At 43.1% G+C, this 519451-nt stretch overlaps 2 protein-coding genes, 4 long non-coding RNA genes, 1 other non-coding gene and 1 pseudogene across 10 annotated transcripts, besides 35 other annotated features; 4 read left to right on the top strand and 4 right to left on the bottom strand.

The window, feature by feature from the left end:
- Positions 20145 to 20719: an enhancer, noted in NCBI's record as "H3K4me1 hESC enhancer chr7:127775918-127776492 (GRCh37/hg19 assembly coordinates)". NCBI's record gives its function as "activates a minimal SCP1, AML or CMV promoter by ChIP-STARR-seq in naive H9 embryonic stem cells {active_cell/tissue: H9 hESC(naive)}" and the evidence as "EXISTENCE:reporter gene assay evidence [ECO:0000049][PMID:30033119]".
- Positions 20145 to 20844: a biological region, named in NCBI's record as "H3K4me1 hESC enhancer GRCh37_chr7:127775918-127776492".
- Positions 20655 to 20844: a silencer, noted in NCBI's record as "silent region_18601". NCBI's record gives its function as "represses an Ori minimal core promoter by ATAC-STARR-seq in GM12878 lymphoblastoid cells {active_cell/tissue: GM12878}" and the evidence as "EXISTENCE:reporter gene assay evidence [ECO:0000049][PMID:35858748]".
- LOC105375493 (uncharacterized) lies at positions 30223 to 34700 on the bottom strand. The gene is made up of 3 exons (XR_927944.3): positions 34665 to 34700; positions 34277 to 34360; positions 30223 to 30352 (listed from the first exon to the last, which is right to left on the bottom strand). It is a non-coding gene; the product is annotated as an uncharacterized LOC105375493 (long non-coding RNA).
- Positions 39691 to 40207: an enhancer, noted in NCBI's record as "H3K27ac-H3K4me1 hESC enhancer chr7:127756430-127756946 (GRCh37/hg19 assembly coordinates)". NCBI's record gives its function as "activates a minimal SCP1, AML or CMV promoter by ChIP-STARR-seq in primed H9 embryonic stem cells {active_cell/tissue: H9 hESC(primed)}" and the evidence as "EXISTENCE:reporter gene assay evidence [ECO:0000049][PMID:30033119]".
- Positions 40208 to 40724: an enhancer, noted in NCBI's record as "H3K27ac-H3K4me1 hESC enhancer chr7:127755913-127756429 (GRCh37/hg19 assembly coordinates)". NCBI's record gives its function as "activates a minimal SCP1, AML or CMV promoter by ChIP-STARR-seq in primed H9 embryonic stem cells {active_cell/tissue: H9 hESC(primed)}" and the evidence as "EXISTENCE:reporter gene assay evidence [ECO:0000049][PMID:30033119]".
- Positions 48113 to 48192: an enhancer, noted in NCBI's record as "active region_26594". NCBI's record gives its function as "activates an Ori minimal core promoter by ATAC-STARR-seq in GM12878 lymphoblastoid cells {active_cell/tissue: GM12878}" and the evidence as "EXISTENCE:reporter gene assay evidence [ECO:0000049][PMID:35858748]".
- Positions 52549 to 53386: an enhancer, noted in NCBI's record as "H3K27ac-H3K4me1 hESC enhancer chr7:127743251-127744088 (GRCh37/hg19 assembly coordinates)". NCBI's record gives its function as "activates a minimal SCP1, AML or CMV promoter by ChIP-STARR-seq in naive H9 embryonic stem cells {active_cell/tissue: H9 hESC(naive)}" and the evidence as "EXISTENCE:reporter gene assay evidence [ECO:0000049][PMID:30033119]".
- SND1 (staphylococcal nuclease and tudor domain containing 1) lies at positions 63992 to 504391 on the bottom strand. Of its 2 annotated transcripts, NM_014390.4 has the most exons (24): positions 504134 to 504391; positions 469823 to 469972; positions 461637 to 461757; positions 457632 to 457710; positions 455262 to 455422; positions 454059 to 454150; positions 453262 to 453420; positions 451640 to 451746; positions 448938 to 449028; positions 435185 to 435298; positions 349012 to 349101; positions 312161 to 312261; positions 268573 to 268683; positions 251766 to 251838; positions 227256 to 227397; positions 165529 to 165638; positions 81895 to 82083; positions 75084 to 75225; positions 71738 to 71861; positions 70805 to 70874; positions 69534 to 69647; positions 66893 to 67096; positions 64704 to 64748; positions 63992 to 64592 (listed from the first exon to the last, which is right to left on the bottom strand). In NM_014390.4, the coding sequence occupies exons 1-24, from the start codon at positions 504209 to 504211 to the stop codon at positions 64527 to 64529; spliced, it is 2733 nt and encodes a 910-aa protein (NP_055205.2). In that variant the 5' UTR covers positions 504212 to 504391; the 3' UTR covers positions 63992 to 64526. The 2 variants fall into 2 exon arrangements, with proteins under 2 accessions (NP_055205.2, XP_016867476.1); XM_017011987.3 differs by lacking the exons at positions 63992 to 64592; positions 64704 to 64748; positions 66893 to 67096; ... (3 more) ...; positions 75084 to 75225; positions 81895 to 82083 and adding an exon at positions 129486 to 148551.
- On the bottom strand, positions 74625 to 74724 carry MIR593 (microRNA 593). The gene has a single exon (NR_030324.1). It is a non-coding gene; the product is annotated as a microRNA 593 (primary transcript).
- Positions 78977 to 79476: an enhancer, noted in NCBI's record as "H3K4me1 hESC enhancer chr7:127717161-127717660 (GRCh37/hg19 assembly coordinates)". NCBI's record gives its function as "activates a minimal SCP1, AML or CMV promoter by ChIP-STARR-seq in naive H9 embryonic stem cells {active_cell/tissue: H9 hESC(naive)}" and the evidence as "EXISTENCE:reporter gene assay evidence [ECO:0000049][PMID:30033119]".
- Positions 79477 to 79978: an enhancer, noted in NCBI's record as "H3K4me1 hESC enhancer chr7:127716659-127717160 (GRCh37/hg19 assembly coordinates)". NCBI's record gives its function as "activates a minimal SCP1, AML or CMV promoter by ChIP-STARR-seq in naive H9 embryonic stem cells {active_cell/tissue: H9 hESC(naive)}" and the evidence as "EXISTENCE:reporter gene assay evidence [ECO:0000049][PMID:30033119]".
- Positions 89730 to 90230: an enhancer, noted in NCBI's record as "H3K4me1 hESC enhancer chr7:127706407-127706907 (GRCh37/hg19 assembly coordinates)". NCBI's record gives its function as "activates a minimal SCP1, AML or CMV promoter by ChIP-STARR-seq in primed H9 embryonic stem cells {active_cell/tissue: H9 hESC(primed)}" and the evidence as "EXISTENCE:reporter gene assay evidence [ECO:0000049][PMID:30033119]".
- Positions 102748 to 109112, top strand: LOC124901743 (uncharacterized). Its single transcript, XR_007060515.1, has 2 exons — positions 102748 to 102847; positions 103766 to 109112. It is a non-coding gene; the product is annotated as an uncharacterized LOC124901743 (long non-coding RNA).
- Positions 118931 to 118990: a silencer, noted in NCBI's record as "silent region_18600". NCBI's record gives its function as "represses an Ori minimal core promoter by ATAC-STARR-seq in GM12878 lymphoblastoid cells {active_cell/tissue: GM12878}" and the evidence as "EXISTENCE:reporter gene assay evidence [ECO:0000049][PMID:35858748]".
- Positions 119729 to 119868: a silencer, noted in NCBI's record as "silent region_18599". NCBI's record gives its function as "represses an Ori minimal core promoter by ATAC-STARR-seq in GM12878 lymphoblastoid cells {active_cell/tissue: GM12878}" and the evidence as "EXISTENCE:reporter gene assay evidence [ECO:0000049][PMID:35858748]".
- Positions 123865 to 123934: a silencer, noted in NCBI's record as "silent region_18598". NCBI's record gives its function as "represses an Ori minimal core promoter by ATAC-STARR-seq in GM12878 lymphoblastoid cells {active_cell/tissue: GM12878}" and the evidence as "EXISTENCE:reporter gene assay evidence [ECO:0000049][PMID:35858748]".
- Positions 124457 to 129514, top strand: LRRC4 (leucine rich repeat containing 4). 3 transcript variants are annotated; one of them, XM_011516461.4, is made up of 3 exons: positions 124457 to 124570; positions 125589 to 125672; positions 125845 to 129514. In XM_011516461.4, the coding sequence occupies exon 3, from the start codon at positions 125945 to 125947 to the stop codon at positions 127904 to 127906; it is 1962 nt and encodes a 653-aa protein (XP_011514763.1). In that variant the 5' UTR covers positions 124457 to 124570; positions 125589 to 125672; positions 125845 to 125944; the 3' UTR covers positions 127907 to 129514. The 3 variants fall into 3 exon arrangements, with proteins under 3 accessions (XP_011514763.1, XP_047276651.1, NP_071426.1); XM_047420695.1 differs by lacking the exon at positions 124457 to 124570 and adding an exon at positions 124878 to 125078; NM_022143.5 differs by lacking the exon at positions 124457 to 124570 and having other exon boundaries at positions 125148 to 125672.
- Positions 124585 to 124704: a silencer, noted in NCBI's record as "silent region_18597". NCBI's record gives its function as "represses an Ori minimal core promoter by ATAC-STARR-seq in GM12878 lymphoblastoid cells {active_cell/tissue: GM12878}" and the evidence as "EXISTENCE:reporter gene assay evidence [ECO:0000049][PMID:35858748]".
- Positions 137463 to 138013: an enhancer, noted in NCBI's record as "H3K4me1 hESC enhancer chr7:127658625-127659175 (GRCh37/hg19 assembly coordinates)". NCBI's record gives its function as "activates a minimal SCP1, AML or CMV promoter by ChIP-STARR-seq in naive H9 embryonic stem cells {active_cell/tissue: H9 hESC(naive)}" and the evidence as "EXISTENCE:reporter gene assay evidence [ECO:0000049][PMID:30033119]".
- Positions 156213 to 156372: an enhancer, noted in NCBI's record as "active region_26593". NCBI's record gives its function as "activates an Ori minimal core promoter by ATAC-STARR-seq in GM12878 lymphoblastoid cells {active_cell/tissue: GM12878}" and the evidence as "EXISTENCE:reporter gene assay evidence [ECO:0000049][PMID:35858748]".
- SND1-IT1 (SND1 intronic transcript 1) lies at positions 156508 to 159076 on the bottom strand. Its single transcript, NR_027330.1, has one exon. It is a non-coding gene; the product is annotated as an SND1 intronic transcript 1 (long non-coding RNA).
- Positions 196457 to 196516: an enhancer, noted in NCBI's record as "active region_26592". NCBI's record gives its function as "activates an Ori minimal core promoter by ATAC-STARR-seq in GM12878 lymphoblastoid cells {active_cell/tissue: GM12878}" and the evidence as "EXISTENCE:reporter gene assay evidence [ECO:0000049][PMID:35858748]".
- Positions 196503 to 196703: a silencer, noted in NCBI's record as "peak6714 fragment used in MPRA reporter construct". NCBI's record gives its function as "represses an SCP1 promoter by STARR-seq MPRAs in K562 erythroleukemia cells {active_cell/tissue: K562}" and the evidence as "EXISTENCE:reporter gene assay evidence [ECO:0000049][PMID:32103011]".
- Positions 196527 to 196606: an enhancer, noted in NCBI's record as "active region_26591". NCBI's record gives its function as "activates an Ori minimal core promoter by ATAC-STARR-seq in GM12878 lymphoblastoid cells {active_cell/tissue: GM12878}" and the evidence as "EXISTENCE:reporter gene assay evidence [ECO:0000049][PMID:35858748]".
- Positions 212140 to 212639: an enhancer, noted in NCBI's record as "H3K27ac hESC enhancer chr7:127583999-127584498 (GRCh37/hg19 assembly coordinates)". NCBI's record gives its function as "activates a minimal SCP1, AML or CMV promoter by ChIP-STARR-seq in primed H9 embryonic stem cells {active_cell/tissue: H9 hESC(primed)}" and the evidence as "EXISTENCE:reporter gene assay evidence [ECO:0000049][PMID:30033119]".
- Positions 212640 to 213141: an enhancer, noted in NCBI's record as "H3K27ac hESC enhancer chr7:127583497-127583998 (GRCh37/hg19 assembly coordinates)". NCBI's record gives its function as "activates a minimal SCP1, AML or CMV promoter by ChIP-STARR-seq in primed H9 embryonic stem cells {active_cell/tissue: H9 hESC(primed)}" and the evidence as "EXISTENCE:reporter gene assay evidence [ECO:0000049][PMID:30033119]".
- Positions 226274 to 226363: an enhancer, noted in NCBI's record as "active region_26590". NCBI's record gives its function as "activates an Ori minimal core promoter by ATAC-STARR-seq in GM12878 lymphoblastoid cells {active_cell/tissue: GM12878}" and the evidence as "EXISTENCE:reporter gene assay evidence [ECO:0000049][PMID:35858748]".
- Positions 255482 to 256015: an enhancer, noted in NCBI's record as "NANOG-H3K27ac hESC enhancer chr7:127540623-127541156 (GRCh37/hg19 assembly coordinates)". NCBI's record gives its function as "activates a minimal SCP1, AML or CMV promoter by ChIP-STARR-seq in naive H9 embryonic stem cells {active_cell/tissue: H9 hESC(naive)}" and the evidence as "EXISTENCE:reporter gene assay evidence [ECO:0000049][PMID:30033119]".
- Positions 285821 to 285940: a silencer, noted in NCBI's record as "silent region_18596". NCBI's record gives its function as "represses an Ori minimal core promoter by ATAC-STARR-seq in GM12878 lymphoblastoid cells {active_cell/tissue: GM12878}" and the evidence as "EXISTENCE:reporter gene assay evidence [ECO:0000049][PMID:35858748]".
- Positions 298114 to 299048, top strand: LOC100196944 (CD2 cytoplasmic tail binding protein 2 pseudogene; annotated as a pseudogene).
- Positions 357410 to 357757: a silencer, noted in NCBI's record as "fragment chr7:127438882-127439229 (GRCh37/hg19 assembly coordinates)". NCBI's record gives its function as "represses an EF-1alpha promoter that drives an FKBP-Casp9 reporter gene in an ReSE screen in K562 erythroleukemia cells {active_cell/tissue: K562}" and the evidence as "EXISTENCE:reporter gene assay evidence [ECO:0000049][PMID:32094911]".
- Positions 420944 to 421158: a silencer, noted in NCBI's record as "fragment chr7:127375481-127375695 (GRCh37/hg19 assembly coordinates)". NCBI's record gives its function as "represses an EF-1alpha promoter that drives an FKBP-Casp9 reporter gene in an ReSE screen in K562 erythroleukemia cells {active_cell/tissue: K562}" and the evidence as "EXISTENCE:reporter gene assay evidence [ECO:0000049][PMID:32094911]".
- Positions 428925 to 429716: an enhancer, noted in NCBI's record as "OCT4-NANOG-H3K27ac hESC enhancer chr7:127366923-127367714 (GRCh37/hg19 assembly coordinates)". NCBI's record gives its function as "activates a minimal SCP1, AML or CMV promoter by ChIP-STARR-seq in naive H9 embryonic stem cells {active_cell/tissue: H9 hESC(naive)}" and the evidence as "EXISTENCE:reporter gene assay evidence [ECO:0000049][PMID:30033119]".
- Positions 452813 to 453312: an enhancer, noted in NCBI's record as "H3K27ac hESC enhancer chr7:127343327-127343826 (GRCh37/hg19 assembly coordinates)". NCBI's record gives its function as "activates a minimal SCP1, AML or CMV promoter by ChIP-STARR-seq in primed H9 embryonic stem cells {active_cell/tissue: H9 hESC(primed)}" and the evidence as "EXISTENCE:reporter gene assay evidence [ECO:0000049][PMID:30033119]".
- Positions 477335 to 477424: an enhancer, noted in NCBI's record as "active region_26589". NCBI's record gives its function as "activates an Ori minimal core promoter by ATAC-STARR-seq in GM12878 lymphoblastoid cells {active_cell/tissue: GM12878}" and the evidence as "EXISTENCE:reporter gene assay evidence [ECO:0000049][PMID:35858748]".
- Positions 490111 to 490933: an enhancer, noted in NCBI's record as "OCT4-NANOG-H3K4me1 hESC enhancer chr7:127305706-127306528 (GRCh37/hg19 assembly coordinates)". NCBI's record gives its function as "activates a minimal SCP1, AML or CMV promoter by ChIP-STARR-seq in naive H9 embryonic stem cells {active_cell/tissue: H9 hESC(naive)}" and the evidence as "EXISTENCE:reporter gene assay evidence [ECO:0000049][PMID:30033119]".
- Positions 501906 to 501965: an enhancer, noted in NCBI's record as "active region_26588". NCBI's record gives its function as "activates an Ori minimal core promoter by ATAC-STARR-seq in GM12878 lymphoblastoid cells {active_cell/tissue: GM12878}" and the evidence as "EXISTENCE:reporter gene assay evidence [ECO:0000049][PMID:35858748]".
- Positions 504173 to 504352: an enhancer, noted in NCBI's record as "active region_26587". NCBI's record gives its function as "activates an Ori minimal core promoter by ATAC-STARR-seq in GM12878 lymphoblastoid cells {active_cell/tissue: GM12878}" and the evidence as "EXISTENCE:reporter gene assay evidence [ECO:0000049][PMID:35858748]".
- Positions 504173 to 504842: a biological region, named in NCBI's record as "NANOG-H3K27ac-H3K4me1 hESC enhancer GRCh37_chr7:127291844-127292462".
- Positions 504177 to 504795: an enhancer, noted in NCBI's record as "NANOG-H3K27ac-H3K4me1 hESC enhancer chr7:127291844-127292462 (GRCh37/hg19 assembly coordinates)". NCBI's record gives its function as "activates a minimal SCP1, AML or CMV promoter by ChIP-STARR-seq in primed H9 embryonic stem cells {active_cell/tissue: H9 hESC(primed)}" and the evidence as "EXISTENCE:reporter gene assay evidence [ECO:0000049][PMID:30033119]".
- Positions 504593 to 504842: a silencer, noted in NCBI's record as "silent region_18595". NCBI's record gives its function as "represses an Ori minimal core promoter by ATAC-STARR-seq in GM12878 lymphoblastoid cells {active_cell/tissue: GM12878}" and the evidence as "EXISTENCE:reporter gene assay evidence [ECO:0000049][PMID:35858748]".
- On the top strand, positions 504753 to 509439 carry SND1-DT (SND1 divergent transcript). Its single transcript, NR_186577.1, has 2 exons — positions 504753 to 504912; positions 509274 to 509439. It is a non-coding gene; the product is annotated as an SND1 divergent transcript (long non-coding RNA).

Here is a 519451-nt window from a genome sequence, read left to right as displayed (position 1 = left end):
CATGCACCACCACACCTGGCTGATTGTCCTGATTTTTAGTAGAGACGAGGTCTCACTGTGTTGCCCATGCTGGTCTCAAACTCCTGAGCACAAAAAATCCTCTCACGTCAGCCTCTCAAAGTACTAGGATTACAGGCTTAAATCACCACGTCAGGCCACATGTGGCTATTTAAATTTTAATTATTTAAAATTAAATAAAATAGCAGGGCACGGTGGCTCACACCTGTAATCCCAGCACTTTGGGAGGCCGAGGCGGGTGGATCACGAGGTCAGGAGATCGAAACCATCCTGGCTAACACAGTGAAACCCCATCTCTACTAAAAACACAAAAAATTAGCCGGGCGTGGTGGCGGGTGACTGTAGTCCCAGGTACTCCGGAGGCTGAGGCAGGAGAATGGTGTGAACCTGGGAAGTGGAGGTTGCAGTGAGCCAAGATTGTGCCACTGCACTCTAGCCTGGGCGACAGAGTGAGACTCCATCTCAAAAAAAATAAAAATAAAAATAAAAATAAATAAATAAATAAATAAAATGAAAAATGCAGTGCCTCAGTGGTATTAGCCACATTTCAAGTGTTCTGTAGCCTGGTGTGGCTAGGGGCTACCACATTAGATGGTGCAGAGAATATTGCAATTATTGCAGAAGTTTCTGTTAGACAGCACTGATGCAAACAAAGATACTGACCCAACTGGACATGAATTGAAAAGAGGTCTTAGGGTTAGCCCTGAAGAACATCGGAGTCGTCTTGGATTCATTCACAGTCTTTAAAGCTACCATGTGTGAAATGTGTGCAACTGTTTGTTACGGAGTTCATGTCTCAGCTTGGTATGTCCCCAGCAATTATATGCCTCTGCTCACTGAAGCAAGAGCTTGGAGGATAATCTTACCTGAGGAGGACTGCGGTAACTTACCTATTTAGAAGGGTGCTATACATGTTTAAGAGCAAAGAGTAGTTGAAGAGCTACGAATAGTGCATAATCAGCTTTTCAAACACCATGACAATAGATGACACACAGGAATTTACAGCTCAACTGAACAAGAGCACGTGACCAGATTGTTAGCCACAGTGACACAGGACTTGTGGTGGGTGGCTGTGGAAGCACCTACAAGATCTTACTTTCCCAGCTCCCATCTTTCTCGCCCTCTCCTCTCCTACCCCGGTCTTGTCTTGCCTCTAAAGGGAATGCATTTTCTTCCCACTGTGTGGTTGTCATTACTGCCGTTCATCAAATACTCCCAGCCCTCTCCTCTCTGCCTTCCAGGCACAAGACGGGATTGCATGGCCTGTCCCTTGTGATTGGGGCTGGGCCCACATCACTGATCTGGTTGGCCCCCTGCACTCCTCCAGCTGCTGATGTGAGAACATCCAGAGGTCTCTTTCCAGCACGGCAACCGGCAACATTCAAGATGCAGCTGCTCCACCGTCCTGAATCCCTGAGTGTCCCCGTGTCCGATGGCCCTGTCAGCCCCTGATGGAGGTGTAATGACAGCATAAAACAAACCTGGGTTGTTTTCAGACACTGAGATTTGGCTATTGCTTTGTTTTGCAGCATAATCTAGCCAATCTGGCCTGGTGACTGAGCCTTTCAAATAGTTACACCCCAGCCTTACCGTGTGTACATTGCTGTCTGTTGTATTTATTAGCTGAGGCTGTTTCCTGTTACTTAGAAAAATAGGTGAGTTGAAACTTTCTGTATTTGTGACAGTCACTAAACTTGGATGTTGACATGACTAATCTTTTTTGTTAATACAGATTGGGGCTTTTTATACTAGAAGAAAGGGGCCCCTTCACCTGCTGAGAAGGGGAAACCTTTCTTCCTTACACTGGTTAAGTTGCAGCTGTCTCCTTGCTTCCTTGCATAATGACCTTAAGGCTGACAACACATTTGGAAAAGGAACTCCTGGTGGTTAATAACAGCAGTGAATGCAAGAGGAGAGTAAAACACTGAGGAGGAACTGATGGGATTTTTTTTTTTCCGAGACAGAGTCCAGCTCTGTTGCCTAGGCTGGAGTTCAGTGGCATGATCACAGCTCACTGCAGACAGCCTTGACTCCTGGGCACAAGTGATCCTCTCACCTCAGCCTCCCAAGTAGCTGGGATCACAGATGCATGCTACCATGCCCAGCTACTTTTTGTATTTTTTGTAGAGACAAGGTTTCACCATGTTGCCCAAGCTGGTCTCCAACTCCTGGACTTAAGCAATCTGTCCACCTCGGCCTCCCAAAGTATTGAGATTGCAGATGTGAGCCACCATACCCAGCCGGAATTGATGGAAATTATTTCAATCTAGGATACAGAAGTCTCCCTTCTAGGGAAATAGATACACAACTCCTAGGCTAAGAAAGGCCTCATTCATTCATTCCTCAACAAACATTCATTGAGCATTTAATAAATGTTCTGCCCAGATGGAGCTTATGTCCTGGTGGGGGTGTCAGACAATAAGCATGAGGACAAAAGTGCAATGAAGGAAATAAACAGGGACTGAGACAGAATGGCTGAGGGAAGGAGTGGACAGGGAAGGCCCTTCTGAATAGGTGAGGCCGATCCATTTCAACCAAAACCTGGGGAGAATGACGCCTTTCTTAGCCTAGGAGTTGTGTGTCTATTTCCCTAGAAGGGAGACTTCTGTATCCTAGATTGACATAATTTCCCACGAGCACTCCAGCCAGAGAGGCAGTGGCTCAGAGGCCTGAGAGGGAAACAGCCTCGTATATAAAATCAATAGGGAGAGAAGGCGACCCAAAGCACGAGTGTAGTGCAGTGATGCAGGGGAGAAGCGGGAGATAAGTCAGAGTGGCACAGGCCTTTAGGCCAAAGCAAGGACTTCGGGTTACCCTGTAAGAGGAACGGGAGGCCCCTGGAGGAGATTGAGAGGGGAATGCTGTCAGCAGACATTTTCTATAAAGGCCCTGACAGTAAACATTTTAGGGTTTGTAGGCCACAGCATCTCTGTTGCAACTGTTCCACTCTGTGGAAGCAGACACAGACACTATACACATAAACGAGCGTGGCTGGCTGGGCACGGTAGCTCACATGAGCCTGTAATCCCAGCACTTTGGGAGGCCAAGGCTGGAGGCTGGCTTGAACCCAGGAGTTCAAGACCAGCCTAGGCAAAGTAGGAAGACCCCATTTCTGCCAAAAAAAAAAAAAACAGCTGGGGTGTGGTGATGCACCCCCATAGTCCCAGCTACTTGGGAGGCTGAGGTGGGAGGACTGCTTGAGCCTGGGAGGTTGAGGCTGCAGTGAGCTGTGATTGTGCCACTGTACTCCAGTCTGGGCGACAGAGTGAGATCCTGCCTCAGAAAATAAAATAGAAAATAAGTGTGGCTTATTTTCCAATAAAACTTTACTTACAGAAAATAAAATTGGAATTTCATGTTTTCTGAGGCACAAAATACTATTCTTCTGATTTTTTCAACCACTTAATAATATAAAAATATTTTTTTGCTCATGGACCATACAAAGCCAGCTGGCAGCCTGGATTTGGCCTGCGGGGTGTAGTTGGTGGAGCTCTGATTTGGATCACTCAGGCAGAATGATAGCTGAAGCAGAGAAACTGTTTAGGAGGCTTTTGCAAAAGAAACCATCAGAAGGGCATGAAGGCTCGACTTGGGTAGCTGTGGTGAAGGTGATGAGAGGATTCAAGATGTGCTTTGGGGCTGGGGCACAGGACACACTGACGTACAAGGCACGGGGGTGAGAGACAGCGGAGTCCAGGATAATTCAATGATGGTGCCATTTACTGCAAAGGACTGCTGCAAAGGAGTAGGTGTGAAGGAAGCAGGAGCTGCAGCTGGACCATATTTTGAGTTGGTTTCAGTTTGCATCTTGACGGACTTAACCAAGCTTGACTTGAAGTCCAGGGAGTAGGATGTCTCCACACCTGGATTTTTTCAGAGGCTGTTACTTACAAGCTGTGTGTGACCTCAGGCTTATCATTTTTGTTCAATCTTTTTTGTCCTCTCAATAATGGAGATATTATTTCTTGCTCATCCCTTTCTAGATAGTGATGAGGATCAAGTGAGATTTAACTTGAACCTGATCAAGAATTCCCACCAGACCTGGCACTTCAGTACCCACCCCCTGCTTATAACCAAATCCAACTCCAAATGGATTGATGGCTGAGTCTAGATTTTGTGGGGGAATTGTGGAGGCATATCACTCATTGCACAGCAAAACTGGAAATCCTCTTTCAACTTTTCTGTTCTTTCTGGGAAGTCTCTTTCTCTGCTCCAGGTGCCTCAATGGTCTTGCCTCATTTTTCCCACGCTCTTCTTAGTCTCTCACGTCACTCACTCAAAAACCCCTGATTGGGGTTGAAGGAGGAGGAAGGGGCGTATCCTGGTGATGGTAGAACTGTTCTGTATCTTAACTGTGGTGGTGGATATAAGAGCCTACACATGTGATAATGTGCTGTGGACCTAAACACGCGTGCACGGTGATAATGTGCTGTGGACCTAAACACGCGTGCACGGTGATAAAGTGCTGTGGACCTAAACACGCGTACACGGTGATAATGTGCTGTGGACCTAAACACGCGTGCACGGTGATAATGTGCTGTGGACCTAAACACATGTGCACGGTGATAAAGTGCTGTGGACCTAAACACGCGTGCATGGTAAGAAAGTGGTGTGTACTTAAACACGCGTGCACACACAGGAACACGGAGAGTACAAGCGAAACTGGAAACTGGAGTAAGATTGGTAGATTGTTTCAATGTAGCTTGCCTACATTGAAAGATACATCTTGTATCTGTGGTTTTGCAAGATGTGACCATTGGGGGAAGTGGATAAATGGCATGTGAAATCTCTCTGTGTCATTTCTTACAAAAGCGTGTGACTCTGCAATGATCTCAAAATAAAAATTTTCATTGAATTAAAAAACATAGCCCAAAAACTCTGGCTGGTAAGCCCCACTCGGGAAGGTAGAAGCTAGCCTAACTTTGAGAGCAAAACCCCCTCACTGGGTTCGTTAAACAATTTTCTCTGCTTTTATCTATGTCTAAAATTGTTTATTAAATGAAAGTTAATAAACATTTCTCCTTACTAGCAAAACACAATCACCCATTTGTCAAACCTGAGGAACTTTAATTTACCCCATCCTTAAACTAAGAAAATACTTTTAAATATGTAAAAGTGAGGGTACAAGGTGAAGAACTGTGTTAATGGTTAAACCAGCATGTACTGAGCACTAACTTTGTACCAGCCCTCGTGTTAGGGATTGAGGGGAGAGTGCAGGACAACCCAGGTCTCCCGGCTCTTAGACAAGTGAGGAGGGGAAGGTAGAGATGGAGGTGGAGGAGATGTGAGTTGAAGAAGTTCTCTAGGTGGCTAAAATATGAGACCCCTGTCCTTCCTACCCCCATGATGAAGGATAAAATCGGGTGCTTTGGAATTGGGGCACAGTCCCACACCTAGCCCAAGGCTTGAGATAGCAAAGAATGGTGATAAAAATTGTTGGAATTGAATCATATAACCTATTTACCTAGTAATCCAATTTCCATAACAGCGTTCCTGAGACTCTAGTTCTACAGGAGACTTACAGGTGTTCTTTGAACAAAAGCCCCATAGTCCAGGAAGTTTTGGAGAACTGTATACAGTTCTCCTATTAAATTTCTCCTTGGAAATTCACAAGGTGCATAGAATTGAGAGGTCCAAACAATTCCTGCAATAAACCTGTTTAAATCAGCAATGTTCCAGTTTGTTAGATACCTATTCATATATTGCTTATCCAAGATTTGTAGGAGGGCACTTTTGCTATAATCTAATGGGCACTTGCAATGCACCAGGCATTGTACCATCCTGGTTCCTTTTGCTTCAGAAGTGAGAGTTCAGACGGTCTTCTCTTTGCCTCCCTTTACTGCCCTGGAGGGGCTGTAGGCTTAAATCTTCCCAGAAAGGGGAATGAGTTTTAGGCTGATTCATTCCCTGGGGTTAATGAACTCTCAAGTATTATTATGAAATAAATGAGGAGGGAGAAGGGATTTCCTGAGAAGGCAATTTCCTAAGAGGAGGGGCCCAGCCTGAAAAGAGATCAGAGGGTAGACCTAGCAAAGACCACTAAAGAAGGATTATGTGAAGCCTAGCCCCTGATGAAAGCAGAGTCGTCGCCTGGGAGGGCCTCTCTTCCATTCTAACAGTTATTGCTACCACCTATACCCAGGTCCGCTCGCTGCCCATTCCGCCAGCATTCCCCCCAGCCGGGTGACCACCAGCAGGGGTGATGCTTGGTGCAATCCACCATGTGGTTTTCCACACAACCCTTCCATGTCCCCCAACCTTTCTATACCCCCTCAAAGCCCAGAAAAGCAGGGGATGAAATTCTAAACTCTTAATGTGGTTGGGGCTGGGTCAGTGATTACTAGCACCTCTGCAAGGTTAGTGATATTATCCCTATTATACAGATGAGAAAACTGAGGCTCTAGCAGTTTAAGTGATGTTTCAGAAATTTATGTAGCTACTTAGAGGCAAAGTAAGAATTTGAACCCAAGTGGATCCTACTCAAAAAGCCTGGATTTTTTTTTTTTTGAAACGGAGTCTTGCTCTGTTGCCCAGGCTGGAGGCTGAAGTGCAGTGGCACAATCGCAGCTCACTGCAACCTCTGCCTCCCAGGGTCAAGCAATTTTCTTGCCTCAGGCTCCCGAGTAGCTGGGATTACAGGCATGAGCCACCATGCCTGGCTAATTTTTTTGTATTTTTAGTAGAGACAGGGTTTCACTATGTTGGCCAGACTGGTCTTGAACTCCTGACCTGAAGTGATCCACCTGCCTCGGCCTCCCAAAGTGCTGGGATTACAGGCGTGAGCCACTGCACCCAGCCATAAAGTCTGGGTTCTTGACAGCAGTCAAGCCCATTCCCACCCCACCCAGGACACGCCTCCATCCCCATGCTCACCACACCCACCTCCTCCTCCCCAGCAAGGCAGAAGACCAGCGTCTTCTGCAAGTCTTCACTGCAAGACTTCTCCAAAGCAGTTATTGCCACGTCTCTATCTCCACTTACTTTTTCAAATCAGCAAACAATTATTGGGGACTCTCATTATAAAGCACTGTTTAGTCCACAGGACAGTTTATGTCTAAGATCTTAATTGATCTTCATAACCTCTCTGAATAGCAAATGGTTAAGGTTTTAAGTTAAATTAATACAAAAAAGTACAAAGATAAAGATGCCATTATCTGTACTCTCCTGCCCAAGAAATTACCTCTGTATAACATTTTGGCATTTTTGCTCCTCTGTCTTGTATTTTATGTTTATACTTTTTGGAAGTATATAAATAAGAATACAGTGTCCCTTAACAAAAAAATTTTAGTCATAATGAATAAAGCTGACCTCCACCACCTCCACTCATCTCGCCTGACCTCCACCACCTTCCCATCCTGATCCCTTCCCACCACCAGGAGAAACATTCTCGTGAATTTGATGAGTTCTTTCCAATCTTAAAAACTGCGTTTCAGGTACATAATTGTGTCTACAGAAATTATGCAACTTTGTTATGCGGTTTTTATTTACATAAACCAGTGTCATGCTGCACCTTTCATTCAGCATCATGCTTTTTTCACTCCTTATGATTTGCTGAGATCTACCCATGTTGCTATATATTTGTTCTAACTCATTTCCTATAACTGCTAGGTAGGGTGAGAGGCTAGACACTGGCAAACTGCCCAGTTTCAAGGGTTGGAGAGAGGAATTTGGACTTGACTACGTTTTCTTTCAAGGCTTCTTAATGGTGCAAATGCACAGAACTGGCTCATCCCCACACTCCATACCTGCCCCCACCCCTACCCCAGTGGGATAGGAAGGGGGTGCCTGCCTTTCACAGTGTCCCGTAAGGAGTGAGGATGCCACGTGGTTAGAAAATTAAAGGATTCTGGGCTCACCGTTTGGAGGTGGCTGTGTCTACTCCCAACATCCATACCCAGCATTCGAGCCTAGGGGTTTATCATCATTTGCTGCACCTTAGAAACAGATACTTTCCTGTTCTACTCCCTGTGCCATGGGTCTAGTCAAGATTCTAAGGCATCAGTCTGGCAAAGACAAAAGGCAGGTACCATCGGACACCAATCCAAGGATGTACCTAGTCTGCTTACCCATTCTTCTTTGGTGGGACATTGAGATTGCTGCTGCACTGAATGTCCATTCATGGGACTCCCTGAACATGGGTATTGATTGATTGATTGATTGATTGTAGAGATGGAGTCTCACTTTGCCACCTGGGCTGGTTTTGAACTCCTGGCCTCACATGATCTGCCTGCCTCAGCTTCCCAAAGTGCTGGGATTACAAGCTCGAGCCACTGTGCCTGGCCTGCACATGGGTTTGACCAGCAGTGGAGTCACCACTGAATTACCAGCAAAGCCAGTGAGCCAATTTATGCCCAGACCAGCACTGGGGTGCTATTTCCCCACACCAATGACAACACTTGAAATTATCACTTTAAAACTTTTTACTTAGCCTCCCCTATCCACATAGTTGTTCAAGACAAAAACAAAACAAAACAACAACAACAAACCCACATCCACGGGGCCAAATTTAAAATCCCTCCTCCCTCCCCGTCTCTCTACCACCTCTCCCACCCATCCCACTGCAAAAACCACCACTGTGTCTCCCTTGCTTCGAATCCATTCTCCATCGGCTACAGAATGCTTTCTTTAAATGAAACATTTCAAAACTTGAGACAAGTAAAGAGAATAATATATTAAAATGCCAATGTGCCCACTTATCAAATATTCAGCTTTTATCAATTTTTAACATGTTGTTGTATTTACTTCCCATCCAGATTTTTATACATTTCCTACACATTTATATAGTAACTATAACCATAAACAATATATAGAATTGTTTTGCATATTTTTACATATTTTGAAACTTTTTATAAATGGCATCATACAGTATGTATTCTTCTGCCTTGCTTGATTTAGATCCTGTGGGTTTAGAGGCATCCACATTGATATATGTAGCTCTTGTTCATTTACTCTAACTGCTGCACTGCACTCTATATGGATACATCACAATTTATCCATTCTCCTGTAATTCTAGTTTTCATCATTACAAACAGTGCTGGGGGAGTATGGGCATTCCTGTACACAGTCTCTTTATGAATATGTGTAATAACTTCCCTAGGGAATATGCCTATAGTGGAATTGCTGGGTGTAGGGATATACCCCTCAGCTCTGCTAGATTTTGCTAAGCTGCTCTCGAAAGTGGTTATATCAGTTTACCCTCTTAAGAGTGCAAACGTTAATTAATATTAAATGTTTAATATCCAACAATACTATCTTGATGTGTATTTAATGTGCAATTTCCTGATTACTATTGAGGTCAAGCAGTTTTTCAGATGCTTATTGACCATTTGGGCTTCCACTTCTTTGAAATGTCTGTTTGCATCATTTGTGATGCAAATTTAAAAAAAAAAACAAAAAAACTTTTGTAAGACTTTTTAATATATACTAGATGCTAATTTGTTGCTTATTTGCATTGCAAAATTTTCTCCAATCTGTGTCTTGTCTTTAAGTTCATAGTATCTTTTATTGTGCTAAAGTTCTAAATTTTAATGAAGTCAAATGTATCAATCATTTTTTTGAATTAAGAGCTTCTAGCTGGGCGTGGAGGCTCACGCCTGTAATCCTAGCACTTTGGGAGGCCAAGGTGGGTGGATTACTTGAGGTCAGGAGTTTAGACCAGCCTGGCCAACATGGTGAAACCCCGTCTCTGTTAAAAATATGGAAATTAGCCAGGCATGGTGATGCATGCCTGTAATCCCAGTTACTCAGGAGGCTGAGGCAGGAGAATCGCTTGAACCCCGGGGGGGTTGGGGGACGGAGGTTGCAGTGAGCCGAGATCATGCCAATGCACTCCAGCCTGGGTGACAGAGTGAGACTCTGTCTCAAAAAAAAAAAAAAAAAAAAGAGCTTCTGTGTCTTGTTTAAGAAATCCAAGCCAGGCATAGTGACTCACCCCTGTAATCCCAGCACTTTGGGAAGCCAAGGCAGGCAGATCGCTTGACTCCAGGAGTTTGACACCAGCCTGGGCAACATGGTGAAACCCCATTTCTACAAAAAATACAAAAATTAGCTGGGCATTGTGGTGCATGCCTGTAGTCCCAGCTACTAGGGAGGCTGAGATGGGAGGATCGCTTGAGCCCAGGAGGTCGAGGCTGCAGTGAGCTGTTTGCATGTCACTATATTCCAGCCTGGACGACAGAGTGAGACTGTCTCTCAAAAAAGAAAAAAAATCCTTCCCCTTCCAACTTGAGGCCACAAAGATATGTCACGATCATGATGTATTTTCTTCTAAGAATTATAAAGTTTTGCTTTTCACATTAAAGCCCTTAATCCACACAGAGTTTTTGTATAATATCTATGGAGATTTATTATCCCATAAAAATAACAATTTCTCCCAGCATTATTTATTAAATAGTCCTTCTTTCCCCCACAAATGTAATGCAATCTCTCTCATATATCAAGTTTCCAAATATGACGAGGTTTATTTTCTGGACTCTATTTAAATCCATAGAGCTACTTTTCTGTCCCTGTGCTGAAACCACTCTGTCTGAGCTAGTACAACTTATAATAAATCTTCATATTTTGTATGGAAAGTCCCCTTCCCACACACTTCACAATTATATTAGCACTTCTTTTCATTTTGTTGTTCCACATTAATATTAGAATCAGCTTGCCAAGTTCCACAAAAAATTCTACAGAAATTTTCATTTGTGTTGTATTAAAGTTATAGATTAAATTGAGAAGAGCTGACACCTTTATGATAGCATCTTCCAACCCACGGGTATTACCCAGGAGCATTTAAAAATTCCCATTTATTCATATCTTCTTTTATGTCCTTTGATAATATTTTTGCAATTTTTTCTCCTTAAAGGTCTTGTATATCTTTTGCTAGATTTATTCCTAAGCATCTTAAAGAGTATTATCATTATAAATGATTTTTTTCTTTTATATTTTCTAATTGGCTGTTACTGGTGTATAGGGATAATATGAATTTTTTTATATTGGCTTCTTTCAGTAAACTTGCTGAATTCTCTTACTAGCTCTGTTTGTTTTTCTGGGTGTTTTCATGGTAAAAAAATTCCTGGGACTTCCATTTCTGCAAGTAACAGCCTAGGTACCCTGACAAGTCTTGTCACGATCATGTCTATCCTGCTGGAAGCAGGATTCCTCATGCACAGCTGGGATTGCAGGAAATAAGTGAAATCTCCAAGGTACCAAGTGAGCTGAAACCACGGGAAAAAACAACCATACAGGGGAAATGGGGTTGCCCTGAGTGCAGATGTCCACACATGTAAGTGCAGCAAGATAACTTTGCAAGACTAAACTTTGGGCCAGCAGCAAGAAGCAGCTAAACCAGGACCCAGGTGGTAAGCTGGGACCCTGGAAGATGTTAAAGTGAGCAGGTTGGCATCTTGGCACCCAGAAAAAGTAAATGTAAATCTTATCTGGAGAAAGTCATCCTCAATTAAGGCCCAAAGATTCTCACAGATTAATATCTACCAATGTGAACTCACAATTGATAATCACCAAAGGCCAGGTGTGGTGGCTCAAGCCTGTAATCCCAACGCTTTGGGAGGCCAAGGCAGGAGGATCATTTGAGGCCAGGAGATTGAGACCAGGCTGGGCAACATAGTGAGACCTTGTCTCTACAAAAAAAAATTGTTTAATTAGCCAGGTATGGTGGCACGTGCCTGTAGTTCCTGGTACTCAGGAGGCTGATGCAGGAGAATCACTTGAACCCAGCATGTTGAGGCTGCAGTGAGCCATGGTTGCACCACTGCACTCCAGTCTAGATGACAGAGTGAGACCTGTCTCTTAAAAAAATTTTTTTTAGTCACCAAAAACACAAGGAGACAAACTTCCATGAGTGAGAGCCAGGAGAAACAATCAACAACAGAATTAGGTCCTCAAGGATATCAGATATTGATATCATCAGGTAACGTAAAATAACTGTGTAAGGGAATACGTAAGGAAAAAAATATTAAATTGCAAAATTGACTAGCAATAAAATACTATCAAAATTTACTAATAAGAACGAACTGACCTCCACTGATAAATATGTAGAACTTTTATTTATTTAGTTCTCTCTCTGTGTTTTCTTTTTTTGTCTTGATTTGTTTTGTTTTGTTTTTTAGACAGGGCCTCACTCTGTCATGCAGGCTGGAGTGTGGTGTGATCTTTGCTCACTTCAGCCTCGACCTCCTAGGCTCAGGTGATCCTCCCACTTCAGCCTCCAGAGTAGTCGGGACTACAGGCGCCACCACACCCAGCAAATTTTTTGTATTTATTGTACAGATGGGATTTTGCCATGTTGCCAAGGCTTATGGAGAACTCTTATAAGTAAAAAATATAATTTTAAAATAACAAAGCCAGGCTGGGTGCAGTGGCTCACACCTGTAATCCCATTACTCTGGGAGGCTGAGGTAGGTGGATTGCCTGAGCACAAGAGTTTGAGACCAGCCTGGGCAACATAGTGAGACCTAATCTCTACAAACAAAAATTTTAAAAATTAGCTGAGTGTGGTGGCACACACCTGTGGTCACAGCTACTGGTAAGGCTGAGGCAGGAGAATCGACCTGGGGGGTCAAGGCTGAGGTGAGATGTGTTTGCCCTACTGCACTCCAGCCTGGTTGACAGAGTGAGACCCTGTCTCAAAAAAAAGAAAAAAAAAAGCCAGAATGTCGTGAATAGTATATTAGACCCAATTGAAGACTTAGTTGAGGAGAGAATTAGTGAACTGGAAGATAAATATGAAGATACTACCAATAGTTCAGTATAGATACATTAAGATATAGAAACTATAAAAGAGGTTAAGTATATAAAATAATCTGATAGATGTCTAACAAGAATTCCAGGGGAGAAAATAGGGGAGCTTTAAAGAGATAATGGTCGAGAATTTCCTAAAATTGATACATATCAATCTTGATTTATCCAAAGTATCATACCTTTAAAAAAATCCACTCTGAGTGTGATGTATAGACTATCCACTAATTATTTGACATTTCTCCCTCCAAAAGATGGAGGCTAATTCTCCTCCCCTTGACTATGGCTTCGTTTAATGACTTCCATGTCTTTTAGTTTTTGTTTTCTATTTTTTTGTCCTTTCCTTCTTCCTTCTTGAGGATTTCCTCATTTGACACTCCAATTCATTCCTCAGCCTGTAATTATCCTATTATGTTGTTTATTTTAACTGTGATACTTTCCATGTCTAATACTGTATTTCAACTACTATATTTTTCAAACCTAATGCTGTGCTTCTCCTAGGTTCTTTTTTATGTTTTCTTATTTTGCTTTATTTTGCTTATATCTTTATCTTTCTATGTTTATAAAGCAAATTAGAAGATTTTTGCCCATCTGTTTTAATATTTAGGCTTCTGTTAGAATCTAAAATACAATATGTTGTTTTTCTTGTGGAATATTTGTGCTTCTTAGTGCTGATTTTTCCCTAGGGCACTGGCTATTCTGCCAGGCAATGCTGAAGGCCAGGCCTCTGTGCTTGTTGATTGCAACTACCTCTGTGGGCGTGAGGGTAGAGCAGATGAGATTTAGGGTGAAAAGCCCTAGTTATCAGAAAAATCTCAGTTCTCACCCACAAAACAACTTCTTGTGTCAAGGCATCATTCTTCGTACCCTTGTTCCTCTCCCCTAGAGAAAAAGCAGCATTAGGAGGTGAAACTTAGATTATAATTTACCAGCCTTAGGAGGTTGTAGAATAAGGGGGAAGAAAGATACTACCCAAGGATGGTTATTCCCTATATATTTTTCTCGGCTCCTCACAAGTATGGGGCTTCTAATTTTACTCTCAATGACCCCTGGACCAAAGGTCTGAGTCACAGCAGCTGTGCACAGAGCAGGTACTAAGCTCCCAAAGTAACAGCAGAGAACAACTCCAAGAAGCAAGAGAACAACTCCAACAGTTCTCAGGGGATCCTTAGAGCTTTCTTGGTTTCTCTAGCATTGATCTCTAGAGAAGGAGCCAGAAGTTATGCTAGTCCAGCTTCCTGGTAAGAAACAGACTGCATCCTGTTCTCATTTCATGCATGCAAAATGTCTCTTTTTGCCTTTGAAGATATGTATGATAGCTCTTTTTATTTCTTAAAGCTTTCTTTTATAGTCTGTTTCTGCCAGCTTGTTCTTTATTGGCCCCTATTTTTCAGGTTAGAGGCTTTCTTCAGATGTTGATAATCCTTGGTTGTCTGCTTATGACCAAGAGCGAGAAGCCACAATGCTGTTTGAAAGCTCTGAGCCCATGGGAGGGGTGGGAGGTGGGGTGGGAATGTCAACTCTGAGCTTCTTTGCCGAGCCATCCGGATGGATGGTTTGGTGGAGCCCAGTGTTAGTACTTTTAGGTCTTTCTTTTTGGGAACCTAATAGCAAAGAACGCCAGACAGTTTCAGCGTTCGTGAAGCATATATTAATAATTCTCTCTTTCTTGGATACAGTCTCCATAACTGGATTTCTCAGTCCAGAAAAATACTTCCCCCAGCTTCTGCCAGGGTGGGAGAGGGCATTGCTTTGCAGTGTAAAACTAGGAGAGTGCTGAGATCCTGGGTCTAACTGCTTCCTAAACAGCTTTCAATCAGTTATCCCTATTTATCCCCATCCATCACACCCCATCCCAGCAGTGGCAGAGGCTGTGAGGATGCCGCTGGGTCAGGTGGTGTCCTACTTAACCACTGTCAGCTTGGGATATGGCATTCTTGGACCTGCTAAGTCAGCAACTTCTTTCCCATCTGCTTCCCAGTTTCTAAAATGTTATTGCTCGTAACTTCTCTCCTGTTTTTCTTGTCCTTGTAGAGTTATGTCTATATTTTAAAATCCCTTTGCTGTAATTTTAGTGGAATATCAGGAGGAAAAAAAATTAGATTCATGCGTTCAATTTGCCGTCTTTGCCTGAAAGCCTACATTTTTTATGTAGGAAATTCATTACATCTGCAACTAACAACAGTGTTTTCTTTCTTTCTATTCTTACATCTTTTCTTGCTCTTTTTCCTTTTTGTCATTTTGCATAGGCTCTCACATGCAATTCTGAGTAGAAGTGCTAGCAGGAATTTTTGTCTTGGTTCTGATTTCTGTAGGAATGATTCCAAAGGGACTCCTATGCTGTGTTTGCCACTAGTTTTTTGATAGATCCTTTTTGCCAGTTTCATTACACAAGTTTATGTTTTGATTATAAGCAACAGAAAATAGCACAAAAGAGCAGTTTAAACAAGTTAGAAGTTTATTTATTTATAGATATGGGGTCTTGCCATGCTGCCCAGGCTGGGATGCACTAGCTATTTGCAGGCACAATCACTGCGTACTACAGCCTTGAGCTCCTGGGCTCAAGTGATCATCTTGCCTCAGCCTCAGTTGCTGAGTAGCTGGGACTACAGGTGTGCACTACCACAATGGGCTGAAGTTTATTTCTATCAGCAGTCCCAAGCTGGAGTGCAAGTTCCTAAATCCTTAGAGACTTGGGCTCTCTCCATTCTTTCTCCTCTGTCTTCAATATGAGGCTCACATCTCATGGTCCAAAATGGCTGCTCTAACATTAGCCAGCAAGTCTGCATTCCAGGATGCAGGAATGAGAAAAAGGAAAGGGAAGGGCATCCCCCTGCCATCCCCCTAAGGACTTTATAATGGGACTTCATAGAAGTTTTACACATCATTTCTTTTTTTTTTTTCTTTTTTTGAGACGGAGTCTCGCTCTGTTGCCCAGGCTGGAGTCTCCTGCCTCAGCCTCCTAAGTAGCTGGGACTACAGGCGCCCGCTACCACGCCCAGCTAATTTTTTGTATTTTTAGTAGAGACGGGGTTTCACCATGTTAGCCAGGATGGTCTTGATCTCCTGACCTCATGATCTGCCTGCCTCGGCCTCCCAAAGTGCTGGGATTACAGGCATGAGCCACTGTGCCAGGGCTCATCATTTCTATTTACATCCCACTGGCCAGAACAGATTCATGGGAGCCCACCTAGCTGCAAGGGAGTCTGGGGAAGGTAGTTTTTAATTTTAGACTGTTATGTGCTTGGCTAATTTGATGAGTTTCTAGTTTTACCTTTATCCATAGTAATACTAATACTCCTCTTCATTCTTAATATAACTTATGACTTTTATTCCTCAACCTGATTTTATGTTGTTAATCTTTTCTATTGTTTTCTATTTCACTAATCTCTACTCTACGTCTTTATTATTTCCTTCCATTTATTTTTTAATTGTTGGTTTTTTCCAGCTCTTTGCAGTGAATGCTTAACTCAATTGTTATTATTTTGTTTTGTTCCTTAATAAATTTATTTAAGATGATAAATTTATCATCATGCACTGCTTTAACTGCATTCCATAAGTTTTGATATGTAAAACTCTCACTGTTACTCAGTTATAAATACTTTGTACATCTCATTTGATTTTTTTTCAAACTGTAAATTAAGTTTCTCAAAATGTGAAAATGGTATTTGTATTAGTCTGTTCCCATGCTGCTATAAAGATACCACCTGAGACTGGGTAATTTATAAAGAAAGGAGGTTTAATTGACTCACAGTTCCACATTGCTGAGGATGCCTCAGGAAACTTACAATCATGAGGGTAGGCAAAGGAGAAGCAAGTACCTTCTTCAGAAGGTGGTAGAAGAGAGGGAGAAGGGAAAGGAAAGAGGGAGGGAGGGAGGCAGGGAGGGAGAGAAAGAAAGAGAAGAGGGGGAACTGCCAAACACTTTTAAAGCATCAGATCTTGTGTGCACTCACTATCAGGAGAACAGCATGGGGGAAACCGCCCCCATGATCCAGTCACCTCCCACCAGGTTGCTCCCTCCACACCTGGGGATTACAAGTCGAGATGAGATTTGAGTGGGGACACAGAGCCAAATCATATCAGTATTTGTTTGTTTGGTTTATTTTTACTACATTTAAAATCATTTAAAAATGTAATTGGCTGGGTCAGTGGCTCACACATATTATCTCAACACTTTGGGAGGCTGAGGCAGGCAGGTGGCTTGAGTTTAGGAGTTCAACATGGTGAACTGGGCAACATGGTGAGACTCTGTCTCTACAAAAAAATTTTTTTTTTATATTAGCCATCATGGTGGTGCACACCTGTAGTCCTAGCTATTCAGGAGGTTGAGGTGGGAGGATCGCTTGAATCTGGGAGGCCAAGGCTGCAGTGAGCCATGATCATGCCACTGTACTCCAACATGGGCGACAGAAAGAGACATTGTCTCAAAAACAATAACAACAACAACAACAAAAAGCCCAACTTTGTCTGATATTAGCATTGCTATATTAACTTCCTTTGTTTTGTATTTTTTATGATATATCTTTTCCATGTCTTTAATTTCAATTATATTTCATGGTTTTGTTTTAAGCATGTTACTTATAAGCAGTATATAGATGCTTTTTAAAAAAATTCAATCTAGTGAATTTAATCAGTTTTCATTTAATTTGATTACTGATTATTTGGACTCATTTCTACCACCTTATTTTGTCATATATGTTTACGTCCTTTTTCTTTGCTTCTTTTTTCTTCTTTCTCACCTTCCGTTGGATTGATCAAGCTTTCTGCATTTCTTCTGCTGATTTGAAAGGATTGCATTTCTTTTCCTTTAACAATTACTTTTACATTTTTAATATGCACACTTCACTATAAACTATTCTGACACTGTCAAAAATCTAGTATTTCTATTCTCCTCCCAAATACAAGTCCATTCGTTTACTTTAATCACCAACAGAACACCACCCCTCCCTATGCTTATATTGTCTTTTCGGAATTTTCACTTTACCTTTTTTAAGTCACAAAAACTTTCTTTTTAAAGTTGGAAATTAGTTAAATGTACTAACATTTTATCAATGTCCATGCTGACCATTGTTTATTACATCCCACGTCCTCTCTCTGGGTTCATTTCTCTTCTTGCTGAATTACTTTTCTTGTAGTGAACATCTGTGGGAGGTAGATCCTCTTAGTCTTTGTATGTCTGAAAATATCTCTATTTTGCCTTTGTTCCTGAATGATAATTTAGCTGCATATAAACTCAGGGCTTTAAAGATATTATTCCATTGCTTATGAGGAGTAGGCTGACAGTCTAATAGACATGCCTTTAGGTGGATTTTATCTTTTCTTTTTGATAGCTTCTGCTATTGTCTTGTTATCCTTTATGTTCCGCAGTTGCAGACAATGTGCTTAGGTGTAGACTTATTTTTATTTACCTTGCTTGGCACCTTGAGTGCACTTATAATCAAATAATTCATGTCCTCTTCAATCCAGGAAATTCTTAGCTTTATTGTTCCAAATATTATTTTTCCATTCTCTTCTTCTGAGATTCCTATTTTCATACATCAGAGTCTATTTTAATCCATCATTCATGTGTCTTAATTCGTTCTTATTTTAGTCTCTTCATCAGTCTGTGCTGCATTCTAAACTAATTCTTTTTTTTTTTACCATCTTCAGATTTACTAATATACTCTTTGTTTCTATTTTGGAATTCATCCTATAACTTTTTTTTCAACAGCCAATACTTATTTTATTTCTAAGATGTCTACTTCTTGGTTCATTTCTGCCTATTTGAATGTCTTGGTTTTTTTTTTTATTTAATAGAAGTTGTTCCTTCAGTCATTTCCTTAAGCTCCTCAAACACATTTACTTACAATATTTGTCAAACTATTCTATAAAATTAACGTCATCTGCAGTGAATTCATCTTCTGATTGTAGATTTTGTTTGTCTTAGCATTAGAATTCCTCATGTATTTTATAATTTTCAGTGGGGGGTTTCAATCCTTTGTTTAAGCTTTTTTCTTTTTCTTTCTATGTCCACCTCTCTCTTTTTGGCATTTTTTGCCGTTATAGTCTCTAGCGGGTACTCCCAGGACCCTTAATCTAGAACTAGATTTTTAAATAAATTATTGTCCCTGCCTTTGTGGGGTTTCAATATTAATGGGGAAGAATAAACAATAAATAAATCAATTTGGCAGGTGGTAATAAGTGCTATGGAAAAAATAAAGCAGAATAAGGGGACAAGGGTTGCACGGGTAGGGGTTCATTTGAGCAGAAACTGGAAGGAAGTTATAGAGCCACGCAGCTATCTGGGGGAGGGCACGAAAGGCAGAAAGAAATGTGAGTCAGGAATTCCTGCCGCTGTAGCATTTAGCACGTGCCAGAGACATATTAGTTGACCAATATGTTTGCAAGAACCCAGAGGAGGGGCCTCTAAGCACAGGGTTCTGTGTGATGTTTACTCATGGCTGAAGTTTATGGCCCACGGCACGTGCAACTCTCCAAAACTCTATGAGGCAATGAAGGCCGCTCACAGGGCTGGTGCCCACCTCTTACCCAAGCAGAAAACTGGCAGCCGCCATTGTTACCAGCTGAGAGCTTATCCCTCTAGCTGAGCCTCCACTGGACGGGCCAGGTAAGGCCAGCTCTTACATGGCCCAGGGGAGTCCCGTGCCCCAGGCCGATGTCCCAGGCCCAGCTGCCTCCTTTCCCAGACAGGATTCTCCCTTTCCAGCTGCCTCGAGCGCCTCATTTAACCCTCACAATGATTCCTGTGGCAGGTGCCTTAATTAGTCCCATGACTCAGTGTAACTGGGGAGAAAGGGGGCCCTGGAGAGTTCCCCCAGGTGGTTAACAGGGATTTTTTTTTTTTTGAGACGGAGTCTTGCTCTGTCGCCCAGGCTGGAGTGCAGTGGCGCGATCTCGGCTCACTGCAACCTCCGCCTCCTGGGTTCACGCCATTCTCCTGCCTCAGCCTCCCGAGTAGCTGGGACTACAGGCGCCCGCCACCAGGCCCGGCTAATTTTTTTTTTTTTTTTGTATTTTTAGTAGAGACGGGGTTTCACCGTGTTAGCCAGGATGGTCTCGATCTCCTGACCTCGTGATCCGCGCGTCTCGGCCTCCCAAAGTGCTGGGATTACAGGCATGATCCGCCGCGCCCGGCCGGTTAACAGGGATTTGAACCTGGGGTTGTCACTGTCATCACCACAGAGGAGGGGGAGCTGGTTAAGGACCCCTCCTGGAGAAGGGGGTCCTAACGTCGCGGTGCTGCAGGGCGTACATAGCTCATGCATTCAGTCCGTGAAAACTTGTTAAGGGCCTGCTGTGCTTCAGAGGCAAAGCCCACCCCTCCTACGGCTGACTCCCGCAGTGGCGCCTCCTAGAAGCACAAGCAGCCAGAAAAAGCCTGTGTCTGAGCAAGGAGGGTGGGATGTGTGCTGCGGGAGGAGGGTCCCTGCCCCGGCGCCGTCTCACGTTTTCTCTGACCAAGTCTTTCTCCTTAACCCGTAACTCTGGGGCGGGAGGGGGAGGTGTAGAAACGGGCACTAGGTAGGACGTTCTCTGGGATCTGGGGCCATCCTAGCTGAGCCTCGGGCCAGAATCGGAACCCAGGGCGCGGGGACCCGCTTCCTCCCCACCCCACCACGCCCCTTCTGTCATTTATTCCCCAAATAGGCGGCCTAAAGCCACCCGCGTGCGTCGCCCTCTTCCTCCGGGCTTCTTTTAATATGTCAGCATCAGAGCGCCTGCGGGGGCGTAACTTGGGAAACCTCTAACGTCGCGATGCGGCAGGGCTTACATAGCTCACGCATTCAGTCCGTGAAAACTTGTTAAGGGCCTGCTGTGCTTCAGAGGCAAAGCCCACCTCTCCTACCGCTGCGGTTTGCTGGGGACCCACGGGACAGGGAACCCGGGCGCCCCAGGGTCCGCCCCGCCACTCTTTGTGCCCCGCGGCCTCCCGCTCCCGCTGGGGCGCCGCCGCCGCCGCCGAGCTCGCGCGCCCCCTCGTGGGCGCTCCCGGCACTGCGCGGTGCCGCCCCAGCCGGAAGCACGTGGAGGCTCCCTCCAGATCCAGGGGAGCAGGCGGGGGCCTGGACAAGCCTTCCACTTGGCTCGGTCCCTGGGACCCCTTCCCACGCTCTAGAAGCCTAGCCCCTCCATCCTCCTTTTGGCCCGGACCCCCAGCTCTTCCCCTCTCACGCTCTCGCCGCTGTTTCTAGGTCCCCGGGAACTCCTCCGGAGCTCCCGGCGGTGCAGGCGGGAGGTGGAAACGGGGGTGGGGGGCACCCAGACCCCCATTCCAGGGAAACCTCTCACAGCCTGCTCCTGGCTTGAGGAGGTCCCAGGGGGAGCTTCTGTGGCTGCTGAAGACAGGGGCTTTTCCAAATATGACCCCAAAGTGAGGCTTCTGCTTTCAAGGTCTCATTCATATTCTCTCCCCTCTCCCCTCTCCTAGCAGGATCAGCGCTGGCGTGATTTCCCAGGAGAGGGGGAAGGGCCGTCACCTGGCCTTTAAAGACTCACCACATGGATAATCGTGATGAGGGCGAAGCACTAGGTAGGAGGGTTTTCACCACGGTGTTTCATCAAATGAGAATGATCTAGATAAACCAGGAGTGCAACCAACTCCAAAGAAAAAGATGATTTGAAGAACAAAAGTGTGTGTGTGTGTGTGTGTGTGTGTGTGTGTGTGGAGAGAGAGAGAGGGAGACGCTCTAATATCCTTAGAAAGATTCAGAAAATTTTATAGCCACAGAACAAGAACAGAATGCTTTTCAAAGGGGAACAAGTAAGAATTTAGAAAATTAGAAAGGTGACTGCCAAAATAACAGGCTCCGAAATCCACGTAGACAATCCATCCAGCTCTTCCACCTCTTGATCCCTGGTCTCTTCTCCAGTAATTTCTACCCCCGCGCGGTAGCCGCTCCACGGTCATGTCATAGACGTTGTCCTTATTAATTCCCACATCCCTCCAAAATTTACATTTCAACCATCCCGCTCGACCACCACCACCTCCTAAATTTTCATCAAGCTCCCGCTGGTGTTCTGACGCACGTGTTTCTAATCGCTCCCTTGCATACATCCTTCACTTTCGGTGTCCCGCCCCCTCACTGTATTTTCCTAACCAAACTCCAACTTTGATTAAATCCAGAGCTTCGCGTCTTCCACACCCTCCTGAGGCACTGAAGAGAGCTGACTGTCGGTACTTCTTTTTTTTTTTTTGAGACGGAATTTCGCTCTTGTCACCCAGGCTGGAGTGCAATGGCGCGATCTCAGCTCACTGCAACCTCCGCCTCCCGGGTTCAAGCGATTCTCCTGCCTCAGCCTTCCAAGTAGTTGGGATTACAGACGCCTACCACCACGCCTGGCTAAGTTTTGTACTTTTAGTAGAGACCAGGTTTCACCATGTTGGCCAGGCTGGTCTCGACCTCCTGATTTCAGGTGATCCGCCCGCCTTGGCCTCCCAAAGTGCTGGGATTACAGGCGTGAGGCGCCCCACCTGGCACTCCTTTAATTCCATGAAGGCAGCCCTCCAAAGGGGCCAACTGATTTCTGGCATTGCTTCTGCGCTCAGTTCACTCCACTCTCCTCCTCATTGAGCATTTCTCATCTTCTCTCCTCTCCTAAAATCTCTGACACTCCCTCACTCTTCACTGACAGATGCCCTTGCTCCTTTTTTTTTTTTTTTTTTAAATGATAAAATATAGACCTGGAATGCCCTTCCTTCCTTTTTCACTGAGGAACATCGTCGGTTGGAAGAGGATTTCTTCACTCTCACAGCCGCCTAGACAGAGCCCCTGGCAGAGACAGGGTGGTACCTCCATTTTTTACCCGTACCCCATGCTCTCTTGCCAACTAAGGATCTTCACCTGCTATTATTCCCTGTCTTTCATTGTGCATACTTTTTTTCTCTGTACTGGATTCTCCTTATTAGCATACTAATATGCCTCAATAATAATCATTTTAAAAGAAAAAACAAAAACTCCCTTGTCCCCGTATTCCATCCACCTCCAGGCATGATCCCATTTCTCTGATATTTTCTGCAGCAAAACTCCTCAAAAGACCCATCTACAGTGGCTATCTCAACTTACTCTTTCTGCATTTATTTTTATTATAATTTTTTTCTGAGACGGAGTCTTGCTCTGTCGCCCAGGCTGGAGTGCAATGGCATGCTCTCAGCTCACTGAAACCTCCGCCTCCTGGGCTCAAGTGATTCTACTGCCTCAGCCTCCTGAGTAGCTGGGACTACAGGCGCTCACTGCCATGCCTGGCTAGTGTGTGTGTGTGTGTGTGTGTGTGTGTGTGTGTGTGTGTGTATTTTTAGTAGAGATGGTGTTTCACCATGTTGGCCAGGCTGGTCTTGAACTCCTGACCTCAGGTGATCTGCCCGCCTTGACCTCCCAAAGTGCTGGGATTACAGGCGTGAGCTACTGTGCCTGGCCTATTATGAAAATTTTTATTATGAAAAACATTCATCAAAATGAGAGACTATGGTAACCCCCATATACCTGTTGTAGGTTAAACCGCATCCCCTAAAATTCATGTTGAAGTCCTAACCCTCAGTACCTAAGAATGTGACTTTATGTGGAGATAGGGCCTTCAAAGAGGTAATTAAGGTAAAATGAGGTCATATGGATGGGCCCAATCCAGTATGACCAGTGTCCTTAGAAAAAGAGATTAGGACCACAGACAACACAGACTGAGAGAAGACTGTGAGGACACGGCCAGGTGGCTGTCTTCAAGTGGAGACACCTCGGGAGAAAACAAACCTGCTGGCACCTTGATCTTGGACTTCCAGCCTGCACACTGAGAAAATAAATTTCTGTTTTTTAAAGTCACTCCAACAGCCTGAGCCGACTAACACAACACTTATAATCTGGATTCAATAATTATCAAAGGTCTTTCTCTATTTGTTGTGTCTCTCCCTTTTCTGTCAACTATTAGCCAGACCTCATGTCATTTTATTCCCACGTGCTTCAATATGCGTCTGAAAAATACCCCCACGTGTTTTTACATAATCACAATGGCTTTTTCACACTTAGAATATTAGCAAGAATAACTTGGTAATATCTCATAGCCAGTCCATATTCGGATATCCCTGATTATCTTTAAAATGTCTTTCCAGGGCTCATCTGTTGGAATCGGGATGTTTACCGGTATGAATCTTGTTAGTCTACATCAGCTCCTCCCCTCCATCCTGCCTTTTTATTTCTCATCTCACTGGCACTTGAAGAAACCCAGCCAACCGCTTCCTGGAATTGTCTCTGGGCTTCCTCATCCATTTTTTTTGTGTATTTGTTTTTTGTTTTATTCTTTTTGTTTTAAAATATTTTAAACTTGAAAAGGTGCAAGAACAGTATTAAAAATGTTCTTTTCCTTGTACTATTTGAGAATAGGTTGCTGACATGTTGTCCTATCACTCGAGAATACTTTAATGCACATTTGCTACAAATAAGGACAATACACTAGCAAAATGAGGAAATTAACATAGATACATCTCTGCCACCTAATTTGCACTGCCAATCAAATTTCACCAATTTTCTCAATAATGTCTTTCCTACCAAAAGGACCCAATCCAAGATCACAATGTTTTGCTTAGTTTTCACATCACGTTTCCTTCAGTCTAGAACAGTCCCTCAGTTTTTCCTTGAATTTCATGATCTTGATATTTTTCAAGATTACAGGCCAGTTATTTTGTAGCGTGAACCCAATTCGGGCTATGCGTCTCTGGCAGGAGTATCACAGAAGTGATGCTGGTGTTCCTCATTGAGTCCTGGCAGGTGGTACATGATTTCAGTTTGTCCAATAGTGACGTTGTTAGCCTTGATTAGTTGATTGAGGTATCGACTGCCAGGTTTCACCACTGAAAGCCTCTTTCCCCATGGTAGTCAATAAGTATTTTGAAGCTCTGTAATATCCTGTTATTCTTCAAACTTCCACTTACTAGTTTTAGCATCCATTGATGTTTCTTGGCTGAGTAAGTTATTACTATGAGGGCTGCCAACTTTTCTAATTCCATTGTTCCTTCTATATTTATTAGTTGGCATTCTATTGTAAAAAAAAAAGCTTTGTCATCGTCTCTCTCTCTCTCTCTTTCTCCCTGCCCCTGCTTCTCTCAGTATAGGCTCATGGATTCCACTTTATTTACTGGGTTATAATCTGTTATTGTTATTTAATTTGATGCTCAAATATTCCCACATTTGGCATGTGAGAGCCCTATGAGAGCCCATTCAGGCGCTCTGGCTCTCTATGTCCCTGAGCCCTTCCCTACTTTCTGGTACAAGATATTCCAGACTTACCCTGTACTGTTTCTGGTTTAGCCTCAGAATCAGCCATTTCTCTAGGAACCTGGTTCCTTTTAGGGGGCAGTGGTGTTTAGGGGCCAAGACCTGAGTGCTCAGCATGCTCCTTGCATTGGATGGTGCTGCTCCCAGGCCCTCTCAGTGGAGAGTGAGAACATTTCTCTCTCTCCACAGATTTTCATCTCGATTTCTCTATCTATCTATCTATCTATCTATCTATCTATCTATCTATCTATCTATCTATCTTCTCTGTGTGTGTGTGTGTGTGTGTGTGTGTGTGTGTCTGTGTGTGTGTGTGTAGCCATTAGTTTATACTGCTGCGTCCAATTCCAGTTTAACATTGTAGAATTCTCTCTAATTTTCCACTGTTGGTATTTATAACTCTTTTTTTCCCACCAGTGAGAAGCACAACCCCTACTCTCCTCACTATACTAGCTTTTTGACCAATCTCCGTCTGTGACCAATCTACTGATGCTGCCATCGCACACAAACACAGATGCCCTCTTTACCCACTCATGCTCCAACACCCAGTACCAGGCTGCCCCACCCAACTCCTAGCCATAGGTACCTGCCTGAACCAGCCCTACCCAGTGGCTTTTGGACTGAATAATTCAGGGAGAAAAGGAGGAAGGAGGGAAGGGAAGAGGAGGGGAGGCAGAAGGGGAAGATTCATTTTTTTCTTGAATCCCCTCAAATCAGGAAACAATACAAGTTCACCAACCACTTTCCCACGGCCCATTCTCCCAGTCCTGCCTCCTTGTCCTGCAGCAGCCCTGGGTGCAGCTGTCTACCCTCCCCTGCTGTGTCTACTCTGCTGGCTGTTCCTTCTAAGTCTTCTGTGCTGGATCCTCCTCATCTTCATAACCTTGAGGTACTGAAAAGCTCCAGGACTCATGCTCAGACCTCTTCTCCTCTCTCTCCTACCTCACTTTCGAAGTGACCTCTTCCAGTCCAGGGATTTAAATATCATATGCTGAGGACTTCTGAATTATCTCCAGCCCTAACCTCCACCCTGACTCCAGACTCAAACATCCAATTGCCTTCTCTAATTGCATGTCTAATAGGTAACCCAAAGTTAACATATCCAAAACCAAACTCCACTTTTTCTCTCAAAGCTGCTCCTTCCCCAGTGTTTCCCATTAAAGAAAATGACAGCTTCTTCCATCTAGTGTCCCAATTGCTTGATTTCTCTCTCTAAATCTTATATCTAATTCAATGGCATATTCTTGCAGTCATACCTTCAAAACACATCCCCAAATCACTACTTCTCACAATATTCATCATTACCCTCCAGTCCAAGCAACCACATTTTCCTAGGGCATCTGTGAGAGTCTCCTACCCGGCCTCCCTGGTTTCTCTCTTGCTCCCAAATGCTCCATTCACCACATAGCAGCCAGAATGATCCTGTTAAAATGTAAATCCCACTTCCAGTTCCCATAATAGAAATGACAAAAATCATTTCAGAACTTAAGACTCAAGGACAAAGAATACAAAGGAGAACAGACACCCTTAAATGAGAAAATAAAACAAATAAAGTGGTTTTTTAAACTAGAGAGAAAATGACAGATGTATAAGATAGGCAAACATTGCATAATTATAATCCCCAGAGGAGAAAACCGAAACAATGAGACTGAAAAAGATATTTAAAATATAATTGAAAAAAAACTTCCTGAAATAAGAGAAGACTTGAATCTAGATATTGAAAAGACAAGTTGAGTCAACACAGTTAGAAACATATCCTGGGATGTCTCCCAGTACCAGAAGGAGCTTCAGGACCAGAGGTGGATTCTGGGAGGGAAAGACCCAGGAACCCCTGACCGGAGATTGGTTGAAGCTGCCAGAATGCGAGTGCACACATGCGCGCACACACATGCGCACACACACATGCACACACACACACACACACAGCACTTTGGGTCAGGCAGCAAGAATTTGGGTATTTGTCTCAGGGGAGATGTATTAGTCCATTTTCACACTGGTATAAAGAACTTCCCTGAGACTACGTAATTCATAAAGGAAAGAGGTTTAATTGACTCACAGTTCCATATGGCTCGGGAGGCCTCAGGAAACTTACAATCATGGCGGAAGGCAAAGGGGAAGCAAGCAGCTTTTTCACAAGGTGGCAGGAGACACAGCAAAGGAGGAAGAGCCTCTTATAAAACCACCAGATCTCGTGGGAACTCACTCGCTCTTATGAGAACAGCACGGAAGAAACTGCCCCCATGATCCAATCATCAGATCCTCCCACTAGGACCCTTCCTCAACACCTGGGGATTACAATTCGAGATGAGGTTTGGGTGGGGACACAAAGCCAAACCATATCAGGAGACAATGCATATGAGAGCTTAGGTAGAAAATAGGTCCATTCCACAGCCCTACAAGTTGAGAGGAACAGGGGACCTACAAAAACATAAGTGAGATTGATGCAATTAGGTCTATTCAAAAGAAAGCCGGAATTAGCAATGTTAATATCAACAAAAATGGATTTCAAGATGGCAAGAATTACAACCTCTAAATAACTTTTGTTAAGAAAAAGGTAAAAATGAAAATTATAAATGATTTATAACTGAATAAAAATGAGAGCACTACATAACTTATAGGAGGTAGCCAAAGTTGTACTCAGAGAAAAAGTTATTACCTTCAGGCTATGTGCATAAGGTGTATATGAAAAAAAATGAATTTCATATTTAGACTTGGGTCCCATCCCCAAGATAGCTCCTTTTGTGTATGCAGATATTCCAAAATCCAAAAACGTCTGAAATCAGAAACACTTCGGGTCCCAAGCATTTTGGATAAATGATATTCAACCTGTACCTACAAAATCTTAAGTGAGATTGATACAATTAGATCTATTCAAAAGAAAGCCAGAATTAGCAATGTTAATATCAACCAAAATGGATTTTAAGATGGCAAGAATTACAATCTCTAAATAACTTTTGTTAAGAAAAAGGCAAAAATGAAAATTGTAAATGATTTATAACTGAATAAAAATGAGAGCACTACATAACTTGCAGGAGGTAGCCAAAATTGTACTCAGAGAGAAAGTTAGTCTTAATACATTTATGAGAAAATCAGAAAGACTGAAAAGAAATAAGCTGTGCTTTTAAATTAAGAAGCTAGAAAAAGAACAACGTAATGAAAAAAGTAGAAAGAATAATGATAAAAGCAAGATTTAAGGAAAGAAAAACAGTAGAAGAGTTGCTGAACAAAAATAAAACATGGTTCTTTAAAACATTATCAATGCAGACAAACCTTGGATAAGTAAAATAAAGAGAAAAATGAGAAGGCTGAACAAACAGCATCGGGAATCAAAAATGATTATATCCACAGACAAAAGTGACTAGTAAAATATAAAGAATCTATAATTTTCTACTAATAAATGTGAAAACCTACACAAAAATAAATTTAAAAATAGACTCAAGAAGAAGTAAAATACCTGAATAAGCTAAGAAACATGGAAAAATCCGAAATTGTGGTCAGTGACCAAATTCGAAAAGTACCTGCAATAGACAGACTGCTTTTGTCTCTCCGAAAATTCGTATGTTGAAATCTGAACCCCCAACATGATGGTATTAAGAGGGGGACCTGGGCCAGGTGCAGTGGCTCACACCTGTAATCCCAGCACTTTGGGAGGCTGACTCAGGTGGATCACCTGAGGTCAGGAGTTCAAGACTAGCCTGATCAACATGGATAAACCCCGTCTCTACTAAAAATACAAAATTAGCTGGGCATGGTGGCACATGCCTGTAATCCTAGCTACTCAGGAGGCTGAGGCAGGAGAATCACTTGAACCTGGGGGGCGGAGGTTGCAGTGAGCCAGATCACACCATTGCACTCCAGCCTGGCAACAAGAGCAAAACTCCGTCTCAAAAAAGAAAAAAAAAAAAAAAAAAAAAAAGAAGGGGGCCTTTGGGAAGTAATTAAGTCACAGGAGTGGAGCTCTCATGAATGGCATTAGATATCCCAGAGAACTAGCTTCTTCCGTCCACCATGTGAGAAGCTAGTTTGCTTCTATTCCACCTCATAGAAGGTGCTATTTATGAGGAAGCAGACCCTTCATCTACTGGTGCCTCGATCTTGGACTTCCCAGCCTCTAGAATGATGAGAAATAAATTTCTGTTGTTTATAAGCTACCCAGTTTATGGTATTTTATAATAGCTGCCCAACTAAGACAGTACCAGACCCAGAGGGTATATTAAGGTGAGTTCTATGAAGCTTTTTTATTTATTTATTTATCTATTGATTTATTTTAGATTAAAAAAATATTTTTAGAGATGGGTTCTTGCTTTGTTGCCCAGAGTGGGATTGAACTCCTAGGCTCCAATGATTCTCCTGCCTCAGCCTCCCAAAGTGCTGGGATTACAGGTGTGAGCCACCACACCTGGCCTATTTATTTATTTTAGAGGCAGGGTCTTGCTCTGTTGCCCAGGCTGGTCTTGAACTCCCGGCCCCTCAAGCAATCCTCCTGCCTTGGTCTCTCAAAGTGTTGCAATCATAGTTGTGAGCCACTATGCCTGGCCCCAACTTTTAAATTATTACATAATACTCATTTTGGATAAACTTCCAGTTTATACAGAAAAGAGATGGGAAAGTCTTAATCTAATTTTCTGATAATAGGATCACTGTGATCCTGAAAGTCGACATGGACAGCACAAGAGGGAAAACTACAGCCACTTCCACTTATACACACAAATACAGAATTACTAATCAATCAATGACCAAGTAGGGTTGTTCCAGAAGAATATGCAAGAAAAGAGTTGAATAAATAGAAACGATACCATGTTCATGGATGGGAAGGCTCCATTATAGGTCTTGTACATTTTTTATTAGGTTCTTTTTCGAGTTTATATTGCTGTTAAGATGCTGTGCCCGGCCGGGCGCGGTGGCTCACGCCTGTAGTCCCAGCACTTTGGGAGGCCGAGGCGGGCGGATCACGAGGTCAGGAGATCGAGACCATCCTGGCTAACAAGGTGAAACCCCGTCTCTACTAAAAATACAAAAAAAATTAGCCGGGCGTGGTAGCGGGCGCCTGTAGTCCCAGCTACTCGGGAGGCTGAGGCAGGAGAATGGCGTGAACCCGGGAGGCGGAGCTTGCAGTGAGCCGAGATCGCGCCACTGCACTCCAGCCTGGGCGACAGAGCGAGACTCCGTCTCAAAAAAAAAAAAAAAAAAAGATGCTGTGCCCAGTATATATTGGGTCCAAGAAGATAAAAGCCAAATACTGACAAAAGTAGAGAAAAAAGAAAGAAGCTCAGTTTCTTGTGGACACCATGGGGTCTCTGCATTAGCTCTGGTCTGCATCCCTTTGGATTTACCTGTTATGCAAAATTTAAAATCCTATTATATTAAGTATCTGTTTGCCTCTGTTACTAAAAGCTGATACAAAGCCCAATAAAACTTTCAATAAGATTTTTCATGACACTTGACACACAAATTCTGAAATTCTTACTGAAGAATAACACACCGACATTCCAGGAAGTGAAAGAGGGAAATTGGGAAAAGGAAGGGGCAGTGCCTATAGCAGAAAAACTTTCCCAGAAATTCCCCCATAGACTTCTTGCTTTTTCTAGGCCAGAGCTAGGTCACATGGGAGTCCCTAGCTTCAAAGGAGACTAGGAAATGTAGTTATTTCTGAGACATTATTGCCACAAAAGTATACTCCAGATGAATTAAAGATCTAAATGTAAAAAAGAAGCACTTTAAAATTATTAGAATAAATTAAGAAGACCATCTTTTTTCACTTTGGGGTAGAGAGGGCTTATTTATTTATTTATTTATTTATTTTTGAGATGGAGTCTCACTTTGTCACCCAGGCTGGAGTGCAGTGGTGTGATCTTGGCTCACTGCAACCTCTGCCTCCCAGGTTCAAGCAATTCTCCTGCCTCAGCCTCCTGAGTAGCTAGGATTACAGAAATGTTCCACACCAAGCTAATTTTTGCATTTTTAGTAGCTTTCACCACGTTGGTCAGGCTGGTCTTGAACTCCTGACCTAAGGTGATCCGCCTGCCTGGTTCTCCCAAAGTGCTGGGATTACAGGAGTAAGCCACTGTGCCCAGCCAAGAGGGCGTATTTAAACAAGACACAAAGTCTAAAAATCATAAAGAAAATTTTACAAATCAAAATTAAAAATTTGTACAAGGTACAAAATACTATAAACACATTTAAAAGGCAATCAACATTGCCTTTTAACTGGTGACTGGTGACAAACATTTTAAGTGTACAGAAAAGGAATTGAAATTCATCATTTGTAGAGCATTTACAAATCAATAGGAAAAAGAAAAATGACCCAAGAGAAAAGAAATGAGCAGGATATTAATGTGTAATTCACAAAAGAGAAAATATAAATGGCCAATAAACACATGAAAAGATGCTCAACCCCAAGAGTGATGAAGAAAATGCAAATCAAAACTCCTAGGAGATACTATTTTTAATCATCAGCTTGACAAAAAATACTTTATTAACATCAAGTGCTACTGAGGCGTGTGGAAATGAGCATGCTCATATAACCGCTGGGGGAAGGGTGTGAATCTTAGCCACTCTTGAGAGTGATTTGATCGTATCTACTCAAAGCAGAAAATGTGCATTTCCTATAACCTAGTGATTATGCTTCTGTGTGTCAGCACTAAATAAATACTCACACGTGTATGGGGAACCATGCCCAGGAATGATCATTGAAGTATTTTTGAAATAGCAAAGTTGTGGAATGGATAAGCAAAATGTGATATATTTTTAGGACAGAAGACTCTGCTGCACCTCATTCCAAAAGGAATGGACCTGGTTTAAATCTATCTAAAATCTTCAAATCTAAGATGTAAAAAAAAAAAAAAAAAAAAAAAAAAAAAAATCGTTAAGTAAAAAAAAAACAGTTGCAGAATATGCATACCATTTATATTATTTAAAAAACACATACCCCAAACAATACTATCTATTTTCTGTGGGTATATCTAATGAATTTCAAAAAATTTTTTAATCTCTTGGATCCACACCAAAATCATAATAGTGGTCTACCTCTGGAGATAGGAGAGGGGCAAAACTGTTGGGTTAATGGAGACTTTAGATTTATTTTTGATAATTTTAAAGGTGAATAGATTCAAGTATTGATATATTAACTTGTAATTGAAATGAATTCAAACTTCAAATCATAAAAAACATAAATTTATATCAGGCTAATTTATATATTGTCCATAGTTTGTTGTGAATAATTGTGTTTGGTTAATAGCAAACCATATAGCGGTCTCATTCCTGTAGTTTTCAGTGAATCCTTTTGCTGTCTTCATAAAAGGCTCCTTCCAGCTCTCCCTTCATGGAAAGTCTGGATCTTTCTGATCCCAGAGTAGGAAGAGCTATGAAGCGTGATCTTTAGAGAAGTGTGATGTGATAAGGCATGTTCTAAGAGGCTCCACAGACTGGGCACGGTGGCTCATGCTTGTATTCCCAGCTCTTTGGGAGGCTGAGGTGGGAGGACCTCTTGAGCCCAGGAGTTTGAGGTGGCAGCGTGCTATAATTGCACCAGTGCACTTTAGCCTGGGTGATAGAGCAAGACCTTGTCTCAATCAATCAATCAATCAGTATTAGCTGGGCATGGTGGTGCTTTCCTGTAATCCTAGCTATTTGGAAAGCTGAGCCCAGGAGGCGGAGGCTGCAGTGAACCCTGATGGGGCCACTGCACTCCAGCCTGGATGACAGAGCCAGAGCAAGGCTACCCAGCCACTGGGGTGCCCTGCAGGAGCGCAGTTTCCTAAGCTCATGTAGCCCAGATGCTCTCTGTGAAAGAGAGCCAGAGACTGGAACCTGGGGCCGCTATGAGTGCTGCAGCTCATTTCCTGCCTCCCTGGGGTGGGCTCCGTCAGGTGACCCTGGGGCTCAGCACAGGTTGACCTGCCCTCTGCCAACCCTCTCACATCTCCCCCTTAAGTGGGGCCCTGAGGGAATCAGTATCTCTGCGCTCTCCCGCAGCCCAGCCCTGGGCCTCCTATCCCTCTGTGAGCCCATCCCTGGCAGTCTTAATTAACTTCCAGAGACACAGAGACACGCAATAGCCTTGGGTGACGGGAGCTATAAAATTGCATAGTCTGATTAAAAATAATAATGAGAATACCTACTGCCCATTAGCCTGTGCCTGAGCCCTTAACAAGGGTTAGTTAATTAATCAGCCGGCTTGCAGCCTGAGGAGCGGCAAAGGTTACTGGTGCTCTTTTAGAAGAGGGGCCAGAGGTCAGTGACAAGGGGCTGGTGCTGCGAGGAAGGGCTTTCCGTGACCTACTCTGGCCTTTCATAGCTGCTGGGTCACCAGAAGAGAGAAATAAGCCCTCTAAGCTGGCCATCGCTGTCTGTGTGACTTCGAGAGGTAGCTCCCCCTTCCTGGCCTCAGTTTCCTCATCAGTAAAATGCAGAGATTGGAATGACTGTTCTCCAGGGCTTCTTCCAGCCCCGATGTTGGGGACAACCCAGGTGGCTAGAGAGCCACATCTACTGCATCTGCCGCCACCTCCTTAGAAAGCAGGGCAGGTCCGGGATCTTCTTCAAGAATAGGAGGGTCAGCCCCTGACCCTGACCTTGGCCCTGCCCCGCAGTGAGACCCTGGGTGGGTAAACACGCCAGGCCACCTCTGCCCCTTGATGGCCTTGTTTGTTTGTTTCTTAAATTGTGGTACAAGATATGTAATGTAAAATGTGCCATCTCAACCACTTCCAAGCGTGCAGTTCCCGTGGCATTAAGTAATTCATGTTGTGCAACCATCACCACCCTCCACCTCCACAACTGTTTTTCATCTTGCAAAACTGAAACTCTACACCTGTTAAACACTACGTCCCCGTTCCTCTCCAGACCCCGGCCCCTGGCAAGCACAATTCTACTTTCCTTGTCTGTGAATTTCACTAATCTAAGCACCTCATCTGAGTGGAATCCCACAGTGTTTGTTCTTTTGTGACCAGCTTATTTCACTTAGCACACTGTCCTCAAGGTTCACACACGTTGTTGTAAATTTGGGATTTTCCTACCTTCTAGGGAGTCCAGCCTGGGAGCCGGCCGGGGGGTGGGGGGGGCATTGGGGGGGACGGGGTGTGGGGGAGAAGGGCAGACAGACCCTGTGGTTCATTCTTACCCAGGGGCTGTCAGGCCTCATGCCAGGGCCTCCCGGAAGATCCAGGATAAAGGGGCACAGCCTCCAGGCATGTCGGTTTTACTCACTGGTAAATAGTGTCAAACATTACACATTAAAATCAACATGAATACATTACCGAGCAGAAGGCAGCGTGCACATGAATTTAAAAACTGGGACTTGAAAGAATTCTGTGCTTGTGGCGAATTTTCTTCTTTGAACCCTGGGGGAATTGGATGGGAAGCTGAAGGAAGTACAGCCCATGAGCCCCAGCCTGCCCTGGAATCTGGTTTGTTTTGGCCTGAAGTGTGCAGGGCAGGGCAGGTTAGGAGAGACGGGGCAGCCAGGGCGGCTGGGACTCCCACCTCCCCCAACTATAATTTATGCCTTAGAAGCCTAAGGGGTCACGATCATTGTGAACCTAGTGGGTGCTCTAAGCCCCATGGCTGCCAATCAGGGTTGCACCTCCTTAAGCCAAAGGGCCCAGGGCTGGGGATTGCCAGTAGCGCGGTCATGCCTCACCGTACCAGCGGCTTCATGGTGGAAGCAGGAAGCGTGGAGAGGCGGAGGTGGGAGCAGCCAGCTTAAGCCTCCGGCTGCCTGTGCTCTCCACTATTTCCTCCCTGAGCTAGGAGAAGTTGCCAAAGGCAGTTGCCTCCCCAGGGCCACCCCACACTCTGGCGTCTGGGGGAGCCGCCAGGAAGTGCCAGAATCCACCGCCAAAGCCCTCTCCTCTGCAGCCAGAAACGCTGCACAATAATTTGGCCTGAGAGATGAGCACCGGAAAGTTGCCATTTAATTTAATTTATTCCAATTTAACTTTAATTTCAGTGAGTCCACATTTGCTCCCCAAGCTATCTTTTCGCTCCCGAGGTTGTTAAATTATTGTAGCTCGTGAAGAAAGGGAAGATGGAAAATGGTAAGAGCCTCAAGGAGCCAGCCCAGCCCTGAGGCCCCCGTGTGTCCTGTATGTTCCCTCGGGGACTCTCAAGGCCAGATTTACTGGGGGAGGGGGGCTGGGCACGGCCACCTCTGATGCACCCAGAGCCCTCATCACCCACCCCAGAGTGAAAAGGGTATAATATTAACAATTAACCTAGCATCTGCTATGTGCCAAGATGCCTTACCTTGGTAGCAGGCGTTATTCCTATCTCTCAGAAGAGCCACCTGAGGCTCTGAGGCCAAGGATACACAGCCTCTAATGGAAGCGGGTGTGAAAAACCCCATCTGGCTGCAGTAAGGAGGGTGCAGCTGGGGCTGGGCTCAGCAAGGAATCCGAAGGGCCATGGCACTTGTGTCCCAGAACCCTCTCCCAGCCAGAGGGGCAGTCAGGGCTAGGGCCCTCCAGAGCCTCTGCCTGAATCCCAAACAACAGTTCTGGAAAGGGACCCGCATCAGAAAGGACCACAGAGGGAGCACCCTGGATTTGCACATCAGCTCTATTACCAGCTGGCTGTGTGTCCTTGGGCATAGGAATTACTGTCTCTGAACCTTGGTTCTCAAATTGCAAAATGGAATAATAATCATCATACTTCAAAGGGTTTCACAGGTGAACTGGCCCCTCAATATTAAATAAATGCCAAGAGGCTGTCCAAGAAAGACTGGACTTAAAATGTGGGAATATTGGAAAGATTGTTCTTTCTGGATTAAAAGCAACTCCTTCCTTGAAGGGCAGAAATCTGGATTTGTCTCTGGGACCAACTTTCCCTTTGTTCTGAGATGGAGCCCCCTGGGAAGCCATTTCGTTGTTTGGTGTGAGAGAAGGACCTTGCTGGAGTCTGGGTAGGTGGACGCCTACCCACCCAAGAGCCTAACCCAAAGGTGGAAGCTTGGCCTCTGCTGACTGATCCTCCCTTTACTCATTTTGGGAAAAACTTTCCCTTGCAGAGGCAGAGATTATTTTTTAAAAAAATCTAAAACCCAGAAGATATGTTTGTTTTTGCACAAAACCTCATGCTATTTGCACTGGCTGCTTCCCTGCCCAGAGCACCCTTCCCACATATTCCCATGCAGGTGCTCTCCTGCACCGCAAGACTTCGCTTAACATCGCCTTTTCACTAAAGCCTTCCCTGACCACCCTGTTTCAAATTGCAGCTCAACTCTGGGCCCCACAATCTCCACCCCTTTCCCTGGTATAGTCCTCCCCGGCCCACCCATGGTACTCGGCACCTTCCAATGCTATGGCATGTATTTATGTGGCGTCTTGTCGGTCTCCCTGACTTGGTGCAGGCTGCTATTAACAAAATACCATACACTGGGTGGCTTGTAACCCACAGAAATGTATTTATCACAGTTCTGGAAGCTGGAAGTCTGAGATCAGGTTCCCAGCACCTTCAGGTATGTGGGTGGCAGACTGCTGACTTTGTGGGCCCTCGTATGGTGGAAAGAGAGCGAGCTAGCCCTCTGGCCTCTTTTTTTTTTTTTTTTGGAGACAGAATCTCATTCTGTCGCCCAGGGTGGAGTGCAGTGGTGTGATCTTGGTTCACTGTAACCTCTGCCTCCCGGGTTCAAGCAATTCTCCTGCCTCAGCCTCCCAAGTAGCTGGGATTACAGGCGCCTGCCACCATGCCCAGCTAATTTTTGTATTTTTAGTAGAGACGGGGTTTCGCCATGTTGGCCAGGCTGGTCTCCACCTCCTGACCTCAGGTGATCCACCCCACTAGGCCTCCCAAGGTACTGAGATTACAGGCATGAGCCACCACACCAGCCTGGCCTCTTCTTAAAAGGGCACTAATCCCATGCATTAGGGCTCTCCCCTCATGACCTAATCACCTCCCAAAGGCATCCTCCAAATACCATCACCTTGGGGATTTTATTTCAACATATGAATTAGGAGGGGACACAAACATTCAGTTCATAACACTCCCCCACTAGAATGTAAAGGCCATGAGGGCAGGGATTTTGTCTGTTTTGTTTACTGCTGAATCACCAGATGCTAGAATGGTGTCTGGCACATAGTGGATGCTCAGTAAATGTCAGGTGACTGAATTAAACAGAAGCCTTTGCTCATAGGAGGCAATATGGTTGAGGAAGGGGTGAGGCAGGCCCTCTTTACCTTGCACTCAAGAAAAGACCTAGGTAAGAACTGGGATGGCCTTTGCACAGCACAGCGTGGGAAGGGTGGTTAGTGACACCATGCAGGAACGTGACTGCATAAACCAGGGCCTGGAAGGACATTGCTGGGCTGTGGGGACTCTTTTGTAGGACAGGGGCCAACCACACCCTACTGGAGTTCCCTTTAAAAGGCATGGCTATGGCTAGCCCCACAGGAAACGAGGCAGGCCCAGAGCTGAGAATGGGGAGGTCTTTGTTGAGCCTGGCTTGGCTCTGCTGGGAACACTTTCAGGTTGGCGAGCTGGTCTCTGGCCTGTGCCGCAAGCTGTGCTAGTAAGGGAGCTGGCCCTACCAAGCAGGTTGGGGTGTGTGGGCTACAAGGGTAGCCACTTCCAATGGCAGCTGGGAGGCCTGTCCTGGGTTTCAGAGGCAGGGCTAAAGGGGAAAGGAGTAGTCCCTGCCTGATGCTGGAGTGAGGTCCTCGGTCATGGCCACCAGCAGAGGCCTGGGTATCCAGAAGGAAGGTATCAAGAGGCTCCTGATAAAAGGGCAAGTTTGGCCTGATTTCCTCTCTCTTTCTCCCCATCTCTCTCCCCCCACATCTCTCTCCCCCATGTGATGCCTTCTGCCATGTTACAACAAAGCAAGAAGGCCCTCACCAGATGTGCCCCTTGGTCTTGGATGTGATGGAAGCCTCCAGATGAGTGAGCCAAGTAAACTTCTTTTCATTGTAAATTACCGCGTCTGTGGTATTCTGTTGTTGTAGCAGGAAATCCAGAAGAGTGGTGACTGGAAGGAGAGGCAAGAATATGTCAGAAGATGAAGTCTGGGTCAAACACCTGCAGCAGCCTTTCCCAGTGTCTCCATGTACTGTGTGCTGGCCAGATGGTTTAAGAATATTCGGTTCTGATGTAAAACATGACAGAAGCTACTTACAGAAGCAAATAGCTGGTGAAACATGCATAGTAAACACAGAGTATACAGAATATACGTACGTTGAACAGAGATTTAAAAAGAATGAAACAAGAGTATCACCGGCAGGTAGGAAGGGGGGAAGAAACGATAAGGCATCAAATATCCATGATGCACTCAACACCCACAGGGCACTCAACACACTCAATATTCATGAGATCTTAAATTGGCCACCCACGGGTGACACATTCTGGCTTCACGTGTCCTATGCCCAAGAAAATTAGTAAATTCATTACTTAAACATCCCAGATGCTAACTTCTATTAACTCTTACTGTGGAAAATGCTTTCTTTAATCTAAATAGAGCACCAAATGGATTTAAATCTTTAAAAAAGCTAATAGCTGTTCATCAGGCTAATTGGCAAGCCAGAGCTGCCCCTGCACCCCTCTGCTGCAGCAAGTGCGTGCATGCTCTGGGCATTTTCGTCTGCTGAACCCCTTTGCCTGCCTGGCTCTGGTCCTCACAGCCCCAGCACCAGTGACAAAGCTGATGCAGCAGAGAGGAACAGGTCATGGGAACGTCGTGCACCCAGGAGTCAGGGGTGTGTGTGCTCCATCCACCCCAGGGGCACCCTAGCCTGTGTGCTCACTCACCCTTGTTTCCTGCTCTGTGTTTTTAATTGGTTTAATAAGCCGTGTCATTTGAGAATCATCACTTCATCTATGAGCTTCCCTGTCTTGTGATCTCTGGGATGGCTGGCATACAGAGGCCACCATGGCATCGAGGTCATTTCCCACAGGACAATGAGACATGGAGTATCTTTGGGACACTCACGGATATACCTGGGTGCTACAATTTGAATGTCCCCCTCCAAAACTCATGTTGAAATTTCATTGCCATTGTGATGTATTGGGAGCTGGGGCCTTTAAGAGGTCATGAGGGCTCACTCTCGTGAATAGATTAATGCCATATCTCAGGAGTAGGCTTCTGATGAGAGGACAAGTTTAGCCTGATTGCCTCTCTCTTTCTCCCCAACTCTCTCCCCCATGTGATGCCTTCTGCCATGTTATCATGAAGCAAGAAGGCTCTCACCAGATGTGGCCCCTTGGTCTTGGATGTGGTGGAAGTCTCCAGATGAGTGAGCCAAATAAATTTCTTTTCACTGTATGTTACTGCGTCTGTGGTATTCTGTTGTAGTAGCGGGAAATAGACTAAGACACTGGAGGAAGGCATTGTGGGGACTCATGATAATTGGAACATGGAAGGAAGGGCTGCCTGTCTTGTGGGCATAGCCTGGTGTGGCAGATTACACACTCTGGGGATGGCTACAATGCTATCTCCCATTTCATCTGCTCTTTTTACAGTGTGACCTTGAGTCAATGTCCCCTCCCATCAAACCTGGGCGGCCCTTTGTGGCTGGCGAGGCCGGACGGTGGTGCTGGCCGAGGACATGGGGCGTGGTGCTCTGTGACATCCAAGGCTGGCTGCCAGACAGGAGTGAGTGGGCTTGGATGGTCCCAGGACACTGTGAGGTCGGGACACAGGCTGCAAGCACAGGCCTCAGGGGTCTGGCTTGGCCTGCTGCTGCCCTCCTGTCCTGCCTGGCCTTCCCCACCCCACACCAGCCACAGCTGTCAGGCGTGACAGGAGCCTGTGCCCTTGCCTTCGCAAGGCTGCATGGCCATGCTGGGTGGGACAGCTGTGCCCAGCCTTGCTGTCTGGGCTGCCCACCCACAGAAGGAACTTGCCCAGGTGGTTTGAAACCCTTCAAAAATGGCCCCTGAGGTTGTGTCTATTGGTCCTGACAAAGAGAGGCATTTTGGTGGGGGGTGTCCGTGGTAGGCAAGTGGCAGCCAAAACCTCGGCTCCCAGGCCTGGCCAGCAGCCCCTGCTGCACTTGGTTCCTCTCACCAGAAGCCTGGGCAATTCTGGTCAGGATGCGGCCCTCACTGCCCCATCCCCCACACTGCGAATTCCCCACATGCTTCCCTTCAAGCTTAGGGGCCGCGTGGCGAGAGGGCCGTCGCCCTGCGGGACAGCGGGCCCATCTGTTGATTCCTCTCCATCTGTCTCTCTAGGGTCCTTCTCTTCTCTGCCCTTCAACATCATTTTCAGAAGAGCATTTCCTCCGCCTCCGTGTCTAGCCCATCTCCCCTGGCCTGGCATCTGCTCTCAGCTCCAGGTGCCTCTGTTGGTGTTAGTCCATTTAGATTGCCTGGAGGTGTCTCTCTTTGTCTCCTTCCCAAGGCTCTCTTAGTCTTGCCTCTAATGCTCCCACCTCCAGTCACTCCGGGGGAATCTACTGAGCACCTAGCAACAGGCCTCAACACTCACCAGCTGTGTGGCCTTGGGCAAGCTACTCAACCTGTCTGTTCAGATGCCCCACTCTCCTCGCCTGACAGTCTTCCAGCCCAGATGTTCTGCCATCATCCTATCTCCTCCTGCATTTGCAGAGAGGGGCAGGAGTCCAGGGAGCTGGGGGCTTGCCCACTCATGCCAGCATCAGAGATCTACAGGAGCTGATTCCTCCCTCCTCCCCATGTCTGGCTTTGGGGCGCTGAGATCCCTGGGAAATGGCAGCTCAGGAGGGGTCTTTCTGTTTGGGAGCCATTTGCCACCCAGCCTGGAAGGAGGCTGCTGGGGAGGGCTGCTCCCTCCCAGGAAGAGCCAGTGAAAGAACAGCCGCTGTGGTCCCTTGGTGGCAATGGGACAGTTGCAGCTTTCCACAGGGTGGATCATCAGGAGAAGGACAGCAGCAAGCCCAGGAAAGCCCAGGCAGCTCAGCCACCCTTTTCATTTATTCAAGCCCTTGCCATCGTGCCAGGCCTCGCAGGTGTTTCCTGGGAGATTCTGGTGTCCCTTTTTCAAGGGACATTTGGCTGGGAAGTTTCAAGAGTCCTGTCAGTACACGATGCTATGACTCACTCAGCTATTTCCTATGTCCCTCGGGCTACCCTAGCCAGACCAGAAGCTTCCAGAAGGCGGAGTCTATGCCACCCCATCCCTGAATCCCCACAGTCCCCGTTTCCTGGGAATGTGGTTAGAATGACTATCTGCCGATGTCACCGACACGGAGGTGACTGTGGACACTTCAAGACTCTTGTCCATCTCTAGAAACTGGTGGTCCTGGAAGTGGGTCCACAAGACCCGTAAGAGCCGGGAGAATGAAGTCACCACTGTCACTGCTGTCCCCATCCCTTGCTTTCTGAGATGTGACTTCCTATCCTCGCTCTACGGAGAACAGCTGGAGCCATGCTGAGCAGTTCTAGGGGAAGACAGGACAGGCCGCTACCAGCCCCTTGTGAAACACTGGAGTTCAGGAGGAAACATGGAAAATGAACAGAGAAACATCATCCCCCACTTTGAGCTTCTCTCGACAGACACGCACACCCTGCACAGAACTGGGCAGGGAGCAGGCAGGCTGGACACAGGGAGGGAGGAGCCAATGACAGTCACTCCTAACGATGCATGACCACTGAGAGCAGACACTCATGGAGCCCCCACTGTGTGCCAGGCACTGGGCTCGGCATGGTTTCCCCTGTTTTTCACGACAACCCCGTGAGACAGATCCTTGTATTATGATTCATATTTTATAGACAAGGAAAAATGAGTTGCTGAGAGGGTAACTCTATCAGAGACACACACACAGCAGCAAGTGGCAGCACCAGGACTTGAACCTGGGTGGTCTGACATGACATCAGCCCTCTACCACCATGTCAAGAGCAACCTTACCTCACACCTAACACCGGCACTCAGCCCCACCATGCCTTTGGAATAGCGTTCTGCCAGTGCTAAGTGTGCAGTCCCATATTGCCCCAGGCTCCCTGGGCAATTTGTCTCAGTCAGCTCTTGGCTTGATAAGGCTGTGTAATAAAGCACTCTCAAAAATCTCAGTGGCTTGCAATAAAAAGCATTTGTATCACGGGTCTGCAGGTCAACTGCAGTTTGGCTTCATTTATTAGCCACCTATTATGTGCCAGGCACTGTTTTCTGTCGGACCTTCAGGATTGAGCCATCCAGCCATGGAGATATACATGAAACTAACAATAACGAGAAATGCAGGCACTGTGACAAAACCGTGGAAAGTGCTAGGGAGACCCAAGGAGAGGGAGTGGCCAATTCTTCTCTGAGAAGAATTGGGGATAGAGAGTAACACACAGGCTGGGCTTTGAAAATACAGTAGAATTTCAAGAGACAACGAAGGTGGACAGGGTGTTCTAGAAAGTGGGGACCATGTTTAGCAAAGGCATAGGGTGCAAGAAGAAATGAGGAGCATTGAGTGGGCTCCATGCAGTCTCCTTTGCTGAAGAACAAGGTGCGTGAGCAGGCATGGGTGAAGCAGGAGGTTGGCCACAGATTAGAAAGGGTCAGGCCCAGCAGTGGGAGAAGTCTTTGAACTTTTTTAAGCTGGAGAGTGGACTGACTAACTCCCAAAGGGGAGGAAGACAGCGACTGAAGGCAGGAAGATGGTGAGGAGACTTTGGCGGTTCTCCAGGTAAGAGACGTTGCAAACCTGAAGCCAGCTGGACCAAGGACATGGCTCAAGTGGGAGCCTGGGTGTGCATGATCCCAAGGTGAGGGGGCCAAAAGGTCCCCCTGAGAGTTCATGCAGTGTGTGACAAGAAGCAATTAAGGAATATTTCTGTGAGGCTCATATTTTGACTATCTTTCGAAAGAGGCATTATTAAAATGTTTTCTCATCAAGGGCAGCAGAATTGAGATAAATCCACATCCTAACCCCTACCCCAGGTGGGTGTTCTGCAGAATCCTCACTTACCCAATTCCTTACTAAAATGTTGGTTCTTTGTTTTGTTTTGCTTTAAACCAGATTCATTCTTTTAAAAAAAAATTTAAATTTTTGTGGGTACGTAGTAGGTGTATATATTTATGAGGTAAATGGGACGTTTTGATACAGACATGCAATGTGAAGTAAGCACATCATGGAGAATGGGGTATCCGTCTCCTCAAGTATTTATCCTTTGAGTTACAAACAATCCAATGACACTCTTTATTTTAAAATGTGCAATTCAGTTATTACTGACTATAATCACCTTATTGTGCTATCAAACAGTAGGTCTTATTCATTCTTTCTATTTTCTTTTGTACCCATTAACCATCCCCACCTCTCCCAACTCATTTTTTTGGAGGCACACATAATACATGCTGGACACACAGGCCCACCCAGGGTCTACTCTCTGTGGATCACAGACTGTGCCCGCAGAGAACCAGCCACAGCGAGGGGTCTGCACGTGCCTCCCCGCCAAGTGCAGACAGATGGCCCTGGGTGCCCAGCTCTGGCATGGCACTCAGAATGTCCTTCAGCAGTGACAGTCAGATGCTCAGCACAGACAGGAAGCAGTCTGGGGCTGCATGACCGAGCCAAGGACCCACAGGGAGCCCAGAGGAGTCAGAAGGTCCTCATACCCTTTCCCTAGGCTCACTCCGCAGCCTGTGCTCCCCACATTGAGGCCACCCCAGCCAGATCTGAGGCAAGGCCACTGAGCAGACAGACACCTGCCTAGACATGAGAAACCCACCAGAGTCTGAGAAACTCACGTGACCAGCTCATGTCAGGAAAGGGAGGGTGCTGCTGCAGCTGGGAGAGGTGCTTATTTTTAGCCTGCTTATTGGCTGGGGCTTTGCAGACTAAGATGAAGCTCCTGCTCCTCACTGATGCTGTTATTTCTCCCCACCGGGGCTGGGAATTGGTTTATCTTCCAGGTAGCCACCTCAGCAGCCGCCCGCCGCAGCAGCAGGCCCCAGGCAGGTTGCTGTGTGTCTATTATTTTTGATTGCCCGTCTTATGGGGCATGAAATCACTTCTGGGAGGGTGTGAGCTTGGCACTGCCCTCGCTGCCGCTGGAGAGGGAGCAGGAGGCAAGGTCTCCTGAGGGTGCAGCTGAGGGTGTGGTTACAGCCAGGGGTCCCGGGGCCGTGGGCACTCCTACACTGCTGTGGGCCACGCCTTCTGGCTCTGAAGGGGCTGAGTGAAAGGAAGCACCCGAGGGAGGCGGTAGGAAGGCTTCAGCTGGGAGGCAGGGCATCGACTTCCAGCACCGTCTCTGCCCTGGCTGGTGCTGCTGTGCGCCCAGCCTTCCATGCCCAGGGAGTGCTGATGTAGTTTGGTGCCTCAGTTTCTCTTTTCTGCAAAATCAGCAGGGCCATGTTCTCTTTATGGGAAAGCTCTAGGGAAGAATTGCTTACCTCTTCTAATTTTTGGTGGCTTGTGGTGTTTCTTGGCTGGGGTTGCATAACTCTAAATCTCTGCGGCTCTGCCTGCCTTCCTCAGACAGTCTTCTCCCCTGTGTCTCACGTCGCCCTTTCCTTTCCCCTGTAAGGACAGCAGTCGCTGAATTTAGGGCCCACCCTGGATCTCATCTTGAAATTCTTATGACTGTGGTCTGAATGTTTTCTATACAATTCATACATTGAAACTGGATCCTTCGTGTGACAGTGTTAGAAGGTGGGGCCTTTGGGAGATGATGAGTTCGTGAGGGCTCTGTCCTCATGGCATTAATGCTCTTATAAAAGGGACCCCAGACGCCAGGTGCATAGACTTATGCCTGTAATTCCAGCACTTTGGGAGGCCAAGGCAGGCAGATCACCTGAGGTCAAGAGTTCAAGACCAGCCTGGCCAACATGGCAAAACTCTGTCTTCACTAAAAAAATACAAAAATTATCCAGGCATGGTGGTGCATGCCTGTAGCCTCAGCTACTCGGGAGACTAGAGGCAGCTACTTGGGAGACTTCGGAGGCAGAATTGCTTGAACCTGGGAGGCAGAGGTTGCAGTGAGCCAAGACTGGGCCACTCCAGCCTGGGCAACACAATGAGACACTGACTCAGAAAAAAAAAAAGGAACCCCCAGGGAGCTAACTATCCCATTCTACCATGTAAAGACACAGCACAACAGTGCCATCTGTGAAGTAGAGAGCAAATCCAAATCCACACCAGACACTGAACCTGCCAGCACCTTGATCTTGGACTTCCCAGCCTCCAGAACTATGAGCAATACATTCTGTTGTTTATAAGCCACCCAGTTTGTGATATTTTTTTCTTTTAGCAGCTTGAATGGACTAAGACAAGTACTATCTTAATTATATTTGCAAAGACCCTATTTCCAAGTAAGGTCACATGCACAGGTACTAGGGGTCTGGACTTGGACATATCTTTTGGGGGAACACTATTCAGTTCACTACAGCCAGGTGCTTGTGCAGATGCTCCTTAGTTCTGTCCCCTACCTGCAGTGTGACAAGGTCAGAGGGCACTGCAGTTGGAGGGCATGAGGCCTACAGAGGAAGCTGTTTGCCAGAGAGCTGCTTCTGTGCTGGGCTGCCCACTTCCCTCCTACACCTGGTGCAAATGAGAAGTTCAGCCAGCATCTGAGCCCTCAGCTCAGAGTCAAGGTTTACACCCAGTTCTTCTCCTTCCTTCTGCAGGAAAGAGCCAGACAATAAGAAAAAATAGGAAGAAAGGAGGTTGAATGAAAGAAATCTGAGCCTTTCAGAATGTGCACCACCTGGGCAGAGAAGAAGAAACAGAGGTGACAAGTGGGAAGACCTCCGGGCCTGAAATTCCCTGTCATGCTGCAGCTCCGGACCTGCCCCTACCTGAGTGGGGAGCAGAGGGGTGGACTGACACCTCAGACCCCTGGGCAGCTCTTGGCAAACTCACATGCTTGTCTTCAGCAATCCTGGCTTCATTTGGGGCTCTTTTCAAACCCAGGGCCTTCCCTGGGGAACCCAGGCCCCTAGCATCCTACCCACCTTCAGTAGTTGCCACACACACACACACACACACACACACACATTCTCTCTTTCTGTCTCTTCTCAGACATGTGTCTCATTCCCTTAGGCCTTCTTTTCTCAGCTTTTCAGGTGATAGGGAGCTAATCCTACCAACAAATTCAAACCAACTTGAGAGCTAATGGCTGAAACTGTTAATGATCGCTAACAAAATGAGTCCTAGGGGCGGGGTGGGGTGTGTGTGTGTGTATTTTGCATTTCTGTGCAGAAGTGTTGCAGGAACTCAGGGACCCCGAATGGAATGACTGGCTGGAGCCGTGGCAGAGGAACATAAATTGTGAAGATTTCATGGACATTTATCAGTTCCCAAATAATGCTTTTATAATTTCTTATGCCTGTCTTTACTTTAATCTCTTAATCCTGTTACTTTCATAGGCTGAGTATGTACGTCACCTCAGGACCACTGTGATAATTGTGTTAATTGTACAAATTGATTGTAAAACATGTGTGTTTGAACAATATGAAATCAGTGCACCTTGAAAATGAACAGAATAACAGCGATTTTAGGGAACAAGGGAAGACATCCATAAGGTCTGACTGCCTGAGGGGTAGGGCAAAAAGAGCCATATTTTTCTTCTTGCAGAGAGCCTATAAATGGACATGCAAGTAGGGAAGATATCACTAAATTCTTTTCCTAGCAAGGAATATTAATATTAATACCCTGGGGAAGGAATGCATTCCTGGGGGGAGTCTATAAACAGCCGCTCTGGGGACGTCTATCCTATGTGGTTGAGATAAGGACTGAGATATGCCCTGGTCTCCTGCAGTACCCTCAGGCTTACTAGGGTGGGGAAAAACCGGGCCCTGGTAAATCTGTGGTCAGACCAGCTCTCTGCTCTCGAACCCTGTTTTCTGTTGTTTAAGATGTTTATCAAGACAATATGTGCACTGCTGAAGACAGACCCTTATCAGTGGTTCTCCTTTTTGCCCTTTGAAGCATGTGATCTACTCCCTGTTCTTAGACACCCTCCCCTTTTGAAACCCTTAATAAAAAACTTGCTGGTTTGAGGTTCAGGTGGGCATCACGGTCCTACCGATATGTGATGTCGCCCCCGGCGGCCCAGCTGCAAAATTCCTCTCTTTGTACTCTCTCCTTATTTCTCAGCTGGCTGACACTTATGGAAAATAGAAAGAGCCTACGTTGAAATACTGGGGGCGGGTTCCCCCGATACAGAAGAGGCTTTAGCTCAAAGAAAGGAACCCCTGATGCTGGCAGCGAGACATATTTTTGGATTGAGGGGCTTTGTCAGAGCTCTGGATGTGTCGCGTATGTTGACCACATATACACAGCTGCTGCTGGGTCACCTCCAAGTGGCCCAGGCTGCCCTTTGCCCTACACTTGTTGGGACACAGGCCTTTGTCAACCCACCTGGGAACAGGTCTTGGTGGATCAGCGTCTCAGACAGGTCTAGCTAGGTCACATTGACATGCCTCGGGATCTATTTATTACCGTTTCCTCCTGTTTGCAAGATGAAACAACTCAGTAACACGCCTACCCAAGGTCACACACAGTACAGCTTCTTTGATGGAAGCCCAGGTGTGTTCTGTCTCTTGAGTCTAGGCTCTCTTCTTTTTATTTAGGGGGCTGTTTATCCTTTTTCAATGCCATTCCTCTCCTCTCCCTCTCCTTTCAAAAGCCAACCATTCTAAAGTGTTTTGGTTTGTAAGAGTGCAAAATGGTGTGTGTGTGTGTGCATGCGTATGCGTTTGTTGCCTGTGAGTGCTATTTTTAACCTATTTGAGTGGTTCAGAATTACAAATCTCACTTCTGTCTTCCTCTTTCTACTCAGCTCTGCTTTGAACTCTTGCATGCTCTATGTGAACCACAGTTTCCTTCCTGCTACTGAGTCCCATGGTTTGCTTCTGTTGCATCTTACCCAACCAGTCTCCCTGGAGTGGGCCCTCCATCTCCCACCACCTCAAGGAATATTGCTATAGATGTCCTACCCCGTCCTTTTATGAGAGCATGTGAGGAATTTGCGGGGGGTACATGTCAAAAAGAGACATGCAGAACCTCAGGGTGGGCATGTTCCGCACTTGCGTCAGGACTGCCATCTCACCTGCCTCCAACCCATCTACATGGCCTCATGGAATTCTTTTCCACTGTATCATGCAGGCTCCCTAGCTGTGAAACAGAGCACAGTGTCATGTAAGATTGTCAAAGCTGACACTGAGTATAGGTTGTGGTGAGCCAAAAATGTGCGATGAGAAAACCTACAAAGTTGCACTATAGAGACATAAAAATTACAGCCATTGGTGTACTGTTCTATTTTTGCCAAATGACCAGATTGTTTGATCATTCCCAATCTGTGCCTATGCTGGCAGGCTCCCGTTTGCACATCCAGATTGGCCCTCCACCCTGCTCTCTGCCCTGCAGGCAGATCTGACTGGGTGGCACCAGCAGACTCCCTCCATCTCTGGCTTCTGGTTGGTGATGGCTATGGAGAGGCACTGGCAGGGGACGAGGGAGCAGTATGGAGAGGCGCTGGCAGGGGACGAGGGAGCAGTATGGAGAGGCGCTGGCAGGGGACGAGGGAGCAGTATGGAGAGGCGCTGGCAGGGGACGAGGGAGCAGTATGGAGAGGCGCTGGCAGGGGACGAGGGAGCAGTATGGAGAGGCGCTGGCAGGGGACGAGGGAGCAGTATGGAGAGGCGCTGGCAGGGGACGAGGGAGCAGTATGGAGAGGCGCTGGCAGGGGACGAGGGAGCAGTATGGAGAGGCGCTGGCAGGGGACGAGGGAGCAGTATGGAGAGGCGCTGGCAGGGGACGAGGGAGCAGTATGGAGAGGTGCTGGCAGGGGTGAGGGAGCAGTATGGAGAGGTGCTGGCAGGGGTGAGGGAGCAGTATGGAGAGGCATTGGCAGGGGTGAGGGAGCATTATGGAGAGGCGCTGGCAGGGGATGAGGGAGCGCTGGCAGGGGATGAGGGAGCAGTATGGAGAGGCACTGGCAGGGGTGAGGGAGCAGTATGGAGAGGCACTGGCAGGGGTGAGGGAGCAGTATGGAGAGGCGCTGGCAGGGGACGAGGGAGCAGTATGGAGAGGCGCTGGCAGGGGACGAGGGAGCAGTATGGAGAGGCGCTGGCAGGGGACGAGGGAGCAGTATGGAGAGGCGCTGGCAGGGGCGAGGGAGCAGTATGGAGAGGCGCTGGCAGGGGTAAGGGAGCAGGAGAGGAGAGCAGGGCTTTACTCCCCTGGCTCCTTTCTCCCCTCAAAACGTGTCTCATTCACTTAGGCCTTCTTTGCTCAACTTTTCAGGTGACAGCAAGCCAGGTCAGCTGCCTGATGGCCCTCATGCAGCTCCTCTCAAAGGGTGCCATTAACTGTGTCCAGTCTCTGCTACTTCAGGCCTCTGGGTGGTAACCACTGCTCTCTCTTGCTGGCCCCGGGTACTGTACCATCTCTTGTTGATTTCCCTAAACTCTGCCCATATGCTTTTGTGCATATTCCTTTATTGAATGGAATGTGTTGTGTTTCCTGCTGGACCCCTGACTGATGATATAGTATCTGATATGTTAAAGGAATACATAAAATGATGGGCCAGACTACATAATATTTAAGGACAGTTTTGGCACTAACATTCAGTGTCTGAGGACAGCTACCACGTCCTGTAATATGCCTGTCTCAGTGCTCCAATCAGAAACATGACCTGGGCTGGCACCTCCCCTCTAGGACACACTTGTCTTCAAACCTTCCCCTGTGTCACCTGCCTGCCTCCAGAGTACAGTGCCACACTCCCCCCCACCCCAAACTCCTCCTCTGTGGCCCTTCAGCTCCCTGGATTGACCTTTGCCAGAGCTTTTCCCTTCCCTGCCTGCATCATGACTGTTACAAAATTGTGACAGGGTCCCAGGCTCCCAGCACAGTGCCTGGCCCATAGCAGATCCTTGGTGTTTATGGAGTGCTTGCTGGCCCTAAGATATTTTCTCTGAGCCCACCAGGATCTTCCCTGGCCCAATGGAGACAGTGACCAGCATCTGTCTGGTACCTCAGCCACCCTGTCCTGGACCCATGGCTTGTTCTACCTTGGGGAAGAAGCCAATGACAGAAGCTGGAAGATGTGGTTGGAAGATCCCAGGGTGGGGGTGGGGGCGTGGTTGGTGGGTGGTTGGTGGGCTGACACTTTAATTGCATAATTATTTCCCCAAAGACACTGGTGCTGGGGAAGATAAGGCCTGCTGCCTGCAGGATGGATGGTGTGAAGATGGGTGAGCTATATTTTCCCAGATAAAAGCACCGATTGCCTATAAACTCTGATTCTGCCTGATGTAAAAGCCACTTTATTGCACATCCAGAAATTACAACCCGTATAAAAGCACATTATTGTGATGTAAAAATAGATTTTTATATAATTTTTTCATGCCACCACCTTGTAATTCCTCATTTCCGAGCACCCTGAGATTGCACTGAGGTTTTTCTCTTTTAATTGTTTGCCATGGCATGCCAATTTATGGTAAGATATTCTCCCTGAGATCAGAGTGGGGCCAGGGCATAAATATCAGCCATGACTTCATGGCAGGCATGGTTGTGGGACACCCGAAATGCCATCAAACAACATCAGATTCCATGTGATGTCACAGATTGGGGTGGTGAGGGCTCTAGTTTTATATTCACCTGAAGCCTTCCAGGAGGGGCTCCGTCCCCTCCCTTCCGACCTGAGGGAAGGTGCAGTGTATCTCTAAGTGTCTGGCCCCTGCCTGTAGGAATGCAGCCAAGGAAAGCTGGGCTCTGGGCTCTACTTAAGCCCCACTGGCCTGATCCATCTGGCTTATGTGGCTGCCCCTAGTTCCTTCGTTGTATGGGAAGGACCCCATAAAGCTTCCCTTTCAGAACGTTGACCTTTTCCACATTTAATCTCTTTGCCTTGGTTTCCTTCCAGGCAGACAGCCATAGAAGCCCTTACTTTGGAAGAGAGGAATGAATTTCCTCTCCTGCAGAAAGCCCTTCTCCTTGGTTACCCACCCAGTCAGGATAGCTCACTGCTGCAAAGAGCAAGATCCCATCTGTCTGGCCTTCCAGAGACTCCGTCATCACTTACTGGGGGCAGAGGAGGGTCACTTTCCTGTTCTTGCACTTTGAAAGGTAGGTGCTTTGAGTGCAGCAGCACGGGCCAAACCAGGCAGCTTCTCCCCACTCCCCACTCCGGGGTAACCCTTGGCCGCCATTAGCTAACCTGCCGGCTGGCACCTGGGGCCTCCTTTCCAGGTCCTGATTCCCAGGTCTGCACTAGACCAAGCTGGAGTACCTCTGCCTGCCATCCCAAAGCTAGTGGACAGTGTCTCAGAGTGCACGGCGGTGGGGCTCACAGCCTGGTGCTTTGCGGGTGTCTCTCCCACTGGCAATGCTGGGTGGGCCAGGTGAAGAATGAATGGATGAAAGAATGTTTAGATCAGTGGCTCGCAAACTTTAGTGTGCATGGGAATCATCTGCTGGGCTCCACAGAGTTTCTGTTCAGTAGATCTGGGGTGGGGCCCCCAAATTCGCATTTTTTTTTTTGAGACGGAGTCTCGCTCTGTCGCCCAGGCTGGAGTGCAGTGGCGGGATCTCGGCTCACTGCAAGCTCCGCCTCCCGGGTTCACGCCATTCTCCTGCCTCAGCCTCCCAAGTAGCTGGGACTACAGGCGCCCGCCACTACGCCCGGCTAATTTTTTGTATTTTTAGTAGAGACGGGGTTTCACCGTTTTAGCCGGGATGGTCTCGATCTCCTGACCTCGTGATCCGCCCGCCTCGGCCTCCCAAAGTGCTGGGATTACAGGCGTGAGCCACCGCGCCCGGCCCAAATTCTCATTTTTAACAAGTTCCCAAGAGATGCTGATGCTGCTGTTCTGGGACCGGTACTTTGAGCACCACTAGCTCAGATTATCTGTGTCTCTGTCACCCGGATGAAGGGAGCGGATTATTGAGTTGTGTGCAGTGTAGACTAACAGGAGATGGAGAGCAATCCGATGACTGTATCACCGTTCCTGAGACAAGGGCGGGAAGTATGGGGGCAGGGGGAGAGTAAGAACAGGCGGTCAGAAGTCCCCAGAGACCTGCGGAGGGAGGGACTGGTAGAGGAACAAGGAGACTAAGCTCCGGACGGTGAAGCAATGGGACTCTTTGCAGCTGGGGTGGCGGGAGAGCCGGTGACCCCAGGGAGTCTGGGCTTCCAGCATCCGGAGGCTGCAGTCTGGGCCTCCGCGTCTCCGAGCGCCCGAGGCTGCCCCCGCGAAGTTAAGCGGTCTCGTGGGGGTGGGCTGCGCCGCGTCGCACGGAACCCGCCTCCTGGACGCACCCTGAAGAGGCCCGGAGACCTCCCGGGATTGCTGCCATCTCCAGCTGCAGCCCGGCCCGGTCTGCGAGCGTTGAGGGGCCCAGCCCGGTGCAGCGCCCCCGATCCTGGCGCTCCTTTCAGCTCCAAGGGGCGCGCACGCAGCCCAGGAACCGCGATCGCTCAGCCAGCCGCGGCTCCGAGCTCCGCGATTTCAGCCGCGCGGTCGGGCTCTTGAGTGTATGCGTCGAGGGGGGCCCCTCTGCAGCTGCGCTGGGGGCCGAAGCGGGGCACAGGGGGCAGGAGGCTGCGGGCCGAGGGCGCGTTGCCGAGAGCCAGACCCCGGGTTCCAAACCCCGCCCTGCAAAGAATGAGCTCTCCGACCTTGGCCAAGTCGCTTCCTTTCCTCGGCTCAGTTTCTTCATCTGTAAAATGGGGGTGGGGACGATGATCTCCGTTTCTGAGGCTCTGAGGATCTAGGACGTGGAAGGCACAGAGAAGCTCCTGCACTAACCATTCCGGGATCCCCTGACCTTTGCTTGCAACCCGGAAGAGGGTGACCTTGGAAGAACCGCCTCTCGCCCTCCGTCCTTGGCTGCCTCCCCCATAGGCAGCATCCGCACTGCCCGCGCTCGGCTCCACAGCCGCTCACCGCCCGGCCTCTCCTGGGCCTCAGGGGACGCCGTTTCCGGGCCACGGGCGTGGTTGCCGGATCGGAGTCCCACCTCGGTTTGCGACCTTGGACCAGGGTACGACCCTGGACCACAGCAACCTGGCCGCAGGATACAGCGTGTGATGTGCTTGGCACAGAGCCCGGCACAAGGGGAGAGCTCGGTGGATAAGGCCAATTGGAGAACGGAGGCCTGCCCCGCCTCCACTCAGCGCAGCGGACGGATCTAGCGTTTTTTAAAAAGAACTAGGGGCCGGGCGCTGTGGCTCATGCCTGTAATCCCGGCACTTTGGGATACCGAGGCGGGAGTATCACGAGGTCAGGAGATCGAGACCATCCTGGCCAAAGTGGTGAAACTCCGTCTATACTAAAATACAAAAAATTAGCCTGGCGTGGTGGCGCACGCCTGTAGTCCCAGCTACCCAGGAGGCTACTCAGGAGGCTGAGGCTTGAACTCAGCAGGCGGAGGTGGCAGTGAGCCGAGATCGCGCCACTGCACTCCAACCTGGCAACAGAGTAAGACTCCGTCTCAATAAAAAAAAAATAATAATAAAAATAAATAAATAAAAAAAAGTAGGGAAGCATCAACCTGGAGCAATTGAGCTTAAGGACTGCTCTTTTCCAACAAGTAAAGGCTGGCCACAGGTTCCCAGGCCTCCGTTCAGATCAAGCCCTGCCTGGGCCTGGTGGGGAGGTGAGGAAGAACGGCCTCCAATCCTGGGACTTCAACTTTCTCTGCCTGTCTCTGGGTGGGACCCCATGCCCTCTGCCAGGACTCAGCTGCACTTTTAGTCATTCACTCATAAATCATTTATTGAATACTTGCAAGTCATGGACTCTAGGCCTGTCTTCCAGAGGATATCTGTAAAACCGGGGGAAGGGTCCTTCCCTGATAAGACTACCCATAAAGTGCTTAGCCCTTGTGGGAGCACACAGATCTTGAGCTGCTGCTGACATCATGATCATTTTGGAGGTGTACAGTCTAGAGAGCCTACACTCCAGAGCTTAGCTCTGCCTGCACTCTATGTTGGCCCTGGAGCTCCTAGAGCAGAGATTCTTCACCAGCCTCAGCCCCAGCCCCTCTCCTCAGGCAGCTTCTCCTGCAGAGCTGTGCCAGGGTCTGGCTCTTTCCCTTATATTTCTGGCTTTAGGTAGCATGAGTCTTGTTTGCTCCCTGCCTCCAAACTCAGGCCTTGGTCAGACCTCCCAGGAGCCCTCTGTGGGAACCAGGTGGGCTTCTCTACCTACTACCTCCTGCTGGTAGCCTCTGGCCTGAAAGGGCTGGGGAGGGGATAGCTCCTCAGGGTGGTCCTTTGGCCCAAAGCACCTCCTGGGAGCCGGTTAGAAATGCAGATTCTTGGCCCTGCCCCATACTTACTGAAGGAGAATGTGCATTCTAACAAGATCCCCAGATGATTCACAAGCAAGTTAAAGTTTGAGAAGCGCTGCTCCAGGGCCTGCTGGCCTGGAAGGCACCAGAGGAAAATGGAAGCTTGGTCTTCAGGAAATGCCCAAGGAGCCACCTCCAGGTTCAGGGCCTTAACTCTTCCTGCTTCTGGAGAACTCTCTTGTCCCTGCCTTTAGGGGCCTCTCCCTCTCCCCAAGAAAAGTGGTCTCACTGAAGTTTACCAGGTTCAAGTATCTGCAGATAGTATCAGGGGACTTGACTGGCTCAGCTGTGGGTCCCTTGTGCCCAGCAGAGAGTAGGTGTTTAACTCTGCTTATGAACTGCAAAACAGTATTTGCAATTGGAACACGATAGCAGTAACGAGGTAAGAACTGATTTGGGCGCCACTTCCTTGAGAGGGAGTTTCCAGCCCTCTCTGCAAGCAGAAGTGGATACTTGCGTCAAGGATGCTGTGGAAGTGCCCCCTACTTTGATGTAGTAAGATTCCTGAACCCTCTTCCCATGAAAGCACTGACACAGGATGGCAAATATATGGGACACACATGACCATCCCCCTTTCCCACACCCTTGGTAGACATTAATAATTGATTACAGCTGACTTTCTGGCATGACCTTAGAATCCTTGACTACAGGGCACCCCAGGGAGCCACTATCAATTGATCAGACATGGCACTATTTGTGATCTCTGCCTCGGGTCTCCCCCCTGGGAGCTGCCCTCTACAGATCAGGCCAGATGAGACAAGGCCGCCAGGCTAGTTCCCAAGGACATCCTCCTCCCTGCAAACCCGAGTGCCTGTGCGACTGCACCTTGTGAAGCCCCCTCTGGAAACGGCCCTCCCCAGCTGTTGAGTAAAGTGCAGCTTCAGATCTGTCTTTGCCCACACGGGTCCTTCTCACTAGGGGTCAAGGTCATGTAAGTGGCTCATCATGGTGGCCTCTGTGCAGCTCCTCACACCCTGTGTAACTTGGAATCAGGCACCCACCTCTTCTGGTTTGTCACCCTGTCAAATGGGAATGTCCCCAACTGTCATGCACTGTGTGCCACTCACACAGTGGACATGAGGACGGCCTAGGAGGTGCCCCCACATCAGTGCTAATACTTCCTGCCTGGCATGATGCCCTTCGCCTGACTCTGGAGGGCTCCCTCTGCATAGCTCTGCTCCCTGGGAACCTGAGACTAGTGTTTCCCTGTTCACAGCCAGTGAGGCCTATGTGCTGGAGTCGAGGCAGGAGTGCAGCTGTGATACTGGCTGCTCCCCCTGCATCCAGGCCCCAGTAAACTCCATCTCGGGGCTTCCCATGGTGGGTGGGGTGCACTGCAGCATCCTGCCCCCTAGCACTGCCCCTGCTCCACCCCACTCCCTGCCCATGGTCCACTCAGCCCCAGCACAGGACTTTCTCCAGAACTACACCCACATCAGCAGGGAGGAGTCATTTTCTGCTGCTGGTTTTCAGGTCTGTGAATCAGAACTGGCTCCTCCAAGAGGCATCTACACACACACACACACACACACACACACACAAACACACACACACACCCCAACCCCTACCACTAACTTCCTTCTGCTGTCTAAATCCAGATTTCAGGTCTGAGGCAAAGTGTCTATGTGTAAGTTTTGGCTAGGCATGGTGTCCTCCATGCCAGGTGAGTATGGGCATATGTCCTCTCCCTAGTCCATGCAGCCAGGAGCTCTGTGCTGTTTGCTTCTGTAACTTCAGCACCCAAATGGTGCCTGGCACGACAGGTACTCAGTGCACATGCGCTGAACACCTTAGCTACAGGACTAGTTCCACGCCAGCAAGGTGAAGGGATGGAACCCCCTGCCCTGGGTGTGCATGACTCCTGCTTCCCATCACTCCACAACTGGACAGCCAGAGACTCAGCCCAGTCATCTCAGCCTCCCCACCCCCCACCTCCTGACACCTTGACTCCCTTCTGGCCTCAACCCCACAATGCTCTCAAGAGCAGAGAGGTTATTCCATGCCTGCACCCTCCTCCCTGGGTGATAACAGCAAACACTGAACACAGAATCTGTGCTGGGCCCTGTGTAAAGTGCTTTACAAATCTCACTGAATTCCTTTTTTATTTTTTTAATTAAAAAAAAAGTAGAGCTGGGGTCTCACTATGTTACCCAGGCTGGTCTTAAATGCCTAGGCTCAAGCGATCCTCCCGCCTTGGTCTCCCAGTGCTGGGACTACAGGCTTGAGCCACCGCGCCTGGCCTCTGAATTCTTTTATTAACCTTACGATGTAGGAATTTTTATCTTTTATTCTTCAGTCTACAGATGAGGGAACCGCCTCAGAAAGGTTAATTAGCCCACTTGGGGCACTCGGCTAGCGTGCGGCACGCTAGGACTCAAGCTCAGCCCGTCTGCCTTCAGAACCAACCATATCCTCCACCACTGACTCCTTGAGATCAATCTCATGGCCAAGTTCTTGACCAGCACCAACTTGGCCTGATAATTATTAGTCTGTCTGACATCTATCTATCTATTGATTCAGTCTCTGAACTCAGCCTATGGTTCTGCTTCTTTGAAACCCAAACTCCTTACCCACTGGTCAGGTCCTGTCCTGAGCATGTGTTAGGACAGGCTGGAGGGAGGTGGCCAACTCAGGCTTGGTTGTTTCTGCAGTGGGCTGGAGGGCGGACTTGGCTCCATCAATACCATTTCCTCTACTGTGACATCTCTGAGGCTGAGACTGCTGACCACAGGTGAGTCAAGCATGTAAACGCATTGTGAAGCCAAACAGAAGTATCATTTAGAATAACCGTAAGTAGCTTTGGCCTCATTTTGTTCTACGTAATTGAGAACACAAAATGTTAACACCACAGGATCTGTCTTAGACCTGTGGCATTCACGTGGCTGCAGGAGAGTGAGATCTGCCCAAGTGGAGGGGGAGCTGGCCTATCTCCCAGGCCCAGATGACTCCTATAGATTGAAGCTGCCTGCTCACTGAATTGCATCAGTATCACCTGATCCATAGCAGTGACTGGGCCCAGGGCCTAGAATGACTCGATTGAGCTGGGATAATAGGTCTGTATTGCCTGGCTAGACACAGCCAAGGCCCTCAAGCAGCAGGGTGAGGGACCCTTGTCTCCTGCTGGCCTTGCCTAAGGTTCTGAGGCAGCTGTGAAGAGGTTGGGGGGGTAGGGGCTCTGAAGCCCCTATCCTACCTTGTGTCAATTCAAGCCCCAGGCACAGGCACTCTGGCAAAGATACCTAGAGATTGTAAGGTCCCATCATGTCGTCAGGACTATTTCAGGGAAAAAATGTCCTTTAAAAGACCCTGGCACCAAGAACAGCCCAAACTATGGTGATAGGGGTAAAAGTTGTTGCTTTCAGGGATGCTGATGTTCTACAGTCGATCCAAATGGTAGCTTCACTATATATATTCGCAAAAATCCACATATGCTTAAGATCTGTGCACTTCCCGTAACTTACACTTTAATCTGAAGTGAGCAGGGTACCTTGAAGTCAGTGTCTCGTGCAGGCCTGGTCAGCTCTCCCTGTCCTGGATGGCTGCTTTTTCCCAAAAGGGTGGGGCTTCAGCTGGTCAGTGCCCAGGGCTGGTGAGAACAAAGTCCCTAGTTTTGTGGCCACACGCTAGACTTGGAATGCAGAGAGCCTTCTGAGAAGAGCCCCACCAGCCATGAGAGGGCTTTGCTCAGTGAGTTCCCTCAACCAGACCCATTGTTTATCAGGTAAACTGTTGAAGTTGTCACCCTGTCCTCAAAACCTTCCTCACCTCCCTGGAAGAGCTTTCTCCTTTGAGTTCCTACACTTTATTAATTTAATAATGTAATAGCCATCTATAGACCCACCTCCCAGACCAACACACAGAACATTCCCAGTCACTTATGTCTCCCCAGCATCCTTCCTTATCTCACCCCTGGGGTCCGCTGCCCCACCTGGAGGTGACCACCATCCAGATTTCTGTGTTTATCATCCCTTTGCTTTTATGTTTTATATACATATATGTGGGGTGTCCACATGTCCCAGTTTACTGGAGATAGTGTCAACTTACACTTGCAGTCCAAATGTCAGAATTTGTGTTCCTTTTTGCTCGCAAAAACATCCCTATTTGGACAATAAATTAAATGATCACCTAGATACATGTATATCTAAGCAACGTATTTTTGGTTTTGAGCTTTAGAATAATGGTATTATATGATATGAAGTTCTCTGAGATGTGCTTTATTCATTCAACATTATTTCTGAGATTTATCCTTGCTTTGTGTGGCTACAGTTCATTTTCATTGCTGAGTAATATTCCATTGTGTGAATACCTTGCCATGCCTGTAGTGTCTCATTTCTGTTTGTAGGAACAAAGCTGCAGTGCCCATTCTTGCATATGGGTCCTGGTGGTTTTTTTGCTTTTTTTTTGAGACGGAGTCTCACTCTGTTGCCCAGGCTGGAGTGCAGTGGCGCGATCTAGGCTCACTGCAAGCTCCGCCTCCCGGGTTCACGCCATTCTCCTGCCTCAGCCTCCCGAGTAGCTGGGACTACAGGTGCCCGCCACCAGGCCTGGCTAGTTTTTTTGTATTTTTAGTAGAGACGGGGTTTCACCGTGTTAGCCAGGAAGATCTTGATCTCCTGACCTCATGATCCGCCCGCCTCGGCCTCCCAAAGTGCTGGGATTACAGGCGCGAGCCACCGCGCCAGCCGGTGGGTTGTTCTTAACACATGCAAATAGCCCCTGGCCACAGAACCAGGAGGAAATTGCTGGGTGATGGGGCATGGCCACTGTCAACTCCACAAGCTAAGGCCACAGCATTTGTACATACATCAATTACATCAATTAGGTCTTTCTATCACCAACATCTGTTCTCAGTATACTGTGAGCCCCACGAGGCCAAAGATAACTCTCCCTTTTTCTCCCAGCCCTTAGAACAGTGCCTGGAGCAGCTCAGGAAATGCTAAATGCCTGAATGTTCAGGGGCTATGGATGGCTCAGGGCAGACTCATTCCCATCCTGGGGAAAGAAACCTCAAAGATGTTGCTGCTGGCAGAGCCACAGGAGCAGCCCCATTTTTGCATGTGCTGGTTCCTGCAATGGATCTGCAGAAATCCAGGGCACTGTCAACATGCAGTGGTTAGAAATATCTGCCTGCTTGAGGGCTCTGGGCCCGTGACAGGAGTCACTCCTCCGCCCTGTGCAACGACACCCTAGCCTCCTTTGTCTGAACTGGGACCCCAGCTCACCCTGCAGGCCCCCGAGGGCCAGGCCTGCTGGGATGGATACCCTCCAAGGCGAAAGCCATGACGGAGAGAAAAATCATAGGCCTGGGGCCGGGAGATCTGTTTTCTATTCCTGGCCCTGCCATTAATAAACTGGGTGACCTTGGGCAAGTCACTTTGTCTCCCTTCTCATCCTATAAAATGAGTTTGGACAGTGATAGCCAATTCTTGAACTTGAGAACTCATCAGAATCGCCTAGGAAACTTGTTAAAGTGGATCCCCAGGCCCCACCCCACGGGGATTGGGGTAGTAGGTCTGGAGTGGCACTTAGATACATGTATATTTACATGACAATGAATTTAAAAAGACCACTGAAAACACTCACAAATGGTTAGAAAATTCAATAGTAGAGATTATAATAAAAAGCAGCGCTTCCCATCCCTAGTGTGCTACCTACAGGCAACCACTTTTAATCATGTTTTTGATCTGATGGTTACTATCTTATTGCTAAATAATAAGCTAGTTCTTGTTTTATCAACTTCAGACATTACCCATTGTCTTCCTGCTATGACAGATGAGGAGGACTCAGCTCACTTACCCCCCCACCACTCCTAATATAGTTCTGGCACTATTTTTGGAAGCTGTATTTTAACGAGCACCCCAGGTGATTCTGATGTAGTTGGCCTGCCAGCCACACTTAGTGCCTAGTGAGAGCTGGTGGCGACACCAAAGTGCCCATGGCCCATTTCTGAAGCCCCTGGTTCTGCTTGGCTTCTGGACTTGCTGGTAGGCCCTGTCCCTACCTGTGGAGGCTCAGAAAGGCTGGGCACAGGGGTCACACAGACAAGCACACTGTTCTGGGATTGTTGGGGACGGAACTGCCTTGCCCCGTCATCTTGCTTCCCCTTCTCATCTCATGTCACCTTCTGCCCCCAGTTGCATCATTAGGATGAGCAGATTTCTCCTTTAGGGCCTGACACAGCCCTAGCAGACAGCTCAATGTCTGACTTCTAATAATCAAGGAGTGGTGTATTCATACAATGGACCACACAAAATGCACAAGCTAAAATGAACCTAACCACGCAGATGAATCTCACAGGTGTGCTGGGTGGAAGACATCAGGCACATAAGAATACATATGGTTTGAGTCCCCTTATGTAAAATGTAAAGCCACGCAAACCAAGAAAAACAAATCAACATAAAAACATAACAAACAAAATAGGCCAAAATCATCTACTGGGATAGAAGTCAAGAGGGGTTACTTTTGGGGGTGAGAGCGGCTATGGAGGGGTGCATGAGGGGCTGCTGATGCTTTTTGGTGTGTGTGCTGTTTATGTGGGTAATGTTCACTTTGTATTTGAGCGGTACCCTTTTCATTTGTGCACCTTTTCGAATGTGTCTATTTCCTTATAAATGTTACCTCCCTTACAGGAATGAAGACAAACCAAGCAGCTCTCCTTCCTCCCTCCTAAACTCCCCCTTAAACAAGCCCTTCCCGGAATAGGACCAGGCAGGCTGAGGAGGCCAGAAACATCCCTGTGTGGTAGACTGGGGTTGGGGAGGTGGGTTTGGGGCTGGAGCCCAGAGACCTGATCCTGCCAGTCTTGATGTATTCCAGAGTTCCAGCCTGGTGCCCCACAGAGCAAAGCTGCCTGCTGGGTCAAGGAAGTGGCTGGAAATGAGGCCCAAGCATGTTACATGGGAAGGATGACAAGATACTCGCCAGCCAGGACCCATGTGCCTTCTTCCCCACCTGCTCACAGCCAAGCTGTCCAGGGAGAAGGTGGTGTATGGGCCCCCAGTCCGCCTCCACAGGCTGCTGGCCAACCTAGTGTAAATATTATTACACTCCTACGCATCTGAAGGACGTTAATTATTAAAACACATGCCACCCAGGGTAGTGCACTGTAATTAGGTTCAAATTAAATTAGCATCCTCTTGTAATTAGGACATCAATAACCACTCTTGAGGCACCAGCTTTCTAGCCCATCCCCATTGCTTCCCAATATGGGCTAATGCAAAAAACGGGGTCCACTCTCTCCCCAGGACGCAAAAATAATCAAACCAATAAATAAAATGGAGGCAGTCACGGGAGCCCTTCTCTCCACTGCCCGCCTTCGCTACTAATCCTGTCCACCAGCAAGAGGAGGGAGATGAGGTCGCTGCGGAGGAGTCTCAGCCACCAATACTTCCCTGGTGGCTTTCCCAAGCCCTGGGCTCTGCTGCATCCACCCTCGGAGACCAGGAGACTCCTCAAGCTGCCCAGAGATAAGCGATGCCTTCCCACCATCTGCTAGCCCCAGCTCTTCTCCTTTCCTCTGGGAAACTTCCCAGCCACCTGGGCCAGGGCCTCTGTCCCTTAAAGTCCCAGGGCACCACCCACTGCTGTGGCTTGTTATAGATAGCATGCATCTGCTGCCTCCTCGAGAGCCCAGAGAGATGACCTTGGCACTCACTGGACCCAACACTGTGCTTGGCACTATCTGGGTCTTAATCCCTGCTTGGAGGAAGCCTAAATGGATGGATAACAGGTGCTCAAGAGACTTCACTATTCAACAGGAAAGGTGGATGGAGAAGCAGAACCCACAATCCTGAGGCCAAGGTGCAATTTTTATAACTCAGGGGGAGTGGGAGGAACCTGTGGAGAGCTTTTTCTGGCTACTGGTGCAAGGGCTGGTGCTGAGTGGACAGCTACAGATGAAAATAGAACATGCCAATGTGTGCGCACTCTGTGAGTGCCTCCTTCAAATCTGCACCCTTGGCGCGTGGCTTGCCTCACCCTGGTCCCAGCCCTATCCAGGTCACACCTCAGGAACTTGGCAGATGTGATACCGAGAGAAACACCAAGTTGGGGTCAAAACCAGACAAGCTGCGGTAGCGCCTTCCTGCCTGGTGACTGATCTGACCTTTGTCTCAACCAGCCTTGGCAGAGAAAAAACTCAGAAGTGGGAAGGCTCAGGCATAATTTCAATTGGAAAACTAAGGAGGGTTTATCCTTGGGTGCAGATGTAACCAAGGCAACTGTGAAGACCGTGAGATGATTTCAGACCCTTTCACAAAAGAGTGGGCTGGCATCTTGCCCTCTGCCGATTGTGTTCACTGTGAATACACATCGCACCCTACCAGAAGCACCTTGGAGGTCAAGAAATAAGTGAGATGGGCATTCTCTTCTTGATGGATAAAAATAAAATCAGAGACCATGGTGAGAGTGTGCTTCTCTGCTGGGGGCAGGACAGCTTCTCCAGGAGTGGGGATGATGAAGAGATTCACACCAAGTCATCATCCACACCCCTCCTGACTTCCTGGGCCCCCTAAGGGGCTGCATGTAGTCAAGGGAAGCACAGTTTACTGGACCATAAAGGGTCTGATTCAGACAGTGTAAGCGCTTGTTCTGGCTAAGCCGGAGGCGCTGCAAGTAGAAACTGTGAGTCCCCACGAGGACCAAGGGAAACTAGTGTTTCTGGAGTTGAACTGACTCAACATTTCTCCCCATGGCCCCTCCCTGGCTCTTCCTACCCTCACCTAACTATAGCGCACCTTGAGTATAAGCAGCACACATGAGAACCCCGTAAGAGCCCTGGCCAGAACAAGTGTGTGTTACGGCAGGACCTCCAGCTGAGGAATGAGATCCAGCCAGCCAGGCCCTACCACCTCCACTGACTGTCCCTGTAGCCCCCAAGATCAAAGGGTCAATTTTATATGGCAGCTTGGAGCATCACCCCAGATCAGAATGTTGGTGGGATGTGGGGCTGTCAGAAAGACGTGCCACCAAGTTTCACCAAAGTATGTGCCAGGGAGGGGCGGGGGCACACAGGTAATGCCGTCAGTGGAGGAATAATGAGGCGCTGGACACCATGGGTGTGGGGAGTGGTGACTCTCACACTTGACTTTCTCTCCCCGGGACTCCTGGCCTCACACCACCATGGCTCCTCCCTCATGGGCTACACGCAGCCTGAGGATTCTGAGCTCCAGGGCCAGTTCTACCTGAGGACTTTTGGGGAGAGCTTATCAAGTCAGACATGAGCAATGGCTAACCTGGAGCAGACAGGCCTCTCACCTGGGACCTGGGTCCCTCTTGGAGAAGCCGGCCCTCCTAGCTCTGTTCTCCGGAGAGGAACCAGGGGGCCTGCGTTCTAACCCACTCTATCCCAGACACAGCAGGAATTAGGGAAATCACCTCATTGCTCTCAGCTGATTCCTTTTGAATCCTTTCTTGGGGATCTGGCAGGGTCTGCCTAAGGCCAGACCCAGCAATTCACAGTGGGTAAATTGTCCTGGGTGCTGCTGGCCAAGCTGCTGTAACTCTCTAAGGTCCTTGAAAACAGCCATGTGCAAGAAGTCAAAAAAGACCTGTAGCCTCCTGCATGATGGCCATGGTGCCAAGTGGTGCCCACTGGGTCCAGGAGTTGCTTGCTCAGACTCTGAAGATCTGCCTTGCTTTCCCCAGCTGGCTCTATTTCTAGGGAGAATGTCCAGGCATTTGGATGACTATCTTGGGGGTCATTCAAGTGTCCAGGTCTCCTCCTGGGTGAAGCTGCCAAGACTCCATGCTCTGGACCACACTGTGATCAATAAGGGCTGCAGACAGCACGTACTATTTTATTGGGCCTCAAAAGCTTTAAATACAGAATGGGCTGGCCAGAGCGAAGATGTGAACACACTGGCATTTGAGAATGGACGTATCAGAAAAATCACATAATCAACAGTTGGACAGAGAGCTGGGACGAGGGCAGTCTGGGATAGAGGCAGGTGCCAGCTGGCGGCCAGCCTGGGTGTTAGGATTACTCCCTCCACTAGGACATAGTCTTTGATGTTTCTTCCTGATTTGAGGACTTTTTTTTTTTAAAAAAAGCCCACAAACCTCCAAATAAAACCAACTGGCAGAGACTGTGGATAGCAGTGCCCATCATCCCAGAGGACAAGGGTCTGCCCCAGAAAGCCTTGGGGTCCCCACCCCGCAGCCCCGATGCCACCCCACGAGACATTTCCACACACTGAAGCAAAGCTGGACCCAATCTACAACCCCTCTCTGGGGTTTGGAGTTGAAAACACCCTCCCGGCAGAGGAAGAGGGACTGGCGTGAGCGGGGCTGGGGGCCAAACCCGATCCCCTCCTTAGCGGCTGTAGCCAAATTCGTCTGCATCATCAGCTCGAAAGTCTCCATAGCGCCACAGGTTCAGCTGTAAGAAAAAACAGACAATAGCTCTTCAGGGATACGGGACCCACCGGAACTCAGAGGGCCAAACCCCTCAACTCGGTACCCTCTGGGGGCTCCCAAGGTAAGAACTCACCCTGGCGCTCTTGGCTGACTCTTGGGCATTCAGGTATTCTGTGATCTGGAGGGACGAGAGAAGAAAGGGAGTGGTCAGAGTTGCCCTCAAATGATCAGCCAGCAGGACCCTGCAGAATGCTTAGGTAAGCGCCAGAGCTCTCCCTTGCTCAAGCCTGTCCAATGGAGCCTTAGTTCCCTCAGAGTAAAACGGAAAACACAATCACATTAGTCTCCTGGCTTTTCCCTTAACTCTTCGCACTAGCTCTTCTGTCTGCCTGGAACGCTCCTCTGGTCACGTCCTCCTGGCTACCTCTCCCACCTGCTTCAGTCTGTGATAAAGTATCTCCCTCTTAATGAGGTCTCGGGCAACCCCATTTAAAATTACAACCTAGGCCAGGTGTGGTGGCTCATGCCTATAATTGCTGCACTTTGGGAGGCCAAGGCAGGAGGATCACTTGAGCCCAGGAGTTCAAGACCAGGCTGACCCCATCTCTATTAAAAAAAAAAAAAAATTAGCCAGGCATGGTGGCCCATGAATGTCTGTAGTCTCAGTACTTGGCAGGCTGAGGTGGGAGGATCACTTGGGCCAGGGAGTTGAAGGCTGCAGTGAGTCGTGATTCCGGCACTGTGCCATTGTACTCCAGACCCGGTCTCAAAAGAAACCAAACCAAACAAGAGCAATACAAATACAACCTTCCCCTCCCATTCCTGACTCCCTGGATTCCACTTCTATTTTTCACTGCAGTTATCATCTTCTAATATCCTATTTAATTTACTTATTATGTTCATTGTAATTGTTGTCTCCTCATGCTTGAATGTAAGCTTCTCAGGGCAGGGGTGCTGTTTCTTGCTCACTGATATACTGTAGGCCCTCAATAAATGTCTGCTGATAGAATGAATAAATAAATGAGCATGTTAGGTGTTTATCTCAGGGACTGCGGCAGAAGGAATTTTCTAGATAGCAGGGGCATTATGGGCAGTTTCATATGGGGTACAATAAGATCTCCAATTCTATAGGGAGGCTGAAGCTGACCTCCTAGGAGCCATCTCCTAAGGAAAGTGGGGGTCTATCCAGAGGGGCTTAGGGGTCGGGCTTCTCTTGAGACACAGCGGCAGTCCACAGGGGTGTCTTGTTCCAGTGAGTCGTCAGCCTGCACAGCCACCGACACATTATGTGGGCTTGCGGTGTGGTGGGGAGAGAGGAAAGGCCAGGAGGGCTGGGAGAAGGGAGAGCAGTGGGCGAATGGAAGAGAGATGAAGAGGAGGAAAGTGTTTGGTTTTCATGCCCCGCCTTTCTTGCCCCTGTCTCTGAAGGAACATAGGGAGAAGCTGGCCACATCCTGCTGCCCTCTCATCACTTTCTGCCAGGAGACGGCAGCTCTGTCGGGGGCCCGAGCTTCCCCAAGTCTGGCCCTCTTGGATGGTTCGCTGATTCAGCCCAGCTGGGACGCAGGGCTGGTCTGCAATAGGGCCTCAGTGGCTGCTTGGTGAAAGGGTAGAGAGGGACTCAGAAATGTATAGTGTTGGGTGGAAGGGGCTGCCTTGTATCCAGAGCCCAAAGCTAATCACCAAAGGCTGCTCAGTGCAAGCTGTTTCTCAGGTACGAGCGCACTGATTGTCACGATCAGCCCTGAGAAGTGGCAAGGCAGCTAGTCCTCCCCTCACTTCATAAGCAGGGAGATGGGGCTCAGGAGGCTGGCTTCTCCTCTCAGAACAGTGGAGGCAGGACTCCAAGTCCAAGGGGCTTTCCAAATAGCCAGAGGGTTGTGTGGCAGTCTTTCTGGGCCCTTTGGTGCTGCCTCCTCGACAGCTCTGGCTCGGGGTGGCACTGGGTGTTAGGAGTTGGTTATTGACTTGGAAGCTGTCTGTTGGACAGTGAGACTGGGAGAGCGGGAGGGACAGGCCTTGACCCTCTCCACATAGCCCCTGGCAAAGCTTTCTCGCCTGTCACCTGGGGGTACATGGGGAGGGAAGCTTTCCGCTCTAGTTTGCAGCTGCATTCTCAGCCAAACCCGCAGCCAATTAATTTGGGATGTAATTAGCTTTAAAACAAAAACAAAAAAACACCAACAAACCCAAATCCATTATCTTTCCTCAGCAGGAACAGCAGGATGGTGGATTCCCTGCTCCCTTCCTGGCTTGTGGAACAGTCCCTTTCTCTGTGAGGGTGGTGGCGCAATGCTGGGGCCGCCTCTCCACATCACATACCACTTTCTGGAACTGTTTCTCCTTGCGCACCTCCACCATGACCAGCCCTTCCTTCACCAAGCCCAGCCCCACATCGCCCTTGGAATCTGCAAACTGCAGGGTGACATGGGGGCAGCCGGCACTCAGGTGTTCCACGTTGAGCAGGCACTGAGTGTTCTGGATATCCCGAACTACGCTGTCCACGGCGTCCGTGCGGGCATCATCCTGGAGCAGAGACACACTCAGGTCAGAGCAAGCCAGAGAACAACCACTTGGGCCCCAGCTCCTGTCCATAGACTCCCAAGAAAGTCTGGCCAGCAGGGGCCTGTAATTTTCTCCCCAGAGAACCCTAGTGAGGTTGGCCAGGCACGGTGGCTCATGCCTGTAATCCCAGCACTTTGGGAGGCTGAGGTGGGTGGACCCCTTGAGGCCAGGAGTTGGCGACCAGCCTGGCCAACACAGTGAAACCCCATCTCTACCAAAAACACAAAAATTAGCTGGGCATGGGGTGCATGCCTGTAATCCCAGCTACTTGGGAAACTGCGGCACGAGAATCGCTTGAAGCTAGGAGGCGGAGGCTGCAGTGAGCCAATATTGCGCCACTGCACTCCTGCCTGGGTGACAGAGTGAGACTTGGCCTCAAAAAAATACCAAAAAAACAAAAAAACACAAACCAGAAAGAACCCTAGTGAGGCAGAAACAGGCTCTGGATAGGAAGCCTTCCCCTTTTCTTTTCCTTGCCCTCAGCCAGAGACTATTTGCAAGTGACCCCTTTCTTTCCTACCCTGTGCTCCCACCCACCTGCCCTGTGTCTCCGAGAAAAAGTGACTTCTTCCCACTCAAAGCTCACCTACACTTGGTGCCCTTTCACTTCCTTCCTCCAGCAGGACCTTGCTCCAGTGCACTATGTCCATGACATCCTGTGTCTCTGTCTTTTTTTTTTTTAAAGAGACAGGGACTAGGCCAGGTGTGGTGGCTCATGCCTGTAATCCCAGCACTTTGGGAGGCCGAGGTGGGTGGGTGACCTGAGGTCAGGAGTTCAAGACCAGCCTGGCCAACATGGTGAAACCCTGTCTCTACTGAAAATACAAAAATTAGCTGGGCGTGGTGGCGGGCACTTATAATCCCAGCTACTCGGAAGGCTGAGGTGGGAGAATCACTTCAACCTGGGAGGGAGAGGTTGCAGTGAGCCGAGATTGTGCCACTGCACTCTAGCCTGGGTGACAAAGCAAGAATTCATCTCAAAAAAAAAAAAAAAAAAAAAAAAGAGAGATAGGGACTGGCCAGAGTGCAGTGGTGTCATCATCTCACTGCAACCTTGAACTTGTGGGCTCGAGCGATCCTCTCACCGCAGTCTCCTGAATAGCTGGGACTAGCTGGGAGTACAGGCGTGTGCCACCACACCCAGCTATTTTTTTTTTTTTTTTTTTTTTTAGAGACAGGGTCTTGCTATGTTGCCCAGGGTGGTTTTGAACACCTGGGCTCAAGCAGTCCTCCCTGCTTGGCCTCCTATGCTGGGATTACAGGCGTGAGCCACTGCACCTGACTCCACATGTCTGTCTTCACCGACGTGTTTTGTGATACTTGCCTTCAGCATTTTCTGTTGCATCTCTCCTGACCTTCAGCAACTTTGTGAAAAGGTAAAGAGTAAATTTGCTTATTCTTCATTTGCACCCTTTATCTGGTGACAGTGCCAACCATGGTGATCACGCAGCTCTCACTCCAGGTACCAGGCACCTTCTCAAAGCTAAAGCCAAGGGCAGCCCCTGGGAAGCCTCAACCTGCCTGAGCTCCCGGGGGATCTGGACATTGTAGACTGGCTTTCTGTTTCTGGGGATAGAGGGTATCCACGACCCTCAGCATGGGTTCTCTCCTTTCTGGCTGCATATGCTGCCTCTGGGCTCCTGTTCTCAGATGGCAGGACCCCAGCACTTCCTAACACTCTCTCTCCTCCCCATCACACCTTCCACATACTCAATCTGGGCAATCTTGTACACCGCATGGTTTTAACTACACAGACCCATAAATTCCAGGTCTCATCTCACTCCCCAACTGAAAACTGTAAGGCTGCCTGGAGGTCCCACTGCCCAAATTCGCTCCTTCTCATTCTTCTTGGCCAACAGCAACACATCCACACATAAGAAACCCAGCACCACCTTTGTCTCTAGCCTGGACTGTTACAATTGTCTCCCACCCATTCATTCTAGTCCCTCTGTTCACTGTGCCATCAGAACTAACTTTCAGAAACACACTGGACCATGTCACACTTCTCCTAGAAATGGTGCCACATTCCTCCTGCCTATACAGCACAAAGAATAAACTCCTTGCCAGGGTAGACAACCCCACGACACCAAGCCCTTTCCCACCTCACCTCCTGCCACTGCCTGATCACCTCCTGCCACTGCCCAAAAGCCCCCTGGGATCCAGCTGTGGTGGTCTAGTCTTTGTCCAAATGCACCCTGGCCTACCTGCTTCTATGAACTAGCTGGAATGCTCTAATACTACCTCCTCGGTGGCATCTTCCTCAACTTCCCATCTCTTGAGTACTATTACTAAGAGACCATCATAGTTTCCATCTTCTCCTGTCAGCCCATGAGGGCTGCTGCAGCGGCTAAGTGTCAGTGGATAGTCCCCTTTGGAAGGAGGAAGACTCCAGACTCACATCTTGGGGCACCTGGATGAAGGCGAAGGCATACTCCGTGGCTTGAGCTGGCAGCACCCGAGTGCTGAAGGCAGGTGATAGGGTACCCAGGCGGGTGGATGGCAGGACCTCTCTCTGCAGAGGAAGCAGCAGGCCAACATGTCACATACTCGCTGCCCCCTTGCTCTCTCACAGGACAGCTCTCTGTGGCCAGGCCTCTGGGAATGCTAACTCTGGGCCACCCTGTTCATCCCATGACTTGGTTCCACTTTGCAATGTACAAAGGCTCCCCAGTGGGTGAAGCCTGGAGAGAACGTGCCCTGCTGGTCCAGCAGTAGATGGGGAGCTCACTCTGGGCCTGGTGCTGGCACACCTAGTGGTTCCCATGAAAACAATCGCAGTATAACTGGACTCTAATCGCTTTTCCATTTCCTCCCAATGCCCTTCTGTCTGTGACATGGGTTCCCTGACTACGTTCCCACAGGCCAGGGGGTTCTCCAGCTGCTGGCTAGGGGAGCACACCAAGACAAGTATCCCTGTGGTCACCGGGCCTGCCTGTGGTTCTGGCCCAGGCATCTGGGTTCACCCTTGTCTGGCAGGACCTCTTCCTTTGTGTATTCCCAGGAGATGGGTTGGGAGCATGGCCCAACTCTGGGCTCTCTACTAACAGATCCTCAGTCCTAGTACTTGAGGAAGGCATGGGAGGTACGCAGACAAGCAGTGCCATGACTCAGGAGCGTCACCCTCCTGAATGACAGTTTTCTCACCAGCTGGCTGCTGTTCCTCAAGAGAATCTCCCAGGAGTTGTCAACAGACTCCCAGGCCCAGCCGGAGAAATTTTTCTCCCAAGGGTGCCAGTCAGTCACTGTCACCTTGTGACTGTCCCTTCCCAGCAAACCTGAGTTTGGGGATGTGCCGGGGATTAGCGCATGGAACAAACACCCAGTTTGGCTTGAACACCAGGAACTGTGGGTGTAAAGGCCCTCCATGTGCTACAGAGGCCCTGCCCCCATTCTGCAGAGACCTCAGGCAGAAGAGGAACTGTGGGTGTGGCTGGACACTCATCCGTGGGGTCTGGATGCGGGACCTATCAGTGCTTGCAGCCACTGGTCATAGACCCCAGTTTTGCCAGGTCACTGAGGGGGCCTGGCCTGTTACACGCACAGCAGAGATGCCCCAATGCTCATTGTTCTATTGGTAAGCTCAGAGGGACCTTGGAGAGATCAGATGGATTTGACTCGGGGGCTGCTGTGTTTGATAGCCCCTCCAACACTCTGGTCCCCAACACTCACGTTGCCGTAGTCAATGTAGAAGACATGTATTTTGGCAGGAGACTCGACTTTCTCTACTCGGGCACGGTACCTGCAATGGCATCATGGGCAGAGCTCAAGAGACAGCCCTGAGGACTCTGGGCTCCCAGAGCCTCAGCAATGGCGGGGCAGGGGCACAGCATTTCCCTGCCTGGGTTCAACGGGTGTCACAGGGGACAGTAACTGCACTCCATCTAGGCCCAGCCTCGGCCACTGTGGTCACCACCTAATGGAATCAGAGCATAGCTGGGAGCAGAAGAGGGAGAAAGGAGCATGTGGAGCAGATTAATGTGTCCTTGGGGCATAAAGCAACAAGACTAATGACTAGATTGATGTCTGCTGTTTAAACCCAGTGCACTAAACAGCAGCTGTAATTAGCCAGCAGATCTGCCTGGGAGGCCGCAGCAGGGAACATATCCAAGTCACTTCGTCACCCTGGGAAGGCCATGGGCCCTCCCTTGGTAGATTACACATCAGCGACCTTCTTCCGGCCTGTGAGCACTGCTGCTCATGTCCTAGACAGCCGGGGAAGAGGGTCGGGCAGCTGGTTTAGGCTTACTGTAGCCCAGCCTCTACCTCAGCCCCCTGTAACATCATTCTTCCTGGGTGGGGTGAGGGGTGTGCTGGACAGCCTGGCCGGCCGGCCAGCCAGCCAGCCAGCAAGGGCTCCCACCCTGGAATCCCCCAGGAGACAAGGAAGGAGCCACTTCTGTCTGGCTGGACTGCAGGGGTGCACAGGCCAGAGCAAGGCCCCAGATGGGCTGTGGGCAATGAAGAGGGACACCCAGGAGAGCTGCTAGGGGCCATCATTAACCAGCTGGGGAAACCAGACTGCTAAGGCAACACCTGAGGCCTGAGGACAGCCCTGCTATCGTTCCTGCTCAAGACTCTGCCTTGCTTTTCCAAGTGGCTTACCATTCTCCATCTACAAATTTGGCAATGCAGAACTCTCCCCTGCGGGGGGCATAGGAGCCCTCTACAGGGGGGTGACTGGCAATGTCATTGCGCATGTTCTCCATCAGCTTCTCCAACTGGGTGCCTGCCAGGGAGGAAGAGCACAGTGAGACCTGGGTGCTGGGTTCCTCGACGGCTCAGCAGGGTTTTTCTGGGAGTGGTTGGGGAGGGAGCTCAATGTAAAATTCTGGGGGGCACTGCAGCACTGGCTCTGTCCCCAACCCATGCGGGGAAGCCCTCTTGGTCTCCACTCCAGAGGTTTCATGCCATCTGCCTTCAGAAGTGGGACTGGTGACTTGCTGACATGTTGGGCCTTAAAGGCACACACAGCCTTGCCATCTCAGCTCTCCAGTCTGCTGGCCCAGGGTGTGGGAGCCCTTGGGATGTGCCTGAGCTTTGATTAAGGAGGTGGAGAAAGAAAGTAGACAGGGAGCAAGGACAATCCAAACAGCCTCCTCCAGGGTGAGAGCTGGCCAGCCCGTACCCCATTCCTGCAAGGCCAGCTCCTGGCCTGGGCCACAGAGGTGGTAACTGACAGAAGCCACTGTCTACTGTCTTTCAGGGGGCAAAAGTAGGGATGAAGGATGGGCCCCACACCACCGTGGAAAAGGCCCCAGAATTGAAGCCATGGAAGGTGGGGGAGGAATTCTTGGATCAGGGCCTAGAGCCTCAGTATTATTCAAACTTGGCCCCTCTGACCCTTGTCACCCTGCAAGATACATGCTGAACAGGACTTCCAGTGCTGCTGGGCTGGGGCTGTACTGTCCCACCCTGCTACTCAGGGCCCCTGCGCCACAGGAGGAGGGATTCCCTGCCTTGTCTTTCCCTAAGCACTCTGACCTTGGGTCAGTGGTCCTGCTGCTTATTTGCTGCTTTTGCCTGTTTTAGCAACACCCAGGGCCTACTCAGTTTCTCTCCCTGGCTCCTTGTAGAATTCTCCCACCCTGACTCTGGGAGGCATCAGTCCCTTCTGGCCCTGATTCTAGCTCAGTCTCAGACCTTTTTTGCCCCTTGCGTCTCAGAAGCAAGGAGGGTGACTGTGGATCTGTGGTCTAAGTGTGGGGCTCCTCTCTTTATCTTCAGGCCCAAGGCAGTGCTGTAAGGAGGGCGCAACATATGTCTGTTGTTACACTTGCCACAGTCAGCCTTATAAGTTCCCTGCTACTATACTGTGAGCTCCTTCAGGGCATAGAGCATAGCTCACTTCTTTCTGTTTACTTGCACAAAGCCTGGTAGAATCCCCAATGCATGCAGGGTGCTTAATAATTCAGCTGCATTGAAAATAAACTGCATAAGCATGCAGGGATGTATGTCCACTCTTAAGCTGCTGCAGAGGCCACTGGTCCTGCATCCACACGACAGAGGCCTGAAGGTAGCAGCCGCCCCTCTCCCTACCCAGTGGTCAGCCCTCTATAATTCTCTTTAGACAGTGCTCCTTGCCATAGACAGTGAAATTCCAGGGATTAAGAAGCCTTGACAGACAGCTTCCTCCCTAACTTGGTCTACTTTCATTTTTTTTGCTCCAAGGCAACAGAAGCAGGACTTTGTCTCCTGCCAACAGGCAAAGCCCTCTGGGAGGTCCTTACAGAGCCTCACTGGTCATTTGCAGCTAATGGCAATGTTTTCGTCAGATCCCTCTTGAAGACAGACTCTAATTGAAAGAAGGGAGACAGGGTGAGAGGATGCCACCCAAGAGGGGATGAAAGGTTTCAGCAGAGAGGGGGCTGTGGATCCTGAGGTTCATCTCCATGGATACCATGGAGCCACCAGAGGGCAGGGGCCTTCCTCTCTGGAGCCCACCACAAATCCCCAGGTGGCCTGCCAGGAAGGGCCTCACTCCCTTCTCTTCCAGCATTCTAAGGACACATGGTTTTCTCTTTTCTCTTGTTTTCTGCCTCAGATTTCTGCTCTCTAAGACTTCAGGGGCTTGTTCTGAGTCAAGGCGGGTCCTCCCCAGCAGGACCCAGAGGCTGAGTAGAGCCTGCCTGGGAGTGATCGCATCCTTTTGCTCAAGTTCTCTGGTGGGCTGGCGGGGATTTTGGGGTGGTGGATTCCAGCTGGTTCCTCTGCCCAGGAACGGCTCTTGTTCCCACTGAGACCACCACTACAAGACTCCTTCCCTGTCACATGACCCAGCCCTAAAGGCTGGCCACCGCCCCGGTTCATTCAGGCAACTGCTGGAGCAGCTTTCAGCAGGACTGTGGCTGACCTCAAGAGAACCTAATCCCGCAGGCTCGTGGGCTCCATCTCTACCCCTCCCCCTTGCGTTTTTCCTTTTTCAAGCACAGCCAGCCCAGGGCCAGGAATGGTCAAGTTTTTCCTGGTGAAATGACACTGCCACAAAGGCAGCTGCCTGGGAAACAGCATTAGAGGGAAGTGGCTGAGACGGGGCTGGAGCGGACCTGGGGTGGGCTGAGGAGGCTGGGCAGAGCTGTGTCCTGCCATCTGGGGGACTGCCCAAGTGCTGCTGACACTTCTAGCCCCCTCTGTCCACCTGTGCCTACCATGATTTGTTTCCTGGGATCCAGAAGCAGCTCTAAGAGCTTTTCCTTCCGCTCCAAACTCAACTGTTTCCCTGCACAGGGTGGCCATGAGAAAAGGGAGGTCAGGGTGGAAAGCGTAAGCGGTTGGAGGTGTAGTCGGGCTAGCGGCTGCCAGAGCTCTCTCCTGCCCTTTGGCCTCCAGAAACCCCAGGTCTCTGCCCAGGGGACCCTGGCCACAGTGCACACCACTCAGGACGGAAGGAGGAGAAGGTCCTTCAGAGACTGCCCGGGGATGTCTTCCCCTAGAGCGCTGCCTGTTTCCATGGAAACTGGCTATCACTCAGGGCTATGTTAACCTCTAGAGAAGGAGAAACCCCAGCAGAGACAAACCCAGCACCACTCCTTGCTCCCCCAGAGGGAAACGGGCTGAGCAATGCCTGGCTGGTGCCTGACAGATTCTGGGGGCTACAAATCATCCTGCCCAGCATAGCCAGGGGTATGTAGGAACAAACAATCACCTAAGAGACTCAGAGCTCCACCCAGATAAACCTGGTTATCTCACCTGCGTCCAGAGGACCTGTCCGGCAGCACCTCCATGCCTGAGCCCAAGCCAGGGCTCATGTGAAGGCTCCTGAAGTAACTCCAAGCCCAGAGGAGCAGTGGGACAAGGCAGGGAGACAGGGGCGGCAACGTGAGCTCTTCAGGGGAGGCTCCTGGACTGCCTAGGCATTGTTCCTCCCACCCACTGGGCAGAGGCCCCCTACCCCCAGGCAGCGCCAGCTGGACCAAGCCAGGAACCACGAGCCAGCGGCCTGAGCACTCACCGGTCTCCACATCCTGCACGTAGAAGTGCAGGTCATCAGTGATCTCAGTCACAAACACGGGCTTGTAGCTAGCAGATCGCTCCTTCTCCTCCAGCACTGGCATCACCTCCTCCACGGGCTGCTCCTCATAGTGGGCCCAGACCTGCATGTTCAGTCGGCAGAGGTGAGAAGAGGGCGAGGAAGTGAAGTCATAAAAGACACTGGGAGGCCAGGCGTGGTGGCTCATGCCTGTAATCCCAGCACTTTGGGAGGCCGAGGCGGGTGGATCACGAGGTTAGGAGTTCAAGACCAGACTGGCCAATATGGTGAAACTCTATCTCTACTAAAAATACAAAAAATTAGCTGGGTGCGGTGGTGGGCGCCTGTAATCCCAGCTACTTGGGAGGCTGAGGCAGGAGAATCGCTTGAACCTGGGAGGCACGGGTTGCGGTGAGCCAAGATCATGCCACTGCACTCCAGCCTGGGCGACAGTGCAAGACTCCGTCTCAAAAAAGAAGAAAAAAAAAAGACACTGGGAAAGGGGTTTTGGGCAAATGGGATCGGCCCTGGGCGAGTGACTGTGGGGCACTCGATTCACACCAGGCTGAGCCCCTGAAGCCCTCTATCTCGGAGGGGAAAGGTGAGTTCTCTAAAGTCCTGATCTAGCAGTTCTCAAATTCTGGCAGGCATCAGAACCAACAAGGGAATTTATTAAAAATGCAGGCCCCAGATCCTACCCCAGGCCTACCAAATTACAATCTGTTCTGAGCATCCCAGAGAGTAAAAAAGAGCAAAACCAGATCCCAGGCTATCTCATGCACGTCCGAGTGTGAGAGCCCTGCTTTCATGAACTCTTTGGCTCTGGGCTCCTCACACCCGCACCTCTCTTGCTCCAGCTCCCCATCTCCCTTCCCCGTGGCACTCTGCAGGGCACTCTGAATTCTGCAGGACCTCCTGCTGTCACAGGGCTCCTGGTGCTCCTGAAGCAGTCCAAGCCACAGCCCTAGGCTGGGGAAGAGCTCACCAAGAATGCTTCTGCTCAGCAACTTTCCCTTTCTCCATCCTCCTCACCTCCAGCAGGTTGCTCTGACCTCAGCCCAGAAGCTGGGCCATGCGCTCTCCACCCTTCCCTCTCTCCCTTCCTTCCCCAAAGCCCTGTGCTGTCAGGGCTGCAGTGGCTCAGAAGCTGATTTGACGCGACAGCGTGTCAAGTCCAATCCTGCAGCCAGGAGATTATCCAAATGGTGAGGTCTGTCAGAGCAGGGGAGGGAGGTGGCTTTCCAGCTGAGCAGCAGGAAGGGTGGGTGGGAGAGTGCAGAGAATGGATCACGCGTGGGGTCCCACAGACGCACACAGGAATAAGGATGATTAAAAGTATTTGCCCAAAACTTCTGTGCTTATTAGGTGCCAGGTACCATTCTAAACATTCTCCAAATATTAATTCATTTAGTCCTTACAACAACCCTTTGAGTAGGTCTTGGTATTATCCCTGTTTTACAAATGGGAAAACTGAGGTACACAGGCTTGCAGCTAGAAGTAGTGAAATCAGAATTCAAACATAGGCAGCCTGGCACTACAGCTCTTCCAGGGGCACTTTGGCATTGACTAGGTATCCCTGAGAAAACACCACCAACCAGGAGGAAAAAGCTGTTTGTTGGTGGGGGGTGGGGAGGGAGATGAGGACTTATGTCCCTGTTGTTTTTGAACTTGCCATTTGACATTGGTCAAACTTTTCTGGGTCCCCTTTCTTCTCTCTCAGCTGAAATGCAGATTCCTCAGGAGCTTCAGGACACAGCAGAAAGGCAGGAATGCTGGAATTCTGGAACCACCTTGGGTCAACCCAGACCCCACACTTCTGCCTTTAACGCGGCCTGAGCGTGTGTTCTTCCACTAGAAGGAGCGGCTATGGGGGAATGACTGAGACATCTCCCAGGCCCAAGCTTTCCACCATCCTACATCAAGCAGTGCCTTCTATGGCTGGGCTTGTGGGCCCCTGGTATGGGGTCTGGCCTCCTACCCAAATAGTTCCTGACCCCTTCTCACCTTCCAGGCTCCTGATACCCTAACACCTGTCCCCATCACCAGAGACCTCTGTACACACTGCTGCTTCTAGTCCCCTAAGCCCTGGCTGGCCAGAGGGGAGGAGGCAGGCAGCAGGACTTTAACCCACAGCTTTGCCTCTAGTCAGGACAGAGGCCCTAATCCCTCAAGGGCCTTCCTGCCCATGTGGGGAAGTGGGTCTCTAGCTTGTGGGCTTCCCTGTGAAAGGGCCAGGAGAGAGCCATAAATGCTTCTGATGCCAAGCCTATGTCCTGATGGGCCTGAGGCTTTTGCCCTGGGCCTCCAGAGCTGGAAGTTCCCTGGTATCTACTTAGCCAGTCACTCCTATTGACACCTGGGCTCCCAGCCCTTCTGGGACGCTTGCAGCTCTGAGGATCAGTGGGACTCACTCGGCCTCAGAGACGAGACTGTCAGCACTACCTTAAGTGAACTGGGATGGAGCCCTCCTGACCCAGGAGTCTGCTCCCTCATTCCTACCAGCAGGCACCCCTGCAGTCCTGAATCCCTCAGCACGTCCTCTGCTCTGCATCCCATGCAGGTGCTCTTCCCTCTTCCTGCCAGCTCCCTCCTTTCCCGGCACTGAGCTTGTTAACAGAGACCGGCATTCTGTGCTGGTTCCTGAGTGGGCCATGGCCCCTGAGCCTGCAAGCTGTTGAGGGCTCCCATCCTAGCCCCACCCTGCTCCTTTGGCTTGGGGGAAGGCGGCCCCTCAGCAGTGTTGATGAATTCGGAACACACAGGATGAAAGCAGAAACTGCTAAAGACTCCTCAAGTAAAAGTGCCTTGGGTGACAGCATCAGGTGTCCTCCTTGGGGAGAGTGGGGTGGAGCTTCTTTCCCAGCAGGCTCAGGTGGGCAGCAGGCGTGAGGTCACGGAAGATGCAAACCAAAGCCTTGGGGATGGCCCTCAGCCCCCAGCACTAGGGCCAGTCCTGTAACAAGGTGCCACAGCTCACTTCGTGGTGGGTGGGGTGGTGCACACTGCCACCTGAATTGAGAAGACAGCAGAAGCAAGGTGTCTCCATACACAAAGTGGCTGGCACTTGAGGTTGCCAAGAAGCATACAGAGGGTAGGAGAGAGACAGCTGTCTCCTCAGATAAAGGAACTGTGTTTCTAGGAGAGGCTGACCTTTGGCCCTTCAGGCAGTGCAGCCATGACGGTTCCCTCTTTCCCTGTGGGGATGGAGGTGACCAGCTGTTCCTTGGGACTTGCAGCCACATGGGCAAGCTGGTCCATGCAGGCTGGCCAGGTGGCACCTTGGTGGGAAGGAGTCAGTCAGCTGGGACAGGCGTGGTTGCCCTTGTCCCCATCCTTAGAACAAGGGTGCATTTGGCTCAGGCTGCCCTTCTGCAGAGCTGGGGTGCATGGAGGAGACACACTCACTGGCAAGACACCTGCCAGACCCAGCCACTTTCCACAGCCATCCTCAGCCCCTCACAGCTCAGATTTCCCATAAGAAGCTGGTTTCTGGGAATCCCCATTGTAGATGCTCCTCTTCCTGGACCTCTGGGGAGATGACAAGGAAAACTCCAGAAGAAACAGTAGTTGTACACCCAGACACAGAAAATTATTGCTGTATGGCTCTACCCCAGCCTCTTGAAAGATGGAGGAGCTGGGGAAGAGCCTCTATGGCCAAAGAGCTGGGCAGAGAACAGGGGTCCTGAGCTTGACCTAAGCAGCAGGGCCCAGGAATGCTGGGAGAGCCAACCACAGGACAGTCTGCCCTTCTCATGGACCACCTCTAAGCATGTGGAGAGGCTGTTACTAAGCCTGCTATTGTGGAGAGGCTGTCCCAGCTGACTGATGCCAGGGTTTGCGGTCAGGTGGGGGAAGTGTCTCTCCAGGCCAAGGCCAGGGTGGAGCTCTGCCCCTGGTGGGGCACTGCTGGTACCCCCGGTGGCCCCAGCTACAGAGCAAGACTGGGAAGGGTGGATGGAGGCCCCTCCTGCCTGTTCATCTGCTCCAGGCTGCTCTGCCATGCAAGTTCCTGTCTTGCTCGGGTCCCCTCTACACTTTGGGGCTCCTTGTGTTCTGTTGCTGCGGCCACCCTGAGGGAAAGAGCCCATCAAGCCAGGCACAGACCAGGCAGGTCAGGAATGGAGGCTGTCTCTCCTCTCCTCTCCCTGCCCTGGCTCTCTCTCTTCCCTGCATTTCCTCCTCAGGGAGTCCCAGGTCCTTCTCTTGGCAGGTGATGAGGACTGTGGACAGAGAATCCACTGGCTGGAGTCTTTCCTTTCTAAATCCTGTTTAACATTGCTGCTTGCAAGGCTCCAGGGGTGGGGCTGGCGAGGGGCCAAGGTGGCGGAGGCCTTTAGGCCTGCAGCAGGGAAGCCAAGCTCAATAAAAGCCAATCGATGGCCAATCCAGCCCTGTGCAGGGCCCTGCTGAGCACGTGTGTGAGATGGGGTTAAGGAGGGGGGACAGGCATCTGCCATCTGTGGTTCCCTCCTTGGTCCTCAGGTCTGCCCAGGGCTGCTGAGGAGGAAGTGGGGGTTACCTCCTGCCAAGGAAGTGGAGAGCCCTATCGGCCTCTTCACTGAGGAGGCATCCACAGGGCACAGGGAGGAATTACACTCAGCAGGGAGGTAGTTAAGCCTTCGTAGCTGGGAAACCAGCATTCTCAGATTCCCCCAGACAGACACACTCACGAATGCATGCACACACAATCACACTCCCTAAAGCCTTCTGCACTTCCTGGTCTCACAGAATCCCTCAGCATTACCTTTCCTTGGTTAGCTACAGGCACAAACATTCCTGCATCCTGATGCTAACAGGATCTTGTAACCACTGTCTCTTGACAGGTAAGGCAGCCCTTGTGGGATCAAGTGGGACAAGGCTGGGTACACCCCAGATACTCAGGTTACTGTCCCCCAGCCGGCCACCAGATGCTCTTATCAGGGTTCAGCCAACTCTTAGAGCTGCTACAAAGCTCTGCTAGTGCTGCTCCTGGGAAACAGCCCCTCCAGGAGGAAGAAAGCCAGCCTCGGTTCCTCAGGATCCTTGACGAGCAGACTGGGATTTGCAGGAGAGGGACCCAGGAGGCGGCAGGCCCTAGCACTGAGAGTTGTGCACTGCATTTTAATTGGACTGGAATAAAAACACGCAGGCCGTGTAAGTAATTAATCACTGGTAATTACTCCTCAGCGTCATCAAGTGGCACCAGCAAAATGGTGACTTGGGCTCTTTCAGACAAACCCACTGTGCAGTAAATAACGATGCTGAGTTCAGCACAGCCCCTGGCAGGGAACCCACCCTTCCATCTCAGGCCAGAGTCCCCTCCCTGTGCTCCCCTGGGTTCCTCTAGAGTCTCTACTCTTAGAGGGTAGAGGATCGCCCAGCTCTGAAAAGGTGGCTTCCAGGTTCACTGCTGAAAAGCCAGGAAGCAGGGCAAGGACGAAGATGCTTTTGGCCTCTGGGCGTTAGACTCTGGGGCTTGCCGCTCTACCCCCAGCTGCTAACTCTTCTGTGAAAGTGCCAACCTTTAAACAGGAGGCCCCAGCGCTGCCCCTCCCCCCCTCTCCCTGCAGCAGGCAGAGGACATGGGGGTGGCAGTCTTAAGTTCAGCTGTCACAAGCAGGAAATCCAGGAAGAAGCCGTGTGACTCCTTTCCTATAGGAGCTGAGGCTGCCTGCTTCCCCCTCATTCTGGGAGGAGGAGGCTTGATGTGAGCAGGAGGTGGGAATCTCCTCTGAGGTCTGATGGTGGCTGCCTCCTGCAGGGCACTGACCGTCCCTTTCATCTGTGCTAGCTTTGTGGTCCACCTTTCCCTGGAGTCTTTCCACCTCCACTCTCCTCTACCACCAAGGGGCTGGTTGCCTGCCCCAATCCCCAGGGGAAGGGAAGAATAGATAGAGAGAGACCCAGGAGGACAGTCCCAAGGGGACAAGAGATGCCCTGAATGAGGAGGCAGCTGCTTGGGGCTGGTGAAGAATCTGGTGCTTCTGGGGCCTCAAAGCCCCCGACTCTTTTTGGCAGGTGTCCGGGCCTTAGCTCTGGGAAGTGAGTTTTGAGCCAGATGGCTGCCCCATGGGGAAGGAAGCATTTATTCCTGGAACAAATTTATAGCTCAGCACGGCTGTCCCACGAATCCTCCTCAAGCTCAGAGAAGCCCTGACAAATTGGTGGCCAGCTGATTTATCCCCATTATCAGGGCCGGGCTATAAGTCAAAAGCAACAGGCTGGGTGAGCCCGGCTCCCACCTCCAAATCACTGCATTCCTCAATTGTCAATTGGTTTCCAAAAGCCACTTTCCACCCCATCCCCCTTGTCTCTTCAATGCGGTGCCCACAGAGACTGATGGGCTATAAATCTCTTGTCCTAACAGCTAGAGGCCTCTCCTAGGGTTGTTTCCCCACGGGGCAATGTGAAGGAAATTCAGATGTGGGCTTGGGCCGCCCAGTCCTGAGGGCACTGACAGAGAAGGGTCAGGGCTGGGGAGGGAGGGGCGCCCCGGGCATTTTGTCCCATGGCTCCACAGTCACCTAGACAGATTTCTGCTTCAGGACCACCTGAGCAGGCCTGGGATCACTGATGACATTCTGGGCTGGCAGCCCAGGCCCACCTCAGGTCTGCAACAGGCTGTGGCCGAGGACACCTCAGCTGGCAGCCTCTCCTCGCCTGTGTGTGGCCTTGGTGTGGGGTCTGAGACCAACACCTTCCTGGGCTACTCTGTGGGGATGAGAGAACTTCCTCCTGTTCTCTGGAGGCAGCAGCATTAGTGTGTGAGGAGGACGGGAGGGCAGGGAGAGCACAGCTGGGCTGCCACATGTACCTTCTCTTTCTTCTGCTTTGCGGCCTCCTCGGCAGACAGCAGGGACTTGTAGTAGGAGCTGCGTTCGGCGGTGAAGTGGACCTTGGAGAGCGCGTGCTCCACCAGCAGGACGGACAGGTTGGCACCGTCGATGTGCAGCCAGCCGATAAAGTTGCCGGCCTTGTCCATGCTCTCCACCTCCACCTCCACCTGGGACAGAGAGACAGGCGTAAGCCTGTGGGGGCCAGGCCTGAGTGTGCAGGGGCTGTGCCCGTGGGGAGGACAGCAGCGCCGAAGCCTTGGGCTCACAGGCCTTGGCAGCCGCTGCCAACCTCTGGGAACCCCCAGAACCCTTCAATTTCAGCCTCTCACGGGAACAGACACACCCCAAAACTCGACTCTCTTCTCAGAGCCCCTTCCCCTCCTTGCGGCAGAAAGCTACCGGGGCAAACGGGATTCTCCTTAACCTGAGAGAGAGAGAGAGAGCGCAGCTGAAGGTCAGGAGCAAGTGAAGAAGCAGGCAGAGGTCTTGGTGCCTCCCACTCTTCAGCACCCTCCCCAGCTCTGTGCTAGAAGACAGGCAGGTCCTTAGGGAGCGAGGCAACCCCTGGGGAGAGGGAGGCTGCTTTTCCTGGTAGAGCTGAATGAATTCGTGTCTAATGAAGGTAATTAAAGTGGTTGCATGAAAAGCAGGAGAGGAGAGGGGGAGAGGACAGGAGAGGCAGAAAGACGCGGGCAGGAAATGCATCAGCGCAAGGGCAGTGAGTGACAATCCCGCAGAAGGAGTGGCCAGAAGGGTGTGGGCTGTGGCTGAACCCCAGAGCCCTCAAGGAATCTCCACGGGCCTCAAGGCCTCCTCCACTGACTGTCTCATCCCGAGGACCCAGGATAACAGACCTAGCACTGACTGCTTTTCTAAAAGGGCAGCCTCAGGATCGTGGCCCTCGTGGTAGCTGATCTGCTCCCACATCGTGAAGGCCACTGCCCAGGATAAATTCCTTCTTTGATTTTCTCCTGACCTCTTTCTTTCCCTGCTAAAGGGGCCTATAAATGTCTTTGCTGCCAAATGTAAAAACTTGTATTAATTTAAATGCCTTCAAGCTCGATTAAGCAATAAAATGAATGTCTAAATACCTGGGAATTCTCGAGGTCGGAGCTGGAGCTAGTGACAGAAGGTTAGAAGGGATGAGGGATACTGGGTGACATGCCTCCCCAGAAGGACAAGGAGGTGGTCTGGGTGTGCAGAGAGAAGGTAGCGGGGAGGAAAACAGGCAGGGCCCGAGAGGCAGGACCCTCGCTTCCTCCCATCCTTGAATACCCTCTGCGTCCTTGAGGCCCACATTTGATCCTTCAAGAGGAAATGCAGGTTCAATGACAACTGAAGTTGGAGTGTGGTATAGAAGGGGATATGTGGAGTCTATTAGAGTTATTAACGAAAAAGAGATAATGGAGAACATATAGGTCCAGTCCATGTTGATTCTGTAGGTGGCACTGGAGAAGTGTAGCTATTAAGGGACAGAGCTGAGAGCAGAATCCAGGTTTCCCCAATGCCTTCTCTACACTGCCTCCTGGCAGAAAAGACCCTGCCCCTCCCTAATACCCCCTTTCCACAGCCTTCTGTTTCAGGAGCAGCCCTTCCTTCCACTGCCATACCTCTGCCCCCTCCACCATCCAGGACCGTGGGACCCTGCAGCTCACTAGTAGAGTCTGGGCGTAAGTGCTGGCCCCAATTCTGGGCTGGGCTGACCCAGTGCCTGAATTCACGACAGAGTCCAGTGTCTGTGGGTGTTAAAACCAGTTTCTCCTATCTCTAATTTTGGCAACTAACCTGCTGAAGGACCTACTCTTGTAGGAGAGAAGGGCAGGTGGGCAAAATCTGAGGTTGCTCAGGTTTCAACACCTTGGATCCACCTTGCAAATGCCCAGGGCGCTGGAACAAAGGAGAAGCTTGGCCACTGGAAGACTGAGCGCCTCCTCCAGTGGGAGGCCAGGAATGGGGAACAGACTGTCATGCCTGCAGGGGCTGGGGGAGGTGGCGGGGGTAGTGTGGTAGGGGTGGACAAGACCTGTGAGGGGCAAAATGATACATGAGAAGACTGTCTCTTGCTCATCTTAACTTGCCAAGCTTTATCAAACATGCTAAGCTCAAGAAGCAGCAGGTCCTAGAGGAATTCTGGGGAAGCTGAAGGAAGAACAGAGAGGTTGCTTGCCTTGTGTTTAGGGGTTCCTGGACACATGTCTGGGCAAAAGCAAATGAGGCTGGTACAGTTCCCAGCCAACACTGAGCCCAGGCCCACATCAGTTTCCGCATTCCCTGACCTCTCGTCTTCCACAATTTTAGTAGCCAAGTGTCCTTTCCCTAAAACCAAGGATGTCTGCCCTGCTTGGACACAAGGCCTCTCTCCAGGCCTGGCAGGCCACTAGACAGCTTGTGGTGGGCCAGTGTGGCTCTTAGCACTGGGTTGCTGGGGTTGGTGCAAGAATGTCAGAGATACGCTGCAGAGGCAACCAACCAGGCACGCACAGTTGCTGTCTATCCTGTGAGGTGCCAATGCTCAGACCCCAACCCACATGGCAAACCCCACATTCACACCTCGCTCTCTGAGGCTGCAATCCACATGCTCGCCTTTCTCCAGGGCTTACATGAGAAGGAACCCAGCAATGAGCAGCCACACCTGGGGCCAACACTGCAGGGTGCAGCCGGGCTCTCCTGCGCAGGTGAGCACCAGCTTCACACTTAACCAGCCTGTCGCCTGCAATCGATATGCTAACTTGGGCTTGACAAGTCCCTGGGCCCAGCCAGCCGCAGATGAAAGAAATCTCTGGCCTTGGGCACAGTGCTGCCACCGAATCCATCCTGGGTTGTAGATGGCGATAAAGCTGTCGCCCATGGGGCTCTGTTCCCTTTTATTACAGCTGCCACAGCCACAGTAATTTCTCAATCAAACAAAGGCACTCGGGGAAGGTGGGCTGGCTCCTCTCTAGCCAAACCCCATGCGGTGTCTCTCCTTCTCCACAAACCTCAGCCTGGACGAGGCTGTGGAATTCGGTGTGACGCTTCTTGAACTCTGGGAGAATTACGGAGATTGAAAGCAGAGGTTTAAGCAGGTTGTATGTGTGTGATCATCCTTTGATGTTTCTCTTTTACATTGACTGCCAGGAAGTTATGACTTAACTGTAACATTATGTGGGTCTATGTTTGTACAAGTATTATTTCTTTGTTCAACTCAAGGATTCAAATTTCTCTGACATCTTCTCTTAATTAAAAGATAGACACAGAGATATATACATACAGTTCAATTTTGTTATTTATGGTAATTTTGTTCTATAGAGAGAATTTGCAAATATTGAACCATTGCTCCTAGGGGAAATGCAGGTTTGGGTTCCTGTGAGCCTCTGGTCACAATATTTTCATCAAATCAATAAATAACCTTGTTCTGTGTTTCTGTTTAAAGACACCTTGTCTAATATGTGTTGCTGGCTCATTAACACTGAACTCATGGCCAACAGCACAATGACTTATGCCTGAATGAAGCTTATCTAACACATGTATCTTCTCCATAAGGCACATCCTAGTATTTCTGCACTCAGGAACACTAGACAGCACTTCAGCTCTATGCTGGGGGCCATTTAAGACTGTGAAACCACCAACAAAAAGCATGAAAAATGCAATAACATGATGCTAAATAGATTGTGAGAAGGACACTTGTTTATATCATCAGAGCTGAAACAAGAAGGCAGAGTGTTGTCTTGTTCTACCCTGTTCCACCTAAAATGGAAATGTGCCCCGCCAGATGACTCAATTTTTTTTGTCACTCTGTGCATGTCCACAAATGACTGCAAAAGTACCATGAGTATTGATTTTGGGGTTACAAAAATAGATTTTGGTGAATTTGCAAATATGTAACCGGTGAATAATGAAGATCGACTGTATACTGTATAGACACATAGAGTTAATTCCCACAAGTTGCCTCAAACTGGAGACTATAAAGAGACATGTCTCACAAGTTGCCTCAAACAGAAGACACGTTAGGGGAGGCTCATTCCTGTAAATAGACAAGAAATTTCTTCTTGTCCAACTGGCTACTGCAAGCATTAAATGAGATCCTACTGGTGGAGTGTTGTGTAATTTGCAAACTGCTATAACATAGCCACTCATCTCTTGGGCATCTTGGAGTGTTTCAGGAAGAGCTCTGGACTCAATAGCTTCCACAGGAGGCCTCCTATAATGGCAGGTGACTTTAGGCCTTAGGTGACTTAGGTGACTACCACAGGCTGCTAGAAGGCTGGGAGCAGGCTTCGTATGAGAGCATGCACTGACGTGCACATGTGGGTGGATATGGCCTTGAGGGCACCAGAGTATGTGTGTGCATGTACACAAGCAGCATGGGCGAGGGACAGATGAGGGCTCTCCTCTCGATTCCCCTCTACTTAGTGCCCATGCTGAAGCTGAGACCTAGGAAGACACATGGTTCTGGGGGAGGGGGGTACCTCCCGAGAGACTATAAGAAGGGGCAGGTGGTGCCACACTGAGGAAGGGGCTTGGTGGTAACTGGTTAAGAAGCGAACAGCCTAGAGGCTTGAAGGTCAATGTGACCTTCAGATGTTGACAGCCATTGCAGTCTGCCTCACTTGCAGCCCTGCTGGTCTGCCAGCATCTCTTGCTCTCTGCTCTTGATGCTGGCAGAGTGGGTGGGGATTTTGAGGTTGCTGAATACCTGGACTGCACCTTTGCCCGCTTCAATGCCACTTTCTCCGGGAAGGCTTCCCTGATCCCTGGCCTACCATGAATCACCCTCTGAATGCCTATGGGTTCACCCTCCCTTTGGCACTTGTGGGGCAGTGTACAGCATGGAGGTTATAAGTGTGGACTCTGGCTCCAGACTATCTAGACCTGCATGAATTCTGGGGTGCCACTTAAGTTCTCCGTGCCTCTATTTACTGTAAAACTGGGATTGCAACATCATCTACCTCAAGGATGTTATGATTAAATGAACTAATATAAATATGTTAAGCACTTAGAAAAGTGCTTAGCACATAAATGCTTCAACACGATCATCATAAATTATTTACTTCCTGGTAGGGGCAGTTATTTCATTTCTAAATGTCTTCATTCTCCAAGTAGACTGTCAGCTCCATGGGGAAGGAAGCTTGTTCCAGACTGTGAAATTTCTCCAGAGCTGAGCACACTGACTGGCCCATGAGGTGGCAGAAAGAGCATGGATTCTGGAGTCAGATATCAACTCCCAGTCCTAGCTGTGAATTTTTGGGTAATTCACTTGACCTCTCTTAGACTGTTTCCTTAATGGTAAAATGAGGAGGGGTCCTGTGCACTGAATGAGGTAACAAAACTGCTTCCTCTTCCCTTCAACAAATGCCAGTGATGCCCTGGTGGGATGGTTACATTCAGCAGCTGTCCTGCTTTGCTGAGCTGTATACCTCTGATGAGAAGGGTCTTCTCATCAGAAATGGCCAATCCCTGCTTAATGAGCTCCTTTATTCTCCCTGACTCTGAAAGCTTTGGGTTTCTTACACCCGGGGAGTCCTCCCATGAAATACCGAGTGAAGGTAAGGCAAGTGGGGTTGATAGGATGAGCTCAAGTGTGTGACTGTCCCTGTACCACCTGCACAGATCCCTTTCTCTTCAGTGGAGGTCTTTCCCCATCACAGGGCCAAAGCGGTGGGTGCTGCCAGCCAGCCATGCCCTGCAGGAGAGCAGCTCGACGCTGGACCTGGCCTGACTGTGGGCTAGAGCAGCCAGTGGGCCCTGCTGCCTCACAGTGGGACGTGTCCTCCTGCTCCCAAGCACATTAATATGCCACTAATGAAATTGTTCTGGCTTATTTACCAAATTAATACAAACGGCACAGGCTGTTAATTTCCATGTCTCCTAATTACCGAGGAAGAGCTCCCCATGCCCAGGCAACACACATACCTCAGTGATCACCCAGCCGAGCTGTGGTCTCACCCTTCCCAGGGATGAGGAAGGGGAGAAGGGGGAGGAGAAAAGAAGAGCATGGAGCAGCCCCCAGCTCCGTGGCTGAAATCAAACATGGAGGAAGGGGGTGGCCAGGAACTTGTTTCATTTCCTGCGGCCCCTTTCTGAGCAGTCTCAGTGCCCTGGGCTCCAGAAATATACACTTGGTCCCTGTCCCCACCCCAAACTGTTCCTCTTCTCCCCATTGTCTGGATTCTGTCAGCTCCTTAAAACAGAAACTACTTCAGTCAAACAGGCAGTGGGGACCAAGTCCTTCTCCTTCTCTAAGCAGTGAGGCATATTCTTGGCCTGGGGTACAATGCAGGGCTGAGGGGTCTGGAGAAAGGAAGAGAAGTGAAAGCCAGGCAATGGATGATGGCTTTAGAAATGTCAACATTCTCAACTTCTTCTAGCCCTCTGCAATTAGACTTCAGATTCTGAAATCTTTCCTAAAGAAAGAAGGGTTTGGGGTGGGGGGAGGGAGAGAGTGAGCATGTGCATGCATGTGGTAAGTGTGGGGAAGATTATTTAAGAACTCAGCTTTCAAACCACGGAGGAAATTCTGACTGCCCTGGGGGTTGATTTAGCTGTGTCTGTCCTTAACTCGCCTGGAGCCTGCAGCCAAGCTGGATGCCTAGTGCTTCCAAGTAGGCGCAAAGCTGAAGATCCAGGTCCCTCTCCTAAAGCCTCCTCCAGGTCATGGTGAAGTTGCGGGGAGGGTGAGGCGGGAGAAGGTGCACTGGAGGCTGCTTCTGGTAAGGCTGGCTTAAATAAGGGAGCCGAGGGCACTGGGGGCAAAATAATTAAGAAATGGAGACTAGAGAAAGACAGCAGGGGGATGCACATTCCCCTTGATGACTCAGGGCACCCAAAGGAGAGCGTTCACACAGGGGATTTACTAGCAATGGGGGGAGGACAGGGAGACCCCACACACATACAAGCCTTTCCCTTTTTACTTTCTGGGAGGATGGAGAAGAGATACTGTCTTCCCCAAGTGCACAGGCGTTACTGCAGTGCACAATGCCTGAGGCAGTACAGAAAATTACTGAGCCTCAGCCAACCTCAGAGCCCTGGGTTGCGAGGCTGTAGGTTGCCTGAAAACAGTTGTGGAGGATGCTCCCGTACCAAGGAAGGTGGGCTGCCTCAAGCAGGACAGGCAGGTCCCAAGTAGAAAAGAGCCCAGCACAGGGCGCCACTGCCCTGAGGCATCTGGGAAGGAAGTCACTGCACAAAGTGGGGTGCTGGCTGTAAGTTCTTCCAGGTAGCAGGGTGGGGCTGCTCAGGGCTACCTGTGGGAAGGTGACATCAGAGTCCCCACAGACAGGCTTTAGAGGCAGAATTCTCCATCATTTCCATGTGCTGTCTGGCCATATTCCTGCTTTCAATATTCCTAAAGCAACCAGCAACAATCACAGCAAGCGGCCTGGATGGGAAGAAGGAGCTGAGGAGCAGAGAAAGGCCCTGGGCTAGAACTGTGATCCAGGTGCCAATCCTGCCTCTTATGGGCTGGGCACACTGCACCTCTCTTTGGGCTTAGTTTCTCCATCTGGGAAATGAGAGTTGAACAAAGTTTCCAAGGTTCTCTCTGCTCTGCATTCTCTGAGGTCAGAGAATGGGGGCAGCAAAGCTGACAGACTGTGCCTGCAAGCCAACAGGAGAGATGAAAAGCAACAGTTCCACAGGAGAGAAGGGCAAGCAGGGAAGCCCCATTTGCTAACGATCAAGTCCTGTAGGAGAACTTGCAGGGGGGCGCGGGAAATGGAGAGACGGGAACTGAATAATGACTCGGAGCCCAAGGTACTCCTGCCTCTTCCCAACCCACTCATCCTGGCTGCAGCTTTTTTCAAGAATGTGAGTAGTGTTCTGGAGTAACCAGCATGTAGCTTGGGTCCTTTCCTGCCATGCAGTGGTAGCCTTGCCCAAGGCTGGGTTTTCTACCATCACTGATGCTGCGTGAAGGCTGTAGCATGCTGCCACAGCCAGAACTGTGAACTTGAAGAGATACCTCACCTTAACACAGTAACAGTTTAACACAGCCAGCTCATCCCCTCCACTCCCGGTCACACACAGCCACACCGACTTCTTTCAGAGATGATGAACATTAACAATGCAATTAATAAGGCGATGCTGTGGAAGGCGAGAGGCTGTGCCTATGCAATACCTCCTGGGTCTCGTTACCATCTGCAACCGTGGGGAGTGGGCTGGCTAGAGGCAGGCAGCAGCACGGATTTTCCATGTGCTACTGTGGCAATGTGGTTCTGATCCCCACTGACGCCTCTGCTCCTAATCCCCCATCACCTCCAGACCAGGTAACTCTTTCAAGCGCAGCCCACAGAGTGGATTGCTTTTCTAGAAAACCTCTTTTCTGGCATTGGAGTGCTAGGAATGCCTGGAAATCAGGCCTGGGCTGGCACACCAGCAAGAGGGGCCAAGAGGCTCCTGAAAAGAAAAGGCCTGTGCTGTGGGTGAGCTGGCTCTAGAAGCTCAGGGTGGCTTTCTCTCCCGCCTGGAATGCCTTTTCCCTACCTCAGGGATGAGGGGTGGGATGGTAGGGGTAGGGGGGCAGCTTCGGTCCTGCCTGAGGCAGTGAGGCAGCAGCCACTGCCATCAGCATCATCTGGGTCTGCTGGGAAATGCAAACCTGCTGACTCCAGGCCTTTGCGAGCGCTAACACAGTTTACAAACTGACGCAATCTGTTCCTTTGGTGCAGGCAATAAGGAAGCAGACTGTTCATCTTCCCAGGAAAAACCCGTGCTGGAAGCTGGAGGGAGATTTAACACTCTTCCCTGAGGCTGGTGCCAGGGATGTGGCTAGAATCAGGGGGCCCTCATTCTGTCCCGGACCCATCTTCCCAAAGGTCTCCCAAGCCAGAGCAGGCATGCCTGAATGGCACAGCTCCTCCTCATGTTCCCAGTTGACGTGAAGGGCAGTCCCAGGCAAAAAACCAGGAGAGAAGGCTGCCTTCCATTCGGTGCGTCCGTTCTTTATCTTGAACACTGGTTTGGGCCATGGAGTCAGCAGCAGTGGCCCATGTTCTCCCAGGCCCAGCCAAAGAACCTCTATGGCTTTAGAGCTGTACCCAAGCCCTAAAGGGATGGAGCTAGGGGTGTGAGAAGACAGTTGGCCTCTTTTCTTGGGGAAAATCGGTGTATGATCTATGGAGTAACTGCATGAGGTTATTAAATCTCTGACTTGGTCTGAAAGTAACCAAATGTTGTCCAATCAGGTCAAGTTCACGTGTCAGTTCCCCTCTGCAGGTACCTGTACCTATATAACTGACCTCAAGGCCTGCTGTGGGATGGTACAGACCCCTGCCCTGTTCCCAGGCAGGAAGTAGCTGACCTGTGACCCCCCCAATGGGGCCAGTCCGCTCTGCTTTGTGGACCTTGATTCTCAGGCTCCTATACCTGAACCACAGTGGGTTTCCCACGGAGACCCACACTTTGCTGTTAAGAAGCATTTAGCATCCATGATTACTTCATTCCCTTCCATCCATCTTGCAGAAAAAGAAATGAACTTGGCTCCAGATCACAACCTCTTCTGCTTCCTCAGGTACCCATTTCCATCAGTTACCTCTTTCTGTCATCACCTTCCCGATTTCCTTTTTCACCGGCATCTAACTCTTCACCTGCAAACATCTTGCCCATCTTAGCAAGTCTTGCTTTGACTCATATCCCATCAAGTCTACCTCTTTCTCTTTACCCAGAGAGTACTCTGCACATTGCCAGCCCCTTTTCACTTCTGTAGCCAATGCAGCTGGCTACCAGTCAGTACTCCAATGTCACTATTACTTCAAAGACCTGTTAATTGCCATTTAAATAATTTCTTCTCAGATTTAATCATTTTTGACCTTTTAAATATCTGTAAAAGTCAAGCACCCCCTTTCCTTTTGGAAACTTTCTTTTTTTAGGCCTGTGTTTCCCAATCTTGGCTTTTTCTCCCTGCTTTCTTAGTAGCAATTGTGAATTCTTCCCCAACAACATGGCCCTTGAATATGAACGTTCCCCAGGGGCTATTTTAAGCTGTAGACAGTCCCTGCATCCCACTGCTCTCTGAATTATAGAACTCAACTTTCGCCTCTAGTGCAGCGCTCACTTCAGAATTCAGCTCCACCAGGTGAATCTCCAATGTAATGAGTCCCATTCTGAATCTCTCACCTTCACTATGAAACCTGTTCTTCCACCTCCATTTCTCATCCCAGGCCGCAGCATGAGTAGCACAGGAATCACCCCTGGGCTCCACAGGTAGGTCCGCACCAATACACACTGATTCTACCTCAGAAATGGCTCTTGGATTCTTCCCCTCTTTTTTATCCTTATTGCCATGCCCAGCTTTGAGTAACAGGTCCCCCACTGCTGTCTCTGTACCAGACTTGTCTCTAAGGACCCCTCCATGATACTGGAGGGTGTGGCTCATCACAGGCAGTGCAGCACCATGGTCAGATGCAGGCTCTAGGGCCAGACCACCTCCTTCTGCGCTTGCTCTACTACTTACTGGCTTAATCTAGAGTGGGTTTTTTTTTAACCTCTCTGGGTCTAGGTTTACCTTGTGGTCAAATGGGTATAATAATGAATGCTACCTACCTCAAAGGGCTTCAGTGAAGAGGAAGTGAACTGATTCAAGTTAAACACTTAAGGAGAGTCTGGCGAATAGTAAGTGCTCAATAAATGTTGTTACTTAAAAAAAAAAATTTCCCAATCTGATCACTTCACCCTTCTGCTGAAATCCTTTCCTTGTTCTCCACTAATGTTGGAATTCCTCAGTACAGCACAGAATAAGCGCCTCAGAGCTGGGCTCTTCCTGCTCTCAAGTCCTGCCATTGTGGCCTTCATTATTTTGCTTTAGTCAGGCCACACAACTCCCAGCTCCACAGACAAGTTGCATGGTTCCAGGCCTTGGCACATGCTATTCATTTTGGCTGGAATGTTCCGTCCTATGACTTCACCTGTAAACTCCTACCCAACTTACCCCTTGGATTCTGCACAGATGTGATTTTATTTGAACCACTCCATTACTTATCTGGGTAGGGCTTGTTCTCACAGCACTTTACTCATATCACCATGACAGTATTACAATGGGCATTTATTAATGGCACCTGGTAGGCATTCAATAAATAGATGAGGAAAGGCAAAATATTCTAGCTTCTCCAGATCGCCAGCAGTGACGTGGGAGAAGGAAAGTCCCTGGACAGAATACTACCTTTGGGTACATGCATGGCACCAAACTGACTGGAGAAGGCCTATTTCAAGAACTCCTCGAAGGTGAGAGGACCATCCCTCAGCTGCCCCTGCCACGACAAGCATGCTTGTGGGACCCAGAGGGGCAGAAACTGGCTTCAGTCAGTGAGGCCAGCAGTGATGACTCAGAGGCAGCACAGCCCAGACGCCATGAACAGAAGGGGCTGTTTTGCACTTGGCTTTGCCTGTACTGACTATAACTGGAGTGAGGATGGCCTCCTCTGTTTATCCAGGCAGGAGTGCAGGCAGCAGCCGTGTGTGCCTCCCTCCGGTCTCCCACGCATCCACCACCTCCTCACCACCCATCCCTCAGCAAGGAAGGGGTGAAGAGCAAAAGTGGACATGAGAGAGCCTAGGAAGAGCTGTGAGGATAGGGCATGAGCTAACGACGTTGAGCAGAGGTGGGAGGTGGGGTGAGGCCACAGATGCCATGAAGCCTGGACCCCCGGAGCCCAGACCACTGTCTAGCGTGAAGCCCTCCAAGCAAGGGATTAGGTGGTGCTGGTCAGGCCACAGTCACCTCAGGAAGCATCTAAGTACACGGGCTGAGACGGCTGGAAGCTACAAGTCACCCGCCAGGTGCTGGTCTCGAGCCCTCTGGAACAAGGAAACCTTTGAGGAAAGGCAGTTGCTGTTGGGTTTGAAGGAATCCGGGGCTTAGATTGGGATGCCAACCCCTAGCTCAATCCCTTCAGAGTTCTCAAAACTGGGCTGTGGGTGTGGAGGCCAAAAGCTGCCAGGATAAGACAGGAGTGTCCCATGTCAGGGTGGGAAGGGGACGTGGAGCACCTTCTCTTTTACCATCTGATTTCTTGGCAAAAGGGACACAGACGCCAATCCCTCTTGCAGGCCAGAAGAAGGCACCAGAGAGAAGAATCTGTTTGAACAGATAACTGAACAGAGATAATTCTATACTCTCAGCTAGGGATCAGGCAATTTACTTGCTTCATAAAACTGAATATAAGAAACGCCAAACAATTTCAACCAAACACATGCCCATCCCTCCCTGACTAATGTTTGATTAACTGCATGAAAGGCACAGCTGAAAGCACCAGAGGGTGAAAGGAAGGGACTCCCTTGCCCCTTCTCTTTCCTTTTGTCCTCACGCCTCTTTTATCATTAGGCTGGCTTGAAGGTACCATCCCCTCTGAGGCAGTCCTATGCCCCTGTACATAACTCACTCCTACCTGTCCTTAAATCTACCCTGCCTCCATGTGCCAAGCAGAAAGCCTGACAGAAGCCTGCTTTCCTCACCAAGCGATGCATAGCATATGCTGAGTACAATGGCCCAGAGAGGGCAACTTTTTCTGATCCACACAAAAGCACCATTGCAGGGAGGCAGCAGCCCCGTTAACCTACACTCCAGATCGGACACAGAATAAAAAAGTCCAAGCTTCTCCTCTCACCCGACTAAGGAGCTGCCTTTAGGCACAGTAGAGAGAAGATCTGGACACTGTGGGGGACTGTGCATGTTCCCAAACTGTTTCAAACCTATTATAACCCAGCAAGGAAAGTGAAGAGGCCTTTGAGATGACGCTGAGCCCCTGAGCCTGGGCTCTGAGCTCCTGCAGCGCCAGTGCTAGAAGGCTATTCTGCATTCACCCTCCTATGCATAGTACAACTGGATTCTTGCTCGGTATGACCTGGGGGGCCCAGGATTGCTCTGGCCTCTCAGGAATGCAAGGAAAAGCCTGTGAGTAAAAGCTACCAATTATAAGGTTTGAACACATACACGTGAAATAAGGATAAATGCAGCATGTCAGAGGCTGGATCAGCCTGGTTAATGACCCTGGCCCATGCCCTCTTCTGTGTGGAGGTTGGGTTTCCTCACTGCTAGTTTTTTATTGCTAATGACAATTAAAATATGGCATGGCTTACACCCTCAGAGTGGAGCTCTAATGTGCCGCAGCCCTCTCAAACTCCTAGTGCAGGGCTGCAGTTTGTGACCTAGAAACGTATAGGTCACAATGAGCAGTGCTGCCTCTGGCCTTCCTCATTCTGCTGTGGGACCCAGTGGTCCTTGCCTAGCCCGGGCATCTTGACCCCACAGCTTCTCCACACAGGGACCACACTCCTTCTTCCACTTTACCCACTGCCCAGGACAGGGGCTCTTGATGGTTTTTGGGCCTTGTGATCAGCTCCTAAAAGTTCTCAAAGCCACTGCAATGAGATCAGAGGTGAGATACGGAGAAATATTAGTGATGGGAAAGAACAATCTGTAGGATGGGTCAGCAGCATGGGTGTTGATGTGACTCTCTGCCCATCTGCTTGACAGGAGCCAGGGTTTCATTAATTTCAATTATTGTTCTCTCTCCACTTCAAACCAATGTCCCAAATACAATTCCGTTAACAAGGTCATAGGATGCAGCGGGTAGTCCCTCAGCCCTACTATTTGCCCAGCCTGATTCTGCCCTGTTCTCAGGCATGAAGTAGCTGTCTTGTGACCCCCCAGTGGGGCCAGGGTGGCCTCATTCTCCCTGCTCCACCTCCCAATTCTGTTGTGCTAAGCAGAATTCCACTGATACATGCACTGCTTTCCAGGTAGAAAGCACTCCTCCAAGGGAGGTGTGTCCTGAAATGGAGAGAGGAAATGAAGACGCTCAGTGTCTCTTGCTAAGATGTCCCAGAAGTCACAATTGAGCTTTTAAAGAGAATCTCTTTGACTTTGGAGGAAGAAAATGGACCCCACCCTTGAATAAGAACAGCTGCCTCCTTGGATAGAGGACACCTGGATGCCACTCTTCCCACCATGGACTTCTTGCCACAGTGCCCTCGGAAAAAGCTTTGAGACTCCTGCCACTACCACCCCACCCCTCGGTGTAAATGCCATTTAAGCAATGTGATTTCTTTTAGTGCTCTCAGGAGTTGCTCTCAATTGCCCACTGCTCCTGAGCTGCTGCCTAGAGGCAGCAGGCAGGAAAATGCAGAGTGGGAAGTTAAGGAGCAGGGAGGAGGAAGGGAAAGGCCAAGCCCCATCCTTTATTTTAAGCAGGTGCTTGTGAAGACACTGCAGAGAAGACAGGAAAAAATAAAAAAGGACTCAGAGGAGATTCTCAGCATCTTGTATCTTCTCAAAGAGAGAGCATATTCAATGGTGTCATGCTTCCATGTCACCAATCTCATTTCCTCTGACTCTCCTTCACGGACCCTCTGCTCTGGCCCATTTGATCTGCTTGTTGTGTGAGCTGCCCAACCCATCCCCTACAACCCTGCCAGTCCCTGATATCATGATCCTGCATCATGGCTCAAAGGCCAGACAAGCTGCAGTTCCCACATGCGAACGAGGGAGGCAGAGCCCACTTAGAAGGAGATCTGTTCATCAACCAGTAAAGGAGTGCTAAGCCATCACCTTCAGGAATGTGTTATCAAGGAGTACATAATGAAAATAGCTGCAACTGCTTGCAAGGGGCAACCCACACCCACTATTTTTGTCTTCCAGGAAGCCTTCCCTGATCCACTCTTCCTAACAAGTAACTCCATCTCAACATTCATCTTGTCCTATATCCACTTGCTCTTGGTAATCCATTACCTCTTACATGTTAAGCCCTCTGAACGGGCTATTTTCCTGTTTGTTTGAAATTCAGCCCCAGTCCCCACAGCTGGGGCATGTGCAGCACGATTCTACAGAGTGCTTCATAAAGAGAACGTGCTGGATTCCTGGGGAAGACTGTGCTTGGCAGGGCTCTTTTGTTTCTGAGCAGCACCTTCTGTGTGGCTACATTCCTGGTTGCTGTCCAGAGCTTTCCTAACAAAGACAGCTTCCAAGGCCAGACAAACAGCAGAAAATGCAGGTTAAACCTGTACCACAGTACAATGTACACTGCAAGGAAGGATGCTTGTGGTTCAGCACTGCATCTCCAGAAAGACAGCAGGGCTAGAGAAGGACTGGGATGCCTAGTTGAGCTGATGAAACATATGACAACATTCAAAAAATGATTAGGGTTCCTCAAAGTGAGAAGACACATGTTGAGAGAACGTGCATGTATAAAAATCAGTAAGTATGTAAAGAGACCTAACATTCACTTTAATCAACTGACCAAGAAATGGGTTTTTGTTATCTTCTAAGCAGAAAAGCACTGTATTAGGCACTGCAGTAGGTCTAAAAGGAGAGAGAATTCACTTCTGTCTTCAAAGAGCCTATGATTTAGATGAGAAGACACGATAAAGCCACATCCTGTCAGTCAATGACAAAATGCCATGTAAAACACATGACTGCTGAGTGGTACAGGCAGCAGGTACTAGGGGGGTTCAAGGGAGAGAGCCAGCTCTGAGCACTGAAGAGTCGGGAAACTCTTTCAGGTAGGATCGGACCTTAAAGGATGGGACTTCACAGGTGGGGAGAAAGGCAGACATGTTCCAGCATAGGGAATGTCTAGGGTCACACTTTAGAAATAGTGCATAAGTGGCAGGGTAGAAGAAGGAACGAGGGTAGAATTTTGGGACAGAAAGCCATGCTGAGGTCAGTGGAGGTGCAAGTAGACATTAGAGAAACACGGGATGACGGGGAGAACAGAAGCCAGGAGAAGGTGCAAGCAGCTCAGAGGAAAAGCTGGAGAGAGCTGACTTGAAGGATGGGCAAGGGGAACAGTCAGAGCCCACCCACCTGCTGAGACAGATCGGGGATGGAGGAATCAGGGGCTGGTTTTAAGGAAGGAGGGGAGGGAAGGAGGGACGGAACGAGAGGAACCTGAACAACATGTATAAAAATCCTGTGATGGCTGGGAGAATGACATGGGAAGAAATGATGCATGTGGAAGCTTGTGAATGGACCACGCTGAACTAGAGTCAGAATGTTTACAAGAGCGATCAAAGGAGTCAGAAAGAGGAGAAAAAGGCTGAAGGCCCAGCCTTTACCAGATGTGGTCAGATGCATGAATTTTCAATCCTTCTCTGCATAAAAGAGAAGCAAAATGCTTTGTGCCTGGTCCTGCCTTCACCTACCTGCCTCTAGTCCAACATTTTCCTCTTGATTTCAGGGTGATATCAATTGGCAGAACTGCACAGAGGTACCCAGTGAGAGCTCTGCAGCCAGACTATCTGAGTTCAAATTTAGCCTCTGCCATTCAGGGACCTGGAGGGAGTTATTTTAAGACTTTGTGCTTCAGTTTCTTCAAGCTGTAACATGGGAGTAATAAAGCTGAACATCTCCCTCACAAGGTTTAAATGAGTTAATATATATCAAGCTCTTAGAACAATAAGAACTCAATAACTGTTGGCTCATCTCATTGTGCTAAGCACATGTAGTGAGAATAGAAACGTATGTTGAGTGTACCTAGGTCACAGAGTGACTGAGCTCTGTTGTTCTCTAAGAGAACACTGCAGGCCTTTGGCTGATGCATAGCCCAGCTTGTTTGCCTAGCACTGGCAAGGGGTCAGGTCTCTGTGATTTCTAGAACTACATGGGAGCTTTCCTCTGAGAGAGGGCAGGGTGTGGTGAACTAGAGGTTGTGAATCCTGGCCTGATAGCCAGGCTAAGGGACTAGTCCTTTGGTAGATGCTGCCTGCCCAGCCCCAGCCTGAGCACTGGTCACTTTTAGTACCTGCAGGGAAATGTGGATTTGTGTCTCTAGTCTCATTTCCACCACCTCCTACTTGCCTTATACTACAGGGACTCTTTGATCTGGGTCGACTGATCTCTGTGTTCCCTCAACACACACTGAAGTTTCATATCTCTGTGCCTTTGGACACACTGTGTGTGGTAGAGATCTATCTCCCTGGCTCCATTCTCTCCTTTTTCTGTTCCTTTTATTGCATGCATCAGTATGGTCAGCTGAAAGACTACAATCCCCAAGTCTTGTTTCTCACTGGCCACACTAGCGAGATTCGGCAGAAATTTCTTGGTGGGACTTCTAGGAAAGCATTTGCTATCTTTGTGCTTTCTTCCTGTGTTTTGGCTTCCTGACTGGAAGGATGAGGTAAATGGCTAGAGATCTGTAGACACCTTGGACCCTGAGAATGTAAGCCATGTGCTAAGAAATGCTGAGCAGGAGAATGAAGGGGCCTGGATCCCTGCTGATACCAGGTGCCACTGTATTGGTTCTGAACTGCCCACCTCTGGGCTTCCTATGAGAAAGAAGCAAACTTTAATCTTGTTAAACGAATGCTGTTTTTGGTCTATATTACCAGCGACGAAATGCTATTCCTAACTGCTGCATTTGAATCTCTCACTGGAATTCATGTCCTTCCTCTCCCCTTGGCTGGGCAGATGTCTAATTCTTATAGATTCAGCCTCGGCAGTCCTTCCTCCAGGAAATCTTTTCTGAAGCCCCAGTTGTGCACCACAGAGTATATAAAGGAGTCCCCCTTATCTGCGGTTTTCCTTTCCACAGTCTCATTTACCCGTGGTCAACCGCTGTCTGAAAATATTAAATGGAAAATTCCAGAAATAATTCAAAGTTTTAAACTGTGTGCCGTTCTGAGTAGCGTGATGAAACCTCTTGCCCTCCTGCCTGGGACATGAATCATCCCTCAGTCCAGCATATCCAGGCTGTAGATGCTACCCGCCTGTAACTCACTTAGTAACCCTCTCCCTCTCTGTAACCAAATCGACTGTCATGGAATTACAGTACTTGTGTTCAAGTAACTCTTATTGACTTAATACCCCAAAGCACAAGAGTAGTGATGCTGGCATATTGTTATAATTGTTCTGTTTTATTATTATTGTTATTAATCTTATACCTTATGTATAAATTATATGCATGCATATGTAGGAAAAAAACACTGTATATGTCTAGTTTGGCACCGTCTGTGGTTTGAGGCATCCACTGAGGGTCCTGGAATGTATTCCCTGTGGATAAGGGGGGACTACTGTACCACCCTGTATTCTCATTGTTGATGAGCTCATGAGTCTGCCAACTCCTTGATGGCAGAAAACAGAGCTTGATTTTGTGGCAGAAAACTATTTGACTTTGTGGTCCCAACTCCTAGCATGGCGCCTGACACACAGTAGAAGGTCAGTGCATGTTTGCTAAATGAATCGAATGAAATGGAAATACAGATGCCAATCACTGGTACTTATCTATTGATTTGTCTTTGCTTTTAAGAATGTTTGATTCAAAGAACATAAAGGGAGGATAATCTCAGAGAAACAAGGCCCTTTTTTCTTTTGTTACTGATCCAAATGCAGTCCATGGCATATAGTATCTGGGGCAAAGGCTGGCTCATTATGGCTGCGCCCTTCCAGCTACTGCCCCTGAACACAGGTTCTGTCCAAAAGCCAGGCTTGGCAGGGGATAGATCATAAATGCTCGAGGCAAGAGGCTCTGCAGTTGTCCAATTCCACATCTGAAGGAAAGACCAATAGCTCCTTGTTACAGGGAAGAGGAAGAGAATTAACACTTATTGAGTATCTGCTGTGTGCTACACACTGAATTAAGTTCACAAAGACATGCATGTTGTTTTACTTAATCCTTATAACCATTTTGTGAAGTGGTTGTTTTAAGTCCCATTTTACTAATAAAAAAATGGAGGCTTAGAGAAGAACTTGCCCAAGGTCATTTGATCAATGGAGAGGCTAGAATTTGAACTCAGTCCTGCCTAATTCCAGAGCCTGGCTCTTGTCACTAGTCAGCAGGCAGCATGATTCTGCTGACATCTGGGAGCAGCACACTCCCAGATGTCTAAGTTTTTGAGACAGCCGAGGTAGAGGCTCTGGCCCAGCGAGTGGGGGATGAAGGCATGCTGAGAAAGGCCAGGAAGCAGACCCAGGGAGAGGCATCTGTCTTCCTGCTAGCCCTGGTTGCTCTGCTCTTGGGCCGAGGAGTGATGTGTCAGTATAAAGGAAAAAAGTCATTAAGGAAGCTTCAGTTTCCCTCAGCACAGAACTGCCGGAGCTCCTTTCTCCAGTGATCCCAGGCGGAGCACTCCAGTTAGCAGCATTCTGGGCTCATTACCTTTGGGGCTCGTTGCATCTATTCTCTGTTGGTTGCTCAGCATGAGCCCAGCCCCAAAACTCATCATTACTTCTCTGACTACCTGGGAGCCACTGGCTGCAACCTCTTCTTCTTGGACCTGCACTGGGAGGTGGTCAGGTTAGGGCATCCCCTTGCTGTAAGGCCAATAGGTTCCCATTTCCTTCCTCCCCTGCTGCCATTACTCTGCAGAGGAAAGCTACAGCAGACACCCAGAGAGGGGCTCTAACTTTGAAGCTACAGGGGCTCCTTTAGATCCCTGTGGTGGGAACATCAGCCACACTGAGATGACAAGAACATGGGAACCCATGGTCCTACAGAGCTGCCAGGGGGAGGAGCACAGGCTGTGGAGAAGGTAAGGCTGAAAGAACAGAACCCGGCCCACCTTCCTGCCTCCCAACCCCCTGACTGGATCTACCTTTTTCATGCTCTGACCAAAACAAAATCCTTCCAGCTTTCCCAACTGAAACAAAACAAAACAAAACCACGAAGTTTATAATTTAAAAGCCCAGAGAATTTATTGCCCTGGAGATGTGGAAATTTAAAACTCATAACCATCCTGCAGGCCAATAGATCGGGCAGATATCCATCCTATTAGAATAACTCTACACTGCAGACATCCATCTTATTAAACTAAATCGTTAAGAAAGGCTTTCCCCACATCACAGAGATGCTGTGTATGGCTTTCTGCTCACCTTCCTCAATACATTCATCAGCCCATTTTGTTTCCTCTGTTGACTTCGGCCTCAGAATTACAAACTACTGAGAGGCAGCAGAAGTTTTAAATTAAGTATTCATGGGCATAGGTGAGCTTGGGAAATGATTGTAGGTCACGAGGCAGGCAGGGAAGATTTAGTGCCTCATGTGTGGGGAGAAAAGCCGAGGCTCATTAACAAGTCTGGATCCAGCCTGGGGATAGAGGAGCCAGGGAGAGGAAGAAGAAAAAGGGGGCTGAGGAGGAGGAATTTAAAAGCTCTTTGGTCAAAGGGCCAGACATGCCACATGACAAAATGAAAATTACTGGAGACTTTGAACCATTGCTAATGCCAACCTCCGTGCAAGGCATTCATATCTGCTATGCAGAACAATCTATGTGTGAGGTGGGGACCTTGGTAGGATAGGCAGCTAGGTGCTCGTGCCTCCCTCCACTTCCCTTTGGGCATTTCCAGATTCCCCTTCTGCCAGATAGTTCTGTGTTACCAGCACTTACCATAGATATGGTACAGCCAAGGCTGTCTTTAAGAACACCAACCTCTGTTCCTGGCCACCTCTGGGGCACCACTGGGTGGGACTCTTTTCCTCCCCACTCTGGTTTGCCTTAGGAGGTGAGATGCCGATCTCTGTTCTCTGCCTTCCTGCCACTGGAGGGCTGTCTCCTGGAGAAGGCACTGAGGCCTGTGGTCTACAGAGGTCTGCATAAGTAAGCCTGTGTACATGCCACCGCCACTCCATCTGACCACCATGCAGGTCATTCACTCAGCCCCAGAAAGGAGACCCAGGGTACTGCCGATGACTTACTGACAGTGGCCTTAGCGGCGATCAGTGGTGCTGGGAAGATGGGCAGCAGCAGGCCCATTTCTCCAGGGGCCTGCCCCCTGTACCGGCCATTCCCATTACCTTGTTTTATTTTCTTTTATTGCAGAGCGGCTCCAGTGTGTGGGCAATAAAGCTTTGACTGCTGCACTCCACAGGCCTGGGGTCGGGGAAAAGCTCAGCCTGCCGGAGTAGGACAGCGTGGAGAGTGGAGGCCCAAGCAGGAGGCTGATTCTGGCTAGTGTATCTCCAGGGAAGCAATACCAGAGAATCCTTCCCTAGTCTGAAAGGCCCTTTGAGGACCAGCAGGAAAAAGGTGCCGCTCTGAAACTAGGGCTTTTCCCTGGTCTCCCATTTATCCAGGATCCCCATCCTCTGCTTGTGGGTTTTGTAAGTCCCCTTCCACCCCAGAAAACACTCTCTCTCAGCTGCTATGTTCCATCCTCTTGCTCCTGGACTGATTTCTTTCCCCCATTGCCCAGGTATCTCACTTCTGTCTTTTGAACAATTTTGTGTTCCACAGTTTTCCAGGTAGTGGGGGGAAAATATTACCTTCCGAAATCTCTGGCCTCCTGCACCATTTTTTTTGAACCCTGAGAGTCACTCAGACTCCTGAAGACAGGGCAGGCTAAGGGGAGAGAATTAGCTCACAGCATCTCACAGAGCTGGAACAGGGCAATTCTCCACTTAAGTGCCCAAAGCCTTGGGAAATGGAAGTGCTGGAGTGGCTGAGGCTAGAGAGGGGCTTCTTGAAGTTTCAGGTACATGCTTGTATGGGATAAAAGAGGCTTTAGGAAGAGGAAACAGAAGCAGCTATTTGGCTTACTGCCAAGACATGGGGTGACAGAGCTTCCTGCAGTCCTAAATGGTTTACAAACATAGAACCTCTGCCAAAACTTGTCCTTGTCAATTCTGAAAGCCTTAAAACCCCATAATTGTGTCTCTAATGAGACTCTCTAAAGAGACCCTTCCCCACCAATTGTCTGCAACACACTATTTAATCTGGCTAATGCCTATTCAATATATGTAAGCAAATTTTTTTATTCAATGCATTTGATTTATGCTCTATTTTTATACCAACCAGTTTAAGATAATCATATGCCAATTCTTGTGTGTTCTAGACTTGCACTATCCATACAGTAGGTACCAGCTCTAAACTAGAAGTCCCTGAAGGGTAGGGCTGACTATTGGTCTTTTCACATAATTTTCTTAACTATAATTTTTCTGCCCCAAGGGACCCATCGAAGTAACACTGAAATCCGAGGGAATGATTTTCAGGGCACAAAAGTAGGGTGGGACACAAGACTGGCATTCCAGACACAGCCCATCGGGCCAGGCTTTGGACAAGGAGATGGATTTCATCTGATTTCCCTTGACGGACGAGTTGTGTTCAGCAAACAGCCTGGTATGCAGCTGTCACTCTGATGCTGAGCTCTGACAGGCATCGATCAGGCTGCGGTGTGAGCATGCAGATACACACACAGGCCTCGTCAACATCCGTGACTTGGAAGACAGCTCTGTCTGGGGCCAGGATGACTACACCCCTTTCAGCAGATGCTGCTAGGAGGAGATTGCACCAATGGGGAAAAGGAGACAGGATGGAGCTTCTTCCAAATACCCTTTCCTGGGCGGGAAGACAAGCTGTGGCAATGAAGTGGAGTCACAAACGGGAGGAGAGACAGATCCAACCTTGATGGACAAGCTGCCAGAATGGGAGCTTGTCCAGACAGCTGAGATGGGCATTAGGCTAAAGCTGGGGCACTGAGCTAGAGCTGGACATAAATGGCCTGTAATCCCTAAGTCCAGGCAGAAGAAATGGACCACTGGCAGCCCCAGCCTTCCGTCCTGCCTGGCAGCTCCTCTGGGCCTGATGTTGCCCTCAGAAAGCCCTAGTGAGTTCCAGAGCACTCCAACTGAACTGAAGGTCATCTGTCCCAATGCTTCCTCCCCAAAGCAAATGTCATCCTTACACCTCTGATATCGGTGTCTATCAACTTCGATCTCCTTCAAAGAAGCCCATTTCACTGTTAGAAAAGTCCTCTTTCAAGTGAATGCCCTCTAACTTGAACTTCTTCCTACTGGTCTTAGTTTTGTACTCTGGAGCAATTGGAAACACATCTGATCCATTTTTTTTATTTACCAGTGGATGACTTTTAGAAAGTTCTCTGAACCCAAGTATCACTTAGCTCAGAGGACTGGCTACCTTGAGGACTAAACGAGAGAAGCTCCGTCAAAGGATGGGCACAGCACTTAGCAACAGTAAGTACACAAGTGTTCGTTCCTTGCCTCCTTCCACATGACAACCATTGGTATTATCAGTGTTTGTCCTTTCTTTCCATCCCGAGTGAATTCCATTACCTGGACCTGGATCCCATATTCTACACCACCCAGGTCCCTTCCTAGGAATGCCCCTCCATTTATCAGGATCCCTCTAAAAACACACTGCTTAGAACTGAACACAGTATCTCAGATGCTGTTTAGGCAGTGCAGAATAATTACCTCCTTTGATCTATATGATTTCTCTATGAATGCAATTTTTATCAGTCACTTCACACTGTTAGCTACAGTTGGTGGTAAATAAAACCCTGTGGGGTAATTTTCATGTAAATTGCTGTCAAGCTAGGTCACCTTCATCTTGTAATGGTGTAACTGATTTTTGAACTTAAACATGGGACTTGTGGCCATCTCACATTGGAAGCTGCAGCCCATCTCTCTCTCTCTCATACTTACAGGAGATATTGAACTTTGATTTTTCTGTTCTAACAGTAAAAAGTCTTGTTCATCTCAAATGTCTTTCCTGGGCCTCTGCCTTTGTCTTCGGGAGGGTGGACTCAGGGGCAGAAACATGAACTTGCACAGTGGCTCCAAGATACCCCATGGGAAGGATTTGGTGACACTGTCCAGGAGGAAAACTCCTGCACTGGGAAGCTGTGGGAAGCTCTGGAAGCAAGCACACAGGGCAGAACCAGAGAAGGAGCAGTCAGCACTCCACCCTCTGGAAAGCCTGAGCCCCCTCCTTCCCAGTTACTGGATCTGAGGCTTTCACTCAAGCAAGTGAAGCTACTGCCACTCGCATGGGCCCAGCGGTGGATTTGGTGGAGTCTACGGTCAAAATGGAGACGACACAGAAAAGAGCTCAGAGGCATCTAGGAAATGATGCTCTTTCTCAGCTCAGGAGGACTGACTTAGCCCTGCTGCCTCCCAGAGCCCTTCATCACGGCAGCTCTGCCTATCTTCTTGGATTAACAATGGTTCTGTCAAATAAGTATGGAATGTTTCTGGAAAAGGCTGGCTGGGTCATAGGTAGATGGTTGTGGGAATGCAGAGAACAGAGATTTGATTTGCAGGTGACATGATAAATGGAAGAGAGATTTGGGCCCTAAGACTGGGGGAAGAGATGGAAGACCAAAAAAATCAGCCAGAAACTTGAGGCTAAAGAGAGCTTTTCTCAAGTATTGCTCCAATGGCAAAATTGCTGGGGATCTGAGGGACATGTGGAACTCATTTGGGGTCTAGCTCCCAGATTTTATACCAGCAATAAGGTCGATAACTAATGAAGTCCTTGCTACAGTGCAGTAACTGAACTGCTCACGTCAGTGAAGCTAAACTTGCAGAGGCTTTCTTTTCTCAGTATCAGACTCAATGCTGTGAGGATAAGTTATCTGGGGAAAAGAGGTAAGGAGAAGAACAATGAGGTATGGGATTTCTACTGTACTTTTTTCTGTAGGACCTGCTGGATCCTTCTGCCTCAATTTGTCTGCAAATGACATAAACATGCATTAAAGATGGCCAGAAAACAGTGACTTTTGCAAATGCCTCCATAGAGGCGTTCAAACAGAAAAACCATCCACATGCTAAAAAGAGGGAGGTGAGAAAGAAGAGGGAGAACTGGGTAAATTAAGTGCTCCATATCTTGTCCTGTTAACGTCTCCTTTACACACACATACATGTAAGCGAGTGCTTGCATGTCTGGTTCAGTCTTCTTACGAAAACCCAGTGGAAACAACCATGCAGTCTCTGAGGCTACCTGCCTTAGACAGAGAATGTCACTGAGGTCACTTCTGTTTTTATTCAGAATGCAGTGCTCTCTGAGAACCCTTTCCTTTGTGGGCGTTTACCCCAGCCTCCCCAATTCCAGCCAAGCTTTCACTTGATGATTCTAAGACATTAGCTCAGAATCTCTTTTACCTTCACACTGCCCCAGAGATCCACTGTACCCTGGACCTCATCATTCTATCCTCTCCTGCATACGTTGCTGGGACACTCTAGCCAATTTCTTCCCATAATTCTTCATAATATTATCATCCCCATTTTATGGATGAGGACCCTGAAGGTTAAAGGATTAAGTGGTTTAGGTCTAAGGCCATGCAGCTGGTAAGTGACAGGGCCAGAATTCAAACACAGGTCTCTGATTCCAAGGTCCACGCTGCTGACCATAATGCCATCCTGCTGCACTGACACTTCACTAGACTTGAAGCTCCTCAAGCCTTCTGGTCTTATCAATGACAGGTGGTGCTTGGGGAGGTGAGTGCTCTTAGAACTATGATGGACTTGAGAGGAAAGGAAAGGAAGAGGGGGAACTGGTGGGCTTCATGTCAGAATGGCACCTGAAGAGGAAACTGTCCTTGTCGGGAGGCCTTGGAGGGATGGAGTGGGGGCAGTTTCGGGGAAAGAGCAGTTAAGAGAGGAGAGGACAGGAAGGAGAGGGGCTGGGAGATAACAACATGGTGGAGCAGGGACTTGTTTCTTTTAACCAGAAGACAGAAAATCTTCTGGGGCACTTGACAGAGTGGATCAAGTCCCCCAGACTTGACTTCATCAATTGTGGAGCCTTCCACGGTGTTATAAAATTCAGGCTGAGTTGGGAAGAGAAGAGTGAAAAAATCTGCAGGTTGAAATCATGCTGGTTTTGCTCCAGTAAGGGTAGCATGAGGGGTTAGAGGGAACACTGCAAAAGGAGCAGACCTTGAAGGGGAAAGGTTCTGGCCCCATTTCTACCTTGAGATGACTGTGGGGCCAAAATAGCCAAGGCTGCTTAGAAGGAGCTCCAAAAGGCTCTGTAATGCTGCTAACAGTCCTGCTCTTTTGGAGACAGGAAGACAGATCAGACAAACACCCGTGTGAACAGCTGGAAGAAGGAGCTGTAAACCAGAGGGACCATTCTCTCTCTACTCACTGAAAGTGCACTGCAGAAGAGCCAGTGGGGTAGAGAAGACACATGGGGGAGTGATGAATATTTTATTTGGAGAACTGAGGATCTCTTACAGCAGCAGGGATGATACACATATACCCTGCATCACTTGAGAGCTCCCTGTGGCCCCTTTTCTAATAGCTTTCTGCCGTCTCGCCCTCCAAAACAAAAACTGGTCCCAGCAGCACTCTCCACAGCCACTGCAGCTGGACAGGCCACCACTGAGAAGCTGTTTTCAGGGGTAACACCTTCCCTCTCTCCCGTCCCAAGGCTGTTACCAAACAGGCTGCGTGTTTTTCCCAGTTCATCCCACTCTTTCCAATCAGTGCTAATTGAACCACTTAACTCAAAGACAGTAACATTTGTCGTTTCAAACCATTAAGAAAAGTGACTAAATTGAGGCGTCATACATGAGGCCTGCTCTGGCATCACAGCACACTCACATGCAAACATGCCCACAAATGCCCACAAGGCACACTCAATGTGTAAACATGCACAACTAACAGAGCTTAAGGAGAAAGTCTGCAAAGCGTAGTCAGCAAATGTCAGCCTGTCTTTCTCAACAAGTTTTCCTGAATTGGAAAAAAAAAAAAAAAAGAAAAAAAATCACTGCCAGTTCCAATTCGGAGCCTGGAAATTGAGGCTGTGGTCTCAGGGTCTCCCAGAGCTTCTGCCTCTTGCATTCTCTGAAGTCCAGATAAGAACAAGGAAGAAGACAGTCGGGTGCGGTGGCTCATGCCTGTAATCCCAGCACTTTGGGAGGCTAAGACGGGTGGATCACGAGGTCAGGAGATCGAGACCAGCCTGGCCAACATGGTGAAACCCTGTCTCTACCAAAAATACAAAAATTAGCCGGGCATGATGGTGGGCGCCTGTAGTCCCAGCTACTCGGGAGGCTGAGGCAGGAGAATTGTTTGAACCCGGGAGGCCGAGGTTGCAGTGAGCCGAGATCACACCATTGCACTCTAGCCTGGGCAATAAGAGCGAAATTTCGTCTCAAAAAAAAAAAAAGATGCAGGTTCATAAACAATAAGTCATACAAAACTCATTTCCTTTGTAGGTGGGTCACTAGTCTGTAAAACAAGGAGTCTATCTTAAACCTGCCCAGGGACTGAATTATTTTAGCTGGGTCAATGACGGGGCACAAAATGGAAACCACAAACTAAGTTATACCCTTTTCAAAGATCTCTCAACTCTGATTATGTCTTAGTTTGCCGCTAATCTGTCTTTAGTATCTCTTTCACAAAAGAGGAGCAGAGCCTTACAGGCAAATAGGATTTAGCCAGAATTCACCAACACTGTTCTGTATTCTATGTGTTTATTTTTAAGATTTCCTTTCATTTATGGTAAGTGGTATTTTTCCATTTAATAAAGCTTCCTTTAAAAAAGAGATTTCAGAAAGAACAGAGTGATTTGAAGAAAAATATTAGTGAAATAATCAGTGGTACCTGGATTTGGCTAAAGCACAGGCATGGTATAAAAATATCTGAAGTTTGGAAGATCCTGCTGTAAATGGAGCTGGGCAATAGCAGGGAAGGGACCACTGAGTGGCACTTAGGCTGCCTGAGTCCACAGGCACTCACTGTGGAAAGGTCCACGGGTTGCCTGATCAACAGCCATTTCCACCTTCTCCCTGCTGGCAGGTGCCCATCCTTTTTTCTCGTATGTGACTCAGGAAAATGCTGACTGGTATAAGTCATTTTTTGTGCCATGGACCCCTCTGGCAGTTGAGGGTAGCCTATGGACCCCTTTAAATAATAATCTTTTTACATGCATGAAATATATAGGATTGCAAAGGAAACCAATTATAGTGAAAATTATGAAAATATTTATAAAAACCCATCAAAATCAGGATATAAGTACATGTATTTCTTTATCAACACACTAAGAGATCTAACATCAGCTCTAAAAACTACTATACTTTCAAAGAAGTGGTAAGAGTAAACAATATTCTGAAATTCCTACAATTACTGTAATATGATATGAATATATTCTTTATTTCTATTGGTGATGAATAGATAAATTAGTTTTACTTTGATTTGCTGCTTAATTCATATTCAAAGGAAATAGTTAGTCTTAGCAGTTAATACAAATAAAGACACACGCTAGGTGCTGTGGCTCATGCCTATAATCCCAGCACTTAACGGAGGCTGAGGTGGGAGGACTGCTTGAGGATGGAAGTTCTAAACCAGCATGGGAGGCAGGGCACAGTGGCTCACGTCTGTAATCCCAGCACTTTGGGAGGTCAAGGCGGGCAGATCACTTGAGGTTAGGAGTTTGAGACCAGCCTGGCCAACATGCTGACACCCCATGTCTACTAAAAATATAAAAATGAGCTGGGCTTGGTGGTGTATGCCTGTAATCCCAGCTACTTAGGAGGCTGAGGGAGGAGAATCACTTGAACCCGAGGTGGAGGTTGCAGTGAGGTGAGATCATGCCACTGCACTCTGGCCTGCGTGACGGAGTGAGACTCTGTCTCAAAAAAAAAAAAAAAAAACACAACAACAACCAAAAAAAAAACCCAAAAAAACAAAAAACCCCAAAAAACCCAGCATGGGCAACATAGCAGGATCCCATCTCTACAAAAAATAAAAACAATTAGCCTGGCATAGTGGCACCCATCTATAGTCCCAGCTAGGCAGGAGGCTGAGGTTGGGAGGATTGCTTTAGCTCAGGAGTTTGAGGCTCCAGTGAGCCATGATTGTGCCACTGCACTTCAGCCTGTTTGATAGAGCAAGACCCTGGCTTCAGGGAGAAAAATTTTCTGTATCCAAATTCATGGCTCCTCCAAATCCCTAGTCTCAGCCAATCATTGGGGTGGAGGAAAAGAGTTCCCTTTCCTGGTTTCACATAGTGGTTTAGGAGTGGATGTGTCATCCAGATCTGGATAATCAGTTGTAAAAGGAAGTCAGCTGAGATGCTTGTGGGGAAGGATTTTTTTCTTTTTAAACTTTTAAAAAGGCACAAAACAAGAAACTATGCTTCTCCTGCCTTTGTCGATTGGTGTATGAGCATGCAATGCCTAGAGCTATGGCAATCATCTTGCAGCCAAGAAAGGTACTTGTGGTCATGGGGAGAGAATGGCAGCATAGAAAGAGGGAAAAAACCAAGGTGCCTGATTCTGACCTGGGGACATATCTTAGTTAAACCAACCACCCCTCCCCTGGAGCTGTCCTACTTAGGGACTGACATTTTATGTGAGATGATAAATCTGATTATTTAAGCTGCTCCTATGTTCTAGTGCTGCAGCATAAAACACATATAGCCTAAAGTGACCCATGAGTCTTTACCACAGTTACATATGTCTTTTTCCACTTCCAGAAAATATTAGGTGGCTGAATCCCCCTAATATTTCTGCATCACAGGGTAGGAGTGGCATGGGTTGCTCTGTGCCCCAAACCCATCTCTGTCCTTTATTCCAGTCTCTCAGGCTCCTTGATGTAGAGCAGAAGAGCTGTCTAATAAGAACTGACAGGATGGAGGCCATAGGGACTGCTGATGACAGGAGAGAGCCCTCTTAGCAAAGGATGCCACCCAGAGGGCTGGAGCATGGCTTAGAACTCTATTCTGGGGGCAGCCACTGGGTGGGGTGGGGAGGAGGCACAGCCAGGGTCCATGGAAAACTGTTCTGGAAAAGAGGGAACAGGCAGCCCAGCACAGTTGTGAAGTCAAGAAACAGAAAGTTGGCGTTTTCAGGTTCTTAACTGGTTCTGATCCAAATATCTGGCCTGATAACTACTCCAATTCTTTACAAGAGCTCCTTTTGCTTTTTTCTCCCATCAGCTCGTATCTGCCTCTAGTTTCCACGCTATCTATGTGCAAGCTTCTCAATTCATAGCCATAAATCTGATACAAAGCTTGGAGAAGGCATCAGACAGACCCTGTAATCTGTGCTAATCCTAAAATCAGGAGCTAAACCCAGGACACAAATGGATTTGCAAAAATAAGGATTTTAGAAACTCAGATGGCATTAGCAGGCCTCAGAGATAAATGTACACAACTGAACACGATCCATCAGTACAGAAACAGATATAGTATGTTCCTTCTACTCCATATGAACTATCTGGAAAAATAAAGTACTGAATGGGAAAAGGCTGTTACACCTCCAGGGATGAGAGCAAAACCATTTCAAAAATGGCTTAAACTTGAAGATTCTCTTAAATTGTTTAGGAGTAGGAATGAGAAGACGGATAAAAGGTGTGTGTGTGTGTCTGTGTGTGTGGCGGGGGTGGGGGGGGAGATGGGAGGGGGGAAGAAGATGAGCTCCTTTTTTATTTTAAACACTTTTTGATTTTTTTCTTTATTGTAAAAACAATGATTTCAGCAAGGTAAGAGCAAGGAAGAAAAAATTTTCAAAATAAGTGTGTTGTACACGTATGGGACCCATACAGGAAATTCTGTGGTAAACAGTTTTCAAGCCACTGGTTTCAGATTTTCTGCTCATCTTACCTATCCCATGGGACAAAGGTCTCTGGAAATCAGGCAGGGCTGCATTTGCCTACAAAGCCTGATTCTTTAGGAGTCTGCCTGTCCCTTTGTGGATGCGGCCTGAATAAATCTTTCTGTGCTACAAGTCAGGGCTGCAAAGCTCCTTGACCACACCGAGTGGAGAAGTGATAACACACAAACCACAAGTGCCATTGGCCCAAGTGTGGCGACAGGACACTTTAGATAGGAGGTGGGTCTGGAGAAAACTCTCGTTCAGCCAAATGGAAACATTTTGTTGCGTTTTCTTCTCCTCCACATACCCAGATGTGAAAGCAATGAGTCTTGGGTAAAGTCCTTGGCTGGGGCCACATCTTTATTCCCACTCTGCTACCTTCTGTCCCCAGACACAGCCTCTCTCAGGCCCACAACCCTTCTCTCCGCACTATTCCTCTTCTAAAGGCTTCTAAAATAAAATGGAAGAAAAATATTTGTTTGGTTACATTGTCTTATTTAATAGACACTCTAAGTGTTGCAACGTTTATTACGTGTGTGTGTGTGTGTGTGTGTGTGTATATGTGTATATATATACACACATATATACATATATAAAGATACACAATATTGTATCTTTACATATTGTGTATTTATACACAATATATAAATACATATATAAAGATATATTATCTGAAAAGGGGCAGAAATAAGAATCCTGCTCCTGAACATCTGGTAGCTGCAAGGTAACATTCTTTATCAAATTGAGACCAAGAGGTGTTCCTGCCTGATAGGAGACCAGGCCTGTCAGCACCACCATTCATATATTTCAGATATATAAATTTATATATATATATAAAAATTTATTTTTTGAGATGGAGTCTCCCTCTGTCACCCAGCTAGATGCAGTGGCACAATCTCGGCTCACTGCAGCCTCTGCCTCTGGGGTTCAAGTGATTCTCCCACCTCAGCCTCCCAAGTAGCTGGGATTACAGGTGCATGCCACTACACCTGGCTAATTTTTGTATTTTTAGTAGAAATGGGGTTTTACCATGTTGGCCAAGCTGGTCTCGAACTCCTGACCTCAAGTGATCTGCCTGCCTTGGCCTTATTACATGTATATTATTTATGATGGACTAAATTCAAAATAATTAGGGCAAACAAGATACAAGGAGGGTTTTAATTTGGCAAAGATGAGGCTGGTATTAAAAAAACCCAGCATCACTGAAATATGAGAGGGGAGAGAGACCTGGTGTAACCTCTGAGATGGGCACCTGATTAAACATACTTCAGCCACCCTCTTTGGCTTTTCTCACAAAGAGATGTGGCCTAAGATGGAGCTGTTCAGGGGGTAGAAGACTAAGCCCAGCCTGCCATTCACGTGCCAGTGATGCTGTCTTCTAGGCTCTCATGTATGCGTGAGCCCTTAGAAAGTTCTTCATTACCCACTTAATTCTTTTCCTTCACAGAAAAGAGTACTTAATGAGAATGGTCTTGTTCACCTAAGCAAGTGAGTCAAGGTTATGTGGTTAGAAAACTCATTAATAACAAATAACATCTTAAAAGAGACAGATTCAGATAGCAGCTGGCAGGAGCCAACTCCTCCAGTGGCATTAAAAACAAGACAGGGTTGGTGGTGGTGCTGACAGGCCTGGTCTCCCATCAGGCAGGAACACCTCTTGGTCTCAATTTGGTAAAGAATTTTACCTTGCAGCTACCAGATGTTCAGGAGCAGAATTCTTATTTCTGCCCCTTTTCAGATAATAGGTGCAAAAGAAAGCTTTAATGGGTTAGGAAATCAAACAGGTTCAGGGTACCACAGCTCTTGCTTGGGGAGAGAGTGAAGGACCAGTCCGGCAGGACGGGCAGCAGTGCTGAGCAGAGGCTACAGCCTTCGCAGGATCTGAGAAGAATGACGACATCCCCAGTTTGTTGGCTGGTTGGTCTGTTCATGTTCATCTCCCCCCTTTTCCACTTACTGTCTCTCTTGCATACACGGGCACCACCTTGAATGGATCCTGCTGACTGGCTCATGGAGGCTGACTGCCAGAAGCCAGGGCAGGAAGGACAGGGCGTAAGTTGCTCAGTGTTATCTGGGATCCCAAGATGGTCTCCTCTTGGGGAGGGATCCCCAGGAGCTCTGTGCCAGATCCAAAGCACCAATAAGTTGCTGGGCCAGAGAGGCTGTTTTCAGGGGAGGGAGGAGAGTCCCTGTCCATCTCAGACACTGCTCACTCACACAAAGCATCCTTTCAGAGTTGCTGGCTGGCAGGGTTTTTTTTCAGGGTTTGTGCACTGAATACAAATCGAGTAGCCTCACTGGGCTGCCATACAAACTGGCCCTAGTCACCAAGAAAGTGATAGAGAATGAGAGCTCTTCTAGCCAGGCTGCCAGTGTCTAGGCATCATGGTAGGAGACCCCTCAGATCCCCAGCTGGTAGCTGCACAAAGGCTGGGGATTTAGCACCCCCCATCAGAACCAGAGCCATTTCAGTCTGGTGTTCATCAGAGAAACAGTTTAAAGTAGACCAAGATGAAAGGTTCCCCAGAACACCCTGCTTAGCATTCTTGGCTGGTAGTGAGGTAAACATTGAAAGATGGGGATTCATGGCTTGGAGTGGTGTTGGGATGAGGCAGAACAAGTTTCAAGGTGGTCATGTTACCTGTGGTTAAAAAGAAATAAGCAAACAAATCTACCTGTGAGTTCTAGCCAAATTCAGAGCTGTATCAGAGAAACTCAGTATGTAAATGTGAGAGAGTATGTACATGAATAGACCAACTAGCCAACCAACAAACTGGGGACATTCTCATCCTTTCTAAATCTGATAGAGGAGCTGAGAGTTCTAGCACGTTTAGATCATGTTCACCTATCCCCAATTCCTCTAGATATAAAGGTGATTTTCCACTGGAAGCATTTGCAGACAGAGTTGCCTCTAAAAACGTGGAGCAAGAGCAGATTGGAGGCTTGATAGATCTAACTCCTGAAGAAGCTCAAGTCATAATAAAAAAGGAACGCAGCATCCAGGAACCTGGATGTTAGCCAATTCACCCATTGGTTGTTTGATGACTCATGGGATAGCCAGTGGTGTGGGCGCTGGGCTGGTTTCCCGGTGTTCCCAATGCTGCGCTGCCCTCCACCTCTTATTTTTTAAATTGTTATTATTATTATTTTAGAGATGGGGGGTCTCATTATATTGCCCAGGCTAATCTCAAACTCCTGGGCTTAAGCGATCCTGCATCCTCGACCTCCTGTAGTGCTAGGATTATAGACAGGAGCCCCTGCACCGGGGCCCCCTCCGCTCTTAAGGTAAAGTGCTTGTCCTTTTGCTCAAAGATGGGAAGGGGTGGGATGAAGAGTACCAGCTACAGAGAGACAAAGTTCAAGCCCACATTTCCATCATGGGTCCCTTAATTCCCTCCCTGGAACTCCTTAGATGAGACAAATGAACTTGCCAAGGAACTCACGTTACTAGGCCAGTACTGAGTGGACTACTAGAACAGGAAAATCCTAACCATAGCTCAAGCTGGAGGCATACAATTGAAAACAATTAGCAAACTGTGCAAGGCAGCTTGATGGCCACAGATGCTGATGTTTAAAGAAAATGAACAACAGATCAAGAAAGCTGGTAGAGAGGAGGCAGCGCCAATGTGGCACCACTCTACAAACCAAGGGATTAGAACGGCTTGGAGGCCATGGAAGAGATACAAGAAGAAACCCAGAAAAGGACATAATAGGTTTCAAGCCAAATTGAATAGATTAAAAACATGGAGAAAGTTCCAAACTGAGTAAAAATCTTTAATTTAGTCAGAAATTCCGTAGGATAAGTATAAAAAGTATGTTCCCATTTTGTTGCCACTTTACAGATGCTAAAATTTTCTCTGGAGCACAGAGTTGCTCAGTTAAGGGGCTCTAGAATATTCCCAGGAGAAAGGTCTTACCATGTCACTTTTTTTTTTTTTAGGTGTCAAACCATGTCTTTTTTTTTTTTTTTTTTTTTTTTTTTTTAAAGATAGGACCTTGCTCTGTTTGATGACCAGAGTTGGAGTGAGTGGTGCGATCTCAGGTCACTGCAACCTCCTCCTCCCAGGCTCAAGCAATTCCCCCACCTTGGCCTCCCAAAATGCTGGGATTACAAGCATAAGCACTGCACCTGGATTTTTTTTTTTTAAATTTCTGTGACACACCCCGTGTTTCAAGGAAACAAAATCACAACGTGAAGAAATATCTTCCATCCAGGCAAAAGGAAAAGAAAGTCACTGACAAAGCTGGAGAAGGACCCAGGTAGCCTGGGCTCCCAGGCAGACTCAATACACAGCTGTTTGCTGTCTCCCTGAGTGTTTTTAAATTAAGGGTTCGTTGATGGAATTCTTCCTTGGTCAAGCAAAATTTGGGGACTGACAGGTAATAGAGATGAGAACCCTAGACAAAGGGGACCAGAAGCTCTGGGCTCCTCTCCTTGCCCAGCAGGTACCCGCCGACTGTGCTATAGCTCTGGCACTCAGTGGGATATTTATAGCTGCCTTTAAATTTACCCAGCTCTCCATAAAGCGAGGTAATGGGGCGCCCTTTACTGCTGCTAGTGGTGATTGTCCTAACATTCTTTAATTAGCAAAAAGCGTTGGCACAGCCACTTTCAAAGCATTTGATCTTACTGTCCTGGTGTTCCCTATTTCAGGCTCAACAGCCCCCACTCCCTTTGGAGAAAATGCACTTTAGCCAATTTGAAAATGACAGGCTTATGTGTACATGAGCACAGATAATGTGTATTTGTGCACCTATGCTCACTCCTCACATATTCACAACTGCCAAGAACCCGTGAGCCTTTATGATACCTCCATAAAACTCTCCTTCATAAATCTGTCAGCAAGGGGCTAGGAATTCTAAAAATTGAGAACTGGAGACACCTTAAGGTCACTAGGATTCTCCTTCATTTTTCCAGTATTAAAAAAAAAAATCAGGCTAGTAATTTCTCACCTGCTTCTTCAAAGAATGTAAGTAGAGCAGGGTAGGGCTAGGGCTATCGATAAAATTAGGAAGGCCTGAGCTCTTACCCACGTGGGATATCAAAAACAGTCCTCATCCCTCTGAAATAATAAACTCACTGCTAGGTCTAAGTATTGGAAACAAGATGCAGGGGCCTCTGCTCTTGTGGGGATGCACAATAGACAGCCCATAAACAAGACAATTTCAGATAATGGAAAATAAAATGAGAAAAATAAAGCTGAGTGATATAACTGTGATGAGTGGGGCTACTCTGGACAGGACAACCACCTGAAGATATGGGGGAACATTTTAGGTTGTGGGGAGAGTAAAGGCCTTAATGGGGAGAACCATGTAAGAGTATTCCAGGAAAAGAAATTCAGTGTAGCTGAAGGGCAGGGAATGAGGAGGAAGACGATAAAACCTGAGGGCAGAGGTGCAGGCAGGGATGAAGACTTAGGGCCTGTGGGCCATGGGAAGCAGTATGGTTGTTATTCAAACTATGAGAGGAAGACACTGGGGCATTTTAAGCAAATCAATAACATAATCTGATCTACTGTCACAAAGATCACTTTGGTTGCTATGGAGAAGAGACTGTAGAGGGCAAGTGTAAAAATCTATGTCTTGAATAGATTAATTTCTTAGTTTTGAATAAATGTTCTGTGGTTATGTAAGATATTAACTCACACAAGAGAAAGCTGGGTGAAGCACATATGGGAACTCAGTACTATTTTTGACCTGTCTATAAGTCTAAAATTACCTCAAAAAAAAAAACCCAACCCAGTAACTGTTAAAAACAAATAATGAAAAACATCTCATACCTTAAATGAAGAATTGAAAGTTATAAATTAGGTGCAATAACAAGAGCAGGTATCCAGAAGAAAAGAATCCCCTCAGTAACTGACTTTGAACAAGACAGCCTCTTCTATACCGGTTTCCGTATTAGAAAATAATAGATGCTACGACCATTACTATTTGCTGAGATTGTGATTTCCTTTACTTGCTTCTAGTTCAACAATAGCATGAAATAAGTTATTAATCCCACTTTACACGTGAAGAATCTGGGGCTTAAACAACTAACCTATATATACGCGGTATGTAAGAGGCAGAACTGGGGTTTAAACTCAGGTCTGTCTGACTCCAGAGATGCTTTGCATCCACCAGTACACCATAATGCCCACTAGCATCCACATACACAGACACGCATGTGCTCTTATGTGGCAAATTTTGTATTAGTCCATTTGGGAAAAAATATTGTTTTGGGTTTTCTCCAACCAAAATCTGAATAATTTTAAGCATACACTGTGTGTCTGTGAAGAGGCTAATTGTAAGCATAGGCATGGATTAATGATCACATTTATGTTTCAGATACCTGAAAAGCCACTCTATTCATAGCTCTCAGTTCCACATCTGCACCTGCTGGCCCTGATCTGGAGGTATCCCTTAATCTCCAATGAACATGAAGCTCAAAATCTCTAAGACTTAGATACAGTGGAGCCAAATTTGGTGGCAATGCCAGGAGGTACTTTTGGTGTTACTACTGGTAAACGCTTAAGTGTTCCAATATCTTTGGGATAAAATCTAGAGACAATGTAAAGAGAAAGTGAGAAAATCATTAAGAATGGAATCAGAAACAGAAAATAAGAGACAGATTTTTCCTGAGTGTGTCTTGTCAGCCTGCCCCCTTCTCTTGGCTCATGTGATGCTTCCTGATTGAGAGACTCTCTCCCTTCCCAGTGGGAAGACCCAACAGCCACACAGCTCCTGCTTGGCTCCCCTACCCTTCACAGGCACAGGTATAGGGAAGAGTCACCTGCTGGTTGTCAGATGCATTGTCCCTTTCCCCTTCATGTTAAATGGCACATCACAGCATCACAGTGGTTGAGTTTGGGCTCTGTACTGAGACTGAAACCTGGCTCTATCACTGTAATGGGCTGAATGAGCCCCTAGAAAAATAGGGGTACATCCTCATTCCCAGAACCCTGTGACGGGAATTTGAAATGATGTCTGCAAAGACCCATTTAAATTAAGGATCTTGAGATAAGGAGATCATCCTGGATTATCCAGGTAGGCCCTAAATCCAATGACAGGTGTCCTTATAAGTCACAAAGAGGAGAGAGGCAGACAGAAAAGGAGAAGGCAATGTGGCCATGGAGGCAGAGACTGAAGTGATACAGCTGTAAGTCAAGGAAGGCTGACAGCCACCAGAAGCTGGCAGGGGCAAGAGGCAAGGAATGATTCTCCCCTACGGCCTCTGGAGGGAGTGCAGCCCTGCCAGATTTTGAACTTTTAGCCTCCAGAACTGTGAGAGAATATATTTCTGCTTTAAATCACCAACTATGTGGTGATTTGTTATGGCAGCCTCAAGAAACAAATTTAGTCACTCATTAGTAGTCAGTTCTGTGATCCTGAGAACACTTCTTAAATTCATCTGCAAAATGGGGAAATCTGATGGTACCCATCTCACAGAGCTGTTGTGAGGAGTAAATATGTGTAACTTAACACAGTACCAAGTACCTATCAACGCTGCAGTAAATGTTGCTATTAAAACCATTATTACTGCTATACACAGGCAATTAAAGAGGAAAAGCCACAAGGGCCTGGAATGGGCCAGTGTATTTTCATGCAGAAGTGCATTTTCAGGGCTCCTGGCTGAACCTCTCTTTTCAATTTGAACATGTAAGTGACTGTGGCTAGACCACATGCAAACTATTCCAAAAGAGGAGGCAGAGTGCTAGCTGGGAGGTTTTCCCCATCACTCGAGCCTGACAGCCCACAAAGAAACTGTAAGCCCTAGAAACTTAGTCTTAGAGGAGAGGGAAAGGCCTCTCCATTCTATCTCTTTACCGTTTGTACTAAGCACTGTGTCTTTTCTTAGCCAAGGTTTTTAAAAATTGCTCTTGATGGGACCTGGAGGGAGAATGCTTTTTTATCCTTTATTGTCCACTCCCTTCTGACTTCCTTAAAGAGCTGAGTCCTTGGGGGAAAAGAACAGTGGATTCAAAGCACACTCAGAAGAGTGGGTAACTCTAAAACAGCTGTCTTGCCTTGAATCATCAGGCTCCAGGAATAAAATCCATTCCCTTTATGACTGTGGGTAGTAATGGCACAGCCAGCCTCACTATGGGATCACAGGCAAGAAAAATAACCTTCCCTTTGCAATTCTGATTTTACTTATTAAACAGAAAATTCATGGCTAGTTGTCCCTGATAGGTGTTTGCACACGTGGGTGGAACTAAGACACACACACACACACACAAATGTGTTCATTACCTTGGAAAGAAGGCAGTGACTATTTCCATGTAGACCATTCCTACTTTTTATTATTACTGATTCACCAATTGATATCTTTCCTTCCCTTTGTGGAGGGCAATTTCCATACTACTTTTTTCTTTCTAGTTTCCCAAATTCCTTTTATGTCTTTGCTCCTGTTCTGTTCCTGCCACTGATGGACCTACCCTTAAAAGAGTCCGCAAAGCCTATTTGGTGGCAAAACGATACCCAGCTCACTCCTGGAACACCCTATGAGGCATTATGGACATCTAGTGGCTGCTCAGGATAATGCCTCAGGGATGCATATCAGGTTAGGGAGTGGTCTAGCCTTGGGCTTTACTAAGGAACCCAATTATCCTGGCTGGGTGGGAGAGTCCTGGGTCCTCTAGATGACCATTTCTGTCATTTTCTATTGGCGACCCAAAGTCACTAGGAAGTGCAGACTGGTGCTATTGAAGACTCTTCTTTATCCCAATCCAGCAAAGTATAGTTGCACTGGCATACAAGCCCACATTAGACAGGCATTTGGAAATATCTTCAAGGCCCAGGTTTAAATGCCAATTAGCCATACATTGTTACTTAGAGGAACTGAGGTCAAAAAGGACAGACTCTGATACTAATCAGTCATGTAGCTTTAGGTAAGTCACTGTGCCTCTCTGAGCTTCATCAGTGACATCTGTAAAGTGAGAGGTTAAATCCAGATAATCTCCAAGGTCCACTTTAGTTTAACATTCTGTGATCTATGTGTCTTTTTAGTAGCTGGGAAAACACAGTCCGATTTGCTCTGCTCCAGCACTGTGGATCTCTAGATTAAATGAAGAAAGCATTCTCACTTAACTTTGTGGCCCATTTCCAAGACTTGGCTACAATTCCAAAGGATCAACCTTCACAGAGCTACATATCTGAGATGGGACAGGAATCATGGACTAAGAGAGCGGTAAGAAACTTTCTAATCCATTTCCTTGATTTTATAAATGGAAAAACTGATGTTTAGAGCTATTTTAAGATTTGTCACATGTCTAAAGGGGACTAGAACTCAGGTATCCCAATCTTAGCACAGGGCTCATTCTATAATACCAGGCTGCTGACACAGGCCTTCCCCAATCACTGCTGGCTTTTTTAGCTCTCTCTGGCGTTATCACAGCAGTCTCCCTGTGTGAAACTGCAAGTGAAAACAATCTGAATCCACTGTCTCTTCCTCTTAGGGTGTAAGTAGCCTTCTTTCCTTCTTATTCTTTGGTGGCACCATTCCAAATCCAAGAAGCAGTCAGAGCCACGGGCTGTGAGGAGCAAGATGCCATAGCTAGATGGTACTTGGGTTACCAAAATGAGAGGCTGCAATCCCACTTTCAGCTCAGAAGGGCTGTGTGCAACGACGGCCCCACAGCCTCCTCTGTAGTCCAGTTAGTAGGTTCAGTGGTGCTTTCCTGGCCCAGCTGGCTTACAGGGGGCAAAGCAGCCTGATGTAGAGCTCGACAGAGCTTGGGCATAGTCACCTTCATGGATGGCAGTCACAAATACTTACTGAGAGACAACCTCATTACTAAGTACTGGTCTGACCCAACTCGGCCCCCACTTTCATCTACCTTTATAGTGCGGGGCAGCAGCTTTCATTTGTGGAGCCTGGAGCTGAACAGACAGGGTTTGAGTTTGCCTACAGTAGCAGAGGACCAGCCCAGGCAGAGACCCTGTTGCCTGAGGAGGGAAGGATAGTCATACTTAATCGCTGCCATCCAGACCCTGGCCAGGGGTCTCCTCAGGCAATAGATGACTCTACTAGGTCGGTGCCAGCTATAAAGGAGCAGAACCTCTCACCAGAAAGTCTGAGTGCCCAGATGGAACTAAACCCCAGTATCAGGGTTTGACTTACCTCCATGTCTCCCTCATTCTTTTTCTTGATGAGAGTTCATTTTCTCAGCCCGTCTCCTACCCTTCATCTTACTTCTCTGACACATCCTTCACTGAACTTTCCTACAGTCTCTCTCTCCTCCCCCCTCCACTTGCCTCCACCATTTACTCTATGAAGAGTAGACACAGCGGGCATTCCTGTTAGTGATGAAAACATCGGACTCAGGGTTTGAAGGCTGGATGGAAAGGCTGGCTCTGTTACTTTCTAGTGTGTGACCTTGGGCAAGTTATTTGCCTGCCTAAGCTAAGTGCCTTCATCTGTGAAATGGAGACAAGTGTGGCAATTACTTTCACTGGGTAAATGAAGATTAAACAAGAACAGATATAAGTTCTTGGTATGGTGGATAGTACATAGTAGATAAGCATCCCAGTAAATGACTATTGAAGTGGATGAATGAAACCTGAGTTCTCATCCCACTAGGAGAATACTTTGGGGAATCACTTCCACACCCAAGTTTCTTGACATCTGAGACGTGCTGAGGCTCAAATCCACTATCACTTACTAGTGACCCTAGGCAACGTTTGACTCATATAAAATGAATAATAGGGTTGCAGTGGAATACAGAGTAAGGGTTCAATAAACAGAAACTAACAAGGTTATTATTTGACAGCAAATGATAACAGAAAGGTCTTGGCAAAGAATGGGGACTCCAACTTGCCTACAAAGGAACCGTTTCCAGGACTTCAAGTATTCCATGGCGTATTTAAAGAGGTTCAGGTTACTGGGCAAAAGACAATACTCAGAAATAGGTGTGGTAGAAACCAGAGAGCTGAGAAATCTGGGACCTCCTCGTTCTTAAGCAACAGCCCACGCGCAGGTGATGAGGGTTTATCAAGCGAGCCTGCCAGAAATCACACGGGGAGAGGGGTGGGTTGAGGAGTCTGGAGGCAGCTCTTGAAGGGAAGGGATATTAAACCATGCTATATTCTACTGGACCGGCTTCCCAGGGCTCAGCTAGATTGCCTCACCCACAGTCGGCAGAGAAAGGGGCAGTCTTTTTTCAGGGGGGTGGGAAAAAGCTGACCTAGTCCCCTTCTCCTACACTAGTCTGTCAAATGCCTTAGGGTCTCCTACCAGAAATAGGAGCAAGAATTCCACCCCCACTCCCAATCGCTACCCCTGGCTGCTACGCAGTTCTTCTCAGAGTCCTAGCCAAGGAAGGGCTGGCGAGCTCACAGGGCAGGGGGCTCAGCCGCCCGCCTCCCTTCCCCCAGTTCTCTGGGGGCAGCGGGGAGCAAGGGGCGACTCCGGCCAGCGAAGACTGAGAAGCCGCGGCTGCAGCTCCATGAATGAACGGGCTGTGTCGTGGGCTCCGGGAGTTCACCTCAATCCTTCCTGCCGGCCTCTGTGCTGTCCCAGGTTGCCATTCCCCAGCTCATCACACTTGGTCATTCCTGCCACTGTTTCCCGCCCCCGCAACCCTCATTAAGGAAACCCTCATTTAAAGCCCCAGTGAGAGCACAGGAGGGGTGAGGCAAAGCGAAGGAGGGGCTGGCGGCAGTGCAGCAGCGAAGCCCGGGCTCTCGGTCCTGGGAGCCTCGTGGCCCCGGCCGCCGTCCCCCGAGTCCCCACCACGCAGTTCCGAACTCCGAACGCGAGTCCGCGCCCCGTCAGCAGTCAGCGGGGGTGAGGATGACGCGGGCCGGGCGAGAGGCAGGCCAAATGCAGCAGCCCCGCCGCGGGCCGCCGGGCCCCTGAGCCCCGCTCTTCAGAGCCAGGGGGCCCCGGGTGCGGGCCGGAGGGCGGGGGCCGGCGCGGGCTCTCCCGCCGCAGCCCCGCGCCGCTCCAGCCTATCAGCGGCCACCCAACTGCTCCCTCCGACCGGCCCAAAATAGCTGCGAACGCCTGCGACTTGCGCGCGGCCCCTCACTTGACGCTCACTCCGGCTCGCTCGCCCGCTCGCCCTGGCCCCGCTCCGCTCGTCTAGAGGGGGCGGGGAGGAAGCGGCCCGGGGAGGGGGGAGGGGGGAGGGGGAGAGAGGAAGAGAGGAGGAAGGAAGGAGGAAAGAGGAAGACGGGCGGCCGGAGGCGCGGGGCTGCGCGGCGCCGGCCGGCGCGGCGCTGGAAGGCGCCGGCGTTAACCCCGCGAGGCAGGCGACGGAGGGGGAGCGGCGCTAATACATAAGAGCACTGCATCACGCTAATCTTCTCCCAGAACAGTATGCGTCAGCAGTACATTCACGTTCTGACTGAAGGACAAAAGGATGAGAGAGCAGTCTGCGTGGCTGCCGCCTGCAACACCGCGAGCCCGGCGCGAGGAGGAGACGGTGGGCGCCGCGCGCAGGGGCCCCGCTGCTGCTGCTGCCGCCGCTAGCCAGCGGGGACTATGTTCCTGGGCTCCGGAGCGTTTCCCGCAGCCGCGACCCCCGCTGCTCACGCCGCTGCAGCAGTCCGCTGGCGGCGCGGCCACTGAGGGCGCCGGGAGCCGAAGCCGCGAACTCGCTCCCTCCGCACAAAGCCGGAGCCGGCGGCGCGCCGGGGGCCGGGCAGCGGCGGGCGGCGACGGGCGGTTGCGCGCCGCCGGGGGCTGCGGCCGCCGCCGCCGCCGGACCCGCGCCCGCCCCCGGACTCTCTGAAGGGGCCTGCGGTGCGGGCGCGACCGCGGGCGCCGCGCGCTCCTCCGGCCGGCGGACCGGGTCCGAGCGCAGCCGCCACGCCGCTGGTCCTCGGGGGCCGGACGGAGCGCCGCCCCGCGTGCCGGCAGCCGGCGGACTGGAGAACTGACCCCCCGTTTTTGTCTCTTCCACCCTCCGAGAAGAGGCGAGGAGAAAGGGGGTGTGTGTCTGGGGAGGGCGAAGGCGCCGCGAACACCTCCTCTTAACTCTCGCCGCTCCGCGAGCTCACGACCGCAATCAGCTGCCGCCGGCCCGGAGCGGCCGACGCCGGGAGAGGGAGCGCAGCATCCAGCGAGTGCGGCCTGGGCGGCTTCGGGGCGCCCCCGCACTCCCTCCGGCGGCGGCCCGCAGAGCGGGCCGGGGCCGCCGGAGCGCACTTTGGCGATGAAGCGCCTTCCCCCGCGGCTGGAGCGAGCCGGTGCCAGGGTCCAAGGACAAAGCCGGGAAGCGCTGGTGGCGCCGCTCCTTGGGCGGAGGGGGGGGCATGCACCTGCATAGCCCGCCGGGCCTTGGCTCTCCCAGGCGCGCCTCAACTCCGCGGCTTCGCCGGCTCCGGCTCCGGATTTACTAGAGGCCATTTTGTCTCCCCCACCCCTTCCCTCCCCTCCCCTCCCCTCCCCTCTGCCCTCCCCGCCCCCACCACTTCCCCCTTTTGTTAATTAAAACTAAGAAGTCGGAATGGGAACGAGGTGCCCAGCTCCCGTGGAGAAAGCTTAAGGACACCACGCCAGTGCTTTCCTGCCTTCCTTCCGAGGTAGGTGACGGCGAACTGGGTGGGGACGGTTGCAGTGTGGGAGAGTCGTAGCTTTCGGAGGGCTTGCCTTGAGGGTGGGTTGGGAGACCAGGGGCCGCTCGAGTTTGGCAGGATTTTTTTCGGCCGATCCGCTCCGTCTCTCTAATCGCCCCCTCCCCACCTCCTTCTCCAGATGGAAAGAGGAGCTCCTAGCTCACTTAAGCCGGGGTAGGGCTGGTTCTCCTTTCCGAGCCAAAATCCCAGGCGATGGTGAATTATGAACGTGCCACACCATGAAGCTCTTGTGGCAGGTAACTGTGCACCACCACACCTGGAATGCCATCCTGCTCCCGTTCGTCTACCTCACGGCGCAAGTGTGGATTCTGTGTGCAGCCATCGCTGCTGCCGCCTCAGCCGGGCCCCAGAACTGCCCCTCCGTCTGCTCGTGCAGTAACCAGTTCAGCAAGGTGGTGTGCACGCGCCGGGGCCTCTCCGAGGTCCCGCAGGGTATTCCCTCGAACACCCGGTACCTCAACCTCATGGAGAACAACATCCAGATGATCCAGGCCGACACCTTCCGCCACCTCCACCACCTGGAGGTCCTGCAGTTGGGCAGGAACTCCATCCGGCAGATTGAGGTGGGGGCCTTCAACGGCCTGGCCAGCCTCAACACCCTGGAGCTGTTCGACAACTGGCTGACAGTCATCCCTAGCGGGGCCTTTGAATACCTGTCCAAGCTGCGGGAGCTCTGGCTTCGCAACAACCCCATCGAAAGCATCCCCTCTTACGCCTTCAACCGGGTGCCCTCCCTCATGCGCCTGGACTTGGGGGAGCTCAAGAAGCTGGAGTATATCTCTGAGGGAGCTTTTGAGGGGCTGTTCAACCTCAAGTATCTGAACTTGGGCATGTGCAACATTAAAGACATGCCCAATCTCACCCCCCTGGTGGGGCTGGAGGAGCTGGAGATGTCAGGGAACCACTTCCCTGAGATCAGGCCTGGCTCCTTCCATGGCCTGAGCTCCCTCAAGAAGCTCTGGGTCATGAACTCACAGGTCAGCCTGATTGAGCGGAATGCTTTTGACGGGCTGGCTTCACTTGTGGAACTCAACTTGGCCCACAATAACCTCTCTTCTTTGCCCCATGACCTCTTTACCCCGCTGAGGTACCTGGTGGAGTTGCATCTACACCACAACCCTTGGAACTGTGATTGTGACATTCTGTGGCTAGCCTGGTGGCTTCGAGAGTATATACCCACCAATTCCACCTGCTGTGGCCGCTGTCATGCTCCCATGCACATGCGAGGCCGCTACCTCGTGGAGGTGGACCAGGCCTCCTTCCAGTGCTCTGCCCCCTTCATCATGGACGCACCTCGAGACCTCAACATTTCTGAGGGTCGGATGGCAGAACTTAAGTGTCGGACTCCCCCTATGTCCTCCGTGAAGTGGTTGCTGCCCAATGGGACAGTGCTCAGCCACGCCTCCCGCCACCCAAGGATCTCTGTCCTCAACGACGGCACCTTGAACTTTTCCCACGTGCTGCTTTCAGACACTGGGGTGTACACATGCATGGTGACCAATGTTGCAGGCAACTCCAACGCCTCGGCCTACCTCAATGTGAGCACGGCTGAGCTTAACACCTCCAACTACAGCTTCTTCACCACAGTAACAGTGGAGACCACGGAGATCTCGCCTGAGGACACAACGCGAAAGTACAAGCCTGTTCCTACCACGTCCACTGGTTACCAGCCGGCATATACCACCTCTACCACGGTGCTCATTCAGACTACCCGTGTGCCCAAGCAGGTGGCAGTACCCGCGACAGACACCACTGACAAGATGCAGACCAGCCTGGATGAAGTCATGAAGACCACCAAGATCATCATTGGCTGCTTTGTGGCAGTGACTCTGCTAGCTGCCGCCATGTTGATTGTCTTCTATAAACTTCGTAAGCGGCACCAGCAGCGGAGTACAGTCACAGCCGCCCGGACTGTTGAGATAATCCAGGTGGACGAAGACATCCCAGCAGCAACATCCGCAGCAGCAACAGCAGCTCCGTCCGGTGTATCAGGTGAGGGGGCAGTAGTGCTGCCCACAATTCATGACCATATTAACTACAACACCTACAAACCAGCACATGGGGCCCACTGGACAGAAAACAGCCTGGGGAACTCTCTGCACCCCACAGTCACCACTATCTCTGAACCTTATATAATTCAGACCCATACCAAGGACAAGGTACAGGAAACTCAAATATGACTCCCCTCCCCCAAAAAACTTATAAAATGCAATAGAATGCACACAAAGACAGCAACTTTTGTACAGAGTGGGGAGAGACTTTTTCTTGTATATGCTTATATATTAAGTCTATGGGCTGGTTAAAAAAAACAGATTATATTAAAATTTAAAGACAAAAAGTCAAAACAAAAATATTTTCTAACTTGTAAGTTCTATTTAAAGGGGGTGGGGGGGAATCTTGGGAACGTTGTGGGGTACAAGCCACAAGTTAACTTGCTATGCTGCCAGAAGGGATTTCTGGTATAAGGTTGAAATTGCTGAGATAAAATAAACTAAAACAACAAACATCCTTAAAGAGGTAGGGTGTGGGCTGCTGAGGGGGCAAGAGGGATAGACTGAATCTGTCATTTTTTAGAAGATGCTTCATAGGACACAGGACTATCCATTTCTACAGACATCTTTCTTAAGCCGAGAGCTGTCTTTGCAGAATTATCTTATTAAAAAAAAATACAAAAAAAAAGCACCATGAATTTGTACTGTGCCAAAATGATAGTGGCAATAATATTTTTCTTCAGAGGCTAAGGGGAAGATAGACCTGTACATGTATTTTAAGCAGGAAAACCACCAAAATTCAAACGAACCCTTAAAGGGGCTGAGTCTTTGTCCATGTGCACAAGTCTTGGGGGTCTGTGCACTGGACACACATGTGCCTTGCCTGACAGAATTGCTTAGAAAGGAGCAGAGAAGGACGGGAGCTGGCGTAGCTCTCAGTCTAATGCTTTCACATTGCACCAGATTCCTGCAGTTGGGCTTAACCCACTCTGCAAGGCATGTGTCTATTCAGGGTTTCCCAGGAGGAGGAGGCCCCTGAAGGGGTGCGGCAGCAGGGGGGTGGGAAGGGAGGGTAAAGCAGAGAGAATGTATTCACAGGAGGCCATAAATTAGCATTGTGCCATGTCCACCTGTTGTTCCTGGACTCTGACACATGATTGTAGACAATGATGGCATTTTATGATTTTTAAAAAAGATTTTGTTTGTTTTAAGGTGGAGAGGGAGGAGAAGCCTGAATTGGGGAGCTTGGGAGTGGAAGCTTTTCTCATGCTTGTGATTTGGTGACTCTTCTAAATGCTGATTCATTAGGGATTATTACAGCGGATGTCAACTGGTTGTGGTGATGGGGTGGGGGCAGAACATGAGTAGCAAAGAAAAGGGAGAGACGAAAAGGGTACAGGCTCACGTAAAGTAATGAAGCCTTTCCCAACCAGGATGGTTCACAAAAAAGCTGTGAGATCCACAGTTACAAGTGACACGCATGCACACATGGAGTTCCACATGGGGTACTGTTGAATGGAGCACACTGATGGGAAGCTTCCCTCTCCCAGGCCCCCTCAGGAGAAGGTGGAAGAGAAAGGGTGGGCGTGGGTGGGGAAGGCAGAGATCTCTGTTATTCTGGTCCATCTAATGATGTAACTTCTTTCAGTTATTATTTTAGCTTTAAAAGGAAATAAGGGGTTCAGATTTGAAAGGGGGTGGTATGGGTGGGGGAGGGGAATTGCCAACAAAAGAACACTGATTGTAATGTGAGAAAAGTGTATTTTTGTATTTTAATAAATATTGTTGAATTTTTAATTCAATGTCCCCAAAGGGTTAAATTGAGTAAGACCCTGAACCTATAGATTCTTATGAGCCAATCATTTCTATTTAATAAAAAAGCGGGGAGGGGAGGGTACAGGTATGATGGGGGAAAGACAAATGTTAAATTATTTTCAAGTATGGGAAAATGCTAAAGCTGTCAACCTTTCCTTAGCTTAAATAAAAGCACCCCGATTCTAGTGCACCTTCTACAAGCTAACTGTGTTAGTCCCTGGCTTTGTTGGGGGTATAATCAAATTCCCTATGCCCTGGAAAAGCAGGGGAAATGGGTCAGCCTCAGCTCCTGGGACCTGGCCAAAAGTTAAATGCCACCTCAGCAGAAGCTGCTGGTCAGGCAGCACCAGCTCTACCCGAGGAACCTGGGGGACCTGGATTTCAGAGGCCTGCAATAATGTAGTTTGGCTTAAATTTCCCACAGGCAGTGTTGCTTCTGTTCTCTGGGTGCTAAATAATCTAAACATGTTTTGGTGGTAGGTGTCTGTCTCCTGATGCTTACCAAGTAATAATGTCCAGAGAGGCTGCGTGAATCAGGACCCTGCATTTCTTCAGTGCTAGTATTTATACTAATGCAGGGAATTGGGACTGAGTGGGTGTGAACTCTTTGGCACTAAGGAGGGAAAGAGAGGCAGGCAGCACTTTGCAGCAGTTGGCTAAGAAAGGGCCAATTCTTAATCCTCCTGGGTATATACATCATTTCTGGGTATCAGTGTGCCAGCACATATGTATGGGCACACACTTATAAACTACCACTCACAGTTCTAGGCACCAAAGATCCGTTCCTCCTGCCTCTCCTTTATCACCATACCCCCAATAAAAAGAAAGAAAACTGCAGGAGAGCAAAGGGTGGGACTTGGCTAGGACCAGGTGAAAAAGCAAGAAATTACTCCCTTTCCTAGTGCCACAAGACACAACTCAGGCTGTTTAAAACAGCTTCCTGGGTATGCATTCAGAGGAAATTGCGGAGGAAGTTGCTGTTTCAGAAATAGAGGATGAGGAGCCAATTTCCTAACACCCTTCTTTTTTTTTTTTTGACAGCTATTTGAGCAGACAGGGAATTATGCAGTAACTTTGCAATGACTAAGGGTCTGTGGCTAACAGTCTGAGGGGAGAGGTACAGAAATGGGCCTAAAACAATCTCGGGAAAGAGTCCTATGGACAAATGCATTTGTCCCAAGGAAGACTATATTCAGCTTCAATCTGTGGGAGAAGGACTTTTGAAAGGAACCTCAAAGGAGTTGGGGGAGACTAAGACTAGGATCCTAGATTTAAGTATCCTCAGAGCTGCAGGGAGAGTTCCTTACCCCAGTAGGCCTGCCCTTTGATCCATGCAGTTTCCACTTTTACAGCAGTAACCTTCCTTTGCTATCATGGTATATCCTCCTCTGTAGCAGGCACTTGGGACAGCTTTTCAGAGAGGCATCCCGTGAGTACCAAAAATGCAGCCGTGAATGCTGTGACTCATCCTTGGCCAGGCCAAGGTTTGTTACCTAGGAATGGAACACGGGTTGGTAGCTCTTTAGGGGGTAGTTATAGCAACACGTTGGATGTAAAGACTCTTGCTGATGATACGGAGTTAGAGAATTTTCATTACAGAACTGAAGGCCGTGAAAAATCATTTAGTCTAATCCCTTCACATTTTACAGTCAAAGAAACTGAGCCCCAGAGAAATTAAAAGACATATCCAAGGTCACACTGCTAGTGGAGGAGGTGGGACTAAAAGCCCAGGTCTTTTGACTCCTGAGTCAATGTGCTTTCTCACCCAGGCTGCTATTGGCTATCAAGAACATACTTAACTAGCAAAACAGTTAAAATGAGACCTTCCTAAGATACGTCTGTGTTCTCTTATCCCTTAGAGCTGTTCACTCTCTTTAGAACTGGCTATACTGCCCTCTAAGGCCTGACTACAGGGGCTCCACATGTGCTAAGGGGTTAGACTATCAGGACTCTACATAACCATTTCCTGATTCTTAGGCCCAATGGCAGACAGAAACTGCAGGATCCCACAGAGGGTGACAGCTAAGGGGAAGGAGTGAAGTAGGTAAGACTTGGTGTTTTATAGTTAGAAAAGGTGGCTTGGCCTCCTCCCAGCCTTGGAAACTCTGCAGTGTGGAGGAGGTCTTAAAACACCTACTGGACCACAGAGGTTCCCCATAATGGAGTGGTTTTTGCTTACCCGGCTCAACAATGAGAATACTGGGAGGGTCTTTTGCTCCTCTTCTCCACTGTATCTACCCCAGCTCTAACTCTTTAAGTGCCATGCTGTAGCTGCCACTTCTACAATGTGCTCCAGGACTTTTTAACACCCTTCAGCTGCATCCTATCGTCAATGGAGGTAAAGGTAGATAGGCTAGTTTCTAAGGCCTAGAGACATTAGCTTTATCATGGCTATTTAACATGTATTGAGGCCAGCAACTTGCTGAGTGCCGTGGAACAACCAGCAGAGAGTCCCTGCAAGACAATTCCTATTGTTGTCTGAGAAGAGGGTCAGAGTCCATGGTCTCTGGCTTCCTTCCGTGGTAATGGGTAGAGACTGGGAGAGGGCTAAGTGGGCCTTACTCAACCCAGGCTTCTACCTCAGGGGGCCAGGGCCTATAATTAAGGCTCCATCATTTCACTGCAACAAAGCAGCAGGGGCTTAAAATTAGAAGAGAGAGAGGAACATTTATATCCAAACATATGTCTGATTTTATCTCCTCTGCTGGCACTCAGCACTCCATGCCATCGGCTAATGCAGGCACTGTTCACGCCATTTCTAAATCCTGCCTCAGCTAAACTGCAAGGCAGCTTTTGGCTCAGAGCAACTCTCTTGGTCTCACTCCTTTCAGGAAGCACCCCTCTCCTATGCAAGGGGAAGAATGTTTTGGACAGTAGGATAAGTTGTTTTCATCTTTGCTTTAAATTAAAATGAAGTAAATTACTTCTTGGAGCAGTGATAAGGGCTTCAGCAACTAGATCAGTGAAATACACACACACACACACACAGCAATATAGCATAGTGCTTACAAGCACAGACTCTGTAGCCAGTCTTCCTGTGTTGAATCCTAGTTCCCATCACTTACTAGCTGTGTGACTTTGGAAAAAGACTCAGTTTCTTCACCTAAAAAATACAGACAATATTACTATCTACCTCAGTACTTCACAGATTGTGAGAATTGAAATTTTACATATATAATTATATATGTATGTGTGTGACATAGATCTCACACTTAGTGCTCCACACCATATAGCAAATGCTAGATAACAGTTATTTGACAATACACACAAACACACAGATCAACAGAGAAGCCCCCATCACCACCCCTATTCTTGAACATTGTATATGTCCAAAGAGAGACATGCCTATTGTGCTACTCCAGAGAAGAAGGATGATGATCTAGAAGTCAGAGACAATAGTATCTATAAGCCCGATCACTGTGAAAAACATGGTTATACTTATCCTCCCAGGAAAACCTTGCCTTGTGCTCTGATCCCTACACCAGCACTATAGCTGTCCCAAGGCACTGATTTAGTCCAGGAATAGATTACCTTTCCTTGTGGTGAGCCAGAAGAAAGTAAAGGTGCTGATAGTCATGCATAAGCTGAGGGCTGGGACCTTGGGAAGCCTAGGTCCTTTACCAAGAAGGTAAACTTCCTAATGTCTTCTCCCCTACCCATGTTTCTCTGGCACAGAGCAGTCATAGCCTTATTACTCAGGTCAGTGATGAAATCCTCCCTGACCATTAAGTGTTACCAGGACTGGGAGTGGGGAGTGGGGAGGCACTAGGAGGAAGAAGGTAGCACTGAAAGGGCCGGTGGGGCTTCCGAGCAGTATTGCAGAGCTAGGAGAAAAGAAAGGCAGACAAAAAGCACCATAATTGGAGCAAATGAGAGAAGAATGGAGCTCTATGGCAGATACACAGGCTAAGGGGCTGCAATGCAGTCAAGGAGGAAAGCCAGGGAGATTCCTCTGCCTTAGCAAGCAAGAGGCTGGCTGGACCCTGGATGGGGGAGGACTGTTAGTGCGAAATTCATGGCATGAAACAGAGGAGAAGAAAAGCAGGGAGATCAACTTTCCAAGAGAGGCGAAGAAAGAATGCATTTTGATTTCCTAATGAGAGGCTAGAATTAGATTTTAGGATGATCACAGGTTTTATCCTCTGGTACACGCCAGCTTTGCTGTCAGTACTTGGGCCAAACCACCTACCCACAACAGTCCTGTTCCCTATCCTGGAGGCTGTCCACTGCTTGGGGAAGCAACCCAGCCTTCAGGGATGTAATTTAATCCTGACCCTGACAGGCTCACTCAGGGATCTGCTCTAAACCCATTTCCTCATTTCTATTAACACAGTCATGGGGAGGGGGGTGGGGTGTGCTGGGGAGAAGAGAGGGAGCAACTCGGTATTTGTCCACAAAAAGAGTATTATTCCAGAGGAAGAGTGTTATATAAATTGTGTTTTCCAATAAAAATAGTGATGTCTATCAGTTCAGTGTACATGGACCTTTGCAGTGAGTCAGAGATTTGGCCTAGGCCTGTGGGGGATATCCCTGGGAGAAACTGTCTTGTCAAAGGAAGTTAGCATTTGAGACGATGGCATGATCTTTGCCCACTTATCCCATCAAAAAGAGTTTTGAAAGGATAGCAGGGAAGCATTGATATGAGAGGCTACTCTCAAGCTAGGTGTGGGAGCTAGACGGACCAAGATAGTACTTAGGCTTTCAGGTTTGTTCATTCTGTACACTCAGGAACATTACTAGAGTAATTACTACAGTTTAAATCAATTATAGGATGCCAAAGAAACAGTACTTGATCTACTTGTTTCTTTCATACCCTCCTACCTTCTTTTTTTTTTTTTTTTTTTTTTTGAGAGAGAGTCTTGCTCTGTTGCCCAGGCTGGAGTGCAGTGGTGTGATCTCGGCTCACTGCAACCTCCGCCTCCCGGGTTCAAGCGATTCTCCTGGCGTCAGCTTCCCGAGTTGCTGGGATTACAGGTGCGCACCACCACGCCTGGCTAATTTTTGTATTTTTAGTAGAGACGGGGTTTCACCATGCTGGCCAGGCTGGTCTGAAACTCCCGACCTCAGGCAATCCGCCCACCTTGGGCTCACAAAGTGCTGGGATTACAGGCGTCAGCCACTGTACCCAGCCCCCACCTACCTTCTTATAGCCCCACTAATAAAAAAATACCCTTCAATTAATTATTGTATCAGGTTTCCTGTCCCATATTCCCCATTTGAGTACACTCATCTGCCATAACAGGACCTAGGAAATCCTGCATGAGGCCCTCCATTTTGAAGAATGATGGCTCTTTCTTCCTAACATTTCTCATGATATTTCCTCTCCAGGGCAACTCCTTAATTTGTAGTCTCTTTTACAGTTCCTTTAAGGTCTCAACCCTCATTTCCCTGTGTCTCTAAGCTGGTGCTGATTTAGTCACTAGATAAGTTACTACCTGCTCAATGAGTCAGCAAGGATGACTGAGAAGAGCTTTCACACACTAAGTGTTCCCTGTGCAAAGTTTGGTTTCCTTGCCTCGGGCTACTTCTTCCCAGTCTTCAAGACCCTGGCTTCCTCCCTTTACCTGCCCACTCATCCAGGTTCATTAAGACCATTCAGACAGCTTCTCCCACGGCAGGTGAACTGAATGAGTTATAGGCAGCTCTCCACAGAGGCAGTTCCATCCAGGAGCCAAGTGCCAGTTCCCTGGATCATGCAGCTGTGTTTGGAGGAATGCTGAGTGCATCCCTCACAATAGGCCCAGAAATGGAGCTGAGGCCTCAGATACTAACAGCCTGTTTCTGCAGCCTGCCAGCCACAGTGGTTATAAGTTATAATCTATTGCCATTGCAAGAAGACTTAATTTCTGGACTTAAAGGAAGTCAGATAATACTTTATCCTATTAGTGTCTGCCTGTGTGAACTGACAATGGCATCCTTCTGACACGACTGCATATTCTTCCAATTCATCTCTTTAAGATTAGGCAGGGGGAAGTCTGGATGGAGTAGGAAAGGAGAGAGGAAAAAAATAACCTAAGGAAGAGACTGTTGAAGGAACCAGGGAAAGGGAAGACTATTTTTTTCATTAGAAATGAGGAGAGGGGATGCAGAGGGACAGGACAAGACTGTGCTCTTTCAAAGCATGTTTGCATTTCATTTTGTTTCTCTCATGAGGGGGAGAGACGGCAAGCACTGGAGGTGCTGTGTGCATGTGTGTCAGAAAAAAGGCTCTGAAGCCACAGAGAAGGATGAATACAAGAAGAATAAGGCATTGGCCCATTCTGTGCGCTTGCTGTTTCATCCATTGTGCCCGCTGGAGGCTTTCCCTTTCCTTAATCCTTCCCCCTTCATGTGTAAGTCCACATCCACTCCGACTAGTGGTGTTATGTCAGCCGAGGGTGCCTTCTCATTCTGGGTATGTTATCGAGGCTGGCCGACCTGGGGATGACAATTGACACTGAGACAGAACACAGGTTCATGGTTCCTAACTTCCGGGATATGGAGAGGGCAATGAGAACTTCCAAGTTAATTCAGAAAATCTAGTTGAACCCTCACATTTTATTTATGAGGAAAATGAAGCCCAGGAAGATGTGCCTTGCCCAGGTGTCACATAGCTGGTGATGCAGAGACCTTACCTGTAGTCTCTGGGTTCGCGACCTAGCGCAATTGCTGAGCGCCGGCAGGGCCACCATGACTTACAACTCCAGGGGGCGCCATTTACAGAAATGGCAAAGTGATTAGTGCCCCCTGGAGTTTGCAGTTTGATGCAATCCTTTATAGTTCCCTTTTGGGAGGGGGGAAGGCCTTTCCCACCAGTACTGTTATCTGTGCTTAATGCTCTGAGACAGATGGTGCCCACTCATGATTTCATTCAAACAGGAAGAGCTGAGAAATCAGGCAACTTTCCTTTCTCTTCAGGGCATGTGTGCTCTGATGGCAGCCCCATGGCTAATAAACCAAAAGGGGCATGTGTTGCTTCCATGGCCTTCCCCTTCTCTCTACAAGAGTGCAGGGTAGTAAGGTAACATCTATCCCAACATGACAGGAGGGCTTGCAGAAAGCTAAATCATGTTAGAGGTCTGTTCAAGGTCATGCAGACCCTTGGAGAAGCAGAGAAGCCTGGAGTCCCGCTCTACCTCCCTGGCCTTCCTAGTGTTGTGTAAGCAAGGGGACCCTCAGAGGGAAAGCTCTGGCAGCCCAGGTTGACTCAGGGGTCTACCCTGAAACTGGGGTCCAGAAAGCTAGGAAATTGTCCCCTCTTCCTCCCATCTCAAATCCTCTCTTGGGAACAGAGTGGCCCTGGCTATAATTTTATCACATACATTTAATTAGAATTTGTCTTCTTCATGATGGTTTCAAGTGAAGTCCCAATAGAAACATTCTAAAAGAACAGTGCTTTCAGGCAAGGATTTCTTCTAACCAAGTTAATTTAGCAGAAATGTGCATTGGGTGGAGTTACCTCTCTTTTCAACTTCAAAGCTGGGAAGCAATGGGAGGTGAGGAATGCAGAGAAAATAAAGAGGAGGGCAGGGGCTTCAGGCAAATGAGTTTCCATCCATTAAGGAGCGGCAATTTCTGCTAGCTCCCCTAGAGACCGGTCCCCTCCAATAATGGCCTGACTCTAATGATTCCCACTCCTAAGCAACAGCCTGTGTTATGCTGGTGTTGAGACGAACTGTGCCAGAGAAATTCCCTTTCTCTCAGAGGTGCTGCTATCATTACACAAGAGACATTAGTTAGCCAGGAGGATGTGCTATTGATGGGGAGAGAGAAAGATAACCAAAGAGAATGCTCTTCCCTAGCAGGCTTGGTACAGCTGACTTAGGACAGAAAAGGCGGACTGAGAGGTTACGGGTTAGCAATAAGAAAGGACTACCCATCATGGGCAGATTCTCTGGACCAGGGGGTGACCACAGGAGAAGTGGCCTCCTGATGAGTTGATGAACTCAGTTCAAGGAGGAACTAGCTGGCTGAGGTGGGGAGGGGGGCAGGTCTTTGGAGTTTGGAGTGTGGGTTAAGCTCAGACATAATGGACAAAACTGATGGACATTTGAGATGTGAAATGTGGTAATAAGTTCATGGGAAGTAAGGGTAAGGGATTCAATTTCAGGTCCCTAAATACTGGTCATTTCCAGGACAGAAGTACAGGTATGTGGCCTTAACAGCAATGAAGTTAGGATCATAGCTGTTATTGAGGCTTCAATGTTAGTTGAGGGTAGAGGGTTCTCTTATTCTGTCCTCTCCACTCTAAATACACTGAAATCTGTGATGAAAGCTAATATTGTGAGTTACTGCTAAAGTTGTTGCCAGCAGGTCTTGAGTAGGGGGTAGGGAGTCCCTTATTTTGCCCCTGGTGGCTTGCCTGTGATAGAGACGGACTGCTTCCAGAGGCTGCCTTGCCAGATGTGCCAGCAGGCAGCCCGGCCAGAGAGCCTGCAGTGCAGACAGATGTCCTGGGTCGTATTCAGGATGGTGAGACCCTTTATGGTACAGTGGCTTGGCTCTGGGGCAGTGCCAGAGCGGCAGGGTAATGTTCCTCAGCCAGATTCATTTCCCCCCAAACCTCTTCAAATATGTGGGCCACGGAGGGAGGCAAATTTAATTAAATTACTGTGTTGTGAACTGCCCTTCCTGGCCAAAGGCTAAAAATGGGCTCATGCTGACATGCAAACCCATCTGTGTGTACACAGCATGTGTTTTCTTTGTGCTGGGCTGTCAGCAGCTGGATGGGGTTGGCAATGCCCAAGGTTGGACCCAGAGAGCTGGCCCTTTTGCCACAGCAAGGCAGAGTCAACAATAATCCAACCTGGACCCCATACAGCTCCGATGACCTTTCTTTGTACTTAAAAGATGACTGGGTGGCACTCCCCCTTCCTATATCAATTTGTTTCTCCTCAAGTGCTTCTTTTGCTGACACACAGGACTTTCCCATAAGGCGGTGCCCTGAGCAGTACTGGGGAAGAAGGAACAAAGCTGCAGTGAGGTGTGATTCAGAAGAGTGCATGGGCAGGGTTTGTTTAGCTTGGCAGGAGACAGAGGGGTCTCCCGGGTGATACTCTAGAGTGCTACTTCAGCAGTTCCCCACTGGCAATGCCAATGCTGGATAGAGAGCCCTTGTCAGGTGCCAGAGTAAAGCAGAAAAGCTTCCTCTCCCCTGCTCCCTGCACAAATGCCACAGTGCCTATAGGACTTGACCAACAAAGGCAGGCAAGGAAGGTCAGGAGCAACTAGAAGCATTTAACATGTGGAAACCAACAACCAAGACAAATGCTGGCTGTCCTGAACCTGTTACCTGCCAAGGTCATTTCATTTCCCTCCTGGAAGTTCAGGCTTCGCTGCTGCAGTTTACAAAATACCACAAGGGTAAAGAGTTTGCCCCCCCTCCCCGAGTGGTGCTGCTGCTGGAGTTGGAACAGGGCTTCCCTCTGCTGGTGTGAAATGACTTGAGATGGGATCAGGTGTGGCACGGGGAGTAGCAGATGCTGAAGGCCGCATGGCAGGCTTTTCATTCGGAACTGAGACCAGGGAAGAGTCAGCTAGGCAATCTTTTCCTGACTTGTCCCCCAGAGAGAACAGAGCCACCTCTCATGTCTAAAACTTCAGTGAATGCGACACATGGAGCCTGAGAGGTGGCCCTGTACTGGGACAACAGGAAAACATCTTCCTGGGTGATTAATAGTTGTACTTACGTAGCCCCCTCATGTCCTGGACATCCTGGTAGCAAGCAGCTACCTAGTTGATCTGAGCAGTCCAAGCACTCTGGGGTGATGATAGCCCTCTGTAAGTCCCCATCTAGGCAGGTTTGCAGGTAAGCCACATGAGAACAGGGGGAAGAACCTCCCTACCCTAACCTCCAAGGCTCTGGCGTGCTGTGTGCTCTTCTGAATCACACCTCACTGCAGGATGAGGAAAGCAGGATCCCTCTTGGAGCTCTGCTGTCCCCTCTACACTGTGCTGAGCAGCTTCAGGGATGTTCTCTGACATAACAGGGGGTGTGGGGGTGGTAGTGTATCTGCCACATTTTGTTGCTGGCTAAAGTTTCTGGCAGTGAATCTGATGGTTACTTTAAGGACTAAGACAAATATTGTCAGTTCAGGTCCTTGGGACCTATACCTCAAGAACCTGGCCTATGCCTATAGCTGACCCTCTGTCCAGTACTTCCAAATGACTAGAATTTCTGGATCAAAAACAAAAGCAGGCAGATCACTAAGATTTGGTCAGACACAAGAAAATAATGGATCCAAGAAAGCAAGTTTCCTATGGTTAAGAGGTTAAGTAACAATTGTAACAGGAAGAGAAAAAGACATGTAATCTACACAAGGAGGGTAGGGGCAGTTAGGAAGAACAAGAAATTGACTGCTGTGGTGAGATCTATCATGTGACTTTAGAGAAAGAAAAAGGTTCCTGGGTGTTCTGCCCAGGTACTCTACGCTTTGGTAAAGGAGCTTTCTTCCTTACCGAATTGGAGAGAAGAGGGCAAACACCAGCCATAGGCTGAGGTAACCATGACATTTCAGTGGAATGAGACCCCTTGATTTTCTGCCACCCACACGGCCCCATGCCCACTCCAGCATGAGAGCTCACCAAACGACTGGTTTCAAATTCTAGAGATAGGAGCAGATGCCTCTTCAGGCCTCTTAGTCAGTATTTTATTGTTCCTTAGGTGCCAGTAAAGTATTTTATCATTATTAAAGATTAAAAATATACTTATCCTGAAGAAAACACCCCAAGTTGTATAGAAAGTCCATAATATATCTCAATCCTAATATTCCTCAATTGAAAAAAAAGGTTTGTTGGGCAGGGTGGTGCACATCTATAGTCCTAGCTACTAGGGAGGCTGAGGAGGGAGGAACTCTTGAATCCAAGAGTTTGAGACCAGCCTGGGCAACGTAGCAAGACTCTGTCTCTTAAAAAAAAAAAAAAAAAAAGGAAGTTGTTCCTCCCTATTTAAGCAGCCTAGGGCTGGAAGAGCTTTCTCTTAAGGGAGAAAAAGCCTTAAAATAATGTCAGTAATAGCAATCTAGACATCAGGGTGAATAATATAAATGTTGGTATGGCTGTACCAATGGCATTCCAGCAGCTGCTGAGATCGCTTTGGTTTGCAGATGACCCAAATGTAAATACAAATAATGTATTTACATTGCATGGCCCTATCTAAAGTGGAAGGGGCAGCATGGTAGGCTGCTGCCCCAGGATTCTCTCCCTTCGATAGGCTGCTGCCAGAGTGGATGGCTATGTCTGGCTCCGGCAGAGCCTGCTAGGTGGGACATCTGATTCCTGTACAGCTCCAAATTTCTGCTGCTCACCAAGAAGCCAGCAATGGGGAAAGGCAGAGTGGTGTCCTGGGGCTGCTGCAGCCATATCTTTCTCTTGAACAAGGTCACCCATGACCCCTCTCATACTTGTTACCAATCATTTCATTTCTGTTGGAAAGGGACAAGGAGAAGGGAAACTAATTGATTATAATGGTGTATTACAGGGCACTACCTTTAAGCACCTTGAACCAGACTGAAAAACTGAGCATTGTACTTTGAGAAGTTGCCAAAGTCTATATTAAAATGAGGTAAGGGTAGGAAAAGGAAGAAAGGTGATTTCTGACATGTGCTTTTTTGACTCTCAGCTCCTATAAATACTTAGGGAGCAAAGTGGGTGGGATTAAGGCCATTTTCAAAAACAGATTAGCGCTGATGAAGGCTGGAAAGTGTTTTCTGCAAAATATGAACTTAAACCTTGCCCTGTTCTATGAGTTTCAGATAAATTCTTTTTATCATGTCACCCTGATTAATATGCCAGAACATGAACTAAGAGCGGTCTTCATTTTAGCCCCACGTTGACCTGCGGGCAAGGCCTGACCCAGCCCCTTCATCTTGGGAAAGCAGGGCAGGAGAGGGGATGGGAGTGGCAGACATCCCTGGGTATGGCTGGGGCCATCTGCACTACTGTGAATCAAGGTTGGCTCAGACAGAAGGCGCGAGGGAGGAGGTGCAGCTGCTGATGGCTCAGACAGCTTGGACCTGTCCAGGCAAACAAGCCGCTCAAGTGCAAGAACAGCCAGCCAAGTAGGCAGAGCACGAATAAGGACTTAAAGCTTGAAATATCTGACAAGATATAGAGGGAGGGTAGGAAGCTGTCTGGGATTTCAACTGGTGTCTGGCCTTGCCTCTCACTGCTAAGGCAGGCTCTTCTGCTACCAATGGGTGGGATGTGATGCTTGGGAGCTGGTGGGATGGATACAGGGAAGCATTCTTTGAGCTAGAATTTAAAAAAAATCTTCATCTCTGGTAACAAATTGCAGACACAGCTGTGGACTGTTCTCTCTCACAACTGCCCGCCAAAGCAAAACTGAATCTTGATCCACAGATAGATCTATCTCCCCTCCACAGATCTGCCCAAAGTTAAGAAGCAGTGGGCTTTGTGTGCATGTGTATGTGGGCCTGTGGGTGGGTGGGAAGCTGCACCACCAACTGCGCAATATGGGAGTCCTGTCTCAGAACTAGCTAAGGAGGACGACACAAGTGCTCTGCCTTCCCACCCGCCTTTGGGAAAGGGAGGCCAGCAGTGGACTGTTCGGGGGACAAGTGCCACTCCAGCTCCTTCTAGTGAGGACTCTTGGAGACAGTGCTTCTCAGCGCCAGGCTCGTATTATCAGCACTGTTGCTGTTAAAAATACCAGTGTAGATCAAATCTAGATGCTATATCAAATACCTTGCAATCTCTAGGGGTGGTGACAGGACTTCCTTCAATGCTTTAAAAAACATCCAGGAGATTCAAAGGTATACCCAGGATGACAGCCTCTAGACTCAAAAGGGAGGCAAGAAGACTTACTGATCAGACAGGTTTCTGATAGACAGGACAGTACTGCCACTGACTCCAGAAGCGCTTGTTGTACATGGTTGTGCTTAAGCTGAGTGACTGTTCCTGAAGTTTCATTCAGGTTCAGGAGGAGTAACTTCCAAAAGAAGTGGCCAGGTGTTAATTGACTGACTGCCCTGGAAAAACATAGGGAAACCCTCCTACAAGCAGGTCACTCTCCTCAGAGCCCCAGGCAAGGAAGGAGAGAGGATAGACTGCTCAGAGACCTGTGAATATCAAGTGGGAGAAACCAAGGCACAGAGAGATTACCCTTTATTCCAAAGGCAAGTAGTAAGAATATCAAATAGGTTATTTCTCTCTAGCCATTACCAGCTACAGGCTGTCCCTCATCAGTCACAGGCTGCTCTACAAGCAAACTTAGGCCGAGGTCTCCCCTGATCTAGAGCCCTGCCTAAGGAGGTGAGTGGTAGGCGGGGAGCATTACTGCCAGGGCTCCGCCTCATGTGAGATCAGCAGCAGTGGCATTACAGTCTCATAGGAGCTTGAACCCTATAGTGAACTGCACATGCGAGGGATCTAGGTTGTGTGCTCCTTATGCGAATCTAATGCCTGATGATCTGAGGTGTAACAGTTTCATCCCCAAACCATTGCCTCACCCGACCAGTCCATGGAAAAATTGTCTTCCATGAAACTGATCCCTAGTGCCAAAAAGGTTGGGGACTGCTGCTCTAGATCATCTCACAGTTTAGGTTCATAATTCCAAATGACTGAGAAACTAATTTTTAAATCTGAGGATTCCGACCCTTAGTGTAAAGGCATTCCCTGCCATAGCCCTTCGGTGATTCACATATTCATTAGTTTGCTTATTTAGAACCAGTATAGTGATCCGCACCCTGCCAGGTGCTGGGGAACGATGGAGATGAAAGACTTGGTCCTTGCCCTCAAGGCACTCAGCACTTGGGCGGACACAATGACAATGTGGTCTAAGAGTGGGAAGGTGGAGGTATATAAAGGGGGAGCACTCTGGAGAGTGATCCAGAGTCAGGAGAAGCCCCTGCCTCCTCCTGTCCAGAGTCCCATGAAGAAACACAGATGAGGCCACACAGTAGGCTTGTTCTTAGGACTGGGCTGAGGAAGCAACCCCCTCATTTGGAGTCTGGATGTAGCACTGGACAGTGTGGGACCAACGCTGACTCTGACTGTGTGAGGAAAACAAAGATGAGCCAGGCCCTTCTACAGAGGTGCAGGGGGTGACTTGTGCACTGGCAGGCACTGGCGGAAAGGGCTGTCTCAGGGGTCCAGGGGCAATGGGAAGGGAGGGTGTCATGCGAACCTTTGGGCTGGCTGAGTGACCTGGGCAGTCCATAACGCTTCCTCTGCTTCGGTATTGCTTAGCAAAACATAAACTATTCATAGCTTAATGTTTAGGTGTAAATCACAAAACCCCCCAAGAAAGAAGAACTAGCAGCCTACCCCTGAATGAAAAGGTGCTCAGCTAGGGTCCTGAGCAAGGATGTGGTATGTAAATGTAGCATGGAAGCTTCCAGCCTGAGCTCCAGAGCTCCATTTAGGTTGGCTGCAGCAAGCTGCTGCTCGTCCCACTTGCTGACCAGCCAGAGCAAAATAGTGCTTGGGAGTTGGAATAGGCACTGAAGACACAAAAGAGGCCTCATACACATACGGATGCAGAGCTGAGGGCATGTGGACTCCTGGGAATGGGGGGAGGTACAAGTTTCAGTCCTCTTGCCCCAGCTTTAGGCAAATACCGCTTGGCAAACTGCTGAGCACTCTTAAGGGACTGGGGCTTTCTTGTGGCATGTGTTACAATGCAGCTGCAGCTGTCTTCCATTGCCCTGGTGTAGCCAGAGAGGTCCATAGGATGGGACATGCAGTGCTGGCAAGTGATGAGGCAGGTAAACTCCAAGGTATAATAGCTCTCAGGGCGGTTACAGTGAGTTCATCCAGTGGAAGAGACAATATTGTCTAGTTGTACGCTCCTGAAGTCAGATTCCAGATACAGGTCTAATTTGATCTTTGTGCCATCCTGTCCCCCACCTACCAAGAGTCCAGATTACTCATGAAAACTTATCCAGAAAAATCAGGCTTAGGTTAGACAAAGTCCAAAGACAAAACACATCTTTTAGGGCATGGTGATCCAAATTTAATCCCCTAAACTAACTAGTGGTTCTCAATCTTAGTTCTACATTAAAATTGCCTGGGGAGCTTCAACATTAATATATATTTATATAAAATGTATGTATATATTTAAAACCCTTTTCTGATGTGAAAAATTCAAAATACTGAAAATAGGATACTAATGAACTTCCATATAACCACCATCCAGATCCAACAACTACCAAAGTTGTCATATTTGCTTCATCTCTATCCCCCTTTTCTTTGTGGAAGCATTTTAAAGTATATCCCAGACATGATGCCATTTTCAACCTTAAACACTTCATTTAATATGTATCTCTAAAAAATATGTTCATTTTCTTACATAACCACAATGCCATTATTATGCCTACCAAAATTATCAAAGTTATTCCTTGGTATCAACTAATAAATCTGGGGAAGTTAAAAAGCTGGTGCTTGATGAAGCCAGAATCTTTGGAGGGAGGCCCAGGCATTAGTAGCTTTCCTAAGCCTCCATACTCCATGATTCCAATGTGCAGCTGGGGTAAGAACCACTACCCTGATCCTGCTCTGGGATCTGAAGCAAGCTCTGCGAATGTCCTTTAGCCCCTGATCACATGTTACACAATAAAAGAGCCAAGGAAAACGTGACATGCCAGACAGGATGAAGAGAAGGAAAACAAAAGCATTAAAATGTCAGCAAGGCATAGAACTGAATCCTTTGTATACTACAAGGGCACTCTCTCCCCAGGAGTTGAGGCCCACTCACTTGAGCCACCAAATCCATCAAAGGTCTGAACACCAGGAACCAGGGTAGTTACCAGCTGCCTGGGCAGCTCACAGGGCCCTCAAGCACCTCTGCACTGGGCCAGTCTGCATCATTCCTCCACTCTATTTCTAGCTCTTCTTGCTTCTGTACACACTGTCTCTGTGGCCTAATATTCTGGCAAACTCTGAGCCTCAGCACCTGGTTTTAGAGAGGATTAATTATATAGGCCTGTGGTGTGTGTGTTTGGGGGTGGGGGGGACAGTGTGCGCCAAAACTTCTTGGGTGTTGGCACTGGGGTGTAAGTACCACAGTCTTCAATTTTACTTATTTATTTCATTAAAAAAATAACTAAACAAAACGTCCTGCAAAAAGATGAGGCTGTATCATTGTAGCTAAAAATACCTCTGCTGAGGGCGTCCGCTCACCAGCTCCTCAGTTAGAGATGCTACAGGGCCCTTTGTGAGCTGTGCAGTGTTGGCGGCTCCACAGGGGCTCTGGGGGGCTGGGGCCAATCCTTGGAGCAGTGACTAGTGACTACTGGGTAAAGGAAGGCTGGCAAACAGCCCTTGAGCCAGCATGGAGATCTGCATACTTCAGGTAACTACAAAACCCCTCTTGCTTTATGGACCCACTGCCTAAGCCAAGGAACCTCTTGCCTTCTTACGGCATCTCTGAGGATGCCAAAGTAATAGGGGACCAGTCTTGACTTCCCTGAGGTTCACATGAGTACAATAACCACCAGAGGCAGTAATGCCATGCAGTCTGGCTCATGGTGTCTCTGGTGCTGAACAACCTGTGGGTGGGGTGAGTGGTAACTAGACTCACTGGAAGCCTCTCCGTGGCCTCAGGAAAGGGCTGCTTTAAATGCAGGCTGACATCAGAAGGGGGAGGCTATGTGGAAGACAGGCTTTGCAATAAGGGCCTCTTTCTCTGGCTCTCTTTTCTTCATCCTCTTAGTACCCACAGGTCATTTAGTCCAAAACACTCATTTTTATTGGGGAAGATGAAGCCTCAGGGAGGTGAAATGATTTTGTCAAGGTCACAGAGATAGTAAATGGAAGAGTCAGGACTTAAACATGGGATTTCTGATTACAGGTGTAGTGCTTTGTTCCACTATACTGTGTCATCCTAATGAATGGATTCATTATAAGCATTCAACAAGTGTTGAAAGAGCTATGGGAAAAGGGATTTTCAGTTCAGGTGCCAAAAGGACCAAAGACTGTCAGGAGCGTGCTGCCTGGATGATCTGGGAATTCTGAATCTTGGCAAGTTCTGGGAAACTCAAGGGTCAGACTCAGCAACTTAATCAGATGTTCAGTGGGAACAGTGACGACTCCGCAGTCTGTGATCTTTAGCCAGAGATCCAAAGCCATTCCCTTCTTTTCTCTCTGGGAGTGGGAAACACTTGGTATTAGATTGACTAGGGGCTCTCAGGAGAAAAGGAGGCAAGGATAAGGACAAGGTTGTCTGACTTGATCCGGCATTGACTCCTTTCTCATTTCTTGGCATCGTGTGTGACCCTTATGAAAAAATGTGGAAGTTTGTGTCAAGAGCATGAGAGATAAGGGTCAAAAAAAAAAAAAAAGTTATTGAGAAAACACACTCACTGGCATGGGGGAAGGTGCAGACTTTTTCAGAAGAACACAATGCAAACCTAACATTGCCAGAATGCACAATGTGCAGGGGACTTGTCTAGAGTCCTATGCTGTCTAATAAGGTGGCCACTAGCCCCATGTGGCTATTTACCTTGAAATTATTTAAATTTTATAAAGATTCTATTAATCAGTTGTATAAACCATATTTCAAGTGCTCAATATCCATTACGTGGCTACTGTACTGGACAGCAGAGACAAAGGACATTTCCACCAACATAGAAAGTTCTGTTGGACAGCACTGGTAGAATCTGGTTGTCTTTTTCCATCTCTTGCTGCCTGCAATGAGTAGTTTCCGAAACCCCTTTGAGGATAATTGAACTTGGAAAAGCTAGAGGGTCCCATAATTCACTCTCCAACAAACCTACTAAACCTGGGCTCCAAAGAAGCTAACAGCAGCTGGGAGTATGAATCCGCCAGTGCACCAGGCTCACCAGGCCCTAACCCTTCTTTCCCCAGTACCTTGTCTGCATGTTCACAGCCACTCTGACCTTTGCATATTTTATTCAGTTTCTATTTTATGCTGTTTTAATTGATGTTTAATATAGCTTAACTTGTGTGGTGTTCCAAGCCCCTCACCAGGGGGCCGCTCATAGGCAGAAGCACAATTAATAGCAATCCTGAGAAAATTATGCCCTGTATCAAAGCTGTCATTGCACCATAAAAATGCTTATTATTACTATTGAATTCTACAGTCCTGACACCTCCCCATATTTACTAGGTAGCAGATAAACCTCTGTGTTTGTGCCTTCTCTACTCTACCACACCATCAGGACTAAATATAGCCCTCATGTCTATGTTTAGCTCCATTTAGCTGTGCTTTGGAAAAGGGGAAAAAAATCAGAGTTAATAAAATTAAATTGCTGGAAAATATGATTTGTTCCTCCCCCACTTGGACAACCCCTTAAAAGACGAACAGACATCACTGCTAACAAGAAGGGTAACCTGCCTCTGCTACAGGGTGGGAGAAACCCCCAGACCCTGACAGCATGGCATGAGTCCTGCATCAGCCTCATGGGAGAGTAGAGGGAGTGGGTCCAGGGGCATGGGATACCAGAGGAAAGGGATGGCACTCATGGGCCCACCCTGTGCCCTGCCTCAACTTGACCAGAACAGAGTGCTTGAGCTGGAGTCCCACCTAGGGAGTTCGAGGGCAATCGTGGATGGGCATTTTGACCTCCCCACAACTCTCTCAATTCAAAAATCAAAACAATGCAACCCCCCTCCAAAAAAAAAAAAAAAGGAAAGAAAAAGCCCCCAACCTGTAAGAGTTTAGCACTCCTTGGTTTCCTCCGGGCTTATCTGAAGCTTGGATTTGGCACGAATAGACAGCAGCTTTTCTACAACTACATATCAGGGAAAGCGATGGAAAATTCCAGGTCTGTCAGACACCTGTACTCCTCCTCTAGCACACGTTCTCAATCTGTGTGCAGTTATCTTTGCAACCCTGTCTAGGAGGAGTTTCCTTACAGAAGGCCAAAGCCCTGGATGACTTCTCTAACTTAGGCTCCCATCCTTTTCTCACTAAAATAATACAATTTAAAGAGAATGCACCCGCTTACCTCTTCTGTCTGCCTCCATCACATCACCTACTCCCTTTTATATGCCACTGTCATATTCTCAAATTATTACTTGTACTTCAGGTGGATGATGAGGCTGTTGTCTGGGAGGCACTGTGGGGATAAAGGTAAGAGCAATACAGTAGGAATGTGGAGACTGGCTCTACCATGAAATTTACCATGTGAAAGTGCACATCAAGTGATGAACTTCTTCATGCCTCAGTTTTCTCATTTACTGTGAAATGTTTGGATTGGACTATATAACCTCTAGATCCCTTCTATCTATGAAAGGCTATAATTCAGTATTATGAAGGCTGTATGCTCAAGTCCTTGGAAACTGAATGGGTCATACTCACTTCTATTTATAATTTGGTTTTTATCTTTGCACTCAATGCTCTTTGGAGAAATGTAGATTTCCATTCCTAAATTTTTCTAACCAACAAAGGAAAAGCTCTATTTTAGTTTGTTTGACAAAGAAACGTCTATAACTAGATTGAGTTTCCCATATAATATTTGCTTTGCCTTCTTCCATCTTTGCCTAAAAAAGGAGTTTCTAAAAAACCAGAAATGCTTTCTGTACTCAGGCATAGCAGGAATGAGGCTGCCTTGGCTGAAGGAAGAAGATGGTGCATATCTGGAGCCCCAGTGGAGCAGGACTATTTGCCATCTGCTGCACTAGTTGCCTCGTCTCCATATCAGGCCTGGTCTGTAGTTTGCTGCAAATACTAGGAGCCGAGCCACTTCCCACCCATGGCAAGCCTTGAACCCTTTGTATTCTGGCTGCCAAGATGATCTGAAAGCAGGGAGCCACTTTTCAGCTTAGGGAAAAACATGTGCATTAAATGGAAGTAGATTCTTCTTTTCCCTCCCTCTTGCCACTCCCAGCCATTTTTAAAGCTTTATACTAAAAAGGAGGAAGATCCGTCTGACAAAGCTGAGGAAGATGATGGAATTGCCAGGCCAGAATGGTTTATTAATGATCCATGGGAAAAAAAACAATTGTCCTGCTGGCAGCTTCACATGTAATTAACCAGCTTCACAGAGAGCTGGCTGCCTTCTCCAGGCCTGGCATCCGCATACTGCAGAGCTACCTGACACAGCAACACTGGGTTTCTAACAAAATCTCGCTACTGGGAGAGGGGCATCTAAAATAGTGACCTCAACCCACTCGGCGCTCAGGAAACAAGACTGAGATGGCAGTGCTCCTCCGGAGAAGGCTGGCTGTGTGCTCGGGCTGACACAAAGACTGCGACCTCCATGCTGGCAACAACCAGCCCTGGGAACTGCCACTCCCACTGCTCACCATTAACTGCCCACTCAGGTAAGTGGCTGAGCAGGGTTCTCTTCCAGGTAGCCCTCCAAATGCAGCCTCTCTGCCAAAAGTCTACATAGGCAGGAGTTTCTGGGAATTGGCTCACTTTATGCCACAGCAGCAAACTTCAGCACTGATGGGAGTTGAGAGGGCCTGGTGACCACACTGGGTGTGGGGGACAACAGTTGCTTCTGTGTAAGAACCAACAACCTTCAAAATATGGTACATAAAGGAGAAGCAGCAGCTGGGTTAGCCAAGCTTTGGCTTTGTAGTCAGTGCCAACTTCCCTCTTAAGAGTCCTGGGATTCAAAGAACCCTGGTCCTCCCACCAGGTGAGTGAACTAATACATATTTGCCATTCGCAATGCACAGTTTTTAAAATGTGCATGTAAGTGTGTGGCAGCTAACTGTCCTATTTGGGAGGTGGGGGGAGGATACCCCATTACCTTTCCCCAAATGAGAGTCAAGAGACTGTTCCCAGTGAGGCTGGTCAAAACACACATGCACGCACACACACACAAGGATCCACCATTACCTTTTCCAAGTGAAAGTCAAGATACTGTTCCCAGTGAGGCTGAACACACACACACACGCACGCACGCACGCACCCTTCCCATGCTTGTTTCTCTAGGGCAGAAAAAGAAGCTGAGAAGAACTGTCTCCACTCTACATTCCTGGTGGATACAGAACCCTCTAAGAACAAGAACACTTCCTTCACCCACAGCCCTGCTAAGGCCAGACCCTGGGCACCTCACATTCCCCCAGGGTCAGCTGAAGTTACTACTTGAAGGCTCATGAAGGGAATGACAAACCTTTGCACCTTTGGCAAAAGCAGAGCCAGTTCACAGGGGTCATGGACTTTTCACTCAGCACACTCATTTTACATTCTGTGGAAAAAGATAACAAAGGAAGGCTGTGTCCTTTAGAAAAAGGTCGGGGGCTGGGGGTGGGGACTTGAGAAGTGCTGGGGGAGACTGCAGCTCCATCAGCTGATGCCGTATTGCCTCTGCTAGAGAGCCCAGCACAGGTGGGGAGCTCCTCAAATAAAGCAAGCCTCGGAGTTGGAGACCAGGCTCCACAGCAGTTTTCCTGTTCAGTACCTGCAGTCTCCTTCTTCACCCAGCTTTGATTACAGGAGTCAAACACAGTGGTTCTCTCATTCCTATCAAAGCAGGTTGGAAAAAGAAGTAATCCCAACTGTAAATCAGCAACCTAACAGGCATTGGGAGAGGTCACTGGTGGCTTGGTAGGAAATGGATAGCTCATGACAAATGAATTGGTACTGCCTGCCATTTTTTCTTGCCATCACTTGAATCAATAAGGGAAAAGGTGAATTGCTATTGATCTCTTCAACACCTTTCAACGATACTGTACAAATTACAGAAACACAAGGGGGCGGGTGAAAGAATGAAAGAGGAAGGACAGATGAAAGACTGTCTGGGCGGTGTAAGCCTGCATGTATTTCCCTGGAGGCAGTCTTCCAGTCACTGGGTGTTAGGCATGCGTGGGTGCACATGTGAGTGTGGCATGAAGAGCCCTTTCTCACACCTGGAAGGGCTGAAGGGCTGGCTACGGAGGGCCCCTCTGCACCTCACATGCTGGCAATGCTCCAACAGGGCTACTTCGCTTGATACAAGGCTAGATTATTGAGAGGTGCTGTGAATCCCAAGGCCTCATGAATTTTTGAAGTTGTCACACGTTAGTGGTGTTGGGATAGGCTATCTCAACAACTGACTATAATTCTGGACAGGAAAGCAAGAATCAAAAGCTTCAAGGGCAATCTCTAGCTATACCTTACTAACCTCACTCCCTGGCTGACATGCCCAGAAAATATAGACAGACAGCAAATAAGGCAAAGCTATCTTGCTTCGTACTTGAAAATAACAAAGATTACGGCAGCTAGGGCACAGGCCTGTCCTTTTAAACACTCTGGGCAAAAGACATGGCATGAATATCAGAGGCCTGGGTCCAAATGTTAGAGGTCTGGCTGTAAACCTAGGGTGAAACGGATACTGACCACACAGGCAAGATTGCAAACTCTATGTAAATACGGCCTTATGCAGACAACCAGGAAATAAGACACACGGTTATGATGGCTGGGGATAACAACCCATAACACAAAGATGAACATCTGATGTCTGTTTTCATCTTTAGCTCAGGAATAGTGCAACCAGAGCGGCAAAGACTGAAGGAACCCCTAAGTCCTCTGGGACAGATTCTCTTTAGGATATGCTGCTTATCAGAAGCCAAAGTCAGTACTCTACTCATGTCCAGAAAAAGGCAATGCAAAAGATTTCATGGCATAGAGAAAAGGAAATATTGGCCAAAGTTTAGTCCAATGGGGAACATCATGGTCAGATCTCAGGGTCCCAGGCCAACAGTTCTCCTATTCTACCAACTGGGCATAATTATTCAGTTGCTGGTGACAGAAAAAAATGTTCTGACCAGAGGTCCCTCTTCAGGTCACACAGCACTCTTAGTGCATCATCTGGGGTCTGGGTGTCCTTAGAAACCTCCCCACCACACCTGAGTATTCACCTTTTAGCATTCTCTAGGCAAAAGAGGGCTTAGTTCTTCCATTTTGCAGCTGGCAAAACCAAGGCAGGCAGTCACTGACATGTAAAAACAATGAGAGCCCTTCACAACGCTCCTGGCACCCTTGCTTAATCTCCAGAAACTGACTCAGGGTATAACTGTATCATTCAGAAATCAGTTGATATCACAGTTAGCCAGTCTACCCATCTTCCTCCCACAAATACATCAAGGGCCAAAACATAGGGCAAAAAAAAAAAAAAAAGAAAGTAAGTTACAAAGCTGCTGATGTGTTAGAGTGGAAATGCTGAGATTAGGAGGAGGAAGTGGTTAAGTGCACCCTGGGTGTTTGGAAATGGCCACGTCTGCAGCCCTGGAAGCTGATGAAGAAGGAGCTCTAGCCCTCTCTGCCAGGCAGGCCACGAGACCAGCCCCTCACTCCAGAGGTAGGGAGCTTGGCTGTGAAAGGGCATGATGGTAAGATACAGCTATTTAGCAAACACCAGTCCCCTCCCACAAGGCATCTTCAATTCCAAAAGTGACCCTATTCTAAAATTACCAAGTGGCAGGTGGCCAGGCCAAAAATCCATATCCAATCAGTGCTAATGGACTGTTTGTTGCATTTCCTCATATATGGCTGCAGCACTGCTATGAAAACCCTGGGTCGGTGGTTTGAGATTTATTTAACTGGAGAGGTAACGGCACCCCAGCACCGCAAGCATTATAGAGATGTGTGAAGTGAAATGGCACATGCAGGCTGCTGGTGGGGAATGGAGGGACCTGTTGGTCTTATTTGCATGATCTTCCACCTCTAGCTGTACACCCAATGCCAAATCCTTTTCTGGTAACCATTAAAAAGAATTCGACTGCATCAAGAGAAGGGAAAGGGGAGAAGAGGAAGGCATATGTTAAGCTGAAAAGGAAAACAGCACAGTGAAGCAGTTTCCAGTTCCTTCTTTCATTCTCGGTTCAAGAGGTACCTGTTCTTGCTACAGTGACCCAAACGCTTCTTCTTGGAGGCCTTTTCCTATCCTTTTCAGTCTTGTTTAACACCTAGATTTTTCTTTTTCATTTTCATTTTTTTCTTCTTTTTTTTGGAGAGTCTTGGCTCTGTTGCCCAGGCTGGAGTGCAGTGGCACGATTTCGGCTCACTGCAACCTCTGCCACCAATTCTTGGCCTCAGCCTCCTGAGTAGCTGGGACTACAGGGATGTGCCATCACACCAGGCTAACTTTTGTATTTTCATTAGAGACAAGGTTTCGCCATGTTGGCCAGGCTGGTCTTGAAATCCTGGCCTCATGTGATCCCCCTGCCTCGGCCTCCAAAGTGTTGGAATTACAGGTGTGAGCCACTGTGCCCAGCCTGTGTTACCACCTAGTTCTTTCTTTAGTGCTTCTGCTGGCACTGTGCTATCTATCTTCCAACTCTTCAACTTAATGCAGGTCAAGGACAAATCTATGGCAATCCTGGATTGTTGTGGTCATGGTAGGAAAGTATGGAGACACAAAGGAGCACTGCTATTCTGTCAGAGGATAAGGAAGCCTGTACCAGCCAGGATCTAGTTAGTTCATACCCGTATCCCTCATTTTCAAGTTGCTGTGACAATGTCACAGAGGACCTGCATCAACAGAAAAAGCAGAGAGCCCTCACTGTTGGCAGATTAGTCTCCAAATACCCCTATGGCAAGTGGAGAACACTGCAAAGATGGTCAAACCATTATTCCTTAGACATCCATGAGGTATGTGTGGAGTCCTGGTGTCACCCCTCCCTTGGTGATCACCTTATCAGTCCATAGCCAAGTCTAGAAAAGGCATCTTGCATAGGTTAGGACTTGCTGGCATTATCTCCAGACCTTTGGTTTTCCACTGAATGTAATACTGCCTAATGTGTGGGACCATGAGGAATCAGAGACAAAGAGACCTTATGTTATTTTACTTCACAGAATAAAAGACTGGCTGATGTCCTGAGGGTACTTAAATAAATAATCCTTTGCAAACTTAGACCAAGGATGGAAAATAGGTTTCCGTTAAGTGCCAAATCCTCTCAACTGGTAGTAGTAGCGAGGATCCCTGTTTTGAGAAGGATCTGAGCCCTCAGCCAAAGCAGCGCGGTGACTGACTGGCAATGTCTGCCATGGGTGGACAACCCGAATAGGGGTAGCATATGCATATGTGCCATCACTGGCTTAGACAGGCTGGGGGAGTGAAGAGCACTGGGAGGGTTGTTCTTTGTTGATTCTAATCTGAATGCTGCTCACAACACACATACCTAGATCCAGCCTAGAACTCTACTCTGGTTTTGTACATACTGAAGTTCAAGTCCTAAATTTCAGTTAAGCCCTGAGAGAATTTCTTTTATTTTTTTTTGTTTTTGAGATGGAGTTTCGCTCTTGTTGCCAAGACTGGAGTGCAGTGGTGCGATCTTGGCTCACCGCAACCTCCGCCTCCTGGGTTCAAGTGATTCTCCTGCCTCAGCCTCCCAAATAGTTGGGATTACAGGCATGTGCCACCATGCCCAGCTGATTTTGTATTTTTAGTAGAGACGGGGTTTCTCCATGTTGGTCAGGTTGGTCTTGAACTCCCGATCTCAGGTAATCGGCCCACCTTGGCCTCCCAAAGTGCTGGGATTACAGGCGTGAGCCACTGTGCCCGGCTGAGAGAATTTCTATTAATAATAAAAATGATGCTGTAAGCTACCATTCACTGAGTGTTTAATATCTTGGGTTGTGAGGAACAGTTTACACATACACTTAATTTTCACAGTAACCCTAGTGAGAAGGTACCCTCCTTACATAGGTGAGGCAATTAGGTTTAGCAGGATGGCTGCATTGCACAATGCTAGGGATAGCGTTCATATTAAATTCTAATAGGCACTGAGATTGCCCTCGGTTTAGAGAGGCTAAGGGATGTGTGCATGGTCAGACAGCAAATGGTGAAAGTGGAATGAGAACCTAGGTTTGACTTTTCACATGCTAACAGAGTTTCATTAAGAAGGAAAAGATGCCCTTAAATGTCCTAAAGAAGAGACTAAGAATGAGCTATTCCTTTCTCACTATGTGAAACATGTTGTTTTGACCAGGTTAGGGTATCTCTGTTCTTAATTCTCAAGCTTGCTCATAATCTTATTTCATGCACCGCAGCATTTCATAACAGACCATTGGTCACTTTCATTTTCAAAATCCATTTAAGTGCAGCTGACCAGAAACCGTCACGGGTGGAGTAGCAAGTGGAAAGTTCATCAATAAAGCCAGGTTTGGAACACGGAGGTTCTCTTCAAGTCCTTGGCAACAGACACAGGGAGTGGGCATGCTAATGGCAAGAACAGGGCAGGGTAAAGGTCAGCTCATCCACCAGAACAGTTGCCCCTCTGTCCTTGGGCGAGTCACATGTGAAACACCACAACGTTAGTATTACCTGGAGAAAAAATGCCATCTACAGTCTGCTTGTGCTCTGCTGGTGGCTCAGGCAGCCTTGCTATTATACATTAAGAGCTGTGTTCTAAAAAGATATGAGTTGAATTATGTAATTCCATAGGGGATATTCAGACAATGGGCATGGCTTGCAATGTTTAGGACAAACGGAACAGGGAGGCCTGAAGCCTGAAGACACTCCAAACATACCACATTAAAGTTCACTTGCCAGGTGCAATGGCTCATGCCCGTAATCCCAGCACTGTGGGAGGCTGAGGCAGGCAGATCTCTTGAGCCCAGAGTTTGAGACCAGCCTGGGCAACATGGTGAAAGCCTGTCTCTACAGAAAATAACAAAACATTAGCTGGGCATGGGGACACGGGCCTGTAGTCCTACCTACTTGAGAGGCTGAGGTGGGAGGGTCACCTGAGCCTGGGAGGTTGAGGCTACAGTGAGCCATGACTGTGCCACTGCATTCCAGCCTGGGCGACAGAGTGAGACCCTGTCTCAAAAAAAAAAAAAAAAAGAAGCAAAAGCAAAGCAAGCTCACACTCAAGTCTGTATGGGTGTTGGCCAATGCTCTGGGTTCAGAAGTTCTTCTGAAAACAAGTAGTGGGCAGGTCTGTGTGAGGTCATCTTTAGTTTGTCAAGAAATTATCTGCTTGTCTGTAGATACTACCAAATTAGGCTTCCAGAAGGAAGTTAACAGATTTCACAATAGGTATTTCACCTGAAAAATAAAAATTCTGAGCTGCTTTTCTTCAGCCCTTTGTTATTAAAAATATTAGCTTCCACCTTTTTTTTTTTTTTTTTTTTTAGAGAACACTCACCAAAGCTCAAGAAGCAGTGACTATTCAGGATGATTACAGAGGTAAGAGAAACTAGGAATTGTTACTAGGAGCACCTGATATATCAAAATGAAATAAATGGCACCCAGCTCTCCTAGCACAAACCCTACCTCTCAGGGGAGTCCAGCAGTCTCTTCCTCCTGATAACATTTTTCCATTTATTCTAGGTCATAGGCCCTACATAGCTATGAGAGGGAGACCAGGAGACTGAATGTGCCTGGCAATAGCTATCTTCCATAGGAATGGCTCATTAAGAATATCATTTCATGTCAGATGGGTAGACTGTATCGAATACCATGAGTGGCAAGGGTTCTGCTTGGCAAGGCTCTGTTTCAAGGACTTTCATGACCTTATGTGATCCAGTACATGCATTCCCCAATTGCAATCACTGCCCACTATCCTCATCATCCAGCTTCAATTGAGATGAGGCATAAAGTAAGTACTGTGGACCCTTCTAGCAGAAAAAATGCAAGAGGAAATCACATGTGAGGCTTTTATGTCTTTACTCTGGGCTGAGCTGGGTTAGACCTAAAGATGGAGAGGAAAAGTGAGTGCCAGGAGTCTTGGAACTGCTAAGGTTTCTATTGCTTCTACTTGGGGGGAAAAATGAAACTGTCAGGTCTGAGGACTGTATTTCTTCCTTTTTTTTTTTTTTGATAGGAACAACATTAAGAAAAACAAATTGATCTGACAGAGAAAACATAAAACTCTCTTAAGGAAGAGTTTACTATAGTAGGGACACATTCCCTAGGGGAAGGGAAGGGAAGCGTCTGCTGAAAAGGATTTTCTTCCCTGGGCTAGAATTACATCCTTGAGGCCTTCCTACATGTTCCAAGGAGGCCAAATCTCTTGTGGTCCTAAACTATTCCTCATTCCACTCCTAATCCCAACAGCCATCCTGGGATAGGAACACTAGCCTCTGGAGAGCAGTGAGGCCTACCAAACCTACACCAGTCAGCCCATATGACATAATTACAGGTAACAGAATCTTGGCCAAGCCAATGAAAAATTAGGCACAGTACCTATTTCAGAAGAATGGATGCAATTCTATGCTTGACTGGCTATGAAAGTTCTAAGGAGAGGAATAGGGAAACAGTCAAGCTAAGCCAGCAGCTTTGCAGAGAGGAATCCCACTGGAGCCAGCACAGTATTGGCACCTATTAGCACATGCTGCTGAGCTCACTTGGGGAAGGCCACCAGTGACTGGAGACTCAGCTACTTCCAGGCGTTAAAAGCTGATAGAGGAAGCCCAGTAGTCAGGGGAAGAAAGGCAATGGGGCAACGTCCCCCATGGTACATTTCTACCTCCACTTTTCTCCTTGTGATGCCACTTTCATTTAGGGGCTGGAATGGGATTTGAGGGCCCTCTCTTCTCTCTAGGCTTTCTGAAGTACTTCGCAAAGGGCCAGGAGCCCAGAAGTGAAGGGGCTGTAATAGACAGATAACAACCTGGTATTCAGGAACAGCCCGTCTCCAAACAGGAATTTGTTGACCTGAACTTCAAAATTAACTCTTCGCTTATTTAGCAGTCTAATCCACAAAACAGAAACATACCAGAGAGGGAGAGATTTGCAGACTATGTTCAGAGAGTGAAGGGACACGAATGGTTTCTATTTGAACACTAAACATTTTTCAAAACACTCATCATTATCTCATTACCTTTAAATATACTGGCTGGAGAGACAGGGAGACCCAGGCAGGTCAGGGTCCTATAGTAAGTGCACAGTCAGGTTTTGGCTATGGACTTTTTCAATGATAAGCTGATGAATTAGCAGCCATGTGTCCAGTCTTAATACTTCAACAGTTTTCCTCCCACCCTGACAAATGCCAAGCTTGGAGAGCTTTCCTAAAGAACCATAAAGGACAACAAAATAACAGGCCTTCTTCCCATTCTCTAGAATTAGGTCACAAGGAATCAATTAGTTGATTTGACAAATATTTATTTATTGAGTATCTCTTATATACTAGGCACTGGAGTACAAAGACAAAACATGGTTCCTGTCTGTGAGGAGCTTACAAGCTAGTGGGGAGAGACTTGGGTCATAGATCCCTTGTATACTATTGGTAAGTGCACAACAGATACATGCACAGGGTGCTGTGGGAACTGATGGAAGGACATCTCATCTAGCCTGGGAGAGCAAGGGAAGCCTTCCAAGAAAAGGTGGTGCACCTTCCAGAACAGGAGTGAATAGGAAAGCAAGCAAGGGCGATGACTGATGTGCTGGGCCGAAAGTGTAAGTCTACCTGAGAGATGGGAGAAACAAAATGTAATGGTATATATGGTGAACTGCCAGTATAACAGGTCCATTCTGATAAGGCACGAATTACGAAGTGAGTGGGGGTGGTGAGACATAAAGTTGGAGAGGTTATCAAGAATATATGTAAACTGAGATAAGACTTTATCCCAGAGGCAATGGGGAGTTATATTTTTTAAACAAATGCACCTACACAGTCAGATTTGTCTTTTAAGAAACATTAGATATAGGAATATAGACATACATGAGCAAATGGGAAAAGTAAGGCCCACAAAAATCAAACAGCAGATGAAGCAGGAATCAGACAACAGACACAGGAGCTGTGGGAAGAGCAGAGTAAATATTTAGGGGAGGCATGGGCATAGCAAATTCTTCAAATTCCTCTGCAGTCTTGGAAGCATTCAGGATCAGAATCCATGCCCTATAGAAGACTGACTCTTAGTCAATGTGGGACCTTCAGGGAAGTCCTCTACTATTCCTTTAACTAGTTCCAGATATTCTATGGTTGAAAAATGGTAAAATATGGCTAAAAGAATTATTGCCTTCTAAAAGCAAAACTGGCATGATTTGAGGAGAAAAAGCATTTGATTTGGAATGCAGATATTTGAGTTTTAGTATATGTCTTACCATTAGCTCTGTGAACAGAGGCAAGTTACTGTGCATTTTGGTGTCCTGAACTGTAAGACAGGGTTAATATTTTTCTTATAGGTTTGCTGTGAGATTAAAATGAAACATTATGCATGAAAACACTTTTAAAATGAGAAAATGCTATATAAAATTAAGGTTTGATCGCTATTAAGACAGGAGTTTTTCTTACCTGAGACTTCTTCAAAGAATATGGCCCTTAACTAAGAATAAACTGCTTGAAATTAAAGACCACTGGTGGGTGATGAACTGTCAAGCATGTGTGGGGAGGTGATAAAGGCCTTAGCCCCCAAACAGCCTTTAAAAGCTTGTGGGATGAGAGAGCTATTTAGAAAGCTGACCATAACATGTTCCCTTTTTCCTGGGCAGTGGCTGAGATAATCTAGAATAAGGGGGCTTTGTGAAAATAAATGAAACATTGCCGGACAGCCTGCTTGCTTTTCCAGCAGGTAATTATTTGTGGCTCGGAGAGGGTTCCCAAGCGACATGGCCGTCAGGGAGAGTCAGGAGAGTAGGTTGCACTGGATTCACCCTCACTGGGCGTCCATTACTTTCTTGGAATTTCCTGTGGCTTGAACTGTCCTCATTCCTTTGATCCAGAGATATAACTTTGCTAGTGTTCCCTCTCTTGTGGGTCTCCTCAACAGGGAAGGAGCCTGCGCAGAGAGATGGAATGGGAAGGGCTAAGAGAGCATACACCACAGCGCTTGTGGGGTGATGTAGGGAAAGGACCGAGGGCACAAGAAGGACAGAGATTGAGATAAACTTGAAACTGCTTAGAGCAGTTTATCTATTTCAGACACGATACAGCACACTTGGAGCTACGATGAAAGAAATGAAATCACTTTTTCTTGTATTCTAAGTTTTATTTCCCAGACATACACCCCTTCATAAATACACACCAATATTCATGGCTGAGGCCACATTCCCCTGAAACGTAAATACTTTTTTTTCCCCAATGGCAACAGTTGCTTATAATGTTTTTCTGTACCTTTTTTTTTTTTTTAAAGCAGGGAGTAAGGGAGAGAGAGGAAACCCAGGACTCTGCCCTGGCCACTGCAGCCTGCAGAATGAGCTCCCCGGGGGCATCCTCCCTTTTAATGCCAGCAGGGAGAAGGGAAATAGGTCAAGGCAGCAGCCTGAGTTTTCAGCTGGGGCTGTCCAGCATGAGGACATCATTTTTCAGGCAGCAGCAAAGAGCAATTCTAATGTGTCAGAAAGGACAAAGGGGTCATCGAAAAAGGCCTTAGAAATGATCACCAAACCCACATACATTGCCCCTGTCCTCAGAAACTGTACCTCCTACAGCCTGGAACTGTGAAGACAGTTAAACTATGACACTGATCTCTTTAAATAATACCTTATGGCCCTTTAAGACTTCGGGTTTCTCCAACACAGCAGTGAAAACACTGCTGTGCAGGCAGCAACTGGTCAGTGAGTATGTGCTGGCTAGCTGCCTTCTGGAAGAAAGTGAGAAGAGACATGAAATCACTGTTTTATTCAGAACAAGGGCCGCAAAAAGGAAAGGGTGGCTTGGGATTGCTAGATCAGTGTTTTAGACAGGAATGCCAAGGCAGAAAAGAATCACATATCCAGGACCACATAAAAACTGGAGTGTGAAAACCTAGGAGTTTACACTTTTAAGCCAGTTATTTACCCATTAGCTAATGCTATCTCTCACTACTTCTGGGGGATGCTAGTAATAGGCACAACTCCCCATCTGGGAAATCACACCAGATCTTCCTGTCCTTGACTGTGTGGCAGGGAACTGCCTTAAAGAGTCAGCTGTATGTGGGTCAGGGGTCACCAAGTACATGCTATCCAATGGGACATGGCACTCAGCTCATAGTCACAGCTACAGCCAACAGATACAATAATCTCATGCAGTCCAGCCTCAACGGCAGGGGACAGGAGAGCCAACTTAAATTTTCAGGGCTATTACAAGCCATTTAAACCCAATTCAGCATACCATATGCAGCAGTAGTCAGCAAACTTTTTGGTAAAGGAACAGATCGTAAATAGTTTAGGCTTTGCAAGCCATATAGCCTCTGTCGTAACTACACAACTCGGCTGTTATAGTATGAAAGCAGTTATAGACAATACATGAAAGAATTAGCATGGCCAGGCCAGGCGCGGTTGGCTCATGCCTGTAATCCCAGCACTTTGGGAGGCTGAGGTAGGCAGATCACAAGGTCAGGAGTTCGAGACCAGCCTGGCCAATATGGTGAAACCCCGTCTCTACTAAAAATACAAAAACAAAAAAAAAAATTAGCCGAGCATGGTGGTGCAGGCCTGTAATCCCAGCTACTTGGGAGGCTGAGGCAGGAGAATTGCTTGAACCCAGAAGGCAGAGGTTGCAGTGAGCTGAGATCGCGCCACTGCACTCCAGCCTGGGCGACAGAGCGAGACTCCGTTTCAAACAATCAAACAACAAGAAAAAACAGAGTTAGCATGGCTGTGTTTCAATGAAACTTTATTGTAAAAACTGGCAGTGGCACAGATTTGCCCACCTGTCCTAAATACCAGCGGAGTCAGGCTAGAAAGAAAGACTGAATTTACTGTTTTTTTTTTTTTTTTTTTTTTTTTTTTTTTTTTTTGAGTAAAAGTGATCGTCATTTGAGAGTTATTTGGCTGCTTTGGGCTTCAAGGCTGGAGAAGCAGGTAATGGCACAGTATCTCACTCACTGTTCTTCCTGCCCTGGGGTTGGCAGCACCACCAGAATGCCCAGACCACTGAGTTGGAATTGTCTTCCCAGATTTCCAACTCAGGTAAAAGAACAAAAGCCAACAGGAACCAATGGCTAAGGAGGAGCAACATGTAAAACAGTGGTGTAAAAGAAGAAATGCAACGTAAGAGGGCAGGAGAGAAGTCAAGATAATGGAGCCGAGTGGTGGCCAGAAATGTGAGTAGCTCTGTGCTGACTAGCGTCAGTGTAAAACAAATTTAAGGAAAGCAGCATTATGAGGTCTCAAGATAATGGGAGCCACCTGAAAACGGAGATAAAAGACTTGTCTAAAGCTTGAGGGCTCCACATGAAGATATGAGATGGAAAGACTATAATTCAGGCAGGAACTCCTGCACGGCCCACCAAAAGCCAGGACAATGCACTTACAAACATGGTGTCATTTTACCAGTGCCAGACACCCTGCATGCCAGCTTCCTGTTCTCTGCCTGGCAGAAGGCTGGCCTAGAGGCAGTCACCGTTACACAGCCCCTCTCCCCTCAGTATCTTCCTCAGGTTAGTTTATGGTTTCACATAGGGAAGTCCAACTTGATGACCAGGCCTCTGTCGGATCACACAGGGGCCCAGGAAGTACTCTGAAATCGTACAATCTGTGGGCTTCATCTTTCCTAGGATAATGCAGATTTATGGTAACCGAGGAAGGCATGCAGGGGATAGAGAAATTCTGGCCAAAGAAAAGACATGAAAAAAATTTAAAACTTTAAAGGGAAGGGATGGGGCAGGGCCAAGGACAATCACGTCTTCAAAATACCTGGTTATCTGAGCTAAAACTCATGATCAAGGGAACAGGTAAAAGGCACAAAAAACCAGTTCAACTGCGGCCATCCCAGCGGTGGCTCAGCTCCAGGAGAGTTCCTGCACTGTCGTGCACTGTGGGCAAGATAGAGGCTGCCTGGAAGGTAAGAGCTGCATGAGGTGGGAGGTCGTGGGCCCACATTCAGGCATCCATGCATTGCTCAGGACTTCTGCTGAGGGCGGGAAGGACCTCTGCATCCAGGAGTACCAATGTACTGGGACTTTCCTCTTCTGCTAGATCTTTGTGGGGTTGGGGGAGTAGGACAAAGAGAAGCATTCCCCAAGACAACTTATGAAATAAAAATGGAGGTACTACATAGGTAAAAGTAAATGAATAAGCCTGTAACAAAACACAAACCTCTCCATTCCTACACTGTTCAGAAAACAGTTTTCATATATAATATAAAGGAAATGTTCAGGACAGTAGGGTATTACTGGATCTTTTAGTCAGATTTTTGAATTATTCATAGTTTAGGACATACTCACATTTTCTCAGTGTAAAGAACTTTCAAAACAGCCAACCCAAGTAATCATATAAGTAGCTAAGAAAATGCAGAAAGGTTCTTATTGAGATCCTCAACCTAGGGATATGAAAGATGGGGCCACTATAATCAAGAAAGATCAACTCTGGGTTAGACTAAGAATCTGCAAACTCAATTACATACCAAGAGCACCAAAGAGTTTCCCCAAAGAAAACTGGGGAAAATTTTAATCTTTTTCAACAGTCAGGTATTAGCAAATATAAGACAAAGGTAAGGTCGCAATAACCATGGGAGAGTAAAAGAGTTTTGGGCCACTCACTCCTTTTAGTGATCAGTATTCTCTTTGATCCCCTTGTACTTTTGGATCTCATCAGTGGGCCAGAAACATGATCAGGAAGAAAGGTGGTTGGGAAAAAGACAGTTGAAAAAGAATGGGAAAGAAACTTTAGGAGATGTGAAACAGTAGGAAGACAATGATGGTGAGAAATTTGACTTAGACAGTAAATGATGAGAATGCCATCAACCGATGTCTTGGGCAATCTAATGAAGGGATTTCCTTCCTCCATCCAAAGCACAACAAACAAAAGTCTGTTGCTGCATCCTTCACAATGTCTTTAAGTTATGAATTTGAACAGACTCACCTGCTTTTACCAACATAGTTACTTTGCAGTTCATTATCCAAAATTAGAGGGAAATTCTACAATATCTGCCCCATCCACTTAATCCCTGGCCCACTTCAAAAACTGCAACAGGCACTTATAGACAACTGGAGTGTTTGGATTTTTGAAATACTTCTCTTGCACGGGGTTATTTTTAATTGATAAAAATTCAGGCAGCATTGTGTAACTACAAAACGGGAGAGGGGGAAGCACCTTCCATGTCAATATAAGGATTTTTACTTTGCATGCATCTTCACAAAAAATAAAATGGAGGGCAATGTGAATCTGATGATACAATTAAGCCCCCCAATCCCCCAATCATTGTACAGATAGCCAACAAAGCAGATGTGATACCCAGATTGTTGTAGCTGATGTTTGGGAAATGGAACTGAGAATTCAGGATTTGTTAGGCCACTCCACTTTCTTCTACAAAATAAGAAGGCAAGCAGTAAAGAATCAAAGAGGTGGCAACCAACACTTCTCTCAAGGCCAGGATAGTCCAACATAAGCATCTCGGAGTGGCGTGTTCTCTTGTTCTCTCACGCCTCATGTATTTCTTAGCAATTCAAATCAGCTTGAGAGGCTGAAGCTTACAAACAGGTATTTTTATCACTGAGCATCCTAAAGAAGTCCACGCATCTGCTCTCAAAGATCTACGAAGACTCATTAGAGAGACAGCCTCTAGGACCCTATAATCTTGTACCTCTGTGAGTATTATGAAAGCTGGAGGGACCCTATAGATGACTGTAAAAGAAATGGGGACAATGGCAGATTCAAAAATCCTAAGGCTGAGCCAAGCACACCTCCCTGCTGCTCCTTTCTTGTGCCCACCTAGCAGGACAAATGGCTGGCATACTCCTGGAAAGAAGATGGATCTGTTGATGAAGGCTTGAGCAAAATTAGCAGGTAGAAGGGCACCACAGCAGCTGAGATCCTAACTCCTGCATGCAAGAGCCAGCCCAACAGGCAGAAACAGAAATACAATTAAATTAAGTCAGAAAACCCGCTACAGAAAATACAATTACTCAAAGATACAAATAAATGTTCAAAGAAAATTGGCCCCTGACAGGGTTAGTCAAGCTTCTAAATCCAGCTGGAGACAGGCAACTCAGGCTAATACACCAAGGAGGAAGAATGCAAAGATGTAAGCTCTCTGCATCAGGAGTCTGGCTGGGCTGGCCTGGTGTCCACCACACATCCCAGGCCACCAGTGGAGGGGAGCAATTTGGGGGTGGCTGGCCAATGAAGCAGCGCTCAGGGAAATAAGATGTGGGCAGACACAAGAATGGATTATGGATGTGCAAGGCTGAGCAGTGGAAAAAACAACAGACTGATCTCTGACATGGCAGACCAAGGGAGCCTTATTTTGTCACCCCTCCTCACAGAAGAAGCAACAGGAAGATGTCCTACCTCTCGCTGCAGCACCAGTTCCTTGGTGAAAAGTGTAGCTTCCTCGCTGAAGGGCTCTCCTTCCTGCACCAAGCCTGGGAGGTTTCGGGCTCCTCTGGGGCATTCAATGCCTGTGTCAGGAGAAAAGTAGAATCTGTGATGAAAAGGTGCCCACTAGGCTTGCTGTCCAATAAGGACGGTCCCCTGACACCTCCAGTGAAGCAGGCGTTACATCTAACTTCCATCCATTCTATCTGAGACGAAGACAGAGGTAATGGGAGAAGTGGAGGAGGGGTTTAGTTCTCTCCAGGTGGAAAAAACCAACACTATCACAGCAGCACCAATGGATAGGAGCTCTCAGCCACAGCATCTGGGAATTATCAAGAGCACATGGCGAAAGGAGCCTTCCAAGTAAGATGAGCAGGAACTCCTCATCCTGCACTGCTCCAACTGACGGTCCCATAGTCTCGCAGCTTGAGCCATCTCTTACAGAAATGGCTCCCTCACCTACTGATATCCCAGCCATTCTGCCTCCTAAGTGCCATTCTCACTGACTCCTGGACATTTTCTCCTTGCTGTCTGACTTTTACACCAAATTCAAAAGTGTTAATTCAGTGTCACTTTTCTCTTCAAATAAGCCTCCCCTCTCAACTCTGGGTGTATTCTGGACAATAGTATCATCGGCTTTTCATTCAGAATGAGAGACAGAAAAAAAAGCAAAACACCTCAGAATACTGATGAAATATTAGGTGCCTGGAGCCAAAGAAACCCAGTTTCACATCCCAGCTCTATCACTTATTAGCTGTGTGACCTTAGCCAAATTACTCAGAAAGTCTCAGTTTTCCTACTTATAAAACAGATATTATAATATATCCGCTTCTTAAGGTTGCTGTGTGAACTAGGAGAGATTATTTAGAACGATGCCTGCCACATGGAGACGTTTACTATATCCTATTATTAATATTATCTGTATCATCATTATCACTCTTAGCAATTCCCATGCTCAAAACCTCAAAATCCTCTTTGACCCCCACAACCAACCTGTCCCTGAAGACAGAATCCTATCCTTCATACTCTTTTTTTGTATCCAACCACAGGATTCTGTACAAAGTGCTCACTAACCAAGTGAGACTGCCTTTTCTTTCTTTGAGTCAACCCGTTAGTTTTGCAAGTATATTTACCACTAACAGTGGTCATCTGTGACAGACCATGAAATATGCTACATTTTGATATCTGAGACTTACAAATATTTCAAAAAAATTCACACTGTAGCTATAATTATGACGCTATATAATTACAGACATAATTCCACAAAAAGTGGAACTGGGCTAGAGACATAGGAAACGAAAATGATGAAGATCTGGGGGAGGATGCATGGAGTATGTGTGTCTCTGAATCACTGGTGGTCTCTCCTGCTGCAGTAAGGCAGAACTAAGAGGTGCTACCTTTTATTTACGAACAGCCTCAAGGGAACGTACAAGAGATCTGGCATAGGAGCAGCAGAAGCAGGGTGTCTCGGTGATGGCAAACACCTGCTTGGTGGAGACAAGGTCCCACTGTTGCTAGGATAGAAGGTACATCTCTGTGTATGAATAAAGCTAGGTGCTGCTCATGTTTCTGGCCAGGGCATTGATTCAAGGTGACAAAGCTCAGAAAAAAGGGAATAGGCTATATATTGGGCTTTCAGAAGATAAAGAACGGAGCTTTCTCTCTGAGCCCCAAGGCCTTACAAATGGAATACACCACATCAAATAAAATGCTAGGCCAGGAGAAAGACTGCCACAGGACAGCAGCTTGAGGTGACAGCAAGGACCATTCTGCCACCCTTGAAAAGATGGGACAGATGAAGGCCCCACCCAAGTGTCACATGGCAAAGAAGATCACCAGGGCTGCCTCATTCCTGGCACTTCAGTGCCGGCCTGCAAGGGAGGGGTGGAACGTATTTTTGTAAAAGACAGCAATAAACTCATGAGCCAAGGAGCCTGAGATTAACCCTACAGGGAGAGATGAGGCTAGAGAAAAATGGAATGAAAGATGGCCCATGTTTTTTACATCAATAGCCAAAAACACTTTTCTTTTTATATCTGCAAACTAAGCAAGAACAAAATCATCAGAGAGAAAAATAAACAATTCCATTGAACAATCTTGCCACATAACCACAGAAAAAGCATTGTTGCAGAAACAGGCATAATGCTAAAACAAGTGTTCAGTTTGTTTCTGACTCTTAGCAGCCATTTGGGCAGGACAGGACTGGGGTGCTGTTGGGTGGGGCTGCTATGAACTGGGGACTAGAACTGGGATGTAGCTAGGGTACTGCACTGGGCAGCAGGAACTAAGGGGTTGAATTTTCACTATGAGGGCATAAAAGATTTCCGAGCTTCACTTACTGAGTACCACTCTACTCCTTTGTCACTCTCTTGGTATTCTGAAATCTCACCAGGTTGGTGAAGCTTCAGAGATTGCAGTTGCTCCCCTGAATCCTGGAGACCACCAAGTGATTAAATTGAGAAAACATGATGGCTCAGTGGGCCAGGGTGTTAAACAAATCAAGCAGAAATATATTCAAAACATTTTTCATGAGATAGTCCTCTGGGCCTGTGAAAACCAAATCCCAGTCACTCCATGTAGACACAAAGGCAAAGAAGGGCCTTTGTTACGTTGCTAGTCCACTTCCCAGCAGTTAAGCCCTAGCACGACAAGAGTAGGAAGCCGAAGTAGGGTGCTTCTGTGCCCTTTTTCAAGTGGAAATAAGTAAACATCCATTCACATCCATTCCCATCAGGCAGAGGCAGAATCTATTCCCAGACTAAGGTACAAAGTCAGGGCCAGGAGAGCAGGACAGGCTTTATGATATCTGAATGTCTGAGTATTAGAAATTTGCCGAGCCGAGCTACATCTACAGATAGAAGATACTGTAGATGGGCGTTTTTCAAACTTTTTATTCTTACTGTGACCAACATACACACTTACATATGGGTACAAACACCTGTAGACAACCAATGGAAGTAAGAAGCCTTCAATAGATTCCAGAGTCTCAAAACAGTCACATCAGGCAGATTCTGCCAGTGCAATTATTTAGGCAGGAAGACCATTTCCTGAGGTTTCCTTCTCTGCCATCTTGATATTACCTTTTGCAGAGCAGTATTTATGTATTCATTTATTTATTTGGGGGGTTATTTTTATTGGAGGCCAGCTTAGCAATTATTACGTTTCCACAAAACAATGGTTAATCTTGACTATATATGTTAGTTATATATGTCAGTATATGTTATACTGACAGTCTCTCTTCTGTTCACCATTTCATTAAGGAAAAAAACAAAACGGCTATGACACTGAATTGATTTAAAACCTCTAGTGGGACAAATACCCAGTTTGAAAAACACTGGTATTGACTGAGGTGTAAAGACAGAAGGATGGAAGGACGGGGCAGGTCCTGATGGCTTTCTTGCAGAGTTAAAAAAGTGCTCCAACTGAGGGTTTATCCAGTTTCTAGACTTGCTTTTGTGTACTAAGGGACCAAGGAACAGAGCAAAAAATATGCTGTCCACTGGTAGAGAGGAGACCACACAAATGGTAACATTCTGAGCCAAAAAGTCAGTTGTCGTTGCTGCTGAAAGCCAGATGAAGCCACATGCTGGCAGCGAGCAGAGTTATTATGCTGTGCCCTCCTCTCCCAAGAGCTCAGGGAGCAAGTCAACCTAATCCATGCTGCACCTTTCCTCAAGCAATGCCTGCACTGCTGGGCTGGTGATGCAATAAAATGGACGTTAAAAATAAAAGTTAAAGAAAACAGATGAAGGGAAAGAAAGTTGGGTTCTAAGAAAGCAAACCCAAGGCTGCTGATGCTCAGCTGGGCAGGCTGACAGGCAGCAATGGAGCGCTCCCAAGCCACACAGGGCCTCAGACTGTAAATATGAAGTGAGATATCACTGGAGCTGCAGAAGTTCTCCCCAGCCAGTTGAGAAAGTGCCTGGCTGGATCCTGCATGTTACCACCAATAGCTGTCTTTTCTGATAACATACCAGTGCAGTGCTGCCTGCTGATAAAGATATATTAACTCAGCTGTGCCTCAAATGCCACAGGTGCAAGAGAAGTGCCAAGCTTACCTCTGACACAAGCCTTTAAGAAACAAACTATTTTGTTTTAATAAACACAAAAGAAGACAAAACACTACACTTAAAAAAAAATCCCAAAAATTCCTGAGCATTTTCCTTCTCTATCATGGGGTGTGCCAGAACAAAGACAGATCCCCCATGGGGGGACTCAGCTGACTTCCACAAGGGCAGGCACAGGAGAGGCAGGTAAGACAAATGCCTGCCCCACCTCCTGCTCCATGTGGCTGCTGCTCCTGACCTCTTTCAAACTCTACAGGTCCATCTGCCTATAAGCAAAAACTCATTATTTTTCATACCTTTTCTAGACTTTCTGGGATATGAATGGTTGGCCATGGCTATTTGAAACAAAACAAAACAAAACAAAACAAAAGGAAATAAAATCAAGTAAAAAGAGGTTTCTGCCTGACTCTGTATAGTTTAGGAAGAGAAAATTCATTGCTAGCCATCAGCACATCATGATTCTGGGTTCTGCTCTGCCACTGATAGAATATTAAACTTATCCAGGCCTCATCTGTCTATAAAATGAAGGATATGCAAGGCCTTCTCTGGACACAAAATCTTACCATTTTGGTTATACCCTTTTGAGATTCCTCACCCAAGCCTTGACTCATGGAGTATAAATATCCAACAAAATGCTGGGCTATGGAGCAATCATTCTATTAAAAAAATTATACATTTAGAGACATTGACTAACTAGGTCAATTAACACAAATACTCTGGTCAGTCAGCTTTGGAACAAGAAGTACACATTCTTGTTAATGACAAGACAATGGGCTCTGTAAGAGATTCTATTGATGGCTATGTGAAACTTATGTATCGCTCTGAGTATTTTACACTCTTTTTCGAGTTTTATGATAACTAAGTCTCAGGACTCAGAATGTGTTCACTTTTTCCTTTATTGGGCAGTGGGAGCTAAGGGAAGTGTGACAAATTGGCCTTAGCTGGAAGTATGTGACAGCTTCCCAGTGGCACTTATTCCACCACTAAGAGACCAGGCATTAGCTGAAGGAGACAAAACTCAAGTGGAAACAAAAAACAGTTTGAAGGATTAGTCAACGGTGTCTACTGCATGCCCGCTGTGTTCTCACTACTGCATCAGACATCACAGTGGCACAGGAGGCATGCAGAACCTGCCTTCTGTCCACGGGGTACACTGAAAAATCCACCAGCTCATCTAGCAGACCTCTACTCTCCATTGAACTAATGCTTGTCAATGTCTACTCTGGGCCAGGAAGATGAGGATTGTTGTGGAAGATGAGGATTCAATGATGAAAACACTTTGTGCTCATGAAGTTAGTTACCAGCTAGGAAAGATTATTTTACTCTACTATTGTAAAAGGTATGTTATTGGTGACTGGATTTGCCATTTGGCCTATATGTTGCATAATGTTAAGAAATAGTACATGGCCGGGCACAGTGGCTGAAGCCTGTAATCCCAGCACTCTGGGAGGCCAAGGCAGGCGGATCACTTGAGGTCAGGAGTTTGAGACCAGCCTGGCCAAGATGGTGAAACCCCGCCTCTACTAAAAATACAAAAATTGGCAGGGTGTGGTGGTGTGCGCCTGTAGGGCCAGCTACTCAGGAGGCTGAGGCAGGAGAACCACTTGAATTCCAGAAGTGGAGGTTGCAGTGAGCTGAGATTGTACCACTGCACTCTAGCCCGGGCTAGAAGTGCATGTATGGCTAGGAAGCTATTGGCAGAATGTAGTGGACAACTCAATCACGGGGCTTAACAGGACACATCCCTCACTAAGGAGACAGCCTCGGGCAGCTATGCTTTTTAGCACATGACCTCTGTTCTCTCCGCACACCACAAGCTGGGAATGGGAAGTCAGTGCAGAAGGTGGGGAATGGCAGAGAGGGAGGGAGTGGTGCTGTAGCAGCTTCAAGGGTAGCAAATGTGCAGTCAGGCCAGCAATAGGAAAAACAGCTCTATTCAAATAGAAATGGCAGATGCCAGGTGAACCAATAAGAGTCTCCTTCTGGAATTTGAACTGAGCAGTGTTTAAAACACAATCCCCGCAGGAGCCAGAGGAAGGAGGCAATAAGCAGAGGGGACGAACTGACATTAACACTGGAGATCTACAGTGAGGTCCCTGGAGCAGTCTCAGACTCAGAATCACCTCAGGTTCCAGGATCTGTGACACCTGACCCTACCTAGGCTCCTATTAGATTTTCATGGATATTCCTCTGCTCTCTCCCCTCACTGACACTGTAAGCCAATCTGTGAGGATCTGGTACTTTCAACCAAACTAAAACTAAAACTATAACAAAAACAGTGCATCTTAGGGCAGGCACTGTGTCATATTCAGATTTTAATCTTTCCAGCACTTAACATACTATGTAGCACACAGTGGCATTGGAGACGCTCAATAAATGTTGAATGAATATTAGTGAAAAATAGTTCTGAAAAACGTAAACACACAGAGAAAGAGATGGTTGATGAACTGTCAGGGCGCAGAGCTGAGATGAGGTTTAGTCTGACACACCTGGAGAACAGAGGTGTTTTATGCAAATACCAGGAAAGGGGCCAACAGAATCCATAACTACATACATCCCACTTTCCCATGGTTATATAACACTTCAAGGATTAAACAAAGTATAGCATAGCTACACCCTTTTACCCCACTGGTCTTTAAATTGGCACATTTAGAGAACGTGGTTTAACTACAGAGTTGAAGTGGTCAACACTGACCAGCTATGTCAGAGAGACCTGAGGCTGGAGCATAGCAGAAATGTTTAGCTTCTGACATGCCAAAGGAGGAAAACAATTCTCACTCATGACCTATGTTCAATTCTAGGAAAGTTATGTGGCCACATGGAAATGCAGAAAACTGGAGCACACTTAAAGAGAGCAGGGGAAAATGACTCAGGGGCGTGGAGACCTGCCTTTAAAGGGAAGATAAAAGGTGCTAAATTTGTACAGCTCAGCTAAGCGGTGACTAAGAGGGTGACAGGATAACAATCTGCAAATATTTGAAAGGTGTAAACACAAGAAAGGAGGGAGAATGCCTAGCCTGAAAACAGGGGGTGTAATTATTAGGGGAAATAAAATCTGGACGCCATATCGGAAAAACTTAGTGTGGGGATGACTACTGGGATATAAATAAGTTTCCCAATGGAAGGGAAAATGTTATTCAGTCTTAAAGCTGAAAGATGGTCACTAAGTCCACTCCTCTGCTTACAGTGAGGAGCCCAGGCCAGTGAATTGTGATTTCATTTTATATATTTAGGCAAATTAATAATATTCAATATTATTGAATATTGAATATTCAATACCTCTGCTTTAAATAATGCTCCCTGAAATTTCAACACAATTTTTGTTGATCAAACGATGGGGGAGACAAAATGGCAGTTTTGATGGAACTTTCACAACAAAACAGGGTTTATCTCCCTAGCCACATACCTAGCTAGCAGATAAAGGGGTGCTCAGTGCAGATGTAGGGGGTGGACAGTGGGGAGAGGAACAGGAGGCAAGAGTATCTCATCTAGTTTTCATCTTCCTTTCTAGTCTTTAAGACCCCAGGCAGGAATGCTGTAAAAGTTTTCCAGATAGGAAACTATGGACACCTCTCCTTTCTATAGACTGCACTTGGTCCCCTGGAGTCATTGTCAAGGACAAGACACAGAACACCAAAACAAGCTTCCTGTCCCACTGACTGCACTCCCATACCTCTGCCTGAGTACCTGCTGCTGCAGCTACTCGATTTATAATCCACAGGCTCCCAGCAGTTTTTTACCCCTAGACTCAATTAGTTCCATTTCTATACTTTCCCATACCACCCTTCTTCCCACCAAAAAACAAAACAAAATTGTAAAAAGCCCCACTACACATAGACTGTAAGATACTTAAACTCCGTATAAAGGCTGAGAAAAGCAACACTTTTAAGTTTGTCCAGGCCGATTTCAAAAATTCTTCAGCGCCAACAATATATAGACAGGTATTCCCTCCTTAAGTATCAAGAACAAAATCAAGAACTTTTAACCATCAACATGAAAGGTAGAGTCAGACAGACCATCTGCCTAATTTTAAGGAATGTAGTTATCACTTAAATAACATACAAAGCCAAATCAGTTCATGCCATTGCTTCTCAGACCTGTAATAGCTCATACACCAAAAACTTGTACTTCTTGCTCATAAGCTTTAAAGTAGAAAGAATTTGGATGGCTCAGGTTGCAAACGATGTCAATGAATCAGTTCACTATTGAAAACTGCACACCATCTCACTTAGGGCGTATATTTCCACATTCCTAAAATGGCCCAAAGAAAAAGGGAAATGGCAGACCAGTTGGTTCCCAAGAGTTCGTTCTTCATGATATGAGGCTACAGTTTGTACTAAAAGGTTTAGAAGTAAAACAAAGATTTTGCATTCTCTCAAATTCTTTATTCTCTCCCTTGTTCTCTAAACTCCTACTTTGTTACCTCAGGGGAGGTAGGATCTTGTGGACCAATTTTGGAACATGTCACTGCTAAAGCTCTTTCAATGATCAGAATAAAGGGATAAAAGAAGAATGAAGGGATCCTAATTAAAGGGATCAAATACCTAATTGTAGTCAGGGGAGTCAGAACTGGGCAGAAGCTGAGACTGAAGCTGTTTTTAGTCACAGCTCCAATTTTTTAGGATAGACTTTTATTAGGTTGTTCGGATTTTGTAATGTTTGATGCATTTGTTGAAAGACCAGGCACTGAAGTTAATTTGGAATTGGAACAAGAAAACCAAGTCTTCACAATGCAATGGAAACTGCAGCTCTCTTTGAAGAAAGGAAGGGGAAGAGAAGAGAAGCATCTACAGACAGGAAGTGCGGTGCTTGGCTGTTAAACATGCCTTAAGTTTCTGATACAAGTCATAATAGTTGTTCGCCTGTTAATGGTAGATCCCTCTTCTACAGTCATTTGAGGTAAGGGATATGCCACTTCTCTCTACATCCCCGGTATCTGGCAAACAGAAGATGCTCAATAATTCAGTTTGCTACATGAATGCCAGAGAGGAGAAAATCTAGCAATAACAGATACACCAAACCTGTTACAACAACCTGCTTTTCCAAGAGTTCTGGATGCATATGAGTTAACCTGTGGAGTATTGATGAGGAATTCTAGTACTACTTATTCTCAGGACTTAAAGGTGAGTGTGTGGTTAAATGCTCAATCATTGACCACAGCCAGTGGAAGAGGCAAGGAAGGGATGACTTAGAGGCCTTATACTGAATATCTTGCTCTCAGTCTAGCCAGGCAATGTACAAAACCAGCTTCACTGAATTTGATTTATTGTTAGCTTTAGACACCACACAATCTCTCCCAAATGGGAAAAAAGCATTTTTAGATGGAGCTGGTACAGAAGATAACAATCAGGCCAGCATGGGAATAACCTTTTATAATTCTCCCCATTGCAAAGCAAGATCTGAAAACAATGATTTTTAAGGGGAGAAAAAAAAAACCCTCTCACTGATTAACGAGGCCTTTCCCTTTCTGTGGCATCCCAAGAGCAGGCTGTAACCCACCTCACCAGGCTGTCTCTGGAGGTGTGTTTGGGAAGGGGACTGGAGATCGCAGGCTGTCCGCTTCCCAATGCCCATGTTCATTTTTGGGGATTGCTATAAGCAGCAGCTGCAATAATGTCACCATCAGCTACTAGCAGAAAGAACAACTGGGCATGGGAGAGACCTGTGCCTTTCAAAAATTTTTTTTTTTTCCTGGGTTTCTCTTTATTATCCATACCAAAACAACAACCTCATACCTTCATTAACAAATTCACAGAAAACAAAGTATCTGAGGTCAAAAGCTAGAGCTGCAGTGTTCTGAATGACAAGAAAGCTCCTACATGGCTCAAGCTTTTATGTAACACAGTGGCACTGTGCAGACAGCATCTAACAGGCACAAATGCTACGTCTGAGCAAGGAGGAGGAGTTGGTTTCTATGAGAACCTCAACTTTTATTTCTTCTGACTTATTTTAAAGCAATAGGACTTTATCTTTAAATCAAATAAAACATATTTTCCTCCCTTTTGATTTTTGGCACCAAAGGTTCCTATTCTTGGTCTTTTTTATTCCATGTTAATTGATAAAGAGAAAAATTTGAATCTACTGTCCAGGTTGCTAGAGATTTGCTACAAGGTGAAGAGAAAGCCACAGGAAATACCCCTATGGATCTTGCAAGTCTCCACTTCCATGAGGTATTCTGGCACACACCTGGCAGCCAAATGTAAAAGCTACTTACTTGCATAAATTTAGAGTGACTTTTTCTAGACCAAGCTGTTTTATTTGAACAAAATGGTTCTGAGATGTGTGGAGTGTACTTCTAAACTATTGCCTTTTTTGAGCTTTCACTCAAATAAAATTGCTCTGAGCTCCTCCTCCTGAGGCAAGTGAATTCCAAATGTCTAGAGATTAGTATACTTAGCCTACAGTAGGATGAGGAGGAAAAACCAGCTAGTGTCAGGAATATTAAGACTTAAGAACCAAAGAGCATGAATAAAAAAAACCTCTGGGCTGAGAAACTCTTAGCAAGAGTCCTTCACCTCACTAACTTTACTTTAAAGAAAAAGAGGCCGGGCGCGGTGGCTCACGCCTGTAATCCCAGCACTTTGGGAGGCCGAGGCGGGCGGATCACGAGGTCAGGAGATCGAGACCATCCCGGCTAAAACGGTGAAACCCCGTCTCTACTAAAAATACAAAAAAAAAAAAAATTAGCCGGGCGTAGTGGCGGGCGCCTGTAGTCCCAGCTACTTGGGAGGCTGAGGCAGGAGAATGGCGTGAACCCGGGAGGCGGAGCATGCAGTGAGCCGAGATTGCGCCACTGCACTCCAGCCTGGGCGACAGAGCGAGACTCCGTCTCAAAAAAAAAAAAAAAAAAAAAGAAAAAGAATAAAATAAAATAAAATAAAGCAAGCAAAAAGGGAAAGGAATTGTGAAAAGTCAAGGTTCTCCAAGAGCACAGGCCAAGCTACATATATCCTATCCTGAGTAGCTTGAATCCTGGGCCAGCTGTGGGTCAAGAATGGCATTTGCCTTATTCATCTATTTATTTTTTAGTTACCATACTCTAAAGCAGGGAACAACAGACAACTTCCTGAAGACTAAGTCTGCCCACTGATTTTACAGAGCTCATGAGCTAAGAATGATTTTTACATTTTTGAATGGTTAAGACAAAAATCAGAAGAAGAATATTTGTGACATGTTATAGGATATAATAAATTCCTCTTCAAAGGTTTTAGCCTGTAAATTGTTAAGTACAATGAGTTCTGAGGTCCTTTCCAAAGAACCAATATATCAGTATGTTCAGCTCCCCTGTTCTTTGTTCTTCATTTTAAAGTTTAACTTCCTCGTTCTTTATGTCTCCTTGCCCCTAGTTTCAGTAAACAACCCCCTCCTAGCCTCTATCACCTGCTCTGATCTTAGTCATCCTTGGTCACCTGCTCTGTTCTTATTCATCCAGAGTCACCTGTTCTGTAACTGCCCTTCCTGCCAAACTACTCACCCTGCCACTCCAGCTCGTACCCCTGCTCTCTTTAAAAGAGCCAATCAGAATTAGCTTAGAGTGTGTGGTCCAACCCTAGCCGATAGGGAAACGACACAGCAATAGGGGCTACCTGCCCCTTCCCCTCCCTCGTTCAAGTGTGCTCTCGCCATTGCTCCATCCGTGAGTCGCACCCTTCTACAGAAGTAAAATTGCCTTGCTGAGAAAATTTATGTTCGAGTGCTGTTTCTTTTGCCACACTGAAAATTTATTTCCAACAATGTGAAGACTATGAAATTCAAATTTCAGTGTCAATAAATGAAGTCTTATTAGAACATGGCCACATGTATTTGCTGTCTATGACTGCTTTCATAGTACAGGGCTAGAGTTGTACCATGAATATTTGTAACAAAGATCATAAGGCCCACAAAGACTAAGATATTTACTATTTGCCCCTTTCTAGAAAAAGCTCGCCAACACGCTCTGAAGCATGTTGCATGGTGGTTTAAAAAAAAATACAGGCGGCCAGGTGTGGTGGCTCACGTCTGTAATCCCAGCACTTTGGGAGGCTGAGGTGGGTGGATCACCTGAGGTCAGGAGTTCAAGACCAGCCTGGCCAACATGGTGAAACCCCACCTCTACTAAAAATACAAAAATTGGCCAGGCGTGGTGGTGTGCGCCTGTAATCCCAGCTACTCGGCAGGCTGACGCAGGAGAATCGCTTGAACCTGATAGTACAGGGTAACTAAACCTGATGTTTAGTTATCAGTACAGGTGACAGCATAAAATGTTAAATTATAATAAATAAAAATAATATTTAAAAAACCTTATGGTCATGTGACCTAGAAGGTAAAAGGAATGAAAACATGGCTTAGGGGAAATGGCCAGAGGCAGCTGACATTAACCACAGGTATGTGCCCTTAACCTTTCTCTCCTGAGCCCTGTTCTATGAATGTCCACTTTCCTGTACGTCTGATCATTCTATTTTATTCCCACTGTCCTCCCACAGATGCATATTTCCCCATTCAAAGCATACTTTCCATAAGCTCAAACCTTGAAAATGCCAGAGTTGCCACTCTGTTCTTCATTATAACTGCTTCTCTCCACTTCCTGACCAATCTGCTCACCATTACATTTCTTGTGAAGAAGTCCTTTGCTCCTAAGATGTTGTCCTTAGACTTTATCTTTCAACTAAATGATAGTTAGAAGTCCTACTAGATTGTTCTATGGTATTTACCACTGAGCGCCAACCCCTTAGTGAGATCCTTTCTTCCTTGATGCTTCTGTCTTCTAGGTGTCCTATCTCTCTGGCTGCTTGTTTTGTTTCTTACTGTTGCCCTCAGTCATGCACTGGGCCCTTTTTTTCTCTCTGCACTATCCTTTGGCAGGTCTATCCATTCTCACCTTCTCCATTCACTGTGATCATGCAGAACTCAGACATGTAATCCTGGCTCTATACCCAATTGCCAAACATCTAACAACTGCCCACGTCTCCCCTTGGATGTCCTGCCAAGACCTCAAACTCAACATGTCTTAAAACCAAACTCATCTTCTTCCTCCTAAACCTCTGCCACCTACCTCCTCCTCTTCCAGAGTTCCCCATTCTGGCTCCAGCATGACCATCCTCTTGGGCTGAAAACCTCTCTTATCTTCTTCCCTACTCTATCCACATAACCCAGTGATTGCTACATCCTCTTGATTCCATTATTTTCCCTTCTATAGTTATTCCTCTGAATCTTCAGCATACCTCTGTTTGTCAGGCTCTTGTCACTTGTGGCCAAGAATCTTCTGATCGATCTACCTGTGCCTGCCCTCGATTTTTCCCTATACTTATTCTTTATACACACTACCAGCTTAATCTACTATTCTTTATACTTTATACCATACTATTCTTTATACCATACTATTCTTTATACACACTACCAGCTTAATCTACTACCAGATTAATCAGCTACCAGATTAATCTTCCTAAAACACAATGTTCTGCTTCTTATTTTCTTTTTTTTTTATTTGCTTCCAAACAAAATCAGAACTCCACAATCTGACATCCTAGGCCTTCTAAGATCTGGTCCAATTCCTTCGGACCATATAAAACATGCATTACCCATTTGACACCTTTTCAAATATTTGAAGAGACTTGCAACATCTATTTCTTCTCATTCTCAAGTCTTATTTTCTCTGGGTTGAACATTTCTAAGGTCCTCATGAGACGTGAATTTTGATTTCTTACCATTCTACTCTTTTTCTTTCTTCTTTAAACCTACATAAGATGAAGTGAATCTTCAAACTGAAAATATCTTTCTAGTTGATTTAATTAAAAACGTCCAATGGGGGTGGTGGAGTGTGCAACAGGGAGCATCCCTTTTTCTGCACTGTTGAGAGCCGACTCCGGAAGCGTTCGCAGTGAAATGTGCTGCTTTGTTGGATAAACGGGGGAGGGGTGTGGAGAGACTGCATATCAGTCTTCTCTCTGTGTGGCCAGGCAGAGTTGGACTTTTCCTCCAGGAAGCATGCTGCAGCAAGAGACAGCTCCATTAGTGCGGGCGGAATCCCCAGACTGAAGGAAATGGGAAGCCCTCAAGACACCATGTAGGGGAGGTGGAGCCTGTCCCAGCAAAGGTTTCCTGCCTCCACGGCCTCCATTCCAGCTTTCATTCTCTGTCTCTCAGCAGCAGCCCCAGGCACTGTGGAGACCCTGGTGGTGTTGTGACAAGCAGTCTATTCATTTCCTTCTCTCATTCACTGGGCTTTAAGGGATAAAAAGGAACAGCAAATCCAAACCACTGCCCAGAATTCACTTTGCAGAATTCAGGGAAAGATTGTTCTACTGAAGTGATGATTTTCCCTGGTTGGGAGACCTGAGGGAAAGAAAAGGACTTCTGCATCCTTTACTTTCCACTGATGCAACATTGCAGACATGAGTATTTCAGTCACCACTGTGGCCAGTGGACAGGGAAGGCACAGCAGTGCACTCAACGGAAGCTTTTTAGCCCCTGTCACAGTGTGGCAACAGTGCACCAAAGCACCAGGATTTCAACTGTCATGCTGGACACAAAGCTTCAGTTGAAAAGAAGGAGGGCAGTGAGGGAGAAAATCAGGTACCCAACAGACCCGCATCTGGTCTTTATTTTTGCAGCCATGCAGGAGGTATTAACTTGTGCCATCAGGCTGTGCCTGTCTTCCAGGGAGAGGAAAGCTGCTCCAGTGTGCTCCGCACAAAAGAAGGACAGCACCAGGATGGGAAGCTTGCCAGAAATCAGGATTTCTAATAAGGGTGGGGCAGGGGAGGGAGTGGCGAGGACTGATTACGGAGAGGAGGAGTAAACTTCCTGAACACAGCTCTCCACAAAGCACATTCCCCGACCAGGGTTCCTGGTGCCTGTGACAGCCAAGGGGTGTGTGTGAGCTTGTGCACTTGTCTGTGCTCACTCACCCAAGGAAATAGGGTGGGGAATAAGAGAGGAAAGGAGAACAGGGTGGAGGAGGGGCTAAGGAAACCACAGTGGCCATCTCTGAGGGCTGAACTCTCATGTATAAGCCCATGGTGGGACATAGCAACTGTCACAATGACCCAAATCAGAAACTGGTATTTGGGAAGAACGTAGGAAGAATGCTGAATGGAGCCGGACCTGCCTACTAACAGCCATGAGCACCTCTGTGGGGGTGTCAGAGTGGAGTGGAGCAGAGAGAAGAACGGGGTAGCGTGCTCGGCGCTACAGCGCACAGAAGAAAGTCTCATGCCAGGGCAAAAGAGAGGAGCCACCCCTTCTGTAGTGATCTGCCAGCCTCACACCCTTCACATGTCTTCCAAAGCCCCAGGCTGGCTGCCTGCTCTGCTCCCTTTGTCCATCCTGCCGACTTTGGTAGATGCTGGCTTGTTTGTGCCTTTTCACTCACTTTGGTTCCTTGTTCCCTCTCCACCATATCTTAATCCTGCTCTCTGTCAGGCCATTCTTGTGTAGTATCACAAGCAGAAAGAAACTTAGCTGAAGCCTTTTACTCTGATTGCTGGCTGCTCTGGGGTGCAAGCAGAGGGGAGTCAATCTCTCTTACACACACACACACACACACACACACACACACACGAGGGGAGTCAATCTCTCTTACACACACACACACACACACGAGGGGAGTCAATCTCTCACATACACACGCGCGTGCGCACATGCGCGCGCGCCCACACATACAAACACAAGTAATGCTTCTCCTGAGTGTCTCCCTACTACACTCAACTCAATACTGGGGTGTAAACAAGTGGCCTGCTCAAAAACACCTAAATTAATGGAAAAACGATGCGCTGCACGTCCTTGTAGGGAAATTTGGGGAGTCTGAAAAGCTGTATGGTTTGTGTGTGCCTCTTTTGTGTAACAATGTATTTTGGTTTTCATAGTTTTTATCATTAAAGAAATTGTATGTCCTCTAAAAATATAAAACAAAACAAACAAAATCAAGTGGCCAGTCACAAATAGGGCTTTTTCTCTTTGGGTAACTCCCTCTGCAATTCACAAAGTGCCTGGACACTCTCTGGCCCAAATGGATCCCCCCAGGTCTGAAGGCAATTAGATCTCCTGACACAAGATGCTCTTCAGCAATACAACTCAAGACCCAGGGGACAAAGGAAGATGGCCTTTTCTTTCTCAGTCAACCATCCTAGGGAGACACCAGCTCCTGAATGGCAAAGAGGACAGCTGTCAGCAAAAGGGCGGGGGAGCGGTGAGGCAAATTTCACAGCCTAACAGCCAAGAGAAAAACAAAAACAAGAGAAGTGTTTCATATGGAGGCTGTCTCCCCTAATGTCACTAAACTGGAAAATCCTATATTCTTGAATTCACCCACCCTTAGCAGACAGCTGTTCATGCCTGAGTCAGGAGGAAAGGTGAATGCTTTGGAAGGGGAATTCTCCTAGACAGCCTGGAATCTGAAGAAGCTCAATCACCTAAATAATGTCAGTATTTTGGACCGGCATAAAAAGTGGGCTCATTTCTGTATCTCCTTGGAAACCAAATGGCTCCCGAGGTAGTGAATGAGAGAGGGCAATGAAATCGCTGCTCCAAAGGGAGCCCAGGCCAACCCCCCAGCAAGCAACTCTGTCTTCTATTTGGTATTTCCAGGGCAGACAAGATCAAAGAAGGAGCATGAACGAATCTTCAAGTACCAAGTTTGATCCAAACCACTCCAAATTCACCTTGCGTGGATGGAGATAACGGGCATTTATAATCTGATGGGACCCTAACATTCTTACTTCTCTTCACCAATATTCTAGCTGAGATGCTGTATCGTATTAAATCTTTGTGGATGAGTGATGTGGTTTAAAATACTGCAGGCTTTGGCTGCCATTCCCTTCCCTGGGGTCTCAAAATAACTCCACACAAATCATTTTTGCTAAACACTCACTCAGGCAGCTCTTCCCTGCCAGAACACACACATCTTATGTAAGTGAAGAAGCCACCTAGCTTGCTGGAAGACAGTAGCACTCCCAGAGAGGCAGTACTGTCTGCTGCTACTGAGACTCTGCAGAGCTGGGTTTTCAACCTCCCTGTCCCCTGACAAAAGGCAGAAACATAGCCAGGCTGTACACAAGCTTCCTTAGCAAGACAGCCCCCACAGAGGTTCAGGTGGTCAGGCCAGGGAAGGCCACTCAATTCAGGGCTGCTTTAGAAACAAAGGCAATTTGGACATAGTGACCACTTAATACATAAAAGGTCAGCTCTGCTAAATTTTGGAAAGGAATGAGAAGGGGGAGTAATATGGTGTCTCTCCTTCAAGAATCCACACAGGTCATTGTGGAAGATAGGCACACACATAGATATGACACAGTACAAAGCTATAGGTAGAGCAGAACCAAAAGAATGAGGTTGGTGAACAGGAGCAGTGAATGGGTGTGGCTGGGAAGAGGAGAGATGTTAGAGACCACCTCACCTCAGGTAGCTTCAAAGCCTCCTCTTCCCAAATCATTGACATTTGACAGTTCTAACCCACTCCTCTGCCCTTGGCTTGGCTGCTTTGTTTGCCCTTCCTCCTAGTGCCCTTCCTACCTCTTCTCAATCTAAGCCTCTGCTGTCAGATCCTCTTTTCTGACAGTTCAGAAGCCTCCGAACATCACAATGGTCTGTTCTTAGCTGCTTCCCACTCCAAATCCAGTCCCTAGGCAATCATTTGCTCTCTGTGCTTCCAATTCCACTATAAGCTGATGACTCTCAAAGTTTTAATCTCCATTTCTGACATTTCTATTGAATTCATCTGGACCTGCAAACACTCACAGTCATCTAACATCCAAGTTGTCAAAACTGACCTCATCAAACCTTGTGTTATTAACAAGCCAGAAAACTGACCTCTCTCTTCCTCATGCTCTACTATCAAAGCACCAACCAGGTTTAAAGCCTCCTTAAACAGGGCTGCTCCTTCCTCTTCATTCCCACTCTGCGGCCTAGGCAGGCTGCACACCTCTTCTCAGACACATGGCAACCACCTCCCAGCCAGACTTCCTCACCTCATTTGGGCCCTCTCCAATCTTGTCTCCATACAGCAGTCAAAGGGATCTTTGAAAATTACATAATGCAATGAAAAAAGATGACTTTCTGCTACATCCAGTAACATGGATGAATCTCATAGACAACAGTTGGGTAAAATGGCCAGGTGCGGTGGCTCATGCCTGTAATCCCAACACTTTGGGAGGCCAAGACAGGTGGATCTCTTGAGGTCAAGAGTTCGAGACCAGCTTGGCCAACACGGTGAAACCCTGTCTCTACTAAAAATACAAAAATTAGCCAGGTGTGATAGTGCATACCTGTAATCCCAGCCACTAGGGAGGCTGAGGTAGGATAATTGCTTGAACCCAGAGGGCAGAGGTTGCGGCGAGCAGAGATTGGGCCCCTGGGTGACAGAGCAAGACTCTGTCTCAAGAAAAAAAGGTAAACTAAGATTGTGATTCCATTTCTGAAGTTCAAAGATAGGGCCAGGTGCTGTGGCTCACACCTGTAATCCCAGCACTTCATGAGGCCAAGACAGGGGATCACTTGATCCCAGGAGCTTGAGACCAGCCTGGCCAACATGGCGAAACCCGTCTCTATAAAAAATATAAAAATTAGCATGGTGTGACATGAACCTATAGTCCCAGCTACTTGGGAGGCTGAGGCAGGAGGATCACTTGAGCTTGGGAGGCAGAGGTTGCAGTGAGCCAAGATTGTGCCACTGCACTCCAGCTTGGTGACAGTGCAAGGCTCTGTCTCAACAAAACAAAACAACCCCCCTCACCGCCCCCTGCAAAAAACCTAAAAACTAGACAAAACTAATCTATGATGACCGAGGTCGGAAAGGATACTGGTTATCTTTGAGGGGAGCACCAGGAGGGTCCTGTGGAGTGTTAGAAATACTTCATATCTTCATGTATGGTGTTTACTTGAAATTACATTCATATATAAAAATTCATCAAGCTGGCCAGGCGTGGTGGCTCACGCCTATAATCCTAGCACTTTGGGAGGCCGAGGCGGGTGGACTGTCTGAGCTCAGGAGTTCGAGACCAGCCTGGGCAACACGGTGAAACCTGGTCTCTACTAAAAAAACAAAAAAGTTAGCTGGGCGTGGTGGCATGCACCTGTAATCCCAGTTACTTGGGAGGCTGAGGCAGGAGAATTGCTTGAACCCAGGAGGCAGAGGTTGCAGTGAGCTGAGATCGCACCACTGCACTCCAGCCTGGGCGACAGAGTGAGACTCCGAATCAAAAAAAAAAAAAAAAAAATTAATTCAGCAAGCTGTATACTTACGACTTGTGTACTTTATTGTATATAAGTCACATTTAAATTTATTTTAATGACAATGTATCACCTATCTTTCATTGCTTCTGATAACTTACCTTAGGAGTTCCTAAACTAGGGGTCAAGAATGGGCTTAGGGGAGAGAGGCTGGTGTTTGTAAACCCAGTGAAATTATATGAACATCTTTGTATGTATTTTCTGAAGAGAAGATTACCTTGTACTCTTCAGATTCATTATTTACTGAGAATGTCTAAGACTCAGCGTCACCAACAACTGATCTATGTGGTACAATCTAAACAACCTTGCACAGACACAAGGCCCTTCTAAGACTGGGATATCTGACTTTCCAAACTTACCTTTAACCACTGTCCCTCTTCTAGCAGACATGACAGCCATAATAAACTATTTATCCTTCTGAATAACGATGCTTTTTCACAGCCCTCTCTCCTTCCTTTGCTGGTTACAAACCTTTTTCTTTCTTCATCTATCTGGCATTTTCTAGGGAGAAAGCCTATAGCCTTCTAAGATTTGTAAAATGGTTGGTGACCACCCCAACAGCAAAGAAACTGAGCCACAGGGAAAAGTGACATCGAAATAACTCTGTGCTGAACTCCAGCAAAACAATCAGTCTGCAAAGGGTGGCTTGGGGCTGGGAAGAAGCTCATTAAAGATTGTTGAAAGAATGAATAAATCTGAGTATTTGAATTCACTGCTTTTGTGGTCCTGTAAAGACGATCAGGTGATGGCAATCCACACTGGGGCCTTATCAGGATTTTTATTTTTTAAAACATTTATTTATTTATTTATTTATAGAGACAGGGTCTCGCTTTGTTGCCCAGGCTGGTCTCAAACTCCTGGGCTCAAGTGATCCTCTCACCCAGGCCTCCCAAAGTGCTGGGATTATAGGCATGAGCCACCATACCTGGCCCTAATCAGGATTTTTATTAACAGCTGAGGTGAAGGCATTGCAGATGTATGTATTTAATATACATATCACATGAGAGGACAAACATACAAACTCAATCAGGCAAGAATCAGGGGTTAAAGTTACCAAGATAAAATTGAAAAGGGATTAACAGCAAGTGCTCAACAGAAAATGAGAGACTGTGATATACTTTCATACAAGTTCATGTATAAAGGACCTAGAAAATATGTGTTTGACTACCATTCTGTGACACGCAGAACTTAAAAAAAAACTTGAGAAAGAAAATCACACTGCCTATCTTTCCTAGTTTCCCTGCCTAAAAAGGAAAAGACAGTGACAGCAAAGACATCTTCATGTATCACCTAAGCATTCACAGAATCACAAAATGTTATAGCTGGAGAAAGAACCTTAGAAATCGAGTCCAAACTCCTTATTTTTACAGAGGACGTTACTGGAAATAAGAGAAGTTCAATGACTTACACAAGGTCACATGGCAACTTGGCAATAAAATGCAGCTTATAAACCCTATCTTTTGATGGGCAGTTGTTCTTTCCACTGTATCCTGTCAGTTCAGGTTGAATGAACTTTATATTACTTAGGTTACCTGATTTATCCAAAGGAATTCTGTTTTTAGATGTCTTTTCCCAAGTGAACAGATAATCTGATAGACTATGATAGACTTTAAAAAAACATAGGAAATAGCTGTATTATCAAAACTAGGTTCACATACAATTAAAAGTTTTTTAAAGTACAACAAGTGACTATATAGACTACTGGAGAAGAAACTCACATAACAATAATGACTACAATGTGAAATTACCCTTCTGCTGCGTAGGGCACTGGATCAAGCACTTTTTAAATAAAGGCATCATGCTAGGTAATACTTAGAGAAACTCTAATTTATAGAAGATAAACTAAGGCAAAGATAGGTTAAGCAAGTTGTCCTAGATCACGGGGATTATAAAGGGCATATCCAGAATTTGAGACTGTTCCTGTGATTCTAAAATTCACATGTGAAATGAATACAGTAAAGTGCATCCCTCAAAAAGGAATATATCACTGAATTTACAAAGCTGGAGTTTTTTTTGTTTTGTTTTGTTTTTGAGACGGAGTCTTGCTCTGCTGCCCAGGATGGAATGCAGTGGTGCGATCTCAGCTCACTGCAAGCTCCGCCTCCCGGGTTCACACTATTCTCCTGCCTCAGCCTCCCGAGTAAGTAGCTAGGACTACACGTGCCCGCCACCATGCCTGGCTAATTCTTGTATTTTTAGTAGAGACGGGATTTCACCATGTTAGCCAGGCTGGTCTCGATCTCCTGACCTCGTGATCTGCCCGCCTCGGCCTCCCAAAGTGCTGGGATTACAGGCGTGAGTCACTGCGCCCAGCCTAAAGCTGGAGTTCTTATTGTATAACTTTCTCATTTTGTATACGAGCGAATGGAGCCAGGATCAGAAACCAGGCATCTGTATATTAAATCATTTACTTCTTCCCATACAGCACGTTACTGCACTAGTGTTTGAGGGGACAGAAAGCGGGCTAGCTGGTTCTGCTTGGACATGTGGTGGAAGCAGCTCGGTATACCTTCCTCCCTTCCCAGGTTCAAGGCACCCGTAATGACTAACCAGAGAAATGTACATTCTACTGTAATCCTCTTCCTCAGGACTCAGAACCCACCTACCCACCACCAACTATTTACTTCCACTGTGTTGCCAGTGTCAAAACTCCAGGCAAAGGAACAGTTACTAGGTAGTGGACTAGGCAATAGCAGAGGCAGCAAAAGATGGTGGGTGAACACAGAGGAGGTAGAGAAGGACGTGCAGGAGGCAACTCTGGATGGAGTTGAGTCGTAAAGACTGAGTAAAAGCTGCCCAGAGGACCATACCTCAAGCACAACTGTGGGGGCGGTTGCTGATTCTGCTCCAGATGTTTACAATAGAAGGAAGCCAAGGATTTGGGGAGTTGGGGGCAAAAACAAACTATATGTGCCCTGCCAGGGCCCTTGATTTTCTTCTGAGAACCACAGCCCAGTTCAGGAGATGTTGGATCTGTTGTGTTATGCTTGGGAGAGCACAAGCCAGTCTTCCTGCTACTCTTGATTCTAAGCCAGAAAAGGAACTGGCTTTGTGAAACACAATTGCATCCTGTGTGCTCTTTCCTCCAACAAGTTCTGTTATAATTTCTTAGACATCGAAAAAGGTAATTATTCAGACTCTGTGTGCAAACTATATGAACATAACATTTCACAATATCAACCAGATTTGGTTTTAATTTAAATTGTGATCTGAGAACCATTATCCCAGCATTCTTCTTCCCTCTGTCGATGTCTAATCAAACCTTACAAAAAGAAACTCAATGGGAGCTAGAAGAGTAAAAAGTGGACTATTTTATAATTCATCCCCACTTTACAAAAATCTTTTAACTTCCTACTATTGTGGAAATGGCTTTTCCCAACATTACATACATATATCAGACAACACAGACTGCAGATCTCTGTGTTACTGAGACAAATTTCAAAACCCAATGTAGAGTCATTGAAAGGGGACAGAGATATTTGATTGACAGGAGGTCACAATTTGCCAGCAGAAGGATAAAGAACTTGTCTCAATGGAAGATTGAAACTGAAAAGCTTAAAATATTCTTTGAAAAAAAGCAACATTGTTCTGACATCTAAAGAGGACAAATCAAATTGGTCTTCTCCCTCAGTCCCTGAAAAGGAGAGAGAGGAAATGGTGGAGTGGTAAGTGCCAGGTCCATCCCTAATTAAAGCTGTGTGACCCTGGCCAATTAATAACCTCGCAGAGCCTTAGTGTTCTCACTTGTTAAATGGAGGTAAGAGCAACCCTTCCTACCCCACAGCATTGTAATAAGCATCCAGGGGGAAATACATAGAGTAAAACACCCTGAGAAGTACGTGTTATTATATAAATTAATACTTACAGAGGATAATCTTCCTGATGAGTTTTAGCATATTTAATCATGGTCCGAGCCAGGGCTTAAAGGTGGCCACACTGGTGATGAGAGAGCTAATGACCTCACCAACGTCAACAGATATCTCTTGGAAATATTTTTTAGCAACTATAGTTTCCTGGCAAATGCACAGTAACCGTATACTAATGTAAAAGCAGGGTATATCGAGAAAAACTGAATATGGATAAATATATACAACACAATTAGAGAATACTTTGGATTCTAAAGAGCATGGCAGGAGTGAGGATAAGCCAGCAAGGGTAGGGTGCTGAGTAGGAAGAAAAGGCTTGCATCTCCTAGATCTTAGGACATGTTTCTGGCTGAAGTTTGTGAAGCATGAAGAACAGACAACAGCTGGGAAATCAGGAAGGGAGTACATCAAGCCATAGTTATTCATGCTCCCTGAAAGATACAGCATGGATGGCAACAAGTGATAGTTACATGAAAGCAGAAATTACATTCCTTGCTGATTTGCTCCATCGTGATTTCAGCAAACACATTTTTTCCCACCACCCCCATCCCTGCCACGAACTTGTGCATGAAGCATCAAGGTGGCATGAGAGTTTTCTCTCTGGATTCCATGTCAATAAATACTGATCCTACTGAGAAAGAGAGTGCTAGCTCCTAAACCAGGAGAACTATGCTTTCAGTATTGCCTCCGTTTCGACCTTCTGCCTTCTCCAGCACTCTCACCAACCAACCAACAGATCTAATGACTGTGCAACACCCACTGGGAGCATGGGGGAAACCGAGGGTGACTGACTGAGGTTCTCAGTGTTTCTGATTGCAGAAGGGTGCTACAGGATTTGGGAAGGGAAGCTAAGGGGTAAACATCCTGCAATTCATGGGAAGTCCTCCACAAGGAGGAAATGTTCCACCCAAATGCCACTAGTGCCCCGTTAGAAATATGCCGCTCTATCAATTTTGTTGATCCTTTCAAAAAACCAGCTCCTGGATTCATTGATTTTTTGAAGGGTTTTTTGTGTCTCTATTTCCTTCAGTTCTGCTCTGATTTTAGTTATTTCTTGCCTTCTGCTAGCTTTTGAATGTGTTTGCTCTTGCTTTTCTAGTTCTTTTAATTGTGATGTTAGGGTGTCAATTTTGGATCTTTCCTGCTTTCTCTTGTGGGCATTTAGTGCTATAAATTTCCCTCTACACACTGCTTTGAATGTGTCCCAGAGATTCTGGTATGTTGTGTCTTTGTTCTCGTTGGTTTCAAAGAACATCTTTATTTCTGCCTTCATTTCGTTATGTACCCAGTAGTCATTCAGGAGCAGGTTGTTCAGTTTCCATGTAGTTGAGCGGCTTTGAGTGAGATTCTTAATCCTGAGTTCTAGTTTGATTGCACTGTGGTCTGAGAGATAGTTTGTTATAATTTCTGTTCTTTTACGTTTGCTGAGGAGAGCTTTACTTCCAACTATGTGGTCAATTTTGGAATAGGTGTGGTGTGGTGCTGAAAAAAATGTATATTCTGTTGATCTGGGGTGGAGAGTTCTGTAGATGTCTATTAGGTCCGCTTGGTGCAGAGCTGAGTTCAATTCCTGGGTATCCTTGTTGACTTTCTGTCTCGTTGATCTGTCTAATGTTGACAGTGGGGTGTTAAAGTATCCCATTATTAATGTGTGGGAGTCTAAGGCTCTTTGTAGGTCACTCAGGACCTGCTTTTGAAAGGATCAACAAAATTGATAGACCGCTAGCAAGACTAATAAAGAAAAAAAGAGAGAAGAATCAAATAGACACAATAAAAAATGATAAAGGGGATATCACCACTGATCCCACAGAAATACAAACTACCATCAGAGAATACTACAAACACCTCTACGCAAATAAACTAGAAAATCTAGAAGAAATGGATACATTCCTCGACACATACACTCTCCCAAGACTAAACCAGGAAGAAGTTGAATCTCTGAATAGACCAATAACAGGAGCTGAAATTGTGGCAATAATCAATAGTTTACCAACCAAAAAGAGTCCAGGACCAGATGGATTCACAGCCGAATTCTACCAGAGGTACAAGGAGGAACTGGTACCATTCCTTCTGAAACTATTCCAATCAATAGAAAAAGAGGGAATCCTCCCTAACTCATTTTATGAGGCCAGCATCATTCTGATACCAAAGCCGGGCAGAGACACAACCAAAAAAGAGAATTTTAGACCAATATCCTTGATGAACATTGATGCAAAAATCCTCAATAAAATACTGGCAAACCGAATCCAGCAGCACATCAAAAAGCTTATCCACCATGATCAAGTGGGCTTCATCCCTGGGATGCAAGGCTGGTTCAATATATGCAAATCAATAAATGTAATCCAGCATATAAACAGAGCCAAAGACAAAAGCCACATGATTATCTCAATAGATGCAGAAAAAGCCTTTGACAAAATTCAACAACCCTTCATGCTAAAAACTCTCAATAAATTAGGTATTGATGGGACGTATTTCAAAATAATAAGAGCTATCTATGGCAAACCCACAGCCAATATCATACTGAATGGGCAAAAACTGGAAGCATTCCCTTTGAAAACTGGCACAAGACAGGGATGCCCTCTCTCACCGCTCCTATTCAACATAGTGTTGGAAGTTCTGGCCAGGGCAATCAGGCAGGAGAAGGAAATAAAGGGTATTCAATTAGGAAAAGAGGAAGTCAAATTGTCCCTGTTTGCAGACGACATGATTGTTTATCTAGAAAACCCCATCGTCTCAGCCCAAAATCTCCTTAAGCTGATAAGCAACTTCAGCAAAGTCTCAGGATACAAAATCAATGTACAAAAATCACAAGCATTCCTATACACCAACAACAGACAAACAGAGAGCCAAATCATGAGTGAACTCCCATTCACAATTGCTTCAAAGAGAATAAAATACCTAGGAATCTAACTTACAAGGGATGTGAAGGACCTCTTCAAGGAGAACTACAAACCACTGCTCAAGGAAATAAAAGAGGATACAAACAAATGGAAGAACATTCCATGCTCATGGGTAGGAAGAATCAATATCGTGAAAATGGCCATACTGCCCAAGGTAATTTACAGATTCAATGCCATCCCCATCAAGCTACCAATGACTTTCTTCACAGAATTGGAAAAAACTACTTTAAAGTTCATATGGAACCAAAAAACAGCCCGCATAGCCAAGTCAATCCTAAGCCAAAAGAACAAAGCTGGAGGCATCACGCTACCTGACTTCAAACTATACTACAAGGCTACGGTAACCAAAACAGCATGGTACTGGTACCAAAACAGAGATATAGATCAATGGAACAGAACAGGGCCCTCAGAAATAACGCCGCTTACCTACAACTATCTGATCTTTGACAAACCTGAGAAAAACAAGCAATGGGGAAAGGATTCCCTATTTAATAAATGGTGCTGGGAAAATTGGCTAGCCATATGTAGAAAGCTGAAACTGGATCCCTTCCTTACACCTTATACAAAAATCAATTCAAGATGGATTAAAGATTTAAACGTTAGACCTAAAACCATAAAAACCCTAGAAGAAAACCTAGGCATTACCATTCAGGACATAGGCGTGGGCAAGGACTTCATGTCCAAAACACCAAAAGCAATGGCAACAAAAGCCAAAATTGACAAATGGGATCTAATTAAACTCAAGAGCTTCTGCACAGCAAAAGAAACTACCATCAGAGTGAACAGGCAACCTATAACATGGGAGAAAATTTTTGCAACCTACTCATCTGACAAAGGGCTAATATCCAGAATCTACAATGAACTCAAACAAATTTACAAGAAAAAAACAAACAACCCCATCAAAAAGTGGGCGAAGGACATGAACAGACACTTCTCAAAAGAAGACATTTATGCAGCCAAAACACACATGGAAAAATGCTCATCATCACTGGCCATCAGAGAAATGCAAATCAAAACCACTATGAGATATCATCTCACACCAGTTAGAATGGCAATCATTAAAAAGTCAGGAAACAACAGGTGCTGGAGAGGATGTGGAGAAATAGGAACACTTTTACACTGTTGGTGGGACTGTAAACTAGTTCAACCATTGTGGAAGTCAGTGTGGCGATTCCTCAGGGATCTAGAACTAGAAATACCATTTGACCCAGCCATCCCATTACTGGGTATATACCCAAAGGACTATAAATCATGCTGCTATAAAGACACATGCACACGTATGTTTATTGCGGCATTATTCACAATAGCAAAGACTTGGAACCAACCCAAATGTCCAACAATGATAGACTGGATTAAGAAAATGTGGCACATATACACCATGGAATACTATGCAGCCATAAAAAATGATGAGTTCATGTCCTTTGTAGGGACATGGATGAAATTGGAAACCATCATTCTCAGTAAACTATCGCAAGAACAAAAAACCAAACACCGCATATTCTCACTCATAGGTGGGAATTGAACAATGAGATCACATGGACACAGGAAGGGGAATATCACACTCTGGGGACTGTGGTGGCGGCGGGGAGGGGGGAGGGATAGCATTGGGAGATATACCTAATGCTAGATGACGAGTTAGTGGGTGCAGCGCACCAGCATGGCACATGTATACATATGTAACTAACCTGCACAATGTGCACATGTACCCTAAAACTTAAAGTATAATTAAAAAAAAAAAAAGAAAAGAAATATGCCGCTCTAGTCTTATCTCTGGGTACTCAGCCACCATCCACATTCCATCCAAAGTGAACAACTTGCTGCACCCTGCCCATGCTTTGCATTTTCACACAGCTTAGAATAGAGCTGCCCCAATCTCCTTGTTCAGGTCAGAACATAATGATTTTAGCCAAAGGCTGTTTAACAACTTAGAGAAAAATAGATCAAACAGAATGCGATCATCACAATAAATATAAAGTAATTGTTGATTTGACTTGAGGTTCTAAGAAGGAAGAAAATATGTTCTACTCTCAAGTTTTTTACAGACTCTAAGAGATCATGGAGTCATTTGAACTGATGCTTAGAGAAGCTTTGGCTCAGAGAGGTGTCATTTCAAAAAGGCAAGTTAAGAACATGTTATGCCTGATTGCAAGTTGTAGAGCTGAAAGTCCAGTGGATGAAGCCTCTGTTTTGCCACTCACACAGTCTGTAACTATGACAATGCCACTCCATTTCTTTGTGCTGTTTCCTCATCTACAAAACCAGACAGTCGGATAGTTTTCAATGCTTGCTCCAGAAATAGTGTCAGAGCTGCCTGCAGAGTGGGGATGGAGAATAGACTGGGCCTGATGGTTATGACCCACACCATAACCTAACCTTTCAGATTTATATGCTAGCCAGAAAAATGGTAAGAAACATAGGAAACATGGGCATTCCTAAAGACAGAAAAGCCATACACATCCTGCTTTCTGTTGCCAACAGGCATGTCTACATTTGATAAAGCCTACGCTTTGCCATTTGGGGGAAATACACTCTTCAGTTTTCTTCTTCATGGACAGATAACACATTTTGCCAAAGATGTCTGAGATTAAGGGAGTAGAAATGCAACAACTCTGCACACGTCCAGAGAAATATATACGTATATACAAAGAACCTGGTTTTGTTCAGCCTCAACCAAGATCGTGTATTCTTTTGCTAACACTCCTCTGTTTGATTTGCAGTCAGTTTGCTTACACAGCACTATTTGGGTTTCAAGGCTTAATTTATTTGACTATATTCATTCCCTTTCCCCATCTTCCTTCCAGCACAGCAATTCCAAGCAGAGAGAGAACACATCATACTCCCTTATACAAAGAGTTCCTCAGCTTTATATTAGAACTCTCTGGAATACTTTTTCTTTTTAGTAACCTCAAGAAAAGGCATAAATTATGTGTACCAATGTAGCTGTTCTACCTTTAAATTCTCTCACTCATTTCTAAGAGTTGTGCAATATGATCTTAGGATACTTATAGGATCCGATCACGTGATGCACAGGGCAGGTGCTGAGAGCATTCAGGCCAATCAGCTCTCACAGGTAATGATAAGAGGCGCTTCGGCCAACAAAGGGCAACTCTGTTGTTGCAGGAGGGTGTCCTGTTGATTTTCACGTAGCTTGATAAAATATACCCTTTTTCTTCCAACTAGGTCTCAAAGGTCTGGCGAGGGAGTGGACACTGGCATTTGCACTGATTTATTCTGGTTGAGAATGGACACATAGGAAATGGTAGAAAAGCTTGTTCCAACTCAGGCAATCTTTCTGCTTTCATAAGCCCACAACGATACTAAAAATGAAGCATCAGAACAAACAGAAGCTGATGACGGCAATAGAAGAAAATGAGGCTGATTAGACAATTTCACATGGCAAAAGTAGTATTTAAATTTTGGTTGTTTTGGGTTTAGGTTCTGCTTTCTTCCCTCCTCTCTTGAAAATGAGTGCTTTTGCACGTGTTTTTTACAGTGGCAAACACTTAATCAAAGAATTTAATTTTATTTGTTGTGCTATCATCCTAAGGTTTCTTCTGTTCTCAAGTTTCAGCTTGCTTTTCAAGTGGCTCGGAATAAAGATGCCTGGATCTAGATCTTACTATCATACAGCTTTATTTGTAAAGAAGAAAATATGTAAGTAAACACCATTTGTAGTTACTGTATGAAAAAAATCCTCATTGATTCTTTTAGAAAATACACTTATGTAATATATTACAACTAGATCTTCCTAAGTTAACCAAGTATTGTAGTTTTAATTTTGTGAAGCAGGTGTGTATATATTTTACATTATTTATACATTTAGTAACAATCAGGATAAAATGCTAGGGCTGTGGAAAAACATACAGTGGACCCACATACGAGTGAATTTACACTGTCCAAAATGATAGGGCTGTATTTAATTAATGCCCTCTCTTGGCAGGAAGAAGGAAAGCTGACTTTGTTAGGGTTTGAGGCACCCTCTGCCAGAGATGTGCCTACACCTCCCAAGTCCAGGTGGAGAGGAATGGACACATTTGGTACTAAAAAATTCTTCTCCCAAGACCAAACTTCTCTTGGGATTCCCCTAAGCTTTATCCCAGGATGTTTCTGGGCAGCTGGCAGAATAGTATTGAAACTCACAGAAGTTGAGTTTTCATTTCAATTTCACTGTAGCACTGCAGCACCTGATATAATCCCTTAAAGACTCTCAGTCTGGTCCTAATCTCTCTCCTAAAATACAACACAGGGAAGATCTGAATATAGATTGCAACCTGGTCCATTTGTTCTTCCTACATCAACACAAAGGAATCATGGTGGATACAGATTTAATGTCTATTTTCTCAGCTACTGATAAGCCTAGGGCTACAGAATATAGCTGAATGGAGAACCTCATATAACCAGGCTGATTGCACTTTATTAATTATTCATCATTACTTAACCTCAGGTGGAGACTCAATGCTCAGCAAAACTTCTGCACTCCACCCTTTTCTAGATGACTGTAATTCAATGCTTGCTTTCTTCTACCAGAGATTGGAGATCTGCAAGGAGGAACAGTATCAACCTCCAAAGAGTGTTTTCTAATGTGTACGTTTTGTGTGGGCTGGGTGTCATTTTTGGTTGTGGCAATAGCTGGGGTGGGACGGTGTGCTGCTAATGGCATTTAGTGAGGAAGGACCAATAAAGTGAATGCGGGTAGTCCCACACGATGCACTTACTATCTGTCTTAGGTACTGCCTATGCCCACCATCGTGCTAGGAAATTAGCAATGAGAATCCATTTTAGAAGCTTAAGAAAAACAGGGTGTCTGTGACAGCAATGATAATATTGGCCTAGATATTGTAATGTGAGCCTGGGAAAGCAGCGACAGAAGCAGAGGTGCTGCTAGATTGGTCTTGCCACCCGGTAAGTTCCAGAGACGAATGGCCAGCAGCTAGAAGAACAGATCTGTTTCCACTTCCTTCTTTTCCACCTGGGCAAGAATAGATAGCAGACGAGAGGCAACAGGGGAACCAGAGGGAACATCAATGAACTCTTCTGCTGGGTGATGTTTACCCAGTAATGAGTGAAATGAAAACTGATACAACATAGATTTCCATATCATAGGGGAATACCATGGCTACTAGAGCCAATTCATTCAACAAATATGTATCAAGTGCCTACCATGTGCCAGGCATTGTTCTACATGCTGGGGAGATATACATAGCAATGAACAAAACAGACCAAAATCCTCACCTTCTCGCAATTTAACATCCTGGTGGAGAGAGACAGACAAGCCAGTAAAATGCATACCATGTTGGATGGTGACAGTGCTATGGAAGAGGGAGAGGGAATGGGGTAGTTTTGCGATTTTAAAGAGGACGGTTGGAGAAACATTTATTGAGAAAGTAGCATTTGACCAAAGATCTGAAGTAGTAGAAGGACTGAACCTAAGGATATCCAGAAGAGAGTGCAAAGGCCCCAACACAGGAGTAGAGGCAGTGAAGTGGGAAGAGCAGGAGATGAGGTCAGAGAGAGGAAACAAAACACAGGGAAGACAGGCCACACTTCCAGGCCACAGTAAGAACCCAGCTTGCACTCTGAGTCAAATGGAAAGCCACTGTTAGAATAGAATGGTACCCAGGGATGAAGACATACATAGACAGCTACATGTGTAGGAATGTGTATATAAAAATGACTGCAATGCAGTCTGCCAGGGAAACACTCCTAAGTGGTATAGCCATGATGATAGGGATCTGGCTAGCACACTGCAGAGTCCCAAGACTGCCAGCGGACGTCTAGCTATTGTTTATCCCGTTTCCTCACAGAGTAAAGACATAGAGCACACAGCAATGCCTGGGAAAGCTTGGGAGGGAATCACCCCCACCTTCTTCTGAACTCGTGGGCTGCTGCTATTACCATCACTACCACTCTAGGATGGTGTTAAATTAGCCAGTTTAATAACAACAACAAAAAACCCCACACAAATGTAGCTTCCAATGGTGTGTTCATTTTTATTAATTGGCTAATTTAACACTGCCTTAGAACCATAATAAGAGCAGCAATCAGTGAACCCGCCAGCATGCTGCATGCTCTCATCATCCCTGTACCCTCAACTCTCATCTCAGGTGACACTTTCTATGTGTGCAGAAAATTCAGGGGACAGAGAAGTCAGTGCTTCTACTTGGGTACTCATACCTAATGCCTCCCAAAAGTTGTCCAGTGGTTTACTCTTCTGCAGCTCTCCTCTCTCTATGTATTCTACAGAGGCGGGGAAAGCAGGAGAGCCCCACTTACCTCTTTCAAAATGGAGCAGGCAGAGTTTCATAAGGGACAGGCACTCTGGACGTAAGCATGGATGAAAGTGAGGTAAAATGGTCAAGCTAAGATGTGTCATATTTATCCAGGGGTTTCACATACCTTCACACAGAAGCTCAAATCCCTGTGAGAAACCCGGACTCTAGCCTTACATGACTCTATTTAAACATTCCTGCCAATCCTGACACTGAAAGGTGGAGCAAAGTGGCTCAGGCTAGCCCTAGTTCTGCGCATCTCAGGGCCACCATGCATGGCTATGCAGTCCAGGCCCTGAATAGTTCCAGAGTTGATACGGACACAGACGACTGGACAAAGTTTCCTCACCAGCAAAATAAGGGTAACAGTGAAAATAAAAATAGGGTTGTTGTATGTATTAAATCAGATAATTTACTATGAAGCACGTAACAGCATTGGTAAACATTAAGTGCCTACTAACATAATTCAGAAGAGTGATTCATCCTAATTCACTGGTAGCAGGGACCAGTGAGATTTGACAGGGAAGAAGCTCCCAATGGCTGATCTGAATCTTGGATCTGGGTTGGCCCTATACTACTTAGCTTTCAGCAGATTCTACTGGCCTTTTGTTTCATATAGTTTGCTTTGTATCCTCATGCCCCCTAGCCTTCAACACGGACACCTGCATGAGCTGAAGAAATAGGTGAATACTTGGTGATCACGGCCCAATTAACTGCGGCTAGGCTGGGGGCAGTGGCACACGCCTGTAACCCCAGCACTTTGGGAGGCCGAGGCAGGTGGAATGCTTGAGGCAAGGAGTTTGAGACCAGCCTGGCCAACATGGTGAAACCCCATTTCTACTAAAAATACAAAAAATTAGCTGGGTGTGGTGGCTCGCGCCTGTAATCCCAGCTACTTGGGAGGCTGGGGCAGGGGAATTGCTTGAACCTGGGAGGTGGAGGTTGCAGTGAGCCGAGATTGAGCCACTGCACTCCAGCCTGGACAACAAGAGCGAAACTCCATCTCACAAAAATAAATAAATACATAAACAAATAAATAAAATAACTGCAGCCATCATTATTATCACACAATTCTTAGTCTAAGAATCCTGAGAAATCCTGCTCTGGAAGACCCAGAATATGTACTGTATAGCCAAGGCTAGCAAGGCAACGGTATAACTTTTTGCCATTTAAAAGGTACATAACAAGTGGAATAGAAACAACAGCCTTCCAAGAAACACAATGTTAGACACTGAAACTCAGGAGGTCATATTCTCAGTCTCTTTTGAATCAATAGGATGGCAGTTGTGGAAGCAGCAGAACAAGATGAGGGAATGAATTTCAATTCATCAGAAACACCCCCACAACGATAGGGCCATCTAACTGGCTATAGCGTACACAGGGCCAGGTTCTCATCAGCATGCTGAGAACTTCTACAGGAGAGGACACTAGTTAGTGAAATGCCAACCGGGCTGCTTTCCTAGTTCCAAATGATGCCAACATGGTGCTAACACTGTCATTTTGTTATTCCCATGGTTCAGAAGCAGCAGGGACAACATAACAAGATACCTTTGAAGAAAAACTGTTCTTGGACCTATCTTCTTGGGGACCTGGGGACAGAACTATAGGATCATGCAACTTAATAATTTGCTGTTCTACTGGCCACAGAACATTGAATAGTAGACTGGTAGATACTAGGTTTCTCAGACGGCCTCTCAATATTTTCCTGTTTAGGGAAACGGTCTCTATTGATTAAATGCCCACTCTGATCTAGGCAGTGTCCTAGGTGCTGAGGATATGACAGGGACTGAAACAGACAAGAATCTCTGCCTCCATGAACTTTATATTCTGAAGAGGGGGAAAAGATAGTAAAAGAAGCAAGTAAATTATACAATGTGATAGAAGGTGGTAAGTAATATCTAATAAAATAAACAAGAGATAGTGTCAAGGAAGAAGGTAGCAAAAAATTATGCACACATGCACACGTGCAGATGTGTAAACACGTATCATCAAACTATCCCAACCATAGCACTCAGGCCTGGGATAACTAAGAGATAATGTGCCCTAAACTGTAGCTTGCCCCTGTTCTTAGAACTCAGCAGTAGGCCAATAATAATCATTGGCAGTGCAGGAAACAGGACTTAGGGATCTGCTGAAGCTCTAGGCCATCCATCGAGCCTCTCCTGACCACTCTAGCCCTGTCTCCTCTTTCTCACATGAACTTCCAGAGATGTTCTGTAACCTCACCTCACCTTTATGCAGATGCTCACTGCCTGGAGTGAGCTAAAGAGAGTTAATTAAATATTAAAGGAGTATTTAATCTGATTTTCCAAGTGTACCACCTCCTCAACATGGACTTACTCCTGGAGACAAAGTATCCAGATGTATCTGCCACAGTCCAGCTATAAATGCAGGGGCAATTGGAGCAAGTGACATACTGGGGCTCTGGATTTCAGGGAGCAGGTATGGTCATAGAGCAAGGAGGCGGGAGCAGAGACTTCGCAGGAGATCACTAGATGACAATCTCTGTTCATTTGGCATACACAGATGCAACATCTGCTACAAGATAGGCATTGTGCTAAGGATTGGGCATATGGAGATAAACAAGGAACACAGGCTAGAGGAAGAGAGACATGTATGCTAAACTGAGGTTTCTTTGGAGCCATATACTTACTTACACCAGGTTCTGGGAGGTGATGATAAAAAGAGAGAAGGCAACAGGCATTCCAAGTAGAGAGCAGAAAGGGTTAGATGCCTGAGGCCAGTAAGACTAGTTTTGGACTCTTCAAGTGCTCCTGCTCAGGAAGAGCGGATGGTGGGGGAATGTGGGTAACGAAGCTAGAAGGATGAACAGGGTATAGATCATGAAGGCCATGTATGTCTTATTTTGAAGGTAAAGGAACTGATGAGAAGTTATAAGCAGGGCATGATGTGAGCAGATATGTGTCTTAGAATGGTCTCCCTTGTACAAGGCAGACAGGCCAGAAGGGTCATGAGAACAGAAGAAGACTGGTTAGGAGACAGAATCCTGTCAGAGCAAAAGACTGGAATAAACTGATTCTATAGACCCCAAGGATTGCTGATGATATGCCTGAGAAAGGGGACTGGGGGGCAGGTTGAACAAAGCATGACAGCAAAAGGAGAGCTTATTAGGAGCTACATTTTTCTCTCTCCTGTTTTAAATCCTAGATAATTTTACCACCAAAGTCTCTCTGCATAACCACGTGCCACCACCCCCCCACAACTCCACTGGCTAGGGGGAGAGAAGTAGCTTCCCACCCTGACAGTCCCAGTGCTTGGCAGGATGAGTTATGGGAATGCTCTCATCTCTCTCTCAAGATAAGGTGCGGTTCTCCATGGGAGATGCAGGCAGATATATATCAGTGCCCTAACCAACAGAAATAAATGTCATAACTCCAGCTCCTATCCATAAATACACAGCGCAGGAACAACCTTAAACAGCCCAGTGTGCCCAGAAGAGGCAGGATTTAGTGGGCTTCGTTACTTGCTCATGTGCTGAAAAGCGCTTTTAGGAGGGTGTTAAATAGGCACATTACGCAAGCTCATGGACCTAAAATAAATAAGGCATTCTCCTTATGTGGACGTCACCCACACAGAGAAGCTGCATGTGCCCTGTTCAACAAGAAAGGAGAGGAAGAGACTTTACAGAGATGCCAGATACTGCTCTTGAGCCAGTATCCTTCAAACCAGTGCCAGCAACAGGGCAGGGAGGAGATTCTTTATTGGCAGGATCCCACTGCAGATACTAGGGATACTCATTCTAAACAAGACATGAGTCTCAGCAAGAGAACCTGCTGCTTGTCATCTCCTAGAGATCTGTGATTTCTGGAAGTGGAACTGGTGGGAGACTTCTTGGTGCAACACCCTTTATGATTCTGGAGGCTGTGCTTTATCCACCTCCCATCACCTGCTCTTTGTCTTTAGGTCCAGGCCATCAATTTGGCTTTTCATACAAAGCTCTGCTCCTAAACAAGCAACTGGCTCATCTTCCCAAATCAATGAAGCTCTCCAGCTCCCTGGAGAGGGATATATTAAATATCAATCATGCATATTATTTTACAATATAATTACTTTGGCAATTAATCTGTAAGAAATATTGCTCTCCAGATCCTAACTTCTGCCAACACAAACACAAAGCTCTTGGAGAGTGGTCACATGGATGGAGCCTGAGCTTCCAGGGAAAGAGAGAGAGGGCTGCTCCATACAAAGCCGAAGACATAAGAGATTAAAAGATGAGATGATCTCCCCAGAGTCTCTTTCAACCCTGCTTCAAGAGACCATCGGAGCCACTATTTAATCAAGGAGAAGCACAACTCAAGCAAAAATGGGGGAGGGACTGTTTTACCCAAGCAGGTAATAATAAGGGCTCCTGCAGTAATGAGGTTTATAGACTGCATTTTGGGGGGAGTAAAGATAGATATTTTCACAGATAAGATCTTTAGTACAGCATCTCCATACAAAACCCCACTGTTGGCTTAATGAAGGTGGGCTTTTGTTTTGTTTCCTGCTGTGTCTCCAGAACACAGTGTGCATTCCAGAAATATTTGCTGGAGTAAGGGGGGAAGGAAGGAAAGCAGGTTCTGCCTGACTCATTTCACTGAGAGGTGCTCACATAGCCACCCTATCCACTGTCCAGTCCGCATCAATCAGCAGGTCCATCTTTGCCCACAATCCCACGAGGAGCTTGTAAGATAGCAAATATATATATATTTAAAGCCAATTCAATTTCCCAAATCTAAATGCAGTTCATCTCAAACCTATACACTGCCTTACAGTAATCAACTGATCAAATTAAAAAATAAGTAGCTACACTGAATGCTGAAATTTCATTTCCTTCCTTTTCTCCTTCCCTATGGTGGAAGAGGAACCGTGAAAAGGCTAAGAGTAGCAGCAGGAGAGACCAGAGAAGGAAGTGATAATTGCCAAATTGGATAAGCAGTCACTGAATAAATGAAAATTAACAAGACTTGTTTTCCAATACCTTCAAATCCAAGTGAAAATGATTGCTGGTGGAATGAACGAGGAAAAACATTTCTCCATCAAAAGCACTTTTCACTTTTTACTTGACATTTCTTTTACTGCCCCAATTAGTGTCATTATGACAATAAACTAAATAAAAGGCAGATTGAGAGAGTTAAGGGAGATTAAGTGTGTAATCCATATAAAAGCCACGAACACAGAGACTAACTGGTCCAGTCCACATGCACATGCAAATGTTTACTTCATATTTGCCCTCCTTTCCTATTAGAGGGAAGGAGTGGGGGAGAAAAAACTTAAAGGCAGGAAAAATAGAAGTAGGTGGGAAAAGAGATTGAAAGTAAAAAAGACTAGAAGAGGAATTTTAGAATGAGAAGTGTGTGGGGTGGTAAAATAGGAGGGAGGAAAAGTTCAGGGGACGGAAAAGAGATCCAGGACAAGACCTCTGCTCCCATTAGCAGATCTTGATGTTGGCAGGCGAGGAATCAAACACCCTATTACAGATGCTTTCTTCTTTTCATACATACACACACACACACACACACACACACACACACACACACACACACACACACACACACACACACACACACACGGTCTTGTCACCCAGGCTGGAGTGCAGTGGAGTGACCATGGCTCACTGTAGCCTCGACCTCCCAGGCTCAAGTGATCCTCCCACTTCAGCCTCCCAAGTAGCTGGTACTACAGGTGCACACCACCATGTCTGGCTAATTTTTAAATTTTTTGTAGAGATGGGGGTCTCACTATATGGCCAGGGCTGGTCTCGAACTCCTGGGATCAAGCAATCCTCCTGCCTTGGCCTCCCAAAGTGCTGGGATTACAGGTGTGAGCCACTGCAGCCAGCCCCTTTCTTCTGACTGTAGGTTTCTCTTACTTGTGCTACAGTCACCCACACTATGAAAAAATGGTTGAGATTCTATTGATAAAAGATGTTTTACAGGCATCTACATTAAGTAAAAATGTTCACGTTAATTATGGGCCTCAAAATATTGGGTATCTGACACTTTCAATTTTGATAAGCAACTTCAGAGATAATCTAGATTGTTGTTAACTGTCATGTCAAAAATGAGTTACAAGCACAGAAAGCTAAAGCAAACAGCCATAAAATCGAACACAGCTGCTTTCCTCAGTGGCTAACGGATCTACTGAGGAATCTCCAGGGGCTGCTAGGCCATGGGGTCTGAAAAAATACAAGAAAGCTCAGAGTTCCTAATTTTCAGCCTACAGCTAACAGTTTCTCAGAGACGTTTGTGTTTTCCTGCTCCCTGAGCTTGTTCCATCAATTTGCATCCTCTGTGGTTGTTGCCTGCCCTTTGGAAATAGTGATGATCTCTATTTAGATGCAGTCTTCATTCCTGGAGGTAGAACAGCCTCTCAGGAGATTCTCGGAAATGCACATTGGTGCCACAAATATGACTACAAAACAAAAATCTATTAATGTCTTGGAAATGATATCCCACAGAAATCAAGATCAAAACCTGCTAAGCAATAAACTTATATATAAGAATATACATCGCTTTCCTGTATAGATGAAATTTCCACTTATTCAACAAATATTGAGTATCTACTATGTGACAAGGACTGCTAGGTGGGGATACAATAGAGACAAGCAACACAAAAACTTCAAGGAGTTTAGAGTCTTTTGGAGAAAGCCTCCACTAAATAGGAAATAAGTAAGGGTGGGGAACTACAGGGAGCTAGAACCCATGATGAGGGGGAAGGGCTTATTCTGCTCTGGGAAAAAGTGGTATTAAAACTGAGAAGTGAAGGATGAATAGGAGCTACCTCTTTTTATGTAGCAATGTAGATTTTGCAACATGCAGGTCCAAATAAGTCCAGGAAAAGAAAGAAAGCATCCTCAGCTAGATAAAGTGGTTTTGTTTTGTTTTGTTTTTGCTTTTTTCAATGACACAAGACAACACCTAAGGTCACTTGCTAAGGCTCCCACACATACTAATAAAAGAGGGTCAGGGACCAGGATTTATGCAATGGACCCTGATCTCAGGCACATTCTTTAATCAATTCAGCCTCATATTTCCAACCCCCGTTTTGGACCACCACATTCTATCCCCCAAAATTAGCTTTACTCACAAGAAGAAATTACTTTTAAGAAGCAGAATCTCTCCCTATCCCCTTCCATAGAAATGTAAGAATACTTAACACGTGACCTACCCTCTCAACACATTTTTAAATAAAGTACTCTTACAATAGGCACAATATTGTACAGCAGATCTCTAGAACTTAATTGTCTCACATAACTGAAATTTTAGACCTGTCAAGCAACAACTCCCTGTTTCCCAAGGCTCCCAGACCCTGGCAACCACCATTCACTCTATTCTCTGTTTCTATGAGTGTCACTATTTTAGTTACCTCGCGTAACTGGAATCATGCAATATTTGTCCTGCGACTGGCTTGTGTCACTTAGCATAATGACCTGCAGATTCATCCATGTTGTCGTAAATGGCAGGATCTCCTTTTTTTTCCCTAAGGCTAGATAACATTCCATTGTAGGTATATACCACATTTTCTTTATCCATTGGTTCCTAGATGGCCATTTAGGTTGTTTGAATTATCTTGGCTATTGTGAATAAGTGCTGCAATGAACAGGGGACTGCAAGTATCTGTTCAAGATACTGATTTCATTTCCTTTGGATATATACCCAGAAGCAGAATTGCTGGATCCTATGGTAATTATATTTAAATTTTTTTTGAGGAATCTCCATACTACTTTCCATAGCAGCTGAACCATGTTACAATCTCACAAACAGTGCACAAGGGTTCCAAATCTAGATTTGTTCTGAAATGGTGCTTGCTTGCATATCAAATGTTTGGGGATTAAAAAAAATAATAAATTGGTTCTTGCTCATACTTGCTATCTTTTAGTTTTTTGATAGTAGCCATCCTAATGAGTATGCAGTCCAGAATCTTTTTTAAGAGTCTGTAATCCTATATACATCTGAGATTTAATCTGCAGCCACCATTACATCTCTGTAAGATGTGGCCACAATGACAGACCAGCCTAGTATGCACACTAAGAGCTCTGCACCTCTTACCAAACAAGGGCGAATCTGGGCAGGAGGGAGGGAATGTAACAGGACTGTAGTTTCATTTCATGGATGGGAGGGAAAGTCATGTACAGTATTGGTTCAAGGATATGCCCTAAAATGTCATAAGGCAAAGGCCTTCCCAGACAATAGCATTTATGTGGACAGGATTCAATTCATGTATCAAGTACTGGATCGAAATGGCCACTTAGGGCTTTCTTTGCATCATACAAATGCTGTGTCACCGGATAAGAGGCACATCACAAGGATGATCTGCTGATCACAATGACACTATTTTTTCTCCACTTCTTTAATGCGGAAACTGAGAGTTTCATTTATCTAGCAAGTTAGGGAGCCTAAACTTAGACTAGGTGGGGACTGGCTCCAGAACCTGTTCTCTTAGCCATTAACGCATTGTGTATACAATGAATATTTCGTAATTCCCAAACCTAGAGGAAAAAAAAAGGGGGAGGGAAGTCTAGGCCCTTTCTTCTCAAAAGAGGGGTCTGCAAATCACTGGCATTGACATCGTCTGGAAACTTGCTAGAAATGCAAATTCTCTGGCCCAACTCCAGACCCATTAAATAAGTTTGGAAAGCACTATTCTAAAGCTCTTGGGATCCTAAAGCTCATGGGGTCCTGGTGACCACAGTCTCTTTACAGCTTCTACTCTAAAGGGCAAATCAAGAAGTTCTGTCCCAGCATTCCAGTTTTCTTTCAAGTACAGTGAGAGGAAGAGAACTGAGAGGGAAGGGAGTGGAGGATAAGCACTCTTTATCTTCTATTCAGCATAAAGCCTGGCTCACCAAATGACAAGGGAAAGGCAAAACAAAGTGATAGAGCACAAAACACAGCTGGCCATTAGTGCTGACAAAGGCTGAGGGAAGCACCTTTTCCTTCTTCAGAGGATCTAACCCACATTTCACCCTGTGCTGGGGCCAAATCCAAGCTGGGAGGCAGCTTCAAATAAGGCAAAGGACCATGGATTGGAAAAGAAATTTTGTTCTCAGGTGATGTTCAAAACAAGTAAAGATGACTTCTGGTCTGCTGAGGGAAGGGTGTTTTTCAAAATGCAAGATTTCACACACAGGCACATACTGTATGAGATGCTTTTTGTCCCCCAAAACAAAAAACAACAAAAGAAACCCACACAGTTTTTTTGTTCTTAAATGCTGCTGGGAGAGTGATTCAGTTTTGAATTTAATAGTTAAAGCTGTAAGCTTACTTTCTCAGTGTGTATGCACATCTCATCTCCTTCCAAACATTAAGAGATAAAAATCCAGCTCTTTTAAACTTGGCTCATTAAAGGCAATCTTCTTGCTAAGTAGTGAACTTGAACTGCTTTTAAGTTTGATGCAAATAAAGGTCAAACTATTTTACTTTTTTCTTAAGGGTTCAGGGAAAACAAATGTGTATGAGAGAGCCTGAGGTGGAAGAACAGAATGAGCACCAAGAACTTACCATTCAAAGTGATTTAAGAGCGAACAGGGCTTCATTTATTTGCCAGCTCCCTGTCTTCTCATCCCTCCCCTTCAAATCTCTTCACATTTGCATTGTTCATGTAAAATGAGTCAGGGAATGCAAAAGTTAAGGTTCTCATAGCAACTGTTAAGAATCCCACACTGCACATAAGCAGTATTGGCAATTACTAATTGGCTGTTGCTAAAGGTGAACCCTTAATATACCACATGTGTGAAGTGGGCGAAACAGCATTCTAACAGAACTTGAAACTTATTTCTCAGCTTATGTGTTTAAATCGGTAGCCTTAAAAATGAGCACCTGACAAAGAAAGACAAATCAAAGATAAATCAAATGGTTAGCACCATGAATCTATAATCCTAACAAGAAGAGAACTGGGAACGGAAGAGGGTTGGGCTATGCAGGGGTCCAGATCTTGCACAAATATCTGGGAGACATTTGAGCAATGGGTGAATCCCAAACAAGCAGCTTGCCCCAAAGAAGCTGGTAGGGCCATTCAACATAGCTTCTCAACTTCTCTCTGGTGCTATCACCAAAGCCCAAGGTCCTCATCTCATTAGGGCCCTAATTGCTCTTCTGAGAATTGGATAGATGGCATTAGCATTAGCCCTTGGCTAGCTCACCTTTGAGCTCAGTCTACTTTAAAACTGAGCTCTGTTATCCAATTAGAGTGTTTATCTGATGAACTACGGGAAGACACAGACGGTCTTCTAAGCTGTCATCTCCTACTCATACAGATTACATTTATGTCAGGGCAAAAATTTAATCAACTCAATTTACTGATCAGCTGACTTGATTTCAAACTCAAAATGTAAGATAGTAAGGGGCAGGATTCATAAGATCATGGCATTTTAGCCCTTGAAAGAACATCAGCTACCATTTAATATAATCCAGGGCCAATAGCTAGGACTATAACCTGGAGTTAACAATGGGGGGTTGAGAGGGAGGTACAGCCTATAAAGGCAGACAATGAGAATCAGAGAAGTGGGGGCAGATACCTGTGTGAGCTTTGTTTTAAGGCCATACAGGAATCACTACAGTCTGGGTGAGAAATAAGGTCTTCCAATTTCTTATTCACTAAACTTTCCATTATCAACTTCCCTCTAAAATATTTCCACCTCATGTTTCGCCTATTTTATTCCCCTTGAATTAGGTTTCCTACCTCAACCCTACTACACTGTGTGTGTCCTGCTGTACCCAAAAGTAGCAGTCTCCTTGCAGACTTCATAGGATCATGGATAGCAATGGGGGCAAAAGAAGTGCAAAAGCTAAGAATGGTGGGGTCATTATTGGCACAATGCTTGTCATCTCTGGGGCCAATAAAACAACTGGCCATAAAATCCATACTATTCACTGATGGGTGGGAAAACAGAGCTGAGTGAGGGCAAAAGAGACATAATCAATGAGGACAAGGACACATACCAACATAGTATTCATTTCAGTGAAAATGCAGAAGGACCCAAGACTCAGAGTGGATGGGAACTGCAAATATGATAAGAGTGTGCAAAGTTGAAAAAAATAAGAGTCTTCCTTTTGGTCTGTGCCATGACATGTAAGGCCAGCGCCCAGAGTCCTCAGGTACTAGTTGCCATCCGTGCCTCTGTAGCTGGCGTCTTGGGAAGCGCCACCTTGAGGGCCCTCTCATCTCTGTGCTGTCCATCTGCATTCAGCAGGTTGGCATTCAGCTAATATTTATAGTTCACCACGAAAACACTGATATTCTCATAGTGCCATTAAATAACAGAATCCAAACATGCTTCGAAGTGTATATGAAGTGGATTATTTTGCCATACTTCTGACTCATTATTTCCTGAAATCTGAAAGAATATAACATTATAAAGCTCCTGGCATATCTAGGGGCAGCATGAAAAACTCAGACAGCAAATATGCAAATATCCTGAGATGTACACATTTCCAGAGGCTTCCAGACAGGGCTGTAAACTACATTACTTAAATGCTATTATACTTTTAGGTTCTTTCACCCCTGATAACATCTCAGCCTGACAGAAGCCCCAACCCAAAGCTGCTAGAATGCTAAGTTTTGATCCAAAAAGACCCCTGGCCTCACAGTTGGTCTGGAATTTGAACAGAGAACTTGAAAGCAGAAGTTTCCCTGGAAAACCAGGATGTACAACTGCCATGAGTCGCCTTTTAAGCTGGAACAATATCATGAAACAAGAATGGTGACCCCTTGAACTTCTAGAAAAAATATTTTCTATATGAGATGGAAAAACATTATTTTCTGTTCTTATGGATGTGAGAAGCAATCTGACCAAAATCTTCTGGTTCTAAAAATACATAAATAGCTAGTGGGGCAATATGTTAACAATTTAATAAAGGGTAAATGGAAGATCTTTGTACTTGTATTCTTGCAACTTTTCTGTAAGTGTAAAATTATATCAAAATAAAGAGGCATAAGAATTATTAAAAACAAAAATAAAAAACTTGAGGCTTAAATGGTGGATCTCCTGGGACACTTACTCGCCATAGTCATGCCATTCTGTGAAAGGTGCATCAGATGCAACAGTCCAGGAAATCTCAACAGCCACTTCCTCAGAGGAAAGCCCTTTTTTAGCAGACACTGTTAACATTTCAATGCCAGTTTCATGTACTCTATCTCAAAACTCTGCTCTTCAAGGTAGTCAGTTTAACCCTTTCACCTCCATATTAGAAAAGAGGATTCCTTGGTGGATGGCAAATATTCTATTCCTCTAACTTGCACTCTCTAAGCTATACACTTAAGTATCACCAGGACTAGGCAAGTTGCTTGGTCTTTTATTAATAAAGTAGCTGAATAATTTATAAGGGTTGCATAGGGCCCATTAGAAGTGCCAGAGCAGTAATAACTGGCTTAGGACTTTGCTTACTCAGGGCTAAAGTTTAATTTATCCATAAATGCCCCAGCTCATAAACCCATCCCACAGGTCTGACCTGCTCTCTCTTGCTCTATGATCACATGTCTTAGCCATGCTCTCATCTTAGATATGTTCCTATTGGTGTCATCTCTGGGGACAATAAAACAAATCCAAACCCCCAAACAACTAAAAATTCATACCTTCATTACTACACTTCCTACTTAGGGTCACTGCCACTGTCCCATTCTTATGCTTTGCTTTTGATCATCCCAAAAGAAAGGCAGTACCAGATTGATTCCTAGCCAATAAGAGAGTACACGCAGATGCAGTGAATGGAGGGAAGATTGGAAAGGTCCCTTGTTACCTGGAGATAAATATGTTCAATGTCAATTAGGGCATTGCGTTCTAAATGAGGAGATCAAGAAAATATGCTCTGCTATTTATTTAGTAAGTGAGTTAACTTTCCCAGGCCTTAGTTTTCTCATCTGCAAAATGGAGACTGTAGTGTAATGGTGCCTGCCTCACAGGACTGTGGGTAAGGATCAAATGAGTTAATCCACAGCATGTAAGTACTCATTAAGTGAAAACTATTATTAGAAACTCAGACGTGGAATGAATCTTAGAGAAACCTAATCCAAACCACTTATTCTGTGAAAAAAATCTGAGGCCTGGCGAGGCTCTGTGACCTGTTCAAGGCTCTGTTACTTTGGGGGCAGATCTAGGAATTAATCCAGTTCTCCTGAGAGACACCCAGTTTGGTTCCGTATGTGATTGCAGGGCTGCTGTGGCTCTAGCACTCTTTCTCTATGGAAACTGTAGGGTTATTTTGCTTTCTAAAAAAAAATTTTTTTTTTTTTGAGATGGAGTCTCGCTCTGTCACCCAGGCTGGAGTGCAGTGGTGCGATCTCGGCTCACTGCAAGCTCCGCCTCCTGGGTTCACGCCATTCTCCTGCCTCAGCCTACCAAGTAGCTGGGACTACAGGTGCCCGCCACCATGTCTGGCTAATTTTTTTATTTTTAGTAGAGACGGGGTTTCACCGTGTTAGCCAGGATGGTCTCGATCTCCTGACCTCGTGATCCGCCCACCTCGGCCTCCCAAAGTGCTGGGATTACAGGCGTGAGCCACCACGCACAGCCTTTCTAAATTTTAAAAGAGTCAAAACGTTAGCCAAGAAACATCAGTGCTCATTCATTTATCCAAGAACTTTCTAGTGAGTGCTGACTTGGTGAAGCACTATTCTAGGCAGTGTTATGGTGGGTTCAGCAGTGACAAGACAGACAAGGTCCCTACCCTCAAGCATCTTACAATCTGATGATGAAACAGTGATGTCAGAGGGAGTGATAGAGGGGGATGTAGTCAGGAGGGTGGATGGCAGTTAATTGAGGCTGTTTCTTTGCAGTGTAATCTCTAGGAAGATGGCACTGTAACACTGGTTTCAGCATATGCATATATGAATATGCATGGGAATATGTGATAAGAAGAAATTATACGAGGTGGCATTACCCTCTGAAAAGTTCATTCTTGGGCAATCATATCAGAAATAAACACTACCCCTTATCTGAATAGACCTTTTCTGGTCTTGGTCTTACCTCCCTGGCTATTCTGGAGCAGATGGGTGGATTAAGGCAAAAGGGCACTACAGTAATCAATGCAGGGCTCAATTCACTCTCAGGTGAAGTTCATTTCTCTATTCTCTCAAGGTTGGATTCTTAGCCTTTGGCATTTGTGCTATGTGCCATGAAATTCCTGCCCCAAGAACCGGTTCAGGGGATCAAAGAGCTATTATTAATGACTCAGTTTAGGCCAACTGAGGGAGGGAATGACAGTAGAGGCAGGCCACTCACCCCTCCATTCAGCCACCCTCCTCCACAACGGGGCCATTGAGCAGGCGCCACAATAGAGGGCTGAGAATAAAAGGCTGAAGGAAAGCATACAGAGTCCCTTTGCACAGACTCGGTCATTCATCACCAGGCAAGTGCCAATATCTGGGAACAGCAATCTCAATTTCTGCAAATCCTCCAACTTGCAACAGCTGCTAGTGACTCTGGTGGGCGGCTTTGCTGCTTACGCCAGATTCCAATACCAAGTCCTGGCCCAGAGCCAAGTAGACATTACTTAGGTTAGAGACACGCTGGCTGCAGAGAGCAGCAACAATGGACTTCACAGCTTATAAAGCAGCTTACAAAGGGCTCCCGTGTATTTCAAAAAGCACTTCAGATAGCTGGTGAGAGAAGCTATCTGCACAAATGCATTCAAGCAGTTTATTTCTAACCCACTTAATTCAAGGTTTCCGTCAGGAGCCAATGGCATAGTGGAAGTAGATGCAGAGAACTGCAAGAGGGCTGGATGGCTTGGCAGCTGAGGGAACGCAGTCGAGCCACATCCGCCCTCCTCTGAGGCACCAGCTCAGCAGGATGAGGAGTGACTGGCAGCAATCAGCCCTCCAACGGGTTAACAAATGTAATGAAAAAATGAAACATATTCTGTGGGATTCCATGGCTCTTTATTGAGTTGTTCGTCAAAACTGCTTTCATCAGCACAGTTAAGGAGCAATTTCTAAACGTTACCAAATGAATGTGCCGAGTGCCATCTAGGTGCCTGCTGCCACACCATCCAAATGCACCTTCATCTGATTGCACAGGTAATGCCAGCCAATGGCACCTCCTGTTCTGTCTTACCTCTCTCAAGTCTCTAGAGTCCCACTCATCTCCTCCACGAGATCTAGACTTGCCCTCATAGGCACAGCTGACCAGTTTCTAGAGAACAACTTTGCCAGGTAACAGGCACAGAGACCAAAAGAAGCTAAAGATTGAAGCACAAAGGCCTATGTCTGGAGCCTGGATTTCATGGAAGACACAGAAGGGCACAGCAAACAATGGACCCAAAATGGACCACGTTCGTAGGATAAATACAGAGATAGGTAACAATTCTTTATCAATTTTGTCTTGTCCTCCTGCCCATCACTTTTTCAAAAGAATTTCATGAGTATTTTTATTTATGGAAAATGAACTAATGTGAAGATTGAGGTGAGGTGGGAACTAAGGACCCCCTCACATGACTTTGGACCCCACTTGGAGCTCTGATGTGCTGTGTATGGATTTCTTAGAAACTATGAATCAATAGATTCCAGGTAAGAAATTATTACAATGATTAATAGAATCAAAAGAAATATACAAAGCTGTATCAAACATGAAGTAGAACTGGATTGTGAAGTGGCACAGCTCAAGTGCTACTGTGTTGAAGGAACCAAAGCTACCAACCACCCAGCACTCATTCCAATAGTAAGATGTATTCTTTAAGGGAATAAGGAGTGAGTATGATATGGCAATGTTCACTGTGAGGCCAACCTCATAGCATGAAATGGATCCACGTAAGAGGCTCAGAATGCTATTACCCCATATTATTAATGTATAATATGCCATGTGCAGCAATGAGACTCCTTAAAGGGATCAGGTTCTGAATTAATGTATCATCTGTACTTGGATTATCAGCATCAAATGCAACTCTTCGTGTCTTGGTTATTCCAACAGCTATTAGAAGAATGAAGATTATATCAGAGAAAACCTTTAGGGAGAAAGTGGGGAAATAAAAATAGTTTCTATCAACTGCAGAATTTGTGCTTGCCTAACAACAATGCACATTTACCTCCAGTATGACTTCCCTGTATTTTTCATGTGATGTTTTAAAAGTTAGCATTCACCAACAGGAAGAAACTCTGCAACAGAACTCAGAGAACCAAAATTAGAGCTCACAGAGGAAAGCAAAATGGCACAAACACAGACCTATCTACCAGAGCTCGCTTTCTGCCCTCATCCTGCTGCTAGAAACCAGACACTATGTTAGGCACAATGAGGCAAGCCTAGGAAGGCTTCAGTCACAGATCCATGATCTATGACTGTGCATTTCTGATTCAGTTCTTGAGATGCAGATGCTGAAGCTATTGTACCATCTGGCAAGAGCAACGGCTGCTCCACGAGACCTTTGCTCCTGGCAAATCTCACTTAAAAGACCCACCTCTAACTTGGTATTTTACACTCAATATTAATATTTAAGTATATGCTGTACTGTAGTGCAATATAAATGCTTGTCAAAAATAAGACCCTTGAAGGCATACACTATTTCCTTTTTTCCCCTTGCAGTGTCAAGTAATTAACAGGTGTTAAATAACCACTGACTAGTCAACTATAAAAAAGAGGGATGTGAGCAAGAATACTAGCAAGAACAAGTAACTGTTACCATGTCTTCCCACCCACCAAACTGTGGAGGAAAAAACTCCCTCCTCTCAAATCAAGGCAGGCTGCTTACAAGGAGCACCACGTGAAAGGGAAAAATGGCCACTCTACGCAATATGCCTATTTTGATATGAAGGGCTGGTCTGTCGTTAGCACTTCCCAATCAGTAGCACTCACAAATAGGTCTAAACTTGGAAAATTTAAAAAAAAAAAAAAAAAAAAAAACTCCCTATCAAACAATAAGAATCAAGAGTAAAAAAGAAATAGCAGTTTGCTAAAAAAGAGACTAAAATACATCAGGGCCTTAGAAGAGTTATTTCTGCATTCCCTGCACATACGACATCATTCATGAAGAAGGCAATGGTACAAATATAGCATAAATGTCGTCTGCTCTAGCTTGTAATTTAAAATGCAAATGCTAATGAGCGAACTGGTATATCAGTGGAGTTAATAACCGCATGCCTAGCACAGGGGCTGCATCCAAAACACACACAGAGAAGAGACAGACACCATGTTCCAATTTAAAAATAAAAACACCCAAATTAACCCTAGAAAAATCACTAGCAGATGTACAAGCTCAGGAAAAGGAGGCACACAAGGGCAGGGAAATGGGAACTTCTCCACCAGCCGCAGACTAACCAGTGGATTTAAATATTTTCCTACTCATAGTAAAGGTAAGCATGGGAGTTACGAGGGTTTACTGAGGAATGCTATTGTAACAGCATTACAGAGTATAATAAGTATATTAAGGAAAAACTACAGGGAATCCAGAAAGCTTGAATAGAAAGTTTTCTACAAAGCCTACTTTAGAAGCCTATAAGCTAATCTTGCAGGGAGCCAAATGAGATGTAGATCTCATTTACTTCATCATAGGCAAAGGGTGAAGAAGCTTTGGTTAAAAAAAGCCCAAAAACTTACAAGGTCTAGATTAAGAGGGTCATTTAAGTAAATTGGAAAAAGCTCTAATGATGAAATAAAATGACGGAGAGAATGCAGTTGTGTCTCAGATGCCTTCCAAACATGAAACGAACTTCTGTGGATTGTTCTTGCTCCTCATAGGCCAGTGCTTGGCAGCCCTGCAGCAGAATCTGGGAACACTCCACAGCACTGAGACGAAGAGCAGCTCCTTGGGCTTCCTCAGAGCCCCCCATACATGGGGAATGAGGAAGTGCATTCTGTGGTCAGTGGCCCTGTCCAGTGCCAGGACTGAAACTATGACGCCTCCTCAAGGCCAGCAGGAGAGCAAGCTTGCACATGCTGCCCACATTGGACACTTAAGTGTCTTCTAATTCCCATGTTAATGCTATTTATTCAAATTCCACACAAAGAGCCAGGCCCAAACTCTAACAGATCCAGCCCATCTGACTGGGGAAGCCTCAGAAAAACTTTTGAAAGAAACTCAAGGTGAGCAATGACCTGGAGTTTGGGGAAGGGGGCAAACAGCTTTTCAATGATGAAGAATGGTTTTATTTATTTATTTTTTAAACCCAGTCAAATCTGGTTGAAAGGGGTGGGAGATTTGTGAGGTAGTTTCCATAGCAACCAGGATTAAGTCTTACAGCAGTGTGCACTGTTCACCCTGGCGCTGCCCATTACCAGATTTCAAAGCATTAACCTTTAATTTCAAATTACCAAACCATTTACACTCCCTCTCCTGCATCCAGGTCCTGCCATTTTCTACTATTAGTCTGACCAAATGGACTCCCCCACAGGGCTGGAGTTCTGGTGAGTAGCACAGTAGCTTGTCAACATTACTACTAAGTGGCTGCTGGGAAATGCCCACAGGTTGACAAGATAGTGTTGAATAATCTACACTGAAATGTATTCCTCTGGGAAAGCCACAAGAAGGGACTTAGAACTGAGGCATTTAGGCACAACCAACGAGACAGGTGCTGTTTTTGGAAATAATCCAACAGAGAAAAGCCATCAGATTTCTGGAAGTTTCCCATTCCATCCCCCAGTGCCCACCAGGTGGAAGGCAAGCCAGACAACCCTGCATAGACTCAGACAGAACGCGCTTTAAAGTAGGAGGGAAGGAGAAGGGCCCGAAAAGGAACACCTAGGGAAAAGCTCACAGGACTGACCTTCTCTACTACTCCACTGGCCTCATTAGCTCTGCATAGGACAGGCCTCATTTTCTATCCAGGATGTTTTCTCCCCTTGTCTCATCAGTATTAAAACATGAAAGCATAAGAGTAAAAAGCACAATAGAACGCTTTAGAGTAGAAGAGTAGAAACACTAGTCAGAGAATTCAGGAGGAAGGAAACTCCTCACTGACCTACCCATCCAAAGCTAATCCACAGGCCTATCATCTAACAGCAAGGGTAAATCAACATCTATCTTTTCTTGGCACATAAAACCCAGTAGATGGTAAGGGCTGAACACCCCAATCAGGAGGCCACACCATCCTCCACAGTCTGACTCCATAGAAGGCGATGACACCACTAGGACTATCTTTTGCTAGTTATAGGAGGCCCTAGATAGGCTGGCACATAAATGCCACATCGGCCTTGCTGTCTCCCTCACCTCCAGGTCACCAGCATCACACCAAGATAAGCAGGCCAGTCTGACGGAAATAATTAATTAGGAAGCAGGAGGGCAAGAATTCATCTTTAAGTGTTTTAGCTCCAAGGTCTGTGACTGCCATTAAACCAGGCCAAACAAATCTTATTTTTAGTGATGACTTTATTTATTACTCTGGAATGGGTACTGAACAAATCATGTTTCTCTCTCTTTTACCCTGAAACACTAGATTATGTCATGGAAGTCTGTCTTTTAATTCCTACTCCCAATCTTCAGGTATTGGCATGCTGAGGCTCTTAGCATCTTTGTTCATCCTCCTCTGATCTGACCACCTGCAGTTTCCTGATGTCCTTCCTAAAAGGATGGTCCTCAGATGGTACACCGTACCACCAGGAATGCAATGACTTGGGCTGGGTCAGTACCTGGCTCCACTCCTCTCTGCGTTCTGTATTTCCGAGTTTTGAAACAGCCTTTTTGACAGCAGTTACATATTTACTCTTATTGTTTTATAAAATCTGAGCTGTTCTCATTTGTATAGTATTTAAGCCATGTTTTGCTTACCCTTATGCTTTTAAAATATTTTTTTCTTCATGTCAATACATTCTTTACTCCAGTAGACACAATTACTTTGCTCAAAGGCTGGAACTGTATCATCCATTTCTGTATTCCTAGCATTGTGCCCACTGAATATAAAAAAAAATTATTAAATAACCATGTAATTGAATGACCCACAAGTATGATGAGGCTCATTCTGGGGATGATTCATGGTGTAAAGATGAAAATAATCCTGGTGTAATTGGAGGTTTCATTCACATGACCAGTGGGTGACAGTGTGCCTGCATAGACGGAGAGCTGAAGGTGGAGCAGTGAAGGCTCAATAGCAGAAGAGCTAAGAGGGAGATTTACACACCAATACAAAAGCGGAGAGAAAAATGATTGATTAATATGTCCATTTCTTTTAGGCAACTCTTCCTGAGATCTGATACAGGCCAACTTCTTCTGCCTAGATGAATCAAACCCAGTCTGCCCAAAGAAAATGTAGCAGATCTTCTCGGAAACTCAAATGCCATCGCCCTGAGGAAAACTTTTCCATTCAACAATTGTTATTTGCTCTGTATTCTCATACTAGGTGGCCTATGCTTTTGATAACTGCTCTTTCATATTTCCTTGTTTACATTATTTGTATGGCCATCTACATAACTAGACTAAAAGATATTCGAGGGAGAAGTTATCCTACTAATTTATGTATCATCCAAAATTTATCTATTGAAGACTACTTTTCTTAATCTGTGCTTGTAAAAATCTTGTACTCATTAAAAAACACTACCCAAATCTGTTCATTGTGTTAATTCTTTCCTGTAAGTGACTCTCCAGGATCCCCGGACATGAACATAATTCTTATAATTCCTATAATGATATCTTTAAAAGTAAAGAACTAGAGCAGCTCCAGGAAAGTCTCATGTTAAGCTGCCCATTTCTAGTAATGGGACCCAACAGAAAGTAGGCAATGGAGACAGAATCAAACTGGGATATCCCAAGAGAAAGAATACCCCACTTTACAAATATCCATTAAGTTGCAATTCAATTAAAGCATCTGAAAGGAATTCATAAGTATCAGCAGACCCTGTAATTGCTTAATTAAGGATAGAAGCCTAGCAAACACAACCACAATAACAGCCTGATTCATTAGCACCTCTGTGATAGCAGAATGGGATTTCTCACTTAAACATACATTGGCTTTAATTGTGTAATTTAGTTAGGCACTGGTAATCAATGGGGATCCACCATTCCTGGGACCAGGAGATGAGAAGGATATTCCTGTTCACCTTCCCTTCCCTCCTCTCATTAGAAGTTTTTGGTCTATTGAAACAGGCAGTTGATATTCCAATGAGGATTGGCTAGAGAAGAGATCTTAAAGGAAAAGAAGGAAATGAGGAACTTCATTCAAAGGCATTCAGGGTGAAAGGACACACAGCCAAACCTTTAGTTCACCATGCACAAGCCCACCACCATTTATCAAATCCTAGACACTTAGAACTTTTCTCAATGCCTCCTTTGTCATAATCCAGCTCCAGAAAGGGAGGGAGAGGGAGAGAGAGAGGAGAAGGGACAGGGGGAGGGAGAGGGAGAGGAGAAGGGAGAAGGGTTGGGAGACGGAAAGAGAGGAAGGGGGAGGGAAAGAAAAATGCTAAAGGGCAGGAAAAGGGAAGTCTCATTTTCTTGTCTTATTTCATATGAATAGGTAACTGGTTAATTATAAGTCACCTGCTGTGATCCACATGGGAACTCCCTGCCAAGTGGCTGCTGCCTTCTAGATGGTTTGTACTATGAGTTCCATGCAAGGTGACTGGCATCCATTTCCTGCCTGCCTCACCCTGTAATTCCTCAAACTTACTGCGGTACCACCTTTAACACTAAGGAAATGCAAACACGGCATGGTGGACTCACTCAGTGAGTTGACAGAAGACTCCAAATATCTGATATAAGGCTCCTTAGATCACTTTGCACTGAAATCTCAAATTATTATTCTCTTCCAATTCAGGAGAAAAGTATTTGGTTTACAGGCACCATGCCTTGATACCTGCTATGCTCATCCAACAGGGCCACTTCCTGAACTGTGCCTGCAGCATGACCCTGATACCTAAGATCTAATAAGGGAATTACAATAAGGACACTCAATATAAAGTTCATAGTAATAAGACAAATACTCCACACCCACTGGGGGCTTTTAGGTAAAAATGTGAGGCCATGTGTCATGGTTCATGCTTATAATCCTAGCACTTTGGGAGACTAAGGCAAGAGGACTGCTTGAGGCCAGGACCCTAAGACCAGCCTGGGCAACACAGTTGAGACCCTGTCTCTACAAAAAATAAAACAATATTAGCCAGGTGTGGTGGCATGCACCTGCTGTCTCAGATACTCAGGATCTGAGGGAGGATTACTTGAGCCCAGGAGTTCGAGATTACAGTGAGCTATGATGGGGCCACTGCACTGTAGCCTGGGCAACAGAGTAAGACCCTGTCTCCAAGAAAAGAAACAAGAGAAAAAAGAAAAAGAAAGTAAAAAATAAAAGCATGACTTGAGAGCCAAATAATTTCCAAATATGTGACTCAATCTCCCCCTAGACAAAATACTAAAGTAAAATGGGACACACATGACAAGTGAAAATAAAAACTGCGTGAACCACTTTTGCTCTCATGGAAGGAAACGTGTGGGGCTCACTAAAGGCCAGATGAGGAAAAAGGATGCTTTTTAACAAATGCAGGCTGCCCAGGGATCTTGGCTTCCTTGCTAACTATGGACAAGAAGTGTCTGTGACTGCCTCCGAGACTGAAATCAGCACGCTTAGGAGGAGGCCACAGCAGCAGGCAGAGAGACCTTGAACAGTCTCAGTTCTGATGCTGTAAGGTCACCTGCTCACCAGCCAAGCCTAAGGCAGGTGCTTAAAGGACTAGAGGGCAAGAGCGTTCAGGAGGCACTGACCTGTTGGCTACAGCTGACTTCTCTAGCCCCACCTGCTATCCCATCTGACCAAGCGATCATTCTACATACAGGGGTGCAGGAACCGTGACAGAACAGCCAGCTGGCTTGGGCCAAATGCCACTCCCTATCAAGCTGTGGGGCCGTCTGCCTGAAAAAAGGCCACATAAAAATGGAAAGTGTCCACCCCACCTTGAAGTACAGAAGGCTCTCCAAAAGGCTGGGATTAATGAGAGCAGCACATAAGGGACTGCTCCCAATAATTATCTTGACTTTCCCCTTGAGAATCACAACCCAAACCCCCTCCTTACTGCAAAGAGACATTTCCAGCAGAATGCCACACTTACATAATGGAGGGTGCATACGGCAGATATCTGCAAAGCTCTAGCAGGACAATCGCTGCCCAGGCGAACAATCCCACAACATGAATAGCATGCCTACTCACTTTCAGCTTTGTAGGTAGTTTTAAAAGACCAAGGGATCTTTCTCTCTCCAAGCCTACTCCCTCAAACCACGTTCTCCATGCATCTCATCCCTTCTGCTTCTTCTAGGTCACTGCTCCATTCATTATCCCTGTGCAGCCTTTCCTGATTCCTTCTCTTCAGAATTCAGACGAGTGCTTCTCAATATTTCAAACCTCATGTTCCCCAGGATAATCTCTCACTCTATCTTTTTTTATAACCTCATTTGCCAATATTTTGTTGAGTTTTACATTCTAAAATTTATATTATGAAAACAATAGGTGTACTGAATAGCCTTTTCAGCTATCCATACCTTCTTGATTCTTGAATAAGAATTACAGTTCTAAAAGCGCACAAGATGCTGACATCCTCGGAATGTTACCTTCACCCTTTGGCTTTTACTTTCTGCACTACTTTTCCATTCTCTGTTAGATATCAGGGAAGTGCAATCTGTACTTACTAAGTCTGTTTCTTACTTCCCACTTTTACTTCCCAGTCACCTGTAATCTACCTTTAATCAACTCAACTCTGATGAAACTGTACCGAGAGGTTACCTGTGACTTACTAGTTGATAAACAGCATAAAAGCCCTTTACAGTTTTTATATACTTGATGTTTTATGTAAACTCTGACACTGCTGGTGCCTGGGAATTCTTCACTCCCTTGGCTTCCAGAAGAATGCTATCTCATGACTGTCTTACTGCTCTGACCGTATCTTCTCTGCCCATATATGAACACTCAGCCCGCTCCATGCAGGTTGGTGTCTTCCAGGGTGCTTACTCCTTGTAAACCTGTCCTCTAGGCACTGTAACAGTTTTAATTACTGCCTCTATGCTGATGGCTCCCTGACCTGAATACTTGCGTAGGCTCCTCTGCTGAGCTTGAACATTCTCATGGATATTCCAAAACCAAACGAACAACCTATTCCTAAAACCTATTCTTACTTTTGTGTTGCTCTTAATTGTGGACATCTCAATCTACCAGATTGCTCAAACCTAGGATGCTTTCATTTTCTCCCCTCCACTCAACACCACCCCCCACTCCTGACCAAAAAGAGACCAGGCATTCCCCGAATTTCAAGTCTACCTCCTACTTTTCCAAATCTATCCAGTTTTCTCCCCAGATTTCAGACCTCTACTATTCTCTTGCCTCTTAATTGCTCTCCCAGATTCTTGCGCCTCATTTATTTCAATGCATCCACCAAAATGAATTTACTTAACCCGAGTCTGAGCATGCTGCCCCCTTGCTTAATACCTTCCAGTGACTCTGAGGGTCCACTGCATAATCTGAAAGAGAAGGACTAGCTCGTGTCTGAGCTGTCAGCCTGACCCCACACTCTACCCTCCTCACTCTTTATACTCCACCAGTAACAAGGGCTATGTGGTTGCCCAGATCCATGCAGATATTCATACCTCTACAACTCTGCACACGCTGCTGTCTCTAGCTAGAATGTGCATCTCCTCCTACTCCCCTCCCCCAACACAGTAAACTCATATGTACTTCAAAACACAGCTCAAGATACCAGCACCTAGGGAGGTGTTCTCTGATGTCCACCTAAAGAAATAATCATTCCCTCCTCAGTGCTACTTCTAGACCTTGTCCATAATTCTATTCTCTCATCTAGTACTCAACTTTACATTTTGTTTACATGTCTGTATTCCCTTGGGTGTTTCCTGATACCTAGGACTGTGTCTTACTTGTGTATTCTTTGGGATGGGGTTTTAGGACAGTGCAGAGTTCCTTGCTCCAAAGTCTCAGAGGGAAAAGCCAGGAGACTTCCTTCCAGCAAGCTTAGTCAGAAGAAGGCTGGCATAGCTCCTTTTCTTGATTTATTTCCAGTAATGGGTAGGTCACAATTTCTATGGTAGAGCCATAGCTATGTGCACACATGCTGCAAAATCATGCCACTCCAAATTGAGGGGCAAGGTAAACTCTAGTTATAAAAACACTAACTCTTTGCAAGGGGAAGGATCATATTTATTGATGATCTGCTTAATAATGGGCTTGTTTCAGAGTCAACTCATTAAACTGCGACAATCATGAGGCAGGAAACAATTCCCAGTTATAATTGATGTGTAAACTGAGGCTTGAAGAGGGTAAATAACCTTGTTAAAGTCACCTGCTTATACACAGTAGAGCCATGATGCAAACTGAGATCTGCTTTCTCTTAAGACTTTTCCCTGTCCTGTATTCTTGCCAGGTTTCTGAAGAAACCAAAAGATGCATAATATAACAGCACACACTATGGCAGGAGAAAAATGTAAAAGGCTTATATTTTTATCACGTATTTGCTTCTGTGTAATCTATCTTTCACAATGTAAGTTAACTCAGGCAATGCCTTTTGAATTGCTAAGCTTAAAATAATGCCAAATACACACAGGAACTGGCTGATGCAGAGTCGAGTGATCAGACTGCTTGTGTCTAAGCAACGTAAAACTAGAAGAATTCTGCAGGAAAACTCCAGCCAAGATGGTCTGTGCTCTGAGCCGGCTCCATTCAGGTAGTTTAGAGCTTAAAAGACAAAACTTCAATGTTCTCTTTCCCCTATACATTTGTGGCCATGTTTCCCAGGAAGAATAATACTGTTTCTCTTTTTCACCTCTGGGATAAAGCTCTACATTGCCAAAAGGATGCTTTTCTTTCTCAGAGCAGAAGATGAGATGCTACAGAGCAGAGGATGAGATGAATATATACAGGCATACCTCAGAGATACTGCAAGTTTAGTTCCAGACCACTGCAATGAAGTGAATATTGCAATACAGCAAGTCACACAAATTTTTAGTTTCCCAGGGCATATAAAAGTGTTCACCCTATACTGTAGTTTAATAAAAGCACTTTATTGTTAAAAAATGCTAATGATCATCTGAGCCTTCAGTGCGTCATAATCTTTTTGCTGCTGGAGGGTCTTGCTTCCATGTTTGTGGCTGCTGACTGATCAGGGTGGTGGTTGCTGATGGAGGTGGTGGCTGTGGCAAAAAAAACAATGAGGTTTGTTCCATCAACTGGCTCTTCCTTTCACAAAGTATTTCTCTGTAGCATGGAATGCTGTGGGATAGCATTTCATTCACTGTAGAACTTCTTTCAAAATTAGAGTCCATTCTCTCAAACCCTGATGCTGTTTCATCAAGTTTAGGTAATATTCTGAATCCTTTGTTGTCATTTCTACAATGTTCACAGCATCTTTGCCGGGACTAGATTCCATTTCATGAAATAACTTTCTCTGCTCATTTATAAGATGCAACTCTTCATCTGTTCAAATTCTTTTCATGAGATTTCAGTAACTCAGTTTTATCCCCAGGCTCTACTTCTAATTCTAGTTCTTTTGCTATTTCTATCATATCTGCAGTTACTTCCTCCATTGAAGTCTTGAACTCTTCAAAGTCAACCAGGAGGCTTGGAATCAACTTCCTTCAAATCCCTGTTTATGCTGGTTGCTGTTTCAACCTCCTCCCATGAATCACAAATGTTCTCAATGGCATTTAAAGTGGTGAATCCATTCCAGAAAGTTTTCAATTTGCTTCCCAGATCCATCAGAAGAATCACTATTTATGGCAGCTTTAGGCTTACAAAACATATTTCTTAAATAGTAAGGTTTGAAAATCAAAATTACTCCTTGATACATGGGTTGCAGAATGAATGCTATGTTAGCAGGCATGTACAATCTTCTTGTACAACTCTTTCAGAGCTCTTGGGTGACCAGCTAGCTGCAGAACTGTGAATGAGCAGTAATATTTTGCAAAAAAATCTTTTTTTTTCTGAGCAGTAGGTCTCAACAAAGGGCTTAAAATATTCCATAAACCAGGCTGTCACCAGATGTGCCGTCATACAGGCTTTGCTGTTCCTTTTACAGAGCACAGGCAGAGTAGATTTAGCATCATTCTTAAGAGCCTTAGGTTTTTTGGAATGGTCAATGAGCAATGGCTTTAACTTAAAGTCACCAGCTGCATAAGGTCTTAACAACAGAGTCAACCTGTCTTTTGAAACTCAGAAGGCAGGCACTGACTTCTCTCTAGCTACCAAAATCCTGGAATGGCATCTTCTTCCAGTAGAAGGCTGTTTCATCTACACTGAAAATCTGGTGTTTGGTGTAGCCACCTTCACCAGTGATCTTAGCTGGATCTTCTGAATAACTTGTTGCAGCTTCTACATCAGCACTTGCTGCTTCACCCTGTACTTTTATGTTATGAAGATGGCTTCTCTCCTTAAACCTCATGAACCAACCTCTAACAGCTTCAAATTTTTCTTCTGCAGCTTCTTTACCTCTCAGTGTTCACAGAATTGAGGAGAGTCAAATCCAGAGGTCTTTCTCTGGATTAGACTTTGGCTTAAGGAAATATTGTGACTGGTTTGATCTTCTATCCAGACCACTAAAATTTTTCCATATAAGCAATAAGGCTGCTTCAATTTCTTTTCTATTTTGAGACAGGGTCTCATTATGTTGCCCAGGCTGATCTGCAACTCCTGGGCTCAGCCTGCTGAGTAGCTGGGAGTACAGGCATGCACCACTGCACCAAGCTTTGTTTGGTTTTCTTATCATTCAATGGGTGGAGCAGTCAGAACACATACAACATTTATCAATTAAGTTTACCATCTTATATGACTGTGGTTCATGGCGACCCGAAACAATTGAAATAATAACATCAAACATCACTGGTCACAGATCACCATAACAGATATAATAATAATAAAGTTTGAAATGTGAAAATTACCAAATGTGATAGACACATGCTGCTGGAGAAATGGCACTGACATACTTGCTTAACACAGGTTGTCACAATCCTCCTATCTATAAAAAAAATGCAATATCTGAAGCACAATAAAAAGAAGTGCAATAAACCTGGATATGCCTGTGCCTCCAACTCTCTAGCAAAAGTTCACTACCAAGAAACTTCATGGGTATAGAAACCTTGGTAAAAAGGTACAAATGGCTGCATAAAAGGACTCTCTCACACAACTGCCACACTGCCTTTCAGTTTACCATAACTCACATTAGCAAAAATAAAACCACAGCCCTCCAATAAGGTATGAATTTTTTTGCATCTCTTCTTTTGCGTAGCTGCCCTGAGCTTGGTGTCACACTTCAATGAGTCCCTTCAGAAGGCCTGCAGAGCTGTGCAGTGATCAAGTTCATAAGAGTATGTACAAGAGCCACAATGAGAAGTGACAGCCAAGCAGCAGCAGTGAGCTCCATGGTCATGTGTTCAGGGAGTGATTTATCTCTCATAACTCAATCCATTTAGTTGGGGCCTGAGGGAGACCCTTATCCAGACAAGAAACTACCTGTGCCTTCTAGGAAAAGGAGGCCAAGGCGATCTGGCAGGAGGCAGCAAGCATGACTCCCGTTTCTCTTTCCCCATAGCAAATTCTATTCAGTAATTCAATGTAAGAAGTGCTGAGACAACAGGACACTAGCAAAAAAGGCAAGGTGGGGACCATGTGCATCTGGGGACCACGGCGGGATATGTCTTTTGCAAGTGAATGAATATTTGTGTGTGCAAGGGTGGCTGGGCGGGGTGGGGGTGGTGGTGGAAGTAAAATGACAGCTTTCCCTCAAAGACTGCAGTCTCTGTGAAGTACCAACTGGAAATAAATAACTATTATTTGCCAGCAGCAAAGAAATGAAGCAGTTTGTTCCTTGAATGCATAAATGTAAATTGCTCAAAGAGCACAGTTTATACATAGCCTTCTGGCTTGTGAAATATTAAGCTACCAGAAAAGATAGGGTAAGACACACATTAAGTCAGCAAAGAAAGGAGCATCTTTGCCTTAGCACGTCAACCTTAGCACAACAAGAAATACTATCGATGTGGGAAGAGCGTGTGAAAGCAACGTCATGGCTGGGGTTTCATAAAGGACTGGGATCTTAATGGCATTTGAAAAGAATGAAAGGGAGACAAAGGGCACTGCTTGGGGAGCTACAGGGGAAGAGTGTCTTGGCTCCTCTGAGGCCTCCCCACAACTAACATAGCATGGGCAGTCTGTTTCAAGTGGGTAATGAAGGCCAACTCTGAGAATTCCATGGCTGGTATTTTCCTAGTCTGGAACTTCCTTTGCTCTAGCTCTATAAGGGCTGCGTGCTTGCAAGTTGCTCTACTCCTACATCCTGTGCTTGGTAGAAATGAGGAGCAGAAAGGGGGTGCAGTGCTGGGTCTGCAGGCACAGGAGGATCCAATCTAGAAACTGTGTTTGCATATCCCAACCAGAGAGGAAGAGCATGCTGGTGGGCTCTAGGGCCTATCTAGAACACAGGGGGAAAGGAGGGTATGTGGTTTCCAGGGATGACTTCTGAGCTCAGAGTAACATGTAACACATAAGACTTACCTGCAAGCAAGAAGGTGATAAGGCAAGTTTCCTTTGGCAAATAGAGTTTGAGACGAGAACCACTGAAGACGTATTCCACCACAGCTTCAGAACGACCTGCCCGCTGAAGAAAAGGCAGGAACTGCTTTGCTTTTTGGGTATCCTGATGGAGAAAAGAGGAAAAGAGTAACTGGAAAGTAATAAAACCCAACGTTTCTTTCTTTATAGTCTAGGACAAAAAGTTTGGCAGGAAGCTAAGCAAATAACCCTATTTATAGACATTTCTGAAACCAAGACATAGACATGATACCCATGAGGCCTCAGTAGAAGAAATATAGTTAATCGACAGTTTCCAGATTAACTTAAATACTCAGTTAAAAGGGTGCTTGGAAAATGAGACTTTCACACCAGAGTTCTCTGGGGCAAGAAGAGCTCATCTTCCTTTAACACAAAATTGAGGTGCCAGGCGCAGTGGCTCACGCCTGCAATCCCAGCACTTTGGGAGGCTGAGGCGGGTGGATCACCTGAGGTCAGGGGTTTGAAACCATCCTGGCCAACATGGCAAAACCCTGTCTCTACTAAAAATAGAAAAAAATTAGCCGGGCATGGTGGCACATGCCTGTAATCCCAGCTACTTGGGAGGCTGAGGCAGGAGAATCGCTTGAACCTGGGAGGTGGAGGTTGCAGTGAGCTGAAATCGTGCCATTTGCACTCCAACCTGGGCAACAAGAGCGAAACTCTTTCTCAAAAAAAAGAAAGAAAGAAAGAAAAAAAAGTTGAGGTAAGAAGACCAGTACTAACCTTCCATTTAACCTTTAATATTCATTAAAAAAAAAAAAAAAAGCGACGCCTAGGCTATCTCACATAGTCCCTATAACCCTGTCCCAGGAAGCCAAAAGTAGTTTATCTTTAAATAGGTTATGTAAGATTCAGAGCTCACAGTTTCTTAACCTTGAGAAGTGGCCAGCCTTCTCCAGGCACTAGTACAGCAACTCCTGCTCTATGTTCATTTTGGGGATGAGATGATACCTGGGGCATACTGTTCCTACCCAGGGAAATCTAGAACAGCAGGATGTGGTCAATGGAGACAAATACTACTTCATGTCAGCAGGAATCATTATAGAAATAATAAAAACACATAAAACGGAATAGCAGTTTAAAAACCTTTTTTGGTGCATCAACACAAAGTCTGTGTGCTCTATCCTCCAGAGTGCCAAATCATGGACATTTCGACTCTCAGAACTCAGTCACATAGATGCGAAGGGCCTTCAAATCCTTTCAGTCTCTCAAGCTAATTAAACAGGTGATAGAGTAAGTGAGCATCAAAATATCACATCGTATATGCTAGGGGAATAGTCACTGGATTTTAGAGTTTCAGGTTTTCAGCCCAGCCAGCAGAACTGAAAACTCCCTCTGAGGACACCAAGTTCTGCAAACTTTCCTGACTTCTGTGACACAAGCAGTCTGCACCCAGCCAAGCTTTTCCTTTTTGACTCTTCTTCTAACAACAGAGCTATTTTATTTAAATTAATGCACATTAGATAATGAAAACATAACAAGCCATCAAGTATTTCAAGAGTTTTCAGAGCAGCCAAAGGGGCTCCTCTCATTCAGAAGCAGTGAGGTAGGCTGGGATGAAAACAGTATTCATAGTAACTAAGATTCATGCTTCCCATCAAACGGATTCTTAGAGAAAAAGAGAGACAGCGATCCATTCTCAGTGTCTCTAACAGTACAGTGGTAAAAGGCAAGGTAACCATGAGCTTTAGGGGGTTGGAAACTTCCCCATTGAACACTTAAGCAACACATTCTCCTACACATATACACATGAAAAATGCCTGTCTGGCAGCTGGCTGAAGTCCAGAACAGTCAAACAAGATAAATGCTCCATGGGAAAGAAAGCACTACTTGATTAAAATCCTTGTGCCATACTAGTCTAAATCTGGGACACTATTCATGAGCTGAACCAGTAAGTCAACAACAATTATCAAATTGATTATCGCAAATCATGAGGCAACCTAACATCTCAGAAGAGAAGGTCTTTTTCCTCAAGATCAGAGCAAATTACATTTTTCAGAAATAGACTTCTACTCATCACTATCCTTTGGATGTAGTTATCTGGAAAAAATGCTTATAGGAATAACAATGGCACACACACAGGCATGCCTTTCATGTTTAAACTAACAAGGAGGTTGCAGCACCCTCTCTTCCTTTTTTGCTAAACTCTTACCTACTTTATAAAGAGAGAAACCTACTCAGACTGAGAATAATCAAGGAGCCTCAAAGGGACCTTAGTGCTACCCATGTCATAAAAATCAATACATGTTCCTGACTCCTCCTAAGTCTCAATGCACAACTCAACAGCTCTATTCCAGAAATGACAAATGGGAAGATAGCCAAGAGGATGACATGTCATTGATTATGGCAAAGATCAGAAGTGAAAGCCAACTATGAAAATCAGGCTGGGCGTGGTGGCTCATGCCTGTAATCTCAGCACTTTGGGAGGCTGAGGCAGGCAAATCACGAGGTCAGGAGATCGAGAGTATCCTGGCTAACACGGTGAAACCCCGTCTCTACTAAAAGTACAACAACAACAACAACAACAACAACAACAACAACAACAACAACAAAATAGCCGGGTGTGGTGGTGGGCACCTGTAGTCCCAGCTACTTGGGAAGCTGAGGCAGGAGAATGGTATGAACCTGAGAGGCGGAGCTTGCAGTGAGCCAAGATTGTGCCACTGCACTCCAGCCTGGGTGATAGAGCGAGACTCCGACAAAAAAAAAAAAAAAAAAAAAAAGAAAAAGAAAATCAAAGGCATACAGCAAATTTTAAAACCTCATCAGAACTGGCCATGTTTATTTCCAGATAAAAATTATAAGGTAAGAACATGGAGTTCCCCATATTCTTGAGGCAAGTATTTCGAAGGCTTGGATGAGGTGATATGCCTGTGGACCAGTCACTAAGTGGAAAGATGGATATTTCATCCAAGCTGACAGAATATTAAGTTCTTATAAAGTCAATTAAATTGATTATAAGAACCCAAAGATGTCGGCACTTTCAAATCTCAGTCACAGCCACACAAAAGTGTATGTCTTTCCTTGTCATCTCAAGCATTTTTTTGCTTGGCATGTTCCTTTTCAAACATTCTTGAAATCTTTAATATTTGTTTCAGTGGCTCAAATGAAAACACTGGTTAGGAAGACTGGCACGTTTCCTCAGGCGATGTAGCTATAAATCCTCCCTGGTAATTTAGTTATGGAAATTATTTATTTTAGAAATTCTGATTATAACAATATAAAATTGACAGAATTCAGTTAAGTAATTTGCCTTCCAAAGAGAGAGTGCAAGTAGCAATGTGCTTCAGTCTCTTAGACACATTTCCAGGGTTAATAAGAGCCGGGAGACAGAGATTTTCTCTCTTAAAAAAAAAAAGAAAAAAGAAAAAAAGACCTGGCCGGGCGCGATGGCTCACGGCTGTAATCCCAGCACTTTGGGACGCGGAGGCAGGAGGATCATCTGAGATCACGAGTTCGAGACCAGCCTGGCCAACATGGTGAAACCCTAAAAATACAAAAATTAGTTGGGTATAGCAGGGTGTGCCTGTAATCCCAGCTACTTGGGAGGCTGAGGCAGGAGAATCGCTTGAACCTGGGAGGCGGAGGTTGCAGTGAGCCCAATCATGCCATTGCACTCAAGCCTGGGTGACAAAAGTGAAACTCCATTTCAAAAAAAAAAAAAAGAAACACCCACAACCATATATATAAATAAAGATTTAAGACCTTAGATTTAAAGAGATAACAACTACAGGACTTGTTACACAGAATGCTCATTTCAAGGTAATATCAAATATTTCTGCTTATGTATCTATATGCTAAGGCTTTCACTCTCAGTTTTCATTGCTATTGCTTCCTTACATAAGGTCTGGGATTCTATTTGCCAGTTTTCTGCCACTATGTTGGCTCATAGCTTTGAGAAATCAAGTAAATAAATTAGTTGTGGTTTTCTGTTATCTACACCAATATTCCCCTCCACTGGTGTAAATAATCAGGAAGCAACTGGATTTCTGACAAGAGAAGTCTTTTTTTGTTGTTGTTGCACTGGTAGTTTTCACATTACCTGTGCTCTACAGCAAACTATACATAAGTATTTTCCTGTACTCTTAGAAAAGCTAATTTAAGATTGCATTAGCTACATTTAACCTGCTATTGTGGATGGCATCTCTTTAAGAAATGTTTCTGCCTCCTCAATGCACCTTGAAATTGAGAAAGTAATGATGCAACAAATGTGCCTGGGGTGACTTCATTTCAAAGGATGTTAGTATCTATATCTCAAACTTAGAGGAACAGGGTTCTGAATGACCCTCCAGAATGGCAGGATGACCCTTAGAGAGAAGCAGAGAAGCAAAGGTTATAAAAACACCTTAATTATAAACTCTCACTCTGCCCTGACTTCTGGCTTGTCAGGCTACATCTCTTCCAAATGTGGGTACATCTATCTATGGCTATAAGATATCCCCTTCAGCAGTTAGATTGGAACTTATCTCTATAAAGTACCTTGCTGTGTATACAAATATATGTTTAAAATAATTTAGTATGATGAATTCCCAGGCTTGGGAGAATGGGAGATTTGGGTGGGTAGGTGGGAGAGCAGACGAAGCAGAATCCTTGTACAGCAGGCACAGGATAGAAGTGTCTGAAAGACCACCACCCCAGACAGCCAGGTCACCTGCTTCCTAGAGGACCTGAACTACAGAAATCACAATTCTGTGAATTCTGGAACAGGGTTTAGGATGTCGGTGTGCACTAGATGTATGCAAAGTGATTCCCATGATTTCTCCAATGAAAGTCCCCAAATAGTAGGCATGAAACTAGAAAGGGCTGGTGAGAGGTAAACATAACAGCACAGAAAACAGCATGGGAAAATGGGAATAGACTAAACCTATTAGTTAACAATTAACCACTCAGGATTATCATATGCAAGACTCAAATGGAAATTGTTAATAATGAAGATCACGAATTAGTTCTCATCATCACAATCTTTGATTAACATCACAGGAAAATGAACTACAAACAAATACATGCAGAACTTATTACTGGGGAAGTATACTCTACCAGCACTTGAGAAACAGCTAGAAAGAAGCCCATCAATCCTGATGGGCCTCCCTGGAGGTGCAAGCATATGCTCTACTGCCCATCCCAGGATGTTTCTTCCTATGAAGCTCTCTGTACTGCTTGGTCCCACCAGGGCTGACCTGAGGGTAAAGGACTCCAGGGCACAGTGCTGTCTGGGTCTAACCAATCTTAACTCTAAAGTAGCAAAATCCTTGTGAACAAGAGGACAGACACAGGAAAAAAAAAAAAGTGTGGAGATCAGAACGAATCGTTAAGGATACTGAAGCAAATGTGCTCTAAAGCAGCAAAATCCTTGTGAACAAGAGGACAGACACAGGAAAAAAAAGAGTGTGGAGATCAGAACAAATCGTTAAGGATACTGAAGCAAATGTGCTCTCTCATTTTAAGTGTATTGTGTATGGTGTATGGTGTATGGTGATCATTCACTGCCATCGTTATCTATGTTTTTCTGGGTTGTGCAGACCAGGAGAATTACTTTTGTGGCTATATGGAAGACAAATCACAACTACATCTCCTATCAGCAAGGCAAAACCATCACCTATCGCTCCACACTCTTCCTCCTTTCCACATCTTGGGCGCTATGGCCCCAAGTGCCATTTTAATTCACAGAATGAGTTTATGATTCGATGAAGAGCCAGTTATACAGCATGATCATCTCTTGAAATACATGGAACCCTGCGGGGGGAGGATACTCTGAGAATGCCCTCGAGCTCCTGTGTTACCATAAAGCACTTTCAAATTTGAAACTGCTCTTCCCTGGCTGGTTATCAATGCTTTGTGGTGAGATGTGTACTAGAGAGACCAGGGAGGGCGTAAACTTCAGTGAATTGCAAGTTTAACAGGAATGAAGTGAACACAGAGGAGAACACTGACAAAAACAAACCCCCAAACAAAAAAATTACAACAGAAAAAAAAGGTGCTAAAGCTAGGCCATCAATTATCTTTCAATAATTGGGCAGGGTGGCGCATGCCTGTAATCCTAGCGCTCTGAGAGGCTGAGATGGGAGTATCACATGAGGCTAGGAGTTCAATACCCCATCTCTACAAAAAATTTAAAAATTAGCCAAGCATGGTGGTGCGGGCCTGTAGTCCCAGCTGCTTGGGAGGCTAAGGCAAGAGGATTGCTTCAGCCCAGGAGTTTGAGGCTGCCGAGAGCTATAATCATGCCACAACACTCTACCCTGGGTGACACTCTAGCCTTGTCTCTTAAAAAATGGAAAATCATTAAGTGTTGTCTGTGGTTTACAGATTCTCACACTGTTTACTTGGTTGGTAAAGCACCTCACTCAGGCCTGCACCATGTTGAACATAGGAGAAACCGCAGCCCAGGCTCTGAGCTCCAGTTCTGGGAGCATGAGTCAAGAGGACATTTGGACATCTGTAGGAGCATTAAGCTGGAAGAAAGCCCTGAGCTTAGGATGTATCATTCCAATCAGTGATGCCCTCAACAGAGAGTATTACAATTATTAAAAGAAATATCCTGGCTAAGCAAAGTTTCCAAAGGGGGCAGGAATGGTATGCTTGCCCAACTAGAAGAAGGAAGCCACAGGGCAAAGTAGTGCAAGGATAGCACTCCAACATATGGAAGAAAACAATTACTCTCCAATCAGACTTGCAAGGAACTAAATCATCTAAGAGTTTAAGGAGCCCTAAGAAAGTCAGACATCTACAAACACTTTTATTTGGTTGGTCCTACCCACCATTTATTTCTTCCTTTCCACAGTGTACAATACTGAGAAATGAAACCAGAACTTGGCAAATACTTAGGAAGAGAAGACACATCTCTATGTTTAGAATGAAAACATGCAAAGCACCATTCGGACAATCACCGCAGTTCACTAAGATAAAGTGAAATAATGTTAGAGGAATAGATTAGGGACCCTCAGAAAATGGTCTGAGCCAGGCACGGTGGCCTCATGCCTGTAATGTTTTGCCTGAGGCAAAAACATTGCTTGAGCCCGGGAGTTAGAGACCAGCCTGGCCATCACAGTGGGATCTTGCCTCACAAAACAAAAAAAAAAAAAAAAAAAAAAAAAAAAGGAAAGAAAAAAAGAAAATCAGCTGGGCATGGTGCTGCACACCTGTAGTCTTATCTACTCAGGAGGCTGATGTGGGAGGATAGCTTAAGCCTGGGAGGTCGAGGCTACAGTGAGCAGTGATGGCGCACCACTGCACTCCCAGCCTGGATGACAGAGTAAGACCCTGTCTCATTCTTTAAAAAAAACAAAGCAAGGCAAAGCAAAGATAATGGTCTGGACGTTATTCATAATCACTAAAATTGGAAATAACCTAAATATCCCTCAACTGGGTATAAATTATAGTACACCACACAATGGAATACTACTCTACGCTAAAAAAGACATGGGCAACAACACGTATGAATCTCAAATACATGATTGCATTTGTATGACATTCTGACAAAGGTTAAACTATAGTTAAACAGAAAAACATGAGTGGTTGCCAGGGACTAGAAGTTGACTCTAAAAGGAATGGAGGAATTGGGACAATGGAACAGCTCTAATATCTTGACTATGGTGATGATTTCATAAATATACGTTTCTCAAAATGCACATTTGCCAAAACTCACAGAATTATATGCTAAAAATGAGAACATTTTACTGTATATAAATTATACCTTTAAGAATATACAACAACACAATAAAAACAACGTGCACAGGAAGAATATACAATATTTTAATTTTTAACTCAAGAAAACTTTTCCCCTAACTAATCTGTAAGTAGTTTGGAGAGAATATCAAGTTCAAAATTAACCACCCATTCATTATGTTTTAAATCATCTACTTTGATCACTACTTTGAATACTAGTGTATTAAAATACTTAAAAAATTTAAAAAGAAAATGGTTTAGATGAGAAAGCAAGGGGTTAGAAAAGCACAGAAAAAAAGTCTCACTGGTTCCACAAAAGCAGCTTAAGAAAGTCTAAACTCTTGGGCAATAGCTAAAAGAAAGCATCAGATGGAGCATGAGGTCATCCTCACAGGCCATAAAGAGGACACATTTTGTTCAAATAAAGAAAAAAGTTCTACTAAGTACTTATGCCTACTGACATTTCTTTTCTACCTTGAAATAAAATCATGTGATACAGCTTAATGTGAATAAAGTAATACCCAATTCTCAATCAAATACAAATTCTATACAAGCTCAGAGATTGTTCTCTTACTGAATGACTTTCAGTTTCCCAAATTTAACCATATGAAATTATGCTGTGAGAACCATTCAATTTAACCTTTAGAAATGAAGTCATTGCCTTTTAGTGGTAAAAATCTGCATTTTATCATCGACAGAAAATACAATGCCCTTGGCTTATTCTAGAGAATGCTTTTTTTTTTTTTTTTGTTAAGATAAGTTAGGCACAGAAAGTGCAGATGATGGTGTATCTGTGCCTCAAGTAAAAAGGGCGGAAATAAGAATATACCTAGTTAGGATAAAGTATCAAGCACATAAGCTTGCTTTCTTCCTGTCTTCAATCCTCTTTCTCTAACTTGGGTGAGAGGCAGCTATCAAGGCAGTGCCAAAGGTGCCAGGTGATGAGGGCTGCCAACCCACAGAACTATCTGAAAGGTATGGCTCATAATTCTTGCTGTATAGAAAAGCTTCCATGAATAAATCTGCCTCCCTACCTCATCCCAAACTGTCCCTTTTCCCCTTTTTTCCATACTCTAACTTCTCAACACACTAGTCTTACAATTTTTTGTTAACTCAATACTCAGTGTTTATAGTATCATGGCTTTGTAAATGATAGCCCTCCAGTTAGAGAGCTTCCTCCCAAGAGTTCTTCCATCCTCCTGCGACCTCTGCAGGGTGGCTTGCTAGGATTCCCCTTGACCAAGACTCTGGCAATTCTTTTCACAACCTTTCCCAGATTGCTTCCTCAATCCATGCCTTCTGCTTTATTGGTTTATTTCCCTTCATTTTTGTTTAACAAACAAACAAAAAACTATAAACTATTTCATAGACAAAATGTCTTATCTCTTTGAGGTCAAGTAAGTAAATCCACTATTGATTTTGTAGTTTTATTCAGGAGAAAAACTATCCTACTCTTGAATATGTTGAATCAACAGACAAACTTCTTCCATTATTCATCAGTATAGTAATGTACTATATTTTTGAAATAACTGAATGCTTTAGTAATGATGTGAAGAAAATTTATTTTAGTATGAAACTTAATTGTATCTACTCAAACACAGGAATAAGAGATAGTGGTTCAGAAATACCAATTTGTAAGAAGAAAATGTTTATAGGAGAGTTTAACACTGGGAGGTATACCTTCCAATTATTTTCAGCTAAAATATTCTACGAAAGCAGGTACTTTACTCAAATCGTAAACATCCAATTTATATCAAATACACCATTAAATTGTAATAGTTAAAAGTAGCATTTCTATTTTGAACTGGTAAAGATAAACACAGAAAAAGGCCATTTAGACTTTTAACAACTCTAGAGTTACTTTTCTAAGAATTAAATGATAATGAATTTTTATAGGAATACTACAATAAACATCTTCCACATTTTCAGAATTGAGACATGAGACCGGGCTAAAAACATAGCTTACACATGGTATATGGCATTGAGAATACAAAATAAAGCAAATCAACCACCATCTACAACTGTGCACATCAATTACAAGGCTAGGATTAAACAATAACTTAACAGGTTTAAAATACTATTTTTTTCTTTAACAGTTTTAGATCAATTTTTATCACTTCCAAAGTCTCTATAGGCAAGAGGTAAGAACTTATTACAGAACCAGAAAATGCCTTCAGAGATAATTAAAATAAAATGTGCAGAGTAAAAAATTTAAAAGACATCTGATGAGGCACAAGTCTTCATTTCATGGGCAAATCAAGAACTTGGGGCAAGGAAATTCATGTCACACTTAACTGTGTCCCACCCAACACAAGAATGCAACTTCAGAAAAGAACAGAGAAGAAAAAAAGTCAGCAAGTAACCTATAATATAAAAATTACCTTAAAATCAAAATAAATGTTAGTAAAGGCTAAATGGCTAAAACACTTTTCATACTTCCTAAAAGTACTTTGAACATTCATTTTTGCCTGCAGACATACCAGTATAGGTTCAATAAACCTTAAGTGAAAGTTTTATTTTTATGTCTAATTAGTCTTTTAAAAGCCTTACATTTTTAAAGCATTAATAAAAATAGATAATTATACAATTCAGAAGAGAAAGTTCCAGTTTTTTCTAACATGGAGAAAAATGGCAACAATTATGATAGAAATTTATTACTAATTAAAACAGAAAGTGGTCAATATTTTGAAGAACAACAAATGCATCCAATTAAAAACCCAATCATTTTACTCAATAAAGATTTATAGGATGATGTTGTTAAAAAATATATGCTATTCTTTGGCCTAGGTTTCTACTTTATGGACATGTTCTGAGAAAATAATTATAGACTGTGATTTATCTGAAGGAACAAATGTTTATGAGAAGAAAAAACAATAAAACAACCCCAACATCCAACAATAGAAGGCTGATTAAATCAATTCTAGTAGAACTATTTACAGCGTTCATTCATCCAACAATATCTGCTAAGCACCTACTTGGTGCCATATACTCTTCTAGGACCTGACTGTATAGTTAAGAATAACACAGTAAGGCCTCCCATCCTGAAAAGAGCTTACAATACTTAAAAGAAAAAGAAATAAATAAGGAAACCCACATTGTGGTGAATAGAAGAGTTAGTAGTACAGATAATTTCTATCCTTTTCACTCACTTATATTTGATGCATTTAAAAACAGAAACTTTGACAAAAAATTCGAATAAAGAAAAATATGCCTAAGGTTTTGTTTCTAAAAGAAAAAAAGTCATCTGGGGGCGGTGACTCACGCCTGTAATCTCAGAACTTTGGGAGGCTGAGGCGAGTGGATCACTTGAGGTCAGGAGTTCGAGACCAGCCTGGCCAACACGGTGAAAGCCCTTCTCTACTGAAAAAAAAAAATACAAAAATTAGCCGGCTATGGTGGCAGGCACTTATAATCCCACCTTCTCGGGAGACATGAGAATCACTTGAACTTGTGGGAGGCAGAGGTTGCAGTGAGCTGGGATTGCGCCACTGCACTCCAGCCTGGGCTACAAAGTCAGACTCTGTCTAAAAAAGAAAAAGAAAAAAAAAAAAAGAAAAAATCTATGGCCGATTAAGCTTTGCCTAGATAAACTTGTAAATTATTAAAGGTCAGATAACTAATTGTCCCTTTAGTTTGTAAGTGTCAGCATTCAACATTCACTGCAGTGAATTAGTTCTTATAATTAATTGTTCTACATATTTTGAAACAAATAAATATTATTGATGCTATAATAAAGTCTGTAAACTGATGTGGAAACAGTTTGACCTGAAGCTGCATGTGAAATTTGCTCTGTGATTCCATCAAAAACAGATTTAAGCACAGTGTTTTATGGTACTAACGACACCAAACTAAGTAGCCTGTTTCTAAGGACTAAGAGTTTAATGTGGCTGCGTGCAGTGGCTCACACCTGTGTTCCCAGCACTTTGGGAGGCCCAGGTGGGAGAATCACTTGAGCTCAGGAGTTCTAAATCAGCTCTGGCAACATAGCAGATCCTATCAGTATAGGATAGAGATTCTCTCTCTACAAAAAAAATTTTAAAAATTAGCCAGGTGTGGTAGTGTGCCTGAAGTCACAGCTACCCGCGCAAAAAAGAGTGTGGACAATGGGTAGAAAACAAACAAAAACCACACATTAATATGATGTGAGAATAAAAATTTGTTCCTAGTAAAGAGAGCAACTTGTAAAAGCCCAACAGTCAGGCTCAGAAATAGATTTAATAAAGCATATACATGCATGCATACAAATACGTGAAAACAAGCTTAAACAATAATGAAACTACTTTTACAGAATGATACTTCTAAAGTAGTTAGAAATATAGTTAGTGCTTTCGGTGTATTTGGGAATTCTAATTCTTCTTAAGGAAAATATAGAATTAATCTTACCCCACCCAGTGGCTTTACAACTTTGTTATGATGTAACCACATGTGGATATTATATTGGGGTTCTAGAATTGAGACTCTAAGGACCTTGTCTATCAGTGGAAAATGATGTACCACAGAGTGCGTAAGTGATGGCAGAGAATTGAGATAGCTTTGGTGAAGATAACATAAGTTAGTTTGTTCAGTTAAGGATCTCACATCATTGTCATTTCTTTCTCCATCAGTGCACACTTGCTGATGGATGCCCTCAAGATTCCTCACTCATTCAAAACTACATAGACGCCATCATTATGTACATGTATGCATTTCCTATTGTTACGAAACTCCTAAAAACTACAGATCTAGAGATAAGACACAGTTTCTGCTGACAACTCAGGTGGGAAGATATCTAGCTTTTGCTGCCCCCCTGCTTTCCTTCATTCCACAAATACTGCTCTATGGTCACCAGTAACTCATGGAATTGCACTGTCCACTGGATAGTTTTCAATTTCATCTTACTTTACCTTGAAGCTGGAGACTCAATTCTTGCCTTGTGAAGCTCTCTCTATTAATTTGTACATTATACTCACCTGATTTATCTCCGACAGCTTGGGCGGCAACGTTTTAAAGTCTGTTTGTTCAAACACTCCCCATCCATACGTAATCTTGAAATAAAGGGCTTGGTCTAGGGACTCTTCTCTCTTAATATTCTCTGGACAATTTGGTACACTCACATCTAGGTGTCCTATAGTCCTAAACTCATGCATGAAGCCTAGGTCACTAATGGCTCATTAGTGCCTCAATTTTAACATGTTCAGAAAGTCTTAATTTTCCTTGCAAATCTACTCTGCCATCATTTACAATATCAGACAAGGAGCACCACCATCAACCAGATATTTGTGCCAGACATTTGGAAAGCTCATGCATGACACTTGATTTCACTTCCCTTCCTTGACCCCAATCCAATCAACCACTCAGTTCTACCAGTTCTTATACCAAAATAGATCTCACATTTATCTTTCCGCCTCCATTGCCACAATCCTAGTTCCAGCCACTATTCAGCAATCACCAGGTGAACTGCAAATTCTCCCCTAACCATTGTTTCAAGTCTATCTCCAAATAAAAGCCACAATGGAAAAAAAGAAAAATTAATAGATATATACCTAGCTAACTCTCTCTCTCTCTATATATATATGTATACATATACACACATAAACACACACACACACACACACACACACACACACACACATATGCTGTTCTAATTATTCTACTCCCATTTCAAAGATTTCTCACTGTTCTTCAGATAAAATTCAAAATCCTTTTCAAGGACTATAACGTCCAAATTATTCAGTTATTCATTCTCCCATTACTATCCTCACATTGCAGCAATGCTGACTGGTCTTCCATTGTGAACACAAACAATCTTCCACCTCAGGACCTTTGTATACAACATTTTATCCTTTGGCCCTGAACAAGATCTTCTGCTAACTCCTTCTTTGGGTCTCACTTTGAAATCACTTCAAGGACTTTATCAGACCACTTAGAATAAGCTGTGGCCACCAGTATACACTCTCCCAGGACTCTGTACTCCCATTACAATTGTAATTATATAACAAATTGTGTATTCCCTGTAAAGACTATAGCTGTCTTGTTTAATATATTCTCAACACTCAGCATTCTTGCTGGCATATGAAAAGCTCTTGATAAATACTTATTGTTTGATCATTCATTCACTGATTCAACATGAGGAATGCATTTAAAAAACAAGACAGAGATGGCATATGTTAAATGTCAAAAAAGAGATAAAGAGGCAGTAAAAGAACTCAGGAGAGGGAGCGGTAGGATTTGGAACCTGAACTGGATGAAGAGTTTGCAATGTAAATATTACTGAGGATGATAATGACAGCTCTCATTTACAGAGGACTTTCTGTGTGCTAGGCAGACTGCTAAGCAATTTAATAATAATGAACACCAGGCTGGGTGCAGTGGCTCGCGCTTGAGCCCAGGAGTTCGAGATCATCATGGGCAACATGGCAAAACCCCATCTCTACAAAAAAATAAAAAATTAGCCTGGCGTAGTGGTACACATGTAGTTAGCTACTCAGGAGGCTAATGCAGGAGGATCACCTGAGCCTGGGAGGCAGAGGTTGCAGTGAGCTGAGATTGCGCCACTGCACTCCAGCCTGGGAAATAGAGCTGAGATCCTGTCTCAAAAAAAAATAATGAACACCGGCATGTGAACCACTGCTCTCTGTTGAGCTCTTACGTCAACTGTTTAAAACAGCTACATTTATTAATTCATTCAATCACACCACAATCCAATGAGGTAAGTGCCATTATCATACCCATTTCCCACAGGGGAAAACTGAGGTACAGAAAGAAAAAATAACTTCCCCAAGGCGTCAAGGTAATAAGCAATGGAGGCACAACTGAACCCCAGTAATCTAATGTTAGAGCCAGTGCTAATAATCATGACCCCATACTGCCACTATATTCTAGAAGACATGCACCCTTTCTGCTGCGTTCTTTTACTAACCAGCCCGCTTATAGTTACTAACCAGTACAGCCAATCCTGTACCTTGGAGGATGGGGCACTTTTCTCCAAATACAAGTTCATGCTGTTTGAGCCCATCACTTGGCAAACTGAATGTAAACTGGGCACTATAATGAGATACAAAAAGATCCCCTTCTTAGGAGTTTAGAAACTAGTAAGGAAAACCAATGCACACATATTAAACAACTTATGAAATTATCAATTTATCAACAAGCACAAAATCATGGTAATATGATTATGTAAATGTTGAAGAAGGGCATGATCAGAAGGCAATGGGGATAAAAAGGGAGAAATTACCTGGAAGAAGAGACATATGCCAGGGAAGAAGGCATGGCCAGCAGGGGAGAAGAGACAGCATTGCAAAAAGAAGAAATGTGATTCAACAAATGCTAATTAACAATGAAGTCCGAGTCAGTCAACTGAGGACCTTAAGTAGTGGAGGAGATGAATATGATCTAAAGAAAATAAATGGGCTCTACTGCGGGTGAAGTATCTGGGGATGTTGCAGTAATACAAATCAATATAACACAGGTCTTCCTCCAATTTAGAAATCTGGGTAATAGCTTACATTTTCAGGCCCCTTCCAAATTCGATACTGTATTAGGAATTCTATAATTTCTTCCTGAGAACACCATTTGCTGAACAACTGAGGCAGAAAACGACCAGGGCATTTCAAAGCAACCCTGAGCTCTAATTTCAAAATATCTGGATGTTAACACTGCAAGGAGTGTCCAAAATTCTGTACGACATAGTCTGTAGGGAATATGTTGTAAGCATGCTAAATAAAGACTTAAAATACAAGTAAGCAGAATGTCTATGTTAGTGAAATTACTTACTTTGAAATGTTTATATAAGCAATAGCCACAGGACACAATGAGTTCAATCCAAGGCTAAGTAGTGTTATGATGGTAAAGTGGAGAGTGAATCTGGGGCTATGCAGAAATATTTCAAATTTTATCACATCACTCAGCAGCCATGGGACAGATCAGACAATCCAATCACACACCTCAACCTGGGAATCTGAAATTTTGTCAACTGCTGCCAAAATATACTTACAATCATCCCTGTAATGGGCTCATTTAACCTATTTTGACCCATGAAATAGAATCATAGAGTGTTATCTACATACACCCAGAGAATGGGAAAGAGAACAACCGAAGAGCATGGACCAGCTATAGCCAAATCTATGGCCAGAGGAACTCTCTTTGGAAAAATATGCTACTTTATTTGGAAAAAATGTTCCTAACTCCCTCAATTTCCTTTCTCATGTCTTTGAACAAAGAAGAAAGGCAAAAATCATTATAGCTCAGTACACTTCACTAAAAGCTAGGACCCTGTTGCAAATGCTGAGTGCATTTGCATGCACTCCTGTTTGTGAAGGCACAGTTAAACAAGGAAGCAGAAGGAAACTAGAAAAATTTATGGCAGAAAGTTTCCTGATAATAGAATCCACGACAGTGACATGCTACTGATTATACTGGGAGGAAGATGTTTTTGTTATATAAGAACGAACAAATAAAGAAGCCCTGTCTCTTAACAGTGCTCCACCTCTGGGCAGCTCACCTGAGCAAACATTTTCTGAGGTGTTGAATTGCAGAGCTAGGACACTCATATCAAAGGACAAGAAGCTGTGCCCTGCTTTCAAAGTCCAATCCTAGCTCCCTACCTCAAGGTTATCTGCTCTGGTGCCTGAATTTTCCAAGACAAGACTGTTCTGAATAAAAAGTTAAACCAAGTAAGGTACAGACTTGGAACCAGACATGATGCAGATGAAAGAGACATATTCACTTTCTAAATTTTTCTTTTTTTTAGAACTTTCACAACCAAATTATTGTTCATGTTTCCAGGTACAGAGGAGGCAACAAAACTAAGATTTTCAAAGCATATAATTCTATAATCCTTTATTGCCCACTATATATGTGGTTTTGTATTTCTCTTGCTTCTACAATTGTTTCCCCTGTTAAAAGATAATTTTCAATAAGGTAAAGTCTTGACTCTTATTCAAATATAAAATAAACTCATGTAGAAAATTTCATTTTAACCCCACTAATTAATGAGGGAACCAGAAAGGCTCAAAGAGACTAAAGAACAGATATAGATAAGTTACTAGGAATACTGAGGTGAATTTGCTACAGACGCAAAAACAGAGTCAAACTAGGGAGTAAAAATGTAAAGTTTGAAATCATTTCTCTTACAGGGTGGGAATCAATTGTATCTCTTCAGGACTACATTTCTACATCTCTATTTACAAAGATGCAAAACAGCCCAACTAAATGAAGCTAAATAAGAGAAGTGAGAAACCATGTCCTAAATTGGGTGCCCTCCAAAAACAACACAACTCAGTCAAAAAGTGGACTAAGATCTACAAAAGGAGGTAATGAAACACAACCATCATTAACTGTGGTACCTGCTGCAATGAAATTTTGAAAAAAATTCCCATGTAAATCAAAAATGCTTTCAAATTTATTTAAGAGAGGGATGGCCCTGTAGTTCTGGCAAATTTGAATAGGGGAGTTTCAAAAAACAGAAAGTGGTTGCACAGAACCACTTTGTCATATGAACAAAGAAACTATAGACAGCCAGGTGTTGTGGCTTATGCCTGTAAGTCCCAGTTACTTGGGAGGTTGAGGCAGGAGGATCTCTTGAGCCCAGGAGTTCGAGTCCAGCCTGAGCAACATAGTAAGATCTCATCTTAAAAAAGAAATAAAAGAAAGAGAGAGAGAAACAAACCATGTACAAAAAAACTCCAACACAATAAAGCTATGTCTTCCATCATAAGGGTGAGGGCAACTGGCTGAAGCAACTCTCTGGCAGAATCAAGATCAAGGTCTTCTTAGTAACATCCAACTCTTAGCAGAGACATGCTTTAGAAGAGGTGAAAAGAAAAAAGAGGGCCGGATGCAGTGGCTCATGCCTGTAATCCTAGCACTTTGGGAGGCCAAGGTGGGCAGATCATGAGGTCAGGAGTTCAAGACCAGCCTGACCAACATGGTGAAACCCCGTCTCTACTAAAAATACAAAAACTAGCTGTAATCCCAGCTACTCAGGAGGCTGAGGCAGGAGAATTGCTTGAACCTGGGAGGCAGAGGTTGCAGTGAGCTGAGATGGCGCCACTGCACTCCAGCCTGGGCAACAGAGGGAGACTCCATCTCAACAAAAGAGAGAAAGAGAGAGAGAAAAGAGGCCAGCCATGGTAGCTCACTCCTGCAATCCCAGCACTTTGGAAGGCTGAGGTGGGAGGATCACTTGAGCCCAGGAGTTTGAGACCAAGCCTGGACAACAAAGTGAGACCCCATCTCTATTTTTTTGAAATAAAAAATTAAATTGAAAATATAAGAGAAAAGAAAAGAAAGAGAAAGAGTTTGAAGTTTTTTCCAAAGTCTGGGAGAAACTTACGAGGTGGCTGCCACTTTGGCATCAGAGGTTGTGTGCCACAGAGGTGATGGCATGTTTCTGTGCAGTGAGGATCCAAGCCAGTCACCTGTACATTGTAGTCCAACTAGAGTTCAATAAACTTTGCTTGAAGAAAGAAGAAGAAAGAAATAGAGCAATAGCTTTTCCTAAATTAGTGACAACTTGAGCTACGAAACACAACAGGGAGGCAAGGAAGCCACCAGGATAACCCAACACTCCCACCAACCATGGCTTCCAGGCAAGGGGCCAACCATATTTAGAGAGGACACACTGCCTGCTCTGGAGAGCAAGTTCTGCAGACAGTGAGCTGGCTCTTCCAGAGTTCCTTTGGGATTTTCTCGGATACCAAATGCAGAGCCCAGCAGTGGAGCCAGCAGCTACTGTGTGAATGAAGCTCCAGTGCTAGGCAACCCCTCCAGGTCACAGAAACCCACCCGGCAGAACCATAGGCCTTGATGTTGTGCCATCTGTACAATAACTTAGACTGCAGTTGGCAAGAGAGACGTGAGAACATGATGTAGGGCCATGATTTTAGCCAAGTGGGGTAAAAAAGGGAAGGGCTATTTAAAACAACAAAAAACAAATACACTCAGAGAGCATTTGTGCCATCAAATACCAGAGACTAGAAAAAACAGAAAGCTGAAAGGAACATTAGAATCATATGAGGGTAAGAAAAATAAATCTAAACTAGGTGGGCCAGAAAACATATAAGAAAAACTGCAATTTAACACAGACCTAACTCATAAAGCCCCTGGGTGATTTTGCTCCTTTTACCTTCTTCAGACTTACCAGGCAAACCACTTTTTTCTTTTTTTAATTCTCTCTTTTTTTTTGAGATGGAGTCTCACTCTGTCACCCAGGCTGGAATGCAGTGATGCTATCTTAGCTCACTGCAACCTCTGCCTCCCAGGTTCAAGCAATTCTCCCTGCCTCAGCCTCCCAAGTAGCTGGGATTACAGGTGCCCGCGACCACGCCTGGCTAATTTTTTTGGTATTTTTTAGTAGAGATGGGGTTTTGCCATGTTGGCCAGGCTGGTCTTGAACTCCTGACCTCAGGAGATCCGCCCACCTCAGCCTCCCAAAGTGCTGGGATTACAGGCGTGAGCCACCGTGCCTGGGCTTTTTAAAACTCTCTTTAGCCAAAAAGAGTAATAATTTTTTTCTTATGCTTCCATCAAGGCCTAAATATTAATAAAGAGCTAAGGAAAGGTAACACCTACAGAAACCTCAAAGAAAGGATGACAGTGCTATTAAAGTTTAAGAGGGCAATGAAAACCAGAAACTGAAGGCAGAGGTCAGGAGCAGATGCTGGAGAAAATCCAACCCTGTCTACCAATCTATTTCTTATCTATTGATTTAATCTTATCTAACTGTTTTAAAGGAACACTTCAATCCTTCACATTAGCAAGTCAGAATCCTACTGGTCAACTCTGTAAGACTTCGTTTCATGAATAACAGGGCCCCAAATGTCTGACCTTCTTCCCCTGTGCCCTGCACCTTCCCCAAAGCTAGTCACTGGATCATTCCAAACCATGGCTTAATTTTTAGGCTAGGGTGGTGGCTCATGCCTATAATAGCAATACTTTGGGAGGCCAAAGTGGGAGGATCACTTGAGGCCAGGGGTTTCAGATTGGCCTGGACAACATAGCAAGATCCTGTGGGTGTGATGGTGTGCACCTGTAGACCCAGTTACTCAGGAGGCTGAGTCAGGAGGATCACTTGAGCCCAGGAGTGAAAGGCCACAGTGAGCTATGACTGTGCCACTGTACTTTCAGTCCAGCCTTGGTGATAAAGTGAGACTCCGTATCCTTAAAAAAAAAAAAAAAATCAGAAATACTACGTATTTCTAACAAAATCAGTCACGGAGAAAGGTGGTTATAAAAAAGTGCTATGTGACATGAGCATGAAACCAAGCCATGATGTGATTAAACGTCCAAAGGAGCACAGCAGCAGTTAACAGATTAAAAAGACCCATGGATTAAGAGAGTAAATACTGTAATAGTGAAATTAACAGAGGAGCTGTCAGGACTACATAATATGAAATGGCAGAATATATTCAAAAGAAGACAATCCCTATTCTGGGACTTTCAGAAATAAGACTGAAGAGGATGCTATCTTCTTGTACCATCAAACAAACATCGTAACTCCTCATGCACAGAGGACAGACACAAAAGGAAAAGGACAGAGAAGAAAACTCAGATATACACTATGACTCATTGAGTCCTACTCCCATATAAGAGGAAGATGGAGAAGTGGAGGTAAAGGTAAATGGTAAAATCAGCACTCGCAGGGCTGGCTGCAACTTGAGGAGTGGGGAGCTCTCTCTAATCTCAGAACCATAATTGATTTGTCTGATCTACCAGAACAACAGTAAGCCATGTACCAGCCCCATTTTATTGCCTGTTTTACACTCTGTATCTGCAGGAGATTGTATTTATTACGGAGCAGGCTACAGCAAAAACAATAATAAACCTAAGATAAAGAACAGCTGAGAAACCTGAGATAAAGAACACTGACACACATACTCCAATTTTTTCTATGCTGGTGAGGGAGGGAGCTCAGACAGGATCAATGAAAAACAAAACCAACTAATAATGAAAACATGTATGTATGAAGTCAGTCACCACAGAACCATCCTTCAAATCAAGTAAGACCTAGTACCAAGTCGGTCAAATTCTCAGCTGGTTCTACACACTCTGGAACACCCTGGCTTGAAAGGAAACTAGACTATGATAGAAATGGCAGCAGTGGCTGGTACTTCTAATAGCCCAGTTCCTACTCTGTGAAAAATTGGAAATAACAAAAAACCAGTAACTTCTTCAGGATCTAAGGTACCAGCTTGGGAGTATGTAATTTTCTTCCTTTAGTGGTTACCCTAAAAATAGGTGTAAGAGACGCAGATGGGTCAACACGCACGCACACACACACACACACACACACACACACACACACACACACATTTATTATTATTTTTTTTTTGGTAGAGATGGGGTCTCACTACACTGACTACAAGACCAAGTTGGTCTTGCATTCCTGACCTTAAGCAATCCTCCCACCTCGGCCTCCCAAAGTGCTGGGATTATAGGTGTGAGCCACCACGCCCGGTCTAGAGGGCCAAATTTTTTATCAAAGCCCTAGACAAACTGGGGGTTCATTCAGTTGGTGTTATATGCAGATGTTCTGTCCATCTTATGGACAACTCAAAACTCAGTTGACCTTGACATCAAAACCCATCTGTAATAACAAACAAAAAGGCCGGCTTATTTGGCCACTACAGAGGCTGGTATCTTACGTTCTAAGCCATAAACCTCACACTCCTGTGCTTAGATGAGTCACTTCCAACCATAAGCAATCAGCCAAGCAGGTCTTGTATTTGCTAGGTCTTCATACAAAAGCATTTTAACGCACTCTGACCTTTACTCTGTGAAATCATTTTTTAAACAGCAAGAGAAGAGATCATGGAAAAGGAGTAGAAACTCAACCCCTAAAATGGAGGCAGTTAACACTAGAACAAAATTACAGGTTATTTGCTCCACCATTATGATATAATCTCTTCCATACAACACATTTCTTAAGAGTGTTTAGGAGACAGAATGTGCACTTAAGCATGTCTTTTTCCTCACCAACAATGTGTACTGGGATGGAGAGGAGGGTGGTGAGAGATATTATGCACAAACACCAGTTCATTGTAAATTATTTTGGCAGATATTGCCTACACTGTCAGCTCAACAAAAACCTCCATTTATCATGGCCTGCAACTAAGAGGGGGATCAATCTGGGGCAGTAGGTAACACAGTTAAAGATTAAAAAACAATTAAGAAACCTCTGTGAAACCATTACGTATATGTGCATTACATTGTCTTTTTCCCTGTTTATTTTTCATCTGGCTGTAAGCCGTCTGCCCATCTGACCTCACACCTGTCCCACAGACAGCAAAATTGCCAGCATGCTTCAGGAAGCAGAAAACCCATACATCTCACTTAAATTGAACAAGGGCACCCAACATACACACAGACTTAACACTGTGATGGAAAGAAGGGAAGAAGGTGGGAAAAGACAAAACTCCTCTATTAAAGAGGGCACCAAAAAAACTGCACTCTTAGGTGAATAATTTGTGATTCAGGCAGACAAGGTCATATCTGACATCCATTTAAATCGAGCAGCTTTTTCACTTTCAGTCTCCCACTTGCTCAAGCTTTACTCTTTTATTTATGTGGTGACTGAGAGAAATTTAATTGGCATTTATGTTTAACTTAAGAGCAAACCAATCCTCCAATACTGAGACAGAAAAGATAATAAAAATTGGTATGAAACTGAGCTAGAGTTTAAGGGGGAATTGGTGGGGTAGGAACAAAAGTAAATAAATAAATGAAGACAAGTTTCACAAGACCCACTGCTAATGACAACGGAAATAAAGGAATAAAAAAAGCATCAGAAATCATCAAGGCAGGAGGCAGCATAAGATTCAGAGACAGCAATAAAGATCTTTAGGATACCACACTGAGGGGTGTGGAGAGGACAACCCTGAGACTGGTGTGCCTGAACCTCAAAACCTCCTTAGAGTTGCTTCACCTCACTGTTGGTGCCAAATCAGAACTAGAAATGAACTCAGGTGGGCCCAAGGAGAGAGCCTATCCCTAAGGTTGAAATCAGCTTCTGGAAGGCCCTGGAGTATGGGCCCCACATAAGTTTTTGGATGGGCATATTTGGCCCTTTGTGTAGACGGGTTTTCATTGCATTTTCCAAAGCACTTATAACTTTTTTCTCCTGCTGAGGAACCACCAAAAATTTGCCCTTTTATTACTATAACAGCTTTACCAAAAGACAAATATTAAGGAAAGCATTGTTGAGAATGCCATGCACATACATAAAAATATTAGCAATATATATGCAAAGAATAACTCAGCTGGGTAAGCTACACAGAAAACAGGCCAAGTAACATCGCACTGGATGAGTTACACCTGTTAAAAATGAACATTAGCAGATACACCATAGTTACCTGTGGCTCAAAGGCCATTAGCTACAGGTTTCTGGGCTTCTCAGGATTCTAAGCCACAAAAAGTGCATATCACTTTACTTCACCCACTTAACAGAGGCCCCAACCTGTAGACTGAAGTCCAGTTAACATGTTGTAGGTAACATTGTTTAACCTATAATCTGCAGTGACTGGTTATAGAGAAAGAAAAGCTCAACAGAGTCCCATTGTTTAAGATGAGCAGGAAACCACTACACCTAGGCAAGGGGGAGCCTGCCAGACACATTTGTAGCAAGCAATCACCAGGAGCAACAGAAAAAGCCTCCACCAGGCCTGGGCACACCACATAACAGGAAGATAATACACTCTGATTCATCTCTCCTGCAGCCTAGGCTGAGCTCTAGCACTTTTGTTTATACTAGTATTTTCTTCTCAGGGCCCAAGGCAAATTCCCTGAGTGCCTAAGCTAAGATTTACCAGCTCTTCCTCCTTCCATCTACCCTGGGCTTCATCTCCCCTGGGCATCTTCCCTATGCATGGCACAGACCTGATCCTCTCTTTAACCATTAGTGACTGTGGTGTTGAAATGGATGGTATGTGTCTTGGCAACAGAGAGTGCCTTTCCTGGCCACCTGATCAAAATCAGCACTTACACCACTCACTATCCCCTCGGCCAGTTTTACTTCTCTTCACAGTAGTTTTCGCTACCTGACATTGCAACTGCCTCCCTTTCCAACTTGAATGCAGGGACTTCAGTAGTTTTCTTCATTGTTATATTCTCAGAGCTTAGAGCAATTCCTGGCATACAGCAGGCACTCAACAAATACTTGTTGACTAAATGAATAAACTAGCTCAACTATCAAACGGATCTATGCAGCCAAAGAGACCCTAAACATTCAAAGGTAAAGTCCTTACAGTTAAAGAAACATTTGGACACAGCCTATTGGGAGCTCTAAAATATTGGTGCCATTGATTCTTCTTTATTATCTATATGTAATTATCTCAAAGGATGTTCATACATTTCTCCATTCTGTCCCACTTACAGGCAAGCAGAGGAACAAGAGGTCATGAGGAAATCATGATGAATTCATATACTTCTCCTGAAATCTATACTTGACCTTTTGCTACTAAGACTTCCCACTCACAGCAAGAACTGGACAGGGGTTTTAAAAAGAGGCAATTTTATTTTAATACAACCAAGAAGAACTACCTTCCAAACTCAAAATACAGTAATTAAAAATGAAAAAGCAACATAGAAACAGTTCAGGTAAAGAAAAAGAATGAAGTTAATTCTGCTTTTCCAGATAATAAAACAGGCTCCCTATAGATACCTAAGTAGATGCCCCGGGGTGGGGAAAAGTCACAGTCAGTGCCTGAAAAGGAGCGAGCTAGAGAAAATACATAAGCTGAAGTCCTTCAGCAAATATGCAGACACGCTCTTGAGCCTCTGAGCCACACAGCTTGATTCAGGGACTCGACTCACCCCAGATATATCTGCAACACGGTGGATAGGCACTTCCTTCTTGCTATGCAATCCTTTGCCATTCTTAATAGCTCTGTTAAGGAAGAAGAGAAAAACCGATTAAAACAAGAATCACAATGGGAAGGGGTAGGAGGGTGCAAAAATGAAGAGAGAAGCGAGGGTTGTTAAAGTGGGGATGTATGACTACACAAGTCACACTGTACACTGCTGAGTAGCCAGTCTGTGCAAGAGGATTTGGTGGAGGGGGGATTATAAAGCTGCTCTTCTCTTAAGCCCTGTTACCAGCACTTGGCTGCCAGTTTCCACTAACAGTGTGCTTAGTAATCAGAGGGCTGCCTTACTTGTTTTCAAATTAAAGGCATTGTTCCAGGCACAAAAGAAGAATCAGTTAGAGGAGCACAGGCCTAAGAAACAGAAGTAATAACATTTCTTTCCGTGTTTAATCACATGAAACATTTTAAATGCAAAATATGTGGCTAGTGTTCCAATTCTAATGGAAATAAGTTCCTCCCAGGTAAAAAGATAAGTTGCCCTGAATGGAGCAATACTGTAGAGAAAAGTCATGTAACAGTAGGAAAAAAAATTAGCAAATGCTACATAACTGACATTAAGTCTCATTTTCAATCAGTCTTAGCTATAATAAGAGGGGATTTAACAGGGAACTCTGGGACTCTGCCAACCTCAGCCATGGGTTGGTTTGCTCTAATCACCCAGTCCTCTGAGTGGTAGCTCTGGGGACAGAAGCCTACGCCTCACTAGGTACGATCACTGGTATAACAATGAAGGACCACAGAATAAAAGCTGACTGGTGAATTACTTGGTCTGTACACTGTTGGATAAGGCCTTCTTGTGTACTGCCAGCCTGCAGACATCAGCAGGTAAGAGTTCTGAGCTTAGAGATAGAGAACTAGAGATTAGGGGATGTTCCCACAAATCTTGTCTATGGAGACTCAACTTTTTAGGGTTTTTGAATTCCAGAGGAAGTGTTGAGAAAGCTGCCCAGCCCAGGGCCAAATGTCAGGGACCCTCACACTGTCAGCCACATTTCCACCTCTTCCCTTTCAGGAACTCACTCAAGGAGCAGAGGTAGAGGACACACTTCTGCAGGGGTTACTTTCAGGGTCATCACTTTCTAAAGTAAACCCTCATAAGCCAAATTGGGTGGGTTTTGCTCAGTGCTAGGTAGAATAGTCTTATTTCTTTCACACTTGGGCTTTTATCATCCACCTGAGCCCCCTTGCTTCATCCCAGGGGATGTGTCCCTCACTCAACTCATCTGAAATGCTTCTGGTTCAGAAACAACAAAAGTTTTCCTACTATCTAGTTTCTACTCCTTGATGAGGGCAAGTACTGAATTAACAAGAAAATAAAAATCATACCCTCTCTCTCACTCTTATCTGAAATGCTAACTGAAAGACAGCACTTCCAAGCTCCTTGAATCCCGTGGCTTCTTCTGAATTTGAATCAAGGGCTTCAGCTTTAGAAATGGCAAATGGGGCCGGGTGCAGTGGTTCACACCTGTAATCCCAGTACTTTGGGAAGCCAAGGCGGGCAGATCACTTGAGGTCAGGAGTTCGAGACCAGTCTGGCCAATATGCGAAACCCTGTCCCTACAAAAAATAAAATAAAAAAAAATCGGGCTGGGTGTGGGGGCTCAAGCCTGTAATCTCAGCACTTTGGGAGGCCGAGGAAGGTAGATCACAAGGTCAGGAGTTTGAGACCAGCCTGGCCAATATGGTGAAACCCTGTCTCTACTAAAAATACAAAAAAATTAGCTGGGTGTGGTGGCAGGTACCTGGAATCCCAGCTACTCGGGAGGCTGAGGCAGGAGAATTCCTTGAACCCGGGAGGTGGAGGTTGCAGTGAGCCAAGATTGCGCAACTGCACTCCAGCCTGGGCGAGAGAGACTCCATCTCAAAAAAAAATAAAATAAAATAAATCAGCCAGGTGTGGTGGCACACACCTGTAATCCTAGCTACTTGGGAGGCTGAGGCAGAACTGCTTGAACTCAGGAGGTGGAGGTTGCAGTGAGCCAAGATCACTCCACTGCACTCTAACCTGGGCGAAAGAGCAAGACTTTGTCTCAAAAAAAAAAAGTAAAAGAAATTGTAAATGGGTAAAAATATTTCCCTTTACAATTTCCTCTAGTGATTTATCATTCAGGGATCCTGGTAGTGGTCAGCAACCAAGGCGATTCTCAAGCTTTGCCACTCACCCTTTGGGATTTGCAAGCTACCAGTAAAAGACTAGAGGTTGGTGGCTAGAAGCCAACTAACAATCCAACTCTTCCACCTCCCCAAAGCCCTGCTTACATCTTGCATGTCCTATTTCTATAACCTCCTCTGCCACCAACAGGCTCTCCTTATTTTGCTACTGCAAATTGGAAGGAGCAGCCGTAAGACTGAAGCTTCTGTGATGCAAGACAAGCTCCTTCCCACCCTGACCATACCTCACCTCCTTCAAGGCAAGGCCTGCAAAGCATTCTGCAGGTCCTATGGGGCACTAAATGCCTACAGCCTTATCCTTTAACAACAAGGACAACCAAAATAAATAGATCTGTTCTGTAAACAGACAGGTTCAAGTTAGAGCACTGCTGAAATTGTGGCCTTTCCTGGGGCTGGAGAACATCTCATGTACTATGAGAAAAAAAGAACAGGGCCTGAGCAGTAAGTTAGAAAGCAAAGATCCTCGAGGCAAAAGCAGTGAGGTGGGAAACTATAATTCTGCTTTCTTTCTGTGACCACAAAGTAGCTCTGTGCTATAAGCAGAAATCTAGGACTTAACCACAACTAAATACGCTACCAAAGAGGAAAAAACTAACATCAGAAACTGGAAGACGTGGATAATAGTATACATATGACATTTAAAACAATAACAGCAAAATGATTCTTTAAAATGGTCTTAGTATTAATATTATTCATGCTCTACCCTGCTTCTAAAAAGCATATTATCAGATACTTATTTGTGTTCTGGCATAAATTTTGGGAAAACGTTCAAAGACAATTTTTTCACACTTAAAATATTACTGTTAAACTCTTATCAATTTCTGGCACATTCAAGAGGAAGCAAGAAAGTAGCACTGTACCAGCATATGTAAACTGAGAAGTAGCCCTTATTTTGTTAATTCTTCATGAAAGAGAAGCAAAATTCAAAGTTAACAATAGGTAGTTAACCACTAAATTCAAATATGCCCACCCAGGAAGCACTCTAGCCTCTTAGTAGCACACTAGACCCAGGCTGCAAAGTGGGAGGGATCTGTGAGAAAAGAGCAGAATAACCTGCGGCAGCACAGGTCTCCTTTCCCTGTGCAGAGGCTTCTTCACTTCTGGTTCCCACACTGCTGCAGGAACGATGCTGAGTGAGCCATTTCCAGAAAACCTCCCTCTGCTTGTCACAAGTCTGATGCCACAGCAAGAGATTCTCCACGAAAGAGTATCTGGGGGAAGTAGGAATTCAGGAATGAATCTCACAGAGGAGAGGAGCAAATTCCAAGAGGGGAGGCCTGCCACCACTATCTGCAAAGGGAGAGTACCATCTTTATTCCAGGCTATGAGGATACATGACATGGAGACCCAGGCTCTGCTGAAAACAAGGTGTACTGCCTTGCTACCACTTCTCAGTGGGGTTCTCCTCTGCATCTCACATAACCCAGTTTCTCTGGGATAGATTTGTGGAGCTCTGTCTTTGAGACATGGGAAGGTAGGCAGACCGCAGGCTGGCTTCCACCTTATCTGCTCCACAGAGCAAACACTAATTCCTGCTCCCCATACTGCCTTTCCCTGTTGGCCTCAGCCACAAGTCTGCATCCCTTTTCATTAGGCAAGGAATGAAACTCCTGACTTCTAAACTTCTCCTGCTGTGTCTGCTTAACAGCCGCTTCCTCACAAAGGCAGGCTAGTGTGCAGGCCAGCCAGCAGAAAGGAAACAGTGGGGCAGAACATAGCCTACTCCTCTCAGCAGCTTTCTTCTCCAAGATGCAGCAGTACAAAGACAGCAAAGACTACCAGTGTCAATAACTGACAAACATCATCACCAGTCAGGGAAAGAAAGTATATATCCACACACATGCCAAGGAGTGGCAGGGCAACAGAAAGATGAAAACACAGCTTTCTAGGTTGTTTCTAGGAGCCACAGGGCTGTATGGTACTACAGTGTGGGAAGATGAACTCTATTCAGACCACTGGAAAACTCTGCTTTCTTTAAACAGCAAAGCTCGAAACTCTCACATATTAGCTGCTGCTTTTCCTCTAGAAGAAAAAACCTACAACTTTGCAAAGGCAGACAACATTTTTGCAGGGAGATCATCTCCATGGCCTCAGCACAAGATTAGAATCTGCACACATTTCATGCCAAGGAAGAGTCTGCTCTTAGGTTTGCAGTCTCTAGTTCATCCAGAAAATCTCAAGACCAATGCTCTCCAAGCTGGATGTCTGAGCACCGCAGTCACAGTCCCTCCCGTGCCAACAAACAGGCCTCCATCTTACTGCCAATTCAACGACAGTAGATTGTTATTCTGAACAAATATTTTTGTGAGCTTACAAAGAAATTCAAAGGATTTATGGCTAGATCCAACCTTATCACAATCATAAAATAGTTATCACATCAGGAATTCTTAACCTGGGGACATAGTGCACGTCAGCTCAGATGCTAGAAATATCTCTGATCCACCCTAAAGTATCTGTGAATTTTCTGAGGGAGCAGGAGCTTTCAACAGAGTTTTACAAAAAGAACTACTTTCATACATGAAAGAGATCTAAAGAAAATAAAATGACAGAAAGCAGAAATGGCATGCAATAGGTGGCAGGGAGATGACGGGGAAAGGAGGCTACAGAGCTGAGAGAGATTAGGACCCCTGAACACGTCTCCTCATCTGTAACTTCCTTTTAACAATGCTTTCCTGGTAAGCAGCCTCCATGATGTCTCTTCACTCTGCTTTTGCTTTACCCCAACATCCAACATTCTTCTTTCATAATTGTGCTCACTTGGCCCTTTTGGAACCCTCTTGGTCTAGGCCCTCACCAATTTATTTCAAGATAACATCAGGGATATCTTAACTAAATTCATGCAATCCCTTTTGAAGCTACACACACTTTGACTGAATATTGCACACCACTCCCACATCACTTCTCAATAAAAATCGACATCATCATTTTCCTCCCCTACTTATACTCCAAACAAAGACAACCAACCAGCTTGTGAAATCAAGTGGAAATTCTCAGACTTGGCTTTCATGGGTCTCGACCATGTGGCCCCAGTTTACATATCCACATGATTTCCACATTACTCCTAATCCAATTAGGCCCATTTTCTTCATGCCCCCTACATGCCAGTAATTAATTATGTGTGTCCCCTGGGCTTTTGCTTTCCCCTTGATTCCACTTGTTGTTCTAGGTCAACACTACAATGAAAAGAGTATCACCTATCTGTAGCCACAACCTCACTACAATCGTAAAATAGTTGGGAGAACAGAAATTTTTAACCTGGGGTCCTAGGTGAACTCCTTTGAAATGGTAGTATAATGTGTGTGTGTGTGTGTGTGTGTTGTGTGCAGGTATCACTCAGTTCAGCATGTAATTATAAACTGCAACATATGACTTTCAAATTGTTTCATGTGTTAATCTTTATTTCTGTATCTAGACTACAGGTCCCTTGAGGGTTAGTATTCTGCCCTTAATCTTTATTATAGTATTTTAACAGACAGCTATCTTTCCATAATTATAAATTCAGGGCCATCTAGTTCAATTAAAGTGTGCCAAGTAAAGCTGAACAAATGCTTGGTAACTGACTGATTAATGCGGAACAGTGAAAATATTTCAAATTGGAGACAGTGACAATGCCAAAGTGACTGTAGGGCAAAAAAATGAGGTTTGTTGGCTTTCCCAGATACACAGTTTCATGATCTATGCTCCAGGGCAGAAGCAGCTAAAGACTGGCCTCTGAGCAGAAACAGAAGCAGAGGAGCATCCAGAACAAAAGCATCACATCCCACATCAAGTCTCCTGGAACTACAAGAGATGGGCAAGAATCTAAGTGGCAGTGAGTGGGAGCAAAGCTTGACCACTGTAAACAATAAAACAGAACCAAGTAGCAGGATTGTAAGGAACACCTATTAAATAATCAAGGAAAAATGACTCAGTAGGAAGAAAAATTAATTCCAACAGAAAAGGTTGAAAAGCAGAACAAAGAGTAAAAAACTTGGTAAACTTCCGAAGCACTTCTCATTGTGTTTCAGGTCACATTGAGGAATATGGTTTTTCAGCATGAACCAAATACAGACATCAGTGAAACATGGTAGCAATAAACAATTCCTTCGGCCTTTCTCCTGGTTACTTGGGAGCTGGAGGAAGCGACAGGGTGGCACCACTCAGAAAATAAGATACAGAGCAGGAGCAGGTGCAGAATGGTAGGTGGGGGCACTAAGATTATGCAGCTGCATTTTCAATGTAATTGAGAATTACCGATGAGAAAGACAGAAAAGATTGAGAGTGCATAGACTGGAAATGAGGAAATTGAGTCCTACAGTCAAGGGGAGGTGGGCGGACTAATGAGTCAGTAGGTATTATGAGGCAGTGAAGCAAATAACAAAGAACTCTAGGTCATCATCTCGTCTAAAGCTAATATAAGGAAGGAATGAAGATACATGCTATTGTGCTGGGTATGACAATGGATCTACAGTGGCAGGTAAGGGGGAGGAAAGGGATTATGAACTCCAAGGCAGAGAACAACCAACTCAATGCTAGAGATGAGGGGAACACAGTTGCAAACTCTACTATCCCAGATTAGGATCAAAGGATTATTAGAGCTGGGTAGTAGTGGTTATGAGCAGTCTAAAGTCTTCTTGAGAGGATAGGGCCTCAGGAAGGTAGATTACTCAAAACTGCCTCAATGACACTGATTTTATAGTTTTTGCTGTTCTGATTACAAAGTTCATCAGAAAAAAATTTCAGGAAACAATGACTCATAATCCTATTTCAAGAAAAAAAACACCGTTTAAGTACCACTTTTAATAGGTGCACAGGAAATCCATCATATATGGATGTATGGTTCAAAATTTTAATCAATCCCCTGTTGCTAGATATTTATGTGAATAGTTCTACTACTATAGATAATGCCATGAGGAATAACTTCTAAGCACCTTGCCAATTACTTCCTTAGGATAAGGAACTGCTGTCATAGGGCAAGAAATTGGCATTTGCTTTCCATCTCCCTTTACCAAGGCAAACCAAACAGAACATGCCTTCTCTTGTGGACTCTATTGGTGGATAACCCATCAATCTGGGTGCTCCTTTCCCTATGAATCCCAACTACCCACATATATTCTCCATTTTTGTAACTATATTTGTAATTATTTACTTGTTCACTGAAATCACCACTAGATCCTGTGTTTTTGTTTTTACCCCCAAAATACCTGATAAAATACTTGTTACATAACACAAACACATCAGTTACAGAAAACTTTAATGTGTCTTTTGACTGAGTGAAAAGCAACAATTCTGTGACAATGTTCAGTTTGGAAAATGGTTTTCCAATGTGAGCTATATTTATTCTGACTTACTGGAAAAAATTCATTGCCATAGCCCAGAGATTTGGCTCTCTGGCCTTGATGCAAAAGCAAGAGCAATGGGAAGTAATTCTTCTCAACTTCTGGGCCCAAAGTTGGAGGGTGCTGGCGGGAGGCAGAGTCAGAAGCAGCTTAGGATAAAACAGAAATGCACAAGGAAGTTTACAAGAAATTTAGATGTAAAGAATCCTGCAAATGAAAGAAGCTATGAAGCGGATTTCCCGTTCACAATCAGCTACAAAATTCTGTGCATTGATGTATCAGTGATTAATTATTTGAACTATAGTCCTCCTGAGAGACTTCTAAGGATTAGAGCAGAAGCATGATAGGGATATGCCTAATAGAGACTCAGCTCTCCAATCCACTCAGCCACCTGACGCTGCAGATGAGCCAAAGCAAGCAAGCACTGTAACACTCGAGATGATTTCACATTAAATTAGCCAAGAGCTGGTGGAGGCTATTCAGAAGGAATCGAATTAAGGAGCCATGAACTCAGAGTCTGAGGAAGGGGGAAAGAGACAGGAGTCAAGGGGAATAAAGAGCTGGGACATACTATAGAAATCCAAAGCTCATCCATTCCATGCCTTGTTCTCTGTTACTTATAACCACGACTGTAATTCCAATTACAATGAAGATTAAATGATCAATCTTCCATGAAAGGGCATACACTTTGATTTGTTTTACAATGATCAGGAACTGATTAGGGCAGTGCTTCTCAAATTTTAGTGTGCATCAGAATCACCTAAAGAATGTGTTAGACTGCAGGGGGCAGGGTGCTGAGAATTCACATTTCTAACAAGTTTCCGAGCGATAGTGATGTGCCTGGTCTGAGAGCCACTGGTTTAGGGAAGCAAGTTGTAAGACATTCAAGAAAGTCAAGGGTCAAGTGTTATCACTTTATAGTTACAATTTATTTTGGATTGAAATTATATTCCCAGTACAAGAACCTCCCAACATATCAAATATTTTGGGTTGTGTGAAAGAAGCAAGAGCCTCTTAGCCAAGAGGAGAGTGAGACGGAAGAAAATAGACAAGTGGCTCTGGACAGATAAGTGGTCATAGCTGAACCTATTTTGGCGGATGGGGGTGGGGGAAGACACATTGATGGCTAATTCATGTAGGAAGTTTAGCCTAGAACAATGTCCTCTCTGAAGGAATACAACCAGTGTAGACTAATGATTACAGAACAGAGCCAAGGAGGACTGCTTTCCAGCAGTTAATCATCCACCCATGATCTGCAGGACTACCCACGGCTTGCTAGTCAAGACAGGAGATAAAGCTAAAGGGCGTCAGCTATACCCCAGCCCCTCATGAATCATAAAGAAAAGTCTCACAGCATGAGTTATGTCAGAAGGAACTAGGGGTGGGGAGGGAAGAGAAGGATGGGATGGAGGGAGTGAACAGATCCTCTTAATATCCTGAAGGAGAAAACTATTTGGAAATGGAGACATCATACAGCTCTCCAGAAGTGGCCATTTGTGCTGCCTTAAATGCAGATTGATTACTGCTATTTGGATGTTGAGTGCATCATCTTTTCTGAAGAAAGGGAAAAGCTAAATTTCCCCACGTTCAGCTGCATCGTCAAATCACTTCCCAACACCAGCTCTTTTAATGCATTTTCCTGTTATCACATCCACTTGCAAAAACTTATCTTCCCTACTCCCCAACAGCGAAACCCTCCACAGACACATAATGACACGTGCTGAATCCAGTTAGCAACCTCATGATCGTGACACTTAACTGCAACCCCAAAATGTAGGGTGGGGTGTGCATTTCCAAAGTTAAAAAAGAACGGAAGCCATTAGGACATTTAAGAGAAAGGCCAGTCTCCTCCTCTGTGCTGGCTTTCAACCTGTACTGGCATGATGTAATGCAGAGGGTGAAGAGGGCAGTCGTAAGGCACCGAACTACCGCTTCCTATGATGCTTGAGCTAAAAATCCAACAGTACCCTGGTGTTACAGGAATCTACCATTAAACTTCAAGTAAGAGCTCTGTTTTTCACCATATTCAATAGGTTCTACTTTTATTCAAAAAGAATTTTCCCTTGTTGAGGTCATTAGATTGAAGGTGAGAAATCATGGTTTATTTAAAAGCCATACCATTAAACTGTTGAGAAGATAAGAACAGAGGCTGGACAGAGAAGATGAATTTCAGGAATATACTCTCACAGGACAATTTAATAGAAATGAGAGATGGCATAAAAAAGATGTAAGGCAAGCAGTGTCAAAAATAAAGAGGGAGGAAAGAGGGAGGGCTAAGAAAACAGGTAAGAAAAGAGAAGAAATAGGAAAAACAGCAATATCCAGCAGTACTAATAAAATTATTTAATGCCTGTCCCTCTGAGATTGCATGCTTTGTAAAGGGTTGAGTCTATTATCTTTTTTGTTCACCGCTATTATCGCCCATGCCTGGAAGCCAGGATACACTTAAAAGAAAAAAAAAAAAAAAGGAATAAAGAGAAGAAATGAATGCAAAGCCATCACATGCAACACAGACCAGCCTTGACCACTGTTTCTGACAGAGGAAAGATATGCTTTCTTGGAGAACTGATTAACCCATTTAATCTACACTCTGTGATAGGATATATCAGTTTTAAAGTTTCAAAACACATAAATTCAATGCCAACTGTCTAAACAGACTGGTATAGAAATGAAATTTTCTTATCAAAACATTTAACAAATCACAATAGTGTCAAACCAATATACTCCTCTTCCATTTCAGAGTCCTAAAATTCTATCTTTTAACTTAGCAACAGAAAATACTGGCAAGTAACTCTTCACATTCCATTCATAACCAGTATGTGAATGCTAGTAAAACTGAAGACACAGATATGAAGGACCAGTCAACAGTTTCTTTCTTCTTTTTTTTTTTTTTAAGGCACACATTACTTTTTCCATTTATTGAAATTTTATGGAAAAACTTCCCTATAAATCAGAAAAAAGGGAGAGCTCCTCTAGCTAAGTCCAGGGTGGAAGACCAAGAGCATTTCCTTCCCAGTGGAAGCTCTTCATTCAATGGAATTGCAAAATATATTTACAAGTCACTGCTACAAACATATGGAACTTAGAAAGCCCACTGTGGCCCCCATTAACTGCGTTACCAAGAGAGATATGCAATTAATACTGAATCCCTCTTAATAATAGCCAGGGATATTGGTTTAAGAAAGAAAGAGTTATTGATATGTTTATAGCTTTTTGACTAAAGTCTGTGACAGAAATGCCAGCACAGATTTCCTACAGGTTCAAACACAGAAGCCTAAAATATGAGGGCACTGCCAATCTCACTAAAAAAAGCAAGAGACTGGTGCTTATGGGGTTTGGAGTTTGGAGATTGGAGATGTAGAACACAGCAAGGCTGGAGTGCTAGTTTTTTGTTTTTTAGAAAGAGGGTTTGCTGAATCAGAAAAATGAGTCCTTCAGGGGACCAGGAAGAGAAGTAGCCAAGGCGATGCTGAGATGAGGGCAGGTTCACACTTGCCTCTCAAAGATGGATGACACCACCATGGTTTTCTAAATCTGCAGTGTGCCAGGCAAGAAATAGAATACACATGAAAAGATAAGAGAGAGCCTGCCCTTTTCTCTTCTCCTGAGATAACCCTAACTTCATTATGTATGACCAGACTGAATCTAAATTCATTTAAATCTGCTCAGACACTAGGTTGTTCAATACAATTGCTTTCCTACAGTCAGGCTGGAGCATCAATTTCTTTTCTGAATATATACATCCGATCTTGAAATTGCAAATCTTAGAATTAAAAGATACCTTAAAGGAATAAAGCCCCAACTTCTGAACTAACATAACTTCTGTGTTTTCCTGCAAAGAGCCAGATTCTAACAATTTCTAGGAATTCTTAAAATAAAGCTACTGGTAGCATCAGAAGATGTACATAGATGATATCCCCCATGTATAAAGAAAACATAGCACACAGCCACGTTTTGATCGGACTCTAAACATTACCAACTTGTATTCAGTGTCCATAACATGCTCAACAAAAGCTCCACTTGGAAGACATCTAGCATGATGACGAAATTCACATTCTGGCCTCTCCAAAATCAAAACTTGGATGTGTTACACCAAATACATAAAATAGAGCATATGAAAGATTTTTATGACACTTCAGAAAGTAAAAAGGGTCCCGGTAATGACTCACTATCTTGGAAATACCGCAGAAGGATATACGGAATATTCCCTGAAGAAGTTAAAAGCTCTGCCTAAAGTTTGGAAGGCTCGCCAAGACTAGGCATATGTAGCAGGCCAGCTAACTGAGAAACACTAAAACAAAAAGAGGAACTGGAAATGCTGGAAAGTCAATATGGGAATCAAACAGGAACATGCAGAACAGAAATAATGTTTCACACTCCCTAAGGAGTCCATATGATGCTTCTAAAAAGGGAGACCAAGTTCAGGAGTGTCACAGAGAACTGTGGGTCAGCTGCACCTAAATTCGGGGTGGGGAGGGGGGGACAAAAAACAGAGGCTACACACACTGGAACTCTCAGAACTGTGGGACAACATCAAGGGCTTTTCAACGAAGTCTATGAGATAAAGAAGGCCTGAGAGTATATGAGAAAATGCCAAAACCTTATCTTGCTAGGACATAAGGTAATGAGGCAGGGGTCAGCTGATGATAGACAACAGAGCTGGAAAGGAAGGCCAGAAGGCCGAAAGGCCGCCTTTTGGGAATGTGAGGTTTATTTACCCTTTAAACAAAAAAAGATGTGACTTCCTCTAGATGGGCCATGTATTTAAGACATTATGAGGGTTTCCCAGAAGCAGAGAGGCACCTGAGTAAAGGAGCGCTGAAGGGTCAGCGAACTGAACAGAGCTGCTGATGTGGTAGAGTTTGTTTCTATGCAGGCAGGTGGATATGCTTGAAAGCAACAGGCAAACTGCAAATTGGTATTCTTCTTCCCCCTCTGTCTCATCTAGTCTCCCAATGAGTGCCTACCGCATCACTCCCTGAGCGCCCATGAAATGATATGAGAAAGGTTGGCAGATCATATCCCTTTGCAGAGGAAGTAGGGGCTGCAGAGCCCTGAGAAAGCTCATCAACTTCTAGGCAGGCAGCTGTGCTGACCTAAGTCAGACAAGTTTAATGGGCTGCCCTTTCCCCAAAGCTTACAATGTTTCTCTGAAAGTACTAATGGCCAAGCAGTGCACTGGAAAGCAAAGTCAACAGAAGAGCACTCTGCACCACTGCCGATATCACCAGCAATAACCAGGGTCAAAGAAGTCTGTTGGAATCAACACCCTGGTAGGGAGGAACAGAGCAGAATGATGCCTTGCCACCTGACCTGTCTATTATTTACCTAAAGAGTGTCAGAACGAATGACTGATATGAATGTGGCAGATGTTATGAATTTGGCTTTTGCCAAAGCATTAAATACAGTACCTTAAGAAATTTTGCTTGGGAAATTAATTCAAACTGGCTTGGTTCAGTACACAATCGCTGAAGATTAAAAAGTGGCTGAAGAATGATAAACAAAAGACAGTTAAGTGATAGTTCAAGCAGTGAGAGACTTGGGGTCAACACCAAAGCCATTCTTGTTTAGGGGTTTTATTCAGGGCCCAGAAAAGGAGTAAACAACTCACTAATGAGATCTGCAGAGGACACGAAGCTGGGAGGTAGAGAAAATGCATTGACAGGGGCATAAAATCACAAAGCAGAGTTCACCTAGAAAACATACAGCTAATCTATCTAGGAAAAAACAACCCTAAACTCAGATAATATTCAATACCTGGCCAGATAAGGGGCAGAAGCAGCAGTGAAAGAGCTCTGACACGCTGTAACGTGAGAGAGGTGAGAAGAATGCTAAGGGAACATGGGGAATGTTCATAGGAGAACGAGGTGCTTCAAACTAAAGGCAAACTCAAATAAGCCAGTGTCAGGACATAAGTGGTCTTGAAAAGTGTTCAACTTTACCATTTTCAAGAAAGGGAGGCTGCAGTGAGTCATGATTGTGCCACTGCATTCCCGCCTGGACACAGAGCAAAGCCCTGTCTCAAAACAACCACAGCCACCAAAACAAAACACCAAACCATGAGGATGGGGATTCTGCACTGAAAATCTTTTTTAATGGCTACAAAACCACCATTCCTATCTAGCAAGCATTCTGATCTTTCTTGAATCTGACTTCACTTTCCTGGGGGTTAGCATCGAGAAGATGGCACCAGGCTTAGAGTCCTGGGGCTCACTGACAAGACTGCTCCAAATAAAAATTCACTCACAGTTCATGCTGAGTATTTCTCCCCATTCTTTATGGGGCCTGTATTTCCTTATGGCAATGCCTCATGGGCAAAGGGAAGTGGTTAATTCTCTCCGTTTACTCAACCTGCAACAGTGCAATGACCCTGAAGCCAATTTTCTCACCATCAGTCTGAAAGCAATGGCTCAACACAATTATCTCTAGGCAGCTCACTGCCTTAGCAAGCAAGCATCTTGTTACATTACTTCTGCACAAAATAAGCACTAGACTAAAAAGGCTGTTTTCATTTTAAAACCTAAAACTTAAAAAATTTCACTATCTATGAATGCTCATTAAGTATTATAGCAAAACATGGCTATTTCTAACAGCATAATAAGAGAGCTTATTCTGGCCTCACTTTCCAGAGCAGCCCTGCAAATTATTTCCATGCTTACCTGCCTGTCAGAATTAACATATTCACTGGTGGCAGTGTGAAGCCTGCATGGAAAATATAACTATACATTCCACTGTATTGCTGAGGGCTCCTGCTACTCTGGAAATGCATAACCTGTTCTTCAAGTTACCATCAGATTGGGCTGAATATGCCCAGCATGGACCAACCCCCCAAATCCCATGGATAGTTTAGTAATTGTTCCATTTCCTACTGGAGCTGGATGATCAAACAGTACCAAGACTAATAATCCAATTAAAATAATAGGCAAAATATTTGAATAGACATTTCTCAAAAGAAGACATAAAAAGGGCAAATGGGCGTGTGAAAAGGTGCTCAACATCACTGATCATCAGAGAAATGCATATCAAAACTACAATGAGGTATCATCTCACCCCAGTTAAAATGGCTTATATCCAAAAGACAGGCAATAAATTCTGGCAAGGATGTGGAGAAAAGGGAGCCCTCGTACACTGCTGGTGGGAATATAAATTAGTACAACCACTACGGGGAAAAGTTTGGAGGATCTTCAAGAAACTAAAAATAGAGCTACCATATGATCCAGCAATCACACTGCTGGGTATATACCGCCTAAAAAAGGGAAATTAGTATATCGAAGAGATATCTGTACTCCCATGTTTGCTACAGTCCTGTTCACAACAGCCAAAACTTGGAAGTAACCTAAGTGTCCATCAACAGATGAACGGATAAAGAAACTGTGGTACTTATACACAATGGAGTACTATTCAGCCATTAAAAAAGAATGAGATCCTGTCATTTGCAACAACATGGATGGAACTGGAGGTCATAATGCCAAGTGAAATAAGCCAGGCACAGAGAGAAAAAACACTGCATGTTCTGACTTATATGTGAGATCTAAAAATCAAAACAATTGAACTCATGGAAACACAGAGTAGAGAGGTTACCAAAGGCTGGGAGGGGTAGTGAGAAGGTGGAGGAGAGGTAGGGATGGATAATGGGTACAAAAAAAAAAATAGCTTGAAAGAATCAATAAGACCTAGTATTTGATTACACAGCAGGGTCACTATAGTCAATAATAATTTAATTGTACATTTCAAAATAACTAAAAGAGTATAACTAGATTGTTTGTAACATGAAGGATAAATACTTGAGAGGACAGATACCCCATTTTACATAATGTGATTATTACGCATTGCATGCCTGTATCAAAACATCTTATGTAACCCATAAATACATACATCTGTTATATACTCACAAAAAGTAAAATTAAAAAAATTAAAAAAAAAACAAAACAGAACCAAGATCATGAGAAATCATGATCACATTTCTCATCATGAGTTCTTTGGGACTGTCTTGCTTACTGATAATATAGGTAGGGAGAGAAGAAAGTAAGGAGGTTTATGAGAAAACACCAATCACGAACTACGTATTTTAAATGACCATTAATGAGCTTTAAAAAACCAAAGATGTGAGTATTTTCACTGGATTCTTTGTACTTAAGAATGAGGTCCTCAACAGGGTCTATTGGGAAAAGCCCACAAGAAAGAATCCAAAAGCCACAGCAGCCTGACAGACTGATTTCTCGGCTGACATTCTGTGTGACATTCTACAGATGCTCTATCCATCAGGATGTGACACGGTGTTAGAGGTAAATGTCACATATCAGGGCAATGTTATGGGCCAAAGAGCAAGAGAAGTGATCTCAATGACAAAATCTGAAGCCGAGATTAGATAACATGTGCCCAGAATCATTCCTCCTCTAACTATAGAAAATAACCTGACAATTACCAAACTCCTAGAACTAAATGGGTCCTAGAGGCTATGGAAAAACTGCTGAGTGAGGCAGGCCTCTGAAATCACGTTTAAACAATGGATATATTTTGGTTGAGTCCAAGCAGTCTGCTGAGCTATCCAAGTCAGTTCAGCAATAAGTAGCTCAGTTCTTGCTCTGTTTCCCAGGAAGTCTGGGAATCACTCAACTACCACACTACCCAGTGACAAAAGACTCCCTGAGTAAGAGCCTTGAGGGATGACAATGGCCAGAAATACTGCTGAGCAGCATGCATGTCCTTGGGGCAACCAGCCACAGGGATGAAGGACAAAAGTAAAATGTCACAGGGCTTCTCAAATGGTCTCCTGCCAGCTGTCAGAAGTGTTTGAAACTAAAACTCATTTCCTAATAAATGTTTTCTTTCCTTTGTACATGACAAAAGGTCTAGAGGTGGTAAACGGGAGGGGCTAGGAGTAGAGGCCTTTGGAGGTAAGAAACAGAGGCAAATGTACTACAGACATAAGCACGGCTTCACAGTTAGTCCCGGAATGATGATAAACATATCTCCTATAGAGCACTCATTCATGCTTTCTTTTATACAGCTACAAAGGGAGATCATATCTAATATATACCTATTTTACATATTTTTTAAAATGGAAGACCAAGTGCACTTAAACAAAATTAGACAGCAAGTTCAAAGTGTGTCCTTCTTTTCATGGGGAAAATCTAGAATAATAATACATGCTTTCTCAGCATATTATTTTCCAACACATTCTGCTCAGGTATAGGCACAAAACTGGGAAAGAAAAAAGTGAGGGTGTGGGTTCCCCATGTGTTTAGTAATGTTTGGTCTTACCTGGCCTCTGCAGCAAGCAGTTCATCGTAGTGTGATGATCTCTGGTCATCATCCTGCCGGTATCTGATCACTGTGGCTAGACCTTTGCTGACAAGAGCCTCAGCAATGTTTCTGCAACAGAAAAGATAGGTCAGTGAGCACTAGAAGTGCATATGGGGCTCAGTCAACAGAAATAATAACAGTTAGCACCTGGAGGTCTTAACGCATTCTGGCAGAGGGAGAGAGAAGCCAAGGTTTCAAGACCTATGAGTTGCTAAGCTAGAAATCCAAATAAAAGGTTAAATAACAAAGTTCCCTAGCTCAGCATTTTTCTGGTTAGTACAGTCAGATGCTATATCAATCCAAATATTAAAAACTAGCAAAAAAAAAAAAATCTGTAAAAAGCCCACATTGCACCAGGCTATTTACAGAATGTTATAAACAAGCCACTGCCCTCAAGAAAAGTCTGCTATAAAATATTAGGCACATAGAGAAAAAAATGGAACATATAAAAGCATGACCTAAATTTCTCAAAATCTTTCTAGCCGACAGAACAACCAGAAAATGTCTTCTTTTAGTTTGGCAACGTTAGAAACATTGGTTTTACATAACGAAGTGTTTCTCTTATAAGAACTCCTGAGAGTAGATCTTCTACCCAAAGTGGGCTTGGAAAAGATAAGACTATGAATGAAGAGAGAAGAGGCAGGCAGGAGGGAGGCATTCTAGTAGAAAGGAAATTCTTTGTGCTGTGGCTCATGCCTATGATCCCAACACTTTGGGAGGCCCGGGCGCTGGGATCACTTGAGCCCAGGAGTTTGTGAGCAGCCTGGACAACACAATGAGACCCCCATCTCCATAATAAAAATTTAAAAATTAGCCGAGTGTGGTGGTGCATGCCTGTAGTTCCAGCTACTTGGAATGCTGAGGGAGGAGGATCAGGAGTTTGAGGTTGCTGTGAGCTGTGATCACACCACTACACTGCAGCATGGGTAAAAGAATGAGGCCCTATCTCAAAAAAGAAAGAAAAAAGCAAATCAAGATGGGGAACAAAGAAAGTAAACAATATAAAATCTGAGATGACCAGTTTTGGAGCAATACTCCATGGGAGCTACAAAAAATCTCAGGTTAGACTCTAATGCAAAGTAATTCTCAAATGCAACAAATCTTTTTTTTTTTTTTTTTTTGCCAGAATAAGAAAATTGCTCACACTTGGGAATGAGAGATGCCACTCTATGTGGCCTGCATCTACTAGCTAGAGAAGGATGAATGGGAAATGATATGCAGACACTTAATGATACATATTTGAATGGTTCCTCCCCAACCTGGAAAGGGAACTTTGTTATGAACAATCAAACTGCAAAAACAAATTTTCAAAAATTAAGTATAATTAACTATAGCAAATACTGGAAAACAAGAAGCATGATATTATTGAGGGAGAATGGTGGTTATGTCTTTCTTTGTGTCTGTCATAATTACACCAAAGGCCCTACTCAAACCATCTGGTTTGCTGCCCTTTAGGGAGAGGCTATGGTAAGCAATAGGCTACCGTGCCATATGCTATGACTGAGTATTGTTTGAAAATGTGGTTAACTCCTAACACACCAGTGGTTCTTAGAAAGTTATACTGTGGGGATGCTGGGAGCTGAACCAACCAGTATCTGTGCATGTTTACGCAATTTAAGGGCTCTATTCGTCAAAACCCAGGAGAACATGCTTTTTTTTTTTTAAAGAAGAAAAAATAAATGTGTTGGTAGAGCAAGGAGGAAAAGATGCAGTGGCTGATTATCTTCTCATTATATGCCCCTCGGATGTCTGTTTATCTACTGCCAGCACGGTATTAATATCTCCAAACTGCCACGGAATTAGCACTTCTCAAAATCCACTCCCACAAAGAGGCTGCTTTGCTGGCCACCCTGTCTCCTGAGTCACCACATAAGCGTGCTGGCAAATGCTGTCATTATCACAGAGTTGTGTTTGGCAGCATGGAGAAGGCAACAGCCTCAAATCAGCAGATGTAGATGTTGATACATGGTGAGGATTTAAACTAAGGTTGTCACTAAGGGGCCCTAGCAGGGAACAAGAGAGGCTCCACCCATCAAAGAGCTAGTAAGAAGGCTGGGGAGTGGCATGGGGGACAACTCCACTTTTGATAGTTTGAGATGTCCTGGCTGTTTTAAATGCCAAGAAAACAAAGAAATATTTGTTACTGCATTTTGAATTACTGAGCATTGACATTTTACAGTAAATACATGGGGTTTGGAGGAGAAAGTGGGAATGGCAGAGCAGGCAAGGAAAAATTCACACAAACAAGCTTTGATATATAAAGAAAAACAACACAAATGTTTAATGATCCACCCCAGTTAATGCTGCTCAAATCAATACACAGAATTACTGAGTACCTGCCTGGCCGGGAAAAACCAAGGGCACTTTCTCTACTCTTCCTTGTCCCTGCCCTCTTTATCCTATCAGCAAATGTCTACAAACCAGTTAAGACCTGCCATATGGAGTTCCTGAGGCCTTAGATTCCCAAATCACTCCACACCCTGCCCACTAACTTTCTTCTCTCTTTCCTTTAAAGCTCAGCATCTAAGCCATGTTCTCTTAGCTTCTTATCCCCTAATTATAGATTTCTCCTGGAGGAACAGTTGTGATGCTGGTGCTTAGCGGTAACAAGAGTAAAAATACATGAAATGATAACAACCATCACCATTGGGCATTCACTACGTGCAATGCATATGAGAATCACATGTGTTCTCTTCTTGGTGGGTTCCCCATGTGATACACCATCACAATATATGGCAATTATTCATTCATTGTTTATCTTCCTTGGTGAGTGATAAACACTGTGAGGGCAGGGGCCATGCTTTTCTTGCTCTATATCCCAGTTCCAAGCACAGTATTTTGCACAAAGTATAGGCTAGTCTGGCTTGGGGTGTCAGAGCCCCATAGGAAGGTAAGGATGATCACTCATACAAGGTATCAGAGTTCAACCTGGGTGCAAACATCCACATGGAAGGTGGCTCCATAGCCAGGCATTAAAGACTGAGTGTCCACTTGGGAGGGGTGACATCAGTGTTACAAGATTGGTTACACTAAGGAATATCAACCCTACCAGTGAAAGTACTAAGGATAAGCCAGGTTTCTCACTGTCAGAGTAGGTATATACAAATATGGAAAGGAAGAAAACTAGAATGAACCCTGTAGCAGTGGATTGGAATTTTAGGTATTTGTGTGAACTCATGGTATGTTGGTTCAGGTTCTATAAGAGGCACGTGCCAAGAAGGATTAGATGTGCAAGAGATTAATTGGAGAAAACTCATCTCAAGGAAGGTGGGAAGGGAACCCCAGGAGGCCTGGGAAGAGCCAACAGACTGCAGTGCAGGTCAAACCCCTGTGCAGAATGGAGGGAATGAAGGAAGGTTAGATAGGGAACATCTGAGCTACGGGCCTGTTCCAAAGAGTTTCGTCAAAGCTTGATAAGAAGTCAAAATTGTCCGTCAGAGGAACCCTATGTCCCTCAGCAATAGGCCTGCCTTAGTATCTCTGTTGCGCTCCGCTATTGGCTGGGAGCAGCTGGTGGGAAGCATAGCCTTGGCTGAAGTAGCAGTGATTGATTTCAAAGCACAGCAGCTGGGCTGTCAGTCTATTATGTTTCCTGCAGTTGGAGATCCAGGAGGCACATTTTCATGACTGCCACACATGGTTTTCAATAGATATAGATAGATTTAGAAATAAACATATAAAAATAAATATAGATGGAAATGTGGGCTCCTTAGATAAATGGCTAATTTCAGATCTGGGGAAGACAGTACAAGATAAGCCTGGAACATGTAGTACCAGAAAACAAGGAAGTGCTCAAAAAAAAATAGGAGACATGTCCAAAGGACACAGAAGTCCTGGCTCCTACTGGCCAAATTGGGAACAATTTGAGTGGATTATAACTGTTTGAATAAAATGAGATTCCATGAATTCATTCTAATATAAACAAATAAATAACTTGGGAGTTTAATGAGAGGTGAAAACTATGTAGTTCAAAGTGTCTCCTCACAAAATATCTATTAATTAGAAAGAGTAAAATAGTACCTTTACAGTGGAGAAGCCTGGTAGACACGACTCAAATCAAATGATCAAGACTACCATCATCAATAAATGATGAATCAGTGCTTAACTTTATGGTCATGAAGAAACATCAGACAAACCAAAATAACTGACCTGTACTCTTCAGAAGTGTCAAGGCCATGATGGTCAAAGAAAGACTGAAGAACTATTCCAGACTAGAGTGACATGACCTCTAACTGCAACACCTGATTCTGAACTAGATCGTTTTCTTGAAGTATTCCATTAGAACAGTTGGCAAAATTTGAGTAGGTTTGTGGATTAGATGATAGCAATGTGTTAATATCCAAGTTCTAATGTTTTCTGAGTATGCAGGAAAATGTCCTGCCTCATAGAAAATGCAAGATAAATTATCTGAGGAGAGGTACAATAGATCGGCCAGTTGCTCTTAAATAGTTGAAAGGTATGCTCTTTGTACAGTTATGTGCAACTTTTCTATAAGCTTAAGTGGTTTCAAAATTAACACAAACACACATTGTGAAGTAAACTGGACAGTTTTAGACAAATTATCAATTGTCAATATATTGTTACTTCCAATATTGTTAGAGGTAGGGAAGGCAGGCAAAAATATGATCAAACAATTAAGGCCTACTACAATTGAATTTTACCCCCTAGGATTCCTGTTCTCTTGTATGGGTATGGAACATATTTTCTCCATGTTGGCATAATATTGGACCCCACGGTTTCACTACTATCTTATAGTGGCTAAGTTTGAGCTTATATTACAACCTGCTTGCATGGAAATTAACTAGAGGGGAAGATGTCAACTGCTCGTCTATCTTTTGGGCAAGACTGCCTGTGAGACCCATGTCACCTGTGTTTGTTTATATCAGGAACCACCTGATCATGCCTAATGGAAACTGTTGACTTTTAGTAGAACCCTAAACATCTCTTTTAGTTTGGAGAAGCATTTCAGTCCTAGCACTAATTCTCTTTTTGTTTCTAGCTGACATGGAGAGTGATGGCTTACTGTTAGACTTCCAAGGTTGTTAGGTCCCTTTTTATATGCCGATTGTGAATTATCCATTCAGGCCAGACATGTGTAATTGGAGTAGAATTACTGATACACTCAAGAAAGCAGAATTTATAAATTTGTCTAAAGCAGCATAATGTCATGGCACACAATTTAATGTTCTCTTTTCTTACTGGGCAACTGATCAACTCAGTAGTGTCAGGTTCTGAGCCATCTGTAGCCAGGGGAAAATTTCCTGACCTTTCATTAGCAGCCAAAAGAAATGAATGAGACAGTCAAGTACATGGATCTAGGCTAATTCCACTTTCTCTCCCTCCCTTTCATTCTCTTTTTAAATTGAAGTCCCAGATAATTGAGAGGAGGAAGACAAAAGCTGGGAAAGCATGCAGAAAGTTATCGTCCTTGATTACATGCTGGGAAAACTTGGCTAGGAAAATAATGTTCCAGTGCTCTATTTCCAAAATAATTAAATTCCTCTCCTCTCCTCTCCCCTCTCTTCCCCTCCCCTCCCCTCCCCTCCTCTCCTCTTTTCTCCTCCGTCCCTCCCTCCCTCCCTCCCTTCCTCCCTCCCTTCCTGCCTGCCTTCCTTCCCCTCCTATGGGGCTCTGACACCCCAAGCCAGACTACCCCTCTGAGCACATATGCCTTTGATCTGCCTTAATTGCTTTTCCTTTTTTTAACATATATAAAAGGGACAGGGTCATGCCCTGTCACCCAGGCTACAGTGCAGTGGTATGATCATAGTAACTACAGCCTCAAACTCCTGGGCTTAAGGGATCCTCCTACCCCAGCCCCCTGAGTAGCTAGGACTACAGGCACATGCCACCATGCTTGGCTCATTTTTGAATTTTTACTGTAGAGACAGGGGCTTGCTATATTGCCCAGGATGGTTGTGAACTCCTGGGCCCAAGTGATCCTCTCACCTTGGCCTCCCAAAGTGCTGAGATTACAGGCATGAGCCACTGCGTCCAGCCTCTGCCCCAACTGCTTTAAGAATGAATTGTTTTGGCTGTTGGGGTGGCTCACGCCTATAATTCTAACACTTTGGGAGGGCGAGGCAGGAGGATCTCTTGCGTCCAGGAGATCAAGGCTACAGTGAGCCATGGTCACACCACTGCACTCCAGACTGGGTGACAGAGTGTCACATCACTGCACTCCAGACTCGGTGACAGAGTGAGACTGTCTCAAAAACAAAAAAAATTGTTTCCATTTGACACCAAACACCAACCACCGCTAACTTTCCATAGAGTCAAACCATGAAGGGGCAGAGCGAGCTTTTCAATGAGAGAACCAGACTGTGTGTTTTGCATTTGCCTGTCCAGTTATATTTACAGCCAAAGGTAATGCATATTTCAACGGGGACAATAAAGATAAAACTTTCCCCATATACATATATACTCTTTCTCACTCATTCATGCATTCTGTGACTTTGAATATTTGGTGCCCATAAGTAGAGCTAACTTAAAAGGAATATACTACTTGGTAAAAAAGAACCTGGGTTAAATGAATAAAAATATTATAGGGGCTGAGGGTAAACTCCCCCTTTGCCCTCTGGAGGTTCCCTAAAAATCAGCTGACAAAAGGCAGATTAACAAAAGAAAGAGCATAAAAAATTTAATTTTAATGTGCATAGCATGGAGGGAATCATAGAATGATTATCCAATAACCTAGGGTGGAACAGAAGCTTATGTACCCCTTTTCATAGGGGAGGGGTGAGATGGGGAATGTGGTAATTCTTTGAGGAGCAGTAAATCTTCAGGGAGAATAAATGGACCCAGAGAGTGGGAGGCAGACATTACTGGAAGGTGAGAAGTGAAGCTGCACAGAAACAAAGGTTGTCTTATTAAGCCAATAGTCTCCCAGGTTAATCCCTCAGAGCTGCCCTCAGAACTATAGATGAAAAGTCTGAGCATGGTGATGGTGCCCACTCTCTATTATACTGCAGTGGTACATCTTTCCTGATTATCTGGTGAGATCTCTAGAAAGGGAATTTAAGACAATTGCATTTCTGTTGGAAAGAAGCTATCTTAGTCAAATAGGAAATTCCAGAAAGAGTCCCTCCCTGCGCTGTGGGAGACGGTGGGTAGCTGGGTGAGGTAGACAAAATTAAGAGACCTCTGGGCATGTAAAAATGTCACCCTGTGGGGTATCACGTTCTGGGCCTCAACAGTATCAAGAAAGTGGGCACAGGGAATAACACCATTATACACACACACACACACACACACCCCTGCATTCTCCAGCTGAAAAGGATGCAGATAACTCAGTGGCTCTGTTTCTTAGATCTTTATCTAGCTCTTTGAACTTAACATTTTTCACCTACAAACTATCTACATTTTATCAGTCTCTGAGGCATCCATGGAGATCAGAAAAGCCGAATATTTTCCTTAAGGTAAACACATGTGGGCACATATTCAGAATAAAGTAAACCTATAAAGAAGAGAGCCTGCAATATATTTTAGTCATGGGCAAAGGAAAGAAATGAAATATAATTAATAGGGTAGTATATCCATAATACAGTAGTCCCTCCTTATCCGCAAGAAATATATGCTCCAAGACCCCCAGTAAATGCCTGAAATTGCACATAGTACTGAACTCTGTATTTTTTCCTATATATACATACCTATAATAAAGTTTAACCTATAATTTAGCACAGTAAGAGATTAACAACAATAACTACTAATAAAACAGAACAATTATAACAATATGCAAGCATCCATAGCCAGTCGATCTAATTACTGAGATGGCTACTAAGAGACTAAGATGCAGGTAGTGTATACAATCTGGATACAGTGGAGAAAGCGATGATTCATAGCCTACGCTGGAAGGTGAGATATCTCTTCACCGAATGGGGCTCCTCAGAAAGGCACACAATTTAAAATTTATGCGTTGTTTATTTCTAGGATTTTCCATTTAATATTTTCAGACTGTGGTTGATCATGGGCAACTAAAATTGCAGGTCAAGGGGAACTACTACTTCACTGATAGTAGAGGCATATATCTCATGCAGATGCCTGCATGCATGCACACACATATATTTATTACATATTCTTTATGGTAACTTCAAGGCCCTGTGATAAAATCTTATAAACTCAGCACAAAAGGCACCTTATGGCTGTTTACTGTGAGACATCAGGCATGTATCCTAGGCCTCTGTCACCCATGACCCTCAAAAACTCCAATGTCTTAATGCTGGAAAACTGCCTCTACTCCCTTTACACATTGACTATACTTTCCCCACAATTACAGGCATTCTCAGAAGAGCCAGGATGGAGGTCTGAAGGCGACAGAGTTCCGATATTGATTCCTAACATACCACATGGCTGATCTCACTTATCGTCAGCTATGCAGGGGATGTTTTACCATGGGGCTGATCTAGAAGGAAAGCTACAGGGTGCTGATATCTTTCTTTGCAACTAGGTTAGAAACGAGTAAGGAAGGTCACCACAGGATTCAACAACAGGGTGGAAAGCTCAGAAGACTGAAAAACTATTTTCTTCAGATTATTAGTTCCTTTGCTCATATATATGGAGGATGTGGGCTACCTATCCCAAAAGACAGTTAGCAAGTAGGAAAAATGCTCAATGGTGAACAGGCCCAAAGCAAGGCTCTCTTCAGATCTTCCCTACAAGTTCAGACTAAGATGTCTAACATCCATGTTCTTTCAAGCAGGAACCTGACCATTTCAGACTTGAGACAGATTTGGCTTCTGTAAGCTGACAAAAGAAATCTCTAAAGGGTAAGGGCAAAAATTATAGTTGAGAGAGATCTAGAGACAATGGGCAATGTGCAAATATCTTTTATGAAGTTACTATTTTCCAACCAGGTCTCCAACAAGGAAAAAGTCATAGAAACTAACAGGGAACTTCCAAAAGCTAGTGTGATGGCATCTTCAAGGAGTCACACCACACCCTTCCCACCCAGTGTTTTTTATTCTCCAGTCTTCACTGGTTGAATTCCTGTGAATCTGGATCATCGATATTTTTGTCCCCATTTTTGTTCTTCATATATATCTAGGAGGTACTTCTCACATAACCAAGCTGCATCCGTAGACAGGAGATTCTGTTTTGGAAGCCTCGATAATTGGAAACATTTGAGGTGGCACACATGCTTTATAGATTTACTAAATCTCTCTCCCACCTTCTTCACTATTTTTCACTTCCCCCTTAAACTTATGTAGTTCTAAAAATGACTGAAATTGATTTTTTAAATCCATTTACACTGATTAACAATTTAAAGCCCATTCTCTGTTTAACAAGTCCTGCCACCAAGAAAACCACCAGAGGATCAAAACAGTGGCTACAGACTTTCCCAGAATTCATAATACAGATTGAAAACGGAGAAAAATACAAATGCTTCGACATCCCTAGCCAGGCTTTGGTAACTAGTGTGGAGTGACGGGAAAACCAAGGGTTGTCAAGAGCTGCAGCGCCTTGGGGCAGGGCATCCTTACTCCAGGCTGTGAGAGCCAATTGTCTATAACCTTTGACAACCCACCAGCACAGCTGTGGTTATATGGCAACATAAAGGCATGACCCCAAAAAGTCACACTCATGAATGGGCAGGTATGGAACTTAGAGCAAATAAAGCAAAAAGAATATTCTCCTAAATGAATCTCTCTAATAAGTTTTAGTTCATATTTAAGGAGCATTCAGAGTATGTACAGGTCTGTGATCGTAAATACAACTGAGAGTTGAGAGCATTTTCTAGATACTGGAGATACAAAAATCAAGAACTCGTGGGAACAATGACTGTGCATTAATGAATCCTAATCATTCTTCCTCATGGGAGGAGGAAGTGGAAAGAAAACAATGAAGATTGATATATGGACTTAGTCCTATTTTAAGAACTCAAAAGGATGCATGGTTAGAATGAAACCAAAGGACACCCATAAACAACATTGGTAGAAATGCTGCATGAAAGAAACAAGGGAGGTAGGGAAGGGGAAAGAGAAGAAGGAGGAGAGAGAACGGGGAGAAAAAAGTCATTCCATAAAATGAAAACAAGACTTTTTTGTAGACAAATACACCCTTGAATCCCTACAGCACATACCCATTGAAACTTCATTATTAATAAGCAGCTTACATTTGAGCCCTGACAAACACCTCTCCAGCTTCAGAGGCCACATCTCACTGAGTACCAATAGCTCCCTTCAGTTTGGGAAGAAAAGAAACAAAACCAAAGATACCTGGGGTTTTAAAAGTGGGTGATCGGCTGGACGCGGTAGCTCATGTCTGTAATCCTAGCACTTTGGGAAGCCTAGGTGGGTGGATCCCTTGAGCTCAGGAGTTTGAGACCAGCCTGGGCAACACGGCAAAACCTCACCTCTTATAAATAAATAAATAAGAAGGATGATAGAGAAATGTCACTTCATAATCCCCTAGCCAAAAGAGCTACTGGTCTGCTCCAAGGTATCTCTGAGAAACAGCATACCCATTACCTCATTTCTACTTATTCCCTTCCTACCCAGGAAGGCAGTATTTGGAATTGGTCAGCATCTACCTGAGATCTCAGGAAAGAACAACAAACGGGCAGAGGAAGATAAGATAGAAATATACATGGAAGCAGTAGAATTCAACAACTAACCCACTTTATAAAGCTGGCAAGTAGAGAATACAGTGTTAAAAGTATGGGCCAAAGCAATTTAGCAAAGGAGAAGGAAGAAGGCATAACATCAAACAGTTATATCAAATAGTTATGCTTAGTAAATAGACAATTTTATTCTGCCCCCAGGATTTCTGCAGTACTGTAATCTTGTTGCCACCTCTTATTTGATAGTCTCATTTATTCAGCAATATCATGGTTATGGCTTTATAAGACAAGTAAAACTGGTATTAGACTCCACTATGCCAGCTCCTCTCTGAATACCACTGCATTTCCATGTCAGCAAAATATCTAGGGAAGTTAGGACATGATGAATGTTGGCTGAAGTATGCAGGGCATATTAAATATAAGCGGTAATAAAACAATGTCCATCTTCAAATATCTAATATTTTCCCTGATCTTCAATCATCACAATGAGAGAAGAAAAACAAGAAAAAGAAACCTGTTCAATAGAAAGAAACTGCATAGACTTGTCTGAATCTCTCTAAATGGGACAGAACATGCGGTAATGTCCCCAAAGTGACACTCCTGCTATACAACAAACATGCTTCTTTCCCAGAAGGAAACAAATAGATACTTCAAAAACATTAAGATTAGACCAATCAAATACTGGATCAAGCTTGAAGAAAGTAAACTACATGAACTTCCAATCCAACTAAACTGGTCCACTCACTGCTAAATATGCCATGCATTCACATTTTCAACTATCTGCAGGACATGTGAATTTGTATGATTCATCATTGTGTAAAACTCAGCATTTCAAAAATAAAACTCACTTCCCTAGATAAAAGCTTTTTTGAATCTTACCAAATCAGCTCCTCCTCCCAACAGCCCTATCTGGAGGACCATCATACTCTCAGCACCTAGGCCTGACATCTCTCTCATTCCTGTATAAAAATCTCTGAACTCAAACCTACAGTGTTTTTCCCATGAACATTTTCTTTTCGATTCTCTCTCTACCCCAGTTGAGGCTCCTACTGCCTCTCACAGGGACTATTACAGCCTCCCATACCTGGTCTCCTGGTGATGCTGACCAATTCCAAACACTGTCAGCTGAATCTTCTTAAAGGATTAGGTTGGCAAGTAATCCTCATTCTTAAACACACCACAACCACCACAGAAAACTTTTTTAGAAATTTTCTAATACGAAGACAATCATTAGCATCATATCTGAATAATGACAATGAAGGGGGAAGGAGCAAAGGACAAAGAGAAGGAGAGGGGCAAAGGGGAGCAGGAAAAGGAAATGGTTAGGGGAGAGGAGGAAGCCTAAAGTTTACTGAGCACTATTCTAAACGCTGTACATTTATTAACTCATTTGATCTTCACAAAATTCTGATGAGATAGGGACTATTATTATTCCCTATTTTACAAATGAGAAACCTGAAGCACAGAAAGGTTACAAAGCTTGTAAGTGAAAAAGAACCAAGGAGGCACACACAGGCTGGAGGTAGAAACATGGTGTTTCTGTGATAAAAAGGACATTGCCAATGACCTTGTCCAACCTATAATCTGAAAACATCTGATGACACAACTCTCATCCATTTTTACTCAAAAGAATATTTCAGACATAATGAACATCTACAGGATGTCCACCATGGAACAGGCATTTAAACACACATTAACCTAATCATCCTAGTAATACAGAATACAAAGGCAGTATATATTGCTTCCAAAAAAGAGAAAAACATTGCAGCCTTGCCACATGTAATCATTTTGTAAGTGGCAGAGCCATGATTAGAAGCCAGGTTTTCTGATTTCAAACCTGGTTTTCTTTTGACTCAACAGTGCCACAATTCCAGGGCAACAGACTATTAAAGGTATTCTACAATCTACCCTCATACCTCTGACCCTATTCCATTAAATCCCTTCCAACTTTCTGCTTTAGCCTGAACAGGCTACTCCTTAGCCACCAACCAAGCCTGGCATTCTCCCCATGCCGGTGCCTGTAGCTGCACCACTCATCTGGCACTCAGCTTTTATTGCTGTATATTATCTTTTCTGGGTACATATCTTGTCTTCCCAACTAGATCATATTCCCTACAGATCCAAGAAGAGCAAAACACTTAGTAGGCACTCAATAAATATTTATTGGCTAGCTGATTGATTTTACTCACTGAGTTCCTAGGAGGTTCTGTGGGCTGTTGGATGAAAACAAAGTAATAACTGACTGAGTCATAGAATTTTTGAGCAAAAAGACTCCATAGAGAGAAACTAATCCAAATGCCTTCATACGCAGATGAAGACAGATCCAGAGAGAAACCAAGGAAATTTTTTAATGAGTTGTTGTCTAAAAGAAAAACAGAGTGACACCAGCATAATGGGCATCTAAGAGCCTTCTGATTCTTAGCCTGTTTCCCTTTATTACACTGCTGTGCTTTTATAATTCTGTAAAATAGAAATAAGTATACTGTGTGCATGAATTATCTAGGTTGCCCTTAATACATTAAAAATGTATTAGCATATTAAAAATAATCTATCCACATATTGTAAATTTGAGCACTCTAGTTCTAATATGTTAGCTAAATTATATATTAAACATTTAATTACAATAATTTGCAGGCCTTCTGGGGATTCAGAGGATTTTTTTGAGGGGTATGGGAGAAATGATTCGAAAATGTCTGATGACCCCTTCTTTTTTCTCAGGATATATTCCAACGTAAAGTAGAAATGTTTATTGTAGATCTAGGTATGTTTCCTTCATTCCTTATTTTTTTTTCTGCTCCTCTATCCTTTGAGAAACAAAATTTCACAAAAAATATCAGTATGGGGAGTGTGAATAGAAGTATCAAAAAACACCCTCAGCTTCTCTCAAGTCATTGATGGCGGGAGTAGGAATTGAGAGTTTGTGTAGTCACTCAGGGGACTTTTCTCTACTCCACCACTGTCCTAGACTCTGGACTCAAGTCAGTAACCTCAAAGGGTCCTGATACAAAAAATGATAACAGTCATTACATACTTTTGTGCATAATATGGTCTTTCAATATGTGTTTGAAAGTCAACTTTCACATGTTAAACAATGGATGTAACAGTCAACTGTTATCTCCCTTTTAACATATCACACTGTTGTACTCTTAATAGGATGCAATGCTAAGCTGTACACCACAGAAGATGAAAATCATCAGATGACTACCCTGTCCCTGTCCCTGGCAGGTGGGGCAGAGACACATGACAGAGTCTCTGCCTATTAAATGCTTCTGCGTGGAGAGTAATACAAAATAGAGGGAAGAGTCAAATTTCATTTACAGTGGTGTCCTGCCCCTGTGACACCATAAGGGAGGGTGTCCTGGCCAGACTGCTCCTAATTAAGACAACAAATCTGCATCCTGCTTCTTGGCCCTTTGCAGGAGCCCTGTTCTCCATCTATTTTCCAAGCCTGATGCTCCAGTGAGTTCTATTAGCTCTTCATAATGTCCCATACATCTTCCTTTTGTTTAGAATAGTCAGAGTTGTTGTTGTTTCTTGCAACCAGAAGGATCTTAACAGTACATTATGAGGTTCGATTTCAAGAGCTGAATAATAAAAAGTCCAGCTGGGTGTGGTGGCATGTGCCTATAGTCCCAACTACTTGGGATGCTGTTGTGGGAAGAACACTTGAGTCTAGGGGTTCAAGGAAGCAATATGCTATAATCATGCCTAAGAATGGCCACTGCACTCCAGTCTGGGCAACACAGCCTGTCTCTTAAAAAACACAAAACAAAACAAAATAAAAATAAATGGTCCCTAAGCCTGAGTTGCATAGGCCATGCTTTCTTCTAAACTAGGAAACACCGGAGCCCAGGCCCAGGGTGAGAGGTAGGTGACACAGTTAGGCTTCAAGAAGTCTTGAAGGCTCAGGTAAGGACATACAACAGGATTTTCTCTTCTCGGTCTTGCCCTGTATTACCCAATTCCCATTCCAGCTGCAGTGTCTAAGGTGGGTGGTTGGGCAAATCCCACTCCAATTACGGAGTCCAGGAAAGGTGGCTGGGTAGTGATTAATCTTTAATCCTCTGCTTAGGTACTTAGGATAGAGTAAGAGGGAAGGACTCTGTCTTACTCTGTCACCTCACCACTAGCTGAGTAGGAACTTAATGACGTGTTCTCTACCTGAACACATAAATTCCTGTGAGGTTCCCTAACCCACCTGAAACCCAACAGTTTCAGTCACCCTGCTCAGAAAAAGGAGAAAGGCAAGAGAAGACTGGTGATGAAGTGAAGGTGGCTTCAAGGATACTGCCACTGGGTGAAGAATAAAATCAAGTTTAGAAATATCCGTGAACGGCATATTAAAGGGTGGAATATATAAGAGATGAGTATCTTAAAGTCAAGAACATATCAATCTCTGGTTTTCACAAAGATACCACTATATTCCAGCAAAGAGATCAATTTAGGTGCTCTTAAGAATGAATGAACAAGGTAAATGTGATGTAGGTCTGTTGTTGGTCAAAGAGATATTCTCCTAGTTATTTTCTTTACATTTCTAACCAAATATGACTCCCCAACTACATTCATTTTCCCAATAGAAAAAAATCGATCGCAGACAGTAAACTTCTTACCAGTTAAAATAATTTCACATCTGTAGGTACCAAAAATATATTCAGCTTTTAGCTTAGCTTATTATGTTTGTTTTCTAAAGCTTAGAAAAGAGGAAACCAACATTCTAAAAAAGATTCACTGCGTGGCAGAGTCGTGTGTGTGTGTGTGTGTGTGTGTGTGTGTGTGTGTGTGTGCGTGTGTGTTAAAAAAGGTCTAATGTAAGATACTGTGTCATATCAACACTTTAACAGGAAAAAAAAATCCTCATCTAAATTATAAAAAATAGGTGAAGAGTGAGAAGAGCACAACAAAACAAATGTATATGGCCAAACAGAAATGCTGGGAATAAACACTGATCAATTAATTCTCCATCATCCATACCAACAAAAGAAAGAAGTTACACACAGCATTGGTATTTATTCTTCAGTACTGAAAGTCATCTTATGCACTTCCTCCAGCCCTCTCAGGCCAGAAAGCAATTCTGAGCCTGTTTCACAAAACCCCACATGGCACAGAGCAGGAACACAGAGCAGAGGATATGGGTTCTCACCCCAGCTCTCTCTATAGCTGCTTCACCTCATGTAAATGTGCTAAGCCTGTGCCAGTTTCCATACCTATAAAATGAGATGCTAGATCTAAATGCTCTACAAAATAACTTCTAGCTCAGACATATTATAATGAGTTTTCTTTTTGAGACACGGTCTCACTTTGTTGCCCAGGCTGGAGTACGTGGCACAATCCTAGCTCACCACAGACTCGAACTTCTGGGCTCAAGCAATCCTCCTGCCTCAGCCTCCTGATGAATTAGACTACAGGCGTGCACCACCACACCTGGCTAATCTTTTAAATTTTTTTGCAGAGATGGGGTGTCGCTATGTTGCCCAGGTTGGTCTCACACTCCTGACCTCAAGAGTTCTTCCTGCCTCGGCCTCCCAAAGTGTTGGGATTACAGGTGTGAGTCCCTCCTCCCAGCCTATAATTTTTAACATGAACTAGGATCTACTTATTAATAGTCACGTAGTGCATGTTCAATGTAGATTCACACTTCTATCCATATCTTTATAATGACACTTGATGATAATGTTTGAGGCCAACAAGATTGTTTATCATTTCAATGAGCATTAAGCATACCTTACACATTTCTAGTTTGGAGCGCTATGGCAGCAGGAGAAATTTCATTATTTTCAGTGATAAGATACAGTTTTCTGCAACTTATCACTGAAAATAATGAAAAACCAAACACTCATCTTCACATTTACATACAGTCATGCACTACATAATGATGTTTTGGTCAATGATGGAGCACATATACGCAGGTGGATCCCATAAGATTATAATGGAGCTAAAAAAATCTGCTATGGCCTAGAGACTGCGTAGTCATAGCCTGCAGCACAATGCATTACTCACAAGTTTGTGGTGATGCTGGTAAAAATAAACCTACCGCACTGTGAATCCTATAAATGTATAGCACATACAATTATGTACAGGCAGTAATGGTAATGGATAACAATAATAAATGACTATGTTAATGGTGCATGTATTTACTATCATACTTATTATTGTTATTTTAGAGTGCATGCCTTCCACTTAAAGAAATTAACTGTAAAACAGCCTCAGGTAGATCCTTCAGGGGGTATCCAGAAGAAGGTATTGTTATCATAGGAGATGACAGCTCCATTTACATTATTGCCCCCTGAAAACCTTCCAGTGGGACAAGATATAGAGGTGGAAGACAGTGATAAGGATTATCCTGACTGTGTAGGTCTAGGCTAATGTGTATGTTTGTGTCTTACTTTTCAACAAACGAGTTTTAAAAAGTAAAATAAATAAATAAATTTTAAAAATAGAAAAAAGTTTACAGAATAATGATATAAAAAATATTTTTGTAGCTGTGCAATGTTTGTTTTAAGCTAAGTGTTATTACAAAGGAGTCAAAGTTTCTTTTAAAAAAATTAAGCATTATAAAAGTTACAGTAATCTAAGGTTAATTTATTATTGAAAATGAAAACTTTTTGAAATCAATTTAATGTAGCCTAAGCGTACAGTTTATAAAGTCTACAGTAGCGTACAGTAACATCCTAGGCTTTCACATTCACTTCCTATTTCATCAATGATTCACCCAAAGCAACTTCCGGTCCTGCCAGCTCCATTCACGGTAAGTACCTTTTATACTCTAATTTTACTGTACCTTTTCTATGTTTAGATGTTTACATACACAAATACTTACCATTGTGTTATATAACTGCCTATAGTATTCAGTACAGCAACATGATGTACAGTTTTTAGTATAGGAACAACAGGCTATACCATACAGCCTCTGTGTGTAGTAGGCTATACTATCAGGGTTCCTGTGAGTACACTGCATGATGTTCCAACGATGACCAAATTGCCTAAGGACACATTTCTCAGAAGGTATCCCAATTGTTAAGTAATGCATGGCTGTAGCTTGTTAAGTAGTATAGGGGCCTATTATCAAGCTTATACTCGAAAAAGACAAGTAGCAGCAATATGTCAATAAAACCACTATGAGCTGTTTCTTGAGTGGTCAGAATGAGCTTGACAATATACTAAGGACCATAGGAGATTACTGCACAGTAAGTATTAAAAAGGCAGATGGAGTTGGTGACTACTACAGTCCTCTCACCAAAAAATTATTACTGAAAGAATCTTGACTGTAATTTCTTCTTCATTTTATAGGTGGCTAAACTGAGACCCAGAGATAGTAAGTAGTATTTAGTGATGGACCTGGGCTAGAACTCAGGTCTCAAGTCATAAAACAGGCATCCTTCCACCATGACAGCCTGTCTCCTACATTCACACACAGATTAGAAGTCAACCAGAACAAACTATATAAGGAGTGACTTACATGGATCTCAAGGGCATTATGCTAAATTTAAAAAGCCCATCTCACAGAATCACATATTATGATTCCATTTATGTAATGTTCATGAAATGACAAAACTATGGAGATGGAAAACAGTTGTCAGAGGGATGATGGGAAGGGAAAGGGGTAGAAGGGGTGGCACTAGGGAGACCTTTGTGATGACTGAATAATTTTCTACCTTCATTGTGATGTATGTGAATCGACAGTTGATAAAATGGCATAGAACTATACAAAGACACTGTATCAATGTAAACTTCCTGGTTTTGATATTGTACTATAATTATATGAGATCTAACCACTGGTGGAAACTGGGTGAAAGGTACATGGGATGGCCCTCTCTCTACTACCCTTGCCACTTCAGTGAATCTACAATTATTTTTAAAAAAAAGTCAATGGGATTTTAACTTACTGAAAGGAGACAAGAAAAGCATTAATGACTCTAAACTCCATTCTCACCTAGAATAATCAGAATAGTTCTCAACCAGAATAAATCTCTGAAGGTCAAAGTAGACAAAACTTGTCACCATCCCTCTACTCCAAACTCTGTAGTGGCTCCTGTCTCACTCAAAGCAAAGGCCATGTACAGCCTACAGGTCTGCTGTCCCCATTCCCTCCTTCGCTAACCCCATCTCCCACCACCTCCACCTTTGCTCCCTCTGCTCCAACCCTAAAGCCTTCTTTGCTATCCAGGACACTTGACCATAAGACCTCTGTCTCTAGTGTTGCCTTTGCCTTCTGCCACTTGCTTTTTGCCATCCTTCAGGTCCTTGCTCCTGATACCTTGCCACTGAGGCCTCCCTGACTCTTCCCTGGCTTCCCTACTAAAAAATTTCCCCCTCGTAACCCTGGAATACCTCCCTCAACTCTTTCATAGCTTTAGTTTTCTCTATAGCACTTTTCATCACCTATATATCTTTACTGCTTCTTTATCTGATTGCCCCCATTGGAACGAAAGTGCCGCACAAAATAGATCTCTCTATCATATGCACTGATCTATCCCCAGTGCAAAGAACTGGCGCCTGGCAACGTCATGTACTCAACTCAGTAAATAAGCTGTTGACTAGAGATGGAGGAAAAAAAATACCCACAAACTAAAGTTAAAAAAAATAAAACAACCATATAATGTTCATGTGGCCTAAGAAAACAGGTGCAATTTGGAGATTACATGCAAATGAGGTTGAGTTTTACTTACATTTGGAAACATGAGATTTTAAATTCCAAGTCTGGCTTTAGTAAGATGAAACTTGAGAAAGACATTTACCTTTTAAGTCATATTTTCTGTTCTATCATACCAAGCGGACTAACTTGACCTGAAGGACCTCTAGGGTGGTAGACAAAGCTAATGCTCTAAATGATGCCACAGAAGGCATCATCTGTGTTTCGGACCTTAGCCAAGCCTAGAAATAAAGACATACCCCATGGGGAGCCATGGAAAGGACACGAGCATTTGTTAAGTCAAATACCCTCTATAAGGCAGAAAAGATATTACATACTGGGAATAAAATAGTTATTTGTCACCTAGTGCTGTGTGTGCTATGAGTCTTTTTGTTGTTGTTGGCAGTGTCTGGTTCTGTCACCCAGGCTGGAGTGCAGTGGTGCAATCACAGTTACCTGCAACCTCCACCTCCTTGGCTCAAGTGAGCCTCCCACCTCAGCCTCCTGAGTACCTGGGACTATAGGCGCATGCTGCTACACCTGGCTATTTTTTAAGTAGAGAAAGGGTTTCACCATGTTGCCCAAGCTGGACCTGAACTCTTGGGCTCAAGTGATTCACCCACCTTGGTCTCTCAAAGTGCTGGGATTACAGGCGTGAGCCACCATGCCTGACCTACTATGAGTCTTATTATAAGTAAGCACCAAGTGTTGGGGGAAGACACACACAAGATGCACAATTCAGATTTTAGACGGAGTACCTACAGCAAAACTTTCCTGAGAAATGAAGCACTGAAGAATGAGTAAGAGCTAACCAGATGAAATGTATGTTCCAGGCAGAGAGCAGATTAAGTTAAATAGTAATGCATTTAATTTTTTTTTTTTTAAAGGAATGGTGAATGAGAACCAGGGAATGTAAATATAAACATGGAGAGGTAGGGAGGGGCCAGGTCATGGCTCAGTATACTCCACTCCTAAGGTTATGGAATGATTCTAAAAATCAGATGTGTGTTTCAAAAAGAGAATTAAAGCAGTAATGTAGAAAATGGATTGGAGGGCAGTAAGACTAGAAATAGAGAGGCTAGTAAAAAGAACTGCTGAGTTATTCTACACTGACAGCATAAACCAGGCAGTGAGGAGAGCCAGGATAGGATGAACCTGATATACCAGTAGGTAATTACATACTGGGAGTTAGGAGGAGATAAAGACGACAACATGATCTCTAGACTAAAAGACTATGTAAATGGTGACACCATCAAAAGACGCGATCATTTGAGTAAAGGAACAGCAGTTGAATATAGGTGGGAAGCCTGCTAGAGACAGGGAAAGGGAAGTCAGCAGCATCACCATCAGATCACCCAGAGACTGAATAGTGGTAAGAAGAGGGACAATGACAGAAGCCTAGGAAGCACAAATATTTAAGGAGCATTCAAAGCAGACTGAGAAAAAGTTATCAGAGTTGTAGAAGGAAATCCACGAAAGTGTGGTATACTGAAAAGGTAGAAGAAAACAAGATTTTAAAAGATAAGTATTAAATACTCCAGAGAGGTCAAGTAAAAGTAAAGACTGAGAAGTGTCCTTCAGGGAAGCATTGGTGAATGATGGGGAAGGTTCAAAGCTAGAAGGGAAAGGAATGAATAGCAAACGGGACAGAATTAAAATGTCTTTTAATTATTCTAATTAACTTGGCTATGAAGAGAAGGCAAGAAGAAGAAAAGCAGATATAATAGGATAGAAGACTGAAGGACAATTAAAAATAACACTAGTTAAAAAGAGAATAGCCAATAGCACAAAATCCCAAGGAGAACAAAAGAACTGGAATCTAGAGCATGTAGGCAGAACAATTAGTTTGGAAAGAAGAAGGTGAAACTGTCTACGGAGATGGGAAGGCAGGAGGTAAGAAAGCAAGCATAACAAGGAAGGCAAACTGGAAGCTGAGAGAACAAGAAGTTAAAGGCATCTTCCTGATAACCCTATATTTACTCCATAAAGTAAGAGATGAGACTGCTGACAGTGATAGGAAGAGATATAGTTAAGTAGGGGGGCTTGGTGGACAAAAGCGGTCAAAGTCTAAAATAGCCATGGTAGTGAAATAGCACCATTAAAACAGCATTTATGGAAAATTAATCCAGGAGTATTATGCAGCAAGATTTGAAGAGGGGGAAAACCTGCAGGTACGAAATGCTTGGATCTGCCTTGTTGAGTGCATGGAGTGGAGGGATGGCAAGAGTAGAAGGAAAGAACTGATAACAGAATTCTTTAACATATAAATAACTAAATCACTACCTTCCTAATGAAATTGCTTTCTCTCAATACCCCAAGGAACACCTAGGCAGCATCAAACACCTTTAATTATTTCAGCTCCTGGTGGGAATCAAAGCTATTATTGATGGGCAGCCCCTAGCTTTTAGATTTCCCAATCCAAAATGCTATATGCTTCTTGAACCATAGCTCATAATCCAACTTAGTAACTCATTAAATATGAATGACTATGCCTACTTAAAGCACATCTGGAATATTCCCTGTACAAGTGGTGATACATTTTAATGGTTGTCCAATCAACCTGGACAGCTCTTCAAAATGAGTTGTCTAGGTTCTTGGCTTCTCTTCGAGCTCAGTATGTCTGGCCGATATGAAAAGGAATAGAATCATCTGACAGGAGAAGACTCCAATTTGTTGAGTACCAAAAAAGCTGGGTCTAGCCCACTGCTTAGGTTGTATTTTAATAAACTACACAGGTGATTCTTGGGCACACTGGAGTTTGAAACCTTCATTTTAATCAGCATTAGAGTTAAGCATGTTGGCTATGAAATGAGAGTAAGATGATACAAATGGAAATGAAAAGCAGGTATGTGGTAAAAAAAAAAAAAAGGAGAAATAAAAAGTTGATAATCATCAGCATACAAAGGGTAGATGAAGTTATGATTTAACAAAATACCACATAAAATAAATACCACAGTCTGGGCAACATAGCAAGACCCTGTCTCTATTAAAAAAAAAAAAAAGATAAATAAATTAGCTGAGCATGATGGCATGCCTGTAGTCTCAGCTACTTGGGAAGCTGAAGTAGGAGGATCCAGGAGGTCAAGGCTGCCATAAACCATGATTGTGTCACTGCATTCCAGCCTGAGTGATAGGGCAAGACCTTGTCTCAAAAACGAAACAAACAAAACAAAACCACAAAGGAGAAAAAAAAAATTACAGAATCAAGACAGTCCCTTAGAGAATGTGAAGCCAAAGGACTTAATTAAATCTTTTGTTTGTTTGTTTGTTTGTTTAATCTTGTACCAAAGATAAGGTATGGCACTTACAAAGAACACATCCAGTTCCTGCTTCTCATTTCATTTCTGGAGTTCATTTCCAAAGACAGACAAACAATGTTTTTGACATCTGTATGGCATCTTTCTTTGAAGAAAAACTGTATGATACAATAATGCTCTGAGCCACATTTCCTAACCTACTTCCAATCTTGATCTTCCTAAACGAACTTCAAATTCTTTATAGATAGAAGGACAGAGGTCCTGTAACTTAGTAAGGGCCATGGCCAAGCATATGTCAACTATAGATAATTTGAAGGAACCCACCATATGTGTAGATGCTCTCAGAGGGATACACTAATGTAATCATCAATAGTGTTTCTCTCTCAATGGAATTCCTGCCTAACTGCTGATCTGGGTGCAAGCTAATTTCCCCCATGGTGAATACTGCTGTTGAGATGCAGAACTCTCCACCATCTGTTACCCAGAATTAGCATAATGACAGATTATCTAATCCCTTACATTTAACAGATATAAATGGTGCTTCTATAACATGAGTTCACTCACATCCTCATTCATATGGTCTACCCCCACCCTATAAAAATTGGTCCTCCCATTCTCCTGGTGATGGATCTGGTCTGGAGTTTACCTCCAATCTTGCCAAAGAATCCAGGTGCTTTGCCAATGAGAAGCTTTCCTAACCCATTTTATTCAGGAGTGGGAATGCAGCTGTTATTCCAGATGCATCTGAAAAGGGGCATGCTGAAAATAAAGAAAAACTGTCTCTAGTAGACCAGCAAAATCCATAGTGCAGGGAAGTGCCTTCAATTAGATCATATTAAAAACTTTGACAAGGTATACAAAGAAAAGGGTTAGTCAGCACTGAACTGGCGAGAATGAAAAAAGGGAGAAAGACACCAGAAAGAAATCAGAAAATTAAACTGGCAGCAAAGTAATAAAATTCTAACAGGAAAGACTCTGCTGTTTTACAGATTCAGAACTGTTCTAGATAGCAAGACTTAGGTAGCATTGAACAAAATATGAGAATCAGACACCCAGAAAAACAAGGACATGCTCACAGATTCAAATAACCAGAAGAGCACCATCAGCAAGAAGTGGATGGATGGTTGCTGGTGTCACCAAACAGAAGTGGTGAACTGTTCTACCCCCAGTGACCAGTGTAGAGATGGCTCAATTGGAAGGAAGTGAGAAGCCATCAGATTGTATTGAAAACAATTTCCAAAACATGCCATTTCCTCATAAACTGAGCCTTTGATAGGGCTCAAGAGAAAAAGATGACAAGAAAACATGCTTGCATATAAAGAGCTACCTAATTTCCTGGGGTGGGGGGTGGGGGAAGACTTAGAAAAATGGGAGAAGTTTCTTATTTATCCTAAATATCTAACTAATCAAATAAAGTATTTATTTATAACATTTATACATCATCAAGTATACATTTCAGAAAAGTTCTGCTCAAGCTGCACTCGGTATGGGTGTATTCAACACCAGAGTATACACCATCAATAGAGACACTTCTTGAGGTACTTTTCTCTCACTTTGAAATTTTATCATTTGTCTTATAAGTATATCGTATATTCCTATCTCCACAACATAACCTAGGACAGGGGCAGGCAAACTCTTCTCCAGTTTTTGGAGTTAAAGTTTTATGGGGACACCACACCCATTTGCTTGCACATCATCTATGGCTGCTTTACCGCTACAAAGGCAGAGCTGAATAGCTGCAAGGGAGACCATATGACTCTCAAAGCTGAAAATATTTACCATCTGGCCCTTTGAAGAAAAGTTTGCCAACTTATACCTTAGAGCACTGCTCTTCAAGGTGAGCTTTAACAGGTTACTTTCCATGGTGCTTGTAATGAGGGGGTCACACTCACAGGAATAATTACTGTATCTGTGTAAAAAAAAGTTAGCTATTGTTTTACGATTCTGCCAATATGACATTCATATAGCACTGGTTAATTCATATGTTCAAAACAAAGTAACTAAGGCAGCACACTGTAATATGACAGCCTCTGAGAAGACTCTATGGATAAGGTGACTTCCTCTTCACTAAGCAATAATTTTTTTTTGAGGGAAGAAAGAACATGGCATTTTTTCAAGGTATATTAACACTCTGGCCATAAGACTCTACAGTAAATAAACTGGCACCTCGCTTCCATGGAACATTTGTAATGCTTCCATTAAGAGTAAGGAATGCAACCAACACTGTCTTCTCTGCTTTTAAGAGCAGCAGGAGGTACAGAAAGAAGCTGTGTGGGATACTGGACTTGCTGTGCAATGTTACCTCCTGAAGGTTTTGTGGGGAAAAAATGAATTACTACATTTAGATAGTGCCTGGCGCACAGTAAGCATTATATATGTTGGCGGTCACTGCTGTTGTTATTAATTTTCATTATTATTAGCATTGGCCTAGTTATGTCACTCCTCGTGGACTCCGCTGCCTTGTTTGCAAAATGAGGGAGGTGGACTAGATAGTCCTATCGATGTCTTTCTACTAAAAAATTATATGACTTTATTAGAAGAAAAAAATCAAAATATAGACATCAAGGGACATGTTCTCAAAGAAAGCATCTTTTAGGAAATAGTTGAAAAGGTGAAGCTTGACTTCACAAGTCCAGAGATCTAGGAGACGAAGCTGTCAGTGCAAATTCTTGCTTCAAATGCAACTGTGCTGGGAAGAGGTCACCCTGAGCTGATAAAGATATCGTGTTCACCTCTTCAGCAGCAGTGCACGGCCTGGGAGAGCACCCATCCATCCGCAACACTCTCAATCATACATGCCACTACAGAGGCAAGATTCATGGCTTCAGCAACTGCCCAGCGTTATCTGATATGCATGAAATCAAAGTTTTCATCATTGGCCAGTGAGTGTTAAATCCCAGAATACCAGGATTAATGAAGGAATCATTAAAAACTCAGCATTAAATCACTTCTGTAGCCAATGCTGAGAGTGATGTCTGTAATACATTACAAGGCTGATTTAAAAGAAACAAGTTCCAATTTAGAAATGAATTACCTGAATTTTTTTTAACTGGTTGGATGGCTATCACAGCAATTTTGTTATTACAGGGGAAAGAGAGAATGGGTAACTTATAAATTATGCTGCAAATGGGGAATTGTCCTAAGATCACCGGGCACCGGATTCCAGGGCAAAAAACCTCTTAGAGACATATTAAGAGGGAGACGAGAGTCCTGGTAATCAAGTCAGAATTTCTTTTGTCCCTCAAAATATTCCAGTGGGTAGGGTGCTGTTAACACTTCATGCTTGGGAAATAAATTTGATTTAGAAAAGTTGTAGAATAACGACATTCTGATTCTATTTCCACAGTCCCTGCCTTTAGCAGACTAGGAAAACTGGATGCATTCTTCAGCTCCTGCTTTTGAAGCTGCCATACATTAAAAAAGTGTACTTTCCAGAAAAAGACCTCTTAGGTAGTGAAATCAAAGCTAAACTGCAGAAGGTGAGGGGAATAATGTGGGGATTACCTTCTAATCCACAACGAATACTAATGTCTTATTGCTAGACATAGTCTATCAATGTCAAAAAGTCTTCAACAAATGTGTTAAAGATGAAGCACAGTGAAAAACAAAAACCTGGCACAGGTGGACACGGCCATGCTCTGCCTATACACTCCATTCTTCCCTTGAGTTCCTGGATGTGAAAATCACGGCCTCCAGACTTCTACTTACTGTTTTAGGTTATAGCATGGAATGGTACACTAATTAAAAAACAAATAAGGCCAGGAGCGGTGGCTCACGCCTGTAATCCCAGCACTTCAGGAGGCCGAGGCGGGTGGATCACCTAAGGTCAGGATCCCTAGCCTGGCCAACATGGCGAAACCCTGTCTCTACTAAAAAATGTAAAAATTAGCTGGGTGTGGTGGTGGGCACCTGTAATCCCAGCTACTTGGGAGGCTGAGACAGGAGAATCACTTAAACCTGGGAGTCGGAGGTTGCAGTGAGCCAAGACAGCGCCACTGCATTCCAGCCTAGGCAACAGAGTGAGACTCTGTCTCAAAAAACAAAAAACAAAAACGAAACAAATGAATGACACCAGGTAGACGGGCAGAGAGCATCCCTTCAAAAGCAATGATTCTCAGCCACACTAAACACACAAACCTCAACAGTGCAAGATGAGGTATAGAAAATAGTCCCAATTCAAAGGATCCAAACCAAAATGGAAACAGGCAGTCCTGATTCTCTCTTCTCTGCCAACCCATGATACAATGATTTACATCTCTCCCTGAAAAGCAACCTTGAAGGGTTATCTAAGACCAAATGATATAATTCTTAAAATATTATGTTGTAAACATGGATGATATTCAAGATATTTAACATATGGCACTGGCTAGTTTTGTTATACCTGTGTTTACTGGCTGAATAAAAGCCCCTTTTAGAAAGGTGTGAAAGAAAACAGCTAGAGTCATAAATGGGGTTATACCTAGAAGCGCATCAGCATAAAACAGCCAATCTTCTCCAGCATATTAGTTTGGATTAAAGCCTGCCAAATAATTATACTTTGGTCATCAAAATACACATTATTAATTTCATATACGTAAGGCTATCCCCCAAAACAGAACACCATAAACTCTAGGGCTTCTTGGATATTTAATTTTGGGCTTCAGTCTTTATAAACCCACCAACTGACATTGAGCCTGAAAAATGATTATACTTGAATTTATTTCATCACCCCAAATATTTATTACTTCGAGATACACAAATATTTATTACTTGGAGATACAGTTTTGGTTAGCTAGCAATAAGAGAGGCAACAAAAGAGATTAACACCTTTTACTGCCTAAGGATTCCTTCTAGGAGGGTGTTTTAAAACAACAGTAATAATAAACAGTCGCTAGCCAGATAAAATCGATGAATTTGAAAATCAGTTACAAATAGGGTTAAAAGGAACCTTACAGGTCCAAATTCACTACACCACCATTCCACTACACCACTGCTCTCTCAGACAAGCAATTCAACTAAGGTCACATCAGTGGCTAATGGCAATCAGGCCACTGAATTAACTGGTGGAGATCACTAAGAATTAACTATTTGGGTAAAGTCTGATTACATTAATGAAGAACAAGCACCTTAAGCAGACTTTTGTAAATCCAGACTTCCAAGCAAACTAATCACTTAAAATCAAGAGCCTGGGAAGGAAGAGCTACAGGGAAAATCTACAACTAGACGTTTCAGCCAACAGGAAACTTGTGGCTTCATTGCTACTGCTTGTCTCACCCATAAACATTCCCACCACTGAAATCCCCTCTACCAAGAACCTGAGAAGGGGTTTGAAGGAATTTTACATTACCAAGAAGACACACATTAAGGAAGCATAATGTTGACAGTACTGTTTATGCCACTTTCAAAAAAGGCCAGCTAAGGGCCTTAGGAAAAGAGGTTAACTGACTTGCAAGGTCACACTTTAACCTGGAGGCAGAGCTAGAAATAACCATCTCCCCATTGGCCCCTCCACCGCTCTGCCATCATGTACATCTTCCAAACAGAGATGGTATTGAAGAAATTAACAGAGCTGTAAAAGTGATCTGAGAACATAAACATCTGTAATGTCTTTCTTATTCCTCCTATTACCTGTATCTATGCTGCAGACCTAATCTGAGAGCAGAGAAGATTGTTGGTTTTGGCCCCTCCTGTTTCCTTTAGACTCCCTTTCTCAGTGGTTAGCAATATTGGGTGCACATCAGAATCACCACTTAAAACACTAATGCCAGACCCCACACCAGACAAATAAAACAAGAACCTCTAGGGGTGAAGATTTACACTGATAAAACACCAAGCATCAGTACTTAGATTTTAATTTTGGGCATCACTATTTTTTGTAAGTGCTCCAGGTGAGTCTATCAAGTTTTATGAAAAACTACCCAGACAGAAAACTTCAGCTAATACTACTCTCCTCAAGAAATCAAGGGCCAAGAATGATGTAACACAACCTAAGGCCCCAGAATCATAAATGTGTCATATCACCTGGCCTTCCCAAAGAACACGACCCTGAGAATTCTGGGAAGGGAATAGAGCAAACTTTGGTATTATTTCAGGAACAGCAAACTCATTCCTATTGGTTCTATTTAGGTCACAGGAAGCCAACCAATCAGTTGTGGTAGCAACCAGAGAAAAGATTCCTCCTCTTTGTCTCTGCAGAATAGAACTGCCAACTGGCCATGCTGTACTTCCTAGGCAGCTGTGATGACAAGAGCCCCCTGCAAAACGTAGACATTAAGTAGGGGTGGGGAAGGGTGGCTCTCTGTGTCTCTGGGAAATAAGGATAAATAAGCTAACTTGTGGCCATTATGACAAAACCAAGCCTACATATCCATATTATTGGCTTGACATTAAACATCACTTAACAACAAAACAAAACCACCCCCCCATGCAAACACATATCCCAAGACAGAAAATTACATAATGGCATCTGGAATGATCTGCTCTGACAGTGAAAGCAGAACCAGCCAAACCAATGAGGTCTAGAAAGGTCCAAAATGGAGAGAGGCAGCCCCAGAGAGTCATTTTCACATCCCCTGTAGTTTATGTAAATGCAGGTATACATAAACAACGTTTTGTTCAGAGGAAGAAACTGAAGTAATAGTCTAGATTCTAGACGACCATCATTCTACTCAGAGAAATACCACGCCACTGCTAACTGGAAGTATAACTACGTTCTTCTACCAAATCTAATCATTCTAGATAAGAACAAATTTGTCAGAAGATACTTGTTTCAGCACATGTTGCTTTTTAGGGTAGAAGGTCAAAATAAGTTTTATTTCATATTGGTCAGAAAGGAAAAAGACGTCCAGGAAGAGGAATTCCACTACCTGTCCATTATGGTTTATGGCCTACATACTAGCCAGCTGGCATCACAGGAGCAGGAGAGTGGTGTTTTTGTTCCCTAGAGTCCATTAGCAACTGGACCAAACCCAATGTCAGTGTTGCTAAGGTCCAGATTGTGGCAGCTGCTTTAGATCTGCACTGCATAAACAAAGTACAGAACTTCTGCAGGTAAAAGCTCTAGAAATGAGACCCCACGCCAGGCCTCAGACTTGGAAGAGGAGGACAGCTTGGGCCAGACCCCAGTGAGTGCCCAAGCCTTCTTGGAGGGACTTTTGGAGCTCCTATTGCCTAGAGAGACAGTGGCTAGGGCACTGAGGCATCTGGGGGCCCGAGGAGGAGGCAAAGGGAGCAGCAAGGGGCCTGGGTGACCCAGTTCCCCGCAGTGCCCGGACCGGCTCTCCGAATTGGCCGACCAGATGGTGGCCCAGGGAAACCTTGGCATGTACCAGGAAACGAGGGAACAGTTGGCCATGCGGCTGAAGGGTTTGGGGTGCCAGGCCCTAGGGACCCCACAATCCCACACCCCCACACTCCCTAGACATGTTCGCTGAGGAAGTGGCAGAGGGGGAACTGGAGACCCCAACCCCTACCCAGAGAGGAGAAGCAGAGTTGCCAGGAGATGGTCTGGTGGATGTGATGTGGGAATATAAGTGGGAGAACCCGGGGGATGCCGAGCTGCATGGGCCCTTCACCAGCGACCAGATGCAGACCTGGGTGAGCGAAGGCTACTTTCCTGATGGTGTTTACTGCCGGAAGCTGGACCCCCTTCGTGGTCAGTTCTACAACTCCAAACGCATTGACTTTGACCTCTACACCTGAGACTGCTGGGGACCTAGTTTGGTGGGCCCTTCTTTCCTGAACTTTGTGGAGGAGGTCCAAGTGTCTCAGGCAGTGAGGAAGTTGGAGGCCATTTTTCAGTCAATTTCCCTTTCCCAATAAAAGCCTTTAGTTGTGGGGCCTTGGCTGTGCTGATGGCCAGAAGCGAGGGAACCTCTCCACAGCCCCTTTGGACTCGCCTTGGTCCCTGAGTGTTTGCTCTTATGAAAATCCTCCTTGGAGGTGCCTGTCAGGGGTCCCGTGGCCTCCCTGCCTGGACTCTGCTTGCCAAGTAAACACCCCCAACTGTGCTACGAAGAAAAAAAAAGAAACCTCACTTACAAAACTAAGTGAAAACAAAAATACATTTTTAAAAAAGTGTTCTTTGGGAGGGCGAGGCGGGCGGATCACGAGGTCAGGAGATGGAGACCATCCTGGCCAACATGGTGAAACCCCGTCTCTGCTTTAAAAAAAAAAAAAAAAAAAAAAATTAGCCGGGGGCGGTGGCGGGCGCCTGTAGTCCCAGCTGCTCGGGAGGTTGAGGCAGGAGAATGGTGTGAACCTGGGAGGCAGAGCTTGCAGTGAGCTGAGATAGGACCACTGCACTCCAGCCTGGGCGGAAGAGTGAGACTCCATCTCAAAAAAAAAAAAAAAAAAAAAAAAAAAGTGTTGACATTTTTCCTAAGAATTGGAAACCAGAATATTTTTTAACTTAATGATTCATAGTTCTAGTACAAGCAATAAATAGGTCCAGCAAAAGTTTAAGGGCTTTGAAATTCTCTCCTTCTCTTTGGAAAGGAAGGGGTATTTTTGGTTTCTTGCTTTGAAAGACAGTAAGCCACTACAAAGACTCTGTGGTTAACCTTCACTCAATGATCTGATCTTTCCACAGCTGCAGAGGGTGCTAAGTGACACAAGAAGCAATATAAACATTTCAGAGGGAAATTTCTGAAAAAGTGGTGACAGGAATAAATGAATTGTTTAGTTGCTTCTTGGTGTAAAAAAAAGAAAAGGTGATTTTGTAGTCAATGCCAAAATGATCCCTTTTTCATTGGGAAGGAAGAGGGATGGTATGAGAACTGTAATATAGTTCCCATTGCTACTGACCTAATGCGTGATGGCTTATAAACCACATTTTAAACACAATAGATAAAGCAACAGTCTGCTGAATCCCAGTTTATATGTAAGCAGATATATTAGAAAGTCAGAAGACTCCATGTAAAACCAACAATGGAAATCTGATAGAAGGCAGTCCACCTCCCTTTATGAAGCTAATGCTCTTAAACATCTCCCAATCCTACCATACATACTCACCTCCAAGATCGCAATATTTGCTAAATCCTTCCAAGTTCCTTTTGTTTCCCTGTTTAAAACACATTTTCACTAAAGGCAGAAAAATTAACTAAGGCATCACAGCAGGAAGGGCCATTCTAAAAGCTCCATGGACTATGGCTTTGAGTAAGCCTTTTCAGGTGGGGGTAGAGTAAAAACATTTCCAAAAACACTAATTTGGTAGCCCTGTGCCTTTTCATCACCTCAGATAAACAGGTAAAGTAGATAGCTAGCATACCCAGGGAAGTAGCTGGCTAGCACACCTCTTGATTTGAAAGGTATCCAATATACTGTTTTTATTAAAGAATAAATTGTGTGCCTACTAAATGGTAAATATGTGTTAAGCTTCCTGAAACATTAAGCATTACTCATGCATATCCATTACTTCTACCTGTATGCAAGTACTTATCAATCATTACTGTCTTAAGGAAACAGTATACATTCAATACTTAGGGGGAAAATGAATGCAATTGCCGTCATGAAAACTGAAAAAGTGATGTGAGGAGACTAATACAAACCAAAGTGCCTCCAATGGAACAATAAAATGCCCTAGTACCACAGAGTCCTCAACCATAATCCAATGAGGCATTTTGTTTTGTTTTGTAAATTAAACCTTGGGTAGCTACTACTTACTAAATTCATCCTTAAAAGAATCTGTTGGGTAGCAATCACATTAGTGGATGAGTTGGCCACAGGGAGTGTGATGAAGAAAAAGAGAACAGAATATAAAATCAAGTTTGAGCTTAAAGAAATAGCTGGACATGTGAGAGAGAGGTGGGAAAGAGGACAGAGAAAGATGGAAGAAACTATTAGATTTTAAAATTAGGTCAATGGTAAGCAGCTCCCCTCTGGAGGGCTTAGGGCTCACTTTAGTATTTGATTGTTATGTCTTAGTCACTATGCTAAACATTTAAAATGCAGTATCACCTATAATCCTCACAATATCCTTATGAGGTATATACTATTATCTCTAACTTACAGCTGGAAAAACAAAAATCAAAAAAACAAAAAAAACTAAGGCCCATGATTACACAGTATCTAATAGTAGAGCTGAGTTTTTTACCTCAGACCTATTTACTTCCAAACTCTACATTTAAAAAAATACCCAGGCCAGTGCAGTGGCTCATGATATAATCCCAGCACTTTGGGAGGCCAAGGTGGGAGAACTGCTTGAGCCCAGGAGTTCGAGACCAGCCTGAGCAACATGGCTAAACCTCGGTCTCTTCAAAAATTAGCCAGGTGGGGTGGCATTCAGCTGTGGTCCTAGCTACTTGGGAGGCTGAGGTGGGAGGATCACCTGAGCCCACAGAGATTGAGGCTGCAGTGAGCCATGATTGTACCACAGCACTCCAACATGGGTGACAGAGTGAGACCCTGTCTCAAAAAAAATTCCATAGAATCTTAATATCAACAATAGTTTGCCTTAGACTTCATCTCAACCTTATGCCGAGTGGTCCAAGTTTTTCTGCTTCTAAATTTTATATTCTTTAAAAAAAAAAAAAAGCACTCAGCACTCAAAAGAAGCACCCCCAAAATAGGAGCTATTATATTAGCAGGATGAAATAACAGGCAATTTCCCCTATTTTCTTTTGAAAATGTTACTACAATTTTTATTACTTTTTAAAAGATCACTCAGAATGAAAGGGAGCAAATCCCTTTTAAGCAGAATCACTACTGTGAGTTACAAAAATTTATAAAAACTCCATTCCTATTCCCCTTAACACTTAGTGCTGTGCTGACCACAGGAATTATAAAGAGAAGGGGGCTGAGAAATGGCATAGAAAAGACCCATAAGTTTTGCTTATTGGTAACCATGTCAAATGCCCCCTCTCCTTATCACATCAATGACACTATTCTAAATAAATAAATAAATAATGCTTATTAGTAACCATGTCGAATGCCCCCTTCTCCTTATCACATCATGGCACTATTCTAAATAAATAAATAAATAAATAAATAAATAAATAAATAAATAAATAGAATGCTAGTAGGAGGTCAGCAAGATCTACTGAGAACTTATGTCCAAACACCATCCTTTACAAGGTCCCCATGAAATAAGAGAAAGACAGATATGGAAAAGAATAAAGCCCTGGCCGGAGTGGTGGCTCACACCTGTAATCCCAGCACTTTGGGAGGCAAGGTAGGCAGATCACTTAAGGTCAGGAGTTCAAGACCAGCCTGGCCAACATGGCAAAACCCCATCTCTACTAAAAATGCAAAAATCAGCCAGGCGTGGTGGTGGGCATCTGTAATCCCAGCTACTTGGGAGGCTGAACTCAGCAAGAGAATCGCTTGAACCTGGGAGGCAGAGGTTGCAGTGAGCTGAGATCACACCCCTGCACTCCAGCCTGGGCAACAGAGTGAGACTGTGTCTCAAAACAAAACAAAACAGAACAAAAAACGAACAAAGCCCTAATGATGCTAGAAAACAAGAATGTGTGTTAGCAGCACATCAGAAAGTTTGCAAACCCTGAAAGGCAGAAAGCAGATGGGGTCAGACTAGTGGAGAAATAGTAGCACAAATACTAAGAAGTAAGAGCACTCCAAGGGCCTTTATCAATAAATACAAAAAACCACAGTGAGTAGGCTTTAGGGTCATCATCGGAGTAATTAATTAGAAATCACACTCAGAAAAGCATGGCCAGCCAGCCAGAATCTCCACTTCCCTGTGATGCCCACAGAGTAGCTAGGAGCAAAAGGTTTTGATACCTGGCAAAAGTACAGGCATAACTGGTATCATATATTTACCACAAAACTGCACAGAAAACCTTAAATAAAAAGGGCTTGTGAGAAAAATAGGGTTATGGGCAGATCATTCAAGTAAACCCTATGGAACTTTGAAGCCCAGGCACTAGTAAAAACAAGCCTAATAAAAATACAAGCCCAGTAAAATCTCTACCAGCAGGGCAGCATTAAACCCTGGGCCCTCATGCCTTCTCCTCTTCTAGAGGAGGTGCTAGAGGACTTTGCTTCTAACAGAGACCATTCATTAACCCACTGTTTTAATACTAAAGGATGTCTTCACAGTTCTTCCAATTACTGTTGCAGCTTGCTACCAAGCTTACCTGTAACGTGGTGGAAAGCATTAAAGTTCTCAAAGCCACAAAATAGTCACACTTACACTAAAGGAAGTTACTGTTGCAGATTTCTCAACATTAGATACTCAGATTTTTCTTTAAAAGTCTATTATCTATATACTACTAAAGCTGTCCCTTAATTTAACACGGGAAGAAGTTTAGATGGACGTGTGGCCACAGCATTTGAGACAGCTTCTGCAAAGCACATCCCAGTCAACCCCGAGCCCCCACTTGCAAAATAATCCTGGAAAATACATTAAAGCTCTCTACCAGAGAGCCTCTTTCCCTCGACAATTTCAGTGGGGTCTATAATTTGCTTGCTTCCTCTCTGCTGCAGGACCAGATACTTTTGGGCAGCCTTCAAGGAAGCCTGCCTCTGATACTACCTGCCTCCCTACTCGCTTTTGTGATGAAGCTGTCCAAGAGAAGTAGACCTACGTAACTGCAGAGAAATGCCATGCCTACCCCAAATAGTAAAGTTGTTCCTTCATAAATGCAGATGAAAGTTTACAAATATTTAAGGATTTATCAAAGAAAAGGAACAAAATAAAGGCAACATTTAATCTAAGAGGAAACAGATAATTCAGACAACAGAAGAGGGTGTTATTTCTTTTTCTTCTTTTTTTTTTTGAGACCAAGTCTCGCTCTGTCACCCAGGCTAGAGTGCAGTGGCGTGTTCTCGGCTCACTGCAACCTCCGCCTCCTGGGTTTGAGTGATTATACCACCTCAACCTCTTGAGCAGCTGGGACTATAGGCGTGCGCCACCACACCCAGCTAATTTTTGTATTTTTTAGTAGAGATCAAGTTTCACCATGTTGGGCAGGCTGGTCTTGAACTCCTGACCTCAGGTGATATGCCCGCCTCAGCCTCCCAAAGTGCTTGGATTACAGGCGTGAGCCACTGCACCCAGCTTTCTTTTTCTCCCTTTTTTCTTTTTTTTTTTTTTTTTAGAGGGAGTCTCACTTTGTCACCCAGGCTGGATGGAGTACAGTGGTGCGATCTTGGCTCACAGCAACTTCTGCCTCCAGGGTTCAAGCGATTCTCCTGCCTCAGCCTCCCAAGTAGCTGAGATTATAGGTGCCCACACCCTGCTAATTTTCCTATTTTTAGTAGAGATGGGGTTTCATCATATTGGCTAGGCTGGTCTGAACTCCTGGCCTCAAATGATCTGCCTGCCTCAGCCTCCCAAAGTGCTGGGATTACAGACGTGAGCCATCTCGCCCAGGATTATTTTTTTTATTTATTTTATTTTATTTTATTTATTTTATTTTATTTTTTTGGAGACTGAGTCTTGCTCTACCACCCAGGCTGGAGTGCAGTGGCACAATCTCAGCTCACTGCAACCTCCATCTCCAGGGTTCAAGTGATTCTCATGCCTCAGCCTTCCGAATAGCTCAGATAACAGACATGCATCACTACACTCAGCTAATTTTTTTGCATTTTTAATTGAGACAGGGGTTTCGCCATGTTGCCCAGGCTGGATTCGAACTCCTGGGCTGAAGTGATCCACCCACCTCCACCTCCTTAAGTGCTGGGATTATAGGCGTGAGCCACCGTGCCCAGCCAAGCGTGTTATTTCTTTTAGTTTTAAATGTTCTCAGAGATATTAGAGACAAATTGTATTCATAAACTAAGAATAGGGTGCTATTAAGACAGAACAATTAAAGAACAAAAATTTAAATATAAATGCTGAAAGAAAAATCAATAAAATGGGCTAGATTAAAAGAATAGTCTGTAAATTTTATAAGCATAGAAATAATTTCAGTTTTAGAATTACCAATATATTCATGATGCCTAACACAGTCCTTAGTACATACCAAGCATTCCACTAATACTTGATAAATGAACTAATGAGTGAGTGGCTAAATGAATAAGTGATATGAATAAATAAACAAGAGAGTGTGGATGAATGAAAATAAGTCAATATGCATGATTGGCCAGCTGTCTAGCTAAGCATATAACCTGAAAGATCAAGTTGAAGACATCTCCTTGAATATAGAAGAAAAAAAGCAAAGGAAGTTTTAAAATATTTAGAGAAACATTACAATGAGACATGAAGCAAAAGTTACAACATAAACAGATTTGGGGAAAAGCCTTACTCTCTCCTGGGCTCTCCATGGTACACTTTGGGAAACTGACAAGGGGGAGCTTCCCAAGGATCAGTGCAGTAAATATTCAAGTCATCCATCCACAGCTTGGCACTCAACTCAACTGACAGTATAAAAAGCAAAAAGGGGAAAAGAAGAAGCTCTCACATACTTCAGTAAAGGATTTTGCTGATTTGTAGGATTCAAGGGTGCCATTATGAAAAGCTAAATTGAACTTCCATCTAGAAATGATGGTAATAAAGTAATCTGAAACCACATTTTTAAGGAAATAAGACTTGGCAGTATGAGGTTGCCATAGATAGCCAGCCACGAAATATCTGAACAAAAGAGACAGATTTGTCTGAAACTCAACAATATTTTCCTGACTGTAATCCTGAACCCTGTGCAACAGCCAAGTTCCTTCTTATAGTGTTTTATGGGACAAGTGTCTTAAAATGATTGCTATGCTTGAGCTGGCAGAGGACAGGCCTAGTTATTCAACTACTTCTTTCTCAAGTATTGTTAACTAAATGCCACATAGGTTTCTGATGTCCTCAGAATGGATAGGCACACTTCTACTACTCAACACAGGAGAAGCAGCACAATTATATTAACCCAGCAGCCTATGATTTCCAGAAAACAATCTAAACTGCTCTTTTTGGGAAGGCGGAAGGTTTGGGTTGAGTTGGTTAGTGGTTTGTTACTGATTTAAGTGGAAAAAAACAACAACCCTCATTCTAGTGTCTTGTGTTCCTTCAAAGCAGGGCAGGAAGGGGGCTCAGCAGTTCTTTTCATTGACTATGATTAAAGCGTAAGTCATCAATCTGTGGGGAAAAAGGGTTGGCTATAATACAGACCCTACCTCCCGGCAGAGCCACTGCCATTATTAACACTGTAACCATACTTTCTCAAGTGCTGAAAAGGAACTTCAGGATGTTGTGGGCCTCTCTGGGTAAGATGACTAGGCCAGAAAAGAGCGATTCAAGAGGCTGCTTTTGCCCAAGTGTAGCTTGAAAGTCAGATATTAGTAATGTGTTTTAAGAATTGAAAACTCTGAGAGATAGGAGGTTTGGCTGACAGTGAAAAACCTCAAAGCTATACAACTGTAGTCAGAAAAGCTGGGGGCTGTATGACACTTATTCCTACTGTGACTGAGAAAAACCAAACTAGGATTAAAAAAGGATTATTCTAGCAGAGTAAGGATAAGACCTAACCTAATGGTTCAGTCACTAATAGAACAGCTGGGAGAAAAAAAGTATCCCTGCAAATTAGAACCAAAGAAAAAGCAAAAGCAAAGGCAGTCTTATTCTTTGCAAATTTAATAGTCTGGTTCATACAAATACATTAAAGGTAAGCGCTATCCACGAAGACTCTAAACAGACAGAAAGGATATTCATAAAGATGGCCTTGAAGCTGCTGCATGGGAAAGAATTATCTAAGATGTCCCGAGCCCCCACAGAACTTGGACAATACCTCTGATAGCAAGGTCTCATGCTCTGACAGCCATCAAGGCAGGTGGCAGTGGTGATGCATGCATCAAGAAAGAAGAGCAATGCAGGGAAGCAACAGAAGGAAAATATGAGAAAAATAAACAGAAAAAATAAAGTCACCTGTCTAAAAAGATGTGATCTTCTGCAGAAAATAAACAGGAATTTTCACTTGCTCACCTTTCAAGGTTCCATCTCTGTGCCATTCTTTAACTTTCACAAAATGGGCCATGTGTATTGTTTCCTATCATCCTGAAATACTTCACATAATGGGAAACAATAGGGAAGTGCCTTAGTGACTGTATCTTCTGTATATGTGACAGTTTTCCATGGATGAGGGGTGAGGTGGTGGTGAGAATGAGTGTGTGTATCTGTGTGGCTTACCCTAGTTATATTTTGTAGATGTCCCTTTCTAAATGTGAACACATTTTCTTCTAACACTTTTCTTTGAAAACGTGATATGCAGAAAGGCATAAGCAAGGAGTTAATAGATTCTAAGGGTTTGCCAAATTGGAGCTCAAAGTAATTGGGAAGTCCAGCACAGGGAAAGGTCACCTCAGAAAATCTCACTCTTCAAGAAGGCTCTGGCAAGAACGAAAGAAGGAGATTTTAATCACTGCAGCTAATTACATAGACGACTAAATCATAAGAAGAGTTATTTAAGTGTCTTAAATACAATAAAAAGTAATTAACAGGAAGCGCCATCTTGACAGCCTCATGTCACAAACCAGGCCTAAAACGATCAGCTAATTCCCAACCCAGGAACCAGAGAATGAGAAAAGACTCAAAGTTTGATCTTTTTATTTTTTATTTAAACAGTTTTGATTAACAGATAACAACTCTTGCCAACTCCACAGTGAAGTTAATCAAGAAAAAAATTTTAATCTATTAGAGGAATGATGAACCTTGTTTTCATTGATTCCCCAGGGGAAACAGATAGGAAGCTGAAGCCTATGTCACACCAGCAAGGCCCTGCCAGCATCCTGTGATGCGACTCCTTCCCATACATCGAGAGGAAAAAAGGATTAGACTAAACCCTATAGAAGATACAGACAATTCACACTCCCTGCATGTGAAATGCATCTAAACTTTGGCTTTGAAATAACCCTTTAAGAGACACCATCTCATCTGCCTCTTTCTTCTCAGTCCCCTAAAATCACTAGTTTCAGAGAAGCTCTTCTGTAGTTACAGAAGTCTGCTGTTCTCTTTAATAACAGGAAAGCCACTAGGTGCTGTGAAGGCCTAAATGTAGGTATATAAGCCGACAGATTACAACAAACATAATTTAGATAAGATTTCTTCTTAATTTCACATTTCTTCAAGACTGAACAGAGTGCACTTTTCAGAGGCTATGCAAGCCATAGAAGCTCTCTTTACTAACCCTTCCCTTAACTGACTTGCACATTCTATGTCCTCAGCATAGGGTACTGGCAGATGCCAGTGAGAGTGACTGAGAGCCACTGTACAACACCTGAGCACTTCTGTCCCAACCAGATGAGCCATTTGTTTTTGTCCCCAAATCTAGTTTAAACTGGTTGTGCTTGTTGTTTTAATTACATACTTCATTAAATATCATTGAAATACAAGCACACAAAGAGTGTGTATTTACTAAAACATTCGCATGTGTTAAGCACAGGGGCAGCTCAACCCAGTTCACCTCTATTGTTTAAGCATTGTTTAAGTTGTCTTGCAGATGCAGCAGAGCACAAATTGCAAATCATGGAGACAGGGCATGTGCAACAGAAAAAGGTTTTACTTCCTATAACACTCAGAACCAATGTTTCCTCCCTATGGAAACAAGAAGGCCAGGACAAGACCAAAACCTGAGTACCAGAATCCTTTTAGAAGTAAAGGGTCAGTTATCTAGAAAGATCTGGTGCTGAAATCCACCATTCCATACCTTATCCTAAATGGCCAAGTTTAAAGTCCTCCAGTTAAACCTACCCTCCCAGCACTTCTGCACACCAAATAACCCTCCATAACCCATAAAAGTTTGACCTAACACCCAGATTGAGAAAACAGAATTGAGTCCTGCCTCCTGTCTCCTTGCCAGTTGACCTCACAATAAAGCCCTTTCTTTTCCCAAAAACCAGTGCCATATTATTGGCATCTACGCACTTCGGGCAGTGAGCCCGTTGCTCAATAACACATGCTTTAAAAAATTTAATAAAGAGGAAAGGCTTTAAAGTAGCTGCAAAATAAATATGTGTGGGACAACTGTAACAGATGAGGGGGTGTAAATCACAAAAATATAAGGTTCTATAATTAGTGTTTTTCAAGTCCTCATTTCAAACAGGAAGTTATGTAATTCAACAAGATATCAAATAGGTGGTCCATGCTGCCCAGACAGCAAAGATTTAAAAATATGTACACATTTTTATGTTTAAAATGAAAATAAAATATTTAAGATGTAGTGTTTTTTAAAAAGCCTCTTCTCTGGCTAGTGTTTATAAATCACCATTAAGTAAGATAAAAGGCTCTTAGTAGTATAACTTAATTCTGAAAATAAGCTAAGTATTTGGAGATTCTTAATTATCAATACCTCAAATTTTCTATAATATTAATGGAGTTTTTTGTTTGTTTGTTTGTTTTTTGAGACAAAGTCTCACTCTATTGCCCAGGCTGGAGTGCAGTGGCATGATCTCGGCTCACTGCAACTCCCGCCTCCGGGGTTCAAGCAATTCTCATGCCTCAGCCTCCCAAGTAGCTAAGATTACAGGCACCTGCCACCAGACTCAGCTAATTTTTTTTTGTATTTTTAGTAGAGACGAGGTTTCACCATGTTGGTTAGGCTACTCTCAAACTCCTGATCTCAGGTGATCCAACCGCCTCGGCCTCCCAAAGTGCTGGGATTACAGGCATGAGCCATCGCGCCTGGCCAAGATTTTTTAAAATATAGAAAATTCAGAAAAAAAAAGGATAAATAAAAACAAAAGCAAGATAAAAGGAAAACAAACAGAAGCAGTGACTAAGATTAGAACACAGAAAGTGTGCAGCTAGGTCTATTTGCTAGAGATGGCCTCTCTTTGGCAGTGAGCTTCCAATCATCAAATAAAAGAATAAAATTATCTGGGAGTCTCTCTGAATCTGCTGTGATTCTGGGGGCCGCCTGATAAAGAAAAATAAAAAACAGAATAAAATTATCAGTTATAAGTTTTACAGTACTGATTAGATAAAAACAAACCTGTGGTCATGCCTTAGATGCTACTAACATCCAAGTTATGCTTCATAAAGGAAGAGTTTGCAATAAAGTTAATGAATCACTCAACAAATTCATTGATTTCCTACCATATGCTAGATACTAGGGCTACAACAGGGAATAAGACACAAAATTCCCTATCTTTAGGGACACAACAGTCTAATGAAGGATGGTTTCAGTATCAGTAAATTCCTTACATTTCTCCTGTTTGCAGCCTACCCATTTAACCACAAACTATAGTTCAGGATGAAAAACCCTATGAAGAAACTCATAATGCTTTCCAGGTACCTGCCAGGCTGGTCTAATCCAAGGAGACAATTTAAGTATCTAGAAGAGTACTTGTAAAATTCTTCTAAACTTGTACATGCTTCTAAACTTCTAAAAAAAAAATTTTACTTTGGTAAATCACAAAAAAAAGAATATTTCATACAATCCAATTACAAGAACTGGGAAGCAGAAAATTCAAGTTCATTATCTCTGGCACAAACCTGGAGTATAGATATTGTAGGTTGTCAATTAAGACCAACCAACCTGTGTTGTTAAACAGCCAACAGAATTGACACCTTCTTACAAGGACTCAAGAATGTAATAGAAACCCAGACTAGAACAGACAGCTACCCCACATTTGCAGAGAGGAAGGCTGAAAGAGTAATCTCTGTCAAAGCCAAAATAAACACAGTGGAGATCTCAAGGTTTTAAGGCACAAAGCATGGCCACAACACTCTGCCCTGTAAAGTATTTTAAATTATCTGTCTCAAATTATCTTAAAAATAAAAAGATTGCTATAAAATACTCCCTGAATATCTCATTTTAAGCAGTGTAAACTTATTTTTTAAATATTCTTCAGTGGTAACTAAAGGAGATAATCCATTCTAATAGAATGTTAAATACTGGTGGAGGCCACCTGCCAAAAATAAAGACACGTGGTTTTGTACAACAGTGAAGTTGTTTTCACCAGTACTTAAAAGCAGCAGTATCTATGGAGATGGCTTTCTGTGGCAGTAAAAATATTTAGATAGAATACTAAGATTCCAGGTCTCTACAACAGGGAAGCATACAACTGACTCCTAAGAAGTGGTAACAAATTGGTAACAAATAACTATTGTAATTTATACAGATAGAATAATGACCAAAATATGTCCTAGTTTTTCCCAGTTCAAAAATATTACTTGATTTGTCAAGAACCTGCTTCTAACAAAACCTGTGATGGCGTGAAGGTAAACATCAAATGCCTATACTGAGCGCCTCCTGGCAAAGACGAAACCTCCAATTGTTGTGTGAACATTAACAACATTAATAAATATAGGATCGGTAGCAGTGGCTAAAAATAGTCATTTCCAAATGTGAAAGCACGAATGAGGTGAAAGAGGCTCCTGTTAGGAGACTTTCATGAAGCTAAGCAGCTACAAAATGCTTATTCCTTTCAGAGGCCTGCAATAGCTTGGAGGTACTTCTCCTAAGTGGCTTCACTGTACTTTCAGTAACACAATCCTTGTTTTGATGACAAACCTATTATTTTCTTCCCCATCAATATGCCCACTTAAAAGAAATGAAAAATAACAGTTTGGTAACAACTAGCATATAAGATTGTTAAATGGAAAAGGAGACAATTACCATACTGGTATATTTTATGCAAAGTAAGAATTGCTATTGGGGACTGGCTGACTGTTGTAATATTTATTGGGGAAGCAGGGCCCAGCAGGCTTCCTCCTTCCCCTATCAGATATCTCCCCTGAAAGACTCTTCCTCAGCCTGGCTGCCAACAGACCTTGGAATCTAACCAGGTTACAGCCAGTACAGCAGAATAGGATGACCTCATCGTCTACTGATTACATACAAGAAAATGTCCAATTAACCTCTCCTCTTCTTCCCTCTTTGTTACCTGCTATTCTATACCTAGACTTCCTAAACCAATATGCAGAGACCATTTTAGACAGTATCTAGGGCCTGCTTGATACTCAATAAATGGCATTATTAATAGTAATGATGTGTACTTCATAGTGCCAGGCACACAGAGCCCAATAAATCTTAAATAACTACAATAATGAAAGTATACGATTAGCTAATGAGTGATTATAAAGTACTTACAAATATAAAGTGCTACACAGGCACAAAATTATAAACCACTGAGTTAAGAGCAGGAGAAAGCAAAGCAGAGTGAAAGGAAGGAAAGATTCAAATGAGCAAAGAACTCTTAGCTACTTGAGATGACAGCTGAGTCCATGCCAGCCAGAACACTCACATTCCTCCAATGGTGACAGTGGCACAGGTACGCTCTGAAAAGGCAGGCACTGTCTCTGTGGCTGGGCTGGCTGGTCTAATGTAGTCCACCGTCACATTGACCTGGAAACAAAGAATCAAGGGAATTAGGGTTGAGAGTCTGCAACATAGCTCACTAGCAGCCACATGTGCCTGCTCAACTGTGAAAGATCAGCTCACTCCAGTTTGGTTTTCTGAATCTAAGATTTTTAAAACCAATTAAAAGAAATAGCTGAGCAACAGACTGGGAGAAAATGTTGGCAAAAGACATAACTAATAAAGAACATTTATCTAAAATATACAAAAAACTCTTAAAACTCAACAATAATAAAACAACCTGATTTTAAAATGCAAAAGATCCAAACAGCTTACTAAAGAATACATACAAGTGGCAAATAAGAACAGGAAAAGATGTTCTACATTACATGTGATTAGAAAATTGCCAACTTAAACAACAATGAGATACCACTGCTCGTTGTAGCATAGTCAAAATTCAGAACACTGACAACACCAAAGGCAGGCAAGGATGTGGAGCAATAGGAACTCTAATTCATTGATGGTAGGAATGCAAAATGATACAGCCACTTTGGAAGATAGTTTAGTCATTTCTTATAGAACTGAACATGTACTCTTACCATTTGATCCAGGAATACAGCTCCTTGAAATTTACTTGAGGAGTTGAAAACATACACAAAACCTGCCCATGGATATTAACAGTGGCTTTGTTCATAACTGTCAAAATGTGGAAGGAATCCATATATCCTTCAGTAGGTGAATGGATAAATTGTGGTATATCCAGATGACAGAATATTATTCAGTGATAAAAAGAAATGAGCTATCAAGCCATGAAAAGACATGGAGGAAGCTTAGACATATATTACTAAGTGAAAGCAGACACTTTAAAAGGTGTACTGTATGATTCCAACTATACGACATTCTAGAAAAGGTTAAACTACAAAGACAATAAAAATATCAGTGGTTGCCAGGAGTTAGAAGGAGAGAAGGAATTTTGCCAGGAGTTATAGGCAGAGAATAGGGAATTTTTAGCGTAATGAAACTATTCTGTACGACACTATAGTGGTGAATACATGCCACTATACATATATCAAAGCCCACAGATGATATAACACCAAGCACAAACCCTATGGACTTTGTGTGATAATGATGTGTTAAGGTAGGCTCAACAATTGTAATAAATATACCACTCTGGTGTGGAAGATTGTGTGTAGGGGGCAGAAGGTATATGGGAAATCTCTGTAACTTCTGCTCAATTCTCCTGTTAATCCAAAACTGCTCTAAAAAAAAAAGTCCATTTTAAAAAGAAAGAAAAAAGCTGATAACCAAAGATGTAAATCAAACAACTAAACACATAGGTCCCCACAGCAATTTTACTTTACAGAGAAGAGGTTTGCAACATTCCTGTTGGACTCCTAGACATTATGATAAAGCAGTGCTTTAACCTCTTCTGGGTCAGACTACTTTGAAAACCTGTATTTAAAAATATGAACTGCCTCCATAGAAAAACTCCATATAATCTGTCTGTCACAGCTTCCTAAGGACCAGATTAAGAGTTATTAAGAACAACAAACAAGGTGGGCACAATAGCTTGCTCCTATAACTGCAGCACTTTGGAAGGCCCAGGTAGAAGAATTGCTTGAGGCCAGGAGTTCAAGACCAGTCTGGGAAACAAAGCAAGACCCCCATCTCTCTGAAAAATAAAAAATATAAATAAATAAATACATAGAAGAACAAACAAGATAACAATTACAAAGATGCTTGGAATTGGTTTCACAGTATGTAAATCAAAAAGATACAGCTAATTAAGCCCAACACCAACATACTTGAGAGTTAAGCAGTGTGCAGGTAGGGGAGATAGAATGGACTAGATGAATCCTTAGATTTTGAATTAATTTTGCAGACAGGAAGTTAGACGCACAAAATGCAAAAATGGTTTAACCCTAGAATACACTAAATAAATGGATATGAACACACTAAACAATGCTTTTTTATTATGAAAACTTTGAAGATAAACATAGTATCCTGTAGCAAACATATAGGGCAAGTCTTCACAGAATGAAGTTGTAGGCTTGGTTTGGGTCAAAACCAAGGTTTACAAACCCACACTGAAGAGGTGCATGGGGATCAAGGAGACGGAAGCCTTCTCCACAGTCTGGAATCCCTTTTCTAAATACATCTTCAGCTCTCACTGATCAGCTTAAAGACAGCATATTGCAGAAGCATGGAGTTCAGCCACACTGCTAGTGAGCACCGTTAAAATCCTTTCAAACTGTCTTCTCTTCAAAAACTCATCTTGAAAATGAACATGGAAATCTGGAAAAGGATAGATGCCTCAAAATTCCAACTGTCAGATCACCCACTTGAACACTCCATTGAATCATGCTTTAGAAGCAGCAGAATGGAGCCATATCAGAGCCCAAGCCAATTAAGGGCTGAGGTTAAGGTAAATCATTCTTATGAGAAGTATGGTCATAGCACAACAACACAGAAAGTAAGAAAATATAAAGATGACTCCTAAAATTAGATACCTAGCTTTAAATTATTGCAAGGTCTTAACAACTACTATAAAACTCAGGAAATGAGTAAAAATGTGAGAAATGTGTTCAGACAGGGGGATTGAACAACTAGTGCCCTCCAACAAAAAGGTTTTTAATACTTTCCCTGCATGCTGCTGGCCAGAGTTAATATAGGCCAAAAAAAGGGCAAGGAATGAGAGGGCTGCACACAGACAGGCCTGAGTAACTCAGAACCAGGGAAGGGAAGAAGTGGTCTTGATGCTAATACACCCTGGAACTCTCCTCAGACAAGGCCTCACAACAAGCTTATAGAAGCAGGTGAGGAAAACAACAAGATAGCTGGAGTCATGGCAAAAAATCACGAGTGTACAGAAGGTAGACAGTGAAGGTGGCTATACCATGTAAAGTATCTCAGGGCCCATTTTAAATAGGACAAGGCCACAGGGTATGGTCCAATTTGGGGGCATTCGCTGGGAAGTTAATAAATATGTGGAAATGAGGAACGAGGTCCATGTATCTTTCGTGTTTTCACCCAATCCATCTAACAAGCTCAAGCCCTCAATTCTACTACCTAGGGAAAAAATCAGCACTGCTTAAAAAAAAAAACTAAGTTAATCTCAAGGTTACCTTGTGCCTCCCAATGCCAAATCTCCTTCTCAGTAGGCAGACAGGGGTGGGACAGCAGCTGTTTAGCACAGAGGAACATTAGCTCTCAACCCAGAGAGAGAGCTAATTCATCAAGAGGGCTAATTCACTATGCCACATGTGTGGGAGTAATAATAGGAGGAATAACAAACAAAAGTGAACACCTGTGTATCTCTCAGGCCAGAAGGCCAAAGTGAGGTGCTGTTCCAAAACTGTCTTCCAGGGAAATCAGTGGGAAGACAAAAAAATTTTAATCTTCAATAACCAAAAGAAACAACTACATTCACCTGCCAATTAATTGTTTCCCATATCAAGAGAATAAGAACTGTAAATAAGTCAGAGATTAAACAGTTATTTGTGGATGCAACATTATTAAAGAAAATCTGAAATACAAATGAGGCCCGGAGAATAGCCCACAGCCAAGATATACACCTGCAGGCAGCTATGACAAATCAGGAATTAAAGTCAATGTGTAATTAGCATTTGTGTCCCTCCCCTGTGGATTCTGAGATCTCTTCCTCTACCCTGGAATTTTTCATCTCAAGATATTCAACACTGACCTGTCAATCACTTGAAAAAGAACCATGGTTTTAACAGCTTCAATTAAAACCAGTGTAAATCTTAGCAACATCTTCGTCTAAATAAATGATAACCTGAATTTTGTGTTTGTGGGTAAGTATGTATAAAACGGCATGAGAGAAGAAACTGATTAATATAGATGGGTTCTCCTTTTTAAGATATTCCTGAAATGTTTTGTATGCAAGTATTTTACGAATACATGACCAAGGGCTATATAACTGACTCAGACCCTGATCCCTGTTTATAGCAATGAGTGACCACAAAGAGCCCTGGGCTCTTGCTTGGTGCTACTTGAAGCTCCCTTACAAATGAGGCACGTAACATCTTTGGGTCTCAGTTTCCCTTGACCTTAAAAACGAGAGCACTAGATTAGAACATCAGAGCATCATTTCACTCTAGAATTCTAAAAGATAATTTAGTCAGACATGGGGTACTATATACTGTTTTCTTAAATCTTTGTATTTCCTACCTTACATTTACTACATGGTATTGGAACACACCAACTGTAAGCTCCAAGAGTGGGGAGACCATGTCTTATTCACTCAAAGAGCTGGCATGGGCCTGTAAGGCAGGAGACTACGCTGTAAATGTTTGTTGCATGAGTAAATATATAATCAATAATCTTTTCAGACATAACATTATGAAGGATACCCTTGAAGTGGGAAGGCAGGGCATCCTGAGGACCATTTTGTCAAGCTGTTGATCATTCTGCTGTTTTATATAGTAAAAATATATTTATTTAAACCGTGGAGGATAGGGAGGAGGAACTGGGGGAGGAGCAATATTTTAAAACTGTGATAAAGCTCTAGCGCAAACAACCATGAAAGATGAAGCAAGCCAAATATGAAACATACATACTTTCTCATATTATTTATTCCTCAAAGAGGTTCTCAAAGGTAAGAGGGTAGCAGGCAACCTTCGTCTATTAGATTATAGAATTTTCCTTGAAAGCAATTTCAGGGACCCTTCAGAGGAACTAAGATGGTAACTTCAAACTAAATTTATATATTAATTGCTTGTAAAGTCTGGAATAGTTTAGTATAGAACAGCTATGGGCCACACAACAGAATTCTCAGGCTCTCTGGATATTCTTCATACAATGTATGACTAGAACAGTATCAAACCACCAAAGAACTTCACAGACTGATGCTGATGATAACAAAACGCCAAAAAGTGAACTACCTAAGCATAAAAGGTTAGAGGAGGTAGGAAGGAAAACAACTGCAGAGCCACATTTCCAGGTTGTAGCCTGAGCTTAGTTTTAATATAACTAGAGCTGTTACGTAAGGCTTTGGGGCATAATCGCCACATAATCCCACCCACTATTCCACATAGCCACTCATAAATTCACAAAGAGCTAAATAAACACCTTGTCTCTCAAAATAACCCCTTTATTACCCCTCTCATGACAGAATTTCCAGACTTTATGGAAAGCCTCTACGCACCCCTAATACTGAAAAGACGACACCATTTGGCCTGAGTCCCACGGATGCTGCCTAGAAACAAAAGTAAGTAAAATGGAATGTTTCACATAGGCTCGATAAGAACACGGACACTTCAGAACAGCCAGGCTGCAGTGACTGGTTCCCAGCAATTCTAGAAAGGAGCTGTGTGAACTTAGATAAGCGACCTAACTTCTCTGCTTATGTTTAACACATTTACTGTGCGTATCTCACTGCTGTAGGAAGATACATATGTATCATTTAGAACAGTGCTTGAATCATTGTACGTTCTATCTAAGTGCCAGTTATTTTTAGATAAACATGTACTAATTTTCTTAGGGCAGTGTCTGGCACAGAGTTAAATGCTAAATAAGTATCCATGAGATAAACACATACACAAATACATACATGCATAAATCAGATACATGTTGATTTAAATCATTAGACTTTGGAAATCATCAGGCAGAAAGACTAAATTAAATACACTTTTCTCTTTAAAGAGCCACAGCAAACAAAAATATGTAGTACTTCATACATATTCATCCCAACTTAGAGCTAAGTAAGGATTATTTTAAAGAATGATACACTAGTATTTATTTAGATATTTAACATTAATTTTGCAGCTACCAGTTATTGGATATTTTATTTACCAAAGACAATTGAAGCACAGTGTTGTGAACCATCTCAAATAATAGGTTAACTATGGATATTTGGGGCAGGATACTTCTTGCCTTACTAAATTAGGAAGACAGTGAACATCAAATAGTAACCAAGTTTCCATTTGCTTTGGGCTTAACAGTGTAGGATATAATAAATTTCTCTTCAAAGGTTTTTAGCCTGTAAATTGTTAAGTACGATGAGTTCTGAGATCCTCTCCAAAGAACCAGTGCATCAGTATGTTCAGCTCCCCTGTTCCTTGTTCTCCATTTTAAAGTTTAACTTCCTCATTCTCCTTGCCCCTAGTTTCAGTAAACAACCTTTTCCACCAGTTCTAATCAGTAGTTGACATCTGTTCCCCTGGTCACCTGCTCCGTCCTTTGAGTCACCCCTGGTCACCTGCTCTGAACTGAATCATCTTGAGTCACCTGTTCTGTAAGCCCTTCCCACCAAACTACTCATTCCGCCACTCAGGCTCGTACCCCTGCTCTCTTTAAAATAGCCAATTGGAATTAGCTTAGACTGTGCGGTCCAACCCTAGCCAACAGGGGAACAACATAGCAGTAGGGGCTACCTGCCTGTTCCCCTCCCTTGTTGAAGTGTGCTCTCACCATTACTCCATCCAGGAGTCGCACCCTTCTATAGAAGTAAAAATTGCCTTGCTGAGAAAATTAAATTTATGTTCGAGTGCTACTTCTCTTGCAGCACTGAAAATTTATTTATAACAACAGGATCTTCCATACAAAGTGCTCCTTAATATTTACATAATGTAGTTTTAATAATTTTTCTCTGTTAAAAGTATATTATCATTCTAAACTTATAAAAGTGATACATATTTTTAAACATTTTAAAACACACATCAATCACCCATTCATCGAGGTACAGGAAGAGCTTCAAAACAAATTGCTAAGGAGCCTGTTGGTCCTGCCTCTGGGCATGCTCTGAGCTTACCTCCAAGCTAATTCAGACATTAGCCGTTGTGGAACTGCTCATCTCTCAAGAGAGGATGTTAAACTTACCTCCTTCTAGGCAAGTACTGTGTAATGGAAATATAATAAGTGACAAATGAGACCCACATGTGTATGTTCACATTTTCCTAGTAGCCATGTTGAAACATTAAAAAGAAACAAGTGAAATTAATTTTAATATGATTTTTTATTTAATGCAAAATTTCTAAAACATCGTGTCAATATATAACAAATATTATAAAAGTGTTGAGATCTTTTTTTGTATTAAATCTTTACTATCTGGTGTGTACTTTACAAACATCTCAATTTGGACCAGCCACACTGCAATGCTTAAAACTCAGTGGGCATTCCTAGAGTATCAGTTAAGGCACAAGTCTTAGCCTCATTCCTCTATCCTATCTGTGGTTCTGATTTCTCTCTGTATTTTTCCCTGTGAACGTATGTTTTATGAATCTTTGTAAACATTCTTAAACCAAATATGAAAAAAATATGATATAAAAACCCTGGTATCAAAAATAAAATATTTAGCCTTCATTTTCTTTTTCAAATCTATTATCTGACTAGATTACAAAGATAAGCCACATACATTTTTAGTTCAGAAAAAGAATTTCAGGTGTGAGGATAAATTTATACACTGAGGGAAAAATCCCTTAGTCTGTACTATATATGTAAAATATATTCTATTCAGTAGTTTGGTGAAGGTATTTTTCAGTTCCTTCTACCAATTCAATAGCTGAATTTTATTAATTCCTGATTTGTCAACATGATTCTAGAATTCTTTACCTTAGTGTTTGAAGTTTATTCTAATGGATGGATGGTGGGTAGATGGTGGCTGTGGCCAGAAACTCAGGTTAAGAAATAACTGTTTTTGTAGTTAATAATTAAGGCTTCTGTTAATTGCTGATATTATTAAAAAGAAAACAAATAACTGGTAGATGTAACCTACTTATTTTTATATATTTTTATAATTATAAAATGCTGAAATTTACCTCTTCCATCAGGACATCTTTGAGCTCTGCAACAACCTTTATAAATACGTTCAGAAAAAATTATACATTTTGTTGTCTCATCTATGCTACAAAGATTAGAAGACATAAACCAATGCTCCCTTCCTAACTCTCCAATCCAGCCCAGATGTATTCTCTAACACCCCCTTCCAAATCATTGTAATTAGGTGCTTAGGCTGGTTGTTTCTTCACATGTATTTATGCTGCTCTCTCCCATCTAAAATCACCATCCTACCCCCAAACCCCAAAACTATTTTGACTACATTTCATTTTCATCAATGGAATTTTAATCTATAATGCCTATAAACCTTTATAAACACATTTAGAAAGTGTTCTTATTTGATACATTTTTGACAAAATGAGTCTCCTATCCCAACCACTCCTCTGTCCCCGGGATGGGCAGACGCTTTTATCTGTTTTGAGGGGAAAGGTAAAATACAGCTGAATATGGCGTCCATGGAGATGTTAAGAGTCTCTATCTGACATCATGCATTCATTTAAGTGGACATCACTGCTCCCTGATAAACCTTCACTTCGGTAAATATTTAATTAGGAGCATACACAAACTCGAGATCCACAAAACATTAAAACATTTTAGGTAAGGGGCCATTAGAAAATGGCAAAGATTTCTAGAAGTAGTGATAACAACCTGAAAACAAACATAATAAAATGATCTGAAAATATACTGACCAAGCAGTTTCTATACGGAAGTAAATAATAGGCACATATAAACATCAAATTTTGACAAATGACAATATTTTAAATAAATCTGAGGGGTACCTTAGAGAAAGACACAGAGATCACTATTTGAAAATAGTGATCCCAGCTTCCAGCAGTTTCATTAAATCTCGATTCTCCAGGATTTATAATCCTACAAACATACTTAAAAAGTATAATGTGTGTTTGTGCTAATGCTCCATTATCTTACTCATTATTTTATCACAGGCATAACTCACACCAATACCTACTTTTAATACAACCTGCTTGTCCCTAAGGAGGAATGTCAAAAGGTTTCAGAGGCACTACTGGAAACTGTCCCTTGTGTAGCCTGTATGTCCCTTCTTATTCCTCACCAGAGCTGCCAACTCCCATTGCCTTCCTCTAAAGGATGAAAGTTGAGGGTGGGTCTTTTTTCTCCATTATACAAGCGTCAATCACAGTCATCTATGGCCAAAATTTCCAAGGTCACCAGCAGTCAGGAGAAATTAAATCCCTTTTTCCAGAACTCTCCCTGGAGGAGTTCCAGCCACACAAGCAGCACAAATTTTACATGGAGATACTTCTGCCTTTATGTCAAATACACCCAATGTCACCCAATCTTTAAAACAACAGCAGTAATGAAACTATGATGAGAGGAACAAGAATATGAAGAAAGGAGACTTGCTTAATGGCTTCTAAGAATAATTAGTGGGGGGAAGGGGATATTATTAAGAAATGGATGAAAACAAAAGGTTACATTACATTTGCTCTGTCTATAAAGATTTTGAATGCCTGCACCCACCAAAATACCAGGGAAATCTAATCAATAAAAGTGGGGACTAAAGTATTCACCCTGCCAAGAGTTCCAATAAACTCCTATTTCCCTGGGGAGTAGGTATTGCTTGGGTGAGCAAAACCAGAACACAAAAGCCATCCTGCATTGACTACAATTCAGAGCACTCCCATTTCTCCAGCATGCCCATGAGCTGGCATCAAGAAGTCACTCAGACAAGGAAAATATATGTTTAGGTAAATTAAATAAAGGCCAAAGTTAGAATGGTGAGCTGACCTCAAGGATGTATATAATGATGTCAAAGGAAAATCATGAAGAAAAAACACAATAATTCTTTAGGAATACACGCCAATGACTAAATAACACAAGGATATAGCACTTGTGTATATAAATTGTCAGTTTTGTGGCTAAGTAAACATTCCAAGAAAATCAGGTATCAATATCAGCCTTTCTTCCTGTAAACATACCACACCATCCCTCTATTTCACAAAGTAGAGGCCTACTAAATGAAGCAAGGTTCCATGATCAAAGGCACGGCGTGCATAGAACAATGACAACTAAAGTCACAGACACCGATCAAAGACCATCCTGCATTGTATCTGCGTCTCCCTTCAAATTCAGGTCTCTTGATTTACAGTCATTGTTTTGGAAAACAGTGAACAGGCACACAACCAACTCCTTGGCCTACAATTACACACATTCACAAACTGGGCAGTTACCAGTGGAGGATAATTCTAGATCAAACCATTTCTCAGTTCCACAGTGTTCCAGTTTCCACTCCTAAATTATCAGAAATATGATGCAAAAATATTGCTTAGCTTTCCAAAAAAATTAAAAATAGAATTACTATATGATCCACCAATTCCACTTCTAGGTATACATCAGTGGAATTGGAAGCAGGATCTTAAAGAGATATCTCAATACCCAGGCTCACAGAAGAATTTATTTACAACAGCCAAAGGTGGAAGCAACTGACATACCCATTGTTGGATAAGTAGATAAACAAAATATGGTAGATACATACAATAGAATGTTATTCAGCTTTAAAAAGGAAGGAAATTCTCATTATCTTGAGGACATTATAAGTGAAGGAAGTCAGTCACAAAAAAAAAACTTACTTACAAAAAAGAATACTGTGTGATTCCATTTAAATAAGGTACCTAGAGTAGTCAAATTCTTAGACCAAAAATAGGAACATGGTTGACAGGGGATGGAGAGATTTATTTAATGGGTATAGAGTTTCGATTGTGCAAGAGGAAAGAAAAAGTTCTGGGGATGGACAGTGATGGTTGCACAACAATGTGAATGAATGTGCTTAATGTCACTGAATTGTACACTTAAAATTGAATAAGAAGGTAAATTTTATTTTATGTATCTGCCTTTCTCTCTCTCTCTCTCTCTCAACCCCCCAGGCTGTTCTGCCCACACATTAGTAAATAACAGCGGCAGGAGCGAGGCAACTCTGAACCCAAACCCAGCTAACTCCTGAATCTACTGGTTACTTCAATAAGACAGTTCAGGCTGGGTGTGGTGGCTCATGCCTGTAATCCCAGTATTTTGGCAGGCCAAGGTGGGTGGATCATTTGAGGTCAAGAGTTCGAGACCAGCCTGACCAACATGGCGAAACCCAGTCTCTACCAAAAATACAAAAATTAGCCAGGCATGGTGGTATGTGCCTTTAGTCCCAGCACTCGGGAGGCTGAGACATGAGAATCACTTGAACCTTGGAGGCAGAGGTTGCGGCGAGCCAACATCGAGCCACTGCACTCCAGCCTGGGTGACAGAGCAAGACTCCATCTCATTAAAAAAAAAAAAAAAAAAAAGACAGTTCAATCACATTCCCAAGAAAATATACGGATGGTTTCCCAAAACCATAATTAGAAGTCATGTTCAATAACCCCTAAATAAGGACACAGAAGTCTCCGGTTGTCATATAAGATAAAATAGTCTACCTTTTAGGCCACCTTTCTCAGGATATAAAATACACTTGGCTATTTTCTTACATTCTGAAAAGAGTCAACACTCTAAGAAAGTGGTCCCCAACCCTTTTGGCACCAGGGACCGATTTTGTAGAAGACAATTTTTACATGGATGGTGGGGAGGATGATTTCGGGATGAAACTGTCCCACCTTCAGATCATCAAGCATTAGATTCTCATAAAGAGCATGAGACCTAGATCCCTCGCACGTGTAGTTCACACTAGGCTTTGCACTTCTATGAGAATCTAATGCTGCTGCTGATCTGACAGGAGGCAGAGCTCAGGCAGTGACGCTGGCTGGCCTGCTGCTCATGTCCTGCTGTGCAGCCTGCTTCCTAACAGGCCAGGGACCAGTACCGGTCCGCAGTCCGGGGCTTGGGGACCCTTGCTCTAAGGCACAAGCTGCATGTCTACCACAAGTCAACCCAAATATGCCTTTCTTACCATTTCTCAGAGGCAGTCATAGAAGGGAGATAAGAATAGTCTATGGCTCACTGACTTCCTATAAAATTGACAAATTTTGATGTCCTGCGCTGTGACAGAATTTTTCTATGAAGAATTGTCTGCCTTAGAGATCTATCACGTGCAGATCTACAGAATTTTCAGTGCATTCACCATCATTTTCCCACCTTTATCTACTTCTCTAGTTGCTGAATTTAATCACTGTTGTCTGTGCTTTTGTCCAATGAACTTCCAATTTCCACATGCTTCTCTAAGTGGTATTTTTCACTGTTGGCAGGAGTCTAAATTATTATAACATCATTGGAGGTCAGGCTGGCAATTCTACTAACATTTAATATGTGGATGTCCTTTAACCCAGCAGTTCCACTTCTAGGAATTCAATCTACAGAAACAAAGATGTATGTACAAATGTGGTGTCCTTTGCATTCATAGTAGTTTAACACAAATGCATAATTACAAGTTGAGATTTCAGTAATCTTAAATCTCATGAGTTATAAGTTGGCAGAAACCTTGCCTATCTTTTTCACCTACATATTACCAATACTGAATAAATATGATGTAGCTGCTGAGAACACGTGGGAGCTACACATTCTGCTATGGAAAGATGTCCAAAGAGAAAGGCAAATGAACAATGGTAAATATGATGTAATCCTTTTAGGGGAACAAAAGTGAGGGAAACATGGAACAGAATCCAGAGGAACATACTTGGCACTGTAGAAGGGCTTATCTTCAAAGGTGCAATTATAAGGTACTTCCAATTTTTCACATCGTACATTTCCACAGGGATTAAAATGTTTAAATTACATTTGGAAAGGGGAAAAATTTGATTAAGTCTTAAGAGAAACAATACGGTGAGCTAAGTAAATATATAAAGAAAACATCTGCCTTTAAAAACAAAAAACAGCAAAAAACACAAAAAAGTAGCCTCCTCACAAGCAGGGTCTTCACCTTTGAGCATCTGTTTCATCACAATAGTTCCCACACTGAGGCCACGGTCACTGCTCAGTAATGTCTGCCAACCAGTAAGGATTATGCAGGGCAGGCTAAACACTGTTAGAAGGACATGATCATGAGGGCTTCTGGGTGCCCAGTGGTGTACTGTTGCCATGGCAGGTGGGCATCACTCTCTGCAAATGAACTGCCAATCTCACTCTGAGCTGATAATGATCCTGCCACCACCACCTGCCTGCCATATGTTTTCTCTACTTGTCACGTAACAAGGAACTGCATTTTGGCATGCTGATCACTGACAATCTAATACTACTGGTTGATGTTTGTTATACCTAGCTGCAGCCCTTCAGAGAGAGCTGGAAAAGAGTGGAAGAAGGATATAAAATAATGCTTTGCCTACTGACCATTCACTAAGACCCAACACTTTGCAGTGGGTTAGCCAGCCAGTTCTAAGACAGCTGGTAATATGTGAAGGGCTGTGCCCCATCCCCCTTGTGCCCTCTGATCCTGTTTCTCATCAGCAGAGTAGAAAAGGAACCCAGACTTCCCAATAGAACAAACTGGATTCATTCTGTCTCCCTTAACCAACACAGTACAGTCAATAAAAACCATGGAGTTTTGTTTTTTACTTTAATACTGAGGTAAGCACAGGGTGTGGCATCAGAAGTCAAGAATTCATGTTCATGGAGCCCTTTCTCTGAGCAGCAGATCATCTGATGAAGAGAATATAATATGGAAAAATAGGGTTCATGTAACTGCCTCCCAATTTGCCCCTTTTACTAGAACTCTAACTCATACATTTATAACTATATATCCCAGAGAGTCTCAAAATAAATATAGGGCTTGTTATCTACTCCTAGACAGCAAACTAGGAGCTAGTTTCTGAACAGAGGGAGGGAAGAACAGTTTCAGTAGAGTTTAGGTAAAAGATACTGAATGCACAAGAGACTGGAATCAGTCAAGCAGGTTAACCAAACCCCTCATATTCCCATTGATAATGAGAATGTGAAGATGATTATCCAACAGCACTTTCCATGAATTAAAAGGTCATTGGATACATATATACTTCTCTTAATGAGGAGGATCATTAAGAGAAGGATATATTCTGCTATGGAAAGATGTCCAAATAGAAAAGCAAATAAACAATGATAAATATGATGTAATCCTACCAGGGGAAGAAAAGTGAGGGAAACATGGAACAGAATCCAGAGGAACATACTTGGCACTGTAGAAGGGCTTATCTTCAAAGGTGCAATTATAAGGTACTTCCTCTCCCCACTCTCACCAACACTTAACCAATTGGCTAAAATGCCAACCAGCATTAGCACCAAGAAACACCAAGGCCTTCTTGGCACAATCTCGGCTCACTGCAACCTCTGCCTCCTGGGTTCAGGCAATTCTCCTGTCTCAGCCCCCTGAGTAGCTGGGACTACAGGCGCCCACCACCACGCCCAGCTAATTTTTGTATTTTTAGTAGAGATGGGGTTTCACCTTGTTGGTCAGGCTGGTCTCTAACTCCTGACCTCATGTGATCCACCCACCTCGGCCTCCCAGAGTGTTGGGATTACAGGCATGAGCCACCGCACCCGGCCACCAAGGCCTTCTTGATTCAGCAACCACAGCATTAACATACAGATTTACTATTTAATTAAGATCAAATTTATGTAACATGAAATCCACCATCTCAATCATTTTAAGGTGTACCAGTTCAGTGGATTTTAGTATATTCACAATGCTGTGCAACATCATGCTTATCCAATTCACTGAAAAGAAACTATATCCATGAAGCAGTCACTTCTTTTTCCCAACTTCCCCTACCTCTAGCCCCTGGAAACCATCAACCACCTATAGATCCCTATAAAAATTCTGTATAAATGGAATCATATAATATGCAGTCTTTTGTGTCTAAATTCTTTTACTTGGGACAAGTTTTCCAGGTTCATCTATGCTGAAGTATACAGCAGACTTCATTCCTTTTTAGGACAGAATGTACTGATTGTAAGGATATACCATACTTTGTTTATCCACTACGGTGTACTTTTGAGACTGCAGCTATAATAAGAGAAAGTATGCTGAGAACCACTTTAATAAAAAATCTTGTAATAATATTTTTAATAATAAGAGAAAGTGTGTTGAGAATCAGTTGAGAGCAGTCAGTGGCCTAAGGAGAAGAGTTTTCATTGACAAACACAAACTAAGCTATCAGAGTCAAATCATATAAAAGGAGTCTTTTAATCTCCTAATCTGTCCACTTCAGAGAACCTCAACCAAATCCATTTTTTTTAAATTAAAAGTCTCTCATAATGAGGAAGAAATCTTTCAGTGTCTCAAGGGATGGTCCAAACAATAAACCAACCTACCAATCACCTCAGAGGAAATGAAACTGCCTCACAGCAGGTCCTTTGCTCCAGATGAAGAGTACAGCCACTGTTCAGGATGCAAAGAAGACACAGATCTAAACTATGTGGGGGAGGGGGCAGGGGGCAGGATCCCTACAGGCTTTTCCCTCATCTGCTGCATTTGCTTCCAAGATTCCTGGCACATACTCATTCAAACGAACCAGACTGTAATTCGGGTTTTAAGGACTCTCCTATCTTAGTTAATAATACATACCCTGTTTGAATGTATCGCTAGTATACACAGCAACAAATCTCTCCCTGATGCATCACCTGTGGTCTTTCCTGTGTGATGCTCTTCAGATCAGCTAAGCTGACTCCTCTTCCGCCCCTACCTCTAAGAGGTCAGGTGGAAAACTAATGATAAATTCTTCTACAAGACAGGAGTAAAGCAATAAACAAAAATGACCCAGGGAGCTCTGCTCCATGATTTAATATGGAAATAATTTTTATTCTTGGGCTATTAAAGAAAAGTCTCTGGGTCTTTTAGCCCAGGAGATAAGTCAATACCTCAAGAATAGAAGAATTGTGTTTGCTCTGGAGGTAACATTTTGAGCTATAAATTTATTATCCTGATTATCAAAAGACCAGCCCAAGAAAGCAGTGATGATATTTAATAATATTTTGACACTATAGATTTTCCAGAAAATTTTAGACAACTCTACAAGAAAGAAGAACAAAGCCAAAATTTCTAGCAGTTCCAGAGAAAATGCCCAGGCAGTAAAAGAAGCATCATGATACAATAACCAAGATTATACAAAAGTACCAACTTTCAAACACTAGAAAATCCTCAAATGAGGTTTCCAACTACAGACAGGAATTTACTGTAATCGCTGTCCAAGATCTTCACAGAAATCACTCTAAATGAGGGTGGTCAAACAATCTCAAAAAAAAGTAAAGGAATGATCCAAAGCCCCACCACTGAAAGAATATGTATATATATTCTGATATATATATATCAGAACAACCAGAAGGTATAGGAAATAGAAATGAAATTTGCGGCTGGGCGCAGTGGCTCACACCCGTAATCCCAGCACTTTGGGAGGCTGAGGCAGGCAGATCACCTGAGGTCAGGAGCTTGAGACCAGCCTGGCCAACGTGGTGAAACCCCGTCTCTACTAAAAATACCAAAATTAGCCGGGCATGGTGGTGGGCGCCTGTAATCCCAGCTACTTGGGAGGCTGAGGCAGAAGAATCACTTGAACCTGTGAGGCAGAGTCTTCAGTGAGCCGAGAACATGCCGTTGCACTCCAGCCTGGGCAACAGCGAGACTGCCTCAAACAAACAAAAAAACTTGCTACATTAGAAAAATAGTAAGAAAAATGCTAACTATATATGTTATTAAAGAAACCACCCAGAAAAGTAATGCAAATAAATGTATTAAGGAACAACTACATTTCAGGTTAATTATATCTAGTATAATTACATCTGAAATATTAAAAATAGGTGCATAATATACTATTCCTTTATTTTTCTCTGTAAAAGACAAACCAAGATGCATAGGCATGTTGAGAATAAAATGATACTTATTAATAAAACCCGCATAATAAATGGTTAAAACTGACAGAAGATTATAAAATGAAATGCCATATCAGATCTAATAAGTATTTGATTAGTGACATCTGCTATAATTCCTGTGAATATGCATCGTGATAAACATAAGAATAGAATAAATTAAGTAATATCCAATGATAAGTCTGGGCTAAAAAGTCTAGAAAAACAATCCATAGTTAATAGGGCTGGGGAGCGGTGGAAAGATACATCAATAACATCTACAATGACAATACAAGAGTTATTAATCATTCACAGAAGCTAAACAATTTGCCCCCAAATTATGAAAAGGGGTATTTTGAAAGAGATGTGAAATATAAATTGCAAAGTCATAATTTGCAATTAGGCTAGGTTATAAAACAGTAAACACAAAATGTATCTGCATAGGAAAAATTAATTTTAAAAAATGATCAATATTTAAATTTTTAACGATTTAATTATTGGAAGATTTCATTTTAAATTCCAACTCTTAATTGGTTAAGTGAGCTTTTAAGGGATAAATTAAAATGAAAGCTTTACTTTAAATCAGAATGAAAAGGGCCACAGTTATCACCTAGAGCACTCATACACTGTAAGAGAAAACAGATTCAGAAGTTATGTGGCTTCCCCAAGTTTAAACATCTAGTTACTAAAAGAGTTATAACTAAGATCCTAAATATCAGAATAATATCTGAAGTGCGAGGATAGGAAACCACGTAAAAGGTATAGTATCAACATCATTTCAATAAAGAAAGTCTATTTTATGCCTGGATTGAACTTCAGTCTGGAAAGGCCAGCCCAAGGGCCTTCCAAGTTGGAGTCATTTTAGAAGCTACCCTTTAAAAGAAATGAATGACACAGGGAGATGGCTAAGAGGGTGGTCCACAAGAAGACTGACATACAGAGACCTCCAAATTCTGTTAATGACTCTGGCTCTCTCCAAAACTATCCACTCTACAGCTATACCTCTTGCTGATCTATATAAAAGCACGTCAAAAATTTTAAAAATTTAAAAAAGGGAGTATTTGTTGCTATGTTGTTTTAAAATAAGGGAATCATAAATTAATCATTAGTACCTAGGCTAAATGGTATTTAAGATAAAAAAGGGAATGAAATTAAGGTTTAATATGAGAGAAGTAAAACCCCAGGAAACAAAAAACGTTGACTTTTTCAATGAGATAAAATACAAGGACATAAAAGGATGGGAAAAATCTATCAAGCTTCTTAAATGACCAAATCCTATGTAAGAAAGTGCTCAACACTGTCAATAAATAGACATAGAAGATTTTTGTCTTTAACTCTTCTAATCTTTACATCCTCTCAAATCTAGATGACTATAATTTTGTAGGGCTTAGTGAATCTAGTTGATACCAATATACAGTATGGCTTGTTTATTAAAACAAAATAAAACCACATCACCATAGTTCAAAAAAAAATAAGATGAACATACACCAGTTAAATAAATTATATACTCATGGAATAAAATAACATAAAGCCATTAAAATCAATACATAAAAGTTTATTTAAGGATGTGAGGAGATGTTCAGAATCCACTGTCAACTTTATTTTATTTTTGAGACTGAGTTTCGCTCTTGTGGCCCAGGCTGGAGTGTGGTGGCGCAATCTTGGCTCACTGCAACCTCCACCTCCTAGGTTCAAGTAATTCACCTGCCTCAGCCTCCCAAGTAGCTGGGATTATGGGCACCTGCCACCATGCCCAGCTAATTTTTGTATTTTTAGTAGAGATGGGGGTTTCGCCATGTTGGCCAGGTGGTCTCAAACTCCTGACCTCAGGTGATCCACCGCCTCGGCTTCCCAAAGTGCTGGGATTACAGGCATGAGCCACCACGCCCGGCCTCCATTGTCCATTTTAAAAAAGGACACACAGACAGATTAGAATATAAATGTATAAGTGAAAGAAAATACACCAAAATGTTATTTGAATTACTTTTATTTTTCCTTTATACTTGCCAAACTTAGCATAATAAACATATATTGCTTTTATAATCAGAAAAAAATACAGAAGAGACATGGAAGATATTCATGGTTCAGGTATGTTCTGGCCAGGTGCGGTGGCTCACGCCTGTAATCCCACACTTTGGGAGGCCGGGGTGGGCGGATCACCTGAAGTCGGGAGTTCAAGACCAGCCTGGCCAACATGGCGAAATCCCGTCTCTACTAAAGTACAAAAATTAGCTGGGCATGGTGGCACACACTATTAATCCCAGCTACTCGGGAGGTTGAGGCACAAGAATTGCTTGAACCTGGGAGGCAGAGGTTGTAGTGAACCAAGATCATACCACTACACTTCAGCCTGGGCAACAAGAACAAAATTCAGTTTCAAAAAAAAAAAAAGGTGGCCAGGAGCAGTGGCTCACGCCTGTCACCCCAGCACTTTGGGAGGCCAAGGCAGGTGGATCATGTGGTCAGGAGATTGAGACCATCCTGGCCAACATGGTGAAACCCCATCTCTACTAAAAATACAAAAATTAGCCAGGTGTGGTGGCATGCGCCTGTAGTCCCAGCTACTCAGGAGACTAAGGCAGGAGAATCACTTGAACCCGGGAGGCGGAGATTGCAGTGAGCCCACATCGCGCCATTGCACTCCAGCCTTGGTGACAGAGCAAGGCTCTGTCTCTTATTTAAAAAAAATATATGTTTTAAGGTAACATTAGTAACTGTCATTTCTAAAAAGCAGTGACACATATATTACTGTCAATAAGGGAGATTAGATTCCCTACATATAATTCTCCAGCTGGCTTGTAATCAACCCACCAATTTTTATTCGGTGTCCACATGTTTCTACTCCCTTTCAAGTAACAAAACTATTATAGTTGTACATACATTCCAGAAAACAGACCAAAAATTTGGCAAATACACCATCTGAGGTGGAAGACAATGGGGTTAGTCACAAAGAAGATGAAGATTAGAGGTTTGTAAAGCTTTCCAAGGTCAGGAACTAAGAAAACAGGATGGTAAACAACAGCAAAATGGTTAGAACTACTAAAAATGATGACATTCCACTGCTCATCAAGTATTTTTTAAAGCAAGCTGAAAAAAAAAAGAATGCATGAGGAGTCTCATATATGTGCAAACATTAAAGGAATACTCCATCTTTTTTTTAGCACTGGGACTGCTACTCTTGCTGAAGTGACGGAAGAGAAGAAAAGATAAAGTAATTGGGACAATGAAAATGGATAAAGATCAGAATTTTCATTCTAGGCTATACAGAGCTGAAATGGATCCCAAACCTAATTGCTTCAGTCCTTAGAATAAACAACTTATCAAGAATCAGGTAGCAAGAAGGAAAACCACAGAGGTGGCCTTGAACACTTGTTATGTCTCCAATGAACAAGGAGAGAAAACAGATTTCATCTACATCACGGAATATGGCTTATAAAAACAAAATAAAACCTCAATACTTTCCCAAGAACAAAGCACCAACTGCCTTTCCTTGAAGAATTAAAAGAACTGGTAGATAAGTTTTCTGAGATGACAAATAACACTATTGCTGTGGATGTATATAAAATCAGATTTTTTTCTATCACCTAGTGCAGTCAATATGCACTTAATTTTGAAAGGGGTATTATTTAAAATCAGTGGAAACTTAAAGATACCACCATGGGAAAAGGATAGTATAAAAATATAGCACTGCATTTACAAAAGTAGTTATTTACTTTTTTAAAAAGTTTGCCTACATTTTTTAATAAAGCAGCATTTCTGCTTCATTTTGTTGTCGTCATACTCAATATTTAATACCAGCGCAAATCCTTCATTGCTTAAGTGTTGACTATGATATGAGTAAATAAAATGCATCACTCTATAACATAAATCACAACAAATCTCTCTTTCACTTTAAATATCAAGGTCACTTTAAACAAAATATGCTACCTATGGGATTAGAAATAAACTCACTTTATAATATTATCTAAATTTGATCAATATCTGAATTCGCCAATACCTCCTCAATTAAGTCTGACTTTTAAAAGCAAATATGTCAAAGTGAATAGAAAAAAAAAAGAACAGTTTGTAATGCTGGATTAATTAATTGAGCGTTCATTTGCAGAGCTCGAAAATGTTGAGAGAGGCAAGGCATCCAACATTTGTTCCTAACTGATGATCAAACAAACTTATGGTTAGACAGGTAAATTCAGGGGATTGAGAATCTTTAATTTTGAGCTTTAGTAAGTCTGAGACTTTCAGAGAAACTTGGATTTTAAAAAACCTGCTGGTAGGGTGCATACTTTGCCCTTTCTTTAGTTTCTTTTGGGTCACAGTAAATTAAGTCCCCCTGAGATGTCCCGCCAATTCCCATGGGAACCTTACCTGGTTGTGAAAAATGTGTCAAGAAACTCAGAAAAGAAGGAAATAAGATGTTGAGTTCTCTCCCAGCTCCCCCTTCCCAAGGCCATTCCCACTTCCTCCCAGACTCATAACATCCTAGTCAGGGGAACCAAGCACCTGGGAGGGAAAAAGACTTCCTAAAGAGGGACACGCAATAGACTGTAATCTTGCTGGACTGGTTTTGAAAGCAACTAGGAGGTGTGGGGGTTTAAGGGAAATAAGGCTGGCTGCCTTCTTCCTCTTAAGAACTCACTCTGTATCTCCCCCAACCACACTGCTCACTTTGCTCATCCCCTTCTGTCTCTCACTCAGCCTTATCAGGACCCAGAACTAGTTCATTTTATTTGTCATATTGTGTACTGCTCTCTGTTCTTAATTTTCCTAAACCCTGACTCAGTAGTTTGCTGTTATCGATTACGCTCTTACAATGTGCCCAAGCACTGCACTAAATGCTTAACGTATATTACCTCATTTAATGGTCATGACAGGACTGATTTAGGTAATGCTACCCCAGAGATTCAAACTCATGTCTATTTGGTTTCAAAGTCCATACACTAAACCACTACAAATAGCCAACAACAGGATATTGATTAAACATTCAATGATATTAAATGATAAAGTACCTCATGTAGAAGACTATTTAATGACATGGAGAAACCATCATATTGCAGGTTACAAAACAGTAAGTAACATATAATTACTAGCTAAGTTGAAAATTATGCAAACACAAGTGCATTTAAAAAAGGATTAGAGTAATACACACTCAAGTATTAACAGATGCTACCCTGAATGGTAGGGGTTTTTTCCCTTTATCTTCTCTTTTTTTCAAAAAACATTTTTAGAATAAACAAGTGCTTTTATGATTGAAAAAATGAGCAGTAAATGTTATTTAAAACAAAACAGCAAAAAAAATGCAGTATCATAAACAAAGACAGAATGAACAATATCACCAGTATTAGTAGAATTCACAGTTGCATTTTCAAGTAGGAAAATTATGGCCATAGAGAAAACTAGACTAAAATTTTACGGGAAAGTTGCAAGCTTTCTCTAAGTTGTACAGATCAAATATGATAATCCTTTACTACTTGTAAGCACATAGAATTGAAACACAAATGCAAAGACACTATTTTTGGTGGTATGTATGAAATTTAAACTTATTTATGATGCTAGTATATGTGTAAAAAGGGAGAATACCTACCCACAAACGTATCTTCCCGGGTAGGCCTAAAATAACCCTGAAAGGACTTACAAGGAAATCGTAATACTAATTGCTTCTTGGGTGGTAAAATGAACCTGTGAAGGACTAGGGCAAAAGAAAGGTCTCTAACTTATACCCTTTATTAGCATTTGAATTTTAAACCAATTAAATGCATTATCTACTCAAAATAATAATTAAAATAAAAAATGAATACATAAGAGAAAAACCTTAAAATGATATTGATTTCCCCATAAATAAAAATGTCTAAAAGATAAAAGGGATGTTAAATAATTCAAATGTCTGCCCATTTTATATAATAGCTTGTCAAAAAATAACCTGTTTCCATAATGGCTTTCCTGCCAAATGACGTCAAAATGTCTGTTTCGGCAATAAAACAACCAAATTCATTTACTTTCTTGATTTGACTTTTAAAATCTTTAGAAGAAAAATTTTTTAAAATCACTGCTTTATCCATATATGTGCTTTCTACGCAGCTATTTTTTTTTTAACACATCCTTTCTACATCTATTTTTAAAATGTAAAGAACAAGTTATGTTACATAAAACAAAAATTTTTTAAAAATTATATCTTCCTGGCAGTTTAAAAACTAAATTTAAAAAAATCCTGTAAGGAAAAGTACCTTTGCCTGACCACAGAAATCATCCCAATGTAAAAAGCAATCCCTGAAAGAAACAGAAAAAAACAAGGACACAGAGAAATCAATCCTGTACTGGTACCCATCAACCTGGAGACAACAGTTGGAGAGCAGAGATGATGACATGGAGTCCAGGAAAAAACAATCCAATCCAAAGGTGAATTACAGAAAGCTGGGTCATCCAAGGAAAACAACATACTCTGAAGCAGGTCAGTGTTATCCAAACAGGTATTTTTTTGCTAACTGAAACAATGGCCAAGCACCCCGCATGCTACTTGTGCCTGGGGCAGCATCAGGCTACTGCATCATTAGAGCACCCAGCAAGGACACACATACACTGGCCCATCAACTAGAATTCCTCAGGAAGGGAAACCTGGACTAAGAGGAATGACTGGCACAACATTTTCCTTGTCCATGTTTTCTCTTTTCCAAAAACAATGGAAAATGACAGTTAAAGAAGGCAGAGAGTTCTAAATGTACTACACAATATCATCTCGCTGAGAACATTCTGAGTGTTCATTCGGGAGGATCCAAGGCCAACAATAAACTGGAACCATCAAGCAAAAACTTAAGCAGACCTGGCTCAGAGAAAAGCTAATACTCTGTCAACTCTGGTACTCAACCAAGCTTCATGCTGCTGGAAGAAGAACAGAAACAAGAAAAAATGGCATTTAGCAAATCACTTTTTCCTTGCTAAGGTCAGAAAGGTCCCAGGGATCCACTACAACAGCCAAGTCAGACATAAAGGCAGATGGAGCATACACATTGGAAAGTGAGTGCTACTACAAGCTTAGCATTTTGACAATTTCATGTTGGAGGTCTAAGAAACTTTGAGGAGGAGGAAGGAAAATGGAAGGCAGAAGGAAAGGGGGAAAAAGGAAAGATAGAGAGGGACAAAAGAAAATGAGGTTAGAGAGAAAGAAAGGAAGGGGAAGTTTGTGTCTGTGACGTAAAAAAGACTATCAATTCTACTTTCAGTCTCTGAATGTTGAGACATCATAAATCTATCTAGACTTAGTGATCTTATTACCATTTGCCCCTTGGAAAGCTGTGATTAACTACACCAAAGCAGAAATACCGAAGAACAGCAACATGACTCATCTTTGTCTTTGATCTTCAAAAACTCTCCCATGCTGTGGAGTTCAAACTACATGCTGCTTTGCTTCCAAACTGCCGACAGCAAGCAAACTCCACCACTAGCAATAGGAGAAACTAGGGAAAAATGTGAAAAAGCACCTGGCTAATGTCAAGAAGTCAATCATTCTGATGGCACTGGATTCCTAAAGCCATTATTTCAAAATGTAGTGAACTGACAAATGACAGAAGGAAACCACCACCAGCCCTCAAATGAGAGAAAACCATTGGGAACCACACATCTTAGAAAAAGAGGAAACAATTCCTTTCCCCAGTAACTAACTGAATTGTAACCCCAGCCTAACCACTTAAACATTTCAGATAAAAAGATCTGCTTTGACCCTAACCTGGTAACATAAGCAGAGGTGGAGAAAGAATGAATTCAATCTCCTAGCTTGTAGGGGTTGGGAGAAGGCGGGCATAATGGGTGATTAAGATAATTAAAGTCACTGCACAGAAACAGTAGAGATTTACATTATAGCATTCTCAGCAAACAGGCCTTTAACAATCAGTGTTCACAGTAAGTTCAAAGAATCACCCAGTGGCCACAGGACTCAGGGGTTTGTGTGTGACACATAGCCATCACATCAGTATTCATCAAATTCACTGATATTTAAAATAAAACAATCTTTGATGACAAAAAGATTAAACTTTTGGAACCCTAAAAGTAGTCCAATCAATGCAAAACCGGGCAACAAATCTTCAAACGGGTTTATGAAATGATCTTCAGAGGTGGCCTGCTGGTTCCTTCTGTTTTTAGAGAGGGGTTAACTAAGGGCCAAAATAGAAAGCGGGTGAGGTGAACAAAGACTAGATGCACTTCAGGCCAGGACTCCAGACTCCTGAATTTTTCTACCTCCAGCCCATCCTACAAGGTGGGGCCACCTGCCTCTTTATGGTGGCCCTCCTCAGAGTCAATACTAGGAAAACTACATTTTTAAAAGTAAATGTTGTTAAGTCAGAATCTGATTAGAAATACCAGGAAGACAAATTGAGTCTTTCTGGATACCTTAGTAAGATCATCTTTTTAGAGGGTAGAAAAAAGTATCCTTTGGATATTCCAAATTAAGAAAATGAGGAACAATGAAAGAAATGAATTCATCCCAAGTGTAAGAATGTGATGATACACAATCTTCAACTGCATATCTTCCTGACTCTGAGGTCACTGAAATGTCTCATCTCTTCATTTTTATGTAGCCTGACAAATTTTGGACAAGGCTGCAGGTCTGCATTTGAAGTACTAACTTCTATAGTTCCACCCTGAAGAAATAAAACAGTTCCTTCCATTTTGCCCTGCTCAAATTTACTCCTAATGTGACTGTTTGCTTACATTCTCTCCCTATACTATTACAAACACAAGGAATTAGAGGTGTCAAACATGATGTCCATTTTATAAATGAAGAAATGGAGGTGTCATAAATGCAGAGACCATCAAATTATGATTTTCTCACTCAAATGTTGAGAGATTCAATCAGAAAGCTAAAAAAGCCTCCCCAGCTCTCTAGCTGCACGTGACACCATCTCACCAAAACATGGTCACCTAAACTTCTAATCAAAGACCAGGTCACCTCTGTGACTTTCTCCCTTCCTTTCTTCCATTCTTTACTTCTCCTTTCCTTGCTTTTCTTTTGGTGTCTTTTTTAAATAAATGGTGGTTAAAAGTTTGGAGATGGTGGAAACCGAGCCTGGTGGAGGAAACTCTGCTGTTTCACTGCCCACCCTGTGCATCAAATTCTACTAGGACAGGCTCTGAGGAGCTGGGCTCAGCAGCAACCTGCCAGGCAAAAAGGTCCATCATACAACGCACACACAGCAGAGTGGAGCAAGGCACTGACGTACTGACTTCCAACTCATTTGCACTATTACTGGGGAATAGGAACATTAAGAATCCCAAGCCAGGGGCTGAGAGGGAGATGGGAACAGCAGGGTTCAGTCAAGGTCCATCAACCTTAAGTTACTTAGAACTTTAAAATAATAATAGAGAATTCAAGCCAAAAAATAGTATTTATTGCCTATTAGTTGAGTAAATCCTTCTGTGATTTTTAATGATGCACAGTTTCAATAATGAAAAAGACACAGAAAAGCCCCAAATCAGACCTACAGTACTAAGGAGTGACTGCTCAGCTTCCCTCATGAAGACTTCACACTAGGCAACAAGCATGCTGCCAATCAGATGGAGCAATAATCCAACAATTTCAATTCACACATAGCAAAACAAAAGAAAACATATTTATCCAACCTATTTTTAAGGTCTTGGTTTGTATTTCAACCAGACAGTACTTATACCTAAAGTCTCCCTGAATTAGGGCTCCAAGTCTATATTATTATATAACAGTATGAGGAAATTTAAAAAGCAGGTGACAAGGAAACCATTTCCCCAGCTCAGAGCTATATGACAGGCCTTCTCCATATCCAAATCTTCCATATGACAAAGCAGAGGACAAATCCCACCCCTTCTGTAAAGATCTATTGAGGATCTCGACGTCATTGTCAATGTCAAGCACAGTCTTAGGAACTGTGAGCTGATGAAAAGACAAGAGAGGCTCTTTGCCCTATAGGGGTGGGGAGGAAGGTCAGACCTGGGAACTACTACAACAGAAAGGGTCACAAAAATATTATCGGAGGACAAAGAACACCAGACTTTACATGGGGAACCAGGAATACAGAACAGAGGTAAGATTCCTGACCAAAAAAAAAAAAAAAAAAAAAAAAAAGTATGAAGGAAAGAAGTTGTGAAATGGCTTGGCATGTCCATGGAATGGTGAGAAGTTCTTTGTGACATATTATGTGGACAGCAATGCCAGAAGTCAGACTGGAAATGGAAGCAAGATGCTCACTTGAAGTTACAATATTTTATATACAGCTGCCTTTCCTTTGCTTTTTATTATATAATCATTTAAGGAATCAGATTTTTTTTCTGCAGGCAAATGGGTATCAGCAGAGTTGGTGACGTGGTCAGGTCTACGCATTTTGAAAGCAATTGTGATAGTAATCTGCAAGATGGCATAGACAGAAGAAACAGGGCAAGTCTATAAGCAGAGAAAGAAGTTAGGAGGGGAAATATTCCTATTCCTAAGAGTCAGGGTTATGACTGGAAGCTGAGACCATTAAATACATAAGGTCACCCAGCAGGTGAGACCTCTCCTATCTGTGAAAGATAACCACAATCAGTACACTTCGCATTAATATTTATCAAATACCATCAAGTGATACATTTCTGTTGTCTTACCAGTTATTCAAATCTGTTCTTATTCAACTTCTTATACAACAGATGTCATCTCACTCCAGTTAGACTGCAAGCAACTTGCAACAGAGATGATATTTTATTCATCCTTACTGCACCTCTACAAAGGTACCCAACAACTATGTGTGTTTTCTAAAATATTAGTACTATAAAAATAGGCTCTATCCCCAATGCCTTGGCACAGAGTAGCTGTCCAAAAAATATCTGCTGAATGAATAACAAAAATGAACTAGCTAGGTGGAGTGGCTCATACCTGTAATTCTAGCACTTTGGGAGGCCAAAGCAGACAGATCACCTGAGATTGGGAGTTCGAGACCCCTAGCCAACATGGTGAAACCCTATCCCTACTAAAAATACAACAATTAGCTGGGCTTGGTGGTACATGCCTGTAGTCCAGCTACTCAGAAGACTGGGGCATGAGAACTGCTTGAACCCAGGAGGCAGACGTTGCAGTGAGCCAAGATCGCATCACTGCACTCCAGCCTGGGTGACAGAGCGAGACACTGTTACAAAAAAAAAAAAAAAAAAAGAGTTTGAGAAATGAATTGGTGTTACTAGGTTACTTGTTAACGTATTAAGGCCTTCTTAACATAGCAAGTGTTTACACATGACCAAAGCTTCAGGGACTGAGTTCTAAAGAAAATAAGCACACCAACTATTGAGCAAATACCTTTCAGAGGACTTGCTCTTCAGCCCAGCCCACTTGTTGAAGCCAGAAGAGGTGAGAAGGCAAAGCTGCAGAAAAAATATCTTATCCAAAAAGGCCAGGTTAAGGAGAACACCTGGGATTCCTATAGTTACTGAAGAAAATTCCTGCACAGTGCCACATAATGCTCTATGTAAAAGAGATAGTGTTCCAGTAGACAGTCTTGTGCTAATTATTCTTAATGTTCTATTCATCAACCTTGAATGGGATGAGCACGGCTCACCAAGAGCTCCTGCCAGGAATGATTTCTCCCAGGGTGTGTCATATTTCAAAATGCTGCTAATTACTAAGTAGAAGTGATGGAGGCCCTGTGACTGGGATGGCCATGAGACAGGGCAGCCTTCTTAAGTGGACATCAGTGTTCATGCTTCAAGGAAAGAAAACAGGACACTGGTTTGGAGGTAAGCCTATGGACAACACTGGAAATGTGCTTGGGTGTATCAATTCCTCCACACCAACTGTCAGCTGGTCTGCAGGAGGGAAGGCATTACCACCCAGGAGGAGTATTCACAGAAAGAATAAACACAAATAAAGGAAGTAAGACAAAACAGGCATGAAATCGGAGATGAAAGAATGCTGACATTATCAAACCCTATCTCACAGATTACTTGGTAAAGAAACTAACTACTGAAGTAGAAACCCAGAAACAAGAGGTTCGGCCAAGAGTCAAGTGGCCAGATACAAGCTAAATTGCTTTCCTAGGGCTGCCATAACAAAGTACCGCAAATTACCCCCTCAAAATTCCAAAAGCTCCAAGTTGAAAATCAAGGTGTAGGCAGGATCATTATACCTCTAAAGGCCCCAGGGAGGTATCCTTCCTTGCCTCTTCCTAGCTGGTGCATCCTGGCAATTGTTGGCATTTCCTGGCTTGTAGCTAAAACCACTCCAATTTCTACCTCCACTGTCACATGGTCTCTTTCTCTCTGTGCCCAATACTCCTCCTCGTCCTCCTCCTCCTTCTCTTCTTCTCCCCTCCTCCTCCTCCTTCTTCTTCTAGAGTTGGGGTCTCACTCTGTTGCACAGACTAGAGTCCAGTGGCATGATCATGGTTCACTGCGGCCTCCAACTCCTAGGCTCAAGTGATTCTCCTATCTCAGCCACCCAAATAGCTGGGACTACAGGTGCAGTCCACCACGCCTGGCTATAGATCGTCTTCTTATTAGGATACTGGTCAATGAATTTAGGGTCCATCATAATCCAGTATCACTTAATTTTACCTTAACTAATTACATCTGCAAAGACCTTATTTCCAAATAAGGTCACACTCTAAGGTTCGAGATGGATGGGTATTCTGGGGAGATGCTGTGCAACCCCACTACACATATCATCATGAAAACATCAGGAAGGACTGTCCAAGCTAGCAATACTCATGGGATAGAACTGTTACACTTTAGGGATACCTTAAGTTTTGCCAGAAGAAGATAACTGCTCAGGTAAAAGTAAAAAAAAGCCAATTCTGGGTGTCAATAAAAATAATTTCTTTCACATAAGAGCAAAAAGTATCACTCAGATTTTAAATACATTAAAACAAGGGGCTCATTTTTTAACTTACAACTACATGACCCAAATTATGAAGATGTAGCCTTTAAAATATCACTTCTATCACCCAACTATAAAAAGTCGACAAATTTCAACCTTAGAACCAACAGACACTTGTGCATCCTACCTTCTCACACGCAAACAAACTGTTTATACCCTTGGGAAAGAAATATTCAAGCAACCTAAACAATTAGCCCAACTTTACAGAGCATAACAAAAAGAGATCCACTTACATAGAAACCCTGGAATGTTGGTGCTTTCCAATTGGACTCTTTCTGAATGATATGGGTTATTTTGCAGATACACAAGAAAACGTTTTTCTCATTAGAAAATTTATATCTAGTATCCCTACATAGATCCTTGTAAGTGGACAAAACTGATCGTATGCTGGAGAAAAAAATACTGAAAAAAGATAGCAATAGTCAGGTTTCCTTTCCAAATGAGCACATCTGCATCCAGCCTCACTTCACACTCGTCTACAACATAAGATATTCTGCACAGTATCATCAAGCCCAAGCTCAAAAGAATCTATTCTCTGTAAACCAGGAGGTATAGGAAGTTGGAAGATTTGCAATTCAGCACATTTTATAGGGTTTTTTGGCACATAAGGGTTATTTTTAAAGTGGGAAAAAAAGCCTGTCCTCTCCCTACCCCCAAACACAGCTGAGCTGATTCAGCACAAATCTCCCCTAAAATAAAATCTTGGTTTGCAGAGAGTAAGCATGGAAAGTTCCAGCCCCAAGGACGACATTTCAGAAACCCAGCTGAAAAGATCAGGAGTGGGTGGCTTAAGACAAGCCGACCACAAATCATGTTATAAATATGGGAACATTCACCAGAAAAATATGAGCAACTTGGGAGTCCAAGTAAGAAAGTCTTTAATAATAAGCAAATTAATATAAGAGTATATCCCAGAGATATGAGAATCTCGAGGATTCTGGTAGCTAATAAATCATTTCCCTCAGGTGAGCATACGGAAGAAATTTCCAGGAACGCAGTTGAAAACTCTAGCTTCTTCATTTAACTTAGAGATGCTTTTTAAAGAGGATATTACAACATACATCACACAAATAACACACTTCAAGGCCGAGCGTGGTGGCTTACACCTGTAATCCCAGCACTTTGGGAGGCCAAGGCAGGTGGATCACCTGAGGTCAGGAGTTTGAGACCTGCCTGGCCAACATGGTGAAACCCCATCTCCACTAAAAATATAAAAAATTAGCCAGGTGTGGTGGCAGGTGCCCATAATCCCAGCTACTTGGGCGGCTAAGGCAGGAGAATCACTTGAACCTGGGAGGCGGACGTTGCAGTGAGCCAAGATCCTGCCATTGCTTGCACTCCAGCCTGGGCCACAAGAGCAAAACTCCATTTCAAGAAAACAACAACAACAACAACAACAAATAACACACTTCACCAAAGAAATGTGTGCTCAGCTCAACACCCTGATAGTCCTCAAAGAACAGAGGTACTTTTCAGAGTCTGCAGGGAAAACAACAACAACAACAAACAACCAAAAACTCATTATCGAAAAGACCATTTAGGTGGCAGCAGGAAGAAAGCTACCTTGCTGAGCTTCCAGAAACAGGCAACTCCAGTCATTTCTGTTAATCAACCTTCTCTTTACAAGAGAGCTCAAGAATCAAGGGGTAAAAGATTAGGATCCTTCCCAAAACCCAAAGGGTAAAGAGCATCTAAAATGAAACATGGTCTCCAATGCATGTTGACACATTACTACCACTTCCAAGTGGGAGAACTCTTCCTAGAAAAATGCATGGTCGGAAATTACAAGTCATTCAAAACAGCTCTCAATTTGGCAAATATCTTCAGTCATTTGTTCAAAAAATTTACAGCCACACCGAACAGCTGGCACTGAGGAGGCAAGGACAAGCAACCTTGTATAAACCTGTCAATTTAAATCACAATGCATTCACAACCTTAGGGCCTGCTTTGATCATTAATGTAAAGGACTTTTCCATAGCATGAATGAATCAAATTAATATGAGGTGAAAAATGTGGAGATGACAAAAGAAATGTTTATAAAATCCAAACTTAAATAGAGGTAATTAGGAACAAGAATCCCCAGAATCCCAGCTTTTTGTACTTAACACAGCTGATTAGGTAACACACTGCAACAGACAGAACACAAGTGTTTTTAAGGAAAAGCACAACCCTGATAAATAGCCAGGGAGAAGGGTGGAGTCCTCCTCAGGAAAGCTGTGTGCCCTTGAAGAGCTCTCACTAGCAGAGTGAAAAACTGGTCCTGCTAAGCAATGTTACTCCCGGTACCTTCGGAGATCTATTCTCATACAGTGGAACAAGCACCTACAGTGCCCCTCAACTTCTCCGTGACCCTGTGCCAAGATAAAAAAAAGCAACACCTGTCCTTCCTTTCTCCCTGATGCTCCCAGAAGTCACACCTATGCCAAGCGAATGAAGAGAAAGAGAAATCAAGCTTCAAAATTGGCTTAGCAATGTTATCGAGGACTTCACATTGTCTGTATATTTAGGCGAAGAACATGTAATCTGACACTGCTTTCTCTGAAGAACGACTTGATGAAACACAACTTCACAGGGACATCTCAAAGACTAATGAGATACTGTCTAGAGGGCTAAAAGCACTCTGAAGGCAGATATACAGTGCTATTACCACCTCCTGATAGCCACAGACTACCTGAAGAAATCTACTTTCTTGCAGCATGTAAAGGATGTATTATATACAGGAACAGACATTATTCCAAAAATACCACGACCCTGTCTATATCTGACTCAGTATACACAACAGAGAAGTAAACATTTCTAAAAGTCTTTAATTCAGCATAGCAATTAAAAGCATTGGCATCTGAGTAAAGTACTTTTCTGTGGGCTCCAGTTTCTTTACTTGTAAAGACCAGAACAACATGTAGATCTTGCAGGGTGGAGGCAAAAATTAAAAGTGAAAACAAAGTTCTCAGAGTTCAGTGCTTACTATGAAGAGAGAACCCAATAAACAGCAGTCCTAACCCTTGAAGATATAATCGGCATTCTATCAAATGCTTTACCAAAAAAAATAGTCTACTTCACAGAAGAAATTTCAATGGCATGAAAATCATAAAATGGTAGCCACCAAATTACAAATGAGCCACATCTCCAAAACTCTGCTTAGACATTTAGAATATTTTATTTTATTTTATAGAAACAAGTCTATAAACAGTAGTTGGGTTGCCAACCTAGCTCACAGAAGCACATTTACCCAGAATAGAGATAATATCATTACATATATTAACCATTTCCAGATTGATTTTGGATTACTGATACGAGGAGGTAGTCTAACACCCTGATTCTTGTGGCAAAACCAGTAGGAAGGCCACATAGGAGTCCAGGCTAGACGAGATATAAGCAAGGTAGGCGCCGTGCACTGGAAAGGAGGAATCATTCAGATACATATCCAGCAGAAGTGGGTGAGGGACTGGAATAAGGGTGTCAAAGATGTCTGATAGCAATAGATAATGGGGTAACTCCCATAACACCGGAGGAGAGCCAGATGTCCACCAGAAGATCAAGAGATTAGTCTTGGAAATTCTGGATTTATAAGTCTGGTGCACATGGAGATCATTTCCATCTCCACACCCTAAAAGTACATACCTCAAGAAAGACAGATTTTGAAAAGAGAACAACAATCTAAGGCAATCTGGATTTGAAATAACTCACTAAATGATTTATAGCCCCATAACTTCCCAAATGTCTGCACTGATCAAGAAAAATGCCCAATTCTAAGTGCCTAAAAAGAGCTGGGTTAGTTCAGATAACAAATTTCAATGGCATGAAAGCCACAAAAAGGCTGCTGTTAGTTTACAAATGAGGCTCATCCCCAATATTTGCTCATCAAAAGAAATAGTAAAAGGGACATTAAAGCAATAGGCATATATTTTCAGGACAGTCTCTGATGATAGAACAGTTTACAATGAGCATCTACTGTCAGCACAGAAGCTTCAATGCACTCTGGCTTCTTACAATTCCATCTTTTCCATCATTTTTGAAACTCCAGTTGTCCAAACAAATTGCAAGTTTAAATACAATGGTTCCCATGGTGATAGAAATTCTGCAATTAAGGGACAAGAGCTATAGAAATGACTCATATGTCATTTTAAAAAACTGTATCACATGGATAAACCATACTGAGTCTCAACTTTAGATATTTTATAAGATAGCTGGAGGGAAATCCCAATGAAGATCCCAGTTACTACCTTATTCTCCTGAAAGCAAAATGACTAGGGCAATGCAAACTGATCTCTAAGCGTTAAGGGAAATAAATTATAAACACAGAAAAAGATTGCTCCTGCTATCAGAAGAAGACCACAGCCTAAGGACACCAGTCTCACCATCGTATTCACACAGCGAGAAAATCATTCTGGAAAACCAGAAAACATGTTAAAGTTATTACAAATTCCATTTCATGATGAGCCTGTGAAGAAATTAACACAAAACTCTTTGCTGTGAATATTCCTTAGTCAAGATTTTAGTGAAAGAGGGCAGATGGTAAACAGGAGATGGGAAGAGAGTTCTACTAGGCAGTATGGCAATTGAGGGAGTTTCCAAAATGCTTCAAGGATACACACAGTATTCTTCTACCACTCTCTCAATTAGAAACACACACATACACACCCTTTAGCACCAGCACATACTCATCTTCTGAAAGCTAAAGCCCTCATGCACATCTAATTAAATAACACTGGAATTCATGCAATGGGTTGAAAAGGCAATAAAGTCAGCAGAACCAACAAAGAAAGGGAAAAATACTCCTTATGATGTCAGATTAGTCGCACGCTGATGCACTTCTCATAACCTCAGAACCAGGAATATATCATAACTGAAAAAGTAGGGCTATGAAAGATTCTATATAAAAACAGTATTAAGCAAAATCAAACCATATACTTTACTGGCATCTGGACAAACATGAAATACTACCATCATCCTATATTCTCATAACTCAACTTCATGAGAGAAGGAAAGCAAGTAATAGTCCCGGTTCACAAATTACGAAACAAAGCCTCCAAGAGAAGTATGGGTAATTTAATTAAAGGCATTAATCCAGAATTAAATCCAGGAAGTGAATCCATTTCCAAAAACTAGGATGGAGGTCATCAAAGCCAACAAAACACCTTAGCAGTTTACCTTCAGTCTTATTTCTCTGCATTCTAGCAACTCCTCAAAATTGTCATATTATGGAATCCCTGAGAAGGTCAAATAATAGTCTAGGCAGAGAAGATGATTTTACCTCCATTATCTTTCTTAAGCTGTGACAGGCTGCCCTAATCAGCTTTCGTGCACACAGGCACATAGATACACATGCTCCCTCGTGGTGCCTCTTAATCACCATGTGCCATGCTGAACAGCTGCAGAGGTCTGAAGGGAATTGGTAGAAATGTGCAATGATGTGCTAGCCACTCCCCTGAGGCAGCAACTGCCCTGCCTGCTCCCAGACGCCAGAGTACATGGGTGTTCACTGTGGCAAGTGACAGGCCCAGAAGACAGGCAAGTGGTTTCAGGTGGTGAGTCAGGAAAAGCAGTTTGCATCAGGAATGTTCCAGCCCAGCAGAGCTGAGTTGCATCCTACTCACTACTCAGGGATACAATATTCATCATTTATACAATGTCACTCTGGGGAACAAAACTTGAGCTCAGCACAAATAGAATACAATCAACTCTGTTGCACAGGAACCAATAAAGGAGGCTTCTCTCACCAAGAGGGAACCTAATTGATTAAGAATTGACTCCATATCTGACACTGGAGGTTAGTCCTTTTATCCTGTGACAGAGCACTTTACAATGGCCTGGCATACAGTTCTTGAGAGCAGAACCTTGGTCTAACCTTCCAAGGCCATTAGCAGCTGCTGCAATAAGCTATGATCTATGGTCCCAGGGATGAAACAGAATCAGGGTTAAGGCAATATTCAAATAAACCAGGTGGATGCCATAATACACGCCACACAACTGGCTACACACGAATCAGATATGTGCTGCCACTCCTTTCAATGTGATTTTAGATAAATTTCAATAGAAACCCACACTTGTGAAGAAATTCCTTGGCTATCTGTAAGCAACTGTTTATAAGCCAGTAAATGAGCGAAATGATATCAACTTGGTGTAATAGAGATGTCAGACATTAGATCAGATAACAGGAGATCTAGAAATTGAAAGAAGCTTAAAGCCATCATTCGTACTCCACCTCATGAATGAATACAGCATGCTGTCAAGTTTTGTACAATGACAGATGAACCTATTCTCTGAAGAAACCTGAGTAGATCGAATACTCATTTTTGAGAATCCAGTTTGGTTTCTCTTCCTCAAAATTAGCAATTTTACCTTATGTCCAACTTCAAAATCTCTTACTATAATTATCATCCTAGTGACTATGGTATACAATAAAAATGGTTGTATTTATAATTAGGATACACCATTTTGGTATTAGTTCAAAAGTCAGAGGCTTATTAAACCTGTCACAAGGCCGGGTGCAGTGGCCCATGCCTGTAATCCCAGCACTTTGGGAGGCTGAGGCGGGTGGATCACTTGAGGTCAGGAGTTCAAGACCAGCCTGGCCACCATGGTGAAACTCCGTCTCGACCAAAAAAATACAAAAATTAGCCAGGCGTGGTGGTGCATACCTGCAGTCCCAGCTATTCTGGAGGCTGAGGTGGTAGAAATGCTTGAACTCAGGGTGCAGAGGTTGCAGTGAGCTGAGATCACACCTCTGCACTCCAGACTAGGCAACAGAGTGAGATGTTGTCTCAAAAAAAAAAAAAAAAAGAAGCCATCAAGCTACACAAAAATCTGCACATGAACTATCAGGAAGCCACACACCCCTTCCTGAAAAAAAAAACTCCCACAGGGTATAGGAAATTCTGCCAGCCAGAAGAATAGAGGGAGCATTGATGCCACAGTGCATTACAATAGGCGTGCTCTTAGTCCAGGTCATCCCCTCTTCCCCTTATAGCCAGCCTATCCCTCAGAAGTAGGGGAAGCATGAAAAAGCAGCAACCTTCCCTCGCTAGTAAATTCCATAGCCCTGGACATTTAATGAAGGTGGCTGGAGAGAACAAGAGAGCCAACTGAATGGAGCTCAGGGCAATATGCAATTATTAAAACTGGAGTTGAGCCCGGACCCTGCTGTGAGACTATTGGCAATCAAACTGTGGTCAGGGCCCCAATTTTAAACCTCTCCCATCGGGTACCGTTTCTGACACATAAACACGCCTCTCTTCATATCAAAGTAATTCCATTTGACTTGATGGAGAAGTGTCATCTGCTGGTAAAGGGCCCAGCTTATAACAATTGCCTCCAAAAGATTAGCTTAAGCCCAACCACTTGCAAATATGCTTCTGTCATCAATTACTTACCTTCTTCCCAATAAGCTTTTTTCGAAGAAATTCCCGGGCCTCAAACATGTAAGGAATGTCATACAGGGGACGCAGTTTCTTGTTCTTATCCTAAAAGTAAAATAAAACATGACATCAGGAATGAACAATATCAAATGAACATGTACAACAGCACAAGATATAGGAATGTGTCTGAAATTGGTTATCTCTTAGTATCGCAAATATTAAATGTGTTAAGACACATAATAAATGATTAAAAGTATTTGGTTGAAATGCTTTACTGAGAATAGGGCTACCTTTTTCACATAACAGGCTCACAAATAAGAAATGAAGTGTTTGTAATTACCCAAACTGGAAACAAATGGTCTTTAACACAGACATAGAGGCATAAACTGTATTACAGAAGAAGCTCAATTAAGTATTAGGACCCTTCAAATATTTATAGATATTTTAAATCCAATTCTATTACTCAAAAAATCTTTACTGAGCACCTACCAACTGTTAGTTCCATACAAAGCATTCTGTAAATACATATATAATCCTGGACTCAAAAATTATGAAACTTAAAATAGTAATAACAGAAATCCTACAGATATGAAATAGCAACACAAAGCAGTTTTTTTCTTCCTTTTTTTTCAGACAGAGTCTTGCTCTGTTGCCCAGGCTGGAGTGCAGGGGCATGATCTTGGCTCACTGCAACCTCCGCCTCCTGGGTTCAAGCAACTCTTGTGCCTCAGCCTCCACAGTAGCTGGGATTACAGGCATGTGTCACCACACCCAGCTAATTTTTGTATTTTTAGTAGAGATGGGGTTTCACCTATTGGCTAGGCTGGTCTCAAACTCCTGACCTCAAATGATCCACCTGCCTCTGCCTCCCACCCAAAGTGCTGGGATTACAGGCCTGAGCCATCACACCTGGACAAGTGTTTTGATTAAGTGCTATGCTAATACATGTGATACAGACTAGGGACTAAATGCTATAAGTGTTCAGGGAAGTGGAAAGAAGTAATCAGGAAATGTTTCATTGACAAGGTCAGATTTAATATGAGTTTGCAGGATAGTAAAGAAATAGGAGGAAAATTAAAGTTGGAAAAAACAGAAAAACCAAAAGAAGAGAGGCAGGAAGAAATAGTATGTCAACACATACACACTTACTTCATTATCTCATAGGCCCCAGACTTCTCCTAAAAGAGGTGGCTATTCTAAGCAATGCCATTTTTAGATGATATAAGAGGGTCTATCTAGATGAAGGTAACAGAAGTAGGAAAGGACAGGAGCCCGAGAGATGATGAGAACCACTTGAAGAAATGAATTAACGGGAACTGACAATGGTGTAGAAAGGGAGGATAAAGGAGTAGGAATCCAATGTGGAGTCATGATGACATGCGTAAGTCAAGAGACTTTTGTCTTTGTATAAGAAATAAGAGATCCTGACTACACCAGTTGGTATACTTCACTTTAATGTTTCCCTCCCAGAAGCCTATAAGTTCCAAGACAAAAAAGACCCATTTGTTTTTCTTTAACTCCCCAGAGCCAAGTACAGTACCTCCCTCATTAGTACATACTCAATAACTACAGTTAGATTTAAGTAGCTCCAAAGAAACATGCAGACTGATATACAAAGATCAAGTATGCTAGGAGAACAGGACTGCTTTGCAGACTTGAGAACCTCCAGGAAAATATTTGCAAAAAGTATAGAAAGACAGGAGAAAATCAAGGACTAACCCCTACCCTAGATGTACACCATTGATTCCACATCCTCTATGCTTATCCAATCTGGCCGAACCTTTGCCACCTATTATGCACCTGACAAAACAAGACACCTCTGTGCAGTCCAAACTGTACTCAAAGCAGATATTACATTTTTTCCTAAATAGCCGCTACTCTTAAGTAAACAGCCTTCATCATTTCAATGCCCCATTTAAAAATCATCCTAAGGTCGATATTATGGTTAAGGGGATCTATGAAATAGATGCTTCCTCCTCGATGCAAACTAAGCCTCCATGCCTCTAGCACATACAAACATTTCAATTCATTGACTACGACCAAGAAAATCTCTTATGAGAATGCAGATAACACTTTCAGTGTCAAGGAAATTTGAGTTTCATATTCACTAATCAGCTGTTTTCTACCTCCTGTTAAAAAAAGTGGGGGCAGAGGGCATAATGATCATCATTCCAGTGCTCTTCTAGAAACTTAAGGTAGCTCCTTCTCCCAGATCATATGTGGAAATCAACATACTCCAGATAGAAGCCTCTGGGGTGGCTGAGCTCTGATCAAGGCCCAGGTGTGTCATGATCACTGTCTAATGGGAAGGATATGACCGTAAACATGAAAATCTTTAGAGGAACAAAATAACATTGAGGTTTTCTTATAGAAAATAAAGGAAATGGGATGCATAGAAATTGCCTGGGTTAGGGGAATCCTGGTTAACACAAGGGACAGATGTACAGGATTATGGATATTTTATAAAAATAGATTACAAATCAGAGATCTCTTAAGGAGCCAAGTGTAACATAAGCTGTAAAGCAGAGTTGGTGATGGCGCTCAATCATACGTAAGAATGCTTGCCAGACAGAAGATACCAGGTGCCGGTAATAAACAGGATTTTAAATAAAGACAAAATCAATGGTTATCACAACCAGCCCTCAGGAATAAAGAAGTGTCAGCGTACTCATATTCACCAAACAACAGTGGACATTCTATTTTCTGAGGGTAGCTCTGTGATTACTAAAGACTAAGTGAACATTTTGAAAAATGAATTGAACAAAATAACGACACTGACCTTACATAGCCTTATGATTTGCCTCAGAACCCAAAATCCTGCAACTTACCTACATTTTTTTTTTTTTAAAGATATGGGGTCTTACTATGTTGCTCAGGCTAGTCTTGAACTCCTGGCTTCAGGCAGTCCTCCCATCTCGGCCTCCTGAGTAGCTAGGACTATAAGCATGCACCGCTACATCTGTCTCCCCACATATTCTGAAACAGCACAGAGGTAGAAAGGAATGTCAGTTGGCTGTAATTCCAAAACTAGGAATAAAAGGTAAGAAACACTGTTCCAATGAGCCTTCAAATGAAGATTATGGGTTGAGGTACAACTAAATGTTTGAAAATGTTTGTCTAAATAAGAATCTTGCTTTTAAGACACTCCACAGGACAAAATACCCTCAAAAGAATGAAGGAAAATAAAAAGTGTATCAACAAACATCCCAATAAAAAACAAGGCACCTTCAGAGTCTGATTATATGTCTCTCATGAAGCTAGAAAAGAACTAATAGCACAAGCAGAAAACAAGATACCACAGAATGATCTTGTTACTCTAACCCCTCAGAGCTAGTAGCTATTGACATCTGCAAACATCTTACAAGAGAGATATTAGAAGTCCCTGAGAAACCACAAAATAAAAGCAATTCCTGCAAATTACCAGGTATATAAAAGCCTTTGAAATCTCCAAGAGGCAAGTGAGGTATGGAATGTATTCTCAATTCTCAGAAAACAGGACTTTAGCTGAATTTTGCCTGCTTAAACAGAACTGTCTAGTTTAGATTCTAATTTACATGGAAATATTTTTTAAAAAATAAAAATAGGAAAAAATGCTTGCTTCATAAACTCGTGGGTGGATAATACACAAACCAATATGTGCTGTAATCACTGTTCATCCTGAGAAATGACATTGCATGTAGGCCCTGCAATGACTCACATTAGAGATGGAAGAGGTAACGTCAGTCATCTGTACCTCTCATCAGTTTGGGAAGGAGGCCCAATATCCACATCTCAGCATCTGAAGATACAGCTAGCATTTTTTCAGGAAGGTATTTTTGGCTGGTTGCCAAAATTGGGAGTCTGGCCAATGTTCATTAGGAGGGAATGAAAGAGAACTTGAATCAAGTCCTTATTCTCAACCCCCATTCAGGCCTAATTTTACCTAGCCCATTCTTAAACATTGTACCCCAAAACTAAATGACCTTGGGATACTGTAGGATTATTATAAATGAGGGAGAAATGAAGGCAGAAAAAAGAATATAAATTGATTGCCACTGATATACACTCAAAATGGTGAAGATGGTAAATTTTATATGTATATTTGATCTCATTTTTTAAAGTGTAAAAAATAAAAATTTTTTAATAGTAACAAATTATATATTTAAAAAAGGTTGAAATGTGTGGCTCCACTAAAATTTTAAAAGTTCTGTACTGAAAAGACATCATGAATGAAGTGAAAAGTCAAAGAAAGCACTGACAGTAGGGATAAGTGAAATGGAAAAAAGAACATGGAGAGCAGGAAAGGGAACAGGGGTGCAGGGCCACAGCTGTAATATCAGGGCAGGCCGCACTGAGATTGATTTTATCAAAAACTCAAAGAGGTATGGGATGCCCAGTCATCGGAAGAAAAGCAAAGATAACAGCCAATGCACATTAGCAACAAAGGCACCACCACTGCAGCTAGAGCAGAATGCAGGAGCGGGAGGCAGCAGGAGATGAAGACACAGAGCTGACTTCACATTTGAAAGAATTATTTTGCCTTTTGTGTTGAAAACAGACACTGTGACAAGAAAAGGATGGAGCAGAGGAAACAAATTAGGAGATTATGATAGTAATCTGGGCAGGAAATCATAAGAGATTACATCAAGGCAGCGGCAGTGAGGAAGGCAAGAAGTGGTCAGAACTGGATACATTCTGAAAGAAGACGGATGGAACGTTAGGAATGAAAGAAAAGGAGGAATCAAGAATGACTCCTTTTTTATCTGAGCAAATGTAAAGATGGCTGGGGTCCATCAAATAAGATCGGGAAGATTCACCAGTAGAATAGACGAACGGAGAAGGGTAAGATCAGGAGACATGCTAAGCTTCAGCTATTAGATACCTGAGTGGAGATGTTGAATGGGCAGTTGGGTATACAAACATGGAGTTTGGACCCAGCAAAATACGTTTGGGAGTTGTTGGCATATAGGTAGTATCTTCTAACATTAAAAGGTCATGAATATGCAACAGGAGACTGAGAAGGAGCAACCAGTAAGCAGGGCGGAAGGAAAATACCAGAATGCTGTGTTCTGGAAACCAAGAAAAGAAAACGAGTGGACAAGAAGGAATGATCAACTGTGTCAAATGCCACAAACTAAGGCAAGCAAAATGGGAACTAAGATTTGCACTTTGGATCTAGCTAAGTGTGGGTCATTGGTAGTTTGATGAGCATACTTTTGGTAGAGCACTAGGGGTAAAAGCCTGGTTGAAACTACAAATGGGTGCACAAGAGAATGTTAAGAAAAAACCTGAGGACAGCAAGAACAGTTGACCCTTGAATGACATGGGTTTAAACTGTGCAGGCCCACTTACATCTGGATTTTCTCCTGCCCCTGCCATTCCTGTGACAGCAAGACCAACCTCTCCTGTTCTGGTCAACAGTAGGCAATTAGTAGTTGAATTTTGGGGGGAGTAAAAAGTTCTAGAGCTGGGCGCGGTGGTTCACGCCTGTAATCCCAGCACTTTGGGAGGCCAAGGAAGGTGGATCATGAGGTCAGGAGATCAAGACCATCCTGGCTAACACAGTGAAACCCCATCTCTACTAAAAATACAAAAAAAAATTTAGCCAAGCATGGTGGTGGGTGCCTGTAGTCCCAGCTACTCGGGAGGCTGAGGCAGGAGAATGGCGTGAACTCTGGAGGTGGAGCTTGCAGTGAGCTGAGATCGCGCCACTGCACTCCAGCGGGGGCGACAGAGCAAGACTCTGTCTCAAAAAAAAAGAGTTCTATACATGAATTTTTGACCACGCGGAGGCTGGCAATCCTAAACCCCACACTATTCAAGGGTCAAGTGTATATACAGTCCTTTCAAAAGCTGTGTCATGAAGGAGTACGAAGAGACTATGGTGGCGTGCACCTTCCCCGGCAAGGAGGCGGCAGAGCGAAGATAAGGTTTTTGGGTTTGATTTCAGATTGGAGAAATAACAGGCAATGGTCTAGTGGTGAGCAAAGGAGAGAGAGAAGAGAACTGCTAAAGCAATGTCCATGCCATGGACAGAATGGCTTTCCACAGAGCACCAGTAGTTCATCTGCAGGTGTATGGATGCAGATTCCAGTAGGTGGGTGGATAGATGTGGTACTGAGAGTTGGTGGGGTTTCTCTTCTGATTACTTTGATTTACTCAGTAAATAACGGACAATTGATAAGAAAAAGAGAAATAAACCCATAGATGAATTGGCAAAAGATATAAACAGGTACTTCACTGAAGAAGTCCAAGGACACATTAAGTATGCAAAAAAGTATAACTTGATAATTGTCAGAAAAATGTAAATTGAGATACAGTACCTCCAACATATTGGCAAATATTTTAAAGAATGTGGAGAAATAGGAATGCCCCTTAACCACTGATGGGAGTATAAAAAGGTTAAATACTTTGGCACTTTGATGTGGCGCTATGTGGCACTGTTTGGTTAAAGGTGGTAACACACATACCTCTAACTACGAAATGCTACTTACAGGTAGGTATATGCCCCAGAAAATTCTCATACGTGCAAGACAAGTATAACAACATCCATATTAACACTGGATATGGTATAGTCACCCAATGGAATACACAGTAGTTTGGCTGATTTAGAGCAACATAGCAAATGGACAGACTGAAAAAACAAAATTGAGCTGGAAAAGCAAGTTGTAGACTGATATAGTAAAACCCAATATAAATGCAGACTAAAAACAGATACAAACAATAGTATATTATTCATAGAGCTATGTAAGCAGCAAAAGAATAAAAATGCACAATGGTTACTGATGTGGAATGGGTGGGGAGAGAAAGAGAAAACCTCAAAATGGGGTTGAGGACAAGTACACAGGGACTTTCAACTGTGTGTGTAATACACAACAGTAAAAAGGAAAAAAACAAGGCTCTGAAGCACACAGGGAAGAATATCAAGGCTGAAAAAGGAACCCAGATGTTTGTTATGTTATTCTATAAACTTATATTTCTTTTTTAAGACAAAAGTGTTGAGGGAGAGAAAATCTCCAAAGCTTCTTTGATCACCCTTTCCCATTTCTCCCAATATTTCATACTTTTATTCCTCTCTTCAGCAGAATAACTGGCCATTCTTTTCCTCATAAGAAATGTATTAAATTCCACTTATTTCCTCAAAAAAAGGATACTCTTCTACAGATATATCCTTCTGTGAGGCAGAGGAAATAAATTTAACTACAAAAGTTCTATAAACAGGGTCAAAAACAAGTTTGATTTTTATTTTTAAAAGGAGCCTCAACAATAATATATGAATTAATGTGCCCAAGTGGAATTATACTCCATGATGATCTTAAAACTGACTGTTGAATTACAATAAGAACTACAGACATGATCAGATTAAAATGGGTAAGATTTCAAACAGTAAATAATGGACCAGTCCCAGTTGCCCTGCCACACATGCCATTTTAATAAACAAAGGCTGCAATTTCCATTTCAATTATAGACTTAAAATAGGAGCATTACCACATGCCCTGGGCATATTTACAATTAAGGACCTTTCAATTCCCTTGGCATCCAGGAGACAGAACACACAGGGATAGCCACTGTTTTATGGTCCTTAACACATACAGTAGCACATTTCTATAAAAGGCAGGTCTGATAACTAGAAAGCTACAAGCTAGCAGCAGGAGGAAGGTTTAAAATTGTGACCACCTGGCCGAATAGAAGGTATCTTTTATCTTCCTAAGATACCTAAGTATTCCTAAAGGACCATACACAGAAGCCTCATAGATCCAAATACCTCAAGAGTTGTTTCAAGGAAAAAGCAGCTTTATTTCCAACCAGCTCTATTTCATTCTCTCCACTCAAAATACCTCTTAAAAGTAAATACAGTCTATAACAGAGACATGATCTGAGCAAGTGCCAAATTCACAGCAACGCAATACATTTAGCATATCTTCCAGGAAGCAAAGACGAAATGGAAAACAATAGAAACTAAAATCCAACTTTTTTAAAAACTGGAATCTACGTGATAAAATGTACAGGTGTGAGGTTAGAAGGAGGTGATTATGAAGATAACTACCTCCCTTAAGTGTTTCATTGTGGCTTGTGTAGGACCCTCCAATTTCTCAATCTTTCTGACAACCCTATTTGATCCTGCTGATCCCATCTTTAAGGCCCTATTAGCATGTGTGAAAAGCACTAGAACTTAAAGAATAATAATAGTTACAGATAACCCTATCAAATAGGCTTAATGCTGATAGCAGTCCTACCTGGTAAGGATCATGATCCCCCTTTTACTAGAAGGCAACTGAGGCTTACAGTTTAAGTAACTTGCCTGATGTCACATAACTAGTAATAGCAAAGCTGGGATTTTGATCCCAGGTACCCCAGAGGCTCATGGCTTGTGAGCCAGGCACTGCAGCTCTTGGTTTTTTACTGCCAAAAGACAATCACCACCTGTCGGTGGTTGTCAGGTTTCAGTGTGCCTAAGAATCTCCTGGGAGCTTATAACCATGCAGACTACCAAGCCCACACCAGATAATCTGACTCAGTAGGTCTGGTGTGATTCCCACAAACGTGCTTTTTAATTTTTGTTCTTTAACACAGTCTCGCTATGTTGTTGCTCCTGATGCAATGGCATGACAAGGGCTCACTGTAGCCTTGACGTTCCAGGCTCACATGATCCTTCCACCTCAGCCTGCCGAGTAGCTGGGGACTATAGGTATGCACCACCACACCCAGCTAATTATTTTAATTTTCTGTAGAGACAGGGTCTTGTTATGTTACCAGGGCTGATATCAAATTCCTGGGTTCAAGTGATCCTCCCGCCTCAGCCTTTCAAAGAGCTAGGATTATAGGCATGAGCCACTGTATCTGACCATGTGAATTTTTAAATAAGTAGCAAGGAGGTCTCCAGGCCACAAAAATGTCTATATTTTAGGCACTTGGCCCCATGACTTTTAAATCGAAGGCAATAAAACAAAGAGGGGGTCAGAGTTTTATTAAATGCAGAAAGCCACACTGGAGAACTTGATTAATGCCAAAATAGTTCAATTAAAAAAAAAAGTAAGTAGGTTAATAAAAATGGGAGAATTCAATACCCCTCCAACTTCTATACAAATAAGACACCAGGAAACATTGTAGTAACAGTGACAAAACAAAATTTCCAAATATTCCTTAGTTCCAGCTACTGGAAGCCTGGGTGTGGGATCTGAGAATCTAAGACAGCAAACCAACCTGGCCATGACAGGAATGGCAAGAGTAGGCATGTCTTGTCTCCTTTCCTGCCCAAGCCCCCAAAGCCATCCAGGGGTCTGGACCCACACTAGCCACAGTGAGAGCAGAAAAGAAGAGGCAGTGGCAATTCCAAGAAACAGTCTTGATTACAAATGTCCCCTGGCAGCTTGCCAGTAGGAGAACAAGAGTTTCACAGGACCAAAGAGGGAAGAAGTAAAGCAAATTTAGGCGGCCTCATGTCCTTAAAGAGCCTGACCCGTTATCTCCAGTGCACAGCATATGATTATATTCCACAGGTACCTGCACACCCTGAAATTAAAGTACCATTTTCAAGACCATCATGTAAGAAAAAAAATCTGCGTCTAAAGAGTGTTCTTCTACTCAATTACATTAGCCAACTAAGAGTATTTCAGAAGCACTTGCTATTTATTGCTCAGACGCAGTAAGGATGAGAGAGGGAAGAGGACAGAGAGAAGGATGGGGAGGAAATAGCAGGAGCCAAGCATGAGGTCTTTGTTCCCCCAAGACCCTGTCAGGACTTTAAATAGCTTAAAGGCTCTAGGGGCTCCCAAACCATTATCCAAGTAGCAAACCATATGCGGTCCCTTCACTTAGCTACAAATACTACTGCAAGGGGGGAAAAAAGGTGAAATAAAAGAACAGTATCACCCCTCACAAACCTAAATGTGAAAGGACCTGAAGGCTCACAAGAAGTTGGGCCACCAGCAGCAAAGTGGCTCCCACACCCACTGAAGAAAATTGAAAACAAAAAGATGCTGGGGCCCTGCCCCATCTTCCTTTCCCTGTGCAGGCATGGCTTCCAACATGTAACCGGACACAAACATTTCCCACCCCCGAAGTGCTCTGAAAGTAAAAATCTGCTCCAAGAGGGAATGAAGTCTATGCTACTTTTCCTAGAGGAACAGTGAGGACTCAGCCAGTAAGCCTGGGATAATGAAGCAGAAAGGGCATCAATTCCTGAAGAGAACAAGGCTTGAGTTCAGTTCTCCTGAAGGCAATGAGGAAAAGAGCTGCCCTCAACCTTGAAATCAAACATTCCCTGAATATTTCATGGCAAACAAATGGCCAAGAGTAGCAGGCAGCTTGATGCTGATCTACTAGAAACCTGGGCTCTACACAGTGATTGTGGCCCAACCTACTGGCCTCCTACTTGGTGGCTTGCCTCGGTTTCCTCTTAAGAATCAGCAAAATAGCCCGGGCACAGCGGCTCACACCTGTAATCCCAGCACTGTGGGAGGGTGAGGTGGGTGGATAACCTGAGGTCAAGAGTTCAAGACCGGCCTGACCAGCATGGTGAAACCCTGTCTCCACTAAAAATACAAAAATTAGCCCAGCATGGTGGCGTTCACCTGTAATCCCAGCTACTCGGGAGGCTGAGATAGGAGAATCGCTTGAACCCAGGAGGTGGAGGTTGCGTTTAGCTGAGATCATGCCACTGCACTCCAGCCTGGGTGACAGAGAGAGACTCAATAGCAAAAAAAAAAAAAAAAAAAAGACTCAGGAAAATAAAAATTATCTGGACTTACTTATGACTTTGTGGTGAAAACCAAGCAAAATTATTTCAAAACTGTAAAAATCAGAAATGGGCTAATTAGTACGAATTAAGGCAAGTCTAAGTTCACACTCAAGGAACATTTTGGCAAATATAAACTCCGTGAGAAAACCAGATCTATACTTTTACTGCTGCTAAGAAGCAAAGCTACTTAGCTTAAGTTTTACAGCATCTAACATGGATGTTAACAAGAGCAAAAATGTCAAGGGACAGAAGACGAGATAAGCCAAAGTTATAGCACTAATCACTTTCTGCCTTGTATTATTGTAATTTAATTACTTTATACAGGTCTTACTGCCTCTGCCAGACTACATGAGGGAAGATCTATGAACGAGAAAAAAAGCTGTTTATGGTACCTAGAAAGTGCCCAGCATAGTGCCACATTCCTAGAAATATCAAAATACTGAGGGAATATAATGGGGAATATAGAAAGACCTATCTAAAAAATTTATTTTTGACAACTAAAACTCTATTTCTTGTGATTATGGGATTTAATAAATCTGGTTAGTAAATCTCAAAGTGAACTTTAAAGGGGGGGCAGTTGTATCACTGCAACTTTATACCATTGTTAGCAAATTCATAGAATGAAGGCGCTTATACTATACTAGTTGAATACAAACTGTTCCTCAACCTTCTGGCTACTATTACTAAATATGATTTTATACTATACTAGATAAGTCCATTAATCAATAAAGATTAGAAAACATCAGCACTTTGGGAGGCCAAGGAGGGCGGATCACAAGGTCAGGAGATCGAGACCATCCTGGCTAACATGGTGAAACCCCGTCTCCACTAAAAATATAAAAAATTAGCTGGTAGTGGTGATGGGCGCCCGTAGTCCCAGCTACTAGGGAGGCTGAGGCAGGACAATGGCGTGAACCCGGGAGGCGGAGCTTGCAGTGAACCGAGATCACGCCACTGCACTCCAGCCTGGGTGACAGAGCAAGACTGTGTCTCAAAAATAAATAAAATAAAATAAATAAATAAATAAATAAAAGATTAGAAAACATTTAACTAGATATCTCATTGTACAACTGCAAAACCTAGACCCTTTGTAATTGCTAATGAAAAAGTAGTACTCTTGGCAGCCTGCGTCTAATGTTAGAGAAAATCCAAATTTACAAAATCCAAATAATCACTATGCTCTCTTTTGACCTAAGACTTTAAAACAATCTTCTATTCTCTCTACACCTACAAGTTTGACATAATGAATTATATTACTTATGATCTTGAAAAAACACACCCTCAGTCTATTATTAGCTAAGTTAGCAGAAATCCTTACAGAACACATATAATACCATTCAGAGTTCAAGTAAAGCTGAACTGATACACTAAAAATATTTTATGTGTGACAGTTCAACGCTAAAATAAATATGATAGTAAACTACCATATAAAGAGGAATATTTTCAAAAGAACTAGCTTCCTCAAAAAAACTCATGAAGTTGAGATTAACCCTAAGTAAACACAGTTGCTGGGGTTGGTATATTTTGAGGTTAAATTGGAAGAAAAGAAGGAAAGGGTAGTGAAAGATCATAGAGCTCTTCCTTTGCTCTGGAAAGACTCATCTGCAGCAATACAGGCATGAAGTTTTGGTGAATGAAATCTCTTTGGGTGCTGTTTAAATGAGCAAGTAGAGCTGAGAAGAAATAAAATATAATTAGTGTCTCTGCAGAAGAGCATCTTTCTACCTAGCTAATAGTTGTGAAGATCAACTAGAAACATGAATCAACATTAAAAAGGGGAAATTTCCTTCATTGGAAAGGACATTTAAAAAAATCTACAAATAAGAAGCCAGAGTTTAAAAGCAGTAGAGGAAAATGAGCAGAGAGAAAGAAGCCTTCAAAGACAAAAGCAGGTCTAAAGGTTTTCAAGGTAATGGAAACCAGTATGGTAACCGGTGGCAGCAAGGACCAGTATATCACAACTGGCTATGCCCTTCTGGCACTACTTTCCTTTTCATTGGAAGCTCATAATTAACCAGTTGGCCCCAGATCATGTTTTCTAGTAATGGAGAAATCTTCTCCCACATTTCTTACTGTTCATACCCCGGCTAAAAATGGAGAGCCAATGCCCTCAGAAGAGACAACCCCGTTACTTAAAGTACAGGCACCAAGCCAGATGAAACCCATCCAGCACAGGGATGTGCCACAAACCCTCCCACAGTTACAGAAGAGGGGAAAAGAACAGGAGGAAAAGAAAATAAATCTCTGACAACAGGAAACCAATTTTCTCTGTAACAGACAGAAGGAGCGGGTGAGCCCATTCAGAGGATAATATCATTTTGTTAGAGAAATGCTTCTTTGTGTATGTCTTCCTTTCTTCACCATATTAAAAAATAATTATTATTATTAAAGTTTCTTCCTGGAAGAACACAGAAGGGAAAATAAGGCTGGATATGACACCATTATTTAGCTGGTGCCAGTGGAACCTTCAACTGAGCCAGATTTCCAGTCAAATTTGTGCAATGAATTGTTGTGCATTTCAAAACACAAGACTGAATTATGTAAGTGCACACAGAAAGGTCTCCCTTTAGACACTGGGTTTCTGTTTAGTTGCTGCGTCCCTCCAAGGTCTAAATCAGGATGCCAGGTCTAGTGCCACATATTTTATCCACCAAATTCAAAGTATTCTAAGCCTGTGCATAAATATTCAGTAAAATGAGGCCTGTACCTTTTCAGGACAGATATCAGTCTAACCTTAACGAAGGAAGATGACTTTCTTTTACTTTACAGTCTACTTGACATCAATCAGAAAACTTCAACATTTATCACCCACTACTATCATGGAGAAATACGGGCAAATAAACTTAAAAGAACTATGAACAGCACAGACATGTAGATGCAGTACCCAGCTGGCATAGCAATTTCATTATATATATATAGCATGCCTTGCCCCACTGTGTGAAGGGACCGTAACAAACTTGAAGCCATACTCAGGAATTTGTTGGGGTTCTTTTCTCCAGTTGGTTGCACCTAGTAAACAGGCAGGCAAGTCACAGTGCACAGGACAGTCAGGTGAGGGTGGAGGGGAGGAGGGCAAGAATGGGGAACTTCTCGCTCTATAACTGCGGTAGCTGTTCACAGCTGTTTCATCTGTGGGGAATGACATGGGACGTGAGACTGGTGCCTTGATCTGTGAGAACACAGTTTTATATCCTCCTTCATGTAATGTCACCCTAAATACCCTTGTCCTTCCAGCCATAAAATAACTGAAATGGTGCCTGTTTAACAATGTTTTTATGTCAATCCTATCACCATTGCGTTGTGACAATGAAACCCTTACCTTTCCTACTGCTGGCACCCTAACCTAACTCCCTTAACACAAAGGGTTGGCGCCACTCTAAATTTCTACAATTCATTAAAAAACAAAACAAACACCACTAACTCTTTGAGTGGTGCTATCTGCTTGCACATTAAACATATTAATTCTAATCCTCGCAATAGCAAATAAAGCTGGAATTATGATAGCTTTACTTCACTGAGAGACCTGAGAAGTTAGGTGCCCAGAGAAATAACACGCCCGATATCACATATGTCAGAGCAAAAAGCTCCCACAAAGATCTGTCTGCCCCAGAACCTATGACAGTTTCTATCGTCTGCCTCCCAACTGCTGTGGTAGCAAGAACTGGCAGATTACCCACTGGCTTTTCACTCACCACACACAATGTCCCCTAGACCTGAAAAGGTCAATTAATTTCAACACATAATGCGTGCTTGCCCACCCTGGGAAACTCATCAAACTGGAAAAAGTTGGATCTAGTAGTTATGCCCATTATGAAGCTACTGTGATGCAGTTTCAAAACTGATCTTTCTAAACTTTTCCTTGGTGATGCTGGGGCAGGGAACCTGCAAACCCCATTTCTGCCTTGCCACCTGGCTTCCTTAGGCTCTGCCAATAGGGGGTGCCAGAGAGAGCCAGAACTGGAAGAAGGGGCAGATCTTTCCTATTCCTGCCAGTGGCTCCAGAGCACTACTTCTTCCTCCCAGCAATGGTAGCTTGTTCCAGCAGCAGCAAGCGAGTTCAGCTTGCTGTCTTCCCAACACTCCCAGAAACAGGTTATCACACCTCCTCAGATTCATCAGAACCAATCAACTGGCAGCACTCCTGGGAGGTCTGGGTCCCAAGACCTTGGAGTCCCAGTCCTAGTCTCCAAGCTTAGAGACACAAGCATCAGTTAACAGCAGTCTATGTCCCAGCTTCACATGGTCTCCCTCTAAATTTCTATGTTCTTATATGTTTTCTTTTCTTATTCCCCCAACCTTAGAGGGTAGGAGCTGCATCATGTAGTTATTACCTCCATGCTACCCTTAGGGTTCTTTTCTTCACCTTGTTAGTATTCCCATATCTAGCTAATCATCTCTTAAATTATGTTCTCTGTTAAAGTAACTGGTGTGCTTTCTGTCTCCTTACTGGATCCTGACACAGTAGCTAAAAGCACCCTCTCTGCAGGTCACAATTGGACAAAGAAAAGTGACCATCAGATAGCAGCAGTCCACCTCTCTTGATAAACAACACTCTACAGAGAAAATTCCCTCTTACCTATTCCATACCACCACCTTCACCCTGCCTGCCCCCACACACCATGACCACCTCCACTGTGCAGATATGCACAAAAGATCCAATAAAAAAGGAACTAGTACACATAAAGAGCTTCCACAGTTAAAATATGTGATGACCGAGAAATGCTCACAAGATTCAACAATTGGTAACACAAAGTAAAGAGAAGACTTTCAAGTCACAGTATGTGTCTAATCCATGGAATGTGCAAGATATAAAAATTACACAATAAGAGAACAAAATAACCTATAATTTTTTCTACCTAATATGCTGTTGAACACTCTCATGGATAGTGAATCATTTTGTGGTTTTAAAGCCCAATCACAGGAAGGCTGCATTCATGGCTTTGTAAATTGCAATCATGATAGAAATGGAAGACTAAAGTTAGCTTAAATGTGTCAACGTGGTTACTATATTGCATAAAATGGGATGTAAATAAAGTAAGGGTTAACGGAGATGGCAAATCACGGGAGGCCCAAAATACCAGCAAAATGTCATTTTTCTACTATAGCAAGATGAAAAAAATCCCAGATTTGTTATCACATATTTTATCATGCAATGTTTCTGAATGAAGTCTAGGAACTTCTCTTAAGCCAGCTGTCAAAAATAAGTGGAGCTGGGTGCATAACCAGGGCTAAGAGAAGGGGAAAAGGGAAATCACTGTTTAATGGGGACAGAGTTTCAGTTGTGTAAGACGAAAATGTTCTATAGATATGTTTCACAATAAAGTGAATATATTTAACATTTCAGAGCTGTAAATAAAAATGGTGAAGATGGTAAATTTTATGTTATATATGTGTTACCACAATTAAAAAAAAGTAACGTTGGGCATGGTGGCTCATGCCTTTAATCCCAGCAGTTTGGGCAGCCAAGGCAGGTGAATCACTTGAGCCCAAGAGTTAGAAACCAGCCTTGGCAACAGAGTGAGACCCTGTCTCTACAAAAAATAAAAACAGAAATTAGTTGGGTGTGGTGGCATGTGCCTGTAGTTGTAGCTGTCTGGGAGGCTGAGGTAGGAGAACTGCTTGAGTCCAGGAGGTTGCAAGCCCAGTGAGTGGAGATAGCACCACTGCACTCCAGCCAGCCTGGGGACAGAGTGAGACCCTGCCTCAAAAAAAAAAAAAAAAAAAAAAGGAGAGGTAAAGCTCATTTCATTCAATACTCTGCTGATTTATTTAATCTGGGAGAAGCATCAGGAATGCTATCAAATTCAATTTCCACATTAATATAAAAATGTTCAGTATAAAACCCTGATCTTTGGTTAACTGCAAAGATACTTAGTTACTATTTAACAATCAAGCATGCTAGCCCAGTTCTGCTCCTGACAACTATATTCCAAACTGCTTGCTGAACAAGCTCCACGAATGGATCTTATGGTCCTCTTTTGATGTTGTTTCTCCTGCCTAGATGTGACTGCCACAGCAGTGTGAAATATTTTGTTGACTCAGATGCCAAATATTCTTCAAGACATGCTCAAATGCTGCTTACCGACTCCAGGAAGCCGTCTGTGAATTTTCTAATAAAATATCCTGTATTCTCGTAATACATCTAACCCAACTCAGTATTATGCATCTGTAATCCTACAGGTGATTACAAGCTACCTGAAATTAAAAACAGCATCTTGCTCACCTTTTTGATACCACTATGCTCATTTAACCCTCAAAGCAATTCAAAAGAGTCAGCAAGTATTACCTATATTTTTACTTATGAAGAAAAAGAGGCTCAAAGAAATTGAGAGACCCTTGGCCACACCACTAAAAATGGCAGGAGCAAAAGGTGAACTCTAATTTAACTAATTCCAAATTCCATGGCCAATGGATGCTATCACAGGGCGTCGAACAATATTATGATTCCTCTTTAACGGCTTAAGACTTTGAGCAAGAGAAAAACAGTCCTTTTCCTCTCCTCCAAGCACTCAGCTCCTTGTCCTAGAAGAGCTGATCGTGTTTAAGGAGAAGGGAAGCCAGGGAGCCTAAGCATCCCCCACACAGCACCACTCCCTCCTCCAGAGGTATGTACAAGGTGACCTCCTCACCCAAACCCAAGCTCTGCCTCACCACTCGATGACAAGGATGCTGGGCGGCTCCAAACAAATGTTGCTGAATGCAAGAAATCTCTCCAGGGTCACTGCTAATGAGAAGCCAGAACATCATGCCACCTAGCTACAGAATGTTCACCTAATAAATCTTACAGACTTGAACACAACCCAAGACCAGGAGGTTATAAGAAAAACAAACAAACAAACAAACAATTCAGAACCACCAGCCTAACAATCTACGTCACCACCTCTATACTTCTAAAGATAGGAGGTTTAACATTGGAACTAATTAGAAATAAAAGGCTATAATTTAAAAATACAAATATTTCTTTCTGAATGGTTTAATGGTAACACATGGCCACTATTTCTTTTGAGGACACTCCTCTTTTTCCCTTGATTTAGTTCTATTCAGCTAATTTTGATCCAGTAAAAGTGCACAGCAAAGGATGAAGGATCAACAACATAAACAAAATGAGGAATCCAGAGAAAACACATTCTACCTCAGCAAATGAATCAGCATGCTATCAGGCCTGAAAGAACTATCATGGCCACGTAACAAGTTGAAGATGAGGCTTTAGGGAAAACCAACCTGCATGCCTTTTTATTGCAGTATGCTGGATTTCCTTAAAAGCAGACACGTGTCTTTTGCCTGTTTGGGTGCTGTCAGCATGCTGAAGACCATGAATGTTTAGCTTACGATTAAATATGGAAACAATGCCATTATGTAGGATAGTCTCTCTTCCGCAGTGAGAAACATGAAATTCCCTAATTTTAGCTATAAAAAAATTCAATTATTTGTCTCACATTAATTATGAACTCAGATTTAATCAGACAGGGCTAGGCTCGCATTTATGCATGTGTAATTTATGAATTTTTTAAAAAGGTTTGGCAATCGATTTGAGTGTAACTAAGGGTTATGTTTAAGCTTCTTAACTGGGTTAATATACTGACAGACAATTGATAGAACTATAAATCTACCATTAACAGTGAATCATCACAGGCTGTTTCTTGGCAGCAACGATACACTGGCCTAGCTCAGAGAACCCAGTAGAGTTGGGGAGGCAGACAGAGACTCACTGCTGGGGGCAGGGTGGAGGGGTAGATAGTAGGCAGAGAGTCCTGCACACATATTTGCCTAAGCAAGTGTGAAGTCTTTCAGGGTAAAACTACATTTGTTAAAATGTACATGCCAATCACTGGAGATGCTGGTTCTCAAGAGAGAAAAATTAGAAGGCACAGCTTAACATATAGACCAAAACCTTGCAGGATGAGGAAATATATACAAGGTACTATAAGAACAGAGGGAAGGAAGTGCCTAAATGCTTGAAAAGGTCAGATATGCTTCATGAGATGATACTGAGCTAAGTCTTGAAGGATGGACGACCACTGGCTACGGACATGTGCAAAAGTATGGCCCATTTAAGAAATAAGAAGTGGGCAGGTGAAACTCTAAGGAAAATGAAAACAAAAAAGGAAAAGAGCCAGGAGAATCAGGGCACCAGTGATCCCAAAGAGAAGAGAATTTGAAGAAGGAAGATATGACAACAGACTTAAAACATTCAAAGCGATTTCTGAAGACCAAAACATGCCCACTGGAAGTTCAGCAAGAGCAGTTTCAGTCAGATTTTAGTGGGTCGCATAGTTGATCAAATGTACATGATTAATGTACACGAATCTTTCAAGAAAGAATGGCAGCTAAAGGAGGGTATTGGGTCAAGAGAGAACATGGATTTTATTTTGTTTAAAAAGTGAAAATCGACTTTATTAAATGAGTAAATTAAAAGGTACAAAAAAGGACAGCTGAGAGCATTTCTGTCACAATACAGAAAGACTGGATTATGAATGATTCATAAATATTCTATTCTCTAATCTGCTAATTACAAACTGTATGATCTGGGAACCATGTATTTGTCTCCAACAGGGACTCAAACTTATTCATCTCTGTAGCCTCCAGCACCTAGTACTGAGTCTGACACATGTTATACACTCAATTAATATTTGTTGAATAAAATTACTTAATCTCTCTGGACTTTCATTTCCTTCTCTGTTTAAAAAAAGAGAGAGAAAGGGTTGACTAGATCTAAATGATGTTCCTTCTAACTCTAAATGCCCATCGGCCTGTAAATGTTACATAAAATGGGTCAATTCCCTATGATTCCTGGAAAACATGCCACATTGTAACATTCATATTCAACCAAGGGTGTGAGAAATCAAAGCAGCACCCGTTTCGCCTACTAGTGAGAATATATGCATTCCTGAAATCCTCCTTTGAGGTGGAAATGTCTCCATTAAATCAGGTCATAGAAAGGAAATCAAAGTTAGATCCCTTCAGAAAATGTTTGGATAAATGCAACTTCTTCCCCTCCCCTCCCCCAGTGCTAGTTGTCAGTCTGCACAGACACTGGCATGACTTGAAAACCTTAAAAAATAGAAAAGAAGCCTTTAAAAGTTCATTTTCAAAAATTCAAAGATAATAAATCTACAGTTGTGTAAATGTCTTACGTCTTTTAGGCCTCTTACTCATTAAGTTTTAATCCAAATTGGGAGCCAGGGAGGAAGGAAAGGAAGAACAGAGAGAGAAGGAAAAGGAACAAAGAGCAAAATTTCAAAAGTCCTCTGTATCTGCAGGCAGCTAACAGGAAATACTTGTGGCACATTAAAACATCAACACAAATCAACAGATTCTCAGAGGATCAAATGAAAAACCAACTTCCCATTATTATCAGGAAAGCTACACAGCCTTAAAAATTGGAAGGCAACTGCCTTGAGCCTAAGAGTTCAAGACCAGCCTGGGCAACATAGTGAGACCTTGACTTTACAATGAAAATTTAAATATTAGGCAGGCATGGTAGTACACAGCTGTAGAACCAGGTACTTGGGAGGCTGAGGCAGGAGGATAGCTTGAGCCCAGCAATTTGAGGCTGCAGTGAGCTAGGATACAGCCACTGTACTATAACCTGGGTAACAGAGCAAGGCCCTGTCCCCCCTCAAAAACAAACAAACAAAGGAAAATCAATAAAAACCAACAAACAAAAAGCATAAAAAGACAGAAGAAAAGGTGTGCCAATGAGCAGATGACAATGATGAGAAGTTTAAAGTATGTACCAGAGGTTCCCTCACAAGGAGATGGGGTAGAAACTACAAGCAAATATGCAATCTGGGCCAGTCACAAAGGGATTTCTTATTCAGAGAGCCACTAAAAAATGGGTTATGTACAGGATATCACATCCATTAATCATTCCAAACTTCCTTGTAGTTTAACTCATATGCTAATTTCTTTCTTAAAAACAAACAAGGCCGGGCGCGGTGGCTCACGCCTGTAATCCCAGCACTTTGGGAGGCCGAGATGGGCGGATCACGAGGTTAGGAGATCGAGACCATCCTGGCTAACACGGTGAAACCCCGTCTCTACTAAAAATACAAAAATTAGCCGGGCATGGTGGCGCGCGCCTGTAGTCCCAGCTACACGGGAGGCTGAGGCAGGAGAATGGCGTGAACCCGGGAGGCGGAGCTAGCAGTGAGTCGAGATCGCGCCACTGCACTCCAGCCTGGGCGACAGAGCGAAACTCCGTCTCAAAAAACAAACAAACAAACAAACAAACAAAACAAAACAAAACAAAAAAACACTATGCAGCAAAGAAATCTATAGCAAAAGGGATAAGGAAAACCAAGAGCCAGTCAAGGAAAAAGTGGAGTAAAGAAACTCATAGTCCTTGTCTTGAAGGGAGGGCTGTTACCCCAAATCCTGATCTCCATGGCTTATTTTAACTCTTTAGAACAGTTAAGTTCTGCATACCAGCAGAATACATAGTTAACAAGGAGTGGGCAGAGAAATTGTTCCCAATGAGATTTTAAGTGAGTCATGCTCAGTAATCCAGATGACTTCTTTACTTATCTAACTGAACAATGTATTTTATCCAAGAAGCCATTAAAAGGGCAATGCATAAGCCTAAAATACATAGCGATCAATTTAAAATGAAATTCAAGAGAAAAATGAAATGGGTATAAAACAGATCATCTTTTAAGGAGCTCAAGATTTACCAAATTTACCCTCAAATTTTAAGTTGCAGTGTGGTAAAACCCTGGGTCTTTAAGGATAATTGAAGAAGCAGGCATTAGAAAAGGGTAAAGAAAAAAAAAAAGGATGTCAACAAATCACATAAAACTGGTCCAGGCTTCAGGAAGTGTCCGCAAAAATGTCCCTCAAATTTTTTTTAGACATCTTTCCTGATGCAAGCAGATGTTAAGGTAGAAACCAAATAATTGTTTTATTTTCTTCTGTACATGCTTAGAAAGCAGAAGGCACAGGAAGGAACCAGGACTAAATAAACATGCAGCATAGCTGGGGTTATTGAGGCAGGCAGATCTTCTGCAATCTCAGTATAACTTAAATTCAATGATCTGTGCCAAGAATCAGGTAATAGAAAAATTTAAGTATCCAATACATATTGTCCTTAAACACTATCCTGTCAGCCACCATTAAATACCATTTTGGTAGCCTGTAAAATTGATATTTCATATCTACTGAGTATACAATGAATAACTATGAGAAAGCATTCAAGACTTTAGATACACATTTGAGGTTTTGCAAATAAACACTAAGAATCAATTCAACAGCAAGAATGCTAACTAAATTTCATGACTATCGAACATCTAGCAATTACAGTCACCCAGAAAGATATTGAATTGTTAGATCACTTTTAGGCCAAAAGGCTTAAATGGCTCAAGTTCCCCAATGGCCATCAAGGATGGTATTTCTTAAAGAATGTCATCTCACCACTAATAAACTCATATAAGATTTTTCTCTTTCCTTCTGTGAAGAGCATGCATCAGAATTCACAAGATGAATCAATATCACTTCTGTCTCTGCATACTCAGGAATCATCCCACAAAACTCAAGCAGTTATTAAAAAATCTTGGAGGAGGGCTTCATGACTAGCCCTTGTTTCTCTATGCTGTTCATCTTCCAATTAATTTCTACTTTGACTTCCCTTCCTTCCTTCCACTGGTCAATCTAAATGCATTCCTGGCCGGGCATGGTGGCTTACTCCTATAATCCCAGCACTGTGGGAGGCCAAGGTGGAAGGATTACTTGAGGCCAGAACTTCTCAACCAGCCTGAGCAGCATAGTGAGATATCATCTCTACCAGAAAAGGTGTGGTGCTGTGTCCCTGTAGTCCCAGCTACTTGGGAGGCTGAGGCAGGAGGTCAAGGCAGGAGCTGAGGAGGTCAAGAGGCTACAGTAAGCCGTGATTGTGCCACTGCACTCCAGCTTGTGCAAAAGAGCAAGACCCTGTCTCAAAAAACAAAACAAAACAAAACAAGAAAAAACATTCCTTTAAGCCAGCCCCCACTTTCATGATCATGGGGTTTCTTCATGCCTTTCTGCTCTCATACTACCCATGCCTTTCTCTAAAAACTATTCTCTTCCAAAATATTCTATATTTCAATAAATAAAACCTTTTTATATTTTTCCTGCTTCACTCACATTCTCCCAATTCCAGCCTCTCTACCACTTTCACTACGTACACAAGAGGCTCAAAAATACAGGACTGTGAACAAGGGAGAGCTTATAGTGAAGTTTTTCCCAGTTCTCACAAAATGAAAAAAGGGAGAACAATGTGGTGGGAATGCACTTGGATGAATTTACTGTAAATTACTCCAGGTTGAAGGACTGTCCATTATTCTGAAATTATACCTTTTCCATGTTTCAGAATTAGTTGTTCTTTAAGAAATAATGATTTCAGAAGTAGGAGAGGGGAGAGGTACTTCTCTGAAGCTTTCAAACTTAAAGGAAGACTTAGAGTTTTCCAGAGGGAGGAAAGAAGGATAGGCAGTAGAAAAGAATGGAGAGTTCAAAAAGGAATACAACAGGAGGAGGTCATGCTAGAGAGGGAGCCAGGGGACAAGTTAGCAAGGGCCTCGCTTTGTTTGCCCGGCAGAGACGTTAACCTGTAGAATGCAAAAGTGAAGAAAACTTTTAGGAAGGGAAGTGATGTGATCTGAATTTTACAAAGAAGAAATGAACAGTCATACTTGAAACAGTGAGCCAAAAAGCTGTGTAATAAATGAGACAAGAGGTAAAGGCTTCAATGGTAGGGGGAGGCAGAACTGTGAGATAATATCCAGAAGTTTAAATCAGTTAATACATACAAAGCACCTATCACAATATAACCCATATGTAGAAACTCAACAAAAGTTAGTAATTTCCTGTTCACTTCGTTTTCTTTATACCTTGGAATATCCATTAGATGTGGTAACATTAATCCATGAATATCTAAGAACTCAAGGGTTTCCATTTAACATGTTTCCTATCAACACAATGAAAATGTCAATATAAAATAACTGGTATAGGTCCCCACCTTAAGGAACATTAATTATCCAAGTCTAAACCATACTATTTCATACATGACCAAAGTTGCCACCAAACTAGTATAAAATTTTTTAAGTCTTCAAGGCAGAGCATAAAAAGATCTGGGTACAGTAGGTGCTCAATAAGTGCTTGATGATTAAAGAGAATTTTTTTTTCTCATAAAATTTCACATGAAGCAAAAGAGCTAAGACAACCTCAAGCTAAACTCCAAGTACAGCTGCTACAGGGATCCTCAGCAATGTGTGGGTATGTCTGACCTATAACCACTCACTTTAACATGGCAATCTTAATTATCAATGTGTTAACAGCATGCAGCCTCTCTAATCATAGGTATTAATACAAGCAGATAAAAGCTAAAGTGGAAGGAAATCCATCTCCCTATGACATCAAACGAATCTGCTGTAGCACAAAGCTGCTGTAGTCTGTTAACACAATATTCATCAGGGGAAAAAGAATCACAGAATCCTGCTTATCACTGTCTACTGACCAGTATCCTGTCAATCACCAAAAAGGGAAAGCCTGTTCCCCATGGGCAAAAATTGTTGTATCTAATAAGGCTTCAAAAATCAAAACAGGCTGAGGTAGATAGAATAAGAGCCACTGAAGAGTTTAGGTAACAGCTGTCAGATTTCACTTCTGTAATAGCAGGCACATCTGGTTCAACGTCTGTTGAACAGTAACCATGGCTCTACATACCCAAATGAAAAGGGGTGCCACACTAGAAGGTGACTCATGCAATCCTCAGAAGGCATGTGATAACTAACTACCCTTTAAAGGAAATATATCCAGAATTGATATCTGTCCCCAATTTCCAATGTGCAGAATCTTACCATGAGTCCCCATTCTCCTGCAGCATGTTTGCTGAATTAAAGAGGAAATCACTGCCACATACATTACTACACTAGGTGTTGCAATAGGTCTACTTCCTATTTAGGAAAATGGGGAGGAAGATAATGCTTCACTTGCTGGGCAGTTGTAGTCTTCAGCATTTCTATAACGAATACACATACAGCAGTTGAAAAACTCAGTCCAGGCCACTGGAAAAGGTCAGTGGTGAAGCAGACAACCCTCACTCTCCCTGCCCCCACTACAGCTACTCATGATGGCCAGAAGCTCCAGTGTGCCCAACCCACAATCACACACAGAGGTCTACAGCCCTGCTTTGCAGAGGGAGGAGCCAAGTGTTCCAAGTAAGGTTTGGTTACTTTCTTTAACTTCCATACAACTTTAAAGACCTAAAAGGCTGACTGCATCATGACTCTCTTGCCAAATTAAAAATCATTATTCTGTAGAATAGCCAATTAAATTCTACTTTCAGCGAACTAACAACACATCTCTGCCCCCCAAAGGATTGTAACCTATGACAGAATGAGGCTTAAATAGAAAAATAAGCTCCCCAGGCTGTTTAATGATGCCTTAACATGAAAAGAAATACATTCCTCATCTGAAGACCAGTTATCTTATCAGAGTCCCTGGCAAAAGGCAGTGCAGGCCAATGTGAGAATGCAGGACCCCAGGACTGCTTTTCAAACTCATGCACATATATCACAGAAACCACTATTGTGATTAGGATCCTATTAAATTAACTTCCCTTTTCTGCCTGGAAAACAACCAGACCTCAACTGTGATCATCCTCAACAACCACAAAGGAGGTCAGTGTGTTTAGATTAATCTCCCCTGCTTGGGAGAGACAATCAAGAAACAATAGGAAGTCAGACAGGTAAATAAGGCACTGGACTAAGAATAGTTACTGAGGATCCAGCCAGGCAGGGCATGAAACTATTCTCTGCCTCCTCAAAGATATGCAACCTAACTAGGATCAGATATTACAGCTTGATCATCAAGAAACTGGTCACCACTCAGATTAATTGTATATAACCCAAGCGAAAATTTTATGGGATGTTGTCTTAAGTGAAAAAGGGGAATCTGGACTAAGTACTGCAAATAATTATACCAAAGTTCAGTATCTTGGGCTTCCCCTCTATGAAACGATTACTGGGAATAATCCAGGTAATTATTCTCATGTATTCTATGAGATTACAAATCTGAACATGCTTTGGAACATTTTCATTATTACTGAATTGACATTTCATTATGATTGCTTTTACTTTAATTATTAATAACAGAAGGAAAAGCTCTATCAAATATATAAGCATCTGGCTAATTTGCTCTAAGGTTAGCAAAAAGATATTCCTTGGCTAAAAGGAAGGACTTATAAATCAAACCATGAAACAAGGTTCAGAACCGGATTTCTATTCCAAGTGGAAAAAAAAAAATCAAATGAACAAAAAAGTTTCTTCTTCCTTTCTTAACTCCTATGGAGCCAAAGCACTGCTATTGTCTCTGCCCCAGCAACTTGGCATAACTGGGAGGAGTTACAATTATAAAGAAAAGTCAATATCACAAGGCAATAAAATCAGTTTTCCATTTTTCTCGATGAATTCTGTGTTCAATTATATATATTAGTATAATGAAGGGGGGGCGGGGAGGAACGATGATTGCCACATAGTGAAGGCAGCTTCAACAAGAACCAGCTAAGTCACTTGCAAGCCATGTGTGGAAATACTAATAATAACGTATTACTTCTATGGTGAACTAATTGGTCTCTTCATTTTTATAAGGTCATAGGATCACAGGGTCTGTGGGTTGGATGAGAACTTCAAAGTCTTTTAAGTTCAGCTTCCCATGTACTGTAAAATCTTCTCCATGTTCCTACCTTCTCCTGAAGCAGCTCACTCTCTTCTACCAGACACTTTTCTTAGAAAGTTATTTTCTTCACATTGAGCAGAAATATGTTCCCATATATCTGATCCTACTTTTATTCTTTGATGTCCCGCAGAACAAACCTAGTCATCTTTCTCACTGACTAGGCAATATTACAGTGTCTCTGCAATGCAGCCTAACAAAGAGGTCATAAAACTTGAGTTTTCCGTAGCTCAGAAGAATTCTAAATGCTGCCAAAATCATAAAGAATTCACTTTTCAGCCATAGGACACCTTAGGCAACTAAATCCCCAGTGCACTGTGAAACTCATTCTTTAGGAGATAGACTGCCTGGTGCTCTAAATGACCAAATAGGATAAAAAGGGATCTAAAATAAAAAATTTCTTCTTCTCATTGTCTAATTTGCCTGTTAAGGCACTGAAGCAATTCTAGCAAAAGAGAAAAGAACAATGGCGTCATTATGATTAGTGAGCAAAACCCTAAACAGAGAACACTGGGACAGGCTTTCATTAAGTCAAGAAGAAAAATTACAAAGGAAGCTCTCTTTGAAGAGGCAGGTGATTCTAAGTCCAAATCTTAGGTGTCAAAGAAAACAGAAATACAACAATGCTGAAATTATTTCTGATGGGATCCATACCTTGGACAAGTTAGCCTCACTGGGCCTCATACATTATCTGTAATATCAGGACACTGGACATAAGTACTTTAAAAGGCCATGACAATTTTGATATTCCATTATTCTAACTGAAGAAAGGAATTCTAACTCAGGCACCCATCTCACTGCTTCCTCCAAAGAAGATCCCACTTACCATGAGATCTTCTAGTTGTTTTACACATTGACTAGATTTCACAACTAGAAGCTACCATACTTTAGTCAGTGTGATGTGAAAGTTATTCCAAAACATATAAAACACATAAGAAACCAAAACTAACATAAACGATTCAGTCCCATTGGTGGGGGTTTTCAGGTAACAAACAACAATTCCTGAAATTGCTATTGCTTCAGGGTAGGAATGGACCTCTTCATCCACTCAAAACAAGTGTCTATGATCTTCAAGGAACCATCTGCATGCTGAGGATACAAAAACGAATCAAACCTGAATCCTACCTTCAAAGGAGCTAAAAGTCTAGTAATGGAGATGAGATGTGCCCACAGTGCAAAACTAGAAAAACAACGCCATAAAACAAGACATGGATAAAGTACTATGGCTGCTCAGTAAGAGATTACTTCTGACACAAAGGACCAGAGAAGCCTCACAGAGATGGTCCCGACTCCTTGAATAATGAGAGTGGGTAACACTTGCACACAAATGATAAGAAAGAGCAATCCAGGCAGGAGGCAAATCAGGAAAAGCAAAAAGGACAGAGCGCATGAAGCATATATGGAAAACCACAATCCAGTTTGGCGAACTTGTGTATTGCTCAGTGGGTGTGCCAATGCCATTTGGTCAAATCTGCAGTAGGCAGGACTGTTCCATGGAGCACTTTTGACCCCCAACCATTAAGTGTCCCCAGTGACCTGCATATTAGAAACGTCTCTACACATTTCCAAAGGCCCCTTGTTAAGAACCATTCTAAATCGGAGCAAACAGTATATAAAGGCCATTATAAGAAATGTTTGGAAGCTTAGGCCACACCATGGGAATATGGCCATTGTCTCTACGAAATGAGATCCTTTTTAAAAGTTGAGAATAAGGAGAGTGGCAGAATCAGAGGTGTAGTTCAGGATTAATGTAGCAGCCATACATATAACTGGATTAGAGAAGCAGAACAACTGGAAATAAGGAGGCCAGTTAGGACTGGCTGTTACAGCAGTCAAGGAAACATGTATTTAGGACCAGAACTACTCAAAAGGTGTTCTGTTCAACAGCACACTGTCCAAACCAATTTTAAATGACTCCAACAACCACGTATCCCTAGCTTTCATGATCTGCTCTAGTGTAATATGTCACTACCATTCACGTCAGAAGAAAAAAGATTTCTCCATGTGCTGCAACAATCCCCCCCATAGTGCAATGCGGAACTAAGGGTTTTTGCATAGAAAATTTTGTATTCAAGTATGCAGGTAGGTACCATGCCTTATTACATATGGACTAATTAGGAAACACGGTATTTGTTAAGGCATTAGCATAACAAATGAACTTAAAATGACACTTAAGAATAGGCAACTCAAAATGAATGCCAAGATTACTAGTCTAAGTCTTTTAGACCTAAGGGGATCCATCAGGGCCCTGGGAGGCAGCCAGCAGCTCCCAGCTAGGTGAGGTGGATGGGCAGTAAATGAAAAGCTAGAGGCTCCTTATAGGTGCCTTCTTAGTTAAGGATCTAAAGTGAACTCTGAGCCACTAAGTAAGCCTGAGTGACACTAATAACCACTAAATAACTATGTACCATTCAAATGTCTATTATGCATAAGCACTATGTGAGACCCATTTCATATTCACATAAGCTAAGAATTCAACAATATTACCGTTTTACAGACAAGACAACCAGAGCTCAAAGATGTTAAATAACTCATCCAAGATTAGTCACTCCTAAGTCACAGAAACCCAGGTCAGTCTGACTACAAACTATCCTCTTTCTATGGTATTCAATTCAGACATTACCATAAGATGACAAGAAAAGCATTTAGAAGACATGAATAGACCGAGTGCGGTGGCTCACGCCTGTAATCCCAGCACTTTGGGAGGCCAAGGTGGGCAGATCACAAGGTCAGGAGATCGAGACCATCCTGGCCAAAATGGTGAAACCCTGTCTCTACTAAAAATATGAAAAGTTAGCTGGGCGTGGTGGCACGCGCCTGTAGTGCTCCCAGCTACTTGGGAGGCTGAGGCCAGGGAATTGCTTGAACCCGGGAGGTGGAGGTTGCAGTGAGCCGAGATCACACCACTGCACTCCAGCCTGGCGACAGAGCGAGACTCCGTCTCAAAATAAATAAATAAATAAATAAATAAATAAATAAGACACAAATAAATGGGACTGGCAAGGAGGTAGACAAACATGACCAGTTATGGTTTTGAAACTCTAGATGGAAGGTAAGGGGCACAATGTAAAACAGAGTGCTAACTTCTGAGAAAGCCCAACAGAGCCACTAGGATGAACCAGTGTAGCTGTGAAGAAAGAAGGGCACCTCATTTTAGCAAAGTCTTTGGGCTATCTTCCAGGTAAAAGGTAGAGGTACAGATAACACACAACAAAAACACAGCATCTTTCTCCTTTCATTCATGAACTATATGAATATTTGCTTAAAAACAACAACAACTTCTCTTCTGTAGTCTAAAAAAAATCTCAAAATCAGAGACACGTGCAGGTGGCGCAGGCCTGTAATTCCAGCTATTCAAGAGGCTAAGGCAAAAAAAATTGCTCGAACCCAGGAGTTGGACACCAGATTGGTCCAAACAGGGAGACCCCCTTCTCAATCAATCATAAAGATCTCAAAACCAACTGATTTTCTTCAGTAAACTGACAAATAGTATGTCACATTTTCCCTTTGCATACTTTCCACACTAAAGTATATCATGGTTGTGTGTTTTGGAAATCAATAATGTAATATCCCATCTCATCCAGTAATATTTAATAGTGCTATCATGTCCCTACTGTCCATTCCTGACCTTGTCTCCATCCCCAAATATGGACAACCAAACTTCCTCTTCAATTTATCCAATTAAGACGGAAGTCTAGACACCCAAATCTGTGCTACAAAGCTGAAAGAATCTCTTTCCTCTACCAAATCCTCCCTAATGTCTAACAACTTTATCAACTCTTTCTGAGTTTTCCAACATTTACAGCTGTCAACTCCAAGACAATATTTTGCATATAACATTAATATCTCAGTTTTACAAGAGTTAGGAAAAATACCAATGTTTTTTCAGTCCCTACTGCCATAAGAAGGCTTCATTTCCTCTGTTCAGTGATTGCTTTCCACTTGTTACGGGGAGGTAGACAGGAGAGTGCAGCAAGTTCCTTGATCATAAAATGCAGTGGAACAGCTTTGCCTTTCCTCTTAACAAGCTGGGTCACTGAATAACTTCTTAACCTAATAGTTATAAAATTCACTATTTGTGACTGAGGATGAAAAGGGCCCAAGTGACTAAAAACCAAGAGGTTAGCATGCAGCAGTCTACAGGAGAAATGTATCACAATTCTGTGGGTGACCACAGGAATGAAGAGGAATGTGCTTTCCCTGAACCCACAGATCCCAAAGGGAAAAGGCTATGACATTCTTAAAACTAATTGGTCCCCTAGCAGAAATTTCTGTTCTGAGTTGCAGTTAAATGGGGCCTTGTCTACATGAGCTTTAGCCTAGGAGAGTGAATGCAACCCCAACACCTTCACTCCTGTTGCTGGCCATTTACATAAGGGCTTTGAACCTTTGGTTATAAGAAATACCCAGTGTTTTATACCACCCCTGTACTTGGATGTCTAAGTGACACAGTAACTGGAATCACACACACAAAAGGCTCTCTTCTCCTTAATTTCTTAACTACACCTATATATACAGGTACTATCATGTTCACATGTGTAAATATGTACCTCCTTTGATTAGTTTTAAATAAGAGGAACTATTTTATTGGCTATAAAGTTGTATCTTTCTTAGGACTTTTGTATGGGTTTTTTATTATTTACTTTTCTATATTCTATTTTAAAGATATATTTCATTTTGCAGAACTTTTTCATTTTTATATTCTAGAATATTAATCTTGTCTCTGATGTTACACACCATTTTACATCATAAATTTATTGTTTTTTCACAGCTGGACTTAATGTCTTTCTTAAATCTTACTTTTTCCACCCTGCCCCTCATTTATTTATCTGTTTAATGCTCAAGTCTGTGATAACTAGTGGAAGTTTATCATAATGCCATAAAACAATCAACATTCTTTTTAGAAACCTACTCTTGATATTGTTGTGATTGGTGCCCCATCTCATTTAGCTCATCCCAAACCATCCTTCTAAAACTGCTAGATGAAAGCCTATTTTTTCACTCAACAAACTGCTTTTTTGAACAGTCACATGTTCATGAAGCCTACTGAACTTCAAAAACTACCCAGTCACAAAACACTTGGTGCCCAGTGTTGTTTAGTGCAGAAGTTTAATCATCTCTAAAAATGAAAACTGGCTTTAACATGGACGTTGGTGGGTATTTCATGATGTGTGAAAGATCTGGGTAGAGTCTTGCTGAAGGTTGATTCCTTTGTTAATTTATAAATACATATGCAAAGTGTGTGTGAACATAGGTTTGAATGGCAGTGACAGACATTTGTTGATAGCTCCCAAGGTGCCAGACACTGCTTCTAAGTTGTCTTAGTCCATTTTGCATTGCTATATATAACAGAATACTGAGGGTGGGTGATACTGCTTGAGCTCAGGAGTTTAGGGCAGCTGAGTAACATAGCAAGACCCCATCTCAAAAAGAAGTCTCACTAGCACCAACATGAGAAAAAACACTTAGAACAAGATGTTTGGAAAAGGGCAGATGCTTAGGAAGAGATACAAGCAGATAGGGTAGAGAAATGTTTTCCTAATTTCACTGGGGGAACCAGGGTGCTCCCAGGTGTAAAGTATGAAACGAAACGTTGTACAACAATGTTTGGAAATTGGCCCATCTAGCAATTTCCAGAAATGCCAGTTCTTTTATGATCTATTGAAACATTCAAAGCAGTATTTTGGAAATCCAAATGAATACCCTTGATATATGTGATATTTGCTTAAAAACTCTGTGTGTTTTTTTTATTATATTTGTTATTATAAAAGGGAAAGTCATTCTTAATCACAAAATGGAAACTGTTAAAAAAGAAAAAAAAAAGGTGGGGGTGGGGGAATGTGCCACACAAATTACCACAAACTCTCTAGCTTAAAACAATAGGAATTTATTCTTTCACAGTTCAGAGCCAGAAGTCAGAGATTAAGATGCTAACAGGGCCATGTTCCCTTTAAAGGTTCTAAGGAATAATCCGTCCTTGCCTCTCCGAGCTTCCGGTCCTTGTTGACAATCCCTAGTATTCCTTGGCTTACAGTTGGATCATCCTCCATTATCACATGCTCTCTTCCCTCTGTGTATCTCTATGTCTTAACTTATTTTTATCAGAACACAAGCCACTGGATTTAGGGCCCATTCTAAGCCAGCATGATCGCATCTAACTTGATTACAACTGCAAAGACTCTACAGTACTGAATAGTGTAGGCAACTGTAACACAATGGTGAGTATTTGTGTAACTAAACATAGAAAAGGTACAGTAAAAATGCAGTGTAAAAGATAAAAAATGGGCACAGTGGCTCATGCCTGTAATCCCAGCACTTTGGGAGGCCGAGGTGGGCAGATCACCTGAGGTCAGGAGTTCAAGACCAGCCTGGCCAACATGGCAAAACCCTGCCTCTACTAAAAATATAAAAATTAGCCGGGCATGGTGGCACATGCCTGTAATCCTAGCTTCTCAAGAGGCTGAGACAGGAGAATTGCTGGAACCCAGGAGGCCGAGGTTGCAGTGAGCTGAGCTTGTGCCACTGCACTTCAGCCTGGGCGACAGAGAAAGACTCCGTCTCAAAAAAAAAAAAAAAATGATAAAAAATGATATGCTTGTATGGTGCACTTACCGTGACTACAGCGTGTTCCATGACTGTGGCAACAAGGGAAGTTAATTTGGGTGAGTTAGTGAGACAGCGGTGAGTGAACGTGAAGGCCTAAGACATTACTGTACACTACGATAGACTTTATAAACACTGTACACTTAAGCTACACTATATTGGTTTTTAAAAATCTTTCTTCAATAATAGATTAATCTTGGCTTACTATAACTTTTTTACTTTATAAACTTTCAATTTTAAAGTTTTATTGTCTTAAAGTTTTTTGTTTAAAACTTAAACACAAACATACACATTAGCCTAGGTTTACACAGGGTCAAGAGCATTTATATCACTGTCTTGAATCTCCACATCTTGTCCCACTTAGAAGGTCTTCAGGGGCAATAACACACATGGAGCTGTCATCTCCTCGGATAACAATGCCTTCTTCTAAAATACCTACTGCCTGAGGCTGTTTTATAGTTAACTTTTCAAAAAAATAAGCAGAAAGAGTATACTCTAAAACGATGATAGAAAGGATGGTATCGTAAATACAGAAACTAGTCATGTAGTCGTTTATTATTATTATACGACTGGAAGTGCAGTAGGCTTGTTTACACCAGCATCACCTCCAACATGTGAGTAATTCATTGTGCTATGATGTTACAAAGGCTACATCAGTAGGCAATAGGAATTTTTCAGCTCCAATGTAATCTTATGGAACCACCATCATAAAAGAGTATATGTGGTCTGTCCTTGACCAAAATGTTATGTTTCCCAAATAATGTCACCTTCATTAAAGTAGAAAATTAAATGTCACTTCAAAAAAGTAGAATTTTAAGATCTCTTCTGCGAGGGCACAATTCAACCCACAACAGATTTTTTTTCGAGGAGACAGTGAAGAAAAAGAGGGCTCAGTTAACACTGCAAGAAGTATCTATTCTTCCACATACCCAGCGATGGCCATTTCATACTGAATCCAAAAACCTCAAAATGGCTGACAAAATGCAAAAAATAGTTTCCTTTTCTTTTTTTTTTCCTAATTTCAAAATATGTTTGCAACAAACATCCCAAACCATTATTCTAACCTGACTCCTTCTCATTAATAAGAATTTTTTTTTTTTTTTGAGACGGAGTCTTGCTGTGTCACCCAGGCTAGAGTGCAGTGGCACAATCTCAGCTCACTGCAACCTCTGCCTCCCGGATTCACGCGATTCCTCTACCTCAGCCTCCTGAGTAGCTGGGACTACAGGCGTGCGCCACCACACCTTGCTAATTTTTTGCATTTTAGTAGAGACAGGGTTTCACCATGTTGGACAGAATGGTCTAGATCTCCTGACCTCGTGATCCGCCCGCCTCGGCCTCCCAAAGTGCTGGGATTACAGGCGTGAGCCACCACGCCTGGCCAAGAATTTTCATTCTCAAGGAGAGAGACAGTCCTTTTGTATATATGCTTATTTATATATCACAGACAACACTACTGTTAGAACAAACTCTTAACTCAGGACTAAAATGAAAAAGCTTTCACTGTGGTTTCTCCATTCAGTGTGTGGTGTATGCCAATCAAATAAGGTTAGCATAATCTGGAAAATAAAAACTTGGTGACCATCACCCAAATTGTCAAATGGAAAACCAAATAAGTTTCATTATTAGAAAGTGAAATATACTTGTTAAGTGAAATTAATTATACCTATTATATCAAAAAGGAAGAAACTGAAATAAATTCTGAGATTGACACTTTGGTGACAGATGATTCCTGGTTCATTCTGCTACCAAGGCAAATGTATCAAACAAATGTCACTGTTTCATAAGATTTGCTTGCAAGATAGTAGCTGGAAATGTTTGTTTAGAATACTCCTTGGTAATTAAAAAAAAAAATTACATGTTTCATAATTTATTTTTAGGCAGCATGTAAACAAGTATCAAAATGGCCCTCTGAAATATATCCTTTTAACATTCTGCATTGTGGCAGCACAGATGAGATATTGGGGGAATATTTTTTGAGGATTTCTGACAATGAGCAAAATATGGTTATGTTTTAGGAGTAGAGCTCTACACCAGATGAGACACTCCATTTCTTCCAACCCTGAAAATTACCATGTATAAGGGAACAAATCACAGACATTACTTCTGTTTTTGGGGTGTGTGTGTGTGTTTTAAAGATCGCAAAGAAGCATCTCTCTAGGACTGAAGGGACAACCGCTATTTACAGTAAGGGTTTTGTGAGCACGGGCAAATATTCTTACCGAATTACGGAGGAAATACTAAGCCCTTGTTCACATGGAAAAGGACCATTCATCTGAGTACTTAAATCTAATTTTGGCTAGTGAGAAAAGACACATACTCTCAGAGTCTCCTCCAGGTCTAAGCCTGTAAGATTCAAGGACATAGTGACTGTTCCTTCTTTATTTTGGTGAATGTAAACAGCATTAATCTAAATGAGTTTTCACTGACATATATGTTCCACTCCCCACCTCTAATGCCCCTCTGCATTGATTACATTTGTGAAGACTATGCTACCGATGCATTTAAATTAGCGTCTTTTCTATCACCCACAATTCTCAAATGTTACATAAACTCTGAAGTGTTGCATACATTATCTGATGGATAGGAAAGTACCAGTGATGAACAGTGAATAACACACATCTTTTTAAATAGATGGCCCAGCCGGAAGCGAAACCACCGAGGTGATCCAAATCTGCTGGGCAATTTACCAAGCAGACAGAAATAGACATGAGAGTTGGGGGTTAAAACCAAATAATGATGTATAATAGAGGTATCATATTTAATTAAAGTTAAGGTTCCACTTTTTTAAGACAAAATATCAAATTTAAGATTCTACTTGTAAGACACAGTATTATTTTACATACCACCATCAACTGTGACTAAGTTTCATCTCAAATTCAAATATATTAAGCTATGTGTATGTATGTGTATAGGGGGGTGCTTTTTAAGACTTCTTTTTTTTTAATTGATGATATATCTCCAATAAGCCTAAGAAGGCAGGATACACTTCATGAATACACTACAAATCTACCACAGATGGAAAATCGACTGGCAAAAATTACTTTATAGTTAATCCTACCTTTTACATTCATTCCGTATGATTCATATTAAGCATAATCAATCTACCTGCAAGTAGACCTCAATGAGTTAAGAGTATACTGTGCCAACTATTTGGAAGAACATGAACACATAAGGCACCTGACTAGCTCACAGCTTGGCCAAACATCACCCATTCATGTCACTTACACCAATCTATGGAAAACAAAAACCTTAAATTTGGTCCCTTGGGAAACCAATAGTATACGTATGCCAAGAATTAGCCTGTGGCCCCCAAGCTGATCATTTTCTTTGCTTAACTCAGGGTGAATAATGATCAGAAGGCAATTGGCAGAGGCACACAGCCTCTAGCTCTGTTTGATGTATGATCCTGTGACAACACGATTAGCAAGAACCATTTCTCTTACACGAAAATACTGAGTCCAGATGTCATCCTGGTGCCTGGAAAAGATGCTACACAGTGACAGCTGTTTGATGCTTCCATGCTGAATAGTTGCATTATGACCAGTCACATGCTTTAGCCAACGAGATATCAGTGTACTCATAAAGAAAACATTACCAAAAAGAACTCTGGCCACCAAAATTAAAAATTAGCACACTCTCTTGCTTTTTGGTCTGCCTAAATCACAGTAAAGGTGGGCACTTTTACAGAAACATTATAAAGGGACTACCGCATTTTATGTAATTAAGCAATAAGCATATAGAAGCAATTAAGTGTATGGCATGAAATAGCAATAAGCATTCAGCACAACACAAACTACTCAACACATTCATTCCACCACTTTTTTTTTTAATTGAAAGAACTGGTGACCTAGATAAAGCACTGAATTGAAAACTGAGAAAATTTAAAGAGTAAGGCATAGTGGTTACAAGTACAGCCTTTGGGTCAGGACTGGGTTCTAGTCCCAAAGACTCCACTTACCAGCTATTAGACCTTGTACAAGTAACTTAACCTTTCCAAGCCTCAGTTTCCTGACATAAAAAATAAAGATTTTAAAAGCCCTCATAGGGCTTTGACTTTGTCAGCAACCAATTAGATAGTGCAGGTAAAGTGATCTAATTAGTGCAGGTATGCAAAATGATATTGCTATTTATCCTTAGTACCAGTTACAGCAATATCAAGCTATGTAATTCCAAGCCTCAAATTTCTTTCATCCTTTGAATGTTATTTTACTTGTGTGCCTCTCTTAAAGTACTTTTATTCTACAAAACATTGTATTTATTTGTATTTCACCCTGACTCAGCCACCCACCATCCCCATTTACTTTTAGAAACATTTTCGTGTCTCCACTCCCTGGTGGCTAACATGATACTGAAAAATATTTAAGTTCTATAGTTGTGCTAAGGAAATATCTAAGCAATGAGTGCACACAATTCTGCAGGTTTAAGACCTTCTGGGCCCTGGTATCCACTGCCTGCCACCCTGCACACCGGTGACGGTGAGTGGCACAAAGCTGGAAGGTTAGGCAGCAGCAAGGTCCCAAAGCACTTCCATTTCCCTCCATTCAGAAGGATACCTCACATGAATGTGTCAACTCAAAGCAGACACTAATGTGCTACTATGGAATTCTGCCACCCTGACTCATAAATATCCTTATCAGGAAGGGTAAAAAACTATTTAATTCATTACACGCTGAGAGTTAAAAAGCAACAGAGGATTAAGCAATGCACACTCCAGCAGTGGGCTACAAAAAGGGCACTGTTCTGGTTCATACAGTTGCCTTTGTAATGGAAAAGGAAAGGGAATATAAACATATATATGGAATTCCTCATTAAATACATCTATCTATATATGCATTTATATATATACACATATACAACACACAAACACCCAGATTTTTTTTTTAAGATTCCATCAACATTATACAAGGAAAAGAAATTTCGAAGAAGCCCACTCAGGAACAAGATACATGGAATAAACAGATCTGGACAAGGAATGGAAGCTGGTCAAAACATAAGTAACAGAGAGAAACCAGGGAGGGACTGTCAGAAAAAGAGGTGACCAGAATTATTTGGACAGGTTGCTAGAGAGAAATAGCAATTTAAGTTCAGTCCTCTGAATTCAGCAGGAATTCAATACTCCAGGTAGAAGAAATCACCAAGTAATAGCACAAAGAATTCAACAGGGCTGGCAAACATGTTTACATCCTGCCCTTTGGCAAAGATGAGCATCCGTCTCCCTGACCTGTGGACAGACAGCCCAGGCTTCTGATTAGTTAGCACCCTGAGGAAACGGAGTTTACTACTGTCACTTCTAAAAAAAAAAACACTCTACCTAATACTTTTGGGCTTCGAGAAACAAACCCAAGCCCTCTCTTGACCACTCTTAATTCTACGCCAGCAGCTAACATTTTTACCAGCAGTATCAAGACCTCACTATCCCCAGTTCAGTCTCCTGATACACAAACCATATGGCAGCATTAACTTATCCAGGAGCAATTCATTTATAAACTCCAGAGATGCCATGAAGACAAAGAATTTGCCATATACACATATTTAACTTATTGGTATATAACTATATTCTCTGAGATAAAGAAGGTAGGAGAGGAGTCAGGGAGGTGGGAAATAACTTTAAATATTGATGGTTATCCATCCAGCCCTGTCCCCTCCCAATTGTACTTAAAAGAGAAAGGACTTGACTATAAACTGTTCCTGATCCTAGACAATGCATCTGACCATCCTGAAGCACTTCAGTTTGAATAAAACGACACTAAATGGATTTTCAAGAATAATTTTCACTATATACAATTTTCGTCTCATACTCTGACCTTAGATTCTACCCCTGGGTAAAATATAATTCTATTGTAATTTGTCATTCTGATATTTAAATAAAAACCACAACTCTGCTATTTGATTAGCTATAGATAATATGAGCACCATCTATACAAGCTGGAAACCTGAGAAAAATGGCTCTTCCAACCACAGGGATGTTCACACAAAGACTCATCGTCTCTAAATTTTTAGTCAGTTTTATCCCTTCATTTGAAAACATTCCTCAACTATCAAGATCATAGAAAACCTCTCTGTTCCATAAAAGTCCCCAGTGATTCAGACGGCTATACTGACAAGGCCACAATTATAAATGGAAATTATGAACTTACATAACAAAGCAAGTTTGGTGGCCATTCTGAGTCACTGAGCATACCCAAAACAGGTATTTGCCACTCTAATCCCTTTGTAATCCTCTCCTACTTGTAATTCTGCCTCACAAGTTTGTTATAAGGGAAAAGTATAAGGACCTTTGAGAATGAACAGTGAACAAGATAGAAAAGTAGTCAGTTAAAAGACAGATTTTGATTAAAATCAGAGAACACAAACATTGCCTCTAATAACGAAAGATGGAAGGTGACAGGCCGCTAATGAGGTGGTGAGAGATAACCATGGCAGCTCACCCCCACCAACCTATTCTATGTCCCAGATTATGCTGGCTAAAGAGCTGCGGCATATTCAATTATCAAGCCTAGTTTTACCAGGGGCTGACAGGTACGTATGGAAAGGGGTTGAACAGAATGAACGTTCTAAAAATTAGGCTTCAGATGGTGCCTAGTCTTCTTCTGTGAATGTGTTTATTCTGCAGCCCCTCTTTCCACACCAAAACCAATGCTTCAAGGCCTAATATAAACTGCAGGGTTTGAGGGCAATTCCTAACATGCGTACTGATATACCATATATGTCTGGCTCTACTCAGAGGTAAGATGTATCTATATAAGATTATAGAATTTAAGGAAATAAACATTTGCTCCATTGATTCTTTAGAATGAAGGAGAAAGGGAAATGAATGACATTTACAACCTTATATGACACTGCTATCCAGAGACTGTGTTCTGGTCCCCAGCACTGATCAATGAAGAGAATTAATAGATTTGTTAGAATCATTATTAGAACCTAAGAGTTATTAGAACCTCATTAGCAGAGTCCAATTACAGACAAAAAGCCAAGCTATTTTAGCTGAACATTCATACCAATGGAAGAAAATAGAACCTTCTTAATCACTTTCATTATCAAAACAGACTCCCTGCTGGAGCCTTTTAATTGGAAGTCTACCATTTCAAAGACATTTGCATTTTATCAAACTATATTGACAGGGCTAATAGAAATAGATTCGAGGGCCTAGCTTCACATCTCCCACATATAAGAAGGCAGCTGTGGTGATCTACTGAAACAAAACAGGAAGACCAGGATAGGAAGCTGGGCCCCCACCATGCAAGCATCTGGTTGGAAATCTCACCACACTGTGAACCAGCTCTTCTCCTCTTCATGTCTACTACATTAAACAGTGGAAAGGGATGGGGGAAGGGATACTGAGAAGAGGAGAACGGCACCACACCTAGTCATTACATATAAAATGTCCCAAAGATAAAGGAATGCCATCAACAAATGAACAAAAATGAGAAGTAGGATGAGTAAGTGACGATTAAGTTTTGCAAGCTAGCCACTTTGTACCCTAGATATATCTCTCTCTCTTCCCATCTAACACACACTATATCTAAACATCTAGGGTGCCACAGTGTTATTGCCATGAGCTGTATTTTGTTATTTATAGAGGCTATAAAAGTACACAGCACTTTACAAACCACAAAACGCAGGCACCAGAGCCTGGAGGAACTCAGCCTAAATTACATACAAACAGTGGTGGGGAAAACAGAAAAATACATAGTTGCACCAAATTTTGGCAATAGCAATTCTGGGAGACGGTAAGATAAGAAAAAAACTATTTTTTTTTTTTTTTTTTTTTTTTTTTTTTGAGACAAAGTCTCGCTTTGTCACCCAGGCTGGAGTGCAGTGGCGCCATCTCGGCTCACTGCAAGCTCCGCCTCCTGGGTTCACGCCATTCTGCCTCAGCCTCCTGAGTAGCTGGGACTACAGGTGCCCGCCACCACGCCCGGCTAATTTTTTGTATTTTTAGTAGAGACGGGGTTTCACCACGTTGGCCAGGATGGTCTTGATCTCCTGACCTCGTGATTCGCCCGCCTTGGCCTCCCAAAGTGCTGGGATTAAAGGCATGAGCCATCGCGCCCGGCCTAAGATAAGAAAAGAACTATTAAATAGTAACCAGTACAAGGGTCCACACAAAAGAAAATCAACCCATCAGAATCCAAAGCTTTAACTCCTGGAAAGCAAAGAGTTGATATCATCACAGCAGATCTATGGCAAGTGCCACCTTTGGCATTGTCTTAGTCCATTTATGCTGCTATAACACAATACCTGAGACTTGGTAATTTTATAAATAACAGAAACTTAACTTCCTCACAGTTCTGTAGGCTGGGAGTCCAAGATCAGGGCACCAACAGGTTCGATGTGTGGTAAGAGCTTAGTCTTTGCTTCCAAGATGGCACCTTGTTTGCTGCATCTTCCAAAGGGGAGGAGTGTGGCGTCCTCACATGGTAGAAAGGATGGAAGGGGCAACAAAGAGCCCAAATTCCCTCCAACAAGCCCTTATATGTGGGCATTAATCCATTAAACTTTCCCAAAGCCCCTACCTCTCGGCACTGTTAACACTAGAAATTAAGTTTCCAGCACATGAATTTTAGAGGACACGATCTGACCACAACAGCCATCAAAAATGAATTTTGGTTTTCTAATCATATGATGCCATGTTCATCCAAGGAATATTAAAATGTGAATGCCACATAAACATCTAAATGCTTATAAAGAAGAAATGAAAAATGGGTCAAAATATGATCTTATAATAGGTGTGGGAGTGCTGCAAACCTATTAATTATATTAAGTTCAGCCCATTCAATTGATGGTTACACAATGCTCATCAGCTAAGGGAGCCATTAGATCCTTTATCTTTCTTAATTGGAGGCCTTAATCTTCTAAAACTTCTATAAAGGAAGAATTTCCAAGAGTCATAGGGAGCTAAAATACAAGAAATTCTCTCCAGGCCTCAGCCTCGAAATATTTAATTGAAGGATTTAAAGCTTGGTCCTTACTTCAGTACTCTCAGCACTTACAAGAGATTGAGAAAAATGGACAGACAGATGTTGTTAGTATCAAGTTTTACCAATTACTAAGGGCCTAATGTTGCCACACGATTCTGTGATATTTTACTATTCTCACTGTGCACAGAGCTTAAGGGGCTTCCTCAAACACAAAGAAGATGTCTGAGTGAGACATATGTCTGAGTGAGACGTGCCAATCACAAATACTTGCATGAGGATCTGTATTCTAACATATCACCACAAATAGTCAAAACCAGCCAGGTTCATTTTTTTTAAATGCAAATCAGAAATGCTCAATGGTTGACTGTTAAATGAAAATCTGCAAGATTCTGGGCAATTCCTCGACCTCTGAGCTCACTGAGGGTAAACATCACAAAAAGTCTCTTGTTGCTACTTTTCTAATAAAGACCACTACAGAGTCCAGTGGCATCATGGTGTGTTCCTAGATGTCATTTGTAGTCAAAATTGAAAATAATCACCTAACTGATTCTGATGGTCTTCTCATAAATTCCTCTTTAGTCTCCCAAAGAGAATGTTACCAACTCGTTGCAAAAATCAGGCTTTAATCTCCTCCCATTCATCAACAGCGACACCAACCCCCATCTCTATTCAAGGGGGAAACCATCTGCAATAGTTCCGCCCGATTTCCCCTGAAATTTTAGCTTCCACTGCCTGGTTTCTGAACCCTCAGCAATGGGAGCAATTTACCTCGATCGACTTCACCAGTCACTGTTGCAATTTAGCTAAGACATTTCCCAGGGGCCCATTAGAAAAGGTTCCAATTTGAAAAACTCACATCTGATCCTTCAAACCAGTCCTGGAAACATTATTTGGTACCAAGTTAGACATTATTCTTTTTCAGATTCCAAATCCTTTACTTTGACACAGAAATGCAAATGGGAAATTTAAAAAGACAGCATTTCTGAAAATCAGCTCAACGAAAACTCAAATACACAAACATTAAAAGATATTCTGATAATAAGCACAGCCTGCCACATCGGTGTCAAAGTTCTGATTTGGTTTGGTTTTGTTACTCTACTCTATGCAGGCAAACTAAAGATGGCAGCCTAGGGCAGAGGAAGCCTTCAGCAGCATCTGCAATACAGCAACACCACAAACTTAATGAGCATGGAGTTCCTTCCAGAGTTAAGGACCATGAAAAGCCAAATTGCACTATTAAAATACTTCGCATTCACACACACACTGTACCTACTCAGTGGAGCTAACCAAAAGAGATGTGGAAGTGGAAGTACACATAATGTGTGGGAATGGCCACAGGGTAGGTGATAGCTCCTATGGCAAAAGAAACAAAAAGTGTTTTTTATTATCAATAAGTAAAAAGTCAATGGCAACCTTCAGTTTGCTCTTATGAAATCGCTAATATTCAGTTTAGAATTACATACTATCCCATAAAAAATTGTATCATTATTTGAAATTAATAGGAATCAGCAATGTATGTCAGTAGGTTTCAATTTATGCTTTTCTTTCTCTTGGGTTTTTTGTTTTTTTGTTTTTTTGTTTTTTTTTTTTTTGCGACAGGGTCTTGCTCTGTCACCCCAGCTGGAGTGCAGTGGCTCAGTCATAGCTCACTGCAACCACCTCAGCCTCCAAAGTAGCTGGGACTGCAAGCATGCACCATCACATCCAGCTGATTTGTTTTAATCTTGAGTAGAGACAGTGTCTCACTATGCTGAGGCAATCCTCCTCCCTCAGTCTCCCCAAATACTGAGATTACAGGCATTAGCCACCATGTCTGCCTGGCCCTACGCTTTTCTAGAATACTAGTGCTTCTGAAACATAATGCAGAAAAAGTATCCTCATAACTACTTAAAATAAGAATGATACCAAAAACTAAGTTAGTAAATAGAATAGTCCTGGGTTTTTTTGTCCGTAAGTTTTTCCTTAAAAAAAAGATCACCTGCTGTCAATTATCAATAAATCAATTTAACAAGTATCATATTATTATTAATAGAAATAAATGGAAACAAAAATCATGCTCAGTTTGAGACCAGCCTAGGCAACAAAGTGAGACCCTATCTCTTCAAAAAATAAAAAAATTAGCTGGGCATGGTAGTGTGCACCCGTAGTCCTAACTACTTGAAAGGCTGAGGCAGGAGTATCTCTTGAGCCCAGAACATCAAGGCTGCAATGAGCTGTGATTTTGCCACTGCACTCCAGCCTGGGCAACAGAGCAAGACTCTGTCTCAAAAAAAATTAATTTGACTGAATGTATATATATGATGTGCACATATGCTTGATTTTATGAGACAGGTCTCACTATGTTACTCAGACTGGTCTCGAATTTCTGAGTGCAAAGAACTCGAGTAGCTAGGACTACAAGTGTGCACCAACATGTCCAGCCTCACATGCTTGATTTTAAGTAACATTTATATATATTTTATACCAGAATTATTCCAGATTAGAATGACAGCATTACATATTTCTATGTGACATGAGTTCTAGGAGTTTTGTCACCTGAATGTGCTCACTATTCCCCTATTTCTGGCTATTTAGACTGTTTCTACCTTTTCTGAGAGGCCAGGTTACAGTAAACATCTTTAGGCACAAAGCTTGGCTCTTCCTTTAAATCCTTTCCTTAGAATTTTCAGAGGTGGACTACCCTGATACAGATTATGTACATTTGATGAAGTTACCTACATATTTAGCCAGCTTGACTGCATGGTCCCAAACAGCAAAACATGATGCCATTGCATATACAATTTCTTTTACAATTATTCCTTAAAAATAAAATGCAGAGAATTTTACAAACCTGTAACAGCTACTAACTGAATTTAGAAGTTACTTAAGAGTGTCAAGCTTGCTTCAGACACTCTGAGACCCATAACAGTCAGCATCACATATCAAGACAAACTTGAGTTTCAGTCATAGTTGCAGAGATAAAGATGAGGGCAAAGTATTCTCTCTACTAGACTAAGCTGCCAACTATGTTTAGGTAACTGTCATAGACTGAACTATGCTCCTCCAAAATCCATATGTTGAAGACCTAACCCTAAGCAAGTACCTGAGAATGTGACTGTATTTGGAGATGGGGCTTTAAAAAGGTGATTACATTTAAATGAGGCCATTACAGTGGGTCCTAATCTGGTGCTCCCATAAGGGGAGATTAGGACAGAGAGACGTAGGGGGTACATGTGCAGAGAGGACATGAAGAGACAGCAAGGGGGCAGTCATCTGCAAACCAATAAGAGAGGTCTCAGAAGAAACCAAACCTGAGACCAAGGGACAACAAGAGGCACTTTGATTTTGGACTTCCAGCCTCTGAAACTGTGAGAAAATAAATTTCTGTTGTATAACCCATTGAGTCTATGGTATTTTGTTATGGTAGGCCTAGCAAACTAATAAAGTTATCAATCTGAGCCCTGAGGACATTTCCATGTGTTCCCCTAGTCTACTGTAAACTTTTTCATTTACAGATATAAAATCAAGCTCGGTGTGGCCATGTTTTCACCTGTGCCCACAAAGCAAGGAAATGGAAGATCAAGGAAGAAAATCTAGATCTCTTTCTCTCACACCAAAACTCCTTCCACCATATTACTAGAATAATTATAAATGAGAGCCTCGGGTATTTCCAAGCATCAATATGAAGGACCTACAATTTAATCTTACATCAATTAATTTCTGGAATACAGTTCTTGAGCATGCTTAAAAACAGCCAGTAGTTTTTTGAACAAAAATGTACCAATGTAGAAGCCTCTGGAAAATACTGTAACAATCATACTGCTATACGGAAGATGCACCTTCAAAGGAAAACTAAAAAATGGTAACTTTAAAAATCAAGGGCTATGAGCAAATAAGAGAAACTGCTTTTGGCAGAGGAAGGAATCTAATTTTAACAGGTTTCAAGGAAAGATGGGTATAAAGAATGGGGCCAAATGACCAATAATAAAATCAGATGAATGCTAGCTTCGAACAATGGATAATAAAAGTTCAAACAACTTTCAGGTTTTCAAAAGCAAACATTTCTAGGAAAAGACAGAAGAGACAAGTGTTACAGAACAGTGTGTATACGATTATGTGTTTAAAGTCTCCGTAAATCTCCTTCTATACTCATCATATTCATTTTTTGGTGTTGTATAGCTTTCTTCCCTTGGTTGATACTTTCTCAGCTAACTGAGGGGGTAAAATACCCCAATATACTTGAAGACATGCTGACCACAGCTCTCACACCTTGAAATTCTAAGAATTTATCAAACTGTAACTGAGAAAATGATAACCACAGACAGCTTTTGAATCTTGGGGTTTCCTTTATAAAGGAATTTACATATAGATATTTGAAAATGCTGTCCTCCCCAAAACCCTCACACAAAAAGAAACTTTTGGGATGTGGGGAAGATTAACTTAGCTGAAGTCAGAGAAGTTTAATTGTAATGAGATGCAGGCAAAATACTCAAAATTCTTCAGCATGCTAATTTTGTACTTGATGGCCAAGATGATAGAGGTAGGTGGCCTAGAAAACCATATGGAGATGTGATGAAAACTATGCTTTCCAGAAGTCCTAGTTAAGGTATATATGGAGAGCAATATACCACTTGAAATCTATTTCTGAAATCTTTTTATACGGTTTAAATGTTCTCTAAAGATTATGATATAAACCAGAATTCTGAGGATCTAGAATTTCGTTGAGAATACAGTTTGCGATTACAATATAGTTTCTGGTTCATCAGGACTGCATCCTTGCAATACCAGCAACCACCAAATGGCCCAGCACTTAGTAGGGCCTCAGTGCTTGAAGGCATGAGTAAGCAACTTAAGTAAAGAAAGGAAAAGTCAGATGAAAAGCTAATACCAAAGGGCTACTGGATATAAAGATAATTAGGTTAAGGGAAAAAAGTTTGTGGAGGCTCTTCCCTTAATGTTGGCAAAGAGAAGGCAGAAAGGCGAAATGTATGGCAGAGAGGTGCCTTTTTAGACTCTTGCAAAGTTATACATTAACTTCATAACTAATCTTTCTTACTGACATCAAGGCACATAATGATTCTCCTAGGCAAAGCTAGGAAAGTTCAAAATTAATAGTGTTATTAAAGTCAAACAAAATACTTTGCCCTTAACAGGCTATGAGCAGGTGATTAGATTCCTCTTGAAAGCAAACAAAAAGACAGTAATGTTTGTTAAATGTCTTCTATGTGTTATCTTATTCAACTTCATTTACCAAGCAACAACTGAAAAGTCATCATTATGGTGCCCACTTTATGCATTCAAACAGAGAACTAAATACAGTTATCCTCCCACTATCTCAGAACTAGTGATGGGGCTGGTTTCCGACACAATTAGCCCACCCTTTAAAGTCCATTCCTTTTCCATTCCTCATCCGGTCTCTCACATAATAAATAAACAAGACAGATTAATGATTAATGAATGAAATAAGTCAAAGAAGTGCAAATCCAAATCATGAAGGGACTAAGATGACATTTCCAGAGCAAGTCTGGCATGTTGGTGCCAGAGCCCAAGTGGACTGAGGGGAGTCCATAGGGAGGGCAGCCTGTCATGAGGAGTCCGAAACCAAGCCAGGTAAGAGAGACACGTGGGAGAGACAAGAGCCCAAGTATGTCGAGCAGGTTGCCCACCTGGGGAGAGAAGGAAGGTCCTGATTGGGGCACTATAGGGTACATTCCTAGAGGAGAGGCTGGCAGCAGAAATGCGACAGTTTGTTACACACAGGGGAAATGATAAAATCAGTAAATACATTAAAGGTAACAGAAGCAAAGGCTTCTCACTGTTGGAGAAGGGAGTTACAAATACAGAAAGGGAGAAAACTAGCTGAACCCTGTGGTGTTGGATTGGAACTGGAGGTGTTGGTGTGGATATATGGTTTGCAACATAAATATGGAGTTACAGAAATACATACAGACATAAATATACGTATGGATGTATATGCCCCTATGTATTCTCTAGAGCTTATCAACTGAGATGGTCTGGGGGCAAGCAACACTCCAGTAGCAATGAGCATATCTGATGGCAAGGTCTTGACTTTTAGATACCATTTTCTACTAAAAGGAACAAGATTCCTTGGCAAAATGGCTGACTCTAGGGCTGACCTGGAGATAGTTTAAACTAAGCCTCATCCCACAAAGCAAGAAATGGATCAAAGAAGGATGGGGACACATCAAAAGGACACAGGAACTAGCTTTAAGAGCTCTCACTGGCCAAATCAGGGACAATTTAAGTATGAAAACAAACAAAAAAATTAATGTATTATAACTCACTGAATAAAGTATCAAACCAAGAGTCCATATTGATAAAAATTAATTTGATTTTATATAGTTTCAAGGCACCTCACCATGAAATGTTTATTATTTGATTAGAGAACATTCTGTTACAGTAAAAAAGCCTGACAGACACCATCTTAAGTCACATACTACATTCTGACGATTCTTATCGATTCATTTGACTTGTCTGCAAGTTGTCTACTAAGCAGTATGTATCTGCTACCACCTATCTGCCTGCCTGCCTATCTATCTATCTATCTATCTATCTATCTATCTATCTATCTATTTTTGAGACAGCATCTTGCTATGTCGCCCAGGCCAGAGTGCAGTGGCACAATCACAGCTCACTGTAGCCTCAACCTTCTGGGCTCAAGCGATGCTCCCATTTTTGTCTCCCGAGGAGCCAGGACCACAGGCATGCACCACCATGCCCAGCTAATTTTTTAATTTTTTGTAGAGATACGGTTTCCCTATGTTTCTAGGCTGGTCTCAAATTTCTGGGCTTAAGTGATCCTCCTGCCTCAGCCTCCCCAAAGTGCTGAGATCACAGGCATGAGCCACCGTGCCTAGCCTGCTACTTTAAAAATCTGACACAAATGTATCTCCTCCCTTTGAAAATTGCTATGTCAATTTTTCACTAAATCAAAATGGATTACATATTAGTTTAAAATATTAGCAAGGTTCTACTATAAAAATTTAAATATCAAAACCATATGATCAGGTAGTAGTAAATGCTGAAATCAAACCAAGGTTTCAACATAGTTGCCATATACATCAGATATTTTATAATGAAAATATTATAGCAACAAAAAAAACCATTAGTCATATATGCAAAAATCCCCTGATATACTATTAACCTTTTAACTAAACAGAGGCAATTCACAGGATAGGACATGGAATTCCTTGAGGATAGGGGATGTGTCTTTTCTAACTGACTTTCTACAGATACGCTTTGCACACACTAAAATCTCACTAAAGTAAGTAGGGAGAACAGATCCCCAGCTGTGAATGACATAAGGACATAATGTTGCAAGATCAACAATACCATGTCTGGTATTCTATCCACAGGAGACCTCTGTGAGCTTTGATTTCCTTGTTTGTCAAATGTGGATAGTACTAGCAGTACATAATCAACAATACTGTTTTATGACTTAAATGAATACATGTTTAAAAATGCTTAGACTTTGCATAGTAAGTTCACAATAACATGGCAACTATGATCACTTCTATGTAATAACATTAATTTAACTTTCTCCAAAGTAAATTTTGTGTGGGTGCCTTACAAGGAAACCTAGTATTCCTCTGAGAGTCAGGAAGATCTTGCGGCATAGCGATTGCTTACAGTTATATTGATACTTATATTCCAGCATGGCAGGAGCATCAACAGCAGGGAAGCTTTTCAAAAATAAAGAGAAGACAAGAAATGAATGTCTTCTCAAACACAAAGAAATTAAGAACACAGGAAACATTTTCAGAAACATTTAAGAAACACTGTCAGCCATTAAGAGAGTACAAAGGGCAACCACAAATTAGAAGATATTCACAAAACAACTCAACTAAGAAGTCACATTCAGAATATACAAACAGCTCCTAACAATCAATAAGAAAAGGATGAACAACCCAATTCCAAAAACTAAAATCTTTATAAGACCTGAACAAGCATTTCACAAAAGATATCCAAATGCCTGATAACCTTACAAAAAGTTGCTCCACATAAGAAATGTAAATTAAAACCAACTGAGATGCCACTATAAACAGATCTGAATAGCTAAAACTAACAACATAAAAACACCAAGTGTTGGCATGGATGTGGAACAACTTTCCATATAGTAACATTGGAAAAGTGTTTGGGAGTACTAACCACAGCTAAACATTCATCTACTGGATGACCCAACAATATAATTCCTAGATATACACAAACAAACGAATGTGCGCATCCACCAAAAGGCAGACACAAGAATGTTCATTAGCAGCTTTATCATAATAGACCCAGGCTGGAAACAATCTAAATGATCATTAACAAGAGAATAAACTGTAGTTTATTGAAACAATGGAATACTATACAGAAAAGAACCACTAGTGATATAAATAACAGCAAAGATAAATCTCACAGACATTACATTGCATGAAAAAAGCCAGATATTAAAGGCTGCCTACTGTATGATTGCACTGACTGAAGTTTGAGAAGGCATAACTAATTGATGTGGAATAATGGTTATTTCAAGGCATAAAAAACGCCATCTGGAAATGGACATGAGGGAAATTTTTGGGATACTAAAAATTTTCTATGTCTTGATTTGGGTGGTAGATACACTGGTTTATGCATATAGATATATATATTTAATTGTACATATATTTACATTTAAGATTACTGCACAGTATACAAATGACTGGATATTGACCTCAATTTAAAAAGTATTTTAAAAAAGCTTTCAGAAAGTGGCAGATACACAGATTAATACCATTTATATTTAAACAAATAATATTTTTATTAGTATTAGGAAGAGAACCTGAAAATTCTTAAAATATGTACCGTTGTGCAAATATATGCAAATTATTCCTGGTGGCCATCTGGCAATTCTACCTCTTAAGAAATGAAGAAGCTGTACATCTAATTTATTTGGGGACAGGTAAGTGATTTGGGGAAGCTCAGATTCTAAGTCGCCACATATCCTAGCAGAAGATAAGCCTTGGAGGGCAAGATCCCAGAGGAATGGCTAAAGAAGAGGCTGGTGGGAAAAAGGAATTCTAGATATGGAGGAAGATACAAGAAGAAGCAGAGTTAAGGACAGTGGAAGGCCTAAAGGCGCTACATTCTACAACACAGCTTCTGCTTCACAAGAATGAAGATAAAAAGGAAAACATACCCCCACCATATTATTTTCTAATTTGTGATCATTTTAATTACACAAAACACACTTACAGAGCTTGGCTCTAGTCCCCTCTCTGCTCTCCTGCCCCAGTTTATCTTAGATGATAAATTCCTTTCATAAACATAGCTAATCAATCCTAGTCAACAATTCAAGATTCAACTACCTTAAATTATCAAGTTTATAAGAACATGAGATGATTTGAAAAAAATACTACAGATCAAAGGCCGCAAACTGAAAATAGAATCCATCTCCCCACAGGCCCTAGCACTCTCCCAACTGACAACCAAACTCTAGACACATTTAAGACAAAAGCTCCTCTAGCGTAATTGGTTTATAACAACCAAAAGTTTATCTACTGCCCACTGGCATTTATCAGCTCTAATACTTCAAAGGCTGATAGCCTTTTTTAAGCTCCATAAATCCCCAAGCATTCATAAATATTTTTCAATTCAAATCCAAATGAATTTTCTTTTTTGAAAACAAATGGAAACACTAAACATTGTTTAAAAAAATTAATAGACTTCCCATTATCAAACCCAGACTACAAGTATGTGTAGAGTAGCATACTCTTGTATTTGCGTATAATACTCCTACATTCATATAGCACTGCAATCCCATTAGCAGCAGGCTTAAATTAATAAAATTGTTTGTCTTGTCAGCTTGTGTTACACGTTGTACAAACTTGTTAGATAATCAGCAGAGGCATGACAATTCATTATCCTACAGGGAGCCGGTCTGAAACCGGCAGCTTCCGCTTTCAAACGGAGTCACCACATCAAATTAGACCATCATTTGCAGCTGGCTGCTGCATATTCTGAAGGGCACAGACAAAGAAACTCCACATCCATCCTATCATTCACCAGCAGCAAGAGATTTTAAATTTCACTCCCAAATGCCAAAGCACCTATGGCTGCCCAGCATCAGCAGAATTATATTTTGAGAGGTGTCTGAAACAAGACAGATTTGACTTTTTCAAGTCCTCAGTTTGGCTGGCAAGGGTAAAAGATGTGGTCTGATTTTACACCGGGTTTTAGCATCAGCACTTGGCTCCTATCAAACCAGCAAATGTTATTCTTCTCCAGCAAAGAGGGAGAAAGAAGGAAGAAAAATGAACCCTTCTTGAACAGAACTTCCTCGTTTCAGCTTTAATCAGATGCCTCACACTACAATTGAACAGAGGTAGGGGCAGTTAGCTGCCACTCCATTGGCTATGGAAGAACAAGATGTCACTCTCCTCCTGGGCTCCTTGCTAATCAACAGATAAGTAATGATACGGTGAAGAGTTAGCATGAATCTACTCAGGTATTTTGGGCAACAGGAAGTAGATATCAGTTATAATATACACTTCTTGGCATCATTTACCCAAAATACAAATTGGTGGTAGGTGGAAGATCATATGCCAAATGTTTCTGTAGGTTCAGAGATCACCCCTACAACCCGGCCCCCTGAACTAAGTAGAGCCATGCAAATTAGAATCCACAGACCCAAAGTAATTTATTTAGGTCTAAAAGAAATAAGGCTTTTGGAAACATGAAAATGCTAATGAAAATAAGACCTACAACTTGAATACTATACTCTGTTAGGCTTTTAATGCTGATGAAAATCAGACCACTGAAATATTTGCAAGCCAAAAGTTGTTTTTTAAACAACTGGTGCTCCAAAAGAATATGGGTTCCCCAGTTGAGACTGCATAAATCTGGCCAACCATCAAGTCTGTGGTATTATTTCAAAATTTTGTCTGTCCCTCTCTGGGAGAGAATAACAACCTCCCAACCCACTGCTGGTCTTGGCCATGTAGTGTTCAGTACCCTTCCCTGGGGAAGGACCATCAGCACTTCCCTGGCCTGGTGGATTTGGGAGTGGCCAGTGAAATCACAGAGTCAGCTCTTGATTGCCACATCTCTCTTTCCCTCCACTGTGATAAGGGTAAAATGCCATATAACAAATGATCTATCAACCTGGATCCCAAAGTGAAGGAAAAGTGAAGCAGAACCACAGCCTACCTATTATGGACATATGAGTGAGAAATAAACCTCTATTGTTATAAAGCCACTGAGCTTTTGTTACTGCAACATGATTTACCCTTAGTGGACTACATAAAGCCTATAGGAAATTTGGTTCTGGCAAGGATACTGATGCTGTAGTAAAAAGTAACAAAACATCCAATCAGAGAGGCACAATAGGATCTCTCAAAGCATGATGGCCCACTTTAAGAAAGAAAAATTATTTTATTCTATCTGACCTCCTCAATCTGAGCCCTATTTTCACTCAAGAAGATAATCTATACAATTCCAACAGAGAAATCATTTTCTATTCTCCAAATAGAAGATACTGTGACACAAAATGACACACCACATTCAGAGAGTCTAATATCTGTTCTATCTTTCTCTGCTTCCTATTTTGCTATCAGGATGCTAGTTCCAATTCACTTCTAATTGATAATCTACTTTGGGCTAAATGTGAATAAAATACTAATAAATAGGCTCTGAGCGTTCAAGGGGACTTTAGTGAAAGCTAATTTTTGGGAAGGGATCCATTTTGGTTCTTTAGGTGTTGAAATCTTACTTCCTCACTGAGATCTGGATGGGTGTAGTATTGACAAAGAGAGGTAACCATTTTAGCGGTAATCAATTGTTACAAAATTGTATTAGCTGGGCAGGGTTCAGTAGTAAAGACAAATTTCAGTGCTAAAAATATTCTTCAGAGCCCAAAGAAGGCAGGAAATAATAGACAGTGCTCTAATGAACACAATAAAGGGGGAAGGAAAATCCACAACACCAGACTGCTCTACCTTACTTTGTTCACACATTCTGAATTTTCTGCCAAAGTATCAAAATATTTGTCAGAAATGAAAGGTCCACTACACACCTAGGCACCCTAGGAGCCTCTCTTGCTTACTTCGGTCTCAGTTGCGTTATGTAACCATAAGAACAGAATAAGCAAGGATCTGATTGGGGACTGGCATTTCATCTTTGGTGGCAGGGGAAGAGGAAAGGCCTTTCATTTAAAAAAAAAAAAGTTTAGAAAAAAAATATCAACATCTCAATTTTCAGGCCAAACACACCTACAAACAACATCTGCCTCCTAGCATCCAAGGCTCCAGTGGGTCTATTCTGCACTGTCTCTGCTTTTCAAGACATAAAAGTACACTGTTTCCTATTATCATTGTTGCTATTGGTAAAAATTTCCATTCAGATCATCCCCCCAAAGCACAAGCCACTCCAGTAAGAATTTAAAACACCTCTGCCTGAACCCAGTCTCTTCTACATCAAACTCTGAGTCAAACAAGACACTTAACAGGAATTCATTATCCAAGAGCAGGCACTGAAATTTTGACACTTTGCAGCTCTGATGGGGGACACTATTTGTCCCTAAAAAACTGGGAGTGAGTTAAGATCACTGGGCCAATACCATGTTTATCTCCATGCTGCCAAACCACACAAACCAGAGTTCAGGAAAACAGTACCTGATCAATGCTAAATCAGCTGTCTTCAAGCAGATATTCCTTAGACAACGATGGAAGACAAGGAGGCAGAATTAGTATAAAGGCCAATGCTCAACAAAAGCATTATACCAGGGGTCAGTAAACATAACCTGGCCTTTCTGTGCAGCCTATAAGCTGAAAATGGTTTTTGTGTTTTTTAATGGTTTGAAAGAAAATCAAAAGAACAATATTTGGAGATGTGAAAACTTTATGAAATTCAGATTTCAGCATTTGAAAATAAAGTTTCATTGAAACACAGCCACATCCATTCATTCAGGCAGTTAGTGTATACGTTTAATTTCAGCTACAATGGCAGAGTTGAATAGTTGTGACAAAGAGTGCCTGGTCCACAAATCTCAATATTTGCTTACATATTTATCATTTGGCCCTTTATAGAAAATCAAGTATCCTGGCCCCTGCATTATACTTTTTAAATTCCTCTTTCACTTACCAAAGGAAACAGAGCACTACCTAAAATTCCAGCACTACCACTGGAACAACCCAGCAGTCCAGATGGGCAGCCTGTCCAGCAGTGAAAGGCTGGCTGGGTCTCCGAAGAAAAGTGGCCATATTCATCTTTCTATTTCCAATAGCTGGCACACAATAGGTATTTAATAAATGTGTTTTGTTGAACTGCTGATGAACATAAGCATTACGACGGCTGCAAAACAAAACTCACCACACAGGGTTTACCAACACACCCACCCCCTCCAAATTTCCACCTGCTCACTTTTTGAAACCACAAGACACCACAGAGAGTGAAATAAAAATCACTCATCATTTATATGGAGACCAGCATGTCAAGTACAATTCCCACTGGAATAAACTCTCCAGTTATATTAGGAAGACAATATCCTAGGATGTGACAAAATGGAAAAGATGAGAAGGGGAAAGGCAGAAATGCTACATCTAACAACATGGCTGGCTTAGCTGGATCCCAGCCAACTGGCCCCATCGATCAGATATTCACAGAGCAGCAAGGAAAAAGATGGGAAGAGGCAAGCGTGCCAGCCTTACACTTGGATGCTACTTGGGATTCAGGCAACAGCTGCACACCAGGTAATGCTCCCGCGAGCAGTCAGCTGGGGAAGCGTCGTGCCTCATCCTCACTAAGAGCTCCGGCTGCAGACCAGTCCATGCTATTTGGACAGCCAATTGCCCATGACTAGGCCAGTGTCCAGAGGGTGCTGAGTAACCAGGGAATGCAATAGGGTCATTTGTTCACAACAACTGTCTTGCAAAACTGCAAGGACTCTCCTTATTTTCCAAACCCTGCCCAGCCCACAGATTTGCTGGAACAGCGAGGTTGCTACGAGTCACATAGAACCCCACATCACTATCTTTCAAACAAATGAGGACACTGAGGCCTGTCTCTCTAGAAGTAATGTCCCTAGGCCAAATGAAGGCTATAGCCTAAGACTCTCTCTCTAGCCAACTTCCTTTTTTAACTGGTAAGCCTCAGAAAACCTTCCCCATTCTAAACCATGGCTCAATTCATCTATGTAGTATAAAAGCAGAGAGTCTGCTAAATGGGCAATGCACAGGCAGAAAAGCCACTGCTCACCTGACATTCTAAACAATGCATACTACTCTACCATGGAAACAGCCAGGACTCAGCTCTTGAAACTACACTGTCCTAATTCATGGGCTACAATATCAAATGACTCAAGTATCGGAGACAAGCCAAAATCTGCAAAAGCCCCCTAGCAATGCTAAGAATGCTTCTTTTGAGCCAAGTCTGGTCATCCACAACCTGCAGTCTAGCTAGGCTTTTACACCATTCAACAAGAGAGGGAAGACTGAATGGCTTTCAGCACGCGCGCACACACACACACACACACCCTACCATGGAAACAAAACACCAACAACACTTAAAACAGAGCTGTTTGCTTACACTAATTTTCTAGATCTGCTTCAGTAACATCAATAAAGTATATTCTACCTCTTCAGAGCCATCAGGAAACCAAAAAAATTCTACCACCAAAACAGACAAGATACAGGTTATCATTACATGCATCCCAGAGTGAAGACTAGGTTAAATGGAAGGGAAGAATGTGCGAAACATTTATTTTACACTAGTCCAAACAGACTAGTATAAACTCATCCTTATGATTTTTTATAATACATTTAGTGGTAAAACTTAACCTAAGCTGAAATTATTTGCTGCAAAACAGATGTGAGGTTACTTTAAAGCCCTTATCCTAGTTGGTGTAAATACGAGTTGAATATCCTTAATCCAAAAATCCATAACCTAAAATGATCCAAAATCTGAAACGTTTGGGCATCGACATGACACACGAAGGAAATGTTCATTTAAACATTTCAGATTTTTGGATTAGGGATGCTGAACCAGGAAATATAATGCAAATATTCAAAAATCCAAAAAAATCCAAAACACTTCTGGTCCCAAGCATTTCAGATAAGGAATACTCAACCTGTATTCATATGTTTCATTGAATAAATTTTAATGTGTTTAATTATGGGGTTCCTACCCACAACCCCACTGAGGGTAGTATGTAATTAACATACCACACACGTACCATATAACCTTTCTAAAATTCATAAACTTCTGAATTCAATCCCTAAGGATTTGTGAAAAGAGACTGTGGACCTACATTACCTTAATCTTCCTCAGCATTCCAACCAGTGGTCCAGCTCTGAAACTTTCCACTCATAAGAACCAGCATAGGGAAGACCTACAGATCCTCCAAATCAACCTTCAGCCCTTCTCAATACTTACGCTATGACCTATCTGCAGTCTGTGTAACCCGTTACTGGATGAACAATGAATCTTTACATAACCAAATCAAAATTGCTGTTGCCGTACAAAACTTTGTTTAGGTTAAACTTCACTTACTCGTTTTTTTGTTTGTTTGATTTTGTTTTTGAGACAGGGTCTCATTCTGTCACCCAGGCTAGAGTGCAGTAGCATGATTATGGCTCACTGCAGCCTTCACCTCCTGGGCTCAAATGACCCTCCCACCTCAGGCTTCCAAACAGCTGGGACCAAAGGCACATGCTACCAAGCCTGGCGTCTATGTGTGTGGAAATGCGGTCTCACTATGTTGTCCAAGTTGGTCTAGAATTCCTGGCCTCAACTGATCCTCCCATCTTGGCCTCCCAAATTGTTGGCATTGCAGGCTTGAGCCACTGCACCCAGATTCAACTTCTCATCTGAAGGTTCCCAACTGGAGGCTACACCTACCACTCTACATGTTTGAAGCTGAACTTCTTGTGGTTTCCCAGAGTCTCTTAAACCAGTTCCACCAATTTTTATTAACTTAATTCCTGTCCTCCTGGATTAAAACTTTAAATCTCTATTGATAAATCTACATCCACTAATCTACAACTTAACCATCCCATTCCAAATTTCAGCAATCCACAAACCTTGTTGACTCTTCCCGGTGTGAACGTTCTTGTATCTTTTCCTTCCTTTCCATGTACACTGTCTAATTAAGCCTCTCCACACCTCATTATTAATACCACCAACAGCCTCTTCACCACAGATAAATATTCCTAACATAACACTGTAATCACATCAAATCCCTGCTCAAGAGCCTTCAATGACAGCCCACAGAAGGAAGCCAAAGCTACACCCTTAGGATAGATAGCTTTCAAGACTGTTTCATTTGGGATCCAAGTTACCTTCCAGGCCTATCTTCGTAAGGCTAGAAGTATATCTGAATCAGGAAAGCTTTTAGAAATATATCCCACTTTGGGGATCACTTGAGCCCAGGAGTTCAAGACCAGCCTGGGCAACATGGTGAGACCCCATCTCTACAAAAAATTGCTGGGCTTGGTGGCTCATGCCTATAATCCCAGCTAGTTGGGAGGCTGACGCAGAAAGATCACCTGGGCCTGGGAGTTCAAGGCTGCAGTGAGCCATGATTGCACTACCTGGGTGACAGAGTGAGACCCTGTCTCAAAAAAAAAAAAAAAAAAACGAAAGAAAAAAATACATTAACATATCCATGTCTGCATATCCCCCTCCTACACAGATAATTCTGACTTCATGGGGGGTGCACAGCAGGAATCTGTTTTGTTACTGTTGCTATTTCTTGGTTTTGGGTGTTGTTTCTTTAAAGCTTCTCTGTGAGTCTATACTCAAGGTTTGGAGGCTACTAGTCCAAAAAAACTGTTTACTTCCAGCACCCACATAGGCCTGCACCTTCCATTCAGCTACCCTTCAAGACCTGCTTGAATGTCATTTCTTCTACTAAACCACCCTGTTCCACCCCATCCTGAAACACTTTCTCCTGCCTCTTAACAATTACAGCAGTTTCTAACAGACCAATTCATGTAGTTTTGTTCACTTTCTACTGAAGTAGGAATATGATTTCTAATGCGTATTTTCTTCTTACTTTTAAAAACATTTTGTGTGTTTAAGCTTATTGCTCAGTTAGGTTATAAATTCCTTTAGGGGAAGAAGAAATATTTCATCTCTTTCCTACTCTCACCAGATACTTAGTCCAATTCTCACTCATACTATTAGGGTATCTTGATTTTAAAATTACATCAGATTAATGATGCAATTCCGATCCAGACAATCAGACTTCATGACTACCAATTCAGACACACAACTACCAGCATACACCTGATTAATCTGATTCCGATCCAGAACCCAAAGGGGGATGAGCGTGTTCTGAAAGGACAGTACCTTGTACACAAGCATCCTAGGAAAAAGTGAAAGACCCAGTCTGGGTAAGCATACTATGGTATCACCGTTTGTGTGGAATCAAAAGGCAGGAAACAAGCTGTCAAGAGGAAGATACAGGAGACAAGGCCAGGCAAGCAAAACAAAGAATCACAGGCACAGTGGAGACAACATGGAATGATTCCCGTGAGTGTTAGATTCTCACTTCAATATCCTATTTTCATGCAAGTTTGTGTTTCCACTGGGCCAGAAACAAGGTGAACACTGACTTGGCCAGTTGGTAACCAAACATAAAAGAAAGACAGAAACAAACCAAGATGTTCTTGATCCAAAGCAATAACACATACATGGAGTAAAAGGGGTGGGAAGGGGGAACATTGACTACATTTGAGCCATCATCATACACAAACATACTAATCCTACAAGGATCAAGAAACCCTGTTCTCCCTTGTTGTCTTCTATAGTCTGTCCCTACACTAGACAAATAAAAAGCAAAGGAGGGAGAGAAAACCCAAGTAAGTGACAATACGACATGGTGACATTGACAATGGAAAGGCAAAAGTCACCTTTAGCTAAAGCACTGCTAAAAATTATTATAGTGGCATGTCCTGAAAAATTAATTCTTTAAGAAAATACCATGCTGTGGGCCTATACATGCAAGAGTCATTTCCTTAAAGCACTGATGTTCAGTCTTGTCAAATATGTCACAACCAGGTGCTGATAACTCCTGTCAGTAGAAAAAAACAATTTTTTCTAAAGGATCTTCCAGGCTGGACATGAAGTTTTTGGATTATCTGACTCCAATTTTCCTTCAAGACTGTAGCTAGAAAAATCATTCTTATCCAGAGAACTCATCCTCACAGAAAGGTCCTTCAATACCCAATGCCAATTCCTTGCAATACCATCTGAACCTTGAATAAAAACAATATAAAGCAGAAGCAGAAAGTACTTCAAGTCCATGATTCCTCAGAGAGACAAGGGCAGGAATTGCATAGGCAATCCCACACTCAACAGAGTCCTTTCCACAGCCACATGTGCTATTTATATCCAAACCATAGGATCCAGGGCCTTTGACAATTCATTTAATGATAGGGCACACCAGCGTCTCTATAATTTTCAAAGGAACAGAGATGTTTGTCACTTTGAAGAACTTGGTCGACCTGGAAAGTAGCCCTGCAAATCACATTTTTCCTTCATTTCTACATACAAATTCTAACTCTTCCACCCAAGCAACAACCTCCCTATACACAAGCAAAACATCTCATGCATGCTGAATGCAAAGGCATTTATTCTCAATTATCCCCAATGTAAGCTTTTTAAAAAATTAATAACAATAACAACAACGAGAAAACCAAAATGTGCTAGTAAAAAACACCTTGCCTCCAAGTTATACTGAATACAAACATTACTAGCATATGCTGACTACTTAAATGGCTAAGACTGAATGCTAGCAGCCTTACTTAGTCATATCTGCAGCTCACTACCATATGCTCAAAGTGGCCAGTCAGTGCTATGGACTGAAGGGGACCAGAGACTAGGCATCACATAAGCCAGGTATAAATAGGTATTTATACCTACAAAGGCCAGACATCAGTTTTCTAGCCTAAGACACCACCATACTCAAAAGATGAATGTTCATAGGAAGAAGGAATTAGTAAGAAAAGGCCGCCCACATAAAGCCAATCAAAATATCTCCCAATGAAATAAGGCACAGAAAATTGGAAAAGAGGGACATTTTCACCATACCAGCAGGATGCCTGTGGCGTTTCCATTCTTCCTTTCCTTCTCTAATGCCCTCCTCTGATGAGTCTGTGACATTACTAAAAGATTTCTCATTTAAGCATTCATTGGTTCCTGCTATTCACTCCCACCTCAAATCATAATCCCTGGAGTTTGAGGCTCAACAACAGTTGTTATGGAAATGAATGTAAGGACACATGAGCTAGGGTTGAAAATGCTGGTGTAGCGGGCAAGAAAGCAGAATGAAATCTTCAAGCTTGCTTCTGTAAGAGAATTAAGACCTCTGCCTGTTGCTATAAGATAATGATTACAGTCAAAGCTATCTATTTTTTAAAAGAACTTCTAAAATTACAATGTATCATACTGGCAGGCAGAGACTATGCTATGAAATAAAGTAAAAAAGGAGTTCTAAGATGACCATTCCCTTCAGGTACTCCCTACCGTTTCCCTACAGGTGCTTATAGGCAACACACAACACTGACACACACAAGTCACATCTGTGTGTGTCCTGTGACAGTGTTCTGTGTTGTCAAAAATCTGAACTGTGACACACACAGGTCACAGCTTCCTCAGCAGATAAAGGAGCTGACTACCCCAAAATGGATTCAAAGGTTTCTAAACTCACAATAAGCAGTGTAAGCAACCAGGCAGAGGGCAGCTGAAGTTAGGGCCTCTGTTGGAGATGCCTTGGCATGATCGCTACACCTCAACGATACACACCCTTAAATGGCCCAGGCCACCCAGGACTATTGTTTATAGTCAGTATTCAATCAGACTACACAAGGTTTTGGAAGTTCAGGGGAAGGGGTTCACAAACTTACTAAGTCTATGATCAAGCCACTCAGTGATGAAAAGAAAATAAAATCACTTTTAAGTAACTTTGTGGTAGCCCTTAGCAAAAGAGCAGGAAGCTTGTACCAGTCATAACCTCACACAAAGTCATATGCACCTAATCTGATCTCACTTTCCCCTGGTGCTAACAAGGTGTCTCGCTATCATCATTAGTCACTGATGGCATGCTATGGTAGGCATTTTAATCAGGGAAGATTCTGGTAACCCAAGCAGTAGAATTCTGAAAATAAAAAACAGCAAGATTCTTAAAGCTGTTTACAAAACAAACAAACAAAAAAATCTGAATCAAGTCCCTTGTTTCCATCCTTTTCCCAGTTGTCACACAGTTGAGTAGTCATGCGTCACATAATGACATTTCAGTCAATAATGAACCACTTATACAACGGTGGTCCCATAAAATTTACTGTACCTTTTCTATGTTTAGATACACAAATACCACTGTGTTACAACTGCCTACAGTATTCAGCACTGCAACATGCTGTACAGGTTTACAGCCTGGAGCAACAGGCTATACCATATTGCCTAGGTGTGTAGTAAGCCATACTACCTAGGTTTGTGTGAGTATGCACTATGACACTTGTGCGTCAAAATCACCTAATGACCCACTTCTCAAGAACGTATCCCCATCGTTGGGCAATGCATAACTGTATCTCTTCCCATGAGTATCTTTCTACTTACCAAGGATGTTTATAGAATTCAGGGTATTATTTTTATAGTTTAAGGTTCTTGGAATTAAACTTCCTATCAGTTTATGAATGTAACAGAAGTTTTAAAAGGGAAACCTTGCTCAGGCATTATGTAATTTGCAAGATGCAAGTTAGACAATACTTAGAATAATCAGTTGCAGTCGTGTTCATCTCAGAGTTTGCTCCAAGCAGCAATCTAAACATTCAGGGGAGTTGTGGGTGTGTCTTTACAAACAGGAGTATTTGTTGTATCTCTAAACTCTTCCTTCCCTCTATTTGCACTCCTCCAAAATCATTTCCCTTTTTGCACCTGTATTTCTGCATTTAGGGCAAAAGGACCAAGATTAAAGGTTATCATCTGACAAGGGACTTTAGCAAGTACATTATCTTTTTGAACACAAAAAAGGGAAAATATGATCATACATAGGTGATTCCTTTGAGAAAAAGCATAGGGCAGCTAAGAAGAAATGAGCATATCATCATGTAATGACAGCCCAGTTCAAAATGTCTCTTATACAGAATAGGCCAAGAAACACAGAAATAAGTGCCCAATCAGGCAACAGCATTTACTTCCACCCACTGTACATGCAACAACTTCAACCTTGGTGTTGTATGGATACAAGAATAAAAACTGTGACGTACCTAGCGAGTAAATGTTTCATTATAAAGTACCCTGCTTTTTAAAATAAAACAGTCACAGTATATATACACAAAGGGAAGTATACATAAGCAGGTCATCTGGGTGGTCTCTAAGCCGACCCAAAAACGGCAAATTGAATGAAAAGAACATGGAAGAAACGGGGGGGAAAAAAATTAAAAACCAGGAGCCTAAATATATTTAGCACACCTTCAATATCTATTAATTATAAATATAGATCTTCCCTAAATCAGTGTTAATTGCAAAGGGAATATTCATGATCGCTTTGCTAAATAAACAGATGTTTGACTAAACTTACAACTTAATCATCATCATGAAAGATATATTATAATCTACTATCATTAAAAATCACATACAAACAATTTAAAAGAGATTTTTACAGCAACTCTAGGTTCTTCATTAGAACTAGCATCATTACACATTTGAAAAATATTTGTATCTATGTGTAGTTTACATGCCCGTCGATAAAATACAGGTGGAAGGCCTGGGAAGCAGAATGTGATGTCACCAGCAGATAAGACTTCTACCATAGCCATGATTGCCTTGGCCAATTTCAACAGGAAAAATACTCAGAATTACAATATGCTCAAACTGTGAAATAACCCAAGCCTGATAGGCGTACATAGTTTAAGCCAAAAACATTCCCCTTATAACACACGCATACATACACACAACCACTTTCTTCCAAGAGCCAGAAACCATGAACTTCCTCCTAAGGAATAAGGTGACCATCTCAAGTTCACCATCAACACTAGCACCTTCAGACTTACTGAATCCAATCACTTTAAAACACAGCTTCAATGCTTTTTCAAAAACAACTTTCAGAAGGGACAGGTTATAAAGATGACAATGAGGACAGAGGAGGGAAGAGAAGGAGAGAGAGGGTGGTGACCTTTAAATGTAGTGCTACCAAAACGTTGGGGGCTATTTTGCTAGAAAGTAAAAGCATCACCTTCCTCCCTGACATCAGAGCAGTGACAGTAAATGTTTGCTGACATTCAGCAAAATGACAAGGGCTGCCTGAGGAGAAGCCTTCACAAAATGTCTAGGTAAGAGGCAAAGAAAGCTTCAAGGGAAAACACCTTGCACACCGAGGTTCCCACAGACTGTAGAGGAATCTCTTCAAATTGAAAACATTCAAACATGTACCTAATGACCAACACCTGGCAGGTTTGTGGGATTTGGACACTCTTACAATTTAGTTCCATCCCTTGTAACAGGCTCACCATCAATTTCCACCAAAAAAGTTAAGTTTGTTTGTCTGGGTAGGAGATTGGCTTCTACAACAATGGGGATGGCAAAAGAGTTTACAAGGAGAAAACAGAGACAAAAATTCCTGAAGCAAGAATAAAATGGGGGTGGGGGGTTAACATGTTAGTTACCTCCATAACTGTGCCCAGTGATAAACAGTCTCTGCATGCCCTGTACTTTGGTTTCTACCTCACAACAGATAAACCAGGAACACCACTAGAATCCAAGTGGTAAAGAACAAGTCAAAGGGGATTTCTTTCTCCTTTGAATGCCCACACCACTTGGGGTGTGTCCCTCTTGCATCTTATCATAAGCTGCCTTGATTAGCATGTGCTTGAGTTATTCCCACCACCACACAGTAGGGGCTTCATCTTGCATACCTTTGTGCCCCTCCTCATGCCTAACACAACACTCAGAGGAAAGAAAGACGAAGAAACCACCCGATGAACTAAACTTTTAGAAAATGACTACACAGTTAAAACATTCCCATGGGCCATTCTTTGTGGAGCACTTTCACACAAGAAAAGGTACATGGTACTTGCCGCCATCCCACTACCCACCCGCCCATATCTTCTACCCTATTAGTATGACAGACAGGCATTAATAGGAAGTTTTTCCTACTCTAGATTTTTAAAAAGGAAAAAAAAAAGTATTGCAGGAAAAACGAAGGTGAGTAGGGTTCAGTGGATCTGGAATAATAATTCTCCAAAGAAGTCATCCAACAGGGAGGTTTCCGGCCTCTTCAGAATGTGAGTTACTATCTCTAGTGACCCTCAGGGAGAGTGACAGTTGCAGAGGCTCAAAGCTACTGAAAATGACACTAATTCTGCCCTTTGGTGACACCACAATGGAAAATGAGAAATACCCTTTAATTTGATGCAATTTAAACATCAGCCAGAGACACATCTTGGTGGCACAAGTTGTCCTCTCGACTCATCAGTTCTGGCTTGGATCAGCCCAGTGTTCATGCAGACTTTCACACTAATGCTAACATTACAACATCCTTCTTCTAAGAATACCTAGGCCCAGCTACCAGCTGCCCATCAAGTAGATCTCTTCACTAAGGATTAGAAAGAACACCTTTCTGAAGTCCCTGCAAGACTTACCTTCTGGCTAAGAAAAGCTAGATTGTAAATCTTAATGCTCGGTTACCAGAAAGGCATTCTGGGAAACTGTCCAACCTGATAGGGACAGCATTCAAGTTGAGAACAATTGAGAACAATGTAACAGAGCCCAGCAATTTCAGGGTATTAGATTTAATAACAAGGAAACCCTTACCTCACTCTCGGGAAACACTGAGGGGATTAACAATAAGACTTTTAAGGAGATCTGAGCTACCCCAAAAGAACACTAAATAAGCATATAGTGTCATCATTTATTAAAAGCAAAGTTCAAATAGAGGAATCTACTGTGTTCCATTCTAACAAGTGGGCCTTTTAAAGTCACCTGCAGAAGTGAAATGATTAGGTCTCCTAAGGGCCATAACAGGTACACAACGGAAGGCAATGTTAGCAAAGAGTGAGGAAGGAGGAGAAAGGGCTAGTAGAGAAGCACCTCACCAAGCAACAGTCAACACAGGGGCTTGCAAGCCTCTTTCAGAATTAGAGTCACCTGCGGTACAACAAGGCCTGCACTCCACTCCCAGAGATTTGCTTTAATTATTTTAGTTGAGGCCTGGGCAGTGGTTGTTTTATTTTGTTCTCAAGTTCCCCCAGGCGATTTTAAGGTAAAAGAACAAGTACACAAACAAAAAACAAACAGGTAAAGGACAAAGGGGGAAAAGGGCATTTCAAGGAGCCATCTTATAAAATCACATTCAATATTTAAGAGTCATTTTAGATTTTACTTCTTGAGAAAGTTAATTATATATAAGGCAAATCAAGCCTGGAATGAAATTTACCCACCTAAGTATCCTGATTATGTTACAGGTATTCTTACGGGAGAATAAAAGTTTCCCAGGTAAGTTTCATAAATCAGGCCACATTATGGCTCTTAAGGAAACTACTGGCACAAACTATAGGACAGAGAAGAGAAGTCAGACACTATTATTATGTTAATGGTTTTCTCTCCCTACTTCCAGAGGAGACAGAGAAGTAATAAACCTTTTCAAGGAAAGAGCTTTCCAGATGGGAAATATTTAAACTCATCGTTAAAGAAATGAGTGGCTATGACATCTTTATTATGGAATAAGTAAAAATTCTCCAAAGTGTAAAAGAATATGATTACTTTATATAAGTCTTAAAGCAGGCTAAACAACATCTGCATCTATAAGATTTGATTTGGTTTTGATGTCATCACTTTCAAGCTTAAGACTCCCATCCAGAATCAATCTCACCAGATTTCCACTTCTACCACAGACACCCAGGACACACTAAAAAGTGGTTCTCAATCCTAGCTGCACATCAGAAGCATCTGAGGAGCTTTGGAAGGTGGAGGGAAGAAAAGCTACTAGACCACCCCCCACCCCCTTGGAAATTCTGATTCAGTAGACCTGGGGCATGTACACTAATTAAGAGCTACCTGGGTGATTTCTGATGTGCAGACTGGGGTTGAGAGCTGCATTAAAAGCATCTATTCTTAACATTTTTCCTCTGCATTATTCTGCTGATTGAGCCATGTTGCTACAGAGTCAGACCCAAAGCAGGCAATAATCGGTTCTGCTGCTTGATACACAGATGAGTTGCTGTGATTCTTTGGGGACTCTAATTTTGTGGAGTTGAGACACTGATGAGTTCATGGCTTTGTTTCTCATTAGTCTTTTATTTCATTCCAAGTTGTGTGTGCTTTTTATTCCAAATCAACACATGAAAAATAAACGCTTAAAAAAATACCCAAGCTACTTGCTAAAGAAAATGGCTTTTTTACAAACCTTATCCATTCAATAGATGCCTAATGAATAAAAGAAAGGTAGTCCACACAAACACACACACAGCCAGACATGTGTCCATTACAAACAAATATAGCCAGTTACCCTTACAGCAGGAGAGGTTACAGAAAACTGTTTTGCCCTGAACCTTAAAACAACACCTAGAATCTGTGCTTGCAGGCAGCGAGAATTTAATCATGGACAGCAACCTGAGCACAGACTTAGCAAGGGCGAATCTGCCAGCCAGAAGTGCAACTGTTTATGCTGGCAATAAGAAAGGGGAGAAGAGAACAAGCATTGTGCATAGGATGTCTCTCCACTCAGAGGCTCTCTTCTAGTCAACCTTTTACCACCATGACTTTAAGACTTGGGCCAAAAGAATTTCCAGAGACCACATATCAGAGACCACTCTCATCAGCCCCTGCCTGATTCCTTGTCCAGACAGAGGCAGGTGCTAAAGAATGTCTGAAGCACCTTGGCCAGCAATTTAACCATGTACTAAACCCTCAGACCTAGGACAAGAAATAGGCTTCCAGGGCAAGAGGACCAAGTCCAACTTGGAATGTGGCATTTTACTTCTACATCTCTTCCATGGCTGTCCCTGGGAATCAGGAGTCAGGATGCTGAGTCTTAGCTACTAATGCACCATATGCCCTAAAATGAGTTACACTCTCCCCTGGTGGGCATTTTGGTTGGATTTATTACCACCCACCCAGGGGACAGAACAGCTAGAGGCTTCATTAAAGCTAAGAAAGCTCCAAGTAATCCTTGAGGATGCAGGCCAGGGGAGGGCAGAAGATTATCACCAAAGAAATCATGATGGTTGTCTGGGCCTCAGAAAGCACCCAGCACTAGGGAGAAGCAAGTTATTAAAAAAGACAATAAAATAAATAAATCAGCCTTCTGGGTTCACATAAATATTTCACTAATCAGTAAAAGGACAGTAAAGGGCATATAGAAAGAGCGCCTAACATTTAATGGGATTTGGGTAAAAATATTATACTTTCCAAAAGCTACTCAAGTGTGACAGGAAGTCTACAAGCTAAAATTACTTTTTCAAATGACCAAGATACTAATTTATTCTTCAGAACCACAGGGAAGGACCTATACAAATGACACAGTATCACTGAATGATCACCAGCCCTGAACCCATTCTTTCTCTTACTGAAACTGCAGACACATTTCAGCACAAACCCACTGCTCTGTTTCATCAGAACTGAACCAGAGGGAGCCAATGTCGCTCCAAGCTACACACCTGTGCACAAATTAAAATATCTCCACTCACACTTCCTGTGCATCACACAAACACACCCTGCAAGTGTCCTTCCAAAGCCCTCTACTGGCTCGTAAGGCTAGCTCTCCAGAGCCAGAAAGAGAGGAACAGGGGGAAAGTATTCAAGTGGAGGCAGGAAGGTAGGAAGAATGAGTGGGAGACCACCCTGGAGGGTCATACAGGGTGACCCCCTAAAGCAAGCCAGAAACTGGTAACTTAGCTCTTACCTCCCCCATCCTCCCCTGGTCTCCTAGGTTCCCTGGAGCCTGTTTATCTGAAGAGATGATCCTCTCTGAGAGGAAGAGAGTTAAGAAAAAGACCTCAGGGAAAAAGCAGCAAACAGATGCAACTTTCATTTGGGTCTTCTCCCCTCCTACCAATGGACTTCTCCCAGATAAACACGTTAGCCTTAAAAAAACAACTTTCAGGGCCGGAAGCACTGGCCCACACCTGTAATCCCAGCACTTTGGGAGTCTGAGGCCGGTGGATCACCTGAGGTCAGGAGTTCAAGACCAGCCTGGCCAACGTGGTGAAACCCCTCTCTACTAAAAATGCAAAAAATTAGACAAGCGTGGTGGCAGGTGCCTGTAATACCAGTTACTTAGGAGGCTGAGGCAAGAGAATCGATTGAACCTGGGAGGTTGCAGTGAGCCGAGATCGCGCCATTGCACTCCAGCCTGGGCAACAAGAGCAAAACTCCATCTCAAAAAAAAAAAAAAAGAAAAAAAAAAAAGAAACACCTTTTAGGAAGGCCAGAGCGAGACTTCCAGTGGCTAAGAGAATGCACTAGGAGTAATCAATGTACCTACCAGTCCTTGGGGGTGGGAGGAGAAGCTGCCCACAGTGAGAAAGGACACATGAAAAATAATTAGAGAAGATACAAAGCTGAACATGTGAACACTCTAGAGGATCTGAGAGTGTTTTCTCATAATGCCATATACATGCTAACCATATAGAGTTATAGTCACTTCTGGGTTGGATTACTGTAACATTCTCTATGCTTTCCAGGCATCAAACCAGAATATTAAGCCAGTAAAAAATGAGCAGCTCAATTGTTGAGTGACATGGAACACAGACAGTACACTGTCCCTGGGTCTGCATTTGTCAATGGCTGCCCTCTTGCCTTAAAGTGTATTTGAGATGCGGACTCTAGGTTATACAGGTTGAGTATCCCTAATCCAAAAATCAAAATGCTCAACTGCTGAAACTCTTTGAATGCCAACATAATACTCAAAAGAAATACTCATGGGAACATTTCAGATTTCAGATTTTCCTACTAGGGATCCTCATCTAGTGAGCACATTCAAATACTCCAAAATCCAAAATCCGAATCACTTCTGGTCCCAACCACTTTAGACAGGGGATACTAAACCTGTAGAGATCTCAACAATGTGAGCCATAACCCCCCTATACATACCATACCACTTCTTTGAGACACAGTCTCATTCTTATCGCCCAGGCTGGAGTGCAATGTTGTGATCTCGGCTCCCTGCAACCTCTGCCTCCCAGGTTCAAGCGATTCTCCTGTCTCAGCCTCCCAAGTAGCTAGGATTACAGGTGCCCGCCACCACACCCAGCTAATTTTCGTATTTTCAGTAGAGATGGCGTTTCGCCATGTTGGCCAGGCTGGTCTCAAACTCCTGACCTCAGGTGATCCACCTGCCTTGGCCTCCCAAAGTGCTGGGATTACAAGCATGAGCCACCATGCCCTGCCACCATACCACTTCTTGAGAACAAACAAGACTAGGTTGACAGTACTCAGACTTCACGCACAGTAGACAGAACAGCTGGGGAGAACCCTCATTTGTCTGATTTCCTGCCAACCCTGAACTGGCAGCATCATCCTCCTCAAGGTCAGGGTGTGGTATATTTCTTTAGCAACAGTGATTTTAATTATCTACTGGTCACTTATGCTCTTATATTTTAATTACATATAATTGCTTTACATACACTTACTTGGGGGTGACTGTTTTTATCACAATAGGGGGCAATTTAATAATCTGTAATGTAATTGTGCAAATACTCACAAGTGCACTGTAGAAGTACCCGACAGAGCAGCTTATCGGCCAAAACAAGTAAATACTGCAGGCTGCATGCATGAAGCTGCCACGGGAGCCTTTGTGTTCCCATAAAACATCTCACCGGTTCCCAGCCAGGGCAACAGAAAAGAGCAGTGGTCCCCAGGAGAAGATGTACCTATCCACTCTACCCTTTATTTCAGAAGCAGCAAGTTCAGCTGTTTGGGGGGATGGGCATTCTGGCAACAAAACACAAAGGGCCTGGATCACAGCCTGCTTCTAAATAACACAAATAGATAAGGAATTAGGTGATTAGAGAGTGTACTGCCAGCAGGACTAAATATCAGCCCCTCTGGGAACATGTATCTGTGGTACAAACCGCATACATTGTACGACAGCACAACTTACCTAAGAGCTACCTCTGATCTGAACAGACCGTTTAATGCTTTGTACTTCAAGGCAAATTTTCATTTTAAGAACAAAGATATAATCATAAAAATTGGAAATAACTGATATATCCAAAAATAGGTGAAAGCTGGTTAAATTATGACACGTCCACATTAACAACTGCATAGCCATTAAAAATCATGTTTCAGGAAATTATTTAAAGGCCAGAAGAAATTCTCAGTTATAAAACATGAACAGAGAAGCTAGTGAGAAGGCCTTGCGATTATTAACAGTTGTGATGTTGCCTCTGGGCAGTTAAATTTAAGTAATTTGTATTTTCTTCTTTAAATTTTCCCAAATTTATAAAGTGATTATGTCACATTTATAATCAGGAAAATTTCTAGGGCAGAGAAGATGAAAGCAGAAACGCAAGCCATCTATCTATTGGGGTTAATGTGTGAAAATAATGAATGAAAATTAAATTGACAATGAACTATTTAGAAGCAGGTACTCTCAGGGCTCAGAAACTGTACAAAAATGACTAGTATTGAGACTCTATTAAAAAGGGAGAATTCAGTCTCTGCACAGAGTTGGCCTCACTCTTTTAAACCATGAGATCATTGCCAGGAAAACTTCAGAAAGGAGACAAGACAATTTAAAAGATACAGGTCAGGCTGGGCACGGTGGCCCACACCTGTAATCCCAGCACTTTGGGAGGCTGGGGCGGGCGGGGGATCACCTGAGGTCAGGAGTTTGAGACCAGCCTGGTCAACACAGTGAAACCCCATCTCTACTAAAAATACAAAAATTAGCCAGGCATAGTGGCACATGCCTGTAATCCCAGCTAGTTGGGAGGCTGAGGCACGAGAATCACTTGAACCCGGGAGGTGGAAGTTGCAGTGAGCCAAGATCGTGCCACTGCACTCCAGCCTGGGCAACAGAGTGAGACTCTGTCTCCAAAAAAACAACAACAACAACAAAAAAAAACAGGTCACCCTTTAGAAAAGTTACAGCCTCTTTTTTTTAAATTAAAGGTATATTTTTCTTTTTTATAGAGATGGGGGTCTCACTATGTTGCCAGGGCTGGCCTGGAACTCCTAGCCTGAAGCAATCCTCCTCTCTCGGCCTCCCAAAGTGCTAGGATTACAGGCATGAGCCACCATGCCCAGCCCTAGAGCCTCTCTTGATATAAATTATGGTGCCTCCAAAAGTGGTTGTAGGAAATATTTTCATTTGTAAAAATATGTTAAAATAAGAAAGCACGTGTTACAGTAACAAAGACAGCCAGTTACAGCTTCTGGTAGATAGTGGAAATCCTGAAAAACAGGAGCTTAGGAAGAAGTCCACTCAATACTAAGGAGAAGACCACCAACCCACCCAACCAACCTCCAGGTCCAGGTGGCACTTTTGGAGGCAATTCGAATCCTGGTTCCTCCACTTACCAGAGAAGGAACCCTGAGCAAGTTGTCATTATTCTCCCAAGGACGGGGTAGAGGAGTCAACAAAATAGTGCATGCCCAGCACCTCACGCTCTACCTGGGCCAGGCACATACTCAGGGTCACCTCAGTTTTCCTCAGTATCCAGCAACCTCCTTTACTCAGACTCTGTAAATAATAAGCAAACTTCCTCCACAAAAAGAATGCCCTTGGCCCATCAAAATATTCTGGTCTGTCTGGCAGCTGGAAATTGCATCATAAATTAATAAACCCAAAACTGACTTTTAAATCACATCTGTGCATTTATTTAGCATAAATCAGATAATTAGTCTAACAGACAGCATTTCTCATCCTGTAATGCTCAGAGCTGAGTCCTGAAAAGAACTCGGCAGAAGACTACTGTAAGGCCTCAGAACAAGGACAAGATTTCCTCCGTCAGTCCTAACACAGATCGTCCGCTAACACTAAACCTGCACACTGTGTTAGGGTGCCAGTCACAGTTCAGAAGGTGCTTGAGGATTTTGCTGTGCTGTATCCTGAACCGCCATCAAGCTCCTACGTTCTCTCTATGTACCATAAAGCACCTGTATTTTCTTCCAACCATTTGAGGGCTGCCTGCACACGCTGGAGGCAAGCACGTTCTTTAACCTGCATCCTTTTCTCTGCCTTACCGAGTTCAGCTAATATAATTGCACATGAGGTGTGACCCCAGATCTAACAAGGCACCACTTCATAAACCTTTTCTCTTTTTATCATGACGTAAAATTCAACCTGAAACTGTAAATAGCAGGCCCCACCTAAACATCAGCTCAAATAGTATGTTATAAACCCTAAGAAACTCTACTATTCCCTAGAGAACTCTGTTCTCTGAAGCAGATAAATTTCTTCAGGCAGAACTCTTATATCTCCTTTCACTGGAATCCTCAGGAGATGTTCTAAGCTAAGAGGGACATGTCTGCTTAGCATCTGGCTCTGAGACCTGGAGCGGGGAATCTCACACAGGAAATTGCAGAGATATTACTGCACTAAAGTCTGGCTCAGAAAAGAAAAATTGCATTGTCAGAGACGAAAATCCTGGAGATAGAGCTTTAGTAAGCCCACACTCTTCCATTGGTAAGAGCAACAATCTAGAACGGTGGTTCTCAAGCTGAAGTGCAGTAGAGATACCTGGCAATTGTGAAAAATGAACATTCCGATCAGAGATTTTAACACAAGTAGCTTATGAACTACATCTTAAGAAAAACTGATCTGGCCTCTACTCTAGGGGAAAAGCTCAACTAGATTTCACCATGAGAGTCAACAGGGCATGCACCTGTGCCTCTCAGCTAGGGCTTAGAGGGAGGGGAGGGAGAGAAACCATGAAAAGAAGGGCAGTGGCAGTCAGTGGCAGGCCCCAAATACACAATGCGACTCTGCTGTGCAATCAAAATATATGGCATCAACAGAAATCCACTTAATCTTTGTCCTCAGAGCAGTCCTGTGCAAACCCAGAAGGCTTGGAGCTCGTTTGTAGCAAATGAGAAGCAATAATGTTGGGCAGCCATATTTGCAGTGAATCTATCTAACAGTTAACAATCAAATGATTTGCCCTTGTAAAACTTTGCATCAGGGGATACCTTAGAACCATATATATGGACATAATTTCCCTAGCAGGGAAGGGGACCTAGGTAAAAGACAGATGTACCAAAGTCAAACTGCAGCCAGAAATAACAAAGAGTCCCTACTCCTCAGCTTCAGAACTGTTCAAAAATCACTTTAGGGACACCATGATCACTGAAAGATATACAAAGCATGGGGATGGGAGAGTCAAAACTGCTTCCTTAGATTTTACATCTTCCCAGTCCTCTACTGCATTAAGATCAGTAACCTCAAATACCGTGAGGGACTTTCCATCCCTCAATTATCCATGGCAGTAGGTTACAATTAGGCAGAAAATAGAGTCAATGTGGACTTAAGGTAAAGGGAGAAAAGGGGAAATAAAACTAACCTCTTCTTTCCTCACTCCCTTATATTAATCCTGACCAACACCAAGACAGTAATAATGAAGACCAAGCTAGGGGGAGGGAAGAGAGAGAGAGAAAGTTAAAGATGGATGTGAAAAAGGGAATGAGAAAGAAGCTGAAAAAAGTATCTTGAACCACAGCTGTCTAAAGCCTGATTCCTTCCATAGGCATCAAGGAAGTAAATCTTACAGTCTCTAAACAACTGGAGTTTTGAAACCTCCCGCCACTATTTACAAACACCAAAGTTGAAACCTGACATTACAAACAAGCCAGAATGAAGAACACTGTGCCATACCATGAGCATGCAGCATCCACTCGTTTCTGTGATCAGTGAGGTGTCTTCTTGAAATCAATACCTACAAACTACAGATTTAGAGATTTTACCAATTAAGATATAAATTTACTTAACTTCTTCTAGGAGCAGAAGAATATTGGTCTTGCTTAAACTGTACAAATGTAGTTTTCTAGAATATAAAATTGTATTTAATAAGCAGCTTAAATGTGGTTGCTCAAGAAAACTAGAATACAGTTTCGTTGTTGTCCATGTTTTAAAAAGTGACTCAGGTTAAAGATGCCACTCTTTCTGGCTGAACCCAAAGCCAGACAGCTAAAGGGCAGCAGTCAACTTCAACAATGCTAAGCATTCATTTGCAGGCTCATGCAGCATCCAAAGCATAGCACAGAGGATTTTTGAACAACACAAGACAAGGGCATATAAGAACAGCAACATACTCCTTTGTAAGGTCTGCAGGAACAACTAATAGAACGACCAAATTGTGTTGGTCAGAAATGACCTCATCATTCAAACCCAAGTTTACAAATTCCCTCTGCACTCCAAGAGGGAGGGTAGCAGGTAGAAATGGAAGGAACCACAGTGTGGCATGGGGAAGGTAATTCAAAGAAATCCAGATGACAACTAAAGTAGCAGGAGCACATACCTATACTCTTACCATTCAGATACTTCCAGAAATGCTGGCAAGTCAAAACGCAAAAGCAAACAAAGAAACAAACAAAACTTTTGAGAACCATCAGGTGGAGGAAGACAATGTGCTTGGCCAAAAGGGCCGAAGTCTCCAGATCCACCATCTCTGGGGTGGGCACAAAGGCAAAGAGACAGCGTGTTCCCACAGGAGCACACTCCACTGTATTCCTAGATAAAGAGACAAGAGAGAGACATTCAACACCATTAGCTTCTGCCCTGAGAATGCACTTCTTACTGGGTGATGGGGGTGAGAGATGAAAGGTTATAGGATTTTATCACACTGAGTTTCCAGTTTGTCAGGTTCCGTCTACGGTATCAGGTACTCTGGGACTAATTTGTATCTTTTAGGATTGAGACATATCTCTCCAGCAGAGCCCCAGTGACGGTTCTCTACCTGCTAGATTTTATGGATATCTAATAATAACAACAATGGGTCCAAAAGCTGTTATTAACTGGCTTCTCACTGGAGGAGCTTCTGTTCTCCTGAACTCTGACAGTGCTGAGGCTATGCACCTCCGGAAGAAGGGTAACTTGGCAGGCAAACAGGAGTGTCTAGGCTGAAAGAACCAGTCAGTCCTCTGAGGGAAGACTGGGAGGAGTGAGGGAAGGAAGGTAAAGCCAAAAAGCTTTAGGAGAGTGAAGAGGCAGGCAGCCACGGGGCAATCTGCGAAGGAAGGACAGAGCCTGGCTCAAGCAGCTGTGAGGAACCCTGCATGTTTTCCTGAGGAAAACGTTGAGCCGGCTACGTTGAAAGGAACAGCTAAGGGCTGGGCTAGCTTCTTTCCCCTTTATAAGAAATAGAAATAAATAAAATAAGCTGCTTTGAGCGATGTCAAGTCTCCCTCCTCTTAAAGTACAAACTGGCCTAATAATCCTGAATGTCCCAATGGCCAAAACCAGCATATGGAACTGTCTGCCAATTCTCCTGTGCAGAGCACAGTGCACTCGCTCACAGCAGCTGCGGTATGAAGTAGAGGAAAGGGGGTCCAACCAGAATCGGGCGGGCAGTGCCCCCACCCATGGCGACCATGCCTCAGGCCAGAAAGAGCCTAAGGGAGACGGGAGGCTGGAAGGGGAGCCCTGGCTACGCAGCTCCTCCCAGACCTCCACCTACCGCTTCCGCATGCCAGTCGTTCTAAAACAAGCCTCTCCAGCTGGAGAAGCAGATGCTGCTAAAGGCAGCTCCATACGAATATGAATGTGGCTTTCTCCTAATTGTGGCCCACCTTACAAAAGACAACAGCATGTGAAAAAAGTCCCGCGTTCCCAGTAGTGATGAGGAACATGTCCTAGGAAAGGCAGAGTGGTAGAATCAGAAAGCCAAGTGTCAGCATATTCTGCCCATCCCTATATCCCCAAACTATGAATAATGAGTAAAGGCCCCCAGTGAGGATGCAATGAGACACTATCTAACACCTGAGTATCAACTATGTGCTAGACATTTAGTTAGCAACAGATCTGAAGAAATGACAAATCTACATGACCCAGAAAAATCAAACTGAGTAGAGAAGGAGAAAAAAATGCAGAAAACAATGAAAAAGTATTTTACAGCAGAACTACAGGCGTCCATCATGTGGGCTATCCAGAACCAGCAGGACAGCAGAGGTAAGCAGATTCTGAGACCAATGTCTGAACACACATAAAGGGGATATTTCTGCTTATCCACACTAATTGCCCAATAAAGTGAAACAAGGATGAAGGCTATTACATCAAGTGGCTTCTAGCAGAGAAATGAAAAGGCAAGGAAGACAAAGTCTCCAGAATGTCTTCACAGCTAAACTGAATAGAGACCCTACTGTGAAACAGCAATACTCCTTGGTGGCCACCAATACACTACTAAACCAGGCAAAGGCATTTGCCAAAAACAGACGGATATCAGAGTAGATGGTGAGACTAAGAGCTGTCCAATGTCAGGCTGGGCGCGGTGGCTCACACCTGTAATCCCAGCACTTTGGGAAGCCGGGGCGGGTGGATCACCTGAGGTCGGAGTTTGAGACCAGCCTAACCAACATGGAGAAACACCATCTCTACTAAAAATACAAAATTAGCTGGATGTGGTGGCTCATGCCTGTAATCCCAGCTACTCGGGAGGCTGAGACAGGAGAATCGCTTGAAGGCAGAGGCAGAGGCAGAGGCTGTGGTGACCCGAGATCGCCACATTGCACTACAGCCTGGGCAACAAGAGCGAGACTTCGTCTCAAATAAATAAATAAATAAAGAGCTGTCCAATGTGAACAGCCCATAAATTGACCGTAGATTTTCAGAGGAAGGCTAAAATGAAAAGTGACATCAAAAATATGCCTAAGCAATTGGCCTGTCATCTGGTAGGGAAATCATTTGTGTCCTTCAGCTTCCCATTCCAGTCTCGGTTATGAAAAGCTTTTTTCTAGAACAGTGACAGAAATGATGCTGCTTCATCCATAATCCATCATCCAGTCTAAAGTCTACCTGGTGACCGACCACAACACACACACATACTTGTCAGGATTAGAGATATGGATCCTAAAATTATAAACACCTTATTCATAAAAATAATTTCCCAGACCTACAGTGCCTAAAGTACACAAGGAACTTAAATGTTTGGTTTCTGAATTGCACAAAATTTTCCCAGTACAAAGCTAATTAGCCCACCAAGGAATGAAACCTACAGCCCAGCCTGCAAAAATGCGAAGCACTGGATGACTGCACTAAACTTGCCTTGAATATAAATGTTATGTAAAAAAAAAAAAAAAAAAAAAAAGTAATTTATCTAAACACAGTGTAGGTAGCTCTGCAATCAGTATCTCATAAATAAAAGAGAAAGATGAAGGGAGAGATCTCTAATTGATTTTAAAATTAGTTCCAAGCAAAGAAATAATCTGACAACCAACAAGGTCGACAACAGTAAAATATATATATATACCCCTCAGTAAAAACTGCAACTATAAACTTCAATGAATCAAGATACCTGAACTACTATGAAAGGAAGATATTCAGAAAAGCCTGAATCAGAGTAGAGGTGCTGAAAGAAAGTCAATTGGGGACCAATCTTCAAAAGCACTTAAAATCCTGAAATTAACCCCTCTGGTGGACTGAACTCAATCTTCACTGTGCTAATGGAATATACATTATGAGGAAAACCACCACACAGAGAGAGGCAGGGCGAGTCAACCCAATGGCAGCAACTAGATTAAAACTGGGAGTGTAGAAGAAGAAGTGCCTACAGAAAACAGCCATGTGTGACCTAGCCAGCAAAACAAGCAATCCAATTAGGAAGCAGTAAAAAACAGGAGTGTAAAACCTCCCTCCGGAGATAGTTAGATACCAGCACATTGGCTCAAGTCAAGATGGCTGTCAGAGCAGTCAAGGGGGTTAGCCATGGATTGGGAGGTGGTAAAAATGATGCCCACTCACAAGCAATATATGGAATTAGGTCTAAGCCTCAGCAGATATTCTGATTCAAACATTTATTAAATGTTTATTTATTCACAGCACTCTGTAAGATTCTGAAAGAAGGGATATGAAGCTGGGAAGACCCTGCCATTCCTGGCCTTGGTAGAGGTGAGACTTCACAATGGAAGGTAGAGATGTACACAAATAAACAGTGCACGATGCTACAGAGAAGGGAAAGATGGTGTGTATGGAAGTCTCTGGCCTAAAGGGGCCTTCAAGAACTAGGTCAAGGAAGAGGGTTACCTCAGCACAGCAAGTACAGTAAATGCTCACAGGGCAGTGAATATGATGGTGCTGACAACTCTGGAAGCAACACAGAATTACTGCAGCTCACGAGACTGAGAAGAGACAAGAAATGTGAACACACCAGCACTAGAAAGATTTAGATAAATTGAAAATGTAGAACTGTGTGATAGTGATGATTAAAGGAAGAGAGAGATATGGATTGATAGAAGTAAATGCACCCAGTTCAGGGATAAACCACCAAGACTAGGAGATTGTTAAAATCCCAAAAAATTATGTGAAGGAGATAAGCAAGATCCTGGGAAAGGGAATATATAACTAAAGGAAATGAAAGAAAATATAATTTGTAATGGGGAGAAGAAAGGAAATCAAAGGGCAACAAGACAGGCACATGCTGTCTTCTCCAGTTTAAAATTCACTTAGAGAGATCAGTGAAATGTGCACTTCAGCAAAGTCTGCTATCTATCCAGATACCAAATGTCTTGACCTCATCAGAAGGAGGCAGGCTTGTACCCCTACTCCATGACCTCTACTGCTGAGGAACAGGTCACAGGGATGTTTTAAGTGTTGGTACCCAGATATTAATCTTAAAAATCAGGACATATATATCCTGGAATCTTAAATAGATGAGCTAAGACCCACCCACAGTCTTCTAATAGTAATTTTTTTCAGTCTTCTAACAAAGAAGATTTCAAGTGTTCTTCTCAAAAATGCCCAGATGAAACAAATTTGAAACTCGTACAGAATGCCTACGCCAGCCTCTAACATATTCCACATCTTTTGATCACATTGCTGCAGTCCCAAAATCTCTCCATTGGAGACTGGTGAAATGCTATATCCATTTCAAAGAGCTTTTGCTTTTCTCCAAGGTCCTTAATGCCAAGCTGGAGTCCCTCTCTAATTTGCTATTTGCCTTATGCTCCCAGTAACAAGCAGGAGATCACAGTGAGTGGGTTTACTGGCCTGCTCCAATTTCACTTAGGGTCTCTAACCCCACAGCTTTCTGTTGGCACGTGTCTCAGAGTCGGCAAAGTCGGCTTGAGGGTCCAGAGGGACCAGTCATTTTGCCTTTACAAATCTAAACTGGAGGGAATAGGTTGAAAATCGCTTTTAATGGCAAAGCACCCCGGAGCCCCTTACAATGAATGGAGTTATCAGTGCCTTACATAACCCTGCCTCTGACAAAAAGCCCTTAAGAATCCCAAGGCATCACTAATAATGCACCTATCTCAGCTCCTCTCTCCCACCTGCCTGCCCTGGAGAGCCAGGCGGGCCAGGTCTGGGAGATGAACTCCCCAAACAAAGGCAACAAGGACACTGGGGGCTTCAGCATATGGCAGCTTTAACAAAACTGATCCTTTAGCACCCGGGTCTGAATATTTGGAGGCCCTGGTGTGAACAAACCTTTATGTGGTAAATAAATTCACAGGGAGGACACTAAAAGACAGGGTGATGGAAATGAATAGAGGCTGGTAGCAGGGGGTGACTACCAGCTGAGGGAAAGACTCCACCTTTGGGTTTCCACACTTCCTTCCCAAAATACTAAGTGGGAGCGCTGGCAGTGGGGGCTGTCAGAGACAGAGAAACAGATACAAAGACAGAGAATGGGAGAGACAGACAGCTAAGAAAAGGAATCTGAGAAAAAGGCCCAGCAACCTAAAGCAAATTTTATACACCTGGGGATTGGGTAAATTATGTACCTGTTTTCAAGGTAAATTTCAGCTCTGTATCTCTTAGTCAACTACAATAGCACCGCAAGAACAGACTTCAGGGAGAATAAGTCAGCCCCTTCATCGGATGCCTGGGGGCTGTTTCCTTTGTCATTAACACTCCAAGTGTAACACAAAGCCCACAGCAGCCCTGGGCAATAGAGCACTAGGCTTTCCAGTTTCAGATCAAAGCCAAGCACTCTCTAGGAAGTCCTGAGATCGCAAAATGTGTTATCTCCTTTAAGGCAGCAGCTCAGAAAACCCACAGCCTTTCTCCAAGATTTAGCACATTCCTTTATAGCAAACAACTGGATAAAACAAACTATACCTTTAGAGAAACCCTGATACATGGCCAGGTTCACAAGAGCATCACACGTCAGCTTTCTTAACTGGCTCTCAGCCTGAAAGAGTTAACGTCTCCTACGGGTTGACACTGGATTAATCCAGAAGCAGGGTGCCACAGAAACACCGTCAACATCAGACAAATCCAGCTAGAATTCTAGAGAGGGAAATATTGCACATCCCTCCTTTTAACTCTCGCATAACACTATCTAGGAACAAACCAAGCTCCAACCAAAATCCAGAAGTGGCTACCCATGAATTTCCGGGTAATATTGGAAAGCCTAGGATGAAAACAGTTCCTTTGATCACAGTGTTTGTCCAAGTACTTCCTCTGGCTCCAATTAGAAAGTAACCAAATTAAGGGAGCAGAAATATGGTTAGCCATAGGCAAAAAGCTCATCTTCCAGTATAATTTAAGAGAAATGAACTTGTCTCTGTGTACAAAACAGAAAAAAACAATTTGCCCTACTACCCTCCAAATGTAGAGTTGTCTCGGAGGAAGAAAATATTAAAAGAACCTCCCCCATGCTTCCTTGAAGGGAAAGTCCCATTGAGTCCTCATCTGGGAGCTAGCAGTGGAGGCCCGCCCTAGAACAGGAATGTCTGCCCCATCTGCCTGTCCTTGAGGAAGCCCATGCCACAGACTTTCCCTCTTCTCCTACTCATCTAGTTCCTTATTCTGCACCCTCTCCCGCTTTGTTCTTTGGTTTGGAAAAGGCTCTGGTACCGTAAGTTTTCAGGTTATCCTTTCCATGCCAAAGCCATTGACCCCCAGGCAGAGTCCTGTAATTAGAGAGAAGGAAATGTCCTTAGTGTTTCTTTCAAGGCCCTCCACCGTCCATCCATCACAGACCTTCATCTCTTAACATTCCTCAAGCACTCCATGTTTCCGCAACTACAAAACCACTCCTCAATTTCCAAAAAATGCCCTTGATGTTTTCCTTGGAGATTCTACCAGCCTGTTCTAACTAGGGCAGGCCCATATTTTTACCCATGCTGTGCCTTGCAGAAGGGTACCTGGCAAAGCGGACAAAGGGAGAACAGGAGCTAAAATTTAGCTTCCATTCTGCTTGCCAAGCCATGGCCCCTGGCATGATGCTGACAGGAAGAAGCAGTACCCTTCTCTAAATTTGCACAAAGATGCCATATGAGCTAACAGAGGTCCTGGCCCCAACATCTATGCCATGAATACTCAACTGGGCTCCACTTGTGACTGTAACAGCTGGTACGTAGTAAATGAAACCAGAAACCTAAGACTCCGAGAGGATGCCTGTTGCTCAGTCTTTAAACACATACAGTTACAGTCACACTAGGATGCCCAGGTGATGTTTCTTACCACACCCATATTGTAAATCTCTGGTAACTTTAACATAAGCATACAGCAGGATCTTGTATTCTTTATAAGAGCTCTGGGGAATTCTTTTTTCTTCTTCTTTTTCTTTTTTCTTTTAGTAATCTCAGGCCAAGGAAAGGGGCAGGGGTTGGCGTGGGGGGATTTCTTTAAGTCAAAAGGCAAGTATAAAGAAGGACTGCTGGAGCAGCATCCATAGTTCTCACTCATCAGCCTGAAAGAGTTAACGTCTCCTAAGACATTAACTCTTCATCATGCCATTTTCCAGGTCTTTGGTCAACTGAAACTTACCAAAAGAAAATCCAGAGTTCCTTGCTAAAGTAAGTTTTTACCAGGCATAATATTCTCTCTATATGCAAACTGCTTTCATATCTTGTAAATTCAAACAACCGAAACAAGAGTATTTTAATCCAAACATGCCACTCACCAATTCAAAATTCTTCAAGACAAAACCTAAAATGCATGGCATATAAGCCTTCAACAAGTGGTCCCTGTCTAACTCCCAGGCCCATTTCTTAACACTCCCCTGAAATTTATCCTCTATTCCAGTCATACAAAATCACTTGCAGTTCATCATATGCCCCATTTTCTCTCTCCCTTCCTGAGTATCCTAAGATGTTCACAGGACATGTTTGATCTGGCCTTGCCTGTGGTTTCGTACCACACAGGTGTCATACCACTCATGCACCGTCCACAGGAGCCATCCATTCTCTAGTCCCCAAAACTCATTCTTGTCATTGCTGCTCTCCAGGTCAGAAACTGTCTTCTCCCACTTTTTATCTAGCTAATTCCTAATATCTCTTCAGGCCTTAAATGTCACTTCCTCAAAGTAGCCTTCCCAAACTATGCACTCTCCTAAACTCTAAGCTTTTCTTTCATAGCACTTAACGTAAATGAAATTACTTGTGTATTTCCCCTACTAGACTCTAAAGTTCCATGAGGCAGAGAAGGGACATCTATTTATTCCCTGCTGCACCCCCAACACAGTATCTGGCACAAAATAAGTATCTGTAAATATGTACCAACAATGACTACCTGTTCATGCAAATTTCTAAAGCTGTGCTATCCATAATGGTAGCCACTAGCCTCATGTGCCTATTGAGTCCTTGAAATATGCTATGATGAATTAAAATGTAGTGCCAATGTACAATACATACCATATTTCAAATATTCAGTTTTAAAAAGGGGAAGAACGTCTCATTTATTTTTCATATTCATTAAATGTTGAAATGATATAATAATTTGGATATAAGTCAAATTTAAAAATTACAATTAATGTTTCTTTTTAGTTTTTTAACGTAGTTATATGATAATTTAAAATAACAAATAGAGCTCACATGTGTGGCTCATATTTATATATCTGTTGGACAGCGCTGGCCTAGAGAGCCATTCCTCCTGTTGACTCACTTCTCATCCTTGACACTCACAAGGTACAGCAGCTGACCTGGGAAGATCACCCAGACCACCCACCAAAACCGGCTACTCTTCAGGGTACCTTCTACCACTACATTCAAGGTTCATTATATTAACTTATTTCTTACGTGGCCCTTCAGTAAACTCTTCCAAAGGACTTTAACAGACAAATAATGGAAATCATTCCTCCATCTTCCTCACAAGCCATATGTTGTAGATTATTGCAGCTAAGTCTTACTTAGAACTGTCTTAAAATGGAGTAAGATCTCAGGAGTGAACAGGAAGAAAAAGAAAGAATAAAGAAAAAAGAAGAAAAAAAAGAGGTAACACGCCTTGTAAGAGACAAGAAATTCTATAATCAGGATTCTGCCTAAACTAGGAAATACTCCAATTCCAACAATTTCCTGTCAGCCAGTAGGCTAAGGGAAATGCATCGTTTACCCACTGATGAGTTCCAAAGGATACTGGGACTAAAAATACTCAGTAGTAGGTTAGTGCTTACTTCAGAAAACCTGCTATCATCCTACCTAAGCTATAACACCCCCATCCCCCTAAAAACTGCTTAAAATTCAGCTATATAGTCTACATTAACATAATGCACTGGCTGATGATACAGGCACAAAAATTAACGTTCAAGAATTTCAAAGTTGTGGTTGCTGTGGGAACCTTAATTCCAACTGTACGGCACAGATGCAGAATTGTGGACTACTCCCAATACTGATAAAATTGGAGATGTGTATTTACTCTGTGCAATGAGGCAGAGCTACAGTTACTGAGAGAACCTTATTTTGGCATTTCTAGGCTTTCATACATTTAAATTCTCAACCTTACCATAATACTGTTTGCTGCATTAAACTGCCTCCTCTAAGGGAAAAAAAGAGAGAGAAAGAACTGATTGGCCAGACATTCAAATCACCCATCCTGTACGTGGTTTTTATGTATGATCTGATTCAAAAGACAATCATATTTTTATTTTACTCTTACGGGCTGTCTATAAACTCTCACACAAATGAAAACAATGCTGAATTTCAACTTGTGAATGCACCAAGATATGTATATGTGCAAAACATCAGAATAGCAAATTTCACACCTTTAGAACCACTGCACCCAACTTATCTACCTTTTTTTAGTTATCCCTTTATACAAAAGGGATTTTTTTTATCCCATCCTTTTTGTATAAAGGCATAAATAAAAAAAAGGTAGATAAGTTGGGTGCAGTGGCTCACACCTATAGTCCTAGCTACTCAGGAGGCTGAGACAGAAGGACTGTTTGAGCCCAGGAGTTTGAAGTTGCAGGGCGCAATGATCACACCTGTGAATAGCCACTGCACTCCAGTGTGGGCAACATAACAAGACCCTGTTTCTTAAAAAAAAAAAAAAAAGCAGGCAGTAGATAGTACACACAGCAGTAACTTCAATCCACAATAGTTAATTACTGAAAACTGTCCAAATGTTTGCCTTTGGCGCTGGCTCTCACTGAGGAACTAGTTCTATAACTAGTTAACATAATCACACAGTTTAGTTATCAGACGACAAAAACAGAAGCGGGAAAGACGTCTGTAAAAATATGACATAACCAAATCCCCAAAAATTTTCAACCTTAATCCCTATTCCCAATTCTCATAACTCTTATGGCTACATAACTGTCATGACTACAAAAAAAAATCAGTCTATCTGCACATGTAATACCAGCTCTTGTTAGAGTTTTCATACAAAGCATTTCTCAAAAATGATATACCTGAGTCATACACCAACCTATCTGCCAAAAGATCCAAAAAATAGCAAACAGTTTAACTACTAATTAGAGTTACTACCTGCAAAAAATGAGTAGGTGACCCCAGTGAATACATATACCAAGATTCATTTCTTCCTAGAGCAAAAACATAAAGAACTATCAAATCAAAATGACCAGCAGAAACGGGTCCTATTACAATGTACACGAGATACAGACCTTCTCCTCTCCTTATTCACAGAAAAATAAGATCTTGTTAATTAAACTCATCCACCATCTCACATATCCCAACCCTCACTGCACTCAAGCCCCCTGGGGAGAAGTGCCAACAGTGCCCACGTGAAATTCGGCAGAGCAGTGGGTGTGGGCCACAAGACACTGAGACCTGCCCAATAGTAGTCAGGCTATAAATATTAGAAAATAATACTGTGGAGATTTAAAATACTTGTCCCTTTGCATTCCCACATATATGTATTATATATGTCATATATTAATCAATTCTCCAACTTCTTCCTTTTGGTTTATGCAAAGAGGCGCGGCTGCTTCCCTATTCTCACCTGGGTGTTCTCCCCCTCCAGCCTCGGTGGTCGGATGCTGGACAGGTGAATCGTCTTGTAATCGCCTGAGTTCAGCTTCACAACAATGGCATCAGCATTCAGAACCTGCATCACCTGTGAGCAAAAAGGAACATGCTTAAACCTGCTTCTATGGCCCCCATCACATGTCCAAGAGCAAGGCCCACCACCCTCACAGGTAGAAAGTGAGATCAATAGCCATTTGTGGGAAAAACAGTATCATCCTTCATGGTGCAACAATGTCAGAGAAAACTATGCTATAATTATCAGTTCCCAGAGACCTTATTATGATTTCTCAATGAGACAAAATCTGTATCATTCATAAAGATGGTCAATCTTTTTTTATTTTTGCCCTGACAAAGATTTGTGGTTCACTACAAAGCTTAAGAACTGGAAATCCTGTCTCTACATGTAATTGAAGATTTTCCTTGAAACAGCTTCTAAACTAAAATCAAAATCTCAATGTGAATCTAGAAAAAGAGGCAAGGGTTGGATTTGAAGAAGATACCAGCACTAGATGAGAAAGAACCAAAATAGGATGCCCCAATAGAGAGCAGAAAAATCAAAGGCAAGTGAAGGGCAAAAAGAATTGTCATCTCAGCATGGGAAAGGAGATGCTCAGCTGTTAATCTCACAGGCAGAAACATGAAATTACTGAGATATTACCTCAGATACTCTGAAAGCCACCTTTTCAGAGCACTACTACTACGGACATCTTTGTTTTGGAACCCAAGATCAGTAACACAGAACCCCACGCTCAGAAGAAAAAGAACTAGTCTGGGATAAATTACAAGGGTATGTAGTCAAAGGACAAAAGCATAAATACTCCTCTGTGAAGGTTATTAGAACATTCTACAATGTGTGCAGAATAAAACTCCATTCAAACTGGGATCTTACCACATCAGTGTTGTAGCTAGAACGCATAATACAGCCAGCAGTCTACAATTTGCCCAATTATATTCAATGCCTTTTTTTTTCTTTGAAGCAACACTTTATTACAAGGTAGCTGCAGACTACAAAACACTATCACCATCTACTTCATCTGCAGAATCAAAATCGAACTCTTCTAGGCTTCAATCGGGCCTCTTTAAGAGCTACCAGACTGAACAAACTTACAGGGTCAGCTGCCACACAGCAAGGGCGGACTGGCAAAATTTCCCTCCTCTTTCATGCGTGAAACAAAAGGAGCTAGACTCTTTTTTGCCATCATGGATGTCACACTGATAAGTATCTTAAAGGAGGCCTCTCTAACTATTTCTTGAAAGGCCTTAGATCTTCTAGCACAGAATGTATTCATTTACTTGCAGCTTCCTCCAAAAACAGCAATTCTCTACCTTTTCCAAAGAACCAACCAGCCACACACCGGAAACACAAAGAACCAACCAACCACACACCGAAGAGTAAGGAATGCCTTAAGAAACAATCTCAAGAAGGATAGAAAACATAAACAAGTGAGAAATTATATGTAACAGAAAACAGCAGGAGTTAAGTGCCATCAAACAGAATGAATGAAAAAACAAAGATGACAGCTGGAATCAATCTGTAAGTCCATAGAAGGTTTACTATGGCTGGTGGATGGGAAGGTATCCCTGGGTTTTACCACTGTAAGCAATGAAAGCAGTGTAGAGAAGAACAGCCCAGCAATCAGAAAAGTAATGAAAGTTCTAAGAAAGAACTGAGTAGATCAGGAGAAATTTTTAATTTTCTACTATACTTAAAATTAACTTACAACCCTGAAAACAGGAAAACGACAACTTCAAATAACCATAACCATTCTCCTATAACCTTTTTGACAGATCTGAGAATCATAGGCTAAACACTAAAACCCAGAGAGCCAGAACCCAAAATTCATCTTGCCAGAAAAACATGAAGATTAATGGTAATCAAAGGCAGGATGAGTGATCACACCAGGACCAAGGTCAGGGCTAGCTACCCCAAACCAAACAGCCCCTTAATGCCAGCCCAATCACAAAAACATATTCATGAGTTTAGAACTTAAAAACTGTCTAGACAGTATAACCAAAAATACAGATTCAGTCACTGAAAGAAAAAATAGAGTACATCTTATTCCCATTACCATCTAAACACACTAATGCCAAGTAAAAATGTACACAGTAATGGAATTCCAGTAGTGGGTTGGACAATTGACCAAAAAGAAAGACCCCAGCTAATGATTTCCTGGTCCTTCAAAATCCCACATTTGGATGAAGGGAAAGATATTATAAAATGGATAACAGAATATTTCAGGGGGGCAGTTTCCATGATATCTGCTATTGTGGTATCCTAATTTCAAGCTAAAGAAAAGAAAAAAAATTCCACTAAGCCATACCAAGCAAAATAGCTACTATAGCAAATCAATACCACTCCTCCTCCAAACAGATACCCAAAGGATAGAGGGTAACTGTCAGATGATGTATCAAAGGCACATACATCACAGGATTTCCCAAATCTTAATACTGGACAGATCTACACCTTCTCTCAAACCAAAACAAATTCTTGTTGTGAATTCCCAAAAACATAAGGAAATTCCTATAATCAAGACACGAGAAATATCTAGACGTTTTCTGCTCCCTAGTCATGCTTAGAGAGTAATAAAACCAAAGAAAGTATCATAGTGCTCACACCTTTACCTGCTGATTACAGAACATGAAGATCTAAGGATGTCCTGTAACAAGTTACTGGAATTAGGCACCCCTTGTAATATGTTAGCAGCAACGGCAGCAATGAATTCTTAGAGCTGTAAATTTTAGGCCCCAGCAGCAGACTCTCTCTGCTGCTCAGCATCTCCCTGATTAGAAACCTCCTCTTCAGGAACTGTGCACTCTGCCACTGCCAGCTAAGCAAGGTTTAGCTTGCTGGTGAAGATAGGAAGGGTGAGTGCATGCGTGCGTGTCCGCGTGTGTGTATAAGTGGGGTTTATGGTTTTTTATTCCTCTGTAAATTGTGTCATTACTGTCCAGAGAACAAGCAGCTCCTGAGCAGAGACATGGAATCGGCAATAAAATACTGATTATAGCCACGTACTGTGCAGTAAGTGAGATGCAGAGTGGATTACTGTCTGAAGCCAGCTCATCAGCACCATTACGGACCACATTTTAACAGTGATATTTCTTCTGGTGCTTTTCATCAGGATAACTGAAGTATGCCCACACTGCCCACTTTCTCTGCTAGCTACAGATCTCTAATCAAGCCAACCCCATGCACGCTCACACCCCACACACCAAGAGATAACCTAAGGCATAGGAGCAAAAGTCTACATGGAAAAAGTCATTAGCTGGACTCAAATACATGCACTAAATCCAATTCCCTCCCCATTTCTTGAAGCCCAATCATAAAAGGAAAAAATGGTTTAATGATAATAAGGTGTAGGCTAAGGGCTGCCATGAGTCAAGAAAACCAGAGTTCCGTTAGGGGAACATCCATGCCTATCTTCAGCCTCTGTCACACTCTCTCATCTGTACAGCCCATCCACAGCGCTCACTGGGTGCAACGGGCTGCTGTTATTCAGATTCTGAAAACCCTGAAGCACACATAAAACAAACAAAAAAGCTTCCTTTTTGTTCAACAGCTTCCTGAGCTGTGGACATAACCACCAATAGCCCCAATGCTGCCAAAATTTCCAGTACCAGATAGAAACAAAAGGATTCTCAGCCCAAAAGGGCCTTCTACAAGCATGACCAGAGACTGTGGTTTGATGACGTCACTGAGAATGACACACAGATACCTATTCTCCTCTCTGAAATCATGACATCTGGCTGTTTTTCCCACTCCCTAAGGTTGTATGCTATGTCTCTTCTCCCCAGTCCCCTAGAAGAGTACAGCTGCCACCCTTGTCCTCAACAAAAACAAACCACAACAATATCCTGATGCAGGCACTTCCAGGCACCTAAGCACAACCAAACCAGATACTCTTAAGATGTACTTACATGGAAATCAGGCATCAGACAACTTTCAACAGAGGGACGTCCTACACACTACCTGACCAGTACTTCAAGATTGTCAAAGTCATCCAAAACAAAAAAAAAGTCTGAGACACTGGCATATCCAAAAGGAACCTAAGGAGATATGACAACTAAATGCAATGTGGTATCCTGGAACAGAAATAAAGTATAAATAAATGAATACCTGAATAAAATATAAACTTTAGTTAATAAAAATGTATCTATATTGATATACTAACTATAACAAAAATACAATACTCCCGTAAAATATTAATGACAGAGGAAACTGGGCTGAGGGTGGATGAGTAATATAAGAACTCTGTGCTACCTGCTTAATTTTTCTGTAAATCTAAAGAGTGACCTAAAAAATGAAGTCTCTAATAATTTAATTTTTAAAGCCAGGTTAATATTCTTTCAATCTCTTCTAACTCAATCACTTTCTTTTTCTTATCAGCACACTGGTTTACTAGTATAAGCTGCAAACCAAGTCTTGATCCCTTTTTGGTTCAGCAGAGCCCACCTTTCTAGTGAGACAATCTCCAGAACTTCCTTTCCAACTGAAAGTCAAATGGCAAAAGGCAAGGAAGTGGCAGGTATTTTTTGATTCTCTCCATATTATCACATAGGAATATACTGGAGAAATCCAGATAATGCCAAAAATATTCAGCTGCATCCTTGCTTAAAAACCATGTCAGAGAGCCACTTCCATTTAACATAGTACTGACAGTCTTAGCCAAAGAAGTTCAGCAAGAAAAAGAAACAAAAGGCATCTAAATTGGAAGGAAAGAAATAAAATTATCACTGTTCCCAGATGACGTATAGGTAAAAAACTCTAATAATTCCACAAAAACTGTTAGAATAAATGAATTCATGAAGTAGCAGGATATAAAGCCAACACACAGAATCAGCTGCATTTCTATAAATAATAAACAATCCAAAAAAAAAAAAACCTAAGAAAATAGTTCCTTTTCCAGTATCATCAAAAAAGAACAAAATACTTAGGAATTAACTCAACCAAGGAAGTGAAAAACTTGTACAAAGAAAACTACAAAACACTGTTGAAAGAAATTAGAGACATAAATAAACGGAAACACGTCCCATGATCATGGACTGGAAGACAATACTGTCAAGATGTCAATACTACCCAAAAGCGATTTACAGATGTAATGCAACCCTTATCAAAATCCCAGTGATGATTTTTATGGAAACAGAACAGCTCATCCTAAAATTCATATGGAATCTCAAGAGACCCTGAATAGCCAAAACAATCCAGAAAAAGGACAAAGCAGGAAAACTCACACTTCCTGATTTCAAAGCTTACTACAAAGCTACAGTAATCAATACCACATGGTACTGGCATAAAATCAGACATACAAACCAATGAAACAGAATGAAGTCCAGAAATAAACCCTTGCATATACAGTCAAATGATTTTTGAGATGGGTGCAAAGACCATTCAATGAGGAAATGACTGTCTTCAACAAATGGTCCTAAGAAAACTAGATATCCTCATGCAAAAAAACAAAGTTGAACCCTTATGTAACACCAAAACTAAAAACAAACTCAAAATGGATTCATTACTTAAATATAAGACCTATAAAACTACAAAACTCTTAGCAGAAAACACAGGGCAGAAACTTTGCAACATTGGATTTGGCAATGATTTCTCAAATATGACACCAAAGGAACAGGCAACAATAGTACAAATACAAATTAGATTTCATGAAAATTTTGTGTAACAAAGTAAAAGGCAACTGACAAAATAGGAGAAAATATTTGCCAATCATATACCCAACAAAGGATTAATATCCAGAATATATAGAGAACTCCTAAAACTCAACAACAAAAAAACAAAAACCTCAATTAAAAAACAGGCAAAGAGGCTTACAAGTGGGAGCTAAGCACTGGGTACACATGGACTAAAGACAGGAACAATAGACACTGGGGACTCCTAGAGCTGGGGGAGAGTAAGGGAGGGGACCAGGGCTGAAAAACTTCCTATTGGGTACTACGCTCATGACCTGGGTGACTGGATCATTCCTACTCCAAACAATATACCCATGTAACAAACCTGCATATGTATCCCCGAATCTAAAAGAAAAGTTGAAATTTCTTTTTCAAATGCGCAAAGGACTTGAATAGACATTTCTCCAAAGAAGATATGCAAATGCACAGGAAAAGATGCTCAACATTACTAATCATTAGGGAAATACAAATGAAAACCACAATGAGACATCACCTCACACCTATTAGGGCGGCCACTATAAAAAAAAAAAACAAAACCAAAAAAAACCCAGAAAATAACAAATGTTGGTGAGGATGTACAGAAAGTAGAACCCTCGTGCACCGATGTAAAATGGTACAATATAGTAATTCCCTCAACAACTTAAAAATACAATTACCATATAATCCAGCAATTCCATTTTTGGGTACAAACTCAAAATAATTGAAAACAGGGTCTCAAAGAGATATTTGTATAACCATGTTGATAGCAGCATTGTTCATAATAGTTAAAATGTAGAAGCAACCCAAGTGTGTCCCCATGGACACATGAACAGGTTGTAAGCAAAATGTATACACATACAATGGAATATTATTTACCCTTAAAAAGGAAGAAAATTCTGACTCATCCAACAACATGGATGAACCCTGAGGACACTATGCTAAATGAAATAAGACAGTCACAAAGACACAGACTGTCTGATTTCACTTATATGAATTACTTAGAGTAGTCAAAATCACAGAAGCAAAAAGTAGAATTGTGGTTGCCAGGGCCTGGAAGAGGGGAAACAGAGGGATGTAGAGTTATTGCTTAATGAGTATAGTTTCAGTTTTATAAAATGAAGAGTTGTAGAGATATGTGGTGGTGATAGCTACATAGCAATATGAATATAAATACCACTGAACTGTACACTTAAAAATCGTTAAGATACTACATATTATGTTATGAATTTTGTCATTATAAACAATTTGAGGAAAAAAATTCTCAGAGACATGATAATGAACTCCATCTAGAGCTATGACTGGAAGCACAGCAAAAAACTATCAGGGTAAATAAAACCAAATACATTTTAAAATCTACTGTACCCATGGACAGTTTATATCCTGATCTCCAAAACTGGACTTGGCCACCAATGCCAGTTAACCACTTACTGCTCCCAGACAAAGCCCTAGCAGGTAAGCTCCTTGAAGGCAGGAACCACTTCTAGTTATTTTACATCTTTTCAAAGCACCTAGTTCAGGGCTCTGCTTAATCTATATATAGGTACAGAGGACCAAGCAAGAAGCCTCTAACCAGGTAGGGTGGTAAGGAGACACCTCTTGAGGACATGATTCCACTCCATCCCTCCCCCACCCCCCACAACAATGTTATTCAGGTCTGTGAAATCTGCAATGCCCAAGGATCCAGCAGCAGGAACAGGGAAGCCAAGCCACGTGCTCAGGGGACCATATGGCTACAAACAGCACAGATCAGCTAAAACGCCACAGGGAAGGCAGGGAGGGAACTGGCAGGCCACGACGGGCACAAAAGTCTCGGGCAAGCTCAGCTAATCGCTGTGAAGTGAACATGCTTCTCTGCTAACCTGGAAAGACAAGGAGAGCCCTTCCTTTGCATTTCATTCCTCAAGAAGTAAAACTGCTTAAGCAGACAAAGGGAACCAGTCTCTCAATAGGCCACATGTATCAGAGAATACTTTGTCAAGTTTCACATTTCTCAGGCTTAATAAGCCTCTTGGCACTCTGACCTACAGCTTTGCCTCAGTTCCAGAAATCAACTGTAGAGCCCCAGAGGCATCCAGTTAGAGGCCATAGGTTACCCTTTGCAGGCTTTTGAGGCTTTTAGCGGGGCCCTGTACAATTAATTCCTAAAAAACAGGGTGATTGTTGAAGAGAGAATCACTATTTGTTAAGGCTTCACAATCACATGATCTTGAAAGCAGAATCACTCAGGGAAGACTTGCAGGACTTTCAGACTATGTGAAGGTCCCAGGTATCTTAGAACTTTTTTAGGATTCCCTGAAAAAAGCTGTTTGCCACTAACAGATATTTTAAATCAGGTAAAATGATACAGAACTGCTGTTGAGTTCCAGGTTATGAAAAGTAATGCATGTATTTTTTTCCATTTTTAACTTAATGTTGCTATCCAGTGTTCTACAAGAAAGGCTGGCAAACTATGGCCCAAGGGCCATCCAGCCCACTTCATATTGTTATAAAGTTTTCCTGGAATATTGCCACAACCATTCATTTACACACTGTCCATGTCTGTTCTCCTGCTACCATGGCAGGGTTCAGTAGTTGCAACAGAGACCACATGGCCACCAAGCCTAAAATATTTACAATGTGGTCCTTTAAGAAAAAGCTGTCCAATCCCTGTTTTACAACATATTAGAAAATGAACACACTTAGTGGTATATACTGGTTAACATTTCTAAAGACATGTTTGGCAAATGTGAGCCAAATAATTTCTAAGGAAATAACTGCCAATTACTTGGAGATTTATTCCACTTTCTAAATAACGAAAAAAATTCTCAACTACATGAATATAAACCTATTAGAGACTGGTCAAAAATATTATGTTGCAGCCTACAATGAAATATTACACATCAATTAAAGAAGTAAGCTCTTTATTTTGGGTCCCTCTCTAAACACCTCTAGATAAAAGGGATCTGTAAAACGTATCTATACATAAGCCCAAAAGGAAGAAGATAATGAGAGAGAACACTGCAACAAAACCCTGGAAGCTGGAAAGCAGATGGATGAGTAGTAACTTACTCCACTGACTCACAAAAGCTAAATCCTGAGACAGTGGCGAGAAAACACAATAGGCAATCTGATTTATACCGCAGTCCCACTCTCCCTAATCTGCCAAGACTCAGAAACTGTCAAATCAAGCATCTCAATTGGGAATGAAAATGGGACCAAAAATGATGGATGGTTTCAAATCTTTGTAAGAAGCAGATGGATTTCAAGATGTATACCCTGGCCAGGCATGGTGGGTCACACCTATAATCCCTGCAACTTTGGGAGCTCAAGGTGGGAGGATCACTTGAGCCCAGGAGTTCAAGACCAGCCTGGGCAACATAGGGAGACCTCATCTCTACAAAAAATTTAAAAATTAGCCAGGTGTGTTAGCGTGCACCTGTAGTCCCAGCTATTCGGGAGGCTGAGGCACGAGGATCGCTTAAGCCCATGAGCTTGAAGCTGCAGTGAGCTGTGATGGCACCACTGCACTCCAGCCTGGGTGACAGAGCAAGACCCTGTCTCAAAAACAAACAAGCAAATATGTATACCCTAAATCCCACACTAGGGTCATTGCTTCTAAACTCAGTGTTTTAATATCTTATTCTCAAATAAGACAGAAAACCAAGACTCAGCAAATATCTGAGGAAAGCCTCTAATATGAAAAATAAGGGACCAAAATAACCCAAGAAGGGGAGAGGAGAGGCTTGAAGAACATAGTGAGTGCGCAGTAAAAATGAAACTAAAAAAAAAAAAATCAATTTCGCAGAAAGCTAAGAGATGATTTTTATCTCTGAAGTCAGTATAAAACTTTATTTTTTAAAATAGTAAAAGAGAAACATGCAGAGAACAAAAAAAGTTCTTAAAAAATAAAACAGTATCATGTCAATAAAACTACTGAAAGGTAACTATAAAGAAATCTAAAAAGAATAGAAGATGAGACAGAAAATAGGAGAAAAAAACTGGAAGATGAGCCCACAAAATCCAACAACCAAATAATAGGAGTTCTAGAAAAAAGAGAACAAAGATTCTAGATGGAAACCAACAAAAGAGTTGGGAGAAAAAGTCTCAGAACAAAACAACTAAACATTGAGGCATAATATGCTCAAATATAGATAAACAAAGTGCATCGCTATGAAATGTTGGAACACTAGGATCAAAAAGAATTTGCTAAAACCTTTCAGAAAGAAAAAAATATATAAGGATAAGAAATCAGGATGGTTTCAGATCCATAAAAAAATTAGAAATCAAAAAAGTTTCTGATAACTACTGACAGTGGAGTGATACTGATAGATACAATTCTAATGGAAAATGACTTCTAAAATAAAATTCTATATCCAGCTAAACTATCAAGTGTATGTAGAGAATGGACATGAAAGGTCTCAGAAAATTTACCTCCCAAGCATTCTTTGCCATGAAGTTAGAGAATGTATGCCACTAAAACAAAGTTGCAAATTATAAAGAGAAAGCTGTGAGATCCAGCAATCCTAGCTCCAATCCAAGAGTAAGGCAAAGAAATCCCTCAGGACAATGGTGAAGAAATCCAAAGATGACAGCTCTAAAACAGGCAAAAAGAGAAACCAGTCCAGATTGATGCAGGTTGCAAAGCTCCAAGATACTGTTAGCAGACTGAATGAATCTCCTCTTGAGAGGAGATTTAGACAGAGTTTGGAGGCTGAATTAAAATAAGTATGTAAAAAAATGTAAATTTTAAAAATTATTAACTCCAGGGAAAACAAAAAAATTTTGCAGGAAACTAGAAGTAGCCATAATATGCTATATAGCACTGTGGTGATTATCACTTAAAATAAATACTGACTATTAACTAACTTATGACATAATCATATTGGAAGAACTGGGTAAGAGCACTGTGCGCCCTCTTGAGTATGTGTGCTTATGTGAAAAAACTAAGTCCTCCTCTTCCATGGTATGAAGGAAAGGAGTTGCCCTTAAACTGAAAAATTAAGAAATAGCCATGTAAATGTTTTATTCAGGGATGAATTAGCCAAGAGTTGAAAGTGACTGCCTCAAGGAAGAGTGAAATTGAACTGGTACATTCTTTAGTAAGCCTATAAAAAATTTTTAAATTTTCTGTATTAAAAATAAAAATGTGCAAACTTAAAAATTACACACAAAAGAGTACAGATCAGTGCTATTCAAAGTGGCTGCCAGTCTGCAGTAAGATAAGGAACTTGTACTAGAACATTAATCAACTACATCACTAAGAACATTGCTGACTTTTTTTTTTTTTTTTGTAGTAAGCTTTTCTTGATGAAGGAAGTAATGCCTTGATTTACATTCTGGCCCAAGCTCCTTATGTCACTTTATCAAGGCATTTTGAGTAGGACTGGTATAGATCAGAGATCATCAAACTATTAAGTAAAAAGCCAGATAACAAATATTTTAGGCTTTGCAGGCCACGCAGTTTCTATCACAACTACTCACCTCTGCCATTATAGCACAAGAACAGACACACACAATACACAAGCGAACACATATAGCTATGTTCCAATTTATTTACGATACTGACATTTAATTTCACATAATTTTCACATGCCACGATATATTTTTTATTAACGCAAAATCCATTTTTTTCAGTGTAAAATCCACAGATCATGCAAAAACAAGTGCCCAGCCAAATTCAGCCCATGGGCCATAGTTTGCCAACCCTGAGACAGACACTATGATCAACTTTGTTAAAAAAAAAAAAAATTACAAAACAAGGCCAAGTCATAGTGTTTCATGTACTATGGGTATTTATGCTTATCTTCTTTATGTTTTTTTCCTGTTTTAAAAGCAAAACGAATGCTAAAGAATTTTTAAAAGTCAAGTTTTAAAAACTCTTTTCCCATTTCTCTCTACCCTCTAAGCGGACGTGTACCCAAACAGTCTCAATTTATGTTTCAATTTCTACAGAAGATTGGTTATTCCTCATAATTCTCCATCAGATGATTTCTAGAGGCAATCTCCTCTACTTTGGCACTGTAATGAATAAAACTTCATTGTCATGATAAAAGCCTCGCTCTCTTTTAAAGAAAAAACAGATCCTAGGATCCTAGATTTTTGAAAATGGAAAAAATTCTTCTACAGGTAGGTCTCCCTTTTCTAATTACCAACAAAGTCATATTTAAGATAAATGCAAAGCTCAATAATCTAAATCCTTTGAATTTTGTTCTTATGCAGTGCTTTAGTTAACTCCCCAACCAGCCAAGGCCCAAAACTCTTCAAAATATTCTAGGTTTTTCTACAAACTCAGTTTTAATAGAGGACAGGCTGGTAGGAACACGACAGGGTACTAAGATCCTCACATGCCTCATCTACATCACTAATGTCACAGACTCTCAAAGTGAAGATGGCGAAAAATTGAAGGCCTGCCTCCCTTTTTGGGTGAAAAATCATCCTTTCATTCTGTAGCTATGTTAACACAGCTATGCTAACTACGGGAAGCATAAGCACAACTGAGTGAGTTCCAAGTAGGCAGAGCAAGCCATGTCCAAGTGTCCACACACGTACACGCCTCACAAAGAAGGGACATTGTGGTCTGCAACAAGACCTGGAGGATGCCAGGATATCCCAACAGGTGCAAGTCCCACTCATGCCTACCAAAAGGAATGATTTTGGCTCACCTCACAGCTGCCTGGACATCACCTACAAAAAGAGGGAAAGAGGCCACTAGACCACTCTGTGACCTATTACTTTGGGCATCATAAAAAAGAGAGTGAAGAAATTTAGCCAGTTCCTCAGAGGTTGCTTAAAAGACAGACTTTCTCAGGCTCACAGTGCCACCTAGTGGCTTTCCATCCTAAACTCATGGTTAGTTGACAGGGAGACAGAACCTCTCAGTCCAAGAATTTGGCACTTAACCACTTTTAGCCCATAAAAACAAAACTTCTAGCATCTCTTGGCAAAAGTAAAAATAGGCTGGAAAACATTACAGCATTTTGGGAAGACACAGAGAGCAGGTCTACTACTCAAGTTACAAAACCATGCAACTAAGAAAAAACATTTTTATAGCACTGCTGATACCACCAAGGATAATAGCTCTAGTTCCCTTCAAAGTAGTCTATCCCAAGACATATCAATGGAAAACTCTCGGGGCGGTGGGGCGGGGAACCAAGAGCTCCAAAACAGAAAGAAGAGAAACTTGAGGTCATATATTTATAGGTGCTCCTTGATTTGCACCAGGGTTAACTCCTGATAAACCCATCATAAGCTGAAAATGCTGTAAGTTGAAAATGCATTTATCTCTCTTCAGCCAGGAAGGAAGGGAGGAAGGGAGGAAGGCAGGAAGGGAGGAAGGGAGGAAGGGAAGAAGGAAGGAAGGAAGAAAGGAAGGAAGGGAGGGAGGGAGAAAGGAAGGAAGGAAAGAAGGGCACTTAATACAACCTACCAAACATCACAGCTTGGCCTAACCTACCTTAGGTTAGGTAGCCTACTTTTGCTTAGGTTAGTTTACCTAACCTACCAAACATCATAGCTTGGCCTAACCTACCTTAAACACATTTGGAACACTTACATAAGTCTACAATTGGGCAAAATAATCTAACACAAAGCCTGTTTTATAATAAAGTGTTGAATATCTCATTTAATTAATTTACTGAATACTAGACCAAAAGTGATAAACAGAATGGCTGTATGGATACTCCAAATGTGGTTCCTACTGAGTATCTATTGCTTTCACACCACTGTAAAGTCAAAATATCTTAAGTCGACCCAGCATAAGTCAGGGACCATCTATACTTGGACATAGGAAATCTTAAGATAATGCTATTTGCTAGGCAGATAAAAAAGAAGTCCTAAACTATGAGAGATATTTCAAGCTAGTTTGAAGTTAGCTAATTTACAAAGAAATTTAAATAGTCTAATGGTTTCTAAACCCCCTACAATAAACACACACACACACACACACACACACACACACACACACACACACACTCCTACTGGCTTGCCTTGAAATTTTCAAGAGCTTCAGCATTTCTAATTGTTCAAATTCTTGTATTATTACTCGCCTGGCAATGTCCACTATGCATATCAAGATGCTGAGAATGACTCACCTTGGCAACAAACTGCTTGTCCTTTTGGTCCAAATTAGCTGTGGGAGCCACATAGTCTCTCCATATTCTCAGCCTGCGCTCTTTGGCAAACCTGGCAACAAAGCAAGGATGCAAGATCATTCAGACTCAGCAAATGGAATCCACCACTACCATGGGAGCACAGTTGGTGCAGCATCCTACTCTACCCTATAGATGTATCCAGAAGAAAGACTACCAGTCAAACCAGAACAAAGAGCGAGAGTAAATGAAAACATGCAAGATACATATATAAAATGTAAGCCCACAGCTGGGAGACTATGGTCCAGGCATACAATTTTTTGAGCCTAGATGGTTCAAGTCCACCTTCATTATTAACTCTGGTTTATCTAATATCTCCTGGGTGACTACTACAAAAAAATGGGAAGAACCCACACATCTAAACAAACATATTTCTTAAAAAGCACAGACCTGCTCAATTTCTATCTGAATTACAAAAAGGTTACCAGCTACCAAATCCTATATATAAGAAGAAAACTGTCATGACAGTGCATCTATAGAATAATTAGAAAATGAACAAAATCCTCATAAGTTCACTGACAAGAGTTTAAAAAAACCTATGTAGCCAGAAATTTATTTTGAAGTATTATGCCCAGTAGATATTTTCTGAGCCAGACTATGAGTAGGAAATGGAATATGTGCAAAGATTAAAAAAAATCAATGAACAGCTGTCTTAAACCACTTACAAATAAGTGGATACATGTGCAGTGAAAAGGAACTATTATTTCTGAAAACAGTATTGCAATCTTTTGTTTTAGAGAAGCACTAAAATGAGAAAAACACAAAGCAGGATGTAGTAGTTGTAAAATACAAGAAGTAATTCAATACAGAGGATGCAATTTTACCTACAATTCAAGTAGCTCAAATACAGCATGCAAAACAGCAGACAAGTAATCACATATTATCAAAATAGGATTTGCATTCTCTGGTCTAAGCTTGTTTTTTAATGATGAGCACTCCCCCAAAAAATCCATAAAATCTTCTACCGATGTCATATAACATGTAGATATTATTTTCATTGCATTCACTTTCTTGAAAGAAAGGCAAGATACTGGGCCAGGCACAGTGGCTCACACCTGTAATCCCAGCACTTTGGGAGGCCAAGGCGGGCGGATCACGAGGTCAGGAGATCGAGACCATCCTGGCCAACGTGGTGAAACCCAGTCTCCACTAAAATACAAAAAAAAATTAGCCAGGTGTGGTGGCATGCGCCTGTAGTCCCAGCTACTGGGGAGGCTGAGGCAGAGGAATCGCTTGAACCAGGGAGGTAGAGGTTGCAGTAAGTGGAGATCGTGCCACTGCACTCCAGCCTGGCAACAGAGCAAGACTCCGTCTCAAAAAAAAAAGGTGGGGGGGGGGAGGGGGGGCAAGAAATTAAAGAATGCAAAAAAAATCAAATTAATTTAGAATACTAATGAACATAACAGGATTCTCTGAACCAAAAAACAGAAATTGAGCATTGTAGAATAATCGGAAGTATTTGGAACACTGTACTTGATACGGTTATTATATCTTTCTAACTTAATTGTAGAACAACATAAAAAAAATTCTAAGCAATCACTGTTCTTTTCCATCAGACAATACACATGTCAGATGTGCCACATCAAATGGCCTAGATTAATATCTACTTTTATAAAAACCTGCAAATACTTCTGCTTATAGGTACTCAAGGATGAAAAAGACCTAAGAAATGGAATAAATACTATAGTTATTCATTCACGTCGTTGCACATCTCTTAGCTGTATATCTGTCACAAAAATGTAGTTATCAAGACCATTATAACTTTAAGATTCTGAAACAAGTCATACAGCAAGACTTGAGAGTGGACTACTGTCATCAGCTGTGTGTTGTCTTTGCTTAAATGTGTCATGCAAGGTGGTGATTCAGACTTTCCCGAGCATCATTTCCATTCATCTATTGTTGCTACCTGCTTTATTTTCTTCCATCTATCCCATCAAATGGAGAAAGTTCACCTACATCTACATCTACATCTACATCTACATCTACATCTACATCTACATCTACATCTGCATCTACATCTTGACGCTGACAGTTGAAATGTCGACTAATATTTGGAATTTCTACATGCAGTTTTCTAGAAACAAGTTATTCCTATATCTGCTTTAACGATAGCCAACAAGTCAAAAACACACCAATAACGTCTCAGAGTTATATTAGTGTTTATAACTGAAACACACTTTTAAATAAGTTAGGGCATAGGCCTCACAACAATATTGAATGGTCCTGGTTTAAAACCTACAGGCTCTGTCTTTCCATCATACCCCTGCTCTTGTCTGTCTGTTTGGGAGCAGCTAATAAGCAATTTCATCTTTCTCAAATAAGCTTCAAGTTTATTACATTCCAAATGTCTAAAACCCAGAACTTAAGCAAGGGGCTTGGGAAAAAAATGACCTGAAAACATTAAAAAAGCAAATCAAGTGAAGAATAATGTCTAAGTGAAAACTGTAAGTCCTTACCATCCAGCATTCAATTAGACTGAACCTGAAGACCAATATTTAAGTCACTCCTCTATAAGGAACTGCCCTACTCCTTTACTGAAGTAAAATGAACACTGACACACAGGGGTGTGAGCAAATCACCAGATTTCTTTCCCTAAAGATCCTTAACAAGATCCACAGCTGGAAGGCCTCTTGGACAGACCTTACCTCTCTGCCGCCCTCAGCTTTTCTGCGCCCCGGGTGTAAACTGCAATCGACCAGTCCACACAGCGTGCGAAACCTTCCTTCAGGAGGAGCTCTGTGATGTTGCCATTCTGAAAAACAAGGTACATGAGAGGCAGGCACGGATTAGACTCTGTTGTAAAAGAATCCATTTCTCTAGACTTCTGACACAATTAACACAGTCACAAACTAGTCTGCAGTTTGTTTGTTTGTTTGTTTACAGTAGAGTAGCTTCTCTCACTACGAAACCACTCCTAAGATGGGAGAGATGCCACTCTGAGACTCCTTTCAATAGCCTTGGCTTCGTATCCCCACAATATCCACCATAATAACTCACTTAATAGGAGTAGGATAAATGCTAGTGGCACTGAATGGAATTGACATTTCAATAGCTCTTCTTGTGGGCAGAGGAGGATGTTAATCTTTAATAGAGATTACACCTTATTCTTCCCTCCCTTAAGATCAGCACTTCCTCCCCCTTTCATAAGAGCTGAAGAACAGGCTGAGCAGGGAATAACGGAAGCTACATTTTGCCCAGTGAATTAAAATTCACACTGTACTGTAACACAGAGCCATCTGGCAGGGCACAGCCAGACAGCACTCCAGAAGAAACAGACATGACCTTGGCACACCCCAAACCAAGCCTTTCAACCTTCCACAACTGCCATCATGGAAGAATTATCTAGCCAAAGAGTAAGTAGCTTAGCTCTGTATTGGACACAGGTTAAAATAATGAAAATCCATTCAATTTCAGGTGTTAAAAAGAAGGCCATCTTACATCTAAGAATAACCCAACTATCAAAGTGCACAATAAGGTAAAACATCCAAGAATCGGAACTATAAGAACATAAAGAACCTACTCCCTGCTAAAAGCAGAGTTAGGAGGTAGCTGGATAAAGCCTGGAATACAAAACATAATTTTTCCATACCTCAGTTTCCTCATCATTGATCTACCAATACTTCAGCTAGCTGACTTCTAGACCTCATCAACCCTATTCTACAAATTTCAGTTCTACTTCTAATGAATGTAGCAACCCCTAGGACCAAACAGTTAGATAAATATGTGATCAAGTTCCTCTTCTTATGAACCCAATAACACTTGAGATTAATTTCCTAAAGGTGAGAAAATTGTCCAATTCTGTAAGACAAATGATAACTCCCTAGAAAATGCCTCAAAAATCAGCAGATATTAATAATAATCCTGCCATAATTTTTTTTTGAGACAGAGTCTTGCTCTGTTGCCCAGACTGGAGTGCAGTGGTGCAATCTCGGCTCACTGCAACCTCCGCCTCCCGGGTTCAAGCAGTTCTCCTGCCTCAGCCTCCTGAGTAGCTGGGACTATAGGTGCACGCCACCACGACAGGCTAATTTTTGTATTTTTAGTAGAAACAGGGTTTCACCATGTTGGCCAGGATGGTCTCAATCTCCTAACTTCGTGATCCACCCGCCTTGGCCTCCCAAAGTGGTGGGATTACAGGCGTGAGCCACCACAACTGGCCAATATCTTAATGGATGTTAAATACAGAGAAAGAGAAGCAAACCCCTATTCTTCAAACCCCAAATGCATCCCTAGCCCATCACCACCCAGTCTGCACAGACACACTCACTGGATGAAGGATGGTACCCAGAATGTTCTGGTTGTGGCAGCTCTCCAGAATGATCTGAACATCTCTCTGAAGCAGTCGCGACTCAGTGAAAAATTTGGCTTCTGCAGCAAAAGGCTCTGGAGTTTCACTGCCATCTGCTTCCCGTCGAAAAGTTGGGCACTAAAGCAAAGGCAAGGTAGGTGAGTAATGCAGCCTAAATGTGAGTGCTAGGCACTCTCGCCCCACACTAAGCCTTCCAAAAAACACACATGCCACGAAGCTAAACTCAGGAAGGTCTTAAATCAGTCCTTCTAATTTAAAACACACTGGTAAAAAGGGACTGGAAATATCATCATCTCAGACTTCTTGGCAAAGGTAGACAATAAAACTCACATTATCGTGAGGACAATAATTTTAATTACAGTAAAAAGTGGCCCCTTACCAAAAAAAGACTTGCCAGTGCTCAGCTTTTAATCTCTGATTTTTTAAAAACCAAAATGAATGTTTTACATTAATGCTTAATGCAAGCCATATTCAGCAAACTTCATAGCCTCTCATTGTTCCATTTCTCTAGGTTTACATACTTAACAACCCTAAGCACAGCCCATTCTAGACCCAGAATACTTTAAAAAATAAATAAATAATTTGATCCAATTAGAACTGTCGTACTACAAAGTTTAAACTAAAACAAGTATAAAGTCAATGTTAATGGCCCACATTAGGAAGAAACAGCAGATCCGAAGTCCCCAAGTAGAAGAATCCATCACTGAACATCCACACACTCTAAACCCACCACGTAGCCAAGAGTATGGTCTGACCTTGATGCCTGACAGCATGACTGTAACCAGGTAGTAATCTGGGAGGAGCAGGGCCCTGACCACACTGCCGTCCCGCACATGCTCGATGATAGCTGTGTGACAGAATAAACAGCTTAAGTCCTTAGCAAACATCCTAACAAGGATAAACACTGCCCAATCAAACTGCACTTAACACAGTTTCCTCTCCCCAAAAACCCTGAGAAAGCCTCCCTCTGAAAAGTAAGGATGCACTTGCAGATCATGAGAGTTTACATAACAGACTCTTGCATAAATGATTCCTGGAGAATGCAGATTAGACCTGCTTCTCTGTCTTCTGAACTGTCTGGGACCTCATGGCTCACACTGAAGGTTTGTTATCCATAAGCTAGGATTCTCACCTGAGTACCAGGTACCCAACAAAAAATAATTAGTAACTTAAGATTGGTAAAAATCTTATTTTACAGAGTCTGCAGTTAGCAAGGTCTCAAAACCGGGCCAAAAACTATATAGCATATAAATACACATACAGTCAGCCCTCTATATCCATAGGTTTCACATTCATGGAGTCAACCAACCACAGGTCAAAAATATTCAGAAAAAAGAAAAATTCCACAAAGTTCCAAAAAGCAAAACATGAATTTGCCACACACCAAGTATTATGTTGAGTCCACACAGATGAAGTGGTGTATAGGCACTATAATAGGTATTGTAAGTAATCTAGCAATGATTTAAAGTATATGAGAGGATGTGAGTGGGTTATAGGCAAATACTGCACCATTTTATATAAAGGACTCGAGCATCTTTGATTCTGGTATTCCCGGGAGGAAGAGCGGGATAGGGTCCTGGAACCAATCTCCAATGAAGCATGACCGTATCTGTTTAGATGTATACAGAATACATTTTGCTACCTTTAAGTTTTAGGGTTGGTATTTAAGTAGCCTTCTTTTAGAGAACAGAACACAATCAATGTGCAAAATACCAGCAATTTACTACCCTGCAACAGCACAGGACTAGCTTCTGCAGAATGTATCTGATGTGATTTACATGAACTGAGTCCAAATTCCCTTCTGAAATACTAAGGTGCTGTTTTAACCTTAAGGATTTCCCATGGATACTAAATAAGTATAAGAAAGGCTTACTAGATTTTACAAACCTCAAGAAGCAAAGAGTGCAAACAGAAAGAAATCACCCTGAGTCGTATCTGTCTGTTCCCACCAGCCTCACCATTAACAGGCTTCTGGTGGTGTGAGTCCACAAAGTGCCTTGGGTTTTCAATGGTATACTTGAGATCCCGGATAGTATGTGAACCGTTCCCCTCACTCCACATCCCTTTCTTGGCTGCCTTTGCTTGTTCTTCACATTCTGAAAGCCGGTTCTGCTCAGGACTGGGACATAAAAAATAAACAAGAGTGGTTAGTGAGTTCACAAACAGAAATACGAGGCTCTCTGATATAGGTTTTCTTCAGCATCTTCACCCCTTGAAGACAACAAAGGTCTGTTTCAGATCTATGGCTTAAGACCCAAGCCTATAACCAGAAAATCACCATGATTGCAATTTCTAGATTCCAAACTTGTCCTTTCAAACAAAAGGTTAAATAGTAAGAGTATTTAATGAGACGATCTAAAGAACACACATCTCAGTACTGCCACCATCACTGATCAGAAGAGAACAAGTTAGTGGCTCAGAGTTGCTCCAGGTGGTAGAGCTTCATTTAACCATCCCGGATTCAGGAACTGGAATCCCAGGCACAGCTCGGTAGTGCAGAGAAGCCGACTAAGAACCACTCTTTCTCTCTCTCAGTTTACAGAACAAGGCTGAGGAATGTGGAATGAACACTGCTATCACAGATAATGTTACCCCCCAACTACTTACACATTCAATAAGGCAAGCTAGACAAAAGCAGCTTGAAAATGGAAGCCTCCTCCTTCATCAGGCAAGAAACCAAACTATGTACTAGAGCAGCCAAAATATCAGTAGACAAATCAAATCAAGTTTTTTTAAAAAGGCTAGAAATGGCTCCTCTTTCTCTGTTATATCTGAGCTAAAGGCAGCATGGAACTGCATGGCTTTTGCATAATCTCAGACACTCGGTGCCATCAACGGCTGTATGCATAAACTGAATCTCTTCTCATCTTCAGCAGGAGGGACTCCTAAGCAAGGATGACCTACCAATTTCTCAAGCCAGAAGTCTTCACCTCTCTTCCCTACCCCAAAAGGCAACCACACCCTCAGGGATCCAAATTCACAGTCAAAATTAGATGAAGAAATGTAGTGTAAGAGATTGAACCAAACACAAAACTGGGAAAAAGTGACTTGAAGTCAAAACAATTTTGGAGGAAAAAGGACTGGTACTCCAGGGGAGATTTATTTGTTGAGATGGTCCAGTCCTGCTGTGAGATTTTTTTATTATTCATTCCAATTGCAAACTGAATTCCCCCAAAATACTGAAATGGTAATCAAGCCAGTAATTGTCCTTAAGATACAAATTTGGCATACGTCCAAAAACACCACCAAAACAAGTATCTTAATTCAACAAATTCCCACTGGCACACCCCAATTATAGAGTCCAGCAAATGTCTCCTTGCAGTCAGAAAGGACCACACAAGTCTATGGTGAAAGACCTGGCCCCTATGTCTGTGAAGGTAGAAAGAATGCAAAAGGCGCATTTTTGCCTTTGCTCATCCTCATCATTGGTATACCTCATGCAAATGTTTCTCTAAAGCCTTTCCTACAGCTATGACAGTCATATAAGAGAGCAGGGACTTAATGATATAAAACAGCATTATTATAGCCTCCAAATTATAGATGTAGCACTTTTCAGAGACTAAAATGTTAATGAAAACCAGCTGCAATCCATCCTACTGACAGCCAACACTAGTGAACTTGAACATGATATACATACTATAAACCTGACATACACACAACCCCTTTCTAACAGGTTCACATTGCCATTGGCTAAACAAATACATTTTACCTATTAAGCAACTACAGATACATAAACAACACAGACTTGAAAGACTTTGAAGAGATATAAATTTTTCCTGACTCTGAAAACAGAACAAGTGAGGCCTTGTCAGTTTCTCCAGATTCTAAACAACAGATTTTGCTTTGTATTCTATTTATTCACCCCCTTAATTTTGACTGCACTTATTCCTTGCACTGACTGTATATCTACTTGTTTACTGACTGTCTCCCCATTAAAACGTCAGCAGAAGCTAAGTCTATTCACACTATATTCTCAGTGCCTAGAAAACTGCCTGGCACATAGTAAGTGCTCAATAAATATTTGGGACTCGCTAGACAGACAGGTAAACACTCTGGAACTGAATATCTAGTCTAAGACTTGTTGACTCTTATGAATATGAAGAATAGAATTGCCTAGTCTCAAAGCCTGTGTTTAAAAGAGTCATATACCTCAAACACCATTAGTGAATGCTGAGTGACTTCCTAGCTCAGAATAATCCATACCTGGGCAAGAATGTCCGCGAAGGTGTGAAAGCCCCTGCAGTTACCCATGTCTGGGGGCAAGAATGAAAAATGCAGCAAAGCCAATTTACCGCTGTCAGAGAGACAGCGGAGTAATGAATACTTACTTATTAGCTCTCATGCCTTCTCTCCGGGTGGCTAAGCCCTCTGCAACCAGTGATTCTGCAATGTTTTCCCCATTGGTATCTGAGGAGGAAAAGGGGGGATTTAAAAACAAGATTCAAACCTGCCTCCAACAGCAACAGAGCCCAAATGGGACCACTTTCACACTTAGCTCCTCAAGGAGAATAATGCTGCCAGAGAAATGGACACAGCAGCAATGTAGCATTGGGTTTTTCAGAAAACCTCTTTTCCCATAATATCTAGTCTCTAGGACCCAAAGTTCTATCAATCTTCTTCTCAGGACTTTGTTTTTAATTTTCTAGTGTATCTTCCAGGCCAAACGCAATCTCAGGAACCATGGGAGACGGACAAGAAAGCAAGACACACACAGCTGGCAGCTCAAGAGAGTATAAAGTGGTGACTGGAGGAATAGAAGCCTGGAGCTGAACACAAATCCAGCTGCTTAATAGCTTCGACAAGCTCTCCCAGCATCTTAATTTACTCATCTCTAAAGTGGGGAGAGCACTTGCCTTGATGGGTTCTTGTGAGAATTAAATAGTAATGTGTGTAAATCACCAAGCACAGTGCCAAGCGCATGGCAAGAATTAGAAAAAGTTAGTCCCTTCACCGTGTACGATCAGAGAGACGGATTCATTTAGGGCTGGCTATCACACGTTATGCCAGAAAGTCCAATTCCTCTCAGGGATGTCCTATTCTCTGCTCCAAGAGGACACCAAGACAAGCTACACCATTTGACAAAGACTTTCTCTTGCTCTCATAGGGATACTGAGAGAACACAGGCTAGATTTCTCATCTCTCACAAAGCAGCCATCAGACCTAGCAAGAAAAATAAAGTTAAACATAAAATCCAATCTGATTAGGTTCTACCCAGGCACTTGAAATATTAATTGTAGTTCGAGGCTATTGAAAAAGCTTTCAGGCTCAGTGTTTTCTCTTAAATCTCTGCTTGTCGGCCAAAACCATAAAGGAAGACATCTATGAGGGAATAATCACATAAAAATCTTTAATATGGCAGAGAACAAGCTCCAAGATAATCTGAAACACAGCAGTCTAACTGATAGGTAATGTCAGCAAATAATAAAATTCTGTAAGATTTACATTCGGCACACTACACATCGACCTCTGCAAGCAGTAACAGGTACATACACCGCCCCACAAGCCCAACCTAATTGCCTCGCCATTATCATGCCCAAATTTCTGCAGGGGCAAATCTTAAGCCTCTTTTCCTACCAAGAAAAGTTGAACTGAGAAGTTTATACAAAGAAGGTTCAGGTTCCGAGGGTGAGTGTGGATCACCTGACCCTTTCTGTTGAGGTTACTGCTGAGGCCAGCCAAAGACACATTAGTAAATTTTGCATTGGTTCTTCCAAGCAACAGGAATCCCAAAGAGTGAAAAGTCAAAAGGAAGGACTCAACAATTAAGGGAAAATTGAGCAGTGAAGTGCCAGGAGATCTGGGGGTGGAAAGAACGAAGCCCAGGTACAAACAAGGTGAGTGACCATAAAATGGGCTGATCAACAGCACACCCGATAAGTCAGACATTTTCTTGGCACATAGCTTGCTGAAATGGCCCACTTCTAAAAAGTGAGTTCTGAATGCGCCTGCAAAAAGGAGAAAAGTATCTTCCCCTGGGGTGAACCCTCAACGGAGGCAACGAAATGTGGATGATAGGAAAGTGAAACAGGAATTTGTAGGCCAAGGATCTTATTCTTGCTCCTTACTTATCAAATTCTGAATTTGACCAAGTCACATCTGGAGACAGTATTCAGAGCAGGTGGGTGATTATATTGTCTTCAAAAGCCAGAAAACTAATCATCTCTTCAATAAGTTCTAGGTTAACCACAAAGTCTCAAATTTTACCATTCTCTCCCATCATAAAAAAAAGTGGGTAGCAATAAAATAAACACAAATGCTAATTATCTAAGCCACTGTTTTCTTTCATTATAATAGAATTGGCATTAAGAGTTAGTTAAAATACCTTAGTGAAAATATTAAACATTAAACTATTTCTTTATCTTTAAAATGGAAAGATTATAAGCAATTCCAACCATTCTTTAAGTACATATTTATTGATCACCTATGTGCCAGTTCTTATTCTAAACACTAATGTGTTAACATACTAAATTAAATTATATCCAGTTTGTAATGTGAGTCAGTTTAAAAAGTAAACTTTTAAAAAACAACTCTACAGATAATTTAAAATATCAGCTTCTCTTAAAATAAACAATTTGGCCATTTTGGCTGAAGACCAAGGGTATTAAAATGAACTCTTAGGGGTGCTCTACATATAGAAATATCTGTGCCCACAATTATCTGTGGTCCGGTAAGGTCTCTTGTGGGGTAACAGAAGACTGATCAGCTATTATGGAATTGAAATTTTTTAGGTAATGAAATCCTTAACAATTGCATTTTGAAGATAGTACACTTCTTTTCCTCTTACATTCTTTCTAACCAGTAACCACTCAATAATTATCTTTAAGCGTTTTGTTTCTTACTATATTATAAGAATTACGGGTAAAAAGCAAACTTATTTCCCTTTTTGAAAAGAGGCCTTAGGTTTCTATAATTTCTCATTCAAATAAGAAGCAGGTAGCCGTTTTCTGGGAGACTAAAAAGAGGTATTTCTCTACTAGGTAGGAAATCGAACAAGATGCCTCAAAGGTCATTCTCAACTCATTTTTCTGAGACCTCTATCATTAAAAACAGAGTCTTAGCAGAATACTGTTAGCACTGTCATTCTACCCTGCTTGCTTATTGCTAGCACTGACTATCCAACTCAAATAGATTATCCAAATCAACTCCGTTACATGAGCTATCTGAAAGGTTTTTAATCAAAGAATCAAAGGAAACTTAAAAAAAATTCTGCTCCACAAATAGTTCAATGAACATAACTTCATGTTCATCTGGCTGCTTTCTGGAGAACATCCTACCAATTCCTCTTTCAACATCCTATTTCTGTTCCAACTCCATTCCTCAATCTTATTCTCTTACTACCTAATCCAAAAAGCCCAGAACATCTAATATCCCATGAAGCATCTGGCCCAGCTATACAATATGCACACACACAAATATCCAGAGTGAGGTGCTTTACATATACTATTTTTTTGTTTTTTGACCAGGATCTCACTCAGTCACTCAGGCTAGAGTGCAGTGGCATGATCATGGCTCACCACAGACTTGACCTCCCAGACTCAGGTGATTCTCCCACCTCAGCCTCCCGAGTAGCTACGACTACAGGCGTGCGCCACCACGCCTGGCTAATTTTTCCATAGAAACGGGGTTTTACCATGTTGCCCCAGGCTGGTCTCGAACTCTTGTGCTTAAGAGATCCTCCTGCCTCACACTCCCAAAGTGCTGGGATTACAGGTGTGAGCCACGGTGCCTGGCCTATACTATCTCTTTCAACTCTCTCAATAACTTACAAATGAAGAAACTAGGGCTTACAGAGGTTAAGGGTTAAGTAAGGGCACATGGTAGGAAATCAGAATTCTAACCTACATCTATGCAACCCCGACATCTGTGCTCCTTCCATTCCATTAAAAACATGTAGGCTGCAAAAAACCACAGGCCCTCAACAAATCTTCCTTTCCAAAAGAGTTCCCAAGAGAAGAAAAGCCACAAGATAGATAAAAGAAATAGAAGATACAAAAGGAAATCTATAGAAATTCAATTAGCATTCTGACCTAGAAGCACAGAGCCATTGAGTTCCATGAGTGAATGGCCTAAACATGAGGAAGAATGCAACTCTATACTACATGCACCTAAACCAAAGCAGGAAAAGGGGTACACAAGGAACAGGAACACCGGGGGCATGCCTCTGTACACATATATTCCCTGTGCTCAGGGCCCAAAGCATTTGCATTTATGCCTTCAGCCAACTGTCCTAGAGCTTCCTCCACCAGAACCCACACTGGCCTTCCACCACAAGAAAACTGATCTTTAACAGAACTTTAGACTTGAGAGAAATGAGTCCTCTCCCTGCAGCTCACCTTTTCCAAGGTAGATCATGCCATACTCTCGCCCCTGGGGAGTCTTGTTTTCTATCGTGAAACAGACTTCCTTCCCAATCAGCTTCTTTCGAAGGAACTCTCGAGCTGGAAATGCCCAGGGCTGAAAGACAAAACAAATATGTCACATGAGAACTGCCTAGTTTCAGATGCCAATCAGCATTCAAGCAACTTCATACCTTCAGTAAATGTCTGAGTACCTACCATGGTCCTGGCCCTGCGCTGGACCTTGAGAATATAAAAATGAAATGCACACAATGCAGATCGCACACTTAGGGGGCTCATAAAAAAAGGAGGGTCCAGCAGTTGGTTTAACTAACACAGACACTAAAAACAGGCCTCAGAGTTTTCCAGACACTGGCAGCAGGACTTTTTCCCTATCACTGTCTGTTCAGAGTTATAGCTTACTTTGTGAATAACATTTGCCAATGCTTTTATAGCACATACCATGTGCCAGCCACTGCTCTAAATGCTGTATATATATCAACCCACTCCTTCAAATGGGAAGTCCAGGCTCCAGGAACCCACCTAGGCAGAGGGAAGTCATAAATAACAACTACCACCTCCATTTCTCCGCCTCTTTCCAGTTTCTAAAACAGTTTCACTGCCTATTAAACTAGCCTGAAACCAGTTAAAGCCATTGTTGGAGGAGGGACATGATTCTAGTGTTCTTATTTCAGAGTGAATCCCCTGCTCAAGTGAGCCTTATTTAAGTCATCTCCACTCCCCTCTTTAAAGATCAGCAATAGTAAGAAGATATCCCCCAAAATGGCTCTTCTTCTACTTCTGCTCTAGTCTGAAGCCTTTACAGGTCCCAACATCCTTGGGAGGACACCAGTAACAGCCCCTGACAAAGGATCACCTTGATAATGGTGATTCTTTCCTCTCACCGTTCCATGCACAGACACGAGGACTGAGCTACACATCCACACAGTAGAAGCAGAGTCTCCATGTCATCTCAAGATAATACACAAAGGGGTGGTTTTGCCCCTCCCCATCCTATCACTCCTGGGATGGTTCAGACAAAGGGAGATTCTCCTCTGAAGCCATTGGCACAGTGGCCACTGGCACTTGAACTTATAGTCTGGACCTGGTTTAATGTCCCAAGTTCCCTTAGTACCAAAATGGGGAGGGATGGGGTAGGTGTTCAAGGAGCGTATGATTAGTAGGAGCTCACATGCTGAAAAAAATGTGAAGTATAAAAGGGAAAAGTGATATACAATATGCATACATTGTCTATTATAATCTCTTCAAACCACAGAACTCATGCTACACACAGTAAAGGCAAAAGAGTAAACTGATGGCCTGAAAGGAAGCCTCTGTTAACCTTTTTGGTCCATGCTAATTATTCCATGAAGTCACCCAACAAGCTTTTCTAGAAGAAAAATATCCATATGACTTCTAAGAAACCAGAAACCAATCAAAAGGTGGCAGGTCCACCAAACTGTTGGGCTGGTAGTCATAAAAACAGTACTGTTACATAACATAAATCATGAGGTTCTAGAGAACTGATCCTCAGTAAGGGTTCTTAAAGATGCAAAAATGAACAGATACTTGCTCACATCATGCCCTCTCTTCAAAGCAGAGGCCAACCCAATTCACTCAATGACAATATCAAGTTCACCTTGATTTTATGTCTCATTTCTACCCCCCACCCCAATCTCCAAAAATAAAATCAGATACCAGTCACCAAAGAGTCTGATGATTGACAAATGATCCCAATTATCAACCACATCACAGAAACAGCACCGAACCAATGAACAAAGCGTCCCAAATTTTTATTACCTTAGGGATCAACTTACTCCAAAAACATACACAGCTACAGATAAGTTTAAGATGTAGTCCTGAGTATTAATATTTAAAATTCAGTAACATAGAGCTTTCCTAAATACTTGGAAAAGCTCTGATAAGACCAGTGCTCCTAAAAGAGGCCAAGACTTTGGTGAAAACACTTTTACAAAAGGTCAGTTCACAGGAAAATAACTAGCCCCTGCAGGGAAATCTCCAATTTCTACCAACCAGGCAGAACTTTTCTAAAAAACTTTTAAGGCTCGCTGAAGAAACATCTTCCCCTTAGGACCTCATGTTTTCCAGCTGGTTAGTTACCGGTCAATAAGAGAAAACCACACTGGAGGTCTTGCAAAGGACATATGCCTAACCGTGTAAGAAAAAATAACCTAGTTTCTGCAATCTTCCTTCCTAAATAAGCCTTCTCAAGTGTGTTCCGTCCAGAGTTGGGCAAATTCAATAACTGGACAAGATATTAGTTAAGAAGAGAGGCAATCAAGAGACTCAAAGAGCTATAGAGGAAAGCAACTGACCACATCACTCCTCTGAGGGCAAGAGAGTGCTCTGGGACAGAACCCTTATGGAAGTGAGGCCAGTGTTACCCATGTGTCCACACAAAGGACAGCCAGGCAGAGGACTATCTGATGGAGAAGTCTATCCTAACAGAAGCTTGCTCAAATAAGGAAATTTGCTCAAAGCATTTATTCAAATAAGGGCCAGAATGGTCTAACAGGAAGAATAACTGTGGTCTATTCAAATGATGCCCCAGAGTCCCATCTAAGAAGCAAGTGGCTTTTAAGAAGTTGAGACTCAAAATTACTCTTTCCTTTAGAATGCCCAACTGCAGGCAATCTGGCGGCCTGCTCAGAACTTCCAGACCCAAGAAAGGTTGTCATATCTACCACAATGAAACTGAGCTTTTAATTCTAATCTTCTCTTTGACCAGATAGACTCTTAAAACTACCAGGACAAGATGAAACCCCAGAATGTAAAACCTTAACTAGTTACTAGGTAAATGACCCAACATTCAATACTTTTTGTCCCTCTTTCTCTTCCAACCACCCCACCGTGCCATCTGGATATGTAACTGATAATCCTGCTCTGCCGTCTTTCCCCAGCTACCCCAGTCCTCAACAGCTCCAATGAATGCAGGATTGTGACATTCATTTCTTTTTTAAAATAATAGCAAAATATGGCCGGGCCTGTAATCCCAGCACTTTGGGAGGCTCACGGCTGTAATCCCAACACTTTGGGAGGCCAAGACTCTTGGCAGGTCACCTGAGGTCAGGTGTTCAGGACCAGCCTGGCCAACATGGTGAAACTCCATCTCTACTGAAAATACAAAAAAAAAAAAAAAAAAAAATTAGCCAGGCATGTTGGCGCACGCCTGCAATCCCAGCTACTTGGGAAGCTGAGACAGGAGAATTGCTTGAACCTGTGAGGTGGAGGTTGCAGTGAGCCAAGATTGCGCCACTGCACTCCAGCCCGGGCGACAAAGCGAGGCTCCATCTAAAAACAAACAAACAAAAACAGCAAAATATTTATTTTTTTATTTTTTACCTTCTTTTAGTTTGTTTTATTTAATTATTTATTTATTTTTGAGACGGAGTCTCGCTCTGTCGCCAGGCTGGAATGCAGTGGCATAATCTTGGTTCACTGCAACCTCCGCTTCCCGGGTTCAAGCAATTCTCCTGCCTCAGCCTCCCGAGTAGCCGGGACTACACGCACATGCCACCACGCCCGGTTAATTTTTTTTGTATTTTTAGTAGAGACAAGGTTTCACCATGTTGGCCAGGCTGGTCTCGAACTCCTGACCTCATGATCCGCCCGCCTCGGCCTCCCAAAGTGCTGGCATTACAGGCATAAGCCACTGCGCCCAGCCACTTTTATTATTTTTTAAAGATAGTATTTCTTAATTTTTTTTTTTATTTCAATAGGTTTTGGGGAATGGGTGGTGTTTAGTTAAATGAATAAGTTCTTTAGTGGTTGTGACACTCATTTCTATATTTCTCATGAAAACATAAACAACTTTACCCGCAGCAGGAGCTCAATAATTCTGTGGGAAATAAATATATAATTCCCACAGTGCCCATCAATGCAGTATCTAAGCTGCCTGGAGTAGCTAGGCAACGCTGGGGATTAGCTTGGAACAGTGAAGAGATGGCTGGGGGCATACAGTGGGGCTGCTTTCATTGCCACAGGACTTAAGAGACAGCTGAGTTTCTTTGAAAGACGATATCATGACAGAAGGCAAAGAATAATCATGTGAAGATATTTGGGACAGTGATACAAAGGGATGCAAATGAGCAATAAGGTCCTTGATTATTCCTGAATGTGAAAAAGCTAAACATGCTCCAAAGAAATAGAAAGCCAGAGAGAAAGCGTAGTGCCACATTGCACAATCTTTCAACCCCTAAAATGGAGACGCTCAGGTTCTTTTCCTCATTATTCATTTAAATGTTTATTCACTGCTTACCTGTATTGTGTCAGGTACTGACTAGGCACAAAGACACAGAGATGAGAGAAAGGCTCTCTTCTTTGGAGCTTGCAATCCAGTAGAGAAAGATATATAAACGTGTAAACATGCAATGAAATGTTGTGAATGCTATGACAGCACCAAGATGGGATGATGAAAGGAAATGTCAGGTGTGATTTCTTAAGTGGCTGAATCTTAAAAGACAGCAGGTGCTCACCAGCCACAGAGGTGGCGAAGGAACTACTGATGGAGGGGGCTGCATGAGCTGAGGGCAGAAGGCAGGACCCCAGCCTGTAGGAAGACTTAAGTTCTTCAGCATGGTGGGGGCTTGGCATCCCAGAGGGGTTTCAGTAAGAGAAGTCTAAAAGTCATATCACAAATGCGCTTGTAACCCAGGCTAAGGCATTTAGATTTGTCACAGAGGTAATGAGGAATTACTAAAGTGTCTTGGAATATGAGGAATCACTAAAGTGTCTTGGAATATGAGGAACCACTGAAGAGTCTGGGAAAAAATAAAATTATGTTTCAAAAAAATCTGAGAGCATATGGAGAAAGGATTAGAGGGAAGGAGAATGAGGGCAAAGAGACTATTATTTCAACATCTAAGCACTCTATCAGAGATGAACAAAGAATAGCAGTATTAATCAAATGTCAAGTATGGATAAGAGAGGTTTTAAGGAGGCAGAATCCCTAGGCCTTGTTAAAGGCCTGGATGTCAGCGTTGGGGTGGGGGGTGGGGGAGTCAAAATGAGAGCAGGGAAATCAGGTTTTTCAATCAATTGACATTACTGGTAACTTGTGTCGATGCAGCTTTGAGGGTACAATAGGAGGAAAACCAAATCACAGCAGGGTGAGGAGACATTGGATTATTAGGAAGGAGAAATGATGACTGTGGGCTAGGAAAAGATGAAATCTGCAGCTATCAAATATTTCATCTCACAGGGATCTCTGAAGAGTTACCAGGAGAAACAGTGAGACTGAGTTAGTCTGGGAGAGGCAAAAAGCACTAGACTGTATAAATATATGGAACTACACCAGAATGCTAGGATCAGATTACACAGTATCCTTTCACCTAGGATAGTTCTGGTAAGATTTCACCGTCCTGTTAACATGGGATACAGTTATGATATTTTAGAACAAGTTCCAACTGGCCTTGTATTTCTCTGCCCAAGATTCTCATCCACAAAACAGGAAATTAAAATCCAACCCTTCTTTCTTAGAGGCTACACTAGTTCTTCCTTCTGGGCAAATGAACTTGGTCAGCTCCAAGAAGGGTCAACACTCTTCATTTGGAAGCAATCAAGCTGTTACACAATAGGAAAAGAAACTATTCAAAATGTTGGTTCACCCATTTGTTAATGCCCAAAATGTGAAAAATGCTGAAAGATATTTAATCTTCAGTGGTTGATCTAACAGTACTAGGAGTATCTGTAGTAAGAGAAATTAGCAAGCAGTAGTAGTGATTACCACAACTAACATTTATTATTTTATAAGCATGCACTAAAGCACTTCATGTTATCTTGTTTAATCTTCATTAAACGACCCTGAGGTATATGCTAATATTCTCAATATGTGTGGTCCCTGATGGAGGACCAGTGAAAAAGAACTGATTTTAATCTACTTAAATTTATTTTAATCTATTTAGTCTGATTGCTGTTGGTAGTAGAATTATGGGAGTTTTTCTCTATCTCTATTATCTATACCATTGCTTCACTAACTTCTTAATTAAAATAAAATGTCCTTTATTATAATTTTAAAAACTAAATGCTTTACTTAAATATTAATAAAAGTTCCACATAAACTCTTGCTTTTTCTTCTTTACCTCCCTGGCAGGGAATAGCACACAAAAGCTGAGGTACCAACCTGCCCAACATGATAAAGTTGGGGCAAAGAACAAATAATTGGAATCCAGAAATTTTGCTTTTTTTTTTTTATTATTTTTTTTTAGACAGGGTCTTACACTGTCACCCAGGCTGCAGTGTAGTGGCACAATCATGATGCACTGCAGCCTTGAACTCCCAGGTTCAAGTGATCCTTCCACCTCTACCTCCCAAGTAGTTGAGACTACAGGCATGCACCACCATGCCTGGCTAATTTTTTCTTTTTTTTTTTTTTTTTGAGATGGGATCTTGCTATGTTGTCAGTTGTCAGGACTGGTCTTGAAGTCCTGGGCTCAAGCAATCATCCCCACTCAGCCTCCCAAAGTGCTTGGATTACAGGTATGAGCCACCATGGCCAGCCCAGAAATTTCATTTCTGACAGCCAAAGCACTGCTAAAGGACAGCAAAGCACTAATGTTTCAAAGTGTAGAAGCCAAAAAGACTAAACAATGCCAAATTGGTACACATAGCAGCTGCCCAAAGAGCAGAAACTTAAGGGGTCAAAGGCAGACCACAAAAGCAAGGGGGCTGGGCATTAGAGGCTGAGGGGTGTGAGGGAAGGATGGAGGAGATGATGGGACATAGGCACAGAAGGTTCTCAAATCACCATTAGGCACAGAAGGTTCTCAAATAACCATAAAACAATGGTTCTTAACTACTTTTGAGCCATAAGTTCCCTTAAGAAACTGATTTTTAAAACTCCCTCTCTAAAACAATTCACGTTTACACAAAATTTTGCAATTTCATGGGATTTATATATGCCTTCAGAGGTGCATGGATCCCAGATTAAGAATCTGGAATAGGCCAGGGGCAGTGGCTCACACCTGTAATCCCAGTACTTTAGGGCGAGGCAGAAAGATTGCTTGAATTCAGGAACTCAAGGCTGGGCAAACTAGCGAGACCTCCTTTCTACTAAAAAAAATAAAAATAAAAATTAGCCAGGTATGATAGCACATGCCTGTAGTTCCAGCTACTCCCAGGAGGCTGAGGTGGGAAGATCACTTGAGCCTGGGAGGTTGAGACTACAGTGAGCCATGATTACACCACTGCACTCCAGCCCGGGCAACAGAGACCTTGTCTCAAAACAAAACAAAAAAAATCAGTAATAAAGTATGGGCAGCCATAAAAAAATACTGAAATCACGTCCTTTGCAGCAACATGGATGGAGCTAGAGGCCAGCATCCTAAGTGAACTAACTCAGAAGCAGACAATCAAATATCACATGTTCTAACTTTTGTAAGTGGGAACTAAACAATGGGTACACATGGACATATAGATAGAAATAATAGACACTGGGGACTCCAAAAGGGGAGAAGGAGTGAGGGGGGTGAGAATTAAAAGATTATCTATTGGATACAATGTTCAATATTTTGGTGATGGATACACTAGAAGCCCAATCCCCAACATTACACAATATACCCGTGTAACAAACATGAAAATGTACCCTCTGAACCTTAAAGAAAAACAATCTTTAATAAAATAATAAAATATGGGCCTAGCATTTATAGCATGCTACGATTTATGAAAATGAGAGTGTCTGATCATACAGGTTTTAACTATCTCTGGAAGGAGACACAAGACCCTAGTAACCTCAGGTGTCTCAGGGGAAGTACTCGATTTTTCACTATATATCCTTCTGCATTCTGAACAATGTAAATGAATGAAGAATTCAAAAATAAATTAATAAAAGAGCTCTGCCATAACCAATGGTGATTTCAAATGCTTAAGGCTACCCAGGAAATGTTCCTAAACTATTCCAAGAAAAGTAGTAGTGAAAACACAACAAATCTAAGTCTATGGGAAAAGGTACAAGAAAAAGCTCTAAGACTTCAACTGCCACTAAAGGTAGTAAACATATAAACAACAGATACAAGCTGCTTGTGGGCACATCCAGAATCAGCAGTTCTATGATATAAAAATACTCAAAATACAAAGAAAGAGTACATCAAAATGGCATCAGCGACAGAAGACAGTGGGCTATTACCTAGGTCCACAGGCTCACGATGGCCTCAGGAAACACCTACCTCATCAGGGGTATCCTTTGCATCAGGTTGTGTGGCGGCTGCCCGGCGAGCAAGATTTCCAGCACGAATGTTGCTGAGGTTGATCTGCCGCTCAGGAGGAGGCCCACCACGAGGCTGACCTCGGACAATGATGGCGCACCCTGAGAGGACCTACGTAGGGGGAAGAAAGAGAAAATGAATGGTCCAGAGGCCGTATCACCATAATGCAGGTTGTGTACCACCGTATCCCCAACATTTCAAATAGCATTTGCACTTCAAAGGCATGCAAAGTCATCTGTTGAATGACTAAATAAACAGGATTGTTTTTAATTTTATAAGAGAAATACCTACATAAAGCCTGGGGCCAAATTCTGAAATGATTGACCCAGAAATCCAACAATAGAAAAGTCATAGAATAAACAGACTGGGGTAAAAAGGCATGTGAGACATACAGATTAATGACCTCTATAATTTCATCCTAGCAAGTACCACCCCTTGCATTCTTTCCAATTATTAAGAATTAATATCTCCATCAACACTTTCCATTCTCAGATTGAAGCGAACAATGAAAGGCTTAGGAAAAGGGGAAGCTGTGGCCATGCACAGTGGCTTACACCTGTAATCCCAGCACTTTGGGAGGCCAAGGCGGGTGGATCACCTGAGGTCAAGAGTTCGAGACCAGCCTGACCAACATGGAGAAACCCTGTATCTACTAAAAATACAAAATCAGCTAGGTGTGGTGGCGCATGCCTGTAGTTCCTGCTACTTAGGAGGCTGAGGCAGGAGAATCGCTTGAACCCGGGAGGCGGAGGTTGCGGTGAGCCAAGATCGCGCCATTGCATTCCAGTCTGGGCAACAAAAGTGAAACTCTGCTCAAACAAAAAAAGAAAAAAAAGGAGAAGCTGAGGGAAGTCCCTACACACCCCTGGGAGGAAATGAGCATGCCCAAGGCTAAGGTGGATGCAATACCTAGAGTGTCCCTTGTGGACAGTACAAGAGAGAAATACAGAAGTAATCTAGAAAACCCATGCCCTACATGATTAAAACGTAAGAATCTAATAAACACCTTAAGGCTCCCAAGTGCAGTCAGTGGCTCCTTTCATCTCTCTAATCAAAGATGCCAGGCATAGAACCCACTTGCAACTGTGAAAAGAGCTCTAAAGCTCACTGGCATTAACCTTAAAGTATTTGCAGGGGAGAAGAAGAAAGGATTTCAAGTGAAAGAAGGGAAGAAGACACATAAGGGAAAAACGACCCAAGCTATTCAAATTGTCTTTGCGAAGAGACTCACAATACAACAAACAGGTGGGGGCTCATGCCCTGGCTTCACTAGATCTGAAAGACTCTCAATTCCACGCTTCATAAAAAATAGCTTCGAAAGGTTAGTAGTGAGAAGGTTGGAGGGTTCTGTCAACACAGAACACTGTTTAGACAAGACCATGGAGTTCTCAGTAAAGGAATAATCCTTGTGAGGAAGTTGAATCAAAGGAAGAGAAAAAGGAGAATGAAAGGAAGCTGCTCCTTTCACTTAGAGTGCATTGCTCTCCACCTCTCTACCTTAACTAACGCTTTCAAGTGTTAAATATTGATATAAATACACAAATGAATTTAAACCCACATGTACAAATTAAAGAATAAGAAAAGTAAAACATCTGAGCAACCACCACCCAAGTTAAGAACTGAAATACTGCACATTGCCAGAACCTTGGAATCCATGTGCCCCTCTCTACTTGCAGCCCCTTCTCTCAAACCCCACCATTACCCTGACCAAGGATTTTGTACGAATATATCACAATTCATTTATCCATACTAACTTTTTATGGAAATTCTATCAAACAATATTGTACATTCCAATATACAATATTTAATTGTACATTCCAATATACAATATTTAATTGTACATTAAATTAGTACTCTGATAATGTCTCAATATCCCCAACACCTTAAGCACACAGACCCTGGCCTAAGTCACTTTAATCCCTGGTTATATACCATGGCACACACACACAAAAAGACTGTCTTCCTAATCCAGTTACAGGCACGCTTTTCGTTTTTATCCTGTTATCAGCAATTAAACCCTAAAACTTCTAGCCAAATAACCATGCTAACACCCTATCCTGAGAATTCATGTCCTAGGCATTATCCCAGGGAACTGACATTCCAAAAGATAAGCTCTCAAACCAAACAAAGCCAGGAAAGAACAGGTATACTAGAGTAGAGGCTGCTTGAAGTTCCTGAATAAGAAGGGCCAAAGAAGAAAAGGAGAGCTTCCTGACTCATTTATATTCAATTCTTTCTCACAAGTGGTAGAAACAAAACACACAGCAAGAAGAGCATAGTGCAGAATACCTGCACTTGAAATCATTCAAGCACAAATTCCAAATGAGGCTGAGGACAGCCAAACTACATACAGCACACAAACCAGAACATCTGTTTCTAGTGCTTGCTGCTCAATTTTGGTCAAGTTTTCACACACAAAAAAAGTAATAACGCATTCCCAGGGGACCTCTTGGTAAAGCCCAGTCATAAAAGCTAAGGCCTATTTACAAGAAAACTCATCCTCTCTGACGAAGGTGAACTCTGATAAGCAAGCATTGACCTAGCCTAGGAAACCATCTTTGTTTCTCAAGCCTGACAAATCAAACTGAGAAGCTCAAGAACAGAGGGACTGATGAGAAGAGCCCCTCATCTCTAAATATCAGAAAGGTATTGCCTCTCTAATGCCTCTGCCTAGTAAACCGGATCCCTGGGGACAATGGATCTACAACTATTATCCTGGCCCCATTAATGGCTTTGGCAAACAACTTGTACACAGTAATTGTGCAAAACTCCTTTGTATGCCCTCTCCTCTCCCTGAATGCTAAAGGCTGCTGTCAGAACTTCCTTGCATTGTTGCACCAAAAATGCCATTCAGTTAATGCTTGAATCAATGTTACGGAGATGATTTTTACTCTACAGGCTCTCTACACCTTTTATACCATTGAATATATGAATTCAAGCAGCTGTCACCAATTCAACTTCCTAAGCAAAAGAAATAGATTCACTGTGGCAGGTACTGCTATTCCTACTCCTCCAGGAGGAGAGGATTGGCATGTGTGCACCCTTCTTCTGAAACTCTCTTCCCCTCATTTGGCTATTGCCTTGGTGGAAAGGTAAGAAAAGACTGACTGTACACAGTTATGGAAGTAAGAGAACTATTTCTACTAGGGAAGAACTAGTTTCCCTCCTACCACTCACAGAAACTGAAATCATTCAAAACACACTACAGGCTGGGTGCAATGGCTCAAGCTTGTAATCTCAGCACTTTGGGAGGACGAGGCGAGAGGGCTGCTTGAACTTAGAAGTTCAAAACCAGCCTGGACAACACAGCAAGACCTCATCTCTACTAAAAATCAAAAAAAGTAGCTGGGTGTGGTGGTGCACATCAGTAGTCCCAGCTACTTGGGAGGCTGAGGTAGGAGAACCGCTTGAGCCTGGGAGGTCAAGGTTGCAGTGAGCCATGGTTGTGCCACTGCACTCCAGCCAGGGTGACAGAGCAAGACTCTCTCTCAAAAAAACAAAGAAACAAACAGAAACACACTACACCTCCTTTTTGCTATTTCCACTTCATCTGCCAACCACTGTTAAACTCTCCCACCTGTCTTACTCGCCAACAGTCTTTATTCAAGTTCTTCCTCAATGAAAACATTGTAATGGCCTTCTTATAGCTAACAGTCGCCACCAAATAAAACCAATGAGAAATACCTTCTGGGGGAAAAATACTTTAAATGTCTGGGTAAAATATGAAAAAGGCCAAGGGTCTATATGCTCAACAATTTATATGTCATATGGCACCAAAACAAGCCGTTTTTCTTCTCAGAAAGACCTGCCAGGTTGATTATTGTTATAATTTTATTCCTTGATTTATTCAGTTATTAATTCACTACAAACTTACTGAGTGCCTACTATGTGCCAGGCATTGTTCTAGGCAAGTGGCATGTTTCAGTGAAACAAAGCAGACAAAAATTTCTGCTCTTGGGGAGCTGACATTCTAGTAGGGGGAGACAGACAAACAATAAACATCACATGTAAGTATAATATGTTGTTTACCAGAATTTTAATTTCAGGAGAATAATGTTAAGATTGAGAAGAAACTGTCATAGGTAATTAGTCTGCCAAAGCTGTGCTGATTCATGTTGCAAACTTTCATGGATGCAGTAATTATCCTTAATTGCTAATTTATAGAGCACAGAAATCAAGTCAAATGGTTACTGCTTTATGCAATTATATTAATAAACTGACATTCTAGAAAAATGATCTTAGAACTACCTGATACAGCAGGAGGTTTGTGAAACCAGGTGTCACAATAAGTCAGTTTGATTGAGGTTATGGATTAGACATTTCTCAGTTCTGCCAATAAAGGTTGCAGAGGGACGTGGTGTGATTCAAAGGACCTGGCTTCAGGGCACAAGTCACGTGGTTACAAAGGCTGAAACAAGGCAGCTGAGAAGGAAAATTGGGGACTCAAATTGTTCAAACCCACTTATGGGTTTACTGGGAGATTTACCTACAGTGAAACACTGTATGGGCAGCCACTAAAATGTTGCCCAGCAACAGGAACACCACATTAAATCTTCACTAGATTCTGATAAATGACTTGGTTTGTTTAACTATTTAACTCCTGGGCCAATGACACAACAAGACAGAAAACTTCTTATACAAAAACCCAGCCATACTAAGGGCAAAGAAAAGGATGGTACAGAAATTTGTATGTCAATGAAGCCAATATTTTTTCCCAGCCCAAGAGCAAAAATCACTTTGGTCTGAGAATGGCATCTTACTAGCTCTGCAAAGAGGACTGGTTTAACGGGCATATCCACTAGTTAAGATAGTATAGTAGGTATACTGTAACAGCAATATCTACCTGTGTGAAGAACCAACATAAAGAACAAGGGCAGACATCTGATGACAAATATTACAAAAAGAAGGCCCAATACAAATCCATACATTTATGGCCCACTGACTTTGAACAAGGGTGCCAGGATAATTTGATGGGGAAAGAGTAGTCCTTTCAACAAAAATGTGTTGGGACAACTAGATCTCCATGTGCAAAAGAATGAAGTTGGCCCTCTACGTCATACCATATACAAAAGATAACTCAAAAAGGACCAGAGACCTAAATTTAAGAGTAAAACTATAAAAGTCTTAGAAGAAAACAAACCTGTAAATCTACATGGCCTTGCATTAGGTGATGGTTTCTTAGGTGACACCAAAAACACAAGCAACTTAAAAATAAATAAATAAATTGGACTTCATAAAAATTAAAAACAGTGTGCTTCAATGGACACTATCAAGAAAGAAAAAAATATGAGTATATGCAAATTCTGAATACTAGACTCTTATCTCATATATCTGACAAGGGTCTAGTATCCAGAATAAAGAACTATCATAATTTGATAAGAAGACAATAGCCCAATTAAAGTAAGTTGAAGAGACATTTATCCAAAAAATAAATATAAATGTCCAAAAAGCACATGAAAAGATGCTCTTCATCATTAGTCATCAGACAAATGCAAATCAAAGCTACAATGACATATCACTTTACCACCACTAGGATAGCTAAAATCAATAAGACAGGCAATAACAAGTGTTGACAAGGATGTGTAAAAACTGGACCCCTCATACATTATGGGTGGTGTAGCTGCTTTGGAAAAGAGTCTGGAGGTTTCTCAAAAGTTAAACAGTTATCATATGACCCTGTGATTTCACTCCTAGGTGTATATGTTGCGGGAAGTCAGGCACCCCGAACGGAGGGACCAGCTGAAGCCATGGCAGAAGAACGTGGATTGTGAAGATTTCATGGACATTTATTAGTTCCCAAATTAATACTTTTATAATTTCTTATGCCTGTCTTTACTGCAATCTCTAAACATAAATTGTGAAGATTCCATGAACACTTATCAATTCCCCAATCAATACCCTTGTGATTTCCTATGCCTGTCTTTACTTTAATCTCTTAATCCTGTCATCTCGTAAGCCGAGGAGGATGTATGTCGCCTCAGAACCCTGTGATGATTGCGTTAACTGTACAAACTGTAGAGCGTGTGTGTTTGAACAATATGAAATCTGGGCACCTTGAAAAAAGAACAGGATAACAGCAACGTTCAGGGAACAAGAGAGAGAACCTTAAACTCTGACCGCCGGTGAGCCGGGCGGAACAGAGCCATATTTCTCTTCTTTCAAAAGTAAATAGGAGAAATATCGCTGAATTCTTTTTCTCAGCAAGGAACATCCCTGAGAAAGAGAATGTGCCCCTGAGGGTGGGCATCTAAAATGGCCCCCTTGGGTATGGCCGTTTTCTACGGTCGAGACTGTAGGGATGAAATAAGCCCCAGTCTCCCATAGCGCTCCCAGGCTTATTAGGACGAGGAAATTCCCACCTAATAAATTTTGGTCAGACCAGTTGCTCTCAAACCCTGTCTCCATATGTTATCAATGACAATGGTGCCTGAAACTTCATTAGCAATTTTAATTTCGCCCCAGTCCTGTGGTCCTGTGATCTCGCCCTGCCTCCATTTGCCTTGTGATAGTCTATTACCTTGTGAAGTACGTGATCTCTGTGACCCACACCCTATTTGTACACTCCCTCCCCTTTTGAAAATCCCTAATAAAAACTTGCTGGTTTTACGGCTCAGGGGGCATCACGGAACCTACCGACATGTGACGTCTCCCCCGGATGCCCAGCTTTAAAATTTCTCTCTTTTGTACTCTGTCCCTTTATTTCTCAAACCAGCCGACGCTTAGGGAAAATAGAAAAGAACCTACGTGACTATCAGGGGCAGGTTCCCCGATAGTATATATCCAAGAGAAATACAAACATATGCCCACACAGAAACTTGTACACCAATGCTCATTGCAACATCATTCATAATAGCCAAAAAAAGAGAGAAAACAATAAATGTTCATCAACAGCTGTAACTGGTGATAAAATATTGTATATCCATACAATTGGAATATAATTCAGAAATAAAAAGAGATTGCGTACTGATTGATGTTACAACATGGGTGAGCCTTGAAAACATTATGTTAAGTAAAAGAAGCCAGACACAAATGGCCACATACTGAACTGTTCCCATTATATGAAATGTGCAGAAAAGGGAAATCCATAGACAGAACATAGACTAGTGGTTCCCAGGGACTGACAGAAGGGGAGAGTGGGGAATATACTAATGGATACAGATTTCTTTGGAGGTGATGAAAATATTCCAAATTAGTAGTGATTGTTACATGATTGTAGTAAAAAGCCACTGAATTATATACTTTAAAAGTGTCAACTTTATGGTATGTTAATTATATCTAAAAAAAAAATTTTAAGGTCCAACACAGAAGTACAAAAACATGGGGACATAAAATGTATATTTTACTATAGAGCCTTCCATATTCTTGCAGGAAGATTAGATGCTAGCTGAAAAACATTAACAAAAAAATTTTTTTAAATGGCAGCTGCCTGAGAAGCAAAAGTCAGGCATGGTGACTCACCCCAGAAGCGGCTATAAGTATAAACCTTCAAATCCTCTAGAAATAACTAGGTAGGAAGCCACAGGAAAAAGACAGAACTTCAGTGAAATCTACAAAGCTCTAAAAAGGATGAAAATGGCCAGAAGCAATACAAGCTTTTTCTCAGAAACAATATAGCGAGCATCCTGTGTGTCACACAGAAAGGAGAACCAGGAAAGTCATTGAGCTGAAGGGTCCATGATGCCATTCTTCAACTGTCACAACCCAAAGGCTGCACATGCAGGGACTCTACGTCAGAGTGGCAAAGAAGCAGGCCAGGGACTCCCCTCTGGACAAGGTGTTTTCTACACCTAAAAATACCATCAGGGGATGGGGAAGGAGCTACTGTAAAAAGAGGAGGCAAAGTTTGGTCCTAATGGATACCCTTTAATGAAATGAAAACATTTAAAGAAACTGAATGAAAGCAAGAGTAACTAAAAAGAAACTCAATTGGGGAATATTTCAAAATGCATATCAGGAAAAAGCTTCCTGGCAGTCAGAGCTGTTGCCTCCACAGGAAGAATCATCTCTTGAAAATTAAAAAGTCATTTAGACAAAGCAAGCAATCCCAAAACAACATAAGCTGTGTGGTCTGGGAGGCCTTTCTCTGAATACTCACCAACACAGCCAGTTTTTTGTTTGTTTTGTGTGTGTGTGCGTATGTGTTTTTGTATTGCTTTTTGGTTTTTTTCCTGGCAAGAACAAGAGGCAAACCTAAATTAGAGGGCCCAACATTCAAACCCAATGAACCGGAAGCCCAGGAGCTCATGGCAGTGCTGACTCACTGGCTCTGGATACACTTGCAGACCCAACAGGTACAAGCACAAGTTGCTGCTCCCGAGCCAACTGTGCCAAAAATCGGGCCGCAGTTTACATATACGGAGTTTAAATCTCAGGAGGACCATAACAATCATCTACAGAGAGACTTCACATAAAGACAGCATCTAATCTGGGCTATTTTATTTTACAGCTGAGAAATCTGAGAGCAAGAGAGGTAAAGTAACTTTTGCCTAAAATAACCAGGATTGACAGCAGAGCAAGGATTGGGGTTGAAGTTTCCCAATCCTGATATTCCACTATGCCACACATACAAACAAGCATTTGGGAGCTGATTTCTGTTAAAATGGTATCTGAGGTTACCTACTGATTAAATCTTTTTCTCAATTAAAATCTCTGTTTATATGTGCCAGTAGAACAGGTGTTGGAGACCAAATCACTAAGCAAGTAAAGCTTCCATGAGCTGGCTGTCCCAAATCATACCAACATTTATTAAACCGTACCATCTGCAAGGCAAGCTGACTTAGAGTCCAATATTACAAAAGAACACCCAAAAAGTAGATGCAAAGAAGAAAACTTCAAAACGATAAAATGCAGGATTGGCGAACTACAGCCTACTAGCCAAATCCAGCCTACTGCCTGTTTTTGTACAGACCATGAGCTAAAAATGGTTTTTACATTTTTAAAAGGTTGGAAAAACATCAAAAGAAGATTATGTAACATGCAAAAGAGTATGAAAGTCAAATTTCAGTGTCCATAAATAAAGTTTTATTGGAACACGTCAAGCTCATTCATTTATGTATTGTCTAGGGCTGCTTTTGCACTAGAACAGCAGAGTTGAGTAGTTGCGACAGAGACCATATGGCTGGCAAAGCCTAAAATATTTATTACCTGGCCCTTTACAGAGTAAGTTTGCCAACCCCTGATATAAAGCATTATGACAAGCGAGTGAGATGAAAACTAGTTTTATGGTCGTCTAAATAGCAAGTGCATGGCAAAAATAAATTCTGGACCAATTCAAGTTACACAAACTGCTCGTTTTTATAATCAGAGAAGGAGCTGCAGTATATGGCAATAAGAATTTAGTTTCAGAATCAAATCAATGTCAGCAGTGACCTTTGAAAGTTATTTAATTGGCTCCATTAGCCTCCATTTCATCATTTATAAAATAAATACATAAGAATATATATAAGTTGTTATGATCCAGTTTGTCAATCTGTTGCTGAAATAAAAATAAAATAAAGAGTTGTTATGAAACCTAAACAAAATAAAAGCACTTAGCACAGAGCCCAGCACAAGGACACAATAAATATAGCCAACATTGTTGTTACAAGAAATGGCTCAAAGTGTGGTCTGCTATAAAGACTGGAAGAGTATGTACAATAGAAAAAGATGGACATTCCTCTAGGGATATAGAAGAAAACATCATGGTCAGGCACAGTGGCTCACGCCTGTAATCCCAACACTTTGGGAGGCCAAGGCGGGTGGATCACCTGAGGTCAGGAGTTCGAGACCAGCCTGGCCAAGAAGGTGAAACCCCATCTCTACTAAAAATACAAAAATTAGCTGGACACGGTGGTAGGTGCTTGTAATCCCAGCTACTTGGGAGGCTGAGGCAGGAGAATCGCTTGAACCCAGGAGGCGGAGGTTGCAGTGAGCCGAGATCAGGCCATTGCACTTCAGGCTGGGCAACAAGAGTGAAACTGCGTATCAAAAATAAAGAAATAAAGAAAATATCAAAGTCACAGAAATTCTCTCACCACTGAATTCTGTCAGATTTAGACTGATAACCTGTAATCTCTAATTCCCTTGATTTATCAGTTAAGATACCCACTCACTAGGAAAGTAGATTTAAGTACCTATGTCCAAATCTCTATCCTCTGGGGTGAAAGTAGTAAGTATCATCTCTTAAGTTTGTATTGAACTTCATACTTGACAAACTGTCTTGGCAATCATAGCCTCAGATGGTGTGGCTAACGGAACAACCATGAGCTCTGAAATTATACAGCCTTGAGTTTGAACGCAAACTCAAGTGAAAATCATTCTGAACACTGTGATATTCCTTCATCTATAAGTAAAGATAATACCACTATCTCCTCTGGGTTATTTGTATTATTACATAAGATCCTTGACTCCCTGAAACCAAGAAGGTAACTCAATAAATGTTAAAGGAACATTAATCTCTCTTCCCTTCCTTCCCTGCTCTCCTCCCCTCCTCATCCTCACAACAATGCCCTGAGGAAGCAGGACAGGGACCCTTATCCTCATTTTGCAGATGAGAAAACTATGGCACAGTCAGATGGCATGAGGGCTAGAACACAGGTTTTCCCAGTGTACTTGCTAATAAACCCCAAATACTAAATCTATGATATGAGAATCATGAGCCAAAATATCGATGACTTACATAAAAGAACACAATCAAGACTGTAGCTTAGACTTCACAATCGAAAACTTTACCATGAAGGAACTCACTCAACCTCCTGGAAACCAGGGTCAGGACTGTCTCCAGGACAATGGTCCTCTGCAAAGCCAAGTCCTCACTACCTCACGCTGAGCTCTGCTGTTGCCAAGGACCTGGGAGATCAAGGCTTATTTATGCAGAAATAAGACAGAACAACTCAGGAAGAACTAACCGCACATAGCAGACAAATGTGAAGTGTCATTTAAGAGAAATCTAGCCCAGCTGTCGAAAGAAAATCTTTCAGGATAGGTAACAGTTATGTGTTAACTTATCAGAGGAGGAACCAAAAATTAACTGACTCCAGGACATAAAAAAGAGTATCACTATATAGAGGGGACCTTCTCCTCTATCAAATGGCGAGGGTCAAGTACTCAGGCTATTAAAGGTAAGGGAAAGTTACTGCAGTGATCAGTGTTCATTTTTCTCTTCCCATGTTCCCCTTCAGAAAGGAACATTTCTGAATTTTCTTAAGTGTTGCAATCTGAGAAAACAAAGCATAAAGACAGACTAGAGCACCAAACCACTCAATAAGATTAACTACTACATATTATTTTCTTGAATAACGATACTAACAGGTCAGAGAAAACAGAATTTCTGGAGCATGCATCTAAACGTATACAGCAAAAATCAAGAAGTTTGATTCTGAACAGCCACTGAGAATTTAGGTCTAACAGTTATCACAACTCATAAATATAACATTCTGATGGGAAAAAGGAATCAAACATATACTATTGGGGTAAATGTATAAACCTCTAGTGAAGAAACATGTTTTAATAAGGAAAAAAAATGAAGGGTTTTTTTGTTTTTTTGAGATGGAGTCTCACTCTGTTGCCCAGGCTGCAGTGCAATGGCACAATCTCGGCTCACTGCAATCTCCACCTTCCAGGCCCAAGCGATTCTCATGCCTCACCCTCCCAAGTGGCTAGGACCACAGGCGTGTGCCACCAAGTGCAGCTAATTTTTGTATTTTTAATAGAAATGGGATTTCACTATGTTGGCCAGACTGGTCTCAAACTCCTGACCTCAGGTGATCTGCCTGCCTTGGCCTCCCAAAGTGCTGGGATTAAGGCATGAGCCACTGCACCCGGCCAAAATAAAGTGTTTGTTTTAAACACTAAATACATCACAGAAAAACTGGAGATCATTTTTAAAAGTACTTTATTTCAATTCCAGACAAATACGAAAAGCACATTAAATTTGGAGGAAAAAAATAAACCCAGCTCAAGCCTTCCAAGAAGTTTAAAAGGAAGCTGGAAATATTTCAAAGAAAAAAATGCCTAAAAGCAAAGCATTTTTTTTCTCCAAAAACAAAAGAGATGCTAATTTTCTGCTATGATGCTAGGCAGTCCTTATTTTAAGGGTGACTAATCCTATGGCTAAATCACTTTAAGCTACCAACAGGTCAAAAAAGCTATAAACACTCCCCTTGGTCAGCGCAAGCTGGCAGGGTACTAGGACCTGAAGATTAAACCAGCATTTGCTGGCAGGTCACAGAAAGCTGAAGACTCAGTGTGAGCAGATTTGTTACCTACAGGGGAACTGAGCAAATCATACCTGGAGGATAATGAGAGCTAGGTTTCTCAGAGGAGAGTTACAGATACAGAAAGTCCAGAAAAAAAAATCCTGTTGGATTAGAAGTAAACCCTTGTTTTTTAATATATACAGATAAATATAAAAATAGAGAGATACATGTGTGTTGTTTATATATACAAATATTTCCTGACTCCATCCACTAAAGAAGAGGGCCCAAAAACTATGATACCCTAGTAGCAATGGGCACACCTAGTACCCAGATCTTGGCTAAACATTCCTGTTTCTTGGACGGAATGCAGAAATGCAAGTGGGGACGGAAGGAGGGAGGAGGGCAGGAAGGGAGGGAGGAAGGCAGGAAAGGAGAGAGCAAGGCAGGAAGGGAGAGAGGAAGGCAGGAAGACAGGAAGACAGAGACAGGGAGACAGGGAGGCAGGCAGGGAGGGAGGGAGGAGAAGGAAGGAGAAGGAAGGAAAAGGAAAGGGAAGGAAAGGGAAGGAAGGAAAACTCTTCTCTGCTAAATAGAACCAAGGCTTCTTGAAGAAACAGCTGATTCCAGGGTTGCGGCAGGGAAAGTACAATATGAGCCTGGAATACCTTGCTGTGTCAGAAGAAAGTACTCAAATAATGGGGACATAACAAAACGACATAAGAACCAGCTTACAAGAGCTCTCATTAGCCAAAACTGGGACAACTTTAAAATCAACATAATAGTAATAGATTATAATCCACTGAATAAATACATGAATAAAAAATGTGGAAGAGAAAGTTCTCTATTACAGTTGAAAAACAACTAATAAATGTTGGATGATGGAATTAGAAAATAATTGTGTGCCAACAAATCACACTAACAAGAATCATTAATAGAGGCCGGGCACAGTGGCTCACGCCTGTAATCCCAGGACTTTGGGAGGCTGAGGTGGGCCCATCACCTGAGGTCAGGAGCTGGAGATCAGCCTGGCCAACATGGCAAAACCCCGTCTCTACTAAAAATACAAAAATTAGCTGGGCATGGTGACATGTGTCTGTAGTCCCAGCTACTCGAGAGGCTAAGGCAGGAGAATTGCTTAAACCCAGGAGGCAAAGGCTGCAGTGAGCTGAGATCACATCACTGTAAGCCAGCCTGGGCGACAGAGCGAGACTCCATCTCAAAAAAATAAATAAATAAGATATTTGTACAATCTCAAAATAGCTTCTCACAAAGTACTAGTTACATATTATAATACTATATAATATAGTTATATATCATATATAACATTACATGATATCTATTATATATCATATATTATAATATATAGTATATGTTTATATATGATATATATTATATATCATATATCATATATAATAGAATATATAGTTTAGCTATCTCCTACCGAAGGATATATATTACTAAATAATGAACAGGTTAAAATATGTATTACTTATTACATAAAATACTTATTATATAAGATACTTATACCTAAAATTACACTGAGGAAACCTGACAGACACCATCTTAATCAAGTAATTACAGTTATCAACACTAGTAATGTGACAGTGACATGGTGTGCCTCACTGATATGGTGCACTGAGGAGAACTTAGCATCATTTATGTGGTATTTCTGCCAAAATTACAGTCTTAAATTCAATCATAAGGAAGCAACAGACAAACTCATGACAAGGCACATTCTATAAAGTAACTCTTGGAAAAAACATCAGGATCATGAAAATCAAGGAAAGACTGAGGAATTATTTCTGAATGAAGGAAACTAGAGACATGACAGCTAATAGGTGACCCTGGGGCAACTGGCAAAATCTGAAGGGAGTTTGCCGGTTGGATGGCAGTATTGTATCCATGTTAATTTCTTTTTCTTTCTTTTTTTTTTTTGAGATGGAGTTTTGCTCTGTCGCCCAGGCTGGAGTGCAGTGGTGCGATCTCGGCTCACTGCAACCTCTGCCTCCTGGGTTCAAGCAATTCTCCGGTCTCAGCCCCCCGAGTAGTAGCTGGGACTACAGGCACATGCCACCATGCTCAGCTAATTTTTGTATTTTTAGTAGAGACAGGATTTCGCCATGTTGAACAGGTTGGTCTCGAACTCCTGACCTCAAGTAATCTGCCTGCCTCCTGCCTCAGCCTCCCTAAGTGCTAGGATTACAGGCATGAGCCACTGCACCTGCCATAACCATGTTAATTTCTGATCTTGATGGTTTTATTGTGTTCCTATAGATGGATATCCCCGGTTTTAAGACAATAGTTAGAAGTATTAAAGTATGAAAGGGATATGGTATATGGGATACCGTATCTGCAGATTACTCTCAAATAATTCAGAAAAAAAAAATACGGAAGATCCTCACTGTTCAGATTCTGAATTTTCAAATTTGCCTACTCACTATAATATATTTGTAACCCCCAAATCAATACTCTCAGCACTGTTACTGTTATTTACAGGCATGTACACGCACAAAGTGGCAAAACTTTGAGTTGCCTATGTCCTCGTTCCCAGCAGGGAAATGCTCTGCCTTCTTGTTTCAGCTTTCACTCAGTAAACAAGTGTTCTTTATGTGGTCTATTTAATGCCACATTTTTTACATTTTAGTGCTACTGTTTATTTCACTGTTTAAAATAGCCCCAAATGGTAGTTCTGACTTGCTGTCTAGTATTCCTAGCACAAGAAAGCTGCTATGATGTACTTTACAGAGAAAACAGATATGTGACAGATAAACTTCATTCAGTCATGAGTTATAGTGCTATTGGCTTTGAGTTCAAAGTTAAAGAATCAAAAATATATATCAAATAAAGTGTCTTTAAACAGAAGTACACAAATAGCCAAGCACAGTGGTACCTGCAAATAGTTTCAGCTACTCGGGAGGCTGAGGCAGGAGAATCACTTGAAGCCAAGAGTTCAAGGCTATAGTGTACTATGATGACTCAGCCTGTGAAGAGCCACTGCACTCCAGCCCGGGCAACATAGCAAGACTCCATCTCCAAACAAACAAACAAATAAACCAGGAGCGTGCGCATAGAACAAGGTCAGGTATTGATCAGTTGATGAAAATGTGACCAGAAGTTTGAAGGGACCTAACCATCAGTACTCAATAGATTCACAGTGTTTGCAACTTTATAGAACATAACTACTGTGAATGAATAATGATTGGATGTAATAAATATAGAGAGGATGATAAGGCAGTTAGGGACTCTTGGTAAAGGGGATACAGGAGTTATCTCTATTATTCTAACTTTTCTCAAAGTTTGAAATTATTTCACAATAAGAAGTTTTTTAAAACACCTTTCAAGATGCTAAACATACTAAAGGCTGTTGTAGAGCATCAGTGATAGACAAATCACTGGAACTAGGTCTCGTTGGTGGTTCTGAAACTTTGTCTCTCCCTAGCCCAGTCCTCCCTCTCTCCATGCACATGCAACTTCTAAGAATTTGAATATCAAACTATTATTATGTTGCATGGACCATACATCTTTCTGTGTGATCCATGCACTGTTTCATTATCTTTTCCAAATGAAATAAAATGGTAGACGCTTTCAAATCACAGAATTCAAACTTTCTGAGTGTGCTGTTCAAAAAGACTACTGCTCCAAAAAAGATCTTGGGTTTTAAAGATATCCCTTTTCCTTCCTATGCCAATTATCTCATGGTTTTTTTTTTTTTTAATTGCATATAAACGTGATCTATGGCTGAGTGCAATGGCTCACGCCTATAATCCCAGCACTTTGGGAGGCCAAGGCAAGATCTCTCGGGGCCAGGATTTCAAGACCAGCTAGGTCAACAAAGTGAGACCCATTACTACAGAAAAATTAAAAATAAAAATAAATAAATAAATAAATGTGATCTAATTAGGTTTTATATTCAGACAAGCTAGAAACCTCTTAGTGTCTCAAAAGATTTGAGAAACAAGTCATGGAAGTTCAGAGTTAAAGTAACTGAGAACTTTCTATAAGAGGCAAGACCATTAAATCTGTTTTTGGTTTAAGTGAAGTTTTCCAATCTGGCCGCAAACCGTTCACTCTTGAGAGTTGGCTGTCTTTATTTTCAAAAAAGAATCGTATTATCAAAAACAATGCCTGAGAACCAGGAGCAGTGGCTCACATCTGTAATCCCAGCTACTCTGGAGGCTGAGGTAGGAGGATGGCTTGAGCCAAGGAGTTCAAGATCAGGCTGGGCAACACAGGCATCTTAAAAAAAAAAATTAAAATTAGGCCAGGCGTGGTGGCTCACGCCTGTAATCCCAGCACTTTGGGAGGCTGAGGCAGGCAGATAATCTGAGATCAGGAGTTCGAGACCAGCCTGGCCAACATGGTGAAACTGTCTCTACCACAAATACAAAAATTAGCCAGATGCAGTGGCACACGCCTGTGATCCCAGCTACTCAGGAGGGTGAGGCACAAGAATCACTTGAACCCAGGACGCAGAGGTTGCAGTAAGCCGAGATCACGCCACTGCACTCCAGCCTGGGTGAGAGACTCTGTCTCAAAAAAAAAAAAAAATTAGAATTAGTTAAATAAATACATAAATAACAATGCCTAAGTCCTCCAGTCTAAACTAGAAAAAAAAAGAAAAGATGCTTTGGGAATGCCAAGAGAAATTCTCTATGTTAATCTGCAAGGTGCTGAATTTTATTTCCTTTTTTCCTTATCAAATCCTAACACTTCCTCCTCCTGTCCCCACACCTTTGATCTTCTCTAAAATGCAGGCTGTCTGGATCAAAATGCAAAGGTAACAGGGTAATATTTTTAGCCAGCACAGTACATGGAGGGGACAGGAAGGAAATACTGTTACTCTGTCATTGCTCTCAGTGTAGGCATTCAGATGTATTTTTGTTACCATGGTATTGGATATAGGCTTTGGGGTAAATCTACTGAGAGTCTTGCCTAGGAAGCAAGAACAAATATAAGACTCGTGGACAATATAATCATAGAAGAGATGATAGAATTTGCTCGGACACCAAGCATCCCTTTGGAGGATATAGGTAGTGACTGAGGAAAGTGGGAAGACAACTGAATATTGAACAGTTAATTGAGAGATTCTCCAAAGTGGTCAGGGATATTGCATAGATTTGAGTGGTTTTGGTTGAGAACAGAGTAGGCTTGACAGCTCACAGGAAATAATCAATTGAGTGGTTAGAAATGAGTTAGGTAAAACATTACTGAAGTGGGTAACAAGGGAAATTTGATATACTGTAAAAAGGGGACCGCTGGCCAGGCACAGTGGCTCACACCTGTAATCCCAGCACTTTGGGAGGCCAAGGTGGACGGATCACCTGAGCAAGAGTTCGAGACCAGCCTGGCCAACCTGGTGAAACCCCGTCTCTACTAAAAATACAAAAATGAGCTGGTCGTGGTGTCGAGCGCCTGTAGTCCCAGCTATTCAGGAGGCTGACGCAGAAGAATCGCTTGAACCTGGAAGGCGGAGGTTGCAGTGAGCCAGGATTAAGCCACTGCACTCCAGCCTGGGCAACAGAGCAAGACTCCGTCTCAAAAAAAAAAGGGGGAGGCACTGCTGAGGGAATCTGACTGGAGCAAATGTTGTCACAGATAACATGAACTACTGAGGGGAGAATGCAGTGATGCAGAGGCAAGTTGGAGTTGCATTAAAGAGGGCAGAGGGAGAAGGTGGGACAGGGGACTGCACCATGGAAATGGGGAATCCAAATGAGGGGAGAAAGAAGTGAGGGCATGCTTGCCTAGAGATCATGCCGAGGGAGTGGAAGGCCCCAGAGACATTAGGGCCATCTCTTGTCATTTGGCAGAGAAATAGGCAAAGCAGCTGTGAGTGCAGTACATGCTCTTAGGGGTTCGGCTTTCATTCACTTGAGCAAAAATTCACTAAGCTATGAGCTGTGGTAAGGACAAGGACCATGTCTCAATTGTTGTTGTCATCTCCTGAGTCCACCACTGTACTTGATATGCAGTAGTGCCATTCATTTATTCCAAAAAAATACTTATTTTTTCCTGGTCTTGTTCTGGGCTCTGGATTTACCATGGTGAATAGGACAGACATGGTCTTTGCCCTTACAGAACATCCAGCATAGACAGGAAGACTGATACTAAACAATTATTCTCTTATGTAATACTGTCACGAGTTCTATGGGAGAGAAGTATGGTGTTCATACGGCAGGGCAATCTGATCTAGTCTAGGGTTTGGGGAGTCCTCTTTGAGGAAGGTCAAAGTTTAAGCAGAATTTGCTGGAGAACATATGTTTCTGAATGAGGAAGTTAGAGTGGGGAACAGAGGCAGGGAATTAATGGACAGCACTTCTCAGACTTTACTGTGCAAACATCAATCACCTGGGGATCTTGTAAAAATGCAGATTCTGATTCACTAGTTTTGGGGTAGGGTCTGAGGGTCTACATTTCTAACAAGTTCTCAGGTGACTACTGTTCTATAGTCTCCTTCAGAAGATTTCTGCACATGCCTCTCTTCAATTCTGCCTTTTTCTTTTGTTTCTATTGAAAGATGATGGCATTTAACTGAGTCATTTTTCTTCCCCTGAGACTGTAGCCATGTTGACTAGCAGTCATATAACTTAACTCTTCAGTGCTTTCAAAGTGTAGTTGATCAACAGCATTTTACATAATGGAAAACAATGCAGCCACTCAAAACACCAAATTCTACACTCTCTCATTTTGACATAAAGACCTATTCTAAGCACTGTATGTGCATGTCTGTAATACAGATGTGTTCTTGTGCCTGTCAAGAGTGGGATTAACAATTCCAAGGACTGTGCTTTCGGAATATTTTTCGACGCCTGATCTGTAATATTGTTTACCAAACAATGATGGACTCAGCCCTAGTCTAAAGATTTAGTTTGGGCACTACCAGAAATCCGTTAAGTCCAGCAACCCCTTCCTTTAACTTCCTTTAACTTTAACTTTCCTCCTCCCCAGTTCCAAGGCCCAGAGAAAGGAGAGAAGCACAGCAGCTGCTGTTCCTGATCCAGGGATGGGGGACAGCAGCTACTGCGTTACTAGCCATAATAACAATGGCTGCTGTCATCTCATCTCTCCTCCTCACAGCACTGCCATCACTGTGCCCCTGAGTAAAATGTACTGTACAAAATATCAAATCATAATAAAATGATAAAACGTGGTAGGGGACCTGTATACCAGATACAACTAAATGAAAGCCAACCAGAGATCTTGAAATATCTTAGAGAAATGAAAATGACTGCATTTACTCTTCTTCAGGTTTGTTCCTGTAAAGTCATGCACACTTTTCCCTAAACTTGACCTATAGAAATAGTGATGTTAAGTATAATACTCAGTATTACTCAGAGTGAATCATCTCTAAAGAATGTCTAATATACTTACTCAGATTTATATACAGAGCTGACCATAGAGCTTGAGGAAATAAGTCAGCTTCTATGATACTCATGAGAAGCATGACTTTTCCCCACTTATTTTCCAAACTCAAATAGGAAATTTTTCCTATTTGAAATACTGATAGTCAATTTTAGATGTCAAAATAAAGTGCAAATCACAGGTCTACCATAAACATTTTAAAGTCCATTATTGCTGAATTAAGGTACCATCCTAGGATTCTCCTCATTATTAAAATCCTAGGGAGATTATCATAAAGGAATAAAAACTCAAGTCCCTGATCATCTAACACAGCTGGCAATTACAAGAGAACTGGTCAGTCCTTCCCCACCACGATGCCAGTGTCCCAGGCCCTTCCCGCCCTCTGTCATCAAACACAGATCTGCACACATCAAGATATTTAACAGGCAGCTATATCAGCATGATCTGGAACTTGTTTATGATCCCGGCACTGCAAGTACTGTCCATAAAAGAGACTTCTCATCCATTTTTATTAAAAACACTCATAATATTCTACCTTCCCTATGCTATCACTAAAGCGCAGCTCTGTGATTGTCCACACCTTTTTTTTTTTGAGGGGGGCACTCTCTCCAATGAATAACAAATAATTAAACTCTTTAACATATAAAGCAGAGATTTCAAATGAAAGTTTATGACAGCTCAGACTCAGGGGCCACCTTTACTGTATGCTTAGCCTTGTGCCATCAACCACTTCCAAAAATCAATTTTCTGAGGCCCTTTTCCTCAGATAATCTGAGTCCTGAGCTTATTCTTCTCTCTACATTGCCTTTCAGCTCCTCCTGTTGATAATCAAAGGAACACATTTTCTCCTAAGAACTTTCATTAAGAGCACCAATATGGGAACTCTTAAGGATTAAATGGAAACCAAGCAGTCCGGGCTAGCAGCCCCACATCGCCTTACTTGTAATATAATGGCAAGTTATTCCTCTAGAGCTACGGTTCAGGGGCCGAATACAAGGGCAGGGCAGGCTTAGCCAGGAGCTGGACCTGTGTCCTGCTGAGAGCTTGTGGGGAGGTCTCAGGAGATTCTAAAGCCCTCACAAGAGAACAGCTTAACAAGATAACTCAGCTTTTAAGTGATAGAGGCAGCCTCCTGGCCTCTGGGCTGTGAAAGGGCTCACCTGCCAAGAGCAATAATGCAAGTAATTACCACACACAATAATAGATCATGGCGGGATTTCAGGACCCAGGTACTCGGGAGTGTCCCTCTACCTTACACACCGGGAGGAATAGAATGCACCACTTTTCTCATTAAAACCTGCGGCAGAGTCCTGATAGGCAAGCAGATAAATGTCACTTGGCACAGTGATTCTGTTTTGGGTTATTACCAAAATTTTTTTTAATGTCCTTGTATTAAAGGCTATAAAACAGTAATTCCCGCTCTCCTGGAACAGAATTCCTAAGGCTGAAAATAACATCACATTAGTTATTTCAGAGACTGGAAACAAATACCTCTAAATCGCTCCTTCCCAATGCAAGACTCCACTGCAGTGGTCCCTATACCTATCACCACAGCCCTCCTTGAATAAAGTCTGCCTTACCATCTTTAACAAGTGTCATGAATAATTTTTTCTTTAATATTGACTTTCCATTTTCAATAGTGAAATTTAAGTTGCCTTTAGAAATAAAATTATTTAAATTTTAAAAATTGTTGACTGTCGGCCGGGCGCGGTGTCTCACGCCTGTAATCCCAGCACTTCGGGAGGCCAAGGTGGGCAGATCACGAGGTCAGGAGATTGACACTATCCTGGCTAACACGGTGAAACCCCATCTCTACTAAAAATACAAAAAAATTGGCCGGGCGTGGTGGCGGGCGCCTGTAGTCCCAGCTATGCAGGAGGCTGAGGCAGGAGAATGGCGAGAACCCGGGAGACGGAGCTTGCAGTAAGCCAAGATTGTGCCACTGCACTGCAGCCTGGGCGACAGAGTGAGACTCCGTCTCAAAAAAAAAAAAAAATGTTGACTGTCAAAACGATTTCCAAAACTCAATAAAGTGGTATGTCAAAACCACTGCAGGAGTACAGAAACATGTGAAGCCTGGGAAACTTTGGGTAAACCAATACCAGGATTAGGATGAGCACTTCCCAGTATCCAGAAAGGCTGCAAACCAGATCCCCTGGTCCAGTGATATCTCCCCAAACAACTCTAAAAAACAAGTGTTCTCCGTGCCAGATATTGTCATTCCTACTACCACCTACCACCCTAAAAAGGACAAAAAAATTGTTTTTGTTTTTCTTCTACAGTCACACAAACATTTCTGACACCAAATGTGTGTGGGTTTTTTTCCACACCAAGCAATCCTCTAATTCTCTGCAGACACCAACTGGGTGTTCTACAATTCAATTCAATTCAGACACTGTCTTCCTGGAATTAGTGTCAGATCCCACAAGTCAAAAGTGCCATCCCACAATACTCCTCCCACTGAAGATGCCAAGCTCAAGCCACCCTTAATGACTGACCAGCTATAAATCAGGTGTGTGTTCTCATGAGCCTCTTCTCGGGTTTATTAATTTGCTAGAATAGCTCACAGAACTCTGGAAAACAGCCTACTTACTAGTAACTAGATTTATATAAAAGTATACAACTCAGGAACAGCCAGATGGAAGAGATACATAAGGTAATATATGGGGGGTGGAGTGCACAGCCTCCATGCCCTCTCTGGGCACACCACCCTCTCAGCACCTCCCCATTTTCCCCAACCCCAAAGCTCTCCAAACCCCATCATTTAAGGAGGTTACCTTACATTGGCATGATTTATTAAATGACTGGCCATCAGTGATTGAACTCGATCTCTAGTAACCAGGCCCCACTCACACTTAGGAGCTTCCCAGAGTCACTCATTAACTCAAGTGTGGTTCAGAGGGGCTTGTTTGCTGGGCAGAGTGGCTCACGCCTGTAATCCCAACACTTTGGGAGGTCAAGGTAGGAGGATCACTTGAGCCCAGGAGTTCAAGACCAGCCTGGGTAGCACAGAGAGACCCCGCCTCTACAAAAAATACAAAAATTAGCCAGAGGATGTCTTAAGCCTGGCAGGCTGAGGCTGCAGCGAGTTGTGGTCGCACCACTGCACTCCAGCCTGAGCAACAGAGACCTTGTCTCGAAAAAAGCAAAAAAGAAATGACTAGAGTTTTAGGAGCTCTGTGCCAAGAAGACCACGACCAGATATATTTCTTTTTACATCACAATATCACACACCACCTTCTTATCCAAGAAGAAAAAGGAAAAAGAGGAAGAGCTATGAGCCAGCAAATAGGAAAAAAGTCAGACTTCTCTCACATGATTTTGCCTCTCACCTCCACCTGTCTATCTGCACTTTAGGAAGTCAAAAATTTCCTTAGTCATGGAACTCTCCAGAACCCAGAGAAAGCAGATTAAAAACAAAGCCAAAAAGGATCTACTCCACCTGTCAGTATTAAGACCTTAAGACACCTGGGGTTGGCGGGGCCGGCAACCAATTAAGAAGTACAGTAAGGCCAGGCGTGGTGGCTCACGCCTGTAATCCCAGCACTTTGGGAGGCCGAGGTAGGCGGATCACGAGGTAAGGAGATGGAGACCATCCTGGCCAACACGGTGAAACCCCATCTCTACTAAAATACAAAAAACAAACATTAGCCAGGCATAGTGGCATGCACCTGTAGTCCCAGCTACTTGGGAGGCTGAGGCAGGGGAGTCACTTGAACCCGAGAGGTGGAGGTTTCACTGAGCCGAGATTGTGCCACTGCACACCAGCCTGGCGACAGAGCGAGACTCCATCTCAAAAAAAAAAAAAGAAGTACAGTAGGCCCTCACATCCGTGGATTCAACCAACCATGGGTCAAAAATATTCAAGAAAAAAACAGTAAGAATAACAATGCAACAATAAAAAAATTTTAAAACAATAAAATATAGCAACTATCTACATAGCATTTACACTGTATTAGGTATTATTAGTAACCTAGACATGATTTAAAGCATACAGGAGGCTGGGCACAGTGGCTCACACCTGTAATTCCAGCACTTTTGGAGGCTGAGGCAGGAGGATCATTTCAGCCCAGGAGTTCAACACCAGCCTAGGCAAGACAGGGAGACCCCGTCTCCACAAAAAATTTATTAGCCGGGTGTGGTGGCATGTACCTGTAGTCCCAGCTACTCAGCGGGCTGAGGTGGGAGGATCACCTGAGCCTGGGAGGTTGAGGCTGCAGTAAGCCATGATTGTGCCACTGTACTCTAGCCTGGGTGACAGAGAGATTCTGTCTCAAAAAAAAAAAAAAAAAAAAGATAAAAGAGGTTGTGCACGGGTTATGTGCAAATACTATCCCATGTTATACAAGGGACTTGAGCATCTCCAGATATTGGGAGGTTGGGGAAGTCTTGGAACCAAATACCAAGGGACAACAGTAATTATTTACCAAGGCCCAGGTGCTGGGCCCTGCGCTCCACAGAAAAGGCAAAGTGGCTTTCAGGAATAGTCTTATTGGGGAAATAAAACTACCAAACAAAAAAACTATTGAGTAATGAGCTACTAAGCAGTATTTTACCCTAAATTTTATCTAACATGACACCTGTAAGAAATAAACAGCTAAGGTACAAGTAAAGCACCCCAACCACCACCAAAAACAAAAAAGGTTACAAAAAAGGTACCAGTGGCTGCACTTTTAGAATCTATCTTATACAAACGCTAGCATCAGAGCACAAAGATATACAGTTCAATCAGTGCAATAGTGCTTAGAATTATGAAAAGCTAAAAACAACATATATCAACAGAAAAATAGATAATATACATCCAAACTGTGGAATACCGCTCAACCATTAAAAAAGAATGAGGTAGATCTACGACAGAAAGATAGTCATGACAATTTACTAAAAAAAGAAAATTGCCAGACACATAGAGATTGACCCTATTTCAGTTTCTTTTAAAAAGGAGGAGAGGGTGTGTATCTGCATGAAACATTTTGGAAGCAAATACACTGTTGACGTTTGCTGGGAGGATGAGAATGAATGGTAGAAAACTGAGGGGCAAGGAGGGCAGAGAGAGAGAGATTTTTTTTTTTTGAGACTGTGTCTTCCTCTGCCGCCCAGGCTGCAGTGCAGTGGCATGATCTTGGCTCACTGCAACCTCCACCTCCCAGGTTCAAGAGATTCTCATCCCTCAGCCTCTTGAGTAACCGGGATTACAGGCACGCACCACCATGCCCGGCTAATTTTTGTATTTTTAGTAGAGATGGGGTTTTGCCATGTTGGCCAGGCTGGTCTCAAACTCCTAACCTCAAGTGATCTACCCACCTCGGCTTCCCAAAGTGCTGAGATTACAGGCGTGGGCCACCATGCCCAGCTAGGGATTTTTCTTTTTTACTTCATACCTCTCTACTGCTTGAAATTTTAACAGCAAGTTGAGTATAGAAATACCAATTATTCAATTACTAACACTGGATGACATCCACCTGAACGCTCTGAAGGAATTCCAGGATAAACTGGAAAACTGTTGACCAAAATGAAAAAAGGCCATCAAGGGAACTGTAAATGTGACCCCTAATCATAAGGACTTCGTAAGACCTGAGAATTATTTTTACTTCCATATTAGACAAGCTAGTGGAATATAAAGACTAAGACCATTGAGTAGATCATTTGGGGTTTTAGTGTTGTTAAGAATGGGGCCTATGAATAAGAAACAGGAGAGATCCAAAAGGCCTAGGGATGAAGCTCCTCAGGATTGCAAGAACAGAAAGTGAGGAATTTAAAATCTTAGTTTTGTAAATGACACTAAAGACTTCCATTGAAATAATGTGCCAAGTTATTGGTGCCAAATTACAGGAAGATCCTGGGAATCTATGCAAACAGAAGGAAAAGTCGCAGATGAGTGTTAAAATGAGCATATGGCCTAAATCAGGAATATAAAACAACTTCTCAGCTGTCAGTTGTGACCTAGGAATAGGATCTGAGTCACTATAAGTGGACCCTGAGGACCCCAGCCCAATATTGAGCCACAAATTAAAAACAAAGCGTCCTGGGAACCATCAAGACAAACGCGAAGAGAAAGAAACCACTATCCTCCCCTCATAAAATTCTGGTGCACCCACCCCCACATACATACATTTCACTTATCATTTATGTCCCGCCCCTTCAACTACAAACAGTACAGGAGTTAAACAAGATCAGTGGATCTCACATGCCAGCCCCAGATCAATCCCAAACTGATTCTTTCAGAATAGCCTAGGAGTGGCTTTTTTTTGAAAATAGACCTTTCCAGGCCAGTCCCAGAGCTTCTAATTCAATGCCTGGGAAACGTCTTCTAGGTTGTCCTGATGCGATGACCTGTTTAGGAAATCACTGGGCTCCTTTCTCTCACTCTGAATCTACTCCCAGAAAGGATTTAAGAAGGCTTACCATAAAAAATAAACTCAAAAGTAAAGAAACTGTGTGAGCAACTGCCAAAAATAGATTAAAATGATTCCTATACAGGTTGAACATCCCTAATCCAAAAATCCAAAATCTGAAATGTTTTGAACACTAACATAATGCTCAAAGAAAATGCTCACTGGAGGATTTTGAATATGAGATTTCCAGGTGAATGAAGCTAAGCCCTAAGAATAATGCAAATATTCCAAAAACTGAAACACTTCTAGTCCAAGCGTTTCAGATAAGGGCTACTCAACTTGTACTTGTGCATTAAATAGAACTGAAAAAGATCTGAAAACAAAACTAAACAAAAACCAAAGTCCTGGCTCCAAGCAAGAAGAACAGAGCTCAGGACCCTATTAGCCCCCACACTCCCACCACAGTCTCCCAGTCAAGAGCAGGGCAAGAATAGACTCTCCCTATGAGCCAGAGGCTCCCTAAGTTGCCTCCTCTCTCCTTCCCTTCTCAAGTCAAGATCTGCTGCACCAGGAAAATGTCACAGTGTTCTGAAGCAGAGATAGGACTAGGTGAATAAAACCCACTAGAACCATGTTCCTCTGGGTCTCAAGCAACACTCCCACTAGTTTATCATGATACACTACTGAAAGGAAACCAAGAACTCCCCTTACTTCTATCTACCCTCTCTCCACCCCACCATTCAATCATTTAGTCTCATTCTAACTCTCTGGTCTTCCACACTGGAAAACCATATTTCCACTAATCTTCTTTCTCAAACTAAAGATTAGAAAAAAAAAAAAAAAAGAATAGGAACAGAAAACCTGCTTTATGCAAGATAAACGGCAATTCAAAGTCAAGCCGTTAAGGTATGAGATTTCTCAACTTTGTTTCAGCATGCCTAAATGAAATGTAACACAGGGTTTCTTATAAAATTACAGCCTTATGGGACTGGAAAATGCTTAGAGACAATGCATCCAGCAACCTCATGTTAGAGAAAAGGAGAGTTTGAGGTGGAATATCTTACCCAACATTACCCAAATGGCAGCACCCAGGCCAGAACTTGTGTCCCCTGACTTCTGGGCCAATGATCTCTTCTCTCTGCCATGCTGCTTTCCAGGGACAAAGTTAATAAATTAGATTACTAACTTTAAGCACAGATTCTTTAAATCTCCTTTATTCCTCTTGATATACATGAGGTTGGTGCTACAAGACCATCCCAAGCAGACTACTTGCCACATAAACAGAACTAAGAACCCAAAGAGCCTCAAAATTTGTTGAGGAATAGAGAGGAGATGGTACCTTAAGTCACACATGATAAGCACATAAGTGAAGAAAATGTGCCAAACCAGTTTATATCATAGATTACACATTTCAAAAATGGCATCTGAAAATGACATCAAAATTTTAGTTTTATTTTTCCCATAAGTTGCTTAACTTCCTAATTTTTAAAAAATGCCAACTGAAACCACTGTTCATTTTTTTCTTAAACATTAGAGTGAAGAAAAAGATCATTAATGTATTATATTGAGTCTAATGAAAGTAAGTGAAATCCCGTAACATTCCATCTATATCGAATGTTCACAACCTGTGATTCCACATAAATTTCTGCTGTAAAAGCAAAAAGCATATGTCAGTCTCCCAAGAGAGGAAGTAGCAACAGAAACCGGGTTGTGTATTCATCTCCCAGCAAGAAATATGAGGAAAAGCCAGATAAGCCCAGTAAGAGTTGAGTTCCTTCATTGCATTTGTTTTCCCTGATAATGCACAAAATTTCCTACAGTATGTAACTATGCTCTTCTTGGAGAAATGAAATAAATCCAAAGATCAGACTCTAAAGGATATCTACTATGCCCCTGTTAGAACCACACCTGTCAGATGGATAGCTAGCCTATGCTGAGAAGTGAGTGGACAACAGGCCTTAGATACCTTGTTACCTGAATTCAAAAACCTGGCCAATTTTCTCTGCTAAACCTACAAACAGAAATCACAATTTTCACTTGCTCCCCAAATTTCATCCTCCAAATAAACTGGGGCATAGACTTCACCAAATCATTTGCCCACTATTGCCAGCACTAGTCACTGGCCTCAGAAGTTCCCACTCATGTTAATGAGCCACAGGATGCGTAAGCGAGTTCTTACCTGATAATTAGTTTTGATCCCCTGAAGCATGCTACTTTGCTTTTCACTAACACAGTTCACTAAAGCTTGCTAGGCAAAAAAGTACTGCCAGAGGCCAGAGCAGCAGTAAATTCCATGTAGTAACAAAATGCTAAGAGAAATATCAACAATGGCAAGTTCTAGATGCTATTTAGCTCTTATAAAGCCTACTTTTGGCATTTTCTTTTTTAATCCATGTTTTTCCCTCCATTAGAAGAAAAATAGTGACTTTGGGAATACACAGGACTAGCTGATAGTCAGAAAATCTTAGTCTTAATCCTATTAGAAACAAGCATATGACTAAGTATTTTTTCTTATCAGTCTCTCATTCTTTTTTCTTTTGAGACACAGTCTCACTCTGTCACCCAGGCTGGAGGGCAATGGCTCGATCTCAGTTCACTGCAACCTCCACCTCCCAGGTACAAGTGATTCTCCTGCCTCAGCCTCCGGAATACCTGGGACTACAGGCGCGCGCCACCATGCCTGGCTAATTTTTTTTGTATTTTTAGTAGAGATAGGGTTTCGCCATGTTGGTTGGGCTAGTCTTGAACTCCTGACCTCAGGTGATCCACCTGCTTCGGCCTGGGATTACAGGGATGGGATTACAGTGCTGGGATTACAGGCATGAGCCACTGTGCCCAGCCTCCAATTCTTAATATTTATTCAGTGTACTTAATGTCAGCTGTTGATCTCACCAGGGTACCAGAAAAATTACCATCTCCACTGCCTCTCTTCCTTTTATCACCCTTAAACACATATATTACATAATAACTCAGGTTAAACCCAAACTATTTACATGGGATACTGAACGTGAAGGAACTGAAGAGCTACTATAAAAACTCTAAAGAATAAATCATAGGCCAAGTGCAGTGGCTCATGCCTATAAACCCAGCACTTTGGGAGGCCAGAGTGGAGAAGGTCACTTGAGTCCAGGAGTTCGAGACCAGCCTGGGCAACATAGCAAGACCCCATTTCTACAAAAAAGAATAAAAGATTAGCCAGGTGTGGTAGCACGCACCTGTAGTCCTAGCTACTCAGGAGGAGGCTGAGGCAGGAGGATCCCTTGAGCCCAGGAGTTCAAGGCTGCAATGAGCCATGATTGTGCCACTGCATTCCAGCCTGGCAACTAAGTGAAATCCTGACTGAAAAAAATAAAAAATAAAAAATAAATCATCAATGGTGGAAACCCCAGGGGCTTTGCATTTGCTGTTTCCTCGGCCAGGAACGCCCTTCCTTTATGGTTAGTTTTTGATGTCCATCAGATCTCAGCACAAATGCCATCTTCTGAGAAGTCTTTCCTAAACACAGTATCCAAAGGACCCACCCTCTCCCTTACTACAAACCACTCTGTCCCAGTCCCTTACCTGGTATCACTATCTTGTATGATCATGCTTATTTCTTGTTAACTTCTTTATTGTCTGACTCCTCCATAAGCCATAAGGATAGAAATTTGATCTACTTTTTAAATTCTGTTTCTCCAATGCCCAGAGCTTGACAGATAGCAGATGATCAATAAATATTTGTTCAAGAAAGAAAGGAAGTATGATTGCTTATGATTCTATTTCATTAGTTATTACACTGCTAACATAACTAGAGCCAGATGGATGCTTCCTTTTGACAGAAAAATGACAGAAAACCTTTAAGATACAGTAAAAACTTAGTGTTCCTTTACTTACAATCTTGATTAAAAGCTACCAGGCTTACCTGCCGGGAAATGGGCATTTTAAGACCACTGGGAAAAGCCTTCCATCCTAGCCTATCTACTTCTTCATAAATGGCCCTTCTAAAATATTGTTATTCAGCTACCTTATCCCTTGGAATAGTAGAAGGGTATTTTAAGTAGCTTAGGAAAGGTGGGTTTTGTTTGTTTGTTTTTTCCTGTATTGGGGGAACCCACCCCCAATACTTCAACATAGCCAGTCCCTCTGTTCGGGGTCCCTGACTTCCCGCAACATTCCTGCATGAGCGAAGTACACGTAAGAACGAGCAGGTCAACAAACTTCTCTGTCCCCACTGAACTTTTCAAAGACACACACTTCTTAGTTCAGAAACCTAAGATTACACCTGTAATCCCAGCACTTTGGGAGGCCGAGGTGGGCAGACAGCTTGAGGCCAGTTCAAGACCAGCCAACATGGTGAAACTATGACTCTACTAAAAGCACAAAAGTTAGCTGGGCATGCTGACACGCGCCTGTAATCCCAGCTACTCGGGAGGCTGAGGCAGGAGAATCGCTTGAACCCAAGAGGTGGAGGTTGCAGTGAGCCAAGATAGCGCCACTGCACTCCAGCCTGGGCGACAAAGCGAGACTCCATCTTAAAAAAAAAAAAAAAAGAAAGAAAGAAAAGAAAAAGAAAAAGAAAGAAACCTAAGAAACATTTAGCTATAATGAACTGAATTATAGGTGGGATTTCCTAAAGGCTGTACACTGAAGGAATCACCACTAAGCTACCCAGCAAGAAGTCTACATCTTGCTTTACAACAACCTGACAGCACAAGTCCCATTGAAGGAGAAAATTATGGCCCTTTCCTCCCTTGTGTCCCTTTGCTTTGGTCACCCAGTGAGAATCATGGTTCTTAGAATAAAACAAAAGACTGGCAGAGGCATTCCTTTCCCCTTCTGAGGCAATTAAGTGGGTGAGGGGAGGGTAAGGTGAAATGGGAACTGGGATTTGGCACTGTCCGTCCTCCCTTCAGCCTTCCACACCATAAGTAGGATAAGATATGCTGCCTCCATGGCTGCTTCTGATAAGCACAGAAGATTCAAGAATTCAAGATTCATTCTGCTGTTGCGAATGCTTGACAAGACATGTAAACATACCCAAAGAGAAAAAAAACAGAGAGTAAACCAGGTCAGTAAAACCAGAGAAAATAGCCATCTCAAAGCTAAGGGGGGTGACTCAATTTATACTAAGTACCCAACACTTCTCCCAACCTCATCTACTTAGCATCTGCTGACAATATTCTGTTGCAGTTAAAGAGTATCAAGCAAATTATTCAAAGAAACCCAGATTTTAAATCCTTCAGGGTTTCGAGAAAATAAAATCTGATTTGATAGAAGACATGTATTTATCTGGGTTATATTTTGTCCACCCACATACTTGCTAGTCTCATCCCAACTCAGAAAATACAAATCCATCTTAAGTTTTTCCATCATCCTTGCTGATTTTTTCTGTAACAGAACAACTCCAAAATATCTGTATCAACTTACTGTCCACTTCCTCCTTAAATATTCCAGAACCAACTCTGTCCCTTCACCCCAACTCTCAATAGCAGACACAGGTGTCAACATCACCCTCGTTTTTTAAAAATTGGTCAAAGTGTTTTACAACTGGATTCCCAAGTTCTTCAACCTTAAACAAAATAATGTAGGACTTAACAGGATAGCAAAGCAGAGACCAGAAGAAACTTGTGTCTTTCACGGCCCTGCAACACTTTCTTTTGCCAAAAAAGAGGAAGGACTATTCCTCTTTACAGCAGCAAACTTCAACCCTAGACGATTTCAGACCTTCAGCTCAGCCTGAGTCCAGATAAATCCAAAGAGTTAACAATGAAAAGCGTAGGTCAGTGTTCCAATTTCTACCTCTCTCCCAAAAGGCAGAAAAGTAGTGTCTCCTGTTTTCCTATTCATCAAACTATTTCTTTCTCACTTTCATCTGTCACAGAGCTCCATCTTCCTTTGTAGAGTTCTTGCAAAGCAGTTCCTAGTACCAATGGAAACTATTACTCTACAGGAAAATACAACTTTGCTTAGCAGAAGAGCTTCACACACAGCAATTTGCCAGTGGTCAATTTTTCATTCCAGACAAGGCTTCTAAACCTGGCACAAATCTGCCTGTCACTCTGCAGTTCACTCAGCTTTCCTCCCCTAATCCCTGCCTGTAACTCACCCAACCCCTGTAGTGTGGTCAGAGAAGGCAGTGCAATCTATACTCAGTACAGATGGCTCAAATCACTGAATTGTATATGCCACTACCCAGACTCAATCATCTTCCACACCATACTCCTATGTGAAGACCATAAGCACCAAATGAAGTCATTTACCATAATAGCAGCTCCCAGACAAGACAAGGAGTAACATCTAATCTTTTCTCAATTATAGACAGCTTCACTTTCCTGCAATTTGTGGTTATGCATCACTGGCCCCACCCTCCATGTTATAAATTAATACCCTGGAGTCATGAAGTCAGAGACATCATGCATGATATTGAAGAGCATGTGCCGTGGCAGACAGGCCTGGGTTCAAGTCTCAGCTCTGCCTCTTATTACCAATATAAGGTACCTGTCCTTGGGTTAACTATTCTTTCTAAACCTCAAATTACACATCTATAAAATGTGGCTGATAATCGTTATCTACTTGTTAGGTATTACAAATGAGACAATATGAGCAGAATAGTCAGCACAAGACATGACAATAAACAAGTAATTGGTGATATTCAGTATCCATGGGGGTAATTTGTGGGCAGTCACCGCACAGAATCCAGATGCCCTAAAAGCCTCCAGCATTGGCGGAAACAAAACTATGTTCAGCCTCATTCTATTCCCATTCCACAAATGAGAGAGACCTTTAAGAACAATTTAAACCTCAGCAAGGAGAAATCTCAGAAAGATCCACTCTTTCTTACTGCCAAACCCAACACCGGAGAGCCAAGAGATGTTTTTGTTCCTATGGTGAAGAGAAGATCAGTGCAAATGAAAAAGCTAACGAAAGAAGAGCCACTTTAGGATAATCCTTTCATGGGTCAGGTCAGTATTTCAGAGGAAAAATATATGCGGATCTTGGAAATTCTCTTCTCATTCAGTTTCAGATCAGTTCTGACCCTCCATTACACATAAACAAAAGGAAAAGGCAGTACTGAAAATCCCAAGAATCTTGGCTGGTGGCAGACTATTACCTTAAGAAATGAGCACATGGGAATTGGGCGAGGGGATCTTAAAATCAGCTTTACACACACATAAGCTGCAGAACATTTTAATCTTGTGAAAGATAACAGGGTAATAAAATAGAATTTTTTTTAAACTGGGTCTTGCTATGTTGCCCAGGCTGATCTCCAACTCCTGGCCTCAAGCAATCCTCCCACCTCGGCCTCCTAAGTGCTGGGATTACCACCATGAGCCACCGCACCAGGCCTAAAATAGAATTTTTCAAAACTTTCTACAACAGCAAAACTTGTGGAGCCTTGGGAGAAAGTATCACAAAAGATATTTGCTGTTGCAGATACAAATGTCAGAACTGCAGTATGAAACGACATCTAGAAGTTTACAGTCATCATAAACCAGAAAATTGGTAAAACCAAGAAATGTCAGGTTCCAAGATTTGGAAGGGTTTTGGGGAGGACAACTGGGGGCAAGTGATAAACTGAATTTATATTATCAAATTATCATGGAGCTAGGAGTAAATTGTAAAAATAAACTTTGCAGGTTCAAATTCAAAATTGAAGAATTTTCAAAAAGTTGAGGGTATATAAAATCAGGCAGAATCTATAGTGCTATGAGCACTAGACCAGGAATCCGAACACTTGGGCTCTTGCTATGGCTCCAACCCAAACCACCATGTGACCTTAAGCAAGTCACTTGCCTTCTTCAAGCCTATCTCCTTATCTTTAAGGGACGGGAGAACAATGATGATTACTAAGATTCTTGCCGGCCTAACCTTTTAGAAGTCAAAAGTACACAAAGATCAGGAGCTTTCAGGTCGACACAAGAGGTGGAGGGAAAGAGAGGAAAAGAGGGCCACAGAGTGAGAAAACTTGGGAGTCAAGTAACAGCGTTTGTGGGAACAGAAAAGTTTCATGATGGCCAAGTACTAGTAGAGAAGAGCCGATGTCAGGATCTCGAAAAACTACTAACTACTCAGCATATGTCAAAATGAACAGAAAGACGGGGGATGGGAGGACAGATATCAACGAATTGTCTCTGTTAATCAATCAGTAATCGATCTGTCCTGGTAAACAGACAGGAGATCCGAATGCCGCAACCTCGGAAATCACTGTGACCCCTGATGTCAAGGTGTCCGGGAGGCAAGGAACAAGGGGACTCCGTGTCTGCTTCCGTCTAGTGAGAGGATTCGGAGAATCGACGAAAAGTGAGGAAGGGGGCAGAGGAAAGGGGATCTGGGACATGGAGCAGGCTGGCGGAAGGTGGAGTCAATGCCTGACTCCCGCCCGAAGGCAGGCAGAGGGGTCGGTGTCCGGGGCCCGTTCTCACCATCTTGATGATGCCCCGCTGCACGGTGGGGACCGCGGGTCCCCCGGAGGAGCCGCCGCTCTGCGCGGAGGACGCCATGTGTGGAGATGCAAAGGCAACGAGTGGAGCGGCTGGCCGGACTGGAGGTGTCAATGTGGGTGTCGGTGTTGGTGAAAGGGAGTCGAGGCGAGGGGCAGGCTGGCTACCAGCTGCGGACGGTGGACGGGACGGACTCGCCGGGCGCTCACAGGAGCAGCAGCGGGACACGGAGCGAAAGAGACGCGATCTCCGCCGCCGCCACACGTTCTACTCGCCGCGCAAGCGTGCCAGAGCGCCACCGCCCTCCGCCCAATTAGCGCCCAGAGCCCGCCGGCCCTCAGGCCAATAGGCACCCTGCTCGCGGAGCCCCGCCTCTTGGTCCCCAAAACGGTGGTGAGTTCCAGGAAGCGCTGAAAGAGTTGATTTGCAAGGATGGGCTAAATATGGGGCGGGACTTCCGGGGCAGCCGGAGTAGGTAATGTCGGGAGGTGTAGTGGGAAGGAAAGGACACGTCAGCATCTGGCCGCGGGGCGCGGGGGGCCATGGGAGCCCCAGGGGCGGAGCCAGCCGCGCCCTCCCGCCTGACCTCGCCCATGACGTCCTTCCCCGCTGGCCTCAGGGGCGCACACTTGTATACCCACCTAGGTGGGCGCCGCTGTACCCGGGAATGCGGCCTGGGAGGGTGGAGCCACGCAGGCAGAGTCCTGGAGGAATCTCCGTACCCGCTCCACTCGACTTCCGACATTTTACCTTGGCTAAAAGTATGGAGAGAACTTGGAAAATCAGAGCTTTGTGGAACCTCCTACCGATGTGGGCTTTGACCTGCCACGCGGCCGCGCGCCCTTTTTGTAGTCAGAGAGTGTGCCTCGCCCTTGTTTGTGTCGCTGGGGTCTAGCACTTGTGAGGCGTTCCATTAATGTTTGTTGGTGGGAGGAATAAATGTCTCAGAGGAAGGACATGCCACGTATACAGGGGAGAGTGACCCTCGTTCTTCGGTCTCTTCCCAGCTGCTCCCGTGACGTTAGGGAAAAGGCTCGCTTCACGCTCTCACCCGACCCAGTGTGAAGCGCCTCCAGCCACCGGATACCTTCCCTAGCCCCAGTAAAAAGGTCGGGGAAGGAACGGGAAAGCCAAGGCCTACAAATATTTAAGTGACTGTTTAGCGAGAACTAATATTCGTTGAGTGCCCACTATGTGGAACCAAGGACCTTGCATGTGTTATGTCATTTAATCGTAAAACTTGGCTCTACACTGAAGACAGTACTTCCCTTGCAGTTCTTTTTGTTTCTTTGGTTTTGTGGCTTTTTTGAGACAAAGTCTCGCTCTGTCGCTCAGGCTGGAGTGCGGGGGCACGATCACGGCTCACTGCAGCCTTGACACTCCCAGGCTCAAGCGATCCTCCTGCCTCAGTCTCCGGTGTAGCTGGAGCTGGTACCACGGGTCCGCGCTACCACGCCCAGCTAATTTTTTTTTTGTAGAGCTGAGATTTCACTATGTTGCCCAGGCTGGTCTCCTGGGCTCAAGCTATACTCCTACCTCGGCCTCCTAAAGTGCTGGTATTACATGCATTAACCACAGTGCATGGCCCCTTGCTCTCTTAAAAGATTGTAAGTTTATTCTCCCACACTAAACATATCCCAGGGTTAAGTTTTGAGGTCACCTTCTTAGATCCCTAATTTGCCACCCTTTTCCAAAAAAAAAAAAAAAAAAAAAAAAAACCTCTGTGGAAGTTGGTTCCATCAGATTATACCCCTCTCTATCTCGTGGCTTTTTATCTACCGTACCCCTATTTCTACCGTGTCATTCATTGAAATTGTTAACACTTGGTGCACGGTCTTCAGCCAATAATCCTGAAATACTTCAATATCTACGAGCATGACTTATCCCATACCCTGACCTCTTTGCTCCTTGATCTCATCTTCAGTAAACTTGACCTCTGCACCAATTTAGGACGTTCTCCAGACAGATAAAACACCATAACTTCATAGGTACGATTGTAAACTCAAACACTTTGTCTTTGATCATAACTGCTGTCCTCTCTCCCTTCTCATTCAGTTAATTATCTTATATCTTGTATTAGTTACATAACAATTTGCCCCAAAACTTAAATACTAAAGAAAACAATAAGCATTTATCTCACAGTTTTTGTGGGTAAGGAATCTGGGGTGGGTGCCTGCCTTTTCCTCCAGGTCTTCTCTTATAAAGCTGCAGTCAAGGTGTCAAGGGGAGTTGGGAAGGGGACTGTGGTCTCATCTGAAGGTCCTCCTCTGACTGAAGGTAGATTGCTTCCCAAGCTCACTCATAGTTGCTGACAGAATTCAGTTCCTCAAGATGTTGGACTAAGAGCCTCAGTTTTTCAGTGGTTCAGTTTCCTTCTACATGGGTCTCTCCATAGGGCAACTCACAACATAACAGCTGGTTTCCATCAGAGCAAGTGAGAGACAACAGAGGACAAGCGTTAACTAGAATTTAAAGTCCCTGAACTCACTACCCTTGCTTTACCAGCTCCCCTCTGCCTTCTCCTGGATCCTTGGCTAGACTCCATGCACTGTCCATCATTTTAGCCCCTTTCCTACCAATATCTTCATCTGTAATTCCCATTGTCTTTCACTGGGCCCACCTGTCAAAACCTCAACTCTAGGCCCTCTATAGCTCTCTACTTTCTTCAAACCTACCACTTACCTGGAGAAAACACTCAATTCTGCAGGTTGGTGCCACAGTGAATTAATTAATGGGCCCTCACACGGTGCCTGGAATTTCTTCTCTTTATTCAGTCAGTTCAGCCTTGAACTCTATTGAGTTTGTTTTAACTGACTCCACTGTTTCCCACACTCTGAAAGTGATAAGGCCTCCTACTTGGGAGAAAAAATCATCAAGAACTCCTTCAATTTCCCACCACTGAATCTAAAATCTTATCTTCCTTCTCATTCCTCTCTTATCCCTTGTTACTGTCAACTAAAGAAAAAAAAATCAAGCTTTTAAAGAATTAAAGTTAGTTTTATCCAGAAGTCTTACTGAGGCCCAAGGACTACATATAGCCCAGGAGCGGTTGTCAGACTGCTCCTGCACAGTGTTTCAGCCCATTGCTTATATATAGGAGGTGGAGGTTCAGTACATGCAAAATCACATCAAAGCTTGGGTGTTAAGAGTACATCTGGTTATAGATCTCTAAAGTACATTTGGTTATACATGTTAGAAGCAGAACCACTAACTCTGTCAGATGTTATCTTATGTGCAGGGAAAGGCAAGGACTAAGGTCATTTATCTTTTATGGACTACATTGACTCAGGCAAGAGACACTGGGGGCCGTGTGCTTTATCCTGTTTTTTCTTCAGAGCATCTTTCAGGGTAGCGGTGTGTCATTGTCACAGTCAGGGGCTTTGTGAAATTCTGCTGAGAAGCAGAAATGAGGAAACATGGCTTCTTACATTTGCTACCTTGTCTCACATTACAAAGAAAATCTCCCTCCTACTCTTCAGGCTAAACTCTTCGTCTTAGTTCTTGATCTGCCCCCTCCACATTTCCAATCATTCCCTCTCCGGTTTTTACAGCTTCTCAGTTTATCCTAGGTTCTCCTCATTAGCATTAAAAAATTTTTTTTAATCTTAAAAAAGAGTAGAACAAGGAGTTCAATCTATAACTGGCAGCGAACAATCAGTTGATATAACACTACCTTCAGACCAGCCTCATTAGCACTTAAGTATTCTCAAATTTCTTGCTTTGTAAAATTCAATTAATTAAATAAATTTTTCCTTCATTCCACATCCATCTCCAGATATCTCTCCTCCCTTCACAGGCAAATCTTCTTGCTAAAATTCTCTTTGTTGCCTTCACATCGTCACACCATATTCAATCCTCAGCCCTCCGCATTCTGACTATTGCCCTTACCAATTTACCAAAACAGTTCTCTCCAAGGTCACTGATGACCTCCTTGTTACTACATTCAGTGGACACTTTTCAGACCTCCATTTGCTGAGATCTCCATAGCATTTGACACTGTTTGCCCTTTGAAATGCCTTTCTACTGAGATACTATACCTGTGTATCCCTCCCATCTCCTAGCTGCTCCTTCTCATCTCCATTGTGATGACTCCTTTGCCTGCCCCTTAGTATTGATGTTCCTCAGGGTTCTCCGGAAGGCATCTTCTTTTCTAATTCTAAACATTCTTAAGACATCGTATCTACTTCCATGACTGCATACCAATGACTCCCAAATATATACAACTCCTGTTAAAATCTCTTTTAAGCTCCAGACCCATCTGTCCAGCGATACTCTAAAGATCTGCTCATGGCTGGGCTGGGCGCAGTGACTCACACCTGTAATCCCAGCACTTTGGGAGGCCAAAGCAGGGGGATCAGGAGGTCAGGAGTTCGAGACCAGCCTGACCAACATGGAGAAACGCCGTCTCTACTAAAAATACAAAATTAGCCCCGGGTGTGGTGGCGCATGCCTGTAATCCCAGCTACTTGGCTGAGGCAGGAGAATCCCTTGAACCCAGGAGGCGGAGGTTGCAGTGAGCCGAGATCACACCATCGCACTCTAGCCTGGGCAAGAAGAGCGAAACTCCATCTCAGAAACAAACAAACAAAAAAATCTGCTCATGGCTATCACCTGAAGAATTCAAATTCAACATGTGTCACAAGGAACTAATTCTCTTTCCTCCCAAACCTGCTCTGCCTTAGTATGTTTCTCAGCCCATACAATGGTACCTAAAGCTACCCAGTTGCAAGCCTAAAGCCTTTGTGTTATCTGTGATTCCTCCCCCTTCCTTCTTTCCCATTCCTTAGTCAGTCTTGGAAATCTGTTGGATCTACAGCAGCACACTCAAACACACAGGCCCTGGAACCAGACTGCATGGTTCACATCCCAACACTGTATACCTTGACCAGGTTGTGTAGTATCTCTGTGCCTTAGGTTTCTTGTCTGTAGAATAAAAATGATAATAGGACCTACCTCATAGGATTGCTTTGGTTTGCAGGATCATATGAATCAGTAAATGTTAAAGACTTAGAACATTGCCTAGACCTATGCGTTAATTTTTTAATGCATGCTAGTAGAGAAGGGATTTGACACTAGCTCTTATGGCTCTAAAGCTCATGATCTTTCCCCTGTGCCTTTACAGGAAGGAAAGGGACTTTGAAATCCTTAAAGAAGACTTTTTTTGTGTGCAATGGAGAACAAACACAGAATGTAGTCTGAAGATGCACAAGATTCACTGAAACAAACAAAGCATCCTATTTCTTGAACTTCCTTGAAAATAAATTTAGGAAATATGTTCCTCTCAGTAATAATGGCCTGAATATATTGAGCACTAAACATATGCACTAAACAGACTCTGTGCTACATGCTTTTACCTACATTACATAATTTAACCCTTAAGACAATCCTATGAAGTAGATATAGTCAATCTCTTTCCACAAAGGAGGACATTAGTGCTTAGAAAAGGTGATGAACCAAATCTAGGTCAACAGCTAATAAGGATGGAGTCAAGATTTGAACCTAGAACTTTCTACCATAAATAGTCTTCTCTGAGCTATTTGACTAGCCTGCTTCCAAGATATCCAAGCATGTTCCTCTCATCCTGGGCCTGTACCTGTAGAATTCAGAAGCTGAGCAAAGAAAGAGTTTTCAACTCTCCAGTAAGTTTCCTTTGGGAAAACAGGAGAAAACTCAACACCGTGGAATAACTTTCTGCCTCCATTCTTCCCAGCCCACCTCCAGCTTCAACCCATTCCCCATACTGCCAACCTGATGTTCTTTCTAAAATGCAATTTTCAGCCGGGCACGGAGGCTCACACCTGTAATCCCAGTACTTTGGGAGGCCAAAGCAGGCAGATCACCTAAGGTCAGTTCAAGACCAGCCTAGCCAACATGGCAAAACCCCGTCTCTACTAAAAATTCAAAAATTAGTCAGGCATGGTGGCATGCGCCTGTAATCCCAGCTACTAGGGAGGCTGAGGCAGGAGAATCGCTTGTACCCGGGAGGCAGAGGTTGCAGTGAGCCAAGATTGTGCCACTGCACTCCAGCCTGGATGACAGAGCGAGACAATTTACAATCACATCAACTCCTTCCTTAAAATTGCAGTGCCTCCCCCACCCCACATAGCATAGCACCCTCACCACGTGGCCCTGACCTACTTTTCAGCTTCTCCTTTCACCCTCCTCCTTTTTTTTTTCTTTTAAGAACAACCCTATGAAGTAGATATAATCTCTTTCCACAAAGGAGGACTTTACTGCTTAGAAAAGGTGACCAGCCAACTCTAGGTCAACAACTAATAAGGATGGAGTCAAGATACACTGTATATTTTTTTAAAAGAAAAGCCTCACAAACCCAACTTGTCTAAACCAGTGCTATCTAAAAGAACTTTCTGCAATGACGAAAATGCCATATATGTGCTCTGTCCAACACAGTAGCCACCAGCTAATGAGCCCTTGAAATGTGGCTAGTGCAACTGAGGAAGTAGATTTTTAATGTTATTTGATTTTAATCAATGTAACACATATGGCTAGTGACTATTGCATAGCATCAGATTAGGTGATTAAATTTGAATATTGCTGTCATATCTGTTACCATAATCTTCTATGTAGGTTTAAAAAATATTTCTGTATGCTTTGTGTAGCCCAAACTTGGTTAAAATGAGTAATAGCATAACCCATCATTTAAAAAAAGTTTTAAGAAACAACAAAAAAGTTTAGTTTGTAACATTAAAAGTGGAATGCACACATACTGTTAAGAAAAAAGAAAAAAAATCCTATGCTTTAGGCTTAGACATTATTTCTCAAACCTCATAGTAGAAAAAAATTATTTGAACATAAGGATAATAATGCGCTCTTCCCAATTTGCCCTATCTATATAATAACTCAATGTAAAGGACTTACAAAAGTGTAATCCTCATTTATATAAGTCTATGATTGGGTAACAATTACAAAACTTTTAGTTAGTGGATCAACTTTGTACCCTGTCCTGTTGTCATTTAATGGCAAGGCCAAACTTCATTCTATTCTCCCAAATGTCATTAATCAATGCCTCTGGGTTCTCAGTAGTCTTAGATAATTGTATATTAATTCGCTCCTGCTGCAGCTGTTGGCTTTGGCCACTGTCACGTTCTATCACTCCCAACCTTGCTTGCTACACAAATTTCTAAGAAAAAAGGCATAAAAAAACTTTATGCAATTGTACCACTTTTATTATAAGGTAGCATGTTGTTCTGAGACTCTGTAAACTGAGATGATCAAGATATTATGAAGATTCCTTTCTCTCCCCAGAATCCTGAAGTCGGTCCTAAAGTCAGCAAACTCAGAGTTAAAGTTTCAGCAAGTAACAGCAAACTAGATTAACCATGGCATAAACATACAGAAGTCCCCCCTTATCTGAAAGGTATATGTTCCAAGACCCCCAGCAGATGCCTGAAACTGCAGATAGTACTGCAGTAATTGCAGATATATATTGTTTTTTTCTATGCATATATACATAACTATGTATGTTTAATTTATAAATTAGGCACAGTAAGAGATTAACAATAATAACTAATAAGAAAACAGAACAATTATACAATATACTATAATAAATGTTATATGAATGATTCTCTCTTACTCTCTGAAAATATCTCAATGTTTTTGAACCACAATTGACTGTGGGTAACTGAAACTGCAGAAAGCAAAACTGCGGATTACAGTGAGCACTACTATACATTTTTCTCTTACAGATCAAGAAGCTGGAGGTATTTGTTTAAAAGTTCAACCATCTCAGTGCAGGCATCTCAGCAATTTCCTTGGCTTTTCCTTTGTAGTTGCAAAATAGCTGCTTCAGCTCCAGACACTGGAACAAGAAGGAAAAGGAGGAGGAAGAGGAGAAGGAGGCAACAAAAAGAAGAGGGAAAAGACCAATGCCAGAAACGTCTGCTCATTTTTATCAGGAGAGCAAGTTTTCCCAGAAGTGCCCATCCTAAGGCCTAAGGCCTCTCCTTGCTGCAGGGGAGGCTGGGAAGGCATTTTGATTGACGAGAGAGGGAATCAGAAATGGGTATTAGGGTGGCCTGAACCTTGGGCCTCTTCTTTTCTTCTGGCCAATTCTGCCTTTCTAGAACTCTGGCCTATTCCCAAGCTCCATTCTCTCTCTCTCTTTATTTATTTTTTTTTTTGAGATGGAGTCTCGCTCTGTTTGTCGCCAGGCTGGAGTGCAGTGGCACGATCTTGGCTCGCTGCAACCTCCACCTCCCGGGTTCAAGCAATTCTCCTGCCTCAGCCTCCCGAGTAGCTGGGACTACAGGCACATGCCACCATGCCCAGCTAATTTTTGTATTTTTAGTAGAGACAGGGTTTCACCATGTTGGCTGGGATGGTCTCGATATCTTGACCTCATGATCTGCCCACCTCAGCCTCTCAAAGTGCTGGGATTAGAGGCGTGAGCCAACTGCATCTGGCCTCCATTCTCTCTTTCAAGACAGAATCCTGGCCCCTCATTCTCTCCAGAACCAAAAAGCCAAAAGCAGTAAGCGTGTGTTTCATGATTGCTGTCTCTGGTCCAGGGCTCCCAGTACTAAAGGCCTGCCTCGGGGAACGTGCAGGCCCGGGACCACCGGCTTCCTCCACTTCTCTGCTATCTTGTGCCTGCAGAAAGGCCTCCTGTCCACTGAAGGACATAACCCTGTGTACATTGCCCTCTCTTGCTTACTGTGGCTCCAGCAGCAATAGCCACACTAAAAATCTCACCCCAAATACACCTAGAGCTTTCTGTCCCTGGTTTTTTGCCTACACCCAATTCCCTCCACTTGGAATGCCGTTCTACGGCTCAGTTCAGACACAGCTTTTCCCATAAAGTTATCTGAGAGGCCTCCAATCAGAAGTGACTCTTCCTTCCCCTTTATCCCCAGACATTTTGGATAATGCCTTTCTGGTGGTGTGCACTGCACTCTCCTCGTGTCATAGTTGTTTGTGTAACAGTTGAACTGACCAGTAAACTTTTTGGCAATAAGCTCCTATGAATCTTGTTAACTTGTGTGTTCTCCATAGGCCTGGCACTGCCTTGTAAAGAATAAGCACTCAATAATTGTATTTTGAACTAAATTGAAGTATTCAGTCTGTTTGAATGTCTGAGATGACTTATTTACCTTCTCTTTGCATTCCTTATATCTGTTATATATCCTTTGTGATTTCTGGAAATTGAACCTAAGAGTGTCAGGTATAGTTAGGGTGAAAGTTAGGGATCTTAGTGGGGGTTACTATCATTGGATGGATCCCAACATAGTATAGTTCATGGAATCATAAATATTATTTAACTTCTGCCAACAATAGAATGTGTCTGCACCTCTTCCAGTGCCCACACATGCCTTAACTATAGCCTGCTCCTGTATATTAGATAAGGGAGGCCGGCTGTGGGAACAAAAGAACTAATTATTCAGTGACCTAGATAATACAAAGGTGTATTTCTTTCTCACACAACAGCCCAGGATGGTGACTTTCCTCACATAATCATCCAAAGACTGAGGCTGGTGGCAGCTCTCCCATCTACTAACAGGAGTTCTAATAGCAAAACAGTTCTCATTTAAAGTCAAGAGCAGGCCAGGTGCGGTGGCTCACACCTGTAATCCCAGCACTTTGGGAGGCTGAGGCAGGCAGATCACCTGAGGTCAGCAGTTCGAGACCAGCTTGACCAACATGGAGAAACCCCGTCTCTACTAAAAATACAAAATTAGCTGGGCGTGGTGGAGTATGCCTGTAATCCCAGCTACTCAGGAGGCTGAGGCAGGAGAATCGCTTGAACCCTGGAGGCGGAGGTTGCAGTGAGCCAAGATCGAGCCATTGCTCTCCAGCCTGGGCAACAAGAGCGAAATTCCATCTCAAAATAAATAAATAAATAAATAAATGAAATAAAGTCAAGAGCAAAGGAAGAGGTGTCATGTAATGATGCAGAAACATTTTGAGAAGATAGATGTTGAGATAGTCGCATTAGATGTTCTCAATCTTCTAAATAAAGTGGGAGGACTTGGGAATCAGAAGACAGGATGAATTTCTATAGAATCAGTGACCCCCAGACTGAAGATGAGGCCCTTTCCAGGGAAGGCAGGCCCTGGAATCACCAGGAGTGGATCCAGACCGAAGCCAGACCTCTGGACTGGGTGGGCATCGTCCCCACTAGGACAACTGCTGTCAGCTGTCAGAGCTTAGGGACCAGAGCAATGAAGATGAAGCAAAGAAAGAGGTTAGGATCTGGATGAATGGTAAGGGTCAGGAGTGCAGGGGAAGGCCAGAAGTGAGAGAATGGGCCCCAGGGCCTGTGAATAGAGACAGGATAACTGGAATGCTGAGGGTGGAGCTACCACCACCAAGACAGATTTGTCATTGCTGGGAGTCAGAGGATAGGGACAGGAGCTGAGGCAAGAGGCCAGGGTTCAGGTGGCAGCTGAAGGGGCACAGTCAACTCAGGGTGGATTTCAGGATGGTCCTTGCATTTTTTTCAGGTGCCTTTTTCTGGCTCTCCTCCATATTAATTCTCCCGAAGGATAACTATTTCAGATAGAATAATGATCTCTTTCAGCCACATTCCACACAAATACCACAGATACCAAAAAGTGGAAAATCATCTCTTTCCTCTTTACTCCAAGTCTTTGTTTCATGCATTTGAGAGTGGCATAAATTCCAATATAAAATGATTTTGTGAAACATCAAAGTATATTTGCTATTTATACCATACTCTGTTGTTCAGTGGAGAGCAGTTAATAGAGTTTGCTCTCTTAAGAGTGCTTCAGAGGATAAGATGTTGCTTTATGAGCAATTGAAACAGGCTAAACTACCAATGAGTTATGTAATGTTTACATTTTCTTTCTTTCTTTCTTTCTTTTTTTTTTTTTTTTTTTTTTTTTTTTAGAGACGGAGTCTCACTCTGTCGCCCAGGCTGGAGTGCAGTGACATGATCTCAGCTCACTACAACCTCTGCCTCCTGGGTTCAAGCAATTCTCCTGTCTCAGCCTGCTGAGTAGCTGGGACTACAGGCACTCGCTGCCATGCCTGGCTAATTTTTTTGTATTTTAGTAGAGACGGGGTTTCACCGTGTTGCCCAGGCTGGTCTTGAACTCCTGAGCTCAGGCAATCTGCCCGCCTCGGGCTCCCAAAGTGCTAGGATTACACGTGTGAGCTACCATGCCCGGCCTTTTACTTTTTTTTCTTTCTCTTTTTTTTTTTTTTTGAGATGGAGTCTTGCTCTGTTGCCCAGGCTGGAGTGCAGTGGCACGATCTCGGCTCACTGCAACCTCCACCTCCCCAGTTCAAGAGATTCTCCTGCCTCAACCTCCCAAGCAGCTGGGACTACAGGTGCCCACCACCACGCTTGGCTAATTTTTGTATTTTTAGTAGAGATAGGGTTTCACCACATTGGCCAGGCTGGTCTCGAACTGCTGACCTTGTGATCCTCCTACCTCGGCCTCCCAAAGTTCTGGGATTACAGGCATGAGCCCCCACGCCCAGCCTACTTTTTTTTTTTTTTAGCTCTCAATACAGAGCCTTTGAGCTGTTTCCCTCTGCCTGGAGCTCTGTCCCTAGAACAGGGAACAAAAATGGACAAAATCTCTGCATTCTGGGAGCTCACATTCTAATATCAGAAACTCAGGATGAGATCATTATAATGGTTAAACTTTAAATTTGAATTAGAAGTACTTGTAACCAAGGCAAAAACAAAGAAGACACATTAAGGTTATATAATTCTCACTGTCTGATCCAAGTAAACATATTATTTAATGGGAAGAGACAAACATTTCCCTTGACACTGATTTCTAGAAGACTTTCATTACATGACTCTTTATTTAAAGAACAATGAGTAATACAATGGGCAATGTTTTTTGGTTTTTTCTCAAATTTTAATTTTTATGGGTACATAATAGGTAAATGTATTTATGGGGTATGTGTGATACTTTGATAGAGGCGTACAAGTGTAGTAATCACATCAGGGTAAATGGGGTATCCATCACTTCAAACACTGATCATTTCTTTGTGTTGCAAACATTCCAATTATAATTAGTTGTTTTTAAATGTACAATAAATTCTTGTTTACTGTACTCACCCTGTTGTGCTATCAAATACTAGCTCCTATTCATTCTATCTAACTATGTTTTTGTACCCTTAACCATCCCCACCTCTTCCAATCCCCCATGCCACTACCCTTCCCAGCCTCTGGTAACTATCATTCTGTCTCTGGGAGTTCAATTTTTAGCTCCCGCAATTAAGTGAGAACATGTGAAGTTTGTCTTTCTGTGCCTGGCTATTTTACTTACCATAATGTCCTCCAGCTCCATCCATGTTGTTGCAAATGACAGGATCTCATTCTTTTTTATGGCTGAACAGTACTCCACTGTGTATATGTACCACAGTTTCTTTATCCATTCATCTATCAATGGACACTTAGGTTGCTTCCAAATCTTGGCTATTGTGAATAGTGCTGCAGTAAACATGAGAGTGCATCTATCTCTTTCATAGACTGATTTCCTTTATTTTGGGTATATATCTAGCAGCAAGATTGCTGGATCATATGGTAGCTCTATTTTAATTTTTGTTGTTGTGGTTACTGATACAGGGTCTTGCTCTATCACCCAAGCTGGAGTGCAGTGGAACAACCATGGCTCACTGCAGCCTAGAACCCTTGGGCTCAAGTGATCCTCCTGCCTTAGCCGCCCCAGTAGCTGGGACTACAGGTATGCACCACCACAATCAACTAATTTTTTAACTTAATTTTTATTTTGTAGAGATGAGGTCTCACTGTGTTGCCCAAGCTAGTCTCAAACTCCTTGACTCAGAAATGAACCTCCTTTCTCAGCCTCCCAAAGTGCTGGGATTGCAGGCGTGGGCCACCATACTCAGCCTATTTTTAATTTTTCGAGGAATCTCCATACTGTCCTCCACGGTGGTTGTACTAATTTATATTCCCATCAACAGCGTGTACAGGTTCCATTTTCTTCACATCTTTGCCAGCATTTGTTATTGCCTGTCTTTCAGATAAAAGCCATTTTAACGGGGATGAGATGATAGCTCCAATGGGCAATGTTTTTTAACAGAGGTTTGTAAGAGGTGCAGAAATGTGAAATGTGGCTATTTCTTACAAAAGTTCACATAAAACCTACAGGAATTTGCTGAATTGTGATTCAGTGAAAGATTCTGTGGTAAGAAACAGCAATCACTATAAAAGCAAAAACTCTGCTTAAAAATAAAAGGGTCAAGGCCAGGTACAGTGGCTCAAGCCTGTAATCCCAGAACTTTGGGAGGCCAAGGTGGGCAGATCACCTGAGTTCAGGAGTTCAAGACCAGCCTGGCCAACATAGCGAAATCCCCTCTCTACTGAAAATACAAAAACTAGCTGGGCATGGTGGCACATGCCTGTAATCCCAGCTATTCGGGAGACTGAGGCAGGAGAATTGCTTAAACCCGGGAGGCAGAGGTTGCAGTGAGCCATGCCACTGCACTCCAGCCTGGGCAACAGAGTGAGACTCTATCTCAAAAATAAATAAATAAAAGGGCCAAAATATCTAATTCTCTCTTACTAGGTACTGACAGTCAAACAAAACATGTAATAAAGGGAAAACAAGATCTTCTAAAATATTCTAAGAGGGTCAAATGGAGAGGGTAATATTTAGGCATTCACCAGCACACACCATCTTAGTGAGAGGGAAGTTGTACAGAGAGACCCTAAAGTTGGGTTTCCTACGCTTGACATGACTCTGAGCCTTCACATAAACCTTCCTGATGTCATTGCGAATTGGTTCAGAGTAGCTGGAGAAGAAACTGGAATATGCATAAGAGCCTTCAAAAATCGTTCAAGACTTTTGACCTGGCAATTCCACTTCGGGAACTCTAAGGCAAAAAACAAAATTACCAGGGAAGAACAGAGGAGTTCAAAGCAAGTGTTATGACATAGGGGTTGAGAGTAAGGACAATGGAATGTGTTTGTCAGGGTAAGAATTGTTTGTGACAGTTCTTTGTGAAACTTGCAGGTTACTTCATCTCTCCAAATCTCAGTTTCCTCATCTGTAAAATGGGAATAAAAATAGTGCCTGTCTCACAGGGTTGGTCTCCAATATGGATGAAATAATGAATGAAAAGTTCTACTTAGAGTGCCTGGGATCTAGGGAGTTCTTAATAAGGTTAGTGACATGATGATGATCTTGAGAATTTGAAACCACTCAAAGCCCCAAAGACATGAAAATAGCTAAGAAAACTTATGGTATATAAACACAATGAAATACTAGGTGACTATTTAAATGACATGTATGTAAGCTACATTTATGTAAATCAAGTGCAATATAAAAAGCCAGGACACAAAACAGTTTTGCATACCCATTACAACATAGTGATAGGACATGTGTACATTAGAAATAACCTAACAGAATTTTTAGAGACAGAAGCAGAGTTTAACATACTGTTGGTTTGCTGGGTAATGTTTCTAGTGTTCACAGTGAATTGCTTTTCTTTCTTTCTTTCTTTCTTTCTTTTTTATTAAGAGGGAGTTTCGCTGTTGTTGCCCAGGCTGGAGTGCAGTGGTGTGATCTCGGCTCACCGCAACCTCCGTCTCCCAGGTTCAAGCAATTCTGCCTCAGCCTCTTGAGTAGCTGGGATTACAGGCATGTGCCACCACGCCCAGCTAATTTTGTATTTTTATATATGAGAATTCTAAGTCTGCATCCTCGCCAACATTTGATATTGTCAGTCTTTTTAAATTTTAGTCATTCTGGTGGATGCGTACAGTATCTCACTGTGGTCTTAATTTGCATTTCCCTGATTTCTTTTTTTTTACTTTTTTTATTTTTTTCTGAGGCAGGGTCTTGCTCTGTCACCCACACTGGAGTGCAATGGCATGATCTTGGCTCACTGCAACCTCCCCTTCCTGGGTTCAAGCGATTCTCGCGCCTCAGCGTCCTGAGTAGCTGGGATTATAGGCGTGTGCCATCATACCCGGCTACTTTTTGTATTTTTACTAGAGACAGGGTTTCACCATATTGGCCAGGCTGCTCTTTATAACTCCTGACTTCAAGTGATCCGCCCGCCTCGGCCTCCCAAAATTAATCTCGGCTGGGATTACCGGCATGAGCCTCTGCACCTGGCCTGCATTTCCCTGATTTCTAATCAGGGTTGAGCATTTTAGAATACATGTATCTGGCATATGGTCATAAAGATATTTTCTTATATCTTCTAGGAGCTTTATTATTTTGCCTTTCACATTAATAGCAATAATTCCAAGAGATACTGTAACATCATTTTGTTTGTCTTCCCTAAAGTCATCTTCTGGGACTGTAGCCATTTATGTCCTATTCTAATCCA

The sequence above is a fragment of the Homo sapiens genome, chromosome 7 (assembly GCF_000001405.40).
Source record: "Homo sapiens chromosome 7, GRCh38.p14 Primary Assembly".
In the NCBI taxonomy this organism is placed as follows: Eukaryota; Metazoa; Chordata; class Mammalia; order Primates; family Hominidae; genus Homo; species Homo sapiens.
The sequence above is the reverse complement of the archived record's forward strand: the minus strand, read 5'-3'. Positions and strand labels throughout refer to the sequence as shown.

Excerpts from the sequence above, each read along its gene's own strand:
- SND1 (NM_014390.4), bottom strand. The coding sequence starts at position 504,211 with ATGGCGTCCTCCGCGCAGAGCGGCGGCTCCTCCGGGGGACCCGCGGTC. Across the intron at positions 455,423-457,631 it reads GAAGGCATGAGAGCTAATAA|TCCTGAGCAGAACCGGCTTT; the intron begins GTAAGTATTCAT and ends TTTATGTCCCAG. Across the intron at positions 451,747-453,261 it reads TGGGTACCATCCTTCATCCA|AATGGCAACATCACAGAGCT; the intron begins GTGAGTGTGTCT and ends CTTGTTTTTCAG.
- LRRC4 (XM_011516461.4), top strand. The coding sequence starts at position 125,945 with ATGAAGCTCTTGTGGCAGGTAACTGTGCACCACCACACCTGGAATGCC.